The sequence below is a fragment of the Chelon labrosus genome (assembly GCF_963514085.1).
Source record: "Chelon labrosus genome assembly, chromosome: 1".
Lineage (NCBI taxonomy): Eukaryota > Metazoa > Chordata > Actinopteri > Mugiliformes > Mugilidae > Chelon > Chelon labrosus.
The window spans coordinates 15216861-15730702 of record NC_140337.1 but is presented as its reverse complement, the minus strand read 5'-3'; the positions used below and the strand labels follow the sequence as shown (position 1 = coordinate 15730702).

The 513842-nt window shown below is 42.4% G+C and overlaps 18 protein-coding genes across 19 annotated transcripts; 13 read left to right on the top strand and 5 right to left on the bottom strand.

Annotated features, from left to right (window-relative positions):
• Positions 1-4396: 4396 nt before the first annotated feature.
• On the bottom strand, positions 4397-12982 carry zdhhc21 (zDHHC palmitoyltransferase 21). The gene is made up of 8 exons (XM_084552219.1): positions 12916-12982; positions 11884-12086; positions 11656-11754; positions 11363-11474; positions 9995-10133; positions 9653-9769; positions 8930-8973; positions 4397-7313 (listed from the first exon to the last, which is right to left on the bottom strand). The coding sequence occupies exons 2-8, from the start codon at positions 12035-12037 to the stop codon at positions 7181-7183; spliced, it is 798 nt and encodes a 265-aa protein (XP_084408345.1). The 5' UTR covers positions 12038-12086; positions 12916-12982; the 3' UTR covers positions 4397-7180.
• Positions 12983-14898: 1916 nt separating this feature from the next.
• Positions 14899-22838, top strand: plaa (phospholipase A2-activating protein). Its single transcript, XM_084546830.1, has 14 exons — positions 14899-15674; positions 16119-16312; positions 16442-16542; positions 17983-18103; positions 18324-18491; positions 18643-18778; positions 19146-19315; positions 19419-19570; positions 19648-19867; positions 19962-20027; positions 20103-20174; positions 21174-21281; positions 21369-21539; positions 21679-22838. Exons 1-14 carry the CDS (start codon positions 15526-15528, stop codon positions 22245-22247), a joined length of 2397 nt encoding a protein of 798 aa, XP_084402956.1. The 5' UTR covers positions 14899-15525; the 3' UTR covers positions 22248-22838.
• Positions 22839-24046: 1208 nt separating this feature from the next.
• haus6 (HAUS augmin-like complex, subunit 6) lies at positions 24047-30533 on the top strand. Its single transcript, XM_084552387.1, has 16 exons — positions 24047-24507; positions 24639-24734; positions 24828-24906; positions 25144-25276; positions 25392-25536; positions 26310-26372; positions 26461-26518; positions 26651-26824; positions 26942-27138; positions 27228-27357; positions 27494-27596; positions 27688-27751; positions 28366-28501; positions 28626-28724; positions 28862-28997; positions 29339-30533. Exons 1-16 carry the CDS (start codon positions 24365-24367, stop codon positions 30061-30063), a joined length of 2481 nt encoding a protein of 826 aa, XP_084408513.1. The 5' UTR covers positions 24047-24364; the 3' UTR covers positions 30064-30533.
• Positions 30534-31734: 1201 nt separating this feature from the next.
• dennd4c (DENN/MADD domain containing 4C) lies at positions 31735-66312 on the top strand. 2 transcript variants are annotated; one of them, XM_084543646.1, is made up of 34 exons: positions 31735-32202; positions 45210-45520; positions 49958-50210; positions 50299-50368; positions 51569-51738; positions 51831-52072; positions 52160-52226; positions 53906-53964; positions 54594-54738; positions 56259-56434; positions 56562-56662; positions 57157-57381; positions 57855-58000; positions 58194-58232; positions 58557-58687; positions 58778-58910; positions 59023-59229; positions 59320-59448; positions 59539-59686; positions 59779-59922; positions 60040-60159; positions 60259-60390; positions 60506-61596; positions 61700-61892; positions 61980-62077; positions 62164-62339; positions 62473-62631; positions 62729-62921; positions 63018-63128; positions 63228-63365; positions 63498-63615; positions 63969-64125; positions 64287-64351; positions 64541-66312. In XM_084543646.1, exons 2-34 carry the CDS (start codon positions 45222-45224, stop codon positions 64675-64677), a joined length of 5772 nt encoding a protein of 1923 aa, XP_084399772.1. In that variant the 5' UTR covers positions 31735-32202; positions 45210-45221; the 3' UTR covers positions 64678-66312. The 2 variants fall into 2 exon arrangements, with proteins under 2 accessions (XP_084399772.1, XP_084399771.1); XM_084543645.1 differs by having other exon boundaries at positions 62729-62927.
• Positions 66313-68072: 1760 nt separating this feature from the next.
• plin2 (perilipin 2) lies at positions 68073-71853 on the bottom strand. The gene is made up of 8 exons (XM_084552458.1): positions 71775-71853; positions 71494-71540; positions 71177-71372; positions 70880-70962; positions 70473-70758; positions 69802-69980; positions 69567-69683; positions 68073-69470 (listed from the first exon to the last, which is right to left on the bottom strand). The coding sequence occupies exons 2-8, from the start codon at positions 71521-71523 to the stop codon at positions 69057-69059; spliced, it is 1305 nt and encodes a 434-aa protein (XP_084408584.1). The 5' UTR covers positions 71524-71540; positions 71775-71853; the 3' UTR covers positions 68073-69056.
• Positions 71854-85987: 14134 nt separating this feature from the next.
• On the top strand, positions 85988-179554 carry LOC311493352 (ADAMTS-like protein 1). The gene is made up of 26 exons (XM_084551973.1): positions 85988-86252; positions 121269-121385; positions 151070-151197; positions 157195-157240; positions 157464-157700; positions 158499-158625; positions 159569-159643; positions 160706-160863; positions 162076-162187; positions 162259-162397; positions 162491-162541; positions 162632-162836; positions 163821-163968; positions 164647-164731; positions 168449-168789; positions 170107-170236; positions 172456-172666; positions 172753-172932; positions 173024-173177; positions 173322-174318; positions 174402-174529; positions 175633-175753; positions 175906-176110; positions 176245-176354; positions 176466-176686; positions 177756-179554. Exons 1-26 carry the CDS (start codon positions 86196-86198, stop codon positions 177863-177865), a joined length of 4593 nt encoding a protein of 1530 aa, XP_084408099.1. The 5' UTR covers positions 85988-86195; the 3' UTR covers positions 177866-179554.
• Positions 179555-179635: 81 nt separating this feature from the next.
• On the top strand, positions 179636-184842 carry LOC311493362 (NACHT, LRR and PYD domains-containing protein 3-like). Its single transcript, XM_084551983.1, has 6 exons — positions 179636-180210; positions 180381-182103; positions 183759-183842; positions 183921-184004; positions 184230-184307; positions 184398-184842. The coding sequence occupies exons 1-6, from the start codon at positions 179913-179915 to the stop codon at positions 184714-184716; spliced, it is 2586 nt and encodes an 861-aa protein (XP_084408109.1). The 5' UTR covers positions 179636-179912; the 3' UTR covers positions 184717-184842.
• Positions 184843-185626: 784 nt separating this feature from the next.
• Positions 185627-192781, top strand: larp7 (La ribonucleoprotein 7, transcriptional regulator). Its single transcript, XM_084542850.1, has 13 exons — positions 185627-185740; positions 186223-186445; positions 186548-186648; positions 186778-186861; positions 187127-187291; positions 187429-187531; positions 188040-188351; positions 188473-188626; positions 188731-188873; positions 190393-190505; positions 190646-190805; positions 191053-191144; positions 192418-192781. The coding sequence occupies exons 2-13, from the start codon at positions 186244-186246 to the stop codon at positions 192493-192495; spliced, it is 1707 nt and encodes a 568-aa protein (XP_084398976.1). The 5' UTR covers positions 185627-185740; positions 186223-186243; the 3' UTR covers positions 192496-192781.
• A 172-nt stretch (positions 192782-192953) lies between these two features.
• LOC311486844 (uncharacterized protein) lies at positions 192954-194554 on the bottom strand. The gene is made up of 3 exons (XM_084542866.1): positions 194504-194554; positions 193961-194130; positions 192954-193865 (listed from the first exon to the last, which is right to left on the bottom strand). Exons 1-3 carry the CDS (start codon positions 194551-194553, stop codon positions 193216-193218), a joined length of 870 nt encoding a protein of 289 aa, XP_084398992.1. The 5' UTR covers position 194554; the 3' UTR covers positions 192954-193215.
• A 2357-nt stretch (positions 194555-196911) lies between these two features.
• On the top strand, positions 196912-347210 carry col25a1 (collagen type XXV alpha 1 chain). The gene is made up of 38 exons (XM_084553750.1): positions 196912-198424; positions 198589-198658; positions 279812-279856; positions 284593-284600; positions 297523-297549; positions 299791-299817; positions 305382-305441; positions 306394-306465; positions 307076-307192; positions 308293-308328; positions 313805-313831; positions 315260-315304; positions 317592-317618; positions 320028-320072; positions 325925-325957; positions 327054-327089; positions 329007-329051; positions 330533-330595; positions 331922-331990; positions 333156-333200; positions 333579-333623; positions 334719-334796; positions 335347-335370; positions 337294-337338; positions 337445-337489; positions 337631-337711; positions 337828-337890; positions 337994-338044; positions 338467-338493; positions 339315-339395; positions 339729-339764; positions 340247-340300; positions 340408-340461; positions 341300-341326; positions 341943-341996; positions 343569-343655; positions 346535-346573; positions 346870-347210. The coding sequence occupies exons 1-38, from the start codon at positions 198125-198127 to the stop codon at positions 346870-346872; spliced, it is 2091 nt and encodes a 696-aa protein (XP_084409876.1). The 5' UTR covers positions 196912-198124; the 3' UTR covers positions 346873-347210.
• A 4689-nt stretch (positions 347211-351899) lies between these two features.
• Positions 351900-360343, top strand: etnppl (ethanolamine-phosphate phospho-lyase). The gene is made up of 12 exons (XM_084546842.1): positions 351900-352785; positions 353217-353376; positions 354303-354377; positions 354553-354646; positions 355904-356020; positions 356728-356810; positions 356887-357112; positions 357589-357743; positions 358076-358165; positions 358956-359086; positions 359226-359296; positions 359425-360343. Exons 1-12 carry the CDS (start codon positions 352731-352733, stop codon positions 359530-359532), a joined length of 1365 nt encoding a protein of 454 aa, XP_084402968.1. The 5' UTR covers positions 351900-352730; the 3' UTR covers positions 359533-360343.
• Positions 360344-361801: 1458 nt separating this feature from the next.
• Positions 361802-363591, bottom strand: ostc (oligosaccharyltransferase complex subunit). Its single transcript, XM_084575031.1, has 4 exons — positions 363357-363591; positions 362744-362837; positions 362454-362651; positions 361802-362325 (listed from the first exon to the last, which is right to left on the bottom strand). Exons 1-4 carry the CDS (start codon positions 363493-363495, stop codon positions 362307-362309), a joined length of 450 nt encoding a protein of 149 aa, XP_084431157.1. The 5' UTR covers positions 363496-363591; the 3' UTR covers positions 361802-362306.
• An 800-nt stretch (positions 363592-364391) lies between these two features.
• rpl34 (ribosomal protein L34) lies at positions 364392-367151 on the bottom strand. The gene is made up of 5 exons (XM_084552492.1): positions 367121-367151; positions 366633-366701; positions 366416-366515; positions 364653-364756; positions 364392-364518 (listed from the first exon to the last, which is right to left on the bottom strand). Exons 2-5 carry the CDS (start codon positions 366692-366694, stop codon positions 364434-364436), a joined length of 351 nt encoding a protein of 116 aa, XP_084408618.1. The 5' UTR covers positions 366695-366701; positions 367121-367151; the 3' UTR covers positions 364392-364433.
• A 13778-nt stretch (positions 367152-380929) lies between these two features.
• Positions 380930-418195, top strand: LOC311490901 (solute carrier family 24 member 2; the record flags this gene model as incomplete). Its single annotated transcript, XM_084548659.1, has 11 exons — positions 380930-381832; positions 396349-396396; positions 397244-397352; positions 400212-400226; positions 404702-404752; positions 408775-408873; positions 411089-411171; positions 415308-415442; positions 415545-415634; positions 415986-416152; positions 417946-418195. The coding sequence occupies 11 exons, from the start codon at positions 380930-380932 to the stop codon at positions 418193-418195; spliced, it is 1950 nt and encodes a 649-aa protein (XP_084404785.1).
• A 15965-nt stretch (positions 418196-434160) lies between these two features.
• Positions 434161-446823, top strand: sepsecs (Sep (O-phosphoserine) tRNA:Sec (selenocysteine) tRNA synthase). Its single transcript, XM_084574910.1, has 12 exons — positions 434161-434265; positions 435875-435990; positions 436068-436222; positions 437263-437381; positions 438507-438665; positions 438913-439066; positions 439188-439290; positions 439389-439518; positions 440705-440796; positions 442841-442934; positions 443065-443155; positions 445609-446823. Exons 2-12 carry the CDS (start codon positions 435877-435879, stop codon positions 445853-445855), a joined length of 1458 nt encoding a protein of 485 aa, XP_084431036.1. The 5' UTR covers positions 434161-434265; positions 435875-435876; the 3' UTR covers positions 445856-446823.
• A 2723-nt stretch (positions 446824-449546) lies between these two features.
• Positions 449547-453536, top strand: lgi2a (leucine-rich repeat LGI family, member 2a). Its single transcript, XM_084553292.1, is given in 9 exon segments — positions 449547-449756; positions 449758-449970; positions 450183-450254; positions 450874-450945; positions 451763-451834; positions 451963-452034; positions 452140-452309; positions 452466-452630; positions 452710-453536. Coding segments are annotated over 9 exon segments (1713 nt in total). The 5' UTR covers positions 449547-449697; the 3' UTR covers positions 453528-453536.
• Positions 453537-468920: 15384 nt separating this feature from the next.
• LOC311491382 (uncharacterized protein) lies at positions 468921-474089 on the top strand (the record flags this gene model as incomplete). Its single annotated transcript, XM_084549285.1, has 7 exons — positions 468921-469710; positions 470080-470862; positions 470967-471130; positions 471211-471434; positions 473018-473147; positions 473267-473367; positions 473770-474089. 7 exons carry the CDS (start codon positions 468921-468923, stop codon positions 474068-474070), a joined length of 2493 nt encoding a protein of 830 aa, XP_084405411.1. The 3' UTR covers positions 474071-474089.
• Positions 474090-500500: 26411 nt separating this feature from the next.
• LOC311491371 (serine/threonine-protein kinase/endoribonuclease IRE1-like) lies at positions 500501-501841 on the top strand (the record flags this gene model as incomplete). Its single annotated transcript, XM_084549275.1, has 3 exons — positions 500501-501257; positions 501361-501524; positions 501604-501841. 3 exons carry the CDS (start codon positions 500501-500503, stop codon positions 501829-501831), a joined length of 1149 nt encoding a protein of 382 aa, XP_084405401.1. The 3' UTR covers positions 501832-501841.
• Positions 501842-513842: the final 12001 nt, after the last annotated feature.

Sequence of the window (513842 nt, the reverse complement as noted above, 5' to 3'; positions counted from 1 at the left end):
AGGTCAAAATCGATACATTTCATCGTCTTGATTGGATTAACGGTTTGGAGTTCAACTTTTAATTGGATTTCTACTTTCTACAGCGACAGCTTATTTGAAAATCAATACGCCAATCAATACCTCCATCTCCGCAAAAATTTCAGCCGCGGAGCTGAAGGACGGAGGAACGTGGCAGACACCTGCTGCACATGACTCACTGAGGGCTAAGAAATCTAATTATGCCTTTGTTATTAGTAAGAATTCACTTAATTAATAGTTTTTTTATTTTTTTTTTATTTTTTTTGAACATGTCAATCACTTTTATTTTAAAGATTCAAAAAGATCTCTCATAGATTTAGAAAACCGGAACTTTTATGCTATAGAAGCACATGGAGACGTAAAAGGCAAGACATGTCTGACGCTGGATGAGATCCTAATCATTACATTATAGGACATACAGCCCATATGGATAGAAATCCAAAAAATGATCACGCGACCCACAATTAATGATCCATTAATAAATTCGGTGCTCCATAGACTTAATCCATGTCTGGGCTTGGCAAAATAGCAGCGGAACACGCCAAGCCACTAACTCCAATCCTAGACAGGTACACAGCCATGTATGTGAGAGATAACTGCTCCCAGCGCAGTTTATGTTTATCAAGCATGCGGCTAATTATTTCTTTTGTTCAGCCAGATGTCACTACCAAAAAAATAGCAGGTGGTCACTTATTTAATTAGTCCAGTTGACCAACCATTACCAGAGATTAAGAGCACACTTCACCCAGGCAGCTTTGATCAAGGCTGGACTCTTCAAAATGTTATCATCCCAAAACCCAAATTAAATTTCATGCTTGTTAAAAACTAAAAACTACGAGGATAATATAATAAATACAATAGGACAGTAAATCTATTGAATAATTAAAATATTGTGTCCTCTTCTAGGTAGTAAAGACACCAACTGCAGCCTTTAGAGTAATATAAGTTAATTCAAAATAGAAAACTACTCTGTTCTCAAGAACTTATATTCTTAAGCACATTAAACTTTAATATATTAATAAATGTATATATAATATAAGGATATATTGATTTTGAAGCCGAAGATTTTTCTCTTTTAAAATAGACAAAATAAATATGTGCAATTGTGATTTAATTTTACTACAGAAGTTTAACAAAAGCATTTCTTGTCCGTGACATTAAAACAATGAAGATGCCTGATGTGGATTTAGCAATAACAACAAATCAATACACGTTATGAATGATTCATTTCATAAAACCCAAATGTTATCATGAATAATAAAGTTAACCATCTAATCATCATCTAATTTCATCTTCTGAATCAAGTCTGTGGTGATCTTATGATGACCTGTGGACAACTCAAGATTTTGGCCATGCTACTTGGGATTGTTGAGAGCAATACACCGTGTTCATGGATCGTGCATGCATTACACACGCCTCACTGACTCTTAAGAACTATTCAGGCCAATATCAATTTGCTTGGACGCAACTGCTCTTACAGTAATTATACTGTCTTTGTGTTAGAAGTCCATTCAAGACTCCATTCAAATGCGAATACTCTAAACAGCTAACAGACTTCATGACAACCAACATTTTTGACGGAAAAAGCAAGCTGAAGTTGTGTTCTGATGGCTCAGTTGCATCAAACAAGCTGTGCCAGAGAGCCTGCGTACACAAGTTCACTATAGATCTATAAGGAATGCAGTCGTTCTCAGTTACACCTGCGCTCTTCCTGCTGGGACATGCGAAATGTCTGCTGTGAAGGAGGTCAATTGTGTATTTCCTGAAGAGTTGAAGAATTTACAAGGATCAGGTTTGTCTCGTTTGACTGTGAGGCTGCATGTCATCACATGCAAATTTGAACTTTTACGGGATAAGTGTAACAGATAAATGCAAACAAGTCTCGGATAGGCGCCATCTGCTTATATTTACATGCAGCGGACAGTAATAATGTAAGTTTATTTGTGTACATCGGCCTAGGTGCCGACATTGATTTGCATTAGCTAAAATTCAGATTCACGTTTTTCATTAAAACATAAAAGCCAATACAGTACAATTTACTGCTATATAATACACTTTTATAGAAAATATTTAGATGGGGATCCCTGTCCTGTTTTAATTGTTAAGACCTACCATTTTAACTACCACTACTATTTTTAGTTCAATAAACTGAATGAAACCTTAACAAATGAAATACTTAACTTAAAAAGAAAAATGTCTTTCCCACTAATCATCACCCCAATGATAAATACTGACATCCAGCCTAAAGGCCAGAAACTTTCGGACATATGACTAACAGTGTTGGTGTTAGCTCTATCGCTAAAAGACTAAGGTCACGTCCACACGTACGAAAACGATCTTTTCCCTCTTTGTTTTCCCTGGCATCGTTTCAAGAATATCTGCGTCCACACGGATCCGTTTGAAAACGCTACTTCATATTCCAGGCTTATAGGTGGCGCTGTTTCAGTTTCAAAAATTCACCAAAAACGGAGAGGAAGAGGCGGAGCATGCGCACAAAGCTTGAGCGCTGTTTACAAATCGGCTTTAGAAGAAACCAAACTCAAGGAGAAATGATATGTTGCCCTGGTAACCCTAACAGGCTCAATATCTTCTCCAGCAGGAACACGAGCATGTAGTCCGCCATTGTTGTTGATGTTGTTATGAGACGTCTCGCGGGATATAAGAGGTGGAAGGCTGCTCGAGGGGTGTGGCGATCACATCATCGAAACGCTCTTCTCCGTTTTCGCTGTCCACACGAAAACGCAAGAGGTGCGTTTGCGAATTTTTCCACCCTGGGACCCGGTTTCAGAAAAGTGCGTTTTAGGGCAATGCGTTTACAGGATTCGTGTGGACGATCGGCCAAAACAATGCAAAACATCTGCGTTTAGACCAAAACGCGTGTCCGTGTGGACGGCCCCTAAATGCACAAGAGTTAAAGCTAGACATTACCTGCACTTACTGTGTTGCATACAGGTATACATCAATCAGTTTGTTGAGCGTCTACTGTTAGCTTTCTGCACAGAGAAAAGTATATTACTTATTGTTGGTGTTTAAACTTTGGGAGACTTCAATTTCGATCACTGTCAGCAACTTCAGAAACAAAACAAATATTATCTTATCACAGTCGGCCATCACGGTTTGTTGTTTATGTTCAACTTCATTCTCCTGGAAGGCTTTGAGATCACATCTAGTACACTCCAAGTGGGATAAGTCCGACATCCCAGCTTTCTGGAATGCAGCATTACCGCATAGTGGTGAAAGTCGAGTCGACGTCGACTAGTCGATGACGTCACACATAAAAACACAGTAGAAAGTAATGCTTTAAGTTCTTTACCTGAATACACATTTTAGCGTTACGAATTATTTTCTGCAAGGTAATTGAAGCTTGAGGACAAACTACTGTCGGCTGTAGAAAACGTCAACGCCACAAACACTGTCTGTTTGGTAAAATGCAACTCTGCTCGGCAAAACAAAAAAAAATAAAAACACGCTCTCAACAATGTCAACTAATATAACAACAGAACTCAACAGAGTAGCTTATCAATACTGTGCGAAGCAGAGCCTTCGTGTATAGCAGCCAAAAGTCTAATAAATTTAGACAGTGAAACTGACCATCAAATTCTTGATTTGCAGCCTCTCTTTACCGAAGGATGTTCGGCGAAGTTAATTGACTGTCGTCGAGAGGATTTCGACCGTTCCTCTGCTAGCGTCAGCGGATGTGAGTTGTGTAGTAGAACAATTATTGTATTTCTGGACTGACTTACATATTCTGCATGTCTCTGTAGAAAGGGCTTCCTCTTTAGTGAAGTATTTCCACACACACTTGATGAACCGTTGCAATGACCCCCCTGGGCTCCTCACCTGTCTTCTCTGAGGCGTCCATGTTGTTGTTGTCACGTGATCGGCGACTAGTCGACTTCCTGCTTACAGCTTCATGGCACAGCAGTAAAGTCGACTAGTCGGTACAAAACCTAGTTAGAAGCTGAATAAATGTGCAACTGGAAATACTTAAGTGGCTTTGACAAAGGCCAGATTGTGATTGCTAGGCGACCAAGCCTCAACATCCCCAAAACTCCTATTCTTGAGGGGTGTTCCCGGTCTGGAGTGGTCAGTAGGCTACTTATCAAAAGATATATAGTGAAGGAAAAGCTGTGATCTTGTGACAGGGTCATGGGCGGTGTTGTCAACATGTTGAAAACATGACAAGCTGATGCTCTATGTGGAGATGGCAAGTGTAATCATTTTGGTCAGTGTTCTGCTAGGAGACCTTGGAGAATGCTATTGCTGAAAAATAGCATTGGTCATGTGCTACGCTCTACAGAAATTCAAAAAAGGACAAAAATATCAGCTCAAACATATTCAGAATCTAATTTATTTGATTATGAATACCTCTATATTTTCTATAATCACAATTAACAATCTTGTAACATAACAAACTGTCACAGACGTTCCGGACATAAAGAAACTGATAACGTATTTAAGTGTTTTAATTTAATTCACACACACACAGAAGAACACACCAGTGTTGTTGGTCAGATTTAACCAAAATAAATCCTGAAAACACATTCCTAAAGAACTGAAAACGCACAGATCCTCACTGAGAGCCCTGGGGGATGCCAGGTAACGGCTGCGAGTAGGCGCAAGATAGCACAGCCTCGGAAAAGTTCACACATCAAGTTTCCTGCAGTTTTCAATCCGGATCAAAGTAATTCAAGCGGTTCTGTTATTAACGACTTGAGGTGTAGAGACATGTTGTTAATTGAAGATATGGCGTACGTCTACAAACAGCAGCTTCAGTAGCGTTAAACTTGGCAGAGGTTACTGAAGTGCTGAAAAGTGAAACTTGTCCACCACTTTATACAACAAATATCAGATTCTCACTTGTAACTATTTGGATGGCTTTACTGACATGCAATGCTTATTGCTTTCAAAAATTAGAAGACAAAAGATATTGTAAATGTTTTTTTTTAGTGGCAATCACGCGCATTAGTCCCCACACAAAAAAAATAAATAAAAATCAAACTTCCAAGAACCTGAATATGAGATATAAAAAACCATTGAACAAATTTATCACCAGTACACACTCATGCAAATGCAAACAACCAAATATACAAACTGTAACCACATAAAAAACAGCTTTAAATGACTCATCCTTTCAAAATGCAACAGAACAAACTGTGTTCTAATGTGAAATTCAGTGCATAATATTGAACTGCTACTTTCAGAAACGTTGGTGAAACATGCACTTACTGAATACTTGATGACTATTGCAACATTTTCCCCAGGTCTTTGGCTTGTGTGGAGATCATACGATGAACATGATGACGGTAAAAATAAGACCTAGACAGGCACTTAAAACTACTTGGATAATATTTCCCACACAAGATAAGCTTTGTTTACATACAGGTTTAGCTAAGAGATTGCCAATATTATAGACAATGACAACCACACAATGCTAGTATTATTATTATTATTATTATCGTCACCTTAAATATCCCGTTAAAGAATTCAGTAAAATCCCTAAACATTTCTGTAGAGTTACCGCCATAAATACAATTTCTGTGTCAAGCGATTACTAGCTTTATCTCTTCATGAGTAGGCTAACTGGCTAGTTTTTTGTATAACTGATAAAGATATGCATTTATAAAGTCACTTGTTCAGGTTCAGACATATAAAGACCTCTTACAGCAATAAAATGATCATTATAAATCATAAATGATGAGCATAAAATTACATATATTCAAGTTACTTGTTGCAATACACTGTACGATAAGTGCTAATGTTGCAAATTTTTGCTAAACGGACGGTAATAAAGGAACAGATAAGAAATAAATCCACTTTCATTTCTTTGTTGGAATAAAATGAGAAATTTAAGACCATTCCTAAGTCTGTTGTAAAGTCAATGTGAAGCTACAGTGCAAAGCTGATTAGCTTAGCTTAGCATACTGACTATGAAACAAGCTAACTTGGCTCTAATCTAATCCATAGAAACTTTTTTTTTCCAAAAACACAAGCTGTGGTTTTACTACTTGTTTAGGTGTACTAGGTTTCTGTCTTTATGCTAACCTAAAATAAACTAAGCTAAGTTAAGCTAGCTAGTCGCTGTTGGCTGTAGCTTCATATTTAGCATAGCCTACAGACATAAATTGGTATTGACATTCTCACTTAACTCTGTTAGCTTACTTTCCAAAACACACAACATTGATTTTAAATTTTTTTAAATTTAAAAAATCAGTATGTGACACTCAAATCCCTTCAGTAAGAATTTAACATTAAATCACGACCAGGCCACGACATTAACTAACTGTGGAATGTTATACTCTGAGATAAACTTAGACTTAACCAGGAAATACACAGCATACCTATGATTGTATAAGCGTATTGGTATTAGTTAACAAGTGTTAACTAAGCTAGCTTAACTACCTAGCTAACTAGCTTCTATCACAGATCTTCATACCCGGCTAGCCATGTGTCACAAAAGTATCACATAACAGTATTCAACTTTGTTCTGTGGCTTCATAAAACCCCTAATACATAAAATGTTCACAGAACAATGCAAGAAAACATTCAGGAATCATCAAGTAAACCAAACAAATGAGGGAGTTGATGGCAGATCCCTTTACATGAAATTTCCAAATTAACCAGAACATGTAAAACAAACAAACCGCTCAACTGTGACAAATAAAAAAGGACATAGTTAAAAGAAACAAGGCACATAACTTTATACAAACAAATGCCTTTCTAATAGACATACTGAAGGTACCCTAGGTCTGTCTGAAGTTGATTAAAGGTCAGTAGTAAAGGTTCTTTATTAAAGTAACCTGAGAGGGGTCCCTTTCTCCAGCTGCTTTCAGGTGAAGACTTCCATCCTTCTAATGCAATAAGCCGTTAAAAGTGGTTTCCAAATGCTGAAAGTAGCAGTCACAGTGAGTAAAAAAGCAACATTCTCCCATCACTCCTAAAGGTGTTTCTTGAACCAGTTCAATGCCAGTGTGGGCTGTGTAGAGAAAGATGGGAAAAAATAAAAGAAAAGGTCTGTGTATCCGCTGACTGAGTATCCAGCTCTCATAGCACAAAATAGGACTGTGAAGGCGAGCAGATGGATTCTTAAGAGTGTATACAGTGTTTCATGATGGCTGCTCCTACCATCCGTGCAGGTAGCGGATACCGTAGTGCTCGCGGCCTACACGTGGGTGCGGAAGCGATGGCTGGCTTGGAGAGGCTGTCTGCTTCGCAGTGGGTTTAACCACAAGAGTTTCCAGCGAGTGCCGCAAACTTCAGCTAGTGCCCACTGCCAAGACCTCTTTGCTCCATATCTGATAAGAAAACATAGTCAATCATTTACGTCAGAACATGCACTTTACAAGACGTTTTACAGTGTTCGGGACACATATGTTATGATAGTCTTATCTATTTCTTTATATGATTATCAGCCAGAAAGCATATTAGAAAGTGAATAAGCATATTTTCAATAAGGTCAAACATTCCTTCAGTGCAGGGATCCCCAACCACTGAGATCAGGCCACGTAGTATTTGCTATGACACTACTTTACTACTAATTGCACTACCGCCACTGTTGTACATAGGTTGATTTTGTATATTTTATTTAATTTTTGTAGAGTATTTAATTTACATATTGCTTATTTTAAGGTGAGAAACATTTTTTTCAATTCTTCTGTTTATCCGGAAAACAATAAATAAATAAAATAACCCTGAATTAACTCTGTTCTTCACCTATATCACCACAAGGGGGAGATGACGGGCCATGCTTTCAAGCAGCTGCAGAGACCACTCGGAGACATAAGGAATAATGAATGGCAAAAACTTTTCTTCCACTGCCTCATTGTCTTCAGATTGGTAGATAAAATGTTTGCATTCCAACCCAAACTAAAACTGTCTCTACATTAGCTGAGATATTGGGAGCACGATTGAATCGGGACTGTCCGGTGAAGTTACCTGGCTTTGACCCAACAAAGGGAGGATTACAATTACAATTTTATGAACGTCCTGGTGAATCGCTTATCTGTATAGCTAATTTCCTAACTCATGACAATTGTATGGGAGTGAATTCTGATCAGCTCGCCCCCTTTAAATTATATTAATGCTCAAAGTTAAGCACAACTAAAGACCTGACTGCTTTGAGTGACAAATAGGTGCCCTCACATGTTGCTAGTTCGACTAACACTCTACTCATTTGACCGTTTTTGAATTAACAAGGAGTTGCCACACAGAGTTTCAAAACCACTCTTAAGAAATCCTCTGGGAGAGTACATGGAGGGTTGGTCCATCTTTAAGAATGTACACCAGTCAGGCATAACATTATGACCACCTTCCTCATATTGTGTAGGTCTCCCTTGTTGCCTCCAAAACAGTTGTGACTCATCAGAGAATGGACATGGTCCTTTTGAGGGTGTCTTGTGGTGTCTGGTAACACTATGTTGTTAATTGGGGGGGGGGGGGGGGCTTTGGGTCCTATGGGTTGAGGGGAGGGGCCTGTGTGGATCATCCCACAGATACTTGATCAGTTTGAGATCTAGTGAATTTGGAAGCCAGGTCAACACCTTGTGCTGTTCTTTATGTTTTTTTTAGTTGTTCCTAAACTGTTTTGTGTGTGTGTGTGTGTGTGTGTGTGTGTGTGTGTGTCAGGCTGCATCCTGCTGGGGATGGCTGCTGCCATCAAGGAGTGTCATTGCTATGGGGTGGGTGTGCCTGGTCTGCTCCAGATGGGTGGTACATGTCTAAGTAACATCCAATATTGTCAATGTTATTCACTTCTCCTGTCAGTGGTTTTAATGTTGTGGCTGATTGGTGTAAATATCAATATTAAACTGGTCCTCAGAGCAAAAAGGTTGGGGAACCCTTTGTAAGTGTAACTATTACTGCTCTTATGAAAAAAAAAAAAAAAAAAAAGCAGTTAGTCAAGCCGACTCACATTTCATTTGGGAACTGAGACATTTTCTCAATGGTGGTGGTATCCTGTGAGGTGAGAAAGAGGAAAGAAACAATGTGAAATAAAGTGGATCACTTTGCAAAAAGCAGCTCCGTCAAGATGATTCAGAACCTTGAATAAAGTGTAACATGACCGGCCAAAAGCAGCAGTAAAAGCTCCTCATCGTGGAGGCAAGTGTGGACATTTCAGACACTACAGCTCTGCCAAAACTCTTGATGAAGGCTTGTAATGATAGATTTTTTTACAAAGATAATACAGATGAATATTTTGCAAGCAACTGCTGTCATCTACAGGAGTATAAACACTCTTCCATTCCCACACACACACACATGCCTGACCTTAGATTTTCCTCTCTTGTTTCTTGTCTATTGATCGCTGCATTACTGGTATTGATTGTTTTATTTCCGTATACTGTGTCATGTTGTTCTCTCTGAAACTGCTGCCCGCTTTTGCCTCGTCGGTCTTGAAAAGCGCTTTCAACGGGACTCACGGGCCAAGGGTTGTTACTAAACAGTCCCGCCGAGCTGTCATGCTTATTTTTACAGATCCTGTTGCGGGGTAATATTAACTTGGAAATATTTGCCGTATCCAAGAAGACGGAGACGGACATCAATCACATCAACATAACGACAGCGGTGAATGGAGGATGAGCTTGACTTGAAAAGGCATTGGAAACAAGACAATAAGTCATTATTGAGCACTCACAGAGAAGATGCCTGTCAGCTGAGTGTAGAACAAGCTGGACATGCCACCAAACATGACCACGCCCATGAGCGCTGAGATTCGCAGCAGAGCCAGTTCGTGACGTGTCGTAAACCTCTCCTGGCAGAGTGAAAACAGCAGAGCAGTGCTTTAATGTTAGTCGCTCTTATCTGATAACCTCAAAGTTCAGCTTTTTCATATTAACTTTTATGTCTCTGACTCTTACTGGGTGTGACAGACTCTTTAGCACAGCTAGATAAAATAAAATAAATAAAAACTATGCACGTGTAGTAGTGTAGTAGTTCAAACTGCTAAAGTGTTCGGACATTTAGATTTTTTATGTACCTGATCTAGTCCCGTGAGCGGCTGGAAGTAGTAGTACTGGCAGAAGTCCAGCACCAGAGTGAATAAACTGAGGACCTGAGTGTAGAAGCACAGCTGCAGGAAGAGCCAGTGGTTGTCTTCTCCCACACAGTTATTAATCCTGCACAGAGACAAACTGGAGTTAACACAATAACTTCTGCTTCTATCAGTCGGAGACATAAACAAGTCAGCCACATCATTAAAACCACTAACAGCGGAAGTAAATAACACTGATGATCTCATTACGGCGTAATGCTCTTCTGGGAAACTTGGCATTTATGTGGATACGTATAATTCAAAAGAAAATGTGATCAATCAGACCAGGAAACCTTCTTTTGATTTTTCCGTGGCCCAGTTGTGACGCACTGTGCGTTTTCAGCAGAACTAGCATTCACTTTTTTTATTTTTTTTTAGCAATCTGAGCTACAGTAGCTCATCTGCTGGATCAAACCACACGAGGAAGACACGTGCATGGATAACTTTTTATATTTACTGACTACTCTAGGCCAGAAACATCCCACAAGAACTGTCAGGACATCACAACGTGGCCCTTGACAAAGTTGCTTAAATCCTTCTATTTGCTAATTTTTCCAGCTTCTAAAAGCTCTTTTATAGTACACGCCGTAACTTACACACATAGCAAACGCCAGTGCGAGCCATTTATACTTGTGCGCTCATCTTGACTAAAACCTTTGCAGAAATTTCGCCGAAGACGAGTCATACAAATGTTTGTATATCTGAACCTCTCTCAGTTAACCTTTCCTCGATGTGTTCCATCTTTACTGATCCAAAACAATCAATTGTGGAGATGGAGAAGCAGACGGAAACACTAAAACGGAAACAACGTACATCTACGTAAGGTCTGCGCTGTCGCCGTAGCTTTGATGCAGAAGTCTAAGTGAGTTATTAACTTGACCAGTCGGTAATAATATTATATCTGATCTGTGTATGTCGCTTGTACAGAATAATACAGTAAAGTAAAAATTATTGGTTATAAAGCATGAGTTTAGGACCCAAATATGAATGAAGGTCAGTGTTGGTGGCTTTGTGTCATGTCAGAGAACATCTCTTGACTTTGTGGCTGTACCGCTGCTACTGAATACACGCATGTAATCAGCTACGTAAACAACTGGGCGGTTTACGTATAAAGATTATGGCCTCGCGTGTTCCTCATTAAAACATTGTAACTGTCTGCTGCTATAAAGCACGGGCATGGTGGTGGCGAAAGCATTAAAAGTCATTCATAATATCAAAGCACATCAGAATTAAGCGGAGCCATTTATCGAAATTTGGAGTCTGTTTGTGCTGTTTTCAATTTAAGCTCTTAAATCGAAGTGTGTGTATGCTTACCAAGGACAGTGGTGGTCCATCCTGCGCACACAGTGGCCACAACGGCTGCAGTGGTGCGACCTTTTCGGTCTCATTAAGTTGCACTTATTGCACAACTCCCAGTGTTCTCTCTCTGTGACACAGAGACGATAATTAGTAGTTTATTAGCATCAGAACCGGAGACGCAACAGTGACATCTTTAAACCCATCTATTTTGACCATGTTCCGTTTAGTGTCACAGACAAATACTGAAGACATCTGTATATCGATAACGAATGATAAACATTAAGCGTAAATTAGGTGGCAAAAGTTACCAGAGTGAGGTATGTGGGGGTCCACAGGAAGACGGCCGGGATCTGCTGTGGAAGCTCTGAACAGGGCCGCGATGCAGAGCGCTGACGCTATGTAATAACCTAAAGAAACACACAACGTTTAGGCGCGAACCAAACACTGGGTCAGTTATTTTTCTCCTCCAAACAGATGATATATATTTATATATATTTTTTGTGCATTGGTCCCACACCGGATACAAAGTCACTCACAAACAACAATGGCCCATGGGATGTGACCTTCATTGTAGTGCGGAAGTAGGACCAGCTTGGGAATAAAGAACGTGTTGTAGAGCCAGATCCCAAATACCACGCTGATGCACAGCCAGCCCATAGGGTCCACCACGAAGTGCAGTCGAAGCTTCATGGCTGCTGGGACTCCGAGGTGGTGGTGGTGGTGGTGGTGGTGGGGAAACCTGCAGAGCAGCAACACACACATGAATGCAAATCCCACTGAAAGATTTGCTTAGATGAATGTAGACACAACAGACTGCAAAACAGATGCTAATTGAACAGCCTGTTTGTTTACCCTGCAGTAAGAAATCTTAGCAGTAAAGCCGGCATTCTTTGGACTCACTGTCAGTCTTTCCTGTTTTTCCAAACTACCTTCTCAATTAGTTTCGATGGCTCAGTGACTGCCTCCCTGAGCTCTTCGTGTATCTGTGTTATGGATGCTTAATTCTGGTGTGCTTTGATTTAATGACTGACTTCTACTTTAAAAAAAAAAACTGCGCCAGGACGAAAGACCAGTCTCTTGTGATTCTCTTAACAGACTTTTAATGCTTTCTCCACCACCATGCCAGAGCTTTATAACAGCAGACAATTATAATGTTTTAAAGAGGAGCACATGAGGCCATAATCTTTATTGGTCATGATAGAAAACCTCATGACAGGCCTGTAAATACTGTTATAAGGATATGTCTGTAAAAGCCTTGCCTGCCTATCAACACCTTGCACTTATTTCAAACCTTAGCATTATTTGCTAACCTAACACAGTCTGACCCAGCATGCCCAGCCTTCAGATCCCTGCTACTACTCATGTAAAGGCTTGTTATTGTGAAGCCTCGCCTGCTCCATCATTTATGCTGCTGGTAACACTGATAGACGCCATGGGCTTGGCTCTCCAGCCTCAGCTATGGCTAACATCTGCGACCCGGAGCCATTTCACTCGTTTGCGTTCATATACGGATCACCCAGCGTGTTCAGCCGTGATTTTTATAACATAAAATGAAAAGATATACTCACTTTAAGGAGCTGTCCTATTCAGCGCACGTATCCAGTGTGGATACTTCCTTATCCAAGCCTCTGTGGGCTGGACGGACAGGACCAGCGTGTTGCGCAACCTCCACTAAAAATGACATATTTCCGGTTGATTTCTATTTTAAAATAAAGTAAAACACCCTTTGATAGCGAACGTTCAACAGATTATTGTTATTATTTTCTGCATTAGAAACGGTCGTTTGAATATTGCTTTGTTATTTACCCATAATAAATAATTACCAAATGTAAAAATAGACACTTTTTAAGGTAGTTAACAGGCATTTGCTCAAGATATCTTAATTCTTCTGAAAATAAATGTTATGATTAGGGATTGTGATGCAAATCTGGATTCTTCTCATTAATCATATTTAGGCTTTTATTTTAAAGTCGACAGTCCCAGCTTCCTGTTGAATCCACGTCGCTTACGTGGATTTGATGCACACAGGGACAGGTGTATGACGGGTGGATTGTACCACAGATTGTACCTACTAAGGGAGGTGTCGTGTGAGATTTACGTGCTAAAAGTGCAACTTAACTCTCCACGTCGTGGAGAAGTACGTCGCCATTACCACAGCGTTATGTCCGCGTGGTTTTGTAGAAATAGGGTGAGTTATTTTCACTTGCGAGTTTATTAGGTACATTTTCACCATTTTGATTTATGTTAATGTAATAAAAGTAGGATACTTGATTATGTCAATGAATCTACGTAAATGAATCATCTAACAGTTGTAAAATAAAAGTAATATATGTACATTTTGGTTCCTGTATAGTCTTTTTTTTTCATTAATAAATTAGAGAAAACAATTTCTACTGCACATTTACCATGTTTGAACCCCAAGCAATTCATAAAAATGAACTATCTCACTTATCCTTCTTGTTTCTTTTTTACTACTGTATGTACCGGGTACTCCAGCTTCCTCCCACCAGGTTAATTGGTGATTCTAAACTGGCCGTAGCTGTGCATTGTTGGAGAAGACCGTTTACAATCCCTTTTTGACCTCGTTCCTCTTCTCCGCGTGTTCGTTTAATGGAATGGACGACACTGCACGCTTCTACTTCTCAGTTTGAGTAATTTATTAAAAGCAACACAAAGAAATAAGCTTACAGAGCTCTGGGCCAAATCTTCCTGTCCCTGACAAACAACAAAGTCGTGTCAGTTCATGAAGTCTGACTCCCTATCTTTCCCTGACCCAGTTCTAATATACTACTACAGAAAGTTGTGTAGGATGCAGGCGAACTTGAGTGTGTCGTCTTCTGGTTGGCTCGTAATCTGACTCCGTCTCTCCTCTTCACCTGCCACTCACGCCCATAACATCTGACTCCATCCTCGCTCCATCTCCTCGAGTGAGTGCCTGCACACAACAACCTTAACAAAGAACACATTCTCTTCCCTGATATGGACGTGCGGTTAATCTAGCATTGGGTCATCTCGACCTGCTGCATCCCCTTCTTTTATCTGTTACTGACATCTGTTCTTCTGTTCCTGCACGGCCTGGAATATTCTGTGGTTAGTAAGATACATTAAGCAGAACACACTCTTAACTACTACTCATTTTGTAACAGTAATTATCACACCATTTTATTAAACTATGATTAACTCCTCAGATATTTTCATCAATTATATCTACAGTTAGCTCTGCGATAGACTGGCGACCCGTCCAGGGTGTACCCCGCCTCTTGCCCGATGACAGCTGGGATAGGCTCCAGCCCCCCACGACCCTTCACAGGACAAGTGGTTACAGAAGATGAATGAATGAATGAAGTATTACAGTGAGTTTACATGTTACACCTAGATAATTTTTGAAATATAGTCCACTAGATAATCCCAGATTGTTCTCAAATGTATTTAAAGGGCAACTTTAAATGGGACTTTCAAATGGTTAACTCGTATTTTTTTCAGTTGTATTTTCAGAATATTGGTTTCACTGTTTCTGTGTTTTATCAGCGCTGCAAAAACAATGACAATAAAATGCCTTATGTCTTCTAAATATTGTTTTTCAGTCTGACAATCATTGCATGGCCTTATATCAAGTGACCATATATGTTTGTCTGAATTGTCCATTTCATGCTATTGAATGGGTAAATAAGAGGTAAAGCTTAACATTATATGCAGGCTAGTCGCACAATGAATAGTTATACGAGTAGGCTATGAATATTAGCATTACTTCAAATAGTGACGTGCAAGCACCAAGAGAAGACTGCGCCTTCTCCTTCTTCCAGTAATCTTTGCTGTGGCACAATCCACCCTCCATACAGGTGATAAAAGTTCAGTGCATCACCGTCAACAAGAACAACAGCCTGCTGCCGCCCTCTGGTCATGTGAGGTTACTACACATCGAGGCAGCCAGTATTCACAAATACATTTTTAAAATTTATTTGCGCACACATCACCTTAATAATAGCGTTTTACCCTACAACCATTGCCATTTAAACAATTAAACAAAATAATAAAACTAATTTAAAAAGTGAGGTTTGCCTGCGCGCAAAGATGACGTAATTCAACTTCCGCTAGCGTTAGCGGCTGGCGTGTTGTTGACAGCAACGCCGCGTAGCTTACACACTGCTGTAATAGTTTCATCTCGCTGTCGGAGTAAAATGGCATCACCTAGCTCATACAAACTCAGGTGCTCCATCCCGGGCCATGAAATGGACGTCAGGGGGCTCGCTGCTGCCGTTTTCCCAGAGGGAGCTTTCGTGTCTGTGTCCAGAGACCGAACCGGAAGAGTCTGGGTCCCAAACTCAAGGTAGCTAGCATTAGCATGTTGCTGACTAACTGTTCCGGTTGGCAGTTAATTATTTCAGTTTATATGTGTATATGTATGTTGCCAGGAAATATGTGTCAAGAAAATCTGTAAACCGATCAACCCCTGGTCTGGAGTCATTTACAAGTTATTGTTTTATAAATAAAAGATAAATGTTGGAAGTTAGCTTGTAAGCTGATTGCTAACGGTCGCTCAAATTAGCTTTGTCATTCATTTCACTGAAAGTCTGTGTACACCGGATGTTCGAGTACTTGCTAAATTACACCACATTTAGGAGGGTTTTATGTATTTATTTATTTTTATTTTTATGTTTGTTATTTCACTCTTCCTTCTCATTATTACAAGTAACACATTTAAAAGCCCTTTTCCCACATAAATGACTGTTCAAGTAACGTTTCTTTGCTCTCTTCCTCCTCCTTTTAACAGCCCAGACAGAGGCTTCACAGAGATGCACTGCATGTCAGGCCATTCAAATTTTGTATCCTGTGTATGCGCCATTGCACCCAGTGACACTTATCCCCGGGGACTCATTGCCACAGGGGGGAACGATAATAACATTTGCGTTTTCACACTGGACCAACCACAGCCACTGTTCACTCTCAAAGGCCACAAAAATACAGGTGAGAGGTGCTCTACTGTGCCTTGTTTTTTTTTTTGATTTTATTTTTAATTAATAAGCATTGGCCTGATCTGCTGTTGTCTTTTGTCAGAGTATCCGGTTCTAACTTTGTAACGTTTGTTCTCCGCAGTTTGCACTCTGTCATCTGGGAAGTTTGGAACGCTTTTGAGCGGCTCGTGGGACACCACAGCCAAAGTCTGGCTCAATGAGAAATGCATGATGACCTTGCAGGTATGATGAAGGCATTATTTATTAATTATTCACTTTATAGTGGCCAAAAAACTTTCAGATGCATGTCCTAAGGCGGATGAGCAGTGTGTCTGACGCGCAGACACAAAAAAATCCAGTCAGCCGTGATGTTCTCCGATAAAAAGAAATTTATTATGAAAACAGGAAAAACAAAGAAATAAAGCAAAACATGATGCTGCGGTCAATGACAGTATCGCCGCCATCCAGGAACCCGCGTCTCCGTTCCAACTCTAAAGTTAAAGGTTAAGCCCCGCCCTCGCCACCTGAGGAGGGAGGAGAGCGCACCTTACTGCCACAAACGATAAAATTCATTGCTTTTAATCAATATGTCATCCCAAATAATCAGTATATCCTGTAAACAGAAATAAATTAAATAACCCTAAATGCGGCTCCTACACACTTGTTTATTAGTACAGAAGAATATTGACAGTCTTTAAAATACATGTTACTATTCATAATCAGTGCCGTGTATATAAAATCAAATCAGCAGCAGCAGCAGTCTGTGACGTACAATTTAAAACGTACCTAGCGTGAGCTCATATAAGCGAGTAATGACTAGCTTTTAACCAGGACATAACTGTTGTAAAGTAACGTTATAATCCAGAATCTGCTTTGAATTTCCGAAGTTACGTCTTTAACTAAAAATGCAGTTTGTGGAAGGCTTATCTCACAACGTGTCAGTTTACTGGCCACTTTATTAGGCACTCCTGTTCATCGGCTTGTTTATGCAAATATTTAATCAATCACATGGTCAAGACGACGTGGTGAAGTTCAAACAGACTTTGAACAGCTGGACTGGTTCTGGCTGCTAGACAGGCAACATTGGCTCAGATAGCCACAGGTTTATTAAAGTATTAAAGTAAGCAGAAAGAGCATCTATGAATGCATCTATACGTCTAACCGTGAAGAAGATGGGCTGCAGCAGCAGAAGACAACACGAAGTCTGTTGGTTAAGAACAGAAAACTGAGGCTGCAGCTCTCATAGGCTCACCAAAAGATTGGAAAAAAACTTACCTGGCTTGTTGACTCTTGACGCCTGTTGCAACAGTTGAATGATAGGCTCAGAGTTTGGCTTAACCAGCACAAAAGCATGGATCAATCCCGTCCTGTATCAGTGGTTCAAGCTGCTAGTGGTGAAGGGGATATTTTCTTGGTACACTTTGCTACCCGTAATACGAACTGAGTGAAATGCCACAGCTACCTGAGTATTGTTGCTGTTCATGTCCGTTACTTGATGACCACAGTGTACCCATCTTCTGATGGCTACCTCCAGCAGGGTTATGCACAAAGACAATGTGACAATGAGTTCACTGTACAACCATGATCCAACTCTCTAAGGAATATTAAGGTGGCCAGTGAGTGTACTTTGGGTGTTAATTGTTGTATGGTATGAGTTAATTATCCTTGTTCATCTCGCTACAGGGCCACACTGCAGCAGTGTGGGCAGTAATCATCTTACCTGAACAAGGCCTTATGCTCTCTGGATCAGCAGATAAGACCATAAAGCTTTGGAAGGCTGGCCGATGTGAGAAGACATTTACAGGTGACCATTTTCAATTTGTTAACATATTTCTTCTTTAGTCTTTGGCTTTCAATTCACCCTACGTGTATAAAATGTGACTCGCTCTTAATATGTATTACTCATAAAAGCCGTTCAGACAAACTTTTTAGTTCTTTTTCAAAAACACTTGATGAATTGTCCAGTAGCTATATGTTTACAAGCGAAAGATCCAATGAAGTCTTTTTTTCCCCTTTCGTTGTAGGTCATGAGGACTGTGTTAGGGGACTAGCAGTTATCAGCAACACTGAGTTCTTCTCCTGCAGCAATGACACGAGTATCAGAAGGTGGCTTGTGACGGGAGAATGTGTACAAGTCTATCACAGTCACACTAACTACATCTACAGCTTAGCTGTCTTCCCCAATTGCCAAGGTTTGTTCATTAGAAATTTTATTTAAAAGCACACGAAACAAGATTAATTTGAGTCTCATGTCAATTGTTAATTTATTTACCCTGCATCTACTTTTTCATGCCGTAAGATCGTAGCTTGCTTACCCTGACTGACTCATGTGCTCCTACTTAGACTTCATAAGCACGGGAGAGGACAGGACTGTGAGGATATGGAAGAACGGAGAGTGCTCTCAGACCATCCGCCTGCCTGCCCAGTCTGTCTGGTGCTGCTGTATTCTGCCTAATGGGGATATAGCTATCGGAGCCAGGTAACAGACCTACGTTTGGTTACGTGCTAATATGCTGCCAAACCAAAATGAAACTCATCACGTCACTTAATGTTTACGTCATGTGCGGCTAACGTGCACAAAATTAATGTATGACTTGATTCAGAGAGAAAAAATTAGCTTTTTTATTTGGGTTAAGACTGGATTATCAAATGTTTACATCACCCCTCTTTACCCAATTAAAATTCTTTCTGAGGTCACTTGAGGTATTTTTGGTCCGATTGGGATTTTATCCAGATCATTATCAGAATACTAGTGTCCATGTAAATGTAGCCAACGATCATGTCACACCATGAATGAACAGTAAGTAGTTCTGTGGCTAACTCAGATACCGCTCCTGTCCCCACAGTGATGGCATTATTCGCGTGTTTACTGAAGTTGAGGACCGCATGGCGAGCGCAGAGGACCTGCAGGCCTTTGAGGACGAGCTCTCCAAGACCACCATCGACCCCAAGACGGGTGACCTGGGAGACATCAAAATTGAGGACCTTCCTGGAGTGGAACACCTTAATGAGCCTGGTAAGAAGAAAAGAAACATAAAACAGACTGACATTTACTGTGTCATATAAAATCAGCGCGTCTGTTCCACGTGTCAAACATTTGTTTGCATCATTTCCTTCAGGAAATCGCGATGGACAGACACGACTGATTAAAGACGGCCAGAAGGTGGAAGCATATCAGTGGAGTGTCAGCGATGGCCGCTGGATGAAAATCGGAGATGTGGTCGGAGGCTCAAACCAACAGACTTCCAAGAGCGTGATGTATGAAGGAAAGGTAAGGCAACGAGATTAGAGGAGATGAACAGAGCAGAACATGAGCGCAGTCACTAATGAGTCCTGATCTGCCCTCAGGAATATGACTACGTCTTCACCATTGACGTGAATGAGGGAGGGCCATCCATGAAGCTGCCTTACAACGTGTCGGAGGACCCCTGGCTGACGGCGCACAACTTTTTGCAGAAGAATGACCTCAGCCCCATGTTCCTCGACCAGGTTGCCAATTTTATCATTGAGAACACCAAAGGACATGTGGTGGGACCAGCTCAGCCCGCTGGTGGCGACCCGTTCACTGGTGAGACCAAAAGATAAAAAAGTACCATGTGTGCTCACACTGTACATCTTTACAGCATTGGATGGACTAAAAGTTTTGGCTCTTCATTTGACAGGAGGAGCTCGGTACGTCCCTGGTTCCCATGATGATAGGCCAGGCTTTGGAGCTGATCCCTTCACAGGTACACTGAAAAGGCTTTTCACACTCACAGACTCGCATGTGAAAGCAGCTTGACAGCAGATTTTTCTCCTCACAGGCTCTGGACGTTATATCCCAGGGTCAGGCCCAGACCCAAGTGCTCCTGTAGGGGTGGCAGATCCCTTCACAGGTGAGATACTGAATGAAGAAACTAAACCAAACTGAACATGAAATAGTAGTGGTTGTTTCTCAACGATGACTAGAGATTCATTTGTGACAGTTGAGGGCTATTCAATGATTGACTCTTTTCTCCTAGAAGATGGCAGATATCCGCAGTGCTGGCTATGAAAACTCGATTTTCTTATTCAAATCAATCCTGATTTGAAAGCTCAGACATCAAGTCATGCACGCCATTTCCTGCATCCTCTCGTTAGAAATCTCACTGTGGCCTTGTGAGACCGCAAAACAAGATTAGTCAAAATGTGAGGGCGATCCAAAACATGACAGAAGCTGCAACCCTTCAGCACCATCGGGCCTGAAAGCAGATAAAGTACGACAACAGAGAGAAACTGCACAAAAGCAAAGCCATATGCACGATGAGCCAACTAGAATAGTGATATATATATATATATATATAGATAAAGTAAAGTAGAGGCAAAATATTGTGGAAATATCACCAATTATAACATTAGTTTTAGTTCAAAGTAAAATTGTTTGGTAACTGAAATATTTCTAAATTAATGGATATCGGGCGGCACAGAGGGGAGGTGGTTAGCACTGATGCCTCACAGCAAGAAGGTTCCGGGTTCGAATCCATGGGCCGACTGGGCCTTTCTGTGTGGAGTTTGCATGTTCTCCCTGTGTCTGCGTGGGTTCTTTCCGGGTACTCCGGCTTCCTCCCACCCTCCAAAGACGGTTAACTGGTGATTCTAAATTGGCCGTAGGTGTGAGTGTGTTAGCCCTGCGATAGACTGGCGACCTGTCCAGGGTGTACCCCGGTGACAGCTGGGAGAGGCTCCAGCCCCCCCGTGACCCTTCACAGGAACAAGCGGTTACAGAAGATGAATGAATGAATGAATGGATATCGGATCATGAATTCGTGTCGATGCCCAGCCATAAAAATGAGGCTGTAGTGTTGTTCAGTCTTGAGCTTTCCATTCGCTGGCTCATACTCTCGCTTACTCTACAGGAGGAGGTGCCTACTCCTCAGCAGCCCTGAGACAGACGGCAACCAATATTTACTTCCCCAAGACAGATGGTGTGACCTTTGAGCAAGCCAACACTTCACAGATCATCGGTAAGCACTCGGGGAATGGCTTCCAGTGATGTGTTGTACCAAAATTATTTTTGTGCTGCGGTCAATGATTTGTTCTTTCCGCACCAGGCAAGCTGAAAGAGCTAAATGGAAGTGCCCCTCAGGAGCAAAAGCTCTCAGAAGAAATTCTGGAAAGCCTTGAGAGTCTACTGATGTCTGTTTGTGGGCCCAACTCTTCTGAGCCTCCTCCCTCCCTGCAACAGATCAACTTGCTGTGGAAAGCCTCTCACTGGCCTGAAGGTACGTCGGTGGCGTGCCGTTCCATTTTATGGCATGCTTTATCGTTTTCATTTTGTGAATACATTTTATGTGTATCACTATTTAATGTTCTGTTGCTGTTCACTAATGAAACTCCATAATCCTTCCCGATGGCTTCTAGACATCGTGTTTCCAGTCCTGGACATTATGAGGCTGGCGGTGCGCCATCCGCAGGTTAATGAGAGCCTCTGTGGAGAGGCAGAGGGAGTCCAGCTGTGCAACCACCTGCTGAGCCTAATGAGGCCTGAGGGGCGTCCTGCCAACCAGATGCTGGCTCTGCGGACTCTGTGTAACTGCTTTAGTGGCAGGCATGGCAGAGCCCTCCTCATGGCCCAGCGTGAAACGGTGCTATCACGTGCTGCCGACCTGGCCACCGTCTGCAATAAGAACATCCACATTGCCCTGGCCACCCTGGTGCTTAACTACGCCGGCTGCCTGCACAGCCAGCCCGACCTCGAAGCCAAGGCCCAGTGCCTTTCTGTGGCGAGTCGAGCCCTGGAGACGGTACAAGACAAGGAGGCTGTGTTTCGGCTGCTGGTGGCCTTGGGAACCACTGTGGCCTCAGATCAGACAGCCCAGGACCTGGCTCGCTCCTTGGGGGTCAACTCTCAGATATCGAAGTACTCATCTATGTCTGATCCACCAAAGCTTGGCGAGTGTTGCCAGCTGGTTTTAAAAGAACTGCAATGATGTGATTGATTAGAAAAAAATGAGCACTTCTTTATTACACTATTCTGATTAATCGATTGTGATGACTGACTTAAATAATTGTATCTTCAAAAATAAAAAGGACAAAAGAAAACCCTCCCTTTGCCTCGTCTCTGTTTTTAATACTGCAGCATATTTTGGAGCCCTTGGACTAACTTGTAGGCGTAATTGTACCTGTGTGAATTAGAGTATAATTACAGGCTAAACGAAATGCAGGTTTTAGGAGAATGGCTCATTTGATTTGTTTATGTAATGCGTATTTTTTTCCCCAATGTTGGCAGCATTCCAGCGGTGTATAAGCCTGTCACGTTCTCTAAGCCTTTGGATTCTAGTGGTTGTCCAACATCAAACGCAACCTCCTTTGTATTTGCACTTGGCTCGCTCTCACCAGGTGCTCCTATAAAGCTAGACTCATCAAATGTTTTTTTGGCAGAACTACTAAGGCATCAAAGAAACCAAAATGACTGCATTCTGGGATAGTTGGTGCTGGACTGGATCAGCTGGCAGGATGTTCTACTCCGCTGTGATTGTCTGTTTATGGTTAGAGTTGGGGTTTATGGTTAACAGAGCGGTAATTAGGCACAACACTGACTCTGGTTAATAGACGGGTGCATAAAGCGGTTCCATCTAAAATATTTTCATTTAGGGATTTTAAATTGCCTGCTTGAGGGCAAAGGCTGCTGATGCTTGTTATAGACATAAATTCTTTGCAAATTGACAGAAAAAAATATTTAGTTTTGGAATTTGCAGCGCATAACAACATAACAACCAACGATAGCGTATCGTTCTGTTACTGATTCAATTTAACCTGAAAGCAAGGTTAACATTTTTTCCCCCCTCTTAAGTTTTATCAAGAATTTTAAGATACAAATCAAACAAGCAGTTAGCTTTCTTAACATGTTTACATATCATTATGTATTAAGACCGAGCAGAGTATACTAAGTATAAGGCACTGTGATGGGAAATAAGCAAGCACCCAGAACAAAGTGCACAACCAATGTGAAACTGGAACACAATAAAAGCAATATAGTGTGTTTTTTTAATCGTTGTTTAATCTTTTGTAAAGCACTTTGGTTCACATGTAAGTCGTTGTAAGGTGCTATATAAATAAAGTACATTTACATTTAGATTTAAGAGAGAAAAAAGTAAGTAAAGTACCAAAATTAAAGGGGAGACGATCTATTCCGTACTTCTGTCTTAGGTCGGATTCACAGAGAGACATGAAAGGAAGAAGAATGACATTCTTGGATACAGTTAACTTTAATAAAATAAAAATAAAAATAGATCATCTAAAACAATAAGTGAAATGTGGTATAGTTTTGGGGAATTTACATTTGTGTGAAAAGTGTTTGACAGATATTGAGTTGAGCATTAAAATAAATAAATATATATATCATTTTCTGTCCTCTATCATAAATTTTAATTATATACTGTTAAAAGTCAAGTCTTTTACAAAACAGGACCAGGCAAGTTACAGGAAAAGAAAAGATGCTCCGTTGTTTCTCTTTCCTGATTTATATATTGTGCAATCATTAGAGTCAGTATTAAACTTCAAACGCAAAAACACGAATAAATAACCTTTATGGTTTAAATGTGCACTTGTTCAGCTTTAAATGGAGCAGGGAATTTAACATATTTTCATCTAATTTTATTCCGTTACATATCCCTTTTTTTTTTTTTAATGGAGAAACAAGATTAACTTCTGTAACCGGAAGTAAACGTTAACAACATCCGGGTCATCTTTGGAAAAATTGGCGGTTCACGTCTTGGTTGTTGTGGTGTTTACTGGTTACCGACTGTAACACTAGTAAACTTAACTTTAACAAATGTGAACCTGGACGTAGCTACAACTCGGCTCGGTCTTATAACCCTTAACGTCTGTACTTATTTGCATTTCTTGTTATTTAGTTTTACGTTTCGTTAAATGTGTATTGGCAAACTAAAAACAAGTTAGAGAGCTAGCTAGCGGTTGGTTAGCTAGCAGTAAACTGTAGCTAGCAGGGAGGCTAGTCTGCTAGCTGTTTTTCTGTTGGCCAGGCTGGCGTTTTGAGAAGTCACCACCGGACGGGATTTATTTTTTTTCCCCCCACTTGGGAGTAATGGCAAACCCGACATCATTGCAGAAGGAAAATGGACGATATCTGTGGTTTGCGCTTCTCGGGCTGGGATTTCAACCGGACATCCCCACGTCGGCAGTCGCCGGCAAAACCAACCTTAATGTCAAACACATCAACTTGGGAGCGTGAGTTTGATTAACTAACTAAGGATTTGTTTACCCTTTTTGTTACTATTATTTCTCGGCGTAATCTACTTTCACTATATGTTACATTAACGCTGCAATTTTCTAATTAATGTTTATTTCACACCTAACAGGAATATGTTTGACAAGCCAAACAAAGATGCCTTCCTCATAGTAATCCACTTCCTGTTGGAGAAACTCAACCCGACCCGATTTCATGAAGCATACAGGTAAAGTTTGTTTACTATTTCGCCATAAACCTTGTTCTTTGTGTTTAAATGTAATTGTGGCACGTTAATCTCGCCGTGTTTTATTTCCATCAGACACTGCTGGCCCGTCCTGAACCACAAAGCAGATGCAGAGTTCCGCAAAATTACCTGCACTTGGCTGCGAGAGATTATGGTGAGATTATTTAGTGGGGCTGTCGATGTTGATCCTCTTTGCCAACAATAGTTAACAGATTATGTTGTTATGTGTAGATGCTAGTCATCCCCACCTCCACACACATTTCCTGTCTGTCTCGTAGTTCGCTGTCCATGGCTAAAACTGCAAGACTAAAATTAAAATGCCGTAGACGTGAACACAGATTTTGTTTTAATATACTGTGTAATTGCTCACGGTTGTCTGTATTAAACTCAGGATGAAACTGCAAACTCTGGATCCAAAGTAGTGGCATCATTGTTTCTCTCGCCGGGAGGTCCCAAGTTCACCAGCTTAATGCTTAATTTGGCCCTTCACGTCATGCATCAGGAAATGAAGACGTTCACCACAGGTAATTACTTTTTCTAGTATGAGTCGCCCACATTCAGACATGTAGAGGTGGCGCGTAGTTTCCTTGGAGAAGACAAAAATCCGTCACATAATCTTGAGCGTTTCTGCGTTCTCAGATGGCAGCTGGGCTCCTGAGGCCGCGGCGATTCCCGCCTCCACCTCGGACATGGCGGTCAAGAGGCTCGGTCTGATCCATAAGAGGTTTTTGAAAGCTGCCCAGGATCAGGATCGTTTCCTCCAGGAGTACCAGAGAAGAGCCAAGTAAGTCACTGGATCATCTGCCTTGCCGGGTGGACAGCGTTGAAAGTGTCAAAATGTTTCGTTTGCCCTTCACAACAGTAGCAGGGAATTAACGGTTACAGCTAAATGTAATTGGCATTTGTCATTATAATAGTTTGCTCACAATGAAACGTAGGAGCTCCAGTAGATAGCATTTAGGTCAGTTTGTAAAATGGACCAAATGACCATAACCCCTAACATGAGAGGACAGAGCCGGTGTTTGGTTTGATCACTCTGGACACTGTAGGATCTATGGAGTAGGACCTACTCCCTATGTCAATATGAAGGACTCATTCTAAGCCATACATATTTATTATTTAAATTTCCTAACATGTCAGTCACACCTTGCTACTCTTGGTATGTGCTCATGGTGATATTCCTACTATTTATATTCTTTTTTTTATGTGTATTTCACTTTTAGTTCTTTGTCCTTGGTGTTGCATGTTTTCATTCATGAGAACCCGTTGCTTAACGAGGCTAGTCAGCAGGTGCAATCAGCCCGCCTCTCACAGCAGACACTTTGATTGTCTTATCAGGAAAAGCACAGGTGAAACCGATTATCTTAGCGATAGCTCGCGCTCATCAAGTGTTGTAGAAAGTCATTAATGTGAGCCAGCAGCACGCACAGCACCAGGACTCTCTAAGTAGTTCACCAGCAGGTAGTGCAATCCTGTTTTGTTTGAGTTTGCTTTATGTTTTTATTTTTACCTGGATGTTGGTTGGTTACCGCTTTGAATCTCTTTTCTTTTGTGAAGGCTTCTGGTGAAGTCTATGAGAGACATCAATGCAGATGGTGCCAAGTATGATGACCTGCTTGCGTATGTATAACTTTATTTTTTAACGCTTCTTAATATTTCAAACTTAAGTTCTTAGACGCACTCAGTAAACGGATCTGTCTCCTCTCAGGCATCATGACATTGGTTCTGCAGAGGATGACGCTGCGACGGCTGAGAAGGCCAGAAAGGTGCAAAACATAAAGAATGATTTGTACCATTTTAGTATTGAGAGAGAGAGAGAGAGAGAGAGAAAAAACAGTTTACACTTTTTACGGTTAGCAAAGTAACGGGTCTGTCTTTACATACTTTGTTGCTCTCAGGTGCGGTCCTTATGGTCAGCCATTAATGACATGCTGTCGACTATCAAAGAGGGACGTTGTTCAGTGGAAAGTGTTTTGAAAGGGGACGTTGATCAGTACGTCCTGGATGGGACGGATCGAGTGCTGAAAATTCCACGTTGTCTCCTGGAAAGAATCGAACAGCTCCCACATCAGGTGAGGGTGAAGATGAGTCTGTTCATTCTGCTACTGTGAGGCTTGTTAATAGTTATTGCACGTTGAATTCAGTTATTTTGACAAGTCTCACAGGTCTATGTATTTATTTTTTTTCAGCTAAGCTCAGGGAAAGTGTATGAAGGCGGCCAGCTGAACATCCTCAGTGTGATGGAGCTAATGAACCACTCGTTACAACTCCTGAGGGAGGAGCGTTCTCGGGTCTCTCCTGACCCCAGCCCTCAGCCCAGTTCGCGGCACCTGCAGGAGAAATGCCACCAGATGGCCTGTGCGCTGCAGAACCTCAATCTCCTCAGGTAAAACACTCGGCTGCATCGCTAATTTTAATGGGATGCATTTTTTGATCTGTATATCTAAAACTACTAGCCGTTTGTGGTCTCATCAGGGAGAAGGTGTCTAAGGAAGAAGTTCCTGAAGTCAGGAGTGCCATTAGAAAGTTGGAGGCAGAGTGGGACAAGAAGTGGATGGATACTCTGAAAGAGACGCCCCTAGTCTCTTTTCTGAATGAAGATCCGGTGGGTTTTCTGTTCCATTTGTTCTTCTGATATCGCTTCGACTTATTTTAAATGAAAGCAAATGTGTATTAGTTGTAGGATGATGTAGAATACATTTTGCTTGAGCTTGATCTTTTCAATTTCTTCTCAATTTCAGGCTCTTGGCTTCCTCTCACCAATGGCTCCGTTGTCATTTGAACCAGCAGCCGACACTTGTCACAAAAACAGCATCTTTTCGAAGTACCCCGCTAAACTACTTGGTGAGTAGAATCTGATTACATTGCAGCCCATATATGATATTGGAAAGTTACTTTTTTTTTTGGTCTAACTGAAGTTTGTACTCGTTTCCAGAGGAGAAACCTGCAGAGAGGACATCACAAGAAGATGTCCACCTCACTTATTCTAACCTCAAAAAGTAATCCCACTTTTAACTTTTATGAAAACATTTTTCCAGTTTTTGTGTGTGTGTGTGGTGGACATGTTGGCTTCTGATGGGAGGCAGATACCTGGACAGTCCTGAGCAGTGCTCTGTCCGTCACTAGTCCTCCCTATAGCATCCCTGCTCTCTGATGACCGTGGCGAATTGAGAGAAATCGCCACGGACAGATACGGAGCAGACACGCATTGTTTCTGAATAGCTGTAATTATTCATAGTTATATAGAAGAAATGGGGGAATGTGATGTACTAACCTTTCCCACAAAGTGAACATTTATATCTCAAAAGAAGGATGCACCTTTTTAGAGAGCTATAAAGTGGAGAATTTTGTATTTTTTTTTAAAAGTTATAAGCCACAGAACAACTGACTTTGAAGTTACCTTGCTTGAACTCATCCAGTCACTCCAATTGAAGACAGGTGCAGGGCAGTGTGCCATCTTGCCTTGGGGATTAGCACTGAGCCAAGGCCACATAGCAGGCTGTTAATAGCTACATTAAAGTGGCTTTTACTATACCTGAGCTGGATGGCATTGGCAGAAAAATAATGACTGGGAAATGCACTTTGCAAATTGTGTTTTGTCTTTTTAAAACAGGTCCTGTCCCGCAACGGCTGAGAGAGCTGAGAGTCCTGTTGTCAGCGAAGCATCACGAGCAAATACCTCTCTTGACTGGCTTCTAGACACGCCTCCATCCCCTCCTCTAAAGCCTTCACCTGCACCAGCACTTGAGGCAAGTATTGTATTTGACCTAACCTCTGTGGAACTCGTACTTATAATAATTTCACTCCACCTTTTAGCTTCTGTACACCAGCTCCTCTAACAGGCTGTATTAAACAAATCTGTGCTTATTTTAGGCCAGTGTGAGGAAGACGACCCATGTTCATCGGAAGGTTGCTGCCGTGAGGACCAAGACTCAGATACTGGACATGGAATACGAGAACCTCGCTGAACAGGTATGATTTTTACACTTGTGCAAATGTCAAAGCTTTTAAGCCTTGGACTTACAAATGCTGTATAATTTAAGAACCTAAAATTGATACACTGCATGACAGACCACTTTAAAACTGACTGACCAGTGTTTGTGTGTTAGTTCGCAGAGGCTATAACGACAACCAGTCCTTCAGAGGGCAGAGGGAAAGGTCTGGATTTGGAGGGTCTTCTCGGCACTCTCCAAAGAGACCCCTTCTCTGCTAGGAAACAGCTGCCACGTACACCTGAGAGCTTGAGTAAGTCCCCCATCTTAGACATGGACTGTATTTCTTCAACCTGATTGAAAGCATTATCGTATTCCAACTAAACTATTTACATGAACGCTGCATAAAATGATCTTATCAGAAGTGCTTACATGCCCCAAAACATTAATCGCATTTTTGACATGCACAGTTGTTCTACTTGCTGAGGATACTTAACTTTTAATGATTATATTCAATAAAAGGAAGAAAATGACCCAGACGAATGTGTTGTTTTCATTGTTTCACTATGTTGGACAACTTGTTTTGTTGCCGTCATGTGTCTGTCTCTCCTGGAATATCGTCACCAAACGTCTCCCTTTTCCTGTTTTCTCCAGTTAAGGACGTGAAGAGCTCCTGGAGAAAGGCAGTTGAGGAAGACGAAGCTGAAAAGCATCATCAGCCTGCAGAGTTTAACAGCAGCGTAACAAGACGACTCAGCCCCCTCAACGAATCCGACAATGTGTTGCCGAGCCCAGACGCTCCCTCCCAGACGGTCTCCTGTAGCATCACTCCCTCAGTCACGAGCCACACCAGTCCCCCTGCTTGCCAGCAAGGAGCCTCACTCAAGTCAACTCTTTTGTGGGACACATTCAATACAGAGGCTCTCGATAACTCGAGCGGCACAGGCAGCAGTGCAGTCCAGTTTAGCCTCGACCATGAAACTCTTCCCGAAATGTCAAGTTGCGATAGCCTGCTGAGCCTCGACGACGAAGCTGTGGACGTGAAGAGTGAGGACGAGGAGCTGCTCATCCCTTCGTTGAAGACTGAAGCGAGCCGGACACCGCTGTCCACGCGCCATCATCTGGGTCAGATCCAACAAATGTTCAACGATGGCTCCTACATGGAAGGCGTAAGGACACCTGAGTGCCTTCTGTCAGATTTCTCGGTTTCTGGTTTGGACATGGACTCCCTAAGGGAAACTGCAACACCAATGGAAACCTCAGACAAGGTCTTCTCACTGGATCTAGATGCGTTGGAGACACAGTTCCCCCAAAAGAAACAGGAGTACAGCCTCCCTCAACTGATTTCATTCTCCCCAATCGACGACATGAAGTGTTAGCTACATCGAGAGGACCCAGTCTTCAACTTTTCGTTTTGTTTGTCTTACGTTTTGATTTAAATTAATATTGAAACATGAACTCCTTAACAAATATTAATAAAAATCTATTTTTTTTTCACTTTTGTGTTGAAGAACTTGAGTTTAGAAGTAAACTGACATGTTATGACTGCAGAAAACCAACACTTCCATGTCAAGAACTTGAAGTATTTAGTTTTCCTGATGCTATGAAAATGCTTGTGTGCTTTTTTGCAGTAATATTTTCATTGCACTATAAAGTTTCCGGACACGATTTTGTATCAAGATGTTGAATTTCCTTTGTCATAATTTAACAAAGAAAGTAGAATTGAATGTTGGGAACAAAATCTTGCTGCGTTATGTCTCGAGAGTTTCAGGTGGAGCTGAATGGTGTGATGTCCAATCAGTTTAAATGCTTTGTGGTCTTTTTTTTTTATTAAATGGATTGTGTTGAATATTAGAGAAAAGCTCATTTGCAAGTACATCTTACCTTTTTATGCACTGATTGGATTTAATGCGCTGTTTTCATTGAGAGTGCAGCACGTCAAGGTTTTCCGACGGCACCTTTTTCCTTTTTAACTGATGTTACTTCTGTTTTCAGAAGGGGGCGTCAGAAGCTGGGCATAAACATTTTAAAACGACCGAGTCAAGGCAGCAGTTAAAACTCAGAAAGCAGGAAGTCAAAACATTTCTCCTTCATATTAAACCTCAAAATGTGCCTTTTTGGGTCTGTGTTCACGTGAGGCTCTGAATTAAGTTTGCAACTCTCATTTTCTATTTAGTTGTAGTTTTTGCATGTGCCATAATCTTCCCAAGTGAATTAGGAGAAACCACTAAAGGAAAAATAAAGGACTTGCACCTTACACACCATTCCACGTCATTGCATTGGTTGTGTTGTCCTTGGATTAGTGAGACACATGCATTAGTCTATTTGTTTATAGTGAAAATAAGCATTAACATTGTAATTCAGCTGGAATGAACTCTAACAGAATTGTAGCTGATTTTAATATGTAGTAAAATTGAATGTATATATTTTGTTTGTACAAATAAAAACAATTTGATGGAAAATAAATGAGAAGCAGCTTTGTTATATGTAAGATTCAGATTCAGAAAACTATTTGAGGCACAACTGAGCAGCATGACGTGCAAGTACAAGACGTCTGTGAAGGTTCTCAGTCATCCAGGTCATGGTACATCCAAAAAAGGTTCAAAAAAAGGCAACTGGACTTGTAGAGTTTTTTTCAGAAGACGTTTCACCACTCATCATCCGAGTAGCTTCTTCAGTTCTGGGGGACTGGTGGGAAGTCTGAGGTTTAAATAGGAACTCCTCCTGAAAAAAAACTTGCTTGTTATGCTAATAACCAGAAACTGGTGCAGCTAATTTCCCTTAACGACTGGGTACTTACCTGTAGTTGAGGGGGGGACTGTTTTTGTCCCTGTCCTCTTCCCTATGAATGGTGCTCTAACGACTCTTGTCCGTCGGGGGCTCCAGTACAAGACATTTTTAAGGAACAAAAAAGCAAAAACAAAGGACAATATAAAGCTTGCCATAAATAAAATACATTATATGATGACATTATGCACTCGATTTAATCCTAAAGTAGTAATTTACCGTCCTACACAATTAAATACTTTTATTCTGAAAACTGCAACACATTCGTCCACCATGCTGGAGTTTTACTTTGAAACGACGCACCGGAAGCTGCGGGGCTGAACGCGGGCTAGCTTGCTAGCTTGCTAACGCTGTCAGTTGCAGCGGGGGCCACCGTTGTTATTAGCCTCTCCTCTTCTCTGGGCGGATCCAGGCTGAAAGAGACGTTTAGGAAGAAAGCTCACCAACAAAACTATCAGCGCAGACACAAACATGGCGCCTACCTCCGCCGACAACTTCAGATGAAAGTGTCTGCGAAGAAGAAGAAGAAGAAGAAGAAGAAGAAGTAGCCAGCAAAGTTACGACGGAGTATTTCGAAGTGGCTTTTTTTTTTGTTTTAATATATGCGCGCCGTCCCGGTTTATCTCGCTTTGCATATATATATATATATAAAAAACACGGAATACATTAAGCGGTAAAACAGCAAGTTGCCTTCATGTCAACATTGTCTCTCGCTGCAGTGTAAACAGCTGGTAAGTGCTCCTGTTTTCTCATGTGTGTGTGTGTGTTGGGGGTTAATATTGTCTGAGCGGAGTTTGTTGTGAGAAGTAGAAAGGGCGGTTTAAGTGTTTTGAGGTGACTTTAGTTGCGTGGAAGTAAGGTGACCCCCGCTGAAAACACATTTTCCTGGTGCTGCGCTGCTGCTTGTGCACTTTCCACCCCGTGTGTGTGTGTGTGTGTGTGTGTGTGTTATTCAACCACAGACACGGGGGCAACAGCCACGTATCACCGCTGCGGCTCACCGGGGGAGGGAGGAGGAGGACATTTCTTTTGTTATATCCGCGGCGATGTGTATTTCCTGCATCAAAGTTGACCTAGTTATTGTTTGGATGCAACAGTTGGGGAATATAACACCCCCTCTCTCCACATCCACCACCTCCTCCTGCTTCTCCTCTCCTCCCCGGGGCCCTCCTTGACGCCAGATTAATCAGACTCAGCTCTCCTGGAGCCCGTCTAACCTTGCAGGTGTCTGCTCTCCCTCCCACAACCTGAACTTCCTGCTTGCAATCAAACATACACTTGAATAAAACTGCCATGTTGCCAGCGCAGTTTATTAAGAGTCAAAACTGCACTCATGATAAGGAACTGTGAACCTGACTTCCTGTTGAACATGCGGCTTTTTCTTTCAGATTATATAGTTGTGCAAGATGCCTCTGCTCCTTTTGTGGATGTGTGTGTGCGCGCGTGTGTGCAGCGTGCACAAGTGCCATTCAGTGCCAAGGTGCTCACATATCTATGCCTCAGCACTTGACTGTTTTCCAGCCAGCAGTAGACCAACCCCTAAGGGCAATGGAGTGTACTCTCTGCTCCACAGTCCCGTCACAGTTTTCAGTGATTCACGGCTTTCATATGATGTTCCTGTTGCGGCAGCCGTGGCACAAGTCCCAGCATAACAGAGCGCGGTGCTTCCTCTTGCATTGTCCTGAAAGCATTCATATTTTCAATTACGTGCTTTATCACCTGACGTGGAGGCGGTAAATGCGGAATAATAGCCGGGTAATCGAGGCTTGTGGAGTGTCAAAAAAATGCAGAAATGGCTTCACAGCCCGGGATTCACACAGAGGCGTTGCCACGTGGAAACACAGAGGAAAATCTCTTTCTTGACCTTGGCTTGGCCCTGACAGGCGCTGGAAAAGGGGAGTGGAGTAAACGTTTCCTCCTACTAACCGCTTCAAGCTGCAGGTAGAAAGTGGGTCATGGCTGCGCTGTGGCTTTGTGTACATTGAACTTGCACTTTGTCACCGCCGCTGGTCGCCCAAAGGCTCTGTCAGGTGACCGAGGAAAGGGAGGACATTGGCCAAGGGAGGGACAACAGGCGGTGGAAGGACTTGGCAGTTGCCTAGGCAAAAGTCAAATAGGATTGTGATGGAAGGGAAAAATATACTCATTACGTGGGAGAGTGAGACATGTGTTTCTCACAGTGTGATATATTTTTCAGTTTCTGAAATGACTGGTATACTCTTGTACACATCATTTCAGCTCTTTTCAGTGTTTGAGCATCTACTGACAACTAACACCTCCTTCACATAGCCTCCAGACAACAGAAAACCCCACTTTAATGTGCATCTTCACTCTCACTTTATCATGTTTATTAGTTTTTATATCGCACGTGACACTTAATTCAGGTCATAGATTTCCATCAGTTCAGGTCTGAGGACGCCACCTTTGCACAACAAAATAAATCTGCCACTATAAACACATTTTACTCCAACTGCTCACACTTGAGCCAAGACTTTTAATTCGCATCATGTTTTGGTTTATGCGCTCTGACGTTAATAGTTCTTCAGGACTTCCACAGTCACTGTCTCTTCTGGTCAATATGTCTGAGGGTATTTTCAAGAAAAAGTCATTTTAATTTTCAAGTTAAATGTTGTCACCTGTGTGAAATGACTGATTTTGGCAGCATTTTGTTCTTTTAAATCCAAATAATTGGTTCCTTTTGTAATAAATGTGTTTCATTTTTATATTCTACACTATTTGAAACCTTTAAGTTTTTGAATAAGTTTCTTGTCAATCGCAAATAAGCAGTTGCTGGATCTATGAATTGCAAAACAAAACACTTTAGCCAAATTACAGTGTAAATAAAGTATAAATTAGACTGCATACCACTGTTGTTTAGGCCAGGTTCCTGATGTCTTCATATTGTTTGGTAGCTATGGTTAGCTGCTGAGCGGGCCATACAAGCCAGCAGCGTTAGGTTAGCTTATGTTTCATAATGATTGAATTATCCTCTGCTGCTCTGTGGGCCTACAAGCCAGCAGCATTTACTTAGTTTACTTAGATTGTAGGTTAAGCTAGCCAGTAGCATTTTGGTTAGCTTATATTTCACAAGGTTTGAGTTAGCGTCAGCTGCTGAGCGGGCCATACAAGCCAGCAGCATTTACTTAGTTTATTTAGACTGTAGGTTAAGCGTCATATTATATGACTGTAGGTGTGTTAGGGTTTCTCACCTGGACAGGGCCTCTAAATGTGTTTTGCCTGGTATTTTGGCACAAGGGATTGTTACATCTAATCCTGTGTATTAATGAATAAATTAGACAAAAAGTACTGGATCAGCCCGGTTTAGAGAAATTGGTCTAGCGGGCTAAAGCCTTCAGGTTTTCTTGCCATAAATAAACATTTGCCCAGTTCGTTGGGAGTATTGCGGGCTAACTGTTCTCACAGGCTTGAATATTTCTTCCGAGGCTATAGCATACATGCGAGGATTTGAGGTGTTCTTGTAACTTTCTTGTAGTTAATAGAGCAGACAGATTTGTTCTTATTAACTGATTCACTTAAATTATTGAACTGGGAAAATATAAAAATATTCACTAACAGGAAGTCCGATTTTTCGGTATTTGTATTTCAACCTTCACTTAAACTACAAACCTATCTGCCCGGCCTTATTTAAAAGTTTTTAAAAGTGAATATTTACACCTTCTATTTAAAATATAAATTTTATAAATTCTGTTTCTGTACCTCCTTTGAACAAATTTTTCCTTGATCGTAAGGGTAGGAGGTCAGAGTCGGCAACAAATCTGACTCAAGGACGCTTCAGTAGGACTGATCTTTTTTTCTTGCTATTTTTTCTGCTTTTAAACATTTTATACCAGTGTCTCTACTTAATTAGCCAGGAGACAGTAAAAAGTTGTGCTTGTGAAGGCAACATGCACCTGAAACGGTTAAGTACATTTTGTTATGCTGCCTGTTTACATGTTTTAGGACATATTAACTCCAGATAGTCCCTTGTAGCCAGAGAGCAAAAACAAGGATCTTGTAAACCAGCCAAAACTCCTCCCAGGTAAACCATTTCACTCCTCTGACCCTTGTACTCCACTGTGATGTGCCAGCGTTTCGTCCTTTTCCTTTCAGCAGGTCTGGGTCTGAGTTGGTTAGGCCCCGCTAGTTAGTAAGGCCAGTGAGTTTGCCCTCTCTCTCCCTTCTCCTTAGAGTGGAAAGAATGCTTTCTGTCCGCCGGGCTGTCACGCTCCAGGAGGGAGGCAGTCTTGTGACGTTTTTTTCGCTGAGCCTAGTCTCACTGCTTTGTGCTGCCTAACCTACCCAACTTGTTTTTAACCGTAAAAAGTCCTACTTTACAGAAACATTATTTAAAATCCTTGACACCGTCTTTGCATGAGCTTCTCTTGCTGCGGGGAAGCGCGGCGTCCCGGGCTGCTGAGTGGGCGACAGTTGCTTTTGACAGAGTTCAGCAAACACTTGAACTGTGTCACATGAAAGAACACCTACCTCTAAAGTCTTGTGCTCAGGCCTCTGCAAAGTGTAACTACAGAACATAGACTGTATATAAATATGGACAATGTGTCGCCACTTCCTTGCATTGGCCAAAATGACGCTATCTTGCGAATTTGGAACCAGAGTCTGCACAGTACGGTCCGAGAGTGGCGCTACGACATCGATACCCCTCCCACATTTCGTCCAGACTCAGTCGTGTTTTCGTTTAATAAATACTGAGCTCTGCTCTACCTCCACCAGTTACAAGGAAATATTGGATTATACACTGTATTTATTTTTAAATCTTTTTTACAACTCTCACAGTCCCCCCGGGGCCGCTTTACAGAGTGGTTGGCATGGCAACTGGTGGTCTGCCTGTTTCTGTCCTTGAAAAAAGTTTTATTTGATGTTTATTTTAGTGTTTTAGTGTTTTAGTTTGGCCCAAGTCCCATCCACTAACATGGAGGAGGTGGAGCTGATGACCTATCCTGCAGCCTGTCCACAGGGGGAGCTCTACTTGCTTTGGCTTCACTTTTGAGGAGCTGTCATGGCGTCCATCTTTATATACAGTCTATACTACAGACCCACAGCAATCGCAGAAGAAAAACTGGAAAAGTTTCTTCTATTAGAGGTTTTGCCACGTCTCCCCGCTGTGTGCATTTAGCTTTGATAAAATCTTGACATTTGTTGGACTGACGTTTCACTTTTTCACGCTTCTGAAATGTCAAATGTTAAAGATGCCACCTTGCAAACATATTGACAGGATTTTAGTTTATCCTTAGAGGCCATCTGATTCAAACAATCCAACCAATGGCCTGTAGCAAAATAAATAACAAACATCATCTGTTCTCTCTGCTATCAGTTTGATTTGGCAATCAGATGCCTATTCTGAGAAGCTTGTTGACAGCTTCTGAATGAAATTGGATTTTATGTATCTATGTTACGTGTTCGTGCGCGAGGGTTTAAACAAACATGACTGAGAAACAGAGTTCACTGCGGGACTTTTGCTTTGTTCTCCCTCCTGCAGAGCAAGGGACATGTTGTTAGCATATGGATATGATAGTCCCAGGCTATCGCACGTGCTTATCTGGAGCTAAAAAGCAGAAAGACTTGTGAATTATCCACCTCTCACACGCTCTGAATAGCAAATATTTAACAGTTAAATAGGTTTCCTGCTTTTATAAATTTCTCGGAATAAATGCAGAAGTCTTTTCTTATTTTCTGCGGGTTTATTTGCCTCACTCAACCAAGCTGGGCTGGTAGACTCATCACAACACACTGTTAAGATTAATTAGCGGGGTGAGGTATTTACAGACCACACTTTTAACAGCCGGCCATGTGCATGCATACTCTAGCTCGCGCTATATGAAGTCAATGGAACGCCAGCTCATCTGGCTTTCGTTCAAACCGCTCAAACCAACGTGTTTTTTTTTTTTGTTTTTTTCCCCCTGTGGTCCCCACCTAGTAAAATGAGGCTTGCATCACCTCATTGGCACCTTGTACTCAGTCTGGCCTCAACCGCCGACAGTACGCTGTGATGACAGGTGGCAGGGAGGCCCACTTTGTTCTTCAGATGCTCCAGAGCGCAGAGCTACAGAGTGCCACTTGAAGCAGGCACTGCTGCTGCAGAGGCTGACACAGGATGGCTCAGCAGTAGCCGCTGGATCTGAAAGGGTAGTAGTGTGTCTGAGGCTATTACAGCTCAAATAAGATTATCTTTCCCTTTATCCTTTTTTTTTTTTTAATTTCGCTGTGAGTCATTTGGCATTTCTGATCTTTCAGGAAGTGCACTGTAGCGACCCTATTCCATGAATAAGAATAAACAGCGCTCGTACAGAAGTTCAGTACATGTGCACTCGTCACAATACAGGGGTTGATGTCAACTATTTCAGCTATTTAAAACCAAAGGTCAGTCTGTTCTCTTGTGAAATTACAACGACTGCGCACACTTGGGATGTCGCTCTTCAGTTTCACTTGCAGTGTTTGACGTGCGGCGCATGGCCGCCGTCGCATTGCGTGTGTCATCCTCGGCAGCTGTTTGTGAGTGGCTGTGCATGGGTCGGCTCCTGCTGACACGACTAAGACAGACACAGCGCTATCTGTTGTCCTGCGTTATACACAAAAACACGCAGACTTGTACATGCGCACACACACGCAGGCAGGCTCTTTCACCCCTGGGGAACGAGCCTCCAGGCTCTTTTGTGTGAAGGGATGAGATCATTGTGGGGCAGACTGTGGGGGGATGGAGTAAGGGGTTCCACTCTGTGCACTTAAATAGAAAGATCTCTGTTTCTGTTTCTTGTCTTTCTCTTAATTTCTCAGAGCTCTCTGAATTCACTCTGAACGTCTGGGACAAAGGAGCGAGGCAGGTGCCTTTAACATCATCTTTAGTAATGTGAGGAGAAGGCCCTCCCCAGTTTTATTTATGGCAACTCGAGAGTTTTCCTCTGCCCTCCGGGGTTGTTGGGCTGCATAGCCAACATTTGGCACATTTGCAAGCATGTTAAGACCAGTGCCACCGCCAAGGAATGAAACCGTCCAGTCCAAGAAAACCTGATGCTCCGAGGCACGGACCAGTCAGGATGTTAGGACAATAATCTATTTTAGATTTCATTTAGATTATCTGTTGCATAACATTTCTATTAGAATAAACACAAGACAACTTACATGGCAGAGATCTAGGTTTTAATGAACTGCCCTGAAATGTTGATGTGTTCGCCTGTACAGCTAGTTACTGATTTCTAAAAGAGTGGTTTATTGTAGCAGAGGCAGTGATTCATTTTATTTTGTTGTTTTCCACTACATCTTATCCTGCCCAGTCTTTATATATATATATATATATATGGATAGGAGTTCCTCCCTTGTGTGCTTCTGTAAATGATCACAGCGTTACTTCTCATTATACATTATAACAGACATGCTGACTGAGCTGAAACTGCCTACTGAGGGATGACTTTGCAAATTACAAATCTACTTAGCCCCCAAAAATGAAGATTTATGAAGCTGCGTCTTATTTGGTTTGGGTGGAAATATCCAGTAATCACTGGATGAGTTTAAATGGACTTCAGTGTACCGGTTAACCTCCCCCCCCTTTTTCTGTGTTTTCACATGTAAACATCATGTTTATTGGCAAATTGGAAACTGCTGCAGGTACAGTATACAGCTTATCTCTGCCTGTTATGTGTAAGTAGTACGCAGGCGCTTCTGCAGGCAAGCAGTCTAACAGAAACGCAAACAGTGTCTGCAGTGAATAGCATCTCGCTTCCAGAGAATGAGTTTTGTCTTTCGGTTATGAAAGAATAAAAAATACACTTGGCAGTTTAGATGATGGGGTAAAGCATCTTATTGGTGACCTATTCATGTTTGTTAGTAATCAGGTTTCGGGATGCCGGTGCACGTCCAGTGGAGCATGACCAGTCACAATGGAAAATGCTAAAGATGTGGCTATATGTGCAAACTAAACAAGTGGCTTTGTTCATCGTGCAGTAATCTAGGTACTACTGGTATTAATCATGAATACAGGGTTATGAATAACCAGATTTCAGTCTTCAATGTAAACAACATCTTCAGTGTGATCTGGTGCACATGTCAAGACAAGCAGGTGTTGGTTTAGCTTTGTGGGGTGATGGATCTTCGAGGAGAACGTGCAAATGTTTGAGGGAAATCACACCTGTCACGTTCAAGTGGGCACATTTGAAAATGTGGAATCATCAAATGTTGTGTTAATGAATTAATCGGCTAATCTAAAAGCATGTCTTGTTGTTTTGGAGTAACTCGTCAGTCAGAGTATGTGAGAGCCAGAGGGAGCTTTTGTGACCTGGTTAGTAGTGACCCAACTACCTGAATGCAACCCAGACAAAGAGCATGACACCTGATCATCCGGACACAAGAGTAACAGAGGAACAGGTTTGCAAATGCGAAGGGAGGGGCAGAGCACAACCTTTTGTGGCAGGCTCGCGTTACAACACTTTAATATAGTGGAAATGCAATGGCCTACTTTCTCTACCATTACACCCAGGAAGCTTCAAAGTGTTCCTCCTCGGGTTTACAGGTTTTCGTGTGCAGAATAAAGAGGACAGAAAATCCTCAATGTGATGTTTACAATAGTTTTAAAGCTTTTAAAGTGTATTCCCCTGTGAACGCCACCGTTTATGGCCACTACCATGTTTTATTCGCTCGCCAGACATAAAAGTGGCCAATAAAGCAATCCTGCTCTGCCATTTTATTTGCTGTACGTTTAAACCTGAGACCGGGCCGCGGCTCTCTGAGCGTGACGGCCGACTGCCGAGAACATGCCAGCTACGCCGAATGCACCCTTGAAAGGCTCGCAGATCAATTTCCTCAGAGGGAGTAACACTAGTCGGAGCTCAGGGTCGCGCAGGCTGGCATTGTTGGGGCTCGGTTGCTATGGCGGCGTCGATGTTTGTCTATCGTGGGCTGTCACGCAGCGAGATATTTGTATGGTTGTGGGGCGTGCGTGGTGGGGAGGCGCTGGAGGGGACTGGTTCTAGCCTCAGGAGTGGGGTTTGTGGTCGTGAGCGCACCAAACGTTTGTACTCGCAGGGAAGCAGCACAATATGCCAGATACCAGCAATAATAGATCAGCCTACTTTGTATGACTGCCTTTGCTTCACTAACCTCCGTATTGGACATATCAAAGATTAATCCAACCTGCCCACAACTAATATTGCCGTGCTCCTACTGGAACAATTATTAAACAGGAAATAATAGGACGGCATTCTTTGTGGAGATAAATATCGCTGTATCATATTACTAGGAAAGCATTTCAATCATCCTGCAACCAGAAATACACTAGTATTAATACAGTACAAAGGTACGTTCAGTGTTATTCGCCTATATTTGGTTGAGAAACTAAATGGCTTTCTCATTAAGTCGCATAAAAGGCGCATTTATGCATAAATATGGATGTTCATGCGTGGAAGATAACAGCACTTACAATACAGCATATGTGGCATTAAGTGGTAAATATGTCGTCAGGTTTCTGGTGCTGACGGCTCAAAAACAAATAAAGAAAATGCACTAATCACGAGTAATACCAGTGAAACGCAAGCCTTGATCTCAGATTTCACGAGAAAGGTGGTGGAGTGTTTACTGTTCTCTATAAAGTACATGTTGTTTCATTGGCTCGGGTAGCGTTTATAGGGCACCATTCAAATCCCACTCGCACAGATCTGCTGGCTGGCCGGGACAGTGTTTGTTTTTTTCATTTATTTATTTATTTTTCAGTTAACGTTGCTTTGTTCCCCGCTGTGACACTTTGCGGTGATCTGTGCCCATGCTGTCAGGAAGCGGTGTGACTCAGCCTTGATGTTTTTCATACCGTTTCAGGGATGAAATGTAGCAGTTAATGCTTGTGACAGAGGTGAAAATGTGCACGTTCTTCAGCGGAGGAGATTCTTTTGAAGCGTTTGTTGAATAAAAAAAAAAATAAAAATAAAAAAATGTCAAAAAAGGTTTCGCTTTCTTTAGGATGTGTAGGTGGTTCGCCCACATGAAGTCAAATCCTTTACTGTTGACCTTTGACCTGCAACTACAAGATGATCAGCCTTTATGATGAATAAATGAGTTTCACATTAACCAAGACATGATCATACAACAATCAGGCATAACATTATAACCACTTTCCTAATATTGTGTAGGTCTCCCTTGTGCCTCCAAAACAGTTGTGACTCATCGGAGAATGGACATGGGTCTTCTGAGGGTGTCCTGTGGTGTCTGGCAACAGGATGTTGTTAGTGGGAGGCCTTTGGGTCCTACGGGTTGAGGGGAGGGGCCTCTGTGGATCATCCTACAGATACATGATCAGTTTGGGATCTAGTGAATTTGAAGGCCAGGTCAACACCTTGTGTGTCAGGCTGTATCCTGCTGGGGATGGCTGCTGCCATCAAGGAGTGTCATTGCTATGGGGTGGGGGTGTCTGGTCTGGTCTAGATGGGTGCTACATGTCTAAGTAACATCCACATGAATGAATGCCAGGTCCAAAAGTTTCCCAGCAGAACATTGTATTGTCACAAGGTGTGACTTCACCTGTCCGTGGTCATAATGTTGTACCTGATTGCTGTATGTCGTGGCTTGTGTCTTCACTCAGCTGCAGTTCTAGACTAACAGTGCGATCAAAGAGATCACATGACTGTTTATAATATGAGGGGTGCAGTTCACTTCAGGACTACATAGCTTCATAGAGTGAACTGCATACAGGTTGTGGTCAAGTACTGAGCTGTATACTCACTGGGGTTATGCACAGCAGCTATATTTACACACTGCAAAATGCAAAACTGCTTTATGTAGTAAAATGTGGACCATTAACACTGCCAGATAACTGGATTAAATAAGTGAGTGTTATATTTGTTGGACAAACATTGCATATAGCTTGTGGTTTTGGAACTTGACTATTTTAGTCCCGTTTCATCACCGGTCCAGTTGGGCAGCAGTGGACAGCTGTATTTCTTTAAAAACCCACTCTATGCCACCTGCAGAGCAGCAAACTGTACCATTGTGAGCAACTTTACATAATAGACACCACGTTGTCGCTGAAGAACCAAGTTGTTCCTGTCGAGAACAGAAATGGAGCTGAAACAAGCATGAGTACTGGTTCAAGCAGGCAGCAACTTGACTCCAGTAATGCTAACACGCAACATACCTGCATCAGGAAAAAATATTAGTGTAGAGACAGGCGACACAAACGTGTGTAATGTGCTGTTTCAGGTGTGATGCACTGGCCGACCCTTTCCTGTGGTGTGTGTGCTTTTAGCTGTGAAGACTAAACACAGGAAGACCAATCAGTCACTGCTCAAACCACCAGAATACATTTATGGGCCAACCCTCGGTGAAAACTCTTTTAACAGAGCGGTTTGTCAAGGAGCAAACGCTGTCTGAAAACAGCCGTTTGCTGCTGAATAGCGCTTTGACCAGTGAGACGTAACCATGGAGACGCTGCAGTAAATCTCTTCAGCGCAATAATTCTTAGCTTTATGTCTTTTGATTGCTGTTGTGCATCATCATAAAAGAAGAGCTGGATCCAGTTGAAACTAGCATAATTTTTTTCTTTAATGGAGTGGGAGAGAGAGACGGGATTTAATTTTTAATTTTTTTTGTTGGGCTGTGAAGAAGCACATCTGGAATCGTTTGAGTTTGCATGAATTTTATTTACAAGAACAAATACGGATGAGTTTCCGAGACTTTCTCTGGCGCGATTAAATATCTTATAAATAAACGGGTGGCTGCCTCATAAAAGCGGCAGACAGATCCTTGAAACTTTGTCAGAGTGACCGGCTAATCCATCCTACATTCACTGGTGCAATTTTTTTTTATTGCTGTTCCTGCTAGTGGAAAGTTGAAGTCATTTAGCCTCAGCTTGGATGTGACATAAAACTACGTGGCTTGATGAGTCCGATTCTCTTTTACTGGCGTGTTTTCCCAGCATTATAATGAAAAACGGGGGGGGGGGGGGTGGGGGGGGGGGGCACATCCTGGGCAAATGTCCAACTGCAATCCTTGAAAGGTACCTCAACTTTAAAAGCTGGCAGTATACTAGAAACAAATCAATTCTGGCAACTTTTCACAGCCAAAGTGCCAGTTAACCTCGAAAAAGCCCCGCTGCTTGTGTATTGTTGAATTAGGTAATCAATCGCATCCTGGTTAGAACGAATGAAACATTAAATATTTAGTCACACGCATAAAACCATTGCTGACCCAGAGCGTATGCTGTCAACGAACAAAAGGCTCAAAACCTGGATTTATTTCCTTTTTTTTTTTTGTGCAAAGAGTGTTGGCTGTTCTCTATTTTGCTGTGGCTGAATAGTTTTCCTCCCAGGCAGGTCGGTCTACCTCCTGCCGCTTCAGCAGCGCGAGCCAACAGATATCCTGCATCGCGCTGCAGCCAGCAGACACTGTTGTGCCCACACAAATCCCTGTGACACAACCAGAAACAACTCCTCTTAGGGTTTCTCTATGTTCGGCTCTGCTATCGTTCAAATCTGCCTGTACAGTGGCTTCACGCTGTGGCATAGTTTTTGCAAAATTTCACATCCTATGAAACTGATGAGATAAGATGCGTGGCACACACAAAAAGCTGACTCTGGCAACCTGTGTCACGATGTCCAGGGCTGACTGTGCCGGCCGTGGCTGTGCAAACCAGCTTCTTTTTTCGTCCTCCTGCCACAGCTGACTCACTGCTGGAAAAATTGAACTTCCTGTTGTCGGCCCTAACAGCTCTTTGAAGAGTAGGTGGACGTGCTTGCTTCGAGTTACGCTGCTTCTCTTGGTCTTCAATGCTGCTTTCTGATCATGTTTGATTAGTCAAAGAGTACAAAAGCAGTTTTTAGATGTACGGTGTTTACTGACAAAGCGCCCTTTACGTTTGCGTGACTGGTTACTGGAAAATGGGCGCTCGTAGTGATAAATAAGATAAGTGCTGCATCATCTGCAAACAGTTTAATGATGGCATATCTAAATGACCCGAAGCATCCTTTTCAGCTTTTGTTTTCTGTTTAAAAAAACCCCAAAGTGGTTATATCGGCACATATTTGAGAATGTGTACACAGATGCTGATATATTTGATAAGGTATCAGTCTAGCTTAATTTCAGGGTCTAAACTTAGTGTCATGACTCATGTTTATAAGACGACTTATCAAACAATCAGTTCATAATAGCTAAGGGCATTAAACAACATACTGTGGCAGCTCCAGGCTTGTGTTTCTTTTTATATTTTCCATTGTTCTAGCTAAAGTTGAGTCCATTTTTCAAGTGTTTTATGGACTTTGGTGTCCGGCTGGTTTACACTCTCAACGGCATTTCTGAGCATTCCTCCGGGCTCTCCCTTGGCTCTCTGCCGCCACCGCAGCTTTAACGCTCTTAACATGTTTGAAGCGGTGCAGTGATATACAATGACAAGAGTGTTTGTGTATGTCGGCGAACCCGGCCCCTTCATTACCCCTTGTGTTTCCCCGGGTTTGTTTGCTTCGTTGTGGGCGCACCATCCTTAAAGGATCCCTTTATCGCCTTGGCACCAGTATTATTTAGCATTCTGCGTATGCTTGCATGTGAAGTCCATCCCACTGCCCAAAAGTGAGCTTTACTTTGAGTATTCAGTGAGCTTCTTGGTTTTAGCAGTGTCTGTAGCAGGTGTTAAAGTGAAGGTCTCTGACGTTAAACCACAATACAGCAATTGTATAGTGAATTAATTTACTCTATGCCTCGTAAATGTAAATCCAAATTAACGACGTAAATTTATTTTCTTACCTCTCAGGTGCACCCAGCCATGATCGAGGATAAGGGTCACCGCGTGACCGACTACTTTGTGGTGGCCGGGCTGACAGACAAGTCCACGCCTCTCGAGCAGGACCTGTCGGAGACCAAGTCCAGCGGGCCCAAAGCTCCCATCACCGACTTGGCCGTCATCAACAAGTCGGCGGGAGAAACCGTTCCTGAGGGCTTCACTTGCATCGACAGCACCTACAGCGGCCAGCCGGCAAACCTTAATCATGGCAGTCTTAAGAGCCCCGAGCTCTTCCTGTGCTACAAGAGGAGCCGGGGGAAGTCTCCACTCATTGACATCGGGTGAGTCAACGATTTATTTTTGTTACTATGCGCTGCTGCTAATCTGGCGTGTTCGTATGTCTGCAGCAGCAAGGGACGAGTGTACGTGGTTTTACTTGTCTGTTGCTGAAACTGGGCCCAGGTTAAATGACAACATAAGAACATCGAGTATTTCCACCATGTACTTGGTCGATTCACCCCACTATTATATATTAAAGATTGCCAAAGCATGTTTATACCCTTTGCACATATCTATATCCAGCACACATTTACATTAATTGAATTGTACTTATTCATACTTAGCTGTGCTTCTATTTCCTGGTGTAATCCGGATAAACAGAGCTGCGTTGAGAGCGCACCAACTACAAGATGTTATCAACCCCAACAGATTGATGGTTGTGCTATTAATCGGACAAGATTGTTAGTCCTGAACTGGAGCTTGTGCAAAGTAACACACTTGTGCACAATTTGACTCCCAATTCGTACAACTGCATCACCAACTACGGCAATGAATAATGTGTTTAAAAGTCCCCCAAGTGTCCTGCTGCAGAGCGGATCGCTAACTGACATTTCGACACAAGTCCACATCCAGTAGAGCACCAGGATGAAGGTCAGATGACCCAAAACACACTTAAAATAGATTTATTTTCCCCCTAGATGGTGAAAAATATTTCAATAACAAGCATTGCTATCGTGATGCGATTGTGACAACCAGTAAACTGGATTGCGTTATTTACAGTTCAGAAAATGACAAATGGGGCCTTGTGAGGTTTGTCCCCAGTACAGAAGTTCAATTTGTATCTTCAATTTAACTTTGGCAGGCACGACAAAACATTTTTCTCAGAGATGGAAGGAAGTGGGCGTGATAAATACTTGATTTTCTCGCCCTTATTTCGTCATGGATCGCTCTCTCAGCTGCCACACCTCTTGGCTCCTGTCGGTTTTGTAGAATTTTTCCTGCTTCCTTCTATTATCTTTCAAAAGGGGACCTCTTATAATTTACTCCGCGCAGCCAACAAAGTCTGAGACAGATATAATCTGCATCTAACATCAGTGCTTAACTTGTCTGTCCTGACTGATCTGGGTAAAATCCTAGTATGATTCTAGGTTTTGCTTCACTGAGTACAACAATGTGACACCCTAAGGCATTTAAGTCCTCCAGACACACAAGTCTTTGTCTAAAGCCTGTTTGTGTTTACAAACTGGAGTTTCCAGTTGCAAGAAACAACACTCGGCCTACTGACTGTGCAAATTCAAATTTCTTCTTTGATTTCCTTCACTTCTTCCTGTGATGAATATACTTTATTTCACGTGTTTTTAACGAGGCTCCGCTCTGCTAAATGCACTTTTATGCTGTAGAGAGACGCTTCATGAAACGCTTGCAGCTGCTGGTGCGCTGGACATGAACAGAAGATTGAATGTCAAGTCATGTTTCCTTTCAAGAGATTGTGAAATCCTTCTTTAGCATGCAAATAGACATATAGGGCAGAAAGGTTAGAAGCAAACGTACGCACAGTAGCTGCTTTATGGTTTGTTTTCATCGGTTGAGGCTCCAGATCAGTGGTGCAGCTAATGAGGCTGGATAACAAATTTCATCATCATCATCTGAATTGCTTCAGAGATAATATTAAAAGACCCCTAATGGAAAATTTATGAGCGTGTGGTCTGTTATTAAAAGGCAATATGAGTGTTCTTTAACTCACTTCCTGATGGTTAGCTCACTTGGTTGAAGTACGATAGAAATTCAGGAAGCATATTTTCAGCTGACAGCTTACGTGACCGCACGTAAACCTAGCAAACTGTAAATCATTTATTCCTCCTTCTGGCACCTCTGCTGTCAGCGAAGCATTTCCAGCCCGGGGCTCTGGAGCGTCGCGACTTTCTGTGCCCATTAGGACCCTGTTTTTGCTGCCTAAATGAGAATTCGCTGGCAACTGTTGTCCTGGCCTCTTTAGGTTTTTCTTGCTCTCCTTTCAGAATAAATGGAGTGTTTCGGGACTATTGTATCTGCAACGGCTGCCTGAAGCCTGCCCAAGATGAAAAAAAAATGTGTTTTAGTGTTAGCTTAAAGAGGGCAGCAGTCAAAGCTTATTTTGGCCTCCCACACGGCATTGTCCAGATGGAAAGGGAGGACCTGGAGCATGCTGCCATACAAGCCCTGCAGGCACGCAAAAAGATCCAACACGGGAGTGGGGCACTGATTGCTTTTAGCTGTGCAATTTTCCACAGAAGAAATCATAAACAGTCAGAGCTAGGTAAATCATAACTACAATATATCATTATCTTCAAAGTGTTTATTGTGTCCAAGGCTGGATCTTTTTACAGTCTAGGTTTTGAATGAGTCAGCGAGCAAATAAGTCTGAATCACCACCTCCACTGAAGACCGACTAGTCACCAAGGCCTCAAGGGGGAAACCAGAGCTTTAGGAAGAAAGTCGGTGGCGCTGACCGCAGACTGATCTTCTCCGTATAACAGGAGAACCAGATTATTCTGGTCACAGAGAAATGTTGCGTTTTAACCCAAGTCATTGCAGAGATGCTGTTCTGCTTAATCACCACCATCATCATCATCATAAAGGCCGATATCAAATGACTCTTTGTCGTCTGAAAAGGCTGGAGTTCTTTGTGTTGAACCCACAAAGATTTATTACCCATGTCTGAATTTCCCCTAAACTCTGACGAGCCACTTTAGCACCTTTCTCGTCATCTTTTAGGGGTTTACTCTACTGGTACTGGTACAGAAACTCCACTGTACCTGTACTGCAACATAATCCAGACATTGTTAAACACCATGGGGTATTTTTAATTGTACGTTTCCACTTTATATAATCCTCAAACACGTATCAGTTCCTATAATAGGGTAATATATTGTATTCTCTGTATTCAGAAAACATAACTTAGCATAAAGAGGAATAAGACAGCCATGAATTCATCCCGTTAGTCGTTTTTCATTGGTGGATTTTCTGGAAACCGGCACTTCAGGCTGTTCAGCTAATTTCTCAGGAACTTGTGGAAAGCACCTTTTTATTTCCTTTTTTTTTTTGTTCACCACAATGAAACTCCAGCTAGTTTCCTTTTAGCAGCGCTCTTTCTTCTGTCAGATTCCTAATTTGTTGTTAGCATTCAAGCTCAAGTCTCCTCATGTATTTGCTCTGGGGACTGTTGCATCATTAGAATGCAAGTTATTTCTCTTTGGCAGTGAGGCCTTTTTGGAAAATGAAAGCCACGTCCGACAAACAGATTCCAGGACGGTACCTTGGCTCTGGATTTAAGTCTGAAGACAGCTATTAAAAGACACATTCTTGGGTCACCTCTGTAGTTTTTCCTCTTTTTCCTCCTGTTGTACAAAATATATGAAAACTCTGATCAGGCATAACATTATGACCACTGACAGGGGAAATTAATAACATTAACCATCTTGTGATAAGTCAATGTTCTGCTGGGAAACTTTTGGACCTGGCATTCATGTGGATGTTACTTAGACATGTACCACCCACCTAGACCAGACCAGGACCCCCCACCCCATAGCAATGACACTCCTTGATGGCAGCAGCCATCCCCAGTAGGATGCAGCCTGACACAGACACACACACACAAACGGTTTTGGAACAACTCAAAAAACATGAAGAACAAAACAGCGCAAGGTGTTGACCTGGCCTCCAAATTCACTAGATCCCAAACTGATCAAGTATCTCTTGGATGGTTGAATGATCCACAGAGGTCCCTCCCCTCAACCCATAAGACCCAAAGGCCCCCACTAATAACAATCTGTTGCCAGACACCACAGGACATGCTCAGAAGGGCTATCTTTGATGAGTCACAACTGTCTTAGGAGTATTAGGAAGGTAGTCATAATGTTAAGCCTGATCGGTGCATAATATATAGCCTGGCTCCGCCTGCCTACGTACTTCCGCTCATTTGCATTCCCTACAGTACTCCGTCTGGAATAGCTTGATCTGCTAACGTTTACTCCGGCCAACTGGTTGGCGGACCAATCAGCGAACAGAGGGCGGGTCTGAGAGCGATTACGTTTCAGTTGCGCGCCGAGTTTGAAATGTTTACACGAACGGAGACGGATATACTCGAAGCCATTCGCTCCGTTGTGGATATGCTTCCTGGCATTACAGTACTTTTATTCCAATTTCGCGTCCTTAATTGCAATGGGGGATGGTAGAGTAGCGATTTGTTTACTTGTTGCGTTCTTGAAAGCGGAAGTACGAGGCAGCAGAGCCTGAAGGCTCCGGCGCATAACATACGTCATTACCAAACGTTAGTGATTGGTTAAAGGAACTCCGATGATTTTAAACCTCAAACTGTGCCCTCCCACCAGGAAATAAACGTTTGCCAATGGATCTAGGCCAGACTCTCTGCGAAGTCAGAGAGTCTGGTATCCAGGCTACATAATATATCGCATCATGTGCCAAACTGTCATATTCATTTCTGTTTGTGTGTCTCTCAGGGTGCTGTATGAAGGTAAGGAGCGCCTGATCCAGGGCTGCGAGGTCATCCAAGCAACACCTTACGGCCGCTGCGCCAACGTCAACAACAGCTCGGCCACCTCGCAGCGCATCTTCATCACCTTACGCCGAGCGCCACCTGTCCAGCCTCAGAACTCCCTGGCGGTCACGGACATTTGCGTCATTGTCACCAGCAAGGGCGAGACGCCACCGCACACGTTCTGTAAAGTGGACAAGAACCTCAACTGTGGCATGGTAGATCTTGAACGTTGTTTCTCGACTCTCGCACGCGCTCACAGATGCGGATTATGTCAGTGTAACCCTGTGATTGATTTTTTTTCAGTGGGGCTCCAATGTGTTCCTCTGCTACAAGAAATCAGTGTCTGCGTCAAATTCCATCAGTTACAAAGCCGGTGAGTAACAGCTGGTTGTGTTATATGATAATGTTACCACATCTACACCTGTCATCTATTCCCCGTGCGTGCTCTTTGTGTCACTTTTATCATTTTTATCAGCTTGCACTCTTGCCAGCTTTGTGTTGGATCTCTTCCTTCGCAATTACCACGTCTGCTGCCAGAGTGTTATTGCAGTAGGAATTGCATTAGTGAACATATCTTTGTCTCAAAGCGGCTGAAATAAAACACGCCTTTAAAATCTTCCAGGAGCAACAAGAGGAGAGGTTAATGTTGAGTCACTACCATGTGCATGAGTCAGTGTTTGTGTCCTTCTCCTGCAACTCCAGATCTAAAAAGATATTTTATAATGAATTTTAATGCGCATTATAACTCTTCTTATTTGACCCTTGTTCAAAAAGGGTGGCTGTACACAAAAGGATGCAGTCAGTAGTTAAAAGTAGAAACATAATGGTTGTTTTTGGAATAAATGGCCGCGTATGCGTGATAATAATTGTTGTTAAAAGGGTTTATTGTTATTTTAATGTGTCTTTTCTCAGCGAGCAGCCCCGCTAAATGACATGTTAACAAAAAAATGCTGTGAAGTGAGAAATGGTGCCGCATTGTGTGTCGTCACAATCGGCCCCGCTTGTGTTTTTGTCCCGGGTTCTGAAGCGAGCGGCGCCTTCGGTTCGTATCTGCGATCTTGCAGTAGATGTTAATTGCTTTTTACAGCTGGTATTTCTGAGCTGTTGTGTGACATTTTCACTGACTGAACGCTTCCCTAACAGCTTGGCCTTTGGTACGCTGCGCAGGCATATAATCAGTGTTCACATGAGCGTGTGTGCACATACACACACCCGTACAGGCACACATGCTGGCTTTATCTCTTGGGCAGCCTTTTTCCTGTGAGGCGGCTGTTTATTCATCTCGGACAACTGCGCTTCCTGCCACGCCCATAATTTGTGCGTCTTCAGGCTTGGTTATGCATGCACGAGCTGATATAAAAATGTGTCACCAAACATGAAGTGGAACTGAGCATTTTTCTTTCTCAAAATAAAAGTATAGAGTCTCTTGTAGAGAATTGTATCTTTAGAAGTTTGGTGAACTGTCAGGTTTCAGAAGTAGCGAATAAACACCCCAACTGTATGTTGTATTTAGTTTTATGCTGCATCGTGAGATTACATGATGTATCATTCACAGTTTTCTTCCGTTCTCCAGGTCTGATCTTTCGTTACCCGGAAGAAGACTACGATTCTTTCCCTCTGTCAGAGTCTGTGCCTCTGTTCTGTTTGCCCATGGGTGCCAATATCGAGTGTTGGGCACCGAACACTCGTGACCCTCTGCCTGTCTTCTCCACATTTGTCTTAACTGTCTCTTCAGGTGAAAAGGTGAGATGCAGTAACCAAGATGTCATTGATTTTAAAAAAAAATGTAGGCCTCAGCTAAAATGAAATGAATTGTTCCATCTCTGGTGCCCCAGGTGTATGGATCGGCTATCCAGTTCTACGAGCCATATTCAGTGGATCTGTTGAGCGAGAAGCAGAAGATCCATCTGGGCCTGCTCACCACGGTGGAGAAGAAGATGATCCCCAACCGGCCTGTGAACACCAATAAATGCATCTGCCTGCTGTCCCGCTGGCCCTTCTTTGAGTCCTTCCGCAAGTTCCTGATGTTCCTCTACAAGCTCTCCGTCTCAGGCCCCCACCCACTGCCTATTGAAAAGTAGGAATCTACTAGGAACCGTTCATATCATTTGTTAGGCACGTTAATGCAATGAAATTAACTTTAAATAACTGTTTTTATCAACAGGCACATCTCACACTTCATGCACAGTGTGTCATTTCCTTCCCCTCAAAGACCCAGAATCTTGGTCCAGGTGAGAATTTTTCCTCATTCTGTTTATAATGACATTTATTATCACAAATAAGTGAACTTTGAAGCCTAATTATTCTCCTACGTTGGCTCCAAGGTACAGTACATGCCTTATAGGTTGGTCAACCATTATAGAGAGTTTTCTTTTAGAGAAGTTGCCGTTAATTAGGCCCCGTCCAAAGCAATTTGCTTGTCACCCGACACTTTGTAGCAGGGGGTTGGTCTGCTAGTGGACACGCCATGCTCTGGTTGCCTAAGTAACCCTCGTACATGTTTCCTCACAGGGAGTTCAGATGATTTCAGAGAAGTCAAGGCATTGCTTTTTGGATTGTTGCCATTGTACGAGTGCAACTGTACAGTTTAGATGTGTTCAAGGATTTGGCAATAATGAGCTGCATTTCTATTTTGATTCTATTTCTATTTTGTCATCACATGTCATCATCATCTTTGTCACCTAGGTTCCATTGCGTTGCCTCAAAGTTGAGATCAGTTCAACTTGGGCGCTCAACCTTAGCATCATTGCCACAATTCACTTTTGCCTCATCATCGCCTCACTCAGTTTCATAAACGTCCATGGTTTCTTGTCTCTACATCGCTGCCGGTCTCTTCCTGTGTGTACGCAACTTGAAGCTGTTGCTTTTCTTCTTACTCTTCAAATAAATGAGGGCAGGGCTGTAGCAAATCACCTTGTTCTTGTCTCTGAAGATAGTTCTTCATTACCCTGGCTGTATATGTTGAGACTTTGTCTCTTCTTGCGGTACAGTATCTGATCAACCCCACATTCATCCCACGGCATAAGCATCCGCCTGTACTAAGACCACTTGGAAGTCCCAGCCCCATTTGCAGAAATGCAGCCAAAATCCTGCAATGAATCTCCGCCATTCTTCACTGTTTCCTGCAGACGCACATCCTCGAAACACTCTCCAGCTCTCTGGAAAATTAACTGCCTTCTGTTTCAAATATGGGCTCATCTGTCAAAATAAAAGCAGCACCTGCTGCCATTTTTTTTGCACACCATTTGTTTTGTTTTTATACCGATATTAGCCGCTTGGCTTTCTTTACACACCAAAGGAAATTAGTTTTTCTTGTTTTTTCAAGCCTTTCATAAAGTCCAGACTTCTCTGGACTATAGATGGGTGTACCAGGGGTCCCACTAAAAGGGTTCTGTTCATTTTGCTTCTGGAAGTCAGTTGTGGAACATCAACTTGATGCGTCTTTCATCTGCTGCGCGCGGTTTTCCTGGCTAACTATTGCATTTCCCATCCTCAACCTTGCCCAATGCTTTTTTCCCAAAGAGGTTGAACATGACTCTTAAAAACACCTGTCTATTGCATAATTTCTGTCTGCGAGAGACCTTGCTGAGGCAGAATAATTCTTGCCAACTCATCCAGTGGTTGAAGGTTTTTCCATCGACCAGTTTTATTCCACGTGCAGAGCTGTGTCTAGTTTCGTTAATGTTGGTTCAGCTATATTATGTTGCTGATCCTTAACACTGGTTTTATAGCAATGCACTGGGCTTTTAAATCTGTAAAATGGTCTGAAGCTTGAGTTTCTTTAACTTTTCACTGTTTACTGTTGACACACCCAGATAAATCCACCACCAAAGACTTACCCAATGCCACTACACTGTGCTGCACATAATTATGTTTCTAGATTGTCTTATTGTTGACATTTCTTCTGCAGCTCTCAGCACATGACACTTTGATCCTCTCCCAGCCTGTCTGTACTCCCTTACCCCTCAGGTACGTTGGCCTTTACAATAAATGTGCTTAACAAAATCAATTTCTCAGAATCAGTTTGGTCAGTCAGTGACTGGCTGCCCTGTTTTTACATCTGAATGCTGTATTATCTAACCCTGAAAGCTCAAAACATTAGTGACTGACAGGCTTTTGTTGTAGCTTACACAGTCTGCTTGTTGCTGCCTTTGTAGCCCTCCTTACTAGGATTTGACAGAAACACTGTATGAAAGGGGAAATTATTTGAGACTCGTAATTATGAAGTCCTTCTCAATAGACGTATTAGATTATATCAAAACACATAAAGATGCATTTGCAAGTTGGAACAGTGGATCAAGTAGACGCTTATTGTTTAAACAACCTTAGAAATTGAATCCTTGTCAAACACAGTTTCAGCAGAGATTTTTCTTCACTGAGCATTACTTCGAGGGTTGTTAGATTGCATTTTATTATTTGTTCTTCCCATGTTTCTGTCTTCTATAACTCACATCTAGTTACAAGCCACCTTTTAGTCCAGACCAGTTCTTTTCCCTCCCTGTCTTCATGTCCCCCCCTTGATTTCTCTCGTGTTTTCCGTTCCCTGTCTGAACTCATCAGTTCATTCCTGTCCTCTGTTCTCTTCCCTCCCCTGTCAGCGGGGCAGACTATGGCACTCTGCTGATGAATCTGGGCTCGGAGAACTGCGCCACACTGCTGCACTTTGTCCTGCTGGAGAGCAAGATCCTGCTGCACTCGCTCCGGCCCGCTGTGCTCACTGGAGTGGCCGAGGCCGTGGTGGCTGTGAGTTGTCTCGTACAGTTGTGCTCAAATAAACTCGGGAGTTTAAACGCAAGCTTTGATTTTTTGCAAACCTGCAGCTGTTCGGTCGGCTTAGATTAAATCCCAAAAATAATACAAATTAACTTCTGCATGACACAGATCTCTGAAGAAGTAGTTCCTGGCTAGCATTCACAATAACATCCTCAAGGCACTGATGCATATTACATATTTTCTTTACAGCTACCAGTAATATATGGAGCTTGCAAAAATCCGTTAACATCTAGACCTTCACTTTAGTGTCCACATTAGAAATTTATGGACATGTACTGTATGTTTCCGTGATACTTAAATTAGCAACACTGTCCATTTACAGTTTATCTCTGTTGTGCATTATGTCCTCTAAGACATAGAGGCCACTTAGCTTTAAGAGCAGCTTCAGCAGCAGTCAATAAATTCCCTTTACGAACGATACTTACATTAGTTTATCAGTTTATCAGCACTGTAGAGAAGAAAAACATCAGGATGCATTAATAAGTACATAAATCCTGTGCTATGGATGCGTAGATTGGGAATTAGTCATTAAGGAGATGGTTTAGTGTTTGAAGCGGAAGTGGGGGAGGTACATGCCTTATTTTTTATGTGGTTTTCTTAGTCTGGAGACTAAGCTGCAGGAATTTCAAATTACCACCCAGGAGCCCTTTGTGAATTCAACACATTTATCAGTAACACTGAACAATTACAGCCATGCCACTCACCCTATCAGTTCTGCATTAAGGGGATTTGTGATTATTATTATTATTACTTTGACATTTTCTGTCAGCCCTCACTGTGCAGTCAAGAGAATATTTATTTCTAGCGTGGATATCTAACTTAACTCAGAATAGGACTTGTCTTGCTTTAACCCACAACACAAAGGCCTCTCTCTCAGCGGTGTGTAGTGTTTTCCAGGCAAGTTTAATATTAGACACTTTATATTCACTTCCCTCAATAAGATTCCTTTTTCCCTTCTATGTTGTAATTGTTTCTATTTTTGCGAAACAAAGGATTACTGTAGTGCAAACTAAATATCTGTGTTGACATCTTCTATATCGTATCTGTCAAAATTAGGAGTGAATAATGCACCTTTGTGGCGTTTTATTAGTTAATATTGTTATTATATCAGTCTCTCAGCCGTTATATCTGAACCCATGGTTTTGACCTATTTGTTTTTCTGAGATAAGGTGTTTATTCTCCAACTTCATAAGCAAAATTTAGCCACGTCCCTTTGAATATACGGGATGTCACAATCCTCAAAAATCCCTCGTTGCGTCGGAACAAAATAAATCAAACAAGAGCATCGCGTTTTGCAAGTGTGACCCCTGATATCTGGCTCAGCTACAACGATTTAAATCTGGCGTCTGATCTAGATATATTCTCAAGAGGTAAACCATTAAAAAAATAAAACTTTTATAGAGTCGTACTTAAACTCTTTTCAGCTCCTGTCCTCCTCATTTTGCCTTGTGTGGTCGTAATCCCCATTTTCTGCTCTTGCATCTCTTCAGATGATTTTCCCGTTCCAGTGGCAGTGTCCCTACATCCCCCTGTGCCCACTCTCTCTAGCAGGCGTTCTCAACGCCCCGTGTCCGTTCATAGTGGGTGTGGACTCCCGCTACTTTGACCTTTATGACCCGCCGCCAGATGTTGTCTGTGTGGACCTGGACACCAACACTATCTACCTGTATGCTGTTCTTTTGAATGTTCTGTATATTTTCAACCAGCACATTTGTTAAACGGTGACCCCCGTTGTGTTTTTTTCTGCCCTGTTACTTCCAGCTAACTAACTTTGAGGTATTGTGTGAATGCAGGTCTGACGAGAAGAGACACAGCAACTGGAAGAACCTCCCAAAGAAGCCCTGCAAGAGTCTCATTAACTCACTAAGCAACTTGCACCACCAGCTGGCCACTGGTACAAACTGCATCCTACTGCTCCTTACACCAAAGCCTCAGCCAGTCACCTGCTGGTCTAAAGATGAAAATGGATTGACAGGAAGTGGACACAATAGACACAGAACTAAATCATCATCAGAACATTACAGGACTCATGTTATTTGTCCGCCATTGTAAAACATGGAGGCCCATCACTGTAAAAATTGAGTCACAGACTAGTTAGTTAAAAAGAAAAAAGCAGTGAGGGAGGATGGTGTCTAACTAGTTCAACTGAAAACACTGCAAGCTAAACAAACTTAATACCAGGCTTTAGTTAGTGCACATTATTCATAGACTGCACTTTATACCGCTATATGTCTGTATCAGCTCTGAAATATCTTAGCTAGCAAACTGCCGCTAACAAAGCTAACATCATAACTTCTCCTCGAGGTGTGTGTGTGTGTAAAATGAAAACGTTCAAACTTAAAATCACCCATTTTTGTGTGTGTGTGTGTGTGTGTGTGTGTGTTTTAGTGTCAGTACGCCAAATGGCACAGGAAGGCTCGGCGGTGGACATGACCCCCATCGAGGCGGACTTCACCTGGCACAAGAAAAAGACGGCCCTGGAGATGGAAATCCAAGAGGCCTTCCTCCGTTTCATGGCCTCCATCCTGAAGGGCTACCGCTCCTACCTCAAACCCATCACCCAGGCGCCCTCTGAGAAGGCCACGGCGGCAGACTCCCTCTACGACCTGCAAGGTAAACGCGGAGTTTGTTTATGCGCGGCCCGATGATATGGATTTGTTGATAACCTCAAGGCTTTGTAACCTGTGCATAATTTACACCTCATATTGGAGATGCTACACGCGACACATTCTTTTATGGTCACGTCTATTTCAAGGAGCATCTCAGCTATCGCTTTATGAAGGTGTTTTTAGATATCTGTCACTTTTCTCGTCATCTGTGATAGAAATATACTAATGCTTGTTGCTGGGAAACTGGTTCCATTTAGCTTCACTCTTGCAGATCAATTTTAGATCAGTGAAGGACGCTCAACTGTGCCTATTTTAACGCCTTTTAACACATCCGAATAGCGACACACGTTTGATTTAATCGTACTCACAGTAAGGACAAAAGTTCAAGGTTTGTTTTGTGTGTTTCTTATTTTAAGTTAATATAATTAACTTATAATAATAAATAGATTATTATAATCTCTCCTTTCCTTCCTGTAGGGTTTCTCAAAAGCAGGGACCGGGCCCACCAGAAGTTCTACTCCCAGCTCACCAAGACTCAGATATTCATCCGCTTCATCGAGGAGTGCACCTTTGTCAGTGACAAGGACACTGGCCTAGCCTTTTTTGATGACTGCGTCGAGAAGGTGATTACCGACCCAGCGTCAGCAGGCTTTTGGTGTTTTTGTTTCTCTCTTCCACCGGTGGTTTCCTTCAGGAACATGCCTTTGTTTAACATTGGTTTATTGGCAAAATAGCATTCATTCGCTGGGAGACTAAGGAAGCCTAAATTTCCTCTGGTTCATTCTGTTCCCTCTGCTTTCTTTCCTCTTCTCGCAGCTTTTTCCCTCTGATAAAATCACCGACAAGGGCACCAAGGTAATTGCTTACACTGTAATCACGTTTCCTCACACCGCTTTTTTCCCCCACCATGTTTGATGTTTGTGACTAACAGTAAAAGATAAATAAGTTTTAGTTTTCTCCGTTATGTATTCTGCAAGGGGCATGGACGTTTCCTGCTTTTCTTCTACCCCTAAAATCTTAACCACAATCATATAAACATGTTTTACTGCCTGACTAGAGAAGCATTGCAGATTGGAACATGCCTGTAGTTGTTTACTTCCTGCCATCAGACAGGAAATTACATAATTACATGCTGAGTGTTTTTTTTTTTTAAGAATTTGGATTTGATTCTTGCTGCAGGTTGAAGGAGAGTCATCTGAGGATACAAGATTGCTGGAGTTGGATGAGTCTCAAAAGAGCGAGCACACGGTCTTCGTCATGCCCCCTGAACCTCCGGTTTGTGATGGAACTGAACCCGCTCCTCGATACACGTAAGGTTTTTTTTTTTTTTTTTAGGTGAGAAGAGCAAAACATCTGAGCACTCGTGTGACTTTACACTGATCTTATTTTGCATTCTGCAGGTATAAAGGTTTCCCTAAGCTGCAGGTGGATCTGTTTGACCGTCCTAAAGAGTTGCGTCCAGCGATTAGTACCAGAGCAGCAGGGGCCAGTCTGTCCAGCAGCCCTGCACTACTCGCAAAGAGGACAAAGCAGGTGTGTACATGCTACTTTTGGGCAAGCTGTTTTAGCGTCTCTAGTAAGTAAATGTGCGCATCAACTCATTTGTGGTGTTAATAAATCTTTAAATGTCTGACTAATCCAACAGGAAATCAAGCTAGCCTACAAGATGGCAAAACGTTTTTACCCCAACCCACCGCTATGGGCCCGCTGTCTGTTCAGTCACTGCTACAGCCTGTGGTTCATCTGCCTGCCAGCAGCTGTGCGGCTGGCTAAGTCTAAAACCAGGGCCATGCATCAGGGCTACAACGTCCTACTGAAGATGAGGACCACTGAGGTGGAGGTGCTGGATGAGGTACGGCCACAGTGTGTATGAATACATTTTAGAGTTTTTTTTTGTGTTTGGATTTTTCTAAACAATATCAAATACATGTCTGTCTTTCAGGTGTGCTACAGAGTGGTGATGCAGCTCTGTGGTGTGTGGGGTCTTCCTGTTATGGCTGTGAGAGTCCTGGTTGAGATGAAGAAAGCTGGCGTACATCCCAATGCCATCACATATGGATACTACAATAAGGTTACACATGTTGCTGATCATTTAGTTCTGATTTAAAGACAGCATTTCTTAAACATTTACACCAAAAAACATGTCTCTGCTCCGTGGCAGGCTGTGTTAGAGAGTCCGTGGCCAAGCCGGAACCGTAGCGGCCTCTTCATGTGGACCAAGTTGCGTAACGTGCTCCGTGGTGTGACCCAGTTCAAACATGCTCCAAAACGCGCATCTTCCAAGAAGGGATCCGCCCTAGCGACCACAGGTGTGAAAGGAAAAGCACGGTGGCCGCACACTGAGTTCTCTCCTCACTTTGCTTCCTGTGTTTCTCACTCTTCCCTCTGTGTCCCTCTCCAGCTGCATCAGTAGGTGGGTCAGCAGTCACTGACGCCGACCGCTTGAGTCACGGAAGTGCTGACAGCTCGAGCGAGGTCAACGGAGTGGAACATAATCTGTTCGCCCCCAGCCACGACACAGGAGACGGAACGGACAGCCACGCAGGTACTGACTCCCCAAAGCTGCAGGTCTCAAGCCCTTAAAGTTAAAGCAAAACAATCCTCTTTTAAACTGAATATATCTGGGATTACATTCTGGTCTGTGTGATTTTGTGATTCACAGGAAGGCAGTCTGATCAAGGCTACGGCTCCAAGGATGAGTTGCATCAGGAACTGGCCGATCCTTCACATACAGCTGTACCTTCAGCTGACGAGAGGAGCAATGCCAAAGCACAGCATAATGGTAAGAAAATCCAAAACATCACATGCTACCAAAGATTACATTCTTCTGGTTCTGCATTGTGTCTGAGCTCCATGTACTGTTTGCATTCTTTGTAAACAGGAGGTGACATTGCTAGCTCGGTGGACAGTGCGGTGGCCGTGGCAGAGCCCCCCAGTCCTGTCAATGCACTTCCGTCTGTACCCAGTATTGTTAAACTGTCCACAGGGAGCTTCGATGGCAGCAGGGAAACCGGTGAGAACAACACAAAACACAAGTTGACCACTTTAAACTCTGCAACCACAAGTTTAACGTTTGCCATGCTGAATTCAAGAGAAAAACCTCTGTATTATCTGGATGCATTCTGCAGGTACAGGGAAGCTGTTCAGGAGACACAGTCAGAACGAGAGCGTGTCACTGTGCGATGAGGATGCCTCTCTGCCGTCCGTTGATGTAGCGAACCAGCCTCAAGCGCAGCGGCAGAAGTCCTTTTCTGAACGCAGCTGCAGCTTCAGCGCTGAGACCCGTGCAGGAATGCTCTTGGAGAAAGGCGTCGACCACATGGCCAGCAAAATGGGCGCCGACGCTCGTATTCTAGCGGCAGCTCTCTCTGCGGGTCAAAGTCCACCCCCTAACAGTGCGTCCAAAACTCTTTTTAAAGACTTGGAGGAAGAGCCTGAAGATGATCAGGGCTTGACGCTTAGGACGCTGCCGGAGGAAGAGGACCCTAGAGCGCCGGAAGAAAGGAAGGGAGATGATAAAGAGGTGAAAGGGACTGAGGTAAATATGGAGAAGCGAGAGAGGAAGCACACGGAGACACAAGAGGATGAGTTGGGAGCGCGCGGAGCGATCCTGGAGAGGGCAGACGTGGAGGTCGGCGCTGACCCACTTTCCCGCCTGGTGTCGGAGACAGACGAGTCGGCCTCCGTTACGAGCCAGGAGCCGCCACATGCCGTGCCTGCCGTGGTGTCCCGTAACCTGGCCGAGGAGATCGAAATGTACATGAGCCTGAGAAGCCCAATGGGGCCTAAATCCTCCAGCATGGAGCTCCAGCAGTCCCAGGGAGACTCCACTGACGCCCCTCAGCCCAAACAGCCTCTAGAGCGGAGATCCAGCCTCCCAGTCCCCCCTGTCAAAACTCCGACTAGCTCGCCGGGCGACACGCCCAAACGCAGCCCCCACACTGTTACTCGTTCCAAGACTTTTGCAGTAAAGTCTAAGACATCTGCAAGCACTACAGCCAGCCCGGCAGCGAGGTCGTCCTCACTGACGGCGCTGGTCAAGTCCTCTCAAGGAGGATCACTAGGCTCCGTCATTAACACAATTTCCGGCATCAAAATGGACACGCTCTTGTCGGGACCTAAAATCGACGTGCTTAAGTCGAGCATGAAGCAGGCGGCGAATGTGGCCAGCAAAGTCTGGGGGGCAGTAGCGTCAGCTTACTCTTACTCAGATGATGAGGTGAGTGTCGATAAGGATCAGTCCGAACATATATATATATATTTACCCCACGGCTCATCTGCTGCTTTGTTTTGACGCATCCAAAATTAACTTTACTCTGCAGGATGAACAAGCTCAGGGTGGTGGTGGCTTCCCAGCCCGTCTGGATGAAAACCTGCTGTCTTCACATGACTTGGATGACAGTCCTGAGAGAAGGACCATCCCTGGTCTGGTGGCTAATGGTCTAAACCAAAGCTGCACCAGCTTGGGGAGCAGCAGTGGCAGCAGCGACACAGGCAGAGGGACCCACCAGACACGTAAGTGCTCACTTGCTAGTTTTCTCATGCGGGATCAGCAGGCCTGTTGGTATAAACTGTCAGGATTGTTATTGTCTCTGCGTGCAGACCCAACTCCAGGGCGAGCCGGCAGGGGTCTCGACTCTGAGCAAAGCTCCTCGCATCACGCCTCCTCCTCGAGCATCTACCAGAACTGCGCACTGGAGGTCAGACATACTGTAGATTCTCAAATAACCCTTGCCTGCACACAGGTACATCGGATTAACTCCTGACTGGTTTTCCCTGCGAGCAGGTGCTGATGTCCAGTTGCTCCCAGTGCCGCTCCTGTGAAGCTCTGGTGTACGACGAGGAGATCATGGCGGGTTGGACGGCTGATGACTCCAACCTCAATACCAACTGTCCTTTCTGCCGCACGGCCTTTCTTCCCTTGTTGCACATCGAGTTTCATGACTTACGCACAGTGACCGGGTAGGAATCTGCTGTCTTGGTATTAAGTGCTTGAGCTACTGCACATTTCTCGTGTCCTTGTTTAACAGTGATTCATAAATCTTAGAGTAATGCAGTTTCCTTGAGCTTATTCTGTGCTTTTTTTCCTTTTCAGGTTTTACATGAATCCCAGTGCCTCGGGAGATAGCATCCACAGCACTAGTACTCAGCCCACACCTAGCAGCTCAGTTGACATTAAAACACCAGACCTTATCACTTTCCCAGAGGAGGAATCTAGTGAGACTCAGGATAATCATCCTGGAGCACAGAAGAGGTACGACCTCACATTAATCACCTTTAACCCTAAAGAGATGAATTCATTTATCCATCCGGACCTCTTCCTGACTGCTCTTTGCTCGTTGTGTTGCCAGTCTGGTTCCAGAGCCGGTACAGTCGGACCCCCTGGGTCTCCTGGAGCACAAGGCAGCAGGGAATCAGCAGAGATGCAGTGGGACTTCACTTACACGCAGCAACAGTGTTGGAGGACCCCTGCAGAGCCTGGACTACTCCCAGAGACCTGGACATGGCATCTCCACCACCAGCCTGCCCTGTAGCCTGCAAGAGGTGTCGGTCAGTCTCCTTTACTCTCTCAAAGCTGTCGCTGAGGATTTCACCAGGAAACCAGTGGAGTTAATGTTGAATATTCTGTGTGTTTTTCAGGATGGCATGGGAACAAAACGTCCAAATCCCAAGCCTGTGTCTGTGCCCTATCTCAGCCCCTTGGTCCTGCGCAAGGAGCTGGAGACCCTTTTGGAGAATGAGGGAGATCAGGTACTCACATCCGATTAATTCTAAGTCTGCTTGTATGGCCAACATCTGCTAGAGACACAGTATCCTGTACGGTCCAACCTCTGACCTTTATCTATCCAGGTGATCTACACTCACAAGTTCCTTAGCCAGCATCCAATCATTTTCTGGAACCTGGTGTGGTATTTCCGCCGCCTGGACCTGCACACTCACCTGCCTGGTCTCATCCTTACCTCCGAACACTGCAACAATGGAGTACAGGTTAGATGCCCACATGCTGTCTGTCTGTAGGATGGTTTTTCAACCTTTTGTCTTCTCAGTCTTTAAGTATTCCTCATGTTGACGCACTTGAGATTGTACCGCATTGGCAATAACACGTCGTCTTTGTTGCAGCTGCCCCTGACATCACTGACTCAGGACAGTAAGCAGGTATATGTACAGCTGCTGTGGGACAACATCAACCTGCACCAGGAACCCGGAGAGCCACTTTATCTGCTCTGGAGGTCTTTGTGTGAGTATGCACACAGACACACGTCAAGCCGACAAAAATCCTCAAAAATATGCACATTTAGTCTGGGTCTTTTGTTTTGTAGAAAACTACACCGACCACTAGAGGGCACCAAAGTCAACCGTTGTCAAATCCTACGCATACTGACTTTGGTCCACTTTTGTAACTTGCTTTAAAAGACAAAATTATATAAATTAATTTATCCCAACAATAATTTAAAATTTCCTGAGGGCTTGTTAAATTTGGATAAATTTGTTGCGGTATCATTGCTGACCAACGGGCGTCAGAGCTCATTGTTAAAAGAAAAGCATAAAGACGTTCCAACGTTGGTGCTTATGTGCGTTGTTTCTTCCCAGGGGAAAAGAAGGGGACCTTGGCTCCAACAGACCACCAGGATATTCGAACCCTCCTTAACACGATCGTTCGCAACATCCAGACCAACGACGTGTACGGGCCGATCAACCTGCTGCTCAGAGAGATTAAACGGCGTCCAGAGGGGGTCAAACGACAGAGGTTAGCCCCGTCCCGGCTCCTTTCTCGATATTCCCAATGCAGCCTTCAATGTTCCCACTCTTTCATTTTCTCTATTATCTGAATATTTAGCTGCGGTTAATTTTCACATTTCAACATGAACGTGCCTTACGTTTCATTTGCGTGTTCTGAATTTCTCTCAGGAGCATCTATAGAGAAATTCTGTTTCTGTCTTTGGTGGCCTTGGGACGGGAGAACATCGACGTAGGTGAGTGTTTGTTAGAAAGGAAAAGGGTGGGATGTTCCTAAGTTGCACCACTGCATTTTAATGCCTTTTAAAGCATTTTCACTTGTTCATTCCCTAAAAGCTACTAATAGAACATAAAACCTGAGATACCTTGACTCCTGCTGTCTTCTCTGACTGAGCGTCCCCCCCTCCCTCTCTCCTCATCTGCAGAGGCCTTCGACCGGGAGTACCGCCAGGCTTACGACGAACTGAGTGCCGAGCAGCTCAAGTCTTTGCACCGCATCGATCGCCCGCCCAGCCCCAACGTCCAGTGGTGCCTTAAATGTTTCGGAGCCCCCTTCATCTGAACACGGCTGCCTCACGGCGGAGAAAGAAACTGCTCGTGTGCGTCAGCAGGGTGGGGAGACAAGTGAACTTTTAATCGCCCCTAAACATGGTACTTCTTCCTGTTCTTCTTCTTCTTCTTCTTTTTCTTCTCCACCCTCGTCTCGGAAGACGCCCATTTCCTGCTTTTTTTCTTTCTTTCTTTCTTTTTTTTTTACAACCTTAACTTGGGTTTCCAAGCAGCCGCCTCCAGGTGGGACTGCTTTTGTAAAAAAGCTTGGAAAGCTGCAGCCTAGTTGAGCTGTCCTTACAGATGGTGTATAGAATGAATAATCACTGTACAGAATGTACTGACTGCCCCTGTGGTGTAGACATATCTCTTGTGTATGCGTGTGTGCTTAGTGCTTGGTGTGAGTTCTTTGTGACAGTGTACAGACCCCGACTGTTGCTTTGTGCACTTTTCTTTCAACAACAAAAAATATCTATAACTCAACTCCATCTGTTTTTGTATATATTTCTCTCTCGGTGAGAAAATCTGAAGCCAGGGTTGCCTATATATATTATTATTATTATTTTGTTTTGTTTTTTAAGGCGACACGTCTCGATGACGGTGTGATCAGAGTCTTAATGAATGTTCAGGTTGTTTAAGTGTCTCACGTTGGGGTTCTCTGTCTGTGTAGATATGTGTCGGGAGTATACATTGGGGAGGCCATGGACAATCACTAATGATCAGTCACTAAAAAAAAAAAAATGATTTACGACATTCCAGATGCCCTGCAGTCAGAGCAAGTCTTACAGAGGTATCGATCTCTGCAGCAACCACATGCGTAACCACGTATTCGGAGGCAGAGATCATTAAAAAAAAAAAAAAAAAAGCATCGATCTGAAATTAAAAGGTGCCACACTACTGATTCCCACACTTTAATCAGGACACATGTTCTCATGCAGAGAAAGACAAGCCTCCTCGATGCAGTCGTGTTTTTAATATTCTAATTTTTAACAGTAACTTACTGTACTTGTTCAGCTAACGTAGCTAGTTCTTATCATGACTATAACTCTCACGTGTGTTCAGGCTGCCCCCTCCTCTAGCATAGTTTCAAAGTGGATATATTACTTGCAGACTGTGCAGACAGGATGATTTCTATGGTTTTTACACAGTAGCAACGTTGAATATTGGCGCTTAGCACTGCTGATACACGACATTCCACTAAATGCTGACAGAGCGGGCGTGCAGATACAGATGGAACTGTTTGCCGATTTGGGAGCTGACCTGTACAGATTAGATAATGTTGAGATGCTCCGTTTGCACTGCATAGATCTGACCCGAAACCACGGTGAGGGTGAGCTTAATCAGGATATTAGCAGCAGACTACGGTTCCTCCTCCAAAACAAAAAGAAATTCTCAATTATTTATTTTTGTATTACTGGACAGTGTGCTAACTTAGACTTTTTATGACTAACCACCCCTCCTTTCCCTTTTTAATCTGTCTTAAGGGATTCCACCTTCTACTGACTTTGTAAATTTGATCCCCTTGCGGCAGAGGATGTAAAGACTTTTTTTTTTTTTTTTAAATATAGATTAAATGATCTCTTACCGTCCTGTGGAAAGGAAATGAATGTCTACACTTAAGTGTGCTGCAATAAATGAGTTTAACTGATCGAAAAGAAATGAGTCGGTTTAATTTGTTGTCAAATCTCTTGCTCTGAGTTCTTATTCTGTTTCTTCTGGTCAACTTCAAATTCTCCTTTGTTCTCGTCACATTGTCTGTATTGTCCTCCATTTTCTTCATCCCAGCTCTCTCCTGCTCTTCATGCAACATTTTGCTGAAAGTCCCTGAGTTTTATTCTCATATTTCCTCTTTCATGTGCTTGTCTTGTTTCTCCATGAACTAAAAAGAGGTGCTTTTGTGCATCCCAATGGAAGCCCTGCCACAAAAAGGGCAAGGCCTGGGCTTTGCACGTCTGCCTGATACAATTTGTTTTCCACATTTCGCTGGAACAAGTTGTCGCCACGCTACAATTTGTTGCTTCTTTTCGTCTGTCGAGAGCACTGTCAAGGTTGTTCTGAATAAATATGAAAGACAAAAGTACACCCCGACAGTGTAGATACCCAAAATACAGACTTCATCCAAGAAGATGGATACTATTTATGACCTACTTGTGGATATTTAGCCTTAATAAATATAGCATGGTTTGGTACCATGGTACCAATCCTGCATTTAAAATAAAGTTTCTTCATTTACAGTAATCTTGAAAGAAGCACTTTGTTTGGAAACTAGAAGACATGACATCTTTAACAATCATCCCCATGACTGCATCATTTGACCTGCTCTGTGCCCAAGAAAGTAACCCACGCAGTATGTTTTACGAGTTTTACCAAGTATCTAGTTTTATAGTTTTATACTTGGCAACCGCTTTAACTGCGTGACCGAAATGTTTTTATTTTTTTTCTCTTTCAAAATGACTTGATTTCACCGATGGTGAACATTTTGTCCTTTATCCACCTGCTATATTTCAGCAGCACCAACACAACCCTTAAAATTAAGTTTTGCTTTTACCCAAAAGGTATAGCAACATATAACTGAAAGACTGTTGCTTCCTCAAAGTGGTTTGCGTAGTTTACATTTCTATGGGCACGCTTTTAAATTTTCAGACCAACGAAGAACTTTAACTTGATTTTCACTGGTCGAGGAGGGAGTCTCATCCTGAAGGTGAGTGGAGTTTGCTGGATGTCTTTTGCGAGTCCAATGAGCCCAGAAACACAGTAAAACCAAGACGCTGTAGAAGGCACATTAGAAAGTTTAGCACAAAATGTTAATTTTAACACTCCTCATTTGTGCTTTTATCTTTGAGGTACCTTCAAATAATTGTATACCAGTCCAAAGGTTCTCGTCCAGTATCTTAGAGGTAGGTACATTTTTTTTCTGGTGCAAATATAATCTTGACCTGTCCAGGGTGTACCCCCCCCTCTCACCTAATGACAGCTGGGATAGGCTCCAGCCCCCTGTGACCCTCCAGGGGACAAGCAGTTACAGAAAATGAATGAATGAAAAAATAATCTTGCAAATTTGATCAAATATTTCCACCTGCTCATTAGAACTTTTAGGTAGGAAAAGGAACACAAAAGACTATGTTCACATTTAGCAACTTATCCTTTTATATAAGATTAGAGTTTAGAGTGAAATTGTGAGTTTAGCGTGTTGATCTTTATACAGGCCTTGATAGACACTTGTCTCACTCTGGTCTACAAAACAAACCTTGAGATATTGTATAGAGTCGTCCTCTTTTGAATGCATTTTATTGCAATGCTTCACCCCGTCAGAACCTGATAACTGCAAATGTTATTGTCAGCTGTAACTTAAGTGCACTAATATGCAAGTCTTGTTGATCTGGGTCAGTCCTATCTGCTGGAGATACGCGCTGTTCAATGCTGCAGCACACGTCACCATAACTACAGCACAAGGACGTGTACTTTGTGTTATTGTTATCATCATGCAGCTCTAAAGGAAGCCAGACTGATTTCATTTTCGGAGCCGGAGAAGTTTGACCATGAATCCGGTCTGTTCGTTGATATGAGTCTGCCTTATAAATAATAGCTAAGCGTTGGATCCCTGCATGACCTGAGCTTGATAGAAAAGCCTGACTGAGAGGTTTTCTGTAGAGTACAAGGATGCAATTAAGGAGGCAGAATTAGACACGTACTGCAATAGAAAGCTCATCTCAACTTTTATTGTGGGTTAGTTTGTTTCATTATCAGAACAAAGAACATGTGTAAAGATGCCTGAACATCCACTGTGGCAATGATGCTGCTCCAGCTCGGTTTCATACACACTTCATAACCTTTTTATATATCACAAAAATACAGCCACGGCTGGATTTGTGTTACTACATATCACACGTGATAGTCGATGCAGTGTTGCTTATACCTTCTTAATTTTGTGACCATTTATAAAGGGAATTCTTGACATTTATAACAGCATATCTGCTAACTAGCATAACATTTTAGTGATGAGAGATGTGTAGATGGAGTACAGCATATGCGAGGTGAAATCAAACATGTCATGTGAATGTGTGACAAAGATCTTAACTACATCCTGCTCAAAATGGTCCCCAAGTTTAAAGTGGATATCGCTTTAAAATGAGTAGTTTTTCTGCATGTAAATAAAATTAAATACATATGAAGCTCTTGTTGTAAATAAAGACAAGTTTACGCTTTGCCAAGCTGATAAAAAAATGACAAATCTCACATTATTCTGGGGGAATGTGATTCAAACTAGAATAAAAAGTATAAAATCTGTTTGACTTAAAACTACATACTCTGAGTATTCAACATTATGTTTTTAAAAAGCCGTCTTGCCGCAAAATATACGACTTAAAACACCGAACGTAAAACTGGGATGGATCAGTGCTGCTGCTGAGAATGCAGTGACTCCATCTCCACTTCCATCGGCTCCTCCCTGTGTGACTGCGAGGGCGGGGAGCTGTGAGCGGGCTCGGGAGCCATCCGCGGGTAGAAGGGTCCCACCAGCCAGTTGAGCGGCGTGTTGTTGACCAGGTAATCCATGACGTTGTCCAGAGAATCCTTCATTCTGCCCAGCGTGGCCTTGCTGGTGGACAGCGCGTTGTCCGGCAGGTCTCCTAATACTTTAGCCTTGCTGAAACTGTTGTACATCTGCGCGGCGGAGTGGCTGAGGGAGAGCGCTTCCTGCTGGATGTGGTTTGGGAGGCCCTGCAGGCTGGAGACGAGGACCAGGCAGGTGGTCTGGAGCTGCTGGGTGAGGGAACGTGCCAGGACCAAGGTGCGAGACTCGATAGCCTGAAAGAAGATGATAATGAACAGATTTTAAAAACATCCTGAACAGACGTGTGTACATTGTGCTTGGCGTGTCATCTCATTCTGTATTGGTTTTACCTCTGCTTCGTGACCGTTCTCTTGGGTTGAACTGTTGGACTTCCATGCCACCAAGGAGCTCATCTTGTTATTCACCATCTTGTTCGCACCTTCAATATTCTTTCTGCCATATTCAATCTAGGAAAATAAACATTTATTTTCAGTCGAAGCATTAAAACAAACAATATGCTTTAAACAAACCTATTTACTTAATATTCTTATTGTAAAATGTACTATTAGTGTAAAGGGGACCCACCAGGTCGACAGTGGAGTTGAGCTCAGAAATGAATTCCATGCTGCGCTGCTTGCCATCTTGTATTCTGGCCATGGCCTTGGTGTAAGCTCTCTTTCGGAGCTTGGTGGAGAGGGAACCCAGGCGGACGTAGTAGCTTGGCTCGTTTCTGTCGAAGCCTTTCACAGCTTTTGCCTCCAGCTCTGTAACAAGGCAGAGAAACATACAACATCTTATTAAAAATGAGGGCAAACTACGCGAGGCCGCTACGAGTGCCGTTCTTCTTCATCGTCGGACATAGTGTGCAAAATCTGCTAAAAGGGCTGCAGTGTTTCGCATGTGAAAGTAGCTGAGGGCTTGAAGTGGGCCTGGATAATGTAGTCATTCACTGGTCTTTCTCTGAAAACAGATCCGTTTACAATAACATAATGATAAGGACTGTTTATTATGAGCTGCTGCACACCACGGTTCAGCTTTAACAACAACTCCTTTAATTGTGGGGAAGAAACAGGCCATTAACGCAGAATTACATTCTCTGAAATACATAATCCGATAAGTCCTGTTTTCCTGGAAACTGGACCGTGCCCTTAACAACGAACTCCAGCTGCCTGTTAATAATGCCCTTGATACAAGTTGTTACAGAAAACAAACTTAAGCTTTAGAAAATCTTTTTTTTTTTTTTTAATATTACTCACCCAGTTCATCCTCCGTCAGAGGCAAATACTGCTCCACCAGACTCTCAGACGTGCTCAGAGCCGTGTCCACCCCGCTGCTGACCAGACGTGCCACTCTGCTCTCCATCACCGTGCTCACGCTGCCGCTGACGGCGGCCTTGGTCTTCTCCATCCCGTCCTGCACCGCGCCCCGAGTCCTCTCCACGACGCTGGTCAGGGTGTCTGAGACCGTACCCTTGGCGCCGGACACGGTGCCTGTCACCACATCCTTAGCGGTGGTTACCACATCCTTGGCGCTGGAAACAATCTGTCAAGAGGCGAGTGCATTTTTGAAATGTTTTGAAAGACGGGACATAGGTCACGGCTGACAGCTCAGGAGATTACGCCACATCCGCACTGAGCAACTTGGACGTGAAAGTGGAACGTACCTGCTCAGAGGGCTGGTGAAGGATTGGCAAGGTTTTCTCAATCTTGTCCAAACCTTTGCAAGCCAGGTCATTGGCAATGGCAACTGTAGGCAAAAGGGAAAAAGGAAGTAAATTAGTAAGATAAATGTCAATAAATAAACACAAATCTAAGCTGCTATTATAACTGGGTGAAAGATCAGGATGAGTAAGAGTCAGCACCCTGACCTGAACTTCCTGTTTCAAGGTCTGTGTCATGCTGGTGATTACGTAATGATCCTTACAGTTTTATAAGACATTAAGTTTAAGGCTTCTTCTTACTCTGAGGCTCCAGCTTGTCGATGATGGGTGAAGCGGTGGTGAGGGCCACAGAGGTGATGGTGCGGACCCCTTGCTCCGCAGCCTCGCACACGGTCCTGATGTAAGGGTGGTTGTCCTTGGTGTTGGAGTACACGCTGGACACCAGGGTGTAGGTGGAACTGACCAGAGGGAGGTTGGTCACCCGCTCCACCACGCTCTGCAGGACAGGATCACAATTTAACTTTTTAGTTTTGATCTGATCATATTAAATTACTATTTTCCCCATTTGTGTTTATAGGTTATTACTAAACAGTAACAAGTCTTTCCACTTGACTCACCTGATTTGACATGACTTCAACTGCTGCCATTTCTCCTTAAAAACAACCTGTAAAGAGAAAAAAAAACATTGTTTCTGTTCAAGGAAACAACAAAAATATCTTGTTTTTTAAAAGAAACACACAAACTAAAGTCTACGAAGAGAAGCTTTCACTTCCGTAATACAGTACTCCGACTTTTTACCGACACAATAAAACAAAATATCCTTATTATGTCCAAATTATGTTGCAGAAACATCCGTTACCCTATTTAGAATAAGAAACTTTAAATAAATATAACTTACCGAGTGTACTACGAGTGTTTTCCAAAGTCTCGAAGTGAGTTGACTGATGCTGGGTGACGAGACAGCAGCTGTATTTATAGTCTGGACATATCGCGAGATCTGGCGCCGCGGCTTGACGTCAGCGGCAATAAGGTTTCTGGGACAAAGGTGAAAGAGGTAAAAGTTGAAGCCGGGGGAATTCCTATAAACTCACACGGAGACGCAGTGACACGTTTAATTGGTCTGATTTCAGATGGTTTCACAAGACAGTGACATGTTTTTTTTGGTCAAAATAAAATAGATCATCTTTTATATTGGTTTTCTATATTAAAATACAGTGTTAGCCTATAGTGATAGTACAGGGGCTATATGAGAGCTTCTTGTTATGTGCAATAATGTCCAAAACATAATGCCTTCTTACTTATATTTTGTCCAGATGTCGTATATCAGTAGTGTCAGTACATTTATTCAAAACTTTCCTCAAGTATTTTCAACCTGTGCTACTTTTTCTCCATTACATGTATTTTCCAGCTGCGTTTACTTTTGACTTGAAGATATTACACGACAGATAAAACACGCTGTTTAACACTCACCCGACATTTTTTTGTCGTTGTCTCACGTCTGTTTGTAGGGGTCATCTCCACCCAAAAGAGATTTTCCATCTTCTCACATGCTTTTATGCAAATTATGTTCAGATGATCTAATATCTCACCACAAAATCTAAGATCAGAGAAAACTTCCAAGAACTCAGAACAGATTTGTGTATCACTACTATCCTTTCTCTCCCAATAGTCATTTGACTATCCTCTTCTGTTCCTAGAAAGTATATAAATTTCAGATATATTCTTCTCACCCACTGATGCTTGATGTCATATATTATAATATATCAGAGTGGGTCAAACTTTATCTTAAATGATTTAACTAAAGCTAGCTGCAAATACTTATGTACTTTTATTTAAATAGGGTACTTTATGCAGGACTCTTAATTGTAAGAGTGTGCTTATGAAGGCAATCCAACCTTATTTTGTTTTAGGTCTAGCTTTAAGACAATCGCACATCCTCAAAAACCTAACCAACAAGACACATGGTGCAGTTTTTGTCTATCTGAGCCAATACTTCAGTCTGCAGCAGCTTCAGACTTCAGCAGGCCCATTGTTTGGAAGCCACGTGAGCCAGCTTGGTTAGTCTCAAACCCGCACAATGTGCACGGAATATTACATTTAGTCAATTTGATAAAATTATAGATAATGATGGATTGTGAAGAACCACATCAGGATGATGAGACACTCAGAGCTGACCATAACGTGCCACATTTGTGGTAATAATCAAGGCCTCAAAATCAGTCCACGTGCTGGCCTTGAATGTTGATGCATGCAAAACATTTGGGGCTGTGTCTGGAAGCACTGAGATAACTGGAAATAATATACAAGTCACTATATTAAGACACAGTACACACACACACTTCTGGGAATGACTTTTTAACAACCGCAGAACATTTTATTGGCACCAAAAGAACAGGTGTTAGTGAAGTTACTAATGGCAGCATGTTGTGACGGTAGTACCTGGGTGTTTGGGTGGGGCAATACTACATCATAGCACAAAACATTTTAATATAATATATATGTTATAGTTGTGTGGTTTATCCTACCCTATGGAAATTGAGATGAGAACAATGTTGAACAGGAGAAGTCTGCAGTTCATTGTAATTGTATAATTGTTCCCATGCAATTTACGAGAAGCGTTAGGCGATTTCTTAAAATGAATGGAAGACATTTGACCCGGTTAACACCTCCCTTAATTCATTTCTGATTAAATTAATGGCTTGAATAGCACCATACATCAATGGTTCACCAGCTGACAAACAGATCCGTGTTTGCCAGTAGCTCATCGGAGCCAGATGTGAGGCTCTGATTCTAATTTGAGGCCTTTTTCCTTCTCGTCAGGGCTTTTTCTATGTCTTCATGTGTTATTAAAAATGTGAATTAAGTGTTAATGCGGTTTCTTTGGACGCCACGCACTTGGAGCCCAGATGAGGAAGCCAGGGCTTAGTTCAGATTCTCCAGTTGGCTAACACACCGGGGCGCTGGATTATGTGGATGAACCCGCTGGGGCCCATTTATCAGCCTTATTGTAACTCAAATCAACACCACATGAAAACGTTGGCGGCAGTAAATCACAGACACTAACATCCAGGAGGAAAAGTTTTTAACTCAATGTGGTGGACAATCTGCTGAATACATACATAACGGCAGCCTACTTCCACATCCTGTACACTCCATATACCACGTTGTACTGGACATTGCTCGGATCGCATTTTATTGTACACGTTGCATTCCGTTTATTGCCCTGTTCAGCATTCACATCATTTTACGGCAATCAAAGTCAACTATTTGATCAGGACTCGTGACTCACCAGGATCACATGATGCAATCTATCACATTCGTAGTTGGGTTCAGACGTGTAATGCTTGGCTCAGTATCTTTCTGTGTAATCAGATCATCTGAAACATGTTATGGGCTTAAAGGAATTAAGGTGCTTTGTGTTTTTAGGTTCAGCTGAATGCATCATGAATGTTTTGAAATCCCCAGTTTCAGCGAAGGCTTTAGTTAAAGTCTTCAAATTGTACCCCTTTTTAACAAGTTAACGTAAATAACACTCGTCCCCAGAATGTGTATTTCGGGTTTCAGCTCAAAATATTGCACATATCGTTCAATCTGCCCTGCCTGTGTAACCTTGCGTTCTGCCCTTTTCCAGATGAGTGGTTATGGTGTCTGTAGCTATAAATGCAAATGAGCTACGCCCTCTTTCCATACAAGGCCATGGTCTTGTAGTAAGTGACTGGACAAAAAAAAAACAAAAAAAAACTGCACACGCTATAAAGACTACACACCTGCGTGAAAGGAGATAGTGTTTCATACCAGCAGGTGGGAGAAGTTTGTATTTGTCATTCTAAAGGGAAGAGCTACGATTAACTAGGAGACTAGGAAGAGTTATTATTAGCTAGTGAGCTAGAAAGAGCTACTATTAGCTAGGATGCTAGGAAGAGCTACTATTAGCTAGGAGGCTAGGAAGAGTTACTATTAGCTAGTGAGCTAGAAAGAGCTACTATTAGCTAGGAGGCTAGGAAGAGCTACTATTAGCTAGTGAGCTAGAAAGAGCTACTATTAGCTAGGAGGCCAGGAAGAGCTACAATTTATGAGTTTCCACATTTTGTTTTATTTTATTTTATTTGTTTATGCATAATGGGTGCAACAACACCAAAACTAATTCCTTCTATCTACAAATATGCTTGGCAATAAAGTATTTTCTGATTCTGATTCTGAATTAGCTAGGATGCTAGGAAGAGCTACTATTAGCTAGGAGGCTGGGAAGAGCTACTATTAGCTAGAAGACTAGGAAGAGCTACAAACTGTGGAAGAGAGCTGGCCTGTCCTTAATCTTACTAATCAGTTTGTCTACAGTGTTGTTATACTTGTCATTAAAATATTATTTTGGGCCCTGCGATAGACTGGTGACCTGTCCAGGGTGTACCCCGCCTCTCGCCCGATGACAGCTGGGATAGGCTCCAGGCCCCCCGCCACCCTTCACAGGAGAAGTGGTTACAGAACATGAATGAATATTATTTTGTACTGGAAGGTTCAGATGAGAAGAAGATGGAATACGAGACATGAATCCTTTGTGTACCCTCTTGACCTTGACCTGTTTGCTTACCCTTGTGTCATCCGTTTTTCTTCTCCTGCACTAGGTTGCTAAACTGCCAACAAAGGACCAGCTAGAACCAGTGCAGGACACGCTGCCAAAACTAGGACCACAGATGTCCTGACACAGTAAAACGGCTGACTGTCTGCTTGGTGTGTCACAGCCCTTACATGTCTGAACCAGAATCCTGCAGAAGTTGCATCACCAGGATGCAACAACACGATTTGGTGTAAGTTTTTTTTTCACGATTACTTGATGACTGTTGCTATGGCAGGTGGCTAACATTAACTTTAGCTTTCTCTGCGTTCCATTACTGGGAGCAGCTGGAGGCGAGCGCTTATTCCCCTGTGCGTCGTAAAGGGCCTACAAACCTGGAGGGTTGTTCAGAGAGACCAATGGAGAAGGGAAAGAAGCAAGGAGATGTTCTTTCCTCACATTTTATGGGTCTCTAGATGCACTTGGAACATGTGTGTCAAATCAGTTAAAATGTGGATTTCGCCTAATGTGCACCCTTTAAATGTGTTACAGTTGGACTTGCTTCAGAACACAGTTTGAGATCATTTTGTGTAACCATTAAAAAAACAAAAAACAAAAAAAAAACTCAACCAAGCTCATTCAAAAACAGGTGGGTTATGGTTCACAGATCAAGAAACGTATTTATTTCCAGTTCCAGACAGACGAATTTGATAGCTGCTAATGAAGCTACTAATAACCTGTACCATATAAAAACAAAAGCTCTAATAGAAGACATGATGTACTAAATTCCTTCCACGTAAGATGTGTTTTGGTCACAGCTTAGTGGAGTCATGCTCATGCAACGCTCTGATCTCCCACCTTGTGTAAATACCATTCAAAATGACATGATCGTCTCGGTCATTTTGGGTCACTGTCCTGACTTGACCTGTTTCAGATCACCCGATGATCTTGCTATCTACCAGATGAAGGGAAAGGTCCAAAGACTTCTTAACAACTCGGGAAAGATTATTTCACAATAGGAGTGAAACATGTGGGAAATAATTTATCACACATGCCCGTCGCATGTGTTTTTACTTGGTGAATGTCACTGTCCAGGCAAGATGCAAAATGACTGTGAATGAAGTGAGGCTGAAAATGGAAAAAAAAGGACACTATTTCCTCTGAAAAATACCAGAGACTGAATATTGTGACTGTGTTTTATGGCTGGAATCGAGTCCTCCACAGATAAGAAGATAATGATCAGTGGGAAATGCAACTGAGTGTAAAATAATTCAATAACTGGTTTAATTTAACACAGAACAACAAAATACATGCCTTAACTGATAATTTATTCATGAGGATCGCTATAGTTCATGAGTTCTAGATTTAATCCACTAGATGGCGCCAATGTAGATAAAGTTCATACTCATCCAAAGAGGTGACCTTTGGGTCCTGTGGGTTGAGGGGAGGGGCCTCTGTGGAACATCCCACAGATACTTGATCAGTTTGGGAACTAGTGATTTTGGAGGCCGGGTCAACACCTTGTGCTGTTCTTCATGTTTTTTCTGAGTTGTCCCTAAACCGTTTGTGTGTGTGTCTGTGTCAGGCTGCATCCTGCTGGGGATGGCTGCTGCCATCAAGGAGTTTCATTGCTATGGGGTGGGGGTGGCTGGTCTGGTCTAGGTGGGTGCTACATGTCTGAGTAACATCCACATGAATGCGAGGTCCAAAAGTTTCCCAGCAGAACACTGAATTGTCACAAGATGGTTGATGTTACTTCTCCTTCTCCTACTGATTGATGTGTTACTGGTGCGGTACATGACTGCAGTACATGACTCCAGTATGATTAGTCTTCATTTTAAAAAACACACAACCTAATTCACCTGCTATGAACGTACCGGACAATGTACCAATAAAGATATCAGCATATAAAAAAATGACTCCTGTACTTTGCTGCCATGACAAAAAACACAATTTGAACAGAGTTAACCATTTGAAAGAACGTATATTCTACAGACGTGACCACAGCTCCAGAGAACTAATGATCTGATCCAAGGCTTCTGCTTCTCTCATTCTGCAGACATCCGAGATTAAAAGAAAGATCCCTCATGGAAGCTGTGTCCACCTGTTTCCCAATGGGGGGTCTGCTGGTTTGCAGCTGGCAGTGACGGGACTAGTGATCTTTCTATTGTGCCCTCTGCGACAGGTAGAGACGTGGGCCGGGCGCCAAGAGCTCCCGGCTGGGTAACGGATACCTGTGGGCCACTGGGAAAGCGTTACACCTCCGGATCACACACTGTCAGAGGAAGAGAGAAGGACAGCGGGTGAGTGGCCGTCCTTTCATGCTCTTCAGATCTCCAGGAAAAGGGGCAGAGATGCGGCTTTAAAGCAGAGGAGAAAGAAAGTGACAAGCCTTTGGTGCTGTGGTATGCTTTGGTGAACTCTATACTCAAACGGTGCTGAAAATGTGAATACATCTGCCGCCTGCGTGCCAGTAGGTGGGTGAAGCTGTCCATCAGACTATTAACAGGGGACTGTGGATTCAGTTAATACACTGGATGAGACTTTTCAGTAGATAGATAGATACATACTTTATTGCTCCCGAGGGAAATTCAAGCATCCAGTAGCAGTAACATACTAAAGATCAGTTGTTTAAAGGCATGGATGGGACTTGAACCCATGATCTTTGGTTTACAAGACCAACGCCTTACCACTTGGCCACCACGCCTTGTAAATGTATAATTTCATAAATGATAAAAGAGTTATAGAGATGTTAATGTGTTTTTCGACCCGGGTTTTGCTCATGCTGCAGTGGGTCTGTGGTCCTTCTGACTATGGGAACCCTGTCCAAGTTCAACTGAACACAAGAACAAACCATGAGTGAACTGTAAAGGGTCTAAATTGCTCTTTATTTCACACACATATTACTATTAAAACTATTAAAAAAAGAAAAACATATTTCAAATGAGGGCAGGACTCAGGTGAACACTGCTAAAAGCATCAAAGCAAATTTTAAAAATCCAGATTTATCGCTTTTAAGCAGCTTGCCAACATATCAAGTTGCACTGACTCATATGGCCATTAGGTGGCAGCAGAAACAACCTGTAATCACATCATGGACATATCAAACTTTTAAGCAGATTACAGCAGCTGTACAGCAAACCGTTCACATATCCAGACATCTAATATCATTAACAATAATCAGGAGTATGTTTCTGGCCAATTACTAATGAATGTTGCAACTTCATAACATTCAGTTTATTCAATTTTCATTATTTACACCCTTATTTTTGATCATTCATTTGATTTATATTGTTTATGAGCTGCAGCTCTGTTACTCTGTTTATAATCACAGTCTTCTGTTACAATTGCACAATGTCAGCATAATTCTACAATAACACACACACACACACTCAAAAAAACAAAAAAAACAAAACAAAACAAAACAGAATTGCTGTCGTCAAGAGAGGCCTGGCTGTCATTTTGATCAAGGAGGGGTGGATATTGGCTGTCGGAGTAAATTCACGCTGGAATTTCAACATCTGGGACCAAAAATAGCTAAAAAGAGCTTTTGTAGACCCCGCTGCTAAATTTAACTTTATTATTCTTCCCGACGTCGACCCAGTCCATGGAGGAGGGACAGGGTCGTGCATACAGAAATGAATTACACCTCAACAAGGTGACGCCTGGCCTCTTGAAATAACCATTACTCAAGCTTTTAATAAACATCGGATCTGCGCGGACAATATGTGTTCAGACTTACAGCAACAATACGGACAAGAGTCTTATTAAGCAGGGCTCTGTGCACCTGTCACATGTAATCCTCAAATAATGACTGCGGCTCATTAGTTAAGACATCCGAGTTAACCCTCTCTGTTTCCCACTGTGAGGATCAAGTCAAATAACGAGTCGACACTGTACATGGTTAAAAGTGTGAGAAAAGGTCGGTATTTGTCCGCTCTCGCTTTGAAAATGAGATCCTCCGCATTCCTGCGGCGCCACACCCCGACCCCGCTTCCACCTTAATGATTATTTTCGGTAATGATTTTCTCAGAAAGGAAGGATGAAGGCTCACGTTGCTTAGTCGGAGGGACAACGCGCTGGTCGCTGGCCTGTGAGGGACAGATATAATTGCGGAGTCGGTCAATGAGCACATACCTTTGAGTGTGTCAGATGGCAGGTCAGACAATGACCACAGCAAGGCCTCCGACACCGTCCCACATGACCCCGCCATGTTTCAACGGCATCCCATCACAGAGCATTTTCGCAGAGCCGTGCCGGGATTAGCAGGCCGGCTGTTTGTGCTGGCAAACGGGCAGCGATTCACAGCTATATTTTCTCCCGGTGCTGTTGCTGACAACCACAGCGAGACCTAGTAATTATAATATAATTGAGAATGATCTAAAACCAAATGTCCGAGCTCCGCTGTCCGGGCCAGTGTTTACAGAAAACAGCTGCTTAAAGAGGCACTTAGAAGGAATTAGAATAACATTTTTTATGTCCCAGCATGTGAGTGTGTCTCTGTCTGTGTGCAAGTGTGCATACATGCGTGGGTTGACCATTTGGGCACCTACACAGACAATCTCTTTGTTTTGGAAGTGTTCGCTTAAGTCTTCGGGGGCAGACAGGAGCCAAGAACAACGTGGGAAATAGGCCCTTACTTCATTTCTGCTTTCTCTCTGGGCTTTTCCTCTGCAGTCTCTCTGTCAGACGGACAGTCAGCTGGCGTCCAAAACAGTACCTGAGGCGTGCAGGAGTTTGAAGAAACCCGGGGAACGAGGCTCAGACAGGTCGTAATGGGAACCGAGTGGCAGCTGACAAGCCGGGCCAAGCTGTCTGTCATTCCCCTCTTTTTCCTCCGTCTTTCTTCTTTCTTTCACAGCCAGTCAATAGAAGACATGCACCCAATCCTGCCTCTGCGCAGGTGGTCTAAATGAGCAGCCAGGGGTCTGCAGCACGGTGCACGATGCTTAAATTTGTAGCAACCACACTGGCAGTTAGCAGCATTCACTGTGAGGTCTGGGCCTGCGGTGCTCAAGTGTTGTATGACCCTCAGTATTTTCCATCTACGTTTAAGGTTTTTTCAATGTTCCAGGAAATAAAATAAATGAGTCATGGGAATTGCGATGTTCTGACACAATATCAAGCACACATGTTTACCGGCGTACCCTGAAAGCCCATTTGGAGCACCTGCCTAATTATATTTCAACTATTGTCCCGCTAATGTGATTTGTACATTACAAGGCCAAAGGAAGTAATCAGAAAGGAAACAAACACTGAAGGCAGCTGCTACACATTTGATTAAAGTATTGTTACGATAAACTGTACAAAAAAAATATTGTTACATCTTTTTATTGGCACCAGCGACCATTAGCTTAGCGGATCTCACGTGCTTCCTTTTAAGTGTTTGACTGCAGTCAAGTGATGTGGTGCAGCTTCCCCAAAATCAAATATTTTATTAAATAACTATACACGCTCGGAATATTATACAGATTATACATGCTATATACTATATGGAGAGTGTTTGCATTTCGTGGGGTTTTTGGGTTGTGTCTGGGGGTTGTACGTGCAGATGATGGTCAGAGGTCAGAGTCACGGCGACACCGCAAACATCTCTCTGGCTCTGACTCAAAAACCTCCTTTTCCTGACTGTACATGAAGATGGACCGACACTCGTTCTGGCAGTGCCTGACTCCCCCTCGCTCCTGGCTAATTCAGACATGGAGGAATGTGAGTACGGATGACACCTAAGCGCACGACTACAACCAATAAGAAGAACCCACCTGTCACTCAAATAGGCCACGCCCTTAATTACGCACAACTTTAACCCTAGATATAATTTAAACAGGTGAGTTGTATAAACATTCACTCTGTGGAGTTGTTATGAATGATGAATAATTCTAGTTTAAATACACCGATCAGCCACAATATTATGACCACCGACAGGAGAAGTAAATAACATCGACCATCTTGCGACAATTCAGTGTTCTGCTGGGAAACTTTTGGACCTGGCATTCATGTGGATGTTACTTAGACATGTAGCACCCACCTAGACCAGACCAGACACCCCCACCCCATAACAATGACACTCCTTGATGGCAGCAGCCATCCCCAGCAGGATGCAGCCTGACACAGACACAAAAACACTTTAGGAACAACAACAACTCAAAAGAAACATGAAGAACAGCACAAGGTCACCCTCAGAAGACCCATGTCCATTCTCTGATGAGTCACAACTGTTTTGGAGGCACAAAGGAGACCTACACAATATGAGGAAGGTGGTCATAATGTTATGCCTGATCGGTGCATTATGTAGGTTATATAAAAAAATTATTTAAAACCGTAGCTTTCCTATACGTAAAAGGCAAAGCTTTAAATGCTAAAACCTTGTTCTCTAACTGACCGTATAGTCTGTTTTTCTGGTACAGTATCAGTTCTAGGCTTTAAAATGAAACAAGCTAAGACATTAGGTGAAGGAAAAGGTCAAAAAGTCCATCTCTTTTTAATTCCCTATATGACACAATTCAGTTCCTCTGCCAGCAACCAGCCTGTGGTAGATTTACTGAAACAATAGACACTCATCTGCAACAGAAGAGTGTATTTTTCCGCTGCTCTCTCTCGCTCTCCTTCTGCCCTTCTCTCTCTCTTTAAATAGCTACTTGATTATTGTTGATGCTCTACAATATCTGTGGAAAATCTGAGGCATCAGATACTGTATCACAGGTTAATGTTGTCACAAGACGACTGGGTGTGCTGGATTTGTATATCATGGCGCCTCAGTTTTGTTGAATTTGATCCAAAGTTATTTAAGAACATTTATGAATATTCATCCAGCTGCGTGTCTGGTTTAAGCCAGGGTTTCTGTGTAATTAGACGCTTCCCAAAAGAGAGAGAGGGAAAAAAAACACCCCATGCCCTCAGGTTCTCAGACAAGCTGACTGATCATTGGCAGTGGGGTGAAGATTGTTGTGCTCAGTGTCTGCATTTCTTGCCGGCGGTTCGTGGCAGGATGCCCTCAGACGGCGCGCAGTTGATACGACATGCCCGATGGAAGGCGATGCCTGCAGCCGAAACTGATCTGCGCTGACAGACAGTGACAGACAGGTCACTGTACCCTTAGCAAGCCTGGCATTCCCGGGACACTGAGGCCCAGCAGTGGCAGGAACTTTGGTTTCCTCTGGAGTCTCAAGCATGAGCAGACACACGTACAAACACACACATACAGATGGCGTGCCAAATTCCGCAGAGCCGTAAAGGCAATCAGGACAGATGAGAAACCGAGTGGCGTTAAACTGCTTGCAGAGGGATTGGAAGCTACCACAAGGTGCAGCGACGCAGGAGTGTGTGTGCTCTGTGTTGCAGTGCGAGATTTTAGGGGAACACCCTCGTTTGCGTTCTTTAGAGTCAGCTGAGAAGCTAAGCTACATTCGGGTTAGCTTAGCACAAAGATGGCAAACAGCACCTCTAGACCTCGCAATGCACGTGCTGCTTTACAAAGTGGGCTACATTTCTTAATGTGACTTAATGTGTTAGTTAAAGTTGTTTACAGGTTTCTTAGAGCTATTTCTTCTTTAAAATGAAGGGATATTTGTTTTTTTTTGTGGGAAAAAACAGCTAATTCAGAAATCTGTTAGCTGCCTCTTTAATGCAAAAACAAGCAACATCTTGTGTCCCGTGAAGGGCATTTTCTCTCCCTCGTATCTGGCAAATTCCTGCCCTCTCTTTGAACACATGTGACAAGCAGCTCTTTGACTCTCAGGCCAAATATCACTGATCAAACAGCTATGTTTGGTGTCAGCTAAAGGGGGACAACTAGGTTACTCATATGGGGGGCGCTGGCCTGCTCCGAGTATGTTTAGCTAGGAAACCAACACATGTACTGTACATACCATGGCCCTATTTTGCACTTGTAAACTCATGCTTGTGCTCCCGTGTGTTCTGCAGAGTCTCCGAAAAAGGGGCCTGAAAGGAGCGTTGCTGAGCATCCAAGCCCCGTCATTGCATTCAAACAAAAGATCTCCTCTAAAAGACTGTCATTAGCCGCTGCCCCGGCCTCTTATTTGTCTTCCCACACAGAAAAATCTGTTGAGCAAACAACTGACAGATGCTATTTAAGCTCGCGGAGTCCCTAAAAATACATTTGAGCCCCGGGGCGGTGATTTTGCAACAGCGCTGATGGGAGCTGCGAGCGAGTGATCCCGCTGAACGCGTCAATCAATAAGAGCAACAGCATTTGTAACACGAGGACCCGGCTTAGCCGTGCACCGCCAGCCCGAGTGAATGTAAACTATTCACGTCTCGGAGCATTATCTGCTGCTTGCTCGGGCTTTGTGGGGTGTCTGCGCCGCTCTCAGGGTGCCGGAGCTGGGCAAAGTTCAACCAGAGGCTCGCAGAGCGTTTCCGCTTTCAAAGACACTGGACTTTTCACGATGAGGGCACGTATAGGCTCAAGGAGCTACTGAGGGTGTTAAGTTAACCCTGAAGTGGAAAAAGAAATCACTTCCACCCCCACCTCAGTCTCCAGGTAAAGATCCCTCCTCTCTCCCTCTCTCTCTCCCTCCTGTGGAAATAAACATTTACATTCTTGCGCTCTGTGTGTTAATAGAGATTAAGCTGAATTCAAGCCTTCGTGTCAAGCAGCAATTCAGGTAGCTCATACCATACATACCTGTACTATTTTTTGCCTCTCAAAGGGCATCCCTCCCATGCCTTTGAGCTTGGCTCAGGACGGATGACATTTTCTAGGAACATTGTTATTGCGGTGACCCTGCACAGCCTCAAAAACGACAAGCAACACTTAATGCCCTACCACTGTGTTCCAGGCTTCAAAGAACCTAATGTCTCTTGGTTTAACGAAGGCATGTGATCAAACGGAAGAGGAGTTGCCGGCCTCAGCCATCAATTGCAAGACTAAATTCCTTCCTCGCTGAAGTGGAACGCATTGTGGCCCCCTTTGAGTTATGATGTTGTCAAATAATCACATTAACACCCAGGAGAAAGTTAAGTTACTGTGCTCGATGTGAATTATAGGGCCACTATCTGACCCTAATTTGGACAAACATTTTTGGAGTTCAAGTGCATAAGAGGCCCCTCGCCAACCAAGAGGGAACCGCTGTTATTATCGGAGCTGGGAAGGAATGGCATGGGTCTCATCAAGGTAAATCAGAAACAACAGCGGATTTCAGTCATATGCCAGCGAAGGCCAAGAGTATGAATTCCATCCAGTTGATCTCAGTTCATAAGCAGTCAGAGCCGGATTCAGATAAAACTCCTCTTGACCTTAAATGGCACATGGTTGGCAGCGCTGGGCGTCTAACTTGAAAGCCTAATGCATTTCATACTTGTGACTAAATCTAAAGCTGCGAAAAGTAGGCACAATCCTCAGCAACCGGTGCGCAGCCGACAGCACATGGCCCGCGTTCCAGCCGAAGCCCTTGAACCTGTCGTCCACATGATGTCGGGAGAGAAATCGACCTTTCCTTCTGCTGTTTTACTTTCAGGATTAGTTTGTTAAATAACTGCAGCAAAGGGAGCCACGGGAGCTCTATCGCAATGAACTGAGCCCGAGTCTAAATTCCTCTTCTTTTCTTGTCTTTTCTTTATGGGTTCTTTTAAGAGACAAACCAAATGAAACCAAAATCAGGTGTAGGAGCAACTGGATCTGAAATTAGACTTGAATTTTGAGCATATGGAGCTAAGGATTGCTGTTTTTTTTCACTGTATGTATGTTATGTATGTTCAAACCCAAGTAGAAAACCTTTGTCATAATCTTTGGTACAAAAGTACAACATTACTAAGAGAAAATTAAAGGAAGTACAGGTCACATGTCAATAATTAGACAGCATTCGTCTCATTGGCTAAAAAAACACCACATTTCTTCTACCATTTTTCTCCGATTTCTTTTAGTGATCGAATAAAGCAGGCAGCGGTGATCCTGGGTTCTGGGTGGGCACCAGGCGAAGAAGTGCATGAGCTATCCCCCAGAGGTGTCGCTTTGTTGGGCTACCTACCACACACTGCAGGATCTGGGGGGGGGCCCCTTTCTCATTTTCTTTTCAAACAAATACTTGATTTGCCTGTCCCGACGATCTCTAGGAGATAGGTATCCTCTTTACTCACCCCTTCAGATAACTGCCGAACATAGACAAATGCTAGAGATCAAGATTTCTGAGATTATTTTGTACATGTTTTCCCAAAAAGTCTGAGTAAAGGCACAAGAGTCCACTATCAGAAATCATTTCCAGTTCCACAGGACATGCAGTTTCATGTCCTGTGTGCTTTGACACTTGATCAGAAATCTCTTTGGTTTGTGAGCTCTATTAAAAACATCAATTTCGGAGCACAGGTAAAGAGGTAAAAGTGACCCCCCCACGCCCCCTCCGTTGAGAATGAAAGTCAACGCATCACTTCGACTCTTGCGCTGCGCAGCACATCAGCGCGCAACGATCCGGGGAGCGTGTTTCTTTAAGAATGCAAGGTGGGTGAGACCCTTTTCCTGACGCACGCCTGGTATGCAAACATAAATTTAGCAGCAACGTGTTTGCCGGGGGAACAAAATATCTGGAAGCCACGGAGGAGTGTCATGTCGTCTGCGTCCTGCCTTGGCTGACTTTTAGCTTTCCCTCTCTCTGGAAACTGGAGCCGAAGCGCAGCGCGGAGAGGAGAGCTGAGCGGAGCGGAGCGGACCTCTCTCGCCCTGAGTGACCGGACAGGCTGGGACAGAGAGCGGGGGCGATCACAGTGGTCTCTCAGCAGCTTGAAATTACATTGCATGCGTCTGGGTCCGAGATGACTGGGAGCTGTTTGCTGGCGGCCGGGCTGCTGCTCGTCGCGGTCTGTGCGGAGGTAAGTGGCTGCGGTTTCTTTTTGGTCCTGTCATTTTTACGCACGAGAAGCAGGCGCGACACTCCAGTGTAGCGCGCTTGTTCAGTGTGTTTATTTATTTTTTTATTTATCAAACTAAATAAACACCTGTTGCCTTTAGCTTCAGCTGCAACATGTTTCTAAAGGAAAATTCAACTCAACATGTAATTTGTTTTATTTTACATTTTTATTTAGTTTATTTCTAATTTATCAGATTAATTACTCACATTGAGCCAGTGATGTTTTTCTCCTAAGTCAGGTGCCTATTCGTTGTCCCCCTATTAAAATAAAGATTCCTGACAGATTTATTCTCTTATTTTTATTACACATTTGTTTTCCTTTGTATTTTAAGTAGTTTCCATCATCCTCTGTTGATGCTGAACGCTGCTCTGGATGAAACATAATATTTCCCCACACTCTTGTCTTCAGGTGATAAAAAAAAAATGCAGGGATTATTGGTTACAGAATAAAGTAAATGATAAAAGATCAAGAAAATGTGACTTTATTCATATGTATCAAGAAACTGGCTGTGAATTTAAATCCTGTCTTAAAAGTTAAGTGAATCACACAAGAAGCTTGAACTCACAGGCCTCGAAATTAATAGAGAGACAGAGAGAGAGAGTGTGTCATCCTGATCTGAAAGGTCACAGTTTATCAGGCCTGCATTGAACAAACTTCTTAAATCACCGCACTCAGCTTGACGTCCCTGAAATACGCTCACACGTTATCTCCTGAAGACACCTCATCAATCCTGCGAGCCCAGTTGTGTAAAAGCTGATTCATGCTGCATGACGACACGGGCAGCAGGAGCTGAGCAAGAGTTTCAAGTGGGACACAAAGCAGTTGTCTGGTACGCAGACAGATTTTTTTTTTTTTTTAGGGCTCGAACACAGGGGCGGACTGCTTCTGTCAGCGTGTGTAAATGACCACGACAGGTGCTAATAGCACTTCAAGGTGATTGGGGCTTCAGTCGCCCTGGCTGCTACATTGAGCACGTCCACACTGTAATCAGGCAATGGCGGTGACAGAGAAACGCTGGAGGCTTCGCAACTCTTTCCAGGCCACTGTCCAGTGCTCGCTTGATGATGTTACGGTTTAAATATTAGACTAAAACAAGTAAAATTTGCTTTGTATGGGTATAAACATCAGTGTGGGGCTGCAGAGCTGAAATTGATCTTGAAATCTGGACAAATGAAATGATCCCTGCTAAATAATAACAGTTTAAACGATCCACATCATCATGCCTTACGTGTTTAGAAGATTGTGTGAGTAGGGGTATGTGTTTAAACTCTTTAAATAAACAGTAATTTGGCTGAAGTGATGGAACTCTACTTGATGAGCTGTTCATTTTAGCGTCCAAAAGGTCTGATGTGACACATCCTCAAACTGACTTCTGTGTTACAACAACTGTTGTGTGATTTGATTACTCTGTGTCTCTGTTTAATAGGACGGCTGAAAAATGGCCGTAGGTTTTTTTTTTTTTTTTGCTCAAGTGTTCAGCAGATGACAGACTTCCCCATCTGTGCAAGGTGTGAGCGTGCAGTATGAGTCAGCACTGGACATTTATCTGTTCACACGCACCGCAGCGACCCAGCGCTTCCCTGCCGGGGGCCAGGGATCAACAAGTGCTGCCTGTAAGGGACTCCGCTGTGCTGTGGCCTTTTTCTTTTCATCCGTGCTCTCGGGTCAAAGCCTCTGTGTTACTGTTTGGGCAAAAGAATGAGACTCTATATTTGTGTGTACGGCTGCTGGAGGTTGAGCCGGTGTGATTTGTGTGCGTGGGGGCCAAATGGCCTGTGGCTCCAACCCTAAATGGAATAGACCTTCCTTTGTGGGTGACATAATGACATACCTCAAGTGTTTCTTGGAGGGGCTTGTTGATCTCGCTTTATCCCCCTGGTTTGTGCAGAAAAGTGGAACCTTCCAGACACACTTTTTTTTTTTTTCTCACCCAGGCATTTCTCTAAGTTAGTGCCCTTTAAATAGTGATTTGGAATTTGCCAGGGTTATGGAGCAAAGCAAATCCGTCGTGTACGGTAAGTTCTGTTCTTTTTGATACTAGTCTCCAACTGTGTTTCTGAAAAGGTGACAACATTTGAGGATGTAGTTTAGGTCTGAACGGCCCATCACCCTAGTATGATATTGGACTTTTTTGATAAAAAATAATAACATACGCCCTGACACACCAAACTAACATCAAAGAACTACTGGCAATGAAGTCAGACTGTGACTTTGCCTCATGCCGCTTGTGTCTAGACCAAAAAGTTGCAACTGAACACACTGCAAAGCCCACAGCCCGCTGCCAGCTGGCGCATACCTTGTGTGCCAGAGTGAGAGGAAAATACTGTCAATACTACTATGGTGGCAGTAGTCTGTATTTGTCATTTAAAAGGGGGAAACCAGAAGAGCTGCTATTAGCTGTGAAGCCAGGAAGAGCTGAAAAGCCACAAAGAGGCGTCCATTTAGAGCCAACGGCGCAGGACACATCGCCAAAGGTCCACAGACACTCGCTGACGGCCCAACGCTGGCCACCGGCCGACCTTTGGCTTGGTGCGTCTTGGGCTATAAAGACACCTAATATGTAATGCATTAAATTGCAGATTCACAAAGATTTAGAACTATTTGATCACATAGTTGTTGTTGGTTAATGTAAACTGGCATCACATTAATTTGCCCTTTTTACAATCATTTACACAGACAGGAAGAAGAGACGTATTGGCAGCTGATTTCAAACATTCAACAGTGCAGGAAGCTGTATTTAATGTAAACCATTTGAAAACATTTGCTCGCTTAGCCAATGTTGGTGGTTTGATCCCCTGTGCCTCTAAATGCTGAAGTGTCCTGCTCCCAACATGCAGGCCAGCGCCACCGCAGTTCGTGTGTGCAAGACATTTCTCAAAAGCAGATCATTTGTCATTTTATTCCTAATTACAAGCAACAGAGACGCAACTTAAAAGCTCAGCAGAATTTTATTTTCGGCAGCGATCTACGTCTACGTGTTGGACTGAATATAGTGCAACGCTGGTGAATACATGAGATTATTGGAAATAAATAAAAGACAGACATGGGGATATCTCTATTGAAGTGGATAACACTACTTTCCCTTTGGAAGTTGCTGGTGAATAATGTGGTATGTGGCTTTCATCATTTGATGGATATAAATCAGACTTTGTCACAGTGTCGGGCTGCCGCGCTCACTTCTCCGCATGCCTTTCCTCTAATTACTCAGCTGGAATTCAAAAGGAAATTAGCCACAAAGGCAACAGATTTGGATGTTTATTCAAGGAAATGGTCCCTCTCAGAGTCTTAATGCAGCGAGCAGAGAGTATTGAAGTCCTCAGGATTGGGAGGCTTTGGGGTCTAATGGCAGGATTAAGTGGGGTCACAGCGAGCAAACGGTCCCCAGTGGGCGCTCGTCAACAACAACATCTCTTGTCCTCCGAGACGCGCTCCTCGGCTCGATCGCTTGATCATACGGACCACAAACTACCCAATTAGCTTTCATGAGTGCCTTTGTTGTGGACGCGAGTGGAATGGGAAGTGAATTAATTTTGCGAGGGATTGGTCCCTCTTGAGGAGTAAAGGAAAGGGCTTCAGAGAACATCTGGCCAGTGATGGATGGATGGAGCAAGTTTTTGGAGTGCGTTAACAAGACCGAGTGTTTTCAGTTACACTGCAAAGGGCTTTATACTCATCTCATTGTTCCCATCTGTGCTTAATCTGCGGAGTGAGACTGAGGGTTGTTTAGCGTGGAAGCGGTGTATGAGTGTGCGCTTTTAGGCCAAGGACAAAATTCACCGGTACTTCACTGCTTGCATGAAATGCCAAGGTACCAACTTTTCATGCAGCGCTCTAGTGCTGCTGGCACAGTAGCTGTGTTTCCCCAAGTGTCCAACTCAGGTGTGCCAGCGTGCTGCTCTTCCAGCCCTGGAAATCCAGAGAGCGTGCACGAATCTATAAAGTCAGGCCAAAAGGAAGTAGCTTCACAGTGTTCTCCGCGGGCCAATGAAGGAAAAGTCCTGCAGAACAGAACAAGGGATGGCAGCTTGTATTGGAAGTTGAATCCCAAAGAAAATCTGATTTCAAGAGTATTTGCAATAAACCAGCAGCTGGCTCTGGTGAAGCACTCATCTCCAATTTGTATTCTTTTTTTTCCCCCGCAAGCTAATCCTGACACTCCCTGTTTCTTTTGTTTCAAGGAGCCCCTTTGGAAACACTAATCATTAATTTCCACAAATTTTACACGACCCAGGAGAAAAATCAAAAATTTGAGCAACAGTTCTTTGAGTTGTGAGCTGGTGCCAGCTAATCAGTAAAACACAGTTTCTTTTTATTTGTAGTAATCTCGATGATGACTGAAAGTTGTTCTGTTTGCAGAGACATAAAACCTGATAGGGCGCTTTTTCTCAGAACCACATTTTTGGGAATAGTTTGCCATTTTTGGGAAAAACTTTTGCTCGCCAATGTCTTTGCACGAAGGCCAGTGGGCGGTTAGCCTAGCTTAGCAATAAGACTGGAAGTAAGGAAACTCCTGGTCTTGTTCTTGCTAATGATAAAAACGGTTTACCTGCCATAACTTCTAATGCTCTTTCAAGACTAAGGCTAACTTTTTTTTTTTTTTTAAAGGTATAATGTGTGCTAAGCTGCGCTAACTGTCCCATGCCCTTTGCTTGATATTTAGCATACAGAAATGAGATTGACATCAAGCTTTTCCTCTAACTCAAATGCTAACAACATCTGCCAGAACCTCTGAAGTTAGTAACAAGCCATATCATATTTTAAGGTAAACAAAAATAAAAGTGCGAAAGATGTGTGCTAAGATAAGCTAAGCGAAAAGCTAAGCTAAGCTATCCATCTCATGCCCCTTGCGCACAGAAATGAGAGCGGTATCAGCCTTCTCCTCTAACTCAAATGGCAACAACATCTGCCCACCAGAATTTCTAAAGCTCAACCACTAACAATATAATATCATATTTTTTGAGACAAACAGAAATACAAAGTTGTGGTGCGCACTAGGCTTAGCTAATTGTCCCTTGAGATTGGCATCAATCTTTCCGTCTAACTCTGGGCAAAAATTCCCCAAATGTCAAACTATTTCTTCAGGAGCTCAGGGGCTGATGAACAAATCAGGCTTTGTGAAAATTGAAAAGTTGTGTATCGGAGAATATGGCATGTGTTGTTTTCACTCCAAACGCTTCTGCAACTCGATCGTGTTGTTTCTTTTTCGATCACTTGATGCCGAGTTCAAATAACACGCTGTGACTGAGTGCCCCGAGCCGCCTGTGCCAGTAAATGGCATAACTCAGTGGAATCATGTTGCAGTGCTGTGCCAGCGTGTATACAAGAGGACATGTTGTTCAGACTGCAATATTAAAAAAAAAAAAGAATAATGAGTTTTTGTGGTTTCATGTGGTTCTAAGAAAACGTCATATTTTGCCACACACACTGCAAAACTCAGATTTCTTTTTAGTCACGCATTGATAGAAAGCTGCCAGCAGATGGCAACATTACAGCAGAGGGACCTTTAGTGTCCAGTTCAGCAGTGATGGCCTCTGTAGCTCCCACGCCCATCAAGGACAGTCAGCTCTATTGTGATTTCGCAGGTGGCTGCTCTGTGTCCCTGCTCGGTTTCCTCTGGAGCCTCTCTCGAATGTATTTGTTCCTTCATCATAAGGTTTATTTGGCAACCGCGAGCTTGAAAGCCGAGCCTCTGGCCTTCTGTTGCTCTGATGAAACATCTTGGGCTCCATCTGCAGCGGGCCCACGTCCCCTCCATCAGCTTGATTGAGCGTTGTTTTTTTATCCTGTTGTGTGTTCCAGCTTCGTTTGCGGCAGCCGGGGCCATCAGTGCATCATCTGGCCCGCACATTTTTTCACGCGCAGCTGATCTCAGAAGCTGCAGAACCTTGCAGCGGTGCAGCTCTTGCCTCGGCTTCAGCATGTGCATGTGGTTCAGTCTCTTCGGCTGTGCCCCGGCCTTGACCTCAGACCGGTCCCGGGGTGGGATTGCAACAGGAGCGCCGGGGAGTGTTGCTAACGAGAGGGGAGAAACGGCACTTGGGCCCCTCTAGTGATGCCTAATTAGAGGGGAGGTGCAGGTAGGAGGTGTGAGTGTTTGTCTGTCTGTTGAAACAGTACTGTGGAAGAGTGTCAGGAGACAAATAGAAGCCAGATTGGACTTTGGCAAATGGAAGGATAAAAGAAATGAAGAGAGGAGAAGCAAAAAGGTCAACAATGGTACAATACTGAAGAGAAAAATAAATGCTTATAGGAAAAAATAGGCACACTAAAGGCAGATGTAGCAAATTAAAAGAAATAAAGATGAGTAACGTCTATAAAATAAAATGCAAAAAAAAAAAGACAAAATTGTCACAGACTTGGAGATTTAAAGGTGGAAGCAGGCTGCCATGTTATAAGATACAAAGGAGTGGAATATTAATGGAGTGATACTGATGTGGACTCATGCGATTGCAAGAGGAGAGAGGGACACACACAGACATACAGATGTCTGAAGAAGCGGAAAAAAATAGCAATATTGATGGAGTGAGTGGGAACGAGTTCCATGAAGAACGCACCGAGAGCAAAGCAGGAGTTGCGCAGAACAAAGCCCCCAGCATAAATATTCAAGTGTCGAACTAAATGGAGATGCAGTGATTCCTGACCGGTTGACGTGAAAAACGGATAGTTAACTTGCTCGCTGACCTCACTCCTTCGCTCAGGACGCTGCAGATGAGTGTGAGAAGAGTCAGGAACGAGAGTAAAAGGAGCGATGGACGTCTAAATCCCGTGGAAACATAACTGACTGAGGGTCTGCTGCGCGGCTGTCTGACAGGGTCTCCACGGCTGGCTGAGGCGAATGTTTGCGAGGCTAATGATGCTTCCTGGGGTTCTCACATCTGTTTCCCCCCGTGGCCACATGTGCTTTGAGTAAACGCTGGGCGGCCACGGCTAAACACTGGCGACCCCGATACAAATGATGTGGTATTAGGATTACTAGGCCACAGAAGCAGATTGATGAGCATGTAATCATGCAAAGTAGGTGTGGGCCTTTTGCGTAAATGTGCAGGCATTTTTGTTGCATTGGAATCATTTCCATACCCCTATACTGTGGTACGAATACATAATTATTTACTTGCCTGCATTGTGTTTCTTACATATATGGCTGGCATGCATCCAGTAGTAGCCAATGCATGTGTTTGCATTCTGTATCGCTGCTGCTGGAGTCTCTCTTTTCCATATGGAATCTGACTGAGTAAATACACGCAAGGAATTTGCTGGAAGCAATGCATGGACATACAGTTCATGCATGTGGAAGGCAAAAGCCATTACTGTGTTGGAAGAAACCGCAAGTGATCCACATGAAAGCATTTCTTTTCTTCTCTACATCTCTGTTAATGCAGTTATTGGCTTTTGTTGCCACGGGTAGCGTGCTAAATATGAAGCGACAAAGTTTTAGCTTAGCTTTAAACTCATCATCATTGCTTTTTTGTTTTATTTCTGGTTGTAGGGTTTAAAGAAACACAATATAACTCAGCTTTAAAGTTGGTCAGGCTATCCGTTTCTTCCTGATTCCACTGTTTATGCTAAGCTAAGTGCAGCGTCTGCTTCATATTCCAATGTGGTTTTACTTAAAACGCAAAACTATTCCTTTAAACACCAAACGTGCACATGACAAATGGCCACATATTTTATTAATCTAGTATTGGATCATAATTTATATGATTTGCATGTCCACAAATTAATTGATAACTGTAGTAGTAATGTAGTGGACTGGTACAGTATTTACCCTGAAATGTTATGAAGTATAAAAAGGAAATACTCACTTTCACTTCTGTACAGATTAAGTGATTACACACTTTACACCAAACCTATGCGTGTATGTGTGTGTAGTCTTGTGACTTCTGTGTGTGTGTGTGTGGTGTGACCATAAGAGCCAAAGGTCTCTCTAAGATCCTCATTCCCAGGCTGTTTCGGGGATTACCTCTTTGAAATCCACCTATACACACATAATAATAATAATAATCCACACATACACACAGTATTGGGTGAGCAGTGATGCAGTGCAGATGTAAGTGCCGAAGCAAAGCCTTACTGGCACTTAAAAAAGTGGCCCGGGCTCTCCCCTTTGAGGAAACTCCCCCTGTCTGGGGAAACCTGTGTGGTCTCGGATCATGTGTGCATCTGAAGTGTGTTTACGTGTTATTTTGTCAGAGCGTGAAAGGTTAAAAGGGCAAGACTCGGGAGATCTAAACGGCTGCACACGCAGGAAGCGACTGGCGGCAAAGTGGCGATTAGAAAACCATGAGATGATAATTAAACTCGGTTTAGTTGAAGCGGTGATGGGAGAAGAGTGGAACTAATCTCACAATTGAGGCGACGACCGGTGGGAGTGGCTGACACAGTTGACTGACCTGTGACACAAGCAGAGCGTTCCCCAAACGTTTATCGGAAGGAAGCAAGTTATTTTGTGCCTTTCACACGCAGAAACATTTGGGTTGGATATATACCAAAGGGTTACCTAGGCAACCAGAGCCTTGAAACATCCAATAGTGATGTGCGACGAGCGAATTGCCTCATATGTGGACGGGACCTGTAGATTAGGTGCAAGCATGCGTTGCAGCATTGTGTTACTGGTAGTATCTTGTCTCTAGAAGCAGGTGGGAACCAGGAGTGAACTTGACCTTAAACTTTAACTGACCTTTATCTGTCTCAGTTGGTGTGTTTTCAGTAAACCTGTACGGTCTTGTTGTTTGTATGTTTTGCAGTGACTGATGTCTGACCTTAAAGTAATTACGCCTATGACAAAAATGCACCCACAGGTTTTCAGTCATCAGCCTCTGACTCACCTCCGTATTGCATTTACGAGCGCCACTGGGGGTAATTCTGTCCCGGCGTACCTCTGTGCGGGGACATCACCCACAGCGGGGTCTCTGTCGTCCTCTGGTCGGGATCCTCTCAGCACCCCTCCCTCCTTCCCCTCCCGCCTCGCTGATGACAGGTATGCAGCTTGAAAAGTATTTGGCAACTGGAAAAGTGCACATTTGACATTGAGCGTGTCACTCAGCCTTCATTCTCCTCCACCTCCCTGAGCCGTAACGCTCTCTTAAAATGAAGTCTCTTGTGTTATCAGCGCAGTTTCTCCTCTCATCTCGACATGATTTGCTTCATAGCTGAAATAGTTCGGATTGTGGTGACCAGGTGGCCTGTGAAGCCACCTAGATGACATGACAGATACGGGAGTGAGCTCAGTATGAAAGAATCCGACTTCAGATCGTTGCAGCTGAAAGCGGGAAGAAGACAGATGGACTGACAGACTAACATAGAGACAGACAGTAGTGAGGTATGGGAGAGCAAGTCTTTCTTCGTGTTCGATGTTCCCTAACCGTTATCAACAAGATCTCTCAACGCGCTCTGCATCTGTACATCTGGGAGTAGCCTCATAAATGACATCTTTCAGTGGTGAAATATATTGTTGCTCAAAACTAAAAAATAAACATAAACTGTAGCTGTAGCGTTAAAAATGGACGCATTTAATCGCAGTCCAAACAACACGGAACTTATGTCAGTGCAAGATTTCCTGGTACACCGATTACACTGATGCACACGTCAGAGCTCAGCTAACGGCTACCAAAATGGAAGAATCGGATGAAGACACGTTGCTCGGACTGATGGAAGGCAAATTTTATTTAAAAAAAAAAAAAAAACCTGATGGAAGCCTTGATAAAAGTTTTGTGCAAATTGTGCAAAAAAAAAAAAAAAAGTCTGCATACCACCGAAGCACTTCAACCATACGGTGCCATCTAAATGCAAAGCATGTTGCAGTGAGCACTGAAACCGCCGGAGCTGTTAGCGCTAGCAGTCCCCACGGACAAGACGTGTCGGCAGCCCAAACTTTTTTTTTTTTATCCATTCAAAGTCAATACTATTCTGAAAAAGTACCTAAAATACTTAAAATTACACTTTAAGTGTAGGTCTGTTCAGCTTTAGCCAGGGATATTTTCCTTCTTTTTCTTCTGTTTTGAATTGAAATGCAATTAAATGCATTTTTCCAGACATTAAAAGAGCTTGAGTTTACAATATTCATGTTTGTGTCAATTAATTGATGTAGTCGTCCACTAAAATCCATTTAAATTAAAAGATTTTGCTTTTTTGGGGTAAATATTGTAATGCGATTAAAATATGTGATTAATTAATCTCGATTAATCGATAAAATTAATTAATCTCGATTAATCGAAAGTCGAGATTAATTAATCACAAAACCTCTAATTTCTTTAATCGAGTCCCACCCCTAATATAAACGAATAATTAAATAATAATAATAATAATATATTTTTTCTTACTCTATAAGTGAATTCGACTCAATTATCGAGGATTGATTTTGCTGCCAAGTTGATTGATGGCTCATCAATCAGCTCATTTCGGACTCAAATTTATCGTATAGCGTCAAGTTTATACGGATCAAGTATTTTGATTTTAGTACGACTTTCTACTACAACACCACTTCAAATATTGTACTTCTACCGCATTATTATATTTGACAGCTGTAGTTATTAGTTGCTTTACAGTTACGGTAGCTGCCTTTCGACTGTAGGGTTTGAATCACTACACTAATGGGGAGAATCAAATCGCTTGAGACGCTTTCGGTACGGTGACGGACAGAAGAGTAACGGTGGTGTAGTCTGTGAGGTTGTTTACAACAAAATGACTCCGGTTGGTTGTAGGACTATCCGATTGCATGTAGAGGTATTTCCTTCTGTGTATCTGTTGAAACTCACCCCATGCTGAAATCCTATCGGTGTGTTACCAGACTCACATTCTGATAAGAGAGTCTCACTACTGCAGGGTGCCTGCGACCAAGCATGTCTATATATTTTAGCACTGCTACTTTCATTTAACTAACATTTATGAGTACTTCTTCCACCACTGTTCGCTACTAGCAGGGGTCCTGAGTCACACCTCGGCGAAGTCATTTCCTTCTTAATGTTTGTCTTTTCACCTGATCTATAATTCACTCACTTCTGTGCACGTTCTCGATTCCTAACTCGACTTGGTTTCTAAGTAAGACTGATTCTAGCTGCTGACATTTAATATCACTGCAGGGAAACGTTTGTCCGTTCATGTGTCACACTCTATGTTTCATACTGAATTTGATCCAGGTGCACGCTGCATCGGCTTAACATCACACTTTAGAGTGGATTTAGATAAAGCTTGAAAGTAAATCGTGTAGTTAAAATGCCGACCAATGTGGCATCACGCCTGAGGTGTGACTTTGTTTGTTAACGCTGTGGGAAGCTGGAATGAGGGAGAGGTACACGGAGAAATCAAAGATGTTTTCAAGGCTTTTCTGTGTATAAGCGCAAAGAGCCAGGCGAGCTCCACTCTTGTGTTTTGTCTTCGTGCAGCAGCAACAGACCGAGCTGGTGAAAGATGAGTGTGTCAGTGCGAGACAAGCTGATGCTGATTGGCAGGCGGAGCGCAGCAGGAATGTGGCTGGCTGCCGCTCTCTGCAGGAAAGACAGGTACAAACTGCTCTATCATCGCACGAGAAAGTAATCATTACGGGCAAATCATTACATGATCAGAGGGAAACGGAGCCCGTGCCAAATATGCATCTCCCCTAAAGAAGTCATTGTGAGAAAATGATGGAGAGAATGACGGATCATAAACAGAGAGGGTGAACGTACAATAAACACTGGATGACGATTTTTAGCTTGACTGATGAGAGGCGTGGGAGGCTAGCGCTGGCAAACACGCCACATACGCGGATCGGCTTCATGGCGCAATCAGTCGGGTTTTAGATGAACTTTTATAGTCAACCTTCAAACGACTCAAACTGTGCCACATTTTTGTTGTTATTCTGTCACTAGTGTTAATTAAGGACAGCCTTTTCATCACGCCGTAGATGACTCAAACCCCTTCGCTTAATTAAACCATAAATAGTTCCTCTCCGGTTATGCAACGACAGCTGGTCCTCTTCAGATGGCAGATGACAGCTCTGATTACAGACACAGATTTTTTTTAAATAATGTTTTTTATAACTGAAAAAGAAAGTCTCACTGATCTCTGTCCCCTGGTAATTTTCACTACAAGAGACTGGTTTACATGTGTTGACAAAGTCTTCAAGTCTTCAAACCATAGATGAGTCTTCTCTCTTTTTTTTGAGAGAGAACTAACAAAACAGAAATATTACATTTGTGTATTTATTTATTCAAGAAAAAGTCGTCATTTGCACGCATCTGTGAGCTGCAAAGGTGTGTGAACCCTAGTTGTCAGAATCTGGTGCGACTCTCCTTGCGCAGCATTAACGGCAACAAAATGTTTCCGGTAACTGCTGATCCGTCGTCTACGGCGGCTTGGATTACAGGGCTCATTAAAGAACCGCTTCGGTTCCTAGATGTTAGTGAGTTTCCCAAAATGAACTGCTTGCTTCAGCCCCTTCCACAACATTTCTGTTGGATTAAGATCAGGATTTTGACATGGCCTTTCAAAAACGTTAACAACTTGTGCGCCTGGGGTCGTTGTTTTGCTTCATGACCCAGATTCTCTTTTTTTAGAATTCGCCGGTATAATTCAGCATTCATTGGTCCACCAATGATAGCAAGCCGGCCTGGCCCAGATGCAGCAAAACGGGCCCAAACATGGACACCCCCATGTTTCACAGATGGGATGAGGTCACAATTTAATGAATGTTTCTACTGTATATAGTCTCTTTACTTCTGTATTGTGAATGGCTTGCATATGAGGTTTGCATGTGTCTGCATGTTTTAGTCTTTAAGCGTTAGCTGCCACAAAGGCTCAACACTCTTAACAAATAGTCCTTGCCTTGAAATTCTCCTAATAAAAACTGGATAATGTAAATGTAATAAGCTTTTACCGTTTTCCCATAGCACACAACACGTTAATCAGGAGCCAACTGCACGACTGTTGGACGATCAGTGGGCTCAGCGTTTTGTCCGAGCACATTGTAGTTACACCTAAATGTGGCTGGCCTTGAGCCTTTTTGGCTTCACAGGTTTGGAATTTATTGCATTTGCCCGAAGCTAACAAAAATGCCACTCATATTCAGCGCTGCTCGCTCCCTCGCCCAGTCTTAATACTACAGTACGCGGCGGTAATTGCGGCGGCTTAATCTACGCTGACAACAAATATTTTTGCAGAAGAATATTTTCCTTAAGACCAGACTCGGCTTGCCGACCGCTAATTTATACAGCAGATGTGGAATTGGGTAATGCTAACAAAACATTTACAGAGCACTTTGATAGCAAACGACAGCTGCTCAAGTGTTGCAATGCACTTCAGTGGAGCCGTTCTACCTTATTTAAAATGTAAAGGTTTAACACAGCGTGCATTGCATAGGTTTGAAGTTATTGTTTGCGTGTCTCCCCAGCTCTTGGGTAACCGGAGCTGCTGTTGCGTGCAGGTGCGTTAGGCAAGAAACGCTGCCTTGAGCTGCAGCCGAGGATGTAGGTTCATGTTTAACAATGTGTGCCAAAACTGTCTCGCTTGTCGCTTTTAACTTTTATCTGCGCAGCCATGTGTGTCTGCAACGCAACCTCAGGTGATTCTTGCTCCAACATGCCGCTATCTTGCGGGCTGGTTTGAAAGTGAATATGCAAGTGTGAGCTTAGATGTCAGTCATTTTTTTATCATACCACAGTTAGGTCCGCTTTTTGTGTAGAAAGCCGAGCAAACACTATAAAGCTATCTGTATTTTCGCCGTATATCCTGATTTCGTCAGTTTCTGTTACACTTAAGGCCTTTTTCCACAATGATGGACATCTCGGTTTGGCCTTCTAAGCCTGCTGGCTGACTCGCTTAGCTCCTGCTGAGCTGTGATCCCTGGTCTGGGGGTTCATCCACAGCCTCTCCCTTTTCCTGGCTCTGACCTGCTTCAGCTCCCAGGCTTCCTGCTCCTCACAGGTCAAACTGTTGTTAGTGTGTGAAAGGGAAAAGATGGAGACTGGATGACCCAGCATTCACAGGCACAAGGTGAAGGTGTGTGTGTGAATACCCTGGAGGGTCCCCACCCTGTTCCTTTGCTTTGCTTTGCAGAGTAAAGGTGTGAATGATGGCGGGATGATTTCCTGCACCACAGAGGGCGTTTTAGTCAAATGTGCGTTTTTTTTCTTCTTCTTTATAACAAATGGGGTAAAAGACGCTGATGCCAATAACATTTGTGCATTCCAATAAACTTGACAGCCTAATTTCAAAGTGGCATCAGATTGGATTTGCAACCCCCATGTGCACTTAGTTAGTCACTGACATTTCCAGCAATACTTTGGAAGGGCATGTCCCTGCTTCCATGTGACGATCCAGGGCAAAGGATGGATTGTTTTTCTTTCCGCTGCACTAATCCAGGTTGCTGCAGAGGCTTAGCCAGTTACTGCCCACATTCAGCAAACCAAATGAACCCAACAATCGAATGCACACTTGCACGGGGCAACAACATTCCCCCGTCGGCAGGACATTGTGTCTGATTTGTTAAAGGCTATATCGGTCAGAGTTTTGGATCCAGCTGTGCATGTCGAGGGCTTTAACTGTACGCAAGAAGCCAGCTTGGCTCATGGACCCTCTGTGAACTTGCATGCCCCAGTTATCTGGATGACGCAAGTGAATCAGGGCAGATCCACCACTTGTGTCTCATTAATATCAGGCACACCCAGCTGTTGTCATAATGCTGCTGTGTAGATGGCCCCTTAATGCTTCCATTTTCAACTACTTCATCGGTAACAGTTACTCAGTTGCTCTGTGGTAATATATTAGAGTCAAGATGGTTTATGCTCATTCTTAAGTACACTTTTAAAGAGGAAGTAAAATGATCTGGAAAAAAAGAAAACTGTTATAAGGCTTACACATGAGACACTTTATTAAAATGTGTATAATGCGTTGCTCAAATAACGACAGGTTTCCAAGAGTAGTAACAGTTTAAATAGTCAGAAACCAGGACCAGAAAATATCACAGCCAGTGGTGCCAAACTCCCTCCACGGTTTATCCAATTTTTTTTTCCTCCTCACATGGAAAACATTTTATTACTCTTAAATTTAATGAGCTCCTGATCCAAGAAAATGTGACCACTGAATATGAGCTTTTTCTCACTTGTGGCGCGTGGAGAATGTTAAAGTCTTAAAGACAAAATGTCTTCCAAAGTCGTTGTTAAATTATTATTATTTATTTATTTTTTGCTTTTTCATTAATGCGTCTCCTAATAAAGTTGTGGTTGTTTCAAGAGCTGAACCGTTTAGTGCAAGTGATCGATAAAGACCAATCTTGTCCTGTTGTCTATATTTTTTTTAATTGTGCTATTAAATGGGGCAATATACACCATCTGTGCCTCGCGCCTGACAACCAGTTCACCTTCAAACACAATCTGTTAAGACCTCAGCTAAGTTGGAACACTTTAAATTGAGCAAGGAAAACACAAAGGCAATGTCCCAAGCATGTGATTTGAAAATTGCCTACCGTGATGACACAACAAGGACAAAAAGTCCCCTGAAGTCCCCTACAAGACTAGTCAACAAGTTTGATAATGTCTGTTGTCTAGCCGCTGTGTTGAAACAGCACGCCCGTCATTTTAACGGTAATGAAAGACACGTGTTGCAGCGCTATATTTCATTTGGCCCCTAACAAAGGCACTTGTTCAACCGAATACGAACAACAGCTTTGATCACGACTGAACTTCTGTAACCCAAAAAAAATAATAATAAATGCTATTGGGGGCATCCCTAGCTGTTCCTACAAAGGCAAAATAAATCTAGTCTTGAGGTTAGTCTTTAATTTAGGCTTCAACAGTCTAAATATATGGTTCGTCTGTGAATAATGTAAGCTTAAAGGGAAACTACCGTTTTTTACGACCTGGACCTTATTTCTGGCATATAATACAATCGTTTACTCACCCATATAACTTTGGTGTAATTTTTAGTCCTTCGGAAGATATTTAGCTCCAGTGGAGCGCCGTGTATATCCATATAGTGGGAGTGATTGGGGCACCGAAACGCAGCCTCTAAATAACGCATTATCTGCCGCGAAACTCGTTCATTTCACCAATACTTTGTTATGATACGCTAGTGCTATTCCGAGTCCAGAGTTACCTGTTAATATTTTTCCGATTCTGGGGTTGTGAACGATGACTTTGTTTATGATGGACGTCCTTACGGTTTTGAGGTTTTGAGTATATGGATGAAGAGCTTGTCGAAAGGAGGATGCGGCGGCAGAGAGAGGAACAGCTAGATAGATAACAGGTAACTCCGGACTCAACGGGGCATTGCACTAGCGTATCATAACAAAATATTGGTGAAATGAACGAGTTTCGCGGCAGATAATGCGTTATTTAGAGGCTGCCTTTCGGTGCCCCAGTCACTCCCACTATATGGATATACGCGGCACTCCGCTGGAGCTAAATATCTTCCGAAGGACTAAAAATTACACCAAAGTTATATGGGTGAGTAAACGATCGTATTACATGCCAGAAATAAGGTCCAGGTTGTAAAAAACAGTAGTTCCCCTTAAACTTTGTATAAATGTAGGCATAGTGGCCTTTCATGGTTTGTCAGTTTGTAAGGCTTCGTCTTTCATTTACAGTTGGAATCTGAACTGGGAACATCCACTAATGTATACTAAAGGCTGACTTGGTACATGTTGCTTATTGTGTGTCAGGAAAAAGCACCTACAAAAATCAACTTCTGAAGAAGAAATGAGTGGGGATGTTGTTTTACCAACGAGGGGAGTATGATTCCTCGCGTGCCTGCCGGTCATTCTATAAACATTTGTTATGACAAGACGTTTATCAGTAAATATTTCAAGGCTTTTATCACGGACAAAATTAACATAGTATGTAGTTGTCGTAAGAAAAACTATTATTGTGCAAAAGTTGAAATAGAAAAGGCGATGAAACGTATTTCTCTTTTTATCGCAGCTCTAGGCGACGACGTTGCCTAGGCTGCACCAGGCCAACACATGTCTTTACTTCTCTGTCCTTTCCGTGACCCATAATTCCCTTCTTCCTGCCCACCTAACTCTTAAAGATTAACAGAGTACTCACTACCTGTCCACCTGCTAGAGGCATCACGTTTACGGGCACCGGGGTAATCTCAAGGGTCCAGTTGGTTTTCTAATCCTTGGAAACAGAAATGGAGAACCCGGCCAAGGTCAGGCTGTTCAATTTCCAAGGGGATCTGTTATTGGAACTACCATTGTTCGGCCTGGGAGGCCACCTGTATCAATAACGGAATTTAACGTGCCTTATTTGGGTATCGTGTTTTCTTGGCATCACAACACGATTGTGCCATGATTATGACTTTTATTCCGAGTGAAAAGATGAAAAAACTGCTGGCTTGTGCACTGATTTGTGGCAGTGAAAATTGTTGCAGAGGTCGTGCCCTTGCTCCAAAGCGCACATTGGGGGGGTTTGGTAGCGGCACAAGGTTACCAAAAAGCTGCGCCCGAAGCCCTTGTTGATTTCATGTCCCTCTCTTGACTTGAGATATACCCTCAGGATCTCCATGTCACCTGGATATCTGTGGCCAACGTGAGACCCGCAAAGAATCCGAAACCATCTCTGTTACACACACCGACAACAATGGAAGGGCTGCTTGGACGGCATTTTTGAAGGTTTTGGTTGCAGAGGCAATTTTGGAGCTATCAGATTGAAACTCAAGAGGCCAGAGCAAGTCAATTCTGTCAGGAATTTCTAAGAGGGGTGTACGTCTTTTGAAAGCTACTTTCTAAATGTAAGAGAGAAAAAAAAAAAAAGATACCCTTTCATGGCCAGACAATTGTTATCGCAGTGGAAGATGCCACTATGAGGTTGTAGAATCTCAAATGTCTCCAGTATTTAAAGAACTTTGTCTTTAACTTTGGGTTTTTCTGTAACGAAGCCACTTGGGTATTTAGGTAGCCTGAATGTCCATGATAAGGATAATCGTATTATATATCCATAAGTAGATGAGTTGTTAGGTTGCAATGTAATACTATTCCATTCATTTTAGGGGCACTCTTATCTGTTCTGTCACCATGCATGGTCCAAAACTAAATGGACCCTCTGATTTCCAGTTTGTAGGGAGGGTCTGGTAGCTGCAACCCCCAGATACACATTCATACTGCACTTTATTAGCTTGGGATTTTCCACTTATGACTGCATGTAGGTAATACGGGGAAAAAACTGAATGATTTATTAGCTATCGTCCTGTCGATGTGTGTGTTAGTGGTGTAAGTCGAGCATGATATATCTCTCAGAAACTATATTCAGTGTACGGAAACATCGCACACGCATGTCATACCTGCTCCTTCTGACAATAAACCTTGATTCAGTGCCTCGGCTTGTGTAGATTTCAGTGCTGCCGAGAAACGGCTTCCAACCACTTGGCGGCTCTTGGGTTTCATGCCACCGGGGGTTTGCTCTTCACTCTGAAAGAATAACATTTCTTACACAAACTGAAGCCCCAGCCAGCGAGTTTTAAGAGACAGATCTCTTAGGGTGAAACGTACCTGCCTCCTTCAGCTAACCTGTCAAGTTTGTCATATTTAGACTGGAACTGTAGTCCCTCTTTGGGAAAGGCATCACTTCTATAATATCATCGGTGCAGCTTGAGTCTGCAGTAATGGTTTAAAAGAAAGGCATTAGTAATGCTTTTCTTAGTGTGATTTCACAAGAGCAGTAAATGAAATCCAGTCTTCACTTTTGTCAGCTCCTTGCTCATGCTGTCTCCCATCAAACATACTTAATTGGTACCCAGAGGATGAGGCCCACACAGCTTTTGTTTAATACGATAAAGACCAAAAATTCTTTTTATGTATCTCTGTGATACCAAAACGGGATGAGAGCCAGGTCATTTCGACCCAGAGTTGGGGTGGGAGAAAAATAAAAATGTTGTCCGTATCTGAAATGCTGTTTCACAGTCGGCTGAAAAAGAGAGGCATGCAGTGTTCTTCATCTACAGCTTGTACTGTAGCGGTGCCCGGCAGTGCCAAACCCTGCTCCCTGCTGAGATGACCCTGGGCACACGCTCCAGCTGTGCAAACAAAGCCACATTGCTGAGCACACACTCACGTTCAGGCTGAGCCAAATCCAATTATTTGCCTTGCCTTGAACCTCTTTTTTTTTTTTTTTTTTTCTTGTTTCATTTCAGTAGCGGCCTTCTGTAGCGCACACGCGCTGAACCGCCAGGCCCAACAAGGCTGACAAATGCACTACTGTGGCTTCTTTCTCCTCTATATTTCTCTCATGTGAACATTCCCCTGCTTGTCAGATTAATTTCTCCGCCTTTTACTCATTTTTCTCCGCAAAATTCTGGCGTGACAGTGAGTATCCATTTTATTTGAAGGGGAACCACCAAAGTCAACAGGGAGGGGATGCGAGCCGCTCACTCGTCAAATGTTTTTGTCAGGACGGCTCAGAGTTATTTTACCTTCGCTAACCTTCGCCCACTCGTCGAGTTTTATTTTCACAGTTTTAGCCTTCTCTTTATCATTATTATTTCTGCTGATAATGACAGAACTACACTCGGTACATTTATTGACTTTTCCCCAACAACAATTGTCCAATCATGGCATCGCGACTGGAAGTTTGTATATCTTTATGTCATCTCCGTGTTTTCAAGAACCTTTATTTGAGACTAAATAGATTTTACTGGATTCTGGGCAGCTTACACTACACCAACCTGGCTACACCCTTTATCTGTAGGGTTACATTGGTTATAGCTCATCCTAAAACCCTTTTGTGTCAGAGGCAAAACACTGCACGGGAGCGGCATGAGAATTTATGTACACAAACTGCTTGGCATTCGAGTGGTAACACCAGCAATTAGTTGTGGTGGTGCAAATATTTTTGGATGCTGGCTCCGAGAAGCCACCAAGGCTGCAGGCTAACGTCAGGGTAACTTCATGTAGAGGATGAGGCAGCTGTTAGGAATATCGGCGCTTTCCAAAGACAAATTAGGAAGACTCCAGACAAGTAAGTATGAGTTGCATTATAATATTAACTTACTGTCCAACTCTGCCTTTTCTGAAAATGTCAGCAAACACGTCAATGCCTGTGAACTCCGACGCTACCAAGAGTTCATAAATGCCACAATCAAAACACATTTGAAGGCAGCATGAACTCAAGAACTCATTGTTTAAAGAAAAAAAATGAAAAAAAAAGACAAAGAGAGATATAACAAAACCAAAATTTTCCTTCATGTCTCCACTTTGTAACGTTAACCGTCAAACTTGAAAGTGCTGCCAAGTGATACAGTCTACAGACAAAAGGCTCCCTGCCTCTGTCTAGGGAAACAAAAGCAGTGCGAAGAGTAAGAAAAGTGTGGACTATCATGTTGCCGTCAGCCTGACGAGCAGACTTCACGCCGCAGACACAAGCTGCTGATCTTTATGTTTGTAACCTTGATTCTCGGCCAAATTGTGAACACGGAACATTGACGGGAGTCGAATACAAAAACACTGCTGAAGGCAACGCATTTTGCCCGTCATAATTATCCACACATAAAAGTCACACCGCACTTACTCCACGTTCAAGTTGTGTACACACAGGAACGGGACTTCCTTCAAGAATGCTGAGTAATTCTCTCCACATATTTAGAGACTGTCCCTTCAAGTGCTCCTTTTGTTGGAACAAGTTAAGTGTTAACTGACAGTAGTTTGTTTTTGAAAGAATCTCCTCAGTGCTTTGGGGTGAGATCAGTGCAGTAACACCCTGACGACTGAATCTTTCCATTTCCGATGAACCAGCATGGCCTTGCTTTTTATATAAACTGACCGTAGTAGACAGCGGGTGAAGATACTTCTGGCTCTGGTTTGGAGCTAAATGATTTTGCTGAGATAATGGCGCAGTTGTCGACAGGCCCGCTGAGAGCCTTAATGCATAAACAAACATGTGGTATGCTGTCTCTCACAGTTGCTGCGTCTGTATAGGAGTGACCTGTCATGCATCAAATGCAATGAATAAGTTCCTGGAATTTGCACAGATGAAAAACTGAGGAAAACCCAACACAGTTAAAAGAATGCAGCACAAATATCACTGCAGACCTGAAAAATACTATAAATCAGGACGGTAGACACTGCATAAGTAACATGCACATACATAACGTTAGACAAACAGGGGCTCATACAGTGGACTCACACGCACAAAGTCAGATAACTCTCCAGTGGTGTGTTTTAAGAGTTCAAATGGCGCCTCTGATCTGTCTCTTTAACACAAAGGGAATGTGAAGGACAAAATGTGCCAGCTCGCCCCCTCACCCGCCCGTTCACCCGCCCTGCACTCCGCCGCTTTCAAACGCCACTTTGGCTGTGTCCCAGATGTCAGGGACGTCATTCATCAAACCGCTCCCTCTCATCGGCAATTACGCAAGAATGACAGGGATGTTTGAATAATTTCTGTTGACGTGCCGTCACTGTCGCAAGTCACTGCAATCATCCTTCATTATTTGCATCAACTGCAGAGCCGTAACACACTCACGCTCTTCTATCTATTTTTCTGAAGTGCCTTCTATCTGTGGTATCTCTGATGACATATCGACCTTTCCTGAGATCTTTTTTCTGTTCTTTTATTTCATAGAGCACCTTTCAGTGAGTGTCAGTCTTCTGGGATAATTGCACCTTCAGGAATCTCTGCATATTGACAAGACAATGGGTGGACAACATTAAGCTGTCGCATCAAGTTGACTGCATCGCTATGGACTGGAGGGGCATACATTGTTGTCTCTGATCTTGTCTGTGTCTCACATACGGTCCCCTGGGGAGATTGTCATCTTTAGAGGACCCTAGACAAATCACTGGGTTTTCCCCAGCTCGTCTGTCAGCGCAGTCGCGAAATTGTGGTTTGTTTGGCCGCAGAAGAATGTTGAGTCAAGTGGGGATGTCTGGGGGAGTCTGTAAGGCAGAAAGGTCTGCCTTTCCTCCTTATGACCTAAAATCACTCATTTATAAAGAGAACTTGCGCTATGGCACTCCAAACTGGCATGAGAGGCAACCTGTTTGCTTTAGTAATCCTTGACATGTGATTAGAACCTGAGTGGAGTAGACCTGCGGCAAACTGAAGGGACACACCTATGTATATAAGAGACCACAATTCACTGCATACCAGGACAAATACCAAACCATGAAGTATTCCATGATAAAACTGTGGCGAGGTCTGGATCAAGGCAAAAGTATAAAACCATTTTTCTAAAGCTTTGATTGTTCCCATGGTTGTCCTCTGCAGTGGTGGAAAAACCTGGCGAAAGGACAACCGTCTTAGCAGCACTAAGGACATCAATCCGGCCTCTGTGTTAGAGCAACTAGACACAAGCTAGCTACGCCCAATAAATAGAGCATCAAGTGCTGCTCATCATGTGGCTAATAACATCCATGTGATGAAGCACGGTGGTGGTAACATCATGATATAGTAAGGTTCAGATTCAGAAAACTTTATTTGTCCCCGGGGGGCAGCTTAAGTGAGCAGCATGACGTGCAAGAACAAGACACTTTTAAGGAACAAAAAACTAAAAATAGAACAATACAAAGTATATACAAAAAAGAAAAAAAAAATGCCATTAACTATCTAAACCGTCCATGGAGGATTTAAACATGACTATAAAGTGAATAAAGTGCAAATGTAAACAGGAATTATATATTTACATGTTGTTGCAGAGGTAGTATGGGTAATAAATATAATAAAAAATAAATAAAATAGCTAAAAATAAATATAAAAATAAGAACAAGAATAAGAATGGGAATAAATAAAAATAAAAAAGAAGGTGCTTGGTTTGAAAAATTGGAAAAAAACAAAAAACGTTGCGGTAGTGGAGGACATTGGTCGGAACAAATGCTGCCAAATATAGAGAGCTCATTGAATAAAACCTGCTCCAGAGAGCACGATTCTGTAAAGCTTTATACTAAATTTGTTTGTTTGTGAGCCTGAATGCTGAAGTAATCCATCCTTCTGAGACCACAGAGCATGAAGGGTTTTAAAAATCTGATCGCCAGACCAAGAAAATCCCTCAAGTCTCATATGACTTGGGATCAATAATCTGTAAATGTATTTCGAAATATCTAACATTCCCTTTTTTAACAGTTAACCATTCCCACAACTCTCAAGAGCTGAATAATGCGGCTACCCTGTAAAGAAAAAGCAATTGAAAATAAGTTTAGTTCTGTGTAACTGGCAGAAAGCTCAGCTTACTGGTAAACATCCAAAATTCCTTCCACTTTGTGCCCAGAGTGCAGCTGGCTTCTAATAATGCCGAACACAACTGAAGAATGGAGTGTGGATTATGGAGCCGAGTGCTGGATACTTAAAGATGCCATGCTACAGGCAGGGCAGCATTTCACTGTTTGCGTCGCTGCCAGCCGGATGAGATCAGGGCTCGAGAATGCCACACAAAATGGAAATTAAGATTGTTGGATGGTCAGGCAACTCCGCAAATGAGGGGCTTAATTTGGGAGCAGGAATGCAGCAGCAACTCGGCATCGACCGCAGACGGCGCTCTGGAGAGGACCAGGGCTTTGGTAGCGCATGTTGATGTTGGTGAAAACCAGTTTGGGAAACACTGCGGAAGAAATCTGTTGGCCTTTGCAGATTGATTCACTAGTAAAGAAGTCCTTTTGCAGTACCTTGCGGAACACCCTCAAAGTTTAATCTGTTTGGCCTTCAGCTATTTGTGGTCGCAGTTCGGGCTAACATCTTGCCAGGCTGGTTCTTTGTCCATTTCAAAGAAAACAAGCAATTACTGGATTGGTCTTCTGGGAGGTCTGGCTTTAAAGTGCTTGCATGTATTTCATGGAGGGATCCATGTTTGGGACATTTCCACTGACAATTCTGCAGAAGCTTGTAATGGCACATTTATATTGAATAACAGATAGAACAGGAAACATTTCTGGATCATCACCAATGCCACTACTTTTTTTGGCCCTTGAAAACAACAAAATACAGACTGTATTATGCAGCATGTCATTTTATTTTAATTCATTATGTTTTCTCATGTTTTAGACTTAAAAGGGTGAATGGGGCAATCCAGGCATAAGACAGGAAGTTTTAACATCTTTGTCAGTATAAACTTTTGCATGTCTAGATCAGCTTTGAATTAAATAATAATTGGTGTAAATAGTTCAGATTCAGCTCTCAAATGTTTTTTTTTTCGTGAGCAGCTGAAGACTTGAACCTGAATGGAAAGTTAAGAGCGTTTCTGGGGCTCCACTACAAAAACCCTTATAAACCGTTATCATCAATCATCCGGTGACAGTCACCTTCATGTGTGAAATTACCCTGGTGTTTCGAGTCAGTCGTTGCGGCAACACACACGTACTAGGCCGTGAACCCGTTGGCCCGCTCCGAGTGGAACACTGTGCTGCTGTAATTGTGCCACCCAGCTGTCTATTATAATCCTTCTATGAGCTGATATGACGAAGCAGGACAGATGTTTGTGAGTGTGTGGGTGTGTGTGCCTGTGCGGCACACTGTTTTGAATGAAATCCACTGCTGCAGCATCCATCTCTGTTGCTGCTTTGGTCGTGGCGGGCGGTCTTGTGTTCACACACTCGCCATCGCACACACACAGCTTCATTACTGATAGAAGGCAATGTCCCAGTTACTTAACACCACTGGATAGAGCTGCAGACGAGCCAGTGAATCAATGAGGCCAATTAAAAGCTGTGAGGGAGAGCAGTCACACAGCTGCTGCAGATTCGCCTCTGTCCATGTCTGATGGTTGGATAGCTTCCAGGGTTGTGTTGATATGATGGTATACAGCGTTCACTCTTTAGACCTAAAGATGCATTGCATTAACTGCAGCAAATAGGCCACAGAAAGTCTTTATCTAATACTATCCCGAGACATTTATTTTGCTTTTTGCACAGATAAGGATATGCTTGTATGGCTGTCCACATGGTTTCTTAAGACCACTCATCCCTGACCCCCTCCTGCTGTAATTTATAACATTTAAATGCTCCTCTTAGTGTGAAGCTGCATGATGGATTTGGACAATCTGTTTTGAGCCTAAGGCCGGGAAGACAGACAGAGGAGCGGGAGATGGATGATTCTGGTAAACTATCTCCTCCTGTGAAAATGTGAGTCGGTCATGATTTGTCCACCCATGCCTGCTTGAGTTTCACACACTTGCATAATCTTCCCGCCTATGCTACCCAGCGGACTCGGCTATAACAAAGAGCCAAGGCCATCCATCATGGGCAGAGGCAGCGGCTTTTCTGTCTTTAAGTGGGTGTGATGGAAGATGCGAAACTGGGCGGATGTCTTAAAGCAGGGGTATTGCGTCAAAGAAAGTCCAGCTGAGGCCTCTTTTTTTCTTCCCCTCGTTTGATGGAGAGCTTGGCCCTGCAGAGTTAGACCACAGCAGAATATATATTACATTTAATTTAATGAGTCAGGGCCAACTTCCAGAATAGTGCTTTTAAATTATTAGATTTTGATCAACTACTGAGTTCAGTGTGTTGGTTTAAGACATGTTTTCAATTTTAGAGCAATGAACATCAGAAAGTTTTATCTCTTGTCTCTTGGCCTGCACTTCTCTAAAATCTTCAACTTTTAAGTCAGTGATGATCCTTCTGTGCGTGTCACAGAACATCGTTTGCTGCAGGAAACTTAGATGTTTCAGGAAATGACATGTGGTGTGTCAGGATCTGGTCTTGCCCTTCGCTGCCTTTTCTCTCTGACCTAACTGGCATCTTTGTGGGAACCCTGTCACCGTTTCCTGCAGCTGGTAGGGTCCTGAGTGCAAGTCACTCTTCAGTGTCTTATCATTGTGGTTTCCGGTTTCTTTCAACGAGCATGCTACAGCAGCTGTAGTCTTAATTTGAAGATGCACATTTTAGTTTTGGACCCAAGAGGCTGACTGGTCACATACACATTCTGATACTGACATGTCAATAAACAGTTGCTTATTAGACTTTCTTAAAATCTCATCTAAAAAGTCTGAACCAAAACAATGACCTGAATGGCACTAAACTGGTCTTTAAAGTTCTGGGAGACTGTAGCTACCTGTGTACTTTTCACTATGAGGGCCACCTTTCACATAATCTGTAATAATCAGATTAATTATTCATGCAAAAATCAGTTTATTGAAGGTTCCGGGTTTGAATCCATGGGCCAACTGGGCCTTTCTGTGTGGAGTTTGCATGTTCTCCCTGTGTCTGCGTGGGTTCTCTCCGGGTACTCCGGCTTCTTCCCACAGTCCAAAGACATTCTCGTTAGGTTAACTGGTGATTCTAAATTGGCCGTAGGTGTGAGTGTGAGTCCTGCGATAGACTGGCGACCTGTCCAGGGTGTACCAGGCCTCTTGCCAGATGAAAGCTGGAATAGGTTCCTGGGATAGTATTTTATTTCTTTAACCCTTTTTACTTCTTGTATTTCTCTTATATTTTCCCTTCTGTCTCATTTGCATATCTGTCAGTTTGCTCATGTTGTAGACTGAGTCTTTTACGTGGACAGAAATGCTGGTAACCCAGCTCTTCGTTTAACTCTGTAAACATTAAATCAAAAAGACATGTTATGCACAGCTGTTAAATGCATCTTTGCAACATCAGCTAAGGTGTTGATTTGACACAGCAAAGCTGGAGAATACAAAGCTGTTCCTTTGACTTTGTATTCAACCACCACTGAGGGAGACTCATGCAGAATCATCAGCACAGTGGCGGCAGTATACAGTATACTGTATAAAAAATGGTTATGGTTCTGCGGTCTTCAAGTATGTTCTGGTACTGGACTCCATGCTGTTCTTTGAGCTGTCAGACTTCTTTTGAGGGCTTTATTAAAAACCTCCACATTAAACATAAGAGCGGTCGTTACCTAAGCATGAAAACCACACCAGGTCTGGTGCAGAGATTAATCTTAGCAGTAAAGCTATTTTTGCTCATATGTCTCTCCGCTGGCTAACGGGATGCAGAGGATCTCATAGCTCCATCTGTAGTGCAGGCCAGGGGTTGTCGGCAGTGTGTTGTCGCGCCACATAATGAGCTCCTCGCTAAAGTAGGAACTCCACGGTGAACCCTCATGACCTCACACATGGCCAGCAGGTGGACTAACCTGTCTGCTTAGCAGGAAATATGCTACTTGCTAATGTTGCACACTTGGACGGGTCAAGCGCTCAGGTTGCAGTCAGCATGTGGTCAGCTCAGGAGTGACGAGTTGTGATTTATTGTAAAGGCACAGCCGGTGTGAGCATTACAGTATTTTGTCTCTGTTTGTACTGCAGGCTGATATTTTGCGGTTGAGAAGGAATTCTTGTAAAAGCCAGAGGATAGTTGAAGAAAAATGGCTGGTGACAACTGTTGAATAAAATGATCGATGATGACCTCTTCAGATGCGTTATCCTGTTGCCTTACACAGAGGAACCATTGGACACAGTCAGTGGGCTGCAGCCATAAAGAAAAATCACTCCCATGTAAGAAATGAAGGGCTGTTCTGTGATCATCTATTTAGTCCCCAAACAGTTTAGTTGGTCATCTAATTCAGGATGAAATAAAATAATATATGAGATGATTTAAGGAACAGTTCAGTTGTGAAATACACTCTTTTGTTTTCTGGCTGAGAGTTCAATGAAGAGATTTATACCACTGCGCATTAAGAAGGAGCTGCAAACTGGGAGGTCCTTAGCTTAGCATCGACTTAAAACCCTTAATTGCCATTTTCTACATTTGTGTACAGATTAAGCAAATGTTCTGGCCCGGCATAGCCGGAATTAACTCGTAGCAGAATATGGGTAATTGGATAGCCCTACAACCACTAAGAGCAATTTAGTTTCAGCTCCACGGTACTCAGATGACGTGGATGACCATGTTGCCTGGCAGATCTTTGCCAGAGCGTAATGAGTTCCCAACGGAGCGACTCCAGACCAACACAAACATTTTGTGTGCGAGGGAGGTTTCGGGCCGGCTTCCAGACTACAAATGTTCACAGCAAGGTTGAGAAGTGACTTTTAGAGAGAACAATGTCAGCATCTTCTCTTAGTTTTCTGTTTTTATGCTAACTTTAGCTTGGCTAACAACCCTCTAGCTACATACAGGTTCCTCATTTTTTTGTTTGAGATATCTGTAAAACATCAGTACTCAACCCTTTTACAAATACATAAAAAGGTATTTATTAAATATTGTAGCAAAAATAAGCCATACATTCATTCATTCATACAAGTTTCATACTGTACACGTCATAAACCCAGCACACTGCCGGTATCAGTAATAGACAATGTCTGTTAGGTGTGGATGTCTTGCGGACTGCTCCTCGTCAGATGAAGAACCAAACACCTAAAGGAAGTTGAGAGGAGAAGATAAGCATTTACAACTCATACAACCACGTTCAGTTACAGTATATTGTCCAGCTGTGAGTCATTCGTTGCAGACGTCAATAAACTAGAAGGTTTACAATGTGCGTCACTGAAACACCCTTGCTTACGTATGAAGCACGACTTGTTTGCGTCTGCATTGATAAAGGTGGCCATGAAATTGTTTTTGCTCTGATTTGCCGGAACTGTATTGGACCCTTTCATCACACATGGCATCATCACCACCTTTGCTTTTCAAGTTTTCAAGAGTGTACAAGATTGCTTTTTGTAGTACTTTAGAAAAAATATTAACTGGCACATGCAATACATTGTACAACTCTGTTACACATTTAAAATGCAATATTTGTATGTGTTTAAAATATATGTATATATATATATATATATATATATATATATATATATATATATATATGTTATTTGAAGAAGCAATGTGACCATAGCTCTCACCTCTATATTTTCATTTGCTGCCTTGAAGACCACCAAGGCAAACACACGCTCCAGTTCCTGGCAGGTGTCAATAATATCTCCATGACCGGTCCGTTGATTTTTTTTGTCCATTATCACCCTCCTGATGTGCAGCCTGCTCCTCACCAAGGCCATCTCTGGAGGGAACCAGTCTTTGGAGCTCCTCTTCCTCACATTTTCGTTCTTTTGGCCTTCTTCCCTGTGTCTGCGCCTGGACTGGGCTGATGGGAGGCCGTGAGGTTCAGGTGAAATGGTCGATTCCACTGCCATGGCTTTTAACGAACAGAAGTAAAGCCTTCACACGTGAGAGTGGTCTTCCTTTGTATCCGTCTATTTGAAAAGGACTGCTCAGCTTGTCGTAGAGCGACTTAAGTAATGTGTTCCTGCAAGCGAGGTGCTCAGCGATCAAAGTCTTTAGTTTATTGAGGATATTGACGCCGCCAACACTCTGTCTCAAGTTTATAAGACCTCTGTAAGGCCCAGGACCCAATAGAATTCTTAGCGTTATCTTTCCTTCTTCTGTATGGTGCGCTTCTTTTTTCACTGATAGCTATATATGGACATGGTGCACTGAATCATGGTCCTGCAACAGTATGCTTTAACTGTATTACTGACAAAAGCTTGGTCTTACAAAAATGTCAATGTGCTGTTTTAAGTTCAAAGGGATAAGGCATCACTATCATTACAGTACAAGAACCTGAGCTTAACAAAGGCACATTGATGCATAGATGCGACCCAAGTATGCAAAGTATATGCTTCGAGCTGCTGTAACTAGTGCGTCGTGTCTGAACTGTACCGCCCGTATCCTACCTAAATAAACATAAAAGTTGGTCCATAATCCTACAAAAGGCTTTCTGTTTCATTTGAGTTACACTTTCAACTGATCTGCTCACGCGTTATGCTCCGCGCCAGTATCCCGTTTCACCAGAAAACGTGTCAAACTATAAGCAAAGCTTCATGAGCACACTGAAACGCTGTGTCAGAGAGCTCATGCATCATTAGGTAGGTGCCACGCATCATTATGAGACATTAAAACACGAGTTAAACAGAGCGTGAATCCAAAGGGATGTGATGACGGTGCCAGGAAAGATTTTCATCTATCACAGGTAGATTTTTTTTTTCTCTCTCACTTCCTTGAGGCTTTTTCATTTCTTGTGCTGTTCACAAGAAATGGAGGTGAAAACTGCAGCACTGGCGACGAGCTGAGCTCCCTGACGCTCTTCTCCGCACATTTGCCGGACAGCCTGCACTTGGGAGACGGACTCTAGTAAATCAAGTTGAGGGAAATCTGGCAGGGAAATTAAGGAGATGGTACATCTTCAAAGGCCGCCTGAGGAAGAACATTAGATAACGAAATAATCCATCAGAAATCAGAGAATGTGATGAAAGAGGTTTCCAGCTTTATTTAGTTTTCTCAGAGAGCTTAGCCAGGAGCTGCTACGTTGCAGGTATCCTGTGTGAATGTCTGAAGTGAAAATTGTAAACAGGAGTTTTTTTTTTTCTCCACTTTTCTGCTGGAGGGTGTTTTGTTTTGCAGAGGCATGCCAAGACTCTATCGCAACCTTTATGACTCTTACCTTTATCAGTCATTAAGTCCTGACGCAGACATGGGCTTTAATGAGTAAATATTCAACTAAGTGTTCATAATGTTATGGTTCTTTCATGGTGAGCTGCAAAATCCTCCAGCGGATCGATGTGTGAGGGCCGGGGATGGATATGGTCAAAGTTCTCGGATGAAAAAAAACAAAAAGGCACCCTTTTTCCTTGCTTATGAAAGAGGAGCAGAGAAGGAGAGGAAATGGAGGCCACAATGTTTCCTCCTTCGAAATGTGCTAAGTGAAAGCTCACATGGATCCCACTCAAAGTGGATTAGCAAAAATATCTTTAGCTCTTAGGTTTCATTCAGACAGGAGCCGGTCTAGAGAAAAAAAGGTGTCCTTATCTAAACACAGGATGGAATCTTATTAATCAAAGGCAGCAGTGCGAAACATAAGTCTCGGTTTTGGACTAGCGTAGCATGGCAAAAGTCGCTCATTTTTCACAGTTTCCACCCAAACACTCGAAGCTGGCACCACGTTATAGGAAAGCTCAATTATAATATCAGGTTGGATGTTATTACTGTTGATTATGTGCTTTTGAAGACCCGGCTTGCCCCAGAGTTCACTTCCTCTTCTCTTCCCTGGTTGAGAAGAGCTCTTTGAAATCGAACTCGTCTTGGAGGTTAATGAATCACCGGCCTGGTTGCCTGTTTTACTTTCACCCTTGCTCTATGTGACTTACACACACACACACACACACACACACACACTCACGCGCTGCTTTTGAGCCTAACGTTTAGTTCTGGATGCCACTTTGAGTTGGTTTCTTCACAAAGGCCTGTGACCCTATAAACCAGGAGTGTGTGTTTTCTTAACCCCTGTCATGTTCGTTTGAAATGAACTCAAACATTAGTGCATGCATGTAAAAGATCTTACGCTCTCGTTAGGTCCCGTAGAGGATATAGGCTCTATGTAGTTGTGTTTAAAGAGGCTCCCGCAAGACACCCGTGGGTCACAGGTCTAATACAATGCAAGTGCATGGATGAATGTGTCAGGACGGCCGAGCGGTCTAAGGTGCTGCGTTCAGGTGTCCTCTGGATGTGTGGGTTTGAATCCCACTGAGTAGTGGTTAGAGGACCAGTTTTCGGGGCCAAAGTTTGCATCTCCCCTACGTCTATGGCTGATATGACTTGAGCAAGTGCCTAAACCCCAAATCCTGCACGCCGTCCAGGTGGAAACCCACTTCTCTCCTGGGTGTGAACAAATGAATGGGTTAAAAGAGAAAGAATTACCCCAAAATGATCAATAAAGTAAGTTAAAAAACAAAACGAAATATATGAAATTGTTCTCCTTTGTTTCTGTATTTGGCCTCTACCACCTTCCAAGGGAAATCTAGTCTGGAGCTCTCCACCGTGAACTGTGTATAAAGATGGTTGAGCTTTCCACGAGGTCACTCGTAGGATAGGAGGTGTTGAAGCTCAAAGGTTCGCACCGGGCGTCGCCGACTTGCCCATGCACGACTCCGCCTAACTCCCGGCTCATTCAAAAGCTCAGTGTGTGGGTGTAGCCTAAGCAGGAGGCTATCAACCTGTCACTCAAAGCAGCTACGCGTTTAATCATGCGTAAACAGGTGAGCTATATAAAATGCGCACTCGTACAGTTGACGTGAATGGGGTCACGAGCCGCAGAGAGCAAAATAGTTTTGTGTACCATGCTGCAAACATGTTTATTTCCGCTGTAAACTGTGGTATTTTAACAGAGAGGTCTGAGAAGACTGACCCACCGACCCAAGTGCCGTTAACTTACTTGATTGTTTTGTGCAGTTAGCATACAAGCAAGTTTTATAGTATATAAATGTTTTTTTTTGCTGAGGATTCTGTTTGCAAATCAAGGATGGCGCTCAACCTCCTTTTCCTCGGATGTTAGCACAAGTCTGAACTCTGGCTCTCTTGGAAATATCAAGTCCTCTTTCAGTTCCTAATTTTTCTGTCCAGTGGGGGTGTTCAGGATGCTTGACATTGGCACTGAGCAGCCAGCTTGTTTTCTTAGGGAAACGAGTTGATAGATCCCCCTTTCAAGACTCCAGCGAGGGAGAGTGTAGCTGCCATGCACCATTAGCGTGTAGCTCTCTCTCGTTCCAGCGTATCCCACTTCTTTAAGGAGGAGGATGGATGCCGGCTTCGGAATGACAAGGAAACGGCTGTCAGATTTGTCTGGTGTTAAGACACTATAAGTGTGGGAGAAAATAATTTCATGTGAACGGGGGAGGGGGAAAATCTCTTGAGAAAGACACAATCGGAGTGTTCATCTCAGCCGGGGCCTCCATTTAGCCTTGAGCAAGGACATCTGGTCACTCAAGAGTTTTTTTTTTTTAGTACATCTTAGCTGACACACACACACACATCGACAAAATCTTTCTTAAAGTTCGCACGCTTGGCTTATGTTTGCTTTACCCCTGGCTTGTGGTCGTTCAGCATTTTAATTTTCATCGTCGGAGGCGGAGAGGACATGCTTCGCTGCAGCATAGCGGAGATCTTATGTTGTTTTCAGACGTGCAGTGGTAGGCCGTGTTTTGATAAAGGTTTCTCATCAGTTATTTGGTTTCCCATATTAAATGTGCTAAATTCATAATGTGTGTATATAGCTCTGAGAATGTGCTGAGAAACGTGCTAGATTAGATTTCGAGACGCATATTTTATGGCTTTCTCACAAGTATAGGATGAGTCGTCACACTCATTCATCTCATTCCTGATTTGCACTTTGCATGTGGCAATTTGCTCAGAGCCCAGTCTGAAATATATAAATTTATTCACATTCAAAATTTTCCAAATCCTCACATTTGTAACCGACAAAAATGATTATGGTCTTTGTCATCCAAGGAGGCTTTTGTCCACATTGCACCGCCGTGACTTATGCGTTACAGAAGCCACAACAGTCTAAGTGACGGCAACTAAGCAGTGCTGAGTGTAGGGCTTTAGACCAGATTTGATTTGTCTTATTTAAGAGTCATTCTGTGGCTGTTTCCCACAGAAACTAGTTTTGTTGCAGTTGCTTAGCAGCAAAAAAAATCTGCAACCCCTACAATGTGAAGAACCTCAAGAACCCCAAACCCACATTCCCTGCTCTGGTTTGCACTGCCATAGCACATGCCTGGGAGGCAGGCAATTGACCCGGGTCATTACAGGGTGTTTATGACCCACAGAGAGCAGCTGAGGGCCCCCGCTCTGTGAATGTGTGCATCCTGCAGAATGCGGGCCCTGCCGTGCTGCTAATGGGCCCTATCCGAGATGCCCCTCGTGCCCCCCTACCAATCTCCAATGAAGACGTGGGCCACCGCGTCTTGTGATATCAGATCTCATGTGCTGTGAATTTCTCCGGAGCCTGTAACGATAATCGAGGGAGATGTGCGGTCGAGAGAACAAACCTTAAGGAAAAACACACAATGCTCAGTTTTACTTCTTTAAATCCCTCACTGTTGCTCCAGAGTCAGGTGATGAAATTAGGTGGAAACTGTTTGACATGACCAAGAAAAAGCTTGTTGCATACTTCAACAATGAACCAAACCCCTGCTGCAGTTCATTCATTCAGCGGCAGTCCTTGAGCTTTCTGTGACCTGTTTGTGGCACATTTTTTACAACTTTGTGTGTTTTTTAAAAAAGGTTCGGGAATTGTCAGTTACAAATGGTTGGAATTGTTCACATTTTTGCTGCTCACATTCCCACGTTGGGAACGTTGAGAGGTGGCATGTTTCACACTGTGTTAGATCTGGCAAGCATTCCCTTCTAAGCACACTGAGGCCCTTCAATATAGAAATGTTAAAATATTAAATTGCAAACAGGTTGTTTATGAAAAATCTGACTCAAGTAAAAATGTAGTTGAAGTATTGGAAGCAAACTGTATTAAAATAAAAGTACTGCTCTGATCCCTCTGATGGATATACTGATCAGGCATAACATTATGACCACCTTCCTAATATTGTGTAGGTCTCCCTTGTGCCTCCAAAACAGTTGTGTCTCATCAGAGAATGGACATGAGCCTTCTGAGGGTGTCCTGTGGTGTCTGGGAACAGAGTGTTGTTAGTGGGGGGCCTTTGGGTCCTATGTGTTGAGGGGAGGGGCCTCTGTGGATCATCCCACAGATACTTGATCAGTTTGGGATCTAGTGAATTTGGAGGCCAGGTCAACACCTTGTTCTGCTCTTCATGTTTTTTTTTAGTTGTTCCTAAACCGTTTTTTGTGTGTCTGTGTCAGGCTGCATCCTGCTGGGGATGGCTGCTGCCATCAAGGAGTGTCATTGCTATGGGGTGGGGGTGCCTGGTCTGGTCTAGGTGGGTGGTACATGTCTAAATAACATCCACATGAATGAATGTCAGGTCCAAAAGTTTCCCAGCAGAACACTGTACTGTCACAAGATGGTTGATGTTATTTCTCCTGTCAGTGGTTTTAATGTTGTGGCTGATCGGTGTGTATTGTTATACATGACCTCATGAGATTCTTCATTTTGCTAGTTTAAACTACTTTGCACACAGTTTTAGATACAGATAAATGTGAGGAGTAATGGCATGATTAACAGGAGAGGAAAGAACAAATAATGAACAAATTCAGTGATGGAGCTTTTTCCCTAAGAAAGAAAAACAAGTAGAGATTGGAAACCTTCACCTTTTTATATTATCCATTTGGCAAAATCTTTATTATTAAAACTTAAAACCAACTGTGTCTTTGTTGTTCAGGTTGCCGTGGGGTCCAACGACGGAGAAGCTGTGTTCATCAGGGAGTTCACTCTGATTCGTCGAGACCACCTTCCCGAAGAGCCCCTCCACGACGGCAGCCCGAAACCAGACGACTCGGTAAGTTCTCGATCCCGAAAAAAACACTCTCCACTTACTGTATTAGCTTAATTCTACCCGACTGCTCCTTAAACATGAACTCCAAATCTCACATTTTCCTTCCTTTATAACTCGAACAAAGAAATAAACGGAGATGTCAGATGAAACTAAATCAACTAATAAATCTATCAGAGCGTGTTTAGATAACACGCCGCACCATAGGAGTGAAAAATCCTCCATATTACACCTCAGTAATGAGCGCGAGTGAATGATGATTGTGGGACGTCGGGGAGGGAGGGAGGGAGGGAGGAGGGGGAGGTGTAATCTGACTGCGGGCTGACCCAGCTTGATGTGAAACAGGGCAGCACATGCAAACACACACACTTGACACCCGTTGCATGTGCGAGGGTGGGGTGCCTTTCTTGCATCACATTACTCCCACTCTGTCATCACCTTTGATGAGACATGAGTCCTGCCCGTAGCGCTTCTCTGGAGCCAGCCTCTCACCCAGATGTTTTATCTAACTGGAGGAGGAAGGAGGGAGGGTTTGAGCTGCTGCTGTCCCACACAGCGACATGGAGCTCTTCTATCTCATCATTCCTTTGTGACGGGGCACGAGCACAATTTTAGAGGAATCTGTTAAAACTGATCAAAGGTATTTGAACAGTGTTACGCTATCACAAGCAGTAACTCTATCTTGAGGTGAATTCTAGTGTTGCACTTTTCTATCCGCAGTGAGGATATTATGTAACTGACCTGACTTTACTCACATTCTTCTGCTTTATGTGCATTTACCCGCACATACGACCTGTTCAGAAAGGTGAAAGTCCTTCTAAACACGTCTTGCCCAAGCTTCCACGCTCCAGCAAATGACTTTTTGACCTCGGCTTATTGAATATTCAGAAAGCTTTCAGCGCGTGTTGAACACTAATCAAACGCAGCGGTGTTTTCTTTTGAAACAAAAAATCTGCTTGAACCCGACGCTGCACTTTGAAGCAGGATCGCGGGGGCTTATGTGACAACTCGCATGCGCCGGATAGACTTACGGATCGGAGCCGGGCAGAGCGAGCGTCTGCAGTATCCGCGCTAACGTCGCCCTGCCCCGGTGTCTTTAAATCATTTCTATTTCCTCAGTATTTCTGGTCCGTCTTTTGCTTTTTACGTGCGCGTCCGTGTCCCAAAGCCAGCCTTAATGGAAAAACCATTTCAAAACTCTATTAAGAGTCAAGAATTTAAATGCTGTGGTTCATGCGCGCCGCACTGTAGTTAGAAACCACAAACAAATCTTTACAGCTGTTGGATTTCAAATTGTAACCAAGCTGCAGCGTGATTTATGATGCACCGACCTCAAGTGAATTTTTGAATTTGCATTAGCTAGTTTTTGAGCGATTGTCAAACCCAACATCATGCGAAGGGTATTTATATATCCACTCCGACATACTGTATTCAAGCCATCCAAGCCTCAGTTACTCTTCATGGGATTTGTTAAAATGACTTTGGTTGCATTTTATTTGCCGTCATCAGACAGGTGCTTTTTTTGATATAAAACTCTAGATTTGCCTTTCCTGTGAATTAAAAGGATGAGTCAACTATCTCTTGCTGGGATAAGCATCAGAGAAAGTTACAGTATGACAAAACAGGTAAGACGAAGATGTCATTTTACGGGATATTCAGGCTCCAGTGTATAATTCCACACTGACTTCTTCTTAATCTGAATGGTGTTACTGATGCTAACATGTCTTAAGATGACGAGCGCACAGACACCCAGGAGCCGCACTTGTGATTCCTTTCAGCACTCGCCTGGTTTCAGTCTCACTGTGCCTGTGGCGCTGTTCAACGTTGGATCTAGGTTCAATATTAAGCTTGATTCAAAGCCAAGATAAACGCAGCTTAATTAGCGAGCAAACCCAGGAGGCGGATCTCCGAATCCAGAGTGTATTCGCTTTCTCTTGTTTCATGACTATATGCCAGGGTCGGTTGGTGGGCAGTAAGACTGACCTCCCCAGCACCCTTTATCCTATCCCCCAAGAGGGCCACAGATGAATTGTTCTCTCCGATGGAAAGTGTTTTTCCTGGCAGCCTCGACGCAAGTCGCTTCGAAGGAATAGAGCTGTCTTACACAACTAAGCTCTAACATACCTTTGTAAATTAACCCATATTCATTATGTGATGGCATGCATGCGCTGTAAAGCTTCAGTAATGTCAGCGTTCATAAACACATATTAAGTAAGTGTACCGGGTTGAGAGGTCCCTGATTCAAAGTGTGTGGGGGGTCTGATAGCTGAAATGCTGGCTGCTAAGTCTGAGAAAGTTTCTTTTTCTGTGTTACAAGACTGAATGAGACAGGCTGTGAGGATAAACACAAAAGCTGCTCATAAATCTCGCTCCCACTCATTGTTTGACCATGAATTATTTTTTTTTTCCCCCCTAGGATGTTAGTTTGATCTGCCGCACTTTTGAGAACTGTATTTTACTGAAATACTGTCAAGATATGTTTTAAAATGATGGCTTTTGATTTTATTGACTTGTGTGTTTTATTGACAAATCGGTTTATTTGCAGTGAGGGATCGAATCTAGATCTTTGAAAATTCCTGTTCAAAAGCCGATACACGTGACAGCTGCTCCTCAGCCTTGATGACTGACGGTGAATGAAAGACAAAGAAGGACAGAGAACAAGTGTTGTTAATGCTGTGAGAGTTGGGCTAGAACAGAAAGAAATAGCCTCTGGGAAAAAAAAAAAAAAAAAAGATGACAAAGGAGGTGGAATGAGGGACACAACACGCGGCGACAAGTGTTTAGACGGCTAATATGATCCTCCTGTCAACAGGCAGCTTTGAAGTGGGTTACTGATGGCTGATGACAATACAATGTTCTGCTGGGAAACGTTTGGACCTGGCGTTCATGTGGATGTTACTTAGACATGTACCACCCACCTAGACCAGACCAGACACCCCTACAAAATAGCAATGACACTCCCATCCCCAGCAGGATGCAGACTGACATAGACACACACACAAACGGCCTGGTATCCAAATTCACTAGATATCAAACTGATCAAGTATCTGCGGGATGATCCCCTCAACCCATAGGACCCAAAGACCCCCACTAACAGTGTTGTGTTGCCAGACACCACAGGACACCCTCAGAAGGCCCATGTCCATTCTCTGATGAGTCACAACTGTTTTGGAGGCACAAGGGAGACCTACACAATATTAGGAAGGTGGTCATAATGTTATGGCTGATCGGTGTAAATCAGTTTTAAAAGCTTTACTCGAGTACTTGGGTTAGATCTCATGACTAGATTTTCTAAAAAGATTTAAGATCTGAAAGTATGCCGTATCGGTTTTAACACTTGAATCACCTGTACCTTTGTTCTGTAACTGTATGTTGTTTCACCTGTACTTTGACAGACCTGAAAAGGGTCTTTTAGTTCATTTGTCCTGTTTTTAATCTGGGGCTGGATGTACTGATTGCTGCTCTGGGTCACATTTTGTTTTAAACACACCAAGAACGACCAGGATATTACGGGTTGTGACAGTTAAGTGGTTGGAAATGACAGTCATTAGAGCCCCACTTTGTAGATTTGACTCCGGGCCTGGCGCGAGCGAGGACACTTCCGCTTCGCCTGTCTTCACATGTTTCATGGTGTGGTGTTTCAGTTCTCCTGCTAAGTTGTTGTTATATTTTCACACCTTTCCTCTCCCTCATCTTTCTGTTATACGTTGGATGTTTTGTTAGATGTTCCCTCCTCTCTGCCCTCTCTTCATCCCATGCCAAGCAGTTCAGGCTTTAATGTCTTTATATGCTCAATTGCACCTTGAGCAGCAACCGTCAGTGCTATGTTTTTTTTTTTTTTATTGAGAAGCATCAGGGTGAACAAGAACTGAGGCGGTTACGCCTTTTGGCTGGTTGTCATGGTAGTAGGGCCAAGGGGCCCGGTTTGAGTGGCAAGCAAAGAGGGGCGCACTCGGTGGCCATGGCAGCAGTAACTCACGAAGACCGAAGCCCGTTGCTGAGCTGCGTGCTGGCTTGGCAGCTGTGTTTTGCATGTTGAGCCAGGTGGAAAGGGCGACAGTCTTGCGCAATTAAACACTTCATTTGTCTTCATTAAAAGGATGGACATGTTGGTTTTGGCAGACAGAGAGGATGTTTAGACTCAAACCTTTTTTTTCCACTATATGCTATTCGCCTGCTTCTATATGTATGCACGCCATGTTCAAAGGTATTTCTTCTTAGATTTAGCCAATACTTTTTAATACCACTTGCATACTGTAAGGATGCACATAGACAGTCATGTGCACGGTGCATGGACTGTTGACAAGCGAAGAATGATTATGATTATTAGGAATAGTTTTTGCTAATGAAAATGTACTCAACACATTTATTAGGCGTCAAGAATAAACACAAAATATGCTGGTGAGAAACAATGAACATATTGCTGTTTGTTTTTGGGGCATACTTTTAAAGTTTGACTTTTTTGGAAGCACACTTATTTGCTATCTTTCTGAGAGCTGGATAAGAAGAGCTTATGGTTCACTTAGCTCAACATAAAGACTGGAAACCAGAGAAAGTACCTAACTTCAAAAATACAGCTGAATAAGTGTATTAAGTGATTTAAGAGTGGTTATGGGTCAGACTCCAGTAACCTCCTGGAGTCTCTCTTGTGGCAATGGGCCCAGGCTTCTTTGTTTTCTGTCTCTGCGCTAAGCTAAGCTAAGCTAACCTAACCTAAGCTAACATGCCTGCATTTTTTTGTTCAAAAGCAAATTCCATCAACTTTCCCTTCACCTTTGGTGAACTGGTTGTTTACACTGAAACAAAATGTATAGATATTCTTAGAGTTTTCCTTTATTATTGATTTTATTCCAATCAATAAAAGATGCAGGGCCACTAGATACGTGTATGTAAAGATATGAAACACCGTGTCCCATCACTGCGTTGTGAAATCATATTTTCCGAGTATTTATTCATTATTAGACTTGTTTTCTTTAGAGAGATCAGCCTCCCTGGATCAGTCCGTGTTGCATGCGATTGACTGAGCTGTTTATTAGAAACACTGCCTCTTTGTATCCATGCTGGAGCTGGATTGGAAAACCTTGAGTAAACGGTGAGTTATAGCTACGTTTGTGACTCCAGTTAGCCATAAATGCAAATGTTTGTTTTTGCAGAGCCAGCTGTATGGGAGATCAACTGACTTTGTTGAACAGACGAAACCCTCTCTTTGCAGTGGAGATTTTGTCCAGCTTTTTTTTTTTTTTTTTTTTACAACAAGAGAAAGAAAGTACTGAAAAGGAAAGCAGCGAACGAGGAGACATTAGCCTTCCTGGGTTGTACGCTTTGGCTAGCTGACTGGTGTTTGGCACATCTGTGTGCTGTTTGGAGGTTCGGTCCCAGCGCTCTTGAAGAAAGTGCTGAGCGCTGGTGAATGTGGTGTAAAGCCACGTGGCTTTGGACTGGGGATCATTCTCTCACCCCTGTGTTTGTTCCATCAGCATATGTGTTCAGTAAATCCTTGGCCCGCACCGTGCCGCAGCGAATATCTCAACCTGCTTGATGTGGTCCCACATCAGTGCGCTGTGGGTACTGGAGTGGTGCTGCTGAGGTAATACCACCAGGGACAAGACCTCACCACAACACCCACATAGCAAATGTGGCTGTGTGTAAATGCATTCAACCAGCAGTGTGTCTATTGCTGGCTACTGCTCCATGCACACTCCCATTCGTAGAGGCTCTTGCTCAGCGTACCCTCATGTAATCCCATAGCTGTTTGTGTTTGCACGCTGACATGTGCACATGCTGCACTGTTACACAGGAATCCACGTGTTTGTGATTCATGTGCCTTTAGCATTCAACACTATCACATGCCACCTCGCGCAGAACTGTCTTTGATTAATGGGAAAATACTCCCCCATCACCCCCGCAGTCTTCTCTCCTCACCCCTCTGCAGTGTCTGCTCCTCCATGACGTGTGAAGGCACGCACACATTTTCTGGTGCAAGTGATTGATTTCTAATTGTTTACATTTCAGGTTGCCCTCCTCGTTGCAGATGTTCGTGTTCGTCTTCGGGTTTGGCATGCATTTACACAGGCATGCACAGACACAAACAGACACACAGGGTCGTGTTGATGCCAGGAAGTTTCATCCAGGAATGTTTTGGATGTCTCAGCTCTCGGTTTTGGCGCAGAGCACGCTAATTGCCTCCAAGTGGCAGTGATTGTTACAATTAGGCCTTTATTTTCTGGTGCTCGATGGGTGTTTTGGCACGTAGACGGGAATTGAATAACAGCAAAATTAGCCACAGTTTTCAAAACACTGATATCACAGCCAAATAAGAACACCTCAGTCTAACAAGTTCTTCTTACTCTTTGGCTTTAGTGCCATTTAAAAAAAAAAAAAATAAAGTTTACTTTAAAACAAAACAGTCTCTTGGACAAGTTGTTTTTCACCTTGTGGTACTTGACTTGAAATAAACCAACTGCGGGGAGGTAGTAACAACTTTAATAACTTAAGTGGAAGTCCAACGTAAGCTTCTGTAGGAGCTCTTCATAGTGCTCACTTGGCTCAGGCAGCCACAGTATGTAGCCAGCCTCCAGTGTAAGCAACAGCGTTAACCTGAGTTACAGCAGTAATTACCTGCCGCTGAATGATCCCTGCCGCACATGCGGAGCAGAGTTTAGGTTAAGAAGTGAACGCGCTGCAGAACCAAAGCATGTCCCTTCTTTCTTAAACGCGGGCTCGTATTTCTCTGTACGGTGGTGGGCGGACATGTACACTACAGTAGCAGAACAAACACATCTTCCACTTTTTCTATCTGGAAAGCCATGTCCAGTTTTGGTCCTGGAAGGATTCGGTTGTTGGATCCAGTGCAGATGGGTGATTTATTGGGAAAGAGCCGCTGCGATTTAAACTACTTTGATTGTGTTGTATTATGTAACACAGTGTTAAAAGAAGAGTGTACTGAATAGGTTTGGATTGTGCAGAGTAACTCTTGGATGAGAACCGCCAGCTGCGATGTTGTGAATGTTCAAATAAATCCCCCATTCAGTGTGTTTCCTAGTTCAATTTACGAGAAAGTATGAGTAAAATGAGACAAGCCAAACCTAAGATAACAACATTAGACAACGTAGCAACTCACTTCCTGGCGTATTACTCTGTTGCCCAAACTCTTGCTCTATAACATTGCATGCAGCACTGTTGGACGTCAGATTTAGATAATAATACATTTATTGCAGTTCACCAGGAAATAATACTTTGTGTCTTGCTGCTTTTTTCATCATGTCTTCACATTGGAGGCATCCCTGGTCAGACACAATATATTTTCAGATCATTCGTATGTACAGCCATGATGAAATGTCTTCAGGTTTGGCACAAATATTCACTTGGACTGGACAAATTTCATCTTTTTAGTCTTAATACATTAACTTAACACATTATATGCATTACAGCCCATATTGCAACACCTCAACCTCCATTATTAGTCGTTTCATAAAAAATTTGTTTGCATTTCAACATCCATCTGTGTAGGCTTTTGTATCCACTGCATCCTTCAGCTCATGAATAAGTTGCTTTGAATAACAGCAAAGCGCAAGTTTCCAAAATGTAATTTATTTTCTGCAGTGCATAAAGCGTGCATCAGCATCAGTGTCAAGTTTAGGTTTCTCGTTGGCTGATTCTCCACTCAGCGTCTCTGGTTGCACGGGGCTTAGAGTAAATTGAAAGAAGGTTTTGGCCTAAACATGGTGGTCTCCCTCTGGTGCATGATGTGAACTAATCTCCGCAAACTTCTGTAAGTACTCTGAGCAAAATCAGGACCTCGGAGTGCGTGTGTGGAGACCTATGGCTGGCGCGTCCGCAGAGCTCGCACTCTCCTGCACACGCTCACAGAGAGTTTTCACTCTCAAGGAGCCCAGGGAGAGAATGTAATCTGTTCACAAACCACAAAATTGAAAAATGACCCTGACGCTCTTCCAAGTTGAAAAGTGAACAATGCTTGCAACACAAGACGGGCACACTTAGATTAGATCTTTATACAACACAGAGGTAAGCCTTTCACTTCAGATAGGCATAATTTAAGGAACTCTTTAGGTTGTGTTCATTTGAGTCCCCCAAACACTCTTTCTGTAGGACATAAAGCAGTGGAAACTGCCGTTGTGTATTGTTGGAGAATTTTAGTTCCATATAAAGTAGTGCTTAAAGGGGAACTACCGTTTTTCACAACCTGGACCTTATTTCTGGCATAAAATACGATCGTTTTACACATCCATATAACTTTGGTGTCATTTAGTGTCACAACAGGTAAGTCCGGACTCAACAGGGAATAGCACTAGCGTATCATAACAAAATATTAGTGAAATGAACGAGTTTCGTGGCAGATAATGCGTTATTTAGAGGCTGCGTTTCGGTGCCCCAGTCACTCCCACTATATGGATTGTAAAAAAACGGTAGTTCCCCTTTAAATAAGTTTGTGTAATGTTTTAATATATAAGACCTCACTGAAGTAGATTTTTGAAGTTAATACTATTTGGGTCATTTTATGCTTTTATTAGATAGCAGAAGAAATGATGTAGATGTAGTAGACAAACATGCAACAAAGGTCTCCTTACTAAAACATTAGTCTATTATATGCATGGCCAATAGAGCAACATTAAACTGAAGAAAGAAGAGTACAGCCTTAAGGCAGAAGAAGATGAGTTGCAGATCTCGTATAACATTTTTCTGGGATTGTGTCGAAATTGCAGAAATGATCATTTGCCATTTCTGTTTTGGGGAGAAGAGAAAATGGACAACATCAGCCTTTGTGCGGTCACCCACCACCTCAGTCTGGAGGGCTCACCACCCAAAGGGTTCAGTGAGGACATGGTGGTAATACTTGGTGTGGATGGTGAAAGAGTGGGCCACCGAACTCAAACGTGGCAGAGAAATCAAAGAAGATAACCACCATCTTGGAAGGCCAGTCACCATCGCCACACAGGAAACTGCTGACGAGATCCATGACATGATCTTGACAGACTGTAGAACAACTCCTTCAAAAAAGCGAGCCGTATGCTCGACGTATGGTCAATGTCAAATGTGTAAATGTAGAGGGGGGGCGATGTTAGAAAAATAAATGTGATTTAGGAGATTTAGGAGATTCTTCTATGTTAGTTGGCCACAAGCTTGTCAGTCAGTCATAAAAAACCTTCTCTTATGTCACTGTTGTAGTGAACGACTCTGATACGACTAGATAGGTTTTCATGTATACCTTCATTGTGTAGTTTATTGTATTCTTTCTCATTCATTTCTGGGATCAGAGCTAAAGAAATGATGGAAACCTTGCCGAAGTGGTCAATGTATTTTTCTTGTATACGATTACTCCCTTTTTAACTCGTGTTTGTGTACTTTTCTAGCTGCGGTTTTGCGGACAAAGACCTCCGCCAAACCAATTAAAAGTTTCCAAAGAGAGCTGGTTTTAAGACAAACGGCACGATGACGCGTAGCCCAAATTATATCCTGCGGCATGCAATGCCCGTGACGTATTTGAAGGATATTCAGTGTCTCCTAATCAGTGTTTATTATAAATATTTCCTTCCTCGGAAATCAGATTCAGCATGCAAGACGTCTCACAGGCTTGTCGAGCTCATGGTTTGAGAAAACACGGGCTTGTAGTTTTTCTCCTGATCTTGCATGTTGTCCTTTTAAGTTCAATGTGCCTTAGTTGGTCTTGCTTCTGAGTTACGATGAGAATCGGATTTCTATTCACCCAGCAGCATCGTTAATTAATTACAGCAACGCTTCCCAGAACATAGCCACTGAATTAGGGAGATTTTAATATGCGTACCACAACAAAAGTACTCAAAGCCCATCTGCTGTGCCAAGTTCAGTATTTTGCTGTTGTTTTCTTCTCCTGTCTGGTAAAACTCGAGGTATAGGCTTAAACAACAGAGTGAATTGGAGATTTGTTCAAAAGTTGAAAGGGATACAGTTGTTGTACAAAAACTATTCATATATCTGGTGCTGAAGGCGACGTGCATCCTCCCACAACAGGCGTACAGACTTCCTGGATTCCTTATCCCCAAGGTTCTTTATCTGAAGCCCAAACTAAATCACAATGAAAGATGACCCCGCAAAGTATTGAAGCCTCCAGATTTATGAGCCCCATAGTGAGCGATGAAGGTCCCATGCTGAAAGCATTGTCCGGGGGCCTCGGGCTGGGAGCCAGGGTGTTAGTGGACTAAAGACAAACTTTTGGTTACTTTGTCCCCTGACGAAAGGTCTACGTTGTCTTGTTCTGTCTGTGATTTATAATATTAATCTTCACTTCATCACTTTGGAGCCAAATGTGAATATCTGGAGTAACAATATAAAGCCATCAATCATTTGATGAAATCATTAATACTCTACAGAAAGCTAAACAACAGCTCATCTCCACTCAGCAACACGTGAAAATATGTTGGAACTAAATTCTCCAACAACTGGAGAAGCATCTTTTTTTCAGCTCATTCCCGTTGACCTCCACATCATTCAGTTTTAGTTCCTTGAAGTTAAGCATGTGCTTCGTGCTGTTAGATATGTGGCGCCTTGGTTTTACAGGTTGAACCGCACGCAAATGAGCGGCATTTCTCTCAATCAGCTTCCCTGAATGACCTCACTGAGATAATGATAGGGGATGAAGCACAGTCGGTGAGCTTCTCTTCCACTCCATCTCTCACTGCGAAGCCCCGGTTGATGGAGTGACGGGAAGCTGAGGTGGAGGGGGTAACAGGGATGAGGGTTTTTAAGGCCTGGCGCTGCTTTTAACCCTCAATTGCATGGCGGCACGCGGCAAAAGACACCAATTAGAGGGAGGCGCGGAGTGAAGCCCGGCTAGATGAGCTCAGCCTGTGGCTCCTGTCTGACACAAACACAGCACAGCACTCGAAACACTCGTTCCCTCCCTCCCCCCTCGGATTGTGTATTTTGTGCGTGTCCCTACTGTACAAGAATTCGATGACGATAGCGAAGGGAGGGAAAAGTGTTTGTGTTTATAGTGGCTGCTAATGATTTAGAGTGTGTACATACGCGTGTGATGTAGGGGCTTGTTTGCTCTGTCTGGTGGCGAGGGTGAAGATTTATTTTAGCACCCTCTCATTTTGCGTCTGATGCCAGAAGCTAAGGGTTTATGTAAACCTCTGCCACAGTCGAGCGGGCTTGGACCACCCCAAACCCGCAGACATGTCTCGTCAGCGTGTGTCATGCATCAACCGTGGACTTTTTATGTGTTGTGTGTCCGCAGAGAATTGTTGTAGAAACCCCAAATCCTATTCTGTTTTCATTTGACTTTCCCCTTCTTTCCTCTGACTTCTCTACGGCCAGAGTCAAAACGCCCAACTGAATAAACGCAGTTATGAGAAAGTGAAAGGACACTCCACAAGCTTTAGTTGAGGTTTAGCGACAAGCTTGAAAGGGACTTGTAGTTTAGTCTCTCAGACACAAGATGCTGCTCTTGAGCCACGAAGGCCGCAACAGAAACTGGCTCAGGTGTTGATAAGTCAGTGAAGAATTTTGTGGCACAAAACCAATATTGAAGCAAGAAGAAATAACTCAATATCATTTCTTGTTTGTCTATGACTGACTGCAATGCAAAAGGATCTGTGGAAACAGTGTCATTAGAATTTGTACACAGATTTTAACCACAATGTGCAGCGCTGAACTTGAATAAAATTTAATTTTAATAAATAAATTGTTGCAAGGTCACCAATCCTACATGATATCAATTAGGTGTAATATATTTTCATCATTTATTTATTTATTTTTTGCACTTGGTAACCAACAGAATGATTCCACTTGTTAAAACATTACATGATGCCACAACCTTAAGTGTTTAAAATTTAGGCGGGAATATGAGCTCTAATTAGGGAACATAAGATTTTAAACTCGAGTGATGTGTTCATATGCTAATTTTGTTTATTGTTTGCTTATACTATTTTATTTTACTAGATTTTTACTTATATTTTATTTTATTTTATCTTTCTTTTTACTTGTGGTTCTCGAGAGTGTTTTTTTATGTTCAACTAAGCTACTGTGACCAAACAATTTCCCCCGTGGATGAATAAAGTTTGTCTAAGTCGAAGTCTGGTAAGGTTTGACAGACAAAGTAAAAAAAAAGGCACATATTGTTCATTCATTCATCCATTCATCTTCTGTAACCACTTGTTCCTGTTGAGGGTCGCAGGGTCTGCTGGAGCCTATCCCAGCTGTCATCGGGCTAGAGGCTGGGGTACACCCTGGACAGGTCGCCAGTCTATCGCAGGGCTAACCCAACCATTCACACTCACATTCACACCTACGGCCAATTTCACCAATCAACCTAACGAGCATGTCTTTGGACGGTAGGAGGAAGCCGGAGTACCCGGAGAGAACCCACGCAGACACAGGGAGAACATGCAAACTCCACACAGAAATGCCCAGTCGGCCCAGGGGTTCGAACCCGGGACTTTCTCGCTGTGAGGCATCAGTGCTAACCACCTCACCCTCCTTGGGGATGCAAACGAGAAATGTAATTTACCCCATGGCCTCCTCCCAGTTAACCATGCCTAGTAAAGGGAGGCACCAAGGCCCTCATCAGACGCCCAAAACGCTTCAACTGCTCCATTTTGATGTGAAGGAGCAAAGTCTCATTGTCATATTTCTAAGTCTGAGCCCAGCCACCCAGCAGAGAGAACTCATTTTGGCTGCTTGTATCTTCAATCCCCTTCTTTAGGCCACTAGTTAAAGTTCATGATGATTGCTGTAATCTGAAACCTAAGCCGACTGGTGAATAGAAAGCTTTGCCTTATGTCTCAACTTCCCCTTCACCACAATGGTGAATAATTTCTGCTGATGCCGCACCAGTCTACTCCATTTCCCTAATGAACTAACAATCCAGATTCCTAAATTCCTTTACTTGGGTCACATCCCTTTATATAATGTCTATTAATTCCATCTGTATAAGAGAGATAATTTAACCCTTGGAAAATAGTTTGCAGTTTTCACCAACATGGTCGACCTCTCCTCTCCTGCTATTCACATTTAGCGCTTGAGCTGCTGCCGATACAACGGTGCAAACACTTCTCTGGTTGGAAGTTCACTACAGTAGCGTATTTGGACAGCTGTGAGCCCAAAAGCTCTTGGGAAAACAGGGTAAAGGGGTTTTTATGTGGGAGCGGGATGGAACGGGGGTGAACTGATCAGACTGCAGCTCCTTTCCTGTGCGGTTTACTCTTGAGTCATGCGTCCAAATGTTCCCTCTCCCTCTCCGTCACCTGGCCAAGCTTTTGACTTGACACCAGCTTAAAGGTGGACACATGAGGTTTCGTTTCACGGAGCGTGCACTTGGTGATTTTTGTTGTGTAAACTGTGAAAGAGAAATTTGGTGTAATTTCCCAGTTCAACAGCAGTATAAAGGAACATAGCCCTAGGTGTGAGTTTTGAAACAGAAACTGGCTTTGGTACAGTGTGTTTAAGGGAATGATGTATTACTTGACACGTAAATGTGCACAGTTCACAGTAACATACAGACACAGACAGTTCCTCATGTCTTTCTCTTTGCATTTCTGCCTGAATCTCCAGTAAACACATTACCCACAACAGACGCAAAGACACAGGCCTCCGAGGCTAGCAGCAACCTATCATTATAGCACAAATCATGTAACTCCATATAAGAGCTAATTTGACATTTCCTTGTGCAGCCACTACCCACCGTCCTCCAGATATTGGATACATTGTTTGTTTGTCATGTACTGTGGGTTTGCTGCATTGAAGTTTTAGCCTAAGTTACTGATTTAACAGATTTAAAGTGGAAAGCTTAAAGTGTTTCATGAAAATAAATGCCGGTTAAGTCACTGTAGCCAAATGAGGTAAAAAAAAAAATAATAATAATGGTGATTGAGCCTCTGACACTTTGGCGAAAGTACATGAAAGTACTGTCGTTTACTAGCTGGAGAGCCAGCCTTAACTTTCCCTGCCCCCCATATTCCATTTATATCTTTTTATGGGGGAAAGTTGGTCTCGGGATCTGATGATTTTTCTCTGTATTGCTTGAAACACGCTCCAATTAAGTCTACACCTGTCCACAAATGTTCCATCTGCCAAGACAATATATAAGGCAAAATCTTGGGCTGTACACTGAATGACTTTCAAGTTTTAAGTATTTGGAATGATTTTGCAGAATATCTCTTTGAAACCTCTCTACCTCACGAAACGCAACGTTTTCACTTGCTTATTAATCATAGAGAGTGTTGAGTCATATATCTAGTATCACTCATGCTTCCTAAAGGCAGCGTGATCGAGGAGGTTCCTGTCTTCGTCACGCTGTCACTCGTGATTCCATGCCCTTCACTGTTGATGCCAGAAAATCAAGGCCAACAGGGTGCAACTGAAAAATACCATATGGAAGTGAAAAATAATCTGATCATGAAAGAAAAATAGATGTGAATCTGATAACACAGAACCAAATAATAAATTTAATTCTGCCTGTTGGCTCTATAGACTGTGTTCGGATCTCAGAAGTGAGGATCAAAAACACACCTGCAATTACCACTTCTGACCAAAGGTGTCGCCAAAGAGAACAAAACATTTTTGATTGACACTTTAAATTTTCTGATATCAAGAGGACCTGTCCAGGGTGTACCCCTGCCTCTCGCCCAATGACAGGTGGGATAGGCTCCAGCAGACCCCCGCGACCCTTAACAGGACTAAGCGGGTATAGAAGATGAATGAATGAATGATATTAAGAGCAGCGGGAAACCAGCTGTGAACACAGCAATGACACATGTTCTACAATATTTCATGATGAAATATATGTTTCCTTAGCGGCTAAGTGCTAAGTTTATCTGTCTACCATTAAATGCATTGAGCTACAGTCTGACTGTGAACCAAAAAAGTAAAGTCAAGGGCTGGTAAATCCCTTGGAAAACCTGGAAATCAACCAACATGTCATTGAGGATGTCCTCTGCAGCGATGTACTGTTTTCTAATGTGACTTACCTATCACAAGATCAATATCATTTGTAAGAGTTAGAATTAGTATTCAGCTAGAATGTCAATTATAATAAAAACCATGTGGTTATACCATAAAACAACAGCTTTAACTTTTGGTTTGGAGTGTTGAGTCCATTGTTTTGTTGACCTATCAATCCACCCTGACCTCCTCCCTATGTGGACCTTGTTTATCTGTACTAATGTAACCTGCCATCTTAATTTATTCTGTCTATACAGTACTTGCTCTGCTATGCTTTAAACATTAATGGCACGTACGATAAGTATGTAAATAACATGGAAATAATCAACCTTGCACAGCTCAGGCCAGGACAGCATTCGGTTGGCCTTACTCCTCTGTAGTAGCTCTACTGTTTCGCTACTGGTTACATCAAGAGTAGTGATGTCAGCTATTTTCTCTTGCCATTATCTTGTGGTCACACTTATTCGGTTCCGATTTTCCCAAACTTGGCGTTGCTACAACAGCATCCTGTCATGTTTTTTTTTTTTTTTTTCCCACCTCAAAGAACAGCCTTAAAGCTCGTCTTCACTGTCAGGCAGGGGTCTGAGGGGAACTTTGGAGACGAGGATGAACGTTTTTTAAGTCATGTTTATCTTGAGGCTTTGGTGGAAAAGCCATAATATGCGTCCTACGGGCCATATTTACTTGTTGACCTACTGGTGAGCACTCTGTATTTGATATGCCAGTGGTTTTGGCAAAGAAAGGCCGGTCGGCGTGCTTGTGAGTGCATTTTCCATATAGATCTGTGATCTGCTCAGCGGGTTTTGACAGACAGAGCTGAAACGCTATCCAGTGATTTTTGGAAAGAGAAAAGAGGAGGACTGGATGGAGTGACAGATTGAAAAGGAGCGAGAAAATGCAAATAAAATGGAACTGTGCACGGGTGAGTTGAGTCACAGTGTGCCTTTTTCCACTCTGTTTTCACTGCTCTCGCTCAGGGTCTCCTCCAGCATCCTCCTTCCCGTCCACACTGAGTGAATAGAGAGCGATAAAGTTAGCCTAATTCAATGAGAATCAGTTCACGATAGCCTCACACTTCACACAATCTAGCGGATAAATGTCCTCCTTGGACCTTTTTTCTTTTGCAGCACGGTTACATCATCTGTGTGTTTCTTGGTCGATTACAGAAGCATATGGGTGAGGAATGTTTGATCGCAGAGCAGAGCTGTGGCAGGCTGATGGATAGTTTCCCCTCTCTGAATGTGGGTGCTACAGGACAAAGCCCAGTTTATGTGTTGAAGTGTGACTGCTTGAAAGAGCTGTCAGCACTCCCGGCACCATGGCAAGCTATGGACGCAGAGGTACAATACAAGCTTATCGCTTATATGGACAAAAAGATTTAGAGCTTGTGAACGTAGGTTCAGAAGTATTCTTTTAATCAGGTTGTTTTTTATTAACCATTAAAATGTCCACAGACGTCACATTATGTTCAATCACAGTTTGACATGATACCAAATTCATAGTTGAATCACTGACTGAGAGCTGTCCAGTCCCTGAGACAGGGAAGCAACGCCAAACCGTGACACTTCTGCCAACACACTTCACAGTCAGTGAGTGTGAGGCTCCTCTTCTGAAAAGCACCAAACAGGTCTGCTGTCACTCTACCTCTGACCTGTCTTTGCCTATTAGCAAACTGTGATTTTGCTCTAATGTTCCCTTTGAGCAGCAAAGTTTTTGTTTTTTTTCCTGACATGCCTCCCATGCAGGTCAACTTTATACAATCACTTCCGTACTTTGACACAAACAATTACCTGAAAGTCCTGTAATGGCATTTTGAGGGTTCTTGGAAATGTAATAATAATTTCTACTGCACGATACGGCTTGACTCAAATTGACGCGCAACAATTTTTGTGGCGATTCTCTCCAATCACTGGTTTGCAGTGTTTTCATGCAACCTTTCTGTACTGACACAGCTCACTTGGAACACCAGTTACTATCCACAGATGAAAACCTAAAACAAAAAGCAAGTCGAGTGAGATTGAGTCTACACCGATCAGGCATAGCATTATCACCAACTTGCTAATATTGTGTAGGTCTCCAGAACAGTTGTAACTCATCAGAGAATGGACATGGGTCTTCTGAGGGTGTCCTGTGGTGTCTGGCAACAGGAGGTTATTAGTGGGGCCTTTGTGTCCTATGGGTTGAGGGGAGGGGCCTCTGTGGATCATCCCACAGATACTTGATCAGTTTGGGATCTAGTGAATTTGGAGGCCAGGTCAACACCTTGTGCTGTTCTTCATGTTTTTTGACTTGTTCCTGAACAGTTTTTGTGTCTGTGTCAGGCTGCATCTCGCTGGGGATGGCTGCTGTCATCAAGGAGTGTCATTGCTATGGGGTGGGGGTGTCTGGTCTGGTCTAGGTGGATGCTACATGTCTAAGTAACATCCACATGAATTACTGTCAGGTCCAAAAGTTTCCCAGCAGAACATTGTATTGTCACAGCATGATCAATGTTATTTACTTCTCATGTCAGTGGTTTTAATGTTGCGGCTGATCTGTGTATTTCCATCTAACATTCTACTCTTGGGATGAATTTACTTGAGCGACCGGTCCTGGACCCAGTGGCGATAGTTTGAAACAAAATCTTTGAGTGTAAAGATTTAGTTAATTTAATTTTGAGGTGTTTTTAAAAAATCCCTCCGTCACCTTTTATTTCTGAAGGCCACGGGGTGCTGTTTAAACTTCAATAGCAAAGAAATGTCCTTTCTTTATGCTGTTTTTTCTTCTCTGTTTGGTGGATATTGTCATTTGAACCTTCTAGCACGCAGGCAGAGATTAAAAAAACCTGCTCCGTTTAAGAGTCAAAAAGATTTAAGGTCCAAAAAAGCTTTCTCAGACTTTTTAAACGGGTAGTACTTATTCGAAAAACAATAAAGGCCAACATGTTTGAGCCAGAGACAAAGCCTTCATCAGAGAATGAGTAATGTCTTGAGAGGTGTACTGCTGAAAGCCTGCTTGTGTGCATGCAGATTCAGTGAATTTTTGCGTTTCACTAAGGGAATTGGAACAATGTGTTTGAGGTGTCATCCATTTTTCCTTTAATCGTTTCCATATTTGTAGGTCGCGCACAGGTCATAACAAGGAACTGAAGTACACACGCCCCTGTTGCTCTCCATGTAATTGCATCATTATTTAACACGGTGGAAAATGTCAGATTTCAGAGGACGCTCCAAGGGTTAAAGCCTCCTTTGACCACCTTTATCATATTACTATCACTTTCTCTGATCGTCCCAGAGCCAAAGACAACACACAATACATTTTGGAGAATGAAAAACACATGTTACTGATGTGACTTAATTTTAGGGTTAAAAGCTGAAACCTTAGCTGTGCGGAGCATGTACGGGAGATCAGACACGTCTTTTGCGGCTAGGAAAGATTCGGCTAGCCCCGCGTGTAAAAGCTCCGCACTCGCACACCATGAATAATAAGCTGCTGAGACAAACCAGGTGCCTTTTTATTTGGAGTCGCTCCTTGGTGTCTGGGCTCGAAAAATAGCCGGTGGAACCGTTGTGTCTTGTTTTGCAATTACGGAAGAGGTTAACAAGAGGGTCTGTTTCATGTCTGCAGTTCAAGAAGACCTGCTTTGGGGCTCTGAGCATCGCCTCTGTGGAGTCTCACATCATCGATAATTAGTCCTAATATTGTTTCTGTGCCTCATGCCGTTGTTGTTTTCTTGTTTTGGAGCATTTATGTAACTTTTGCCTTTTTCATGTTTACTGCATTTTTCACACTCTCTCATTTCTTGTAATAGCCGGTCTTTTAAAAGCTCCCGCGAACCCTGACATGATCGTGCTTGTCATATTTACAGTTCTGCAATACTGATGGAGGCTGTTGCAGCCAAAAAGCTTGGGTTTCACACAGTTGATTAGCGCAAATGGCTGCAATATTTTTCCATAAGAACAAAAGGTTTCCCAGGAAGCTTCTTGAACGCCCCGTCCAAGGTTTCTTGGACGTGAATAAAATAAAGTGTGAATAAAAATTTCTCCTAGGTTAAGCTATTAAACTTCTTACCAAATATATATTTTTAAAACCTTTTAAGAGAGGAAGGATCGATTTCCAAACTCTGATTTTATTCTACAGCATACATGTGACTTAAGTGTAATTTATTGTGAAACGCACAAGGAAACCAAAACAAATTAGTCACTCAGACAGGACGGTCTTAGGAGAGAAAAGAGATGACAAAGGCAGGATGCGTGTCAAATGTGGACAGCCCCAGATGGGGCGGTTATGTCTTCTGTTCAGTTTCACGGGACCTGGAGGGAGAGGATATGCAATCACTGTTGCCGTACAGAAACTGTTGCTCACCATACAGCAGTGTCAGCTGTGGAATGAACTTTCTTTTTTTTTCTGAATAGTTTTTATTGCAGATATTGTTATTATGATGGGTAATTTTAGATTGTTCTAATTAAACTATATAAAAATACGATTGTTGCTGAGAGGCAAGTAGCATACAGAGGAAGTTTAGGCTTGTACTGCGATAAAACAGCTGCTGTCCAATGCCAAAAACTAAATTGTGGAAAAAAAGAGTAAAGCAGCAGGAGGTTAAACCAAAATAATGAGCCGAAAGACCTTGAAGTTGAATCAAACTGATAATTCTGAAGTGGGTTCATCATTACAGGTGGCCCAGTTCATATACAAGTCAGTTACGCACTCTGTTGTTGGGTGTAAGAATGTTAAACCAGCTTTAATAGTTTTATTGATTTCCAAAAAAGGATTACAGTTTCAGAGAACATGTGTTAATTGTTTTAGAAGCCTATAATATCCAGATGATATGGCAATATGGTCTCCATTTTGAAGCACAGGGGATCAACTTGATGGTGGCTAGTCCATAAATAAGCTGTGGTGCTTAGCGTCTGCCCAGATCTGGATCCTGGTCCCACGCTCCCCGTTTCCTTCTGGCCCACCTTGGCGGGCCAGTTTAGCCGACTCTAGCGGCTTTACACGGCTAATTTATGCCCGTTCCGTCCTTTCATAACCTCTTTAAAACGCCACAGTGGCCGTGGCTGGGTGAAAGAGGGATGTGAAGTGGGTGTTGGGGTGGGGGTCTCTGATGGAGTTAGCCTTTGCATTCACGAGAAAGCTGCTAAAACATATGAGCTCCGTTCGATGTGCTAATGGGAAAAGCTTGGTGCTGAGAACACATGAACGCAGTTTCAGGAAGCAGTAAATGTCACTGCTGATTTTTAATTACGTGGCCTATTCCTCCTCTCCGCTGTGGGCTGCATGTGAAGTTTTAGAGGTTAGCCCAGGTTGGATCAGACTGTGGTTGCTGGCTCATTCAATATGTCGCCATAAAGAGCAGATGAAATTATTATATCACATTGTGCAATGGCTGCAGCTGTGGTTGCCTTTTAAAGACAAATGTTTTGCCTTCTTTGCCTATGTTGACCTTCCTCCGTCAAAAAATACCCACATGGCTCTGTGGAGGGTTGGTTGTGTCCAGCGGAAACATCTTGTGGATTGCCACAGAACTCGTGGTCCCCAGAGGATGAAGACTTCTCCTTCTTTTCAATAAGAATTTGCAGTGACATGAGACATGTGTTTATTTCCACATTAAAGTGGTTTGCAGAAACTTCGGTGACCTGGCTTTTCGTCTAGCGTTGACGAATGTCAGGGCCCGAATTTCATTTAGTCAAATGTTTTTGTTCATGCCGTTCAAAACTAGGGCATCACAATGGTGTGGTGGTTAGCAATGACGCCTCACAGCAAGAAGGTTCTGGGTTCACATCCACTGGCCGACTGGGGCCTTTCTCTGTGTATTTTGCATGTTCTTCCTGTGTCCTCATGGGTTCTCTCCGGGTACTCCAGCTTCCTCCCACTGTCCAAAGACATGCTGATTAGTTTAATTGATGATTCTAAATAGGTGTGAAAGTGAATGGTTGTCTGTCTCTCTGTGTTAGTCCTGCGATAGACTGGAGACCTGCCCAGGGTGTACCCTGCTTCTTCCCCAGTGACAGCTGAGATAGGCTCCAGCCCCGCCGCGACCCTTCAGAGGACAAGCAGATGCAGAAAATAAATGAATGAATGACTTCTCATCATCCTCGGCTCTGGTTTGTGTTTTGCATCTGTTGCTGTTTTTACAAGGGGTGAATGGTAAGTTTGTGGCCTTAGGTAGGAGTCACTTTTGGAAAACCTAACTCATAACCACTTAATTGATGCCGTCATCTCTGCCAAAAATGCTGGCCATTTAGCTCCTTCTGTAATTCTGCAGCATACTTCTTAACAATGTGGTAAAGCGCCTGAAGGCGATTTGCTTGGTGCTCATTGCTTTGTGGCTCACCAGTTGGTCAACCAAGTTCTGGTTGCCTGGGTAACCCTCTTGCATAACTTCCACCCCAGATGTTTCTGGGTGAATTCACCAGATGCTCCAAGCCCACTATCGGGAAGGTAGGAACCAAAGTTGTCGACAGTGTTGCCTCGTGGTAAATGTTTGGGGAACTCATTATCTATATCAATCACTCCAAATGGTCGTCATCTTCATGTTGTTGCCTTAAGGTTTATATTATTACTACTTGATACCTGCCTAAGGTTTTTTTCACCTGTCATAGGTTGACTTCATGAAGGTCGATGTCCATTGTCTCACATTGTGCTGACATGCAAATGTCTAATACCAGTAACAGGAAAACCAAAATAATGAATAACCTCAGACATTCTGCTTACTCACTTAAAGAGCTGAACTTTATATGCACTTTACTGTGCATATGCAGTATACTATATATTTCATTTTAGCCCACAGATTTATCAATCGATAATTCGGGCTACTCCTCTGGTCTGGATTAATAGCCGAAATAAAATAAAGTCACCATTTTAAGTGCTGAAACCGTTGTAAACTATGCAGCATAACCCCACCAAATGTTCCGTGGAAATGCAAGCTGAAAAGAACTGACTATACGCCTGCTCTTCTCAGAAACAAATCATTGTTGTTTTCATTCATGATGTAAAAAGCTCTGGGGCCAATATCCAGGCAGAACAAATGTCTTCCTCTGCATAGCTACAGGGAGTTCACTCAGAAGACCTGCAGGACTCTATGCCAGCAGAGATGGGTCCGTTAAACTCGGAGCTGGCGTTTGTCTTTCCCTTGAGCGCATTATTTATGCCACGGACTTGCACGAAGCGCAGCTCTTCCTCCCACCTAAACCATAATACAGTGTCCTCAGAAGGTGTGTTTATGGCTCTGTAAATCTGTCATCTTCATATTACAACCAACTACCAAACCAAATATTGCCATTACTTTCAAAACAATCCAACTGACCCCCCCCCCCATATCGAGTATACGGTATAACAGTAAATAATCATGAATAATAAAAGGAAATGTTGGACTCATGGGGATGTGGAAGAAATAAAAGCTAAACTGAAGAAAAATGTTCAGTCCTTATCATCAAAGACAATAAAGAATAAAGAAAATATTTAGGGAGTATTTTAAGCCACATGTAATACTGCTTACTTTGGGCTGCCATTTTTAACTTCACCTCCCATCTGGCTTATATTGGATTTAGCTGATTGTCAAAGAATTACATCTTTATTTTAATCCTCCGGTTTCGGTGGGATGGGGAAGTGCGGTTGATTTTCAGCTGCAAGTCGTAAAATCCCTGTCCTGGTAAAACATTTTATACAGTTAGCCCAGAAAGCTTTTTAAACAATAGCTTTGGTGTATAACATGACTGGAGCACATGCACCTTCTGGGGGGGTGGTGGGAGGCTACCATTTATCCCGCCTGAACCGTTTAAGTCTCCTCGTGGGAGCCGAGGGCTTCGGGCTCTTGAGTGGAACATAATGTCAGTCGTCGGGAACTCTAGCTTCATTTGTCTCTCCCTCTGAGATCCCTGGGATTGTTAACTCGGGTCGCCGCCTCATAATATCTTTTAATTTGACCCTTTATTTAGAGGAGTGGAGGAAAGAATCAGTCAAATATCTGCTGCTTGGAAAGTCTGCTTGGTGACCCCCTAAAACATTTAGCATGAGAGAGCTGTACTCGAGTCATTTTACCATATGAAGAGTGATGATAGAAGCAATGTTGGTATGCTATTTAAAACCTGCATGAATATTGATTGGATAGTTTCACATCTTTATGTCAAACAGTAACATTTTGTTCTGTCTGAATAAGGATCAACAACTCCTTTTGCAGCAGTTACATGCATACATATTACATATTATGCAGACGATGACATATTATTCGCTAGAACATAGCAGCAGTTAGAGCTGTGCAGCCGCTTCTTACAGCACACCCTGCAGTTCAAGTTTATTATCATATTGTGGCACTGGACTGCAAAGATAATGTATGTGAGGGATAACACGTGATCAAGGCTATTTACGGCATGTTCAGTCTACATTTTTAACCGCAACCTCACCTCAAAAGGGACCATGTGAGGTTAGGGTTAGGGGTTAGGGTCAGGGTTATGTACAAATGATTGATTTTTTTTCTGGAATAAGTAAATGCACAAATATAATATTTAATTGTTTAATTGAGTTCTCTTTGTCTACTTTCAGGACTCTCAGGAGATTTGTTGATGTTTTGAGTCATTGTTATGCAGAAATGTAGAAAATTTTGACTGGTGCAATTACTTTATGGAAGAATAATGCTGAGTGTATATTATTATAGTATATACATTGTTCTGATTTTGACCTTTATTCATGTTATTATTGCAGCTTTATTGACCAAATGAACCCACTTCCTCACAGCTAAATCCATAAGGGATTATTAACAACAACTAGATGTACTCTTGAGTCTTGCTGGCAACAACCTCTTGGGCTAATAAATAAATGGGGAAGTAACAGAAATTGCAGTTCCTCAAATGGCAACTTGAGCCTGGCTCCAAAAGCGAGTCAATCTCAATAGACCCCATTGAAAAATGTCCAACTTCACAGCAGGAATAGATATGTTTACCGCCTGCTGCACAAATGATTTTATAAATAATTTCCCGTTTTTATATATGCTGATCAGGCATAACATTATGACCACTGACGGGAGAAGTCAATACCATTGACCATCTTGTGATAATTCGATGTTCTGCTGGGAATCTTTTGACACTTCCACGCCATAGCAATGACACTCCTTGAAGGCAGCAGCCGTACCCAGCAGGATGCAGCCTGACACAGACACACACACATAAACGCTTTAGGAACAACTAAAAAAACATGAAAAACAGCACAAGGTATCGATCTGGCCTCCAAATTCACGAGATCCCAAACTGATCAAGTATCTGTGGGATGATCCACAGGGGCCCCTCCCCTCAACTCATAGGACCCAAAGGCCCCCACTAACAATATTGTGTTTCCAGACACCACAGGACACCCTCAGAAGGCCCATGTCCATTCTCTGATGAGTCTCAACTGTTTTAGAGGCACAAGGGAGACCTACACAATATTAGGAAGGTGGTCATAATGTTATACCTCATTGGTTCAGCTCACCTTTTTTACACTATTGTAACACTGAGATCTCAAACCTCTTCAGGGAACCCAACGGGGATGTCATGGAGAGTTCATCCATCTTCATAAACAGTCAGTCTTTACATCTTTTTGTTCCTGGATCAGTCATAATTCTACCTTGTTCCCAGTGATCACTTTGCGGCAGGCAATGTTATTATAGCCCATAGGAAAGATGGCCAAAACTACAATAGTAGACCCTGAGCTGTAATAAAGCACAATTTTATCCTTTAAAACCCTTGTCCCTTTGTCTATGGTCAATTCGTTCACCCAATCCTGCATGCTTCCCTCATGCAACCTAATATCTGAGCTTGCCTTGTGTTAAATAAACAATGCACCATATCATTTTTTCTCACCTCATCATCATGGATTATTGTTAAAACTGTCAGGAGACACCTCCAACAATGTTGTGGTAGAGAACCGGCTCCAAGCTAATGTCAATCAAATACATTAATTTCCTCCTCGGGTGTTTAGTTTTAAACTTCGGGCACATCACTGATGCCACAGTTTATTTTCTGTAGTCACACATTTGCAAATATGAGAAGGATTTCTTCTGAAAGCAAATATCAGAAGGTTATGGATTATGGCTGCATGGGGATATAACCCCTGTGTCAGCCTGTGAAAGTGTGCACGTCCACGTCGCTCCCCGCTGTCACTGCAGAATACACTGGTGTTAAGTGGATAGTCGGGTTAGTGTGCACGCGTGTCCTTTAGATAACTCCCCAGTTCGCAGAACGTGCAGACACCCCCCTCTACCAAATCAAACAGTCCTTTACTGTCAGCAGTGAGTTAGGCCTCCAAGGTTCGCCGTGTTGCACTGAAATATAAAAAGAGTGTGTACTGGTTAAGTGTCGAGACATCCGCTCCGATGTTGTGATTAGAGTTCCTGGCTGTTTGCTCTGGAGTGCTGCGCATTCCTCGCAGCCTTAATTGATAGCAATTATGTGGTTTTTGATTCTGTGTTTGATTGGGAGGCAGATTTGAAGTCTTGATTTGAAGGGCACAGAGTTTTTATTGTCTTTGGAACGTCAGGGTTGAATGCCTGAGTGATGGCCTGCTACCTCGTAAGTCACATCAAGGAGCAATGGTGGGTTGGCACTAATTCTGACGGCTCTGTTTTCAATATTTCAGATTTTTGTTTTTGTTTTCCGCCGCTGCTAAAAGAAACTGGAAGGCCACTCAGTGTATGGTATATTCCCTCTGTGCCAAGAGCTGTCCATCTAATGGGGTGTTTTTTTCTTTCTATAACCAGAGGATTTGTCCCTCCAGGGGACACCTGGCTTGTTCCCCACCTCCACCGTGTAAATGTTCACCGGCTTAAACTGCCAGATGTTATGAAAGGCTCTATTGAAGTAGACCTTTAGCTCATAAAGCGATAAAAAAAAAAAAAAGGCACCATGGCAGAGAAGTCTGTCCTGATAGCTTCAGTGTCCAGACTATGTCATCTGATTTACATGGGGCTCTCACATGTAACTCCTCGTAAAGAAACAAAACACAGTCTGGAGCTGGACGTGAAATCATGTGACGCCAAATATGTCTCTGAGATGTGTGTTTGAAGTCACCAGTTCTGCACGGAAATATAAAGCTATTTCTGATGATACCCCTTTCCAAAACAGAGCAGAGTGCTGGAAAAAGACGAAGCAAAACTTGAAAGGAACGAGAAACTGTGGCATGGGCGAGAATGGTGGAGGAATGAAATGAGAGGAAGGCAAGCGAGCGGGCATTTGAGATATTAAGAGGAGAGATGGAAAGAGGAAAAACTGGTTAACAGTTGTCTGCCGTTATTCCTACTCTCACTCGGTGACACACACGCTTCACAAATGTGTGAAGTTGTGAAGCTGCAGCTGGCCCAGCTCCATGTTTGTACTAGCACGCTTAAATGAGGCCCATTTATTGATTGGCTAGTGTGCCAGACCTGACTCGTGGGGCTCGGATCTCACCCCCCTCATCCCCGATTACTTCCCTCAACCTTCACCCAACGCACGCACTGAAACACACACACACACACACACACACACACACCCACACCCACACACACACACACACACACAGAGTCCTATTCCCCCTCAATCCCTCCCTCCCTCCTTCTTTCCCTCCCTTCCTCCCACCACCTTCTCCAAGTTACTCTCGAGGAAGGACGGGAGCAAGTCAGTGAGGAGACGGCAGCCGCACAGGACACACAGAGTGACCCAGAGAGGAGGCCGTCACACGCCGGACTCTCTCTCAAACACACACACAAATTAGCAGAACTGGAGTGATCCTGTCGCACACATTGAAAAGACATGGAGAAAGATTTTTCATCCTGCAAGCTACTGGTGACAGCTCTTCTCATCCTGGTACTGTAATGTGATATTTTTGTATTTTATCTTTAGTTGTCAGTCTCCCTTAAGCTACTTTAAAGTAGAAGGTCTACCGTAATACACTCCTTTGCTGTTTGTGCATGCATATTTTATGATTAGAGGACTGGCAATGCACTCTCCAGAGTCTGTAGAGTGAATTGTCTCATTTACTTCTGCTAAAAAGAGACATGTCATGCATGTGCAGATCAGCAAACTTTTGAAGCTGAGTTTAGGGCTGCCCGTAAGACTACTGTGACTGGCTTGCAGCGTGACAGTGGGTATAGTGGCGTGCAGTGTGGAGCACATGACAAGGGATTCAGCAGATGTGCAAATATCGTATGTCGCGGCGACTGAAAAGGCCATCGTATGTATATTGACACAGCCTGCAAAAGAAGGCACCGGGCTCGGGTTTCTTTTTCCCTGTCGAGGAGTTTTCCATCTTCAAGGAAAATCTACTTAGTCTCAGCTGCTGACAGGTGACTCAAATAGAATCTGTCCATCGGAATAACATGGAGATAAGTGATCCTCTATCATATGCTTATTTCCTCTTTTCCACCCAGCGTGAACATATAGGACCACAAAGATCTCGCGGCTTTGTGTGTTCGCTCTGTTTTTCTCACAGTGAAGGAGCCAAAAAAACAAATATGTTTAAATATTCATGCTTTGTTGGGTTTGAGCTTGCATTGTGAGTCGGTTTACGGGGTGTATCCTGACACCACACGGTGCATGCTCCCTCAGCGAAGCAGGCCAGTGCAAATAAAAACCTGGAGGGATCAGAGGAGGAGAGGTGGGTCATGTGGTGATGCAGGTTTAGGAAGACTCCAAGTTGATATCTGAGACTTTTGATTATTGGATCCAAATCCCAGCAGGACAGCCGTCCAACGAGCGGAGCCTTGTCTTCCTCCGCCTTCATTGAGAACAATAGCAGTGCAGCCAGCCAAACAACCTCTTCATCTCCATCCCTCCATCCTTCATCTACTTCCCCTCCTCTTTCCTCACCAACCTCGTTAGCCTCCGGTTCTCTTGGCTTTGCTACCCACGGCTCTCGGACGTAATTGAGTGCAAAATCCACTGATTGCTTTTCAAAGGCCAGTGAAGGTGGTGTGCTAACCGGCTGCCCGGAGCACAGCTTGTGTTTATTTACCGCGATCCAAACATTGAAATAGTTGGCCCGTGCGGAAAGTAGCACCGTTGCGATATGTTTGGCCCCACGCTCCGCTGGCTGTATGTTTAGGTCTTGCAGTTCCCCTCTGCTGTTCCTCAGGCGTCATCGGCACTGACAGCCATTTATATCAGTCCCCACTTTTAATACTGTGAACCCAGCGCCCCTCCCCGCTCCATACGGCATGGGTGTTTTTGCTACCATGACCCAAAGAAAATAATCAGAGCGCTATTATTACCTTCTATCTGCTTCCCTCTGCAGGATCCATTCATCTTTGTAGACTAAGCACAATGCCATGCTGTTCAGAAAAGGGGGCTAAAGAGGTCAAACTAACTTGGCATTCGCTGAGATTTTACTTCTAAACTCTCAAGGTGCAGCAAATGCACTGGACCTTCACTGTAAACTATTTGTCAGCTCTGTGGGTTAAATACGTACGTCTTTAGAGCAGGTGTTAAACACAAAGTGTGCTTGTTGTGCCTCGCATTTCATGCCTAATCTGCAGGATTTTGAGTTTTTAAAAAACTCTGTTGGATATACAAGCAATCGGGCTGCCTCATGGCATAAAGATCCCACAGTGGGCAGCTGTCTAAAGCGCACAATAGCCGCATTTTTAAATATTCTTTCATGGCTCACCAACTCTATAAAGAAGTGCTCACATTGTGGGAAATGATAATTTTCTCTTATATGCATCTGGTCCTTTTGAGGGCCGCAAACCTCAGCTGAATGGCAGATTATTTTATTGAATGTGTGTTTGCACCTCCACTCCACTGAGCCACATTCCTGCTGCCACAGAAGGTGGATGATTTGTCCCAGTGTTAATTCCAAGTTCCAAATTTATATATATAGATTATTTTCCAAGTTTTCATGCATTCAGCAGGTAAAGAAGCAGTTTTTCCTTTGCCTCAGTCTTGCTGGCAGCTTTTGAGTCTTTCGTGCTAAGCCGTCCTTGTTCTAGATAGCAAAAGCAAGCTGTTTTCCTTTTCACTTAATCTGTGCCTGGTATTCAGAAAATGCAGCTCTCTAACTTCATTCAGCCAGCTCTGGAAAGGGCATTGAGAAGAGCTAGGCTGACTGAAGCCAAGAGAAAGAGCTACAAGTCATATGCACCCATACGTGATCCAAATTACCCGGCAGTGCCAGACTTGCAAATAAACATTCACCCAAGTCAGTCCAGTCAGAGCTGCTCTGAAAATCAAAAAGACATCGCAAGGCAAACGGGAGCTGAAACGGAGTGAGATAGAGGGGAAGGGAAGCTCTTCATTTCTTGGCCTATTGTACATTTGAGACGCACATTGTCCTTGCAGGCCCAAAATTAATCTTCTCATAATATTGATTTTGGGCACTGCTGTAATATTCCTACCGCCACTGCCAAATACATCCCAATGCAATTAACAGAGGAGAGCCCCGAACTTTAAGAGAGGACTATGATTTCATAATCCCAAGGATGACTCAGACATTTGAAATATACAAAAGGGCCAGAAGTCAAGAGCTCCTGATTACTTCCTCTTAATGCCTCTCTCATCCTGTCACATGCACTCCTATTTTCAGCAGCTAGTAGGCTTCAGTTGTGAATTCTTATTGAACTGTTTAAAGATTCATATGAGGAGGCCACAAAAACAAGTCTAAAAGGTCTTTAGATCTGAATCCAGCATAAAGAAGGAACAAATTTTGTAATTTCTTTTGTATGTGTTTGTGTTGTTAATGGCTGATGGGAACAGGTAACAACTCAATGATCTCTAACAGACGGACAGATCACTCACGTGCATTAACTTCTCTCTGGTGCATAGAGCTCACGGACGGCCCGATCAGAGGAGGACAGGGACACGCTGTGGGACGCCTGGGGCTCGTGGAGCGAGTGCTCTCGTACCTGTGGAGGAGGCGCATCGTACTCCCTCAGACGATGCCTCAGTTCCAAGTAAGCTCACCTCTCTGCTGCTTCTCAAACTACATCCTGATGCTACATACTCAAACATTTGCTGAATAGAAATAAAATCTAATAAAGAAACAAAAATGACTATTGATTTATTTCTGTTCCATATACACTATATAGACATGTACCATTAGCATTATTGTGACAGCACTGTACCACTGTGAGCATGTTAGCGTACCGACATTAGCATTTAGCTCAAAGCTCTGCTGTGCCCATTTGTTAGCATGCTCGTTTTCCTGCTCTTTAACTCCATTTATCCCTTTTCCTCATCTATTTCGGTCGTCCGCATCGGCAAAGCCAGAGACATAAAATAACGGTCACGTTTTTAAAATATGGGGCTGTGAGTCTGCTTCGCTGTAATACGTCTCACTCATTAAAAAAGCTGGTTACATCACAGGAGGAGAGGATTTACGGTTAAGTTGACGTTAGAAGCTCATTGATCTTCAGATAAATGGAAACATCCCATGGGCAATTTGTAAGCGTGTACTCAAGCGCTATCCGAGGTAATCTCTTCTTTTAAAGAGGAAAGTCCTGACTGAGGTTGGAACTGATTTTGATTAAAATGTAATATCACAGCTTTAAGATTCAGGCAGCTTTCCTGATAGTGTGAGTAAATCCCTCCAATCAAACCCCTCCGTTCCCTTGAGGCCGTAATGTGAGTGCTCAAAATGCATATGACTGTTATGTGACTCACTAAATATCCCTGAGGGGTCAACTGAGGAACTGTCTAGACAGCCGTACAAGGCTAAACCTTGAATTCATCAGCGACAATTAGGATCTGGTTTTCGGTAATGGTGCCGACACGTTTCTTCACAAATCAGAGCAAAACAATCAATGCCCCTGACCAAAGTACATGGCGCTTTTACAATTTAAATCAATAACCCTTGAGTGTGATTAACTCCAGGCTCTGCAAACAGTTGGATGTACTCCCGCTGCTCATCATCTCGGCTTATGTCTCTGGAAGAACGGGAACTTGCGGCGTGGACCTGTTGGTCCTTTAATCTAGGCTTCAAGCTAACCGAGTGGTCTTCAAGATTAAAGCTGCTGGGTAAAGTGGCCAATTACATATGGATTTGAGGAACAAGAGAGAAAAAAAAAAGATATAGAAGAAGTGAGAGGGTATGTTTTCCATAGAAATGTTGTCACATTTATAGGCTGGGAAATAGCTGCAGGGTGACTTCACCACATTCCTCCATTTTACAGTTCCCAGAATGTATTGCTCACTCTCTAAAGGTAGCCAGTGAGCTTTGCTTCTAAAGTCACCTCTGGTTCACTGCTGGGGGCTCCAGAGTGCAGGACAGGAGCAGCCAGCGAGCTCATAAAACAATGGGCCTGACAGGAGGGGTCACAACTGGGACGTACCACAAGGTGGTTCATAACCATGACTCCATCTGTACTGGCACTGGAGAACAATTCTGAGATGCATGAAACTGTCAAAACCTCAAACTCAGCGTGCCAGGCCCCCTCTGCACGGCACTGTAAACACTGAGGTCAATGGCGTTTTCATTTCATGATATCACCACCAACCACTTCTCTTTGCCTGCCTGGAATTTATCGGTCAGGGAAACCTCAAAATGCTACTGGCTGTAAAAGCAATAGACGTGTTAAGAGGTGTTTGGGGTTTCGTCTCGGCGTGGGACGTAGGCAGCGTGTGTAGATGTGCATGTTCGTCTCGGCTCAGACGGGTATGTTTACAAACTCATGCGTCCTTTGGCAGTAACAGTAGTGTATGGGGCTCTTAGGCAAATGGTAGGACCCTCCATCGCACCTCGTCCCGCCTCAGCCCGCTGTTGCGTGGGAATGAGGGAGCAGTAGCCTGGTCCCGGGTGGCAGATCAAACAGTGTCATTAAAAAGCACAGCACAAGACCCCTTATGTGTGTGTGTGTGTGTGTGTGTGTGTGTGTGTGTGTGTGACTCTTTGGAAAAAGGGACTGGAAAGGAGCCTGCAACACCCTCCAAACCAAAACCACTCCAAGTCTTTTTTTTTTTATGCGCACACGCACATAGAATGACTTACTGCTGCTTCAGAAACACACGCGATTCAGTTAACATCCCAGAAAAGGCACATGCGAAGCACAGACTAAACACAGATCGCCTGGCCTTCATTAGTCGCATCCGCACAACACGCTTCACTTGATCACAAACTCCATTATTAACAACAGCATGGCCGGTCTGGAGCAAGTGTGGACATATGGATTGGGTGTCGTGGCAAGAGAAAGCACTACTTATGAGGCTAGTAGTTGGCAGACACTTTATTATTCTTTATTTTAATTTTTTTTGCATTTATTTTATACAAAAGTGGCCCGTTTTAACTTACATTCGACTCCGTATAAGAAAGTCATAGGAGAGCAATAAACTTAACTCAGGAAATAAAGATGAGCCGTAATGGGCAGGGAGAAAGTTAAGTACCTATAAGTTGCAAAAGAAGGATGTTTTCCTCACTCTTTGGGTCACTTATATGCAGAAATTACAAGCAGTGACATTAAATGACTGTGGCAGTTTGGAAGGAATGCCGCAGATGCTTTAAAGTCTTTTTTTAAAGGCTAAGGAAGTTAAAAGGGAAATTTCTCCAAGGCAATGAATTGTCTAATTACAGTAACTTGGGCCGGGGACCAAGATTTGATCTCCTACTTTACCGTACGTGGGTCCATTCTCTGTGTGTTTTACTGTATAACTGATCGCATATCATATCAGGATCAACAACAATACAAACTAAATCTAAAAAGAGTTCAAAAAGGCAGCTGTCAGAATTTTAAAAGGAAGAAAACCTTCAAATAAGGAAGTGAGCCTTTTTGAGCAGCAATATGTCGACATTAAATCACACCATATGAAAGTCTAAAATATACAGAAGTTGTTCATTTTGAACCAGTAGCAGACGAAAGAGATTAGAGCACCCAATGATTTCTATTTAGGAGAACATAAACACGAGAAGTAGGGGATTATTGTGTTTTTACAGCCTCGTGTTGTGATGTTCTACACTGACGCCAAGCATCGATCAGCGCTAGAATATTAAAATCAGTTGCTTTTTGGTGTAATGGATGCTTTTTGCTGTTGATGGTAATGATCAACATGTGCAATGGTGGTAAAACAAAAGATAAAAGCAAGGAGAAAGAAATCAGATGAGCAACCACCTGCACTTAAATCTAACGTATCGACTTGTTTTTGATTCTTTAGATAAGGGAGTGATGAAGGACATGGGTGCGGCGGATAGGATTCGAGTCAAAACGAAACCCTCCGAGGGTGTTGTGAACGTGACATACATTCCCAAGCCGCTGGAACCCACCTAGGTGACTTCACTGTAAAGGTTTTTCACAGTCGTAGCCGTCACAAGGCTCGACAGAAAAGCAGCTTAAAGTTGAGAAAGTGTGAGCAAGTGTTGCAATACCTTGCAAAGGGTGAACATCCCAGCAGCAGATTCATGTGTGACCACAGTAGCTAGTGATCTCACAGAGGTCTGACGAACATTGCACAACTCCTGCAATATATTGAGACACGCTTTGAGCATGCAGTTGCAAGATCTATTATCGTAATGCTCTCAAAATGTGCAAAATTGCAATAATATTGTACATTTGCTTAAGTGTTATTATATAGCAGGGCTTAAGGTTTGTCTTTATTTAAAAAAAAAATACAATATTTCATGGAATAAAGTGGCACACTTTAAAAGGACATAGTATTACCCAAATTATTATGAATTATCCCCGTGGAACAATGAACATTTATACCAAATGCCACAATACTCTAAGCCACAGACCTCTGGCTGTGCACCAAAGTGCTGGACTGACCGAAGCTTGTACACAAAAGGAAAGATGCAGTGCATTCTTTTGTTCTTGCTGCATCTCTCTCAACCACACATTAGTCTTGTGAGGAGGCCTGACTGCTCTGTTTTCCCAAACTGATCAATAGCAGAGCTCGCCGCGAGAGCATATTTTAGGCATTACAAAATCAGCCGCATTCTCCTCATGTGCCCACATGCCTAAAGTGTATCAATATTATGGCAAAGGTTACTGAGCCCTGCTTGTTATTACTTTCAATCTAGCGAGAAGAGTCGATGACACATATATGGATATTTTCGTCCTGACAAATTTTACTGCATAGCCGGTATTATAAGCAGTTACTACTCAGGATCTTTCATGGTTGAAATTGGTTTTTATTTTTTTCGCCTGAGAAGGAGCTCGGAACGCCATTCTAGATGGTAGATCTACTCTTTGTGCAGTCTTGATGAGCACATTATGTGTAGCTGTGTCCTCTTGTGTGTATTTGGCAGAAAAGAGCAGCGTCACAGACTATGAGTTATGTCTTATATGCTGCAGGAGTCCTGACATTTTAACCAAGTTGTTTTTCCCCTAACTTATGATGACGCCATGGTGGATCTCGAGTCCGGGCCTTCTGCTTAGCCTCCACTTTGGAGCTTGCAAAATGAAGAGGAAATGAAAAGGGAAATTCATTTTATTCCCGTTGCCTCTTTTTAATGTCCAGTTCATATATTGCTTGTCCCAGTATGAGTTTCCACGCTGATCCCGATCTTTGCTACCTGTCTCTCAACTCTTGCTCTTTGAAAGTCTCTTGTTTGGGTTCAAGCTCCATAACCTACTGTTTGGCTTGGCAGTGGGGACTGTCTGGATTCATCACAGGCTCTAATGTTCTTGCCATGCCACACGCTCCACATCCACTCCCTTCACTCTCTGGAATAATACTGTAAAAATCCTTAAGCCCCCCGTTCACCAGCGAGTCCAAACTCTGCGACGTTGCCTCCAATCACGGGTCCAAGATTAGCTGAGCGCAGATGACACTGGAATTCCTCTCAAGTTCCCGAACTCAAAAGAATATCTTTTGATTAGTTTCCACCGAGGTCTCGGATAATTGGCCTATCATAGTCACATCAATGTTTTATCATCACTCGGCATCAAAGCACAAAGGAATCCTCATTTTCAGTAAGTGGTTCGCTCCATAATTTGGGCAGAAACGCTGCAGACTGTCATGGAGGGAGTCGTGATCCAAACTGCTCCAATCTGTTCAGCAGACCCAGGCTGGAGGGCTTTAGTCTGTCTGCTTTACCACTGTGTGCACAGTAGTGTTGGTTTATAGAGCAAAGATGTTTTTAGAGACTTCTACACCAAGACAAAATGCATTTAGAGTATTTCCAGTAGCTAGTTAATCCTCTCTACTTTAAGTTCTTGAGCTGCTTTTACAAGTAGGCTATGTTGGTTTGAAATTAAGGAACATACAATCCACACAATTTTCTGCATGCAGTGATTCCAGTAAAACGAACTGTTGTCCTATATTTATTACTCATGTTGGAGTTGAAGTTACTCCGCTCAACTCCGCTTACTTCCAATCGCCACTGTTTGAAGCGCTCAGAGTAACTCAACACAGCTGGCTAGCGGTTTAGCGGCATTAGCACAGAACAATGACACACCAAGTATAAATGGTTGCATAGTCCAAGGGCTATGCCGTTGATCCGTTACAAGAGTATAAATCAATCTTAAGAGGGCAGCTGTGGTCCCATCCTGCCCGATAAACAACATTGTGTTAGCATTGTTACAGTAGGCAACTTAGCCTTTTGTTCAAAGCACTGTTGACCCCAAATACGCCCTCACAGAAGTGGTGTCACGGCTTTAAACTCTGTTGCTAACACAAATTTACATAAAGCATTGTTTTTGTATTACTTTTAAAGATGATATTTAGGAGTTTATTCAGATTTGTTTGTATCTATGTCCTGCTCTCGGTTTGTGTTTTTACCACAGACGTCACCCCTCATATTTCGCCTAGTCACGTTGTGTGAATTAGACAGTTCAAGCTTTGCAAACACACCACACACTCATGTTTTCATCCAAGTAGATTTCTTCTCAGCGGTTCAAACGAAGAGACAGTGGATACACTACCAGCTGCTTTGGGCACTGAAGATGATTGGTGTTCATTGTGGTTTGTTTTATCAATCATTCCCAAAGCCCACATATTCTTTTTTTCTTCTTCTTCTGCAGGACTTGCGAAGGGCAGAATATCAAATATCGCACATGCAGTAATGTGGTAAGTTAGCAGACTCATCTTTATGTAATGGATGTTAACAGAGCTTTAAAGTTGCGCAATGTAGTGATCTAGGATACTGTTGTTTGGAGGAAAGTGAGCAGTTCCTGTAGTGAGAGGCAGTCTCATAGTCAGACCGCCAAGATATGTTGCGCTAACAATCCTCTTCCCACATACAGATCAGTTGTGGGACGTGTTTTCATCTTCTTTCTTGCGCTACTCTCAGGACTGCCCTCCAGAAGCTGGTGACTTCCGTGCCCAGCAGTGTTCAGCTCATGCAGACGTGCGATACCAGGGTCAGTACCACGAGTGGCTGCCCATGTACAACGACCCGGACAACCCGTGCGCTCTGAAATGCAAAGCCAAGGGCCCGGGCCTTGTGGTGGAGTTGGCGCCCAAGGTGCTGGATGGCACACGCTGTTACACCGAGTCTCTGGACATGTGCATCAGTGGAGTCTGCCAGGTGGGAAAAAGGATCTCGAATCAACAAGAATATTCATTTCTTTTCATTTACCTTTTGTTGATAACCAGCATTAACATATTGTGGGAATGTCTTGTTTTGGTATTTTTGACATTCAATAGTTTTGAGAATAATGGACATGGATTGTGAATACTTGAAAGGCTTGATGGGGTACTGCTTTGGAGTAATCAGACAAAAAAGCATCCACCAAAGTTGCTGTCCGTTTCAGAATAAGAAATATCTTCCTTTAGATAATTGTTTAGATGGTTGTTGCATTCCCATGCATTTGAATGCAAGAGGTACAAAGCAAGTAAATCCAAGAAGACTAATACACTGTAGGATGATTTATGCTAGCAACATGCCATCTGCTTTGCAAATGAATACTCAATGAGAGTACTGTTTGAGATCTGGCCTTTGACTGACAGGCCAGGAAATAGTTTACAATGCATTTTTCCTCGGTTGAATGGAATTACGTCCCAAGGTGTTGTGTGTGTGCAGAGACACGCAGGGATCTCCTCTTACCAGCAGGAATTGCGAAAAACTTCATCAATCAAATGTGGACACTTGCAGATAATGTTTTATAAAAAAAACAAAGGAGGAATGTATTTTGGAAACATAATCATCTCTAAAGAGATAATTCATGCTATTTTAGAAATACAACCAATTGATATGAATACTGTAGAAACCAGAGGGTTTGTTTGTGTGTACATTACATTACATGGTGTGAAGAAAAGGGTTTTCTCAAATTTTGATGGTTTCATGTCTGTGGTGGTGTTAATTTGTTTTCCCTTTGTGTTACAGATTGTTGGTTGTGATCATGAGCTGGGAAGCACAGTGAAGGAGGACAACTGCGGTGTCTGCAACGGCGACGGCTTATCCTGCAGACTTATGCGAGGGCAATACAAGTCCCAGCATGCTTTAGGAAAAAGTACAGAATCTTTTCTTAGACAGTCTTTATTTTTTTTCTTTCATAACAAAAAAACAAAAAAATAATCAAACTATTGCTAGAACTTTTGCAACAAAAATGATCACAAATAATGTCTTCAACCATTGAGACTTAAAGGGGAACTACTGTTTTTTACAACCTGGACCTTATTTCTGGCATAAAATACGATTGTTTACTCACCCATATGACTTTTGTGTAATTTGTAATCCATATAGTGGGAGTGACTGGGGCACCGAAACGCAGCCTCTAAATAACGCAAACTCGTTAATTTCACCAATATTTTGTTATGATATGCACCGCGACGTTTTCTACTGCTATGGTTCGTCCACAACCTCAGAATCGGAAAAATATTCAGCCATGTTGCAAAAAACTAGCAGTAGCAAATTACAGGTAAACAAGCCGACCGTCGCAAGTGCGCGCGGTGCTCAGAGATGACATCGTCCAGGTCAGAAGACATCATCCAAGGTCTGTAGGTCAATCTACAGACCCCGGATCATGATAACAGGTGACTCCGGACTCAACGGGGAATAGCACTAGCGTACAATAACAAAATATTTATGAAATGAACGAGTTTCGCAGCAGATAATGCGTTATTTAGAGGCTGCGTTCCGGTGCCCCAGTCACTCCCACTATATGGATATACGTGGATCTAAATATCTCCCGATGGACTACAAATTACACATACGTTATATAGGTGAGTAAACGATCGTATTTTATGCTAGAAATAAGGTCCAGGTCGTAAAAAACAGTTGTTCCCCTTTAAACATTTAAAGTTGGGATACATCATGGGTATTATAGGATTGAGTCATTTTGCAGTTTATACTATATCATGTTACTAAAACTTCAAGATATTCCCACTTCTGTGTATATCTCTGAGTACTGGTTTGCTACATCCTCATTGTTTTTTCTGTTTGTTTTGTTGAAGCTGAGGACACAGTGGTCATCATCCCCTACAAGAGTCGCCACGCTCGTCTCGTCCTGAAAGGCCCGGATCACTTGTGTAAGTCCTGGTAGGTCCAGGGTGCCCTTCCATTCAGTTGAACATTATATTTGGCAGTGTAATTTTTTTTTAGTGCTGCACAAATGCTGCACACTGAACACGGGGTACTCTGTATTACTCTGAAGCTTTAGCTATGTTTTAATTACTTCTGATGCATAAAGAGTGTTGATTTTTGTTTTATATATGTTCAAAAAAAAAAAAGACTTCGTGACGTTTTCTTTTTCCAGAAAACATGTTGTTGTACTTGGCAGACCTTTTGTAATTGCTCACACTAATACCAATATAATTAACCTCATTAAATTTTGGCCTCTCCCGTAAAGACTGCTCTTAAAAGTAGCCCAGGGCACACTAACCAGAAGAGGTATATATTTCTTCCCTTTACTCTGGCTCTGGGAGGACGTAAGGCTTCCAGCAAATATCGCTGATGTCAAAGTGCTGGCAACAAACTCCCCAGTGCATCAAATCGATAACAAATGTTTCATCTCCGTAGTACCTATCCTTTACGCCACAGTTAGTTTAAAGGCCGTTTCCTGAATAGACGTATTTTTCATTAAATATTTCCCCCCATTTTTTTTTTTTTTTTTACCCTGAAGGCACTTAAATTGTAACCATCTGGTGGCCTATGATGACTGCGGCTGGTTGCTGCTTTTTCCTGTGTTTCTCTGTTGTTTTTGCTCAAATGTCCTCGCTGGAATCACACGAGGCCTTGTTAAACCAGTGGTGAAGTGAGGTCAAACCGAGGAAAGGCTCACTGTAATCCTGGCCTGCTTACTGACCTGAAAAACCCCCCTGGCAATGCCAGAGCGAGAGTATTCGCCTCCAATCACAACAGCCCGACTGCACTCTTTATGTGTTACTGGATCGAATGAAGGTCTGGGTCAAACGGCCTGTGGTTAATGAAAGTCTTCCTCTGAGTTTCTAAACATTTTAACCTTAAAAGCCTCATTTTATTTCTGATTAAAAAACAAGGCACAGGGAATAACGACACTCTGAGGATGCGATGACAGATGATGATAGTCAAACTTGTGCTCTGGTTATCTGCTTTTGTTTCTTGTTCATCAGATGTGGAGAGTAAAACTCTAGAGGGGCTAAAAGGTGAAGTAATCCTGGATAAATCTGGGCAGTACCACCTGGAGAACACCACCTTGGACTACCAGAAACTCCCAGATAAAGAGATCCTGAGAATAACTGGCCCTCTCGGAGCCGACTTCACTGTCAAAGTAAGAATCTTTTTGCTGGTGGACATATAGGTGGATTTAGCGGACAAAGAGACACAGGTATATCTCAAGAGGGAGTGGAGACCAAAGCTGAACTAAAAAAAAAAAACTTAATTATTAGGCTCCCATTTATTAGCAGCTGATTGCTGAGACTCAAATTAATTGTTTTTAAGACAAATTAGTTTACTCGTCTTTACCTTTCTTATCAGGTAGCTAAAAGCAGCAGCCCACAAATCTGCTTGCTTCCAAACGATCCCAATCAGCTTCGCTCTTCTGACCGGCCCACATTACTGACTGGGACCTCTGAAAATAGTGCAGCCAAGCCAAACTGGGCTCAGATAAGATTTTTATTCATGAACTCTTGGTGAACCAAGAGTGTTAAACTGAGTTCAAAGCAGATCTGATTTCATTTATTTAGATTGGAATGGGTTTGAGCCGCTTAAATATGAAATCGAAGAAATGAGTTCGTTTACTCTCTTAAAGGGACAGGATATTTTTGAAAGAGTGTGCCATGCACTTATGGTGGTTGCACATGGTCTTATATCTTTGGCTGCCACAAGTAACATTACTCTACGTCGAAAATGCCACTTAATGATGCTTTTTACTTGTGTGTTAAAACATGACACCACTGGGTTCGTAAATACAGCAGACTTACAGCGCCGTGGCACAAATGCTACAACATGCACACACGACCTCTCTGTTGAGGGCAGGTGAGTGGACGTTAAAAATGAGGTCACAGGCCACAGACAAGGAAATGACTGTGAAAACTTCCGCCCTCATAAACACTATTCAGGATCAGATAATAAATAGGAACCGAAATCTGAGAAGCTATAAAAGCCATAACTTTCTCATCTGTTCTGAACAAAACCAAAGCCAGTTCATTTCACAATGATGGAAAAAGTTTGGACAAAGACAGAAAATCGTGTTAAAAAAGCTGCCAGACAGTCTTTCCACATTAAACAGTCATTTTTTTTAAAGTCATTTGTTGACATTGCCTCTGAATTAAATCTTTTCCCCTTAAATCTCACACTTTAATTTTAACCATACCGGCGGTGTTAGTTGAGTAAGTGAGGAATATCCCGTGGTCATTCTTTGTCCAAAGAGGACACTGAACTGTACAGAAGGTTGACCGAAACAATGAGCTGAAAATGTTTAATGACGGTGTAAACTCTCAGGATATAATTAAACGGTGACACTTGAACGTTGTCTCCGTAGGTGCAGTTTGTCAGCGGAGCAGACAGCGTGATCCAGTACATCTACTACCAGCCCATCATCCACCGCTGGAGAGAGACCGACTTCTTCCCTTGCTCCGTCACGTGTGGTGGAGGTAAGCAGCAGCCGCTCTGCTGGTGTTTTAGATAAATTACGGTGTAAATTATGGTATTTCTTTCTCTGTAGGTTACCAGCTAACCTCAGCGGAGTGCTTTGATCTACGAAGTGGCAGGGTGGTTGTTGACCAGTATTGCCATTATTACCCAGAGAATGTCAAACCAAAGCCCAAACTGCAGGAGTGTAACATGGAGCCCTGCCTGGACAGGTGGGATACCACATCTCTAAGGGGATTTACCTGGACTAAACACTTAATTTCCACTGTTTGCATTCTAAGCCCTAATTTTCTTTTTCCTTTTAGTGATGGCTACAAGCAAATTATGCCATACGACCTCTACCACCCCCTGCCTCGGTGTGTATTCAACTACCGCCAGATAAAATAGTGACACGTACAAAAAAGTTCACAGCGCAAATCCTAACACCTTTGTCTTTATGAGGTCAGATGGGAGAGCAGTCCCTGGACGGCGTGCTCCACCTCCTGCGGTGGCGGCATCCAGAGTCGCTTGGTGTCGTGTGTGGAGGAAGACATGCAGGGGACCATCACTCCCACAGAGGAGTGGAAGTGTCTGTACTCGCCCAAGACGGCCATACTGCAGCCTTGCAACACCTTCGACTGCCCCACCTGGCTGGCACAGGAGTGGTCGCCGGTAGGTGCCCTTCGTTAGTTTGTTTTCGAACGTTTCAAAAAGGCCACGTTGAGCTTTCCATGATTAAAGTAGTCCCCTTGTGAGAATACGAAATGAAAAACGCTTAGAGAGTCCAGCTAAAACACCAAGGAGCCAAATGTACACATGTAAATGTTTCCTTGTGTTCTGTAGCTGTTACTACCTGTGAAGTCAAATATTAGCAAACATCTCATTTGTCACCATAGGGAGTCTTATTTAACCAATGAGAAAAAAAAAAGATTAATTATTTCAGCGAGAAGCAAAAAATGTACTCAACAAATTGTCCAACTTGAAATTTTGTTGGCTCCACAAACAAAAAAACATCATCCAGACCGGGACACGAACGCTTGCAGCAGCTTAAGCTAAAACACAGCCTTACTTTGTGATAAAGAGTAACACTGCTAACCCCAATTTGTGTGTCCCTTGCTACCCCTCGCCCTTCAACTCACCATCCAAAACACACAGAGCGTTTTTAAACCGCCAGTCAACAGCACACTGAGTTATTTTACGCTCTGAGCCGTGACACATACCCTGGCGGTGGCTCTAGATCAGTGTTCTGGACATCTTACATGTTTAGCTTTAATTCTTAAATCTGCGGCTACATGAACTAATCCTGTTATAAATGTCCGATATAAATTCCTCGTGGGAATTTTTTCTACCTCACCTGTTGAAGAGGCACATGCAGAAGCCTGGTGAACCACATTCGTGGCCCCCTAAAATGCTGGGGATGCTGTTTATCTAGCACATTCCTCCTCTGCCTTTAAAAGGCTTGCTTTGGCAGAATATGCACAAAGTTCACTCCTGAGCAGAGAGCTGCCGCGATTTTAAAGGATTTCTTACTTAACTTTCCCTTGAGTCGAACACTGAGACTATCTATCAAACCACGGGAATTAACCTAAGTAAAGGTAGACCAATAGACTCACCATCATTCAGTTGGTAACAAGCTTTATAACCTGTGACCATCAGTGTACGGTCACCTGTGGTCAAGGCCTGCGCTACAGGGTGGTGCTATGCATCGATCACAGAGGACTCCACGCTGGAGGCTGTAACCCCACCACCAAACCCCATATCAAGGAGGAGTGCCTGGTGACTGTGCCCTGCTACAAGTCCATAGGTGAGTGAATTTGAGTGTTTTGTCATGTTTTAAAGCGATAGTTTGGTTTCTCTGAAGTAGGATTGTATGAGGTTCTTCTCAGCCATAGTCAGATACAATATTAGATACAGTAGATGGTGGATGGTATGTGGCCACGCTTGGAGAAGGAGATAGGAGTGTTGGTACAGAGCTGCTGTGGATGGGGTCAGCAACAACACCTACACCAAACAGCCACAACATTAAAACCACTGACAAGAGAAGTAAATGACATTGACCTTCTTGTGACAATACAATGTTCTGCTGGGAAACTTTTGGACCCCCCAGTTAGACCAGACCAAGCACCCCCATCCCATAGCAATGACACAGCATTAGATTAGCAACTCTGTGTTCTGCATGTGTGGTGCGGTTGCTATAACTGCACAGTTCCCCATTAGTGAAGGCTGTTCAACAAGGGGGTGACGCAGTTTTTAGCTTACACTTAAACTGACAGGGAATTGTAGAAGGTGGTTAAAATTCGGTTTGGTCCTGACCTCAGCTACAACAGTTCATTGTTCGGCTTTGGCCCGCTTCTCCAAAGCGGTGGCATGCCGATGACCATCTAGTGTAGGTAAAACACCCACATGAAACCCCACGGCAAATAAACAGAACTGTCCGCTTAACCGCAGAGCTCGCACTCGTCTTTTCTGCCCTTTGCTCCAGATACGCTGCCTGTCGAGGCGAAGCCCGTGTGGCATAAGCAGGCCATAGAGCTGGAGGAGGAAGTGACTGTGACTGAGGAACCAACGTGAGTAGCAACCGTGCATCGCCAAAAACACTGATCGCTTCTCAGCATCTTTGTTTGCTGCTTCCTTTTATGAAAAGCAGAAGGAATTGTAATTCAAGCTATAAAAATCTACTTTCATATATGATTTTTTTTTTTTTATTAAACCTAATACAGCTGTGCAGACTATCACAGGGGTTCGGGCCAAGCTGTAAATTACCATTATGGGAAGATGCAACTGCTAAAGCTATACAAGGTTTTGAAAGTTCATAACCCGGAAAATGAAGTGGGAATTTAATGCTGTAAATTTCCCCTTTATAGAATTACTGTTGCTCCTCAGGGGTAAAAAAAAAAAAAAGCAGAAGTCAGATCCCAGATAGTTTCAACAACTGTTTTCACAACCTGACTTACCTGCAGGTGAAATTGAAACAGACAGGGCCCAGTGGCTGCCACAAAACCGCCACAGTATCACGGGTGTGTTCCTGTCAGAAGCAATTTTCCTCAACTCTGAGCCATAATGTACAGCTGTGGCTCCTTTTTTTTTTTTTTAGACACTTGTCAAAATATGCCTCAATTTAAGTGTCGGAACGCACCTTCTGGATGCCAAGTGTTTGTCAACTGTTTTGGACGGGACAAGTAAAACTGACTCATTTTCGACTTCAGTGGAAGTCAGTATTGTCAGGCGTACGAAATGAAAATGTTCCATAAGGTCATTTAAGGCGAAAAGGGGTAAACTGAAGGTGAAAGAGAGAAAAAAAGAATCTGTTTGGAAACCTTCGGTCACTGGCTACCAGCATTACCTCAGCAAGCCCTCAGAAGTTCCAGATGTTCTTGTCCCACATATCAACTGACTAATAATGGCTGTCCCCTGAAGATGGACAATATCTGGACTCTACCCAGCGTCTTGCATGACTTGTATTAGCAACCATGTTAGCCAGTTGAAAACATCTGTTTCTTTGACTTATCTTTGGAGAGGGAGAGAGGAGGCAAGAGAGAAAGAGACGCCAAAGCATGTGATTTTGCTCTACTGCAAAAAAGAAAAAAAAGAAAAAAGCATGTCTTTCCTCAAAAAGCACATAAATATCTGTGTATAATATGCCATCATTCACAAGCCAACAACAATATCTGCCTACCATATGGGGCCAGGTTACGGATGTGAGGGGAAGGAGAAGGAAATTCCTGTGCTAGACTTATTGCACCTTCATTGCCAGGCCTTATGCCTGAACCGAACCACCGCTGTGCAACTGCTTGAAAAATTAAACCCGCGCAGGTCCCTCAATCCGGCCAAAGGATTTTTTCACCATGAGTAAACAGTAATTGATGGAAACTAAATTGATATGATTAACATTGGGCCGCGGCGGATATTACACAAATCTGTTGTTTCCTTCCGCGGGTGAAATGGAGATTGTTTTTTTGAACTGACAGATGTATTATAACTACGCATGAAGACAAACATTTCTGCCTGTTGACTCTGTTGTTGCCGTTCCAAGGCCTAACTGCCGGTGATTCATTAGTTTGTCCAAAACACGACGAGTCCTCGAGCTCTCATAAAGAGCCAACTCCGCTGCGATTATGAGCTCTTTATTGAGGCATCTTATAAAACAGCACGGTGCTCTTGTGTTGTGGTCAGGCTGTTCAAATAAGGAAGAATGCTGCACACTGGTGAAGGCTGCCTTGTTCCTTTTCTTTTTTTTTTTTTGTTTATATATTTACAGTGAAAACACACTTTGGTGCTTTCTGTGGCCGCAGTCACACATGAGTAGAAAACAAGGTTGAAGACACTGCGACATTTGACCCAGTTTTGGTTTCGCATTGCAGTTATGCACATGCACATCATCACTTCAATGTATTAATTTCATACGCTACTACCATAATAACCTATTATCGCAACCAGCAAACGTCACCAAACTTCAATTACTCGAAAGTGTTAACGTTTTTATGACTTTTTATGAGGTCGTTGAGCCATATAACAATTAAAAACTTCGTCTCTTCCTCTCCCCGTGTGCTACCGTCATTTTCCAGTCCCGATAATAATCTGCCAAAAGTCCAAACAATCCTAAAAGAAAATGTTCTGACAAACTCTGAACCTCTGTCAGTTGGAAAAAGTTCTTGCTGGTCTGAACCTTGTCCTAGGGGAGGATTCACATTTTGGGGTTAGGGGTAACAGTAGGGGTAAAAGGGCCTGACAAACAAATGAACAAAAATCCAGATACTTAATCATAATAATGAAGTGAGATACAGAGCCAAACGATTATAAGATGCAGAGGTGGACGTCACTTTGCTGATTAAAATCAAATCATTCACTTTTCATTATCATCTGCATTCAAACATGCATCCACAAGACACTGTGTGACCTTTCATAACACTATAATCTTCGAGTGCTTCATCTGATGGTCTTCAGTTCAGGAGTAAATGCAGTCTGCTGCAAACTAGACCTATCAACCATTTGACTAGATTAATAGCTCATATGGCATTTGTTTGTTCGTTATGATCGTTCCCATGGAGATTAGAAGCTCCAACTTCCATTCAGTAACTACAGAGTTAGTTACAACTGTGACTCAGCTTAGTCAGTTCCACCCAAGGGATTTTCTTTCCCTGCCACCATTGCCTTTGTGCTCGCTCTGGGTATTTCAGACTCAAAGTTCTGTAAAATCCAGTTAAATGAAATTGAATTTGGTGGCAGGGTGGTTGGCACAGGTTCTAGTTTCTAGTGCCAACTCGGATAGACTCCAGTCCCCCTCGGCCCTTTAGAGGATAAGCAGTAATAGATCGTGGATGGATCCTCTGGGGTCTTGAAAAATTGTATTTGTACTGAACACTACTAATATGACATTTTAAACTATGTCGCTCAAAAAGTCACAAGAAGTTGTGAGTGCAGTCCTAAAAAAAAAAGAATGGAGGACGTATACATCTCTCTGTTGTTCAACACCAACTACAATTGGACACATTCTTTCTTCAAGGTTTGTGCTTCGTTTAATTTAATTTCAAGTAGACTAAAAGGTAGGACTTAATGGTTTCTATAAGAAATAAGAAGTTATCATTAGGGGATCACAGCTAGACGTGTGGTACAAGTTTTATACTTCCATATTTCAATAAGTAAATCATTTCATAAGCACTTAATGAACACAAGCACAGCATGAAACAGCTTTTATGATCTCCTCCATCACCTGATGTGAACCTGAATCTTTGCAAATCTTGTGGTGTGAAGTAGGTCTTGCGTCCTTGATCCTTCCAAAGGCGATGGTTTTCATTTTAGGAAACATTTTTCTGTGCATTAAATTCTTGTCAGTGAAATTTGAAGATCTAAAAGCTTTCTGTTTCATTATTCCATGTCTACTAAAGCTGCTGAAGGGGTGAAAGCTCAGTCTCTGTGCCTTTCATATTTCCTCCTCTGATCCATTCCTTAGGATGAGGAAGGATGCAAATGAATGCCATTTATCCTAGAGTTGCTAAAAGTAATGCTTCACAGCTGTTCAGTTAATCACAGCAGGACTGTAAATACTTAATGAGTTTATGAGACCTGGAAGCAAATGGATTAAATCTGTTTACGGGCTCGGCTAAAAACCTGTGAACCACCATTACACAACTCTTATGTGAGCAGTTCTGGATTGGAAACAACCCTTTTCAGATTGAAAGTGAACTTCTTTCCAAACTAGTTTGGCGTAAATATGCAAGTATTTTTCCAAAAAGAGATGATATTTGTTGTATTTGTGACCGTGCTCTCTGTCTTTTCCTGTTCAGCTTCGTCCCTGGTCCCTGGCAGCCCTGCAGCAGGACGTGTGGCGCCGGGACTCAGCGACGGACGGTCAAGTGCCAGGTGCTGCTTTCCTTCTCCCAGACTATTGCTGACTTGCCCAATGATGAATGTGAGGGGGATATGCCTGCCACAAGCCAGCCTTGCTATCGCACTCCCTGCTCTGGAGTGTTGGGCCAACGAGGAGAAGACAAAGAGCACGAGGAGGAGGAGGAGGAGGAGGAGGAGGAGGAGGAGGATGAGGAGAAGGGCAAGACACTGCAAAAAGAAGAACTGCACGACTGGGAGTATGAGGGGTTTACAGAGTGCTCGGAGAGTTGTGGGGGAGGTATGAATCTTCAATGAACTCTCTAAAATAGGATAGTAAAGAAAGTAGAGAGAACAGGAAAGAGAAGTTTAAATGGCAGTGTCTCGTTGAGGTTGTATAAATCATTGCTTTAAGCTAAAATCTAAAATCTGATGATGATAACATTCACTTTCAATAATATTCAAAGCCTTAGTTTAGCATGTTAGCATGCTATGGTACTAAATAGAAGGTTAATGGGACTTCCATTGGTTGTGCATGTATCTGGCCATAACCCAAAGAAGTGGGCACATTACAACTTTTAAATGGTTTTCTAAACAAATCTGGATTTTCAAAGGCAGTAGGGTAAATGCTGTGGGGACCATGAATATCCCTATAAATTTCATGACAATCCATGTAACATTTAAGAAAGCAAAAGTGGCCGAAAGAAGAAAGCTGAGGAAAAAACCTGATGCAACCATAGGCGTTGTTAGCAAACAGTCAGGAGAGTCCTACATTAATCACTGGATCACAAGTTTTTATTGTGTAAGTGAAGAAAACGGATTATATCTCTGAATTTGTCCTGGCTGCTACATGAAAAGGAATGAAATGCTCTTGCCAGTAACCAGTGACCTTATGTCAACAGATGACTGAAGCCATTTCAGTGCAGGCTTTGAAAAGAAGAAGTTATGTGATATGAGATGATAATGGATGGAATACCAAGCTTAACCCTAAAGGCCATACATCACTAACGCTCACAGCAGCAGTGAAAGCTGGGCCAGACAGAGACAGCTTTCCTAAACATCCTGCCAACATGCGTTGAGTCCCACTTTAATCTCCCCACCTCTGCATCCGAGCCTGTGCGCCTGCACGGTGTGTCTTTGTGTTCGCGTCTGCACGGGTGTGCGTTTGTGACTTGACTTCTGCACATGGGCGTAGGCTGTCGTCAATGTCCTGTGTGTATGTGAGCTCCCCCAAACTCAACAAACTCCCATTCGGGGATGATTACAGACTGGTATCAGATGTCACATACACACCCTCAGGGCTGCACTCCTGTGGACCATCACACCACTGTGGCGTTTGAAGTGCCGGCTTCACTGTTATTGTCCCCAGCATTAGAAGCAGACTCAGAGATTTATGTTACTTTCATTGTGACCTTACGTTAGCACAGACCTTTAGAAGACGGCTGTATGTTTTAGTGTTAATTGTGTTGATATTGAGGAGCGTAATGTCTGGGTTCTATGCTGCTCCATATATCTGAGGTACTTAGTAAGAAAGAGTCGCTCAAAAGTTTTGAATTTGTACATTAACACTTTGGTTTTTGGTTATTTTATGTGGCTGCTCTGTGCTGTCTAACCCCAGGTGTGCAAGAGGCTGTGGTCATCTGCCTGAACAAGCAGACCAGGGAGGCAGCAGACCAGAGCCTGTGTGTGAGCTCCCGTCGTCCCCCACAACTCCTCCAGGACTGCAAAACCCAACCCTGCCCACCCAGGTACAATCAAACCCTCAAATCAAATCTCATCGTCATCATCATTATCGTTTAAACGTAGTTTAAAATGGTTTGTGCATGGACATTAAAATGCACTTGAATGATGGATGCTGTAAAAATGGGGAGGAAATGAGTTCTTTGGAAAGAATGGGTTTGGCTGCGTTTAAGACAAAAATATTAATTAAAAACAAGACTGAAATCTGGCTGTGCGCTATATCGGACTGCCAAAAATATTCGCCATATGAAGCTGGGGCATTCATGTAGAGCCTTGAAGCATTCTTGGGTTATACACATGCAATTACTTAACTATGAAAAACACACATCCCACTAGCTGAATCAATTACTCTGTACTTATCTCGGGTTATGCGCAAAAGACGTTCAAATGATTCTAATGCACTAGATTATACCTCTCAGATCAAATCACTTGGGCCAATTAAATCACAATTTGTGCCGCTTGAGTCCAAGTGATACTGAAGTAGAGTGACAGAGATGGATGGATGTATCACTGAGAGCGGGAACTTGGGCCTTATGCAGATGTCAGTGGTTAGCTATACCTATAAGGCTGAGATGTAAAACTGTTTGTGGAAAAATGTTCAGAATCATTTTAAATGGTTGTGTTAATGTGGAAACTTGTAGAATTGTTAAGAAAAGATCATAAAGAACAACAAGGGGAATATACAGCGATGAGCCACAACATTAAAACCACTGGCAGGAGAAATTAATAACACTGACCATCTTGTGACAATGCAATGTTCTCCACCCCAATGACACTCCTTGATGGCCATCAAGGACAAACAAAACGGTTTAGGAACAACTCAAAAAACATGGAAAACAGCACAAGGTGTTGACCTGGCCTCCAAATTCACTAGATCCCAAACTCATCAATCTGTGGGATGCACTGGAACAAGCCAGATCCACAGAGGCCCCTCCCCTCAACCCATAGGACCCAAAGGCCCCCACTAACACCATTCTGTTGCGAAACACCACAGGACACCCTCAGAAGGCCCATGTCCATTCTCTAACGAGTCACAAATGTTTTGGAGGCATAAGGGAGACCTATACATTATTAGGAAGGTGGTCATAATGTTATGCCTGATCAGTATATACATAGAAATGCCATGCCATGGTCAACAGTACAGTCAGTTTGAACTGGTCAAAAGGTCAAGAGATCACATTTTCTAGGGGAACCATGAATATTATTCCATTTTGACTTGACAGCTGTAGCCGAAACTATTTAGGGTTATTCAAAGGATCATTGTTGGAATTTCAAATTTGTTGTAATTGGTAATAGAGATCTATTTGTTTGTGAATCAAACAAACTAAATTATTCAAAATGAAATACCTAAAATATTAAACCGCGAAATGGCATGTGGATTAACATAAGTGAGTCGTGGATAAACGGCAAGTGGATTTTGCGGTAGGCCACACGTTTCAAGTTAACACCGCGTGCATTGTCAGTGTTCCACCACTCACACTCCTGTCAGAAAACCCAGAGGCTTGCAGCCTGCCCTTGCCTGTTTTTCCAGGCCTTGAGTCTTGTTTTTAGGCACAACAAACGCTGTATTGGACTTGTTTCCTTTGGCCCTTTACTCCCTCCCTTAGGCCTCCTCACCCTCCCATATTAAGCTACACTCTTTGGATAGCATTCCCTCAGAAGGGAAACAGCCATAAGACTTTGCTTTGAGCATAGCACCGGTCCATGAACAAGCTTCATTCCCAATTCTCCTCAGTCCCGGGTCCCTTGAGTAAATGAATAGTTTTGAAATATCACCTAATCTGTCAAGCCAAAAGTAAAGTCGCTGCCATTTTGGTCAAAGCAAATGCTTTAAAGGCATAGCAAATATTTATACACAGGCCTCAGGTTGGAATAGAAATGTCAAAGTATGTTTGATGCTAGATGGACGACCAGTTTAAAATCGTGTTGGACATCAAGTGAAAGAGTAATGCTGTGGGCATTTCTCAAATTTAATTAAATTCAGCATGATTAGGGATTTTATGTACCTTTTCATTCGCATTCACTTTCATGAACTTCACTTTCATGAATTCATATATTCACAAGACTGCAGTGGTGTCCCATTGGATCAGGAAAAGAACATGAAGCACTCTGACTGATTTGATAATTGCTTACATTCAGTATATACGTACATAAATACTGTAACTGCCACAGAGGATTTTGGAATATGGTTAAATGAGCAGTCTGATGATGAACGTTGTTTTCACAGGTGGGAAACAGGGGAGTGGAGTTCATGCTCTGCTACTTGTGGGGTGGGTTTGATGACACGCACTGTGGCTTGCACTCACCGGCCCTCTCGGGACAGCAACAACACTGCAGTTTTGAGAGATGAAGACTGTCAGAACCCCAAGCCCAGTCCTGTCCAAGCCTGCAACCGCTTTGACTGCCCTCCTATGTGGGCAACACGTGACTGGGGACAGGTAAAGGATCTCACTTAGGAAGTCCATCACTATAAATATCAGACCCCAGGAACTAAGCAAGTATCTCTGTGCATTTGTTGCTGTAGTGCTCCCAAAGCTGTGGTGGTGGAGTTCAGAGGAGGCAGGTACTATGCAAACAGCGGTTGGCAGATGGCAGCATCCTGGAGCTGCCTGACACCTTTTGCCCTTCGAAAAGCCCTTCAAACCAGCAACTTTGCGGCATGCAGGAATGCCCACCTCAATGGCTCACAACTGAATGGTCCCAGGTAGCCTACTTTTTATTTTTGCACGTTTCTGTCACTCAAGTGATCTAAAAATATTACTGTTTTCATGTCGTGTATTCCTTCATTTGTCCAGTGTTCGGTGACCTGTGGAAATGGCGTTCAGGCCCTGCAGGCCATATGCAGGAAACAAGGGGAGAACGGACAATACTGGACAATAGATCCTAAGAACTGTTCTCTGCTGGCACGGCCCATCAGAATCCGGCCATGCTCCCTCAACCACTGTGAAAGTAAAAACTCTACTCTATCATTTACATTGTTAAGACATCAGATCATGAATGAAAGATTTAAAGTGGCGTAATGTGAAGTTACAAATGTAGAGAATAGCAGAAGCAATAAGTAAGCAATTCCTCTGTCCTCTATTTTAATTATAGACTCTGTCAAGCCCGATCCCACCATTCTGGCCCAGAGGAAGGTTTACATCCAGTGGAGGAAGGCCAAAAAGGTGCAGTTGGTTGTTGGAGGTTATGCCTACCTCCTACCCTGGACAACTGTGGTCCTTCGCTGCCCAACGCGCCACTTCCGCAAGGGCTACATCCGATGGCTAAAGGAAGGGAAGCCCCTGATCAGCCTCCCACACCTCTCCATAACATCACTGGGATATGTGAAGATTCACCAGGTCCGTGCGTCTGACGCAGGAATATACACATGCATCGCAGGCCAGGCACAAGAACATTTTTTGTTGCAGATCATCGGCAGCAAGCAAAAACTCTCTCTTCCAGAGTCATGGCTCCTTGAGAGTAGACAACAAAAGGTTGGGCGATCAGGTGTGACCTCAACCAGAGAAAGAATTCAAGAGCTCCCCACCTCCTTAAACCAGTATGACAACATTGTTGAGCATTTGCTTGAGCTCAAAGGCTCTGTCCAAGATGAAAAATACCTTGCAGACAAACCGCACTCGAGTGAAAAGAACAGATCAACACCGGAGGATGAGAGGGCAAGCTCAGAACTGTCCATCCCGGTTGTAATAATTGCTGACCCCCAGCAACTAGATGAGATCACACACAACCTTGGAGGTCCACAAGGGGAACAGCTCATTGCTCAGTTACTCAGCGAGCTCACTATGACACAAAGTGAAACCAACGAGTCTACTCTTCACCCTACGGAAAGTGCAGAATCTTCCACACAAGGACCGTTCATTTATAGACCACACATCAAAACCCATTCATCAAGAGCTAGAAACCCAGTGATAATCCAGCGGACCAAGACGGTTGGCGTGGCTCCGCAATCTGAAATGATAGTTCATGTGGGAGTGCCAGTCTTGCTGCAGAAGCAAGTGTCTACTTTGGAGCTCAGGTGCGAGGCAGTGGGGACCCCTGAACCTTCCATAGTGTGGACGAAGAATGGAAAACGGCTGCACTACAATAGCAGGTAGGCTTAAAAACCACCCTTCAATAAGCTCCTTTGTGCAAAAGCTCTAGCTGACTGTGGCTATTCTGTCTTTGTGCTGGCAGAGTAGGCCTATTGCCCACGGGGTCACTGAAGATCCAGTCTCCAGGCAAAGGAGACGAAGGCTTGTACACCTGCACTGCCAGGAACCGTCTTGGAAGTACGTCTCTTTCATCTCGGCTGCAGATTACAGGTAAAGTCCATCAGTCTGGAACTTTCCAGGTTTAAAAATTAAAAAAGCAGTGGCTGTCTTGCCAAGACATAAAGATAGATACCACTCTAACACCTGGGTGTAGCGTAGATGGCAACAGAAGATTATTAGCTTAGCAGAAAGCAGCTAACCTGGTTCTGTCCATGGGTAAAATACGTCTTACCAATGCCTTTTAAGGTTACTTCAAGTGTAAAGAAGTTTCAGAGACAGTTTGTTGGTTAAAATATCACAGTGACTTTAGTGGTTTTGTCTTAATGCCAGGTTAAATTAGTTCCGTTTACAGAAAATTGTGTTTTCACTTTGTGTTTTCTACTGTGGACACATGAGTAACTACAGACACAGTTATCCCATAAGCTTTTATGTACCCCAGTGGCTCATCTGGATGATTCAGTGATGCAGAATATCCGGAGCATTTCACAACTCGGGTCATCTCTGAGCTGTGCTGTCCTTCGTCTCCTTGAAGCATGATCTGTCTCAAAATTGCTGCATTCACATCAAAGCACCTCGACTGCGGGTTTCCTGATTCTACAGCACTTTTCCTCTCCCATACGGCAACAATTAGAGGTTCCAGGCAATGTTTCAAAGGAGATTAACTCGATGTAGCCCATTCAGCTAATCTAAATGGAAAGGATGAAGAGACTTTAAAGTGCAGAAAATGTCCCAACCGTATTTTCTTAAATTCAGTTAAAGAAACAGTAATAGGTGTAGTCTGAGGCGGAGGAGTTTTAGGAGGAGAAAAAGAAGACAATCCCAAGTACGTTGTTTTTCTAGGTTGTTGAAAAGTGCAGTCTGAACAACATCAACCTTTCCGTAGTTATATACAGAGAAAAACAACCATCTTAATGAGATCAAAGAAGAAGAATGAAGCAGCTGACAATAACAGGAAACTCATTTAAAAGACATACAGAGATGTAAATATTAGTTAGTTAGGCATTGCAACATCTTATTCGTCCAGCAACATTTTTTTCAAAATACTGCAATTGTGTGATGGTGGTTTTCTTTTAAATATGTCAACAGAAAATTAAATCTTGTCCTCTTTTGATTTCTGCCAGTATCTATACCCATTTGGTCTCTTGTATTTCCAGGTGGCAAAGGAAGAAGCTGTGTCCAGAGTAACAGTATGGAAACAAATGGCCCTGCTTGTTCTGAAAGGAGTAACATCAGCCTGTCAGCTGAGCTGTGCCAAGGACAAGCCTGCCCCCTCAGGTGGATTGCTATCACTACATGTTTGCACGATTAGATATGTTAAATACTGTGGCTGGATAACTACAGTGGTTGCATCTCACTCAGACGTCTTCTGTTCGGACATGTGATCCTAACTCCTAAATACTAACTGATATTTCCTGTGGTTGGATTAGGTGGCAAGCTGATTCATGGTCACCATGCTCGGCCACTTGTGGCGGTGGATCCCAGACCAGGAGTGTACGCTGCATTAAGGGTCCTGAGGGCAGGTCAAGAGAGGTGGAGAGCGAGCAATGCATTGGAACAGGGAGGAGACCCTCAGATACTAGACTATGCAACCTTCTCCCCTGTGCCAGATGGGCCACTACCTCCTGGGGGCTGGTGAGTCCATTTGTTACTGAGCAGAAACACACATGTTATGAGGCACTGCAAGAAGGCTTAAGAATGCCAACATAACAAAAATATACGTTCATACTAAAAGCTGAAGCTTATTTGTAATTTTGATTCTCCTTCAGTGTCATGGCCAGTGTGTTGGTCCCAGTTTGGCCACGCAGCACCGCCACGTTTACTGCCAAGACACTAATGGTACCAAAGTCCCCCACAGGATGTGCAGTGGACTCCAGAGGTAAGCATGACCATCAAATCTTAGATATTCAAGCGGTGATGATTTATGTTTAAAATGCTTTATGTTTTAATAAAGCAAAATTTTGTGCCTCATATGTGTTTGTTTTTTCAGGCCAAGCTCGCTGAAGAATTGCTCCACGGGGGCGTGTGCCCTTCACTGGCGTGTGGGCCCATGGACACAGTGCACCGCCACCTGCGGTCGGCATGGCTTCCAGTCACGGCAGGTGACCTGCATGCACCACCGGACCGGGAAGGCCACGCGGGAACATCACTGCATGTGGAGGCCTCGTCCTCCCAGCTGGCAGCGATGCAATATACTGTCCTGCGGGAGAGGTAAGAAAATGTTGTGACAGCTGTTTTGTCAATTTTGAATCAGAAAAAAACAGACATGCTAAGTTTAGAATGATCTCGAGTTTATTACTGTATACTATAAGGACTTGTGCGTGTTTTTTTTATTGTCATTATCTACTTACACTCATTACATCTTACTTGACAAATTATATTTTCTGCTCACAAAACATATGAAGACTTTCCAAAATGGTATGTCTTTTTATCAATTAAACAGCTGAAACTTTATTAGTCAGCTTAATCAACTAGAAAAGTGGCCTTATACAGCATGAACATATAATCATTTAGAACAAAATGGATCAAGAATCATGAGATTTAGCAATCGTATACTAAAAAAATAGTATAAGATAAAATAAGATAAGAGATGTACTTTTTAAAACGTGATTAACATTTTAGTGAAGTAACATTTTTATCACAAGTATTTTTTCTACTTCTGACAGTGTGCTTCTCTCGTGTGGCTAGTTATATTTACTTATGTAAAAGGATGTGAATACTTCCTCCACCGCTGAGCACAAGCTGGTTGCTGTCACTGTTACATTAAAGGACTGTTTGTGAGGTCTGGCCTGAAATAAAGTAGTAAAATAACAACAACTTTGATTGGAACTGAAAAGAAATAAAATCGGAAAACCAACTCGCACTTGGGCTTATCCCACAATACCCACGGTTTTAGTTTCATGTGCTGTTTCATGAAGTTTAGGAGTATCAGTCTCTTACACATCTGCTGGCAACCCCGCGTTAATACTTATTCAGGGAAATTCACTTGTGCCGCTAAAAGCCATAAATGTTTACTTTTGAAAAATCTCTGTGCCAGCAGGTATTTCCAGAAACATTGTGCCAGTTAATTAGCTGAATCAGTGCCTGTGACAAATGCAGTGTTATTTCTGGGGAGACTTGACGATGTCTTGTTTTTTGAGTGTTGCTCATAAAAGCTGGGTTGCAGAAGTTGGTATTTTTAACATAAGTGAAAGTGTCCAAACACTATAACAACACAATCTTGCTGGTTTATCTTGGGAGAGGTGATTGTGTGGTAAACTTTATCCCCTGTGCATCCCAGACGGAGAGTGCCGAGACAGTACGAGGTACTGTGAGAAGGTTCGACAGCTGGAGCTCTGCCCGCTGCCGCAGTTTAAGAGCCGCTGCTGTTTCTCCTGCCGAAACACCTGAGACGAGGCGTGAGACGAGGGGCCGTGGAAAAACCTGGATCAGGGGTGGAAGGAAGGTGTCAGCGGAGACCTCCCTAACAGCCATCACTGTCTTCAACGATCAGCTTAGGACGGGGACACCTGAGTGGGGAGGAATGTTTGGTTTGCCAGTGGTTGTGATCTACTCAAAGATGCCAGTTTGAATTTGGAAGTATCATCGGAGGAAAGGCCCGTCTGCAAATGAAGGCTTCAGTTTTACTTCCCTTTTCTAAAAAAAAATCTGAAGTTCGTGTCAACTCCTTTCATTTCTAAATTAGACAAACCTAATATATATTTCCTATGATACATTGCCACTGTGAGTAGTAGAAACTTGCAGTGACCATGCGGTTTTGTAAAGGAGAACTGGAGGATTGACTATCAAGCAGTTGACATTCATTTAATCTGGTGTATTTTCAGGGTTTTCCTAAAATAAAACAGAACAACGAATGGCGCAATTTTGGCACCATCAATTCATGTGCAAAATAGGATGCATACGATCAAGAAATTCCACACACATGTTTTTTTTTTACTCCTGAATGTGCTTAGAAAATTAGACATATCTAAAAACTAATACCCAGGAATTGTGGGTAACCCCCTGAGCATGTGATAACCACTGGAAAGTTGCGTGTTTGTCTTTTTTGCAATGGTCTCCAAAACAGTGATGTTAAGTAGCTTTAATGCCTAAAGAGCATTTATTAACACAGTGTGGGTGAAACCAGTATAATGTTAGTCATAAATGGAAAAATAGCTTACATGACTGAGCTTAGTATTGAATAAATGGTATGCAGTTGGTATCAGCCTCCTCCCGGTCTGCACTACTACCATCTTGGGTCATTTAGCAGCTGTTGAATGCGATGATTGGTGAAGTCGTTTGAACCAGAAAGGAATAAAGATGTGCAGGTGTTTTAAGCACGACAGTGTAAAGACTTCTCTTGCATGGATTGCACTATAGGAGGCATATGACTGAAGCAAAGAAATGCTTGGGTGGGAAAAAAAAGACACTTGTTTTGCACTCAGAACTCATCCAAGTCTTTGTTAAGAACATGGCTTGCAGAGTTTCTTTTCTTTCTTTTTGTTCTTTTTTTAAATCTAGTTTGTATATGATATTTCTTGAAATGATTTTTTGTTGAAATGTCCCTTTAACCACTCTGCGACGTGAAAGCACATTTGAGGTGAGCACAATGGTTCCCCGCTGGTGTGACTGAGCCCGGTTCGTAATGTCCAACAAATTATGTTTTTTCATTCATTCTTGGACAGATTTGAATACTGGCCTGAATTTAAACGTTAGATTCACGTGTTGGGTCATTTGCAAGGATCATTATCAGCGCTTGCACATTACGTCCTGGGTTCCACAATGATTCATCGTTGAGTGCAGCACACAGCCTAGCAGGAGATTACTTGGCCTTTCATTGCAATGTGGTTACGTGGGAGGAAAAATGTCAAATGTGCTATAAGTTTTGTAGATATTTGTTTTGTCGTTGTAACTATTTATTTCCATGTGTGTTCTTGTGCATAGTTTTGTAAATAATTACAGGAGTAGGTTTTAAGTATTCATTTCTCTGCAGCTGATGGTATTTGACTTGCATGCAATGGGGACCCTCTGCTGGTGACTTGATGTCTTGTTCTTTGCTCATGCCTGGTTTATCATTAAATAAAACATTCCTTTTTATTACACGGTGTTGTGACTCTCTCTCTGAAAATAAGAAAGAATCGGACTGCAAGTGAAACTCAAAGTACTACGCTGTAGAAGTGGGAGGTTGCACCGTAAACCAGAGGAGCGAGACTTACGACATCATGATGACAGCTGTCTGTACACGTGCTTTCAAAAGCACTTCCCCTTTCTGTGACATATATATAGTTCACACACTATTTCTCATTTCTGGAGGAGAGACATGCATTCACAAGATCCTTCCAGGCTTTGTGAAATTGCTTTACAGCATGAATCTGGATGCTGCAATTCCAACTGGCACCATCAGCTGACAATGACGTGCCTCTTCTGACTTGTTCCTGAGGATCATTTGGGATTAGTAATGGTGGAAAAGGATCTTTGTAATTCGTGTTTGACAGCAGTGAGGGTGCTGCGGGTCTCCCTCCTGGATGAGCTAGAGGGACAGATCGAATCCCTTGTGGAAGTTTTAGTAAGGCAGGAAGTGTTCACTCGAGATGATCGTGAGGAAGTGCTGTGTCAGCTGGGACCGAGGGCAAGAGTGAGAAAGGTGTTGGATATTGTAGAGTGCAAAGGTGAGGAAGCGGCCAGGATTTTTTTCTCCGTTAGAAATCATCACCAGGCCTCCCAAGAATGGAACAAAGACCGGCCTCAGTCCACAGGTATGTAATTCAAACCATAGTGATGCCAGTTGTTTACAACTATCCAAATATGTTTACATTGTTCTTATTTGTTCTTAAACAGAGCGTAGTTTTTCATGTAGAACTTTCAAGCGACACGTTCTTACATGGAAAAGAAGACGGTGTAACCGAGACATTCTTTTCTTCTACAGAGTACAACAAAGTCAAACAAAAACACAAAGACGTCCTCAGACGCAGGAGCGAGAGCATGCTTTTCTACAACACTCGACACGGAGAGAAAATCCTTTTTTCTGAACATTACGTCAACCTCCTGTTAGTAGACGGACACCAGGGCTTAGAGCATAAAAGACACGAGGTGTTGACCTTCGGACAAAAGCGACTATGTTTGCAGCAGAAGTCAGCAACGCACAGGAAGATCTCACCGAAGGAATTGTTTGCCAGTGCAAATGGAAACCGTCCTGTCAAGAAAGTTCTGGTGACAGGGGTAGCTGGTATCGGAAAAACCATCCTGGTGCAGAAGATGCTGTTCGACTTTGGCGGAAACAAGGACTACTTTGCATTTGACTTTGTCATCCACATGACTTTCAGAGACTTAAATCTGATTGACAAGCCTACCAACTTTCGGGAGTTGATCTTGCGTAAAAACAGACACCTTGCTAAAGAACTAGACAACATCTTGGATAATGACAACAAACTGCTCATAATCCTGGACGGGTTTGATGAATTCAGACACTACAGAAGCTGTGACGTGGACGTATTTGTGACCGAGCCAGATGAAGATGCTGAGGTGAAGGAGATTTTTGGGAGCTTAATGCAGGGTGAACTGCTGCCCAACGCTTTTGTCATGGTCACAAGCCGGCCTGCGGCTATCAGCCACATCCCTGTGGGCTGCATCGACCGCTTCGTGCTCATTGCTGGCTTCTCCTTGGCTGAAGTTCGAGACTTCTTCTTTCGTTATTTCCAAGACAGAGCACTTGCCGACCGCATGTTCATGTTGGTATCAGAAAACGAACTGATGCTCACGCTCTGCTACATACCTGCCTTTTGCTACATCGTGTGCTGTATCCTCAAAGAAAACAAAGATCTCTGTGGAGAAAGCCCCAAGACCATGACGGATATTTACGTGCAGTATCTGGTGGCCTTGCTTCGTTCTCACACCCAAGGCAGAGCTGAAACCTTTCTTCAGGGCCAAGGATCAAAAACTGCCCAACAGCTGTCTGATACTGTGCTGAAGCTGGGTCGACTTGCCTTCCAAAAGCTAATGGAGCATCAAACACTATTCTATAGCAGTGACCAAGATGTTGCAGCGTTAGAGGGATGCAGCCTCGTTAGTACCTTCCTTGACAAGACAGTTGCACAAGAGCCTGGCTGCACCGAAGAGGTTTTCTCCTTCGCTCATCTTACTGTTCAAGAGTTCTTTGCCGCAATGTACTGCGCAGTGACAGATCACCCTATACCTGATGGACTTGAAGACACGGCAAGTCTTGGACAGGGCACAAACGATGGACACTTGGATCTTTTCAACCGCTTCCTGTCTGGAATCCTCTCCGAGCGCAATGCTAGCTTTCTGTCAAGGCAGGTGGGGCTGTGTTGCCTAAAAGAAAAAGTGGACACCTATCGTCGCAAAATCATGACGGAACTTACAATGCTCTGTGAAAATGGAGCCCATATGCTGAACTATTTACACTGTCTGTTTGAACAACAGGACCCCTCCTTAGCACTTGATGTGCAACCAAAGACACTACGAGTTAATGTCAGCGATGAAACACTCTCTCAAACGGACTACAATGCTATCAAGTACTTCCTAAACCTCACAAAAGGCAACATAAAGGAGCTGGATCTCACAGGGACTGGAGTTACCTATGAGGCACTAAGAGATATTCAGCCACTGCTGCTCAGATGTGAGAGTCTTTGGTGAGTTCTGTGTAAAATATAGTTCTCTACAGCCATCGATCGTCTATTGAAGTCAATTTGTCCTAAGGTTATAATAGGAAAGGCTCAGGAAGCCTTTGAAATAAGTTGCACTCAAAATAAGATGTTAGCAGGGTTGGGTCAGATTACTTTGAAATGTAATCCATTACTGACTACAAATTACATGGCAATTTTTGTAATCAGTAACGTAATCAGTTGGATTACCAAAAACATGTAACGTAATCTGATTACTTTTAGATTACTTCAATAAATATGCACCTTAAGTAGAAGACACCGTCACAGAATTGATCAATGAATTCTCTTTTTATTTTTCTCTTTATTATTTCATTACATCTAAGAAAACTTTTTGCTCTCAGTAAAGCATTCCTTTGTGAATGAACTAAAAACTGTATTAACTAAAAACTTTAGATTTATTACTAAGTACTTTCTTTACTCTGAACATATCCGTTTTTCAGACCATATCCTCATATCAACCTGTTTAACTCTTTTCTCACATCATATTGAATGTTTACAACTAAAAACATTCCTAAAACATTTTTCTATATTTTCTCATATTTCTCTTTCTGAACATTTCTCATAACATATCCACAACATGTCTTTCAAAATCTCAAAATAAGTCTGTAAATAAGTCTGTAAACATATCATAGAACAAAAGTGAACATGTTCTTTTTAAAATGTAATCAGGTAATCCCCAACAATGTAACTGTAATCTGATTACACAATTTTTGTATTGTAATCTGGGCTGATTATAGTTACTTGATTTTTGTAATCTGATTACGTAATCTAGATTACATGTAATCCATTACTACCCAACCCTGGATGTTAGTCTCTCAAAGTTGTGATTTAGTGCTTCAGTATGTTAAAATAATGAGATGGCGTCTCAACACTATGGGAGGTTTTCTCAAAGAATGACTTAACATCTGACTCACTGACTCAGCACCTTAATGTAATGAGAAACGATCTCAAATTAATGAATAAATATCTCAGAATTGTCATGATAATAGTGATAATGTGAAATGAATAGTATTTAAAATTAATCGGAACATCAGAATAATCAGAAACCTTCTCAAATCAAGCGAGCATCTCAAATGAATGACATAGTATCTTAGATTAATTCAGTAGAATCTCAAAATAATGAGGGCGGCACAGTGGCGAGGTGGTTAGCACTGATGCCTCACAGCGAGGTTCCCGGGTTCGAATCCAGTTTGCATGTTCTCCCTGTGTCTGCGTGGGTTCTCTCCGGGTACTCCGGCTTCCTCCCACCATCCAAAGACATGCTGGTTAGGTTCATTGGTGATTCTGAATTGGCCGTAGGTGTGCGGTGTGCGTGTGAGTGTGAATGGTTCTCTGTCTCTCTATGTTGGCCCTGCGATAGTCGCTTATTCCCGTTAGGGGTCGCGGGGTCATCGGGCGAGAGGTGTACCCCACCTCTCGCCCGATGACAGCTGGGATAGGCTCCAGCAGACCCCCGCGACCCTTAACGGGAATAAGCGGGTACAGCAGATGAATGAATGAATGAATGAATCAAAATAATGACTTAGTATCTCAAAATAGTGATGTAGCATATCAAAATAATGAGGAACTGTGTCATCACACAATATGTGATTCATGCTCTATTTCTACATATATTTTTTAAGGCTTGGCGAAAACAACCTTGATATGGAAACAGTCCGGGTCCTTTCCGATGTTCTGCAAGCATCAGAAAGTATCACTCATCTAGGGTAAGACTGTTTTTGCAGGCGTTGTTAGTGAGTGTCATTTGTCTTCATGATGAGTCACATTCTCTGTTCCCCATGTAGAATCGGGTGGTCAAACATTGGCGATGATGAGCTGGTGGCTCTTAGTAGCGCCATACGGGTGAAAAAAAAGCTTAAAGAATTGTGGTAAGATTTGTCTGTGTGGTTTTGAGAGCATGTGCCGTAACATATTAGGAAATTAAAGTATTCCCACATTGAAGATGATTGCCTGATTTTTTTTTTTAAAGTAGGTTATGATAAAATGCCAAACCAGTACAATTACTTCATAGAGCCCAAATGCATGATAAGTTAGGGACAGAGATGACAGAACATTTGAAACCCTTTTCTACTGTTGCCCGTCTGCTCTCACAGGATGGAAGGGAATCGAGTTAGCTACAGAGGCCTTCTCTCCCTCAGTGACTTGACCCCAGTCCCTCTCGAAAAAGTTGTGTGAGTGAATGGCTTTTTCAAACAAATAATAAATTATAATTCAACGATGCATGTTATCCTGAAGCTTGTGTCCATTCCCTCTCCGCACAGGGCCGTATGGAACGACTTAACTGATGTAGAGCCAGAGTCTGTGCGCACCCAAGACAGCATTACCGTGAATTTCACAGACGACAGTATGTGGGAAGCGTGGGTGCAGTGGGTGTTTAAGAGGTGCGAGCTCTGCAGCAATGAGAAGTTACTGACGGTGCTCCACAAAGTGTGCAACATATCAGCCCACTGCTTGGAAGCCAAGTGGGTGATGACCTTCTACAGTCAACTAGCACACCTCATCAAGAGCAGGATTGAGTGCTGCACCGAGGACGACATGTGCAAGAAGCTCAGAAAGTTTGAGAGCACTTTGAAACTATGATGAAGCCTACACCAGCCTTGAGAAATAAGCTGTAGATGTCAATTTTGATGCTGATGATGCAACTAGAGCTTGATTAAATTATTAACGCACAAATACAATATATTGGTCAGATTCACTCACGTACATTTGTCTGGATGCATTTTTGGAATGAATGTATATCTTATGAAACTTAAATGGTATTCTCCATTTTGAACGTAATGCAATGTAAAAGTCGTTTGGTAGTGTTTGTAGTGTAATCAGCATCTTTATTCGTTGGATTAAGAGCGAAAAGATGATGGCCCGTACGGGGATCGAACCCGCGACCTTGGCGTTATTAGCACCACGCTCTAACCAACTGAGCTAACCGGCCATGTTGCACCGCTGAAAAATCTTGCTTTATGAAGTCGACGATAGCATGTTGGTAACGTTATAGTTACCGACGGAGAACTGAAAGATATTTTCTGTTTAATTTCCACTCACCAATGATGGCAAAAAAGCAAAGCTTTAGATGTGTTTCCACCCTTCCAAATAAAAGGTCAAACCGTGTCATAAGCTGAACTCATGCTGAAACTTTTTTTAAGCTCTGGTCTACAACTAACAATATTGTTCTCTTTCAGATTGTCTATTTAAAACGGTTATTTATGCAAGTGTGTCTTCTACTGATGTGTTTTCTACTTTACTTTTGATCGTATGTCCATGCACTATCGTGAAGGGCGTTGTATTCCGTTGTGTTTTTTTTTTTATTTTTTTATTTTTTTACATTTTTTAAATGACGTGATTGTATTTGTTACAACTACCGCACAAATGTCAATAAAATGTGGAAACCATGTGCGTACTGGCATAGACTTTTATCAGGCTTTTATTTTTTGTTTTTGTTTTGGTAAAACCGTACCGGAAGTTGAGTAAACGGCTCGCTTTTATGACGAAGTCACTCTGCGACGTCAGGAAGCGAAGCCGTTTTTATGAAGATAGCCAGCTAGCTGCTGTTTAATGTGCTTTTTGTTAATGCGGTGTCATTTTGGACTGTTCTCTCATCTTAAATAGGGTGAGTCTTGTTAGTCGTGTTTGATAGGGACTCTTGAATGTAAAGGGAAGGTTTGGGGGATTTCAAAACGTATGTACGACTGCAGGATTTTTAAAATGCGACTACCCGCGAATTACCAATTACTGCGAAAACTGCGAAGTTAGTGATAGCTAGCAAACAGTTAGCTATCCAGCTAAGCATTCACATAACATAGTGAAGAAATTTTAAGCTAGTGGTGAATTTATCTACTAATATTGGACTACTAGGATTTGCCATTATTGATAATTGCTATTAAAGGGGTGTGTGCAGCATGAGTGTTGTTTCCTAGTGCACACAGCACTCATGGATATACCATTGCCTGTTAGGGTTGTAAGTTATCTACTCCACATTGAAAGACTAGCCAGGAATTCGTGTGATTACACCTAAAGATTAAATACTTAAATACAACACTGGAGTTTTTTTTTTATCTCATTGTAATATTGTGTTATTGATGTGTGTTGCAGTCCTGCAGTCCATCCCCCAGGATGATAAACACAGAGAGGGGAGCTGGTGATGCCCATACTGCAGAACCCAGCAGTAAGAACAAGGACATAGAAAAAAAGAAGAGGTCCCGTGTCAAACATCTGCTGGCTGATGTGAAGAAGCAAGTGGAATTCTGGTTCGGAGATGTCAACCTTCACAAGGATCGCTTTCTGAAAAAGCTCATTGAGGACTCAGAAGATGGCTGTAAGGGCCAACCTGTACACGAAAAATACGCCACTATATATATATATATAGATGTGTGTGTGTGTGTTTGCCTTTTTAACTCTTGAACTATATTTGTTGTAGATGTTGATATATCTGTGTTGGCAAACTTCAATCGAATGAAGGAGCTCACAACTGACACAAAGCTGATTGCCAGAGCGTTGAAAAATTCATCCGTTGTTGAGGTACAGTGAATCATTATGTTTTATATTTTTTGCAATTATCACTGTGTTTGCATAATTTGAGAGTCAATGATGGTCCAGATCTCAGCTCAAGTGAATATACATGCAAACAAATGCTTTTCTGCGTTTCAGACTAACCTTGAGGGAACTAAAGTGAGACGTCAACTCCCAATTGGAGACAAACCAAGTGATGAAGACAGCCGCACAGTCTATGTGGTAAAAATATTTTCTGTTGGTGTTTTATTTGTTAAGGTTGTTTTTCACATGAATATATTGACTGGGAGTGACCTCTGTAGGTCTAATTTGCATCTATACAGAACAAAGATTTTATTATTATTATTACTATATATTCACACCTGATGTTGAGTCTTTTACTGTGTGTAGACTCTAAATTTGTTGGTGAGTTTGTTCCATGTTATGTGCCTTCCAGAAAATATTGTAACATCCCAAAATAATGCTGTTCTTTTTCTTTTGTTATCAGGAACTTTTGCCCAAGGATGTGACACACAGCTGGATAGAAAGAGTGTTTACGAAATGCGGGAATGTGGTTTATATTAGCATCCCCAGATACAGGTCCACCGGTGACCCCAAGGGCTTTGCATTTGTCGAGTTTGAGAGAGAGGAAGAAGCGCGGAAAGCCATAGAGGTGAACACTTAACATTTTGTTACGTCAACATTTCTTCATGTTAATGTCTGAAATAAGTTGGGAGTTATGTGAGTTTGGAAGTTGTTATTTCGTTGAAGGGAACCTAATGGGAAATTCTGATTGTTTTTTTAAAACAGATGCTGAACAATCCTCCAGAAGATGCACCTAGGAAACCAGGGATTTTTCCCAAGACAAGAAGTGGGAAGACTATTCCGCTGCCTGCTGACAGTGCACCATCAGGTAAAGTTCACAGGGTCTCAAACTTGTTTTAACTACAGAATCTAAAGCGGTTAATGCAGACCTAATGTGTAGTAGGGGCTGACCTCTGTGACTCAGTGTATTATCTCGTGTGTATTATTATAATACACTGAGTCTGAACATGCCAAGATTTTGACTAACTGGGTTTGTCAAATTCTACCAGTGCCGTGCAGTCAGGTTCGTGGCTGGTAAGGCACAGATTTACAGTTATGAACCCAATGGAATAGCTGAAATTCACCATTTAATTGGCTGCTTCCACACTAACTAATGGTAATGCTAGCAAGACAAATACTGTCATAACCATAATGCTATTATAAAGGCTGCTATTTTTGGGACAATTAGCTCTGAAGTAGTTAAACTAAAGTTCATGAAAATCATAGGATGCCATATGTGACTAATGAGATATTTGATGTTGGTACAATATCAAGTAAATGGCTGCGGGTGCTATGCGCTTTATATACCCCCACTTCTTGACATTCGTGTACTGCAGGTGAAGAAGAAGAGAAGAAAAAGAAGAAGAAGAAGAAAAAGAAAGAAGGCGCAACGGTACAGACGTCTGCACAAGAAGTCAAAGAGCAAGCGATGGAAGCGGAGCCGTCCGAGCAAAAGCGGAAGCACCCGGCAGCAGTGGCAGATTCTGAACCAGAGGTCGCCGACACTCCGAAAACATCAGGCAAACTGTCAGAGAAAAAAAGACGACGGTCACAGACAACAGAGGGATCGGAAAGTGATGTACCATCGAAGATGAGAAAAACCAGCGAGAGTGAATCTAGAGGGAAGGGGAAAGATGCAACAACGAGTGGTAAGTGATCCCAGTCTATGAACAGTTCAAAATGTCAAGAGGAACTAACAGTTTCACAATCAAGGCCTACTTGAGGAATCACTTGCAATATATTGTGTTAACTCTGTTATTCCCCTCGTAGATTCACCCACTAAGAGTGACACACAGAGCGGTGTTGAGAAGGGGAAAGAAAACAGAGATGATGCAAATGTCAAAGCAAAGAGGAAGAGAAAAAAGATGCACAAAGAGAAATTGAAAATCGGGGAAGAAGTCATCCCACTCCGGGTTCTATCAAAGTAAGAGCTTCTTCGTGTGTCAGTTGGGAAATGATCGGTGAAAATCCCCTTTTTAGAGTAAAATAACCGTAACACTCGTGATTCCTTGATTTGTCTTCATTAAGGAAAGAGTGGCTTCAACTGAAGGATGAGTACCTGACCTTGCAGAAGCGCAGCATGACGTCCCTGAAGAAGTGCATTAGCAAGTTGGATCAGAAGGAGCACAAGAGTCGAATGGAGACGGACAGTGGTCCTCAAGATGCAGATGGTGAGTTTCACTGCAGATGTGGAAAATAAATAAACCCAAGTGGTGGCCAGACGTGAATCAGAAACGCACAACTGATGAACCCCATAAAATTCCCGTATCTGTTTGGTTAACACAGTCACAAGTCAGCACTTTTACCGACTGTCATTTGTCAGTGAACCCAGGAAAAGGAAAAGGAAAATGAAAATGACTGAAGGTTTCATGTGAACTGAAAGTGCTCAATGAGATGAAATGTTCAAACACACCACATGCATTCAAAGACTGTTTTTTTTGGGAAATATTTAAAAAGTTTTTACACAGCTGGTCCTTTCCATGTTGGAAATTTACATATCATATGTAGTGACATCACTGAAGATGACACTGAGAGAGTTAAAGCTGCAGATCACATGACATTAGTCACAGTGACGTGACACACCAAGCTTACCAGTGTCGGTCTGGTGGTGAGTTTCTGTGAGTGTCTGTGACCCTAGTTCTGACAGTGTGTCTCATACCATTACCACTAATCAGATCTCTGCCACCTTTTCACTCAGTTCAGTATTTTGTATTTGTATTTCTTTCTGTGTCTATTGCCCTAAACAAAGAAAATGGCAACGTTTACAGCTGTATCTCAGTTAAACTTTAAGATTCAGAAATATTTTCACAACAACATGATCATCTAGAATGAATGAACTGTAGAAGAGTCGGTCAACATGGTTCAGGAGAGGCCAGCCCAGTGCCATGGTTTGTGGCTCTTCCCAGCTAAGAGTAGCTCTTCCCTTTTCTGTTTCTGAATGATCAACACCGACTACTGCCACCTGCTGGTATGAAGAGTTATTGTCTTTTACGCAGGTGCAGAATATACGGCGAACATTAAAACCACTGACAGGAGAAGTAATAACATTGACCATCTTGTGACAACAGGGTTAGGGTTAGGGTTTCCTGCTGGAAAACTATGGACTTGGCATTCATGTGGATGTTACTTAGACATGTAGCACCCACCTAGACCAGACCAGACACCCCCACCCCATAGCAATGACACTCCTTGATGGCAGCAGCCATCCCCAGCAGGATGCAGCCAGACACAGACACAAAGATGGTTTAGGAACAACTAAAAAAACATGAAAAACAGCACAAGGTATCGATCTGGCCTCCAAATTCACTAGATCCCAAACTCATCAAGTATCTGTGGGATGATCCACAGAGGCCCCTCCCCTCAACCCATAGGACCCAAAGGTCAGACACCACAGGACACCCTCAGAAGGCCCATGTCCATTCTCACAAATGTTTTGGAGACGCAAGGGAGACCTACACAATATTAGGAATAATAATAATGTTATGGCGGATCGGTATTTGTACTATATGAATGTTCGCTGTTGTGAAATAGACAGTTGTGAAATGGACAGAAAATGCACTTTAAACTCGTCTTGTGGTGATATTCATCTTTTAAAAGGTGTGAGTGCTCGCAGAGTGCGTTAGAATAGGATTTGCAAGATTGATACTGTTTGTTCACAGCTGTGATGTTGTCCCTTGTTCTTTTGTGTAGTTAAGAAGAGCAGCGACGGCGAAAAAGCACCTAAGCAGGGTCCTCAGTTTACCAGCGGCGTCATCGTGAAGATTACAGACAGCAAGCCGCTGCCAGCGAGGAAGATCATCAAAGTACAGAACACCCTTCTCATCAGCTTTTAATGACACTCACCATTACCATCTGCAGTTGGTTATGAAAATTCACTCACTGGATTTGAATTACGCTTCAAGAAATATTATATAACGTGCCGTTTCTTTGTCTTTGTGTGCAGGATGCCTTGAGCAAGGTATCTCCAGTGGCCTACATTGACATCTTGGAAGGAGATGCTGAAGGACACATCCGTTTTCACACCCCAGAGGAAGCTAAAGCTGTCAGTGAGCGTAGAGCTGAACTGCAGAAAAAGCACAGCTGGAAGCTTGAGATTCTTTCAGGTATGAGTTCTAAACTTCTTCATATTATTTTGTGTGTAGCAGCCTGCATACGTCTAGTCTAACGTAAGTGGAGGATGCAGATGACTGAGCCAGCCCTTTGGTTTTCATAATTGATGATGGTGCGAAAATAATTTATTGGGGTACCAGGCATCAGCTTGTCTCAAGTTCTGCGTATTTAGAAAGGCTTCGTAATGATTCACAGACTCACTTTCAATTGTTCGTGCGATCGGTTTAATTCCTTTTAAAGGTGACCACGAGCAGAGATACTGGCAGAAGATCCTGGTGGACCGACAGGTCAAGCTGAATCGGCCGAGAGAAAAGAAGCGAGGTACAGAGAAGGTGAGATCAGCAAACACGTGTTAACAGTGTGCAACAATATATATACACTCACTGGCCAATTTATTAGGTACACTAATAGAAAAGGAATGCACCAAATCTTAGCTTTATGAAGATCATGATATTAAGCTTTTGTTTAAAATAACTGAGAGCTGTTGATTCATTTTGGAGGCTGTTTGTAGCTCTATTATACAGGTTTCTATTGTATTCAGTGGGCTAGGCTTAATATCAGAAACACTCTTTAGCGTTTAATGCAATCCAGTTTAACAAAACCACAAATTACGTCCTCCAAAATTATCATTCAGTTAAATTACCACCGCTCTGACGATGTTTCAACATAACCTGAACATTATAACAGTCACGAAGGGGGATTTGGTGCAGTTATATTAGAATGCATTAGTTTTCAGTTGTGTACCTAATGAAGTGGCAAGTGAGAGTTATTTATTCCAAGTAAAAATAGCAAATCGATTTGAAATATACTGCATAATCTGTGATACTGTCATTGCAGTCAGTGCAATAAAGATGTGTGTATACAGTTTTGGACTTTTGTAATTTAGGAATGTGTATTAGGGCTTTGACTTTTGCCCAAAAATCATATTCGAAGTTTGTTTGTTTATTAATATTAAAATTCGAATATATTCGAATATTTATTAATTATATTTTGACCATTAAATGTCTTCAGTAAGACTGATATTGGTATCAAACTTAAGTTCTATGTGTTCTGTCCACCAGAGGGCAGTGTATCAGTCAATGTTAATAGACTACGTGCACGAAAGGCTGAGTATTTATGCGTGTTAAAATTTTTATTATTAAGCAAACAAGATATGCCGTGTCGGAATGAAGATGTAACAAGCAGGATATAACAGAAGATGCTGTTACGACACAGTTAACGCTCCATCGGAAATACACAAGCTTACAGGAACCTTTCGTAAGTCAATGATGATTTCGAAAGAAAAACACTGTCACACCAGGCGTGAAAAAAAAAACTCGGAATCTGAATTGAAAGTAATTCCCATACAGGTTCGAATATTAAGAGATCCCTAAAATTCGTTTGAATATCTTCAATTCTTAAAATAATCGAATTATATTCGAATAACGAAGTTCGGAGTCAAAGCCCTAATGTGTATTTTCTCAGCAGCCTATTCTTGGTACTCATTAGTAGTTTAAAATAACAATAACAGTTTAACACACCCACTCGCATACCATGCACTTGAGCTAATCCAGCTGTTGTTTATCTGCTGTCACATCTTATTTCTATTTTCTTGTCGCACCTCAGCTCATATCCAAAGCCGAAAAAATCATCATGGCCCGGGCCAAGGAGGCTAACAAGCACATCCGTTTCCAAGAAGACTGAAAATATTTTTTTTTGCCAAGCGCCACAGGTTTAACGCTGTGGACTTGATTTTGGGGGACAGGGAGTGGGGGGCAGTTGGTGTTAATATGTGTCCTTAGCTGGAAGAGAACATAATGGAAACTTGAACAAGAATAAGTTAGTTCAGACGTTCCCTTTTTTTTCTTGTTTGCACTGGATCCCCCAAGATAACAAGAATTGCTGCTATGCATAGACATATTTTGGTGTATTTTTTTTAATTAAAAGCCCTTTTTTTTTTTTTTTTTAAAGAAAAAAGAAGTATAGATGTAAATATAATTGATTTAAAAGTTTTCCCAGTGAAGAAGTGGACACATCACCACCTTTTTTTTTTTTTTTTTAAATAAATGTCCTGATTTCATCATTAACATCATATGTTGTCGTATATTTAAAAACATATTTGTGCTTGTGGAATTATAGAAAACACTTCAGGTAAGACGTTTGAACTTGCATATTAATTATTGTTCACATTGTTAGCACTTTAAACAGGCTCGGCACACAGCAGTCAATATTAGGTGTGTTGAGGAGTGTCCATGAGACGCTGGCTGGTTTAAAAATAGCTGCCGTTACACAATCTCATTACCATTTATGCTTTTATTGCTGGCAGAGTTAGAAGCTACGTGAGATCGTGTGTGGCACCGTCACACCCCTGTGAGCGGCCTTGGTCTCGAGGAAGCCTTAGCTTCTCTTAGAAACCGTGTCGCTTCAGGCTATTTGTTGGGCCTGGGATGGCTCCACACAGCCGCCCCCTTCAGTCACACCTCTGTCCATGCAGCTGGACCAGCACATCCTGGCTTCTTCGTTTCCAACGGAGCACTCGCAGCTAGTAAACACCGTATTCTCTGCAGGAAACTGAGGAGCCTCTGTGGTTTTGGTCATTTTAGATTGTGGGCTGGTAGCTTTCAGGGTCACTCCCTGCAAGGTTTTCTTACTTTTGTCCCTGGTTTGCAGTGGTGGTGAGGTTGGCTTGGCGTCCTGGATCATGCGTGCCGTGGATTGGATTTTGTGATCTGCTGATGGACCCCTGACTTGGCCTTGGAACTTAGTTTCAAGAGTCCAGTTATTGAACTGATTCAAGAATTCACTGGCTCCATTAAGAAGTTCTCTGCTTATGTCGCAAGCCGCCTTCTCTCCGAAGACACAAGCTCTAACGGCAGGACGACTTTGTTGGTTTGCAAAGCAGCCTTCACCTTGCGGGGTCTTGGCTGTGTAGTCCGCTCTGTAGCTGGTGATGCTTTCAAAGGGTGCTGCCGTGGATTGTTTTCTGTCTTGGGAGCCAAATCCTTCGCTGGCTTTCAAGCAGTCTTCCAACTTAAACGGCTGGCGCTTTTCCACTTTCCAAGGTTTGAAGCAATCTAGAAAAAGAGACGGTGGATTTCATTTGGGATTCGGAAATGTGCTTTGTAACGTCCCTTGACTGTTTCCCAGTGGTGATCTTGCAGTTGCTTACTATTGTACACCGTTGCGAAGTCCATCTCAGGTAGCGTCTGGATCCCGTGCTCAGAAGCGGTCAGGTTGCTTCTGCGTCTCCTGAAGTCTTTGGCTGGCGGACGAGGGGCCGCTGGTGGGCCATTGGCCGCTGGGGGATGTTTCGTCCATTTTTGTTTGACGTAGAAGGATCTGAAACACACACTTGTTATGTGAAATCGGTAATATTTGGTCGTGGAGGCCTGTTTCTGGGGCTGCCCCCTGGACACCAAGGCAAGGTTTTATTTATTTTATTTTTAACCATAATAAGGTGATGATTTAAAACAAACAAAAAAAAAACCCTCATGCAAAGGATTTAAAACGAGTAAAGGATCCAATTTGTCAATTCAAATGACAATATCCTAAAGGAGCTTTTGGTTTTTGGTGCCTGGGTTAGGGCTTCCTGCCTTTCCACACAGACAGTTTTTGAAAATACACAAGCTGTAGGAGGTATTTTGCACTTCACACCCAATCAAATTGTGTTTCTACAAATAAAAACTTAACAGACAAGGCTAGATGGGCTCACCTGACAGTGGCTTTTTGTTGGTCCCGGTTAGGCTGAGCCGTCTGCTGCATCTTGGGGCGCGTCGCTGCACCCCGGGGGTTTGGCATCCTGCGGCCGTAGCAGTCGGCTCTCTCTGACTCTTGCGCCGTGCACAGGCCTGCTACATATGAATTATTGACCGCAGCAACATGGGATGTGCGTCGAAGGAGAGTCGCTTCTAAAAATAAACACCAACGCGAGGCTGGTTGTCAAGGTGACGCTGCTCGTGGAGATGCGCTTTTTCTTTTTCTTTTTTAGCGCGTAATGAGGATTTCATAAATAAATAAATAAATAAATAAAACTACGATTTTAAAAGTCAACATTAACATTTTAATCATGCTTTATGCGGATCGTGCACTCTGCAACGTGACTTGGTGGCCAGCCAGACTCCATCTGTCACAGAGGCAGAGACGGGATTTAGGCCTGCACACTTACCGGGGAACAGCCTTAAAAAAGATGCTGACCCGGTGATCCTGTGACCTCCCGAACGGTTTTTCAAACAGATGCTGAAGTCAGGAACACATTTACACGTTTACAAGATGGATGTTATGCTTCGTTAGTCCACTAGATGGCGACAGTGTCTAAGATTAGATTAAAATAAGATAAGATAAGATAAACCTTTATTCGTCCCACAATGGGGAAATTGCAGTTTGCAACAGCATGCAGAAATGACAGAGATATAATAAATAATAGATATATTGCACATATTAGGAGTGCTGTTGTGGAGCCTTACAGCTGCAGGAAGGAAAGACCTTCTGTATCTTTCCTTCACACATCGAGGGTGAAGCAGTCTGTCACTGAAGCTGCTCCTCAGTCCTGTCAGGATAGCATAAATACATGTTAAAAAAAAAAAAAAAAGTAAAATACTAGAATGTGAGATAATCATTTAGCTTTATAAATCAGTGACTTTAGATGGTAAACCCGTCAAGTCGCTGGGGAAATGGTGCCAATAGTGCCAATTTTTAATGAGACTGTGCCAGACTAGTATGCTGGCTAATCTAATGAATGCATGAGTAATCACCTGGAAATAAGCACGGATTAATGGACAATAATAATAATAATAATAATACATTTTATTTAGAAAAGCGCCTTTCAAGGTACCCAAGGACACTGTACAAATTAGGTATAGGCAAGGAAGGACATAACATAAGGTGGACATGGATACAAGGATACACGGTAGAATGACAAGACGCAGAGGAACATAAAACATAAAACACCCTCAGAGACACACAATAGTACACTGAGCACAAAGTGAAGACCAATTGTAGAGAAAAAAAGACAGATAAAAACAGGGAAAATAAAATAAAATAAAAGAGGCAGTGCAATAGACACTTTTCTGCAGCGGCCATGTTGACATGTTAAAGCAGAGGAAACAGGTGCCATTAATAGCTTAAATGAGGGCTCTGTGGCAAGGAGCAGGTGTTGCTCGATGCTATTTCAGTGGAATGGTTGTGGCACTAGACACAACAGCACCACAATTAGACTGATCAATTACACCTGATCTGACAGGCTAAATGGCTGCTGATATACAAGGGTGGAAGTGGCTTCATTTTAGCTGATTAGACATTTATTCCGAATGAAATTACTCGGGAACTAATCTACCAGTAAGAATTCCGAGGGAGATTTAATTTGTCCTGCCCCAACAGGTACAACAGTGCAGTCCTTACCTGGAGAATCTTAATCAGGTGAGGGCAAAATGAGAATGGTGTGCACATTTACACTGGGTTTTCCTTTACGGTTTCTTAGCATTGCTGACAGACAATGCCAAGCAATGCCAAAACGCTCTTGAAAGGAAATGTTTTCCATTTGGACATGTTCTTTGACTTGATAAAGGTTTTGGCAGCCCCTCTTTACACAGAAAAACACATTCCATGAGTTGTGGGAAGTAAGAACACAAACGGTGAGTCAACTCCACACTGATAACTATTCGGCTGTGCCCGCACTCCGCTCCGCTCCACTCACATCCCTCATCTTGAGTTATTCGATGCGAAGTTGTATTAAAATGTAAAAAGAACCTCAGAATTAGGAGTCGGGTCAGACGAGGATTTATGGATATTTGAAGTCCTCACGCATTTAGAATTTCTGACCGCATCTGAAAAAACACTTCACCATTCAGCATCACTCGGAAAACTTTTTGACATCTGAAAACAAGTGAACCGTGCAGAGTGCACTTCTCCTTCGATGAAATTCGACTATGTTTTGCACAACAAAAGAAAACGAAATGAAATGTAATTTCATTTAAAAAAAAATAGGCGATTCTTTGGTTTGCATTTCTGGCAGATGGCTGAGGATTTGTCAGCCCCTGCCGTTCGTGAAACACTAGATTCAAACCAACGCAAATGAAAAGCAACAACGCGCACGTCACTGTAATATTATAACCTTCACCTTTGACGCGCATTAGAGGGCTCCAGTTGTGCTGATGTGTTTACGTGAGCCGGAGGGTGGTGCCAAAGCCCAGTAAATGCAAATACATTCCTGTTGTTTCTGTCAAAATAAACTGTTCCGAAAGAATGTGGGTTAGAGAAGATGCAAAGTGCAAGATCCTTATTAGACTGTGGCAGAAATTAGAAGCGTTTTCATGTACATTACCACACCCACCATGGTTTATTCCCCAATAGCATGAAAAGTTGAGTACCATGCCTTGCATGCTTTGTTTGTAATTGTGCTCATCGAGTAACAACTGGACAGGTATGCCTCCATGCTGATTAACATCATATCAGAATCCATCAGCAAAGAAGTGAAACGGACAGTGGATTTTAAGGCACATAGACAGGCGCCTGTCTTCCAGTCTTTAAGATTTGTGGCTTTTTATTTTCTAAAAGTGAGAACCATTAATCACTGTCACTCGATAAGATGTTGCATTTTCCCCTGCAGCTCCGTCCAGGTAAGCCTTAAAAACCGAGAATTTAGGATTTTTGTGCGTTTTTACGCAGCGCCAAAACCACGTTTCAACGTTGCCACGCGCTGGTTCAGAGTACGCAGTTCTACACAACACGTTGATGGTGCCACATAAATGTTTTACTGTTTCTTAAACGTGTTTCCGATCTTTCAGTGTCCTCGCAACGAACCATATTAAAATGGAGTTTCTAATCCCGTATAAGCCTCTTTACGCAGCATTCCTTTGCCCCATAACTGCACCTCGTATCAACTGATGGCAACTGCGCTAAGGGCACAAAAGGAGCGTGGCAATAAATTATGTTAATCAGTCAGGACAGATTGGAGGCGTGTTGCTGCCTTAATGAGGGGGAGCATGCCTGCGCCATGGAAAAGCGCCGAGTGGTAATGCCGACTCCACTACGTGCGCACTGCCGTCTGTTCCCCCAGCCAGCCTTTGTACTTTACTGTGCACAATAGAAGCCTCCTCTGCACCAGACTTCTGTGCAAATCTGCGCGCAACAAGTTTGCAAGAGCCCCGTCAGGCAGGTTGACTCGCTTCGGCTGGAGCGGAGTGGCGCTCCACGCATCTAACTGTCGCTGTCACCGCGAAGGCACTGTACGTGAACGCAGCGTCGCGGGCGCACACTCTCGGAGCCGTGTGCCATACATTTCGTGACTCCGCGCCAGATGCGGCTTGCTCCCAGCAGCGCGTGTAGTTGTAGTTAAATGGAGATCGCGGAGGCAAGAGGAGCATCTAAGTGCGTGGGGAAAATGGAGAAAGAAGTGGCGCACCAGAAGCGACAGCACTGCCGCACGGCAGCGCTGAACATTATCACGTCTTTATGCTCAGTGGCGTCCATCGCTTTTTGCATTCTTCTGAGCATTAACGCGGCTGATATCAAGAACCGAGTTGTGGATTTGGAGAGTGGGAAAGGCGAGCACACCTTTATCCATGCCGCCGGCTACTCCACCATGGATGACTTCAATTCACTGATTCAACAAAGAGTGGATGAGCTGCTCTCTCAGGTAACATTGGCTTTTGCACTTGCTTCCCGTGAGTTAATTGTTTTGGGCGCGTTACTGCGCGTCACTCTACCTGGTAAACAAATCCACGCAGATGCTTTTTTTTTAAAAATTATTTATTTGCACACATATGAATGAAAAATGCATTGTTTTTTTTAATATTTCAGCGCTCCTATGAAAATTTTGTCAAGATTCGAACCGCCAGACAAACATCACCTGAATGCAACTGCCCTCCAGGTAAAGGAAACTACTTTTCCAGTGTGTTCTGGGCGTGTGGTTGCATGGATGAGTGTGAGCTGCTGTCTGTTTGACTGGAGCTGATGCAAAGAGAGAGAAAAAAAAAATGAATGGGAGATTTCTTGTTGGCTGATTTCATTGACACACGTATGACAGTTTGCCTGGAAAGTGTTGATAGCGCGTGGTGGCTCTGCTGTGAAGGATGCAAGCAGCTGACCGGTCATTACACTTAACAGAAAGAAAGGCATTTAACGGCAGTCTATACATAGAGGCGCTGAAAGATTCTTTGACTTGTTATGTTGCATGCTTAGAGGGGGCAAAACCTGAAATTCGCATTTCTCACCAGTAGATGGAAACATTTATTCCTTCTGTGTGGGTCAGCATTCTGATCATTTTAGGTCAGCCAGTACAGCAGTGTGGGATATTTTACTCCAGGATGTCACAGGGAATGCTCTGGATTTGAAATGCGAGAGCCCGTTTGCATTTCAAATGTCCCAGCCATTACCGAGCATCATTGTGGGTTATCGTTCAGAGAAGACACTCGGCGCTGATACTCCATATGTGACAGTGAAAAGATGGAATTTTTTACCTAGTAAGAGGTCTGTAGGTGTTTTCTGATGGTATGGAGATGAAACTGTGAGCACATGAGCCAATATCCACTCCTAAAGTAAGATTCAGTTAATGTGAGACCTAGTTGTTCACTATATAAGCTAAGAATATAGAACCTAATGAAATAAAAGAATATTTTGACCTTTTAGAGACTTTTATCATTGTGTAGAGCAGACAAATAACTGTACAATTGTTGCAGGAAAAAAATCATATCTGCTATTTTTTAAATACCACAGCGGAGTTTTTTTTCTTAATGAGTCCAGAGAATTTGCTTTTTCAGCCAAATGAACCAATAAAACCACCAGATCATCTTAAAAATGCGTCTTTACGAAGACGAAAGCAGGGCTGGTTTTCTCAGCTCGTAAAAATGTCAGCGTTTTGGGAGATATATGCTTTTGAAAGAGCAGCGAGCACACGGGAATATATTTAGGACTCTGTCACACGCGCATATTTGGATGTTTACTTGTAGCCGTACATTCTTTTTTTTTTTTTTCATTACTTACTCCTCAGATAACTTCTTTCCAAGGTCACCAGCAATCATCCAGAAGTGTTAATGATTGTGAAACGGGCTCCTCGCTTCTTTTAAATGTGAATAGCACGGACCTGTGTACTGTAAATATGTCACTATTCAGCACCGTAGTGACATTTCTCTTAATGAACCGCATGTGAACCTGTTCTTTCTGTCTGTGAAACTACACAGCTGAACCACTAGGAACACTACATGCTGCAGGAAGCTGACACGGTTTCACAACTTTTTATCGTTTGATGAAGAGGGGTCAGTGTGCTTCATACGACTCCAGCTGGGAATGTTGCACAGTTAAGTGTGAACATACAGTAGATGACCTTTGCGGAAGAGCCACAGTTCAGAGTGCAGCCTGGATTATTTAATGGAAAACCCAGGTGTCTGCAAGCATCTGCGCCGCAGAAGAGATGCCGAGCCCCGTCCAAAGCTGCCGCTCCGTTGCGACCTCTGACCCCGCGTTCGGGGAGAAGATTCACCAGATATAAATAGCAGCACAATAAAATTCGGATTACATCTGCCATAATCAGACGCGAGTAAAAGAGGGGAGTGATAATCCTGAATGAATTAGCCGAACTCTTTCGTTTTCACAAGCGGTTTATCGACTGCTAATGACTCATCTGCTGAGTGGGCATGCCTGAATTAATGAGCCAGAAGTACTGGAAGTATTAACCATAATGAGACTCTCCCAATCACGCTGCTCTCTGTTCTCAATCCCTATCATATGTCTGCTATTTATTTTCTCCCACCGCATTTCTGTAAAGGGCAGAAATAAAACAATGAAAACATTTCACATGAAATGAAGCGCGGCGATGCTAAGGCCGAGGCGGCACCGAGCTTGATCCTGGAAGCTGGCAACGAGTCAGGCCGCCTGAACTATGACTTCATGCGCCGTATATCGTCGGTGCGCTTTGAAGAGTCTGCTGCGCGTTTTAATGTTGCGATGTTCATTCAGTGAAAGTGCCTTACACATGCAACTTGCAGCGTACGCCGCTCTGCTCTAGCGTGAGCTTATCCCAGCCAAATAACTTTATGCACTATGAATGGGTTCACTCTATCCTCTCTTCTGTCTAGGAGACAGCCTGTGGCTCAGATGTGTTTTTTTTTTTCTCTGAGAGGAGTACTGTAATGTGCTTTTCACAGTCTTCACTTTATTGCTGTCAGAGAAGATGGAGTGGTTACATAGACAGTGCAGTGGTCCGTAGCTTGGGGATATTTTATAGGTTGCTCCTGAATCGGAGAAAGTTTTTGGCCGTTTCACTAGAGAATGCGTACTGCGAACTCCTTCACGTCAATGCGATTCTTGGTTAAAAGGTGGGCGCTGGTGCTGTTCATCATTTTAACAGTGTGTGGCGTCGCTGTCATTTAGCACTCGTTTATTAGCTTCTGAGTGACTTAAAGCATTTCGACACTCGGGCTGATAACATTGCTCTCGTCCTGAGATTTGGAGCCTTGCGGGCAATGGCGCTCTAGGGATGGCAGCGCAGTCATCCGGTCTAGTACTTGAACGCTACTCTTTCTCTAGCACCACCACCATCGTGCCATTATGTTAGATTTGCAGTGAAATGTTTCAAAAACTACTGAATGGTTTGGAGCAAAGTTTGGGACGCACGTTCATGGTTCTTGGATGATCAATCATGAGTGTGCCGGTTCCCTTGTGCAATTTATGAGGTTGAGTTTTGCGATTAGTAATGAAATCTCTCCATCATTCTTGGATTAATCATCATGAATTCCCATGGGGACGTAACTCTGTAAGCAGGCTGAATTGCATGAGGAAATAACAATGACAACATTGTTAGTCCAGCGAGTCCAGCAATGCAAAATTATTAGGGCGCTCCATGCCAGAGTTTTGTCTGGATTGCACAGTATGGGAATTTTTTTATTCTCGGTGGCCTTGGTGTAATTAGCCTTTGGGATTAGGGAGAAAAGCAAACTCGTCAAACCAACATGGTGTGAAAATGTCTGAAGTCACACCCACTTTATTCTGCACCGTGGAGCGAGGCTCCTTCTAATAATTCAGCATTGGTGGGCTGTTTTTTTTTTGTTTTTTTTCTTTTTCTTTTTGTGTTTGTGTGCGTGTTTGTACCTTCTCCTCCCTTGGGATCTGCATTCCAAGCAGGGGCTGTTGTTTAATGGGACCACAATAAAATGTGCAGTCAGCAAGCACCGCTGCTTTGCTCTTTCCATGTTTACTCACCCATATGCCTACCTAGCCACCCCCCCCTCCCCTCATGCATCCCATTTTCCCACTCTGCAGCGTTTCTTGAAGTTAACGTTTCAAAAGGCTTGGCAGCTAGACGCTGCCCAAAGTGCTCTTGGGAAAACGGTAACCTGTAATGTGGGCGACTTTGTTTTTCCCCAATAAACACCCAGTGCCAGTTGTCAAGTGCAAAGATGCAGCAGGGGGTCAAGACAGCGGGATGTTTTGTCTTCAGATTTCAAACTTAAATCACAAGCAGATGTATTTTTTTTTTATTTTTTATTTTTTTTTTGTTGCTCGGTTGACAACTTGATCACCAGAAGCGAAACTTCACACACTAATAAGTCATAACTTTCTGGCTGGGTTACACTCCCTTTTCCACCTCTCAAAGTGTGCAGTCCCAGTGCCCTGATACAGTTACAGTTGTGCCAATCCCATCAGATATCCTCACCTTAGTAGGCAACAGGTAATTAATCACTGACAGATTTTGAATTAAGCCCTCTGTGTGGTTTGATGCTGGGAGGCGCCCTAATAGCCATGTAATTACTGAGTGCTAGGTAAAGCTAAGCAGACGTCCAGGTAGCCACCCGCGGCCAGCTGCTCCTGGTTAAGCGAGTCAGGTCCGGCTGTCTTTGCGACCAAGCCGAGGCCGGAGATGACGGTGGTGCCTGTGAAGCTTCGCCTGGAGGCCCTGGCGAACGGGCAATTAGGATTTTGATTGCGGCTCAATTGCTTATAAGTGTATCTACATATAAATCATGAGCGCAACGCACTCCACGTTGTAAATAACCTCTTGAAGGGGGTCATTTTATGCATGAAAAGCCTGACTCACTCAGCTCACATTTTACATCAGTCCCAATAAATCAACATGGCATGATTTGCCCTGATGAATCATCAGAAGTTGTACGTTTGCTCTAATTTTCAATTCTCACACAAGGTTGATTTTTAAAGGGCAGAGTGCTGGAAATAGCACAGATGGTCTCTTTATACCTTTGACATGGCAGTTTTTATGGGAGATGGTGAGGCATGCCAGCTGAAAGCACCGCAAACGACTGCAGGCCCAGAAAGGATGGCACACTTTTCCCTTTTCACTATACATTAACCCAAGGGGACACTCTGAATGGAGAGCAGACGACATGATTTTTATATGAGCGATGTCACAACAGCACTCTGCTGGAGATTGAAGCACCTCAGGCCGGGAGCGCGGCGGGGCCGAAGGAATGGCGGAGAATCAAAATGCTCGTGCCTAATGGTTCGTCTCATGTGTCCTTGAACATTTCCTGGCGGTGATCCTCAGTCGTCATTTTGAGCAGAATAAAGCAGGAAGCTCGGAGATCCTGTCTTGGCCGCATGTGCACTTACTACTTGGAGTTAAATGAAGGGGTTTCCATCACCGCAATGTAACGGCACACCCCGCCATTGAATGAAAGAATAGTGTCCAGTTTTTTTTTTTTATTATTTGCAGTGCGTTTGCTCCAAAAGTAGTCCTTTCGTAAGAAAAAGTAGGGTTTCCTGCACCATTAAAGCATAAAGTTGGACAATGAGATTGAGCCTGTTAAAGGTGGATCAAATTTATTCCAGTGCGGTTTTGATTTGAGTTTCAGTAAGGTCTCTGTGAATGCACGTCAAGCAAAGTCGTTGGATTACAGTTCTATGGTTTTCTTTGCACAGTACGAGGCAAGATGTTTGAACAAAGGTCCGAGTTTGTATTTTTACGGCGTTGTTTGCCTTCTTTCATCCCGCACAAAAGCAGTTTCTACCGTCGTATAACCATTCCTGGTGGGTGGCTGGGTGTCTGTATGTTCATGGGACATCCCGGCGCATGTGATGCAACATAACCCCGTCACCTCCAGCGGGAAATCACCGCCGTTGGTCCCCCTTGATGCTCCTTCTCCCCGGATCCGGAAGGCCTCTTTCAGAGCAGGGTGGCAAATCGTCCACACAAAAGATGACTCACAAACGGCCGACAGTGGACTCAAAGGTCCAGTGTGTGTCGGGAGGCTACTGAAGCCCCCTTTGTGATGGCTTAACTTCACCTTCCGTCATTCCTCACCCACAAGTATTCAAAAAGATTGAAATGGAAAAGAGGGACTTTTTCTTGTAGGAACAGCTCATCTGCTGTTGAACATGGACATTTTTCTGTGCTGTTGCAGCGGTTTTACCAGTCTGTCATTTAGGGCCTCTTGGGAGACATTTGATATAATCAGTATTTCCAATTTGTGAAGCATTATTGGCATGATACCCTCATATGCCAAATGCAAAATACAGCATGCATGCTCTCTGATTTATAATGCAATTTAGCCTCCACTGTCTCCACGAAACAATTCCTCTTTCATTCGTTTTCAATGTAAGAATGACTTTCCAGTGTCTGTCAACAATTGCAAATCAGCAATGCACGACGATGCCAGCGCTCACCCCGTGTCATGGAAATTCTGGCCTCCAGACAAGCAAAGAAGACTAGGAACCCCTGAGGCGCTCCCCACATGCTATCCCTCCACCGCCGCCTGTGGCTTTGTGCCCCAGGCCTCTCCACCCTAGCAGGCAGGGAGGATGGAGGGTGAGGGGCACAGATGCTGCTGCTCTGTATTCCATCAGCCTAATAAGAAGAGGCACTACAAATAAAACGGGCTGGTGTGCAAAAAAAGCACTGGGACATGCCACGGCAGGAAGCTATAATTTTGCCAACGTTTTGTCTGACACGCAAACCATTGTTAATGTTAGTCTTACCACTATCTGCGGGCATCTCTGTGAGCAATGGCATTCGCTGATTCTGTTTATTTTGTTTGTGTACATGCATCATTTAGTTAAGTCCACAGACGAGGGGCAGCGTTAGTTTTGAGCTCTTCCTTATTCCGTTCTTAAGCCAAAAAACGGCTTACCTTGATGCCAAGTGATTTTTCATTTTAGTTCCAAAACTTTAAGGGACTGTATGAATGTAAAATCATATTTGGACTCTCCCTTACTGCTGGCCCAAGTATCTGTATCTCAAAATCACACAGCTACACTACTGAATTATGTCCCTTAACTATTAACAAAAAAAAGGGAGAAAAAATATCTTCACAATTGGTGGAACCCAATTTTTTGCAATGTACTCCATCAATACCTCCAGGGATAGAATCAAATTTGGCAAATATCCAAGCCCCATATGGAGTTTTCAGCTACTTCACGGTACAGCAACTGCACCGTGTGAGGCCCAGGTATCAGTTCTGGCTTGTGTCAGTTTCGTAGGCTAGTGAGAAAACGACACTCTCTTCAGCGGAGTCGGCATTCGGTCACGAACAGCTCAAACATCCGCACGTTTTTGTGCAAAATGTGCACGTTTGCATCGGAGCTCTTAGGCGGTCGATGCTTATTTCAGAACACAAATGCCTCTTGATTAATAAATCTTAGAAGCGGGAGGGAGGGTTGAAATATGGGGTAAGAATAAAATGGAGACCCCTCCTTTTCTCTCCCAAAGAAGTCAGACTGCCCTAACTTCAACAAATCATTTCTGTACAGTCCCTAACCACAAATCCTTCTTCTTCATAAATATCCTTGAAATAACATTAAATAGTGATTCTTAGACCGCCTTCTTCAAAAGGCTGTGCAGACATGTTAAAGATATATGAAAAATACTCTTTGAATAATTCATGTGCTATAAGGTTTTTCCATATCAAAACAGTATAATTTGCTAAATTACGTCTTGACTTTCTCCCCAATTGAAAAATCCTACCATCAATAAATCAATCATCTAAGAATTTGTCAAAAATGACCTTTTTTTCTGGGTATAAGACGTCTACTACATGATGCGAAGACAAATTTTATTGTATGTACAATGTAGGCTTCAAGTTTTCACATCACATTTATTATTTATTGGACTATTCGCTTCCACCTAATCGGGGCATCATAAATTCCACTTGCAGGTTCACGCCTCAAACTCATATTTTAGGTAAGTACAGAGTGGAATTAGAAAACAGCCTTCTAGTGTCACACCCTGAACATAAATTATCCTTGAAAATAAAACTCAAGTAACACTGAACAAAACACGTTTTTGATCGTAAGTGGACTTTAATTCCCAGGGTTTAAAGCAATATTCAGTATATACACTGCCTGGACAAAAAAAGTCACCACCTGGATTTAACTAAGCAAACAGGTACGAGCCTCCTGTTGGATAATTAGTGCATGGGGGATTATCTTTCAGCTGGCAACAAGTTATTTAACCCCAACTGGTGCAATGAGTAGCTTCTCATTTCTTAAACAACCATGTTGAAAGACACATCCCGTGGTTTGAGAAGGGTCAAATCATTGACATGCATCAAGCAGAGAAAACATCTAAGGAGATTGAAGAAACTACTAAAGTTGGGTTAAGAACTGTCGAACGCATTATTAAAAACTGGAAGGATAGTGGGGAACTGTCGTCTTCAAGGAAGAAATGTGGTCGGAAAAAAAATCCTGATTGATCGTGATCGGTAATCACTTAAATGGTGAAATCAAATCGAAGAAAAACAACAGTAGAACTCAGGGCTATGTTTAATAGTGAAAATGAGAGCATTTCCACACGTACAATGTGAAGGGAACTCAAGGGATTGGGACTGAACAGCTGTGTAGACTTATGAAAACCACTAATCAGTGAGGATAACTGGGGAAAAAAGGCTTTGCTAGGGAGCATAAAGATTGGACTCTGGAGCAATGGAAGAAGGTCATGTGGTCTGATGAGTCCAGATTTACCCTGTTCCAGAGTGATGGGGGCATCAGGGTAAGAAGAGAGGCAGATGAAGTGATGCACCCTTCATGCCTGGTGTCTACTGTACAAGCCTGTGGGGGCAGTGCTATGATCTGGGGTTGCTGCAGTTGCTCAGGTCTTGGTTCAGCAACATTATGTGTCCAAAGAATGAGGTCAGCTGACTACCTGAATATACTGAATGACCAGGTTATTCCATCAATGGTTGTTTTCTTCCCTGATGTTCACGGGCATATTCCAAGATGACAATGCCAGGATTCATCTGGCTCAAGGGAGCATGAGACATCATTTTCACTCATGGATTGGCCACTGCAGAGTCCAGACCTTAACCTCATTGAGAATCTTTGGGATGTGCTGGAGAAGGCTTTGTGCAGTGGTCAGACTCTCCCATTATCAATACAAGATCCAACGAAATATTACTGTGACTTTTGTTTTTGGCAAGGCAGTGTATATTGGTATCTCTGTGATCTTCTCAGAACATTTACAGTAGTTTGCCAACAGTCACAAGAGCGAACATTTTGGAATACCCTCTGTTCAATTTTTAAACATTTGGTTTCAGCAAAAAAAAAAAAAAACAGCAAGCAGTCCCTCAAGCCATCCAAAGATAGCAGGGATTCAGACGATTTTTCAAAGTGGAAAAAGTGATGGAGGCGAGCAGGGTTTGCCTTGCCCAGATGATGTATGCTCCCAGACTCCCTCGGGGCGCCACCAAGAGGTCGGACTCAGAGAAAGCCAAGCAGTCCAAATGGCTGGATCGGGCTTTTCTGTCGGCCGGGGCCGTACGCTACTACATTTGCAAGGGAAGTTTCTCCTCCTTTACATGGATTCCTTCCCTGTTTGCTTTAAGATACAAGAATGTCCTCGAGTTCTTGTTGGCATGGTTGATTGCCCTCCCCCCACCCACCCGTCACCACTCGACAGGGGACTTGCACTTTGCCAGCCAGCTCTTCCTTCTCAAAGCTGTGCTAAATGTGACATGAAATATGAGTCGAGCTGTAGATCTAAGAGGGCAATAAACACACAGAGCAAACATTTGAGCCCATGTACGCTCACAAACGCGCTCCCCACACACCCTGCGTCATGATCTCGGTCACAAGCGTGTAGAGACGGCAGAACCGCAGAAATATGCAGCCCTTCGTGACACCATGTAGTCCCTCACTGCAGACTTTGTAACTTGATCTATTACCAGTGGCAAACTTTTTTTTTTTTTTTTTTTTTTTTTTTTTTAATTACGGTGGTTTGGTTAATTTTACTTTTTGAATTGAGAGAGAGGGAGAGAACACATGAAATAAACAGACTGGTGGTTCCTTCATTCCCAATTTTCCCGACCAGTTGTGATGTTAAAAACGCCGTGGAATGCGGTTTACTCATTAAGGCTTATGTAATATTGTTTCCCCTCAATATTTATGAATACTCTCTCCCCTTTAGCGTGCAATTAATCTGGAACGTGCCGTGAAATAATTTGGCTCACAATGCCCTAGGTGGCAATTTACCAAACATAACATACCTGGGAGTACGTGCATCTACTGCATCATTGTCAGCAAAGATGAATTGATATGCAGTGGGCTGCCTCATGGTCTGGTCATAGCTCAGACAATTCTTTCTTTGAGGGACCCCTCCCCTTGTATCTGATGAAGAAGAGGGTAGAAACAGCTGTGTAAGCCACAGTTAAGGCCTGGAAAACCCAGCAGTGAGACAGTCAACCTTATGCACTTTAATTTAATTGGCCGGTCATATGATACGGTCCAAGCAGGCTAGACGGATGGTTAAACTGTAATTTCTGACAGCTTGATACACGGCACTGATGAGGTGTGCGGTGGCCTGAAAATAGATTTGTCTGATTTCTCGTCTTAGATGGAGCTACTAGTTTGGGACACAGAGGCATAAATACTGTATAAGAGCTATGGTCGTCTGCATAGTTCATTGCTGATTTTATAAATGTCCCTGCTTTGAAAAGACGTTGTTGGCTTATGGTTATTAGATATTAGGAATGCAGCAGAAAGGTGAAACTGCAAGTAAGAGATATAAATCCACTGTAAAGTGCCTTGCAAAACTATGCAAGACTATTTTAACTTTTCCAAAGGCAAAAGGAAAATTTGTCCCTAAAATAGCAAGAACAACAACTTACACATAGACTTTATAAGTCTAGACTTCATAATAAGAAGTGGACATAGCCACAGTGATGTCAGCCATTAGTTTGTTGACTACCCTTTTGAAGTTCAGAATTTTATCCGTCGCCATCTTGGATTTTGAAGTCAGTGTTTGGATGAGAAAATTGAGCTAGGGTGGAATGAGGGATGGATGTTGCTGAAAACGCTCTGCAGGCATGTCCTCAAGGACAGGTCCTCAACACAGGACCGCCAGCTTGTTAGCAAACGATTAAGCAGTCCACCTACACCTGAAGGACAAAGGACACTCCTTTGAACACAACGATGTCCATATTTTAGCTGGAGAAGACGGATTGTCTGAAAGAGGTGTAAAGGAATCCTTCTCTGAACAGGGGAGGTGGACGGAGATATGATCTACCATTCGTTCAGTCTTAACATCTGTCCCCAAGAAGTCCCATCCTCATTTCACACCTTGAGACTGGAGCCTCTGGCTGATAATGGGTCATTAGAGCACCATTACTTTGACAAAGAAGACACTTTCCTCCCACTACAGGTAAGTATCTGGTCATTAACAGACATTAGTCATATGAGTTTCTGATGGATGACGCACACAGATGTTCCCTTTTAACCGCCCCCCCCACCCCCCAACTCCCCAACTCCCCACCAGTCTCTTAGTACTTGGATGAGTGGTGAAACATCTTCAAGAAACTCTACAAGTCCAGTTACCCATGTGCCACCTTTTGTTTGGACACATGAAAAAAAGCCCGTTCTCTTGTTTATTTTACTCTTAGTTGAGACCATACGCCCATTACAAAAATGTTTACTGAGGTAATAAATAAAGTGAGAAACAGGATACAATTGCACTTCTCTGTTGCAACCGTATGAGTTTCCACGTTCTGGATATCAGAAAACAAAAATGAAATTTAAAGGCAATGCCGCATTTGCTTCACTTTAAATCCCCCGAAGCTACCTCCCCATCATTCATACTATGGAAATCGGTTGTTAGCCCACATTATTTCTTTCTCCTAGTACTCAACAAGTTGTGAGGAGTTGAACAGAAAGGTCAATCTCCTATATTACAATTTAAGCCTAGTTGAGACCCAGACGTGAGGTACACGGCTAAAATGTGCGTTAAACAAATAGTTTTCCCAGCAGGTTGATTTTTATATGAAGAATTTGATTGGATAATGTTTAATATGTAATGATATTATTAAAACTTAGGCCAGATGTTCCAGTTTCTGCATTTCTTTTCTTGTTGGCTACTGTAGTTGGCAAATCCGCTCTGAGTGTTTGTTTACGTAAGTAGCGTATGCAGCTGCAACTTGGCATTGGACTTATAAGATATCATTAACAAGTATAAGTTATATATAATACAATAGTAACCAAGGTAGGTCAGGCATAGTGAAAGGTCAGCTGAACCAGTGCGGTCATAATGTATAATCGTGCAGGTATAAAAATTTAAACACTTTCTCCAAATGAAAAGCTAAGGGTGGTATTTTCTCTATTCCAGCAGAAGATTATCTGCAGTGTGCCCTGCTGAAAATGCCATTCATCTGGATTCATGCTGTTCACTCCCAGGCTGATGCGTCGTTCGAGTGCGCTCGAGCAGCAGTGTTTGTTAGGTTTTAATGAATCGGCCCTACTGAGTGGAAATGTTACGAGATTGTAAATCAGAATACCTCATGCATATTTTATACATTTTCCTTGTAAACATAAAAGCATAATACTCATTTGTGCCGAATGTACTCACATCTACACAGACGCAAACAGTCAGCCGAGTTGCCTTTTAAGTGCTCTGCATTCTGGAGATGAATGCATTTATTTGAATTAATCTATTTTTTTTTTTAAGAAATGGCCCGAATTCCCTGCCGTGGTAGTGATCGCTGGTTTCCTCTGGGATTCATTTGGGAGCTTTTCTGTCCCCAAATACACTTTGATAAAGTTCAGAGCTTGGTTTGAGAAGTTTGAAGAAGCCCTTATAAAAAAAAAATAAAAATTAGGTAGATAGAGTGATGGCTTCAGGTATAATGCTCTGAAACACCGGTGTTGTAGTCACTTGCCCTACATCTAGTAACCTTTTTGTTTCTGCTAATCAACATGACATCCTGCAAGGCTTTGTTGGGATCCAGGTTAATGAGCCACTTCCCTTGGGCCCTGCTGCTATCTCAAGCAGTTGAACGTCTCATGAGATTCTTGTTCTTTTGCTGCTACAGCAATCCAAACTTAACTTCTCAACAAGAGTGACTGTCTGGAGGCTGGCTTCGACTTATTTTACATGGTACATATGCCACAAATTCTACAAATACACACTATGTCAGCCTAGAAGTGTTGAAATGGACAATGTGAACATTTCCATCTATCATATTCGGTCGGTTTGTTGTTTGTCAACTTGGATTTGAAATATCCAACCATATGGTTTGGTTTGCGGCTTAATCTAATGTTGATGAATTGGTGTGGTGTCAGTTGAGGATGTGCATATAGACAGACCATAGTGCCCCCTGATATGAAAGCTGAGAGCCAAAGACTGAGTTAATCATTTGCTTAATTGGTGCCATTTCTGCTCCCTTACTTTTTAGTGCACTGTAAATATTTATTGTCTCCTAAGTGCGCCTCTGAGTGTTTTCACTGCTTTCACACGTGTACAGTTTTATGAATGTCAAGTCAGTCTGAAGCTGGAGCAGAACAAGATGATCAAGGAAACTGTAACCTCTGTTGTCAGTGAAATTGTCAAACTAGGGCTTTTTAATACAAAATCCCCAGCGCAGTTAGTTGCTTAAAGGGGAACTACTGTTTTTTACAAACTGTACCTTATTTCTAACATAAAATACAATTGTTTACTCACCCATATAACTTTGGTATAATTTTTTGTCATTCGGGCGATATATTTACATCCATGTATATCCATATAGTAGGAGTGACTGGGGCACCGAAAGGCAGCCTCTAAATAACGCATTATCTGCCTCGAAACTCGTTCATTTCACCAATATTTTGTTATGATACGCTAGTGCTATTCCCCTTTGAGTCCTGAGTTACCTGTTATCATCATCTGGGGTCTGTAGATTGACCTGCTACCCTCTGACCTGGATGATGTCATCTCTGAACTTTTATCTGTAATTTACTGCTGCTAGTTTTTTGCAACATGGCTGAATATTTTTCAGATTCTGACTTTGTTTATGATGGACATCCTTACTGTTTTGAACCAGAGTATACGGATGAGGAGCTTGTTGAAAGGAGGATGTGGATAATGCGTTATTTAGAGGCTGCGTTTCGGTGCCCCAGTCTCTCCCACTATATGGATATACGCGGATCTAAATATCGTCCAAATGACAAAAAAATGACACCAAAGTTATATGGGTGAATAAACGATTGTATTTTTATGCCAGAAATAAGGTCCAGGTTGTAAAAAACAATAGTTCCCCTTTAACTGAGTCTAGAGGAGTGTATAGTCAATGTTATCACTTTTGTGAGCCTGGGAAAAAGAAAAGTATATTTTTCTTCTTAGCAAATGCTCTAGGTGTCCGCTTGACTGATTTGAGGTGCTTCAGGTAGAGATAATTTCTTTGTCGGTGCAAAACGGTAAAAGATTAGTTGGGGCGTTGGCGTACCCTTGACCTTCAAAACAAATTACCGTACCAACATTCCCGCCACTTGCGCTACCACGGTTGAACCTTAGCTTTTTAATAGCCACTGGAAAAACCTGTGTAGAAGAAACATGACTTAATACATGTCAGCTGATTAAATGTGACATGACATGCCAGTAGTTTGAACTGGCTTCGGTATATTTGGCGACCAGATGAGTTCATCTTTCCCTTATAGCCAAATGCGTGTGTAATATCAATTTAAGAAAAACAGAGAATTTCATAAACACACTGTCGCCCAAATTGACTATTGGATTTCAGCTCCCGGCGTACGTTTGCTGTCAGCTCAAACAGGATTTTTCCTTTCATGTAACATAATAAATGAGAGGGAAAGCCTTGTACACGTGTGGGTTTGCAGTCAGAGCCCCAGTGGAGCACGGACTTGACCGTGTACTTGTTATTCTTAAAGCAGTCATTCCTGCACTATTGGCTATCCCACCTATCAACTCGAAGTCCCTTTTTGAGGTAGAGGTCAGTTGGCTGGAGCTGGCAGAGTATCTGCATTACTGCAAATGTCATGGCCCAGTAATATGAGGGTGTAGGTTTCGTCTGAGTGAGAACAGGGAATAACACGACATAACTCAGTGGAACTCAAGATTTAAACCAAAGAAATGCAGAGTCCCCCAGGAGTTGAGGCGCTCTTGCTTGTGAATGTCATACCCATAAATCTATGTTTTGCCAGTCCTAGATCTAGTTGCAGTCTGAGACGGTGCTGCTGAGTTGAATGAAATTAATGAGATTTTATAGTTAATATAGCAAGCCTTTGCTGATGTGGATATTAAACGTAAAAAAATAAATAAAAAAGTGCTGCAGCATCTATTCAGCAATATCCCCTTGGCTTTTCAGAGAGTGTACACCTAGCTGCCTGAAACTCATCACCATCCTTAATGCTCCCCATTACCATGAAGTGCTGGGCTCACTGATGTATGTGATTGTGGCCTCTTGGTTGTTTGCACTGGCGGTGGCAAAGTAAGACAAAATCTATGTGCTGAGCCGGATATGAAGCTACCTCTGAGAGGTGTCGCCTCGGGCCGGCGCGCAGTGCTGACAAAGGTCAGGACGGCAAAGTTTTAGGTTGCAGAATTGCCCTGCTGCAACGGCACAATGTTATGGTAGCAGCCTTTGTTGATTAAATACATTTCAGCTGTTCTATATGTGTAGTGAGTTATGTTCTTACTTGTGGTTATATGCTGGCTTGTAAGAATAGCACACTGAAAGAGGTGCACAAGGTGAGAGGCTAAGATGTTTTCCAAGTGCAAAGGACAAAGAAGAAGAAAAATTTAACTCGTATTCTATATTCATCTTAATAGTTTTCTGACACTCCAGGTAGACTGCTCCCCTCTGGCCTGTTCTCAAATTAACATGAGCTGAGCCAAAGTCAACAAGAGAGGGAGCGCAGAAACAACTTCCCCCGTTCTCACCCAGGCTACTAATGCCTTGCCAGAGATCATTTTGAGATGGATACTTCGTGTTCGGGCTAATTTTAACACCCATATTTCGGTGCCTTTGAGAATATTTATGAGGTTTTTTAAAGTCTTTCTGAAGTTGCTATGAACGGCATCACAGAGAAAGAGGTGCAAGCAAACCTCAAGGACAGATGGAGTGTGGCAGTTTGGGAAATATGCTTGTCGGATCACAAAATATTCTACAACATTAACACTTCATAAAGTGACAATGTTGTCTTGGCACTTTGGTTTTTGTACAGATTAAATAAGGTGATTAGCATGTGAATTAGTGTAAATAAAGTTTCAAGCTTGAACTTCTCTCACCCAAAAACTTTTTGTAGTCTGGAGTCACTCTGTTGGGAACTGATTATGCCTTGGCAAAGATCTGTCCGCCTAATTAAATAGTTTGGACTGGCTTTATGCAGTGAATTAAAGCATTTACAGGACTATCTAATTGCATGTAGAGTTTTTTTTTCTAATCTGTATTGGTTGACTCACGCCCCATAACGAAATCCAAATTACGTGTTTCAAAAAGGCCTGAGTATGACGCCAGACTACTTTAGAGCTGCTAATAGTGACATTTTGTTTCTTTTTTGCCCCTACATTCAATCTTTGTGCGACACCGAGTTGGCAGCTACTGAAAAAAGTGTTCTAATCCGTTTGGGAAAACTTGTTCTAGCATTAAGAGTTTTATATTAACATGACAGAAGTCAAAATGGGAGAGTAATAATTCAGAAAATGAGGCAAATAGCCTGTAAAGCATGTTACGCAAAAGTCACCAGAACATCAAGGCCCCGCTTGCCACCTCTTGATGTCAAAATTGGGTCATGTTGAAGGCCCTTCCCTACCCACCCGTGTTTAATTGCCATGTGCTAAAGAATTTCCCATGTGCACACAAACCAGTCAAGTCTGGTGCGGCCTAATAATCGTTCACTCAAATCGCCTCTTTGTGCTGCTGTCTGCAGCCAAGCTGCCAGGATTTTTTCCCCCTTTCTGCACTCGTCAAATGAGGTCTCCCCCGCGCTTGCGATGGCAGCAAAGAACTTGACAGGGGTTATCAACTTAAAAATCCCTTTTGCTACCCTTTGCTACCGTCAACCATTACTTAAAAGGCACGTTTAGCTGGCTGATTCAAACCAGGAGCAAAGCTGTGTGTTTTAGAAGCAATCTTTGACCCACAAGAGACATTAATCATTTCCTCTACTAGAGTGCGACTTCATTTGTTTTGTCCGATCGTCTCTTTCTTCTTCTCAAAGGCTATCTCCCGTTTCAATGAGAGGCGCACGGCGAAGCAAACTGTTTTGGGTTGTTGGCTTTTGACGGGATTTATCGACTGGGCAACACAAAAAAGTGACCAAAATAAGCAGCAATGACAAACACAGAAACGGCAGAGTGGTGGGCGAAAAAAACTCACTTTGTTTTAAGCTGGGCAGCCTGTGTGCGCGCTGCAGATAGGGATCCCCCATGAGAAGGCGCAGGTCACTGAATCCCTCCTCAAACAGGAAAAAAAAATAAAGATTTATTTGGTTTTTGCCTCAAAGTTAGAGGGGGAGAAACAAACAGGGTTTTCTGTGACGCTTCAGAATGATAAATTGTACAAATGTCTTTGGAGGCCACATTAAATGGTTCATGAAAATAGCAGGCCCTCTGAGAGTGGACTGTGCCTTCTCTGTATAGCTCGCTTTGATGATGGTAAACACTGCACTGTTCTATCTGCTGTGACAAAGCGTCAAAGTCCTGAAAAGGTTTCTCCCCGAGTAATTTTCCTGTTGGTGTACAGCAGTGCACCAGTGTGACTGGTGTCGACTCTCTGATGACACGGTATTGTCATGGATAGCTGGGAGTCTACCTGCACTCGCCACATTCATTAGAGGCCGCTGAAACTCTAAACGCACCGCAGAGACGAAGCAGGTCAGGTTTGGCCCATTATTGATGTCTGCAAACATCAAATATGTCAGTTAGGTCTTGTAGCTTGTTTGGTTGTTGTGTGTGCCCGTAGAAATTCAAGCTCATGTTAGACAGACCTTTGGCATGGCTCCTGGTTCTCACCAAGAAAGCAAACCCTGTCGGACTACCAAAAAAAATCCTAGGCTGGAGATGAAACGGAAGAGTGCGTGCATATGTGTGCACTATTTACTGTATGTGTACGTCCATGAGCCTTGTGCACCGCTGACTTTCCTCAACCTCGTACTGACATTTCCAACTTGTGCTGGTGTAAATAAGGTCGTCAACCACAGCAGGTGTGGGGAGCAGTCCTGGGAGCAGGGGAGGTCTGAGCTCCTTCAACCCCAAGCGGCAGTGAAACTGTCCTGGAGAAGTCAATATTTGCGTTTGGCTTCAAAGCTGGTCCTGTTTTGGTATCACACGCCAGTCTGCACAGAAGCAAGCTTGTCCATGAGTCTAGCAGGAGCTGAACTGGTGTTAAACGCTTGTCATTGTTTGTAGCCATGGATTCTCTCAAGCTACTCTCAATTCTATGTGTTTAGGACACGCAGAGGCAGTTGCATGAATTAAATTGCAGGGTTTCACTGCATTTAAAGCTGAAGCTAAGTATTTTGGAGTATATATTGAGTATAGTGTAATGTGAAAGGTGTTTCTTGTAGAGATAAATGCATGCATATATGCATATTTCATTCTTCAGTCAGCTTTAATGGGATTTTGCACACATTCAAAGTCATTATTTATGTTTTATGAGCAGCAACTTTACATTTAATGGTCAGTTTCTAGCCACATCAACAAAAAAGATTAACCACTTCCTTCCCAGTACCATAAGACAAAATGAGTGACTAGCTAATTAACAGCCTACATAGCTGCTTGCTAAATATTTCCTCCAGGACTTGGTTTGGACCAACAACAAAGGTAACTTGTTAGCTGCAATGGTAAGACCCACCTTGGGCACATCTCTTGTGAAATGGAACCATTTCAGAATCACTGATTGCGTTCATCTACGAAGGGAGGACACATTTGAGCCATTAAATCTACACTGATGCATTTAATTGTTTAACCGTGCCAATTACGGCACATTATATAATGTACATTGAGAAGAACTTGGGCATTGAGAAGAAATATTTTCTGGTGGTGCAATGGTGAATGTCTACCATCACAGATTACAGACCTTCATCCTTGGACGTATTGTAATAGCCGTAGCTGTGTGTGTGTGTGTACACACTCTCTCTGTGTAATGACCTAGTAATATGGACACATAAAGTTATTTCTGTAATCTGTCTAACTATTCAAAATCTAAATGAGCCTTTTAGTCTAGTTTAGTCTGCGCCTCTTTGGCATGAATTCCATCTGGTTTGTGTATTCAAAGGGTACTATAGGCACATCCACCACTCCATCTTATGAAGCTTCTATTTTAGCCCTCCCGAAGTTTATCTTTAATAATATGGGATACCTTTTTTCAGCTGAGGGTGCACAGAGCCCACATTTAATCTTAAGGCATTCATCGGAGACCAGACACCGCACTGGTGTCTAGGTCCATCCCTCCATGTCTCTTGAAAGTGTGTGGAAAAACACTTAAATGGCTCTGCTTTGATTTGCAGTGTGTACAGAGGGGTTTCAATCACCGCCTCTCTCATGTGGTCCGCTGCCCCGGCTCCTGTCTGCTCATTGAAACCTCCATCCTCTCACGGGGCTTCGAGACAAGACAGTGCCTTGACTTTATCACAGAGCATCCCAGGGAATTACGTCAAGGCTGCGCACACTCAGCGAGGGAGAGTCTGTGAATGTACTAATGGAGGAGCAGGTCGGTTTGTAATGCGCTTAAGATTGAACACATCAGACGCAAAGACAACCTGTTGTGAAGTGTGGCAGAACAGATTCTTAAAGTAAACGGGCTCTAAAAAACCATTATGCCATTATGAATAAGACCACATGAGTCACAAACCATCAAGCCGCGGTTAACCGTTGCGAGACACTATTAAGTCCACTTTAAGATTTGGACGGCGTACCACATCGGTTCTCACACACCTTCTTGCATGAAAGGCAAACCAGCCGCACTTGAGCTTTAAGGCTGCGCATTAGCAAGAGCTTATGGTAAACAAGCCAAGCAGGGCACCGCGTTGCAGTCCTTTTTTTTAGTGTCCTTTTATAGCCTCCTTCCTTCCTCCTCACACTCCGCAGTCTGCCGAGAGGCCGCGCAGGCACGCTGGGGAGTAAGGAAGTCGGCATGCTTCATTAAGTGAATATGGCACACCACGCATGTCACTGAAAACAACAGAGGCTCTGTTCGGTAAAGAAATGACACTTAGAAGTAATAGTCAAGTCAGAAGCTGCTTTTAAGCGGTGGCCCGCGGTTACGAGGCCTCCAGCTGCAGGTCGCGGATTTTTATTTTATATTAGCAAGCTGGGGGACTCCTTCCTCAGCAGCTTAAACATGAAAAACCTGAAATACTTAACTGCACTTGTTGTTGTCTTGTAATTTAATTTACATGGCCTTCATTTAACCTGCACTATATTTTAATCGCTGTTCAGCATACAGCTTCCTGATCTAGATATACATGGTTTGTCAGAAACTTAAATTTTTATAATTTCATCCCATTTAGGTCTTTTAGGTTAAGTATAATATTTGAACAAGAATTCAAGAACCCTCTGAGGAGGGAAAAAAAAACTATTACATGTCCAGAATGGCTGCCAAGATGGAGGATTAACACCTTTCCCTTAAATTATTTGCTGGTAGGGATCAATGTCCACTGAGCTGACATAATCTTAAGTGCTGATGAGTGGGATGATGTGGATCCATCTGTAGTAAGATGAGCCCAAGGTTGAATGCATTAAAATTCTCATATGTGCGCAGTACAAACAAAATGTATTTGAACATTACTCTCATTCCACCTTAAATATAAGTGGGTTCTGCTTTTTCTTATATGCTTTATAACTGAATCTTTTGTTTGAACTGTTGCTTGGACAAAACATTTTAATGATCTCAGCTGGGAACTCTCAGCCAACTCATACGCCTCGTGAGGAAGAGCGGACCGGACGGCATCTGCTCAACGCTCTCTGTGAACGGCTTTAAATCTCGGAGATGGGGATCTGGTAAAATATATGGATGAGACGAGATGAATCCCCACAGACAGGTGCACGTCTGCTGCACCTCCGGGGGTGGCTCTGCTGGGGGGGGGGGATTAGAGAAGGTGAGAGTGTTGGAGCGGTGCCGCGGGGCCTGTCCCGGCTGCTGCTGTTTAGCCAAGGCAGCGCCAGCGAAACAGAAAACAGATGACAGAAAGAGGGGTGGTGGTCGGGGGGCTGAAAGGCTGGCTTGTGCGCTCCTTCTGTTCTGTGTCTGTGTTTACCCTCGAGGGGTGTCAATAGGGTACAGCTACCATATTGTGCATGATGTTCCCCATGTTGCAGCATGGTGTGGTTCCTACATTTGTCCTGCTTTGCTGGTTATTGTAACATCAGTTTTACATTCTGAAAAATGTCTCTCCACCTATTCGTGTCAAAGCACGCCTCTCCCCGTGCAGCTGAAACTCCTCTCTGCTCGAGTGCAATTAAACCCGGCCGCCCCAGGCTTCTGTAGCACTTTTTATTTGTGTCTGACTGTGCCGATTGAAGTACATAAAACACCTTGAAGAATTTAATCTTCGACCTGTCCTGTTAAATATTTTAGCCCATCCTCTACTTAAACAATCACTCCTGCTCTCACTCAAGAAATCTTGACAGTCCTCTCACCTCGCATCTGTGCAGTGATCCACATCAAAGTGGCTCTGGCCAAGGCTGACAGTGTCAATTAGGACTTCTGTGCCACCTCAACTTTTGCAACACGGTCCCTGCACTAATCTTGCTGGATCGAGTTCTATTTTCTCTGAGGGTTTTTTTTTTTTTCTCCAAATGATTTTATTTAATGGTAATTTTTTTTTCTTCTGCCCCCAAAGCCAATACCCTAAGCTCCATATCCTTTAACGTTCTACTCCAGCTCTGACAAGAATCCTGTAGGGGTGTTTTTCTTTCACCAACCTGAAACGACACGGAGCGATTAATTTCCAGGTTCGTGCAACTGACTTGTGAGTTTTGGCAGCTATTGGGGATTTGGACACAAGGGAGAGTACTGCTCCGTGATCCGTTTAATGCAGAAATGTAGGGTTTCCTTGGATACCTCTGCGTTCTTAACCAAGACTGACAAATGAAGTCAAATAGATAATGAGGGGTCAAAGGTGTGATCTGAGTCCTGTGAATAATCTTTTTATATCCAAAAATGTATCCTAAAATCCCTTGCATTACAACACAGTGATTACAGCGCTGTCCTTTCATCAAAATTCATGTAAAGGGTTAGGGTCAAGTGCATTTTAATCAAAGTTTTTTTTCCCTATTGCTACTTCTGTTTAGAAATTCATCGGACAACAGTTTATGCGGTCTGATGGCTTAGCTCCAGGTGGTACTGACCTTGGGTCGTCACGCACTTGTGTACAACACCATGCCATCAGTCAGCCACTCACTGCTGACAAGCTCTGCCAAACGCCTGGACATGCAGGCGAGCGGGTGGGTGGGCAGACAGTCAGACTCTACTGTCTGGCACAGAAGAGGCTCAAAGACAGACGGCCGAGCCACGTTTGATGACTCCCCGAGCTCATCTATCAATCGGCACCTTTCCAAACCCTCAAGGCTCTTCGGAGATGCCACGGATACCACACTCTGACGTCAGCTGTGACAAACAGGAGGGGAAGATGAGGAAACGGCTACCCGCTTGTTTATGGTCCGGTGCCTTCGGAGTGGACAAGGCCTCTGACCTGAGAGAGCTCTCATCAGAACAACACTTGAGACTAAAATAGTAACAAGGGTGGGGGAATATGAGATTTCTGGCCATCTGTTGTGACGCTTAAATCCCAAAGAGATGGTGCTGACAGAAATCTTAACAATACTATTAGCGGTATCTGCACTGTAATACACACTGAAGAAGTTGTTTGTATTGTAATTTGTCAGTCCATAGAGTTTGGATCTTTTTGCCACTAATGGAGAATTATGATTAAACAAAGACCGTTTGGTAAAAGTTACTGGAAGAAGCTGACCCACCGTAGTCACTGCTCTAAGAAGCTTCAGGGAAATAAATGAATGCCCTTCAGTGTAGCCTTTACATTCGGTGAGGTGGCAGCGTTGGTGAGATTGTTCTCCGGCTGGCTTTAAATCCCAAAAACAACCCCGGTCGACTCTGCGCACCAGGTAATTTCAATAAACACCAATGTCTAAATTGTACCTTTACAAATGCATGGAATAAACTGGACGTACTCCTTTGGAATTGTTCTTACTGGTGCACACAATATGTAATTTCTCTTAAATACTTAAATAAGCAAACTGGTATGGAATGTCTCTGTCAAGAAATGCCAAGAGACATAAGTGCCATTGGTAACATAGAAGATGAAGTGTTATTTAGTTTTTTTTCGTCCAAAACCAAAATAAAACGTTTGCCTTTTTCTTTTTTTGAGCATATTTTTCTTTTGTGTATGCGGTACAAACCTTGGCCTGCAACACACTTTGTAAATCTTGTGGAACCAGTTCATGCGCTGTGCACTGTAGCTGCAGGGGCACAGGATCTCTTCCTTCTCAGCAGTCCATCATTTCCCCCTCAATCCCTTTTCTCGCTTGGTCTTAGGTTACCAGCATCACCGGGGCCAAGGCGCACTCTTGTACCGTAGGATTGATGGGTGCCAGTGGCTAGCCCTTCTTCTGGGAAACATTTCCTTGAATGAAGGCTTGTGGTGAAATGTTTACAGTGTGGGAACTATTAGCAACCTTCAGGGTGAAACGGCCTAGCGTGGTGTAATCAATACTTCTTTTGTTTTCTGAACCCACACACTCATGCTCCAGACTCTTCAGCTCCCTGGTGATATGGCCGATGCTACATTTTTCAGCGAGGCAGCAGCTTTGTGTATCTGATGTAGTGAAATGTAATTCTAGAGTTTTAAGGACATGCAAACGGGCTAACTGATGGCATCTAGCTTAGCACCAAGAGCATGACTATATGGGAATGCGCTTTTCGGGTTCTTGTTACTAGCACCAAGCTAACTTGATAGACTGACCGGAAAGACGGTACGTATTGAAGGTCTACAACTGCTAGCTCGATTGAAAGCGAGAACCCCTGCGGCTGACTTTGTGCAAATCCATCTCCTGCAATAGATGCCGGCAAGGAATATGAGCGATAATGGGAGAGATCAATGAAAAACCCGTTGTGCAGAATGTGTCTGGATTGGTATCCTAAATTGAGCATTGGTATTTCTGCTGCAACAGGTGTAGATGTGTACGACATGCTCATTTCCGTGTGGCGACATATGCACGCAAGTCATGTGGTGAAGACCCCACAAAAGCCCGGATACAATCAAGTGAACAGGGTCATTGAGCAACACCTGCTATTGGAATCTGAGGATCAACACTCCCCCACCCTAGCAGCTGATTCCTCTTTTTCTCTCAAATCCCTAAAGCATTGGGATGATTGATGAGCTGAACACATGCAGAGTAACTGTTTATCTCAGGCATCATCTCACACCTCCTAGAAATTGGTCTCCCATGTACCTTTGCTGTGTTTTTGCTTTGCGCTTGCCCTCAACTGCCCACACTCCACCAGGCATTCACAGTAAAAATTGCCATGCACCTGTTCCCACTTTGGTCCACTCCAAAGTCCACAACGCTTGGGCTTAATGCCGAAATCGGTAGAGCTGAACTGAGATCAGTTGGCCAGTAGATCCCTTGTAGTTTTTTTTGTTTTGCCTGTGAAATATCCCTCAGCAATCTGGGTATTTTTATATTCTTCCGGGACGTGAGCATGCTACTTAATGTGGGAGTGCTCACATTTGATTTCACACATTTAATTGAAACGTAATCTTTCATGAGAGAGAAGTGCCAAAGGTGCTAAAGAAGCAATTCATGGAAAGGCACTGAGAGTACACACCTGCTGTCAGTTATTCAAAGCAGGCAGATGGGTTATATTTGATGAGGCAGTCATTGATTCATTCTTGGCAGGAAGTTTAGCCGCCTAGTTAGAGTGATACGGTTACCCAGAACATGAATTTACTCATTCATTCACTTTCAAGTCATTGCGACAAGGTCCAAAGGCACCTGCGTATAAAAGGACCTGGTAGTTGTTCCACACTAGTTCCAATTTACACAAACACACGGTACTTTCTTCTCATAGGCCACCTATTATTCCAATCAATAAAGTGCACACTAATGTTATTGTATAACATTTGTTAATTGAGCATTAAACCGCCGAAGGTAGTTTGGGGGGAGCTCTTATTAAGTTTTCAGCGGGGTGAAGTCAACTAGGCCAACTAGGCGTGGACAGCTGCGAACATGAGAGCCATAACAGTAGCTGTGAACTTTTTCCTTTTTTTAGCAAACCTGCTTTTTGATTCTACAGTTGTCTGTTGATGAACGGCAGCCAACGTTAATTACATTTCACATGCTCATTGGGCCACCCAAGTTAAGCTGTGATATGATTATACTGGCTGTGAACTTGCCAAAAATGTCCAAGTAATGCCGCGCAAAACACATTTATATAAAAAGCAATAAAGATGCAGTAATATTATATAGAAGTTAGTCATACTACTGTGGAAAGAGACCTTATTTTATTGTTTCGAATTTCTCAGTGTCAAGTATTTTCGCGCTTGAGCTACTGAGTAGTCATAATATTAAAGATGGCACCAAGAAAAGTCAGTATAGAGACGGATTCAGATTTATCTTGGAGTTGAAACTTTGCTTTGACATTGCACCCATTCCTCTATTAATCCTCACTGGACAATGGTACCCTTCCCTCATTATGGTTGCCTGACAGTGTAATTTTCCTGCGGGTGCTTATAGTTACAAATCAACATTGCAGACATTGTTTGATGTCAGCTGCACTCCCCACAGCAGCAGTAATAGATTCTGTTATTTACTTAACACGGTGCACTATTAATTAAAAACCTATTCTGCGTCTGAACTCTGCACTGCTGCCAAATCAATCTAAAAGCAGTTTACAACAGCAGTGCAGCTGTTGACAGCTGGTTGGCAGCTATATGGCCTGTGATTTAAAATGACAAAGCGCACGTGATTAATCTTCCAAAAACAAAAAGATGTGTCTGTATACCAGATTTCTCCAGACACATGGAACATACAGTTCTCTTTATCTCTGAGCGATATTTTACAAGAGAATTCTGTCAGCTGAACACTGTTTATTCTGGTTCAATCTGCAACTCCTTTAGCTGAAATCCACACTTTACTGTGTGATGCAAATATGGAAATTTCAGGGGAAGGGTTTTAATGTATTTTTTTTTTTCTAAGGGAGCTCTAGGAACTTGTAAACAAGGTCAGATTAATCTAGTCAGTTTAGCCTCAGCCTTTCGTCATCATGACATACGATCGACGCTGATGGCATTAGTCAGTGCTGTCTGTAAACACTGGCTCTCCGAGGCCAGACAAAGCTACGCTTAGACTCTTGAACAGGCTCGGTGTTGTGCTTGGATATGAAGTTGTATACCAAAGTGAACCGGGGAGAGAAAGTGTCTGCTGTCTGCGACTGCAGTGCACCGATGGATACCTCCACCCTCTCTCAGAACACTACCTCATAGTGTGCAGTTTTTGCCAGCCTGTGCTAAGCTTATGCAGTGTATACTTTATCTGGCTAGAATGCAACAGCTGACACACAAACTATTTTTTTTTTAAATTTATTTGTCCAAGATATATGAGGATACAGCCTGGAAATCCCAAGCAAATCTTTGTCATGTCTACTTATGTAACTCAACCTCTGTATATTGGATAAATAAAGCTACTATGCTACAAGTTCTTTTTACTTGAGCATGATGAAAATATTTGCATCCACCAACCCGACCAGTGTCAAAAGACAGTTCTATTTTCTGCACCTGGAAGAGAACCTGAGTGTAGGTGAGAGTCTGGTAATGACTAAACCGTTGGGGGCGGGATGAGAAATACCTGGCAGCTCACCGCCCCACTTCTCTTTCAAGCCAAGAAAGAAAATCCGACGTAAGTCGACAGTGTTTCATCATTCACGATCGATGGAGTAGCCCGTCCATCTTAATGAAATGTCTCAGGGCTTTCCAAGCTAATTAAAGAGAGACGGAGTAATTGCTGTTGAATTGATGTGCAGGTCACTCTTGACGATTATCTGGTTTGGCAGCACAATAGGTTTAATTTCTTTAAGCATAAAGATTTTGGTATTTTTCCCCGACAAATTTGACTAAAATCAGCTCGTGGGTTCTGTGTGTCATTTTAAAGCAGAGAGACAGTCGTGGTAGGGTCGGGCACCAGGCTGTAAGGTTAGAAATAGTACCCCAGGGACAGCACCGAGTTAGAACTTGGCGATGATCAGATGGAGCTCAGGTTACTACCAGCTGCCCACCCAGATTTGCTGGCAGGTTAGAGTGTCCAAAGCCAAATCCCTGCCAACAGTGAGCTCAAGCCCAAGCCCTGAGGAGAGTATTGTGTCTCTGGCACAACCCTGTGTTCTGCTGCAGCAAAATCCTTGACAGTGGAGAGCTAAGCATTGATACTGTGCCTAGGTTAGGAAAGCCACAAATCAAAGGTACTCCACCCATGGAAAGAGATGCCCCATAAAATGCTGGAAAATATGTGTATGCAAAATCAAATATAAACCATGATGTAGTGTGTTTTGAATAGAACACATCTTTAAAGATACAGAGGATTTTAGAACGTAGGTCATTTCTTTCTGTGGCACACTGCATAATACAGTTTGTACACTATGTGCTGTCTTGTCACGTACAGGTTCTTCACACAGTAAGTACAGTAGCTGCTGCTGTATGTGTACGTTGCCATGCAAACACAGTCGGCCTGCACCCTGATGTATTGACCTAGTGTACGTGAAAACTAATAACTTCTGTGGGAAATAGGCTTGATGGACCAAGCGGCGAACCTTTTATTTTTGAATTCCTGGCTGAGTCTTCCATTAGCTCGTAGTTAATAGAGCTTGAAATTAAACATCAGAACCGCAAGTGAACTGTTTCGTGATCTTTTGCCTCCCTTTCTCTGCCTCCCCGTCCTCATGCAGCGTTTCGTCCATAACCACTTGCACCGGCTCTTGTTCATCATACTAATTTAATCAGAGGTAATCAAGCACATTTTTGCTTGATTTTGATTCTGGTCAATGGCCTTATGATGGCCCCCTTCATTTGTGTTGTTTCGTTTTATTTTCAGAGTCAAGGCAACAAGTGAGGGTGGGAGGGGGGTGGACTTTTTAAGCACCCATGCCCGTTCCATGAAAGCCAACATTGTCAGCATCCCAGAGATCCCCTTTGTGTGTGGATGTGTTTGATGGGGGCCTTGTCATCTTCATGAGACAGCATGTTTATTGACTCACGACGGGAGGCCTTTGTAAGGGCCTTTCACTGTAAGCGGCTGCTTGCTGGTGCCAGCTCTTCTGCCTCTTATGGTATCTCAATGCAATCAACTCCAATCATGAGCCATAGCAGTAGTATGGTAAACAGCTATGCTAGTGGCATGGTAGCAATTTCTGTCTGTCAGCTAGCTACTATTAAAATACTGAATGGATCAGCATTAAATTTTGTTCATGTGTGGTCTATAGAGAAAAGAATCCAGTTTGCTTTGGAGATCCTCTGAAGCTTCTGAAACCAGCATAAGATTTCTGGACAACTCTTTGAGAACATACATAAAGGATTATCTTATGTACTAGTTCTACAGTTGTGATTGAAGCATGAATCTTCATGATGTGTACATTTTAGTTGGAATCGTAGTTGGAACCTTTTAGTCTCGCAAATACTCCGTCGTGGTACCGTGCAGAGGTCTGCAGATGCACACCTACCCATTGCAGTTGTATGCAGTGTCCAATATATGCTGAACAACCAGAAATGTAGTGTAGACTACTCAGGGTTTGTGCCATTGTTGGTTCTTTAGCTTTGGCCTTCTGTGGAAAAGACTGCACAAGAGACTTTGTTTTTATAGAGTGAAAACTAGTTTTAATATTGCATGGAAGCGCGTTTATCGCCTGCACAGTGAACCATAAATTGGCCTTTAGACTGTACAGCTGTCATAAATGTTGCTGTTCTTTTTGAAACACCCCTTTTCATAACCGCCAACAAGGAGATGTCGGTGCGAATTTTGTCTGTAACTTCACTTTCTGCTGGTTTTCTATAGTCAAACAAAATGTGGTCGTAGTACAGCTTTGTACAGGCTAGATATTTATATACTCTTGAGACATATTGTCAGACGGAAAGAGGACCCAACCCTAAGAGAGGTGTCAACCGTTATGAGACAGTCTGTCTCAAATCCTGTCATCTGGAGATGCTGAGAGCAAACAAGTGGCCACTGTGGAATTAAAGCTCTGCTGGAATCACTTGAAACTTTGGTGGAGTTATTTGTGTCCGTCCTGATCCCTTGTATTTGCAACTTGGAGTATCAAGTGTTGCTGGAGCGTGTGTGTGTGTGTGTGTTCGTGTGTGTGTAAGGGATGGATTTGATAGGGAAGTTGAGATTTGGTGTATGTCTGTGCAGAGGGAGTTGGTCACTCTTGAGAGCAGCTGGTAACTCCACACTCTGTTTGAAATGTCTGGCGCTGAATCTAGAGTCGGGAGTCCAGCCATTCATTTCCAGCTAGAGGAAACACAGCCAGGTCAGTGTCTGCCATCACGGACACTCTCTTTTGGCCCGCAGCTCTAAGAAGAAGGAGTTTTGGATTTGTCTAGTTTGGCAGTACAGTATTTTATGTTGAGACTAAGACTGCCCAAAGAGGGGCTTGCGGGCCAAATTTGTCTCTCCAGAAGTTTTTGTTGGCATGCAAACAATTAAAAAAAATTATATAGTTTTCTTTATTTGGTCTAGTTAAATGTAATTTAGCAATATTTGAGGTGTGTTTTGATTTCCTCGGGCATATTAACAAGTGTTTTGGAGACCAAGGAAAATATTCTTACTTTTGCAAGATTATCAGTGACCAGAGCAGTCCTACGCTCATAGTCCATATAAAATGTTGATGTCTAGCCTGGACATATGATATAATCTGCCACAATATTGTCTTTTAAGTATTGTCTTACTGGACAAATGGACATAGATTCTTGTTGGCATTGGTGGTAGGTGGACTTAACATTGAGTGTAGAGCTGTTTAACCCATGGTGTACCGTGCAGCAGGCTACAGACAGCTGTCAGTGGAGACATTAGTTTGAGTTTGCTGCATTCACTGGATGTAAGATGCTCAACCAGTCACATTCATCTCCGTGATCTGTAAAGAGTCTTCCCATCTGTCAGTGCAAGGGCTCCTGTGATTAATGATGAGGAAATTAGCCCCTGTTTGACTGAGTACAGTGAAATTACCTGATTGACTCAGGGCAGTGCAGAAGGCCTTTAACTAGTTTGTCTTGTGTCACACAGTAAATGAGGCAATTAATGGAAGAGCCCCGTTACTTGTCCAGTGGAAATTTACCCAAATGAAACGGTTCGCTCTTTGCAGAACATTTCTCAAGACGGTGACTCAGACTGTTCGGATCATACGGGTAAAGCCAAATGGTTTCATACATCATGTTTCATTTGGGCTTATGCGAGTGCTCCCATGTATGTGTGAGGTCCAAGATTTTATACGACTTTGCAAGAAGTGCCTCATACAATCACAGAAACCCCTCCATCCTTTTGTTCACTGAAAACAGTCAGGAAAAGGGGACATTTTGAAAGGAAAATACAGCAACAAGCCTTCAACCACTTCCCGTCATCGCCCCTCAGGCTAAGCGTGGGATTGACTGACAAGGTTTTCAGTTTCAGACTCCTCAAAGCTGTCAGCATCAGACCTCAACTGCCAGTTGCTTGCCACATGCCCCGATCATAAGCGTAGCCACATTTCTTTTTCTGACCACAAACATTACCTTTGTGTTCTGACCTCCTTTTGTTGCCCAAACCACTGCTCGTATGGGGCTCAAGGGGCTCATCCCAGAATGTTTTAAATCTGATACAGGAGCAGTTGTTTCAGAGGATCCTTTCTCTGCAAAAAAAAAAAACCCAAAAAAACCTCTGTCACCGCACAAGAAATGGCAGACATAAAATATTCCCACTGCCTGATCTTGCACTAAGCACCTTACTCCAGATTCATGGCAGTTACCCAAACTCACAGGACAAGGCTATTACTCACAAGTGTCACAACCTAGCCCAGGTCACAAACATGTGTCAATTGAGCATGACACTCTGCCTGGTATCGGGATACCAGGGCTCCTGATCTTTTTCATCACTGCCACTGCTGACACTAACGACCAGGAGTCCTCAAGAGAACTGCGAGGTTTGATTTATGACGAAGTGATTCTGTTACACAGACTATGTTTGCAGCATGTATTTACTCTTCAAGTGCTGTTGCTGGATCTACATCAGAGGGTATAGTATTGGAATAGATCAGGGAGAATGCTTCAGAGGCTGAGTCAGCCAGTATTTACACCTGTTATTGAGTGCCATATTAAATTCTTAATCCTCTGTACCTTCATTATACAACATACCAAAATAAATCTGTAGATAGTTTGTTGATCCTATTGCCCAAAGGACAAATACCAATACTGATAGAAAGATGCATATAGATACAAATTAGGTCACCGAAAATATCATCTTAAATTTTGTCAAGACGATTTTAAATTTAATTAGTAGTATGTTTTCTCTCTTACACAACAGTGCCTTTGTAGCCATGGGCAGTGCCTTTCACTCGTGACATGTAGTGGGCAGATGGTGAGAGTGAGTGCAGATGGCAGCCAAGGTTCCCATGTGCCAGGCCTTACGCTGTAATGCTAGCGACAGACAAGGGGATGTACTATATTTTATGGTTTAGGTGCCACGTCTGAACAGACAGCTGACCCGGGCCCTCCTGCTGTAGTGTGTGTTGTGAACACACGTCTGGAGCACAGACAGATTCAACCGTATATCTGTACTTGACAGGAGTTATCATTAAAACAAAGATAGTCCTTTACTAGTTTCACCTGTGGTGGGTTGTGTGCGTCTAGAAGGTTTCTCTTTAGCTAGCCTTAGCTCTTACTTTGAGCAATTCTGTCTGCAACCTGCATACGAATGAATCTGTGCAATAGGTAGGCATAGGCAAGCCTTTGGTTGGATTCAGGTAAACGGTCCATGTGACGCCCTATTAGCAATCAAGCTAACATGTAGCGGTTGTCAATAAAACACCTTAAACAAAGCCGTTTGAACTGTTAATTGAGTGTAAACTGTCAGGTTGTAGACTTCGTCTCTTGATTCCAACTCCATTCTTGCGTCTAAGGTTGCTAGTCGGACTGTGAACAATGGCCGGCTGGCGGAACAGGAATTCTTGCCCTGGATATCTCAATATCTGGCGTAGCTGATGGACGTCCCGATAAGATAACCAGGGTTGGGTAGTAATGGATTACATGTAATCTGGATTACGTAATCAGATTACAAAAATCAAGTAACTATAATCAGCCCAGATTACAATACAAAAATTGTGTAATCAGATTACACTTACATTGTTGGGGATTACCTGATTACATTTTATCATGCAAACAATGCAACTTGTTTATGACAGCCTGGGCATGAAAAAATCCTAATATGTTGTAAAAAGAACATGTTCACTTTTGTTCTATGATATGTTTACAGACTTATTTACAGACTTATTTTGAGATTTTGAAAGACATGTTGTGGATATGTTATGAGAAATGTTCAGAAAGAGAAATATGAGAAAAGATAGAAAAATGTTTTAGGAATGTTTTTAGTTGTAAACATTCAGTATGATGTGAGAAAAGAGTTAAACAGGTTGATATGAGGATATGGTCTGAAAAACGGATATGTTCAGAGTAAAGAAAGTACTTAGTAATAAATCTAAAGTTTTTAGTTAATACAGTTTTTAGTTCTTTCACAAAGGAGTGCTTTCTCAGCTTTACTGAGAGCAAAACGTTTTCTTAGATGTAATGAAATAAAGAGAAAAATAAAAAGAGAATTCATTGATCAATTCTGTGACGGTGTCTTTTACTTAAGGTGCATATTTATTGAAGTAATCTAAAAGTAATCAGATTACGTTACATGTTTTTGGTAATCCAACTGATTACGTTACTGATTACAAAAATTGCCATGTAATTTGTAGTCAGTAATGGATTACATTTCAAAGTAATCTGACCCAACCCTGAAGATAACGCAACCTGTTGCCTTTCATAGTTGATTTTCTAATAGTTGCTTGTCAGTAAAATTAATAGCAATATTTATTTTTATTCATTTATGGTTATCTATATCACTATACATTTGATATCTTTGAAATCACTGAAAGTGACTGGAATCATCATAGACATTTTTTAACATTTTCTACTAGTTTGACTCAGATTTGAGATGACAACAAGATGATTAATGAAAATTGAAACTAGTCAAGTTGACAATGCCTCAAAGTAATCTATGTTAACCATAAGTAATAAACTCATGCAAGTATACTATTCAGCTTCAGATTCAGAAAACTTTATTTGTCCCCCCAAGTACAATGACTCAGAAACCATGATTTAAACATAACTTACGCCATCAATCCTCCATCAACTTTTGGCTGATGGACTTGTAGTGTGCAGGGAGAGGAAACCAAACCAAATTGCTCTGTAGATGGCTTATTTCAAGTAGAACATGAAGTAAGCCATCTGCAGCAATTCAGAAAACACTGGCGAGAACTCCAGACCTTATCAAACTGCAAATCGTTATGAGTAATACTTGCAAATTAAGCTGAAAGTCACTGAAGAGTTTCTTTAAATTTCCAGATTGTCCCTGTTCTGCATATCTTTAAAGTTAAGTGACTTTTTTAGGTCAACCTGCACGCTCGACTTATAAATACTGTCTTGTGCGCCCTAAAAACTGGTAAATCAAAAAGGGGAAATCGCTTCCAATCCTTCCACAAACAGACATGCACACAATTCAATACCCTCAGCTGGTGTACCTGCCGAGAGCACAGTATTTCCTCTCTATTTTCTCAATATTTACTGAAAGGCACAGCTTGACTCCATTTCGTTTTTTAGAAACTGAAATGTTTGCCGCTGAAAGACTTTTTGGCTACTTTTCAGAAATAACTGAATAACTCTGGGTGACAATACCACAGGTTTCATCGCATCTTTGAGGTGGAAATAACTTGTCAAGACTGTTAAATGTTTTGCTTTTGAATTTAAGTTATTTAGAGCTGCTATCATTTATGCTTTGTCTACATTGACGGACACTGTATGCTGCATAATGTAGCTGGATGTATTTCATGGCTTGAGGAAGTTTCAGTCTCCTTCCAGCACCTTGGCAAGACCATTAGAGTATATGTCTCTTTTCCTTCCTTTTTCTCTGCCAGATTTCTTACTGTGATGCTCTTAAGCCTGAGACAGGAGACAGGAGTCAGTATCAGCCAAGTGTGTCCTTGAATGCCCTGTGCTCATATAACAGTTTTCCACAGGACTAGGTTGCAGTGTGTCTCCTATGATTAATTGTGATGATTATGACATTACCGAATAAAAACCAATACCTGCCACCCAAGTGAAATATCACGGAAAGGGAAATTTATGCAGAGTGTACTTTCAGCAGCGTAAAGGGCAAATTAATTTAAATTACTGAGCTGGTTTAATTTACAGTGTCTACATGTAAGTATTTTGAAAGTATTGTCCTATTCTGGGAGTGAGTATGGGTGAGAACATGAATTTTAACAGTATGCTTAGCGTAGCACAAAAACTGGGAGCAGTAGGGTCAGCTAGCGTAGCTCAATTTCACCGGTGCCGTCCAGTTGTTCCAGTGAAGCCTCATGCTGCAATCACGCTGGCGGTGGTGGAGCAATGAGACACAATTCATTTTCAATTGTCCAGTTAGCTTTTTAAATGGATCATGTCACAAACCATTTCATTGAGCTCATGAGCAACACTTCGATGGCACCTTGAAGACTGTAACTGACTACACCTGGCTACTTTAAAACTTTTGTCGCTCATAGATTGAACGCTGCTCTATTTAACTACTAAACAATGCACACTGCGTTTTTAATGTGTAGAAACCTAAAAGGACACGCTGTGGTTCAACGATTTAATCGCAGACACCCGTGCTAAGAAGCTTCACATAAACTTGGTGACGTTAAGACATTACACAAAACAAAGGCTACTCAGATGTACCGGTCCCGGGTCGGGAAGCGGGCCAGGAAAATCACCACAGACCCCTCACACCCTGGTCACAACCTGTTTAGACTTCTCCCCTCAGGCCGGCGTTATAGAGCACTGTACGCCAAAACCACCCGTCACAAGGACAGTTTCTTCCCCCGGGCTGTCGCTCTGTTGAACTCTGAGCAGTCACAGAGTGTGAGTCCATCCACATGAACAATAATCAATAACTCTGCACTGTTGTATGTACTCACTGTACAATAACCCTGGTTTGGTGTATATATTATCCTATATTTTATGTGTACAGATTCAGATTTATTTTATTTTTATCTTATTTTATTTTATATTATTTCACTTATTTAAGCTGCTTCTGTACTAGAGAGAAAAGTTGCCGGAGTCAAATTCCTTGTATGTGTACATACTTGGCCATTAAAGCTGATTCTGATTCTGATGTGTTGGTGGCTAGCTTGTTAGATTAGATAGTATTTGCTTGTTTATTTCAGCTTTTTGTGCTAAAGTAGGCTATACACAAACTGGACCCTTCTACTGACAAAAGGAGATCAAACTGAAGCTAGCCCTCCTCAGCTAACTCCTGGTAAGACACAAGTCACATTTGATTGCAGCACAACCAGTTGTAATTGTTGCTGCCTTCAAATGGGTTTGTGTTTACTGCGTTCATGAGAAGAGTCTGTATGAACGGACGCTTCTTGTGGTATTGACATTGTAAGAGGGAGTTATCGGAGTTAGCACATGTTTGCTGACATTTTCAGAAATAGTGGAGGTGGATGGTTGGTTAATATATTTTAATTTACTTCTTCCACAAGCTTACGAGCCCACAAGATCCATTTGAAGGCAGCATGTGAACATGTTAAGCCCATGACTTATCAAGCTAACGGTCGGCCACTGGCCAGTGTCGGGGAAGTTGATTAGTTTCTGTTTTGGAGAGTGCCCCATTTCGTTGGCCGTAGCTGGACCCTTGTTGGTGGCTCCCAGCTAGTTCAGCATGTGTTCACTATGACTGGCTCTTTAGCTTAGCGAACCACATTAGCATACACTTCTGTTTTTTTGTCCTTCAGTTACCAGTGCTTCACTGTAATAATGAGCTAGTTGCTAACTTCGCTTCGCTGTTATTTCAAAAGGGCAAGTCCACAATAAGCTTATCGTTGCTGAACATAGCAGCTGCAGCTGGAGATAAGGGTTTTTATTTTGCTGGAAACCCAAGACATTCAGCTGAAATGAGCTAACAAGCCCTAGTCAATACAGAGAACTGACTGTGTTCTCAGTCTGCACAAGCTTTAAGCAGCTCCTTTCTTATAACACCTGATGTGTTCTACTTCTGTGATTAGTGAAGACGGCTGAATGCTAAATTTTATGTTGCCTTCTTCACTAGAAACCAATTTGCAAAGAGAACGAGACAGACTTTGAATGCTCGCCATAAACTTTTTGGTAAAACGAAAAGTGCTTGCTTTATTTAGAAGATGAACAAAGCCGCTTGCCAAGGTTTTCTTTTAGTGATTTGTTTATTTTGAGAAAACCAGAAGGCGCTAAGGGCCACACAAGTGGATGCTTGACAAGTGCAGTAAAAAGATAATAAACTGCGCTATTTTTTCCTTTCAGAAGTATTCCGAAGTGTAATCTCTTTGTAAATGTTTCTCGAAACCTTTTTAGGGGATTATTTTGTCTGGTAGTGGGGGAATTATTTGCATTAGAAACAAAACATAATCTACAAAAAACTTACCCCAAAAGATAAGAAGGCCTCTTTTAAAACGGCTTGCATACGTAAAATATGACGTATTTGGAAAGCAGCTACATTGTGTAATTGTTTTAAGCAGGAATTCTGTCTCCAATCCTCACATTTGGTTTTCCTTTAAAGTACAATCTGGTTGGAAATATCTGCTCCGTTGTGCCTCAGTTCAGACACAAGGCACAAGGACGGTCTGTATTTAAGACTCATCCTCAGCAACCACGACAGCAGCCAACATCTGGTGGCCCCTCTCCCCCTCCACTGATGACTAAAGGACTTTTAACCATGTGTTGTGGGAAACTAGAATCTTGCAGCATCCTAATACGACAAAACAAAATGGATAAAAACAGCCGGATGAAAGAGAGGCTTGAAATTGTGATTATGTAAAATAGTATTGTGGCAAAAGCGCACCACATGAAAAAGATCTTTTATTAGACAAAATGGAATAATGGAAAACGGATCACCTTATGGAAAATGGTAACGAGAGAACGAAGAACATGTTACGTGCATGTGTTTGCCACCCTGACAACCGTGCTTTGTGGTTAAGTAAGAAACAATTACAAAAGGTCAGAAACATGTCACTTACTTTCACACAGTTCGTGGATGATGCAGAGTTATTTATTTATTTATTTTTTTAAACAAATCTCGGTTCATAGTAGTATCATAGAAGTATTTGGCGTTTGCGGTCAAGAGAGACAATGCATGGTATCGACCAGAACAATGACGATGATGATGATGTGGGTAACTCTATCTGCAACACTGAGGCTCTTCTGTAAAGCAATAAAAAGATGGTTAGAATAAAAATTCCAAAATGTAATTCAATATTTTTAGCGGTTAAGTTTCCCAAAAAACCTGTTCTGGACTAAAAAGGGATGTAATTTGGTGAACATGACGGAGTTTAAATGAAGGAGATGACAAACAAAGCTGTCAATCTTGAGTGCTGATGTCAGACTTCTTAGTGTGAAATATATATATTAAAAAATGTGCTAATCCAACATGAATTCATTTAGTAACTGCTCATAGTCCGGCTATTACTCTCTCTTAGATTGATTAGCTATCTACAGTCTTTCAGGAGACCCCTATCCAGCATTGGTGCTGGTTAAACCGCTTCTCTCCCCTCATACATGCAGTTTCACTTCCTGGAACATGTTTCTGCTTTCTTCCTCCCTTCTCATTACTCCTCCTGCGCGCGCTTCCTGAGGTTTCTGCCTCATCCGAGATGCATGGGGCCTTTGTATGCACCGTGCAGATGAAAGGTCCGCGGTGAGGCGGCAAACCGCGTGGAAACAAAAGGATTCTTTCTCTTGCGCTCACACATTGGAGCAATCTCGCAGACAGCTGTTCCCCTCCCGGGTGTCCCGATCTTGCTTCTATCCCATCCACTGTGCTCGGGACTGATTTATGAAAATCTGAAAAGGGAAATGTAAAGGCCCACCAAAGTGGTACAGAGAAGAGGACACGCGTTTAATCAAGCCCCTCCTCCTGTTTACTCAGATAACTGGGATTCTGGAGCGGCAGCGTCATCCAACCACCACAGAGGATGCTCTCCTGTCACTAGGTCCCCGACTGATCAGGGCAAATGACTTTTCAGCGACCGCACATTTAACCCACGGTGGGCGGGTCTGTGGGTAATGAAGGGATGTAGATCAAAGTAGTGCACTGTGGGTTTGTTCTTAAAGGCAGAGGGCACTCTGTGCACCAAAGCATGATGAAAGTCCTCATAGTGTGGACCTCCGCTTGCTTATAGAGACTCATAGGGCTGTTTAAACCTTGTGTTGTAGCTTGGCCCACGAAAGGATTGTATATATTCAACAGAGAGAGAATGATTTTTCATTCATCAGTTTTTATTGTCTGTTATCACTGTTTTAGTGCCTTCAGATGGAAGGGAGGCTGTGAGCCGCCATGATCAAATCCAATCTGCTTGGTAGTCATCCGCTGAGAAGTGTCATAATTGACTCCAGAGAGAGCAGTGAGTCTGTGGTAAATTTCGAGACTAAACTGAATTGCAATGAAGTGCACCGAACTGAGTTTTCATCTTTAAAACATTTCGGTGTCTTCTGGGATGTCCGCACTTTGAGAAATTCCCTCTGTCTTCTATTAAACTGAAGGACAAATTCAAGCGTCTTGTAAGTTATTGCATGAATCTGCATACATCTGTTTTCGAACTCTCTTAGAAGACATTGTGCAACGAAAAAAATCCAACGACAGAATCTAAATTATTACCACTGTATTATAATGGCAAGCTCAAGATAACACAGGCAAGCTTACATGGTATACTAATGGGGCTTTTAAAATTCAACCGTGCAACATTTTTGCATTCAATCAGTAAGACAAATAACTGTGAGAAGTCGGGCTTCGACCTGGCAGTTCACCACAAATCAGCTCCAAACTAAATGGAGATGGAGTGCAGCGCCACTTGCACCCTGGAGCTTGGAAAAGTGCAGCCTCCGTGTAGAGCACAGGCAGGTTTGCTAGTCATAAACACATGAGAAAATATTAGTAATCCAAACACTGGATTTATGGTACTTTTTAGAGGCATCTGGCACGGCTGAACTTTATGTGAAATGTGTAAACACTTATGTAAAGCATAAGTACCTCTGCAGTGAATTGGTGTGTGTAAATTGAAAAGTGCGTGGTTTTCTTTCTTAATGTGTCTCCTCACCAGCGGCATAACTCATCCGATCTCAAACCATGGATCCAAATACGGTCCAGGAAAGACCAGACATTTGATCTCTTTTCTTTAAAAGTTAGATTAAATACCTGTATTTCTTTCCCTACACTTTGAAACCTCCAGCGTCATGAATGAGTACTCCAGTCCTGTGCAAACCTCTGTTTAATGCTAAATACGGTTCACTGAAATTTACCATAAATACTGGCTGCGATTTACTGTAGCAGAGGGATGAAAGTTCAGGGAAGCTCAAGTGGAAAAGCTTTGAAAGAAAAGAACAGCTTTGACTAAGGACAGAACTCCCAAGCTGCTCATTTTTAACATACACTAAATATTCTTAGATATGTACAGATCAGTGGTAGATATGTACAAATATTGACTTTTTATTAGAAATGCTCAAATCAGCTTTATTTCAATGGATACTTACAATAATAAATGTCACCCAACATAAGGGAAAAGCATATTTTCAGAGCTGAGACATAAACACAGTGTTGCTTTGCATGGAAAGGGACTAATTAAGGTGGTTGGGGCACTGGGTGAGGATATGTCCTGGATGCATCCCCTTGGAGGTTTTTTATTGGAGGCGGAAACTGCGCGACAGACCGAGAATTGGCTGTGGGGATTTAATTTTGCTAGAAGGCGTTGCAAGAGAAGGGGGCATCCGGAATACCTGCTTCGCGTGTTGCTGCTGAAACCTGAAACCAAAACCCTACTTGGGATAAGCGACGAAAATGGATGGATAGTTGAATCTATAAAGAATATAGACGGCTGGGGCCTTTCAGGTTCAATCCAACTGATGAAGCGTGAGCAAAGCCCCAGTGTTATTTGAAGATGTTGACTTGCTGGTGAACTGTTTGAGTCCCCATTATTACAATTAAAAGGTATTATTGTTTTTTCTGATACACTGGCACGTCAAACTGACTTACCGGCAGTAGCGGACCATGAGAAAACTTTAATGACTTGCAGAGGGCTCTGGAAAGTCTCTTGCTTATTAAAGGTGTCCCAAAGTTATGAGTGAGATACCCCTTATGTTTCTTTTATGACTACCTGGGGACTGCAGAACCAGTAAACATATTTCACTTGTAGTGGTTAGTTAGTACTGTTGCAAGTCCTGACATATGCATTGAAAAGCATTCAATCTAGAATATATATTGTATATAACGCTGTATTTAAGTAAGTGTGAAAACTATGGCTCCATAAAAGCACAGCAGTATTAGGATCGATCGGCCTGCTCGCCCAAGCGACAACTGCATGGATCTGAGGAAATGCTGTGGCTTTTTTATTTGCTGCAAGCATTCTTTGCCTCGTAAGAACAAACAATCAGGAAGGAATAAATACGCAAAGAGCGTAAAAACAGCAAATATGCTTCTACGCTGAAGGCTTGCCTGAGCTGAGTGAGCGCGCACACCTCTCGCATTCAGGTCGTGTCAAAAAGCAGAAATGTACAGTCCAGCTGATCCCTCCGGTACAGTATGTACCCGCAGCTGAGAGAAAACAGCTTCCCTGAGCCGAACAGAGAGATTTTTTTTTTTAATCTGGAAGACCCTGCCTGTGTCCGTCCAGCATGCATGTCTGGCACTCCTCAGATGGGATTGTGGGATTGTTTGTGTTTAGTCAATATCCCTCGTATTTATGCACGCTGTCAACAGCATGGCTACAAGGCCCTGCCAGCAAGTTAAAAAAAAGTGTCAACAAATCCATCTGGATAGTTTTCCCAGTCAGGTAATATACCTCGAATCTGACACCCCGTTTCTTGCCCCTGCCCACCCCCCACACTGTTATGCATATGCACGCTGTAGCAACGAGTGAACCAGATATTTAACTTGGAAGACACGCCGTGCTTATCTGTTATGACAGCATTCAGAAAATGTCAAAACGTGATAAATTGAAGGAAAGGGAAGGAAAAAAAAATTACTATGAACAATGGTCAAAGATGAATTCATGTTTTTCCCATTAGCTCCAGTGAATCCTCTCTTCCTCCATTTGGAAATGGATCTGAGAAGATATAGTTTTGACTCAGGGCGTTTTTAGACCGGTCGCTTCAAATATCACGCAGTTTGAAGGCCAGCGCGTTCCTACACTCGCTCGAGCTGTGTTGACAGCTAAAGAATATTCTGTGTATGTTAAAATGACAGTTTCCTGCACGCTCGCTGGTCTGAATTCAAGGAGTCGGCTTTTGAATGATGTCTAAGTTGCTTTACCATGAAATGAAAATGTACTTGTGAGAATACTAACTCTTCTTCTGTTTCTCTCTCTCTCTCTCTCTCTCTCTTCCTGCTGGACAAACCACTGTTGGCCTGACTGATTCCAGGTATGTCAAATCACTTTAAGTTTTCTCTTTATGATTCATGTAAAACAATGCTTGTATGAGGAATCAACTAATTATACGTGGCATAATGCAGAATTTAATGTTCGGTTTTGGAAACATTTGAAAACTCCACAGAAAGCTGAGCTAGCATGTTCCGACATGTAACTATTACTGTTAAATTGATATGTAATGATAATGAACGGCCACAAAACATGGAGAGGTCAGAATATCACACAATATTCTTCCTATGTTACCGTTAACTACCCCACACTCTCCCAGTGCTTACTTTACAGTGCAGAGATGAGGACCCCCTCCCTTCAGCTCTCGTATCACTGTATTGTGTAACGGCCAATTTGCACTCCGCTTTTCAACCTGAGCGCTAACTAGGCGAAGTACAGTGTGCAACCAAACTCTTTTTTATTTTTTTGCATCCCCCCACAGTGCAGGAATGTTTTCTTAAATAAAAGACTTGATTTATGAATAACACAGAGTGATGGCAAGCAGAGACGGCCTCAGTTATATTGCATTCCTCTCAAACTTTGCATGTAATTCCTTTGCAGCGTTTCACTTTGCAGTGTAATGAGGACCTGCATTTCTAATTTAGCAAAACAGAACACGGCAAGGCGGGGCGGGAGGTCGCGGCTGCAAAAGGCAAGCTGAGAAATACAAAAATGGATAATGACAATATTCGTGAGGAGGGGTTAGCTTTGATGCTGACGAGAGAAGGATCAATTCAAAAGGCTTCTAATCCTGGAGGCTTAATTGCTGGATTCTGGCAGCTGTCTGAGGCAGCAAACCGCTTCAACTAGGGCAATCAGAATATAATCTCATAAATCTGCTTGATATGGTCATTACATTGCAGATTATAGTAATGCGCATGATCCCTTTTTTATTTTTTTTTTATTGCAATATTCCCCGATTTAGTTTAAAATGTCTACGATGCTGCAGGGAACGGGTGCTTGGAGGAAAAAAGCTGGTCACCGGTTCTTATAAAATAAACAAAATAGAAGTGAGTTTATGTGGCGAACATGTCAAAGCAGTGAGTAATTTGTGTTTGGTTAGAGTAATTAGCCGACAGAGCTACAGGCAGAGCCAAATCTGTGCACGGAGCAGCTCGTGGCAGGCCAGGCTATTGCTAAACTTCTGTCTCCATTATTTCTCCCTCCTCCTTCCCGTCTTACTTATGTTCTTTCCTGACTTGCCTCATTTTACTTCTCAAACTCTTTCTACCTACACTGCATCACTATTTTCCTTCAAGGTCCTCTTTTCTCTTTATGTTTCTAAACCCAGCTTTAATGTCAGTTTTTATGTTGTCGTACGTGTTACCTCTCCCAGGTTCTATCAAGACCTCTCCCTGCTTAATTTTCTGGGTTACTCAACTAGCTCACTATAAATAATGCCACCTGTTGGGCTCTGGCCTTCATTACATTCAAGCAACCGTAAATAAGCTAGCAGGGCCAATGAGGGTGCTCTGTGCTGGCTCGGCCAGTCATACCACTGGCCAGAAAGCTATGCCTGGCACTCACTGACTAATGCATTCGCTAGTGAGGCTGGAGGGAGAAAATCTGGAGCAATGAGGCCAAGGTTAAAACAACCTCTGATTCTCTGCTGAGAAGGGATTTAAGATGTTTGTATTTTGGACAAGAGGAGCTCAGTGTTTATACAGTGCAGATATGCACTGTGTGTTGTAAATATTATAAAGCCGTAATCCAGGATTTCTTAGTCCAAAGTGGCGGCGATGCCCAGCCGAGGAATTGGGTAATCGATACGTGTTCCGCGCTAGAGCCAAAGCCCTGGCGCGAGGGTCAGGGGGTCAAGCACTTGAAAGCACGCACAGTGGGACGTGATCAGGGAGCGGGTGATGGGGGTCAGAGATCAACTCTCTCAAATAGCCTCGGTGAGTACAACGCGCCATCGGCTCCTCTGCCTTTGAAATGGGAGGCGGCACTAGCTTCTCTCGCATGCTGGTCCATCTTTCAGCATGCCACGGCCTGCCATCAGACACAGTTGTCGTGTCAGGTGTCTTCCTGGGAGGGGTTATTTTTAAGACGACGAAGGAGAGATTTGCGCGTGTATTTGACGATCACATGCTGTTCTCACTGTACATTCGTCAAATTAACAGCACGGTAAAGGGCATGAAAAATGATTTGAGCTTTGTTAGGGAATTCTTTGATTCGTGCAGCGTGCGACACAAATTGCACACTTTCTATTGATAATTTCCGCAAATTAGCAGGCGAGTTACTTTGTTGGCTGGCAAGTCGTTAAGAGTTGCTTGCCAGGAGGAAAATACGTGGCTGGTTAATTAGCTCCTGCTACCCAACCAAAAAGAACAAATGCCATCAAGCTCCAAAGGACACAAAATCACAGTTTTCTCATGACATTTATCTTGAGGGAACTTGTGTTCATCTGCTAATTACTGTCTGATACAGCTGCAAGGAACAAAACTGCTTCCCTTTCTCCTTCAAAGGGACACACCATGTCAGCCTGTTCTGTATGCCAAATCAATTAGTCATCAAAAGTCCCTCGGAGAAGAACAGTTAACCTTTATCTCCATCAATGTTTCATTAGTTTTACCCCCTTGCCAGCATCGCAAAGTGTCCCTCGCTGAAATAAAAGCTGAGCCCCGTGGTGATTGATGTAAATAAAAACGTAAATGCGATCATTAGTATTCACTCTGTCCTCTCACAGACACGTATCAGAGGCTGTTCAGAAGGAGAAAAAATGTTTTAATGAATGTCTCGGAGCTGGATTCAGAGGAAAAAAACAGGATGCTGAATGTGTACGTATTTGCCAGAGGAGTGTGTAAAGTACCGTCCCACCAGAAATGCTTTTTGTCTCATGCAATCTCAGGTATCTGCAATAATGAACTTGCCACCCTATGCATGGAAAAAGCAAGGCATAGTCCCCAAGAGGACGTGAATGCAGATACAGGATTGTAAGAGTGGTTGGAGTAGCAAAATAAAAGCAGCGCACAATATATACAGATTAACCCGAGGAGTGCAGGGCAGCGTCATTTCAGCATAAACATATTTCTTTAGCTTTTTCAGATGCTTGCTAGTGGGATTTGCATTACTTTTGTCACATGCCTTGTGTCATAATTAGCTTTTTGGCTCCATCTCTTGACAGCGACCATTCTTTTGGGCCCTTGTTTGCTTTCTTGTGAAGACTGGTTTGTTTTCATATCTGTGGCGCTGTACTCGTAGCTTTGTTTGGCATAAGGAGCGTACGCAGGGATTAAATTGAGACTCTTTCATAAACACTGAAAAACAGTGACTCACATTTATGCTAAGCTAACAGTGTTCTGGTCTTTGAGTCGTTTCACATTTAAAAGACGGATTTAAAAAAGTTAACAAATGCCTTTTAAAGACTATACCGTTTACTTCCATTAAATTCAGCTGCATGTACTTCCATTAAAGGGGAACTACTGTTTTTTACAACCTGGACCTTATTTCTGGCATAAAATACAATCGTTTACTCACCCATATAACTTTGGTATAAATTGTAGTCGTTCAGGAGATATTTAGATCAGCGTATATCCATGTAGTGGGAGTGACTGGGGCACCGAAACGCAGCCTCTAAATAACGCAATGTGCCGCGAAACTCATTCATTTCACTAATATTTTGTTATCGTACGCTAGTGCTATTCCCTGTTGAGTCCGGAGTTACCTATAGACCTACAGTTGACCTATAGACCTGTCTTCTGACCTGGTTGATGTCATCTCTGAGGGCCGCGCGCATCCGCAACGGTCAGCTTGTTTACCTGTAATTCTGTAGGTCTGTAGGTCAATCTACAGACCCCGGATGATGATAACAGGTAACTCTGGACTCAATGGGGAACAGCACTAGCGTATCATAACAAATATTGGTGAAATGAACGAGTTTCGCGGCAGATAATGCGTTATTTAGACGCTGCATTTCGGTGCCCCAGTCACTTCCATTATATAGATCTACGCGGATCTCGATATTTCCCGAAGGACTGCAAATTACACAAAAGTCATATGGATGAGTAAACGGTCCAGGTTGTAAAAAAACAGTAGTTCCCCTTTGATACTAGAATGCAAGTTTTTAATTTTTTGATTTCCATAGATTTAGTTTTTAGTGATGCAGCTTGTAATTATTTTGTAGAACCATTTGTTAAAGGGTCCCTTCTTTAGTCCAACCAATGGTCAAATTCCCATTGATATAGTTATCAAAGTTATCAAAGGTTTTTATGATGTTTTTTAGCTCAATAAATTGCATAATTATTTATCGCTGTCAGTTAAACCAACCACTTAATACAAATATCCATTCTGTCTCCAGAACAAGAAATACCATCATGGAAAATTTAAAGTGTATGTACGATTCCTAGGTAATGATATACTGTACATACTGTACATCTGCTAATAAGATAAGACATAGAGATGAGATTGAGTATACAGCTTGTCTAAAACCAATATGCCTTTATTTCCCTGCTGATCTCTTAATTGGATCCTGAGACGGGTGAAGGCTAGTTGGAATCTTCCGCTGGTCAGATTTCTCTCCGCTCACGTAGCCCAATCTGCGAGGTCTCGCTGGCTGCTACGTCTCTGTCCCACTCCATTAGCAAAGCACTGACAACCCACACAAGCGACAGCTCCAAAGAGGAGGAATAGGAGGCCTGCTTTCTTCCTCTCTCTCTCTCTCTCTCTCTCTCTCTCTCTCTAGCACAGGCCCTGTTGGGATGGGTGGCAGCCAGACAGACTGCAGCTGGCTGTGCCTCAGTTCATCTAATCACAACCCTGCTCTCCCAGCATTAGCGCAGGCACGTCCTTATTTCTTGTAGGGGTTTTCTCCATGCCTGAAACTACTTATAGTTGACATATGACAGGGTAGTATGGGGGAAGCTGGAGTCATTAATTCTGGCATTGTCAGCACCCACATAACAAGCTAAACTATTGAAAGCTGTGGAATAACAGTGCCAACCAGGTCTGAAACTGTGGCAGCACTCCTTATAGACGCTTTTAAAATGTCCCTGCAATGAGAGACTATTGAGAGATAATTTCTGCATCTTTTTGTGTCTATAATTTTACGAACTCCTTGGCCGTTCAGAGCCCCTTAGATAGAGAAAGTGACGGATTTCTGTAGAACATATTACTGGTTCAAATCCAACACACGTTGTACTGATTGGGCAGGAGGCAAAATGTGACTTGGTTGTAATAAATGTGGAGTAGCTCCTGAACTTTGTTTGCTAGAGCACAGATGGACATTTTCATTGTTATCATATTGGCTAATTGGATTCATGTGTGGCAGTGAATTCACTTGCTTTTAATGCAAGATGTTTTGCCATCTCGCCATTATCTCAATGACAAATTATGCCACAAAAACATAGCGCCGCTGAGGATACGAGCTGTTTCCTGAAGAAAAATGTTTCAAAAGAATAACTTTCAAGCCCAAGCCTTTGAGATACCGGATCTCCTGTTGAAATGTTCTAAAGATAATGCTGCGGTAGTCGAAAAGGGAAAAAAAAAAAATATTAGAAACAAATGACTGTTCTCAGTGTGGGTTTTTCTCTTCCTTTTTCTCTTGGTTTTGGTCCTTCAGTTCTCTGACTCATTAGCAGCAACACAATTTGCCAGACAAGAGGCAGTCATGCAGATGGGCAAAGGTTCAAAATGATGGGCCTTGTCAACACGCATCAGTCCTGCTGAGCATGATTAGAGGTCCCAAATTCCTAATGGCTGGAATGCCGATCGTGATGAGAAAAGACGCTGTCCGTCGTCTTGCTTGCTTTTTGTCTCTTTTTGTCGCTGTTGAATCGCCTTCAAAGGAAAACTGCGTGGCATTAATGACACACAACTGTAGCCTCACACTTGACAAGATTAATGAAGTTGACCTCACAGTGAATCGCCTGTGTCACAAAACAATGATGGCACTTTTGATGGTGCGGTCGCTGCCAACAGCCCAGAGATACTGTATATTCTTACTGTTATGCAAGTCCTAAGTAGTGCAAACCATATAATTTATCATTTGTAAATTGTTTTTTTTGAGACAGATGTACCCATCTATTTGACACTCATGTTCAATGGTGCAGTTTTATCCCTGTCACCAACAGAACACAGCGTTCCCATCTGCCCCCCTCCCCACATTCTACTCAAAAACTGGGCTTTCCAACACTTTGGAAAACACCTCCGTCAGCAAACCGGCCACTTCCAAAACAAAGCCCATCAATTTTTTAAAGTTGTTTTCTTGTGGCACGCTTGCAAAAACGAGGCTTCATAGAAGGGTAATTGTTTGCTTGCAGCACAGGCCTGTCAGCAGGACGCCGTCCAGAGATGTCGGGGGGAATGATGTACCTTAAGATTATTTGAATAAACACTATGACTTTTGTTTTTTTAAAGCGGATCCGTATTCACCTCCTGTCGTCAATGAATACGCTTCAAATAAACCGCTCATTAGGAGGCGGTGAGACATTTGTTGTCCGTGGAACATCTCATTCTTTTTGACTCGTAATTCACCCCCACATTAAAAAAGAGGCACAGCATATTTTCAACTTGTTAAGATGCTTTGCAGAATCTTTCAGAGGAAATGCCATTGTAGGACTTCACTGACAAAAAATATGACATATTTCTTTGTTTAGCCGAGCAAAAAAAATAAAGACATACTAATAGGAATCACTGCAGTCCTCATGCTGATAACAGAGAGCCACAGAGAAGATAACAGGACAAATATAGGGTGTAAAATGCAGGAATTACCAAACATTGACAGCCTGTCATTTGGGGTTCATGAACGCGGTGTGGTGTATGATCAGCGGTGGGGAGCCGGTTCAGTGGGGTGCCATCAAGGACCCGTCTGCTCTTATTTGAAGCCACCCCAAGTGATCCATTAAATGATACTGGTGACCCAAGGAGGTTTTGGAAAGGAAACCGAAACCGCAGGCATTCCCACCACCCGTTCCCACCATCCGTTCCTGCTCAGAAAATGAGAAAGTTCTCTTGCCGGAGAAATGCTTCAGTGGCTTTCCCAACTTCATTTTCTCCCTATGTGCTAAAATCACGCTATAATCCATTGTGAACAGTTACAGCTTCCCACAGACATATATCCAAAGAAATCAAAAGCCAGAGAGCTGTCTAATAATTCTAATGAGACAGTAAAAATTACGCAAACATGTTACCATATTTGTCTCTTATCCAGGGATCGCTTTATACTTTCAGTGTAACTTTAGAAGTAAATGCTGCGTCAGATCATAAAAACCCCACCAGCAAAGTAGCAAAGCTGCTACCAGTCCCAGACTCTAATCTAGTCGTAACCCTATCCCTGCACAGGGCCATTGTGTACAAACGAGCCCTCTCAGTCACTTCAGCCCTGCAGCTTGCGGTCTGCATTCCGCCTGTCGTAGACACAAGCTGTCTAAATAAATGCTCGCCTTTGCCTCTTTATTCTGGTGGCAGCCTGTGTTCGGGGGGCCTCTAGTGCATTTATGCCAACATCCATGCTGCACACATGCTCGCGAACATCCGCAGACCAAAACAGTGGCGTGCTACCAGGCTAACACGTACAGCACACAGCAGACACCAGCTGGGGACCTGTTAACAGCCAAATAACATTGGTCTGTCAGTGAACAGCTTGACGCTGGTGCTGCCTGTTCATTCCTGCGCCGAGCTGCAGCGCCTGCAGCAGTCGGCCGCGGGCTTTCAGTTGGCACTCGAGGCTGGTATCACATGTGTTAAGTGTCAGTGCCAGACACTATAGCCTTGTGCACTCTGCTTAGGCTACACAATTATCCTGGAGGCCCAGTCCTCAAAATCTGCAGACAGCATCTGCTGGGCTCCACGGGGGCTAAAGTGGTGCCTCAGTCTGTTAATGAAGAATTCCATTTTCATGTATTGAACAGTATTCTAAGGAGCTAGTCAGTAAACCTGTTCATTTAAACAGTGGTTGGATGCTGCTGGGCCACACAGTATGGCTCCATTTACTCCACATGTTTATATTTTGCATCTATTTCTGATTAATCTTATAAGTCGTCCCAAAATCAGTCCGCTTGTCTCTGCCTAATAACCTCATTCCTCACACATTCCTGTGTGGTCTGTGTTTGTAACATCCCAGAGACTCCACCCCCGGTCCAAATGCCAAAACATGTCAAACATGTAAAAGGATTGTGACAGGAAAGCATTTCATTTCATCAGGAATAATTGCACTGTAGTCAAGAAGAGAAGAGACCTTCATCCCTTTTCATAATGAAATAATGACGGAGGGAAAGAACGAGCAAACCGAGCCATCCAACAGACACTGGATATGATTTTCTGCAGATGTTCAGGTTTAAAAGAAGAGTTGAAGATCCTTTTTTTCATGTACCACAGAGGCTCCAGGAAACTGATTTCCAATTATTGCTCGGTGAAGCCACTTGCTGCATTATGCAAACAATATTTTGATACGGTCATGGTCAAAGAAATGAAAGATGACAAAAGCATGCGTGGCTTATGGACAGGTTATTTCAGCTTAAGAGGCATATGCATGAAATGTATGGATTGGTTTGTTAAATAGATTTAGTTTTCAGTGACTGCGAGAGTGACAACATCATTTAACATTCTCTACATGAGGGATATTAAGGTCACAGCTTTTATTCAACACAAAAATATCAGTATCTGCGGTGCTCTAATAATGTGGACGTATCTGCGACCGTTCTGGCTTATGCTGCTTTAATTGTCAGCGCAAATTTAATGCCTTTTGACATTCTTGGTCAGCACAGATACAGGATGTGGAGGAAAATACTTTCTACGGAATTTCTATGGAGTGTGTAAAGGCTGCAAAAAGAGCTGCGGAAAGTTTGTTAACTTGGACTCATCCCCGTCCCCCCTCCTCCCCACGCCCCCTCCTGCGTCGAGCCACAGAAGGAGCCAAAACTTTGGTGAATCAAAAGCTCAAATTGACCCCGTTCCATCTCTTGTCATCGAGTCTCATTAAAGGCTTGGTTTCTGAGGCCACAAGCATCTGGATTTAAAAATAGGATCCCAAATTGCCTTATTGTATCCCCATTCGGTTTGTTTATTTATTTCATGTAAGCCGTGCATCATGCAAAGCACTTTCTTGGGGCGCCTTTTGTTTATTGTACTTGTTTGCACGTTGTTGCACTTCGATGCAAATACCTTGATGAATCATCCCAGATGTCGACACACTGGAATGCCAGAGGTAGGCCTTGGCAAATGGTGCTTTGGCCACCCCTTCGCTCGGATAAATACAGTCAGCGTTGAGCATGTCAATTATTTCTACCCCTGTAGCCAGAGTCAACAGCCATGCCGTGCACCATCCAGCAATTACAAATCTCAGAATTAATTTTATTGTAAATCTCTACAGGGAAAATAAAATGCTAAGGGTGCTGAGTTTTAAAAGTGGTTTCTAATGACTTTCACTAGCGGCCCCTTCAAAAAACTGTCCCACCCCCAACCAGCGAGCTGCTTCAGGAGGCGCCAATTAAAATTCGGCAAATATTTTTTATGACGATCATTACTGCAAAGTCACCACATGGTCCAGTGATAATGTCACGTGGGAAATGGAAAGTTGGATTGGTTCGTCTGTTTTTCTCTCTCTCCATAACACACTTAAATGTCTGATATGTTTGGATATGCAATGCAGAACTCAACGGGTGACAATCTGGGAGCGTTGGCTAACCAGAAATCCTAATTTAATTGATGAGTCATGACTTGTTCCATGTAAAAATCCCGGTTAGGATGATTTGTTACAGCCAGTGTTGTGCTGCGTGGGTGTTACAAACGTAGAAGTATTACAGAAGGAACTCGAACAATAGATTTTGAGTAAGTCCATGCATTGACTTCCTCAGCTTCTTTTGTTGTGAATCAAGGCACTGACGGTACGTTCTTTAGAGGACATTAACAAAAGCCACACACTGTGCCCATTCATTTTCCAACCATCTTTGATAAGTTCATTTTTTTTTCATCCAGTGCATACTGGTCAGCTTTTTCTATCTCTGACATTCTGAAGGATTTCTTTCTTCGCTTACATTTTTCTAAAAGCTGTTTCCATGTGTACCACTGACTTTGTATATGCTGCATTTTTTATTTTTTTTTAATCTTTACATTTGTGAGTTAAACGCCGTCTCCACAAACAAGAATCTGCTTTGCAAACCATATTGGATGAGTCCAGCGTGGGATATTTCAGGTGCCTGCTGCCACCTTTCACTGCATATCTTTTTTATGCATCAGCAGTCTGATTTAAAAAGGGTCAAAGCTTGCTTGCCTCCTGTGTCAAACACATTTCCCACAATCCTGCTTGCCTGTCTGGTATCTGCTGCATTTCATTCAGCTCAGCATTTCTTTTTTGGGAGAACTTTATGAAAATGTTCTGACTGTTTCCATGGGTGTTCGGCTACAGACTCCTACATAATATGAATGTAGAGCGGATGTTACATATAACTGAATACCTAGCTCATAAAAACATGGACGGTGTATTTATTGTGGGTTGACGCATCAGTACATCAGCACAACTGTCTTTTTAGATTTTTTGCACTTGGATTGCATATGAATGGCCAAACGTTAGAATAACTGCTGCAGCCTGTCCACAGGTCACAAGGGTCGCCAAAGAGTTATTTGAGGGTTACGTACCCAACCTGGTTCCCTGCTGCTAATGTCAATCAGGTTAACAATAGCCCACTTATTGAGCAATTGTAGAAAGCGTTACTCGCTGACACCTTAAGGTCAAGCTCAGCTGTGTAGGAATGTACCTATGGCTGCTTGGTGCAGAAAGCTATTACCAGGTTCATGAAGTTAAGATGTGAAAAAGTATGTGGATGAAAAAGTGTTCTGTTATATTGACTTGGACGAAGATTTGAAGGACAGTATTATAAGCCTTTGATTACTTATGGCTTTGGATATTCCTTTAAAGGGGAACTACCGTTTTTTTACAACCTGGACCTTATTTCTGGCATAAAATACCATCGTTTACTCACCCATATAACACTGGTGTCATTTGAAGTCGTTCGGACGATATTTAGATCCAGTGGAGCGCCGCGTATATCCATATAGTGGGAGTGATTGGGGCACCGAAACGCAGCCTCTAAATAACGCATTATCTGCCATGAAACTTGTTCGTTTCACCAATATTTTGTCATGATACCCTAGTGCTATTCCCCGTTGAGTCCGGAGTTACCTGTTATCTACTCACGGACATGCAGCGGTTTTTTGTTCTTTGGCCAGCTGTTCCTCTCTCTGCCTCCGCATCCTCCTGTCAACGAGCTCTTCATCCGTGTACTCTGGCTCAAAATGGTAAGGACGTCCATCATAAACAAAGTCGTCGTCCACAACCTCAGAATTGGAAAAATATTCAGCCATGTTGCAAAAAACTAGCAGTAGCAAATTACAAGTAAACAAGCTGCGTGGGGTGTGCGCGGCGCTCAGAGATGACATCATCCAGGTCAGAGGTTAGTAGGTCAGTCTACAGACCCCGGATGATGATAACAAGTAACTCCGGACTCAATGGGGAATAGCACTAGCGTATCATAACAAAATATTGGTGAAATGAACAAGTTTCATGGCAGATAATGAGTTATTAAGAGGCTGCATATCGGTGCCCCAGTCACTCCCACTATATGGAAATACACGGATCTAAATATCGTCCGAATGACAAAAAAATTAGACCAAAGTTATATGGGTGAGTAAATGATCGTATTTTATGCCAGAAATAAGGTCCAGGTTCTAAAAAAAAAAACAGTTATTCCCCTTTAAAACACAGGTATCAGATCAAGTTGTTATCTGGGCTACCTAAAATAGCTCAATACTTGCAACGTTTACATGGACATAATCAGAATAACAGACCTATCAGAACAGACTGGGCCAGCTGAAAGGACTTTTCAGTCAGATTGACCGGTTGATAATTAGTTTCATAGGAAAACATTAGCGCCTAATAACCGTGTAAATGCTTGATCCAATCATTTCACTCTAGGGGGATTAGATGCATTCATTTTGTGCATGTTTGCCCCACGTTTCAGGGCGGCACGGAGACATGGAAGTAGTAAAGAAAGCAACAAGTTGTTCAGACAAGTAATTGAAAAGGGAAATGAAGGTGGAAATGATGTGGGCAGCGCTGCTTGGGAACTACAGTCCGTTTATTGAATGTAAAGAACCACTATCCGCATTTTAAAATAGCTATTTCCTGATTGACAGTAAATTCGAACATGAATTTTAAAAAATAAATAAATAAAAAGATTTCAGTTGGGTTGAAAAAATGCAAACATTACATTCAGTCTTTGTAGTGCTGATGAGGACACAGTTGACTACAAAAATCCACAGAATATAGCTTTTTCCACGAGAACTCATGTGGTCCTACTTATATTTCGGACAGTCAGATTATATTCTATGTTTCCTCCGGCCTCCATCCATATGATGCGGGGTTACTCGAGACTATTACCTTAATGATCTGCAAACCACCCTGAATTTAAAGTAGACACTCTGGGCCAGCGACTGAGCGCTCAAGGGCAATCTGCACTCGAGCAGACCTGCCTGTCGATAATTTCCCAATCCCCTTCTCACTTTGCAAAGTAAACACACGTCTGCTCACCAATTAACTACTACAGTTCCCCGAGTGTTATTGGTGTGCTGGTGAGCAGGAGGGGGGTGGTTGGGGGGGGTGACAGTTATTCAGTGCACTTCAGTGTCCGCTCACAGCCTCGCGGTACGAAAACATTTTTCTTTGCTGTAATTAGCACCTTGGAACAGCGAGCAAATTAGGGCCTTTTTCATTGTAGGGCTGTTAACCTTTCTGGGGTTGACCTGTCAGCTTCCAAATGTGTTTGCAGAACATTTAATAAACTTTTTGACGCAATGAGTAAGGTCTCGCCTTCAGAAACGACGTTGCCCAGTGCGAACACATTTAAAGGCAATAAACTGCATCAAAATGAGATGATTTTGTTGAACTGGCAGACGAGATGCAGTAAAAAAATCTGCTCTTTTATACTGATTCAAAGCATTGTAGGGCTTTTTGTTAGATTGTAAAAAAGTGCTAACACATTCAGCGCGATGTGGTAACTGGCATTTGGCTGTTTTGTTTTTGTTTTTGGCCGTCCTCTCTGGGGCAAGGAAAGTGGATGGTGCAGATTTAGGGGGGGAGGTAGAGGGAAATCACTGAAATAGCTGTTCAGGAAAGGAAAAGGAAAAGTAAGAGGCAGCAGGAGGTTGTAATTAGCAAATTAGTTTGCGTTTCGTAGGGAAATGGTTATTAATGTGTCTCTTTATCAGGCCCGTTTCCCCTGCCTGCTGTCTCTGTAGTGCTCTGTCCAGATTTATAGCCCCACTGCTTGTTTTTCCTCTGCCTCCCTCCGTCTACCCCCTTTAACATGGATACAGACACACAAAGTCAGCAACATTAGTGTGTTGCTTGCAACATCACCATGGTGCACTTCGGTAAATCATCTAGTCGGGTCGTTTAGGATCAAATGTGCTCAAATTAAATTCACCCCTCCCGAGAATTGGTAAAGAAATCCAGTCCAGACCTAGCACACTCACGAGGTTGTTTTTTTTTTTTTTTTTTTTTTTTTACAGATCTGCTCTTAAACCTCCTCAACAATCACTGCCAAAACAAATCCTTTTGTAAATCAGTTGATCTACAGGAAGTTGTCCTCCACCTCAGTCTCTATTTGGTTGCATTTCCCTGTGAAATCACGTGCCGTGGTGCATTCAGTGCTCCCTCATTTGGCGCTTTAATTTGGGTCATACCCTGTAGTGTGTGCGTGTTATTATTTTCAAATAGCAGGCAAACCAAGCAATTGTTCGGGGTGGTGCAAGAGGTTTAAGATCAGATCTGTAAAAAATTACCATTATGAAATAATTGGGTCAGAACCTGGTGACTGTGTCTGGCCTGGTCTGGATTTCTCCACACATTCTCACCGTTTGACAACCATAAACACACGTATGTCTTCACCTGTGGGCCTCCAGCACCTAGGGTCGCAGCAGAGTGTGTGCAAATTTGAAATTAGAGGGAAGAGTATCTGGTTTCTCCTTAAGAGCCTGAGCCCAGCTTAAGTCGCACCGAACTAAACGCTTCCGTGCAACGTCCTTTTCTTCCCTTCCTCTCTCCCATCCCTCACGTCGTCACCAGTGTCTTCTTTGCAGCAGACGGCCCTAGTTATTCTCTCGCCAATCAGCAACCTCTCTCTGACACTCTTGTTTATGCATTCCTCTTTTTTGCAGAGGCTGACATGGGTTGGTAATGATTTTTCCCATCCTGAGCTTTTCTTCTCAAATCCCCCATGTCCTGTTTGTTGTGGGTGGCAGGCTGACGGGGGAGCAATTCAGCTTTTCTATCACGTATGGTAAACAAACAAGCAATTACTGCAGTGACCATTTACGTAAAGGTTTTTGGGATCACAGCATTTTTTATATTTTTTATTCTGAAGTGTTTGGTTTATGAAATGAAACTTACGCCTGCAAACACCAAGTTAGGTTTTTAGTTGTAATTCAAAGCAAATGCCACGGCTCTTAACAAAGACAACTGTGTTCTCTTCCACTGCCGACGTCCTAGCCGTCACTTGTAAAGACGTTGCCTCATTTCCTTTTATTTTCCTGTATTAGTAATTTTGATGAAAGGCAGAGGTTGCTACTCCAAATGTGAGAAAACGTCTTTGGTGGTTTTCCCTCGCTGTAATCGATACATGTGCCTGGATTTAATCAAGCCTGCAACGTCAGTGTTAACACAGTAACACTAATTGGCTTCCTGTATAGGACGGCACGGTCTTAATCTTCGCTGGCAATCAAAATTTGCCAGACATTATTTAAGTGCTGTCTAATATTCGGTTAGTATTTGATTTTTAATCTGTTGGATGGACTCACTGGACTACTGTTCTTGTTCATATGGCCAAACGTCCAAATTATCCCCAGACAGCTATCATGTATGTGTTCTTATTATTTGAAGTTAATAAGTATGGATTTGTTTATTTTACTGAGAAAATTGTAGGGTTTCCTTGCTGTGACTGGTTAAATGGTCAGGCTACAAAACGGCTCCGACTTTTTCGGGAACGACTCGAGAGAATTTCTTCAAATTTGTTACAGAGGGATGACCTGTTTTGAATTTGGTGGTCAAAGGTTGCAGTGACCTTTGGCCACGTACATATCCAACGGGGTAGGTGATGATGTTTTATATCTGAATGGCTGAAGGTCAAATGTACTGTTAATCACTGTTCACGTATAAAACAATCCATCGCTTCATAGCTGGCAATTGGTTGCTTCCGGGCTCTGGTTGCCTCGGTAACCCTTTTGGATATTTCCCAACCACTCCAAATGTTTCCAAGTGAAACAAGTTGAACATAGAAATATTGCTCGGGCATGAACTAGACTTGAAAAGAGACTTCTGACGGCGCTGCCCCATCTGGGTTTACCCAATGCTCCTTGCCGGCTATTGGCATGGTCAGTTTGATCATAAGAACCAAAGTTATGGATCTTTGTTTTTGTGTTTGTTGTAGACAGTTGAGGTGCCACTCCACATCAAGATAAGTCTGCTCTTCTCTGACTTGTACCTTTTGCAACCCTGCTGACGCACATGGTTCCCCCACCAACGCTGTCTTGAGGACAGCACTGGTGGTGTTTGTGCAAAGCAGCCTGCTGCACAGAACCACAAATCTCTAGCTTAACTGCAAACCTTTCAGAATTTTTGTCTTGGCTAAATTTGATTCCTTTTTTTTACATTTCATCTGACAAATAGCAGCACCAATTGGCCTCAGTTACAGTATATGCTTACTGCAGGAAGCCACCTACTGTTATTGCTGCCTCCTGTAAGTTGGGACAGGAAAATAACATCTTTGTTTGTCCTAAGCCTTAAGCGGTTTTTGCTTGTTTTACTGTTGTGGTAGTGTTGCAGCTGTTTTGTAGGCGACATCTTTCAGGGTGAGCAGGGATCTCGATCGCGGTAATGTATGCAGGCTTTATAGATGTAAACATAACTGCGGTCTTGTGCATCATCGTCATTTTATTCGGCTTCCAGGGAGAACTGCTTGTTATGCAAAAGCAGTGTTTTTTTCCCACGCACTCCCCACAACAATAACTTGTAAAATTAAAGTTTTCTTTACTGTCCTTTATGCCACAGTTATTTCCAAAATGCTGAGCTCTCGTGGATTACTCTGCTGCCCATGAAGCTTTGCGCCTTCTGTTTATCACTAATGTTTCATGCAAAGCTTATCTGAGCTGCAAAATAACTTATTAGGAAGCGATGTGATTTTAGTACGCAAATAATTATCTCCCACAATGCACACATATTTTAGCCGGTTTCTGCATTTCAGGCAAATTTCTGTACAGAATATTACCTCCAGCATATGGATACTGGATAATGGCTAATTTGTTGCCTATACTCGTACTATATCTCAAACTGTTTGCTGAGACTTTAATTGTCTTTGCCTTCCACACACCTCTGTGCTGAACAGAGCTAACAAGAAGTGGCAAGGTCAGATCGTTGTGTTTACTCCATCTGAAATGTTCATATCAAAAATATCCACTGAACAGCAAGTTTTTCATGTTAATATGCAATTGCTCCAGTCAGACAGATGAAAAATGCATTTTAGTCCTCGTACTGGGAAATGGCAGAGGAAAATACCTAATCTTTATGGTGCTCCAGAGAGGACATTTAGAGCTGCTTCATCTTCGGATTCATTGCTGTCTGAGGTATAGTGTATAATGTGATCTTATGTTTTGGTCCCTTTTTGTTGCACTGGAAGGGATGGATGATTTGGCATATCATTACCTCGGGCCAGGAAAGACCATGCCTTATCTCTGCAAAAGACAAAACGCAGCAATTATCCCTGAGAATTGAAATGTCAAGGCATTTCCAGCAACAGAAATTGGATTTCAGACGCACTTCCAAACTTCGATAAAGTAAGACATTGAAGTCTTTATTCTCCAGTAAAGGTGCAGCGTGTAACTGTCGGGGCAAGTTAAAAAAACTGCTCGTCCAAGAGGAATTAAGTTTCTAACTGTCCGCTGTTGGTACAAAACTAACACTGTGCCTTTTGTTTGGTAATGTTATATAATAACCTGGCGTTTATTCACTGTGCTTCAGAATAACCCGATGAAATTTTAATGATCTAAGCTGTTAGTAAAATGTTCTTTTTAATTGGTAATCAAACCTCTGGTTATGGTTGGTGAATAGGGCCAAGGGTATATGGATTAATTAATTTCTAAGGGCTCTGGTTTTAGTTGAACACTTTTTTTTTGGCGCTTTTTTTATTAGTACAACTATAATTACTTTCGTAACCTCAGCAAGCAATTCCATTAAATTTTGCCATGGTTCAGGGACTCTGTGTTTTAGAATAAAGGTACTATTAAAACTCACAAGAGTAGACTTATCATTTTAATATGGATAGTTGGAAGGAATGAGATATAAAACACACCAGAGACACCATCAAATAAAAAGACAGTGTCAGACATAAGAGTAATTTCAAGTTGTGTAACGAAGTACATAGACAAGGGTAAAGATTACCATCACCATTCCTCTCCTACTGAAGCCAAGTAGAAACCGTCTTTGCTTACATGCAGCTGTCACCACCTGCCAAAGAATTCAGAAAAGCAGAGTGGTGAAGTCAAAACAGCTCTTGACCTTGTCTGAGGCATCTAACCCCTCACAGGTCTCTGGTGTGCTGCATTTTGCACCATGGGAAGCACCTGTCTCTCCTGCTTCCTCTAAATACACTCAGCATATCAGCAATCGCTGTTTAACTACCCCTAAAGGAGTCTTTGAAAGTAGTCCAGAGGCAGAGAGCTTGGAGAGGTTTCTGTCTGCCTATTTGACATATGCTGGAGCGTTACTCGACAAAACTGGAACAAAGCATTTTCAGAAAGGCGAAAAGGAAACGTCTCTCGCATGGGAAATGTCAGCTGTCTGACATCTGCTTTTATGAATGTATCATGTGCTTGATGACTGAAAGAGAATATCAGCCACAAATATGATGAGACAAATTAAAGCATTCCTCGATTTAGAGTTACATTTGAATGTCAGTGACAACTCAGTCAGTGGAATCATTCTCTAAGACGTTTGTACTCTCTCTGATAACGTGCCCTTCAAAGAAAAAGAAGAGTTTTCCCAAAGCGTTGCCAGTCTTCAGTGATAAAAGACAGATCCGTTGACATCCCCTTCCGTCTCTCCACACCGACTCCACAACTCCCCTCTATGTCGCCGGGGTGAACTTTGAGTAAAGACAGGTTGCTGAGGTTTGAGACTCGTGTAGAGCTCCTCTGAATTCCCACACCCTTCTGCCCGCGCTTCTTTTTCCTTTGCATCATATGCCTGGCAGCAGCACAACCATGCAGAGCCCATGATGTAACTCCAGCTACCCACTCCACAAATCACACACAATGGGCGCAGGGGCTTTTCATGCCCAGGGTGTACTCTTACCCTTTGTGGTAAAGTTTTACATGCGTAATGTCTTTTGGCAACGTCACGGTCATGTCCTACATCTTGTTGTGTGACAGGATAACAACTTGAGCTGTTTACTCATTGTACAACAACTGAACAGTTGCGCTATTGTCTGCGCTTCGACACAGCTTTTACAGTTCGAGGGAGCAACAGACAAACGTTGGGGAGTTTTGGGTGAATTTATCCCTACATAGGAGAGACCTGACTGCCTGTGTCGTCTGTATTATCCATCAGACTCGTTGGAAAAGAGCCAGTGATTCAAAGGAAGGAAACATTCCAAAGGAGAGGTTCAACATTTTGGAAACATAAACTACTACTACTTGTACTACTACTACTTTCTTACTGACAGTTAGATAAGATTATCTACAGTGCTCCATTTTCTGGCAAGCAAGTATTAAATCTACACCCAGCAACTGGTTAGCTTAGCTTAGCTTAGCTTAACGTAAAAAGTGGAAACAGAGAAAAGCAGCTATCCAGCCTATAAAACTAAATCTGACCCATTACAGCAATGACCCCTGGAACCCCTTGGCCGTGCATTTTATTCTCATTTGTTTCTTTATGCATTAAACAAACCAGACACACTGAGGCAATTCTCGGAAGAAGCTAACGGTTCTAGCTAGCAGTTGCATCTGTTTTCTATCTCTGCTGTATGCTAAGCTAAGTCAGAGGTGAGCATAGTATCTTTGCATCTTACTTGCTTTCTTTCTGACAGTTAGATGGGAAGATTGATGCCACTCATGTTTATAGTTTAAATACACAGCAACAAGGGAAACAGTCAGTCGGCTTCGGTCCAAGGTTAACAACATCTAGCAATTAATGTGTCAGATATTGTTTATATAATATTATATTTCTGACTATATGCTAGCCTGGAGCATTAACTTCACAAATTCTCAGTTGACTGGCTTGCAATTTCATGATGAGGCAGTTTTTGTTGCCTTTGGACAGAGCTGGGCAACCACTTCCCTGTTCCCTGTCCCTCTGCTAAGCTAAGTTAAGCCAAGCAGCTTCTGTTGCTAGCATTATGTTTGCCAGAAGATCAATCTTCATGTTACTCTCATCTGATGCAGACATCTACTATATATATGTATATAAGTTTACAATCAACTACAGTAAATCTAACTCAGTAGGAGACTACTTGTGTTGAATTTCATGATATTTGCATTTTATCACTTTGAAAATCTTATAAATGTGCATTCACAGAACAATGAGGTCAGTTTTGGCAAAGGCCAACAGGAGCCACTTATTAGCCTGGTCCAAACCCAGTCCTGCCCATAAAGGCCCATTCAATCAAAAGTTATATGGAAACCATTGTTGCAGGATTATTGTAGTGTGGCTGTAAATAGTGTGTAAGGCTCATTATCAAAGGGGCCTCCCTGGCCGAGGTTTGGCACAGGGGAGCCCGACAAGCAGGGGTCTCACCATCTGTAACTGCAGTACAAGAGGAAAAAAAAAACTTGTGCTTCCACTGTGTTCATGCAGTAGAGAACTTTTCTCTTGGGCTAAGGCCAAAGCTAAACAAAGTTTCCCAAGCTTTATTGGAAATGGTAAAACCATTGAATATGGTGGATCAAGCTGCAGGAAGAAGTGAGCAGAACAAGGCATGCGGTGGCTCGGCAGTAGTGAGAACTCAAGATTTGTTTCTTCACACGGTCTGTAAAGTGTGATACGCCATGTATATCTGATCCACTACATATATATTTTAGCAATATCATGTGCTAATATGGTATGTTTATCAGTGTTGGGTAGAAGGAGCTTTATGTTGATGATGTGCTTTCTGAACAAGACAGCCATTATGGCATCTTGTTTGTTCTCAGTAACAGAACAAATGAGAATTTATCCAAACTGATTCCTTAGAACAGGATGTTTTTATTCACTGTGGCTTCAGTAATAAATTCTGGTCACAGCTGCAACGTGGAAGAACATGTAGATGCCTCTCATGTTTGCTAATGATGACTGCAGGTGTATAAGGGAACTCTGAAACTCTCAAGCGCTGCTCCCCGGATATTCTGCTAAAGGTTTTCTAACTCAATTTGAGGATTGAGTCTCCTGGCCTGTTGTGTTAATTAGTTGATCAGAACATTGTGCTTATTAGTTGAATCAAAGCAAAGTGTGTTTGTTGAGATAAGGGCCAGGAAACTTGGCAAAAGCATCCACAAGCCTGACACCACGCACCGGCAGAAACAAGTTTATCGACTTGACAGGAGTCCCTTGACAACCTGTGGTAAATGGTGTAATTAGGCGCTAAGATAAAAACAAGGAATGGCTGATGTCCACATCCGTTTGTCTGTGATTTTTGTCGCAATTCAGGCTGTCTGATTCGATACAAGTTCATTTTAGGCTTCAAAACAAGCCACATCAGTTTGGTTTGTTAAATGGAGGCAATCATGTTCACGTTATTAAGGTCTCTTATTGTGTTTGGCTCTGTCCAGCACATCTGAGGTCCACTGTCACTTAAAAATGTTATTTTATATTGTTTGTACTTACTTTCAGGTGCAGTTTGAATCCATCACAGGAACATCAGACTATTAATACAACAATGCAGAATTAATATCCACTGTATCACCAAATGGACATGTCATGAATTAGGGGATCAGGGTAGACGCTTTTGTAAACCATTTGGACGTGTAACAGATTAGAGGAGCTCTCTTTAACAATTGTGGATCAGCCACAAATACATAGCCTGGACCCTTGCAAGGTGGATTGTCATGTGATCACACGATCTTACAGATTTCAAGAGCATCCATCTGTCTCATAAGGTATACTGTACGGTAAATGGCCCAATCATAAAACATTAAAAAAGAAAATAATGCAAAAAGATATAAAAACACATTTTATTTATTGCTTTGCAAATGACGGAAGCACCGGAGAATGACGAGGAGCCCTAGTTGAACTAGATTAAAATCTCCCATCACCTGTTTTCAATAATGCCCATCTGTAAATGTTCAGTGTTTACGTAAAGCACAAACCGCCCCAGCGTGCGCAGAATGATGCACCAAAATTACCGCGGAGGGCCTCTGTTCGGGCACTTTCCCAGTAATGATTGATAGAGTGGAGCTTGTGGAAAAAGCAGGCTGCCAGAGTAGGTGTTACATGTACGACATCACAGATAGTTAACCAAGCGGTACATGACAAAACTGCTCGTGCACAAGGATTTGCTGTGCACGATGAGCGCTGTGAGAACTGGGCACGTTGGAAGCCAGATATGAGCAGCATCGCATGGTTTCCGAGGTTGATAGATTTCAGAAAGAATTGTCAGGGATGAATTTGGACCAGAACATCTTCACGCGGGGGCTTGAAATAATTGAACTTCTCTTTAGGAGTACTGTAATGCCCTGCCCTTCCTTTCATCTGCTTCCCAAAAGTACAAGTTCTCATGGAACATCAGCCGCAATAAACGGTGTAACATGGCAATTGTAATGTGAACAGCATGCTGCCTCTCAAACGAGTAATTGACTTCAGCAGCCCCACAATCAGTGCCCTATAAGCAGAAAGAGAGCCAACTCAATTCCCATAACAATGTCCAATATTAGGATGAAGTCTGGCTCCTCTTTCTTCATAAAACCTTGTTAAAGGTAATACAGTTTGACCTCAGTCAAACAATACTAATCTCGTCTGCACTTTCAAAATGGACATTCTTTAAGTTAGCATTTAACATAAACCTTAGTCAAAGTGTATTTCCTCTGCTTGAAAGCGTAGCGCTCGAAACGCACCATCTTTTATCATAGCATCTCTGACAGTGTCCTTTTTAAAAAGCACAAAGCTAATGGCCTTTTGCTTTCTGTGAATGGAAAGTGTGCGTGTCGCCTGAGTGGCCTAGATGACGTCCCACTGGTCCCTTACTGTAAATAAAGAAAGCTGCATATTCTACAAACTGTCTAATCCCATTTTCGTTGTGGGAAATTGGAACAACCAAGACTCAAAGAGATGCCAGTTGCAGTGCTTGTCACTTTATTTGGTCAGAAGACCAAATCTGATCTCCACCCAAAAAGTTTCCTCGGTGTCATTAACTCCGGCCTAGTTCTGTTTTAATGAAGCAACCAAAAGCTTTGGAGTTTGATTAAACAGCCAGTTTGTGAAAGGCGACAGCAACGTAGAGTCAATGCTTTGTAGACACGAGGGACGTATTTAGATGAAAAATAATGAACCAGAGCACTAAAAATGCAGCATTTCTTTAGATTAAGTTTGTGCGGCGGCTCGTTTCGTCATGAAGGTAATCCACAACAGAATCTTGGCTCCTTGTGGACACATGAGCTCTAAATAAAAATAGATTTTATCACTGTATCAACATCCAGGAAGTCTGAAGTCACATTGTTTGCTGAAGGATTTTAACTTCAGCCTGGAACAACTGGGTGGCAGGAAGGTAGCAAGCAATTTAACTATAAGATCCCCCTGTGGACTGCAGCTTTCAGTGTTTATCTAATAACAATCTTGATTCTGTTCTTGTCGGCCATGGTTATGAGTTCGCTTGCCATTTAGTGGGACGGCCTGCCTCCTCAAATCTCCCTTGTAAATATGTCTCGTATTGTGCTCAGGGTATCCGCTTTGGGGTGCAATTTCCGTGCTGCCAAGGTTAAGCAAGCAGGACTAATTGAATCGTCTGTGTCTTCTTATGATTTATGGGAGAACTGAATAGATTTAGAGGCCTGGTCTCCTATAATCTCTCTCATTACGGGAGATGTTAGAGGAGATGATTGTCCAGCTTAATTTAAACGTCAAATTTCTCATAACCTCTTTGAATCTGCCCTGGCTCTCGTTTGTGAACACTTCCAGCTGGACTCTTAAGATACCAAACAAGATGCTCACTACACTAAACTTAAAATAAATTCACAAGGTTACTAAAGCGATGCAGTTTAGCAGAGATTCAAGAGATAGGTTGAATATACTGTGAAACGTCCATGCAACACCTAGTTTATAACACAATATAACTCTTGTTCATTATGCTTTATATGGTTTCATCCATTTCCATTTTCCAGGACTTCTGAGTCACTTTCCATGTTTACCACGGTTCACCTTGCCCTCCGTGCTAATGCTAATGTTTTGTTTAAACATCGCGTATTCCTGGAAATGTATGGGAGTCCAACATTTGGAAACGCCATTCTGTTATACTGAACCGTTTTTTCTTTTCTGCATTAAGCAGTCAAACAGTGACAGTCAGTAGGATGTTCATAACTCCTGCAATTATTTCCTAATAGTTTGGCGTGTTTGGAAATGTACAGTAAATTCACTTTCTTGGCAGGAGTTCGATGTCGAGATTGACGACACTCTCACATCTGTCCTTTAAAAGTATCCCCACGGCCAACAGTTTATTACAAATGCACATATCCCAGAGGTTTGCACGTGGCATTTTACGCTCCATTTTATAAATTAATAGGAATTTTAAAAGTTTTGTAGTAGGTTTGACTTAAGTTTGACCTTTTGAGGATTTGCCGAGAATTAGATGAGCCGCATATGAATCTACGGCCTTCTGGCTTTGCTAAACACAAAGGCAATACTTTGATAACTTTGACACAAAAGAGTCAGTCGTATGGATACGTATCATCCGGGGAGAAATTGGCTGAGCTGGCTCTCTCTCTTTCTCTCTCTCTCTCTGTCAGCTGCAGATGCTTTGTAGTCTCACCTGCTAGCTTCCCCAGTAAAACCCCAGTCCTTTATCGGGCTGCTGAGAAGCTTCACCGGAGCAGTTGGAGGTTAAGTTCTTCGCTCAAGGGAACTTTGAAATTAGAAGGAGGAGAGAGTGTTGCACATTTAGTTTCACTGCACATTCACAGTATTTTTACTGACAGTCATGGGATTTAAACTGACAGCCTTCTGGTCACAAATCTGCACTTTATCACTTTTCCCCAAAACTCCTTTAAAATCCCAGGAAAACCCACTTAGATGTTTATGAAAACTGCTTATATGATATTAGTTTAGACTAATGTATAAAAAGGGGCATAATGTTTATTTCGAGGCATCCAATGCCATGAGAGCTGAGGAGTTATTAGCATGGAGGTATTTGGGGTTTCTTGCTAAAACCCTTCAGGATCAAACCCATAATAGGAACAATGTGTTCTGATGAAGGGCCCCCTCTAACAGCTTTACTGTGGCCCTCCAACCACCTGAAACTACAGGTCAGGATTACAAATCATCCCAAGAGGATGAACTCCCCTCCGCCTCCTCCTGTAACCTTTGACTTGGTCAGTTTGACTGACACACAGGGGGGAAACATGATGCAGACGGACTTTGCCTTGGTGCTTTCATAACACACTTTGTTGACTTTTCTGTAGAACTTCAAGGGATCATGAAAAATCTCCTCCAGTTATTTCTCATGTGGCATTGTGTTACGGTGTGTTTGCATGTCTTTGTTAACCGCAGAGCAAACATCAACCAGGCCGCGGGCATCACATATGATTCGCATTTTTTATTTTTTTTTCCACCGGCATGATGAGCTAGTCGCCGTGGCATGTAACAGTCTTATTTAATATCAAATATTTTGGTTAATACAATTACACTAATGCATTTCCTCATATTACGTTAAGCTTTCCAAATGGTTTTATTATATTTGCATGGTGGCGTGTGCCCCGCGTCTGATGTTTCTCAGAGCATGAAAGCGATGGACGCCATGGTTCACGGTCTATGCCATCGGTTTTGCTTACAGCAGGGCTCTGGTGACGACAGTGTCCTTCGATGCCATATTTTCCTGAAAGCTCTTCATTGTGTCTGCCTCAGAGCAAAAAAAATGGTGACCTGATTTGATCTCTTTTTGTTAGTCAAGAAATATACTCCTAGATACTTTGCGTCTGAATCAAGGACTTTGTCTGTTCTAGGAGTCTGACAAGTTTATGTTCTTTTTTTATTACTTTAGCTTGACTTTGTACTTTAAAAGGGAAAAATAGATAAATTGGAATAGTGATACTATTCTGACATCTCTTGAAGTCACGCATTTAAGACTTATTTACCTTCTGTAATGTGATATATTTATGAATTTATGAATGGTTTGCTGTGTTAGCTATCAGGTAGCCAGACTCTCTTCAGAATATGAATCTGGTAATACAGCATTGGGGAAAAAATACCCCTGGACAGAATTTAATAGTCCCACAACCAATTCAGAGCGCTCGAAGAATGTGTATGACCTCGCAGCTGTTACTCTATTATCCATCAACACATAAAGCACACCCAATCAATTTGATTAGCCCGGCAGATCTTTCCTGGGGCATAATCAGCTCCCACTAGAGTGACCTCAGACCAACTCTCGGCCGCAAAAATTTTGTGGGTGAGGGAAGTCGGGCTGGCTTCCCAGTTATTTTTACTCACTTTTCCAAAGTTGCAGTGGCAACAGGCTGGGTATTCCAGACATCGTAGACTGTAGCAGTGTTTTCCAGCTCTTAATGAAGGATCCCCAGGTATTCCCAGAGGCCCTCCGGGAGGCATCCTCTCCAGATGCCCAAACCCATTCAGCTGGTCTCTTTTGACGCAAAGGAGCAACGGCTCTACTATGAGCTCCCTCCAGATGTCCAAGCTCCTCACATTATAAGAAATTAGAAAACTAATTTCAGCTGCTAGAAAAGCAACCTGTGTAAAAGTCTTCACATTTTAAGCTTTTCATGTGCCATTTTACAGCATTAAATTATGCACTAGAAGGTTGGAGTTAGCGCTAATGTCAATGGTAGCTTGACATTAGCTACCTCAAGATTGCACAAGGCAAAATTTGCCATGCTACTTACACACCACCTAAATGCGATAGATCTGGAGGGTGAGGATGCGCTAAAAAACAGTAAGCTCTCAGCTGTGCTTTGCATTTGCTGACTTAAATGAAGAAAGATCAATAGAAAGCGCATTATGTTCGATGCTAACAGAAGGATTTTGGCGATTAGATCCTGCTGATGTAAGCATTTTCGGGTAGGCCCGAGAAGAAACGAGATAGGTGGAATCCCCTTGGGTCTAGATGCTAATGGTGATGGGAATTGCCAGGACATGGACGATTTATCAGTTTCTTGTGTCATCATGCAGATTTAAACAATCTAGGAACCAAACCAAGTCGCACAACATGACTTACCTTGTTGCATACACAATTGCTTTGTGAAATGGAAGCAGAAGGTTTAGTGATGATTATTATTAGGTTATGTGGTGAAGTAGGACCCAAACGCAGAATGGAAAGGGAGGCAGGAGCAGGAAACAAAAGAACTTGGCTGAAAATGTACAAAATCAGGAACAAAGTGGGAAAAATCCAAAACACAGAAGTGGGTGAAACGCAATCAAAAAAGTAAGCAAACACAAAGGTACAAATAACTCAGGAAAACGGGCTGGAACACTGGGAAACAAACGGGTTGCTAAACAGGCAACTTGACGTGGGTTTGTTTTGCATTTTAACTGAGAAAGCTTAATTATGTATTTATCATTGTTTGCTGAAATATTTCTTTGCCAGGTGCAATGACTTGATTTTGGTTCTGCCAGGCAACCAGCAGAGACTCCAGCTATTAAGCTTTAAATGTGTCAGTAGGTTAGCTGTTTACTGTTATTTACAGTCTTTATGCTAAGCTCAACTAATTGGCTCCAGCAGGTTCATATTCAGAGAAAGGTTAACATCCAAGTTTCAGCAGGAAAAATGGAATGTCAAGCAATTTCTTTAACGGCAGCGAAGATGAAAAACAAGGAAATAAATGCAACTGGTGGTCTGAGACTGAGATGATTCTCAGGAGAAAGTGGTAATATATGTAGGTTTTGTTTAACTTTACCTCATTTGAATCAAGGTAAGTAGAAGTCATTTACGTTTATGCCTGTTTATAAGAGTCCCATGACTGATTGCAGCAAAATTGCTTCTGCTGCAGTGAAAACAGGGGAGGTGTATATAAAGCTTTTCGTCGGCTATGACTCAGCTCCGGAGGAAGCTCCTGTTAGGAACTGTGAGTGCTTTGTGAAAAAATTGCCCTCATTAAGGGGAGCTAATGGCTCACAAAAGTAACTGATGGTGCAGTAGTTTGTGTGTGTCTGACAGAGGTTAGAAAAACGTGAGCTTTGTCAATTGCGTGGAATTTTTGGCTCTCCTACCAGTTCGTTTCTACTTCAGCTGCATGTTTCTTGTTCTAGATGTGTCTACTTTTACTTACAAGCCAACATTACAAGACCATAATGGAAAGATTACTATGATTTGTGGTCTGAAATAATTGCTAATAGGAGTGTTTCGTTCTGATTTAGTTGTTTTGAGGTTGTCTTTTGAGAGGAATGTTGCTCATCCCTGAGCATCTAGAGGGTTTTCCTGGGTTTTGGGAAAATAAACTCTTGGCTGGCTGACTCTCAGTGAGTCTAGGGCTGACAGCCCAATGATGACACTTTATTTTTGTTTCCACTCAGGACTCTTTGAGGGCTTGGAGACACTTACAGCTTTCAGCATTCTCCCAGAGCTCATCTGTTCTATTCCTTGTTTATTTAGGGCGGTTAGGAAAGCAATGAAATGTGTAGTCAGGTTGTTCTCACCAGTTTTCTTAAGGGATTTGGGAAATGATGGCACACATAATATCTAATGTGTTGTAGATATGTGCATGCAGACAGGACTATCACATATATCCTGCCGGTACTTATAGTTTTGTGAGTAACTGCAGCTACCTTTCCGTCTCAGTCTGTCAGCACCCTCAGGTCTGGAGAGATGAGGTCTCTCTGAAAGCCGGACTTTACTTACCAATAATACCACAGCTTATTTGACATAGTGTGCCGTTATTTTATGAATCAGTGGAGTGCTGAATGGAAAAATTGGATTGTATTTTTTGCAGCCTGTGCCCAACAGAGGGCTAAATTGGCACTTTAGTGAGGGCAGTTTATGGTGGCGTATTTTTATTTGGATGAAACTCTAGGGTCAGACTTTAATTCCATCCATCTTACTCATTCTTTCATGTCAAATGATAAAAACATCCCTTAGCTGCGATATAATGTCCAGTGTACATAGCTGGAATGTAACAACCATAGCATCTGAGGAGTTTTATATGAACAATGAATTCAACAACTTCACGCAACAAGCTCAGAAAAACTTTCTCTAGACTTTCCATTTCGCCCGTAAATCTTTCATCCCTTCGTTCTACTAAGTGATCTCGTTCCTAGCCCATCCCTCTCACAGGCTGTCTATCATAGGTTTTCCTTTGCTGTTGACAAGCTCGAGTATCTCCAACATAAGAGTCTGTACCCGTCACGCTTGCGTGCTCAGACTGTTGCAGGAATAATCCAGCGAGGGTCAGTCAACGCTGAAGTGAACACCAGATTCAGACCACCAAGGTCGGCTGATAAGTTGAAACGCAGTGAAAGTGAATCCCCTGAGAGCTGCAGGGATGAAATACAGTAGAGTGGAGGAAAAAACAATATTGCACAACCAGAGGACAGATCAAAGGGGATAGGAACCTCCCGCTTCCTAGTGAAATTGCAGGTTTGCTGACCAGAAAAAGATAATGGCACTATCCTTGCTTAGATCAAAGGGCCAGTTTACTCAAAGTGAAAGAGAACAAAAGAAAAATGAAACATAAAATATATATTTAATAGACATATTTGAATTTGGAACCAATATATGCTGAAAAGGACTTATAAAGACAGTGGCTGTGTTTATATGGCACTAGCATTCTGATGATAATCAGAATAGTTGCCCACTTGGAACAAAAATGCTTCGTGGAACCACCTCAATCAGAACGGGCCGTTTTGATTGGAAGGAATTTGCGGCAGAGATCACTGTGTGCATGCCAAAAATGTTATATTCTGATGAATGTTTCCCAATCAGAATTATTTCAGCTGGGTTGACAAAATATCGTCAGTGTAAATGCAGCCAGTGATTAGCAATAGAGCTGTCAAATGTTGTTGAGAAAATAAATGAGAAAATATGAGTGGTATTCACCTTTTTATAACTTCTCAAGGATAGTTTTTAGTAAGTAAAATGTCAGGGTTTACCATAAGGAGAAAGGGCCATTGCAGCACAAGTAATACGCTGCAACAGAAATCCAGGCAATATGCTTTATAATAACCTCCATTAAAGGGGAACTACTGTTTTTTACAACCTGGACCTTATTTCTAGCATAAAATACGGTCGTTTACTCACCCATATAACTTTTGTGTCATTTGCACTCATTTAGGAAATAATGATGGTTCGTCCACAACCTCAGAATCAGAAAAATATTCAGCCATGTTGCAAAAAACTAGCAGTAGCAAATTACAGGTAAACAAGCCGACTGTTGCGGGTGCGCGCGCCACTCAGAGATGACATCGTCCAGGTCAGAAGACATCATCCGGGGTCTGTAGGTCAATCTACAGACCCCGGATGATGATAACAGGTAACTCTGGACTCAACGGGGAATAGCACTAGTGTATCATAACAAAATATTTTGCGAAATGAACGAGTTTCGCGGCAGATAATGTGTTATTTAGAGACTGCGTTTCGGTGCCCCAGTCACTCCCACTATATGGATATACACTGATCTGATTATTTCCTAAATGAGTGCAAATGACACAAAAGTTATTTCAGTGAGTAAACGACCGTATTTTATGCTTTGTAAAAAACAGTAGTTCCCCTTTAAGTGAAATGTATTTCTACAGAAGTGACAAATTACAGTATGTAACAGCAGTAATATAGTTTAAAAAGAGACATGTAGTGTACATGTTCTATATAAATCTACATGTAATTATATAGTATTTGATTACAAAAGAAAAAACATCTTGAAGAGCTTTTGTATAATTTTGTTGGCACTGGATAGCTGTTCGGAGGGGATACTGTATGCCAGTCTATCAAAATAGCTAAGGATTGCAATAACATTTCTGACTTGAGTTCGGTTGGCTTTTCTCCAGTGACTTCATCTTGGTTGAAGAAGTGTCCTTGAGCAGTCTGGGGCCCTGTGGTCCACACTACATAGCTCTGCATCTCTAAATCCATCCACACACCCCTGCCACGCACACATCCACATATTGTGCGTATTGGCTCACACACATCCCTGGTGTTGATGAGGTCAGCCAGCAGTCATGAAACCCGTTAGCAGCAGGTATGGGGTTACGCATGATTTCAATGTGACATCCAATCGCCGCAGGAGTCTTAAACACAGATAAAGTATTTCATTTGAACTTGAACAAGAGGGGGGATCATTTGATGCTAATCGTGCACTTTACGTCCCATTTGGCGCAACGTACTAGCAGCCAAAGGCGTGGACGCTCACGCAGGTCTGTCTGTGTGATAGTGTGCATGCCGTCATGGGTATGCCTGGCGCAATATTCACCAAACACACCCATGGTAAGCTTCAAAAGCATCTTCTGGCTGATCCCCAGGAAAGAGTCATTTTGCCACGTGTCAGTGTGTCCTCACTTTCTTTGGTGATCATGCGGATGCCACAGAGTTACGTTTCCAAAGGTTAAATAAAGACACTACCAGCGTGAGTGGTCCAATCAGTTGATCTTGTAGTGGCTAATAAATGTAACACACTGTAGACTTATATTTGCAGCTATCTGTGCCTCAGCTTCATAGTCTAATTAGGAATATTGATTGACTACCATCGTAATCAGGTCAGATGTTTAAATCAGTCACTGACTGTGCCGCTAATCAATGCTTGAGAGGTTGGGCTGCGGTTGCCTTTCCTTCTGAATGCATATTCTGAGTCAATTAATTAACTCTTGGTCAGTGGTTCTTATTTGGTAGTACTGCTGCTTGCACATATTCCACCGACATTGAGACCTTCAGTACTTTGCTTAATGGTCAGCCATGTTTTTGTTCCAGCCTCTGCTAACCACACTTCCACCAGTGCCCAGACCTCTTGCGGAGTACAGGTGGAAGGCGATATGGTTCGATGAAAGTTGACCAGACTGTTGGCTGTACTCGACCACTTCGTCATGACAATTAAATTAGGTTCTATTTATCTTGCGGATTCCTGAGCCGCTGTGCAAATGTCTAACTTGGTTTAACACTTGAACTAAACCATTAATTTCCACTGAGGAATACGCTTCAGGTTGGCCAAGCCATGCTGGGCTCATCCTAGCGTTTCCCTATTTCATTTTAAAGACATGAGATTGTGAAATTCTTTAAAGATTATGATGTTTCCCAAAAGTAGCAGTCCCTCACTGGAAAGCGTAGCTTATATTACAAGGAATGTCTTTGTCCATGAGACAGTGAAGCTTTCTGATAGAGCCGTCAGGATGGCCGCCTGTAGCAATTTAGCTCGTAGCATGAAGTGATGGGACTTGGCCGATCGATTGGCTTATTACCGACCTTCCCTCATCAGGGAGTGTGTTCTGCTTCCATCACGACCGCAGTCAGTACTGCGGGGAGGATAATTGCAGTGTGCAGCTAACAGGGTGGGTCTCAAGTATCCCAGCACTCCGAATGTTGCCAGAGGAAAACACATTGATCTCTGAAGGTGATGAAAAGGCTCTCTCAAAGGCCCCGGTTCCTCCTCAGGAGCGTTCCAGCCTTGACACTGAACCGGAGCAAAAGCGTAGATGATCCATGCATGCCTGCCAGCCACAGCCGTATTCATGTCATTTGTCTTGTCTTGAGTGTGTGTGTGTTTGACCATAAACAAGAAAAGAGCTGCTTGTCCTGTAATGATTTTCAGTCCCTCAAACTGCGTGTTAAGCATGTATGAGTGAGTGTGCGTTTTCGTTAAGAGGATGTAGAAGTGTTAAAAAAAAAAAAATACATTAGAACTGCGTTTACTGAAGAAAAAGTGTCTACAATTACATGAAAACTGCGAGTCTGTTTAATTCCCGCGGTGCAGGGAGAGACAGATTCATTTTGAACACTGGTTTCAATCTACCTGACGCAGTGCTAATGGAGCCTGTAGAGACAGACAATTCCTCACATCCTAATGGATTGACTCGCAGTTTAATGAACTGATAAGTGGCATCTGGACATACACAGTGCAAAACTCAACACACACACTAACAAACAAACACAGGCTCGAGATTGCCGTATTCATCATATTCAATAACAACATGCTCTGACCACTACTGAGTGTGTTTTTTTTTTTTTTTCTGTGAAAAATAATTTCTGCACTCAGCATCTTAATGAATGCACTTTTTGTGTAATTAGTTTCCGATTCCTGGAAGATGATGTCTTGGGACTTTCTGACATTAACAAGTGGCCTCGACTGTGAATTAGTTTTAACTTTAACATAATGATAACAGCCCTGGTGAGGACGCCGTGTTTTCATGATGTCTCGCAAATGAAAATGAGTTTTGCAAAGCCAGCGACTGTGTTCATTACTCCTCATGACTGTTCATTAGATTTAATTTAGGGCCTAATCAGTGAGATGTCTTGCTTTACTGTAAATTTCCAGCTAACTAATCACACAGCCTTGAGTAGCAATGTAAACACATGCCCGTCCGCTTACAACAACACATTTATTACAGAGAAACACAAAGATGTTCTTTGTAAGAGTTGATTAAAAGCGAAATAGATTTTGTCAGCACTCCGAAGCGTTCGCAAAACAGAAAATAAACATTTAAACCGCGTACACAGCACAGGGAGTGCGCGTCTGTGCGCACTCTCGAAGATTTTATGTGGTGACAAAAATGAGTGGACCCCCCAAAAAAGAGGACAATGAGTAAATGTAAAAATCAGACACAATGGTCTCTTTTCTGGGCAACAAATTAAATATAATTGCAAATAAGTATTTAGGAAATGGCTGTAATCATCATATTTATTCAGGAAATTGTTGCATTGGAGTTAAGTACAGTTGGAAATAAGGATAATGAAGATATATGCCACAGAATCAGGAAATAATGCGGAGTATCCATTCGAACAGTGTTTTCCTAGGTCGGGGTAGGATTCAAATGTGGGTCTTGGGGAAAATTAAAATCGGCCCCGAGATTCTTATGCAGAATATGGTGTTTATATCACATTGCCAAAATCGCTCTAGAGTCAGTTAAGAGAAATAAGTCAGGATTTAGCACTGAGAGCTAGCAGCTTAGCACACCTTAAACAGGTTAACTCTTATACCTGCCTGTATCACCGTCCACAGCTTATTTTTGTCTCGCAGGAAAAATAATCCCAGCAGCATGGCTCTTATTTAAAGGCAGTTAAAAGAACCACCGCCATTAAACAAGGCTGATAATAGGGTTGCGCTTTGAAAAGGCATAACATTACATGCTAACCGTGCTGTAGTCTGCTCCTTGTATCAGATTGCAGGAATTTGGAAACTTACCTCCAATTTCCAGGAGCTGAACTTCCAGTGACACAAGTGAAGCCCGTTGTAAGTGGATCACAAACATACCCATACGTTATTTTTCCGAATGCAAACATAGCTGCGTTCGGAAAAAGGATCCCGTCCATGGGTACTGTTGGGTTTTTTTTGTGTGCCGGTGCGGTTTTTGAGTTGCATTTGGGGAACCTTTAGCTGACCTCTTTTAAAGCCATTAAATACATGGCATGCTTTTCTTATAGGAAGTAAGCACATACAGTTAAATAGGGTCAGGTGCAATTAACTTCAGAGCAAAGCAGTCCACTGGTCATGCTACAAACATTTAGAGAACAATCTGCTAAGCTAAGTACCAGCATTTAAGGGCTCTTTACGAGAGGAAACTCTTTGTTCTTCCTGCTTTCTCTTCATCTATCTTCAACTGAAAGCATTTCAGGAAGTTACGGGATTAGGAAGAGTAGTTGGGGTCAGGAGTCCAAGGGCTTCTCTTCAGGGGTTTGGTGGGTCACAAGTTCGAGGGGACTTTCTGTTTCACTCAACAATACCCATGACTAATGATCTCGAGAGGGTTGGAACTGGCGAAGACACGGTCCAGATCTTCATCAATCTTGATGTACTGTTATCTGTTTGATTTCCTGAGGGTGTTCGTGCTAGGGAAACACACATCAGCTTAAATGTTAAACTGTTTAACTCCAAAAACCTTATTGCAGTAGTTCGATAAACTATTAAATAAAGCAAGTGCCTCGTGGAAGACGCGTTATTAAGATTTAAATCTAGACTTTCTTGCCTGTCAGTTTCTTGAGGGCAGCGAAATTGTTAATAGTCTTCTACTGAAATGTGCACACATTACATAATTCTTCGACAAGCGAGGCTTTCATATTTCTGACTACAATGCGCATCCACCCGAGGATGAAGAAAAGAGTGACATTCATAGATGGTGCTGATTGTAATACTGTGGTTAAATTTCCATTTTTTCCCTTTAGACAGTGGGCACAGTGTTCCATGAATTAACATTTCATATATTGATTTATTCATTGTCATGCAGAGTAATAAGGCTTCTGGATCGGATTCATGTTCCCCTTCGCCAGACGGTTCCACAAAAATGTACTTGTAAAGTAACAAATGATTGTACAGTAGAAAGCCAGCTTTTGTGCAGCCTTAGTTCCGCTGACCTGAGTAGCCAAGTGTTGCCAGGTTTAATAAACTCATCCATCCATGTTGTGGGATTAAATGGACTATAATAAAGTCTGTTTTGACTAAATCCTCCGAAATCCTTGGAATGCTTGTAAAGACATTGATCATCAGTGATTTTTTCTAGAAATATTTTGAACATTTCAGCTAAACTGAGAAACCTTGTTCTAAGATCTGAAGCTAGTGGTTCAGTGTATCGTATCAGCTGATGGTGTTTTAATGCAGAAATCTTTAGAATGACGTTATAATAAAACCATTATCAGTCACCCTTAGTAGCTGGGAAACTGGAAGCAAAATCTATTTGTGTCATATCGCACAAAACAAAATTGCTCGGTTGATCCTTTTCCTGAAGCCAGGCTGAATACCATTTATTTCTGTGTCTTTCTCTGTTGTTGTCAAATTCACCATAACTGTACCAAACGCCAGAAAAACAATTTCATGTCAGCTTCTGAAAGCCTTGCCACTGGAAGTATCGTAGGACTGTGACATTTCTGCCAAACATTCATGCTGGACATCGCATTTAAGTGACTCGTATATAAACAGTAGGGTCGGTGAGTGTGGTGGTCCTGGTGTGCGTGAAATTAGCAGTTTATTTAAAGTACAAAGGAGAAATTGCCTCAAAATGAACCACGGAAAACATGTAGGTGAATGAATTAAACATAAAAATCCTTTTATCTCAAGCAGATGTTTGTTGCATCGATAGAAAGCGAAGCATCTTACGTTCAAAATGTGTGTTTTTTAGGTTTTGTTTCTGCTCGAACGGCAACAACCGAGATATTTGAACTATAACGCAAAAGTGCATTTTGCTTTCCTCATTTGCATTGAGAGCGACCACAGCAAGTGGCACGGAGAGTGTCTAGGATCAAAAGTTTTAAGCTTCACTCGTGGTGACATTTCAACATGCTGAAATAAAAACAAACTCTGCATGATTATTGATTGCAGTTTCAGAATTCATTCATTTTACCCAGGAAGGTGCAATTGGGCTTAACTGAGAAATCTAAAGCCAATTCTCTTCAAACCTGATTTGCTTTGGAGGTTGCTGCTGGTACTTGGTTTGCTATTTTTGGCATAAGTTTTGACTTTTATTCTAGGGAATAGCTGTATTATTTTATGAGAGGAGCTTTGAGTGGTCTGATTATGTATATCAAGCTCTGAAACAATGCTAGTATTGTAAATGAGTCCGGCAGGGCCTGCTTCACTTAAAACTGATTGATTTGGAGGAAAAAGACAAATGGAGGCCCGGCGCTTAGCTGCTGTGGGCCAATGAATATTTTATGCATGATGGGTAATGCTACATGTAAAAGGCAACTTTGTCTCAGTTGCATAAAGTACAAATAAGATATTTGTTATGTCAAGCAACGCGCAACGGTGAAACAATATTGGAATTAACAGCACCTGCTGAATAGATTCACGGCTTAAAACAGCATGTACTGCAATGTTTCCAGTTACATGGGATTTCCTCGTGCTAAATAGCATTCAGATGACTTCTGCTATCAGAACCAAAAACACTGCATGGTATGTAAAAATCCAATGTTGTGTGACAATTCCCGCAAAAGCAGAAAGTGAATACATTTTCAGACAAGAAAGGATTGTGCTGTATGGTTTCATGCTGCTTTTACAGCTAGCCTGGTTCCGTTCAAGTCACAATCTATAAACAGCAGATTAACAGGTACAGTGATTACTTTGGAGACGTTAAATGGCTCATTACATAAGAATCAGCTATGCCAGCAAATATGGAGAAGTAGGGGTGACCACAGTTCCATGCTAGTGCTGCTTTCAAATGAAACTTATGATTATGATTTGAAAAGTTATGTGCACAAAATGTTTGGCGTTAAAAGTCAGTCAAGTCATGCAGCTGCTGGGCAACTGTTGACATCTAAAAGCCACAGAGGCTAATAGCTTAGCAAGCTAACAACCGGCTAACTTAATGTAGGAAATGCTAGGGTGAAATGAGAGGGTGAGGCTGTTGTGAGTATCAGTTTTTTCTGAGGACGTACAAAATTACAAGGAAAATTCCACAAAATTTTGGTTAATTAAGTTACCTCCACCTCCACCTTTCTGAAAACGTCCGCAAACGCTTCAACTTGTCACTTACGAGGTTGAGAATACCACAAAAGGTTGCTGCGCATATGGACTTTTCTGATCAATGCAGTAAACATGACCTCATATAAAGTAAGCATAACATCCCAAAAAAATAAAAAAAAATCACAAAAGTGGTGATGTTCATCAGGTTTCATTTTTATTGTGTCCTCTGTTGTTTAGCTTGTAAGCCACGAACAGTTACGAAATCACCAAATTTAGATTTTACTGCGAGGGCTGACTAAAACACTGCCTTATAAAGTGTCTTTCTGCTGCTTACTATCAAAAGAATAACACGATGTAAGACAACACCACGGGATCCAATTTGTTGTGTCTGACCACATATTTGAACATTTGGACGTACGGTTCGCTTTGATTTATTTCACTTTCAGATGCAAACGCTGCTGGAAAGGTTTCAACAGATCGTTCATAGTAACTGACCCTTATCGTGTTTGTATTTTTTTTTCTGAAACCGTTCTTCTGTGACCGTGCTTGGGATACTGTGAGGAAAATGCAGGCCATTACACTACAGGCCAGTCGTTTTTGAGTAACAGTGATGTTTTGCCTTAATGTCTTTCATCGCTGTAGGATCCAGTTTAAATCCTATTCAGTATCATTTATAACCAGAAGTCTTGGTCACGTTTTTCTCTATAGGAAATTTAAGTACATCTGAAAATCTGTTTTGACTGGTGCTTATAGACATTGTCAGTTATTCTTTCATTTGTATTTTATAAACGGATATATTATTGTTGGCATGCCGTACTTTCTACCAAGTCTTTCCATGGTGCTGGTATAGTCTGGGTTGTTTGGCAGTCTCCCCTTACAGTCTATAATCAGAATGAAAAATATTGTGATGAATATTGTGAATCATGATGATATCTGAAAATATTGCAGGGTATTTAGTTTGGACGTAAAGCTCCCATGTGGGGAAGGTTGTCTTAGCAGCTGTCAAAAATATACCACCGAAATCAGGAGGATGTCGTATCGTCATGCTGAATGTTCCTCTCAGAGGTGTCGAATGTCATTTCAAAGTGAGCAGTAATGAAGTTTCTGCCAAGTGCAGTAAACCTCCTTCTGTTTCTTTTAAAGCCTCAAAAACCTATGGCGAAACCAGGGTTGATGTGAACCATAGTAAAGAGGGAGTCAAACTCCACCTGTGGTTACATACTTTAAACTGTGCCTGGACCCTTCACTGGCAGCGCCTGACATTATCCTGGAAGCTGTTCAAAAGGAGTCGAGTTGGAAGCTGAAGCCGAGCCAAACGGTGGGATCAAATTGAGGACTAAGCATCGTACAAAGAGTTGTGCAACATAATCCTGTGCAACATTTTGCACCCCAATAACACATCTGGAATGTCATAAATCAGTCAAGCCTGATGTAAAGGGGATTATTCTTTCTTTCTTTTTTTTAGCTCCTTACTTCGTTTCTTTTATTCTCTTCTCTTGCAGAGGGCTTGTGCATGGTGCAAAAACGCTGGCAAATAGAGAAAGGAAGGTTGATTAGATGGCATTCTCAAAAGGGATAGTGGGCTAGGTCGGGTTAGGTTATCTAGATCAGTAATTAGTGTGATTATTTTGTATTTGTACCTTTTGTTTTGTAGATGCGGACAAAAGCTCATCCCTCGGAGCCACTATTGACATCCATGCAATTAATGCCGAACTCTGCAGTCTGTTCAGAAAGTTTCACCGCGGCCATTACATGACCGTAATTATCTTGAACACGGAACATGACTAAAATGCTATTCTTTGACTGAACGGAGGTCAAAAGAAGGTTGAAAATGATTTGCATAATAATGTTCACGGCATTACCGCTCCCTGAAATTGGATCGGTTGATTTCCTGTGATGCGGAACCAGGCAGTTTGTCTTACTTGGGCCAATTCTGATCCTGACAGTTCCTCTAAAGGGGGACTTCACCTACTTTCAACAAGGCCTCTGTCATTGAAAAAAAAAATGGGAGATGTAGTATTATGATGAAGTATATGTGTAGTTAACTGTGGAGTTATCCCTGTCTATTTGCCTGCAAAATGTCAACACATGACCTTTGCAGAATCCTTACTTAGAAGCCTGGTGTAATGGGTTGTTTTGTGGTGTCATGATTTAATTGGAAGTACCTTCACTTACCAACAGGAAGTGGATCTGTGGAACAAATGCTTAGCAGAATCAAGATTGGACTGTGAAAAGACAAACTGAGAAGTATTCTGGTTGTTGTAGGACTCCTCAGAGGTAAAGACTACATAGGGACTACTTTATGACACTGATCAGGCATAACATTATGACCACCTTCCTAATATTGTGTAGGTCTCCCTTGTGCCTCCACTCCAAAACAGTTGTGGCTCATGAGAGAATGGACATGGACCTTCTGAGGGTGTCCTGTGGTGTCTGATAACAGGATGCTGTCAGTGGGGGGCCTTTGGGTCCTATGGGTTGAGGGGAGGGGCCTCTGTGGATCATCCCACAGATGCTTGATCAGTTTGGGTCAAGTTGTTCCTAAAGCGTTTTTGTGTGTGTGTCTGTGTCAGGCTGCATCCTGCTAGGGATGACTGCTGCCATCAAGGAGTGTCATTGCTATGGGGTGGAGGTTCCTGCTCTGGTCTAAGTGGGTGCTACATGTCTAAGTAACATCCGCATGAATGCCAGGTCCAAAAGTTTCCCAGCAGAACATTGACTTGTCACAAGATGGCCAACATTATTCACTGTCTTTTGATTTTGAGGCTACCCTTCACAGAAGCATGCAGTCCACCTTTAATATTGAGTGGAAGGTAGAATTTTACTTTCTACCTGTTATCCAAGCAATGCATAAGACTACATTGGTTCTACTTTATAAAATAGCTCCACTCTTCCTCAAGTGTCACAGTCAGAGCGTGACCATTTTCATATGTGAACAAAAACAGATAGCCAGTTAACAAAACATCTTCATTTCTCATGCGGAGTACCCGCAAACAACATGACCCAGTCAAGCCTTTAACTTGTAAAACGTGGCAAAGCGTGTAATTGTTTTACTCCTCCAGCTGAGATTCAGCAGCATGATGGTTTTGACAGGAAAATAGCTAACAGGAAAAATACCATCCACGTAAACAAATTAAAAACCAAAGCATCCACGCCGGAATAAAACCTGGAAAAGAAGAAGAGAAAGGAATTGAGATGACAACTTGTAGGGCGGCTATGTCGATCTCGCTTCCTTCTTTCTCGGCTCACGCCTAAATAATACTCTAAATATTTAATAAACATTCAGATTAAGGAGCATTTATTGTCCAAATACAACAGTTTTCTTCCTCTTGCTGGTGTCGGTCAGTTTGACTGTGAGAATGTTTGAAGGATGTGAAACTTACACAAACAAAGAGACAATTAAATTACTGACCAAACTGTATTATATTCTTCTTATTTTTTTTTTTTCTTCGCAGGACCTCCAGGAAAGCGAGGAAGAAGAGGCCGCAATGGAGAACCTGGTATGCGCATTTGTGTCTATTTGGATCAGAGATCACACCAGTCTCAACCCAGAAATGTTTAAGGGATAATTCAGGAGGACATCAGCAAATCATACTGCACTTGCAATCATGTAAAAGTACACTGTATATATCTTTGGAGGCCAAAATAGGTTATAGAGGTGTAATTTGTGGCCTGGTGGTTTCAACGTTCACTTGGACTGTTTGGGCTTTAGTCACTATAGAAACACTAGATTTTCGCAGCAAAACTGAGAGACAGTGCAGCGCGACAGTGGAAGCAGAAGTGATGCCCAAACTGGCTGAAGATGATGACACCTAAAGTTTGAGACACTCCAGTCCTCCAGACATTGATTTACATATGCTCAGCCTCAGTATATGTTTTAACCCAAAGCTTACTGGCCTCCACAAACTCAGCAACAAGTTGTCGTATTCTGTTGGGGATCTCCAGTCTCCCACACACCCTCCCCTTGAGCTGACTCAAGAAACTTGGCGCGGCCCGTGGCCCCGAGCGTCTAGGAAAAAGGACATGTTGTGCAGTGACACTCCCGCAGACGGAAAGTGTCGCCACAAATTGAATTCGCAGCGAGAGCATGTACTTGGCAGGGGAGCCGCATCCACGCTCCGCTCACCTGATAGCGAAAGCGATAATGGGCTCTGGAGTGTGTCAGTGTTCTGCAGCGAGAGTGCAGCGCGGCAGAGCACAGCGAATGCTTTGGAACAAAACTATTGGCCTTGTAAAAAGAAACCGGAGTCCTGGGTTTGAGTGAGGAAGAGTAATAAGGGAGCGGTTTGGTTTCACGGCCTGAGAAACAAACAGTGCGTCTGTGAGGGGGGGAAGCTGGTTTCACCTCCAAATTCATGCACTGCTTTTTAAAGTCATGGGAATTAAACCTAATCAGTTGAAGTCTGCTATTTGAGTATCATATATTTTATTACTTCCTTCATTTTTGAGTTTGCCAAATTAATGTAGGATTTCGAGATGTGGATCACTGTGGCGTGGCGCTCATCCTTTCTTATTTTTTCTGGGTTATATAATAGGAAAGTGATCCAGTGTGCAGCTTAAAAGCTAGGGAAGATGAATAAAATGGGAACTCAAATGACAGTTAGACAACAGTTCAATGTTCTGGTTGGCTGCAGATCTGAAGTACCCACCCGGCTTTGTTTATGCACTGCTTAACTTTCCAATAAACATCCACCGTGCCAGCAATTTTCAAACGGCACCATTGTGCACGGACGTTTTGTTTTATTTTTATTTTTTATCCGCTGTTCATCCATTGCAAATGTGGAGAATATGAATAGCTTCCTCTTGACAAACCAATTGGAAACAACAAATAGTCATACTCACTCATGATGTCGGCAGCTGGAGAGGTTCAGTGGTCTGGTCTGCTAAGGACAGACAGCAGGGAGCAGTTGGAAAGAGAGGCCTTAACACTCTGAATAAAAGGTCTCATTACCGCACTCAGTGGGATGACGTACGTTGTCAGAAGACAGATATGTGCAGCGCACGCACCGGGTTTTTATCTCCATGCTCACTGATGCAGCTTTTCCAAAAGCGCCTCGCGATGAGAGCAAACCTTTTGAAGTTTTCGTACAGAAAATGTCATTTTCACATTGGCACTTTCAACACTCTCAGTGTGATTCTGCATATTAGCATGCAATCATAGCTCAGTAATTTCTGCTAAACTCACAGCTGAGATGCGTTAGCGAGCTTAGAAAGTGGAAAAGGTTCAGCCGGAAAACCCACAGAAACACTCAAAACAGCAACTTATGACTGCACCATGCAGCATTATTGGAACCCAGTGTCAAAATCTGTACCGTATCACTGGAGAAAAGCTGAAAAGATATATTTAGGAGACATTATTTATACGGCTGAAAAATACAGCCCTTGATAGGCACAGACATCCTGAATTCTGCACTGTAAGCCTTCTGCAAATCCAATTTCCCTCTTTTAACTTCCTAACACTGGTGGATGTTGAAGGGAAGCATATTTAATTCATGATTCACTTTAACCAAAAGTAACTGCTGAGAGTTTCCCACAAATTTATGGTGAGGTGTTTTGCAGTTTACCCATCTACAAAGGCCCGGGGGGGAAGCTTTCACCCAGACTTGGCTGCAGCTGACAGTAAGAACAAATAGGAAAAAGACATGGTGATATTTACCTATGCATTATAAAATGAATGGGATACTTCATTAGGATGGCTTGTTTGTTTACCGGTTAACATATGGAAAGGAAAAGTGTGGCTTGACAGTTTAGGATGAAAAAGGTTTTGTAGCAGTGAAAGGCACAGTCTGGAACTGTTCTAGCAGGTGGTCAATGCTGGAAAGTGTTAGAAGTTTCCTCACATATTTTCCCTACGTGAATAATCAGGACTTGTGTCTCAGATACCTGCGCTCACAAAAGGAGGAATTGATGCTCAACTAGAGCAGGTTGAACAAGTTGAGCCTGCAGCAGTATTTACTGTACATGGAAAGTATTAGTTTAAGCCGAGTGAAATCGTCTGATCAAAGATTCTGACTTAAGTGTTTACATGAACGCTAAATAAAATGATCCAACAAGATAAATGTGTTTGAAATGCCCCACTGCATCAGTCAGAATATGACTTTTTTTTGGCTTGCGCAAAGTGTTTTTTGCCGGCAGTGGAGCGTCTAATGTGCTGGGAGTTTTTCCCCGCTGAACTTTATTGACAACAATGAATTCATTGAATAGAAGAAGATGACCGAGACTGACCCTCGCTTGCCCATCGCCATTCCGCCCACGTCCATTTATTCAGACTCTATTTTTGCTTCAATAAAACCAAGGGAATTTCCCAGGGAACGGATTTCGAACAGGTTACACTACACCTTTATATATGTGTGGAATTATCGTGTACATGTAGACCATAGACAGTATAATGATGGATTGTGGAACAGCTCCTCAAAAGTGAAGCCAAAGCAAGTAGAGCTCCCCCTGGTGGCTGGCTGCAGTATAGGTCATAAGCTCCGCCTCCTCCTTGTTAGTGGATGGGACTAAATCACTAAAATACTAAAATACACATCAAATTATTATTAAACCAAAGACGGTTTCTGTCGTTTTAGGTAGTTAATATAATGTTGATGCATGTTCAAGTGTCAGTTTTTTGGACAAGTTTCGTTTAAGTTAGTTACTTGAAGCTATAGAAACAGGATGTGACATAATGGCGGCTACTAGTTGCCATGCCAACCGCTCCGTAAAACATCCCGTTGGACCGTGAGAGTTGTAATAAATAAATAAATGAAAAAACAAGTACTATGTATAATCCAACATTTCCTTGTAACTGGTGGCGTTAGAACAGAGCGCAGTATTAATTAAACTAAAACGCGAGTGAGTCCGGAGGAAGTGTGGTTGTGTTCATCGATATCACAGCTCCGCCTGGCTCCACTCTCAGACCATACTGCTCAGACTCTGGCTCCAAAGTCGCAGGATGACGCCGCCTGTATCCCCTAGAAAATGGCGTCAGTTTGGCTAAGGCAATGAAGTGGCGACACATTGTCCATATTTATATACAGTCTATGCTGCAGACTGATTCTTTGGAAAAACTGACCGTGGAAGCCCAGTTGTAGCTGCCTTGTGAGCTTTGTGTCAGCTCAGAGCACGACAATAGCTTTCCCCGCAATGCGAACAATCAAATGACCCTTAAACAACCTGTCCCGATGAGTTGAGCTACCAAGCAGAAGCAGGGGGTGGACCAGTTTTTGAGGAAATGACCTGAAGTGCCAGTCTGAGAAAGGGAAGTGAAGCCTAGCCGTGGTGACTGAGTGAAAATGGAGCTCTGAGGATGCATTATTTAACATGATGTCACATGCTGCAATATTTAATTTTACATGCATCATATAATACTGTTTTTTGGTTTAACTTAGGCCATCAATAATTTGTAATGGCTATAACCCCTAAAACATATGAGGTGCCCGTTGTGTGCCTTGCAGGAAATTGTTCATTTTTATCACATTATTTCTTTGATTCTCCATAATTGCTAACTGAAACCCTTGTTCTGAGTTATTCGACACAGTTGGACATGTCAAACAAAAAAAAAAAAACAACACAAAAAAATAAAACAGTGGAGCGGGTTTATTAAAACCTAAGTGGTCTACTGTAACTCAACCATCCATAAAAACAACGCTACAGAAGTGCAGCCCAGTGAGCCTCAAACACACACAGCCCCTCTAAGTGGCCCAGCTGCAGGAGCGATTTGCACTGGTCGTGAAGAAGAACAGTTCAAGGACATTAGGACTTGGAAAGGTTGCGTCGAAGCAGCTGGGTACCTTTTTAATAAGAATTCAAAGCCTTAAAATGATTTGCAGGGTTCTGGGGAGCCCTGAAGTGCACCAGCATACAGTCCTTTGAGCAGCAGTAATTGGGGGGGGAAAAAAGAGGAGTGTCACCTCACAAAAACGTGTGGTGGGCCGAGGGGGTTTAACAAGCAAGCGAAACCCTTGTTGTAGTGAAATCAGAACCACTTACTAATGTAAAATGTGATCGCCAGGCCTGGTGGCCCAACAGCATGGAAAATAGATAGGAATCTTTTGCCATGATGCTATTGTTCTATAATATACGTAGCTCTACTTTTGGAGTTCTGCTGAAAGAGAGAACGTCATGCATCCAAAGACATAATCTTCTTCTCGCGGCTTTCCTTCTGACGTTTCAGTGTAATATTGATGATCAGTCTGTGTTTGATTGCTGTATGAAAACACACTAACCGTGTATTTTTTCCTCTCTCTTTCAGGACCACCTGTAAGTACACCTGCTTCACGTCTTCTTTTGTGGTAGCCATGTGAAGGTAAAACCCAACAAAAGTGACAGCATAACGACAAGATGCAGCAGTATGGGGTGTAAGAGGAGATGAGTTGGTCCAGTTAATTTATATGTGCACTCGGAACCAGGCTCACTATATATGAAGCAGTCTTTTGACATTTTCGGAAATAAACTCATCCATTTCCTTGTTTAAAGCATGATTTACCTCGAATCTTGCTCTCAGTGTGAAGTTCACAGGGAGTCAAGAAATACTTTGGTACATAATTGTCCTAAAAGCCATAATTTTCGGTTTTAACAATCAAGTTTTTGCGCAAATTAAACAAACGAGAAATTACATTTTAATTAGTGAGGTAGGTGTTTAGCCGTTCCACTCCAGCCTTTACACTGATCTGAGCTAATCAGCGGCAGGGTTCAAATTTATGGGCTGTTTAAACATTGGTGGTTTCTCCACTGGGGTGATGTTGCGGCGGCCTGCCAAAGGGAGAAAGAGAGGGATTTTTTTCTTCTTCCACCACATTCAACCATAATGTTCGGCTAGCTTTCGCTGACTTTAACTGCTGTAGACGACCCACGTGCGTGTGAATATAGTTCAGTCAAGCACAAAGCGGCGATCCACGGAGTACAGTGCAGGCCTCCTGGAGATTTCAGTATGTCTGCAAATCACATCAATCATTCTCATAGACGGTCATGTTAAACTGGAGATGCTGCAATGCGACCTGAATCTGGTAGGCTTGCGTTAGCAGGATTTTTTATTTATTTATTTTTTTTACAGTTAGCTAGCAATCAAGAAATTCCTGGGAAACGCAACATGTCAGGAATGTGCCACTGGCCAAGCTTTCCCTGGAAAGGGAACTAGTCAGGAAAGGTCAGGAACATGCCACAATTTAATGAGAGGGTAACTTATCTTAAAATGGGAAATGTAATTTAAATATTTGGTGTAGTGGCAGCCATCTAGTGGCTACTGGTGGTATTGCAACCCGAGGCGAACGGCAAACCAACTGTTCAATACAGTGCGGCTAAGGCTAGTTAGCCTGCTGTTAATTTACCCATTTAACGCGTGGCCTTAGCCATCATAGCAACATTGTCTGACTTTGCCGCCATCTACCTGAATAAAAAATTCGGAAGGAGCTGCCACTAGCTATAAATGTTATAATACAACTGTTGTGCATATACCAAAATGTTCAAGTACGATGTTTAAGTATAAAATTATGTTTTTGTTGTTTTTTTTACAATTGAAAGGCTCATTATGACTACTATATTAGCAGAATTCTCAGCTGCAACAAATAGTCTGACTGTATTATTGAAATAATCTCTCCATCACTGCCCTTCCCTAATAGGGACCCTTGTCCCAGTGCGCCTGTGAAGCCCGGTTTATAAAAATCCTTGCTACCAGCATCCATCCCCGCCAGCTCTCTGAATCCGAAGAGATTATCTCACCTCATTACACTGCCGGGTGATCACAGATTCACTCCTCCTTACAGATGGAAAACTTCAGAGGTTCCCCAAAGATGAAGAGAAACACATACATACATAAGCACCAGGGCTTGTGACAGTTTGCTTTATAACTGGGTCAAGCGGGGCACCGTGTGTGTGTGTGTGTGTGTGTGTGTGTGTGTGTATGTGTGTGTGTGTGTGTACATGTGCGTGCTCTCTGTTCAAATTTTTTTTTTTTATAGTCCAGAGGCAAGTGTGATTGAATAGGTATAATAGCGTGTGCCGACTGAGCTGTAAAAGTCGTAAGTTAATCCTCCGAGCCTTCTCAGACCCTCGCTCCTGGAGTTCTGGGACATAAGTGAGTGCAGGTGGTCTTGCTTCTCAGAATCTCTCACCAGGCCTTGCATCTGACAAATAAAATCCTACAGTGAGATGTCTCAAGAGAGGAGTCCAAGAAGTGTTTCTGATATGTTTGTATGCTAGGAGAAGTTGGATTTGCAGGTAAATATATGGAATACCTGTCTTTGGGTATTTGTGGTATTGATCCTTTGATTGAAGACTAATTTTATACCATAAACCTTACCCTGAATCTGACAATGTGCAAATTGTGGCCAGCAGATCGCTCACTGATGGAGGTATTATACATCATAGAAGATGCTGTACACGTCTTTGTAAAGCATTAAATAAAAATTAAGACTACAGACCAAACAAACTATCTTTAAGTAAGTCCTTAAAAAATATAATGAGCTGACAATGACTCACCTAATGCTTAACAGATCTGTTTCTGAAAAAACTCTAATACCAGTTTCTTAAAAAAGAGACAGTAAGTGATGTCATGCGGTTTTTCATTTGCCGTACCCACCCAGGGGATGGCAGGGGACACATCGCCATGAATATTCAACAGCTCCCCGCTATAACTCCGTGAACACTGCGTAAATTGTACACAGTCTTCTGAAGCCAACCGCTGCAGAAGTCATTGCAGACCTCTGTGACTTAATGGTTACTCAGCCGCTGATGAATGGACAGGGACCTGCGGTTGCAGAGACAGAAAGAGAACAGCTCTCCTCAATCAAAGCCCATCAGGAACGGTCCTCATTGGCGGCCTGTGATTGCCGTTTAGACATGGAAAAGTGATTCGCTTTTGTTTTGATTTCCCTTCTGCTTGAGTTTTTTTTTTGTGTCAGTTTAGCATCACAGAGTCAGTTGTCGAGTGATGTTTTGTCAGATATCTCCTCTCTCGCTCCAGAGAGATTGGGAAAATATTAATGGATGCATGTTATTGGCTCACACGAGCGCCCACAAGAAGAGGACTCTTTTTCAGCGGTTTGTAAAATCTGCGAAACGATAGTCGAGGCAAAATTATCATGTCCTTGCCTCTCATTTTTATCTCCTTTCTCATGTTTCTCTAACTCTGTAAGGGCGCTTCATGTCAAAACATCCACCCCAAGCACCCACCACTGCGTGTGCACACCATTTAGCACCGATCAAGCATAAAACACCATCCCTGAGGCTGCACTCGAGCACCCACTAACGCCACAGTATTTTATTTTTATTTTTTTTTTAGCATAGACTGAATGCCATACCAAATTAAAATTATACAGACAGAGAGGGAAAGGAGCATGCTTTGAAATCTGGTCAGAAGGAAAGGGGAAATATTTGAAAATGATACAATGCTGGAAATATCAAACCCACAAAGCATGTCTCTGTACCACACTGGAGCCTCAGGCCAAGCCAGTTACATTACTGCACACGAGCCCTTGGACGAGTTCAGTTATCTTAGCAGTGAGGTAAATAAAGCTGGCTGTGCCTGTGTTTGACAAGTAGCTTCCACCTCCTTGCTTCATCAGCTGAGTTTCCAGCGATGCGGGTCGAGGATGATCTGTCACAGCGTATGAATTATGCAGCGGAGGTGCGGGGATTAGAGGCAATGTGGGGGTAAAGCGGAGGAGCCCGGGCCCCCTCAACCCTTCATCCTTCATCTGATATGCACCGCAGCTCCACACCTGTTAATAAAACATATTCGGGCTGGACTTTGATCACTTTTGCCTTTCAGAGTGGGAGAAAGTACTGGTTTATCTAAAGGGAACCTTTAGCTAGAGTTGAAGGAGGCTCTGCATACTCAGAAGTTGTTCATTAGCACTTTTTCCGTGTTGCGGACTTTAGAGCTGAGCGTTAGAAACAGAATACGCCTGTTTACAGACATGACATCAGACGAGATGACACGAACACAGACACTCAGAGGCTTTGATACTGAAGAGGCCCTGCCGAGAGCTGAAAGTGGATCTATGTGACATGACAGCGTTTATTTGGACTCATAAGGCCAGCGGTGCCTGAAGAAGCCCGCTGGCACTGGATGTGACAACATTAAGAGTTTGACCTTTTCGATGTCAGTCCTCTGCTCACGCTGCGCACATCAGTGGCGCTTGTTTGTCGGCAAATGACAATCGACAGCTCTCGGGCCAACCCTGAGGTTTACTCACCGGGATCTAACGCAGTCAGTGGTGCACCTTGGCCGGCCGAGCTGGCTGAATACTCACTGGGGAAAACTGACTGTCACTACCTTAGTGGTGCAGGAGAATGAACGCAGTATGAATGCAACGGTCACAGTTTAAAAAAGCTGGACAGCTTTGTGATTGAGAGGAATTTTCCTCCAGCTCACAACATCAAATAATGAGAACGCAGCCAGTATGTGGTTCTAATCGAATCAACAGAAGAAGTGAAAGAAATACTTTTCCAACGGGAACATTGTCCTTTATTCAACTTTTCATATCCACAACAAGAATTTTGTGGCTCCGAAATTTGCTTACGTATTGCACAGGGACAAATTTGGCTCCAGTGTTTGGCATTTTATGCCTGCAATTTGCGTTAAAGCCTTGTAAACGTCTCCTTCCTCAGGAACGTCGGGACCCTCCCCGGCTGAGAATCCCCTGCATGTTTGACTTGCATCTCGAACACTGCGCTGACTAATCGCACCGCATACAGCCAGTCGCGCTATCAGCTCCCTCAGTTCACAGAGTCCCCACTCCCACAAGAACATCCAACACATAACAACAAGCAGACACACGCTCACAAACACATACACGCACATTAAAGTCATTTTATGCCGGCTAATTGTGATACACTGTGGATATGGGAACCAGATGCCATTCCCAAGTCAGTTTTCCAGTGTGGTTTTCCTATCCCTGCCTAACCTCTGCGTCCAGATTCCACCGACGAGCACCAGCCACTTGTGGTCGTCCGTTTCTGCCCATTCTGCTCTGATTACTCACATCCCTGTCCTCCATTAGTTTCCCGCCTTGAAGAAAAGTCCCCTTGGGGCTTACGGTAATATGATGGAGGATTCCCATGCAAAACTAACAGATGGAGGTGAACATACGTTTTGTTTTTACTGGAAATTTATGCACATCTGAAACTGCGTGAGTGTTTCAGTATCAGAGGTGCACTGAGGCAAATGGCTAAATGTGCCTTTTGGAGTTTACTTAACACTATTTCCACTCTAACACTTTAATGTAAGAGTGGAATCCAATGCTGGAAGCACTTGAATAGCATTCCACAGTGCAATCACCATTAAAACACTTCATTGTTCATAGTTTGAAGTTTGCAAAGGCACAATTCAGCACTGGGGCTAATGCTTTTTTTTTTTTTTCTTTCTTCCTTGCTGACCCTAAAGCGAGAAGATAGACACCACCGACCATGGATTCACAGTAAATGTGAATCTGGAGTGTGATAACGCAGCATTCCCATGGTAACGTGATGAAATCTTCCATCGGTTTTTGTATGCATCGAAGGTAACAAGATGTAACGTGTTCATTAGAGAGCGTTAGATGGCACATTTGGCTGTGGCGGAAGCAGGCCAGCTGTTTATTGGCTGCTAGATGTAGTTATTGATGTCCAATCTCCCAAAATGTTGAGTTTTAGTGTATGCCAAATATGATGTATCACTTTCTTCTGAGCCAGTCGGGTTTTAGTCCTTGCTAACCCTTTACTTTGGCCTTCGTCCTACTTAGTGGTAAGCAGCCTTCCTCACCTGCCCCCCTCTTCACTTACTCATTCCCTGTCAACACTTGGAGCCTGGAGGATTGCTTTGCCTAACTTCCTGTGTACACACATGTTTATTAATATTGTGTAGCTGTGAGAGAGAACCGTGCGCCTGTAAAGAAGAGGTTGTAAAAGCGGTAGTTGTTGGCCTGCGCTCTCAGAGATGCCAGTGCCTCGGGGTGAGATGATTGGATCCATGTGGCCGTCAGCTCGGTGCTGCGGCAGCCGCTGCCAGCGCAGTTGGCGCAGCCTCTACAAAGAGGATATGAGCTCCGTTTGATGGATTGATTTCCTGGACCTCGATAAGTTTAACAGGTCACCGTGATGAAAGCTAATACATCTGAGTCCAGACAGAGGTTGCATACAGAGCCCCCTTTCCTGACTTTTTTTTTTTTTTTTTTTTTGCATCTTGTTGGATTATGTGGATTGCTTCACAAGATTGTACTGGCAGCTCGCAGCCAAACCCACCAGAATGATTTCGCTCATGTCAACAACAGCTAAAGCCGTGGTCGTGAGCCAGCCCCTCGCGTTGGGTTGCACAGTCAGGCGAGCGCTGTCAAGTTTTCATCCATCATGTTTTGACTAAATTATAGGAGAAGAGGAATGCGAGGAATTGATGTTCAGAGTCTTGACTTCTACATGAGACAGTTTGAATTAGGCTAATAGGAGCTGGGTACTCGGCTTGCAAGTTGGCGTGTGTGATGCCTGGATATTCATAGTGACAGGTAAAACTATTTATGTTTGTTGGCTTAACATTGTATGAACAACAGCTTTTTAAACTGGATTTCGGAAAGTTCGAAACCATACACGCTTTACAATACAGGTTGGTTCAATCAAGAGCAGATGAATACAGAACATTAAAAAATAAATAAAATTTAGAGGTGCAGTTTATTCACCTCTGAACATATGAACTATACTTCAGTGCCAGGATCATTTTATTGAACATCATTTACTCATTCCTCGTAATATGAAGTGAAATAAGTGACACAGTCAGATTTGACTGACATTGTTCTCTGTGTTGCTTGTGGCTTTGGCCCCGTTTCATTTTGCCTCTTTATATTACCCTGCAAACCTTTCCACATTTCTCCCCCTGCTCTGTTTTAAAGGTGACAGGGTGACGTTTTTTTTTTTCTCTCTCTCTTTTTTTATTTTCAAACCAAGAGCTCGTTCAGATCTTTGCAGGAGACGGTGGTCACGGTTTGGCTTAGAATAAGAAGCCAGCCATGTGTCTGGGTAGAAGAAGAAGAAGAAGAAGAAGAAGGAAAAAAAAAAAAAAGAAGCTTAATCCAGATCCAGTGGTCCACCATAAACTCGACAACATCATGCGCACAGGATGTTCTGTTACAAATCATCTCAGGATGGAAGTTTGACATAAGTTTGCCCAAAGTTAAGCAGCAGAAGATGTGAGGCTTACCATCAATGTGATACACTATATTACCAAAAGTATTCGCTCACCCATTCAAATGATCAGAATCAGGTGTTCTAATCACTTGGCCTGGCCCCAGGTGTATAAATTCAAGCACTCAGGCATGCAGACTGTGAAACAAGACATTTGTGAAAGAATGGGCCGCTCTCAGGAGCTCAGTGAATTCCAGCGTGGAACTGTCATAGGATGCCACTTGTGCAACAAATCCAGTCGTGAAATTTCCTCGCTCCTAAATATTCCACAGTCAACTGTCAGCTCTATTATAACAAAATGGAAGCGTTTGGGAAAAACAGCAACTCAGCCACGAAGTGGTAGGCCACGTAAAGTGACGGAGAGGGGTCAGCGGATGCTGAAGCGCATAGTGCAAAGAGGTCGCCGACTTTCTGCACAGTCAATTGCTACAGAGCTACAAACTTCATGTGACCTTCAGATTAGCCCAAGTACAGTACGCAGAGAGCTTCATGGAATGGGTTTCCATGGCCGAGCAGCTGCAGCCAAGCCACACATCACCAAGTGCAATGCAAGGCGTCGGATGCAATGGTGTAAAGCACGCCGCCACTGGCCTCTAGAGCAGTGGAGACGCATTCTCTGGAGTGATGAATCACGCTTTTCCATCTGGCAATCTGATGGACGAGTCTGGGTTTGGAGGTTGCCAGGAGAACGGTACATTTCAGATTGCATTGTGCCAACTGTGAAATTTGGTGGAGGAGGAATTATGGTATGGGGTTGTTTTTCAGGAGCTGGGCTTGGCCCCTTAGTTCCAGTGAAAGGAACATTGAATGCTTCAGGATACCAAAACATTTTGGACAATTCCATGCTCCCAACCTTGTGGGAACAGTTTGGAGCGGGCCCCTTCCTCTTCCAACATGACTGTGCACCAGTGCACAAAGCAAGGTCCATAAAGACGTGGATGACAGAGTCTGGTGTGGATGAACTTGACTGGCCTGCACAGAGTCCTGACCTGAACCCGATAGAACACCTTTGGGATGAATTAGAGCGGAGACTGAGAGCCAGGCCTTCTCGACCAACATCAGTGTGTGACCTCACCAATGCGCTTTTGGAAGAATGGTCAAAAATTCCTATAAACACTCTCCTCAACCTTGTGGACAGTCTTCCCAGAAGAGTTGAAGCTGTAATAGCTGCAAAAGGTGGACCGACATCATATTGAATTCTATGAGTTAGGAATGGGATGGCACTTCAGTTCATAGAATGAGTAAAGGCAGGTGAGCGAATACTTTTGGTAATATAGTGTATGTGTCATTTTCAATAAGCGGAGATAGTGCTCTTGCTTTGGGGCAACTGCATTCGGTTCATCAGCGCAGATAAGGACGTGTGTGGTATTTCTGAAGTCACTTACAGGGATTGATCTGTTAAGAGGTTGTCTGGAAAATAATTCTTCCATCTAAAATACACTAAATTGACATACAAAAAAGCAAGCGTTTTAAGAGTGACATTATTCTTAGTTAATGTAGAAATCTGGTAAACATTTTATGAATCAGGCTGATTGTTAAGGATTAGATGAAAAGATTGAATACTCTTAGAGAATAGGAAGGGTTTGCTCTGCTTAGCATTAAAACAGAAAACAGGCCTTGGCAGCATCCAGAGACAACAAACTCTTTCAACATAGACCTCGCCAGTCAACAAGCTGTATCTTATTTCTTTAATCTGTACAAAATCAAAGCGAAGAAGAAGAAGCAGAGAACTCTAAATTATTCCTTTGCAAAACCTTCCTTTGCTGTCTTTGGCTGTTTTATTTTTTTGGTTATTCTTGCGGCTATTCAAGAACCCAATGCAATCTGAAAGGTGTTGAAGGCACGATGGAAGGTTAATCATTTTCAACAAAGTAATGTGCTGATGCACGGTGAGCAAGTTTGAATCCAGATGAGGCATGGAGCACCTGCTGGAGGGCCGCGTATGAAATGGAGCCAGAGCAGAAGCAGTAAAAATAAGATGTGAAAAGCACGCACAGGTGCTGATTAGAGTGCTTCCTTGGGGCAGAGTGAAACCACAAAGCTGCAGAGATGGTTTGACACATAAGACACCCGCTGCTGTTCCACTGTACTACAGTCCCATTGCTTTCAAATAGTCTTTGCAGGAGACCTGGTTAATAGTTTCTATTAAAAACAAAACCCTCGCTGCACACTTTTAAACATTTTGGAAACGCTCCAGTGGGTGCTGTCTCTCCAAGTGATGTGCAAATTATGGGCCGTATAATGAGCAGGTGCGTACTGCGCAGTGAAATCATTTCCACATGCTTTATGACCAGATGCAAGAGTAAATTAAGTGTTTGAATAAGAAACAGTTCCACGTAACGTTAAAATCTACCAGTAAATGCCGTAGCGACTAAGGCTACCATTTAAAGGTATAGAAAGTAAGAAGCATTTGTCAGGTGTTGTTTGCAAACACAAACTTCAAACTTGGCTCTGGCTCAAAGAGTGAGGGACAGAAGCGCGGGTAAGCGGGCTAGAGAGTGCATGAAAAGAGGGAGCGGCGTTAAAGTTGTTTATTGATTCCTTCATTGATGCCCTGTCCTAAAGCACAAATAAGCAACCGCCGGGGGAAGTTGCCCAGCGGAACAATTTTTGTGTGAACGGTTGCCGAAGGGTTTTCTTCATCTGTAGCCTCTGTGCTTGGAGCTCATCCCCACGCTTCATTAAACAGACACACGGGCCTGCGGGTCTTTATAAATCCACACAGACAGAGAGCAGAACGGAGGCGGTGATGGAGCCTGGCCACTTTGTTAGCCCCGCCTTTACAACCTGCTCACTGTTATTGGCTGTAGATAGACTGTAGCCCGTGAAATACATAGAAAAGAAGAAAATACAAGCTGAAGGCAGTCTTTCTAGAGACAAATGAGAGGCATTACCTTAGTTTTTGATAACTAATTGACAAGTATGCATGCAGAAGTTTAAACAGTTAGCAAAGTAATGGAGAAACAATGAAATACTTAGCTACAAGTAACTGATGAGTGCAAGAATTTGCGCAAATGACTCTGATCATATTAAATATCGAACATGAATAAGACCAAAACCTTTTAACATTTTCTACATTTGTTCCCTCTCAAGTAAACACAGACCTGATGAAGTTTCATTACTATATATTGCTGCTGCTGCAGTGGATTTATTGTAGCGCTACATCGTACACTACAGAGCAGTGGCAGGCCGTGCATTTTCCACCTAGGCCTTCAATGCAATGCAACTTTATTCAAAACACCTCTTAATACGATCGTTATGATGCCCCTGCTATGGAAACCATCGTACGGATGCGCAATAAAACAGGACGTTGCATCGTAGACGGGTATCTTATATAGCGAGATGAATGCCATTAGCAAGAAACTCACTTAGAACAATTCAGAATGTCTCCTCTCACTCACTGCGGTGAGTCAAATCCAGCAGAAGCATCAATGTCGACCCAATAAAATGACACAAATATACATAAAAGATGTAAACATAATTCATTTTACACACCGGAACTTAAGAAACAATTTCTCCTTGGAGGCTGTCGGCCAAGGGTAGCGCTCATAGTTGCTGCCCTGAAAGTGGCGGATGCACCCTTTGCTCGGCTGGATTATGCTGGCTAGCTCTGGAATAAGCTAGCTAGCCTAACCCTTCCTCACAACATCCAGCTTTTCCTTCATGACGTCCGCAGAGAAAATGTCTTTCTAGGAATAACGGCAACCAAGTCGCTAGCCTCTCCTCCTTCCGCCATCATGGGTTCAGCAAATAGCTATCAAACAATAACAAAAACGATTTGCTTGTGCAGCTCACGACAGATGAACATGAACTGCTAGCTTGGCTTAAACAGAGCGGCTCTCAAACCCTCCAATCAGAGAACATGAAAATGCTGACACTATACCTTAGGCCACAGAGAAGGCCTAAGAATACCAACCTGAAATGTGATTGGATTTCTTTGACAGATTTCTTTGACTCCGGCAACGCATAATGGCTGAAATATGATTGGATAAAAGCTCTAATGCTAAGTTACACTGCCAGAAGCACCGGAGCTGAGAGACAGAGCCATAAAATGAAAAGAATAGGCTATTGGGAATGATTTAATATGAGTAATGGGAAAATATTAAAATGTAAGTCAGTGATTTTGATAAAGTTTAAGCCAACAGAGAAGGCTTTGCTGGCCCACCACTGCTACAGAATAATTAAATTTAGCCTTGTTGTTTTGCTACAGCTCCATATTTCAGAGCCAAACGTATCACTTGAAACAGGCCTGCGTGAAAACTAAAAGTCGGCGTATTCATGCATTTCTTTGTTCCAGCCATTTACATGCGTACTGTATGTTTGCAGTAATAGCCTGTCAATAGTCCGCTGTCGTCCAAGGGCGATTTCCCCTCACAACAAAAAAAAAAAGCACTGATTTCCTTTAGCTGCCTCCCATTTCGAGAAACACGCTGGAAACTTATTTAGCCCCAGTGGAATGTTTCTCCATCATTATAAATGTAAAAGTCACATTTGATTCCAATACGCTGCCTCCGTTATTCCTCCCCGGGGAAATGCAATCGGAAACATCGCTTTCGTAATAGCGCATTTTGTGTTTACAAGCGTGCCGTGTGGCTGGTCAAATAAGCAGCGGGACCACCTCCTTAGATGTGTGTGCGTGTGTGCGTGTGTGTGTGTGCGCGCGTTAAAGCTGCGTTTCCCAGCAGATTGTGTCTGGGCTTGCTGAAGCGAACACAGATGCCTTATATTTGAATAACCGGGGGGACGATGCGCTGCACATGCTTGCTGTGCAGGTTCACAAGCTCACAACACTGAAGTTGAGAACACATGCACTGAAATACATAAACAAAAAGCTACAGATAGTTAAGTAAGCATCAAAAATAATATCCAAAGGCACTGAGGAGGCAGAAAACTGGCTGTAACCCGCTTTCCTCTGAGCAGTGTGATAGAAATTGGCAGAGGAAAACCGTTGAATGACCTCTGGAGCATTTTAGTTTCAGATTATACTATTGTGTGCCAGTGCAATGGAAGCCTGTCCGTATCTACAAGCTGGTTATTCTGGGTCACCGGTCTATAGACTCGAAGGAAAAACATCTAGACTAGACTAATGTCATTCTGTGGATTAGTGTGATGTCTTTGAGAACAAGCCATACATGTGTTATCCTCGCAGTGTTACGTATTGGTGGCGACAGAACAACTTTTTCTGTTCACAGGGACATTTTCAGATTTATTCTCACTTTATCCTTGAGCAGAGAGTAGCAGGTAATTTTGAGCGTGAAATACAGATGAGTCTTGGCGCAGCCGTCTTCCACAGCTTCTCCAGGGCCTCTGGAACTTTTTTTTTGCGAAGCGGGTGGCCACATCACCGACACTGATCTAATACTGATTTTTCAAAAAGCTAGCTCTCATTAGGCTCCAGAGTACAGATGCACACCTCATCGTCAAATCCTCTACTTCACCCGTGATCTTTTACGGAGCCCACCCAGGAGCCACCGCCTGCCGACTGACAGACGTTGGACGCAGAGCTCTCTCGCAAAAAACTGCTGCGTAAAAAGGAAAGAGAAAAGTGTTCCTCTTGTTCAGGGCACATTTGTACAACGTGCTTGCCAACACTTGGTTAGAGATTGCTGGAATTGATCCTCTAAGTAAACATGGACTTGATTTGGGCCTGTTTTATGTTTTAATTGTATGTTTGTGTAAGCCCTGCTGTCTACAGCACACAAGGTACTGCTTCCCAGTCTGTGACAGGGGATTTTAATCAAATACCGAGAGAGATGTCAAAAAGTACACAAAGTTAGTCTCATCAAATCTCAGTTTGTTAATCATTCGATTGTGTCATCTCTCTCTCTTTCAGCTCAAGCCTTGTTTAGCAGCTCTGTTTGTTTTTTGGTTAATATGATTTGTCGCTCTGGTTTTTTCACAGTTTGTTACGTTTCCAAAAAACTCATGGCTGCCTCCAGAATGATTACACACTAAGCATAGTTTGTCAAATTTTTTTTTCCTATTTATGTTGTAATAGTTTGAACAATTCTTTTTTTCTCTGTTTTTATAGGGTCCTCCAGGTCCAAAGGGTGAAAAGGTGAGCATTTTTATATTCCAGTATTTATATTCATACGCACTTGGTTAAAAGATTAATACCCTGTGTCTGTGTATCCAGCGGAGGGTTAGCTTAGCTTAACACAAAGACGTAGGGACGTAGAGAAAAGCAGTTAAGGAGTTTTTCCATCGAGTCCATGTTCATGGTGTAAAATCAGTGCACGTTTAAAAATGAATACAACATAGATGCATGTTCACACACCAACTTTGGAGCTTTTGTTTGTCCTAAAAGCAACTGACATTGTGAAATAGACCTGGAATCAATCTGGATAGATCACAGCTCCTTTATCAGCAAATAAAAAGTCTCTTGACGAATTCTCGGGACTGGACGGACCTGAAATTTTCCATTTATACTTTCAATAAATGAGAGGATAGCTTAAATCCTCCTTCCCGCTTGGTGACTTTTGTCTCATACTGCATACGGTTGCCCGTTTGTTGCAACAAACTCGGTGGGTTCGGTGCGTGACATTTATTTTATTGGACGATGGAAAAACAAACAAAAAAATGCAGAAATGCTTTTAAAATGATTCTGTCCTAAGGTAATACAACTTACCAAGCTAGGCTAGCTGTTTCCACCAGTCTCACTGCTAAGCTAATTGGCGTTAGTTAGCTAACAGTCTCAGCTAACTTCATCTAGCTATCATAAAATGGCAAATTTTTTCTTTAGCAAACGTTACTTTTTAGTCCATTAATATTCAGCTGATTTATAAAAGCAGTTTGTTCTTAGTTATGCTTACAGTTAATTAGTCCAATGACTTTAACAACGAGCATGAAAATAAATGCTATATTCTTCAATCCTCCACACTGGTCCTTTAATAAACATTCAGATCTTCAGGACTTTAAGTCTTGGAGTCTGAATATTTAAATTCTTCTGCCATCCATCCACAAATCCACAGCACCAAACATGAAAGACCAAAAAGCCAAAGCCCTGAGGTGAAACCCTTAAATGCCTCACTGAGCATTCCTCCATAAAAGAGCAGCGGAGCATGCAAAATAACCACAGTGTCTCTTTAAAAGTCTGCAGAATTTGGGGACAAAATGCCTGTGGAATTATGCCAAAGTTGATAGAGTCCCTGACTTCACTTATTATTGAAACAGGTTTCCTTTAGGACTAAAATGCCAACTTCCTAAATGCTACTGAGGGAGAATTTACAACAATCTATGAATAAATTAAGCATTTATTCATGTTTTTTATGTAACGAGCAACAACTTGGGTAATAATTCAATATTTAATTGATTATTGTTTTATTTTCTTCCATGGTGCCCCTGAACGGGGCTCAATAGCACCGCCCAGATTTATTTGATTGTCGAACATCCGTAATAACCGAGTCCTGCTGATTAAATGCATGTTCATGCCTCTCATGTGAACCACTTCATCTGCAGTTTAATGAAATGAAAAACAACTGTGCGGATTCTTCCCACCCAAGATGAATAAAGCGTGCATCAGTGTGGCCATTCACAACAGTTTTCCCATTAAACCCGGTTCTGGAACAACAGCCCAATGAGAAATTACAAAAATTCCAAGAGCTGTTTTATTTGAAATTGCTCAGGCGTTACATTAAAGTTTGTTTGAGCAGAATTCCCATCCATGTGCGATGGGCTGTTCGGCTCGTTTTACTGCTGCGGCTCAACTGTAACTCGGCCAACAGGAGAGAGAACCGCATCAACTGAGACCGCTTAAGGATGTTCACTTATCCGATTGTAGACAGATTAAGGTAATAGCTCAATGTCTAACGTTTGGTCTTTCTTCACCTATTTCAAACAAAAGCGTACTTTTGTTTCTGGTTAATGTGATAAACCCACAGTCGTCACCATTCAGGTTGATTTGAAACCAAATGTTTCCCCCTTCAGGATTTAGTTCTGTCCACAGACAGCCTCCCCAAAGAAGGCAGACAGCCAAAGATCTCTGGGGCATAAAATGTAGCCTGGCAATGCAGTGTGCCCACACTCAACCCCCGCCTCACCAAACCCACCAAACCTCACACCACTGCTCTCTTTCTCTCTCTCGTACCCAATTCATGTCAGTCCATGTTATCCTAAGTGATTTTACTTTTAACCACAATGAATAGTTGAGGGATCTTGTATTATTTTCCTTTATCAATGTGCTCCTGATTATGCCGCTGTGATTTTAGTGTGAGTCTTTGCTCATCATTAGCACTGGACCTGAGTCTTCAAATGTGTGTTGACCCTTATATCTGAATGCTTTCTTTCTTGCCTTCTGCAGGGGGATCAAGGCGACCAGGGACCACGGGTATGCGGTTTACTTCTTGTGATTAGCAGATGAGTTTGACTGTGTGTGTCTCCCCCAGCAGAATTGTGGGCAAAAAGGTTTGAGATGCATGAAATTCCGCGGATAGTGTTCTTCCAATCCGGCCAAACACAACAAACATTTCGGCACTGCTTATTTCTGCACCGAGAACAGGCAGACAAATGTGCAAGATACTTTGGAATGCATGGTGTGGTATACATTTCAAGATGCAAAAAAGCCATTTTTCAGCTCTTGTCTGAATACATGCTTTTGCACACCACCAGAAAAGCTCTGCTCAGTCTCAGTAATAATCAAAAGCCAACTAGCTCTGTATAATTACTCATGATTCACTTCAGTTCTCAACATGACATGGCGTATTCAGTGCTTTAATCATTTCCAGCTCTGTAGTTTGACATTTCTATAAAAGTGCAGCTTCTAAGTGATGATAATGTGAGTGCCTTTCCATGCTTGACAGACTCCAAAATGAATTAGTCTATCTACGCTAGCAGTTAGCGTAGCTCTCATTTTTCTAAAATAATGACTAAAAAATGAGCCCTCTTTCAAAAACAGACTGCACAGGTTTGTTTAAAGTAGACTGCATTAACGGGGGGGGTCACGTGTGCGCACGCATACGCACACTTTCACTTCCTCTGTATCTGCCGTTGTTGATCAGGGAAAGATTGTACGGAGTCAAAGGCACTTTGAATTGATTTCCAGAGATTGGCACTCATGAACAAAGCAGCTCAACAACACAGTTTGTCTTGTCACTAGAAAAGCAGCCATCTCCCAAGTGGATCTGATCCCAATTCCGCGCTGGCGCCCACCCAGACGTAGTTTGCCGATTAGGTCTGTCAGCTCTCCTCCGGGCTTGTTGTGCAAGTCAAAATACGGGGTTCCTTTTGATTTAAAAGTCAATACAAATGACCTTTTCTGTGAAATTCGATTAGTGGTCTCAGAGTCTAATCTTAGCCGCTCTCAACTTACGGCCAAGTTCTCAGCGGTTTCCCATTTTCACAAGATCTACAAACACATTTCCGACTCTGATATCTTAACTCTGATAGCCTTAGTTAAATTTTAATGATTTAAAACGTATTGTATAATCATTAAAGTTGCAAGAACTGCACTGCTGAAACAGACAGAGGGAGAGCATGTTTGCTGGGATACACCCGCTTAGTCTGGATAGAGTTTCTTGGTTTTGCCCATAATTTGTACCCTTTTAACCTAGGAAATGGAGTCATCTGTCTCTATCACTTAAATGATTTATACTCTGGAAACGGCAGTATGGCTGACGGAGCTTTAGCAGCGACTGGCCAGGTCCTATTTGTCTTACAGAGTAAATAAACAAAGTGTCCACTTCAAGATAGCGTTTCATTAAGTCCCAATTACTGCAAAATTGTCCCCTAACAGGTACAAATTAACACAGAGTCACAGTCACGTATGAGGAACCACAGGGGCATGGAAGCACTCTGGGTCACCGTTAAATTGTATTAGCTTACCAGAGCAGCGTATTGACTTTGCACATTAGATTAGTAGGTAAATGTAGTGGAACAGTACTGGGAAGATTGGCTTAATAAATGAAGGCGTAACAAGACAAGTGCTGCCTGACCTTGACTTTACTATCTGTCTGGCTGAGATGAAGCTCATTTCATGGCCGGTATTGACTGTGAGCAGGGAATTGATTAAACCCACATGGATGAGCATGTAAACAGCAAAGTATGTCAAGAGAATGTCAGAGCATGCAGCGCGCTCAGATTACGTCAAATCTAAACAGATTTAGATTGAGAACAATATAAAAGACAACCTTCTCGTGTTTGCATGCATGTGTATACTCACTCGCCAGTTTATTAGGTACCCTGGTGAAAACTAATACATTCTAATGAAACAGTCCTGCACTAAACGCCTGTTCGTGAGCTTCAGGATGGTGGTAATTCAACTGTAGGGTCAATTTTGGAGGGTGTAGTTTGTGGTGCTTTTTAAAACTGGATTGAACTGAACACTAAAGTCTTTCTGTTGACTAAAATTAAGTTGTCAGAGTAATAGAAACATGTGTCTGCACAACACAATCCAATTCAATAGTACTACTAACCGCAGCCTCCAAAATGAAAACACAGTTGAATAAACAGCTTTCTCGGTTATTTTAAACAAATGCTGAATACCAGAACATTCGGGAGGCTAAAATTTAGTGCAGGAGTCTTATATTAGATTGCATTTGTTTGCAAGGGAGTGTATATGCGTACATAGAGATATTTCAAAGGGGTCAAGGTAGATCCTCTGTCTTTGTGGCTAAAGACAACGTGAGAAATGCCACATAGCCGGCAGAATTTCCATGCAGACGCCCACTTCCTCTGCCTGTTCTCCACATGTCAGGGTCAGCCATTTGTCTGGCCTGCAGGTCAAAGGCCACGTCCAAACACCAAAGGTTAACCAAGCAACAAATAATAAATTGGCCAGTTTTGTGCGGCCACCACTGGAGATGCACTTGTGGGATAAAATTAACAGGAGCCGCTGGCTTTTGTGTATCACCCAGACAAGGTGTGTGTGTGGTCCTCCTGAGGGATGGCACCGGCCACAGCTGTCGAGCAAAGGTTGGAGAATTCCTGGGTCAGTTGGAGGAAAAATTCCTGAGATTTCCCAAAAGATCTGCCCTTGTTTGTGCAGTACTTCACTTTTCACAACTTTGCAGTGTGCTTCCAAAATAAAGAGGCTTATGTAATTTCCCGGATTTTACTTCTTTAAAAAAAAAAAAAAAAAAACATGAACAAATAATTATTTTGCAGTCAGCTATGTGCAAATCAAGAGCCGTAAAATGAATTTCATTTCAGATACATTCGATTTATCATAATGAGGCTTCAAATAAATGTATTATTCCACACTTAAATGTATTAAAGCCATCTGTGTGCAGAGCTGGTAATCCACTCCACATATAGATATTCAGAAAACGCCACACCCTGTAGTTTCTTGAGATGCCTTGTGTGTTTGGTGCGGTCGAGGAGATGCTGGATCTGGCCAGTGTCCTGTAACGGCTGATGCTGATTGTCCTCATATCTGGCATTTTGTTTACTACAGACGCACTCGTCTCGCTGCAGGCGAATACATAGCATTAGGCCTCCTCACCAAATAGCCAACATCCGTTTTTGGAGGAGAAAAGCAAAACAAAGCAATCTGTAAATGGTTAGGATTCTCCGTCAACCGCCATGTCATCGTTATTCTCACACATCAGCGGGGAGGCAATGCAGAAGGAGCGTTAACCCACACCATGTCAGGCTACTTCGCCTCATCATCTCCTACAGACAGATCGACATACTGGTCTGATATAATCGTTAGTTTTTTCCACACATAATCATTAGTTTTTTCCCCATTTCAAGCACACATTGGTCAGTGAGGTTGTCACAGCCGCTCCCCAGTGTCTCTGCTTGGATAGGCCTCAAACCCAGAAATCAGTCACTGCACTGCATTTAATGCCTGGATTCTTTCTATTGTCCGTTCCTCCGCAATCATTATCCCGTGCTTTGTTTTCCTTCTTTGTCCTCAACATGTTTGAGGTTGTAAATAACTTGAGAAATACTTGCACGGTTGCGCACAGCTCGGCTATTGTCTGCACTGTAAGAGTATCCCTTACTCCGTTCTGCTGCAGGCTTGCATCAAACCAGCCTGCCTTAAAAGCCGTACACAGTACTAAATGAGCCATGCTTTTTGAATTATCTTTGGGGAAACCAAAGGGATGGCACCAAAGCAATGTTTGGATAAGCAAGATTTTATCTTGAGCTTGAATATTGATGAAGATCTCTCTCTTACAGGACATGTTTATGCTAGGGTGCCAGGCTTGGAAAAATACTTTCATCAGTTGGTTATTTGCGGTGGAGCAATCATTGTACAAACAGAATGTTGCAATGTTTGCATATTTGTCTTTACACTATTAAAGCTAAAACACTTACCTTTAGTTCCACTCATAGACACAGTTAAATGTAGTTTACAGAGATACCGCCTAAAGATTTTAAGTGTATATTTTAAGCTATAGGCTTGGATTTGAAAAAATGTTAGACACAGGAACGCCTTCAGTTGATTTTGCCATCTGAACTGAGAAATTTCCATGATATATGTGATATATGTCATCATGAATTGGTTAAAATACTGAGTAATACTGAACATAATACCATAGCGAGCATGCTCAGCTGATTGACGTGGAAGACGTGTAAACACAGTAACTCATTGCTCGGTTTAGTCCTATTTCGAAGTATTACAAGCTCAATAAATACAGATATGGTATTTTCAAATGCATGTTTCCAGTTTGAATGTTAAAAGAGCGAGAGCTTTTGGACTGATGAGGAACCGATGTGTTTGGCAAACACTATTTGGTGTAGCGCTGGCTGTGCTTGCTTTACTTCCATAAATCCAATAAAGGGGCAAGACAGCGCAGCTTACATTATCCTAATCTTTGACAGCATCCAGGATCAGCTTTCAAACAGTGGGGAAACAGTACACCGTGAGTGTGTTAGTCAGCAGCTTTTTTTAAACCTCACGAGCTAATGTAGTTAGCGAATTACATGCTTTAGAAAAAAACCTGTTTAAAACAGGAGAGAAGGCCAGTTAGCTCACATGCTAACGGTTCGGGTAGTGCCCGAAGAACACCCTGTTATCCATCCCGCAGTAAACCCCATGAACGTGGCCTCAGCTTGTTGAAAATAAAAACAAAGTTTGAGAGCTTTGTTAGCTTTGCTACGATTGTTCAAGGAGGGCTTTAGGAAGCAGTCAGTCAATAGTTCAGTGGACAGTTTTACGACATCATTTGACTGTAAAAGACTTGTCGTGATCAAAGACCTCGTTTGACAGGCACGCAACAATGTGCAGTGAAAAAGAAATATACTGTCCAACTGCGAACCCTAACCGTCCAGAATGAAACGCAAGGGGTGTATTTATGTGACTATAGCGTCGGAAAATCATGTTTAGCTGACAACATGTCACTGTTTCTGGATTGGGATCAAAGTTACTATGCAGCTGTAAACCATTGTTTCCTTTTAACAAGGAGAAGGCCTGGTGCTTTCTTCTTTTATTCAGTTTTCATGTTTGGATCACATCTGTCATGAAGTCTGTTGACAAGGGAATTGGACACCCTTTGATTGAATATCCAGCAAACATCTCAATCTCTGAATCTGAGTGCGGCATGTTACAACTCAGTAGTGTGTTGTGCGATAATCATCTCAACAACTGTTCTGTCTGTATAATTGGAAGACAACAAGGTCAAGTGGTTACTTAGCTACACACAGCTTGGTTCAATAACATTCAGTCTACACAGTCTGTAAGTAACTAACAAAACTTAAATGTATAAAATGAAATGATTGTTGTTTGGGTCTGAATTAAAATATCTGGCCCTTTGGCGGCTATGTTTGATGTCAATTTCTAGAAAAAAAAACTCCCGCACACGTCACTGTGTTCCACATATTTTACAGCTTATCTCAAACATTTGTAAGTTAGGATGCTTATCTTCTTCCTCCTTTAACTGTTTTTGTTCACCCAGTGTTTGAATGTCATGCGTGTGTTGTGCCATGTTCTGCTGTTTGTTCCTTTAGGGATTGCCTGGTCTCCCTACGCTGGCTGCTTTGCACAGCAATCAGATCCTGACTGTCAAGGTTTGTCGGTGGTGGTGCTGCCTAGCTGCTCAGTCCGACCCCGCTGCGGCACACACTGGAAGTAAATGAATCACTGTCGGCTGCTTTTCTCAAAGCCCGATGATAGAGTATGCCCAGGAAACCCCCTCACCCCCCCATCTAATTAATCACACGCAGTCAATCGTTGTCCTCTTCTCGCCACTGCCACTACCAGTATTTCACTCCAGTGCCAGATCTCCTGCTGAAAGCAAGGGCGGACTTTTTCCACCTAGCAATGACTGGATTGAGAAACCAAGACATGGTCTGGCTTGTGTCCATTGATGCTAAAATTAATGTGAGGAACTCAAAGAGGACTACCCTTATGGATGGTAGTGATGGACACAAGTGGCAAAATGTTTTTTTTAAAGCCCTTCCCCATGGTTCACCACAAATCCTTCAATCCCCCAATTTGTCCTTCGGGATCGTTTCAACGATGGATGAAGTCACTTAATACCAATGGACACTGGTAGAATAATACATGTAATGAAAGAAAGAAGGTTAAAAGATGAAACCTCATCTTAGAAGGTCGATCATGGTGGTTTCAGTGTGTGCAGCTCTCAGGGTTTGACTTAGCAGCAGGCATGATGATGATGACAGTGCTTTCACAGACATGGAGCAGTTCCCTTTTTTTTCCCGAGCACTGTGAGCCCACTGTGGCGCAGTCGCACCCCAGAGGTGGTAATTATGAGCCCCAGCTCCAAAAAAACCAAGCCCAGACTTCCAAATCAAACGGTGCTGGGAAAAGTGTGGATTTCTCCCCCTCGTCTGTGAAAGTGCTGGACCGGGGTTCATGAACATAGGCCTTTCTAACAAAATCTTTTTGCATTTGCCTTCCTCTTCCTCTTTTTTTTTCCTTTTCTTCTGGGACCTCATCCTTCCTCAACTCTTCTCTCACCTCTGACCTACGACCTCTTGACCTCACACACCTGCTCAGATGGTCTTCCCTAAGATCAATCATGGCTTTCTTTCCGCTGACCAGCAGCTCATAAAGCGACGGCTCATTAAGGTAGTGGGTGTGTCTTCACTTGTCTCTCTGTCCACCGTGCCAAGTCTCACCGACTCTCTTCTCTCTGGCCAGTTTGCATGCAAGCCTTCACACAGACCTGTCATAAGCACTTGTACATTACTTCTGTTATTGTTGAAGGGTCTTTAAAGTAAAAACAATGTGTTATTAAGGTAAAGAATTATTGTTCTGGCCCGACTCACAGGATTTTCTCTGCAAGTTAGATTGCTGAATATTTTCTTAGGAATTCTTATGTTGCAACATCATAATGGACCACACATTTTCAGTACATTTTCCTCATTATTGTAGACAGAAAAATGTGACCTTTTCAGTCAGTACCTAATGCACAGACTCATTACATCCATTTAGGATTGCATGCATTTTAAGGGATTACTATTTCAGCTACAAATCATTATAATTCTCCATATTTGTGTATCCTAGCCTCACAATGCAAACTCTCCTCCATGTTATGAATGGAGGCAGCCCATAGCCACCCGCAAGATCATTCCACCACTCTCTCTTCATTATCATTTTAACTGTAGTGGCTCCAGTCTCAGCGGGTCCAACAATATCACACCATAATGACGCTGGGATGTGTTATTCTGCCACACAGGGAGATCAAGGGCAAGCAGGACCACCTGGGCCGCCGGGGCCACCGGGCCCTCCTGGACCGAGGGGGCCTCCGGGGGACACTGGCAAGGATGGACCCCGAGGTGTTCCAGGTCTACCCGTGAGTGTTGCTAACCCTTTTGTTCATTTGTTTTGCAAAATTCTCTGGATGTGTGGTTGAAGAAATACAGCATTGTTTAAACCAAGCTGAGCTCTGCTTGTGCTCATATTCGGTTTGATTTTGACTTGTTGCTGCGAGGGTTTACTGCAATGAAAACCTCTAATGAGGACAAAAGAAGATTAGTGTCTAAACATGAATACGCTCCCAAGAGTACATTTTACTGTATAGCCTTACGTTTGCATGGCTGTCTCTTTTCATTTTTTTAAACATAACGTAACATTTTCCATATCTCTTAAAGCCTGTCACTGGCATCACACTAATTCATGTGAACTCTGCCTGCGACAGAAAGAAGAAACAGAAAAGGCCTGTCAGTTATGTTGGTTGAGCTGTAAAACCTTCTGAGGGCTCCAGCTGATCTTTATTGTCTTGGCATCGATCGCAGTGGGAGTGCAAAGATATTAAGTGTTGTTTATGTGGTCCCTTCCAAGTTTTTGATGATTGCCGTTTTCAGTTCTTCCAGTTGCAGTTGCGACAGTTGTTGTTTTTCCAAGAAATTAGACTTCTCTTGCTGTGTCGCTTCATGCTTTATTTCCCTTATGATTTATTCCTCCTGTCTTGAACCGCCCGAGGACAACGGTGACACAAATTGCCCTGTAAATATCACAAAGAGGTAAAAACTGAGTAATGTTTCAAGCATTGCTTTGGCGTGGGTATCTGGGCGCAGCATATGTTTCACTGCCACAACGAGAGCTGAAGCAACGTCCGAGACCCGGGCCTGAACCAAAAGACTAGAACAATTGTTGTTGGGCAGAGACAGTGGAGGGTACAGGTGGCCCAGCTTGATAAATGCCTCTCAGCCAACTTGGTATGTGAGCGTAACAATCCTGAGCTCCTCTTGGCAACCGGGCTGCCATGCACCATGTAATGGCTATTGAACGCAAAAATAGGGGAAATCAAAAGTAATGTGAAAGCCATTGCATTTTTAATCAGAAATATTCTAAATATTCATTTGTATGTAATATTACAACTCCTTAAATATTCTCAGCCTTTCAAAGAGCCCCATGCTCCTCTATTAACGGACTGTTTTGTATTTCTTTTAGGGTGATCCAGGAGAGCCTGGAGAAACAGGACCTATGGTGAGCACATTTTCATTATGGCCTCTTTTTCCCTTTTGGACGCTAATTAGCAATGTAGCTTCAGTGGCTATAGAGTGGCTATCTTTTAATATTCTGATAGTATAAACAGTTTGGGAGATGTACTTAACTTCTTTCTTGTCAAGACTTGGACTTGGGAGGAATTAGTACTTTCATGTTTGTTTATAAACTGCCAGCAGCGGTTAGCTTAGCACAAACCTGGAAGTGGCGCTAGCCTGGTATTCTCCAAACCTAAGAGGCACATTATACATTGCAAATGTACATGGGGAGTTATGTGCAGGCCTAATTTTCCAGGAATTACCAGAATGGAGGCATTCCAACCCTAACCCTAACCCTAACCCTAGCCCTAAACCCTAGCCCCTCAAGGGCTTCTGGACAGATACAGTTGCCTTGCAGCGGTGTTCTCACAACTTACGGTTAATATAACAACTTGAACACTGAGCATTTTGCGGACACGACTTCCGATATCATAATCGCAAGCTCACAAGTTCAGTTTGAAGGTAGCATGAGTTTTAATATACCAAAGCTTTCCAAGACGATATGTAACTTTTGAGACGTTCATAAAACGGTTTATGGATATTACAGCGAATATTAACAACACATTGTATCGTAACCTGCAACAATGTTTTCTCTCACCAACGCTTTACACGGCCCGGGCCAAGCCTTTTTCCAGTTAGCAGCAACTGGACACTGCTTGCGGTGTTAAGCAAATAAAGCATTTGATTAAAGTTTCCTCGTAAAAGTTATATCGAACGGGTCGAACCAGATTCCAGAGTCGGAAAACGTGACACAAAAACACTTCTCAGTGAGGTCAGATTTTACAAGTGCAAGGGAGTGAAGTTAAGGTGACAGAAGTGGTATTATCAAGCTTTTCTTCTTGGATTTAATCTCCTCTGTTTTTCCATTGTGTGGAAACATTTGTTGGATTAGGAAAAAATGGTTTAAAGATAAAATTGTTCCTAATCTTCTGATCACGACAAGCTACCATCTGTAAAGCTCACTCCCTCTTTTGTGGCTTCCAAAGACTTTGTTCTCTTTATCCCGCTTATTTATCTAAGCAGCAATTTGTTTAAAAATGTATTTTGTCATGAATGTGAAATTTGCAATGAAGGGTTCCAGGTGTGCTCCAGTAGGTCTCCATTTCTCACTCCGCCGCTCCTGATGGCAGCTGGAGTATTTCTATAAAAAGACGAATGGTGAATCCCATTCAGAGTGAGCTCATGCAGGGCTTTGAATAAAAAAAAATAAGCTCTGCTCACTGTAATTCCTGAAATAAAGCATACTATTTCTCAAGTGTATACGCAGCATGACATTAATGTACTTTTAACAGGGAATAATGCCTTCATCTGGAAATTGAACCCCCTGTAAAGAAGCTTGAGATGAGCACGTCCCTGGTTGTAAAAAGATGCGACATGGCCGCTCACTCGCTCGAAATACAGTTCCATAGCTTCTGATCTCAGCCAGCAGCTGATTGTTTGCTACTCCTTGGAGAAAACCAATCAAAGATAAGATAATGGATAAGAATGAACTGTTTCTGTAGTTGATCATTTGGGCTGTTAAACCACTGTAAAGGGAATAAAGAGAAACTCTCCATCCAGAAAACACACCCTCAAATGGCCTTTGAAAATCAATATGAATTAAATCAGCATAAGCAACTAGACCAATACTCTTCAGTATATGCACCGAACTGGAAGGAGAATCTGTGACTGGCACTTTTATCTGAACAAGTGAGCTCGAAGTAGGGATCCTGAGGTCACTGCTTAACCAACTCTTGCTCCTTTTTACAGTGCTCGAGGAGCTAGCGCCCACTTGACACAGCTCAGCGTTTTTGATGTAGATGCTATTGTTAAAGAGGCAAAAGTAGATTCCAGAGTTTTCCAGCAGCCTTCCAGGACATATGGTGCTGGTTAGAAGGATTAAGCTCTTGTGGAGCAACAAGGAGGAGGGGGGACGGTGAAAGGGAGAAGAAGAAGAAGAAGAAGAGGAAATATTTTCAGGACTCGGTTCAAAATCATCAGTGCCATAAGGTCGCTCTGTGGTAAATTAAGGGGGTCTTCAGCTTTCTAAAGGTGGCTTGCAGCCTTACACACAGTTTTCATTTGGAACGTGATTTCACTCCAAAAGAGACAAAATATGTTCCATGCAGAACTGAAAAAAAAAACATCCCATCTGCTTTTTGGTGTTATTTTCAATTACGCTGCAGACGTTCACTGATCTCCCTCTACGTCCTCCAAAGCTACCCGCAATGCACTGGTGACTCACCTAGGACATTTAAAATGAACCGCAGGCCTATGTGTAGGGATATACTTTTCTTAATATGCCCGTCTAATGAAGACATACTTACACTATTTTGTCCTTGACTAAGTTTTCCTTTATTGCGAAGCCAAACTCAAGGCACAAACACGTGAGCGCATGGTTTAGGACGTAGACATGGAACCAAACAATGTTGCGGCGACCGTAGAGAAAATCATTTTTTGTGGCGAAAATCTGTTTGTTCTCAAAGGAAAAGTCCCTTTTTTCTTTGTGCCAATGTACCTACAAACAGGTCTATAGCTGGGATTTTAGAAATGCTGAGGCCGTTAAGTCACGTTTACCAGGGACTTCAGACAGAATGTAACTAGTAAGAATGATATGCAAAGCCTTTTTTTATGCACTTAAATGTGAATAAAATGGAAATTTTTAATGTAAAAGTAGGTCCAGATTTTGTGCAAAGAGCAGAATAACCCAAGTTAGTGCAAATAATTCTGTAAAATGTCTTTGAAAATTTGCTCTTCCTATATATTGGAACATAATTATGGTGGAAAACACCCTTGCCTAATAATTTAATATTTCTTTTTAATATTATAAAGTATGTGCTCTAAATATCTCTATTCAGAACCAGTTAAAATACAACATATTTGTGTAAATTAACACTGTATCCTCCTCTGAATGGCGTTTAGTACTCTAGATCCCTTAGAAACATACAGAGCACTGGCCTTTGAGTCCCCTGTGGTAGTTAAGGCCATGTCTGTATAGTGGGTTAGCATAATATTGTACTCACTGCTGTCATCATAGATGAAATGGACACAAGTGCTCCTCTGGAAGGGTTATGACCCAAAGCAATACTCCCTTTAAACAGCTTTAACCCAACCCATCACAGCTAGATTTGAAGGTGAAGACTTCTCTCTATCTCTGCTTTTGATTTCCAAACTTCCGTCAGACGTTTAACTAGCTGTTTGTAGTTGTAAAGTGGCATGAAACAAGTGTGATTGGAAGGTCTTTAAATTTAAAGTCATGTTTGAATAAAGCGCACATGTCCACAGCCTCAACAGTGCTGGTCGTTAGCACAATGTTATGCTAACCTGTAGCTACGTTGTCAAAACTTAAGGCGATAAGACCCAAGCTGTGAAAATAAGACATGTCCTTCATAGGTTGAAAGTACCGTAATTTAATGTCAATAGTATAAAGTTGCAAAATGTACCTTCTAAAAGAAACAAAAGCTTTGAACAGAAGCTCCTAAGCTGCACCCCAAAGCTCGGACATGAGGGCTTTTTTTTGTGCCTTGATCAGCGCAAATATTTGTCCTGTAAATGCTCAGACGGAGAACTGCACGCTCTGGAAGTCCTTCAAGTGAGGAGGGTTCGAGTGCCACAGGCTGAGTGTGGGAAATGACCTGGCAACTGCCTCGTTGTTTGTCATTTCCAAGTCATGAATGAAAGTACCAAACATTCAGCGCTTTGTATTTGTGCTCGGATGCTCGACATCAATGGGCGTCCTGTTGATACTGCACATTTGTGGATTCTTTCCCTTCGTGAATGTTATGAATGTCTCTTTATGAATGCTTTTGGATGAAATAATCAACCCTTTTAATAACGATCTTAGGATTTCTCTCATTTTCTAGTAATGTCAATGCCCAAAGTTGAGAATAATAGAGCCAGGACTTCCTCAATGCCTCTTGACTTTCTGAAATATTTCCTTTTCAGCCGGTAGCTCCAGAGTGCTCTCAGATGTAGCCAAGCTAATTAGTGCTCAGGCGAGTGGCACATGCTCTCACATACCTTGTGGGTCATAAAGATGTTTACCAAACCCTACTGAGGATAGCTAACAAAGGCTTTTAAAGGCAAGCAGGAGGAAAACCTTTTTCTTGGTTGGCTGGGGCAATGAAAGCTGTTCATTGAGGTTTTTGTTATAAGTGCAGATGGAATGCATTATAAATGAGCTGTAACAGTGTGTGCCATTTTTGTAAATGTGAGAAGGGTTTTTAACAGGCTAATTTCGGAAAAATGGAAATTGAGAACGGGAAAGTTTGAAGCTTGGGTTACTTGGTGATCGCCTTGTTTCGTCAACAAAAGTTAAACAAGATACGGAATGATCCAACAAACAGCTTATTCCCAGAAAGTCCATCATCATTTAGTCATGAGTTGGCCACCGCCAAACTTTGCTTCCTCTCCGCCGAAATTTGCACTGACAGTCAAACTTTTCAACCTGAACATGTCTTCATTGGCTACTTCTTTAATACACAAAACTTTTACGCTCATCAGGGGATCGTATCTTTAGTTTTGCCAGTAACAGAGCTTCAAAATGAATAAAGCTAGGGATTTTGCCGCTGTAGAGGCCTTGAGGGGCACAAGGTCTGCCTGGCCTTGACCCAGCTGCAAGTGAGGAGCCAAATGGCACCACTTATTATAAATGCTGAGCTGAAAGTGCGAAAAAAGCTGGCCAACGCGAGGCGTCATAACAGCCAAGTGCGAAGGTGTTGATGAACTGCCGAGACACTGCAGTAGTTCAGAGTTTTAGCGACATGGAAAGGACCATCTTTCAGTCTGGTTTTAGTCACCGAGCAGTTCTGCTGTTTTAAGCTAATAATAATGCAGGACTTTTAGGATCCAGCGCGGCCTCCGGTTTTACTGCGGCAAACATCAGGTTGAAAATAGAAACTGTCCTCCCAGACGCTGATTTAGATCTCAGTTAGAGATGTGGCGCCTTTTTTTTTTTTCTTTTTTGCCCTGGCAAACTTATTAGCTTTGCACCACTTTCCAGATATCGGCCCATTTAGGTAATGAACCTCTCTATGTGTTGGACGGTAAGGCCTCGAACGCAAGCGCGGCCAAACAAGACAAGTTTTCGCAGTCGTTAAAACGAATAAAGACAGAGATCAACATAAAAGATAAAGCCATAAAAGTTTTTAGTTATTCACGGTCTCATTAGAGACTCATGTTTATGGTGCAGTTCAAAGGAAGGAAGGCACAGAGCGAGCGGATTTTCATTCTTTGCCGGAGAATAAAACAAGGGATTGATTGTGATTCGGGTCTGCCTGAAGGGTGTGTGCTCGCTGCATGAAATCCTACCGCAAGCTCTGCCAGCACTCTCTGCTATGACCATGTTGCCTGTGGAAATTATATTATTTCATCTGACATGGGCTCTCTTTGTTCTGTTCCTCTTCCATTCGATATCTCTCTGCCTCTCTTCTCATTAATAGGGACCTGAGGGGCCACAAGGGCAGAAGGTAAGTGTTTCAAATGATATGTCTTACTCTGAAATTAGTTATCTACTGACTAACATAAAGATATATTTTACATTTTATATATATATATATGTCTCACCCCTCACTTCCTTTTTTAGATATTACTCCAAAAGTGCTGTGTTTAGCAATAAAATAATGTTTTGGGATCTGATAGTGACTTTCCTGAAGCTGCACAAATCACTGCAGACATGTGTTAAATATGTTTACATGGGGATGAGAGCTAGAAAGCCACAGTTAGTGCAAGTAAACACGAGGAGGGGAAAGAGTGACGGAGAAGGAGAGCGAGACGGAGAACAGAGAACCTGGAGCTAAGTGCTGCGATAGAGGCTGCGGGTCCCTGGTGGCGCTGATGTGGGGAACAGATGTAAGCCATATCCAGCCATCAGGTAGCTGCCAGTGTTTGTTCAGTGTAACCCAATCAGACACTTCCTGTCTGCGCTGTCATCTGTCGGCAAGGCCTCCCGTCGGCGTGGGAGGAGGTGTGTGTGTGCGTGGGTGGAGGGGTCAACGATGACACGCCGCCGTGTTAATGACTCATAAGCCAGGGCCCCGAGGCTACTCAATTAGATCGGCTGCGGATGATGTGCTTTGTTTAGCGGAGGAGTCGCGTCAAGAGTTATTCGGCTTCCATCAACTTGGTGGGAATAATTTTCAGCCGGTGTCAGGCATTTTCCACAGAAAGAAAAAAAAAAAAAAGATAAATAAAGCAACAAACAAGCTCTCCAAGTTCAGCCTTTTACCACTACCTCAAATACATCTCTAATACTGCTATAAACATGACCATGGTAACAGTAAGTCACTTTTATTGTGAGGTAGTACAAATAGCCAACACAAGCAAACCACTAAGAAGAGGGGGGGAATTGCAGTACATTTAAACATAAGAGTATATATACATAAAGCAAGAGCAGCAGAATATTTCTCAACTATCTGTCTTAGCTTGTCTGTATTGTCCATAGCGTGGCACAAACTAAAATTATATATATATGCAGTATATACACCGATCAGGCATAACATTATGACCACCTTCCTAATATTGTGTAGGTCTCCGTTGTGCCTCCAGATCAGTTCATCAGAGAATGGACATGGGCCTTCTGAGGGCGTCCTGTGGTGTCTGGCAACACCACAGATACTTGATCAGTTTGGGATCTAGTGAATTTGGAGGCCAGGTCAACACATTGTGCTGTGGGGTTTTCACTATGGGGTGGGGGTGCCTGGTCTGCTCTGGTCTGGTCCACATGAATGCCAGGTCCAAAAGTTTCCCAGTAGAACATTGTACTGTTACGAGATGGTCAGTGTTATTTACGTCTCCTGTCAGTGGTCATAATGTTGTGCCTGATCGGTGTATATTCTGGTCTGATCTTGCAGCATGATTGCTGAATGTAATGATGTAATAACGCCTTCATTTCCCAGGGTTCACTCGGGCCTCCTGGTATCTCAGGTGTTGATGGGCTGAAGGTGAGCTTACTTATATACCTACTTATACTTATACACATATACTTTTTTTTTGACGTAATTGTCTTTATTAACAAGAGCAAGAAGATCTGAACTCCCCTTAATGCCATAAAATGCTAAACATGTCACCTCTGTGCTCCCTCCTATGTCAATTCCGCCCGAACACCTTATATCCTTCCCTCCAAAATGCTCGTGAACTTCAGAGAGCTAATTTCCATCCACACCTGATAGCATTTTATCTTGAAAAGTGCCGCTTGAGCATAATGCAGGCTTTCATTAATCCTTCTGGCCGTGTGTTGCACTTTTCATATTACAAAAGTTCTGACAATTTCAAACCGCTATTCCATTTAGGAGAATACCCCTGGGCTGCATCTGCAAGTCTTAACCACAAAGTACCGTTCTGGCTGCCCCCGTGAATCTGTTCACACACTCGTTCTCATTTGCGCATTTCATTCTCAAACCGAATAAAGAAGACACAATGCAGGTGTTTCACGGCGAGGAAAAATGGGATAAGGGTATTTATTCTCAAACAAATGATAAAATAAGTTACCAGAATGAACGGGGAGATTATTTGGCGGGGGCGCCGCCTTTCTAATCTCAACCACGCATTCATGGAGATATGAGAAAAAAGGCACGCACGGCTGTAATAAGAACCAGAGTGAAGAAGTTTCTTTTCTTTTTTTTTTTTTTTGAGCGAAAGCCTTTCTAACTCTGGATGCAGTGAAAGCTAAAGGCTTAATTCCATACTTGTGAAGGGACCGGGGTTTGCCAGCACCCATGAAATAGAACTCCTACGCTGTGCAGTGCACTTATAAAACCGAATCTGTTATGGTATGTAAGCCTCACTCATGCAGAAAGTTGAACTCCAGCAGAGGCAGGTTGACTGGCAGACATCATATTGATCTGATATCCACCAGAAGGGGAGTGGGAGAGGGGGCTGTGATCACTAATGCAAACCTTATCAGCCCAAGTTTAGGTGGCTTTAATCAGACCCCGTCATCACTGTGGCAATAGAGCATCATCATTACGTCAATGGCTCCCATATGTGGACTGATAAGTGATACAAGCTTCAGTCTTTATGAAGAGTTTCACCACTAGCTGGGTGGATACTCCTCACATAGATCGTACAGGCTGGTCTCAAAGAAAAAAAAAGCTGAAACAGTATTTTAAAATGACATAAAAGTGTGCACTACAATCCAGTTTTCTCGCAGCATGGCCGGTGCTCAGCATCCGTTATAATCAAAATAATGAATTGCTTTATTTTCCATCCTGGCTACATTAATCAGCTTCATCTGGTTATAGTCGCCCGTCCAGGCTGAGGAATAGCTCCTACCATTCTAAAAGGCTAATGATGTGGTAGGTTTGCAAAGGTCGCGGGGTTAATTGTTTCTGGCAACGCACTGACTGAGGTTGGTTTCTCGGTCAGAGCTGCAGAGAGCAGGCGATTCGGGCTCTTAACGGCACGCTGGCATCCATCAGACGGACTTGGCTTTCTTACTTTCGCTCAAGTGCAGAACCAAACCAGAGATAATTAAGCTTTTTATCAGCTCATTTATCCTCTCCACTCTCAGATTTAGTTTACGGGTTTAATAATTGAATACTCCCTTTTTCGAATTTCATGGTATTTATTCACTCGTAAGTCCTGCGTTACCACACCACACTGACGGTCCTGCAGCGTTATCACCTATCCTGCAAATGCCTAACACCTGTGCGCCGTCCCGACAAAACGTAATCTCTGATAGGGTTAAAGGTTATCTTTATGCTGGGGAGAAAAACAGCACGCTGAATGAAGGCCCTGTGTGTATGTTGTGCTGTCCATAGGGGGATGTTGGCATCCCAGGATTGGACGGTGTCCCGGGAGCTAAGGTCTGGTGCACACGTTGTCTGTGTGCTCTTATTTTTGTAAATCCATTTCACTTTTATTTTAAATTTGTATTATTTTTTTTTCTTTTCCTGTTCAAGAAACTTCATTTTTCTTTTTGACCTTCAACTTTTTCCATTGTGCTTTTCGTTTTGTTGAACGCACATGCACATTTTTCACAGTGGTCCGTACATACAAGCTTAATTTACTTGCATAGAAGTTCACACTGAAACTTTGATTGTTTGTTGTAATGATACTTAAGGGTCTGGCTAGGTAAAAAGTAGCCATAACACCAGAGAATTTCTCTAATCTAACATGAATTTAACCCCAGATACAATCTGACCCTAAGTGGCTGCGATAATTCCCCAACCCAGCCCAACACCCCTCGAGCTCCTCTGTGTTTTAACACTCTGCTTTCTTTCCCAACAGGGTGAAATGGGAGAACGAGGTGAAAAGGTAAAGAGCTAATTCCGATCTCCTTATCGCTAGCATCAGTATGATGTTCCTCCGTGCGTTAGAGCAGCCGTCACGATGAAAAGACGGCAGCTCCGCCATCTTGTTTTTTCAGAGGTGACTCCCATCTGAGATTTGGCCATACGTGCCATACGAGTCAGTGATCCGGTGAGTCACGAAACTGCAGGCCCTGTAGGAGACCAAACAAATAAAATAGCCTCACAGAGGAGTAGCTGCTCTATTCTCTCCATTCCCTAATTCTAACGGTGCCCTCATACAGTGTGAGACGTGTGAGCGCCGACCGGGGAGGGAGGCGATGACTCAGCGGTCATCAAAACCTGGCTCTCGGGCAGTCGTTTCGCAGCTGTTTAAACCAGATACTTCTTCTCTATTCCTAACACACCTGGTCCGCTGCGCCAGCGAGGACGTGCGGAGACAATCTCCTAGCAACCGCCTCTGACAGCACCCGGATGCAAACAACAGCTCGACGTGCAGTTTCAGAAACGGCGGCCAGGAGATCGCCATGACGCAAGATCGTGTCATTGCAATGCAAACGGCAATCATAAATCAGTTGGCTGTAAGGACGGAAAATGGTTTCCAGCGTTTCAGTTTGTGTTAGCATGAAATTGGTCTTGTGTCCAGTCCCCTCCCACACTGTTTTTGTCGTTTTCACTTAGTCAGAGGTTGCCAACTGTGTAAACCTATAAGAAAACTCTTTATCTGATTGTGACACCTTAGTTTTTAGACGTATAAAGAGGGATTTATAACAAAGAACAAAGATTTGACAGTCCTGTTGATCGTCTTGAGACCTGTCAAACCCCATCCAGTGTCCAGAAGTTGGGAACTGCTGCTCTGAAATACTATGAGAATTTATTCTGTGGCAGGCCACTTATTTTAATACAAGCTGCTGTCTTTTTGGCTGCGTTCACTAAATCCAGAGCCAACAAGCAAATCTACCAAAGCAAACTCTTTTAATCCTGATGCTAGTAGTCATTCTAACTTCTAACAGATAGGCAGTGTCAAGCATAGAGACTGTTACAGTAATCTGATTTTCTTGGAGTCCCTTTTAATACTCCCTCCGCAAGGACACAACCTTTAATTCAACATCCCTGGAACTGCTAGTCGTTGTGTGATTCGCAGTTTAATAGCGGCATAAAAATCTTGTGGATTTATTAAAAGTGAAATGATCTGTTCCCTGCCAGACGGCGCTAAAAGTTGGCCCAAAACGCTTTGTGCTTTTATTCTGAGAGGAGCCAGACGTGTTAACATAAACCGTAGTTTTTTGACTTTGGTTGCGTTGGCCTGTAGGCGGATTCAAGAAAACAATGTTAGCCTGAAGCGTGAAGCCTTTTACATTAGGTTTATTTTAATGAGGGGTCAGCGTTACAAGGACGAGATCTTCCACAACGACAAAATCCACCGTTTTAAGTAATTAAATTTTGAATCTGTCTTCATCTGTCTTCAAAATAGTTACCTATTTTACCATACTGATAAAAATTAGCAGCAGTGTAATCATACTGAATCTATCACTAAGACGCCAGAGAGACTCAGTGATGTAATTGCTAACCAGCATGTTAAAATGCAGACATTAAGCAGGTGTAATGCCTGTTTTGCTCATTTTAATTTAGGTTGTCAGCATGCAAACAGTTGCTATTTGCAGCTAAGGTTGATGCCACGTGTTTAGGACCTTCACAATTACATCACCTGACCATGAGCCGCATAGTGACCCAATGACCCAATGACCAAAGTGACGATGAATGAACATCGGAGGTTCTGGAGACGTCTAGAACGTCCCGTTGAGACCGAACCTCATGGTGGCTCTGGAGAAGATGTCAGGGCATCATTTCAGTCATTAAGATGAATGTAAATCAACCGAGAATCAGAAATGTTTATCACATCAAACACATCAAATGTAAATGAAATAAAATGGAGAAAAAGCATAGCGTCACGGCAGGAGAACATCTCAGACCATACAGTTAAAAAGTAATAACGGAAGTGTAATGGAAGTATGTATGTGCTGCAGGAGTTCATTTACTACCTCCGCTGCACCCCACATAGTGAACTGCATTACCTGAACTCAGTCACGTTTCAACCACATAATGACTCGGTGACCACAGTGAAGCTGAAGTAACACTACCTGTACATGTGTATGTTAATAATCCTTCATTTTTGCTGAAATGTTCTTGCCTTTTTCTACAGCACCCTTTGACTTTACATGGCAGTCAATCAGAGACAGAGAAAAGTGTGTCCTACTGTGTGCTATATCTGTTAAAGCAATCAGGCGAGCTTGTTTAAACTCGCACATTTTTATTTTTTTAGATTTTAGATTCTCACATAGCTCGTTTTTGTTTTTTCAGCATTGTCTCATCCCTACATCCAAGAGACTGAATGGCATGTGATTTGTGATTACAGGGTGATATGGGCGAAGACGGACCGAAAGGTGAATTGGGAGAGAAGGTATGTGAATTTACTTTTTGAACTCTTTGTTTCTGTCTTGGAACGCGCGGGTAGAAACAGCAGAGAGTCTGGCCGCTAATGTTAGCCATCTGAGAGCAGAGCCGAGAAGACGAAGCAGGCGAGGCTGCAGAGGTCAAGGGCCATCTGTACTGCAGTCAAGGCCGCACAACACCAATCGTCCTGGCACTTGATGCGTCCATTGTATTTAATGTGGACTTAATTGCCATGCTACGCTGGCGCTCCATTTTCTGGTCGGGTGGCTCCTGCATTAATTTGGGACCATTTATCATGGAGACGGCTTGTCAAGTCGAGATACATTTCCAGCAAAAGGCAGAGTGGAGATCTGCTGGACAGATTGTTCAGAGCTAAACTAATAGATTCATGTTACTCTCCAAGTTTTTTTTTTGTTTTGTGTTAGTACAATGACATCATATCCAGAGGCAGATTATGCTTCCTATCCAAATCTTTCCACGCTGCCTTTGCTGTTATATTTTGTTAAAGCGGAGTTTATGAAAACAGGTCACAGTTGTATTTGTGTTGGGTGACCTCATGGCCAAATTTAGCCCTCTTTACCCTTTGAATGTGTGCCAAAGCATTTCAATAACAATACTGAATACGAATAAACGATTTTCTGAGAACGTTGATTCGGCTTCTCGCACTTCTGGGAAAAGATCAATCTTCCCAACGTTGCTGAGAACACACAGCCGACAAAAAAATAAAAAATACTGCTTTGATGTATTGTACACCAGAGGAGCTACCGCTTACTAGAAATACTGAGTTAGGTATAAAACCAAAAATATAACTGATAGACCAGCAGCGGCGTGGAAGCAGCGCACTCAAAGTGTCACTGCCAATTTATTGGTGTTCAGCGGAGAACAACTTTGATAACTTCTCACTTTATGGGTGCTGTGGTTTTTAAAAGACTGCAGAACTCAGCAGCCAAGATAGACACCGTTGGAGGGAAACAGATGCAGGATATCGTCTGTGGAAAATGAGTGAACAAAAAGGGAAGAGGAGGGCGATAAAACTTTGCAGCGCGAGCACGGCTTTGATCTAGTCTGCCCCGCGCAATAAAAAAAAGAGAAAAAGTGATGGATTTTTGCTGCGGGAGTGAAAAGAGAAAATTGAAATTGAACACCATGGGAATTCAGACTTCTGTAGCCAGTCACCTGCCATTCCTTTTTCAAGTGAATCCTCATGTACTTTGAGACAGACGGTGGTGTAAAGAGAAAGATTTAGTCATTAGTATGGATGTGATTACCTCATCTCAGATTGTCAGGACAGAAGAAGGTGTTTTGTTTAATATAGTGCGCAACATATGGCAGGAGTAATTCAGTCAAGATACATCCAGATGAGTTTAACATACGGTGTGTGTCATATATATACACACACACACACACACACACACACGGGGTTGATTGATTTTCAACGCAAGTGGAGAAAATGTCCGCTCGAGCCGAGCCCCCTGTCATCAGAGTTTTGCGTCTGATCAACTGCTCTTCCATGATATTATTGTTGTTGTTTCACTGGTGAAAGAGGAAACCAGAGAATAGCGGGACTTAGGAGGGGAGGAGGAGGAGGAGGAGGGCATCCTCGGTCCTCCGCGCCGAAGACGCCAAAGTTAACAATACACAGCACGCACTGCGGGGAAAATGCGGTTACACGAGGTTAGAGGTGAGGAAGGGAAAGCTTTGGTATGGTGAAGGGGAGAGATCTCAGGGAGTGAAGAGAGGGGTGGGGGGAGAGAAATGAGCGAGGAGTCGGGCTGTGCTTGATACGACGGGGGATTGTTTTGACGATGGGGGATGTGGAGTGTGAAAGAGACTCTACACGGTGTGTTACTTGAATGCTAACTCTCAGACATGTTTAGATTCTATCACTCTTTAAAAAACGAATCATATCCTAAATACTGTTGGTCATAAATAAATAAAAAATAAAGAATAGATGATATTGTACAAAGTACACAATCTTCTTCTTAGTATTCTTATTTCATTCTTCTTAATGTTTTCTTTATTCTGCTTTTAATCTTAAGGCTCGTTTAGAGTACTGTGGGACATAGACGCCGTAACCTACGCACGTAGCCCACGGGGGTGTGAGCCATTGTAACAATGCAGCCCAAACGCTAGCCGGCGCTGTGTATTTTTTGCCAGTCGGGTTCATTTTTCTTTCCACTTCCTGCTTCCACTTTCAACACTGGCGACTGAAACTTTCGCCGAAATTTCAACGAGTTGTGCAAATGCTTGCACCTCTGAACCTCCTCAGTTAACCTTTCCTCGATGTGTTCCATCTTTACTGATCCAAAACAATCAATTTGAAAATTGCGGAGATGTGTCGCCGCGGCGCGTAGTTACATTTCTGGGGCGGTGCACGTCAGCTAGGCGGTTCAGACCTCTGCGTTAAGTTGACGCAGAAGCTACGGCCAGAGCGCAGAGCATATGCAGACCCTAGCACCTTAACTGACGTGCACCTCCCCAAAATCGGTGACACATACCACAAGAGCTGTGATTGGTCCATTTGTTGGTAGCATGTTTCTGCTTTAATATTTCCAGCTGCTTCGCCATCTCCGCAATTTTCGAATTGATTATTTTTTGGTTCAATAAAGATGGAACACATCGAGGAGAGGTTAGAGGTTCGGAGATACAAACAAAGCACATGTTCGGTGAAACTTCCAGTCGCCATTGTTGAAAGTAAAGGAGGGAGTGGAAAGTGAAGCAGGAAGTAGAAACACAAATTAACCCAACAGGCTAAAAATACACAGCGTTTGAGTGGCGTTTTTACAGAGCAAGGCAGACTGACAAGCGCATAAGTATAAATGGCTCACACCGGTGTTGGCTACACGCGTAAGTTAGGTCCCACAGTACTCTGAAAGAGCCTTTAGGGTCTGCGTATGCTCTGCGCTGTTGGCGTAGCTACAGCGTCAAATTGGCGCCTATTACGCTACATTTTCTGCCTCCAGTAGCTAATAGCTCCAAGTTTTCTGTTTTGCATCGGCTGTATTTAGTTTACTGATTATATATGATTAGTTATTTGGCAAATTGTTGAAATAGTTTGACCGGCACCAGGTTAGGTAAGAGTAATTGGTACACAACACAAGTGGTAACCATTAACTTAAATGTGTCTTTTTATGTAGGGATTTGTGCCCATAAAGCGTAAAGTCATATTAGTTACAGCTAACAGTTTTGTTAGTTATACTTAAAAACTTTTTTTTTGAGTAATTGCACTCGCTTGCTTCCCACCGTTGTTTCTACTATGCATTAATGTAATACATTACCTGCTGTGTTGCTTTCCTAAGCCGTCATCAGCTGGGAAGTAAAATGTTTCCAACAGCCTCTGCATGTCCATCTCTGGCCTCATTTAAAGCAAATCATTACCGCAGTTAAAAGCTTTAGTTCTAAACCATTTACTCCTGGTGCATTCTGCCTAAGTATTTAACTAGGTGTGAAATTAACTGTGACTCCTCCTGTTGCAAAAGTTGAACATTGCAGACAGAAAAATAAAATAAAAAATATTTTAAAGGTTAATTGTAAAAAGAAGAACCCTAAGTAAACTCTTGATTTGTTTTTGGGAAGTTCCAGGCTATGAGTACTTGGCTCTGGCCAGCGTGGCACAGTGGTTGGTATAATTTCTGAATCCTAAGATCCGGTGCAAGCTCTTGTGAACTGGCCTCGTTTCAACCGTTGGCAGAGCCTTCCTGTCCTGGGAGCCAGTCATAATTTGTATTGCCTCACATACATTCTCACTCGGTGACTCGAGGGTTGATATTCAGCTGAATTTGGCCATCTCTGCTAATGGCCGTAATGCGGAGGAGTCGTCATGTTTTGAAGGCTGGAGTGGTTTTAAATGGCGACATTTGTCACAATGGCTTCATTGCTCGCCAGTTTCTCTCCATCTCGTTTAATTCTCCGAGCACGCGGCTGGAAAATAGCCCAATTTACCAAGCATACATTAAGAAACCATCGTGTTATTATCTTTAAATGCCAATATGCAGCGACAGGTCTGGGTGCCTGTAATGAAGTGGCGTTGTGGAGACAGCTCTCCGTCTCACTCAGCTCTGTGGTTAAATCACAGGCTGTAGAGTCACCATGGTAATTGGCCCAATTGGGACATTTCAGCACTCTGTGCCACACCTCAGCTCACCTCCCAACTCCACCACTTTTTCCATCTCACATTGCTACATTTGGAAGAGATTAAACTATGGTCAAAGCTCTCACTCGGTTCTCGGGCTCGGTGTCACTTGTGTGAGATTTGTCACGACAGAACCCGTCAGCGGGTCTTTCACTTCAGCAGCAGGGGATTGGAGCGTGTTGATTGCTTATGTAGCATCCTCTCGTAAGCGTTTTCACATGAGCGTCCTGATTAAAAGTGTCGAAACTACACTGCGTTGTGAATTTCAATTTTTCACAACATTAGCGCGTTGCGGCCCCGCTGTGATTAATTATGGGAAAACCATTAATTACGCTTGCATATACTCCGTGGCTTGATTACGAGCTTAACAAGGTGTAGCTACTTTGGCATAAGATTAAGTGCAGATGTGAGAAATTCAATCCAACCCTGCCAAAAAGCAACAGGTGTAAACCAGCACTGACTTTGATGTTTGTTTTGTATTCAGTGAAGACACCAGAAGTCACGAAAATGAGCCCCTGTAAAGTTTCCTTTTTTTTTTATTATAATTTGTAGGCTAACCACAACATGACATCCATGTTGTTTCTGAAGTATTTGGCCAGAAACATTGTGTAAAACCATGTGAAAGCCTTTCTTTTGTCTTTCAAGAACTGTAATACGAGTAGCCTTCTTTTTTTTTTGTTTTTTTTGCAGCTCACTGTAAAAGTTCATCCGCTTAGATCTCGCACCGTCTATAAAATATGAAAGAACTTGTGAAAATACTCGTATAAAAACGGAATGATAAGTTTTAAGGTATGAAATGAGGCACCCTTGAGTATGCAACAAAGCCCAGCTGTAAACAGTAACGCAGTTTATTGTCTGCAAAAAAAATAAATAAAAAAATGCCGCAATTAAACATTGCCTTGTGTGCTATGCATCATAATGACTCCCATAAAAAGCTGAGGGCGAGAGGCATTCCTTCAGCAACTTCTGAGCACGAGGCGTATGTGTAGTGAAACCACAGAGTCCACACCAGAGCTAAAGACCCGGTCTCATTCTCCCTGCTGCGTTTTCCCACCAACCGCCTATAATTACACTTATTGGCCCCTTGTTTTATGTCTGTTTTTACTGTACACTGCAGTAGTAATGCATAGGAAAGGGCCTGGGCTCTGGGTGTCTGGACCACTTTGCTGGAAAAATGTGATATAAGTAGCCCTGTCTCCTTCTAGTTCAATTCTTTACCTGAAGAGATCAAATAAAAAAAACTTTGCAGTCAGCACAGTATATATATATATATATATAAGTCCTCTTATACTGTTGTGGATTGCCTCTTATATAGTGTTAGATTTCATCCCTTGTGTCATCACCGCAACACAGCTGCAGTCTGACAGTGTAAAAACAATGAAATGATTCCCAGCTCTGCAGTTATAAAACTGCTGTCTCCAGCTCGTGTGAGAAGCCACATTCGATGTGAACGCTGCTCTGAATAGCAGACAATCCTCTTTTTTATTTATTTTTTTAATTGGATTTCCACACAGTTTTATTCAGATAAACGCCGCAGTTGTCAAATTATGTTCGGCATTGTTCGGGAAATTGTCTCCTTTCATAAATCTTTGCTTTTTGGAATTGCGCGGCAGCGTTCGTTCCTGTTGTGACCTCAAAGCCATCAGGTCTTGTAAAGAACTCTGTCATTTGAGGCTTTTCATGTTGTACCTTTCTAATTTTTGCTTCTTCTTTTTTTTAATCCTCAGGGAGATGCAGGTTCCTCTGCAGCTGGCATCAAGGTGAGAGCTGAGCTTATGTCAAACGATTTCATCCACTTTTTTAACCCCTCATTAGAAGTTGGTTGCACCATCTGTTTGTGAATTCATAATTACATGTGGCGATTAACGTGCTGATTATTTAGTAAGATTTGTGTTACACAAATGAACTAAGTTCAGTTTTGTTTAACCTTACCAACTGAGCCAGCTCCTAGATTGACCCATATAGATAACACATCTGGTGAGAAATACGTCTGACAGCCCAAATGATGTCATGCTAAGGCTATAACGGAAAAAAACTAGACCATCTATGTAGTGGAAAGAAGCTTTTTTATAGGGGTCAATAACTAGAAAAAGCTAGAATATTCCCCAGGCTGCTCCTATTGGATATGCATGAACGTGTGAAGCAGGTCTTAGTCTGGAGGCCGACCCAGCTTCCCGCTCCTGCCATAGTTTTGTGGTGGAAAGTTGGTCTGGATTCTCTTTGTTGAGAACTAATTATGCTCCAGGAAAGATCTGCTGGGCCAATCACGTCGTTCGTACTGGCTTTATGCAGTGATGGAGAGAAACACAACAGCAACTTAGTCCTGCACGTCATCTGAGAGCTGTGGAGTTGAATTTATGTACAACAAAGTGGCTCTGATTGGTTGTAGGACTATCCAATTGCGTGTAAAGATATTCGTTTCTGTATCGGTTAAAACGCCCCACAATGAACATTAGGACAGATCAGGACTCACGTTATTTATTCCACATACGTTATCTTGTTTAAAAGGAGACATTATAGGCTAGTGTTAAAGCCAAATTAAGCTAGCATCGATTAACGCTATAGTGAATCCATGTTTGTGATGCTAAATATGGCTGTTAGCTAAATCCTCCATTTGTTCACACAATGCTTCCAACAGCTTGATCCTGCAAAACTAATCAAGATCAGATCTAGAAGAGTTTTGCAGGTGAATGAACTGGTAGAGCTCAGTACAGGCAACAGGAAGTAAGAAACTAGTAGCTCTAACAACTTAGAGACGGTTTAATGCACAAACCCGGTCGTAGATTTCCAAATAGCTGGTGCAACCCAATCCAGAAATACGGCAGCTGACAAGAGAACTCTTTGCATGCATTGCAGGGCGAACCTGGAGAGCCTGGACGAAGTGGACAAAAGGTAACAACTGCAATATGATACACAACAGAGAGGCAGCAGCGCATAAACACATGTAGCCGTCACAGTAGTATGGTTTCAATCACACGGAGTAACCGCAGCTATGTTCTTACTGTTGATAATGGCTTGGTATTAATAAGCGACTATGGGAATAGATTTTTGACCAAGCAGAAACAGAAAACACTTAACAGGCCGGGGCTCTCTGAACATATTTATTTCTACATCTGGTGAAGCTCTGGTGTTTGCGCAAGATATAGCGGCTGAAGTGGAACCACGTTTAAAGTGCTTTATAGACGGCTGCACATGGGGGGTCTCGCTGAGGAGAAACTGCATCACAATGCGTCAACTCGTTTTACATTTACTTTGGCTTGATACGGGTTTCAAGCCAGGTCTCGGGTATCATTTTTAAAACCTCTGGATGCATTAAATCTTACGGATATTTTCTTACTCCCCATTACTGTGACCTGTATTCGCTTGCATTCGCCTGATCGAAGGCCACCAGATCACGCAGTCACGTTGCTCTGCCAACACGTGCAAAATGTTTTTTGTTGTTTAAGCAATCTTTTTTTGTCTAGTATGACCATCTCTCTCTCCCAACTGCTGTTTATTTTAGCGTTTAACACACTTTTTCAAGGTTAGTGTTGCTGAAAGCAGCTGCTAATGAGAAACTAATAAGCGGCTACTAATAAGCAGCAGCAGCAGCAGCAGCAGATGAGGAGCTATTTCCCTCAAAAATAAAAGCCATTACTTGTCCTCTGACCAGACTGCTGCCGAGATTGCACCATTGCCTCGTCTAATTACACTTTTTAATCCCACGTGTTGCACCCCATTAATTTCCCTTCTCTGTTTGGACGAACTGGCTCCAAACAGACAGACAGACAGACAGACAGGCTTTAAGCAAGCACCCGCTGCAAAGAAAACTTGTGGCCACGCTAATGTTTGACTGCTTTATCTTATCCTTCGTTTGACATCCGCTCGGCTTGAGCTGACACACTTGCATACAAACGGTGTTTCTCTTCGCAGCGGCAATCATAAGGCCGACATGTTGTTCCTCGTTAAATATTACCATTGGACGGTGTTCAGTAAGTGCTGGTGAAATCATGGTCCACAAGAAAGACTTTAAGTCCTTAATTTAATAGTCATTTCATTAGCCGCAATGGAAATTTACAGCCTCCTCTCTGATCCCCACAGTGCCATTACTGTTGATCATTCTCGTGCGGCGCTAATCTTTTCATACGCCCATAAATACAATCGTTTTAATTGAGCGTTAAATTATCCCAAGTTGGATTTTTTTTTTTTTTTTATTATTTATTGTTATTTTGAAAGTCTCACAGAGGGCTCACAGGGGACTTGACCTCTGGTTTTTCTCAGCTGAATCGATTGACTGTGTGTTACTCAAACTTGCTGGTAACATGAGGCGTGGGGTTCTCAACTTGACAGTGACCCGACCTTGGTAACGGAGAAACATGCCAACAACTCTCGACTTCTCACTCCTCCAAATGCTAATGACCTTGAAGCCCTCTCAAAACGTATTTTTGCTGCTTTAACCCACAGTATCTGACAGTTTTTCCCTCCAGAAACCAGAACTTTTCACACCTGCCCAAACCAATAAAATCATAAAAAATATAAAAAAACTCCACTGCACTTTGTGAAGGGTTGAGTGTAATAACCAGCACTAATCACGCTGTCAAAGCCACGGCTGCATGAGTTGATATGAAATTGCATGTGCGGTACCTTCTGCTAATGACAGTCAACATACACTCCTGGATGGCTGGCCACTTATCAGAATTAGCTTGATAGCCAGAGAAAACACAAACAGAGAGCAAACCGCAGAGCTAATAGAACCCAAAGTGGCGACAAATGAGGCTTGACTCAGCTTAGCTTGGCTTGGCTGTAACGTGTCACACTCTTCCTGTGTAGGGAGAGCCAGGACTTCCAGGGCTGCCTGGACTCCCAGGGATAAAGGTAAATGCTTCGCTGTTTTTATCCCCGGTCATCCCTCCCCACCCCACCCGGTGTTGTCCCTGTCCGTCCACCTCAGCCCGTCTTTAGCCGAGTTCAGAGCAGAAACTGAACTATCATCATGCCTCATGTATGTATGACACATAGACGTCTCCTAATCCTGCCTTTTCCTGCTGCTTTGTGGGATTTGCAGCGAGACTTGAATGTTCCACGTGCAGCAGCAGTGGCACAGCATTATATATATATATATATATATATATATATATAAAATTCCTCGCAGTTAAAAGTGAAGCGCTAAATAAAGCCAGACGTCTTGAGCCGAACATGCCAGAAATTAAGATTTCCGAATGGCATCTAGGAATGATCGGAACACTGCATCCCTGGCAAACACTTCTCTACTTGTTCCTGGAAGTGGTAATCAAGAGACTCGATCCAAAGCGTGTCAAAACTACTGCTTGTTAAAAAAAGGAAGCTGTATTTTTGTTTTTTTTTATTTGATTATTTAGGGCCTTTTATTGTTTCAGTGACGGATCTTTTTTTTTTTTTTTAACTGTATCAACAACAGATGGACAAACCAAATACACAAATGGCTCACAATAAATCACTGCCACAGACAAAAAAAAAAAAAGAACTAAAGAATACTAAGCACCCAAATGTATTTGAGGATCATTAGCTCAAAATATTACACATGAATGCAAGGAATGCTCACACAGGCATGATGATGATGATGATGCTTTTGTTTTTTTTCCTTTTTCTCTCCGTACGCTTGTAATGTGCTGGCCTTGTAAAAGAAACCGAAAAAAACCCTTTCATTTTACATTTTATACACTCCTGTTTTTACTTAAGAGGCCTGTATGCTTGATGGATTCTAACAATATTTTGCTAACGTAGCACTCGCGGGTTCTAAGCTCGGCTTGCACTTTTGTTCTGCTCCGCATTCTTCGCTGTTCATCCAATTACGGTTTCAAAGTTCGAGAAGCAAACGTCCATTAGCCCTCCGAGGGCTTCCAGAGTGCTGTAGGTGGGAACGCTGGTCGCACGTGGTGTAATAATGTATTCCATGCAAGTGTGTTATGCAGCGTAAATCGAATCCAGCGTCACACCTCGCACTGGAGGGTCGCTCCCCATGAGCGAAAGTGCAAAAATGTTCGTCTGTTTTTTTTTTTTTTTTTGCACACTTAATCAGAACCCTTATGTGTTGCCCTGATGAGTTTCTAACAAGGTCGGTCCTATCGTCTCTTAATATATGTGAAACCAGGGGATAAACTAGCAAAGAGCTGATAATGTGTGTGATTTATGCATGCCTCCCTGAGTGTGTGTCTGTGTCTGTGTGCGCGCATGAGCGGTCAGTGCATGCCTGTCGTGATGAATGGCTATGCATCTTGTGTATGTGTTTAGCGTTCATTGGCAGCGCTACACCAAAAAATCCCTGCGTGGAACAAAAAGAAAGAGTAACAGTTGCTGATTTATCTTACTTTTTGCAGGGTGAGCCTGGATTCCTCGGTCCTCAGGGAGAACCAGGGCTTCCAGGACTCCCAGGAACTAAGGTGGGTTCACCTTGTCCTTTTTTTTTTTTTCTCCACAATGCAATACGTGACACACGGCGGCATATTTCAAATCTGTAATAATGAGATGCGACCACTTTGACAGAGTTTCATCCCATCCCATCGGTCTTATGACTAATTCCTCCCGAGTTTCTCCTCTCGTTATCCATTATTAACACTTTGGGCAGGTAATCAAACCTCTGTTGCCTCAAAATGTCACTTGGAAGTGGTCAGGACGAGCTAATCCTTCCCTGCTACCTTTGAGCCGTGACATTATCACACTGTGGAGCCAGCAGTGATAATCCAGACACACAAGAATTAATGCTCACATTGTCCTTTTGCATCAGGCTGATTGCGGTGCGTTGATCATCCACACTGACTGTTGCTTAATGAAATGTCTGGGTGAAGCTCAACTGGAAAAGCATTTGTTATTTGCACGTAGTTATTTGAAGACAAACCCAAAGCCTAAGTGTTGTGCTCCTCTTTCTTTTAAAGGGACAGTTTGGTTTCTTTGAAGTGACGTTGTCTGAGGCACTTAATCATATTTAGGAGAGACAAATGAGACAATCAGGTGCGGTACACCAGCTTGTCCCACGTGCTGTGAAGTAAAATGACTGTTTTTGTCAATGGGACATGGTGGCTTTGAAGAAGCCTGTCTGACCGGAAACCACAGTGGTCATAATATTGTATTGTAGTGTAGTGGTGTTGAATGTTTTAGGTGGGTACATACATTTTACTTTTGACTCCGTCCACGTCAGTTAAGTTCTTGGCTTTTTTGCAAGTATTCCTCTCAGCTTCTCCAAACTGGCTGCGTGTAGACCACCATCTACTATAGGTAATACACCGACTATGGATAAGAACTTCATCTCTTTAAGTATGAGCAATCGGTAATAGATAGTACGTGCTCGGAGCTGTACCACATCCCCCTCTATTGGGTGTTTTATGTCACTTCACAATAAGAGGAAATAAATAGAACAGAAGAAGCAACATGCTTTTGTTGTCAAATATTCAACTTGAAGGACAAAGGGCTCACTTCTACAAGAAAGCATTTCTGCCGATTCTGCATAAATATCTACGAATGACCGTGTAAATCTGTTGACTGAGCAAATTCATAAGAAATGCGAGGAGTTCCTGCAGGAGCTCGCTCAGATGTGTCAGTGCTGCATGAAATTAAGGAAACTGAAGGCCACGCTTGATGTTCACAAGATGCGCCGCAGCTCTTCTGCTGACAAGAAGAAGAAGCTGAGCCTTGATCTTCAGTTCTTTATGACAGGAGGAGTTTGGTAACGCACCTTCGTCAGTGAGCAATTTGTTCTTTTGTCTGTCCAGGGCGAGAGAGGAGAGCACGGGCCCCCAGGAAAGGGTGAACGAGGAGACATCGGACCCGTTGGATCGAAGGTCAGTAACTGAAGTGCACATGTGAATTCATGCCCATGAGTTAAATACACGGATCCACCACAACATTAAAACCAGTGACAGGAGAATTAAATAAAGTTGCCCATCTTGTGACAATAGGATGTTCTGCTGGGAAACTTTTGGACCTGGCATTCATGTGGACATTACTGATTACTGACCAGGCCCCCCCACCCCATAGCAATGACACTCCTTGATGGTAGCAGCCATCCCCAGCAGGATGCAGCCTGACACAGGCACACACACAAAAATGGTTTAGGAACAACTCAAAAAAAAAACAAAAAAACATGAAATTCACTAGATCCCAAACTGATCAAGTATATGTGGGATGATCCACAGAGGCCCCTCCTCTCAACCCATAGGACCCAAAGTCCATTCTCTAATGAGCCACAACTGTTTTGTAGGCACAAGGGAGACCAACACAATATTAGGAAGGTGGTTATAATGTTATGCCTGATCTATGTGAAAACTTGATCCTTTAGCGAAGTCTCTTTGGATTTTTCTACTTGCTGCCTTGCTGCCACCTAGAGACTAACTAACGACAGCACATCCAGTGAAGTTCCCAGCCTTTTGTTTGTTATGTTCCCAGGGTTAGCGAAAAAGTAAAACCCTAATCAAGGGTTGACGCAGTTCATCAAAAATGCACTTTCGAAAAAGCTGGCTAAACTATTATAGTGTGTAATAAGTTCATGGCTTTCCCTGGGGTCCGTGTAAAGTAAACCAAATATAAATGAGTTTACCATTGTTTATGTCTGGCATTGTCCCAGCAGGTAGCTTAAGCTCCAGTCTAAACTTGGACAAAGCAGAGATCTGGTTCATATCCTATTAGAAGCCCCAGAGGTGAAACCCCCTTTTTTGTCAGTGACAGAGTTCAAATAAACACTTTCTACATTGCTTGGCAGTTACGCCATATTAAAGGCTGGTTATTTTAGTGAAGCCGACCACGTTGCTCTCTTGGGGGGGTAGAAAGAGAGGCAAAAGACATTTTGCATTAGGGATACATTTAATTTTTTTATGTTGTATTTGGACCAAACCCATAAAGAGAGTTTGTTTTATATTTATCAGTTTTATGTTTATGTACCAAGTACATTTATAGGGCGCCTCAGCCTGGGAATCCCCTCATCATCTGTGTTTTTCTTGCTCGTAACAGGGTTCACAAGGAGAGGCTGGTACACCTGGTCCTAAAGGGTCAAAGGTGAGCATGGCGGATATGTTTTCTTTAATTTAGTGAGTAATGTCATCGTAATGAGCTGATATTTTGATCCTCCGCTGCGAAATGATAAATGCTGCTTGTAATAGCTTGAACTTGTGCTCTTGGAGAAATGTCAACATTTATATCTTCAAGTAATATTCAGTGCCCGTGGAGTCTTTGAGTCATAGCTGACGTAGTATTATCAGCAATACCAAATGACAGAATCTGTATTTGCAGAGGGATATGACAATTTTATTCAAACATACTTAGATTGCATCACAGATTTTTACCAGTGTCCATGTAGCTGAAACGGAAATTGTATCAACAGCAGCCAAGGTGGCTTTTTAAGCTTTGAATTTTGTGTTTGTCTTCTAACTTTAGGGGGAGACTGGAGATAAAGGAGACTTGGGAAATGTTGGCCCAAGGGTAAGCAAGTACTTCCTTTTCTTTTGAGCTCTCATGTCATTTCTTCCTGTTTAATACTCAGTTTCTGATAACATCCCACAGCTCTGGTGGTTGTTATTATGAGTGTAATAAGACTGTTTTTGCCACCAGGGGGCAGCAAATAAGCCTTAGCGCAGGGGTGTCAAACTCATTTTAGTTCAGGGGCCACATACAGCCCAATTTGATCTCAAGCGGGCCGGACCAGTAACATAATAGTACAATAACCTATAAATAAGGACAACTTGGAGCCCATTTGAATCCAGTTCACAGCGTCTTAACAGTACTCACAGTTCCTGGGATGCAGAGTGCTGTTAGATATAGTTTGGCAAACCCCTCTCTCAGCAGCGTCCCGCCACTGTGGTGAAGAAACGCGTCCTCAGGCTCCATCCACATTCATAAGCATCCAGTAGGTTCTCAGCAGCTTGGTGCAACAAGTGTTTCCCAAGAACAAGTCTCTCATGCTGTTAGCACAAGGAGCTAGCTATCAACAGTCCACAGTGTGGTCACAGTTTAGCATCAGTTAAGTAGAATTCCCGACGGAAAAGGCTCCCACTGAGCGTCCAGTGTCTCCAGCAAACAAATACACTAAGTCATGCAGGCAGACGTGTAACTAAATCACACTAACTTAAATAAATATAAGTTATTGAACTAAGTTTTAGCGGTGACTGTCTTTCTCGCTCCGTCTCTTTCCTCTCTGTCCCATCCACCTGGTTACCTGGTAGGTTAACTTGAACATCACTAATTGGCTTATCAAACAGACACCACATGGACACCGGTCCATACCATTAACGCCACAAGGAAATGGTGCGTTTGGGAACCATGTTGAACATAGGACATTCCATATACTTAATGAACCGTCCCAAATACCAGTAATCTTCGATGTAATTTCTGCATTTGCCCTTTTTTTGCACGAGATTAGATCCTCCGGTGGGCCGGTTTTGGCCCGCGGGCCGTATGTTTGACACCCCTGCCTTAGCGGTTTAGTCCTTCTATTTTTTTTTTTTCACTGCTACTTTGTATAAATCAGGTCTATATGACATGTTTAAATTTGTGTCTTTCGATGTTGACCATGTGCAGGGCCCTCCTGGGCAGAAAGGAGACCAAGGAGCTACTGAAATCATCGACTACAATGGAAACATTCAGGAGGCTTTACAGGTCCGTCAAGCACAGCTCCTTTCACTCACTTTAAATGCTTCTGTACCTATAAGAGTAGCAGACACGGTGAAATTTGACAGTTCTGTTTGATTTGGCTACTTGCTTGTGTCTTTTACAGCATATTTTCTCAGTTACAATTCAAGTTACGTCCATATTTACAATGCAAAAGGGGCTCTTTTATTCATTTTACATGTAAAATTAGGACTGAGTGATGATTTAAGCTTTTGCCCTTCAGCATAGGAGTACCTCTTGTTGACTGAAAGCCAGATATATGCGTATAAAATTGTGCACATTGGCATTGTGATTTTGTTTCAGCTCTAAATGAATCAGTCCAGTATAATACGTCATATTTTTCCCCTTTTCTGACGCTTGTAAGAAAGCCAACTTCAGTTTATGTCCCCTACGGATAAATAAAGAAAACGTTTGTCCTTTAATTACGAATCTGTTCTGAGGGTGAGAAATGTGCTGACACTAAGGTTTCTTTCCTATGTGATGCCGCAACCTTATGTCTCACCTCCTCCCTCATTTCCACTCCTTTGGCCTACCGCAGAAGATTACCACTATAACAGTTACGGTAATTAGGCTCTGTGTATTCTGTGTATTGTGTCATCTCCACAAGTGACTCATCTTCTTTTTTTTTTTTTTTGCACTGCCCTGTCGCATCTGTGCTTCCTCACCCGGCAACGTGTTTGCTTGACAATGAATGGAAGAGTTTTCTATGTGATCGAGCTTACTGCCCAATTGAGCTGGTTGTCTCCTTTAATCTCTATGAAAAATCCTTTAAGATAATCACATGAGATTTACTTGATTTTCCAAAACTCTCTTAGTCCACTTTGGGCAATGGTTTGTGTTTAATATGTTGGGAAACACAACACTTTTGATTGATACGTTAAGCTCTTAGGGTGGATCGTGCTCTGTCAGACTTGGGCATGTTGCATTATTGGCAGTGTCAATTATCTTCTTGTCATGAGCCAGGGATTCACTCAAATAAAATAATACACTTTCGGTGCAAAAACAAATTAAAAATACAACAAAATGCATGAATCAATTTTTATTTATTCTCTACTCATGGATTGTTAAATCCAGAGCTTTAAAGGGGAACTACTGTTTTTTACAACCTGGACCTTATTTCTGGCATAAAATACGGTCGTTTACTCACCCATATAACTTTGGTGTCATTTGGAGTCGTATGGGAGATATTTAGATCCGCGTATATCCATATAGTGGGAGTGATTGGGGCACTGAAAAGCACCCTCTAAATAACAAATTATCTGCCGTGAAACTCGTTCATTTCACCAATACTTTATCGTACGCGAGTGCTATTCCCTGTTGAGTCCGGAGTTACCTGTTATATTATGTCTTCTGACCTGGATGATGTCATCTCTGAGCGCCGCACGCACCTGCGGCGGTCTGTAATTTGCTACTGCTAGTTTTTTGCAACATGGCTGAATATTTTTCCAATTCTGAGGTTGTGGACGAACCATAGCAGTAGCAAATTACAGGTAAACAAGCCGACCGTCGCGGGTGTGTGCGGTGCTCAGAGACGACATCATCCAGGTCAGAAGACATCATCTGAGGTCTGTCGGTCAAGGTTTAGAGGCTGCGTTTCGGTGCCCCAGTCACTCCCACTACATGGATATACGCTGATCTAATTATCTCCCGAACCAATACAAATTACACAAAAGTTATATGGGTGAGTAAACGATCGTATTTTATGCCAGAAATAAGGTCTAGGTTGTAAAAAACAGTAGTTAACCTTTAAGGGCAACCTTGCATGTTACGTCGGTTAGCGGGGCAGCAGGTTTGCTTGCTTAAATTCACACACAATTCAAATTTCCTGGGAACATCATTCCCATTTACCTTAACTCTACAAAAGGATGGTTAGGCTGTGCAAGTTAAGTATTAAATTCATTCTACATGGTAAAATAAATACATTATATATATATATATATATATATAAGTGGGCTGAGTTCGGAAAACCATTCTTCATGCGCACCTGACACACAATTGATTATGTGTTGTATCGGTTAGCATGGTAGATCATTGGCATGTTTAGCTTTCTTTGAGAAACATCTGTTTACCAGAACTTACAAAAACAGTAAAATCTTTCTGAAGCCACCAACCCCAGACCAGCATTCAGAAATTAACTTCTGTGTATTAATGTCTTCCATTGCCTTCTAAATTCTTGCTTTATACGGCATGGAGTTTATGGTTTAATTGCTACATGATCATGAAACCCTCCCATACTCCTAACATTATGCAATCCAACCACTGGTAATAATAATGTATGTGCTCTCACTGTTATGACCTCTGCATGTGTCTTTTAATTGAGCATCTTGTTCATATTGTTTATTACGTTTATTGTGTTTTCCGATCATTTTACAGTGATGGTAATACGAACACAGCTGTAAAGTACTCGAACTATATAGAGTAGATGCTAAGATGCAGATATATTTGATATGTTGATATATTTCTTGTGTTCGCTCTTTCTGTCCAGGGTCCTCCTGGTCCTCCTGGGCCAATGGGGCCACAGGGCATAAAGGTAAGAATAAAAATAAAAATAAAAATGTTGAGTGGCACCTGTTTTAAGTCACAACATGTAATAGCCTTTTGTAAAAAAATAAAAATGACTGTTTCTGTCATTAAAGGGGGATCGTGGTATGCCTGGTCTGCCTGGACTTGATGGAGAAAGAGTGAGTAAAACTTATTCACTGACATTTAAGCTCCTTTAAGTCATGTCACCAAAGTCTGGCTCGCTGTGCAATATCTTTCAAAGAGAGAATAGTTCAAACATTTCATTTTAATATTCTGTATGTACCTCTGCCCTCGTTCAGGGCTACAAAGGATCCAAAGGAGATATGGGAATGCCTGGAGCTTCAGGGGAAAAAGGAACAACCGGTTTACCTGGCTTACCTGTGAGAATCATACTCACTCACATACATTCAGCAGCCTCTGAAAGGTCTTTAATCTTCAGCCATGTCAGCGGGTAAAAACAACCTCATGAAACTTTTTTTTGTTTTGTTTTTCTCAGGGTGTCAACGGGATGAAAGGTGATAAAGGAGATTCAGGACTAGCCGGTCCTCAAGGTCCTTCCGTAAGTAGCATTTCGAATAAAAAGCCACAGATACACTAGTGTCACATTGTACGATAAATGTGAAATGAACTGATAATATAATTTCTGTGTCTAATATTTTTAGATTACCGGCCCCCCAGGGCCACTGGGGCCCCATGGACCCCCAGGCCCTATGGTGAGTCTCTCTGATATTAACCTGAAAAAGATCCTTGTGTCATCAGAGGAGACATCCTCCAGTATACCTGTTCTTCCCCAGCACTGTTTCCTTGCATGAGGTCACCTAGGAACGAAATAAAAATAAAACACAAGGAGGGGAACTTGGCAGATTTCGCCTGAGGGAAATCTCACAGCGCTAGACTTGTTCTGCTCGTTTCTTCTCACCATCACAGCTGACACAGTGGTATTTATATCATGCAAGGTGAAAACAGAAAGTGAGGTGAAAAAGGCACCGTTTTAGAATCAGTTGGCTTTTTTCGCACACACACACACGGTAGGGATTTAACTGAGGTATAGATGTTATGGTTAAGAAAAAGACAAAGACTGAACTGATTATAGTTCAGCAAATTAACATATTGCCTCCTTTTCAATGTTTTTTAGGGACCCCATGGCTTCCCTGGACCAAAGGTAAACCTCTGCAATACACATAAACATTACGAATTACCTTCTGGTTGTTCTTGTGTTTTATTATATAATCCTCAGACCCTTTTTTTTATTCTGTGAAATTTTTATTTCAGAATTTCGCATTTGTCGTTGTTTGACAGGGTAGAAAATGAGCATGTTTTTAGGCTTGTGTCACATATTGTGGCGCCATTATCAATCTTTAAGGTAGCCTGGCAGTACAATTGTTAGTAAGGTGACATCAGCTTACTAGATGTTTCTGAAGCTTTTTACCACATCTCACGGTCTTCCTTGGAGATTTATTGGTCAATGGTCTGCACCCATGTAGCACTTTTTCCACATTCACACACTCACATACCAATAGTAGAAGCTGCCATGTATGATCCTCGCCCGCTATCGCGAGCAAAGTTGGGTTCAGTGTTTTAACCAAGGACATATCTGCACAGGCAGCGGCTGAGGATCAGAGTTAGCGTTTTCCGTTTTTGTGTGATCGCTGATTTCTCTGCAATGATGCATATTGTTAGCTCAGAATCGATGAGTGATGAGGACCCACGTGCATTTTTGCTTTTACTTTTGGCACAGCAAGTAACAACTGCAAAGCTACAGTAAACTGTGTGTAAAGAAGGTGGGATCTATTCAGGAAGTAATTGCAATTCAGTAGACAGAGGGTGACAGGTTTATGGAAGGGAAATAAAATATTATTACACTATTACAACAACTGTAAAGCAGGATCTCGGCATAAGCTAGCCAAACAAACACAACAGGCACACGTGCATTTACAGGTGCACTGACTGCGTTGTCTTCTCCCGCCACCTGCGTTTTCCTAGGGTGAACCTGGTTTGCATGGCATGAAGGGCATGAGAGGAGAACCGGGACACAAAGGCGACCGTGGACCACTGGGTCTCCCTGTAAGTAAATCCATGCACCACAGGATAGCTCCAGCCAAATGCTTCATTTCTACTTTCAGCCCTGTCTGATGTAGTTTTTGTGCATTAGTGCGCACATTTGAGCGCGTGTTTGTGTGTGTATACGTGTGTGTGTGTGTGTATGTACGTGCGCGTGTCTCTTCATTTTCTGTGCTCATTTTTCATTTGCCTGGACTGACTACTTTGCCAAGCTCCCTGTAACACACAGTGTAATTTAGTTGTTGTAAACCCTGCCATCAACCTGTCCTAATAACAGTGTTCATCTGGTACTAATCCCGCCTTGTTCATGTCACTCATACCTCCATAACCACACAGGGAGCCTCCGGCTTGGACGGCAAGCCCGGAATTAGGGTGAGTGTCATGTGACCAAGAGGCTTCACCACCCACCTTCTGTCTACTTCTCTACCCCTACATGAAATCCCCTTTTATTTACTCATGTCACCTTCATTCTTTGTACGCCATTGTGACCACAAAGAAAGTTATGTAAGCTTTTCTTGACATGTATTTTATTTGGCTTAGGTCTTATGAGTTGAATTAAACTGTGTTCAGTTCACGGGGCAGTGACCACACACGACGCAGGCATTTCAAGGCTCTTGTTTTGTCCCTCGTTGCATTAACTGAGCATTAACAAACACTCATACATTAACTGTGTCTGCAGTGTTGTAAATGTCCTGCACGCCTACAAGGTCTGTGTGTCGGTTCTAGGTCGGCCCAAGTGGGAATATTGTACATTAAGTGGAGACTAATCATGATTTCTTTGCTTTCCATTTGATATTTGTTTGAAAAATGTAAGTTGTTCCCCAAACTCACCATGACAACGCTACTCTCTGCAGGGCATGGATGGGCCTTCTGGTCCAGCTGGTCCTGCTGGCCCGAAGGGCGATATAGTAAGATCGACATTTAATTTTGACATCATATCTGACTGATGATGCAGTACATTTTAATGTCTCATTTTAAAACGCCTATAAATGCAACACTGAGTTATTTGTACTAGGGTGAGAGAGGAGCACCAGGCGAGCCAGGACCAAGAGGACCTTATGGACTACCTGTAAGTTTGAAAGTTAGACTGCAAACTGGTTTATAACAAAATTGTGTGTATACATCAATCAGGCATAACATTAAGACCACTTTCAGGAGAAGTAAATAACATTGGCCATCTTGTGACAATTCAGTTCTGCTGGGAAACGTTTGGACCTGGCATTCATGTGGATGTTACTTAGACATGTACCACCCACCTACACCAGACCAGGCAACCCCACCCCATAGCAATGACACTCCTTGATGGCAGCAGCCATCCCCAGCAGGATGCAGCCTGACACAGACACACACACACACACACAAAAACGGCTTTGGAACAATTAAAAAAACATGAAAAACAGCACAAGGTGTTGACCTGGCCTCCAAATTCACTAGATCCCAAACTGATCAAGTATCTGTGGGATGATCCACAGAGGCCCCGCCCTTCAACCCACAGGACCCAAAGGCCCCCACTAATAACAGTCTGTTACCAGACACAACAGGACTCCCTCAGAAGGCCCATGTCCATTCTCTGAGGAGTCACAACTGTTTTGGAGGCACAAGGGAGACCTACACAATATTAGGAAGGTGGTCATAATGTTACGCCTGTTTGGCGCACACTGTAAATACGGATTGGGTAAAAGAATTTCCATCAATACATGTACTAGAATAATACATTTGATCGTACACTATCCAGATAAACTTGTTCAGAGCCATTGGCTATTAATGTTTTTAAATATTACAAGAAATTAAATATCTGAATGTGTGACCAGCAACCACATTTACTTTGCTTGGAGATGCTGTCAGTGTTTTCCTTTTTGGGAAACCACTCACCAATTATATTTGTGGTTTTTTTTTCCTCTCTACAGGGAGCTGCTGGAACACCAGGCTTGGATGTAAGTCTGTTTTACTTTGACAGCAGAGAGGGAGACACTAGAATTGGGAATGCAACAGAGAAGTGGCTTCCTCGACTATAGGATGCTTAGCGTAAACACAAAAACAATGAAAAATTGTATCAAATGCATACTCAGACTTCCCAATGGTTAAAGGTAGCACTATGTAAGGAAAGCCTTGTTGGTATAGTACCAAAGTACTTGTTGGTATATGACGACATTGGCATGATTCCACATTTCATCCGATTTAGTCACCCTTTAGTTCTTTAAATGTGCACATCATACATTTAAACATGAACACATAAGTCATCTCAGGCCTGCTCTTTGTAATGCAGTTATAGATGAGGCACCGATTGAGGAGATTCCTTTGTGGATATTAAATGTTGCTCCACGATAACTAGCCAGTTAGCGATGGATGGGAATGCAGCTGTTTGTTCCTGCTCAAGGTTAACCCACTGCAGGGTCAATGCTGAAGAAAAAGTACATTTGTGCATACGCCGTTGTAGCTGATTTCTTTTTCTGTTTAAAAGCCAGCTACAGGTTATCTTTTCGTTTAGTCCCTCCATTTTTTCTTTGCTCAGTAAAGCCATAGTAATCAAGCGGAGTTGTACTTTTGCAGGGGTTGCCAGGCTTAAGGGGAGAGAAAGGCGACGTTGGGGAAAGAGGAGAAAAGGTAGACGTAGATATACGCTGTAATGACTTGTTAATAACCCCCTTAAAATTACAGAGGACTGATGTCAATGGACAGTGACAGGATTTGTAGAGGTATTTGATATTTAGGTTGCCACCCTCCAGTGTGATTTCTTACTACAGCACAGTGTAGCTGAAAAATGAAGCCGTCGTCCTAATGGTTTTCTTCACTTTTCCAGATACTGTGAACATATTCCGATAAGGATTCAGTCTGTTTTATGGCAGTGGTGCCTTCTTGATAGATGGACTCATGAACCAATTGGACAATAGCTCTATTTGAAAACCCGCATTTGCTTAAAATGTCATCCCCGGTCCTCTCAAACCAACTTTTGTTCTCCACTTTTGAATGATTTACCATCATCTTCATTTTTTCCAAAATCACAACTCCAATCTCATTCTGAGGCATCTAGGAGTGATTCCAGCATATATTAGCTCAAATACGTCCATTGACAACAGGCTCTTAAGATTCATATTTGTTTTATTTTTTTGTTGTTGTTTTCATGCATGGACATTAACTTGACACATTTCACTTCCTTGACTTCCTGAGCCTGTTGGTTAACACTTCCCTTGCTTGCGTTTACAGTAGTCTATATCTTTCAGTGTTTACCGTGTATGTCCACTAACAGGTATAAAGTGTTACATAGGTATTTGATGTCTTTAAGACCCTGTTCACACCTGGAGTGGCACACCTGTTATTAACATGCGTCCTGAGTGATCCACCCACAAGTGTGAACGCAAATGTAGTGTATTTATTTGCAAACAGAATATGGAACAAGAATTAAATCAGATGCAGTCTAATGCCAGGTGTGAACACACGCACTTGGTGATGATCGTGTGAGATGCCAGGTGTGAACAGGGCCTAAAAAAACTGTATCCTGTGTCTTGACAAATAATGCTTCTTTAAATTCAGTATCCACTTTGAGTTTGTGTGTTTACCGACTGTTTTCCAACACTGATGAGATGTTAGCGCTGCTTCTCTTTCAGGCATTGAGCAACAAGTATTAGCAGTGAATTTGGCAAATGATGAAGAAAAAAAATTCTTTGGAACAGTTACCAGGTTATGTAATAGCACTTTGCAGCTATGAGTGCTTGAAACATTTGCATCAACCCAATCTAATATAGTTACGTAGAGTTAATTATGTGTGTTGTTCTATGTATTTCCCATATTTTAATTCCAGCTTTCATTCATATCAAGATGTTTTATATGCAGATAATGACCTGAAAACATTTTATTCTGAAGGGATACAGTTTCAGTCGATTCTAGTCTGTCTCTCTGGAGGTCCTTCCCTGCTATTCTTTCTCATCCTTTGTGCCCTTGACACGCCTTTGGCGATGAACTCCCACCTTTTCCTACTATACTATTCCCCCTTAATGTCCTCTCCCTGTCCTATGGAATGTTCTTAGAATACCCAGTATTGTCTGGTGTCCCTTCCTATCTAACACCATGTTTGTTTCCCTTTTGTGGGCCATAGCCTCCCATCTTTAATCCCTCCTAATAGCAGTCCTGATTGTTGAAAAAAATGATTTTAACGTGACCAACCCGTTGTATCCACAGGGGGAGAAGGGAAAGAAGGGCAAAAAGGGGCCTAAGGGCGAGAAAGGAGAACAGGGTGCCCCAGGATTAGATGCACCCTGCCCATTGGTATGTCCAAACTGTGAGCTGGGAATTGGCTCAGCCGTGTAGAGCAGTTCCCCGAATAAGGATGAGCTCCCTGTGGGTACACTGACACCCAGCTTCCTGCCCTCAAAGGAAGAAAATAACCCGACGACTATTACTTTCCCGTAACTCTACAATTCAGACACAAAAACGTGCCATTAAATGCTGAAAGCATATCATTGGGCTGGATCGTGGCATCAGCCAGCTCACAGGGCAGCTCCTCCTTCACCTTCCCCTTGTGTCCGTTATAGTGGACGGACGGAGGGGTTAAGGGCCGTCCACCTCTCTCCCAGTAACACTCCTAGGTCTTTGCAAACAGGGTTTCCGGGGATTTAAGGGTGAAAAGGGGGAACCAGGGCAGCCAGGTCTGGACGGGCTGGATGCCCCATGCCAATTGGTACAGTATTTCTCTTTTTCCTAAACCTCATACCCATGCATGCTGCTCACCTTCAGTCATTACTGAAACATGCATGACGTGAGAGCTTGACAAGCATGAGCACACCTTATTTCCATTTTCCACTTATGAACTGCAAAAAAACAACATGCAAAAACAAACATACACCTCACTAACACCCTGACCGCAAGCAGCCTCTTTTAGATAATACACACAGTTAAAGGTAAAATGTACAAAATAAATTTACTTTATTCTATCCCTCTAACTAAATCCTGTCATTCCCTAGATTAAAACTGGAGAAAAAAGTTTTCCTTATATCCTTTTAGCTGATTCCTTGTTAGACCAATTACCTTTTAACCTGACTCTAACACAGACTCCTTTACTGATGCGTTACCCATGCTACAGGTGCATGGACCCCTCCTTTACTCTGTTAACTCTCCTGTCCCTTCCTGTCTTTGTACCAATTGGGCCAGACCGTGACAAGAAGTGAAAGTAAATCATTCAGTCAGATGCTTCAAAATGAGAAAACGTTTAATGCATGGTCGTCCTTACAGTATGGGTGGACATTTGGGAGTTATAAGTACACAGGGAATTGAAGATGCCTTAGAATCACATGTGTGTAGACACCATAAGGAATGGGCCGCAGTAGGTAAGAAAACGTGCAAATGTCACAAACATAAATTTGTTTCATTACATCTGCATTCATTTACATAAACAGCTGCATTAACTTTATTTGTAGAGACACTCTGTGGTTTTGTCATAGCGTCCCCAAGGTTCATAATTCTGTATCAGCCTCTTGCTGTTTTTAAACTCTAATGAGGGACACCTATGATAAAATCAGAGAGTGCAATCATCAGCATATTGATGTGCATGAGCTATACTTTCTATGTATTACACGCATGAATGAGATTACACCTTTGCCATTGTCATGACATTGAATGATGCATAATTTTAGCATAATACTCACAAGTTTAGTCATTGTTATGCTGAGTTATAGTTAAGTTTAATCAAAATGTCAAAACTCAGTATTATAGATACATCAGACAATCAAGCACAAACCTGTCTATGTATTTTTGATTGAGTAAAAACTGATACCGCACAGTATCATGATAATATGAATAGTATCAATGAACGGACATCAAGTTTCAATCTTTAATTGTTAAATTGCAAATAGGAATTTGACTTTTTGGTTCAAGAATAATAAAATGAATACGGTTAGAGTCTGCTGGATAGAGGCTTGTGTTGATGCTGCCTTCAAATGGGGTCCGTGTTTACCTTGTTCACATGAACAGTCCTTATGAACACAATCATGTAAGTGGAAATTGTGGGGAAGGTCAGAGTTGTGACGCATTTGCTGACATTTTCAGTCATAGAGGAGGTAGATAGGAGGTTAATCTATTGTAAATCAGTCGTAAAAAGTTTCTTGTAATTGTTGTAGAGGAAAATATTGCTATTAGTTTCATTGTGCATTTACGTTTCCTAGATTATGTTTGCCAGAGTTTAGCTAATCTAATCTGCCTCAGTGGCTCCTCGATACCAACAGTTGCATGGCAACATTGTTCTCGACAGATGTTGTTACGACAGATGTCACCACTTGCACACCAAGCATTGTGTGTACGTGACTCCTGTTGGGACTTCTGTTTATTCCAAAGTTTGCTGTAGTGGGGTTGTAGCTTATTGGTATGCCGGTATACGGTGAGCTTACAGACACAGAGTGTGGGTCTGGGAAGGTAAGACGACCCAGAACATTGGCAATGTCGGAGAATGGTGAGCCTAAATTGGTATCTTTCAGCTATTCCCATGCCAAAACCTGTTTGAAGGCAGCATACATCAAACCTACAGATTTTTTTTAACAAAGAAGGAATGAAATATGATAGATATGACAGATGGATTTGCAAAGAGTATCAAGAAAGTAAAATACTCACCTCACAGATGTTGCGACGAATGTTTCCCTTTGGGGACAGAATTTGCAGTTGAGAGAAGGTGATAAATTGCAGTGCTCAAAGTATTGCAATACCTAGTTACTTAAATATGTTAAATATGTCTTGATATGTTATAGCACCATATCAAGATTTCCACCCCTAACTTTCATGGCAGATCTTATTTTTGCTTGTCACTTACTGTAGAATCAAATACAATATTTTTACGTAGACTAAGTGACAGTTTAGCTAACGCACATTCAGATTATGCAGACACTAATACTGAGACACACGATATGATGTTTCTATGAAAACATATACTAATTTTCTGGTGTTCTACTGTTGTACACACACTTTTCCTGCCAGAATTCCCTATCGATTTTGATGTGTGACAGTGAGATTTGTTCCGCTTTTGGATTAGTACCATTCAGAGTATGCACTTGTTGGAGAATATCTAAAAATCCGACATTTCTTTCCTGTACTTGTGGCATAAAAGTCATTTATTTATCCCACTTTTAATCAGTTTGTTTCTGCTACTCTTCTCTAAACAGGGCCCAGATGGATTACCAATGCCTGGGTGCTGGCAGAAGGTAAGATGAGTGCACAGTTGAGCAACAAATATGTCAACTTTAAGTAAACTTATTTAGTTTTTAATCCTAAGATTTTGTTCACTCGCAGTCAGTTTATTGTTTTTTTTCTTGTGGGTTCCCGTTCCTATGTGTTTGCATGGGTTTTGTGTCCGATTAGGTGTAACAGTGTATGACTGCTGTGTGAAAAAACAAAACCAAAAAAACAACAACTGTCAAACCACAATGTACAACTCATGAAACCATGCAAAAACATCTCCATCTCCATGTCATTCTCTCTCCTGTGTTTTTTCTTGCAGTGATCACTCTAACCTGAAACGCATGGAGTTTGTAAATAATGCTTCTTTTATGGTATTTATAGTTTTTTAATGGAAAAACGAGTCTAAAAGAAAAGAAGTCTATGTGTACAACGCTACGAAAAGAGATAACCGTCCCAAGTTTCATGCCCTAAGCCGCTTATACTCACATCGCTGTGTGGAAACAACAACAACAAGAAAAACAAAAAAAACAACAAATGTGTGTGTGTGTCCGCGCTCTCACATCCACATTGTGGTGGAGTTCAGATCCTCGGCTGGCGGCAGAACTTGTCTTTAGTCTTTGCATGGCTCAGACTGGAGCGTCGTAGCCTGGCCAGATTCAAAGGGAGTGAAAGGAGGAGGAGGAGGAGGAGGAGGAGGAGGAGGAGGAAGAAGTGGAGGATCTGGACTGGCTCCCTAACACCAAACGCTGGGTGTTTTGTGTTGTTCTCGTCTCAACAAGCTCACCACCGTCACCACGCAGCAACATTTTGTCAAAAAGAGACTGTGCCAAACAGAACATTGCACCCCTGACCCCTGAAAAAAAAAAAAAAGCATGAGTAGTGTACTGAAACTATATGTATTGTACATACATGTCACTGTTTTGTGGTTGGCTTCTGCAGAAAAACAAGACTAACAAAGAAAAAAAAACAACCCCAGAGCTCTGAATTAGTAATTTCTGCTTTCCTTTAATCTTCCCAAGGGAGTCACGCCGTGGCTGGTAGCCTGAATATCCCCAGAAACGTAAAGCTGTTGGTTGTTGTTGCTTTATTGTGGTGGTGCCTGCAGAGCGTACGATTTCAGCAGGTTTTCACCGTTGCACTCATGAGGCTCGGCGCGGTCAGCGTGGTGCCTCCAACAGCCACACATCTCAAGAGGGGGAGAGCTCGGCAGGCTCAACTGCACTGACGGGGAAACGAATCACGACTCGCAAAGATTTTGGACAGGCGTGCACTCGGGGGGGGAAACCCATCCGAGCACGCAGGGAATGGGAATGGATTCTGCAGGAGAGCCGCCAAGAGTCCTGTCGGTCTCCATGGAGATCCGCTGGAGCATCCGCCTCTCCTGACAGGCAACGCTTCAAGGTCTACTGAGAGCGTTGACAGAATGCAATCATTTCTTTTTCTTTATTATTTTTTTATTTTGCTCTCATTCTTACACATTGTTTGTATTTTTTTGTATAATAGCCTTTGGTGCCTCGAGCTTTTATTCATTCCTTTATCAGAAATGTACAACTTTATATCATCTTTTTAATCATTAGAATGGTGTTTATTTCAGAATGGGAAGCTTTGTTTGGTTAAAAAAAAAAAAAAAAAGGTTTAAGAGGATTGAAAGGACACATTGCGCACTGTTTTTCATAAAAATGTTTTGAAAGGATGTTAAAGTATAGCATGTAGCTCATGAGCATACAGTAAGACTGCACCCATCTGGACTGTACAGTCGCTGATTTTACTTGTGGTTTTGAAAAAGCTTGTTTGTTCAAAAAACATCCAGCGTTGATGCAGATATGCTACTTTTCCATTTTGGACTTCTGGTTCTATGGGATATTATTTGTACAGTGTTGTCAGGTCGCTGCATGCACACCTATGGGTTTCTTAAACATGGAGAATAGTTGTTTGTTTCCGGTTTTCTTTTACATCCGACGAGGCAAAAGTCAGATTCAGCTGAGCGTGCAGCAGCTTTCTGTTTCAGATGTGCAAACGCAACAATTTTATCACACTGCTCACTCTCTTAAACCTCGTATATTGTCTTAAATATACAGAAACCGGATTTACAGTGCAAGAAAGCTAAAAATCGACACATACCTTAAAATGATCAGCCTCTGAATTGATTCACCACAAGCTAACTGGTGGCCAGTTATGTCACATTCCTAATCCAAAATAAATTGCGGTTTATTTTTCACCATAGTTCATTCATCTTTTTTTTTTTTTCCTGTATTCAACATGCCTTTTGTCATAGTAGGCGCTGTGAAAGGTCATGGCGTAGTTTTCTTCCATGTTAGAAACGTGCATGAGTGATTTACTGTAAGAGCAGATGTGAAACGCCAACAATTTTGTTGTGATCTGGCAGCAACCACGGGTGGATCCGAGAAGATTTACATCCACATGTACGGCTCATCTCATGATTATAACGAATGGATGCACATCTGTATGGACTATAATGGTGCTAACTGATAGTAGGTCAACACCAGTTGATGTGCTCTACCGGTGGCAAGAACTACACAACAGGTTTCTTTATTGTCGTTGGGGTTTTATGTATGTACCGATTATTTTTGTGCATATATTTGTGTATTTGTCTCAGTATTTTAAGGTGGTACATTATTTATTTTTCTATGATTTCTTAAATGAAGGCATTTTCTTTTTTGGTTCTGAACAGCATTCCTTTCAGTTTTGGAGTCTCTGCTGATGCGATGGATTTTGGTTCGTGCTAAGGCGTCGTGTAATGTTATGCAAGGAAGTTGGTAATTCACACATTACAGACCAGTGTGTATTCACTGTGCATTTACGTATAGGCCTTACCATAACACAAACACACTTCTGCTTTTATTTCATTTCTCGTGCGTCAGAAAGCTAACTATGACAACAGATGACCTGAATGTCGACAGGGCCAGCCAATGCAACCGCGTGCAGTTCTATACGACAGCCTTTCTTCTTCTTTTTTTCACGCTTTCTCTCTTCTCGCTCTCTTTGCATTGAATGTAGTTTGATATCTGTATAGTGGATTATTAATGTACTGTTGACATGTGTGCTCATTTGACATAAAGTGCAATTTATACTTTGGTTAATGCGTGTAGCATCAGATGCGGCTTAAGAAGTATCACATGACAGTGATTTCCACAGCTCCATTTGTTCAGTCATGCTACCCTGTATACCACTATGGAAGAAAATGTTTATCTACCAGGAGACAAAGAAACATATGAAAAACATGGACCTCCTAATTCAATCTCAATTTACACATTTTTTAGCCTCAAACCGTCCCTTATATTTTAAAGTGTTATTTCCAATACTTAATATTTACTAAGTTTTTTTGCAATGTGTTTTTTTTTTCATGTTTGATTTCCAGCCTTTGTTACAGTATTCGTTCTCACAAGGTGCTGTATCGTTAGCATGTGCAGCTAATTTTGTAATAGATTTTTTTTTAATTGACTGACATGTTTGTTTGTTTGATTGTTGGGTTCTTGTTTCGATTTATTATTATCTGACATTTGCAGAGGTGCCAAAATATTGCAGACATTTATTTCCTTATCAGTATTAACAGATGGTGAGGAGATGATCAGTCACATCTGTGTATTTGTCATTGTTGCAGAAATGCCGTGAGTCAAGTTTTTCCTCTGAAGTAGTGCAGCAGTGTACGCCCATCAGCCCCAAAGTGCTGACATAGTACTATGACTATATTATACTGTACGGTGTTCTTCTGCGTTAATTTGCGAGACACTGGTTTCTAATCAGAGCTTTGAAAATCTTCCACTGTTTTACCCTCCGATGCACTTAATGCAGCCTTACTGAAATAAGTATTTCCACATAATCTCAAATAAAATGCAGACTGTAGCGAAAATGTAAAAGCAAAATCCATTTTGTGGCTTAGTTATGATTGCATTTGGCTGTGGTAAATGTTTCGGTTTCTGTTCTGCATAACATATGTTTTTACCCACTTGATTGACATTTCTTTGAAGACCCTTGTGTTCACACACTATATTTCAAGTTGACATTTCATATGACTGTACTGTTGGAGCCAAATAAACACAGTCTTTCAAATACATCAAACAACAGGCTTGGCTTCATTGGTGGTTCATGCGAACGCTCATTCGTCTCCTGAAATGACCAAGTGTGCCCGGCTTACATACAGTACTTATGTACACTAAAATAGTACACTATGATTTACATTTTGTGTATAGGTAGAGTCATTGGCGCGTATACAGTATTTGGGAGTAGCGAAATATATGTAACATGCAGTATTTACTATGTAAGAATATAAAATATGAGTCACTTTATTTAGTTGCAGCTTTTCAGTTACAGTCTTAAAGGGGTTACCTTTCTCAAGTCTGCATGGAGCTCTAAAATTTGCATTTCCTAACCCCTGAAAAAAAGCAGTATTGGATGTCTAAAGACTATTTCTAGCTTGAAGAAACACCTTGCAGTAAGTTTGATTTATATCAGTCTCATTTTCAACACTTGCTGATCAAACTGCTTACATTACCTAGCAAGGTTCCCTCAGTGACTTGCTAGCCTACCTCAAATCAACTGTTAGCATTGGCAGCATAGCAGCTATCTTGCTAATCAGGTCATGCTAACGAACTAGGGTTTGGCTTGGAATGTGTGTTTCCATTTGTTCCATACAATCCTCTCTAGTTGTTTGAATTCTGTATGCATTCACTCTCACTGTTATATGCAAAAGCATCCTGAAGTAACACAAGGTATTTAAAGTTTGTCACTCATTTGAATAGAATATGTACTATTACTAATATGTTATATAAGTACACTTCCCTCATGCAGTGTAATAAACGTTAAAGGTAACCCTCACAATACTGCCACTACATTTAATGGTGTTTGAAATATACAGAATGAAGAGCTGGAAGAAACAAAAGAAAAAGACCATGCAATCAATGTGCTCCTTTAATGTTTAAAATACACATTTGTAATACAGAATTAGTCTTACATAACACACGTGCTCTTCATCTTAGCAGGTTTTGTAAATGGTAAAGAGTTGGCCCACGCAAAAAGCATACATCACTTGGACATAGTTCATAATTAACCTCTTTAGTTTGAATTACGACTGTGGTCCTTCAGTAAGTTTATACATGCTTAGAGATTTTAACAGACTGGTTTATCTTAAAATTAAAAACACTTTCAAATTACCTGAGCTACTTTTTTTTATAATTTTATTTTATTTTAAAAAAAATTTTTATTTCAGACTTTCGTGTATATATCTTTCTTCTTCTTTTTATGTTTTACTGTTTTCTTCATTTTTTATTTTTTTTTTCACCGTTTATTTATTTGGTCATTCAGTCATTAATTTTCTGAGGTTAACCTCAGTGTCTAGCTAATTTCGTGTTTCCAAAACGATAGTGACCAACAAGTTGTTTGCGGGTAGTTTACGTTTTATAAAATAATAATAATAATAATAATTTTTAAAAAGCGCGTTGTAAACAAGTGCACATGCATGTGTCCATTGGGGCGCAATTTTGGCCGCTTTGGTTTTCCATACAGAGTGACAGCGCGAGGGACAGCCAGCTGCGCGAGCTACTGTACTGTTGCACCGGCGCGTGCGTATAAAGCCGGGTTATTTCGGCTCGAGCAGATGTGTGAAGTGCGTCGGGCGTCTCCCAGCTGAACAACATCAAGATGTCTGCTGAGAGATTTGAGAAGCAGAAGACGCTGGACTTGAGGAAGAAGCACATTGGGTAAGATGTCTGTCTTTGTGCTCTCGTGCTGCTCTTCAAGGTTTCCAATTAACAGTAAGAGCCAGAATGTCTGCCAAGTAAACTTTGATAAAGTCAGTTATCTACCGGCGCACTCTGGAGATATGAGATTATTAAACCATTGTTCATAGCCAAAATTTAAGATCATTTGTGATAGTTTTGCAAAAAAGAAAGAAAGAAAAAAAAAATTGTATAACCAACACAAAATACATTACCTGCCATTTGTGTGTAATATCACAATGCTCCACATCTCATTGTTACTTTAAAATGTTACTGTTTTTTTTACCCATGACTCATGACAATATTTTTATTCCACCTATAAAAGTATTAAAGAGTCAGGCTAGGCTTTGCACACAAGCTTCATTTTTTGCTCCACTGCAGGCCATCTTGCAAGATTTTCTTCAGCCATGACCCTATCAAGATTGTGCGAGCCAAAGGCCAGTACATGTACGATGAGACGGGACAGCGCTACTTGGACTGCATCAACAACGTGGCCCATGGTAAGCACAAGCGCAGTGCCAAGTGCAGTACACTCAAAGACACGTCTGAGCGGAGAAATACCAAGATCTCTTGTCGATGTCATCATCTCCACCAAATCCTCAAAGCAAGAACATAAGAGACTTGTTCTCTCTTACGAGCCGGCAGTGCTGGCATCGGGCTACATGCTTCAGAGGATTGGTTTTCACCAGAAAGCGTGACTAGAATTACTTGACAGAATGGATCTGTATCTGTTGCCGTGTAATCACTGAAGTTGCACTGCATAGCCACAGAACTTAAACTGAGTGTCCCTCTGACCCACCCACATTCGGTACACCCAGCCTCCATTGTGCATCTTAATATCAGTTTCCTCTGACCGCCGTCACATTTAAGGGCTCAAGAAAATGTCTAATAATTGTCTAACCCTGTGTGCATCCTTTCGTCTGTTTCTCAGTGGGCCACTGCCACCCGGATGTGGTGAAGGCAGGAGCTCAGCAGATGGAACTCCTCAACACCAACTCGCGTTTCTTGCACGACAACCTCGTGCTGTACGCCCAGAAGCTGCAGTCCACTCTGCCTGACAAGCTGTCCGTGTGCTACTTTGTCAACTCTGGGTACATGCTCCACACTTGTTTTCACACTTGTCAAGCAGTAAAAGTGACTGAAGGCTAGCCAGACCTGTTTTTTTTTTTTGCAAGGCGCGCATCAGCGAAAACACAATGCAGATGATGAAACAGTTCTGAATGGAGGATGCTGTTAACTGCAGCATGACAGCACAGCATGACATTATAAGATACATATTCAGCATCTTAATACCACTGTTAATCAAACTGCACCAGTCTGATATGGTTACTTATTTACATCACTTGTTGCAGTTGTAGCAGCTTACACAGGGATTATCTGGTCCAGGGCAATAATGTGGCAGATAATGATCCATATGTACTAAGTGCCAGACAGATTATTTATCAGTTATGCGGAAATAGTTATCTATAGAGAAGTTATAAATCAGACTAGACACAGACTTTATCAAGGTACGTACAAGAGTACAAAAGTGCACTAAAGCATCTGGACACTGTCCTCAGGACTTTTTTTTTGTTGATTGTTAAGTCCGGGAATGCCACAGCAAACCAAGAAAGCGCATAGGTGTGTAATTTGTTAATGTGCCAGGGGCATTATATTCTCAGGAAACAACAAGTTGTAAAACACTAACAAGTTGGCAGGGCAAAGGCAGAAGAACAGGATCATTCTGGTTACCTAAGAGTCCCGTCGTGGAAATACGTCACTTGGAAATATTCCACAGATGGTGCAAAAATGTATTTGAGGTTCTGAAAAGAGCTGCTCTAGTGTTTCATTTGCATGTACATGCATGTCTAAGCTTTAACTCTTTAACCTGCACAAATAGGTGTTAACCTCATATGCCTTCATAGTGGGAACTGTAACAGCAGACAATATCGGACATGCAAGTGTTATCCATGGCTTCACCTGTGTGTTTTGTGGTGACTGAGTAACTCAAAGCAACCCTTGCCCCTCTGAACTTCAGCTCTGAAGCCAATGACCTGGCCCTTCGTCTAGCGTGGCAGTACACTGGCCACAAAGATATCATCACCCTGGACAAGTGAGTGCTGCTTCCCAGTCACTGTATGAAAACATCTGGCTCTTCCAAATGAGCAACATGAAATCATACCAGGGTTGTTATGCATTATTATTCATTTGTGTGTTGACATGATATTATATTCTAAAGGAGAGAACTGACAGATTTGGTCCATGTCCTGTGTTTTCTTTGTGTTCAGTGCATACCATGGCCACGTCTCGTCGCTCATTGACATCAGTCCATATAAGTTCCACCAGCTGTCCGACGCTGAGCAGAATCCATTTGTCCATGTGGTGAGTGTATTTTTGCTCCACGTATGCCTGCCTGCACACTATTAAAACGCCATGACTCAAGTTGATCTGCTGGCTTCTGGCAGGCCTCTGAGTGGTCAGCATACGTGTGTGTGGATAGAGAGAAAACAGCAAGAGGCACAAGAATGAAACACAACGACCTTTCACAACCAATTCAGCAGGGCAAGATCAAAGTGCTTTCGAACGGAAGTGTTTAATTATTGCTGTCGGGGCCAAAAGATATAGCTTTATCTGAACACGCTCTCGTAATGACAGTCAGTCAAGAAAAACAAGACGCTGGATAAGCAGGTTATAGTTACCCGCATAGTACAGTCTGGTATGTAGAGGAGTGTCTTAAAAAAGCACAGCACAGCTCGTTCTCCGGCATTGTCACAACTTTCTAGAGCCTGAGACATCATGAGATGCAGTGATTCCCACATACAAACCTGTCCAAGAGCAGTAAAGCGACATCTGTGCCTGCACTCAGTTAAAACAAACTAAAACAAATACTAATGGATGTTTGTCCTTGACACTGATGATTGTCTTAAGCATCACATACTTGTCTTGGACACTTCCTAGGTCCTGTTTCTTTCTTGCTGACCACCAGACACGGTGAATTCATAGAACCCAAGTTACATTAGTAACTGTTGTTGTTCTCCAATAGACTTCAGCAATAGAGAATGAGAAGACTACAACAACTACAAATGAGCTGCAGTCTATTGGAGAAAAACAACAGTTACTAATGTAACTTGGGTTCTATGATTTCACTGTCTCTGGTGGTCAGGAAGAAAGAAGCAGGACCTAAGAAGTTGCTCCCCTGTTCAGGTCTATACTTATAATATATATACTTATATATACTTATAATCCATTGCTACCTTTGCATCAGCATGGAAATATCATTACAGAATATAAAACTCTGGCATACTGTGAAATATAGAAAGATTTAACTGGCACTGATACTCAATCATCACTGTGGACACATTTGCCAAGGGCTGAATATAAAGGGCGTTAAATTATATGTAAAACCTATCCCACACTTCATATATATTGTCTGTTAAGATGCTAAGATGCCACTGCATTGTGGGACTGCATGTTTTGACTCATATTTAAGCTACAAAACGGGATATCTGCCTCCGCTTTGCACAGTATGTCACTCACAAGTCCTCTAACTTCAAGAGCAGAATTACTGAACAGTACGGTATGGATATGTGACGCTGCTAATCTGCTTTAGTAATCATCATAACTTTGTATTCCCCACAGGCTCCCAGTCCAGATGTGTACAGAGGCAAGTACACAGCGGACCACCCGGATCCTGCCACGGCATACGCAGATGAAGTCAAAGACATAATAGACAAAGCCCACAGCCGTGGAGGAAAGGTATATTGTTGTGTTAAAAGATGTTAATCACGGCAAAATAGTCCTGCAAAAATAACCTCAATAATCCTTTTGATGTTGTTATACAGTTATACAGTTGGCATGCTGCTGTGAAATAGTGTGATCACAAGTCTCCAACTATATGCACCACCAACTTCACAGTTTTAACAATCAGTGCTCATTAGATTTCTCCCCTTTCTCCCCTCCTAATTCTCAGGTTCAGTCCAGGGACTGAAGGGTCAAATCCCAGATCCCTCCTTGAGTATGGGCTCTTAGTGTCCGAGCTTGTTGGCCCTTATTGTCCATATCTGAGGGTATGTCCTTGTCTCCAGTGGCAACAGGGATGGCATTTCAGACCAGAGATCATACAGAAAGCATTTGGAAGTTTCTAAACTGGAAGTGGAAGTGGAAAAAGGTGGAAACATTGGAAAAAGGTGGAAACATCTGTTTCTAAAGGTGGTTGTATGTCATATAATGTATTCTGCAGAGCGTATAAAACACACAGCCTTTGTCGATACCATGTCAATAAATGTTTTTTCTCCCCACTGACCAACAGTGACATTCATGTCTGCTTCGCTCTTGTTTTTCACTGTCAGCATTTATGACAGGGAGGGAGATACGCAGGCCGGAGATGCCAGGACAACATGTCTTTTGCACTTTATCAGTCTGGGTTTACGTAAATAGACCCGGTATGTTTTTCTCTTGTGCAGATTGCTGCATTTATTGCTGAGTCACTGCAGAGTTGTGGCGGACAGGTCATTCCCCCCGCGGGTTACTTCCAGAAAGTGGCAGAGTATGTATACAAGAGGTTGTATTCGTTTATACTCAAGTATTTGTGAATTTATGTGGCTTTTTCTTCTGCTCTACAGACACGTCCGTAAGGCAGGGGGTGTTTTCATTGCTGATGAAGTCCAAGTGGGCTTCGGCCGTGTTGGCACCCACTTCTGGGCCTTTCAGCTTCAGGGTGATGATTTTGTGCCTGATATCGTCACAATGGGGAAGCCCATTGGCAACGGCCACCCCATGTCATGTGTAGTCACGACCAAAGAGGTGGCAGAGGCCTTCATGTCGTCTGGAATGGAGTACTTTAATACAGTAAGAATGCATGAGATTATAATCATAAAGAGTATGTTTTTATTTGAGCCACCATTCTGCAGAATGTTAAATATGGGGTTGATGAACGTGTTCAGTTTTTAAATGATTACTTCCTTCCCAAGTTGACCAAAAACGGCACTGAGCTGACCTAATCCTCGACATGACGTCCTTGTCCATACTTACCAAGCGCATCCACACATCTGTTTTCCACATTATGTGGAATAATGCGCTCCATTCAAGGCACCCTTTTTTTCATTGGCTGTCTCAGATTGCAGTTATTTCCTGTGAAAGAAAAAAAGTTCTGTCTTGTCGTGTTGAATGCTTATTCATTTAGTTCACTGCAGTCACATTCTAAAAATACGTAGCTGTATGTGTGTTTTGGATGAATTATTTGTCTTTCGGTCTGAAAAAAAAAATCACTGTGCTGTTTTGTGAGTCTTTATAAGTCTGTTATGTGTCGCTTATGAATTTCTCAGTTTGGTGGTAACCCAGTGTCATGTGCCATTGGTATGGCCGTCCTAGATGTGATCGCGAAGGAGGATCTGCAGGGCAATGCTCTGCGTGTGGGGCAGTACCTGACCAATCTGCTGGAAAAGCAGAGAGAGAAGCACGTCCTGATCGGAGACATCCGGTGAGGAGACGCAGACACTGTGCAACAGTTGGTGACTTCTGTGTACGTCCTGTAAACCAACATGCGATGCAGTGACTTCACAGAGAAAAGTTTTTTAAAGCTGTTTACACTGTGCTTCCTTCCTGATTGCCAACTAAGTATTGTGGATGAATATGGGACACATTGAATTCTACTATTGAAAACTTGAAATATAAAATTTTATGGAGGCAATGTTGTGGGAATAATACAATAATACACATGTCAAAGGATTGTCTTACTTACTGTATAACATGTCTTGTGGGAATCTTGCGTGTGTCAGAGATGACTTAACTAACTGGTGTCACATCCTGCAGGGGTTGCGGCCTCTTTGTCGGGGTGGAGCTTGTCAGGGACCGGTTGAAGCTCACTCCTGCCACAGCAGAAGCCCAAGAAGTCATATATAAGTAAGTTTATGTTTGACCACTTCAGATTACAGATTGACGTCGTATTAACTGACCAAAACCAGACCTCTGAGGGTGTGCTGCGGTATCTGGCACCAAGACGTTATCGGCAGATCCTTTAAGTCCTGCATATCCACAGATCGGACTTGTTTGTCCACCACATTGCTCTATAAGAAGTCACTGCCATCATGGATACCGTTTCCATGAAATACATAGTACATGGTACATAGTACAAAGTCGCGTAAATGGCAGGACTCAAGGTCTCCCAGCAGAACACTGCCCTAAAGCGTTACATGGCATCCACCGGCTTGTCTCCTTACCGTAGTTCATTCACCTCAGACTTATCATCCATTTCTGAAAACGTCAGCAGGGACATGGTAAACACGACACCGTATGAAGCCATAACAGGCTGTACTTATTCTCATGGAACAATCTGAGTAACATTTATTGTTAAACACTAATTAACATAATTTTGTTACTGGAACTCATATTGTGATACCGCTTATTTACAAATATCAGACATTTGATTAAGGTTTAATATGAACTGAAAGATACTGACATTGAGTTTTATCCACAAGACATTTTGACTGACATCAGGAAGAGCACAGGTGTGATTAATGACTAATTAAGGCTGCATCCATTCAGGTGTGTGTGCTGTTGTGCCGGCTGCAGCAGCAGAGCCGTTGTTAATGTCACCACTTTTACGTTGTGCTTTTACCGACGACGACAAATCTAAACGTCTGCTGTGAAAAGCTCAACTTCCTTATTTTAAGAAACTGATGCTCTGCCTCAGGCTAAAGGAAGAGCACATCCTTCTCAGTGCCGACGGACCTCATCGCAATGTGCTGAAGTTCAAGCCTCCGTTGTGCTTCACCACGGAGGACGCTGACCTGGTGGTGGAGAAAATTGACCTCATTCTCACAGGTACTTTTTTTTTTTTTCCTCCCGTGCCGTAACGGGACATCGTCTTTCTGGCTCGTGCATTATTCAAACGGATCAAGGCGTGTAACACTAGATGAGTTCCAGTGGCCTCTCAGTCATATGCGTTTCTTTTTTTTTCCAGAACTGGAGGAAGCTTTAGGCTTAAAGCTGCACAGCACTCTGAAAGTAGAGAATGAAAACGGTAAAAGGAGGGTAAGTGTGACTTTGCTGGACATCAAGTCTGACCACATTTTATTTATTTATTTTTTATAAAAAAGGATTTGCCTAAATCTTCATGATTTTTTACGCCTTGTTGGTTCTCATTTCAATTTAATCTCAAGCTGGCGACTGATGAAAATGGACACGAGTATCACAGTGGTTTAGCACACAGCAGAGGAAGCAGTCAAGGAGCTCCTCAACAAACCAGACAAAAACGCCTCAAGACTTAAAGCTGCCTGTGAGCAAATGCTTGAACTTAACAAAGAGTGCCTTAGCATCTAATGAAAAGTGTTTTTACATTAATCATGTGAGATTGCAGAGTATCTTCTCAGGTATTAATTATTTTAAATGACGTTTTTTGAGCATAATAATACTTAGTGCAAAACATTCACTTCACTGTGCAAGTTAACATGCTATAATTTCTCACTTGATTTTCATTAAATCACAGTTTTAATTAATCAAAATATGTGGTGATATCTGAATGTGTATTTAGCATTAAATACAGACTTTTCTCATTGTAAAACATGGAGTATCTGTAGACTATTACCTGTTTATAGTGCATTCAACAGAATAATGTGTAACACCTGGCTGATATTTAAATAGGAATTTAATACCCTGACCTTTGTCTCTCAGGAAACATGAAAGTAAAACCGAGCGCACACAATTGCAGCGTCTTTATTTCATCTGCCTCCATTTACCAGTGTTCCCATGTTCCTTATTAACAGAGACTGAACGTGGCACCCCGAAGCTATTGTTGCCTGCAGACCATGGCATTCATAAAAGACAAAAGATCAGTCTCAGGGCGCGCAGAGTTGGCAAAACTCTCAGGAATTTTTATGTCGTGTTTGAAGGCCAGCTGTGTCAGTAGGCAGCTCAGAATTAATGGAAAATGAGACGGGGCAGTATTGGTGAGAGGAAGTCAAAGTGGAATTTCTTGAGAGGAAAGACCGAGTGCAACCTTAGGGTAAGGTGTTTGAGAGGAGCAGGTCTTTTCATGTCTTCCTTAATACTGTAGTTCATATAGCGTTCCCCTCCTCTATTTCAGTCGGGAGAGACTTCCTTCCAAGTGAGAAGTTCAGATTTAAATGAACAATGTGTACAAAGAAGAGAAATGTGACTCTTTGGTGATGTGGGTGGACTGAAGTGTGGACTCTGATGAGAGCGACCTGGTCCCTGGATGTGAAGGTAACTCAGAGTGGACGAGCGTTGCAGTTTTGAACCGAGATGACCACTTACAGCAGCTGAGGAGAACATATTTAAAGTTTGACAGAAATGACATGACCAATGGCTAATTGAGATTTAGTCTTAAAGGTTAAGATGAAACAGAGGGAGAGTTGTGAGTGGTTTAACTTAAAGTTCCTTTATAAATGTGTGTTGTTTGTCCATTGCCATAGACGCATAGTATTTGGACCAAAACAGGTATAGCTGTGACCTGCATTGTTACGTGCGTTTCTGGTAGGATAATAAGAGATTAGATTCCCATTGAGGAGTTTGCATGTTCTCCTGTGCCTGTGTTTATTTTTCCTGGGTGCCCCTTCCTCCTCCCACAGTCCAAAGACATGCTCCTTAGGTTAATTGGCCTGAATTGGTGTGAATGTGAATGGTTGTCTGTCTCTCTGTGTCAGCCCTGTGATAGACTGGCAACCTGTCCAGGGTGTACCCCGCCTCTCGCCCAAAGACAGCTGGGATAGGTTGGCTCCAGACACGTTTGTTAGGCTAAGCTGAACTACAGACTGGACTTTGAGTTGCACTTGGATGAGTTTTGCCACTCATTCAAGTGGCTTCTTCAGTTCTAAATGACCAAGTCTGGAGTTTCTGGACATAAATGGGTTGTCTGGTCACCACTAATTGTTGAAAAACAGGACACCACCCAGGCTAATCTGAAATTAGAGGTCATTACAGACCCTAGCCCATTTAAGTTTCATGTAGGCACCACTCATGATGTTCCTAATAAAAACCCTAACTTCCCACCAGTCAGTCAGGACTGAAGAGGCTGAGAACGTTCATGGACATACTTCTTGAGAAGAAACTTATCACCACTAAACAAAAGAACACGGGGCAGCCAAAACCCATTAAGTGGTATCAACAGTTACAACTATTCAGTAGGTCTGATGCCTAAATTGTAGCCCAGAAAAAAAATCCTGTAATGTGTGTTAAATATGTGTTCTATGAAAATACTTTAATCTCTGCCATCCACTAAAGAAGCAAACACAGCTCGGATTCTGAAGCTACAATTAACGTGACAATGACCAGGCAACAGTACTCCTAGACCAATGACGCCACCTTCTGGAGCTAAAGGGACAATGATTTACATCTGCTAAACACGATGCAGACAGGACCCAATGTATTCATTAGTAGCATGTAGTCATAATTCAGCTCTTTGTGCAAACTAGCAAGTTGATAAATGCTATTTTGTCAGACGTAAGGCGCTTTCAAACTATATATAACTGCCTACTGATATCTGAGTAGTTGCTCATACTGATGATATAATGACGACTGCACTGTGAAAAGGAAGATTTATTTTCACTACCATGTACAAAAATGCAACTGTGACAGGTTCAAGGCTTTTTCAGTGACGTCCGTACAAAAAACACCCATCTAAATGATTCACACAGTGCTAAAACTGATTCCAAATCAGTGGCTACATCCTGTCAGCGTTCAGTAATTTCCTTTCCTTGTCTTCTCCACTGTCCGAGATACATTTCACACGCTACGGAGTGCTGGTTTTATCAAGGAAACGTGACCGGATTGGCATGTAGAGGGCGTGCATTAATGTTGAATCCAACTTTTGAGAAAAGAAGGGGAAAGGAAGTCACGAAACACTGAAGAGATGTAGCCAATGTGACTGCAAGTGCAGTCTGATTTAATTTCTAGAGAAAAGGTCAGTGCTTTGGGTCCTTATCAGTTGTCGAGTATATGAAGAGTTGATTTTATCAATGATTTTAATTGAACTGCATGTAGGTTGCCCTCCATCCAAACCACTTTGTTGAGTACCGTTGCGTCTTCAGCCCATGAGGTATCCACTGAAAAGAAAACAGAACAAACATCTTAAAGTTTTTCTCTTTAGTAAGACGCAGTTGAAGACACATCTGAAAATGCTTTCCACATGGATCCTAGTTAATTTAGCGAGAAACGATAAGCTCAGACTTACGGCAGCTTCATGCGCATGAACACTCTGGCCATGAAGAAGCTGAGGAGAACACTGACGAACCCGATGAAAAGCAGCAGGAAGCGGTTGAGTTTGGGAATGTTTGGCGCGTTGGAGCGATCCAGGATTATAAAGCCGAGGCCTCCCATGGTGAAAAGGAAACTGGAGGCCAGTCCTTCCATGATATACTGGCCGTTTACTCTGGAAAACAAACATCTCTGCGTTAGCCACGAGAATCTTTTGATTTGGTTTTATTTTTTGCAGAGACGCTAACAATATCATGACTCTCATACCTGTATGCCAAAAAGGCTACTGGCCGCTGGTGTCCATGCTCATCAGTCATTGAGCCCACACTTGGTGGTTCAACAATAACATCATAGATGATACCTGGAGAGGAGGTGAACAGATTAAGTCAAGTAGCAATCAATCAGAGCACAGTTTTAGTTGTCAAACCCAAAAAAGAAGAAGAAAAAAAAAAGCTTTAGGCCTGAAAAACATTTTACTATATACTTTTGACAAGAGATTTAACAGATGATACTGTTTCTGCAAGTCCTGTCGAGCTTATTGCACAGACAGCTATTGTTGAGATATAATAAAGGTGCCTGTATAATGTGATGTTCCCTACCTAACTACTTCCGTTTAATAGTCCAGTTTTAATTAGACCAGGACACAATCAGTTCCTTCATTTAGTTTCTGGAGCTAGCTTAGCGTGAAATTAGCCTCCCCTCTTCTATGTTGTTATCACCGCAACTGCTAGTGGCCGGACTCATTTACAAATGCAACAAAATAATGTAATATCCACTATTATAAGAACATAACTGTGCACTGATATTAAATGGTTAGCATTCCTTTAGCACTAACTGGCTAGCCGTGTAGCTTTGACGTTAGCCTAGCTGCTCCACTTACCTCCTGTGATGAGAAAGTAGGACACAATAACGACTGCATACACAGTCATGGCCGACGGCATGTGCAGCCACGACGGCTTCTTCAGTTTTATATTCGGGCATTCCAGCACTGTAAACGGTATGCTGTATAAAGTCTCCATGGTGCGTAGAAACGTTTCCTATCACTACACTACAGATGCTGCTGCCGCTGTATGTGAATCCGTCTGCGCAGACTTTGTTGACGTGTCCCGGAAGTAGATGTTTTTTTTTTTTTTAACAGCGTATCCATTGGAAACAGTTTTATATCACATCCAGTGATTGTACCGTAAAGTACTTATTTTAATAATTATTATTTTACTTAATTTTAAATTTAATTTTATATGCCCAGCAAGTACACAAATCATCACCGTCATCGGTTATGCGTGACGTAGAATTAAAGCGACAGAACTTCCCTGCTTTGGAAATGTTGAGCGTTCAGAATTGATCAAAACAATATTTCCAAAAAGTGTTTTAAAAAAAAGGCAAGTGGACTTGAGTTTTCTCAAACAAACAAACAAAACTCTACAAGTCCAGTTGCCTTTTTAAACCTTTTTTGGACATACAATGACCTTAATGACTGAGAACCTTCACAGACATGATCAAAACAGGTTTAATTCCATCTGCTTCACCATGACAGCGACATAGGATAGATTAGATGATCACACTTAAGGACACCATCACACGCTTCAGGACTTGTAAACACCAACATGCATGGGATACATCCATGCATATGCATAAAATGTAATGTTAAGAGACCCAATAGTAATTTGTTAATTCTGTAAAAGTCGCGACTTAAGTGAAAATACCCCTCAAAACTGTAGTGACTCAACAGCTTTATTTCGACACCCATTTTAAAGCTATTAAGTATAATCTAAAACTGTGTTTTATTCTAATCCCACCATGGATCAGCAAATTATAACTCATCAGACATAAGGCCTCCGATAACAATTCACAACTGATGTCTACCCTTTTTAATTAAATGCACTAAGACACTGAAAAGATCACAATAGGAAGTAGATTTGTTTGTCATTTTTTTATTGTGGCAATACAAATACACATTTTATTTAGTTTTCTGGCTCTGTGCCTGGGCCTTGAGCACCTTGACGACGATCTTCTGCTCCTCAATGAGGAAAGCACGCTTGATCCTGAGAAACAAAAGCAAGAGAGACAAAATTAGATTTAAAGTATCCCATATTCAAAACTTCCCTCCGTTTGTAATGTAAGCTTTGGACAGAATCAAAAACGAGCATCAGGAAACAAAGTGAATGGCTCTTCTCACCTGTCGCGCACGCACTTGGCGCACATGGAACCTCCGTAGGCCCTGCTCACGTGCTTCTTGGTCTTGGAGAGCCTCATCAGAACCTGAGGTCTAACGGCGCGGATCTGTTAAGACAACACATACACACAAATAATTAGAGCAGGGCAGACGTCAAGTACTGGCTTGGAAATTGACAACCGCATTAGCAGAATGCTAAACAACAAATACCTAGTCTAACTTCTCGTGTTTCATGACATAACAGTAGGATGCTGTAGGGGCAAGACACAAGCAACTTTCTTGGTAATGGAGATAAAAGACTTCAGCACCACAGAGGAAACAGGAATGAAGTTTTTTTTTTATACTATATTTGATCATTTCTTAGTCATTTGTTAAAACAACTGTACCTCACTTTTTACAGGACTAATACTGCCTTGTGTGCTCGCAGTTACAACATGTGACTGTTCATATAAACACTATTTGAAGGCAGCATCAAATTTCTCAGTTTGCATCCCATTCTGATCTCTTTGCTGCCTTCCTTCAAATGGGTCGTGCTTACTCTTATAACAAGAGTGAACATAAACACCGTCTCTAATGATATTCACAACCTAAATATTTTAGACAAGGTCCAAGTTCATGTTGTGAAATGTTGACAGACCTTTTCAGAAATGACAAAAAATGAATATTAAGTTAATAAAGTTCAATTTAGTTGCATGCCTCCTCAGTTTGGGATTAATTAAGTATCCATTATAGAGGTTTCTGCTGTACTTTTTAATGTGTATGAATACAATACTGCCTTTAAGCCTCTGCATTCCCTACATTAAGATACCCAGCCGTCAGCTTGCCAACTGTTGCCCAAAGTAGCATCCAGATCCAATAATTGACTAGCAGAGGTCTTCTCACAGCTTGAATGTCATGCATTTTGTGTAAAGGACTTGCCATGTCATTACAGGTTCAATTTGAGTGCAACATAAGGTGTGCACATTTACCTTTGGACTACTTGGCAATTTAGGGAAGGGACCTAAATTTCTCCCCACAGCTAAGTCTATCAGATATAGGAGGCAATCCATATACAAGAAAAGTTAACCCACTCACAATCAGGCTAACGACCACACATTCTGGCTCATTAATGACACCTGTACTGACAGCCTGCTAGTCAAGGCCCTAAAATACATTAAGCTGAGTTTATAATAGCAGAATTAATGGTTATAAGTATTGATTTCACTTATACTGGCAATCAAAAGGTCCAGTTGGGTATAAGTCCAGCTACTTAGGCCTTCGAGTGAAAACCAGGTATGTTGGATGTTTCTCACAAGACCAAGTACAAAGTGTGAAGTAGCAACACCATGACCATAAAGTTAGTGGTGATGAGAAGCGACAAGAACACTAGCACCACAACGAACACAAGTTAGAAAAATGGGTATAGTTCTAACTGGCAACTTTAGGAATAAAGACACACGCAACATCTGGTAAATGCTTCTGCACATGAAACTAAAGTTTAGCAAGTTGCTGCAGCGACTGAAGCAATGCGTGGCTAGTGCAGGATCATCCACTCAGTGCCTGACCTGATCTTTTACAGTCAGAAAAACAAAGGTGATCTCCATCATTAATTCAACATTTAACTTTATAGTCATCGTTCACCCCTAACCCTGTAACCACACATCAATCCTACAGACTCCAGTATTTAAGGAGACCAGTGGCATGGCTGCTCTACTGACAGCTATTCACATCTCATCACATGCAACTGACCAGAGCACCTCCACCCAAGTTGCAATGGATGTACTTACTCCACGCAGTCTTCCTGGGCAGATGCCGCATGCTGACTTGGGGGCTTTGCCGACCTTCTTGGTGTACAGGTACACAATGCGGTTACCAGGAGTGCGGGACCTGCAGGAGGGAACCAACATGAATAGCATGCATGAGTTTATAGCAGGTCGTGGTGTATGAAATGAAGGGATGCGTCTAGCTTAAAAAACAAGTATAGATATTGTAGAGGTCACTCACAGTCTGGTTTTGTTGGAGGCGGTGTTGTAGGACAACCTACGGCGGTAAGTCAGGCGCTGCATCTTGAAGCTGAAAACACAACGGGTCGGTTAAACCTCAATGATGCTAACGTGCTAACTCTGCTAGCACAACAGCCTGAGACATTTATGAACTCCACAACTAAAACATGAGTCAAATATTCGCCAACGTGGTCCTATTTAGAGCTAAACTCCACATTAAAACACCGATTTGAACGTTTCTATGAACGACCACGAGTCCACCATGTTCAGTCCGGTGTTTAGATAGCGGCCTTTTCATGACACAGGAGACACATTTTAAAAAATTGCAACGTATAAGTCACCGAATAACAAAATTGTCACACGAGTAAACACAAACAGCTATTGTGAGTAACATCTATAATTAAAAATGACATTATTCGGGTCTAAAACGTAGGATTACAGTCGATTTTAAAATGATAATGTTTCAGAGGATAGCAGGGGCCGCCATACCCGCTGTCGCCGTAACCGGAAGAGGAAGGAGCTAGGCGGATGTAGAAGGTTAAACAGCCTCCATATACCGGCTGTTCCGAGACTGCGGCTCGCCTTCGTCCTCCCCCTGCTGGCATTTCATCTTTACTACACGATTTCTAAAGGTAACTACAGATTCAAACATTTTATTATAGATTTAAATTGTATTTAATTTAATTTTATTAAGAGTTTATTGTCATGTGCACAGTGTAGAAACATGTTGCCCTGTACAATGAAATTCTCCCCTTTGCCGTCCACCCAAATGCCTGACAAATATAAAATATTAGAAGAAGCAATATAAAAACATACATATAATATAACATAACTAGTGCAAATATCTATGTGCAAACGAGAGTGTATTGTTAACAGAAACTGGAAAAGTGAACAGTGCAGTGTATGACATGAAGTTTATTTGTTTATTTAAAAAGGATCCCCATTAGCTGACGCCAAGGCGACAGCTAGTCTTCCTGGGGTCCAGTCAGTAATATTTAATAGAGCACAACAGGCATTACAATCTCAAGTAATTATAAAATATATATAAAAATGAAAAAACAAATCAACACAAAACAATATACAGTCATGTATCACATAACCCAACCACACGCAAGTAGGATGATGATGATATAATTAAGGTATTGATATCAAATACATTCTTAAATTCCTTTTAAAACCAGCCTTTCCCTTAATTTCACGAACCTCACCTGGAAGACTATTCCAAAACGCAATTGACCTATAAAATACTGACAACTTCATAGAGTCAGACTTAGGTAGTGGTAGAGCAATCAGTCCACTATTCGCCCCTCGAGTGTTATAAGAATGAGTATTTGAGCAGTAAATTATATTATTATAAAAAAATTTAGGAGTCTGGGTATTAATTATTCTATGCAAGTACATTAGTACATTAGCAGATAGTCTATCCTTGACTCTCAACCAGTTGAGGCGTTCATGCATTTCTGCAACACTAGTTCTTGGAGAACAACCGAGAACTAGTCTTGCAGCCTCGTTATGAGCCACTTGTAATTTGTTTAAAAGACTGTTAGATGCAGCAGACCATACAACTGAACAGTAATCAAGATGACATAAAACCAATGAACAAACTACTTGATGAAACAACTGTGAGTTGAGAAACGGAGCACATTTACGCGTTATGGCAACAGCACTGCCCATTTTGGCAACGAAAGTAGTCCATGATTTCAAATTGTTTGGCCATGGTAGCTTACCACAAGTAAATAGATAGATGAAATGAAATCTAGTAAAATAAAATGGTATAAGCAGTACATGCAATAGGAGGGCATAGGAATGAGTAATAAGGTGCCATAATGTGCATTAACATGAACAACATGGAGTTATCTGTTGCAGAAAGGTGACTTGTTGTACAGCTAGAGTAGGCCGGCTATGAAAGAAGTCCTGTAAAGTAAAGTAAAGTTACATCATACAAAAAAATTGCATGGTCAGATGGAAGGTTAGTTCTAAGCATCCTGAGTCGCTGCAACGGAGTGCGCCACCACTGTGGGCCAACCTGACCCGCAGCCTACCACCCAAGTTTTGATGTGAGGAAACTGGAGTGCCCGGAGAAAACACGCGAACTCCACACAGAAAGGCCCTGAGAATCGAACCCTCTCCGTCCCAGGGATTCAAACAGAGGACCTTCTTGCTGTGAGGCTACCCACTTGTACACCGTGCAGACCTGTACTGTTCCCTGTGGAAGCAGAGGTAGACCCGTCTGTTGGAGAATGAGCTCAGCTGTCCCTCTGTAGTCTGGTCTGGTGGATGAGACGGCTTGTCCATGATGGAGAGCAGTCAGTCCAGTGTCCTCCTCTCCCTCACTAAGAAAAAATGTCTCCAACTCTCTGCCGATTACATACCCAGCCTTTCAGGTCAATTTGTCGATCCCACTGAAGTCCTTTTTTCTGGTGCTGCTCCCCCAACAAACAAGCAAAGTACAAGGCACTCGCAACAAGAGACTGTTAGAAAGTCTCCAGCGACTTGCTGCAGATATTGAAAGACCTGAGCTTCCTCAGGAAGCAGAGTCTACTCGGGCCCTTCTTGTACACAGCATCACTGTTGTCCCTCCAGTGAACACTGCTGTTCACGTGGATTATAGTCCATGATGATGGATACTGTACGATATAATGATGTGCTTGGTAATTGAAACAAAATTCAGAATGAGTTCACTTGCACCATTATACAATTTAAATAAATAATATGGCGTATGAGTTGTAAAAATATTAAAGCTACAATCTAAATAATGTATGTTTAAAATACTTCAAGTATAGTTTCACTTGAATTAAAATGCTACACGATATTTAACAAAGTAAATGTAAGATGTTTCTGAACAATTTGATTTTCTGTGGAATGTGTTAAGGCCTTTCTTCAAACATTTCAACACAAAAGGCCAGACTGAGCTTGCAAACTGTTTACTCTTTTACCACTCCTCATACCGTTTCTTTTTTATAGAACAGTTTCTTCGGTATCTTGTGCTAACAGAGAAATGTCGTGAGAAGCAGGTTGGGAGGAATGCTTGATGTCCTCTTTCTTTAAAACAAATAACATAGATTATTTAGAAGTAATGATATGTTTCGTTCCCTCACCTCGTTCTTTTCAACGGAGGATTAGACATTTAAACGGAAAGCTGTTATGTTTACACTGTTAAGACTGTGAACATGTGCCAAATAAAGCTCTCCTTACCTGAGTTCCGAAGTTGAATATGACAGACTGACAGCCCTCATATTTCTTTGAGCTTGTGCCAGCAATAATATAACTACCTCAAATACTGGGGAAAACAGACAAATAAGTGTATTTGTTACTGATCTTATTTCATGAGAACTCCTTAAAGAGCCATCCATGTCTACAATAAGACCTTAATTTAGATGAGATAGTTTGTCTTGTCAAGTCTAGAAAGTTCAGTTGGAATTATTGATGGTGTTCCAGTAGTAACACATGCATGCATCAAGGCTCAAACAATTGTATCCTGCCGGCAAAATAATGTCTGGCCAAAAAAAAAAAAAAAAAAAAGCTCACACACTCGCCTTTAGCTTTGATTATAGCACACATTCGCATTGTTTCGATAAGCTTCTGCAGTGTCAAAAGATTTATTTCCATCCAGTGTTGCATTTTTCACCAAGATCTTTTATTGATGATGGGAGACTCTGACCACTGCGCAAAGCCTTCTCCAGGGGGTTAAGGCCTGGACTCTGTGTTGGCCAATCCATGTGTGAAAATGATGTCTCATGCTTCCTGACTCTGAACCGTTCATTCATTCATTCATCTTCTGTGCCCACTTATTCCTGTTAAGGGTCGCGGGGGTCTGCTGGAGCCTATCCCAGCTGTCATCGGGCGAGAGGCGGGGGTACACCCCTGGACAGGTTGCCAGTCTATCGCAGGGCTGACCCTGAACCACTCTTTCACAATTTGAGCCCCATGAATCCTGGCATTGTCATCTTGGAATATGCCCGTGAACATCAGTGAAGAAAAAATCCATTGATGGAATAACCTGGTCATTCAGTATATTCAGGTAGTCAGCTGACCTCATTCTTTGGACACATAATGTTGCTGAACCTAGACCTGAGCAACTGCAGCAACCCCAGATCATAGCACTGCCCCCACAGGCTTGTACAGTAGACACTAGGCAGGATGGGTGCATCACTTCATCTGTCTCTCTTCTTTTCTTACCCTGATGCCCCCATCTCTCTGGAGCAGGGTAAATGAAGCCTAACAGAGCCTGTGCTTTCTCCACTGTAACAAACGAGTTCACTTTTATTTGCAATGTAGAGACAGTACACTGGTTGTCCTGTAGGTGGCAGCAGATAGCAGAGCAGTTGTGTAGCGGCACCATGGCTTTAAAGTTTGTTATTTACTTCTGAGACAAAGGTGCAAGTGTCAAATTACATCGCACAAGTACACGTAAACATACTTCTAAAAAAAAAATCAGGTTTCTTTTTATTATCTAACTTCTGAGGAATCTTGCACCTGTGTGTAGACACACATGCACACAAAAAGCATAAGGGAGTCTGTCTGTCTGTCTAAGGGAGGCTTTTTATGTATTGACTGTGTAACTGTAAATCTATGCAAAACCACCTGCAGGCAGTTAGCATAGATAAGCATTATACTGTATAAAGGACCAATACACAAGGTTATTATTAAAAATCAGAGAATAATTTATCTTCTCCACTGGCTCCCAGTTCCACAGCGTATTCAGTTCAAAATCCTCCTCCTCACACACAAAGCCCTCCATAACCAGGCCCCTTCCTATCTCACTGACCTGCTCCATCGTCACAATCCATCCCGCAGCCTCCGTTCATGTGACGCAAACCTCCTTACTCCACCACTCAAGACCAAGCATCGAACCTGGGGCGTCAGAGCCTTCTCTGCAGCTGCCCCCTCCCTCTGGAACTCTCTCCCCAAACACATCCGCGACTGTACCGACCTTCCTACCTTCAAATCTCTGACAAAAACACACCTTTTTAAAATTGCTTTTAATGTTTAGCTCAGTTTATTGTGTTTTTGATGTTATATTTCACATTGTTTTGCTAATTTGATGTCCTTTTTATGTAAAGTGTCTTTGAGTATCTTGAAAAGCGCTTTTAAATAAAATGTATTATTATTATTATCTTAAAGTGTCTCCACAGGATGCACAGAAAACATCATTATTTTTTTAACAAGTTCACTCTGTTTAACTATCTTAGCAAATTAACCTTCTTTGACCGTCCAAGTGTTCACAACTTGCAAATCCATAATGAGTTCAACATTGCGTTTAAGCCGAATTTCGCTGCAGCTTAAAATGTCATTAATTCTGGCAAACAATGTCCCTGTAGTAGAAAATAAATCCAAATAAAGAGGCTCAAAATGGCTCCCCATCCAAGGGGGTCTGTGTCACAAACAGACATTTGCCAGGCTCGGCCAACAGATGGCAAGCTTGGCGTTCTTTTACATGAAGAATTTGGCAAGTAGGTAAAGTTCAGTGGCAACACAAGGCTCTGAACAATGTTGGCGTATTATAGCACTATATACATCCTTTTAAGAGCAGCTGTCTAGTTTAATGCTCAACCATTACTGAGAGACAAGTTCAATTTGGCACTCTCTTTGGTGACGGATCAGAACAGCTGGAATGTGTTTTTTTTACAATCAAGCAAATAGGTTTTACAGCTTAATAATTCAAAATGTATGCATTAACTTGTTTTGTGGGATTATTTACTTGTCTTTTATACTGAGTTGCACATATAAGCAGCAAAATTTGGTCATTTTTTTTCCAGGATATTTTGTGTGCCCCCCTTGACAAACACGAATACCCTGCGCCGTCACTGCGTATGCACTCTACTGCTGTTTTTATGACTGAGAATGTTTTACTGTGGCTGACTGCTGAAGGTTGAAGCATGTTCATGATCTGTTACGGACTGATTAGATCAAGTCCAGATGCGATGTGACCTGGGATTAACTCATTCTTCTCGAGAATCAAGGTCTTCTCAAAAAAAAAAAAAAAAAAGGGTGCCAAGACGATTTGTACTGGCTCCAAGGGACACTTAGTAACATCTGCAGGCAGGCCGTCTTGATTTTAATCATTAAAGGCCAGGATCTCCGTGTACATTTAAGATGATAATCCAACTAAATATCAATAAATACACGCTGAACTGAAAGGACTTTATATTTTGACTCCTATGCCGCCTCTTTCTCAATCAGCCCTGACTAACATGAACCACATCACCTTAAGTGCACTTGATTACGCAAGCCTCTCCGAACCCCCCCACCCCTCTCACCCCCCACCCCTCCACATCTCCTTGGGCCTTCTGTGTAATCTGCTGAGATTTAAACCTGCTGCTCCTGTTTAATAAATCCACTGCGATTAAAATAGGATTACAGCTCTGCTTTCGCCTTCCTAATGACATCATAGCATGAAACATTTTTTTGACTTTTTTATTTATTTATTTATTTTTCAGTTGTCTGGTTTTACGCCTGAGCTCCCTCGTTCCTCCCTCTTACTTGTCGTAACCAGACGGGCAGCCATGACTTTCAACCCCCTCCTCCTCCCCACTCCCCATGAAAACTCATCCTTGCAGCCCAGCAGGTCAGCCCATCTGTGGGGATGTTGACATAAGGATTAACCTTATAATGCAGCACACATCCGGTGTCAATGCCCCTTCAAATCAGACGTCTCAATGACGGATAATAAACAAAGAAAATATGCTGCAGCGTCAGACTGTTTGCTTGAAACCTTAGTGCAACATCCCCCATACTGCTCTGTGGCAATGATCAAATGTTAAGATGTAAAGCCATCAAATATTAAAAGCTACATTCAACTATCAAAGGTTATACGGACAACTCTGCGGATGCGTTCTTTCTGCTTTTAGTGGAATGATTGACGGAGAGCGCGAATCAATGTGACTTTTTTGTCCTGTTTGTCCTTCCCCAGCATCGCCCTGAGACGGTTAAACACTGGAAGGTCACAAAAGGCAAAGATTGATTGGATCATTGCTTCGGCTAACCTCACGACCTCACCCTGCGCAGAAATCTATTCAAGATAATGTGTTCTGCTTTAATACACATTGAAGCTTAACCGTCATAAAATGTAAAATGTTGATGCGAGGTGTCCTGTTCTATCTATGGTAATGATATCGAAGATATAAGGTAAAAGGCACATGGAGGAATGTGTTGACGTGAGGTCACTTACAGCTGATGGACAAATATAGCTTCTGCTTTTTAAATGCTTTTATGCAGTTCCAAAAGTCAGAGAATAGGTTTGCGACATATAAAATATTGTAATGTCTAATCACTACACTCGGGGCTGTAGCTATTATTAAAAACACATATAGCATGCCATGTTCAGAATTAAAGGTTTCAACAAGGCAGGGTGTGGACAAGTCCCCAGCCGTGATTCAAACCGAAACAATTGGATGCATTGAACATGTTCCATACTGTCAGCCAGATCGGGTGATGCTTCTGGTTTTCACTGAAATGTCTTGACAAAGGTTGTCATAATATTTGAGTGTCATTTAGGTTCCTCGGGATCTTATAGCCTGTACCTGGCAAGACCTTGGATTACTGTAAATTCTTGCGAGACTTGTGCCAAGATACACTCGTGCTTCCGTGTCAAATCGATGTACGTCGTAGGTGTCACATAAACACACGTTAGCCTACCCTATGGTGGTTGCTTGACATGCACATCCCCAGAGATGTAATTATAGGTTGCAGACCACAACAGTTATGCTAGGTTCAAAGTGCATTTCCTCTGCCAGGTTTCTCAGTAGCACAGGAAATTCGTTCCGCCTCCTACACAACATCTATGCTCTCATGTATTCTCTCTTGTCTACGTTGCACTGATTTCAGCAAGAAAAATGGCCGACAAGCCATGACAAATGGTTTAGCGGCACATGTACAGAAAGATGCCAACACGCTAGCGCACAAATACACAGTAGATGCTTACACTGGCGTTCACACAGGCTCCAGGTAGGCTCTGTGTAAACCCGACACTGAAGCATAAATCTAACACACCAGCTGTAGCGATGCTAACATACTCAGCGTTTTAGCTTATCACCTTCTGTTAGCATGCCTGTGTTAGCGTTTAGCTTAAAACCCCCACTGTGTCAATGTTCTTGTACAGTACAGCCACACAGGTATACACAAATATGCAAAATGCAAAAATCCATAGTAAAATGTATCTTATCCGTTTCTGGGAGAGTAGAGAAAATTATTTTAAGCTAAAATCATTGTGTTGCTGCGATATACGTTATTGAAAAAACTAAAACAAAATAGCATCGTTCAACTATTTAAATAGCCTTTGGAAACAGTTAATAAATCTTTATCATAGTTTGGAGGGGGCTTAAGACGTATTTCAAAGTCCTGGCTGCACTATAACTTAACTATGTTAAGCTAATATGCCAGTGGAAGCAAGGGTCTTACTTTCCCAATATATGCTTGTATCTAATCAGCCGCAGCACTTAGTGATCAGACCTGCCTGTGGATTATCAATTGCTTAATCTCTTTAGCACTACTACTGCTGCTAAAATGAATATTCCAGTCCATTCCTCATTTTCAGCTAAAGTGGTCTCCCCCCACTTCATCTTTGAGCAGTCTTGCTTTTGTGTAATAATGCAGAGGCTGGCCATTTGTCTTTTGGAATACATTTACTCAGGCATTCTGGGAGTCTCATTGATTCGCTGTTTACTGTCTGTGCATCACATTGATGCCTCTGCCCATTTTGTTTAGCTGACCACATTTTCTGAAGGGGCAGGTGGTCCATCCAAGCCTCTTTATACAGACTTGCGGTGGGGTTGTTAATATGAGGCTTTCACGTTGTAATCCGGAGCAAGTCCCTTATCTCGGGATCCTCCAATTTCACTGATTTCACCAAAAAGCTTTGAGTGTGAGTTTTTAATGAACAATGGCTCGGTTGATTGGCTGATTTAATGCCTTTTTTCAGTCAATTGTACTTCCCCCTTTACCGGAAAAACTTGCTTGGTTATCATCACCCTCTCTAGCCCCCCCACCGCCCCTACCCCATTGCTGACAAATCCATACAACTATGTGGGACACAAAGGCTTGGATTTAGCTGCCGGGCCAAAGTGAGGGTGAGCCGGGCGGGGGGCAGGGCCAGCATGGAAATTTCTGTTGTGTTTGTCACAGCACAGATTTCGGACAAATCAAAACAACTGCCAACATCGCCCGTCCAAAAAACCCTTCCTCCCCGCCACAACCCACGAGACCGTGACCAGTCATCACTTTTACGCTGGAAGTGCAGCCAGCTCAGGAGCGGCAGTCGCTGCCGTGGTGTAGAGGAGAGGCTTGCGTGTGCAATGTGGAGCCTTTGTTTGAAAAAGAGCTGACAGCTTGGATGTTATCTAATTTGATAGGCAAAAATATTGACAAATCTAATTTGAAGATCACGCGCTCAGAGCGGGGCTTTATGATGACGTTTACTGATCAGATGTGTGCGCTCGCACAGCGAAATGTACAACTCCAAATATTGGTTGACTCTTGCCATCGTATTAAACCGGACACCAGGTCAATTGCACATAAAAGCTATAAATAAAAGGCATAGGCCTGTTTTTTGCTGACTGGTCATATTCAGTGCTCCATGTCTATATGTCATCTGCTCAAACCGTCAAATTCATTTGAGTCCAAAGGGGGTATTTTGTATGATTAGGCAGGTATGTCTGTCGGTGTTTGCATGCGGCCTCGAGCCTTGTGTTCCACATTGTTGACTCTGGTTACATTTCAACCTGTGAAGTATATTAAATTGCTGTTGGAACATGTCGGTAAGAAATGTCTGTTTAGTTTAGAAAACCAATGCCTGAGAAAAAAAAAATAGAAGTGATTAAAGTACACAAACAAGGAACAGAAGGAGGCACCCTTCTCATTTTTCATCAATGTCTCGTCTCAACAGTACAATATGTGACAACTGTCACAAAAACATTTAGAATTAAGAAACTAAAGACCACAGATGTCTGTTCTTGTATATCTGCAGGCCTAGCTCATCTGGTTTCCAGACGAGAAATACAGACTAGTGCCACTTGCTGGTATGGAGATTTATTTCCACTCACGCAGAGTGCGTACGTCTTAAATAGCCGCGGTTCAAGTGTTTGCAGTATGTTCAAGTGCTACCTTTAGGCCATAAGCGACATGAGGTAACGCCACAATCAGCCTTTGTCACTGCTAGTTATATCTGTCTGATTTGTCTTTAGCCATCCCCTCCTTAGGCCCTCCTCGCTTCCTAAACAATCACCCTCTCAAACCTCTCTTCAAAATATCACGTCTCAACTAGATCTGCACGTTGCGACATTATCAAATATTTGGATACAGAGTCTATTCTAATAAAAAATGTTTCCACAGGCTGACGTCTGATAAGCAGTACGTAATTTATGAGCAAATAAACTAAGCTTTGTTTCTACAATCAGTGGAAATCTCACTTTAATTCCCAAATTGACAGATGGTCCAGTGACAAAAAAAAGAAAAAAAAACCCTGCCCTGCAGTCCAGTCTTATTATCCCCAGCCATCTGATCGATGATGTAGCTTGGTTACGTGTTCATTCACGAATCAACATTTTAATCCGCATGACAGAGCAGGCAGCCGCTTGTTCTTGTGGGAAACCGTGAGCCTGACTGGTGAGTAAGATAAATGGCTCCAGTATGAAAACCAGTGCTTTGTGCATGTGGCGAAGCAAATCCAATCACGAAGCATGTGAGGGATTTTTGTTTCTGGGGATGTGGCAAAACTTCACCTGCATATCGTATAGTTTTAGGGGACGGGTTTGACACCCTTCCATCTTTGGGCAATGTGCTTTCTCACTGAAAGGCAGAGGGAAAGAATAAGTCTCGTACATAATCTTAGAGATCTGACAAAAGAGAAGAGACAGTAAGAGAAGATAAGCTAATTTAACAATAAACCTTGTAGTAATAGATCCCAGAATGGATAGTCGCCACCAACCATCAGATTATTGATAATGTGACGCAACTCAAGTGAATGCTTTTGGCCTCTGTGTTTCCTGTTAGGTAACAAGAAGCAGCTACAGTGTAGAGGAGAGGAGAGGAGAGAGGCCAATCAATGAGGTCAGTGAATCATGATTTATTATACAGCACAAGGCCATTAGTGTCACACATACTTTGTCACAGTGTGTAAAGATCCCACGTCTGTGTCTGTCCGACAGGGCTTGGCCTGTTGGCTAATGCTAAGTGGTTGGGGGCGAGGGGGTGATGGTTATGTCAGATGAAGGCTTGGGTTTACATATTGAAAGTGAAGCAAACTGGCACATAAGGCACGTGTGACCTTTAACGTTTGTTCTCCCATTTGTACAGTAAACAAATAGGTCATTTTTTTTTAAAGGATTTCAAGTTTGCGGCCTTAGATAGAGGGAACTGTTTTATAAAAGCTAACACACCATTCTCCTCCAACATTTACTCACTTAATCCAGTGGTCCTGTAGGGCACGTATCCCTTTGTTGCAGGAGTCAGCAGCTTCTTCGTCATTCTCCACCAGTGCTGTCACCACGTGCTGCACAGAGAGGCCAGTGTTCTCAATTTTCTCAGACTATGCTGACTTGCACTTTTAAATTACCCAAAGCAGAAATGACACAAAAGTTATTAACTTGAGACCTTCTGAATGATCACTCCAAGAGATGAAGTAATGAGAGTTCATCTCCTTCCAGCTTTTGGCCACAAACTTATCAATCGGCCCTTGTCATTTCACATTTTGGAAAAGGCGCTTACTTGCTGTCTTGCAGAGAGTTGGACGGACAAGGAGACTGATACCATCAAGTCTGTGAAGTAAATATGAAGCAACAGACTGCCTCAGGTTAGTTGAGTGTTTTGATTGCAAGCTTGGCCCTGTCCAATTATAACATACAGTAAGTTCCACCTCGGGGACCAGGGCCGTAATTAGTCCCTCAGGGATTGATACGCTCAAAAGTTCAGGAACTTTGCGCAGTTGGGGTGAGGATTGCAGCGAGGAACATCTGCGACTGGTCAAGTATTCACTGCATCATTGCAATAGCTTGTAAGGTAAACTTTATGCTGACTTACATGCAGCCTTACATCTGTCTCTCTCCTCCAGTATTTGCAGTTTTGACGAGCAACAAGGGCACGTGTTGCTACGACCCCTGTCAGTCACGCACAAAAACTAAATTTGCAGAATTCACAGTAAGGATTCAACCAACAGTCTGAAGTAACCTTCCTGGGACTAAAAGTTATGGATACTTTGGGTAGAAACGTCTCTCAATGAGCACCTTTAAAATGCACCAATTACCACACCATATATTGTTCAGGTGCAGTGAAAGTCACTGCACTTGAACAAGAACCCATCCCACACAGAACCCATGGGTCTACATATCAATTGGAACTTTGTAAACTGAGCTGATTGCTACAGTAGGTGGATTGTGGTACCTTCAGACAGAGCTCTATCCCCTCACTGAGCTAAGTCGCTGACTAAAAGTGTTTGGGTGAGAAACTCAATTTGCACATCTCCCTAAATGTTCAAAGGTTGTCTGTAATCGAATACGCTAAGTATGAAAATGCACTTGTGATGCTGCACCCCTGTCTGCACATCACGGGCTGTTATTCTTGAAGAAACTGATCCTCCACTTGCACGTAACCTTGAAATGACCCAAGGCGTGCCCATAAATCATCCACTGTGCTGAAGCATATCCACCTGTTCCGCCATCAGCAGAATTGGAAGGGGGTGGGGGGGTAAAAAAAATAAATAAATAAATAAAAAAAATCTGTGGAAACACTGCCTTTGCTGTGTAACCACGGCAACTCCTCCCTCAAAATGAAACATCACCAAAGCCCCCACCGCGGGAACCGAGAAGGGAGGGATGCGCTGTCTGCCGCTTACCTGGCTTTATTAATAAACCACCCGGTTCACGTGGTCAGCCCAGCCCCGCACAATATTCCGCTACATTAGAGAGGCATTTTTGACTGGGAGGAGGGGAGCGGGGGGGATTTTCTTTTTCTTTTTCTCCCCCCTCTTTCATGCGAGACGGGAGGGATGCTGCTGCTGGTGCTGCTGCTGCTGCTGCTGCCGTGAGGGAGAGAGGTGAGCGCGTTTGGAAGAGCATTTTTACCCCCTCCTCTCCAAAGCTCCTCCTCTGCCGTCGGAGAGCGGAGACCGGTCACATTTTTTTTTGGTGTGTGTGTGCTCAATGAGAGCAAGAGGGCACCGGAGAGGATTTCCTAATTTCAACCTGCTGCCGTGCCGTGCGGCTGTCTCCTCGCCTCTGTCAAAGGTAAGGCATGACACGGTCTGCATCCTCTCTCTCCTCCACGCGTCATGCGCCTCGCCAGGGGGGAAACTAATGTTGGGGTTGTTTTGTTCGGAGGAGGGGGCGATGGTGGTTAGCTGTTTGTTGTGTGGCGATTACAGCTGAAAGGGCGAATGCATTATTGAAGGGCAGACGGGGGAACAGAGTTGTCAGAGGGGCTGGCATCTCGGGCTCCAAAGGCAGCATCACTGAGGAGTCAAACAGGACGTGTGTTTTTCCGTGCTTGTACCTGAGCAGCAGCGTCATGCCGTTTTTTATTTATTTTTTCCCCCCCTCACTGACTACATCCAAGTGATGTCCGTAAACCGTGGGCCTTCCCATTACGCGATATTTGCCCAGGTAAAGAAGAAACGGCAGATTATTTCTAAATTGAAATGGTGAAAGCGTTGTCGGTGAGGATGGTCTGCCTGCGTGACAAGTTTTTTCTGTCTGTTCGCGTCTGCTGTGCTTTGAATTGATTTACTTAGAAATGTGGATTACTGTTTATTTAGAAATACACTTAATTGCAGTCGTGATAATCTGTTTAAGGCACAAAATGACCACAAAGGGACTATGCAAATGTTCAAACTTAACATAAACTCTTGATTTATTTTCCAGAATTCATTGGCATGTATTTCAGTGTGGCGTGAGAGAACAACAGACAGACCACGGGATTGTTTGAGAACATTACTTACAATTATCAATTGCATTTTAGGATGAATAATCTGGATGTGCATGAGAGTTCCTGCATTGGACTATATAGGCTATATCAGGATCTTATTTTGCACATGTCTGATTTTACTTTCCACTGTCATTACGCTCTCTAACCAAACCAAAATGAGCACCATACCTGAACAAAATTCTCCTTTTCTTTCCATGATTGTCCAGCAGAGGCTAATATGAAGACATCAGTTGGCAAACCAGACCCTGGAAAGCACCTACAATCTATTAAACTCATTTGAAACTGAAAAACAACACCATGCGTAGTCTCCGATAAGATCTGCTCCCCACTCTCCCCTCTTCCTACCTACCTACTGTGAGTGAGGACGCCAAGCGCTGCGCAGACATGGGTTCAGATCAACCCTGCATGGATTCTCTAGAACGAAGACCCACATTGGGTCCTGGCTGTAAGCAGATGCGCCATCGGTGTCTGCGGAAAAAGCTGAGGCCTGTGCGGATCTTAGGGTTTGTCGTCAGCCTGGTGGCCTTAAGTGCTGTCTCCTTCAGTGCCTTGACCTGGAGCTCAAGGGGTCTCAGTGAGCCAGTGCTCCCCCCGGAGAGCCTCCACCAGACGGCCCCCCACAGGACCCTACTTTTCACCCAGCTCCAGAAGGACCCCAATGTATCGGCTGACATGCCAATAGCCATGAAATCTACAGCAGATGGCAACGAGAGCAAGGGGGAATACCCGCCAGACATTTTTAGCCTTGGCCAAAGGCGCCAAGGAGCAGTGGTCCTCCACATGTTTGGAATGATCTACATGTTCATTGCCTTAGCCATCGTGTGTGACGAGTTCTTCGTCCCAGCACTAACAGTCATCACAGAGAAGCTGGTCATTTCGGATGACGTGGCGGGCGCCACCTTCATGGCGGCGGGTGGCTCAGCCCCAGAGCTCTTCACCTCCATCATCGGCGTCTTCATCTCGCACAGCAACGTGGGCATCGGGACTATCGTGGGCTCGGCCGTCTTCAACATCCTCTTCGTCATCGGGATGTGCGCCATCTTCTCCAAGGAGATCCTCAACTTGACGTGGTGGCCGCTCTTCCGTGACGTGTCCTTCTATATCCTGGATCTGATCCTGCTAATCGTCTTCTTCCTGGATAACATCATCTCCATGTGGGAAAGTATCTCGCTGCTCTCCTGCTACGCCGCCTACGTCATCTTCATGAAGTTCAACAGCCAAGTGGAGGGCTTCGTCAAAAGTTGCATGAACAAGAACCAAGTGGTAGAAGTAGAGGTACAGCCCAAGGTGAGTTGAAAATATAGTTTGAATTATATGAAATGTTACAATAGGTGCGCAGTCGTGAGTTTTAGTATTGCAACTGAAATTACCTTTAAATGTCTCCTCTGGTTTGGGCACACACTCATTCCTTTCAGTCATTCCATGCAGCTGGTTTGTTTTCTAACGAAGCCCAACTTGCTTTGACACTCATTTAAGTTAAAGCCAAGGTGAAACCAGCTAGTTGGTGGAGACATGCTTCTAATTACATGCATCTATTTTTGTTCTCGCTTAAAAGCCTAAAAAGTATTTTCAAATAATAATCTGTATTCTTAGGTCACTCAGTACGTAACAGCTGATGCCAAGCATATGCCACCCTGGCTTATGTGCATGCGCATGCTTCAGCATAACAGAAACTCAGTGGGCGTTACGTACGGACAACTTGCAACTGGACTGACCATTGCACATTAACATGATTCACCCGTTGCTGCTGTGTTGGCATACAGTATTCCACTGTGGGATTAATAAAACAGAGCCTAATGTGTAATTCTGGGTTAAGCTCTACAAATTGTGTCCCGGTTTGACAAATAAATCCCTTGGAAAATCTGAGGAGTTATTTTATTTTTTTTCCCAGTTTACCCAAGATTTCCCGCTGTATTTAAATGATTGCATAAACCACACACAGTAAATGGCCTCAGGACTGATGCGTCAGTCTTTCTCCATATTTTGCTCTAAGTGTAAGTTCTTCGTGCGCCGCCATTCAGCGCAGTGTTCCTCTGCTTTCTCCACAGCGCAAATGCTCTGCAGAAATCATTACTTCACCTAACATTCACCCCCTCAATGACACTTGAGGGCAAAAGACACCGCAGTGCAATTTGATACTGGTGTAGAGATTATCCGGACGGATTTAGATTTCTTTGTGACATGAGATGGAAATGAATTTTCGAGAAAGTTGTATTGTGAAGCTTTCATTAAATTGGGATTTATTCAGAGTACGTAAAGGGTATTTTTTTAAAACGGTCGGTCACAGAACGTTGGAGGAAAAATGAAGCCACGAGCACCATTTGCTGCCCACAGGCCAAAAATGCTAAAACAACCTCCTCGTCCTCGTTTAAGAAGCAAACACGCAAACGGTTCTTTCTGCTTTGTTGCATTGATTCACGTGCAAGAAAAGAGCGAGAACAGAGCGGTGCACGGGCTGAGTGCCAGAGAACACTCAGGTGACCTTGAACTGCAATGGATTCTGGGTACTTTGGCCAAGAGAAGCATGCATGTGCACGTCGGCTGAAAAACAACTTTTGACGGAGGAGGGGGGAAAGAAAATGGAGCAAGACAGATGAGTCGATTAAACCCTGCCATCATGTCTCATCTCCCGGTCGCTCGCAGCAGATTTAGCTTCCCCTCTCGTTTGCATTGTGTGTAACAACATCACGACGGCGCTTCTTAACATCCTCCCTTCAACAGTTACACAATACATGAATTAAACATGCACCAAATGAAGGTATAAAGGTATCACTTCACTCAATGGAGGTTGTCAGCCTCCTTTAGTTTGTGACGTGGGTCTGCCGGGTTAATAGAGCTACAAAGGCACAAATATTATTAGAATATAATTATCTAAACATGCGTTTTTAATCAAGCTTTGACACTTTGGGGACGCGTGTATTTCGAGACACAAGTGTTATTTTGAGATTTAATTGATATCAGCAGACACGTGTGCGTGTGTGCGAGTTCATGCGCGAGCGATGGAAACTAAAACAGGAGAGTGGGTGAGATGGCTTATAAAAGTGTGCGACAAAATATGGCCGGATGTCAGATTTGAATATTTCTCAGTATTTTTTCTTGTAGTGAATAATTTTCTTCGCACAAATGTGTTCTTAATCCTCCACTCCAAACAGTGGAGCCCAGGTGTGAAGTCTTGCATTGCAAGGACAGTAGGGTGGGGTTTTACGCTATGCCCTTGAACTAAACACCGGTTTCGCCGAGATTAATTTGTGCATCATAATATTGGGACGTTGCGTGCTACGCCGCGGTTCTGCGCCTCTAGGTTGCTTGGCTGGTAATTGGCAGTTGGCCATTCACAATGCCGTAAATAACAGGAAAAATTAGATTCTGACGTACGCAGCAGTGTGATGTTCTGCATTTAGAAGTCATCAGTCAGTTTTGCGCTATCTGTCACTGCCACCTTTCATCTCTTTACATAACTGTTTGTACTGCTCCCTCTTCTTTTTCTATGCGAAAAGTTTTCCTTTGTGTGACGTGTTTGGTCTGCTCCTGGTTACACAGAAATAGATGTCCCTGTTCCTCTTATTTTCTGGAAAATAACACCTTAGCTCCCAGGCAGAGAGTTAAATGGCGAGAGCGGGGCTGGCTTTTCGATCACTGGACAGATCAGAGGTGTCAGAGGATTTTTTTTTTGTGTGTGTGTTTTATACCTCAGGTGTCTGTGAAACCTATTCAAGACGATTCATCCAAAGTAATCTGCTGTAGTTTTTCAATCCAGTCAGCGTAAACGCTTTAAATTGATATGTACTTACACGGAATTGCGCCAGACAATAAAAAGGATGGCAGAAGCTTTTGTTTTTAGCAAGTTCAAGACATTGCATAGATTGGGGAAGTGACAGCATATGGATCGTTTCGCGCTCTCTCCATTAGGCTAATCTTGCTTGCAGAAATGCACTTGCAGCCTAGTGCTATTTTAGTTCACCGCTAGTCGATGATTAAATCAGTCGAAGCAGCAAAATAAACTCATCAGACTTTGCTGAGAAAATTAAAAGTAATATTTTCAGGTTAACGTGACTGACCGTGTGTTATGCTCTGACCTTCTATAAATCAGTTCTCGGGAGAGACTGGCACAGCGGACGCTTTAAGCTTTAAAGACAACCTGACGTATCGCTGTGTAAGTTTATTATCTAAATGTACGTACATCTCTGAAGCAGCTAAACGCACCACCGTGTTGCAAATCTGTTGGAAAAGACCCTCCGTTACGTCAGAGAACAATCGAGGCCATCAGGGCTCTGTATTTAGCATCTTTTAGGTAGCACCTACCTCTGAGTAGGTAAGTCTACAATGGTTGGTTGAGCACATAAGTGCACTGGCACCCACCATTTAAAATAACAATTGAACAGCTGGATTAAACCATTAGCCTTAAGAACAGCTATTATCGTTAGCCTTACAAAAAATGTAACAAAACACTGACACATTGACTGACACTTTAGTCCAAGCTTTAGTCCATCAACTGATGATGGGCTATTATGCCATTTACGGTTCCTATCGGTGGCGCGAAGGCTCGTATCAATGCAGTCCTTGGCGTAGGTCCCCGGTGGGAAAGATTCTGGTATTGTTTGCTCTGAAATCTCCTTGTGATTCTAGTTTTTTAATTTGTGCATCCGTTGTTTGGTGCTGGACAGATTGTGGAGCCGTAAAAATGAAACTAAAACAGCACAGATGAAGCATGATAAAACCAAAACAGTATGCTGAAAGACCAGAAAACAGCCTGAAGAGCTAGATGAATCTTTGAGGTGCTATCGCTTCGTCAGAGGCGACTAGATGCATTATTCATTTAAAAATATATTAATATGTCACGTTACTAAAAACAGTGTTATCTTGAATTCATTTAAATGTAATCATGCTTTAGCGTTGTTCGTCTCTGACCCAAGCAGATGTTGTCAGGACGTATTTACCTATTTATTCTGGAGTGATTGGTGCCTAATTCCTTCGTTTATCTAATGAATGCTTAGCCACTGGTTAATCTCTCTAAACAAGGGCACTCGCCCAGAGAAGTCAGGTTGCCACCGCTGCCACCCTTACTCCCGGGACGGGGCCCTGCAGACCGGCCGTCGTCGACTTTTTATGCAAATCTCTTGAATCTGTTTCAAATCAGGCGATGTCTTCGCCGAATGACAGGTTCCTTTATTATTTTAAAGCAATTATTTATTTAAAAAAAACAGTTTTGGAACCAGAGATGACACTAAGCACTGCGTTTAGAGGAATTAACATTTTAAAATGTTGATTTCATTCCGCTATAATGTAATCCGCTGCGTGTTTGCTGCTACCTTTGTGAAGCTGTAAAATATGAGAATTTCTGAGGCTACAGTTGTTGTGCGTGCTTGCATTAGCTGTTAGTGTTAGAGGTTCAGTAGTCAATGATATTGTATCACTGCTCTTAATTGTTCTGTCACAGTTAAGCTCCTTAGTGTGCTGCTGTGGTCTTAAAGAGCCACTTTCAACCCGCGCCCGTTTGACGAAGGTCTGTATGCAGTACACTGGTTCCTTCTGTACATGCAGCGGGGCCAAAGAGGTCACCCAATGCGCTTCCGCCCCATCTGAAGGCATCTCACACCCAAACGTTCAGTCAAAGCATAATGTACAGACTGTAGACGCACAGTTCAAGGTAACAATAGAAATAGAAGGCTTCTTTTTTTTTTTTTTTTTGAGCCTCGCAGGCTTGGGCGATCACGGCAGCGTGAGATGGAGGAGTGCTTTTCTCTGCTTCGGCCATTTTTTCCACCGGGGAAAGCAACAGATGCGTGCACTCGAGTTGGCTTTGCACGATGGCGGTATCCCGGTGAAGCGATCGTTCGTCCCAGCCCTTTTCCTTTTTTGTTCTGCGTGCTGGAAAAAAAGTCCAGTAGCCAAATCAACGCCGTCATCTTAACTACACTCCACAGTGAAGAACCAAAAGAACCAACTGCAGTAGGGTTTACCAGACAAAGGGGTCAGTTGGGGTCTTATGTGGTTTAACGTCAGCTTTATTAGCGACAGCAGTGCAGGCGTGCTCCGGCTGTACTCGGTCGGCATTAGAAGGGTCTTTCATCATCAGCAGAAGCCCGCCTCCCCCACCCCCCCCCCTCCCCAGGACCACCTCACCAGGCTAGCCCGGGCTTATCTTGTTATCTTGTGGCCTCCCTCATTGTGTGGCTGATGGACTGACTGGCTGCTTTTGAAAATACTGGCTCAGGCAGATCAGATTAGCCAGCACTTTGTGCACGATGGTTTTATGAAAGACAGCAGAGTGACAAGCCCCCTCCCCCCCCCCCCACCCCCCCCCCCCCCACTTGTTATGATTCAGAGTGACGCAACAAAAGTCTGACAGTGACAATAATGAAGGCTTCTTAAAGAAACATCTGAACACACGACAGCAGCTGGGAGCTGAACGGGTGGACGTCGTCACGCCATGAAGTAGAATTTACAGCATCAGAACGAGAAAATGAAATGAGACGTTAAAAAGTGAATCAGAGAGTCTGAGATTCGTATTTTAACGATTAGACCCCGCGCCCGACCGCACTGCAATCGCCAACGTCAGATAAGCCGGCGTGTATCGAGGCAGATGTTGGTTCTGCTGAGATGGAAGGTGCGACCTCTGATGCATTACCAAGCTATAAATAGCGTCACGGAGGCGAGATCTTCCATCAGGATGTGCTTCAAAAGATCAGTTACAAAGCGGTTTCTGTGCAGAGAGCAGAGACTGTTTGTGTGTCCTCCCTGCGGATTTGGACACTCGGGCACCAGCTCTGTACACGCTGACGACGGCGTGCATCTTCATCTTCACACATCTAAAAAAAAAAAAAAAAAAGGTTCTTGAGTACTCTTTGTCGTGCCATTTTTCCCTTTTCATTCAGTCCAACTTAAATCCCACCTCATATGCCGTAATACCACGCTGCACTGCATGAACTCCGTCACTGCTTCGCCCGCGCGTGACGCGTCCGCGGGATTATCCTCCATTACGACCGATGACGGGCTAATTTCCCAGATGGCCACCGCAGAACTCGTACCAAATTCTAAACTACATCTGTTTTCGTATCGCTACTTTGGGCTCGAATGGATAATAAAAGCAGTTGTCAAGCTAATTTCTAGGAAAATCCTTTTGGAAATACCCGTTTTTAATTACAGTGAAAGTAGATTTTGCACAGAGACTTTAACCTCAGTTTTTAAAACGCAAACATGCACAGCTTCTGGACACTCTGATTGAGCTTTTTTTGCGGTATAATCTTTGTGCTGCACGCCCTTGTCCTTCATCTGCACAATGTCCTCCTAAGAAAGCAGTTAGAGTATTTCTGTATGCTTTAAAAGGGAAGTTGTAGAAGTGACCTTGGTTTGTACTAAATGGAAAATAGGTAGAAGGGAATAATATTTCAGTGTTTTTTGTGTAGTTACAGAAGGTTTATGCTGCAGCAACAAAACAGAAGCATAGTGTAACATGTCTGTGAGTTGTTTTGGTGATCATTTGATGCCAAAGACTTTTAACGTTTGCATTCAAAGCAGCTGAGTTGATCTGTCTTCCTTTGCACAGCCATTCGTGTTGTTACGGTCTCATGCAAGCTCATACAGTATATATTATTTAGAGACAGAGAGAGAGATACAGAGAGGGAGTTGTTTTTGTGTTCAGTCGATGACAACAGAGCCAGAGTCCAACGATTTAAAAATAGAAAGCCTGCGACTTTGATCTCACCATGACGATGAGGAGTCCAAGTTTTATCATCCGTTCCAGCTGTGGCTTCTTGTCTGAGGAGGGTGGGGAGCTGCGAGCGCCAGTAATTAGTTTTCCTGTTTTAGGAGGTTTTACCTTGTTGCCGGGCCCGTTAGATGAGTCAATGGAAGGGGGAGGGGGGTGTCGTTGGCAATAAAAATAATGGGACGATCAAAACATTCAAGTTTAAAAAAAAATAAAAAATAGAAACTAGACCGAGGGCTTTTGAGTTCCTCCTTTCACCGTTTTTTTCCCTCTTCCATTGTCTACTTTTATTCCACCGGCTTTCTTTGCAGTTCTTCCTGCTTTTGTCCAAATTCAATTTAACCGCATTCATTGATGATAATTGTGCAAGCCGAAGTTCTCATTAGCAACGCAGGTGCAGACGGCTGCTTTTTTTTTTTCTTCTATTCTTTTCTATCATTATTTATTTTTTTTATTATTATTTTTTAAGTCGTCCTGAATTGGTAATTGTAGTCCGCGACGTCCCCCCCTCTCCGTCCTTATCGGGGCGCACAGCGGCTCTCCACCGCCTCCTCGGTGTCGTTAATGGTGTGAAGGTCACGGTGTCGCTTATTGCCGTGTCTGTGCAATTATCAAATCTACTGTGCTTTAAATAAAGAGCAAAAACACAGACGCTTGCTATTTTTAGATGTCATTATTCATGCAAAGTAGGGGCGTTCTGAATTGGCCCACTTCTAAGATGTTTACACAGCAAAATAAAATGTGCCCCCTCTATACAAAAGGCATGCAAGTTAATTTGTGCAAAGAAACTTCCCTCAGGTCTACTTCATGATGTGTGCTGTGCATCGGCTCTGCTTTTGCCTAAAGAAACCGCAGCTTCTCTCTCTTTCTGTTCCCATATAGCACATATAATTAGTCAATTAAACTGTTAGCTGACTGACAGTAATGAGTTTGACCGGGGTGTTTAAATTCCCCATGAACTGGTTCGCGTTAGCAGCCAAGGCCGCATTTTCCAGGGCCAGTTGCAGCTGCAGGTGATCCTTCGGTGTCTTCGTTCATCTCATTAACTTCACTTCGTGTGTATTAAAGCACAAGCTTACTCCTTAGATCATGTGATCACAAAAAAGCTAAACTAACGGCAGGTCATCGTGTGTGTGTTTGTTTCCAGTTCAGTTTCCTGTTGGTGCAGCACCATGGACAGCGCCGTGGTGCTAAGTATTACAGGCTGCTCACCCTCAGTCCTTCTGTAATCTCGTTAGTGGCGCCATTTATTCATTTTATGTTGTGAATCAAGAAAAATAGAGACTTGGCAGCGCCACTCTTCACTAGTTTGTAGTTTGCTCTTTTTTGATGCATGTTGTGTAGTGCTACGTCCACAAAAACCATTAACCGCATTAAAAACAAACTCGGCGTAACTGGAGTGACAAAACACAGCTGAAGACGGCTCAGCTCCGATATGTCACACGTCTGGTCGGCTTGTCGCCAAAAATGTACTGCAGTTTATTTCTCTATCACCGCTCAAAGTGATCCGGTGATTCCCTGATCTGTCTGATGGACTTCCCAGACTGCCCTGCCCCGACAGATTGTTCAAATCCGCCTTAATTCATAGCCCAGAGTGTGTCTGGATAGACCCGGTTCATGAAGCCGTTTGTCTTTAACGCTTAATGAGTTTGTATTCTGATGCGACTTACAGACAGACTGAATATCTCTGGCTCCAGCTGTAACCGCTGTCTTCACCGGAGGCCACTTCTATTTGATTTGTGCGTAGTTTGGGCCTTGGGGGTAACATTAGCTCCCGAGGCTCGCAGGTATTCAGTTCATCACAGTCGTGATGTGAGCTGATTTTGGTTGTAGCTATGAATTTAAGCCCTACGCCAAGTCAAGGTCATAAAGGTTAAGGCTCTATGCAGACTAAGGCCTTCGGATGCAGGTAGAGCAGTTTCTGAAAATGTGAAATGAGAGAGTGCTTCTTCTTTTTCTTTTTTTTCTGAGGGAGAGCCTGAAGGTGAAACGGCGAGGCTTGCAAGAAACTGAAAGCCTTATTGATCAAGGGCTATTTTTAAAAGCGAGGTCAAATTAGATAATGTAACTGCACTGTAAAAGCATCATGTGAAGGGCACCAAGATCCCTATCTCAGGGGCGTATGAAATGACACGCACAGCCCATATCGAGATGGTGCATATGGTCGGAGGTGGCCCGAGCCCTGGCTCGGCCGTACATACTTAACTCTTTCCTCTGGGGGATTTTTGACCCTCAACATCGGCCCCCGCTAAGCCGAGGCAGCTGAACATTACATCAGCTCAGAGAGAGAGAGAGAAAGAGAGTCGCGGCTCATGTAATACCCGTAATTTGTGAAATCCAGGGCGATAACGTCTGCACGGTGCAAAGTGCCTCGTGTGCGGATCTCGCAGCTGCAGACGGACCTGGGATCGACGCGGATAACCGCCGAGAATTTGAAATTTAAGAGAGTAAACCCTTAAAATGGAAGTGATTGCAATCAGTCTCTAATGAGCTAATTAGACAATGCTCGGGGGCTCGGTGAATCTGCTGAAAGCCTCTCCTTAGCTGGTTACATCTGAGGGGGTTGACACTTGTTATGTCCATCGCTGGAAGGTAAATGATGCACAAGGCCGCCCCTCAAGCGAAGCCCGTCCCCTCTTGAGCCCACCAAGGTGACCTGCAAGGGCATATTACGCTGCCGGTACTAAATGTCATCTGGCCTACTGAACTGACCGGGCAGGAAGCTTCCTTCCTGCATGCACGCCTCAGTTGACCATGTGCTACCAGTGCAACAAAAGCAGTTCAGTGGTCAGGGTTGTGTGCATCGGGTGCAGGAAGTTAATAGTTGCTGACTTGATGGGGAAACCATACTGCAAACCGCAAATGGCAGTGAAAATTAAAAGAAGGATTCTGGTGATGTTCTTCATTTCTAAATGTGCTATGACAGGAGGTGTTGGTGTTGCCTGAACCGCGTACATCCCATAGAGTTTCATCCACAGAAGTTTATTTTAAGGCGAGCACCGTCCCTTTTTTTTAAAAAATGTCGCGATTATAGCACCGAATTTGTGTGCTGTTAAATATTCATCTGAAGCTAAACATAGTCCCCAACAAATCTGCTCTTTTACTCCCGTTTGAATAATATGCAGCACAGTTGTTTTAGAAAACTCGACAGCCTTAAACAAATATATTTGAAGGTCGAGCTGCGCAGGTATTGTTGGCTTTTTTTGCTCTCATATCATATAAGCCAGTTTTTTGAGACTCAACACCGTCGCAAAGTTTCCGTTTATCACTTTAATTAAATACCATTTGCAAAAAAGCATGCTGTTCATACATGCTGTCCCACGTCACCCTTGTACTCAGGATGCTTTGCAGTTTAAGATTGGGAACTCTGCAAAGTAGTCCAGACACAGAACTCATGAAACAGCCGGCGGAGTCCTAATAATTTCTTCATATTTCGCGGTTTTCTGTATAAAAAGAGTTCGGGAGCCTGTCCCCTTCCCAAAAAGCCGTGTCGCACTGTTCAGCTCCGAGACAAGGCAGCGCTTCTTCTTCTTCTCGTGCAGCGAACAGGAGGGACATAAAAAATGAAGAAACGGTTTCATTGGATGCAAAATTAATATACGCCTCCTGGTGCAGGATGAGCCATTAGCAAGATTTTAAAACTTCTTCTTCTTCCAGGAAATGACAAAATACCATTAAGAATTCTGACACAGCCACTTTTCTTGTCAGCGCCGGGCCAGACCCAGACGGTCCTATAGGTGACGCAAGGTGTTTCATATTAAAACATCAAATTGATTTCATAGGAACTTTAATGGAGAGCTCGCTAAAAGCATTGACGGTGATCTCAGGATGAAGCAGCGTAGTACGGTTTTCTCGGTATCAGTTTACCCCGGACTACTGGAGCAGACATAATGATGGACTCCTCTACGTATCGGTTTCTTGGGATTCTGTCTATTTAGGTTCTGCCAGCAGCATCCGTGACGACGTCTGTGCATATCCAGTGGCTGGAGAATGATTCATATACGCTGAAGTTGTGATAGAAAAAAAAGAAAAAGAAAAAAGATTATTGCTATAGCTCTGATTTGATTGGAACTACAAACTTCCAGGCGCTTGTGTTACGTTAAAATATTACGCCGCGCACTCGAGGTCAGAGTTTAATCTGAGCGTCATTATTCCCGTTCTGTAACGCAAGAAAACTGACTTTACAATGCCTTTTAATCTCACGGAATACTGTTAGGAAGATGACAAGAAGCACTTGTGCCTGATCAAACCCAGCTTTGGGTGATTACGTTCACTTGCAACAAAAAAAAAAAAATGACACAGCAGTTTTGTTCCCCTATTCGTCTCCCAGAAGCCTGAGTCTGATTGGTTCCTGGGAGGGGGGAGTGAGAGGAAGCAATTTTGGCTTAGTCCTGGTGAGCATTGCCTTGTGGGAAATCAGTGTCGTGGCAGCTCCTGTAATTAGTTCTGCTTGTTAGAAAAATGAAGGGGTTACTAATTAGCAAGTGGATGGCTTCTTGACTTGTTGTGCATCTTTTCTCTTCTTTCCTTGAAGATCATCATTATCGTCTCCAGGCAAAACGACGGCCAGAGAGAGAGGGAGAGAGAGAGGGAGAAAAAGCTTCTCATCAGTTTAGCTCTAACACGATGAATCTAGATGGACAAATCTCGTAGGGTATCCTGTCATGCTCTGACAGACAGGCTGCCTGCTGTAAGCACGTGCAAGGCAAACGCCCGGAGCTGTGCAAGATTTCATTTTCAAGTTTGCTCGGCAAGCAAGCCGGGCCCCAGATCCTTACGTACACAGACTCTTACCCCGCTTTATTTATCGTAAATCCGCATTTGCCGGGGTGTGATCCGTGTCGTGACATGTAGATTGAGCGTGCAGAAATGTGAGGTTTACCGCGATGGCACTGCCGGCTTGTGACACCCGCCGAGGTGAAGTGTCGAGGACGCGTTTGGGCACGTATTCCCATTAGCAGTTGGAGGAAATGTTATTTCAGTGGTTGTTTTTTTCACGCGACTGATATCATTCTCACTCCAACTCAGCTGTTTACATGGATGCCAAAAAAAAATTAGTTGGGTACGTGTGTTTGCATGCCCCAAAACATCAATCAGGGTATAATTACCGGTTCTTCCCACTCTCCACTCTCTTATTTCATCATTTTTAGTGAGAGTATGAGTACAGCAAAAAAAAGCATGCGAGTCTTTCATCTGATGAGACTGAAATTTAGCTTAGAGCCTCTGTTGTATTGAGAGTTTAAACACATAGTAGGTTAGGAGATTGTACGCACTGTTTGTGAGATGATTCATAGCGTGAGTACAGCCCTCGTGGGAACATCTATGCAGTGCCAGTGGAGTTTGGAAGGCCTAATTTAATTCTGCACGACTACGAGAACAGCACCCATAGTTGGACACGGTTGGAGCGGTGTCCCAGCTAGCGATTCGGTCCCAATTTTGGAATTTGATTCCATCCAAATTCTCGGAAAACCAAACAACAAAAGAAATTACATAAAAAGTGGATTATAGGAGTTATAACGTGTAATACTGGTTGGTGTTATTGTACTCTGTAATATATCGAGAGTATAATGAAGAGTATATTTAAGGATTTAAAGGATCAACTAGAGCTGGGATGGATTTAATCAAACCCATCACTGCCAGACAAGAAACTGTGTTTAAAAAAAAAAAGCCATTATTCTGCTGTGTAATTTAGCTTAGATGTCAAAGCATAAAGGAAATGCAAATCAAAGTCCTCCAGAAATAGACCGGTTTTGTGCTCTCAGATTGCATATGAGAGGACTCATAATCCGCCGGCTGGTGTTCGAAAGTCAGGACTTCCAGCTCCGCTTTCGGCGCTCTCACCCCGCGCGCTCGGATTCCTGCGAAAGTGTAAGCTGTGGGCAATTTGAGCGGTGAAAGCGGAAGTATTCATTTTTATTTTTTTTTGTTGCATGATGTCACACTCTTTATCGATAATTCTCCGTAACAACCGCGCATGTTACGCGCTCGCGCGGCTGCAGAGGGACGTTTATCTCCCCTTGGCTGATCCGCTTCCAAGAACGATCCTGATGTGACATTACGTAAGAGCTGGAAGGCAGAGCTGCTGGTATTAGGGAACACACACACACACAAAAAAAAAACTCCAGAGAACATACTAATCTCCCTGTGTGATTATTAGTCATAATATTTAACGCTGGCTTAATGAGCGGCCCATGGCATAATCTCTATCTGGCACATTTACCTGCTCTCTCCAAACCCTCACGACTTGCCTTTGAGTAGGGTGCTATGGAGTGAAATAGAATAATTATACTCGAGTGTGCAGGGAATTACCCTGAAGATATGAAATGGAGGGGAAAAGGAGGTTACTGCTCAATAGCTCTGTGGTAAACCTCAGGATTAGCTCAACTTCTGCCTATTATTTTTGGAGAATGTTTCATTTCAGCTCACTCATTTCTGTAATTATTCCGCAGCTATCCAGAGGAAAAGCTAATATATGGAAAATTATGAGCTGCTGGGACACAGCGAGCGCTGACATTCACAGTGGAGATGTTTCTCAAACTCGAACCAGTTTGCAAGTGAAATTCCTTCAAGGTGAAGTTGTTGCAAACAAAAGACGCCAATGAACGATTACCGTTTCCTTTTTTTTCCTACTCCACAACATCTGCTGGGACAAATGCCGACATCCCACACAGCTCTCAACTCGTGAACCCGGGGGTTGACAGCAGCACGTTGCAATGCGAAGCGCCGTCGTTGTAGCGCGCAGATGAATCACCGTGTTGAATACGCATCCGGTTTGATCCCGTGACTGCATTTTTTAAACAGTCACAAGATCAAACCGGATCAGTTTCTGAATATTATTCGGCGCTATCGACGGACGCCAGTGCCTCCGCATTCTAGGCGTTGCTGTTTGAAACCGCGTAGGCGGCCAAAACAAAGCCTCCGATGTCTTAAGATCTGAACAAAAAACGCTTTGTGTTTGTTCCCTTGCAGTCAGAAACAGAGGCCATGAGCAACTGTTGTATCGCACACGTCTTTTTTGGAGGGGGGGGGGGCGATGAAGGGAGCGCACTTCAGTCAGGCAGTTGGTGAGAGGCCTTTGTTTCAAAAATAAACTCTTACAGTAGCGCACATGCCAAAAAAGCCCTGCTGAGAAAGTCTTCTCTTCTTTTTGCCGTCATCTGGCACTTCTCTCAGGCAAAGTTATCGCATTAAAACTTGAAAAGTTCATTTGGTTTCTTGCTGAGAGTTTCAGAAGAAGAACAATGTTGCTCCCGTGACTGCAGATAAAAAAAATAAAAAAATAAAAAAATGCCCGCAGCTGGTTAGCTTAAGTTGCCAAGTTTGATTGTCGCGCAGATTAAACAAAAAAAAAGATTAGATTACAAAACGGAAAAGCAGACTTTATCTCAAAAAGCCTGAACCCAGTCATCAGAAGGGTGGGAAATCTATAAACAAAGATCAAATAAAATATACTGCCACGGCAGCGCAGCCGCTATGCACGAGCATGTCAACATCAACCGTCTTTCCAACCTCAAAACCTGACAGCAGCTTTATTTCTAGTGAGTTAAGGCAGATATTCTTGGTTGGCGTCTCTATTGCTTCCTTATCTTTTTAATTTGCAGTCTTCATTTCTATATATAACCCGCTTCCAGATGTATACCTTCACAAGGTGAAGTCACAGCGGTCCAGTCATCGCATTCTCACCTCACTTGAAGAGAATAAATGCATTTCACGAAAGTATTAAATATTTCACAGCTCCAGTGAGAGTTGGGTTGTTTTTTAGCCTCTTATGCGACTCCTTGATTTAAATGACAGCGATTGAAATGACACGTCTGAACGAATTTCAAGGAAATTCAAGTAGACACAGTGTAATCCTGCTCAGCTTTCCACTGACACGGTGGGCAGGCGCCGCAGCGGGGACGAACCCGTCCCTCAAGTCTCGTCCACTTACATCACAGTCAGCTCGCCGCCATCACTGTTACCGTGCCGTGACGTCCTTCTCTGTCGCCGCTTCATCCTGTCTCTGTGCTTGTGTGCGGCATGCTTCACATCTATGTCCTCTTTTCTTCTCTTTCTCCCCCTCCCCCTTTCTTTATTTCTTCTTCTCTTTGTGTTGGATGAGAAGGCAAGTCCTGGGGCGCCGGAGGATGACGGCAAGTTGTCGGTAGGTCCTGTCTGATTGACACTTCCCCGTCTGCTTCTGTGTTCGTCCCCGTTTCTATGTAGACGTGCTAGCGCAACTTGTGTTTCCCCCGCCATACTGTGAACCAGACATGTACGCTGTTATCTCTAACCCTCAGCCTCCCTTCGTGCAGAGAGTAGTCTGTTTTCTAGAGCCCTCTAGAGCATGCAAAAGTCAGTCGAGGAAGGAGCATGTGTTTTTTTTTAAAGCTTGTATAGCTCCAAAAAGAGTGTCTAGCCTTCATCCAGACTGTAAAGGAAGTGGATAAATCAGAGCGACAGAAGGAGGTCCTCCCAAAGACATACCGAGAAGCTACAACCCCTGCCGGCCTACGTGTCTAACCTTGCCTTCCGCTCACACCCATGTGGGCCCGCGACTTAGCACCTGACACCTCCTGTTCCTACGCGTCACCTGTGAGCAGCCAAAGGCGGACACGCTCCCAACCGCTGCCTCCTGAAGCGGCGCCTCATTTCCCACAGTTCTCAAGTTCAGCTTCGACTGACGGGGTGACCTTGGCGTGGACTGTTTTGGGAGAAGGAGCTCAAGCGCTGCCTCAAGTGTGAACGAGGCTCACATTTTTAATAAGCTGTTCTGTTTAATCATTTTCACTGGGTTGCAGGTTCCACTTAGGATATTGCGTATATATATATGTTAAATAAACATATAACAACATGGTTTCTTGCATTTAGTTTCTTTGATTCAGAATAGCTTTAGAGGAGCTCTTACGTTAGATACAGTGATCCATAGCAGCATATACTGAGCATGTCATTCTTAAAGAGTCTCGTCCCTGGCAGGATATTTGACTGACAGCTTAACTCTCCTCCCACAGGCCAGGCCACGCCTACAAAGGGGAGGTAGCTCCGCCTCCCTGCACAACAGCTTGATGAGGAACAGCATTTTCCAGCTGATGATTCACACGTTGGACCCTTTAAGTGAAGGTGAGACTGTCCGACACGTTGCACATGGACTGAACAGGATATATAACTGTATATATATATTTATACATATTTTTTTTTTTAGGTAAAGCAGGCCGGAACTTGTCGTCACTCTTTTCTTTTCTTTATTTTCATGAAATGACCTAAATTCTCTTTTCAGATGTGTCAGAAATGGACCTAACCAAGCATGTACTGCAAGAAAACTGTTGAGCTGACTTGCTCGGCAGCAAAGAGCAGCATCCAGCTCCCTTATGCTTTTTAATACAGTTCACTCTCCAAATGAAAATATTGGCTTACATCTATTGGCAAGCGCCTCGTGTACCAATCCAGGAGCTGCTGCACAATTAACATTTAGAAATGCTTGTGTAGTCTCTATATTCTGTGCAGAGACTGAACTGATCCCTTCTTGTTGTTTTTTTTTTTTTAACTTCTAATAGTCTGTACTAGAAAAAGCGAGCTCAGTGCCGTGTCAGAGCACAGCCGAGGTGGAAGATCATTCCCCTTTAATCCAAGATGAAGGCCTATTAGTTTAGCTAAAGGAAATGTAAAACGGCAGTGTCAGTGCTCGGCGCAGGGGATGAATATGTTAAAATGCGGAGGGGAAGTGGAGTGTCATCACATTCTCCAAAGAGAAAAAAAAAAAAAGATGAAGAAGGGAAAATCAGAAAACAGAAAGTTTACGGAGAGGTTTGAAGAATGTCTCATCAGCGTGTTTTTATTTAGCTTTTGATGTCTGAATCGGAAGGGGTATCTCATAACATGACAAACCCTAATCCTTAAAAATGAATATTAATGTTGGACGCTGAAGCCAGCTTACGAGACAATGTGAGTTTTTAGAGAAAATGAAAAAAAAAAAAGAAAAATACTGCATAAGATGGTCAGCAGCGGTCAGATATTATAAATATTTCCCTTCTGGATGGATGTGATCGCATTAACGGTATGTCTGCGCAGAGGTGCTTTTTTTTTTTTTTTTTTTCGGAAATGACTTTCCTTGAAAAGCCAAACCTAGAATGAGTCAGCTCAGGAAAGATTAATAAGCTGTGCCAAGACGGGCCTTAAAGTGCCCATTAACATGCATCAAATCGCTGCTGTACACTGAATCCAAGGCGGTCCCGTCTCTGAGCGTATTCATCTTGCCATCTCAGTGCTTAAAATGTAAATCATGACCTGCTGGTGGAGCGCGAGTCAGCATGGCCGCTTGTATATATGCTGTACCTATGACAGAGGGTTATACATACTCCACCCTGCCGCTCTGTGCAGGATTTCTTATGTTTGGTGGTTCGGTCTTAATCTCTATTAAAGAATCCAAGTTTCTGTGTGTTAATAAAAACTCCTTAAATGTCTAACAGTAAAATTCGGCTTCAGCGAGAGTGCAGCAGCAACGCCAGGACAGTTGTCGCCAGATCTGACTGATGGGTCTTTTGGCAAATTAATGACTGGAAATGAATGCACTGAATCAACAACTACAGTGTGACATGACATGAGGATTGAATTAATTACTGGAGGGAACAAAAGCAACACTTTGGGCTTCAGCCGATTTGAATATATTATTTTGGACTTTCCACGCAGCGCGCTGGAAAGTTCTCTCCCGCACCAATGATCATTTAACGACCGTATTAGTCTTGAGCCCTTTTTAAAAGGCACTCATCTGATGCCTCATTTGTCTGGAGTGCTAAATAATTTCATTTGCCGCTTTACTGTAAGGCCTCAATAAAGGTCGGCCCCCAATTCGGAGATGAGCGTCGGCGAGCGTTTACCGACATCATTAATGCAAAGGAGCATTTTGTTGGTGAGCTCGCGGCTCGGAGAGACGCAAACAGGTGCATCCATCAAAGAGGGAGGCCCTGCTGCTTGTCCTTGTGCGCTCTTAGCCTTTAAGTGTAGCTCAGCAAGGCCTTTAGGGAGCTGGCAGGACTCCTTCAATACATTTTTCATAGGCGTTTCTCAAAATAAGTTGGCTGAGGGGCGGACTGCGGTTGTTTTGTCAGTGCTGGGAACTGGTTAGCTTTTAGAGCGGGGGGCCGTTAGCAGTACGGCGCGCGAGTGTTTTTGTGTCTATAGGGGTTTTTCCTGGCTTAAACGCCCGTTAACTGTTCACCCTTGATTGCTCCTTTCCTCCTGCACCATTTGAGCTGCACTGTGGCCGACCGCACGAACCCAAACTGGCTTTTAATGGCCACTGGCAATTAGAGGCGTGTTATTCCTCCGTGTTGTTTCTACACCTTGCGCCGCCAATTCTACATGCATGCAGCTTTTGCGGACGTGGCCAGATTCGACTTTCAGGAAAAAACCTTGTTCATGGATGGCTCTAGTGTGTGTGTGTTTGTGTGTGTTTGTGTGTCTGTCATTTTGGGAAATGTGATTATTTGCTTTCTTCCCTAGAGTTAGATAAGAAGATTGACGCCATTCTCGTGTTTATCTGCTAAATATGAAGTCATAACAAGGACAGAGCTGACTGCTACGTGCCCCCACGTAATATATAACGTGTTAGGTGCTGCAATGCATCATTTCTAAAGTCCACAAAGCCAGAAGTTTAGTTTTACTTTCAGTTTTCTTTTTGCTAAGCTAAGCTCAAGCCTTCTATTTCATGCTTGGCTGACGGACAGAAGAGCGGTACCAATCTTCTTGTGCAACTTTCTTCAAGAAAGCATGTTTCCCAAAATATCGAATCCTTTAAAGTGAAAATCAACATAAATAACTGGGTCATTCATTCTTTTGGTTTCACCTTTTTCACCTCCATATTCTCGTCTTGGATTAATACCTATCAATGCTTAAATGTCCGCTATCAAACTAAATATCACTTGGATTTATCTTGTCTCACTTTCTCTCTTCTTATTTCTCTTTCTTCTACTGTCCCCTCAGAATTTGCTGACTCTGGTGAGTTATTCCTCTAATTTCTGTATCCCTCCCCCTTTCCCCCATACCTACTCCAAAAAAAAAAAAAAAAAAAAAAACCTGTTTGTTCTCATTCCAACAGCCTGGAGGCAACTCTCTTGCCCAGTGTTTCCCCTATGTATACATCTCCTCAGCGCCGCTGTGCTGTATGTCAACTGTGTACTGTCCATCCCTGCAGACTTCAGAATATCTCATTCTCTTCTTCTGTGGATGCATTCTCCCTGGAAACCCTCTGTGACCATTTCTGCATTGTTTTCCCCCCATTGTTCCTAATCCTCTCTCTCCTCTTGTGAACTCCTTTTTAGATTTAGCTTTGTAGCGCTGCGAGACCGGTTGAGGCCCAAAATGAGTGGCCTTCCGTCTCCAGGCTTGTGAGCGGATATGATTTAGCTAAACCTGTTGCTGGAAGGAGGTGGAATATGGCGTCCTAATTCTCCCCGCTTGTCAGCTTTGTGCTTAGCTCCCACTGCAAAGACGTAGACCATTTGTCAGCTGTTTTGCCGGCCCTCTTGACATCCCCTTCGTCAGAAATCCGAGTCAATACAAGCTTGACAGAGCAATTAATGGTAATAGACTGAAATTTGTTTCCCTTTACAGCTTTTCACAATTAGCCGTCACCACCAAACTATTATCGATTTAAGTATTCACATGCTCCTTTTATTTCACATGTTTATCAAGTGTCTCAAGTTTGCTTTCTCGATCTTGAATGTTCTTCAGTTTCGTAATGGTCCCTGCTTGCTTTTCATTGGCGCCAACGTCGCAGTCGATTGGTACAGTTAGTTCCAGGCACAAGTGCCCGCATCCCTTTTTCCATCAGCTACGAACAATATCACTTAGGGGGTGGCATCAAATATTGAACTACACAGAGAGGCTGGGAGGGAGACGGGCAGAGTGTCTCTCACTCTGCCGTCCGAGCCCTCGGCGGGTGGCTGAAGCGAGCCGTCCCAAAAACAGCACTCAGGATGCAGGCTGCGTGCGCTCCTTCGGCTCGAGCCCTTCGATAAGATTTATCAGCCCGAGATCTGAACTCTGGCGGGCGAGTCTGCGCATATCCAGAGCTAAAGTACGGATTAAGTGTGTCAGCACAGAATGTATAGTAGCGCATTTTTTAGCAGTTCAGTCAGTCCGTGCTTCAAATATCTGGCAGCCACGTAACTGCATTGCTGCGTGAGTGGCCACAATCTACGTTCATTTTCAGTGTGAGGAGTAAATCTATTTGCAGTTTGTCCGGCACACGCAGCCCGCCCCTCCCCTCCCTCACCAGCAATACTGTCTGTGTGGTGACCCGGGGACCCATTGATCACCCGGTTCAATAATGCACCCACTGTCGCTGACCTACCACCCCTCAGGCTTTGGAAATATGTTTTCCATGTATGCAGATATAATTTATTGATATCTTACTTTTAAATTAGCACTGTTTTATAGCAATAGATTAGATGTAACACCACTCCACAATGAAAAGCATGAAAGATGTCACCGCCGTTGTGCTGTGTCTTTAATGTAAGAAGATGCTTAACTTAACTATTATGTATGTTAATTTATGATTTTCTTTTTTTAATGGAATGATTCAAAACTTTAAATTTTAAATATGCTCATTTGGTTTCTTGCTGAGGGTCAGATGAGAAGATCAGAACGCTTTTAATTACTCATGTTAGTGGATTAAAGCTATAACCAGCACCTAGCTGGCTTAGCTTAGCAGGAAAGCTAGCAGCAAGGGGAAAACTTTAACCTTCAGACACAGTGAGGGCAGCCGTTTCCTCCTTCATCTAACTCTCGACGTGTACATTTTCTCCATCGTGCAGACTCCTTCTTGTTAAGCAAATACAGCCTCACCGCTTGCCCCCTTTAATTTTATTATGATAGATAATCACACCTCCAGTATGTTATGTAACTGTGACCAGCCAACCAGCGCCTGTCAGCCCATCATCCCTCCAACACGATCGCACACTCGTACGCTCACACACACACACGTCAGAGCCCCCTCCTCCCTCGCCCTCCGAGCCACCCCGCGCCGGCTGGGTGAAAGAATCAATGTTAAAAGCCTTTTTTGCTTTTGCACAGACTGTGAATTTCCCTGACACGCCAACCCCCAGCAGACAGGACGGACACGCACGCACACACACACACTCTCTCTCACACATGGCTCACCAGAGGTTTAGAGGTCACACCACAAGGACGAGAGGTCCCTCAGTAAACAACAACAAGCCTCGCTCACTCTCTCTCTCTCTCTGTCTGTCTCCAGTTGCAGAGGGCAAACAATAGACAGCCGCGCAGGCAGTGATTGTGTCTTGGAATAATTGCCCTCGGAGCAGCCTCAGTTAGAGGCTGGCCTTGCAGTGGCGGCGCACTTCAAACCAAAATCATCTAATCATACGGGATTGAGGCACTTGTCTGGGAGTGTTGCAGATGAGCAAGACGTTCTGCAAATGAGATGTGTTTTCATCTCATTAGATGGAGTTTTCAGGGCTGCCAAGTCCCACATTTGGCATGAGATTTGCACCATAATCCTTTCACATGTGAACAGAGTGGGCGCCCACTGTTGAGTATTAGTGTGAGGGACGTGGGCTTGAGGGTGTGGACATGCATAGTGCTTATTGTATTGTCCACCTACTACCTGTGCAAAACTAAAGATGGACTTGTGTATAAAGTTAATGGGTCGGTTTACTGAAATACGGGGAAAAAATTTACATTTTTTTGATTATCTTTTATTTAATCAGCTGTGAACTGTTTCAGGATAAATAAATGGACATAAGAAAGGTATAAAGTGACTGAGTTTGACTTTAGAAACGTGTTTAATTCATTATTAAAATGTTCTGAATGTGATATTTGGTAGTTTTTAATTCTTAAGTCGTATTATGCAAAGCCTAGGGTGTATTCTGCACTCACACAACAGTCCTGCACTAAATCTTAGCTTCGTGAATGTTGTGGAATTCAACATTTGTTTAAAATAACCGAGAGAGCTGCTGATTCAACCGTGTTGTCACTGGCTCGTACCGGCACGTTTCTATTATTTTGGCAACCCCATTTTATCCAGTTTAACAGCCACCAAAAAACGATCATCCAGTTGAACTGCAGTTTCAGCATAACCTGAGATTCAGTGCAGGGCTGTCTCATTAGAACGCATTTGTCCTCGTCAGTGTACCCAATGAACCGGCCGGTGAGCACGTGCAAAAAGAAGAAGTGGTACTCCGGCGACACCACCTTGAGGATTTGGTGTAACGTTTATCTGAGACGGGAGAGTTCATGTTACAGCAGCAGACGGGAAGATGTCTAAGAGTCGCTTTGACGATAAGACACGCGTTTCTCAACATCCAAGTTGTTACAATATGAGCCATTGTATGTCCACCCACCTGCAATGGCTCATAGCTGTTGCAATGAGTGTATGGTTTTGCTTGCCCATCCTTTTCCGTTGGGAATAGTTCTTTGTCAGAAAGTATCCGCTCACACTTGCTCATTGTGTTTCACAAGTTCTTGCAAGCGTCTTGGAGAACGTGCTCAAGTTCTTCTGTGGTAGTCTCTTGATGTTATCCCAGACTCTGTGGGCTCCACAAAGATGTTCTTATTGTTGGTGAACATATAACACGAGCATATAATTCTGTCTAAGGTGTTAGGGGTCGTTGTCGGTCTTATTTTTAAGCCGATCACATGTTGTATGGATAAAAACTGACGGAAAGCTCCGAACAGAGCAATGATAAAAACTCAACGCTCTCCCCATTAGTTATTTATTGCCGGAACAAGCAGAACAGCTCCAAGCTGTGAGCTACTTTTCCAAGACAAAGTGCAGCGTGGGAGGCACAAGTCTGTGGTCTGTTCTGCTGCTCCCCGTTCAGCTGTTGCTGCAGGTTTGAGTTCCCGGCTAATTCATCATGCAGATGTGCTGAGTTTCTATTTGCTGTAGGAGAACTGCTACAGTAAGGGAATCAAATTAATTGTTCGGGTTTCATTGTGGAAATAAAACGCTGAATCGTCCTGCCTTTGGACAGGGCTTACGTGTAGAGGAGAGGAGGACTCATCTTTTTTGTTGCATGTTGACCCAGTATATTCTCTTCTGACTTTCCTGTTCTGTTTGTTTTCAGTGAATCTTTTTATCAACCCCTTTATTGTTTTTTAATGGTAGCCTATTGATCGCCTCTCCCCCCTCCCTTTTGCAAATCTTCTCTAATCGCCATCCAACCTGTACCACTGGCAGGCTCTTTATCAGGCTGAGTTACTCTAAGACTATAATGTATTTTATTTGCAATTCAATCCTTGCTTTGTTTTGCACTTATGCAGTGAAGACTCGGAGAGACTCTGTCTTTCTGTATGTCACCTCTTGTGCCTCTGTGAGTGTTCTTCTACAGTTATGTGATGTAAAGTGCGTAGAAACCAGCGGACCTGTCTTGTTCTGTCATGTTCACTCTTTTCCTTTTCTCTGTGTGTTCGTTGCCTTACCCTTGTCTTTTGCTGTGATGTTGTAGAGCTTGGGACTTATGGGAAACTAAAATATTATCACTCAATGACTGAGGAAGGTAAGCCCGAAAGTTTTCACTACTTGATTCTTTGCGTCAGCTTCCGTCATCCCTCTTGGTTTTCTTTTTTCTTTCTCCATCTCCGTCATGAGACAGCACCTCCAGCCCCATCTTTTCTTTTTTTCTTTTAGTTTGCTTGTGACACACGGTTTGCACATCGTTCCTTTTAAGTTTGACAACCTCTCTGAGATTTCACTGACATAAGTGCAAATCATGGTAACCATGTCATTTTTAAAAATTTACTTTAAGTTCTCATTTGTAGTTTCTTTTCTTTTTTGTTTCCGCCTAGAAATTATGTACATACATATTGTGTTTTTACTGTGTATATGGATTTTAAAGAAGTCTTGCAGTCATGTGTTGCTCTTGTTTGATCCTGTGAGAACTGTAAGACCTGCTGTGTGTTATCTTGGTCGGTAAAATCCCCAAACACACACGCACGTACAGCACATCGTTGCCTGTCCTACATTCGGGAAAACACAAGACACGGGGTTTTCTTTTACTTTCTTTTTTTATCCCTTTTTCTTCTGTATTTATTACCCATCTACGTTGCTGAGAATACATCATCCATGCCTCAGCACTCACTTGGACGTTCCACTTGCACCAGCAGCGGGTGCACACACCTAAGACGTACGTTGCTGAATTTGGCAAACTGGAGTGACTCATCCACCCAGTGGTTGCGTAACAGGCAGAGCTGACAGGGGAAAATGTGTGGCTGGGTGAAGCGGCAGAGGAGGGGCCGGACTTACTTATTCTTAAAGACTCTGCAAGTGCTTCATTATTACGCAAATGGAGGGGATTTGGTCGTGTGTGCGCCTTTAATGGAGCTCGCAGGAAATATGTTTTCTCACACTGCACACAGCTATAGGCCAAGCTGGCCGTTTAATCAAGACCGTTAAAGGTTTTTAATGTTAAGGCATTTTTACAATGGGCTTGTTTTATATTTGTTCTCACTTTCACTCACCCTGAAGGGACTGTAAGGTTGTCATGAGATTATCTTTTATTGTTTGCTTTGAAAGCCAAGGCCTCCCAGAGGCAAACTGCAGTAGCTACTACATATTAATGGAGCCATCATGTGACCTTTTGACATTTGTTTAAAGTAGTAGTATGATATTAAAAATAGATCATGTCTGTACAAACGGCTTTTTAAATTTCAGTCGACACTCAATGCTTATCAGAAGAGGAGTCTGGCAACACACCATTTGGATTTCATTATGGGGCATGTTTCAACCAATACAGAGAAAAATACTTATGCAAGAAAATGAATGGCACAACCAGTCATACCACCAATCAGAGCCATTTCATTGCAAACTAAATCAACTCCGCGGCATTCAGATGACATGTACAACCATGCCGCTGTTGCCAATCTGTCCATCACTGCATAAAGCCCACCCAAACTATTTGATTGGCCATCCAGATCTATTTCCCAGGGCATAATCAGTTTCAGCCGCAAACATTTTGTGGGCGGTGGACGTTTGGGCTGGCTTTATGGCTGGGCTTTCAGGTTTCAGGTAACCATTATAGATGATATTCAAAGTTGGTAGTTGAGCTGTGAAGTGCTAAGACACACCAATCTGACGTCAAAGACCTACTGGCAATGAAGGTTGACCAAAACAGCCACCAACCAACTAGCACCAGCTAGCCTGAGTTAAATGAAATTGCTGTTTACACCAGCAGGTGGCAGTAGTCTGTCATTCAGCGTGCTGAATTGACTAAAAAGCTGGCAACAAGGGTCTGAAGAGAAAAACGTAAGCCCAAAGATGCAGCACACTTTGAGAAAGTAACCCTGTTGATTGTTTGACGGTTGAGAATTTGGCTGGTCATGTGCATACGGACCAACAAATCGACCAGTCTATGGGGACTATTAGCTAAACTGCTACTAAAGCTAACTAACATAGCCAGTCTCCTTTATGGGTGATGTTTCAACCAATATAGAAAAAATTCCTGTGCATGCAAATGAATGGTACAACCAATCAGAGCCATTTCATTGTAAATTAAATCAACTCTGTGGCGCTCAGATGACATCTACAACTATGTCACTGTTTCCAATCTGTCCATCACTGTATAAAGCCCACCCAAACTATTCGATTGGCCATTCTGGTCTCTTTCTCGAGGCATAATAACCACCAGTTGGTAGTTGAGCTGTGAAGTGCTAAGACACACCAATCTGACATCAAAGACCTACCGGCAATGAAGGTTGACCAAAAAGTTGCACTTGAATACACATCAAAGACTACAGCCACCAACCAGCTAGCACCAGCTAGCCTGCGTGAAAGGAAATTGCTCTTTCCACCAGCAGGTGGCAGTAGTCTATTATTCAGCATGCTGAGTTGACTAAAAAAGCTGCTGACAAGGGTCTGACTAGGAAACCTAGAAAAATCTCCTCTTTTAATTGTAGCGGAATCCATGTCATTTGGTGCGTACGTACAGTTAGTACTGAAACCCTATGCCAGACAGCTGTAAAGAATTTCCTTTGCAGCAGAAAGCACTACTCTGCTGCTTATATATTAAACCAGACCTGATAGCCGCGCCCACATTTGATTTGCATAAAGGACCACACGCAGTCTCACACTCGCTAACATACACCACCAACTCGCAATGACCACCCAAGGTGAGTGATGTCAAGGCAGTGGAATGTGTGATGCTTTCCTGTGAAAATGTGCAGTGTACTGTATGTGTGCGTCTTTGTGTGCATGTCTATTTGTGTACGAAGAGAGAGCGAGGGAGATAGAAGCAAGGGAGGGGCCGCGCGTTGCCAAACAACGAAAAAGACAAAGTGAGAGAAAGACGGTGTTTGGCAAAGACGGACGAGCGAGAAGAACAGAAGTGATGGAGAGATGTAGAGTGAGATGGAGGAGAGGGGAGGAGAGGGAGGCCGCAAGTGACTTGGGGGGGTGGTTAATGATTTTGCCAGAAGGTCACAGACAGTGTTGACATGGCCGGGTGGAGTACGTATTGACGCGTCACTGCGTCAAGCGCTGACAAGTCAGCCATGCCCTCGTAAAAATGAAAAAAAAAAAGAAAAATCTTTCGAATTGATCACGGTTGGGTTGATTGGAACGGGGCAGCGCAGGCATGCAAAGGCTGACACGCACAGGAAAGCAGTGTAATTAAATATGGATACATGATAGCACCAAAACTAATGATGCATAGTAGTGTCTACACCAACAGAACATTCTAGATGAGACAGAATTGATTATATTACTGTTTGGTTTCAAAGGGAAATACTGACCGCGGCTAGGTTATGGCTGGCCGGCGGAGGCCATCAAACATTAAAATCTAAATGTACAAGCATGAAACATGGTCCTGCTGCGTCTGGAAGCCTGTTTCGTCTTGTCTCAGTGCTATGTTTTTCTTCCTGTGTGCACTGTTGAGGGATTTCAAGCCTTGGGGGGGGGTTTCATGGAAAGTCATTGTTCCAGCAGCCAGCAGCCAGTCATTGCTAGTCATTACAGCATGGGCAGAACTGCCTTTGCATTATCAAGTAGGTATGCTGGTTATGTAAGCCACAAGGTCATGGTTTCAGTACAGTCTACTGTGTCATTGTCTTGGATGGGTTTATAGAATCAATAAATGTTATGCTTATAATAATGAGGTGCCTTTAACCTAAATGTGTTTCTTTTAAATTTGCTGTCCCCAGCTAAACCCCTTGTTTGCTTCCGGCTCCCTGCTAGCCCTTGACATCTCTTGTGAGTTTTTGGTCTGAAATGAGAAACTGAACAAGACCAGGAATGTATCTGACCTCCAGAAGGCAGATCTTTTCACAAGCGATTCTCTCCCTTGGCTTTGCCTCCGCCAAGGACCCGGGACATTGCAGGATCATCAGTATATGATATGCTATGTCATATTGACTCGGTGTTTGAACGGCTCATTGTGTTTGTACTGTGCATTTGAAATGTGACCCGTCTGGGGTCAAAGGTGACAGCAAAGGAGCTCTGACTGGGAGGAGGCCGAGAGGCTTTGAAGATGCAGTGGTGGGCAGCACTTTGATCCATGTTTAACTACTGCGGTGGTCTATTTTGCAGGTAAATTCCGAGAGAAGGCCTCCATCCTTCACAAGATTGCTAAAAAGAAATGCCAAGTGGAAGACAGTGAGAAGGCCAATGGAGTTGCAAGCCGCTCTGGTAAAATGCTGTTTAATGTTCTTTAGATGTTAACACAAAAGTCGGTCATTATGGGGGAATACTTGGTTTGTTACTGTCTTGTTAAAAATCAGATGCTTCATACATTTCTTGTGTCTGCAATGATGTTTGTTTTGACATTGTTTTTACTGTCTTCATGCTAAGCTTAGCAAACCAACTTTCAGCTCTTTAAATTTACCGTGCAAACAATGACAAATAACCATTTCCATTAGAGCACAACTCTTTTTGGCCCCCTCTTTGGGCTGGGATCAGCTCCAGATAAACGATAACCGTCATAGTGAAACTAGGTATTCCCAGGTATTTCGCAATTTAGTATAACTTTCATTTTTGTATTTGAATTTCACACTGAATGATTAACAAGCATCACATCCGATGTTAAACAAGCCCCGTAAGCGTTGTGTTCGATCAGTATTTAAATCACAGTGACTGCCAAGTGTAATTCATGTGTTTCTCACTTCAAAAAGGGCTGGACGGAAGAGCAAACAGGAGGCGCTTTCATGGTCACAGCGTAGCAGCAGAATCAAAGCGAGACTTGATGTTGATTCACGAGGCGAAATTATGCTAACAGTGCCGCATTAACATATTACCCTCTTAATCAAAATGCATGACTGGTATTCATCTGGGCATACTTTACTTTTCAGGCCTCACATATCTTAAGTTTGGTCTATAATTTCTTCAGTAAAAGAAGATTTAGTGTCTTTATAGATTAGTCTATGACGCATGTGATTACATTCGTGTCCCACTTTGATCTGTAATATCGGAAACATCCAAGCGAGGGAGCGAGGTCATGTGCTGGACCATAGTGGTATCAAGTCACATTATCCGTCTGAGAATCTTTCTAATTGTGTCACAACCACAGTTGGATTAAAGCAATTTCCACAGCAATTATAGTTTTATCATCTGATTACATGGCTTTCGGCTCTTTGTATTTTAATAAGGGTTGTTAAGTAAGTCTGGCCTCAAAATGAGATGGAGTCATATCAGCCGTCAGGAAATGATGAAGGGAAGATGGCATCGGGCTCACACACACATGTTCACAGACGGAACTGAACCGTTTGGTCACTATATTCAGTATTATAACAATTCTCCACACATGCACGGTAGTAAGTTTATTTGGATTCCTTGCATATGCACCCTTGTATACTGGAGTTCTCATGTTGCTGTTCTGGTTATACTGAGATGGGACTTTATTTCGGAAAATAAATCAAAAAGGTAGCCACTCTCTTTTTTAAATGTGCCATGAATTACATGTTTATAGGATTATGTTGCAGTTTGTGACTAGACTCTAACTTTCACTTTCCACAAGCTATTACCCAGGAGAGATGCCAAGACCAAAAGGTGGTTTATTGCATGCTGTGACATGTACTGATGGCATACCATGGCATATGCTGATGGCATGCCCTGGCATATGCTGACAGCATACCGTGGCAAATACTGACAGCATACCGTGGCATATACTGATGGCATACCGTGGCATATACTGATGGCATACCGTGGCATATACTGATGGTATGCCACTTCAGCGTGGTGTATTGGGGGCAGGGTCATGGAAGAAGGGCAGAATGCCCATGAGCGATTGGCGATGTGCCACTGGAGCAGCCATGCTGAAGTGGCATGTCATCAGTATATGACGCGGCATTGCAATAAGCCACTTTTTGATCTTGGCTAGATAGATGTATAGACAGATACCTTGTGGAGGAGGGGGGTAATTACATAGTTCACAGTCTTTAATGTAAATTAACAACATAATATATGTAATTTATGGCACAAATTAAACAGGATCATTTCTTTCCATACATATTTTTTTTAAGGTGCCACAATATCCACCAGAAGGGATGGGACTTAACCTCCCTAAATACACCGATTCCTGCATTTTAAAAACTGTTATTATTTCTGTTTTAACTAAAGCTAGCAAAACTTTCAGTGTAAATATGTGGAATATAATGTGGTTGCATGTACTTTATATTTTTACTGTTTCTCATGGAAGACTTTAACAGGCACGCTGTATGAATGGCACTTTAATGTTGTGGCTTGTGGAGATTATATATTGTAGTCAATGAGTAAAAACAATAAATCATAAAAGTATGAGATAGAACTTATTTTGATATAGTTTGTGTCCTGAGGCTTTATATGTTTATTTCTTTTTCCGATTCCTATAAATGCTTCTCACTTTAATTATTCTTTAAACTCCCCACAGATAAAAACCTTCCAAACAGCTCCAGCGTTGAAGTGGAGGTGACCCCACCCATGAATGGCACGGCAGGTCAAGTGGGTGAGACGGTAAGAGATCACTCGTGCCAGCTCGTCCCCCGTCTTTCTAACCGTGACTGTGGAAAGGAAAGGCAACAAAAGAGTGGGACGGATATCAAAGTTAGAGAGGCATTTATGAATATTTTATGCCTCTCATCTGGGTCTGTGTTCCACCTTGAGTGTGATTGATGCAAAGGTTGCGCCGACTATGGCACCGGTCACTGCTGCTGATAATTTCCCAGCGTGCACTCAGGCGAGTTCCTCCATCTTCAGCCGGGCCTGCCAAAGACCCACCTACTCCCACTGAGTTCTGTAATCACACTCCTCACTCACCTGCTGCTCCCCACCGCTGGGCGCTCGAAACGAACACTCTCGCGCGCCTACGCCAACGCAAACACCCACAACCGCGCTGTCTCTGACGTATGCTTGGAGAGCCTCAGAATGGCACCTGCGGCAGTTGCGCTGGCATGAAAGATGATGGTGGGACGCGGCAACCCGCCAGGTCAGCAGACGGTCCTGGGGCAAACGGGCAGAAAGTCAAAGTCATACACTGAGAGGAGATCAGATAGAGGAGACAGCCGGATTTATTGCCTTTATGCTTGGCATGTTCAAAAGTAACCCCAAACTGAACCATTCTAGTAGTCTACTATACAAATTGTGTTTCCATTTTTTACCCAGACCACCTAACAAATCGTTTGTGCCAAATTCAAGAATCTAAAGCACATGCAAGCGTTGTTTCTTTTGTCCCCAATGGACACATTTTGAATCCGTCCAGCAATGACAGATGCCACTACTACGCAAACAAACCACCGTGTGCAGAGAAACAAAAAACACTTAATACTCACTGAAAGTGTTTACATTCTGCTAGATCAATTGTCCTGGAAATTATTTCTCTCTTTTTTTAAATCTGTTCCCAACATTTTTTTGTTTGAAGCCTAAATTTAATTTAATCTGCTGTTTTCTGGGTTAATCTGATGAAGTTTATATCGATACAAGCTACAGCGCCAAACCACCGTATTATTACTCTTTTTATTAGTTTTCAAATGACCTTGTATTGCAGGGATTTATGCTGTAATATAACCTGCAGCTTTGCGTACAGCGCCCTCCGCAATACTATAAGGACAGGTTTTAATCTCTCACAATCCTCCTTTGAATATAAGAACAGTCTTATGAATAATACCTTTCTGCCGTACCGTATTATTGGAACTTTAAACAAAAAAAAAAAGACAGATACCGTGGAGCTTCAACGTGCATCATTCTTCACAGAAGACTATAAATACAAACTGGAGTGCTAGCGAACAGGAACATCTCAGAATAGACGGCACAAGAAACTGCTGAAGACGAGCTCCTATTTGCAACATGACCGCGTATTGATCGACCCCGCTGCAAGTTGTTTTCAGACTGATCTCCCACTCTTTGGTTTAATAATAGTCTTCACTGATAAAACATCGCTGAGGCTGAAAACATTTGCTCCTGTAAAAACAAAGGCAACGCGGCCTCCTTCGGTCCATTTTTTGGACTCGCGTCAAAACCTTTCGTCCCAGGTCTAAAAATGAGCCGGGACTGATGTCATGTGAACCCTGGAAGATGGAATATATAAACACATATTTTCAGGTGGTGATTTGCTAAATTTGAAAGGACTGGAGGCTCATTGGCAGGCCTGATTCCAACACGCCGCTATTTTTAGACGTCTGTCCCACAGTGCACCTGTCTTTGTCAGCCAGGAAGTAGCTGGAAACAGCTCACACCTTCATGTGCCGCCAGAGGCCCCCTCAGACTAATTGTACAATTCCTCCTGGATGCCTTGGCAACCACGACTGAGGAATAAGGGGATAGTTAAGGTCAAATTAAAATCCGCTGCAAACTCTTGCACAATTTCCTGATAAAACCCTTGAGAGCCGCGCTGACAAAAATTACCATACGCTGTCGTATTTCCCCAAACAGCAGAAACGAAAGGGTTTATTTTTAACAAGAGCAATATCGTGCAGCCTGTATGCGTACATTTATCAGCTTCTAATTTTATGATGAGTTTTTTTTCTTCATAATGAATGGTGAATCCATCCTGGTTATGAGTCACAGCAAATTGTCTTTCTGTAAAATCATATGCAGGATGTTCTGCTTTCAGCAGCACACATTCTGAATATTTATGAGCGCGTAAACCTCCTGTAATCACTTCCTAAAATAACATACTGGAAAACTAAAGATAATCATAACTGAGGGAACGTGTGACTCATCCCACCTATTTGATCACAACTGAAGCCATTTTGAAAAAAAGAAAAATAAATAAATAAAAAAAGCTGTGCCATGTGTTTGTCAGTTTCAGGATAGAAATAACATCTGAGATGAAGATCTGTGTGCTCTTCCTTTAGCTAGACAGTAAGAGAAGTGCATATCCAGATGGGGAAATATATTCATAGCAGATGTTACAGTTGTGAATCACAAGCAAATCGCTCAAATAATCAAATAGTTAAAATGGGTTAAGGCTAATAAATGTGGGTTCTGGAGACGGCAACAAAAATACATCATCTTTTCTGGAGCTCATGTGACCATTTCAACTGTTGTAGCTTTGTAGCTTCACACTGGGTACCAGAGCAAATACTTCCCTCCAGGAAGAAAAAAATAAATAAAAATTAGCAAAATGTCACACCTTCCCTCCCAGCTCTGTGGTGTCTGATAAAAGTCAGTGCCTTTAAGCACAGAGTTGGCAGTGTTGCCAACTGAGGCGCCACAGGGCAGGAAAGGCCCCCAAGGGGCTGGCATTTGGGAACCAAGTTAGAGCAGGGAGCACGGCTCTATGGGGTACTTTAGCACAGAAGCAAGTAAAGCAAATCATAAATAGACAAATGACAGATACATGGTGAGTAGTGTCAGCCATACACAGATAACTTGCTGTCAACATGTCCATGAAAGAGCTGCGGGGCAAACTGCAATATTGTCTGGAGTGTCCGTATTGTGCTGGAAACAAACAGTGCAGACACGAGTCAATAAAGCTAAAAAGAAAGAAAAATCTGTGGATTTGCTCCAGAAGTGATCTTCACAAAGCCTCAGGTTTTTGGTTTTAGGCCCTTTAACAGACAACAATGCAGCCATCTGGATGTGGAGAGGAGGAGACATCAGAATGCGGAGCATAAGTGATGCACGCGCTGCCTTTTGTTTGGCAGCTCTGATTACCAAGGTTACCAGGCAATACTCAACAGCAGTAGCTGTCACAGCACGCTAAGCTCCATATGATTCATGATCGGTGCACTATCCATCTTTAAAGATTTCTGATTCACTATCTGGACATGCTTAACTGATCAGATTCAATCTGTTTAGGCTTGAAGAATATCATTATTTTCTGCCCAACATCTGTTTTTAGCATCTGTTTACTGTGTGGTTATCTTCCCATTGCATTTCTTTATTGCTAACGTCATTCTCACAAGGGCAAGAGACAACTTCTACGTCGTCCATGTGTTCTAGTCACGTCTGCGTGTGCGGACCTGTTCTCCGCCGGTCCCTATGGCTCCTTGCCATCGTGTATAATTGGATACAAAGGGACCAAGACGTCGTTCTGCTCTCAGAAGGCTTTGTTGTTGCACTATTATACTTCACAAGTACCAAAACGTTAAACTGGGAGTTTGGGAGGTAAACGGAAAAACAATTAAGTCGTCCTTCTTGCCGGCGTATTTGATGCTAATGGCAGGGACGACACAGTCTTTGGCTCGCTTGGCATTCCGGTGGCAGGTCCAATCAGACCCCAGGGGTCGGCCTGTGCAGCCAGCATCAGCAGTCAGCGGTGATGAGCCCCTGATGACTGGTGGGACTGAGCCCTTCAAGCTTTGAAGGTGCAATCTCCCAAATCACAGCCTTCACGCTCCTCTGTCTTAAGGTCGCCAGAGAGCACATGCACATACAGGTTGTGCCATCAACTCCTGCAGACGGATGCAATGCCCTTTTCCTTCTTGAAGTGGTCGGGTTGCAAGAGAGCTGCCTGCATAACTTTATAGTTGCTATGGAGAGGTTCATCTCATGGTTGTCTATATTACCTATGTATGTACCATGTATTTTATGGAGCAAACCTGAACATGTCAGCCAAGTTTTAAATGCCATAATGGTGAATGTTTTTATAACCTTTCCCTATTATATATATATATATATATATATATATCTTTGGCGTCTGCTTTCAGGCTGAGGACGAGGAGGAAGACGACCAGCCTCTGAGCCTTTCCTGGCCCGAATCCAACCGCAAGCGCTTCACCTACCTCCTCATCATGCCTATAGTCCTCCCGCTATGGCTCACGCTGCCTGATGTCAGGAAAACGGTGTGTGAGGCCCAGCTCTCCTTGTGGAGTCCTTATCTGTGTGTTTGTTGCTGATTTTTGTTTTTGATTGCTTTTTTTACTCTGTTCTTCTTTATCTTTCAGTCATCGAAGAAGTTCTTTCCCATGACGTTCCTGGGTGCCATCTGCTGGATTGCAGGGTTCTCCTACCTGATGGTGTGGTGGGCTCACCAGGTACGCAGAACTCGAACGCTTGCTTGCTTCGTGGGACGTGACATTTTATAAAGAGCTGGGTGTGCTGTTCGTGACAGCAGCCCAGCAAACACATTAATATACAAGCAGAAAACAAGACGCAGTCATCTTTTATCTCCGTTTCTCTCCTTTGACATTCATAATGAAACTTGTCTTCCATAATCCACCCACTCATAAATGATTACAGGCGTCTTATTCAAAGCAAAGAGGTAGTCAGAGTTTTGTCACCTCCATCGTCTCTTAAGCATCATGAGGATTTAAAAATAGCTGTAACAAAAAGATTATATACCCCAAAGCTTAGTTTCCTTCCTTCTTTTTTTTTTCTTTTTGCAGGTTGGAGAGACCATTGGGATTACAGAGGAGATTATGGGCCTGACTATATTAGCAGCTGGAACCTCCATCCCTGACCTCATCACCAGTGTTATCGTGGCACGCAAGGGGCTGGGTGATATGGCTGTATCCAGCTCTGTGGGCTCCAACATCTTTGACATCACTGTTGGGTACGGCAATCTGGGGCAACCTTTGGGTTTAAAGTTCTTCATTGCAATTTGGAGGTGACGCGTTAAGTAAACACTGAGACAGAGCAACACTTCAGTCAGGATTAACTGGTCTAGGTTCCTTACTAAACCCAGAGGTAAATATGTTGTTGGTGACATTGTTCGTCTTCACATGTGGTAACATGACTGCGCTGATGCTGAGGACTCCAGGGGAACTTTGAATAAAACAAGTCAAATCAGGCTACATATGGAGCATGGGCACTATTATTGGGAGAGGAGAAAAGCTACAAAAGCTACTTAATTAGGCCCCATTCACACCCAGCATTAAGCATCTGCCGTGATCCAGTAACAAGTCAGGTCACTATCACAAAGTGAATCCCCCACCGTCACAGTCTCTGCACATTACCGAAGATGTAAGGCACACTGAGGTCTTAAATATGTTTGTTTTAAGATGCCTATAATTAATTATATACCAGGTAATAACTTTTGAAACATTATTAATTTTCTAAAGTCTTAATGGGTTTTTACTGATATAAATAAAGCTTAGCAATAAACTAATTTACCTTGCTAATAAAACCTGATTCCAATTAGGCCTCATTTCATTTTATTTTGTAATACAGTCATTCTTTCTGAGTGTAGTGGCCAGACTCCAGTTGGAGCCTTTCCACCATATCCTTCGGCTGAATGCTTGCCAAAGACTAAAAAAACTGTCGGAAGTAAGATTAATGGCAGAAATGCTAAACTTTGGAATGATAACTTAACGGTCATAATTATGGTATGCTGAGAAAATAAGCAGCAGCGGTGCTTAAATAAGCACAGACTTCAGGTTGTTTAGATATCTTAAATGTGTTTGAATTGCTTCATAACTGTAAATAACACGTGCTAACCGTAGCAGCTGCAGACTGATGGGCTTGTAATTATTGGTTTAGTTAGTCACACACACATGACAATGAATGGAAGCTCAGTGAAGCTGTACAAATGCCTGTTTTCATGCCACTCACTCCTGTTTATAGCCGCACCTTTAACCACACCCGGTAATAATGTCGTAATAAGTTTTAACACTGCTGCAAGTAGACTTCTACTAGTCTGGGCTCAGTTTAATCAGAAAAAAAAAAGTCTAGTTGCTGTTGCATTGACATAAACCAGACATAGATAGGAGTCCTTTAAAGGGCCAGTCTGTCCAAACCATAGACTGTATATAAATATGGACTATGTGTCGCCACTTCCTTGTATTGGCCAAACTGACGCTATTTTGTGCTCTGTTCTACCTCCACCAGTTACAAGGAAAATTATACACTGTACTTATTTGTTTATTTATTTATTACAACTCTCACAGTCCATCGGGACGTTTTACAGAGCGGAGCGGTTGGCGTGGCAACTAGTAGTCACCAATATGTCACATCCTGTTGCTACAGCATGAAATAACTAACTAAAATGACATTTATCCAAAAAATTTACACATGCATCAACATTATATTAGCTACTTTTAATGACAGAAACCATCCTTGAAAAAAATTTACTTGATGTGTGTTTTAGTGTTTTAGTTTGGCCCTAGTGTCATCCGCTAACATGGATGAGGCGGAGCTTATGACCTATACTGCATCCAGTCACCAGGGGGAGCTCTACTTGCTTTGGCTTCACTTTTGAGTTGCAGTTCCGCCATCCACCTTTATACAGTCTATGGTCCAAACTACAGAAATGTTTTCCTGCTCTACCTAACAATTACATTGACGTTTGGTAGATAATGTGGTTACTAAATATATAATAGCATGTAATATGTGTTTGTGTATTTTCAGACTGCCGTTCCCCTGGCTCATGTGGTCCTTTCTGAACGAGCTGAAACCAGTGCAAGTCAGCTCCAACGGCCTGTTCTGCGCCATCGTGCTCCTCTTCCTCATGCTAATCTTCGTCATCATCTCCATCGCCGCGTGCAAGTGGCGCATGAGCAAGCTGCTCGGCTTCATCATGTTCATGCTGTACTTGGTCTTCCTGGTGGTCAGCGTCATGCTAGAGGACAGGATCATTTCCTGCCCCGTGACCATCTGAGGAACTTGTCAAGGACGCACCTCCTCTCCGTCGTCACCACTACCACAACCATGATTCCTGTCTGCTGTCACTCTCACCTGACCCTCGTGATCCTTTACACCAGGAATTAAAAGAGGAATAGGCAGAACCGTGCAAGAGAAAAATATGGAGAAAAAATAAATAAATCAGTAAGCAGGGAGTGGTGGGGAGGGGTTAACCCAACAAGGGCACAGGACTTTGGCTTGGCTGGTATATCATAGGCCTAACCTGAGTGGATTTTTATTTACTGTTATTTCACTGGCAGGTGAAGAGGGGTAGGGGTGGGGGGTTTATGGGTGTATGCCAAATATAGAAGTATTATGCATGCCATTAGTTTCACTAGATGACCTGAGATCAAGACTACATGTGAGAGGTTGAGGAGGATGTCCTCTTGAGAACTTTGGGGAAGACAACAACTGAGAGACGCACCGTATAAAACTCTTGATGAGAAACGCAGGAACTGACCTGCAATTGGAAACTATTTCATGCTGTTTTAAGAGACTAAGATGTCATCGTTGAGAGTGAATAGTGGATGAATTTATGAATGAGGAAATGACTGTGCGGATGAATATTCTGTACCGAACGTGTTTCCTGTCTGATGGTGTTGAGTGAAAAAACAAAAAAGACTCTCCTGTGGGCTTTGCACCTGAGAATCAAGGAACGCAAGGAAGAGCAGACGAACTTCTATTATTTAATTTTACGCATATTTGTCTGCCTGCACCATGACTTTAAGCTTCCCCTCTTCCCTGCCAGATGTCATTTTCCACCACTGAATGGTTCTTCAGAGGATTCTTCTTCTTTTTTTTTTTTTTTTTTGGATTAATTTTCATGAAATATTAGCGGTAGCATTAGATATACTGTAGCAGTATTAGTTCATGTTGACTCATCTCGACGATCTGCTCCTTTCTGCCACTGGACACACGTTCTGATTGTACAGAACTCTCCATGCTTCACACGCACCGACTGACAAAGACGTGAGAAAAAAAGAAAAGAAAAAAAGCCTAACTGAATATTCGCCTCTTAAAAATATATGCTAGCCTTCACTATCTCGTACCGAATGGAGAGAAAAAAATAAGTACTTAGGCTCATTAAAGCTCCATAACAAAGTCGATGTCAAAATAACACACTTGAAAAGAACTTTGCAGTGTTTAAGCGTCATGGTTGATTTAGATTAGTCAATGTGTAGTGCTTTGTTCACAGTAGAACTGGGCTCAAATCACCGGCTAGTCAAGCTCCTGGGATACAAGTATCAAGGAGTCAACTGCATGTAAAAAAACAAAAAAGAAACAACAAAAAAAAAAAAAAAAACACTTGGAAATAAGTAATACCAATCAACATTAAAGAAGTTGTATACCAAAATGTATACTTTTTCAAACATGTTTCATAACTTCTTGATGCAAACCAGTGCTCAGTCTCTATGTAGAAAACGTCAACATGTATGGTCAATGATATCTATCGAACTTGTGCAATTTCTTTTTCTAATCAAAGGTGCTTTTGTGTGCATGTGTGCAATCTGCATTTGGAGTCATCACACAATGACCATTCCTTACATTTAACTAGAATTAGAGGTAATACTTACCAGTATTTTGCAACTAACTGCAAAAAAAAAGAATATATATGTATATATATCTATATATATATAGATATATATACACTGATCTGTGTTTTATACCTGAAAAAGAAATCATAATCACAATCTCTCCTTAAACTACATAGAATGTGGAAATCACAGACTTAACAGCAATATACCGTGTGTCGTCGTTGAGAATCGCATACCCCCCCATGCGTCTGTCCCCCCACCCCACCCCGCTGTCCTCTCTGTCTGACGTGGTCCCGGACTCCCACCGTATAAAGTGGGGAGACCGTTTCTCCTAAAATATTAGAGCTGGCCAGAAACACCTGCTTTACCTCAACACAGCCTCTGTACAGCAGCTTAGTAGGAGTTAACTGTAAAATAATAGTAAATAGATTCTAAGAATGTGTGAGGAACAATGCATGCGAGGAATCTGGGCTGGTTACCCACCGACTGTACAGCGGAGCTTAGACCAACTATATATGTTCTCTTTTATGCATCCATTCAGAGAAACACCAAGAACTCATTTGGTTTCTTTTGTAAATATAAACTCCTGTTTTTTTTGTTTTTTTTTTTGCAAGAACCAATCGGTCCGCACATGTACTTTATTCACTTGTATTAATTTGACTTTATTTTTTGTAAAAGTGGATGGAAAAGGATATCGTTATTGTATGCTGGTGGCCCTTTAGTATCGTAGTTTTAATGAGCTATAACGACACGAGCGATAAAATTAGGGCTTCATGCGCCGCATTGCCTCCACTAATTCTAACATTTGACGAAAAAACAAAACTAAAATGCCTGCATACACTATCATATGTTTCGTGTACTAAGTCTGTACACGAGTCTGTTGTGAAATCCTCCTGCGCACATTTGCCATCAAGCTCTTGCCTCAGAGCGCCCACACACTCTCATTATTGTGATCACACCTCGCCTCTAGTTTCTTAACACCCCTTTTTTGTACGAATGGTTTGACATTTTGGGAAATGAAGTTTTTTTACTTTCTTGCTGGGAGTTGGAGATGGATGCCATTCTCATGCCCGAGGCACAAACCTGAAGCTAATAGCAGAGGATTAGCTTAGCACGGATACTTGCTAACATGGGCATGTATGAAATGTTCAGTCCGGTACTTGACTTAAAATGTTAAAGGCCTGTCTTATTTATTTAATTAAAGCAAAATACATGGATTACATAGGGTTACGTGTAAACAGAGAATGCTACGCTAGCTGTTTGTGCTAATTTAAGCTAACTATTCTGTAGTCGCAGCTTCTGCACAGACATGAGTTTGGTATCAATCTTCTCGTCTTTCTATCAGCAATAATGCTAATAAGCTAATTTCCCAGAATGCTTAACTATAGCTTTAACATGTTAAGAGATTATTTGCTTGTGTTTTGTTGACCTTGCACCTGTTTGCTTGCATTCCCATCGACCTAAATTTCCAAAGTACACGTTAGTTATTTTTTCGAGTGAAAGAATGAATGGTGAGAGAAAAATACAAAACAAAGCAAAATATACATACAAAAACCAGTTTTAGCACACGAGCTTGACGGTGATTGTGGTTTACTAGGGTAAGCGACACTGAAAGTTGACCACTGATGAACATTCTTGCACTGTAAATGTTTTATTTTCTTGGTGTTAATGTAAGATTTATTTAAGGTGTACATATATACAGATACAAATTAACCATATAATCTATATGTGTACAAGAAATACGTCTCTTTATGTAAAAACACAAAGTATATAATAAAAACAAATAAAGATGCTAATTCAAATATGCAACTGCGTTTGGTTACCGTGCATTTGTTCAGTCGCTTCATTGTGTCACAGTCATGCTGAGCATTGACAATACAGGAAACTTATCATTAAATATAAAGACAACCATTGTATGTATACATGTATCAGTCAAGTATCTCATCATTTGTTGCTGCTCCTAGCTTGTTCAACCATTAAAAAAACGTAGCTTGGCATCAAAAACTAGTATTGCCCACTTTAACATTAATAACTTTTTGAAGGTGGCCATTCTTCCGTGGAACATGTCCTTCAATTTAGAGGTATTTGAGAGTTTGTCTGTTTCAAATCCCCCAAAAACATTTAAACGGGATTCAAATCTGGCCTTTGACAAGGTCAATCCATAACCTTCCATTCCTTCTATCGAGCTAGTCTTCGGGGGATTTGCTAGTGTCTCTAAGACCAATATCCTGTTGAAAGGTCCTCTCAGACAGAAAGTCTTGTGTTATTTTCAGTAATTATATATGAATCTATGGCTGCAAGATGCCCAGTCCAGGAAGCAGTTAACTGAAACCATGCTTCACGGCTAGCATGACGTTCTTCTTCATTGATATCATTGGTTTAGTTTTTATTCCAGACAGCAAAGGCTTGTTCCTGGTGTGCCTTCCATGCAGGTCATCTCTTTCTGATTGTAATCAAACTTTGGACCCAGCAGTTGCAAGAATTACCTGCAGATTCTGTGATTAAATTTAGGGGGACTTCTTTTCTTAAGAGTCTGCTCTGGCGCAGAATGTTCTAGCTGGACAGCCCCGGACAAGCTGTCGTTTGTCATCTCCGCCACTAGATATCTGTTTGTTTTAAAATAATTCTTTTGGCCTTCTTATTGTGTAGATGTCAGTAGTGAGTGACAGGAATTAATGGGCGTGAGAGAAGGTGCAAGACGTGGAGCCTATAGCCTCAGTCAACGAGGTGCCTTGTTGAAGATGAGGAAAGATAAGTCTGGCAAGAGATGTAAAGGATCTCGGAGCAGAGCACCCATATAGCTTACTTAGCCGAGCCAGCACCTGTTCCAGGATCCTTTGAATCCCCTGCCAGACTTAAACGCATCCATAAACTTTTTTCCTGAAGTTCTTAAAGGGCTCTTTAGATTTTGGCTCGACAACACAATACTTCAGTAAGACAGGTTTCACTCATCAGTCCCTAAGGATGCTCTAATCATCTAATCACGTGGTCTGGAACCAGTGATCTGTTTTGTAATTTACTTCAAAAAAAAAAAGAAAAAAAAAAGAAAACTCACCCAGTTTACCAGAGCTCATCACCTTCATTGACTGTGCAGATTGTTCAGATACGTGGGATGTGCTTCTTGTTTTTTCAACGCAGCTGTAGGCACATGTGCAAAATTGCCGCCAGTCCTAAATCGTGTTTAAATGTGTCTTGGGCTGCACACCTGGCCAACACACCTGGCCTACACAGTTCATACGAAAGCTTTTGCCCCCTCTGAATCTTACATAAGACTCTTAGCTCTTCTTGCGGCTGGTAATAAAGTCTACATGGCACCTTATGGACACCTTTTTAGAGCAGAGGTGTCTACAATAATGATCTCGAATAGCAACTGAGAAAACAACCTCCACAGTTTATTTACGGTCAGTGATTGCTTCTCTGTGGATCCTTGCTCTGTGTGTGTGTGTTAAGATAAGCTGTGGAATATGGCGCCCTCTTGTGTTCAAACCCTGACCCTTCAGTGTTACTAAGAGGAGAAATTATGCAATCACACCTCTGATGCAGCCCTGATAGTCCACCCACCTGAATCTGTCCTCCAGCTATTTAGAGGGATTCTCCTGAATGGAATTGTTCTTGTTTGGTTCTGTAGAAGTGTGCCTCATAGTTTCCCGAGTATTAATTTTCTATAAATACCCCCCAGTTCAACCTAACCGGTGACACATTAGAAAACATAAACTTACCTTTATGACTACCATGCTCATAGACTTACACGGAATTCCAAAACGATCGTAAGGTGTGATGGTTAGTGTGTGGGTGCCTTCGTATGTGGATCACAAATCACTTTTCTTGGGTTCAACGTCCTCATCACTGACTTACCAGTGGCACCTGAGGCTAAATATGAAGGGGGTTGTGCAAACATGGAGTCCCTACGTACCAATGATTCCAACCCCTAAGGCCACCCAGTGGCACCCAGTTTTGCAAAGACCAGAGCATCCCATCAGGGCGGAGAGATATACTGGTGAGATACAGGGTTCAGAAAAGAGGGGCAATGATGTGGGCGAGATGTGAGAATGCATGAGGTTTGGGTTTCTAAAACTTGATAAGACATGCATGAGATTCCACAAGGTAACTTTGCTCCAAGGTGCTGTCTAAGTGCAGTTTGTGGCGTTGGTGGTAATAATTCTTAAGGAGACCTAAAAGGTAATTCCCTGGTGTTTCCCAATAAGCGACAAGTGGCTCTGCATAGGAAGGCACATTCCGTAGAAATCAATTAGACGGGCAAAACAAACGCCAAAGCATGCCGATTCACTCAACTCTAAAACAACCAGACTTTGCACGCTCTTACAACGACCCCTAACAGCATCTCTGATCTTTCCTCAGAAGAGTGTTTCATTGTGCCCCGGTGTTCCCAGAAGTTTCCAGATAATCGCTATGACTGCTCACTGCACCCTTCCCTGGAAGCTGATCCTACATGTCTCCATCCATTGCAGTGGATGCAGTGAGTCAAGCATAATCATCACTGACAGCCTGCATCTAAGTCTGCTCCAGTTTGAGTGCAGATACAAAAAATCATCCCGGCATTCCCCCATGGACAGGAGTTGTTTCAGTAGTTGGAGCTGGTAGCAGACTTAGGACATTTAAAACTCTGGGATAGTTTTCTCTGGAAATTTGGTTTGGAATACATGATATCATGGTAAGTTTGAGTAAATAAGTTTGTTTTTTTGGTTTCGTTGGAAGTCAGGGATTGATTGATTGATGCATCTGATTAGTGGTGAATGTGTTCATATATAGACCGAGACAACAGATTGAGAAAAGTAGTAGTATATTCACAGTGCCGCTTACATTTCTGCAGGCAACTGTGTATACAAAAGTCCTGAAAGCAGACAAAGAGAACCCAGTGAAACAAATGAAACAGAAATATTATAGTGCATTTATTTATTTAGGAAAATGAGCCAATACTACATTCCTGTGACATGCAAAAAATAATTGCCCCTCTAGGATCAAAAGTTAATTTCAATGCATAATTAGAGTCCGTCTGTTCAGAAGTGTTTCCAATCACGTTTATGCGACTTGGGTGTTGTTCAGTGCCCTGTTTGTCACCGTCAGATCTTCAAAACACATATTTCTGGAAATGTATGATGGTACAGACAAAGGAGCTTTCTGAGGAGCTCAGAAAAAGAGTTGTTGGAGCTCATCAGGCTGGAAAAGGTTACAAAACCGTCTGAAAAGATTTTAGAAATGCACAAATGCACAGTCAGACAGATCGTGAACAAACGGAGGAGATTTAAGGCGACTGTTAACCTCCACAGGAGTGGTCAGTCAACAAAGATCACTACAAAAGCACGCTGAACAACCATGATGTGGCAAGGATGAAGCCTCTGCTCTGCCGTTTGCTAAACATCATGTAGACAAGCCAGAAGACTATTGGGAACATGTTTTGTGGGCTGACGAGACCAGAGTAGAATTATTTGGTTTAAGCGAGACGCACATGTTTGGAAAAGAAACAACACTGCATTCCAACATCAGAACCTCATCCTGTCCATGAAACCTGGGGGTGGTAATGTCTTTGTTTGGGCCTGTTTTGCTGCATCTGGGCCAGGACGTCTTGTCGTCATCATTGACTGGTCGATTAATTCTTAATTCAATCAGTGAATTCCAAAAGAAAATGCCAGGGCATCTGTCTGTGAGCTGAACCTTAAGAGAAACTGGGCCATTCAGCGAGAGGACGACCCCAGGCACACAAGTCAATGAGGGTGGTTAAAGCAAAGCTAATGTTTTTTGAAAGGCCAAGTCAAAATCCTGACCTTAATCCAATAGAAATGCTGTGGAAGGACACGGAACACGCAGTTTATGTGAGGAAACCCACAATCGTGTAGGAACTGAAGCCGCTGTAGACGACTGATCAGCAGTTACCGAAAACATTTGATTGCTGTTATGGTTGCACAACGTGGTCAAACCATAAAATGAAAACAAAGGTTTGTACCAATGACTTATTTTCTTGAATGAATAAACACAAAAGCATAATATCTGTTTCATTTGTTTGATTTGGGTCCTCTGTGTCTGCTTTCAGGACTGATATTTTGAGTCATTTTTAAGCAGAAATTTGGGAAATTCTGAGGAGCACAAATAGTTTTACTTTATATATATGGTAGTGTACTATGAAACAGCCTATTGTGGGATTAAATATGGATTTACACTTCAAAGATTGCACAAAAAAGCAGTCAATATGAAATGAATGACCCCCATGAAGGATTTTTATGTTAAATTGATGGAAAATATTAAAAGTTACGCTGAAAAACTGAAATTAATTTAATTTGGAAGCAAACACTTGGTCTGGATTCTCTCTGCAAAGATTTCCCCAAACTATACCAAATATCAAAAGGTTGATTGAAATAATCCACTTGCTATTCCAATCAGTGGATCTTTTACTTTTGAAACTCGACGTTAGTTCAAAGTGTGAAACTACGCAACTACATCGTGGAGGTTTACGTCAGATCCTACGAGGCCTTGTCCGTAAGGCAGCACGTTCCATACAGGGAGCGTCTTTTTTCGCCTGCTCTTTTTCTGTTGTGACATGTTACATTTGGGAGTCTAACCGGGTTTGAGGAGTTTTTTTTTTTATGTGCCTACACGTTCTACGGAATCTCAGTTACTGTTCCAGTTTAGTCTTCAGCGTGACTTCACTAGTACTGCTACTTCCGGGTTTCAGTCCTTGAGCTGTAGTGCACATTTTCAGCAACGGCATGAGTGCTTCAAGTTCAAGTACTAATCTATTTACACAATAACCATGTGGCAGTGTGATGTGTCATTTAGATGCATGGTGGTGTTATATCTAAATACTGCATTACACACTGAAAGGTCACAAAAAGTCAATAACCCAGTAGAGACAATATAGACCATAATATCATAAAAACATAATGAATATTTCTGGTATTATGAGTACACGAGTAGTACATGAGTGCACAGATACTTTTGATACTATTAGTACATATAAACTGGGTTCTGCTCATGGTTTATTTTGTTAAAAGGAATTTATTTTCTTTCCTTGCCGTCGTCACCTCAGTGCTCGATTTGGGGAGAGACAATTTAGATTTTTATTGTGGCTATATAAATAAAACACAATTAAAAAAGCTGATAATAATTAGTTTTTTAATTGGATGCAGGACTTTTATTTGCAGTTGAGTAAGTTTAGAAAACTTAAAGTGTCCAAATAGGTCTTGCAGCACTCATTATATAACTTGACCTTTGGTAATATTTGAATTCTAACAGTAAGGATTTCTGTGTCATATGAACCTATATGAGTTTACTGATATTTAAACAATGTCATACAATAGAACATTATTTTACTGATTCTAGTTCTACATTTCTATCAGTTCTGGTAGAATTAGTCACGAATAAAATATGACTTCCTTCCAAATATTGAAAAAATATATGACACATTGCTGCTTATCACTTTGTGTTGACTAATCCTTGACAAAAAATAGCCACATTTTTATCTGACAAAATAAAACCCTCAAATGGGACATGTCACAGGCATCACCTATTAAAAACGCAGTATTTATTCATCCCCTAGGCATAATTGAAACTTTGCTGCTTCAGTCTCAGGGAAACTCTGGGTTTAGTTTGGCTGGATCACACAAGCAAAAGATGTTTCCAGCTTCAGGATTTACTTTCTTATATAACATCTGAAAAATGAAATGCGCTACTTCTAACCGCTGAACTATTTCAGACCTTGATTGCAGCTGCGTTGTAGACTAAACTGTAAGTGTAATTGTGGCAAAGGTATGCAGAACATACACTTATTTTTAAACATTTGAAAAAGAAAACTGTGTGACGGATCGTGAGAACTTCACACCATCTACTTATCTGCTCCCAATTAGTCTGTAGACTAAGACTGCATTTCAACAGAGTCTGGTCTGGGGCTTTGTCATTTGAATGTTTACACACATTAAACATGACTTCGTCCCGACTGCTGGTAAATCTGTAAGCCGATCGGTAGTTGATTAAAAATGGTGAGCAACAGAAGCAAATCATGATTCTTTCTAAAAATGTGAGTCAGTGGCAGTGTGAGTCTGAGGGGATTTTCCCTGTTCCAGCTCCACGGCAGACCAGCTCACATTCTGGCAAACTCGCTAGCAGTTAATAAACTCCACATGGCTCTGAGGGCAAGGTTAGTAGCACCGAGGGCGGCTTGTTCAGCAAGTCAGCTCACTATCCGGCCAGACTTTGCTCGATGACTTCAACTGCTCGCTGTTGCAGGGCGTGCTTGCGTTTGACTCAGCAGAACGCGTCTCAAAGGAAGCTGCAGGCCAAAATCCTGCACACTCACTTGATCCTGTTACTAGTGTGGCAGCAGAGAAGCTCGGTCTGAGGCAGACTTTGGCAGCAGAGCCGGGGGATAGTTCCAAAATACCTTCGAGTCGCAGGCGAGTCATCGCCAAAACTGCCCTGTTTAGCTGTTTTGGTGGATTCGTGTGGGAAGTTTATTATCATGGAAGGGGGGCCTCAGTAGACCTAAGACCGTGTGATGACTCACAGCATGTGAGCAGCATTTGTCTGAACTGTAGCTGCTACACATGTGGCTGAGTGATTCAGCTTGAGAAGGTCTCAAATAAGGTTCTGGTCAGCGACACAGGGAAAATGATGCATTGATATGTCATTGCATGTATTTTTGAGTCAGAAATCATGGAAAAAACACCAAATAAGGAGAAAGTAGCAGCTCTTTTTCTGAACTGATATATTTAAGAAAAATAATGCTTTCAAAAAACTGGCACTGAAGGAACCTTATTTCAGTGTTTTTTTTGTTCCTTTACTTTATTATTCACTAGGATGAGCTTTGCAGGAATCCTAGCTTGTGAGAGGGTGAAACACTCCCTTGCTTCATACAGATCAGATCACCCTCTGTTCATTCCACTAGCACATTAAAGTTCATCATCATTATGTACGTTTGGCTGCAGGGCACAAAATGTTAAAATAATATATCTGATTGGCATTTTCTCATTTTGTAAAAGGTCATAGACGTAAAGAAAAAACAACAACACTCTTTGCGTGGGAGGGTAACTTTTAATTAATAATATGCAATTAAAACAAATAGCTTTGAAAATGATTTAAACAAATCATTTAATCCAGATGTTTTTTTTTTTTTTGTTTTAAAGCTAAAGCAGCTTCTAATGAGGGACCAGACATTTTACCCATTTTAGTGACTGTTTTATTACAGTTTTCTTGTTCAGTTGCGTGTTTCGGCTCCTGTTGCCATTTACCTAAAAATAATCCACGATGAAGCAACTCACGGGGGCACAGTATGTGTGTAGCATTTAATCCAATAATTTTAAAGGAAATTCAGTAGCTCACGTTACGTTGCCCCTGCACACGTTCACACTCGTGTCGTGAGCGTGCTTATGCAGCATACATCTTATGTGTTACCTGGCTGGAGTCCAGCACTTTATCACCCACCCGTCTGTGATCTTCTCGGCTTCTTGTGCTTCTGGTTTTGGCAATAACTGTACATTCAGTATTTAAGATACGTGGTGACACGCTCCAAGTATTTCCGTTACTATCCATGTATTCCTGTTCTTCCTGCACTGGCAGTATATAAATGAATGGGCCGTTTCCATGTTACTGCTTTCTTGCTTGGCCTGGCTTCATACTAATGGGATAATTAAATGAAACCTACAATTAGCCTTCTATTTACCATGCTGTTGCCATGATAAACAAATGCATACCGTGGGTATTGGAAGTTTTAACCCTGTAACTGTCTTTCTACCGGCTATTTGCTCTGAGGGAGTTGGCAGGTGTGGCACATTTAAGAAGTGAGTCACCAAGTCATAATGTAATGACAACTTAAGAATTGTCCTAGTTAAAAAAAAGAAACATTATTATTATTATTATTATGCACTGCTCAACGATTGAGAGTGGATTATTGTTTCCCAAAAACTGTGACCGTGAGCAACAGAACTGGCATCAAGGACGTATGATTTGAAGAACAGACCATGTTGTGTTTTTGAAACTGAAGGGAAAAAAAAAAAAAAAAGAACTCGGAGGGTGCAGGGATTTACTACTGTTGCTCATCGGTGGGGGGCAGTTTCGAAAAGGTCCTGCATTCAAAATCATAAGCAGCAACACGCGCTTAAAATATCCAAAGCGAAAGTTCATCTCCATCTGCAGAAAGTACAGCAGCAGCAATTCACTGCTGCACCGCTCCCGTTGTGTTCCCAGCACAAAAAAAACGTGTCAAATGTCTTTTTAGCAGTCAGGCGATAGATCTGAAGGTTTGTGAGATGATTGATGAGGGGGAAAAGAGGAAGGAAAATACAGTTCTGAGCCAGTGGCAATCCTAAATACTAGGGGGGCCCCAGGCGAGGTTGGAAGTGAGCTTTCCCTCCAGTCCAATTTGTCAAACGGTGGATTGGGGAGCGTTGCGGGGTGATGCTGACGCACTGTAGAGCCTTCATAGTTTTAAGGTGTTTTACGGTTGCCATTGCAAAATATGCCAAACACACGGGCCCCAAACAATTGCTGACAATGCAACTCGATGCTGAGCCACATATGTATGAATATTTGTGTCAGTCAGCCTATTAACGTTAACAACAGTTTAGAGGTGCTAACAACTCACAGACATCTGAAATGTAACTAGGGATCCCAGCTGGATTAATACTTTAAATACATAAGTTTTTCTATTAGCAGTCACCCATGTATCCTACATAACTGCAAACAAGTACTCTTGTTTTATGTTTTTATCCTGCATATATATGCTTTATCCAAATGAAGTGATGTCCTTCATTTTGATGCCCTCTTTTCCTCTCTCCACATCGCTTCTCCTTCTTTTTTCTGTCTCTTTACCTCTAGCAGACGGATCCCTCCTGACAAGAACCGGGTCCTGGTTTCGTCCCATTAAGAGGGCTCGGTGCATTCTCTTTGGGTATTGTGAAGCGCCTTGAGAAATTCTGGCAAAATGTGGGAAAATCCAAGCTGTAACCATACACTGCACTGTTGTACATAGAATTTTCTATTTATTCACTATATATATATATAAAGAATATTTACTTTGTAACTGTTCACTGCCAAATTCCTTCACATTTCGTCTATTTAGGTTTTCTCTTTTTTTATTAGGTGTGAGAGAGACAGAAACGTTTTTGGGGTTTTTGGGGGGATTTTTCTGTATGTTGTGAACTTATTGAGAAATTGACAATAAGGAAATCTTGAATCTTGACACCATGCTTGAGACAATTTGAATTGAATTAAGGGAAGATAAAGAGAAAAAGGGGCAGATGTTTGATATTAAACTCATGAAATGTTCTTTTAAAACCTGCCACAGACAGAGATGAAGTGGTGTTAAAAAAAAAAAAAAAAGTCTCAGTGGATGTGATGAGGTAAATGTGTGATGTGAAGGAACATGGAAAGAATAAGAAAGAACGAGAGTGCTGAGCAGTGAGTGGTGCTCATAACACCAACATCCCCACTGAGTTTTTCTTTCTTTTTTACGCAGTGGTGGTGTTTCCTGTCCACTCTCTGGTCTAGACAGCCTTTGAATCATTCTGTGATTCACCCATTATTGTGTGTCGATCAGCAAGTTAAACATGGGACTTTCTTTCTTTCTCTTGTCTTTTGTGGATGCGTTCCATGCCATTGTTTTACGCTTTCCACTACATAATTTTACCGAGGAACTCCTTGGGGATTTTTTTTTGGGACTTCACTGTTGACAGGTTTGGGCGTATTTCTCCACAGATCGGTCTTACTCCTCGGAAGAATGTCCGCCTTCTTAATTAGGCCAATGGGATTCTCCGTCGGCGCCCAAAGGTGCCGGAAGCCGCGCCACGGCCGCCCGACCAACCCTCAAAAACACACCTACTGAGCTGCAAAGTGCGACAGTCCTCCACTGACACTGCCTTCTGCTGAGGTGGGCGGCGGAAGGCAGACTTATCTCTTCCACCCTCAGCCTACTTTTTTACTCTGCTGATGCCTGGACACGTGGATCCGTGACAACGAGCGCGGAGAGAGCTGGACTTGGGAAATTCCTTTTTACAGCAACAGGTAGATGCAACGAGAACCCTTTGGAAACACATGGAGGAAATGGGTTCACACTTACATTATGTCACCTACTAAATGGCATTCGGTACTTTTTTTTGCGTCCTTGTCGTCCTTTTGTTCTCCTTTTTGTCTTTATTTGAAGTTTTTTCCTTATTATATTGTTTTAGGATCATAACTTAATATCATATTTCGAAATACAAGCTTTTGGGTTTATTTCAAGGTGGAGTAACCTCGAGTCAAACCTGTTAGATCGGCGTGGATCTTGTTGTTTTAGCAGATCCCGCGCACACATCATGCTTCACCCCTGGATGGAGATGAGGGTGGACGTAAAGTGGAAACCAACCTGCAGCCTGAACATGGGCCCAGGAAAGAAGGCAAGATGTTGGCATAGCTGTTGTGTTGAAATCCCTGCTATGCCATCAAATTGCCATCTTTCTCTCCCATTTGCAGCCAAAGGACCCCCCCTTCCCCTCCCCTCCCCTCCCTCCACCACCACCATCCAGGCCACCCCACGTCGTACAGCCTGGCATAGATTGTCTTGTGTTTTGGTTTCGTTTGCTCACTTTCTATTTGGAACATTTCGTGTGTTAAAAGGAGTGATTTTAATATTGTCTGTACATGATGCTGGGATACTGGCACTGGATTGCACTGCATTTAGGTAAATTAAGTACTCAGATGATATATGAAAAAGAACAAGAAAGGAGACCAAACAAAGCAGTGGGTGAGTGTATGTGAGTTTGGCAGTAGCTCCTTGTATTCTACTCAATTTGTCTAATTGAAACTGAATCTCTAACAAAATGAGTAACTTACAAAACAGTTAAAATTTTTACATTGCATTTGTGACACACAGTGATATGACGTTTTAATTGATAGATTTCAGTAGTTTTATTTTTTTTTATGCTCAAAACGTCCTGTGTTCAGAAGTGGAAAGTAAATTGGCTTTATTGCACAGTAAGGACAGTAAGATATAAATGTAGCTTCATTTCACTACACTAGACTGAATCATAGACTGTATAGACATAATAAATATATATTATCTAAATAGGGAATATTTATAGATCGTTTTAATAAAACAATACATATACTGTGTGTGTGTGTGTGTGTGTGTGTGTGTGTGTATGTAGACATCGTCTGTCAATGTGTCCATGTCTATACATCTTCCAACTTGTTTTTTTTGTAAAAACATTTAGAAAACAAGATTCAACAGTCGTGACTTAATTTCAGTTTTTAGATGTTGCCCACGCATAAATGTATTGACAATATTAAAACCATGTAATATATTAACTGTGAGAAAGGGGTAATGCAAAAAATGCAACATGTTGACTTTTAATTTGCATTGGCCTGCACTTACTTTTGCGTTGTCAAACTGTGATATTCACAGGGTGCATTAGTTCATTAATTAATTGATTAATTTATTTATTTATTTATATGATTGTCTTTGCCACCTTTGCCTAATGTTGCTAAGCTAATACATTTTATTAGAGTGCTGAAAGTAAAGGTTTGTCTTGTCCAGCTATTTCCTTCTTTTTTTCTGTCTCTTTACCTCTAGCAGACGGGTCCCTCTTGACGAGAACTGGGTCCTGGTTTCGTCCCATTAAGAGGGTCCGGTGCATTCTCTTTGGGTATTGTGAAGTGCCTTGAGAAAATCTGGCAAAATCCGGCAAAATCTGGGAAAATCCAAGCTGTAACCATACATTGCACTGTTGTACATAGAAATTTCTATTTATTCACTATATATATATATATACAGAATGTTTACTTTGTAACAGTTCACTGCCAAATTCCTTCACATTTCGTCTATGTAGGTTTTCTCTTTTTTTATTATTAAGTGAGAGAGAGAGAGAGAAATGTTTTTTTTTTTAAGTAATTAATTAATTAATTAATTTATTTATGTGATTGTCTTTGCCACCTTTGCCTAATGTTGCTAAGCTAATACATTTTATTAGAGTGCCGTAAGTAAAGGTTTGTCTTGTCCAGCTATTTCCAAAAGCACCAGGTCCAATTATGAGTGGTTGTCCAAATAAACGAGACTGCATATTAAAATCAGCTCACTAATATATTGCTGTTTTCTTTAGCTCCTCTAACAAAACCGCAGCAGACTCTTTATAACATTTTTTTGTTTTTTTTCTGTTTCTGGTAAAAAAAAAATAAAAATAAAACAAAACAAAAAAAACATATTAGTAATTTAACGTGAATTTTTTTTAATTTAATTTTTATTTAATTTTATTTGTGTTGCAACCAATGGCACTAATAAACATTTACGCAGAAATAAAGATATTTAATTAGAGAAAGAAACGTTTTCACCGGCTCACGCTTCAGAGCGACAGAATGACGGCAGACGTCGGTCACGTGATCAGCGCCCCGCGGTCATGTGACCACGTGACGTAGTGCCCTCGGTCCCTCTGAACCTGTTTCCATGCTGCCTCATCTGTCCTCATGTCTGCTGTTAGCTGAAGACGCGTTGACAGTGTAAAACAGTTTGAAAGTCTTTCAGGACAGCCGCGAGGTAAGGCGAGACACTGTCACCTGAAGAGGCCGCCACGTTGAAGCTGTACGTCCTCGTTGTTCCTCTCGCGAAAGAGTTAGCCTAGCTTAGCCAAACTGTAGCAACCACGCTGCTAAGGTAAACACAACAGCTAAACACTCTGTAACCCGACTCCCTAGTGTGTGATTTATGGCTTGCGCGATTAGGTAGCTCTTAAATAACACCAGCATAACATTTATTTTATAGTTAAGACCTTGCTGTCATGTTTAAACAAATCAAAGCTAACTTGGTGGAAGAAATAGACTTGGCAAATAAGCAGCTGTAAAAGTAAGCGTGCATTTATTATTTCTTCCCACTTCTCCTCTCTAGTATGCAATAGGGCTAATATCCTATTACTTTGACTTAGAACATACATATCAGATATGCTGATATGTTAAGTCTCATATAATGTGGATCAGGCTCCCAGCACTGGGTCCTACAGTACCCATAATGCAACACAGAGCATTACTGGGCACTATCTTGCCCACAAAGTTTTATAGGTTAAGTTAAACTCTTCATTACCAGTGAACTGATTCACTGCTCTTTAAATAATAGTAATCTAATAAATTGTAATTGCTGACACTGTTTCATAAAATTAAAAGTGATAAAACAAAGCTATGAATGTTTGTGCAAAAGTATGTTCACCGTCCTCCCTCCAGACTTCAGGACAGTAACTCTCATTTGGAATAATACATTGTCAGAGCTTGATTAAGTTTTTTTTTACTTTTTTGATGACAAAAGCAAAGAACTGGGGATCTCAAAGTGAAGCCAACTCGTGCCTATAAAGCGGGAGAATCCGATACGTATCTGTCAAAGTGTGCCAAACATAATTAAGAAATGATCATAAAGGAGAACCATGAAAGTTGTGAAAAGAATTTGAGGAGAAGGGAAACTTTAAGATAAACGCTGCATGTATAGAAAGCAGATCTCCTGCGTGGCTGTAAACGAGCTGCAGGGAGGTTTAGCTGACACAGGAGTCGTGTGTTCTTCAGTGGTGATGCACAAACGGAAGAGTCATCAGAGGGAAACTGACCTGCCACATCATCAGCAAAGTCAGCGTTTAAAATATGCAAAACAACATCTGGATAAGAGTCATTATGGGAGTAGAAGTAGTGTGGACAGACAATCAGCAGATGTATGTTTGGAATAAAAAAGTCAGCAGCGTTTCTCACACGGGGTGGATGATTAACTCTTTTGGAGATGTTTGACTCCTCCGTCTACAACAGAACAAAAATCCTCAAGAAGTGCAAGCTGAAGCTTTGAAGTGGCCCTCACAGTCCACTGAATGTCCTCATGAGGATCTACAGGGAGAAACGTGTGTGTGTGTGTGTGTGCAAGAAGCCTAAAATACCCCAAGACTTGAAGTGATCTGTAAGAAAGAGCAGCACATAAAAGCCTTCAAAAGCTTTGATATCTGTCGGTGGGTTAGGTTGGCCAAACGTTTGCACATGTCTTTTTTTTGTTTCTTTGCATTCGAGCCTGATCAGTACTGGAATTGAAGGCCTGTTATTGATAGGTTGTAGGTTGTTCCAAGCACCTTTGATTTAAGCCATTTCACTCTTGCTGTGCTGTTTGTTTCTTGTTTTTACAGCGATGAACAGTGAAAACTTCTCCCTAAGCGAGGCGATAGTGTCGCCTTCCTACGTTCGACAAGGGTCTCAGGCGCGTCGTGGCCACGAGCAGCTCATCAGACAGTTGCTGGAGCAGGTAGGCTCAACGCTTGCTTTCGTGCGTCCTCGCGGCGACTGCCGGCACGTCCCGTTTTCACCTTGCTTGTGTTGCAGGGAAAATGTCCGGAGGAAGGGTGGAGCGAGAGCACCGTCGAGCTCTTCCTGAACGAGCTGGCCGTCATGGACAGCAATAACTTCCTCGGGAACTGTGGGGTAGGAGAGAGGGAAGGCCGGGTGGCGTCCAGCCTCGTGGCAAGACGACACTACAGGTTCATTTCAAGTTTTTTTTGCTTTGTCAGTCAGCATTAGAGCCTGATCAGTAGTGGGACTGAGGGCCAGACATTGATCTGTTTTAAAAGATAAATGTATTAAGTAGTATTTCAAGGCCTCTGCCAGGTAGATTGTTCCAAGCATCTTGGATTTAAGCTGTTTCAGTCTTGCTGTACTGTAAGTTTGCTGTCATCATGCCAAAGACTGAATTTGGTATTGACGCCTCCCTAATCGTGCTGCATGATGAATATGATCTCAATCTTGTTTTTAGCAAATGCATAACCAAAGTAAACATTCAGAAGGATCATTTTTATTTGGTTCTTAATAAATAATGTAGCCAGACTCAGTTCTTATCAGAATATATGTGTGGTAACATGAAAAAAAAATACCTCGGCACACAAATGGATAACCCTACAACCCATCAGTGCTATTTTGTTGTAAACTAATTCACCTCAATGGTGCTCAGATGACGTATATGTCTACGTGGCTGTTACCTGGAACATAATCAGTTCCCAACAGAGTGACCCCAGACAAATATTTTCCATTTGGAGAAGTTAGGTCGGCTTCCAGGCTATTAAATGTCGTCTTTATAAGCATAATTAGCACATTAGAACTCAAGGTCCATTTACAAGCTTTTGTTGGAACTTTTAACTGCATCTGATTGGTTTCCTTCAGCAAAAGGGGAACGCTGGAGAATTGCTGAGTCATCGGGTCAGACCAGAGCTATCTCTGTGGCATCTGAGCAAAGTCCAGCCCACTGGAAGCTCCATAAAAAGTCGTTATGTGCATTTTACAGCGTTAAACAATTTGTGGCTGAACAATAAGCATTGTCAAAGCACTCCAACTCAGTACAGTATTAGAAAAGGTGTTCAAGTAACTCATTCTTTATTGACGGCCCCGATCCTGATGTATTGATCAGGCTCTTCGCATGATCTGGATGCAACTTTCACAGTGCATTTGTTCTAATAACTAGCAAATACCATATTTGCACTCTTTCCAAAGTTGTTTAATTGTTTTGACGTTCAGCTGTTTTGTGTAGGTTGATCCATGGCATCGGTCGCTCAGGGGACATCGCTGCTATTCAGCCTAAAGCGGCAGGATCCAGTCTGCTGAACAAGCTGACCAACTCGGTAGTGCTGGACATCTTAAAGCTCGCAGGTGTGTGCAGTTCGCCTCAAACGATCAGTATTTGCACTGAATTATTTTTGAGTTTTTCATAAAAATCATGAATCTTGATAGGCTGCTCCTGTGCAGAAAGAACAGGTCACAAACGGGACTTATTCCACCAAAACATTAGTTGGCAGTGTGATTACCTGCTTCTTTGTTTATGTCAGATGATTACAACTACAACTGAGCAATCACATAGGAGTTGGAGATAATAAAGACTTAACAAACACTACCTTTTTCTGAAATCACTGCAACACGGAAAAGAAATAAGACACAGGAGTTGATGATGTGAAGGAAGGAGGTTGGGTGCTTTTGTAACTGTCCAGACACTGAGAGACATGGACGAGGGAGTTAATTTCAAGCGGCACAGTTGTTGCGGTCGGCATCGCTGCAGTGTGTAGTTTAATTTCCTGAGAGGTGCACTTCAGTCAACTGAATGTACCTATGGCGTAGATTTGAGGGAAGAATTATGAGCCAAGCCTAAATGTTTGCGTCTTTTGAAGGTCCATCTAAGTGCGTAAGAAAGCGTAAAATATAAAAAGGCCTCCTTCTTATACAGCCACAGCTTGGTTTGTTGTTTCTGGGCTTCTGGAGAAACACACTCCAAAGTAGGGAGGTCAGTAGACAGCGCAGACCCTAGTTCCATAATTGACATCCACCTCCCCAGAAATGTAACTATGCGACGCAGACCACAAGACCTGTGATAGGTCTAGTTGGTAGTAGCGTATTTCCGCTTTAGTATGTCCTTCTGGTTCTCCATCTCCGCAATTTTCAAATTGATTGCTTTGGAGCAATAAGGATGGAACACATTGAGGAAAGATTACCTGAGGAGGTATGGAGATACATTTGTATATGTAAGTAAATATGAGGGTCTCATTCTAAGATAACACAAACACAGCGATTTGTAGTTGATATGGAATATACACGGATGCAAACATGATTATGAATACTCTACACACTGGCCCTTTAATCGCCACACATCGTGTTTGATATGTCTTCTTAGCATTAAAAGATCTTTTCTTATTTTAGAACCGTTTCAACCCACTGTATAAAAAATATATATATATATATATATATATATATATATATATGCGCTCTGTGTCCTCTGGATTGCAGGTGTGCGGAGTGTGGCGAGCTGCTTTGTGGTTCCCATGGCAACAGGAATGAGCCTGACTCTGTGCTTCCTGACCCTCCGCCATAGGAGACCGAAGGCTCGCTACATCATTTGGCCTCGCATCGACCAGAAATCCTGTTTCAAATCCATGATCACAGCAGGTAATGACATGACAACAATATTCAGCGTCCTGCCGGCCTCACATCCTGTTCACCGACTCGCCCGGGGTTTCAGATATGGCAGACTGACGTGGGGATGTGTCAGCTGGAAATTGTTTCTGGCTCGCTGTTTCCTTATTGAAAAGAATACGTTACAAAATGACAGAGTGAATCTTGTCGCTTTCTATTGTCCTTTTCAAATGACTCCGACATCACCTGCACTCACAGAAATGACTCATTGTTGTGTCAGGATTTGAACCTGTCGTCGTGGAGAACCTCATCGAGGGGGACGAGTTGCGGACGGACTTGGAAGCAGTTGAAAGCAAGATCGAAGAGCTGGGAGCTGAGAACGTCGTGTGTGTTCATTCCACAACATCCTGCTTTGCCCCGCGGGTCCCTGACAGGTAATCATCCTTTGTATCAGTTAATGTGTCATTACTTTCAAATGAAGGCTGAAGCAAGTTGTTTACTTTGGCCCACTTCGGTGTGGGAATTTTAAAATGTGTTTTTAATTCTGTGTCACAGGCTTGAGGAGCTGGCTGCCATGTGTGCCAAATACAACATTCCCCACGTTGTAAACAATGCATACGGAGTACAGTCCTCCAAATGCATGCACCTTATCCAGCAGGTATCAACTCGTAGCAGTTTCAGCCTAGACCTACAGTATATAAGCACCCTTTCCCCCCGACCGCTGCTCATGTCTTCTCTTGATCTGTCTTGTATCAGGGGGCTCGTGTGGGAAGAATCGATGCCTTTGTACAGAGCTTGGACAAGAACTTCATGGTTCCAGTAGGTGGCGCCATAATTGCAGGTTTTGATGAGTCCTTCATACAAGAGATTAGCAAGATGTACCCAGGTGAGTGTTTACAATGTTAATGTTAAAAGTGTGATTTGAAGGATGAGACTTTCAGTTTTTTTTTCGACATCAGAACCAACACTATCCAGTACTTTCTTACTTTTCTACCTTGTTTGTTGCTCTCAGCTGAAAGACTCCTAGTCTCAGTGGGACAGATGGGAAGAGTGCAATTGAGACTTTTAACATTAAACATTAAAACCACTGACAGGAGAAGTAAATAACATTGACCATCTTTTGACAATGCAATGTTCTGCTGGGAAACTTTTGGACCTGGCATTTGTGTGGATTTTACTTAGACATGTACCACCCACCTAGACCAGACCAGACACCCTCATCCCAAAGGAATGACACTCCTTGATGGCAGCAGACACAGGCACACACACAAAAACGGTTTAGGAACAACTCAAAAGAACATGGAAAATAGCTCAAGGTGTTGACCTGGCCTCCAAATTCACTAGATCCCAGACTGATCAAGTGTGAGTGGGATGATCCACAGAGGCCCCTCCTCTCAACCCAAAGGACCCCACTAACAACATATTGTTGACATGAATGCGGAACTTAGCTGCAGAGACCAAAGCTGTTTTTCTACCAGGTTGTAAACATCTTGCATATTTTAACATTTTGTCCCGTCAGCTTCACTTCTTAGCTTCTGAGATTGCTACACTGAGACGTCATATGTGGGATTTCCCCCAAAACAACCAAGGCCTTGTTCGTCCCAATGAATAAAAGAAAATTATGTCTTTTTATAACAGTGGTGCTCAATAAAACAGATAGCAGAATACATTTTTGTAGCGTTATTTTTACTCAAATGCTGTATAAAATATCATCAAACTGATCCTTTAAATAAAGCAAAAAACTCGAAATGAACACGTAAACAAAACTGAGAATCTGATAAAGCATGCTCGCAGACACATTTTTGTCACATTTGATACCTACCTCCAGCTCTCTTCTATGGCTATACGGTTTCAAAATTTCTCTTTTGTCAGGCCACCTCCGAACCGGAGTCACACACACTCAGAGAAAACTGATACCAGGTCCGCTATAGACGTACACAAAAGGCTTCACCTTTACAAAGTTAATGTGAGGAGCAATTCAGTTTGCACGTGGCAGATTTGTTTTTTATCCATTTATTTATTTATTTATTTATTTTGCCTAACAAGGTCACTTCTCAACCTTCTGTGTTCAGGTCGGGCATCGGCTTCACCTTCCCTTGACGTCCTCATTACCCTTCTCACTCTGGGAGCCAGAGGCTATAAGAAATACCTGTCAGAAAGAAAGGTGAGATTGTATTGTGTGAACCATATAGACTGTATAAAGATGGACATGGAGCTGCTCCTCAAAAGTGAAGCCAAAGCTAGTAGAGCTCCCCCTGGTGACTGGCTGCAGTATAGGTCATAATCTCCGCCCCCTCCATGTTAGTGGACTTGGGCCACACTAAAGTACAAGTCATATGCATTCTTTTCAGAGATGGTAATGCTGATGCATATTCAAGTGTCCATTTTTCTGATAAGTTTTGTTTTAGTTAGTTATTTGACGCTATAGAAACAGGATGTGACACCATAAGTACTGTATATAATCCAACATTTGCTTGTAACTCATGGAGATAGAGCAGAGTGCAATATTAATTAAACAACAACAACAACAACAACAACAGTGTTTGCGGGTCATCGATAAGGAGGCGCCACGTGACTCCACTCTTAGATCGTACTGTGCAGACTCTGTCTCCAAACTCGCAAGCCGTGCCTCCCGTACCCCAGGGAAAATAACGTCAGTTTGGCCAATGCAAGGAAGTAGGCACGCGTTGTCCATATTTATATACAGTCTATGGTGTGCACGGCCCTTTGTTTCACCTGCATTCAGACTGAGCGTGGGGACATGCGAGGATTGAGCTTTGTGAAGGGAGGAGTGTGCTACGGCAAGATAAAATGAATCCAGAAGTTTCAGAAAACCTCCCCCGGTGGCTCGCTGCTTTGAAGCAGAGTTGCTCACAATGCAGCATCCCCCTCACTGCAGCATTCTCACACCTCCTAACTGCTGTACCATAAATGCACTGTAACTGGATTAAGTCTGTTTTGCCTTGATGCTAAAACCGCAGACATAAGTGATACTTGTTTAATATTCAAAATGCAAAGCTGGGAGTTTGACATATTGCTTTCTGACCGTCTGTATTGGCACTGTGATCACAAATTACTCATCCTAAAAACGCCATTAATGTAAAGCCCACTCAGTAGCTGAAATGTACATCTGGGAATTTCCTCTGGCTTCTCACATGACCCGCGGCCGCCATCAAGGATTATTGATTTCTCGGTCCGCCGTATGCATAATTAATGCACACGACCGGTTTTTCCATAGTGTCTGCAGAACTGAGTGAGTTCCTCGCATCCCTCCAGGGGTCACAAGTTTTAAATAATTCAGACGTTTCGTTTGTTGACACGCAGCCTGGCGTAGCATCAGTTGAGAAAATGCCCGTATGTCGAGAAGAACCAATCGCACACACAAACTTATTGTCTGCAGAGTCGTAACCGTGCACCGTCTCCACCGACCGCACCCCCCTCCTCCTTTTCTGGGACAATAAAGTTGGCCTTTGTTTTTAGAGAACAAGGGACACTTAGAGACACTTGACATCACTGGAGTGCTGTTTGACTCTTGGAGGAAAATATTTTCCTTCTTAGAGCTTTCAAACTTGGAAAGAATGAGTCAGCAGAGTATGCCGACACACACACACACCCCACACACACACACACCCACTGTTGCAGAGAGCAGATACACTAATGTGCGGTGCCTCACCGGAAAATCCAGTAGGGCTAGTAGCCAGCAACTAAAAAACCCTGCGATATGTGGCGCAGCTCCCCCCCCCGCCGCCAGCTTGAGCTCATAACATCCTGAACCCCTCTGCCCTTATCTTATCAGTCTTCCCCTTGTGCTTTGAGACTCTCGGTTTAACACAGTGTCAGCAAATTTTAAAAGTGTGTTAAAATTGCCATTTAAAAGCACGTATTGTTCGTCTCCTGCCTCTCTAATTGATCCCAGAGGTGGACGCTAATCGAGATCCTGGCCATAGAGGGTCAGGGAGGAAACAGATAGCGTGTACTAAAGCTAAGAGGGAAGCAGTCAGGCAGATAAAGAGGAGAGGGAAGGGTTTGGACATGGACCGACCTGCTTGCGGGTAGATTTGCTTAATTTGCAATAAAACCAGAGGCTGTCGCTGTTAAAATAAAGACCGCGTGTGCAAAAGGAGCCGCGCGCTGCTATTTATAGTGCTTTCGTATGGCCCCTGCCCCCTCTTGTTCTGTCTCTTCATGCCTCTTATCTGTGTCTGCAGGAGATTTATTCGTTCCTGGCTCAGGAGCTGAAGAGTCTGGCTTCTGCACACGGGGAGAGATTGCTTCACACCCCACATAACCCCATTTCACTGGGTAAGCTCCAAGAGCTGATTACAGACCAGCACACATCATATATCTTGATAAAAGTTACTTTTCCGACTTGTTTGTGCTCTTTTGTGAAATCCCTAATGTGTATTGGGTGTGGCCACCCCTTCCCCTCCAGCCATGTCTCTTGACGGTCTCCAGGCCAAGAGCAACAAGGCGGTGACTCAGCTCGGCTCCATGCTGTTCACCCGACAAGTGTCCGGAGCCAGGTACGAACATTTCAGAATAGATCCGGGAAGGGGAAAATTGCAGGGTGTGTTCAGAAAGACGGGGGTGAGTACAGTTCGCGCAAAAGACAAAAAACGGGTGCGCCTCTCGTCGTCACAAATGAAGGGATGTGCCGCGTTTTGACGAACTAAATGGCCAGTGGAAATCAGCAATCAGGTTGATGGAACTGCTGAATATGTTTGGAGCGGAAACTACTTTAGATTAGACAGCCCATCCTGTCCTCCTAATTTCTTCCATTAGATGTTGAGAGAAGAGCCTCCATAAACTTGGATAGCCATGTTTTTTTGTTTGTTTTTTTCTGAGCAACGGGATTTGGGATTTGTCTGTTTTTAACCATTCTACATCAGATTTTCGTGTATATTTTTGTGGAAGGGGGGGCTTTTTACCACTTGTTTTCCTATTTTCCCCCCTCTAAAAGTTTCCTTTCCGAGCATGCAATCTAAATATTTTAAATATCCAGAATAAATGATTTATTTGGGTCATTCTGTCAACATAGTTTAGTGTTGTCCTGATTTTTTATGCACTCACGGCTCAGTTGCATTAAAAAGCACCAAAGACAAAGCCCCGACTCTTCTTCCCTTTCTTCTCTTTCTTCCCGAGCGTGGAGCTCACTCTAATCACTTACCCTTGTGTATCCGCAGCACGCTTGATGAGAAGGCTTTACGCTTCGGCGACACTAATCAGAATAAATGTTTGCAGAACATGCATATAGCACTTTTATCATTCTAAGTACTTTTAAATGTTAAGCGTGGATACTTTTCACATCAACAATGAGCTGTTGTCTCATCCGGCGCAACAGATTAATTGATGTCTGCCTCTCACTACGACGTCTTCCTCGGCCGTAATGCTCTCTCCGTGTCTCTATCGCATCGTCCCAGTGGCCGGCCAGTAATTGATTTCACATTAAAGTGAGTTTAAACCGTGCTGACAAGGGAGAAAGCCTACCAGATTTGGGCTTGAGTATTGTCGAGTCTTTAAAAGCAGCTGCAGTTCAAAAGTGGGCAAGTTTGTCTCCTTCAGATCCACCTCTGAAACGCTGCTCGATGCAGAATATCTACAACATATAGGAGGTTATGCATGGTGTGTCTGAGGGTGTGCTGGGTTGTGTGGGTGTATATTGAGTCTGGAGGAAAGTATATTTATGTAACGGTGGAAAAGAGACATTAAGACTATAATAATAGTGATGGATATGGTGGTAATAATACAGTAATGTATCATGTAATTTAATATGTAAGTGGTCAACTATATGGTATCAGTGGGACAGACAGAACATCGCTGAAGGTGGATGTTTTTAAGTTTTTGGCTGACCTGTCACGGCTACTTTCCAGACCAATCCAAATCAAGAGAAATGGACTGATCCATTAAAGAAGCTTGATCTTTCAAGCTGCTATAATCAAATTAACAAATCCATTAAAGAAGTTTGATCTTTGTAGCTGCTATTATCATATTAACAAAGATTTTTACACGACTACTGGTATGTATTACAAAAACAAGTTACTCAAAATGATAAACCATTAGAGACACTTTTTAGAGCCTTACAGCTCATTGTTTTGATTTTCCAAACCACAGTTTTCCCCTTTTGGTTCACTGATCAATCTGAAAATGTCACTTTCAGATGATGCAGGCAATTGTTGTTGTTTTTTTTAATTATTATTTACCAGCTCACCACAGAAAGTCTATGTTAGCACCTAACTGAAGAGTCAAATAGTTGGTGGAGACCAAAACAGAGCTAAAAGAAACTGAGCTCTATCAGGACTTGAAATGAATGTGCCTGGTTGTTGTGTAAATAAATTATTATTCAACCGGCAGAGTTGTGGTTCCTGGGAGTTTTGACCAATAATAGGTTGGTTCGTAACCTAAATTATTGGTTCCCAGCGAGAACCAGATGCCAGGTATGGGCATGTCATAATGACATTGGTTTGATGTGCGGGCCTTTTAATAAACCTGTGCGAACAAACGTGCGAAATGCGGAAGAAGAACGTTACCTGGCTGTCCGAAATAAATTCAACTTTTAATATCCGTATGGAGCTGATGCTGCAGTCGAAATGCTTAAGTTCACTGCATTGCGGTTGTTTTTTTGGTGCTCAAATCGAACCAGTTGGTCAAAAAGGACAAAATACACTGCAGCAAGACATTTATCATTACAGTTTTGTATATGAGAGAAAAGATCATCTATGAAAAATTCCTGTAAGTACCACTTTTAAGAGGGACTTTGTTAAGGGACTTCTTCTATTGGAATAAACTGAATTTTAATTGAAATTTGTTTACTAATGCTACACTGAGCAAATAAGACAAATGGTAAATATGTTAATTTAATGAGCAGCGTACTTTTTTAAATAGTAGTGCTTGTTTTTCAGGTTAATTGTCTCACAAATAATTCCAGTTTCTCTGGATGTGATGATTTCACTGCATTACTCTGACCTGTGTTTTCCAGGGTCATACCACTGGGCAAGGAGCAGACCGTAGGCGGACACACATTTCGTGGGTTCATGTCACACTCCGAGTCGTACCCGTGTCCTTACCTCAACGCTGCCTCGGCCGTGGGGATCACCCGGGAAGACGTGGCGCTGTGCATGAAAAGACTCGACAAATGCCTGAAGGCTCTGAAGAAAGAGGGGAACGCGGCGAGAACTGGTTCCCCGGTGCCTCCGTCGAGCCCGGAGGTCGCGGTCGGGGAGTGACGGAGCTGAAATGTGAAACTTTAAACAAGCGTACAACCCGCGCAACTGATTTTGAGGAAGCGTACTAATTTAATGTGAGACCAAAGTGTCTCCAAAGACTGTTGTTGATTGCGTGGATTGAAAAAGTTTATTGTGGATTATGGATGCATAGTTTTCTTAATTAAAACCATCTAAAACCTTCCTGGTGCAGTCACTGAATCAGCTGTTCACTTCTGCCGGTGCTTTTAGAAGACACTAGGCTTTTCCACTCATTGATATATGAAACAATATACTTTTATAATGTCGTATGTTGTGCCAGGTCTCCTGCAGTATGTCGTAATCTGATACAAAAGCCGTTAGCTCCATGTGAACCCTGTCTGTTTTATTGGCTCATTTATTTTCAGGCTGTGTAACGGATCATGGGCAACGGTTAATCAATAGGAGACCAAACATAGATCTGTCCTGTGTTTATAGTAAAGGGGAAATGTCCACTGTTAGTCTCAGTAAGAACTGGTGCCGCATGCAGCAGTACCAGTTTAATAGGTCTGTAGTTAACTGTTCTGTTTTTTTTGGAAGGAATTTGAATAAGTTCACCAAGGAATTGATCTTTTAATCACACCGTGATGTTTTTTCTTTCTGCAGTTTTCTTAAGTCTTCTGTTTTATTCCCTCTGCGCTCTGGTTTCACTCATTAAGAAGCAGAGCTGGTAGTACCCTAAGGCTCAAAATAGACTCCGACTAAGGCCTCTCTGACTGATGACTAATCTATACTGCGATACTGCACTGTCCAAGTTCGCCCCGTGCCTTCCCCTTCATCTTCTTCACATTATCAGCTGCTCTGAAAAGTGCGGGGGCGCGCTCTGAAGCTCAGACATCCAAAGCGTGCATCAGAGCTGGCGAGCGCCGAGCCCTCCTAGCCCACAGTGGAGCCGATCCACCCGGCGGCCTCTCAAAGAGGGCTGGACTCGTACAGATAAAGGGGTGCTGTATCAGCACACTCTCACTGTTCCCGGGCTGTACCGAAACATTAACAGAACATAGTGGAAAAACACAGCTTGCCGTGACAGCGCCGGTACAGTGCAGCACTCGGAGATGCAGAAGTGGTTTTCACAAAAGAGCTTTTTTTTTTTTTTTTTTTTTTCCTCCCCAAAAGCAGGTTTCATTCGAGGCAGTAAATGCTGCACCAAATCAGCTCCTGCGCATATTAAATCCTCGACTGTAAATGGCTTCAGTGGCTGCTTCTGAACGTCATACAGTGAGATTAGCACATGAACAGAGGAGGCTGCCTTTTATTATGCAGAACCAGTTTTCTGTCTTTTTATTCCATGTCACCAGTTTGCTGTGTTTCCCTTTTTTTTTTTGCTGATGTTGCAGAGATGTTGTAGGGATCAAGGGAGTCTGGCTGTCTCTGGCCTGTTTTAAAGGATCCCCTTCTATTGATCAAATCTGCTGCAGGGTATAAATCAGAAAAATAGGCTTCAAATGGAAGAACCTTGCGTTATGCATTGACCTTTTTATGCAACTAACCAAGCAATCAGTGTGTTTGTTTATTGTTAACATTCATCCCTCCTTGCTCAAAATGGTCTTTGAAAGTACTCCACCTGAATCCTGCGCTCCGTACGCTCGGCCGTAACTCTGAGTGCCCCGGGGATGTTTCTGCATGACAAATAGCCCTTCGCTGTTGACTCTCGGCAACTGCCAAGCACAGTGGAGTGGTGATGGAGTGCCAGAGTGGAACAGAAAGGGACGCAGATTTCCAGACGGGTACCGAAAGAGACGCAGTGATTTATATTCAAGCAAAATATGAATAGACGGAGTATCCTTTTGTTGGAAAAGTAGGTGCACCTTTGGCATTAGAAGCTAGCGTTGCTTGCTTTAGCAGAACTAACTTCATGCGCATATCAATTTGATATTTTTCATCATACGTCCTTTACTTGTAAGATGTTTGAGAGAGAGTTTTCTCACATGTACTGTCTGTTTCAAATCCCTCCACCAACCTTTTAATGGGGTTCAAATCCGACAGGGCTACTCCATAACACTCGATTTCTTCTTTTTCAGCCATTTCCATTGGATTTAGTGTGCTTATGATCAGGATCATGCTGAAAAGTCCACTTCTCAACTTCAGCTTTCTTTGATATGATGCAGCTGCTCCAAACATGATACTTCCACCACCGTGCTTCACAGCTGATATAGAGTCCGTCTCCTGAAAACCACCAAAAACCTTCACCTGCACTGAAACAACTCCATGTTTGATTGGTCTGTCAAGAGCACATTATCCCAGAACACCTGATGTTTGCCTGTACACCGGCATAACAGGCATAACATTATGACCACAGAGAGAAGTAGTGAATAACATTAACCATCTTGTGACAATTCAATGTTCTGCAGGGAAACGTTTGGACCTGGCATTCATGTGGATGTTACTTAGACATGTACCACCCACCTAGACCAGACCAGGCACCCCCACCCCATAGCAATGACACTCCTTGATGGCAGCAGCCATCCCCAGCAGGATGCAGTCTGACACAGGCACACACACAAAAACGCTTTAAGAACAACTCAAACATGAAGATCCCAAACTGATCAAGTATCTGTGGGATGATCCACAGAGGCCCCTCCCCTCAACCCATAGGACCCAAAGCCCCCCACTAACAACATCTGTTGCCATACACCACAGGACACCCTCAGAAGGCCCATGTCCATTCTCTGATGAGTCACAACAGTTTTGGAGGCACAAGGGAGACCTACACAATATTAGGAAGGTGGTCATAATGTTATGCCTGATCAGTGTATGTTCATTCTTAAACAGAAGTTTTGCTCTAATGGACCTTTTGGGTGGTCTTTTTCTTGTATGTTGCAGGTCAACTTTGTGCCGTGGATTTCTGATTTTAGATGGTTGACACAAACTTTTTTTAAGATTTACCTGATGATCCTGTCATGAAGATCTGATGATCTTGGAGGATTCTTGTTGAATCAAACTGCATCCTCTTGGATTGATTGGGTCATTTCAACTGGATTTGCAGCGGCACGCCACCAAGCCAGAGACATAGGCACCCAGCACCTTTATTTATGTTTTCCCTGAGGTCCTTAGAGAGTTCTTAAGATCATGACATGGGGACAACAAATTGATTCTAGATGTCAGTGGTTTAAATTAAGTCCTTAATAATGCTTATAGCATGGCTCTGGTTCAATTAGGATCAAATGTTTTCTTGTCCACATGACTGACTGTCTTCTGCGTGGCTTGTTTCTGTCTACCATCTGAGCAGCGTGCGTCGCTACAGAGGCGCTGTCCATGGTGCTGCAGTTATGCGCCTCTGAGCTTCTTCGTATATGAAGAAGAGGCAATCTATACCTTATACTCTTTTTCCTGACATTAGGTAATGGCGCACGTAGCAGCCAAAATGATTTGACTTGATAAAGAGACCTTTAGATGATGTGTCGTTTGAACAAGCCTGTATTATATCAGAGAAATAAACAACTTATTGTCATAATTTGCAAATGCACACGCGTGCTCAACTTAAAATCGAAATGTAGTTTTTTTAAATCAGTGCATGGGTGAAAACGCGCCCTTCAGATAGTAGATTTCAATAAAGGTAAGAATTTATGCATGGCTTCTTTTTTTAAAGGAAGCCTAAATGAAACGTGCAGGTTATTAAGTCGGATGTGGCAACGACTCGCTGCGTAATAATGCGTTAATTTTTCATACACATATATATATTTATTTATTATTATTTTTTCGATGACTGGTGCATGGTTGTTTAACCAACAGTTTCCCGACTGGAGCCTTGACTTAATAAATAATGAAAGTGGACGGAGCGGAGCTGCAGCTGATTTGCTGATGTCAGGGAGCCAGTGCAGCATTTCATGGTGCAGGGTGTAAACGCGCGGTGCCATCTGCCTCGATCGGTGCTCTCGGCAAAAAAAAAAAAACCTCACACATGCGAGCCCGGCAAGAAAGATGCTGCCAACTCTCAAGATCTGGGCATTGTTTTCCGTGTCGCTGTGCTACCTGTCTCAGCCGGGTCATCTGAAAAGGGTTTTCCGATGTCCTTCAACATGCAGCTGCTCCAAGGAGTCTATCATTTGCGTCGGGTCCTCCTATATCCCGAGGATTACCCCCAACGAGATCAGCTCTTTGTGAGTAGCTATGTTTTTTAATAAAAATATATGTTCCATACAACATGCACGGCTGAATTGCAAGATTAGAATTTATTTCTAATTGCCCCTAGCTCTATTTTTGCATCCACAACCTGATACTGAGAGACAGTGCAGACCGTCCATTCCTGGACTTGCTGCACTTTTCAGCATTTTCTTGCTTTATGTTCTTATGTTCTGCTTCTATCTTTCAGGAGCATCGTCAATGGGACTTTCACAGAGGTCAAAGAGGCGATGTTTTCTCACATGCCGTCTCTCCAGCTATTGTAAGAGCACTTAAACTGCCTCTGTGTACCTTAATTAATGGACTGACCTTGTAGTTAAGGCTCTTATTAGGACTGTTACAAACTTATTTTAAATGTTTAAAAATGTGTTTTTAACATTCATGCCTCAAACTGCAGCTTAATAGTGGCGTGACAGGCGCACACCACTTATTATACATAAATAATAAGAGGCTTTCATGTCACTGAAGCATATCCAGTAACTAACTTTCAGTTGCAGTATGTCCGTTGGTGCACCTTAAAGCTATTTAGCGGGGAAGGCTTTTAAAGAGGGCTGGACACCTGGAAATAAATAATGGAAGTCCTGTGTTGAGCTTTCAGCGCTGCCTCGTACCATACTGTACTTACCGGGGGCCATCAATCTACTTTGTTACTCCACCAGTGACAGCTGTAATGTCAGCATCAACAAAGGCGTGGCAGATGCAGAGCATTTGAGCAAAATCGTAACAGGGCTGAGGGCATTTGGCTGTGTTGTGGTTGCTTAATTGATTGTGCTGTTGCTAAGCAAGCTACGGCTGAAAGATTTCTTCTATTTTTTTTCATAAAGCAGTGCATTGTCCTGGCTGTTAACAGTGTTAATATCTGCTTTATTTTCCCGTTCCAGGCTTCTGAACTCCAATTCTCTAACGACTATAAGGGATGATGCATTCTCAGGCCTTCCACATCTGGAGTACCTGTAAGTTCTTGTGTTTTTATTGAGCATAGGCACGAAGACGAGGACAGTGAGTGGCTGCACAGCCTTTGCTGTACCTGGATAAAACTGCACACTTTAACAAATAGACTTAGGAGTGAGGTAATATGGTTTGATGCTGACACTTTCAGAAACTAATAATAGCAGACGAGTGCATTTGCATTTCTTCACTTGCAGTATCCGTACAGTAGAGGCACATAGTTCAACCAGAACTGTGTAAATAACAAAATAAACCAAACATTTCACCCCAACTAAACCACAAATAAATCATGGTTGATGAGCCGTGTCGTAACCACAAGCTCCATAATTCCATTTCAATGCAGGTGATATGATCATCTTCCTTCCACAATTGCCTTAGGGTAGAAGTTACGAAAGTGTTATTATTATTATTACACCAGAAGCTGTGCACACACAGAATGCTTGGCATTTAAGTACCAACATCTTCCTATCACTGCTGAGAAAGCTAATGGCCAGGTAACTTATTGTCGGAAACGGGAACCTGAGCGCATTTGAAGGCAGCATGAAACAGGTGCTGGACTTTGTTCATATTGCTGCGGTCAAATGGGATTTCGTTTATTTTGTTCACAAGAAGAGCCCTTATGATCCCCCCCGTATTCATGATTTCACAACTGGAAATTTTGTTACCACTTGACCACCAAGCATTTTCTTGTACTCAACTTCCCATGTCGTAACCACAAGCTCACGGGTTCCTTTAGAGGTTGCTAATTTTTGATGTTTGATGGTGAAGTGATGCACTAAACTGATCATAAACTGTATTGTGTTTTTTTATTTTTCTTCACAGGTTCATTGAGAGTAATAAGATAGAGACTGCGTCTAAATACGCCTTCAGAGGACTCAGGGACTTGTCTCACTTGTATGTTCCAGTGACGGAAATATATGACACTTACTTCCGCACAATATACTGAATATACACTTGCAATAGAAGTATGATCGTCTCATGAAGTCAAATGTCTTGCGTTTATTCATTGCGGCTGTTTCTAGGTCTTTGGCAAACAACAAAATCAAAGCCTTGCCCCGGGACCTCTTCATTGACCTGGAGTCGCTGATAGAGCTGTACGTTTGTCACTATGTGGTTGGGAACATCCTCTGTTTTTCCTGTTCATCCAGTGTGCTATAGTTTGTTCCTCAGCAATAACATGCAGGCCTCCTTCTGCTCAGGGATTTGAGAGGCAATGCCTTTGAGTGTGACTGCAGAGCCAAGTGGCTCATGATGTGGTTGAAGAGCACTAACGCCACAGTGTCGGATGTCGTGTGTGCTGGACCGGAGGACATGAAGGACAAGCGCCTCAATGATATGAACAGTCTGCACAATGAGTGCACCTCGACGGGTGAGAAACACCTGAGCCAGCTGGCCTTACCTCAACTCTAACTGCCATCAATATATCAGCCGACCCAGCTGACTCACTCTAAGAGGTGTAAAGGTTACTTTTCTGGTGTGGCTCTGCTTGTATTATTCAATCAGCACATGATGTACCTTTCCACAGATTTCGTCCTCCATCAGTCCGTGGCATCCGAGTCTTTATCCATCGACACATTCAGCTATAAGGATGACGTCTACGTGACTATTGCTGCTCCCAGCACAGAGAGCTGTATGGTGTTCCAGTGGGACCACATAGAAATGAACTTCAGGACTTACGATAATATCACAGGTAAGACGACGCCTCAAGCCTCAGAATGTCTTAGTTGGGTTTCACTTTCATGTCACTGTTCTGTGTCCCTGCCCTTCAGGTCAGTCCATTGTGGGTTGCAAGTCAGTTGTCATCCTGGATGAGGTGTTTATCATTGTCGCTCAGCTCTTTGGCGGTTCCCACATCTACAAGTTTGATGATGACCAAAGCCGGTTCAATAAGTTCCAGGACATTGAGGTGTCCAAGATCTCCAAACCCAACGACATCGAGGTGTTCCAGATCGGCTCTGACTGGTTCTTTGTGATTGCGGACAGCTCGAAAGCGGGCCTGTCCACCCTCTACAAGTGGAACGATAATGGCTTTTATTCGTACCAGCCGCTGCATGAGTGGTACCGCGACACGGATGCGGAGTTCTTGAACCTGGACGGGAAGGCTCACCTTATTCTGGCAAGCCGCTCTCAGGTTCCTGTGATTTACCAGTGGAGCCGGAACAGCCAGAAGTTTGTCCTGCAGGGCGAGATCCCCAACATGGAGGATGTAGTCGCTGTGAAACACTTCCGGATCAAGGAGGAACTCTACCTGGCCCTGACGCGCTACATTGGCGACTCCAAAATTCTGCGCTGGGGCGCCAAGCTGTTTGCAGAGATCCAGGCCTTGCCCTCACGAGGCTCCATGATTCTCCAGCCCTTCTCTTTCAAGGAGCGCTACTATCTGGCTCTGGGGAGTGACTACACCTTCTCACAGATCTACCTGTGGGACGATGAAAAGAAACTCTTCGACCGCTTCAAGGAGGTGTACATCCAAGCGCCGCGCTCCTTCACCGTGGTTTCCACCGACCGCAGGGACTTCATTTTTTCCTCTAGCTTCAAGGGAAACACACAGATCTTTGAGCACATCATCATTGACCTGAGCTTGTGAGGGGCTGTGCCTTATTGTCCCTCCTGCAATCAAATGTCTTCCACTAGAACGATGCATTTGTGAAGGGAAAAGAAAGGACTAGAGTTTGTGAACTGTAAAAATATCAATTCCGACATTATTTTCTTTTTTTCCTTTCTCACAAATTAGAGCTGGGTTATGTAGTGTCTTGACTATTTCTCAATGGCCTTGTCCTATTACCTGTTCTCAGACTTTCAGAGGCTCTACCCAGTGCTAGTATTCTTTTAGAAATTCAGCCGACATCTGCGTAGAAGAACAAGGAATTTAATTTGATCTATTTGGATGTACAGCTTTTCTGTTTAATATCCCTATACTAATAGTTTTATAACCCCAAATTGATAGCCCGAGTTTGTTTTACTCTGAAAAGGGGCAACTGAGGATGTAACAGGCATGTCTGCCGCTTACCTCATGTCCTCATACCTTGTGGTAATGTACAGTATGATGCCTTATCAGCGCTGGGGTTTTGTGCTCTGATGGGCCCACAGTGCCTCCCTCTGGCCGTGATAAAGTATCACACCCCTCTGCTTTTTCTATACAGGGACTGTCTTGAAAGCACAAACCTTTAATTTATCTTTTCTGAGAAATTAGAGCGTAGTTGTTTAGTGGAAATGTTAACGTAGGTGCTATAGATCATTCTGCGTACAGGAAAAAGAAACAAACAGGTGAAATATTCAGGACTGAATATGCCACCTTAAACACAAACACGTGAATGGAGAATTCCCGTTTAGATACAACTTTTAGATCGGAGGTACCATGAGTGGAAAAGTAGGTAGAAGCTCTTTTTATTGATGTAACGCAAAGGAAATGTGCTGAGGCGATGTCAGGGAACTAAAAATTCTTAAATTAAAGTTGTTGGGCTCGCAACATGATTTAACTTTTTACTAAAAAAAGGCTCCTCGCAGCTGAAGTCAGTGGCCTCATGAACAAATCTGATAAAAGGACATGGTGTTTTTTCTTTTTAGTCGAGAAGCAAAGGAAATTAAATGTAAATATGTCCACTCGAGTCGAGAGGCGTTTTCTTTTCGTTTTTGGTTCATTCTGTTCTGTGAAAATACTGAATGTTGACTAGCTACAAAATATGTACATAAACAGAGGACTGCAGATCCACTACCTGTTCTGAACTGATCTTTGCACTTACTTAGAAAAATCAACTTTACTGCAGCTTGCAAGAGCATGACATTAAAAGAAAAAAAAGGTGTTTGCCAAATTCTTTTTAGAGAAACTCAACAGTCTAAAAGTGCTTCTATTCATTGAGTGAATGGCATTGCAAAAAAATAAAAAATAAAATAAAAGTAAAAATACTGGAATATGCAAGCTTTACAATTCTTTTTTTATGATTTTGTTTTAAGCATACTGAATGTTATTCTTAAAATATACTGTAAAGTTGAGTATTCAAATAAATGTCTAGAAATATGATTGTAAGACGTGTTTTATCATCCATTGGTCATTAGGATGATTGTAGCTGATTTTCTTTACCTTGCCAAAAGCTGAGGACACACTACAGGATTTGTTTTTTTTACCAGATTTTACCCACAATTCCCAGTTGGGCAAAGTCTGCACCAGTCTGCAGTCTGGGGACAGTCAGCATGTGCAGGTGGTACAAAAATCTGTTAGTGTGTGAGAGGCACAGACCTGACACGATCTCAGTCGCAGTCAGTCAAACACATGGGACATAGGACAGGAAGTAGCAGCAACAAAAGCGAACAGCGAGAGCGGGAGAGTGGCGACAAAGCGAGCCAGGACCATAGAAATGGATGAGAGGTCAATCAAGTCGTGGCAGGAACACAAGTGCCTATATAATGTAAGTTGCTGTGCAGACCACATGTGTGATCCCCAGGCTTTTGGTCGTCATGCAAAATCTGCTGAAGCCAGTCTCTAAGTGTGTACTCCTAGTCTTTTCAAAATCTGTAAAGACTGTGAAAGTTGTGCAGTGTCAGCTTTACACAGGACTTACTGGTGTGCACAGTAACACAGAAACACAGACAAGCAAACTTCTTCTGCTTCTCTACTTGTAACACATGTCTGCACGTGTCTCCAGGGTCTTGTCTCCGTCCTTGTCTTTTAACTCGAAGTAATTTACTTCCTCGTGTTTCCTCAGTAAATGCTCATTCTGCATTCCCACTTGATCTCTGCTGATTAGAGTTTAAGGGGCTATACTACTCTAAATATAGTATACAAATAAAACTGATACTACTTTTTATTATCATTACTGTTGTGATAATTGAAACACTGAGTGTGCCAAACTCCATCTGCTGCAGGTAATGACCCCCTTCAAAGAAACCAAACTATCCCTTTAAATTAACTCCGTTATGATGAAGCGAACTGGGATCTCATTGCTGCACAAATTCGTATTCTTATGTTTAAAATAATAACTAAATTAAAAAGTATCTTCACTGTCAGATTGAAGTTAAAACAGGAAATAGCAGATTAGATTGAACAGGACAGGGCAAACAAAGCAAACAATAATCCTCTGCCAAACCTTATTTTTAGTGAAGTCCAATAACAGTACAGAAAGTGCAGGAAGTACTGTAATGTTGGGAGGAGCAGAGAGAGACAGAAACAGAGACAGATGAAGAATAACGGAAAGAAAATACAAGAACATGCTGAAGAAAATGTTAAATTATTTGTAGTCCCGCAACTTGTTCTCTTGAGTATTTGTGTCTAAATCAAGTTCTCAGTCGGCTTTTCTCAACAAACGGCATGTTGTAATTTTATTTATTTATTTATTTATTTTACATACACAGCTTGTTTGGTTGAAGGAGTTTCTGCTGTGTTTGTGCTTCTCCTTAACGTTCCGCGTTCACGCTTCGTTTATTGATTAGCTTTATGAATTCCAGCCAGAATAAACGAAATGTCCCTCATGGAGTTGTAGTCTTTAGGACAAACTACAAACTGAAAGGTAACGTCAGGAGCACAGTTATGAAATGTAGAAAACAAAACGAAATGAAAAACTAATTGACAAAATGATAAATACGTATTACTAAAGCCAATTAAGCCCACTCTGTAACACCAGTTCATGATTTATTGTTGAACTAAAAGGTTAGTAAAGTACAAAAACGCACGGTTTATGGTTTATGTGAAGTTACTGTGTATGTATATACTCCAAACAGCCATAACATTATGACCTGGTCATCTTAGATTTAAAGATGGCAAATAAATCCATCATGATCACAATTATAATAACAATTATAATAACAGGACTTTGTTTCTTCTCAGGTAATCTGAAGCAGAGAAATGAATATCATCACACAGACAGCGACAGTGACAGAATTCCCCCCAAGTGACAGAAACACATCCAGTAATACATTGTGTAATTAATGACAACCTTGAGACGCTCAATGTTAATGAACTTTACTCCTGCAAAGAGTGGGGGGATTGTTTCACTCCACTGACTGCTGCAGTTGCAAGTCACAACTATGACATTTTTACATACCTTTTGCATCAGGGTGCAGACCCATAGAATTCCAGCCATTTTCCATGGAAGTAATCACCACACCACTGCAAACTGCTGCCCACCATGACAGGGAAATGTCATAAAAATGCTTCTCTCTGCTGGTGCATTGGTAACACTGCTACCTATAAGTCACCCTGATCATCTGATTTACAACAGCAAAATAGCTGAGATGATTCATAACTTGGCATCCAAAGGAAATGAATTATGCTCCAAATGCAAATATTTTGTCGATATGGAAATCGCTGTGCAAAAGGAAAATTTAACAGTGACATGCTATGAAAGCATCCTCAATTCCATTTGACCATGACTGAAAGGCCCTTCACTGTTATTGGCCTGGCTAAAGAAAAATACAATCAGGGAAGTATTAAATGGTTAAAGAAGACAAAGAATGTGAATACCTACATTGCAGGTGCAGTCAGTAGATTCCCAAAGATCCCTAAGACATAATTAATGAATGCACTTGATAGTTTATATGCAGTTTTCTGCACTATGGAAGACATACCAAATAAGCAAGCACAAGATATTATTCCCCATCTCGTGGAAGAACTTTGACTGCCGGCGCAGCCAGAGTTCGCAACTCATTCGTTAGCTGTTCTACAAACATTGTACGCAGAGGCGTCACTAGGTTTTGAGGACGGGGGGGCTTAGCCCCAAGAAGATGCACACGATGTGAGCAAACAAGCGCGCAAGCACAAAACAGCAAAGACTGAGAAATGATTTATTAGTTATTAGGAGTTATTTATTATCAGTCTGTTTTTTTTTTTTTTAATACAGTACAACAATAAACAAAGGTTTGCACAGTAGCAGAATGTTTACAGCATTAACAAGAAAAAAATGGGTACAATTGCAAGTTGTCCACCCACCAAGCATCAAAGAATGCCGTCTGTTTTTAAGGTCACGCTGTTGTGACTCAGTCACCCCAAATATATGGTAAAGAGAGTGCACACTGAACTCTATAAATAACCAGGACCTTCACAGTGCATTTCAGACCAACTAGCTAGCTAAGTAGCATCGTTCTTTTACAGCTGGAATGTAACTTTTGACCCAAAACAAGGTAAGACAGGTAAGACAGGTAAGACGTGCGCAGAGATTGTCTGTAGTGTGTAAGCCAGGTTTTTATTTGTCAAACATGGAGCATTTCATTAATTACATGGGACTTTCTGCTGTTAGCTGGGCGCTGGAGCTAACTAATTGTCACTACCAGCAGTGATGAATACCTACTATACTGAAAAACTCTATTATATCCATTTGCGCATCCATCCATCCATCCATTCATGTTCTTCTCCTAATGGTGTTCTGTTCGGTTCTGTGTGGCTGCGGGTACCGAGCCGCAAGCAAGGTCGCAGGGAAAACGTGGACTGGAATTTCAGCAATGTGGGCGTTCTGAACAAGTGGAATGGATTGATAACAAGGTACCAAAGGGGCTCTCTCTACCGTACACTACGAAGTGAAGGGAAACTGACAAATATATCATCACATTTAAGTCCTAAATGACAGGTTATACGATTATTTATTTAAACTTATATGCTGGCCGCTTTATATTGAATTTGTCGGCATTTTTTTGTTAAAAAAATAAAAATAAATTTAATAAAACAACACCAAAGTATTTAGGGGGGCTTAAGAATATTTTAGGGGGGGATTCAGCCTACAGCCAACAGGCCTAACGACGCCACTGATTCAGGAGACGGGTTCCCCCTCTTTTGCAAAAGAACTGCAGATGGAACCGAAGGCTGTCCTACGGGATGGCCAGTCACCCAGTCCTATCGTCCATGTTCACTCGTGGGATCCTGCCGACAACGGCAAATTGTTGTGGGAAAAAACTGGTCATACACGAGAGATGTTTCCTTGTCTAAATGTTTTTTACAGATTGCAATCTGGAGAGACACTTCCAACAGGTTCAAGGATTGATGTCTGTATCACTGCCTTCTTCCTGCATGCACACAACCTATAAACGTCTCCCCCTCAGACTGCGGAAGTGTGCGCCTGTGTGGGTGAAGAGTAACGGAAAGAAAAGACAAGAAGAGCAAGTTGCCTTTTGACGACTTTCAATCATGCCATTCTGCAAGTCATTATTTTCATGCTTTTATAGCAGCCGAGCTTCAACACAGTAAGTTACGTTTTACTATTTTAATATGGTACATCAAATGTATTGCGACACATTTAGTTTTTTCATTTTTAGCGAGTGTTGCCGTTAAGTTTATACATTAGGTTTGTTTCCCGTTTTGAATGAGGAAGTGCAAATTCTAAATGACGAGGGCGAGATGTGGAAGTAACGTTAGTTTCTTCTGTACAGAGTGAAATTAGTCTCAAAACGGTCACAAATGCGTATTCCGTGATCCACACGTGAAACATGACATTCACAAATGCATAGAAGGATTTTTATGTTGGGCTTGTATGATTGTATTACAGATTCACAAATCTGATCGTTCAACTTCACAAAGCTCATCCTTTTCGTTTTCAAAAGACTTCCCGTGCTAACAAGTGTCTAACCGTGTCTAGGCTGCGCACTACCCTTGCAACGGGAGTTGCAAAAACCCTATTGTTTTTGTACTTTCCGTGTCTTTCCTCTCATGAAATCATGCCTAAACATGCACGAAAAGTCCTGAAAATTTGCAGATGCCTTAGTTCGCCCGAAAATTTTAATGTATAAGGGCCTTGAGCACAGGCGTGGCAAAATGGCTCTGTAGCACCATCTTCGGACCATCTCCTGAAGCCCATTGCATCTAAAAATCTGGAAATATGTCACATATATGTAACATCCCAGGACGCACAAAAAAGTCAGTTGGAGCCATATTCTAAACCCAACAGGAAGTCTGTTATTTTGATAAAACAGTGAAAGTTGGACAAACCTTTGGATGTCTTGGTTGCCCTCAGGCTTGATGCCTTATCAGATTGACTTCAAAATTTGGAAATAGGTTGTCGAAAGATAGACAAAGGAACCTGACATAAGTTTTTGACTTTGCGTCGAAGTGGCGTGGGTGTTCTGGCCCCTCAAAGTTTCATGACGTGCCATGAAATATGAAGTTGCATTAAACGTGCTGTAATTCAGTCAAAAACTGCATCAAACTTTACAGTATTGTTAATGGTCCCTAACTGCACACATCCATATGTCAATATTCATACAATTATTGTAGCGCCAGCTATTATGAACAGGAAATGTCTGATTTTATATTGTGTTTGTAGTGTGACCTGCTGTTAATGTCAGGGTGATTGGATTCTCTTCAAATTTTATCAGGACAGACTAATGGCCATCATGATGACTTACTGCGAAACTTGTGAGTTTTCGTTAACATTTGTGCCTGTTCTGGTTGTGAAAGTGAAATGATTCACTGTCTTACTAATTCCATCATTATTTCAAGTAGTGTGCTACTTTGTCCAGCAGATGGAGTCATTCTCTCTGTTGGCTGTCTGTCAGTGTGTGTTGGTTAACCTGTAATAGTTGATGAAGCTATTTTAACGTACTTTGATGAGAATAATTATACAATTATTGTAGTGCCACCTATTGTCTTATTTTGTAGTGTGACCTGATGTTGCTGTCAGGGTGATTGGATTCACTTCAAATATTGACAGTCCAGCAGATAGAGCCAGGGCCAGAGAGGGACTCATTTTCATCCCTGGAGTTTCATGCCTCAGACCGGCCCACTTTAGATCATGACCTATTATATTAAAATAATGTAATTATAACTTTACATGTTAAGCCTACAATAGCGCACTGTTCTCTAAAGCCTTGTAATTCTGTGTATGTTTTCTAAAATAATTCCAATTCAGTGGAAGTAATGGTTGCTTCACAATGTGGATTTATTCTAAATAATTCTAAATCTCCCCTTTTTCAAGTCAAAAATTCAAGTCAGTTTCATTATTGTAGTGCTGAATCATCTATCATCATCAATTATCTCAGGGCATTTATCATATAGAGCAGGGCTACACCATACTCTTCATTATATTAATTCTAATAATATTCACTTAATAAGCAATCCTACCTGCACACTCTGGACCTGTGGGCTCATGGCTGGTGCTTGGTGATGCATCATGCATCTGAGGGGCTACAAGACCAGTTATGTACTATTATTTAAATTATGTAATGCTAGGTTAGACAGGCTATATGTTACAACGTCACGCAATTCATTGACTTGATAGGCTAATTAATTAACTTGAACAGTGCAGGTAAAGTTGCATTTTGTTCAACATCTTGTCTTACCCGTTTCATCGTCTTCATTGGTTGTTTCAGACAGCGAGCATGTTTTATTGAAAAAGCTGCCGATTTTTGCACATTTGGCTGCATCTGTCTCCAGTGCTTTTCTCTTTTTAATTCTCGCTTTTTCTGCGCCACCCTTGCTCTTTTTATTTTCCATTTTGCAAACACCTTTGCACTTCTGGGGCTGGAGCCAGGCTCCAAACACCACTGACAGTGTGCGGTGTGCACGGACGTGTTACGTCAGGCTGCATCTGCAAAAAAAAAGAAAAAGAAAAGAGCTGCAAGTGGAGACGGCCAGCGACAGCGGTAACAGCATACACGTGATACCCACTCAGTGCCATGACTGAACACCGGCCCAAAATAAATAAATGGATAAAAATAATAATTGAACACCGCCCCTCGCAGCCCGAAAGTCAGACCGGACCACCGGGAATTGTCCCAGTCCTCCCGATTAGCCACTCCGGGCCTGGTTGGCATACAAAGACAATTTCTGTCAAGAGTCTAGTCTGAATGTTAACAAGGGGCACTAACGGTCATCGTTAGCTAACGATTAGCGCTAGCCTAAAATGCGGCTCAGGAAAGGATGGACTGCACTGTTTTGCTGTTAAACTTGCTTATTCATTTTGACTAAATGATATAGACAAACCTAAGAAGTAGATGTATCGGAAACACTTGAGATCTGACACCAGAATATTGTCATCAGGATCAATAGAATTACAGTAGCCATATTACCTAATGACACAAAAATGTTAATTTCCAATCATTTGTGCTTTGTGCGTGTATGTTTCAGCTGCTGTTAGGTGTAACCGCCAAACATCTGGGGCCACAGACCAGGAAACTAGTTTGGTTCTACTAGGGGTGGGCGGTACACCGGTGTCAAAGTCATCACCGGTGTGACATTGCGCCACGACATGGATTTTGCAATACCGTCAATACCGTAATAAATCAGTTGTGCGCCTTGAACGGCTGCATTTACATAGCCCAATTCTAAACAAGGCATTAAATTTTCTTCAAACGTTCAGTTATGGTCTGAATACCTGTCCTTATATATCTTGTTACAAATAAAAAAGTAAAACATATTCGTATCAGCTTTGCAGGTGGTAAAAAGGGAGTGGCCATTAAATTAGCGTAACGAGCACTTAACCTGGGTAATCAATAAAGAAACGACTGGTGAAACATCGCGAAGAAAGGTCGGGCCTGTAGCCTATATTATCTGAAAAGAGATGAGTGGAGTGTCGGAACCAGACGGAAAGACCGAGGCCGCTGGAGAGGAAACTCTCGTTCCAAAAAGAGGAGGCACCTCCGTTATTTGGAACTGGTTCGGTTTTAAATCATCCGACACGGAGCAAACTAAAGTAATATGCAAGGTTTGCCGCCATGTTGTGACAGCAAGAGGTGGAAACACAAGCAACCTGTTTCATCATTTAAAAAACACGCACGCCCGTGAATATGAAGAGGCAACCCGGGCCAAAATGAGCGCAAGTGGGACCAGCAGCACCAGCGGAGCACGTCCCAAGACTACACAGCTTTCACTGCAGGCATCGTTTACTGCTGCTACACCTTACGACAAGAGTAGTAAGGAAAGATATTACCAGGGCAATTGCGCTATATATCGCAAAGGACATGGTGCCCATTCAAACCATAGAGAGAGATGGCTTCAGACATGTGGTTCACACTCTGGACTCAAGATACGAGCTGCCTGGTCGGAAATGTTTTACCCAGAAGTGTCTGCCAGAGCTGTACACGGAGGTACGGGACAGAGTCATGAACGAAATTCGCCACCTTGAAGCCTACTCGGCCACTACTGATTTATGGTCCAGCCGGACTACTGAGCCATACATTAGCCTCACCATCCACTTCATTGACGATGACTGGAAGTTGCGCAGCAGATGCCTACAGACCGCCTTCTTCCCCGAAGATCACACCGGAGCAATAATTGCGTTAGGACTGCAGGATGCACTTTCTGCCTGGGGCTTGGATGAAGCGCGTCTGGTGTGCATGACAACTGACAGCGGTGCAAACATGGTGCACGCTCTGGAAATCAATAAATGGACGAGACTCGCATGTTTTGGACACAGACTGCACAACGCTATTGGTAAGTTAGACTATCTAAACCAACATTTCATATTCAGTCCTTTTCTGTTTGTATTAAAAAAAGGAAACAAAAACAAATTAAAGGCCACCACATTAGTATTGTATTGTTTAGCCGTGATTCATCTGGGGACCGAATCAGAAAGTAAAAAAACAAAACAAAAAAAAACATAATTATAAAATACAAATATCATAAAAATATTATGAAATATTATATAACATGAAAAATATTATTAAAAATATGTACAATATATATGTGTTTAAAATGAAAAAGCTGTACTATTTGTGCAGGAATGTGCAAAATAGTGACCAACATACATACAATATGTAGGCCTATTAGATTTGTAAGCCTAATGTTCAGTGTGTCCATACAGTAAATACTTATGCTGCTCTACAGTTAATGGTTTATTAAGTTTGATAACCTACTTTTCCACTTATGCTAATATCCTTATTCGTTCTTTTTACTTCCCAGAGAGGAGTGTCCAACATGATGCTCGAGTTGCACGGGCCACGGGTATGTGCAAAAAAGTGGTCAGCACATTCTCCTACAGCTGGAAAAAGAAGAAGGCCCTGACCAGTGCACAGAGAGAGCTGAACCTGCCAACCCACAAGCTGGTCACAGAATCCCCAACAAGGTGGGGGTCCCATGTCAAAATGATGGAAAGGGTGTTGGAGCAGGAGAAGGCCATCACTCAAGTCCTGGCAGCAGACCAAAAGTCACGTCATCTTCTACCCACCTGGCAAGACATTGAGGTGTTGGAGGCCATAACCAAAGCACTGAAGCCTCTGCAAGATTTTACAGATGCCTTGTCAGGAGAGGAGTATGTTAGTGTCTCCTATGTTAAGCCAGTTCTCCATCTACTCAATTCAAACATTTTGAAGCCAGAAGAAGACAAAGCAGGACTGTGCGAGGACATCAAGAAGAGGGTCCTGGATTATTTGAATGAAAAATACAAAGATCCTGCCACTGACGAGCTGCTCACCATGGCAACATTCCTGGACCCACGGTTCAAGACCACCTACATGTCACCTGAAAAGTTGGAGGAAGTGAGGAGCAGAGTAGCTACAGAAACCAAAGCACTGGAGGAGAAGACAGCCACAGATGCCTCTTCCACAGAGGACCAAAGCGAGAAGGAAACTAGCACTGCTCCTGCACAACTGAAAAAGCCCAAGAACACCCTGGGCAGTTTCTTCAAAAAGTGTAGCAGTGCACCACCAAAGCTGCAGGGCATTGACATGGAGCTAGATTCTCTGTCTTGTTGATTGTGGAATTTCTCGCCGAATCCTGTTGACTGTGCCGAGGATGGTGGTTTTCCGGCTAAGCAGTCGTTGTGCAAGTGACAGCGATGTAAAGAAATTGTCCGTGGTAACATTTCTGCCCTTGTCCAGGAATGGTTCCATCAGCCTCATAACTACATTCTCGGACAGTCTCTCCCCACTGGGACGACTGGGGTCCTTGCCAAGATATGGGAGGACATTGCAGATGTATTTGGATTTCAAGTCACAAGCCACCCAAAACTTGATCCCAAACTTGTCAGGTTTCGTTGCAATGTATTGCAGGAAACAGCAGCGAGTCCCCAGTTTTACTGTTTATTTTTCCCTACTAGAGTTTTACTACAGCTTATTTTAATCCCACTCAAAGGAAGTTCACCGTTCATTATTTAATGTTCACCATTTTATTATTCAATCACTTTTTCTATAACTATTTGCAAACCACTGCTGTTGTTTGTCTGCAAACTGCTCTGCGTGCTTGCTGCTGCGGAAAACTCAAATTTCCCTGAGGGAGTCACCCCGAAGGGATCAATAAAGTTTTAAGTCTAAGTTCTAAGTCTAAGTCTCACTCACTTCCACTCTCTAACACTGTATCCTGATAATGTATTTTTTTTATTATTATTTGTAAATATGTGTAAATATCATGAAGGCCCAGTTGGGATAACCACAGATTTTGAGTGCTTTTTTGATGTGGTTCTGTTCTTTTACTTTTCCTATGTGTCTGGTGGGGATGTTGGAAGCCCAGTGTTGTAAGGTCCTGATAACTTCTACATCCTTCTACATATATTACATTTTGATTCAGCTCATTTGTTCTGCCCGGGCTGCCACCTGGTGAAACTGGTGAAAGACAGACAGTCAGTTAGCAGCCTGGACAGAGCAAATGAGTTCACAGCCCTCAGGTGTGCCTCCCTCCCCCACACACTCATGCCTCCAAACCCCCAGCAATCCTGCTCCTCTCTGATTCTCCCCCTCCCCCATTTTATGTCAAGGTGTTTTGTCTTTGGGATGAACCAGTTTCTGTCTCAAGGTGTTGCCAGGTTAGAAGTGAACAGCCACCCTCTCCCCCATAAGCTCTCTGGGCCCACTCCCCCTCCCCTCCCCACAGGTTTCCTTGAAGTGGCTCAGCATGTCCCCTCCTGTGGTGCCCCAGTGATTGCCTCGTTTACATAGCAAAAGGAGGGTTCACAGGTGATTAGGATATTAGCTAAAAGCCTTCCAGCCGATCGGCTGCCCTCTGGGTTTTATAGGTAGAGCAAAAAATGCTGGGACTTCTAGTGTTAAAAAGTATTTTAAAATGTCAATGATGTCATACACATCGTACGACCAGATACTGCTTTACGGCAATCCTTCAGTCACTGCTTTGGTGCTTTCGCGCTCTGCACTTTCTTTTCTCTCGAGGCATGGACAACACAGCTGACACAGGTAAATACACGTGCTAGAAGAGTTTTTGTTTTGTTGTTTTAAAAGACCGGGCCGAAAAAAAAAAAATTTGGGCGAAAAAGTCCGCCTTAACATTCTGGTCCCACTTCGGATGCCACGATGCCGTCAAGCGGTATCTCTGGTCGTAATCAGTCCTTCACTGACCAATCAGCGTTCATTAGCACAATGCTAGCGTGTTATGGGCAACAACAACTCAACCTGTAAGAAAACGAAAGGACATAAGTTCTCGTTCATTCAACTTTTGACCTATAACCCATGTTGAACTTGCAAAATCTACAATCAAATCTGAGATTTCTCTACGACAACCGGGTGAAAGAGACACATTTAGCCGTTTAGCTCCATAGAGTCCCATTCATGTTGCACTCATGGCGATCACCCCCAGTGGAAATCTGGTGGAACTGCAACCAAAATTCGTTACAATGGGACTTAATAGAGAGTGGCAAGGTTCTCCGTAGACGGGCTCTGATGAAGTCGAACACGCATACAAACCCATCGTGACGTCATCCATTGGTTTCTGAATAGAGAGCCAAAGTCCCGCCCCTCTACTTCCGGGTCATGGGACCTATCTTTCGAAAAAATATGAACGGCAGTCTATGGAGAGATCATAATTATTTTTTGGTCCCGTTCGAATTGTGGCATGAATTTCACATATGATGTGTGTGAATTTAAAAGATAATTTTTCACGTCAAGAGATAAATTATTTGACGTAAATAAGCTGAACAACATTAGGTTTTGTATGAGATCGCTTAGTGAACTACATCTCTCGTCTCGAACGATGTACATAACTAGAGAACTATGGCTGTCTCCTTGTTGAGAGCTTTACCGTCTTCTTCCAGGACGAAGGCAGAAGCATCAAACGAGGTGAAAATCATTATGAATCGGGTCATGTCGAGAGCTGTAGTTACACGAATGGAGTTTTGGTCGGTTCTGTACGCGCCAGCATGCAGGACTTGTAGTTCGTTTAATTACGTATTTTCCATAGCGTTTACTTAACTATCTTGCGACAAACTGTGACATTCTTGACATGTAAAATCATTTTTTATTCTGAAAAACAAGATATATATAATCCAAGGCACAAGTCGATCGGGACCAGAAAATAATTTATCTTTCGCCATAGACGTTCATATTTTTTCGAAAGATAGGTCCCATAACCCGGAAGTAGAGGGGGCGGGCTCTCTATAGAGAGCCGAAGTGTGTCAAGAAGAATGTAAACGTACGTAAGAGGACTCATACGTTCACAAGAGGCAGGGGTACACCCTGGACAGGTCGCCAGTCCATCGCAGGGCTAACACAGAGACAGACAACCATTCACACGCACACCTACGGCCAATTTAGAATCACCAATTAACGTAACGAGCATGTCTTTGGATGGTGGGAGGAAGGCGGAGTACCCAGAGAGAACCCACACAGACACAGGGAGAACATGCAAACTCCACACAGAAAGGCCAGCCGGCCCATGGATTCGAACCGGTGAGCTTCTTGCTGTGAGGCATCAGTGCTAACCACCTCGCCACTGTGCCGCCCATTTGTACAAATTGGTATGATTTAATCCAAACATTTGAATAAATCATTACACCTTTGTGCAAATACCAATTTACAACTTTGCGGTTGCAAATTCTATCATACGCATGGATTGCGGTGTTTGCATATACAAATAATATTGACAAATCTCGCTCCATAGTATGGGCTCACCCAGATAGCCTCAAGTCCCCGTCACCCACAGGGCAATGGAGCCACTGAGAGAGCCGTCCAAAAAAAAACATCCGCCTAGCCCTGATGTGTTATCGCCCTGCACCAATCGCAGCGACTGGAGTGAGCCACGCTTCTTACAAAAGGGGGAGATGTTGTGAGATTAATGTTCATATTAGGCTTCTGTAGCCAGCTGGAGGATGTGCGTGGTGACATGACCGGGGCTGGGAAATGTTGGGAAGTTAATGTGACCGTTAGCTTTGTGGTATGTGCTAGTAAATAAACGGAGTCACAAGAAACCCGAACTGTCCCTCATTTTCATGACAGACCTAGATCATTAGGGTCATCAGTCACATTTTATAGAAGGTATATACCTTTATTTTGGGGGTGAAGTATATTAATCTAATGAAGGACAAATTCCTCAACTGAGCTGGTTCAGTAGACGTCTAGATTCATGATTCTTGAGTCTTCTATGGTGGTCGGTTCAATGAGCGGGATCCCGAATCTTTTTTCCATCGCTACCCACCACTGGTGCTGTTCAGATTGCTCGGTACGCATTTATGACCCCCCAAATTCACACACAAATCGTTGTATGCATTTGTGAATCTCATGTTTCACATGTGGATCATGGAACACGCATTTGTGGCCATTCTGAGACTAATTTAACTCCATACAGAAGAAACTAACATTACTTCCTGACAATGTCCTTAACGGAATTGTAGCCTTTTGTAAGCCGACAAACTACAAACGAAAAGGTAACGTCAGGAACACCATTAACAAGTTAATGAAACGCAGAAAATGTAACACAACGAAAAAAATAATTGATAAAATAGTAAATATTTATTACTAAAGCCAATTAGGCCCACTGTGTAACACTAGTTCATGATTTATTGTTGAAGTAAAAGGTTATTAAATTACAAAAACACATTTCTCTCTTCTTACTGTGTATGTATATACTTCTGGCAACTGCTTGGGGCTTTCTGATAACAGTGCCTTCAATTTGAATCAAACATAAGCTGGCAGCAAATAGAATTTAATAAGGTCTTCTGAAATTAGATATTCAGAATCAGAATACTTTATTAATCCTTCAAGGAAATTGTTTTGTGGTTGAAAATTAAACAGAATGTACTTTTAAGCTTTGATTCTTAGATTTAAAGATAATAATAAAATTGAATAATAAATCCATCATGATAATAATTGTAATAACTTGACTTTGTTTCTTCTCAGCAGAGAAATGAATATCATCACACAGACAGCGACACTGACAGCAGTGCCCCAAGTGACAGAAACACATCCAGTTATACAGTGTGTAATTGACAACAACCTCGAGAAGCTCAAGAAATTACTGAAGAACAACAATGTTAATGAACGTTACCCCTGCAAAGAGTGGGGGGATTATTTCACTCCACTGACTGCTGCAGTTGTGAGTCACAAGGAAGACATTTTTATGGAACTTTTGCGTCAGGGTGCAGACCCAGACATTCAGTCCCAAGGAGGCCTTAAACCTTTGAATTATGTCTCACTGTCTAATTCACCACTTGTCTTTGTGGAAAAGCTTCTTGAAGCTAAAGCTAATGTAAATGGATGGAATCCCATAGAATTCCATGCACTTCCCATGGAAGTAGTCGTCACACCACTGCAAACTGCTGCCCTCAACGACAGGGAAGATGTCATGAAAGTGCTTCTCTCTGCTGGTGCATTGGTAACACTGCTACCTATAAATTACCCTGAACATTTTATTCACAACAAAAAAATAGCTGAGATGATTCATAACTTGGCATCCAAAGGAGATAAATTATGCTCCAAAAGCAAATATTTTGTTGATTTGGAAATCGCTGTGCAATCAGAACCACCTGAAGAAGTGTTCAGAACATTTAACGGTGACATGCTACGAGAGCATCCTCAGCACCATCTGACCATGATTGAATTGCTCTTCACTGTTACTGGGCGGGGTAAAGAAAAATACAGCCAGGGAAGTATTAAATGGTTAAAGGAGACAGAGAATGTGAATACCTACATTGCAGGTACAGTTAATAGATTCCCAAAGATCCCCAAGACACATGTGAAGAATGCAGTTAATAGTTTACATGCAGTTTTCTGCACAATGGAAGACATACCAAATGAGCAAGCACAAGCTATTATTCCCCATCTCCTGGCAGACCTTTGCCTGACAGCGAACACTGATTTTTTGTTAGCAGTTCTTCAAACATTGTATGTCATAACACAGAAAACAAAAGGCAGAACTGGCTGGGATTCCAACTTTACAAAGAACTTGTGCAAATCAGTTGCTCCTTTTGTAAAAGACCCACATCCACCTGACATCAAAGTCTACACATATGGCATTTTTGCCAACTTGCTCTCAGTTGAGCATGTGGCTAACATTTTTACATCAGTGGGAATCACTTCAGTGCCCGAGGACATACTAACATCGGCTGACATGAAAATGAATGACAAGCTGAAAGAAGAGGTCCGACTTCTGAAAAATTACTTCAGCAGTCCCAACTCAGAAAATGATGGCAATCCAGCCTTACCTGAATCCAGTAAAAACAAGGAAAAGTCAGACAAGCAAGAAGACCCATGTTATGACGTTTCCAGTTCAACTGATCCAACAACAACAGTTCCTGTTGTGGTATCAGCTTCAAATGTAAAGCCATTCCACGTCACCACCACTGAATCATCAGGAAAGCGACGATGGGTACAAGTTAGCAAGAGGTGGAAGGAAAAATTAGAGAAGCTTGCAGCCACAGATGAAAGTAAAGTAACCAGAATTAGGAGTCTTATTTATGTGAAAGATGCAGAATTCCGCATCGCAAAGGGAAGTGATGGTACTGAAGTCTTCTTGGGACTGAGAGACGATGGAACAGAAGTTGCAATTAAGAAAATGTATAAAAGCAACTACAAGGTCCTGAAGAACGAGGAAGGAATTCTACGACTTCCAGAACTTGACCATCCATCTATTGTACGATACGTTGATGCTGCAGAGGATGAGAACTTTGGATATCTTGGTCTTCAACTCTGTGAATACACCTTGGAAGAATATATCAAAAATAATAATGTGGATCATGTGCTGATGATAAAGACACTTATCCACCAGGTTCTTGAAAGTTTGAGAGTGCTTCACTATCAAAATCCTCAAATTCTCCACAGAGATCTGAAGCCGCAGAATGTTTTGATTGGTAAGAATTTAAAACTTAAATTCTCCAAAAGCTTCAGGATTTTATTCTGTAATGACCATAACCATTATTTTTTCATGTATTTTTTCTACATAATTGTCTTGCAGATGTTAACGGGAGGGCAAGATTAGCTGATTTTGGCATAAGCAGACGGTTACCCAAAGACCAAACTACTTTGCATACCGCCAGTGCAGGAACAAAATGCTGGATGGCCAGTGAGACTTTACAATATGAAGCCAACATACCATACAAGTCAAGCACTGATGTACAGGTTTGTTTTCTGCATCCCCAACAATAATTGATTTGGTGACAAAATACCTATACTGATAGAATGATGTGTTTATTTTTAAGGTGGCAGGAATGCTGATTTATTATATCCTCTCTGGAGGACACCATCCATTCGGTGACAGATCCTGTGAATGTGAGTACAACATTGATAAGGGGAAGTACTCTCTGGATCATGTTAAAGATGTGGTGGCAAAGGACCTCATCGAGGATATGATAAATGAAATTCCAAAGATGAGACCAAAGGTGGAAGAATGCCTGAATCATCCTTTCTTCTGGAGTGATGACAAGTAAGTAAGAAACGTTGACTGACTTATAGATTGGTTTTTATACTGCTGGAATACAATCTGAAGTTCTGGTTTGACTTTGACTCTAGACAGAGCTTCTAACTCTTACCTAACCTCTGATATAATGTCATCCAGGACCGACCAGGCACACTATTATTCCCTGCTTTGGTTACACTCTTGTTCTTGAGTTTCTCTCATGTATAATTCATTGGTATTTGGAAAAATAGTCAATCAGTATCATCCAGTGCCTGTTCAACACATGCTGGAATGAGTCAATTGAAGCTTTCTTAAGAACTACTCATTCCAACCTGTCCTGACATACAGTAGTTTCCAAGACCATCCATGACACAATAACACAACAAAATTTATAAGGCCATGGTTTTGCACTCAGCAAAATATACTGTGGCATGTTGCTGCTGTATCCTGAGGAACCTAGACAGCTACTGCTAAGTAAAGTCAAACAGAAAGTCAGCTTTTAATTTTCACTTGAAAGGTTTGAAAGCTATCATGCTGTCTGTGTTGACCAACTTCTATAGTGTTGTTACGGTCTCTAAGGCTCAACAGACACATAACATATTAAGGGATGCCAGACAACAATCGGAGGGTGTACAAAAATGTGTGTTTTATTTAAATTCAAAACCAAGAGCAGGGGATAAACAAACTCAAAGAACCAAAAAGGACTGTAGGTGCCGGCCAAAAGGAACAAAAGAGAGATTCGGACCCGAGGCCAGCCCACATAGGGCCGTAGGACCCCGACCTCATCCCAACTAACTTAAAGTGCTTAAAGTAAACCTAACAACATGAACAAAAACCGAAAACAGGACTACCGGTCACCTACAATCCAAACTAAAATAATAAAGAAATAAACCCCCTGCTAAAGGGACAAAGAAACATGAATACTACCAGCACCCGGCGCTGTCGCGACGTGCGCTAGCGATGGTGAGTGGTGCCAGAATGAGTGAGTGCGAGCGAGCGACGAGAGAGAGACCTAGAGCCACCTCCCTCGCCTCCTTAAATAGTCTCCTCCCCTACCTGGGCACAAATAATATTCAAGTGCTCAACAGGCCAGGGGAGGAGTCACCAGGAGGAGACGGGAGAGCAGCCGCACGTAACAAGTGTGAAGGTCGGTAGAGGATTTGTTTCCCATAGTAACTGTCTTCACATGTAAAACACGCCCATAGCTGCCAGTAGTTCCTCATAGGGTGCTAATTGGTCAGTAACTTGAAATCTGTTGATCACTTCCGCCGAGATGTCATCAATAATGTCTACCTCTCATGGCCTGTCTGACTTGTGATGTGTGAAGTAGATCAGATGAATGGTTGGCGGGACACACAGAATGAACAATGATTCCTTGCTCCTATAGAGAAATAACATGCAATTATTTTTCTATTTTACATTTCATGAAGCATAATTCAAACATTTTTTCCAGGCGAGTTGAATACTTGAAAAAGATTATGCTGCTGGTTGGTTTGACTTTGACTCTGGACAGAGCTTCTAACTCTTACCTAACCTCTGATATAATGTCATCCAGGACCAACCAGACACACTATTATTCACAGCTTTGGTTACACTCTTGTCCTTTTCAGGAGAGTTGAATACTTGAAAAAGATTGGTAACAGGGATGAGGTGGCAAACTGCCGAAAGGCTGATCAGGAACTCATTACCTCTCTAGAAAAATGTGCTGGGGATGGATCCTTCACGCAGTGGAAAGAAAAGGTGACATTGCATTATAACAGCTTTAACTTCGATGTTTCCAAATTGAATTTCAGTTGTTTTCTTGTAAACTGTGTTTTATAGGGGTTTTTTTTTATGTTTTTTTTTTTTTTTTTTTCCAGTTTCCTCAAGAGCTGGTTCAGAAGATGGATGGCAAAAAAAAACCTTACTCTGAAAACACATTGGGGTTACTGCGCTTCATACGCAACCTCCACGAGCACTAGTAAGTTAAATTATACATAATCAAAATTATGCCATTTCTTTTTTTAAAGAGTCACGATGGCGTATTACATAGTACAGAAAAAAAAACAGACAAAATTTTAAGTCCTAAAAGCCAGGTCAGTTCTGGAAAAGCCTTCTTTGGAATATCCCCTAGGCATGATGCATAGGTATAAGTAGTGGTGGGCCTTGCATTTTCCACTTAGGCCTTCAATGCCCTACAACCTTATTCACCTTATACACCTCTTAATAGTAACTCATATACCGAGATGAATGCCATTACTAAGAGTACCAAGGGTCGCGCTCATAGTTACTGACCTGAAAGTGGCAGACACTTTTTTTACTTGATCAATTCAAAACTAAGTGAGCAGCTGCAGTAAAGACTACGCAAAACATCACAAAGGAGTAAACCCATTCTAAGTTGCTGTGCAAAGCAGAGATGTGTGAGCTTACTACTCTGTAATAACATTTCCCTTCTTGTTCACAGTGCTGAGGATGCTGACCAAGTTGATGTAACGGCTTTATTTCCCGATCTCTTTGGATGTATTTACAAGTTCGCCAAGACTCGAAACTGGAATTCAGAGGTGCCCTTGAAGGGGATGTTTCGAAGAGAAGACATCAGCACCATGTTTATGAGACTGTCCACAAACACTGAGGAGCAACTGGATGTCCCAGTCCAAGAGTCTCAACCCAGTGACTTTAAGTGAAGCTGATTCTATAGTTGCTTATAAGCAATCAGAGGGGAAACCACACACACACACATGCAATCATTTCTGATGTAAAAAGTAGTAGCACAGATGTTTTTACACTGGAAAGAGGACTTAGCTCATTTTAAACATGTTTAATACCAAAGTAAAGAGTCCAGCCATTATTTATTGTTCATACTTGTTCTTTTTCCCTTCTGTCATTTGCATGTTTTTTTTTTGATAACTATTTTCTTATCGCTGATATCTGTCAGATTTAATACTTTTCAGAATTTTTAAAAAATGTTTTTTTTTTTTATTTTACTACATTTATCTGATGTATTGTATTTGCTTGTTTTTGCTTGAATTATTCATTACAAGGTGTTAGGGATGTAACGATTACCGGTATGACGATAAACCGCGGTAAAATTCCCGACGGTTAGTACCACCGTTTCAAATTTTAATTATCGTGAAAACCGTGATTGATTACCGTAACTGATTACCGAAAAACTCAGTGATACTGCTCATTTCCTGAAGCAGCGGCACCTGAACGGCACTCACAGAAGCGGGCGTGCATGCGCAGTTTGCACTGTCTGCAGCGTTGCCAACAGCGACTTTCAAATCCTCTTGGCGAAATGTTCTTTTTTTTTTCTTTTTTCAAAAGCGACTAGCGACAAATCTGGAGACTTCTGGTTCTTGGAGACTCTGATGTGAAAGCACATATCGGTTCAGTTACTGTCCTCAACAAGCAGCGGGTGCTGCCGTGAGCCCCTCCCCCGTGCCAAAGCACTCACAGGCGGTCAGTCTCACAGTAGCCCCGCCCCCGCGCAGCAGCGGTCAGAGCAGAGAGGAGACGCACGGCACTGCAAACGAATGGCGCATGCGCAAAGCTGCCGCTGATCGCGCCCTCGTTTACAGAGCGGGATGTAAATGTTTCTTCACTGTCACACTAAAATAAATAATAAAATAATAATACATTTAGATTGTTAATTTTCTCAAGTTAAAACCGTTTATACAAAAAATGTTAAAAATTTCTCCCCCGGAGTATAGATCTAGTCTTGAGCAGTGAATGTAAAGAAAAGTATTCTTTTTTTAAATAAAACTTAGTTAAAAGATTTCAGTGTGTGTTCAGTATTTTTTGAACACATCTAACAATACCGTGATAATATTGATAACCGTGATAATTTTGGTCACAATAATCGTGATACCAAATTTTCATATCGTTACATCTCTACAAGGTGTAATAACAAACACCATACTGCACTCTCATTCCTCTACCATGGGTTACCATGTAAAATGTAAAATTATAATCCTGTTCACAGAGTGACGCATCAATTTTACCAAAAACCTTTGACTGTGTGTTTAGTTCTTACTGCTGAAATCATTTAACGGATACAGTTTATGGCAGTAGGATTTGTTTTGTTTTATTTTTTCAGTAATATAAGAGGAACAATATTATGGTAAAGTATAATAAAGTTCTATGTTGAGTTAACTCACAAATAATGCTGGGACATGCCTTTTATCAGTATTGTTATTTTAGTTTCTTGAGTTGTTCTCGACTATGTCTTTGGACTTGATCCATTAACTGCCATAGCGTGTTGTAAAATTGTGAATGAAATTAGTTTGTTTTTGTTAAAATGCTATTCATTTCTCATCAGACCAAAGAATCTTATTTCTCATAGTCTGGGAGTCCTTCATGTGTTTTTTGGCAAACTCTATGCTGAGGAGAAGCTTCCGTCGGCCACTCTGCCATAAAGCCCCGACTGGTGGAGGGTTGCAGTGAAAGTTGACTTTGTGGAACTTTCTCCCATCTCCCTACTGCATCCCTGGAGCTCAGCCACAGTGATCTTTGGGTTCCTCTTTACCTCTCTCACCAAGGCTTTTCTCCAACGATTGCTCAGTTTGGCTGGACGGCCAGGTCTAGGAAGAGTTCTGGTCGTCCCAAACTTCTTCCATTTAAGGATTATGGAGGCCACTGTGCTCTTAGGAACCTTGAGTGCTGCAGAAATTCTTTTGTAACCTTGGCCAGACCTGTGCCTTGCCACAATTCTGTCTCTGAGCTCCTTGGGCAGTTCCTTCGACCTCATGATTCTCATTTGCTCTGACATGCACTGTGACAGGTGTGCGCCTTTCCTAATCAAGTCCAATGACCTAATTAAACACAGTTGGACTCCAATGAAGGAGCAGAACCATCTTAAGGAGAATCAGAAGAAATGGACAGCATGTGAGTTAAATATGAGTGTCACAGCAAAGGGTCTGAATACTTAGGACCATGTGATATTTCAGTTTTTCTTTTTTAATAAATTTGCAAAAAATTCTACATTTCTGTTTTTTTCTGTCAAGATGGGGTGCTGAGTGTAGATTAATGAGAAATAAAATGAACTTTTTTGATTTTAGCAAATGGCTGCAATGAAACAAAGAGTGAAAAATTTAAAGGGGTCTGAATACTTTCCGTACCCACTGTATATACATTTGATTATATAACTTTAACCCTCCTGTTATGTTACGGGTCAAATTGACCCGTTTTAAAGTTTGAAGACCTAGGAAAAATAGTTAAAAGTATTTTTTCAGTATGAAACTTCTTCTGCTTGCCTTAATTAGTGTAATCAACATATAATATGAAAATGGTTCATCTCACATATTTGCAACCACCCCCTGCATGTTTATATCACATAGATACTGTTCGGGTCAATTTGACCCAGCAGTCAAACTGGAGGTAAAAGGGTGTCAGAAATGTCAGAGTATTTCTTTCTTTGCAACTGTGAGACATATTTCACCCCAATCACACACACACACACACCCACACACACACACACACGCACACACACGCACACACACACACACAGGTGCACAGGTGCACAGGTGCAGATGACTTTTGACGGGAACCATTTATGTTCTCGCGGGAAAACTCCACCCACATTCAGTGGACACTCAACAGGGGAGGGGCAAAACGTATAAAAGATTCTCTGCATGGGAGTCCTACCAACATTACACTCTGTCAGGCAGACCTTTACAAAATGAGCAGCCAAAGCAAAAGGATGACAGCCCAGGAGGCGCTGAAAGTCATCATTGACCATGACAGCGAAATAGAAGAGGATGTGTCTGAAGAAGAAGACTATCTTGAGCTAAATTCTGATTCTAATGATTCTGATTTTGAACCAGACAAGGGAATTACTATTCCAATTCCTCCAAACAAGACATTCATGTCAAAAAATGGTGAAATACAGTGGTCTTCATCCCCAAATATGCGTCAGGCAAAACTGTCTGCAGAAAACATAATAAAGACAGTGCCAGGGCCCACTAGGATGGCAGTGAGTCATGTGACTGACATCAAGTCAGCTTTTGAGCTGGTCATGCCAGATTCAATACAGAAAATCATTCTGGAAATGACTAATCTAGAAGGGAGGCGTGTTTTTGGGGAGAAGTGGAAGGAGCTGAACAAACCACATTTAGATGCGTATTTGGGGCTCCTCATCCTGGCTGGGGTCTATAGGTCGAAGGATGAGTCGACAGCCAGTCTGTGGGATGCAGAGACAGGCAGGGCTATATTTCGAGCCACAATGTCTCTGGAGACTTTTCACATTTTCTCCAGAGTAATCCGATTTGATAATCGAGACACAAGGGCTGGTAGACGGGACAGAGACAAGCTGGCAACTATTAGGACAGTGTGGGACAAGTGGGTAGAGCAACTTCCACTATTCTATAACCCAGGCCCTAATATCACAGTGGATGAAAGGCTGGTGGCATTCAGAGGTCGCTGCCCATTTAGGCAATACATGCCTTCCAAACCAGCTAAATATAGAATAAAAAATCTGGGCAGTATGTGATGCAAACACCAGCTATGCATTGAACATGCAGGTTTTATATGTTGGTCTTTCAAAAGTAATTAAGTAGTGAAACATTAAAAAAAAGTTTGAAAATATATTTTTTTTTATGAAAAACGAGTGAATTATCCTAATTGAACCATTACCTGTTAGAGGTAAGGAACACCATTGCACTAAATATTGATAGAATAATTAGTAGTGGAGTTAATAGTGAAATATTCACACTGCTTGTTAGGATTTTTTTGGTTTCAGGCATCTTTTGGATGATTAAACATGCACCGGGTCAAATTGACCCGGGAACACCATTGCTGTTCCTGACAAATGAACATAACAGGAGGGTTAATATCTTGGTAAGTAAAGTATCTACCTATCGTTTCACTGTATGATCGCCTCCTCATACTTGGTGACTTCAATATCCACGTCTGCTGTCCAGACAAACCTATGGTTAGCGAATTCTGTGGTGTAATAGATGCCTTTGGCCTTACGCAACATATAAACAAAGCTACTCATAAACTGGGACATACACTTGATCTAATTTTATCTTACGGTTTTACTGTTGATAATATTATGATTGAGGATGCCACTTTCTCTGATCATAAGCCTATTATATTTGACATCACCCTCTCCAGTCCCCTGCGAGCTGCCAGAACCCAAGGCCGTTACTCTCGCCATATTCACTCTCTTACTGCAGCTCAGTTTTCGGATAAATTTCTGAGTAAAACTGTTGCATCTACCATTGCAACAGCGGAATCATCCTCCTCTAGCCCAGATGAATTAGTTACCCTTTTCCACTCATCTTGCTCCTCCATTCTTGACTCTGTAGCTCCTCTCACTTACACCCGTCCCAAATTAAAATCTCATTATTGGCTAGATGAGGCCACACGCTCTCTCAGGCAGGCCTGTCGTAAAGCTGAAAGGAGATGGAAAAAGGATCACCTCACTGTCTCCTTAGAAATGTTTAAATCTGCATTAGCTTCTTTCCAGGCAGCAGCAAAAAAAGCCAGAGCAAAGCATCTCTCTAGTCTGATCAGTAAACACTCAAATAGACCTAAAATTTTATTCAGCACTATAAACTCTGTTATCAACCCCCCAAATTCCCCAGTCTCTGATGTATCCACTGACACCTGTGAGAAATTCCTCAAGTTTTTTACCACCAAAATTGAGAACATTAGATCACTGTTTACCCCCACCTCATCTTTTGCTCCGCCTGATTGCCCAGGTGTATCAGCTATTTTTAACAAATTTCAGCCTATTTCTTTCACTGAATTGAGGGATTTGGTATTGCACATGAATCCTACTACATCACCCCATGATGCCATTCCCTCCTCTATTATAAAGGATGTTTTTGATGCAGTTGGCCCCTCCATTCAGATCATTTTAAATTCATGCCTTGCAACTGGCATTGTCCCGACATGTTTCAAGCATGCGGTTGTCCAACCCTTGCTTAAAAAACACAACCTTGACGCCAATTGCCCCAAAAACTACCGCCCCATCTCCAAGCTTCCTTTTATTTCTAAGGTCCTGGAAAAAGCTGTTCTGTCACAGCTGACTCCCTTTCTGACCACCCACAATATATTAGAACCTTTTCAGTCAGGTTTCAGATCCCTTCATAGCACTGAAACAGCCCTGCTTAAAGTAACTAATGATCTGCTTCTCACACTAGATTCAGGTGATAATGCCATCCTCATACTACTGGATCTTAGTGCCGCTTTCGACACCGTTGATCACAACATCCTCCTCACTCGCCTTGATCAGCAGGTGGGCATTAGAGAGACTGCACTACTCTGGTTCCGTTCCTATCTTAATGACAGGACTTTTTCCGTGTCTATTGGCCAGTTCTCTTCATCATCTGCTCCTGTTTCATATGGGGTCCCTCAGGGGTCCATCTTGGGTCCTATCCTCTTCAGCCTGTATATGCTCCCATTGGGTGACATTATAAGAAAGCATAACATCTCTTTTCACCTCTATGCAGACGACTCACAGCTGTACCTCCCCCTGAAATCCAGGGACTCCATACAATCTCTCCTGGTCTGTCTGGAAGATGTCAAAATTTGGATGGCTAACAACTTCCTCCAGCTAAATAGTGACAAGACGGAAGTTATCATTTTTGGCCCCCCCAAAGCAAGATGCACTGTAGTGCAAAACTTAGATCACCTCATCCCATCTGTTAAACCCTATGCCAGAAACCTGGGTGTCATCCTCGACTCCGACCTCTGCTTTGACAAACAGATTAGTTCTGTTGTCAAAAATAGTTTTTATCAGCTCAGAATAATCTCCCGCCTCAAATCTTTCCTATCTCACAATGACCTTGAGAAAGTGATCCATGCCTTTATTACATCACGGCTGGATTATTGCAACTCCCTCTACCTTGGTCTCCCCCAATCCTCAATTAGACGTTTACAGCTGGTCCAAAATGCAGCTGCGCGTCTTCTAACTGGCACTAGGAGGTATGAACACATCACCCCCATTTTGGCCTCCTTGCACTGGCTCCCGGTTGTTTTTAGGATTGAGTTTAAAGTTTTATTATTTGTTTTTAAGGCACTAAATGGGCAGGCCCCAACCTACATCACCGACCTTGTACAGCCCTACTCAGTGCAAAGGTCCCTGAGATCCTCAGGTAAAGGGCTTCTCCATGCGCCGCGTTCTCGGCTCAAACAAAGGGGTGATAGGGCTTTTGAAGTTGCTGCTCCACGTTTGTGGAACCAGCTCCCCCTGGATATTAGATCTGCCCCCTCCATTTCTGCCTTCAAATCCAGGCTAAAAACTCACTTCTACTCCCTGGCCTTCCTTGTTCCCTAATCCTGTACTCCTGCTTATTTTATGTGGTTCCTTTTAATTATGTTTTTATGACTAATGGTCTAATGTGTTTTCTGTATTATTTGTTTTAATCCTTGTTATGCCCTGTACAGCACTTTGGTCAGTCTATGCTGTGTTTAAATGTGCTTTATAAATTAAATTTACTTACTTACCCAAACGTTAGCCACATTGCTAAACGTTAGCGCCCCTTCTTAACATTCAGGCTAGACTCTAGACAGAAATTGTCTTTATATGCCAACTGCTAACGCACTGTCTCAAAAACAAACGTTATCGTAAACATAAAACTGCATTTCACTCACTACGTCTTTGTTGTCTGTCTCACTGGAGTGCATGGGCAGCCATCAGCACTTCTCCACTCTCCAGGATGCAGATATGCAAATTGGGCCTATATGCAAACCACGCTCTACTTGCCCGTCCCCTCGGACCCCTCCCTGTCGACGCCAAAACAGTGACAGAAAGTTGAAACTGAAAATCAGTGACACTGAAAAAAAAGTGATATGAAGAAAAAATCTGAAGATTGTCATTGAAAAATACAATAAAATCCCAAGAAAATAAAATAATAAGATTTTTAGATTTTAATTATTTTAATTAGTTTCTATTTTTCAGTGCCAATACTTGTTTCAATGCCAATACAACTGTTTTCAGTACAAATGTTTCAATGCCAATGTTTCCTTTTTCAAAACTTATCTTTTTAATGTCATTTTTTTGTTTTTTTTTTATTTGTTTTTTTGGATGCCAAATATTAAAGTCACCACTCTGATCCTGTAATCCAAAAAACTGCGACGTCTCTGCTTTCCCAACTCTCGTCGTTCTCCTCCTCAGCACAGTCATCGGAAACGTGATTGGTGGGGAGCACCGTATCACGTGAGCACTACATGCACAGCAATGCTAAGTAACAGTGTATTATTGAATTGACTGTAGATTTTAAAACAAACGCAATTTAGAAACATTTGCCACAAGAAAAGCCTTCAACATTTTATGGCTTCGGACGGGATTTGAACTCGCGCCACGTGTGTCCTCCCTTCCCCTCCTTCCCTCCTTCCCGCCCTTCTTCCCCCCTCTTCTCTCTTCTTCCCCATCTTATACAGACTATTGTTCCCCAGCCTTCGCGGAAAGAACCGGTTGATCTTCTGTACAGAGAGACGAAGAGTCACAGAAAGAAAAGACAAAACAGAATTGAGTTTCGACGACTTTCATCATTATGTCATTATTTTCATGGTGGTAGCCGCCCAATACGGTAAGTAAATTCATTTCAATCCTCAAATATGTAACCCAACATAATTTTCTGTTTTAATATGGTATATCAAAAATTATCTAATGCGATTACGACACATTTCGTTTTTCGAAATTTGCATACCTTTAGCGACCCTGCAAACATTTCGACGTCTAATAAACGTTGAAACGACGTCTAAACGTACACGTCGCCAGGAGGTCTAAAAGTAATGCTGAAATGCAAATTGAAACGACGTCGCGTTGCAACCTCGACGTCTTTTTAACGGTCATAAACAACGTCTCCACAGCGTCACGTTGTAACACAGATGTCTTCTAAACGCGCATTATTCACCTTCTAAAAATGATCCAGTGTAAATATGCTGATATATATTTTACAGCTGTATGTGTCGAGTTTTAGATGTTGTTTCTGCAGTGAAGTGGAGTTAAAAAGAGGTTGACAAATGCAGGTAGAGAAGATGTTGACGTTGCGATCTGACGTCTTTTCAACCTTCATTTCAGCATTACTTTTAAAGCCCCTGGCTGCGTCTAGGTCTCGACGTCGTTTTAACGTTTGTTCAACGTCGAAATGTTATCTGTTCAAATTGACTGACTACCTGTAAAAACAATTAGTGTTTACATATAGATAATACATTTAATGAATAATAAATGATATTATAAATATTTTTTGCTATAAATTAACACATTTATATAAATACAATGTATTAACAGAACCTACCTTTGGGGGGAAATTATAAGTTTGACAACACAAAAGTGCAATTTCTTTAAAGTTTTATTACACAAACAATCAGAACACTTTTGAAAAACTAAAAAAAAATAATAAAATAATGAGACCAACATGATTCTTACACATACAGCTCTGGAAAAAGTTAAGAGACCACTTCAAAATGATCAGTTCCTCTGGTTTTACTATTCATAGCTATGTGTTTGAGTAGAATGAACACATTTGTTTCATTCTATAACATACTGACAAAATTTCTCCCAAATTGGAAATAAAAATATTGTCATTTAGAACATGTATTTGTAGAAAATGGCAACAGGTCAAAATGACAAAACAATTCTGGTGTTTTCAGATGTAAACACCTTGTAAACACAGTTGAAAAACACTTTGTAGGCGATCACAATCTCCTCTGGCCCCCTCTCCCTCCTATCAATGGCTCCTTCACCTGGAGTGGAGATCCTCACTCTGTCATGTGAAGCTGGAAAAACATTTGAAGTATATTACTTAACAATTCTTAAACACATCTTGGGAAATTGTACACCGTTTTACCATCTAATTCACCTACGTACATACTACATACATCACATGAATGTTAAGTCATGAAACAGACATAAATTGCTTTTTGGTTATATTTACATAGGCCAAAAAGTCCCAGATAATGATAAAATAAAAACATTACATGATTTTAAATAGAAGAAGCATTGTTGATTAACAAAGCAGACAATTGGGCATTGCATTGGGAGTCAAATTTTTATATTCACAAAAATTCCATCAGTGGGGAAAGTCTTGGCCTCAGCCAGTAAATTCTTGGAGTTCCCATCTGTGACTTGGCGTCCCGACAGAATCCACTGAATATTAACATTTTAACAGCTAATCAATAGATTAGGCTACCATTGTTTTTTTATGAAGATAAATTAACATTTTCAAATTATCTTGGGGGAAAAAATGCATTTTCTGGACACCTCCATGTCAGCTCGTCTGTATAAGTGCTTCACTGATTTATGTCTGGACTTCTAAACTCCAATAGTCCAAAAATATCAGAATATTAGACAGAAAGCACACTGAAGAGGCCTGTTTCATGTTAGCCGAGTGAGCAGCTAGCTTGAAATCCACTCAACAGTTAACACATAACGCACGGTCGGTCAATGCCACTTTTTAAAACACAGAAAGCTGCATATGAACCTACAGTCTATGATAACCGTCTCTAATGTTTTATGTCAACGAACTTACCGAAAAAACTGTTCGGTACGTGCCGTGCTTCTCTGCAGTCGTGTTCCGCTGCCAGGTTTGAAATAGAAGGTCCCGCCCTTTTCGACTCTGATTGGCTAGAAGGGCTCTCACCCGATTGGTTGTATAATTTAATGTTTTCTTCTAGTTGGTTTGTGGTCGAGGTGCAACCTAGACCTACAGTAGGCGCGTTCGACTTGTCTGCGCCTGTCTGAGTCTGACTTGCTTACGTCAGCGTGATCTTACGCCGACTGTAGGGGTGGAGCATAAAACGGCTGCAGACAAGTCGGACACGGTCAACTTCGTGTAAACAATGGCGGATCTCGCGGTGTTTGCATTCGTTGTTGCCGACGAAATAGAAGCTTTGGAGTTACCGGAATTTATACCCGTGTTACAACAAGCATGCTGCATGCAAAGGATTGTGAATAGCAGCAAATCTACTGAATAAGGATTAAGTAGCATAGTGCTTTGGTCTCCAATCTTGGCCAAAATGAACTGCTGATTAGGCTACTTATTTGAATATTTACTTTTACACCCAAAGTCGTTTAGCACCTGTAACTCAACCATGAAACGAATTCACAGAAAGATATTGAGATAGAGATTAAATGCCATTTGTTTTCATTTCTGGACAGACAGGTGTGAAGAAGAACCCCAAAAACCTACTAACCGTTAACAAGATTTGAACTACGGACGGCCGATCGCCAGACTGACGTGTTACCCACTAAACCAATTTAGGATGATACTGAAGAAGCAGTACTACGATATAAGTAAAGGATAATGGACGACACTTCTACAAATTGAATGCACGCGTTCTAGATGGTAAAACGGCCTAACGCAAAGCCTTAGAATGTAACCTGCGTGATTCAGCTCTGCACACGCCCGGACTCGAACCAGCAGCACCTCGGATCGGGAGGCGAGCGTGCTGACAGTTGAGCCAATAGCCCAGGCTATTTTTATTTTTTATTTTATAGTCTAATGCAGTGAAGTCCATTATCTCTCTTATTCTACTGTTACCAACATGTTAAAAATGCCTTTTTACTGTTTAATGGAAGAAATGAACTCTGCATTGAACTGCAGTCAGATGTACAACGTTTTCAGTAGGCCAGCCTACCATTGTTGCAGAAATCACATATAAGAAGGTATCCCTTCCATTTCTGTTCATTTTCGCATATTCCAACATAACGAAGCGAGAAACGTCAAAATCGTCATGAGGAGATTCCTCCCAAACTGCCCAATCACGTCTTTGAACTGACGTCATGAGGGCGGGTTTCCGGTCGTGCAGTTCGTGGAGAGCAACTGCAAGATCTGTCTGCAGGCGAAGACTCCCGCGATATTTTAAGGTCATGTGACATGGTGACGTAGTGGTAAGTCCCTCCCCGTCTGACTCAAGTCGGACAGAATTTCTAACCAGCATGCATTGCGTCCATCCCAGCATGCATTGCGTCCATCCCAGGATGCATCACGTCAAGTCAGACTCAGACAGATCTGCATCAAGTCGAACGCGCCTATTTATTTTTTTCATCAAGTTGGTTTGTGGTCGAAGCGCGACCTAGACCTATTTTAAACTCGTTTCACGCTAGAGGTCGCCCCTTAGACCTACCGTCGACCCCCAGGTTGATGAAATGTTTGCAGGGAAGCCTCACCTGTTAAGTCTCAACTTGTGCACGCCCACAGGGAAAATAAAAAGCCCATTATAGTCGAGTGCCGAACACTGTCAAAAATGCCGAAAAGCAAGGGAAAGCGTGGAGAAATGTTCTCTGCAGCGGAGAAAACCCTCCTCATTGAGGTATATGAGGATTACAGCCACGTAATCCGAAAGAAGGGCAATACCGCGGCAACAATAAAGCGAGGGATGTGGCGTGGCAGAATATTGCCGACAGGCTGAATGCGTAAGTGACAAAGAAAATTAAGTATTTCAGCATCATCATGTTATATAAATCCCTCATCAAAGGGACAAAATATATGTAGACAATAATCTACCAATTGATTTCTTGATGGTTTATGTTTTAAACTTGTAAAGGCAATCGAACCTCCAAAAAACTTGCCAGTGAAGGATGTGGCAGTGAAGCTCTTTCCATACGCGTGGTGTAGTAGAGTTAAAAGCAAACAGGTCCTTGAGTACGTTTTAAAATGTTTATTTTACTTTGCAGGGTGCCTAACAAAGGCCAGGTAATTAGCTGTTACTCAAAATACTAAAGTGGCTGAAAATAAACAATAAATAACGCAAATAACTGTGCTCAAACAAAAACCACCTCACGGTTGAAAAACTGTGTGGCTTCCCTGGTGATTGCCAACACTCGACCCCTGTGCCCCCAGTCACCCTGAAGTAACCTGTGATTTCCTGACTGAACCCCGCCTACACCTTGGTAGTCATAGCAACCTCACAAAAAACATTCAAATTGGCTACAACACTCCGGCCCCTAATTGTTACTGTATAAAAACATAACAATTCAAACAACATTCAATACTGTAGCCAAATAAGTGCATTGTCCATAGCAGTTTCTCATACCGCAATGTTCATAGGTCATGTAGGTATCCAATAGGGTTGGGTAACCCCAATAATAGAAGTTGGGTTCAGTCTTTAGTCAGCTTCCAATAGAAGACAAATCTTGGTGATAGGTCGCTCCAGGACGTTGTACTTGGTCCGGACTTTAACAGAGCGCACAAGGCCCTGCCTGTCAGGAAAGGTCTGCAGTACCCTGCCCAACAGCCACGATCCTCGAGGGGCATTAAAGTCCGCTACAATGACGACGTCTCCTGCGACAAAGTTCCTCTTGTCCTGTGGCCACCGCTGTCTTTCCTGCAGCAGTGGTACGTACTCCCTCAGCCATCTATGCCAGAAGAGATTGGCGAGGAATTGAACTTGTTTCCATCGTCGTTTGGAATAAGAGTCAGTTTTGTTGAAAAGGCCAGGTGGTAGTGAAGGTTTGCTTTTCAACAGGAGAATGTGATTTGGAGTCAGTGGTTCGAGATCATTTGGATCCTCTGAAGCTTTTGTAATGGGTCGGTCATTCAATATGGCCTCCACTTCGCACAGGAGTGTTTGTAACCCTTCATCATCCAGATGTTGCTGATGAAGAACAGAAGTCAATACTTTCCTGATCATGCGAATGACTCTCTCCCATACTCCTCCGTGATGTGATGCGGCTGGAGTGTTAAAGGTCCATGTCACTCCAGAATGAAGTAGAGCATTTTGGATTTTCTCATGGTTCAGTTCAGAGAGAGCTTCTCTTAGCTCACGTTCTGCTCCAATAAAGTTCGTTCCATTGTCAGATTTGATGTGGGATACTTGGCCTCGTCTTGAAATAAACCTCCGTATTGCATTTATGCATGAACTGGTGTCCAATGAATAGGCCATTTCCAGGTGAACTGCTCGACTGGCCATGCAGGTGAAAATAACTCCATAGCGTTTAATGAGGCTGCGGCCTCTTTTCACCTCGAATGGTCCAAAATAGTCAATGCCCACATTTGTGAATGGTGGGAGATCTGCTTGCAGTCTTTCTTTAGGCAAATCTGCCATTTTTTGTTCACCCAGCTTTCCTCTGTATCGTCGGCAGGCAACACAGGATGACAGGATGTTTCTGGCAGCAGCATTTGCTTTGGTGATCCAATATTGTCGACGAAGTATGGAAAGTAGGTGATTTCTTCCACAGTGTCCGTTCTGTCCGTGTATGTGGCGTAAGATGAGAGTGGAGATATGTTGGTCCTTTGCAAGAATGACAGGGTGTTTTGTGTCATCAGGCATCGCTCCTTTGCTGAGCCTACCACCCACTCTCAAGAGTCCTTCCTTCAGCACTGGATCAAGCTTGTAAATGTGACTGCTTTTCGTCACTCCAGCTGTTCCTTTTTTCAAAGCAGCAATTTCATCACTGAACTTGTCCATTTGACTGTACTGAATGATGACTCTTTCAGCCATGTTGAGATCTTCAGGACATAGTATGTGACCACTCAACGTGGCTCTGAATCTATTCATGTCCTCTTCCACCTTTTTCTTTTGTTGAGTTGGGTCTAGGCCGCTGCTGGGCAGAGAAGCTTGAATTTCTTTTCTCTTTAGACTCAGCAACTTCAACATCTTTCTTAGCTGAAGAAACCATGCCACAGAGGTCTTCAGCCTTTTCCAGGAGGAGAAGTAGGTTATCAGTTTGTTTACTGCATTTGGTTGGTCTGTGATGATGACAGCATTCACTGACACCTCTCCTTTGACCTCTGGGTCATCACTGCTGATGGAGGTTGAATCCAGCATATTAGGAGGCCACTCCTCTTCACTCTTGGACAGAAAGTCTGGGCCATGGATCCATCTGCTGCTAGTGAGAAGGTAGTCAACTTTCACCCCACGAGAGGCCTCGTCAGCTGGGTTCCGTTTTGTGTCAACATACCTCCACTGTGAGACACTTGTGGCTTCTCTTATAGCAGAGACCCTGTTGGCAACAAAGGTGTGGAAACGCTTTGTTTCGTTCTTGATGTACCTTAACACTGTTGTGCTGTCTGTCCAGAAGAGTGAGTTTTCCAGCTCTAGTTTTAACTCTGCTTTCAGGAGTCTGTCAACTCTCACCGCCAGCACAGCAGCTGTTAGTTCCATTCTTGGGATTGTGACATTCTTTAAAGGAGCAACTCGTGCTTTTCCTAGCACAAAAGCTAGATGGATTTTCTCATCCTCACTCTGCAGCCTCAAATAAGAAACTGTGCCATAGCCGTTCTCGCTGGCATCAGAGAAGTGGTGGAGTTGTGCACTTACGAGCTGTCCAAAGCCTTTGGGTTTAAAGCATCTTGGCACACTGAAAGTGCAGAGTCTTTTTAAGTCTTCTAGCCACCCCACCCACTGCAGCTGGTAGTTTGGGGGAATGTCCTCATCCCAACTGTAGCTCATCTTGCAAAGGTTTTGCAGCAGTGTTTTAACAGGTAAGGTAAAGGGTGCTAAAAATCCAATCGGGTCATAGACCGAGCTCACTACAGACAAAATGCCTCGTCTTGTGAATGGTCTTTCTTGGACTGACATCCTGAACCTGAAAGTGTCAGTTTCTGCACACCACTGCAGGCCCAGGGTTCTTTCGACAGGAAGGCTGTCTCTTTCGAAGTCCAGCTCTTTCACTTCTTTGGCTCTTTTCTCCACATCAATGGCTTCCAACACCGACCTGCTGTTGCTCATCCATTTAAGCAACTGGAATTCTCCTAATTGACACAGAGCAGTCAGGTCTGTTACCAAAGACATGGCTTCCTCCTCTGAAGACACAGACTTCAAGCAGTCATCCACATAAAAGTTGTGCATGATGGTATCAGTGACATGGACTGGGAAGTCTGCTCTGTGGTCTTCAGCTGTCTTCCTAAGGGCAAAACTGGCACAGCTGGGCGATGATATTGCACCAAACAGATGAACAGTCATCCTGTACTCAGTGAGTGGCTGTGTCAGGTCTCCTCCTGGCCACCATAAGAAGCGCAGAAAGTCCACATCCTGCTTTGCCACTCTGACCTGATGGTACATAGTTTTTATGTCAGCCGAAACTGCAACAGAATTCATACGAAACCTTATGAGAACTCCGAGCAAGGAATTTGTCAAGTCAGGTCCCTGGAGTAACTTGGTGTTGAGTGACACGCCTTTGTAGCTTGCTGCACAGTCAAAAACGACTCTCAGGGTTCTCTTTTTAGGATGGTGCACCCCATGATGTGGGATGTACCACCTTTTTCCTTCTTTTCCTTCCAATTGATGCTTTGGCACACACTCTGCATAGCCATTGTTTATGACATCACTGAGGAAGTTTGAATATTCCTCCTTGAACGTAGGATTTCTCTCCAATTTCCTTTTCAGGCAGAGGACCCTTTGCTCAGCAAGATGTCGGTTATTGGGCATGACAACATTGTCCTCTCTGAAAGGTAACTTCAAGCAGTAGTGTCCATCTTGTATTTCAGCTGATGTGTTGACAATGTTCATGAATTTCAGATCCTCTATAGACATCTCTGGCTTGTCCTCTGTTGATTTCTCAGTGAAGTCATGGTTGTACTGCTTCACCAGCAGTTCCTCTATGTGAGCAATGGAGATGCGGTTGGCTGTCATTGTGGGGCAGCTGCCCCCACTGTCATTGCCTCCTCTCAATGGTCCATTGACAACCCAGCCCAATAGTGTTTTAACAGCATAAGGTCCTTTTCCTCTGCTGTGTATCACTTCCCATGGCTCCATTACTTCTGGGGCGTTAGTTCCTATTAACAGCTCCACGTCTGCATCAATAACAGGGATTTCAACAGAGTTTAAGTATGGCCAAGCATGCAGGTCTTCCTGTCGTGGGATGTTATCACGTGTCACAGGCATCTTGAATTGGGTGTACACATCAGGCAGCTCAACATAGTTGTTGTCATTGAATGCGGCTACCTCAAGTCCTGAGATGACGTGACTGTTTACAAAGCTTTCTTTATTCATTGTTTTCATTAGGAATTTAGTGTTCCTTCCTGTCACTTTCAGCTTCCTCATTAGTTGCTCAGAGCAGAAAGTGGATGAGCTGCCGGGGTCTAGAAAAGCATAGGTTGTCAGAATAGTGCTGCCTTTCTTTGCTTTGACCTTTACAGGCACAATTGACAAAACGCAGTCCTGCGCTCCGGCCCCTATATGGCCACAAGTCTTGGAAGTGGTGGCTTCACTCACCCCTGTTGTTTCTTGCTGTGAGCCTTTTGATTTAATTTCTTTCCATTCTTTGTCATTAATGTGGAGGATACTAGGATGTTTCAGGTTACACACCTTGCAGGACAGCCGACTGTGACACTCTTTACTCATATGTCCTACAGATAAACATCCAAAACAAGCACCTTTCTTTTTTAGAAAGTCAATTTTGTCTCTGTGGTGCTTCTTCTCCATCTTAGGGCACACTTCCAGTTTGTGGCCCTCTTCACACAGCAGACAAGATGCCCTGGTAAGTTTGCCAGGTGAGTATTTATCTTTTTCATTTTCAGAATTAACAGGTGCAACAGATGTAGCGAAGCTGCTTCCCTTTTCCTTTGTGCGTCCCTGTGACAGTTTATTTCCAACCTTTAACTTGGAAAATGAGACAGCTGTATCTTGAATGTCTCCATACAGTGGATCAGAGGCAATAGACACTTGTCTCTCAATGAAATTGACCACATCACCGAAAACTGGTTGATGATGACGTCTCTCCTGATGCTCAAAAGCAACATTTCTCCATTTCTCCCTCAGTTTGTATGGCAACTTCATGATTATTGCACGGATATTTGAGGGCATATTCATCTCTGACATGTAACTTATATTCTCCATAGCATTACAGCATATGCGCAGGAATAATGAGAATGCTTGTAAAGCTTTGATATCCTCAGATTTCAGTGTTGCCCATCCAAGGGCTTTCTCCATGTACGCAGTGGCCATTTTTTGCTCATTGCCAAAGCGTTCCTGCAAAAGCATCCTTGCTCTTTGGTACCCCCTGTCAGGTGGCATGTGTTGACAGCTCTTGACCAGTTCTTGAGGTTGCCCTTTGGTGTACTGCTCCAGGTAGTATAAGCAATCAACAGCACTGTCAACCTTAGCTTCAACTCCGTGTTCAAAAGCTCTGATAAAGGTGACATATTCGAGAGGGTTTCCATCAAAAGTTGGTATGTTTCTTGGGGGTAGTGAAAGTGACGACTGCTGTTGCACCAATAATGCTGTGATGTCGTTTTGCTTTTGCATGATGGTGAAAATATTACCTGGGCCATATTGATTGAATTGTTGTGCTGGTTGTGCAGTGGGGTATGAGTGATGAGACTGTTGTGACATGCTGCCTTGGCCCTCCTCATTCACTTGCTGCCATTGCTGTGGCCTATATGCAATGGGATATGACTGCACAGTTCTTTGGGGCATGCTTGGGTTAGGATTTGAAGCACAAAGTTTTGGTCTGGTTCCTTGTGAATTGATTTCCTTAGCCCTTGTTCCCGTTCTGTCCGACATAGTTGCTGTAAGTCTGAATTGGTTGTCTTGTTCCTTTAACTGCTGAGGCTGTGATGGCATTGCAAATCTGACAGGTCCTGTTGGTGGGTTGATGCCTCCTGCTGGTGGATGAGTGACATGACAACTTGATGTTTGTGGAACAAATGGCACAGCAGAGGGTTTGAGAGCAGACCTTTGTCTTGACACATATGAGTTCATTGCATTTGAGACTGTGCTTCCTATGTCAGACCCTCTGTTTCTGAGCACTGAAACCTTAGCTGTCTGAGCAGCAATCCGACTCTGTAGTTCAAGCAGTTCCTTTCTTTTCCTTATTCGTTCTTGTTGAGCCTTTGCTTGTTCCTCTTCAGCCTCTAGCTCATGTTTTTCCTTGAGAGCAGCCTCCATGGCTAGAAGTGCAGCTCTTTCGGCCTCAGCCTGAATCCGGGCAGAAGCTGTAGTGGACCTTGAAGCCCTTGAGCTCCCACGTGACACATTTGTTCTGCCACCAGTATTAGAAACACTGTCATTTGGGCCAATGTTATCCACATCCTCATTTCCATTTGTCATGTCATTTGAACCATTATTTTTCAGAACCTCATTTGCATCATTTGAAACATCAACACCGGTTTCATCATCATGCTCCTTTGTTTTGTCTTGCTCCTTGCTTGCAAGCATCCATTTTTCCATTTTGCTTATCACTCCATTCACTTTGTACATTTGATTTTTAAACCATTCATTTTGATTTAACATTTCATCCTCAGGCACCAATAATTTTATTGACTCTTGCAACTTTACAGTTTCCCCATACATTTTCCACATCACTTCATGTTTGATTTGCACATCAGAAACACTTTCATTTGAAATCATCATTTGTTCAATTTCCTTTGCCATTTTCAGTAGTTGCCTTACTCCAGAATTCCTCTCCTTTTGCATTAACAGTATTTTGGCTTCCATTGCTTTAAACGTGAGTTTAGACGGCCGTTTACCAGGCTCATTGTCCATTTCATTGTCCGTGACAGCATCATTCATTTTTTCATCCATTTCCTAATTTTCCTCTTCACTCATGTCCATTCATTTAGCGTTTCAAGGAGGCTATATTGATGTGTGGGATTTCCCTGTATCCCGTTGCGTGAAGGCTACTCTCTTCTGCAACTTTCATTCGTTCACAATATAGTCCTACCGTGACCGTGACTTTGATGTTGCTTGGTCTGCGTCCCACTGCGGGCTGGGCCGTGACGTGACGAGGCAGTCAGGAGTCCAGGACCAGGTCTTGAACGATGCGTTGTCCTGTGTCCACATCGATCCTTGGAAGCGTAGTTTTTCAACTTGGTGTAAAGGCAATCGAACCTCCAAAAAACTTGCCAGTGAAGGATGTGGCAGTGAAGCTCTTTCCATACGCGTGGTGTAGTAGAGTTAAAAGCAAACAGGTCCTTGAGTACGTTTTAAAATGTTTATTTTACTTTGCAGGGTGCCTAACAAAGGCCAGGTAATTAGCTGTTACTCAAAATACTAAAGTGGCTGAAAATAAACAATAAATAACGCAAATAACTGTGCTCAAACAAAAACCACCTCACGGTTGAAAAACTGTGTGGCTTCCCTGGTGATTGCCAACACTCGACCCCTGTGCCCCCAGTCACCCTGAAGTAACCTGTGATTTCCTGACTGAACCCCGCCTACACCTTGGTAGTCATAGCAACCTCACAAAAAACATTCAAATTGGCTACAACAAAACTAATCAATTATGTGGACCTATTAATGCAACCAAATCCCTAAAATTAAAAGGAAAATCCCCAAAGAACAAATAAGTAACATTTATATGAACATAATTAAAATAGCATTATTGTTTCACTGCAATTTATGTGAAATTCTCCTTATTTTATCATTTGGCAGCCCTAGTAGTAATGTTAGAAAGTGATATTCATCACATTTATCAACTGATTGTTATGCAAATCGATGGGATAGCTTTCATTTATTTCCTGCATGGCCAATTGCTCTGTTTAATTGTATAGAATTTATATCGTTTTCATTTAAGGCTGTCATTTTTACATGCTGTATTTGTGCTACTTCTGTATTTTGTCTCAGATGCTATATGTTGAATTGTTGTATTTTCATTTTATTTTATGTAAAGCACTTTGAATCACCTTGTGCTAAAATGTGCTATATAAAGTTGCCTTGCCTACATTTTTGATAATGATGGGCTACATTTAATCAAAGTATTTTACATGACTGTCACAAACCTGCAATTGCATAGAATGTCTCCTTGATCCGCTGTGGGTCATGATGGCCAGGGAAGGTGATGTAGATATTAAGGAACTGCTTCAGGGCTAGGTAGACTGCTCTTACCTGTAATGTGTTTGCTCTGTGTCATGTTTAATGTATAAATATGAAAGATAACTATGGAAATTACTTTATTCAAATAAATATATTACTTCATTGCCATCTGTCTCTGTTTCCAATTAGTCATGACCTATGACAATATGACATCATGGACACCCCCATGTGATCATCTCAAATCCTTTGCATAATATGTGGCGATGCTGGAAATAATCACAAATGAATAGAGGACATATAATTGTTACCTCTCTGCAAACAGTTGCCTTGCTTAACTTCTCAGCATCACCAACACTGTAGAGAAATGTACCGCTGGCAAAGAACCGCAGTGCAATACAGACTGACTGCACAGTGGTCAGAGACTGGCTGCGGCGAGTGACCCTCATAATGTGTGGTTCAAGCAAACTGCATAAATACACAATGCTTTGCCTGCTGAACCGGTACCTCTCCCACAGGTACGCATCTGTGTGGGTCAACGGGTTGGTCCTGTCCTGGCAGACCCTTGGTGCTGGTGGTGGTTTTACACATTTACATCTAACTGTGGTTTGGTGTACATATTCAATCTTTTATTTTCAGTGCCTCAATTTCCTTTTAATATATTTTTTGGCTAATTAGTTTAATTTTATGAATGAATTTATTTGTGTCTTATTTTTTATTATATTTTATTTTCATGATAATGTTCTTTAATGTACTTATAGATAATATATATATAATTATTAGTATAAATAATTTCTTTAATACATTTTATTATATATTTTATGTTTTACATATTATTTTATCATTCCATGACAGTTGTGTGTCTCTGTTTCTGTCTATTGGACATTCTTTGATCATAGATGGTGCTAAGCTTCACTTTTAGCCTGCTACAGACCAGGTTTGCCTGGCAGGCTAAGTTACCATGATTACTTGGCTGGCATTCACATTAGCCACCTTGGTGGAACAGGGTTGAGGCTCAGATTGATGGAACGGAAACCTGAGCCACAGTTCTGGCTTAGCCATGGTTGAGGCTTAGCCGGAGTCATAGTTTCCATGGTTACTGAGTTGGGGCTAATCTCAGCCTCTTTGATGGAACCGAACTCTCACTCATATTAGCCAGACTTGGCCATTTAAGCTTGACTTTGCCTTTAGCCTGCTTGATGGAATACCCCCCAGAACACCTTATAAAATTCAATCGATAACCCGTCAATACCGGGAGCTTTGCCGTTCTGCATGCTCATGAGAGCCTGATCAAGTTCATCAAGCGTTAACACTTCGTCTGTCACCTCGTGACACTCGTCAGGCACTCTGGGCAGGCCATCAAAAAAAACAGTGGGTGAGAAACTAACAGATCCCAATTCGCGTTCATACAGCTTGGAGTAAAAAGATCTTGCATGATTGCGTATCCGAGCAGGTTCAGACAGCTCCTGACCCGTGTCAGACTTTAAGGTGTACATTATCCTGCTCTGACCATTTTTTCTCTCCATATTGAAAAAAAACTTGGTTGGAGCATCCAGCAGGGCAACACTCTGAAAACGGGAGCGGACTAACGCCCCTTGTGCCCTGACACCAAGTAGTTCAGTTAACCTGCCCTTTTTCTCATCTAGGAGTTTCAAAAAGTCATCAGTCCTTGTGTGTGTTACTAACCCTTGTAACCCTAAGATGTCATTTTCCAACACTCTTAAAGAGGAGACGATTGCCTTTGCTTCCTAAAAGTCTCCCAAAAGAAAATAAAGGTCTCTTTGAAGTGCTGATCCTCAAGTAGTGAGGCGTTAAAACACCAGTACGCACTCCTAGGCCTAAAAGCCTTCACACACACACAACAAAAAACAGCACAGTGATCAGAAAAACCAGTTGGCAGAATATAACATGCCTTTACAGTGTTGAGATGATGCTTCAGAGTGTAAATCCTATCCAACCTTGCAAATGAAATATAATTTTCCCTGCTGTGAGACCAAGTGTACTGCCTGACCCCTTGATGCATGGTTCTCCATGCGTCACATAGATCATGGGAATTGATAAGTTGGATCACTGCAGTCTGGGAGGGAACATGAGGCTCTGGGTGATTCCTATCCACCTTGTCATTCACCGTGCAGTTAAAATCACCCCCCACAAAAAGACGACACTCTGAATCCAGACCATGTAACACCTCATTTAGTCTATTAAAAAAAATAAGTCTTTCAGCCCCATTTGTAGGAGCATAAACATTTAAAAAATACAAGGCGTAGCCTTCAAAGACTGCTTTGACCATCAGAAGTCTCCCATCTACTAAATCTTGTAGCCTACATGACAGGAGAGAGAGAGAGAAAATCCCTAGAAAACAAAATTGCCACACCGCCACTAATGGAGGACCTGTGGCTAAAGAAAATCTGATCATTCCAATCCTTCCTCCAGTCAACTTCATTAATTTTCTCACTATGCGTTTCCTGGACCATCATGACATTTACCTGTTTCAAATTAATAAAATCTATTAAAGTCAATCTTTTCATTTTGTCTCTGGCACCATTTAAATTGAGAGTGCCAATGGTTAGTGTATTAACAGTCATTAAAATGCCATTGGTGACGATGACTGCTGGGCCCTAATTTTTTTCCTGAGTTTAGTCAGAAATTTTCGGAGACGTGCAGCCTCCTTCCGAGTAAAAGCATGCTCTCTAAGCAAATACAAAACATCATTAATGAATTGAGAACGGTCAGGAAAGTAATGCTCAACTTCAACATTACGCTGCCCTTTTGTATCAGTTAAAAAGCGGCTTATATCCTCTGCTTTGTATTGCACCGACATTTCAGGAGAAATAAAGTCTCCCTGCGAAGAATCAGACACATCGGAACAGACAGATTCGTCATCGCTATCAGTGTCTGCAACTGTATCACCTCTCTTAGTCTTAGACACTGTGCCACTTACATTTTCATCTACTTTCCTTTTGAAAGGGATCTTAAAATCTCCACTCATCGCAATGTCTTGAACAGGATCTGAGGAACGTGCGCCCGTAACTTCGGCACCTGTGTTCTCTGTGCATCCGTCCAGCGCTGTCCTATCGGCAGTTTTTGACCCGCTCAAAGCAGCCAACTCTTTCGTGATCAATTCACTTACTGTAACAGTCACCACCTCCGGCTCAACTCTAGAGGAACCACCAACTACGACTTCACTGTCATCTCCAATCAGATTTATCAGCTCTACCTCCGAACTGCCAGTATCATTATCGGCTTCTCCTCCCGCTGCGTCAGGCACAGGTGCGCTGGCCTCGGCGGAAGCGGACGCGGTCACAGGACAGTCCACACTCGGGTCAGCCGCGTTGTTACTTTTTTGAGGGCAGTTGCGAACAACATGGCCCATCAGACCACAGTTAAAGCACTTTAACACACAATCGGACGTAGCAAACACAGTATAATCAAAACCCCCAATACGGAGTTTCATTGTCACGCTGAGCTCTTCATCAGGATTATGCAGCACCATATACACCTGCCTCCTAAAGGAAACAACATGTTTCAGCAGCGGTGATTTACACCCCAGAGGAATCATCTTTATGGATGAGACCAGCCGACCATACACCCCTAACATCCCTTCAAGCACACTATCTTTAATAAATGGTGGAACATTAGAGATGATAATTTTCTTTGAGGGAGAACTAAGCGGGAGCACAACTATGTTCGTTGTGAAGAGTAATACCAGTTGCAATTACCTCCCTAGCTTTCTCAACCGTACCAATAAAAGCCACAACCGCGCCATTCATGCGCGAGGCTGATTTAACATTCTCATGACCCACCACATCACCAATCGCAAGACTACAATCCTCTACACTTGCGGAACACTGAATTTTCACACCATGCTGTCTTGTCAGGGTTTCAAACTCCATTCTTCCCGCAGAAGCCACGCTGCCAGCCGGAGCCGGTGGTTGACTCCACTAAGAGAAAAAACGCAACGACAACAGTGTCTGTAGAGTAACCAAAAGCAAAAAAAACAATCTACCAACAACACGGATAAACAACATACAAAAGATAGAAAGTTTGAAAACAGGCCAAAGAGGCCGCTTCACTCACACTCACAGGTCACTCCAGCACTCACTCCGCACATGCGCAAACGAGAGAGAGAGAGAGAGAGAGAGAGAGAGAGAGAGAGAGAGAGAGCGCTGAAGAGTAACGTAGAAAAGACAAGAAGAACATATTGACTTTTGACGACTTTCATCCTTGTTTTTAAGTCATTATTTTCATGCTTTCATAGCCGCCCAGCTTCAATATGGTGAGTTAAGTTCCTTGCAATCCTCAAACACGTAACCCAACATATATTAACTATTTTAATATGCTACATCAAATGTTATTTCATCATATTCCTACTACACATTTCATTTTTCGAAATGTGCATAACTTCATAGCTTTTTAATCTAGTGTTGCCTTGAAGTTTGTACCTTAGAGCTGTTTACCTGTTTGAATGAGGAAGTGCAAATAAAAGGTGTAAAAGGTGAGGGCGAGGTGTGGTACTCTTTGTGTGGCAAGTTATATCTAAAATGTTAAATTATTTGTAGTCCCGCTACTTGTTCTCTCGACTTTAAGTTCTCAGTCGGCTTTTCTCAACAAACAGCAATGCCGTTAAATAGAATAGCTTTTTTTTTATTAATATTTTTTTTGTTTTTTTACACGACTTGTTTAGCTGAATGAATTTCCGCTGTGTTTGTGCTCCTCCTTATCGGTCCGCGTTCAGGCAATATGATTGGATTTACGTCAGAATAAACGTTACTTCCTGAAAATGTCCTTAATGTAATTGTAGTCTTTTGGACGGCGACAAACTACAAACTGAAAGGTAACGTCAGGAACACAGTTATGTAGAAAACCAAACGAAACGAAAATCTAATTGATAAAATGATAAATATGTATTATTAAAGGCAATTAAGCCCACTCTGTAACACTAGTTCATGATTTATTGTTGAAAACGCATGGTTTAATGTAAAGTTACTGCACTCCGAACAGCCATAATATTATGACCACTTGCGGCCATCATCAGTAGCAGAGGCAAAGCAGATGATATCGATGCCTTCAATTTGAATCTAACATAAGCTGGCAGCAAATAGAATTTAATAAGGGCCTCAGAAATTATTTAGATATTGTTATTGAAAATTAAACAGAATGTACCTTCAAGGTTCAATTCTTAGATTTAAAGATGACAAATAAATCCATCATCACAATTATAATAACAGGACTTTGTTTCTTCTCAGGTAATCTGAAACAGAGAAATGAATATCATCACACAGTTCCAACTGACAGTGCCCCAAGTGACAGAAACACATCCAGTAATACAGTGTGTAATTAAAGACAACCTCAAGAAGCTCAAGAAATTACTGAAGAACAACAATGTTAATGATCTTTACCCCTGCAAAGAGTGGGATGATTGTTTCACTCCACTGACTGCTGCAGTTGTAAGTCACAACTATGACATTTTTATGTACCTTCTGCGTCAGGGTGCAGACCCAGATAGTCATTCTCAGAAAGGCTTTAAACCTTTGCATTATGTCTCACTGTCCAATTCACCACTTGTCTTTGTGGAGAAACTGCTTGAAGCTAAAGCTAATGTAAATGGATGGAATGCCATAGAATCCCATCCACTTCCCATGGAAGTATTCGTCACACCACTGCAAACTGCTGCCCTCAACGACAGGGAAGATGTCATGAAAGTGCTTCTCTCTGCTGGTGCCTTGGTAACACTGGTACCTATAAGTCACCCTGATCATTTGATCCACAGCAGGAAAATAGCTCAGATGATTCATAACTTGGCATCCAAAGGAGATAAATTATGCTCCAAATGCAAATATTTTGTCAATTTGGAAATCGATGTGCGATCAGAACCACCTGAAGAAGTGTTAAGAAAATTTAACAGTGACATGCTACGAGAGGATCCTCAGAACCATCTGACCATGATTGAAATGCTCTTCACTGTTACTGGGCGGGTTAAAGAAAAATACAGCCAGGGAAGTATTAAATGGTTAAAGGACACAAAGAATGTGAATACCTACATTGCAGGTACAGTCAGTAGATTCCCAAAGATCCCTAAGACACATGTGAAAAGGGTAATTGACAGTTTACATGCAGTTTTCTGCACAATGGAAGACATACCAAATGAGCAAGCACAAGCTATTATTCCCCATCTCCTAGCAGACCTTTCCCAGCCAACGACCACAGATTTTTTGTTAGCTGTTTTACAAACATTGTACGTCATAACACAGAAAACAAAAGACAGAACTGGCTGGGATTCCAACTTTACGAAGAACTTGTGCAAATCAGTTGCTCCTTTTGTAAAAGACCCACATCCATCTGACATTAAAGTCTACACATATGGCATTTTTGCCAACTTGCTCTCAGTTGAGCATGTGGCTAACATTTTTTCATCAGTGGGAATCACTTCAGTGCCCGAGGACATACTGACATCGGCTGACATGAAAATGAATGACAAACTGAAAGAAGTGCTCAGACTTCTGAAAAATTACTTCAGCAATCCCAACTCAGAAAGTGATGGCATTCCAGCCTTACCCGAATCCAGTAAAAAGAAGAAAAGGAAGAAGAAGAAGAAAAACAAGGAAAAGTCAGACCAGCAAGAAGACCCATGTAATGATGTTTCCAGTTCAACTGATCCAACAACAACCGTTCCTGTTGTGGAATCGGCTTCAAATGTAAAGCCATTCCACATCAACACCACTGAATCATCAGGAAAGCGACGATGGGTACAAGTTAGCAAGAGGTGGAAGGAAAAACTAGAGAAGCTTGTTGCCACAGATGAAAGTAAAGTAACCAGAATTAGGAGTCTCATTTATGTGAAAGATGCAGAATTCCGCATCGCAAAGGGAAGCGATGGTACTGAAGTCTTCTTGGGACTGAGAGACGATGGAACAGAAGTTGCAATTAAGAGAATGTATAAAAGCAACTACGAGGTCCTGAAGAACGAGGAAGGAATTCTACGACTTCCAGAACTTGACGATCCATCTATTGTACGATACGTTGATGCTGCAGAGGATGAGAACTTTGGATATCTTGGTCTTAAACTCTGTGAATACACCTTGGAAGAATATATCAAAATGAATAATGTGAATCATGTGCTGATGATAAAGGAACTTATCAAACAAGTTCTTGACAGTTTGAGAGTGCTTCATCAAACTCCTCAAATTCTCCACAGAGATCTGAAGCCGCAGAATGTTTTGATTGGTAAGTATTTAAAACTTAAATTCCCCAAAAGCATCAGGATTTTATTCTGTAATGACCATAACCATCATTGTTTCATGTTTTTTTCTACATAATTGTCTTGCAGATGTTAACGGGAAGGCAAGATTAGCTGATTTTGGCATAAGCAGACGGTTACCTAAAGGCCAAACTACTTTGCGTACCGCCAGTGCAGGAACAAAATGCTGGATGGCCAGTGAGACTTTACAAGATGAAGCCAACATACCATACAAGTCAAACACTGATGTACAGGTTTGTTTTCTGCATCACAAAAACAACTGATTTGGTGACAAAATACCTATACTAATAGAATGATGTGTTAATTTTTAAGGTGGCAGGAATGTTGATTTATTACATCCTCTCTGGAGGACACCATCCATTCGGTGACAGATCCTGTGAGTGTGAGTACAATATTTATACTGGGAAGTACTCTCTGGATCATGTTCAAGATGTGGTGGCAAAGGACCTCATCGAGTTGATGATCAATATAAATCCAAAGATGAGACCAAAGGTGGAAGAATGCCTGAGCCATCCTTTCTTCTGGAGTGATGACAAGTAAGTAAGAAACGTTGACTGACTTACAGATTGTTTTTTATACTGTTGGAATACAATCTGATGTTCTGGTTTCACTTTGACTCTGGACAGAGCTTCTGATATAATGTCATCCAGGACCAACCGGGCACACTATTTTTCACAACTTTCGTTACACTCTTGTTCTTTTAAGGCGAGTTGAATACTTGAAAAAGATTGGTAACAGGAAGGAGGCGGCAACCTGCCGAAAGGCTGATCAGGAACTCATTACCTCTCTAGAAAACTGTGCTGGGAAAGGATCCTACACACAGTGGAAAGAAAAGGTAACGTTGCGTTATAACAGCTTTAAAGTTAAATTTTTCCAAATTGAATTTCAGTTGGGGGTTTTTTGCCAACAGTGTTTTATCCCTTTTTTTATGTTTTTTTTTTTTTTTCAGTTTCCTCAAGAGCTCATTCAGAAGATGGATGGCAAAAACAAAGTTTACCCTGAAAACACATTGGGGTTACTGCGCTTCATACGCAACCTCCATGAGCACTAGTAAGTTAAATTATACATAACCAAAATTATGCTTTATCTAAAGAGTCATGCTGACTTATTACATAGTACTGAAAAAAACAGACAAAATTATAAGTCCTAAAAGCAGGTTGGTTCTGGAAAAGTCTTCTTTGCAATATCCCCTAGGCATGATGCATAGGTATAAGCAGTGGCGGGCCTTAGATTTTCCACCGGGGCCTTCAAAGCCCTCCAACCTTATTCAAAACACCTCTTAATAGTATCTCATATACTGATACAAGAGTACCAAGAGTAGCGCTCATAGTTGCTGAACTGAAAATGGCGGGCACACCTACTTTTCCAAGCTGGGTCAGGCTAGCTAGTTTCAATTTTGGGCGGCCTTTCCTCACAATATCCAGCTTTTCTTCCAAAGTCTGCTGAGAAAATGTCTTTCTAAGAAGATCTGCAACCAAGTCAATAGCACCTTTTCCTTCCGCCATCGTGGGCTTAACCCTCGTGCTACCTTTGGGGTCTCTGGGACCCCAAGCGAATGGACAGACGGATAGAGATCATGCAAGAGGGTAGCACGAGGTTTATGAAATAGCTATCAAAACATTAACGGAGATGATTTAGTTGTGGGGGCATGATGCATAGGTAAAAGCAGTGGCGGGCCTTGCATTTTCCCCCGAGGCTTTCAATGCCCTCTGACCTTCAATGCCCTCTTAATAGTAACTCATATATCGAGTTGAATGCCATTACTAGTTGCTGACCTGAAAATGGCGGACACTATTTTTTACTCAAGGCAAAACCAAGCGAGCAGCTGCAGTAAAGACCAAGCAAAATGTCACAAAGGAGTAAATCCATTCTAAGTTGCTGTGCAAAGCAGAGGTGTGACAGAGACTCTGTAATAACATTTTCCTTCTTGTTCACAGTGCTGAGGATGCTGCCCAAGTTAATGTAGTGGCTTTATTTCCCGATCTCTTTGGATGTATTTACAAGTTTGCTAAGACCCGAAACTGGAATTCAGAGGTGCCGCTGAAGGGGATGTTTCGAAGAGAAGACGTCAACACAATGTCTGTGAGACTGTCCACAAACACTGAGGAGCAAGTGGGTGTCCCAGTCCAAGAGTCTCAACCTAGTGACTTTAAGTGAAACTGATTCTATAGTTGCTTATAAGCAATCAGAGGGGAAACCACACACACATGCAATCATTTCTGATGTAAAAAGTAGTAGCACAGATGTTTTTACATACTTGTTCTTTTTCCCTTCTGTCAATTGTTTGCATATGTTGTTTTTTGATAACTATTTTCTTATCGCTGATATCTGTCAGATTTAATACTTTTGAACATTGTTTAAAATGATTTTTTTTGCTACATTTATCTGATGTATTGTATTTGCTTGTTTATTCTTAAATTATTCATTACAAGGTGTAATAACAAACACCATACTGCACTCTCACTCCTCTACCGTGGGTTACCATGTACTGCAGTTTAAATTATAATCCTGTTCACAGAGTGACGCATCAATTTTACCAAAAAAATATTCTGAAACTGGCAATACCTCTTTATGCTTTGACTGTGTGTTTAGTTCTTACTGCTGAAATCATTTAACAGCTACAGTTTATGGCAGTAGGATTTGTTTTATTTTTTCAGTAATATAAGAGGAACAAAATTATGGTTAAGGTAAAATAAAATCCTACGTTGAGTTAACTCACAAATAATGCTGGGACATGCCTTTTATCAGTATTGTTATTTTAGTTTCTTGAGTTGTTCTTGACTATGTCTTTGGACTTGATCCATTAACTGCCATAGCGTGTCGTAAAATTGTGAATGAAATTTTTTTGTTTTTGTTAAAATGCTATTCATATGCTAATCTTCAGTCACTTTTTTTTCTCTGTTCAGTGAATCGTATTGCAACTATCTAAATAAATCTATAATTGATTGAAAAGTGTGTTTCTTCTTCTTCTTTTTGGAGATTTTAACCGTCACATATACACCGATCAGTCGAGAGGCTTTTTTTAAACATTTTTTGGTACAGTCCTTCATTCTGTTCTTTGAAAATACTGAATGTTGACTACAAAAGATGTACAAAAGCAAAAGACTGCAAATCCACTACCTGTTCTGAACTGATCTTTGCACTTAGAAAAATCAACCGTTACTGCAGCTTGCAAGAGCATGACATTAAAGGAAAACTACCATTTTTTTACAACCTGGACCTTATTTCTGGCATAACATACAATCGTTTACTCACCCATATAACTTTTGTGTAATTTGTATTCCTTCGGGAGATAATTAGATCAGCGTATATCCATATAGTGGGAGTGACTGGGGCACCGAAACGCAGCCTCTAAATAATGCATTATCTGCCAAGAAACTTGTTCATTTGACCAATATTTTATTATCATACGCTAGTTCTATTCCCCGTTGAGTTCGGAGTTACCTGTTATCATCATCCAGGGTCTGTAGATTGACCTACAGACCCTGGATGATGTCTTCTGACCTGGATGTTGTCATCTCTGAGCGCCGCGCGCACCCACAACGGTCGGCTTGTTTACAAGTAATTTGCGACTGCTTGTTTTTTACAGCATGGCTGAATATTTTTCTGAGTCTGAGGTTGTGAACGAACCCTAGTCACTCCCACTACATGGATATACGATGATCTAATTATCTCCCGAAGGAGTACAAATTACACAAAAGTTATATGGGTGAGTAAACGATCGTATTTCATGCCAGAAATAAGGTCCAGGTTGTAAAAAACAGTAGTTACCCTTTACAGGGGCTATAATACTCTAAATGTAGCATACAATTAAAATTGATACTACTTTTTATTATTATTATTATTATTACTGTTGTAATAATTGTAACACTGTGAGTGTGCCGAACTGCTGCAGGTAATGACCCCCTTCAAAGAAACCACATTATCCCTTTAAATTAACTTCGTTATGATGTTGGGAACTGGGATCTCATTGCTGCACAAATTCGCATTTTTATGTTAAAAGTAACTGAATTAAAAAGTATCTTCATTGTCAGACTGAAGTTAAAACAGGAAATCCTGATTCGATTGACTATTGTGGACAGGCCAAACAAACATCCTCTGACAAACCTTTTCTTTTTTTTTTTTTTTTTAGTGCAGAACAATAACAGTGACATAACTTGGAATTTTAGGAAATGTGATGGGAGGAGCAGAAAGAGAGAAAGACGAAATGTAACGGAAAGAAAAGACAAGAGAGCATGTTGACTTTTGTTGACTTTCATCCTTGTGTTTAAGTCATTATTTTCATGCTTTCATAGTCGCCCAGCTTCAATACGGTAAGTTAAGTTCCTATGAGCCGGGTTTTGCGAGTCACTTGACCCAAAATGGCCCGATTGCGAAAGAAAGTGTTTCCAGTACATTCACTCGAGACTTAATGAAGGATAATTACAGTTACGTGTTATTGCCATTTATCAGTTGTGATACATAGCCACTGAAAATCATAGCTCAAAATTAAGCTGTGCAAAAAAATAAGGAGGACAGGGTCATATGAAAGAATATTTTATTTTCTTATGGTCTAAAATGTATGTGGAGTGAATGCAGAGGCTATTAATTCACTCACAACGTTAAGTTTCGTTTCTCTGCCGACCGAGTGAATGGCCGTTGACTCCCTGCTCTTGGTTAAGCTGAGACTCATGAGTGGCGGATCGGACTCATGAGTGGCAAATCCTCTACAGATTCACTACTCATGAATCCCTGCTGGCTGAGTGCAGGTGCTTGCTAGTGGTCAAGTCGGGAAGTACATTTTGTGATCTCACTTGACAGAGAAGCAAAATGTACGTATGTAAGATGTTTGAATGGTGCCGTTTATTGATTATATACCAATCAAATGTGGTAGGACTCAACTGAGCCGGTTCAATAGACATCTAGATTCATGATTCTTGAGTCTTCTTTGGTGGCCGGTTCAATGAGCCGGATCCCGAATCTTTTTTCCACCACTACCGAAGAGGAAACATGGCGCCAAAAATTGGCACGCTAGCAGCGTTTGATCCCAAGAATCAGATGTGGCATGAGTATGGGATTTTGCAGCCAATGAAATTGACAACACAGACAGGCAAAAAGCTACTAAGCTAAAAGCTACAAAAAGCTACAAAAAACTAATAAGTGTCATCGGAGCATCGACCTGATGCGCAACCTTCTCAGCCCGGACAAGCCGAAAGACAAATCCTTCCAAGAGCTTGTACTTCTGATGAAAAACCACTTTGATCCCAAGCCCAGTGAAATTGTGCAAAGATACAAATTTGATTCTCGCAACCGCGAGCCCAGTGAAACAGTCATGGAATATGTGGTCAAGCTGCGTCGTTTAGCGCAGGATTGTAACAATGGCAACAGGATCGTCTGCAGAATTAATTATGACAGAATCCAGAGGCGCCTCCCGTCAGAAACAGACCTTACTTTTGACAAGGCCCTGTCACTCTCCGTATCACTGGAGACTGCAAATAAAAATGCCCAGGATCTACAGACTGCGGGGGCTACAGCAAAATGTTTCACCATAACCACAGGACAGCAGAAGGCTCGTACCTTTAAACGAGAAAGCAGAGAGTGTTACCGGTGCAAGGGGACCAAGCACACTGAGGCAGACTGTAAGTACAAACAAGAAAAATGTCATGCCTGTGGTAAAGTGGGACACATAGCAAGAGCTTGTAGGACCAAAGCTAAACTGAACCAGAAGAAGGGATTTGCATATGAAAGCAGAGATATAGAGTATTACACTAAGTAGTACACTATTGTTCTTACAAAGTACATGAATCAGAGAATGAAAGTAAAAGTGATAGTTCAGAAAAGGATTCCTTCACCTTGAACTGCATCAAGTGTAGACAAGTGCATCAGAGCAAACTGTACAAATTAGGGCGGTGCAGTGCACCTGAGAAAAATAGACCCCTACACTGTGAACATGAAACTCAATGAGAAAGATGTGAACAGTCATGAATGAAGAGACTTTTAAAGAGACGTGGAAACACACTAACCTCCCTACTCTGAGGCCCATCAAAATAAAGCTGGAAACGTATACAGGGGATCCTGTTAAAGTGATTGGTGCCACGTTTGTCAGCGTCAGATACAAGCAGCAGAGAACGAAGCTGCCCCTCGTGGTGGTTGAAGGGGATGGCACCAGGTTGGTAGGATGAGGCTGGCTCGAAGACATATTGCTAGACTGGAGAGAAATTAAAAACAGACACAAAGCTAGACGAATGCACCAGGTCAAGACCACAGAAACCACGTTACAGCAAGTGTTGCCGTATTGTCACACAGGGTGGATGACGGCAGTGAAAGGCTCCTAGGTTTCATGTCGCGCACACTCTGAAAAGAGGTACTCTCAGCTTGACAAAGAAGGCTTAGCGATAATGTTCGGCATCAATTCCACAAATACTTGTATGGCCGAGTTTTCACTATTCACACAGACCGTAAGCCACTGGTCTCTCTTCAATGTGAAGAAGTCTATACCTCAGATGGACTCACCAAGAGTGCAAAGATGGGCTGTCACCTATGAGTACAACATCGTGTACAAGCCAGGCAAACACCATGCAAATGCTGATGTGCTCAGCAGATTGCCTCTGCCAGACTCAGCACCTGAAAAAGAGATGACTGAACAAGTGTTGGTGATGGATGAACTGGACGACACGTTAGTTGACACCACACAAATTAAACGTTGGACAGCTAAAGATGTCATCTTGTCCCAAGTCCATGGGTACGTCTTAAAGGGCCGGCCTGCATGGACGGATGCTCGCTTCAAGCCATATCAACAAAGGAAAATGGAATTGAGTGTGAGGGGTGGATGTGTGCTTGAGGGAGCCAGAGTGATTATCCCGACCAAAGGAAGAGACAAGATACTGAAGCTTCTGCACCAGACTCACATGGGCATGTCAAAGATGAAAGGCCTGGCGAGGTCGTATGTATGGTGGCCAAGTATGAATGATAACATTGATAGTGAAGTGCAGTCGTGTGAGGAGTGTCAAAAACACCACAAGTTACCACCCACCGCCCCATTACACCCCTGAGAATGGCCAGAGTCGCTGTGGTCAAGGATCCATGTGGACTATGCAGGACCTTTCCTTGGTGAGATTTTTCTGCTCATTGTGGATGCTCATTCCAAGTGGATGGACATTTACCCTGTGGAATCGCCTACATCACAGGCTACTATTGAGAAACTTCGACAGAGTTTCAGTGTGTTTGGTCTGCCGAAAATGCTGGTGTCGGACAATAGGAGATGTTTCACCAGTGCCGAATTTGAGACTTTCATGAAGCAAAATGGCATTGATCATGTGAGGTCGGCAACTTTTCACCCTTCTTCCAACGGTCTGGCTGAGAGGGCAGTTCAGACCTTCAAGGGGGGGATGAAGAAAGTAAAAGGTGACAAACTGCAAACCAGACTTTCAAGATTTCTGTTCAGTTATTGCATAATGCCGCATGCAACAGCAGGCTTGTCACCTGCAGAGTTGATGATGTCACGGAGACTCAGATCAGCTTTTGACCTGCTCATGTCTGATGTGAAAACAAAAGTGCAGCAAAAACAACTGAAACAGAAAGCCGCTGCCTGGCATGGACGCAGGCGCCAAGGGCTGCATGCCTTCAGTGATGGATACCACACCACAACCTCAGTCATGTGAGCCACCGGAGCTGCAGCCTGCTCCAGGCGCTCGGGCTCAACTTGGCTCACCAGTTACAGTTGCGACGTTCCCAGAGAGAGAGACGCTCACCTGTGCATCTCAAGGACTTTGTCAGATGGGGCGAGACCTTTCTTGGAATCGAACAACAAGGTGCTATGATCTCAGTAAAAAAAAAAACAAAAAAAAAAAACGTTTGGTTAAATAAAAGTGTTTTATTGTTCTATGTTGATGCTTGTGTATTATTTGTGTATACTTTAGACAAGTCCAAGTTGTTAATTTAAGGGGGGAGGAGATGTGGTATCGCAGCTAATCATTCAATATGATTTACATATTTATGTTTGTACCGTTGTTACTAATTGCTGCAAGTATACACATTATTTCTAGTTTGTTTACGTTGAGTAATCAACAGTAATAAGATGTTGCAGTACCTAAGAGTCCAGCAGAGGGCGTACTAAGACTTTTATAGAGGTCAAGTTCCTTGTTAAGCAGGTAGAAGAAGTTCTTCATTCCTGAAGATCTGAAGATGCTACAGTCCTTGTCTCTCCAAAGTAATTTTCTTCCTTGTGTTTCCTCAGTAAATGCTCATTCTGCATCCCCACTTGATCTCTGCTAATTAGACAGTTAAAGGGGCTATAATACTCTAAATATAGCATACAATTAAAACTGATACTACTTTTTATTATTATTACTGTTGTAATAATTGTAACATTGTGAGCATGCCAAACTCCATCTGCTGCAGATAATGACCACCTTCAAAGAAACCAAACTATCCCTTTAAATTAACTTTGTTATGATGAAGGACCTCAATGATCTCATTGCTGCACAAATTTGTATTTTTATGTTAAAAATAACTATATTAAAAATTATCTTCACTGTCAGATTGAAGTTATACCAGGAAATAGTTGATTAGATTGGCTATTGTGGACAGGCCAAACAAACAAAGCAAACAATAACCCTCTGCCAAACCTTTTTTAGTGCAGTGCAATAACAGTAATATAATGATGGGAGGAGCACAGAGAGAAAGACAGAGAAAGACGGAGAGAGACAGAGAGACAAAGAGTAACGGAAAGAAAAGACAAGAAGAACATGCTGACTTGACGACTTTCATCTTTGTGTTTAAGTCATTATTTTCTTGCTTTCATAGCCGCCCAGCTTCAATACGGTAAGTTAAGTTCCTTGCAATCCTCAAACATGTAGCCAAACATAATTTACTATTTTAATATGGTACATCAAATGTTATTTCATCCTATTCCTACCACACATTTCTTTTTTGGAAATTTGCATAACTTCCTAACTTTTTAATCTAGTGAGTGTTGCTGTGAAGTTTGTACCTTAGAGCTGTGCAAATAAAAGGTGTAAAAGGTGAGGGCAAGGTGTGGTACTCTCTGTGTGGCAAGTTATATCTAAAATTTTTCTTTTAGCCTAAAAAAAATTATTTTTTAAATCTCCAACTTGTTTGGCTGAAAGAGTTTCCACTGTGGTTGTGCTTCTCCTTATCGTTCCGCGTTCAGGCTTTATTTATTGATTGGCTTTATGAATTCCCACCAGAATGAACAAACGTTGCTTCCTGAAAATGTCCTTAATGTGATTGTAGTCTTTCGGACAGCGACAAACTACAGACTGAAAGGTGACATCAGGAACACAGTTATGAAATGTAGAAAACGAAACGTATTGATAAAATGATAAACATGTATTACTAAAGCCAATTAAGCCCACTCTGTGACACTAGTTCATGATTTATTATTGAACTAACAGGTTAGTAGAATTAACACTCTTCTCTTTACGGTTTATGTAAACATACTGTGTATGTATACTCCGAACAGCCATACCATTATGACCACCTCTGGTCATCATCACTAGCAGAGGCAAAGCAGGCAACTGCTTGGGGCTTCCTGATATTGGTGGCTTTAGTTTGAATCTAACACTTATTGGACAGACAACCACACACACTCACACCTACGGCCAATATAGAATCACCAATTAACCTAAGGAACATGTCTTTGGATGGTGGGAGGAAGCTGGAGTACCTGGAGAGAACCCAAGCAGACACAGGGAGAACATGCAAACTGAACACAGAAAGGCCCAGTCGGCCCATGGATTCGAACCTGGAACCGTTCTTGCTGTGAGGCATCAGTGATCACAATTATAATAACAGGACTTTGTTTCTTCTCAGGTAATCTGAAGCAGAGAAATGAATATCATCACGCAGTTGCAACTGACAGTGCCCCAAGTGACAGAAACACATCCGGTAATACAGTGTGCAATTAACGACAACCTCAAGAAACTCAAGAAATTACTGAAGGAAAACAATGTTAATGATCTTTACCACTGCAAAGAGTGGGGGGATTGTTTCACTCCACTGACTGCTGCAGTTGTAAGTCACAACTATGACATTTTTATGTACCTACTGCGTCAGGGTGCAGACCCAGATATTCGATCCCAAGGAGGCCTTAAACCTTTGCATTATGTCTCGCTGTCCAAAGCACCAGTTGTCTTTGCGGAGATACTGCTTGAAGCTAAAGCTAATGTAAATGGATGGAATACCATGGAATTCCATCCACTTCCCATGAAAGTATTCGCCACACCACTGCAAACTGCTGCCCTCAACGACAGGGAAGATGTCATGAAAGTGCTTCTCTCTGCTGGTGCATTGGTAACACTACTACCAATAACTTTCCCTGATCATTTGATCCACAGCAGGAAAATAGCTCAGATGATTCATAACTTGGCATCCAAAGGAGATGTTTAACAGTGACATGCTACGAGAGGATCCTCAGAACCATATGACCATGATTGAATTGCTCTTCACTGTTACTGGGCGGGTTGAAGAAAAATACAGTCAGGGAAGTATTAAATGGTTAAAGGACACAGAGAATGTGAATACCTACATTGCAGGTGCAGTAGGTAGATTCCCAAAGATCCCTAAGACACATGTGAAAAGGGTAATTGACAGTTTACATGCAGTTTTCTGCACAATGGAAGACATACCAAATGAGCAAGCACAAGCTATTATTCCCCATCTCCTAGCAGACCTTTCCCAGCCAACGACCACTGATTTTTTGGTAGCTGTTTTACAAACATTGTACGTCATAACACAGAAAACAAAAGGCAGAATTGACTGGGATTCCAATTTTACAAAGAACTTGTGCAAATCAGTTGCTCCTTTTGTAAAAGACCTGCATCCATCTGACATTAAAGTCTACACATATGGCATTTTTGCCAACTTGCTCTCAGTTGAGCATGTGGCTAACATTTTTACGTCAGTGGGAATCACTTCAGTGCCCGAGGACATACTGACATCGGCTGACATGAAAATGAATGACAAGCTGAAAGAAGTGCTCAGACGTTTGAAAAATTACTTCAGCAATCCCAACTCAGAAAATGAGGGCATTCCAGCCTTACCCGAATCCAGTAAAAAGAAGAAAAGGAAGAAGAAGAAGAAGAAAAACAAGGAAAAGTCAGACAGGCAAGAAGACCCATGTAATGATGTTTCCAATTTAACTGATCCAACAACAACCGTTCCTGTTGTGGTGTCAGCTTCAAATGTAAAGCCATTCCATGTCAACACCACCGAATCATCAGGAAAGCGACAATGGGTACCAGTTAGCAAGAGGTGGAAGGGAAAACTAGAGAAGCTTGTTGCCACAGATGAAAGCAAAGTAACCAGAATTAGGAGTCTTATTTATGTGAATGATGCAGAATTCCGCATCGCAAAGGGAAGCGATGGTACTGAAGTCTTCTTGGGACTGAGAGACGATGGAACAGAAGTTGCAATTAAGAGAATGTCTAAAAGCAACTACGAGATCCTGAAGAACGAGGAAGGAATTCTACGACTTCCAGAACTTGACCATCCATCTATTGTACGATACGTCGATGCTGCAGAGGATGAGAACTTTGGATATCTTGGTCTTCAACTCTGTGAATACACCTTGGAAGAATATATCAAAAATAATAATGTAGATCATGTGCCGATGATAAAGAAACTTATCCACCAGGTTCTTGACAGTTTGAGAGTGCTTCACTCTCAGAATCCTCAAATTCTCCATAGAGATCTGAAGCCGCAGAATGTTTTGATTGGTAAGAATTTAAAACTTCAATTCTCCAAAAGCATCAGGATTTTATTCTGTAATGACCATAACCATTATTGTTTCATGTTTTTTTTTTCTATATAATTTGTCTTGCAGATGTTAACGGGAGGGCAAGATTAGCTGATTTTGGCATAAGCAGACGGTTACCCAAAGGCCAAACTACTTTGCGTACCGCCAGTGCAGGAACAAAATGCTGGATGGCCAGCGAGACTTTACAAGATGAAGCCAACATACCATACAAGTCAAACACTGATGTACAGGTTTGTTTTCTGCCTCACAAAAACAACAGATTTGGTGACAAAATACTGATACTGATAGAATGATGTGTTTTTTAAGGTGGCAGGAATGCTGATTTATTACATCCTCTCTGGAGGACACCATCCATTCGGTGACAGATCCTGTGAGTGTGAGAACAACATTTATACTGGGACGAACTCTCTGGATCATGTGCAAGATGTGGTGGCAAAGGACCTCATCGAGGGTATGATAAGTGAAAATCCACAGATGAGACCAAAGGTGGACGAACGCCTGAGTCATCCTTTCTTCTGGAGTGATGACAAGTAAGTAAGAAACGTTGACTGACTTACAGATTGGTTTTTATACTGTTGGAATACAATCTGATGTTCTGGTTTCACTTTGACTCTGGACAGAGCTTCTGATATAATGTCATCCAGGACCAACCAGGAAACACTCTTATTCACAGCTTTCGTTACACTCTTGTTCTTTTCAGGCGAGTTGAATACTTGAAGAAGATAGGTAACAGGGATGAGGTGGCAAACTGCAGAAAGGCTGATCAGGAACTCATTACCTCTCTAGAAAAATG

Bases quoted from the DNA above. Each gene is read 5' to 3' on its own strand.
- rpl34 (XM_084552492.1), bottom strand. From the start codon at position 366,694: ATGCAGCGCCTGACTTACCGCCGTAGGTTGTCCTACAACACCGCCTCC. The intron at 366,516-366,632 runs GTGAGTGACCTC...TCCCTCCTGCAG, and splicing joins GCCTCCAACAAAACCAGACT to GTCCCGCACTCCTGGTAACC. The intron at 364,519-364,652 runs GTGAGAAGAGCC...TTTGTTTCTCAG, and splicing joins GCCAAGTGCGTGCGCGACAG to GATCAAGCGTGCTTTCCTCA.
- sepsecs (XM_084574910.1), top strand. From the start codon at position 435,877: ATGAACAGTGAAAACTTCTCCCTAAGCGAGGCGATAGTGTCGCCTTCC. The intron at 437,382-438,506 runs GTGTGTGCAGTT...TCTGGATTGCAG, and splicing joins GGACATCTTAAAGCTCGCAG to GTGTGCGGAGTGTGGCGAGC. The intron at 440,797-442,840 runs GTGAGATTGTAT...CTGTGTCTGCAG, and splicing joins AATACCTGTCAGAAAGAAAG to GAGATTTATTCGTTCCTGGC.
- dennd4c (XM_084543645.1), top strand. From the start codon at position 45,222: ATGATCGAGGATAAGGGTCACCGCGTGACCGACTACTTTGTGGTGGCC. The intron at 51,739-51,830 runs GTGAGATGCAGT...CTGGTGCCCCAG, and splicing joins CTGTCTCTTCAGGTGAAAAG to GTGTATGGATCGGCTATCCA. The intron at 62,340-62,472 runs GTAGGAATCTGC...TTTCCTTTTCAG, and splicing joins GACTTACGCACAGTGACCGG to GTTTTACATGAATCCCAGTG.
- ostc (XM_084575031.1), bottom strand. From the start codon at position 363,495: ATGGAGACTTTATACAGCATACCGTTTACAGTGCTGGAATGCCCGAAT. The intron at 362,838-363,356 runs GTAAGTGGAGCA...CCTCCTCTCCAG, and splicing joins CTACTTTCTCATCACAGGAG to GTATCATCTATGATGTTATT. The intron at 362,652-362,743 runs GTATGAGAGTCA...TTTGTTTTCCAG, and splicing joins GTAGCCTTTTTGGCATACAG to AGTAAACGGCCAGTATATCA.
- plin2 (XM_084552458.1), bottom strand. From the start codon at position 71,523: ATGGCAGCAGTTGAAGTCATGTCAAATCAG. The intron at 71,373-71,493 runs GTGAGTCAAGTG...CCTGTCCTGCAG, and splicing joins TTGAAGTCATGTCAAATCAG to AGCGTGGTGGAGCGGGTGAC. The intron at 70,759-70,879 runs GTACGTTCCACT...GCCTCTTGACAG, and splicing joins TTCACCAGCCCTCTGAGCAG to ATTGTTTCCAGCGCCAAGGA.
- LOC311493352 (XM_084551973.1), top strand. From the start codon at position 86,196: ATGACTGGGAGCTGTTTGCTGGCGGCCGGGCTGCTGCTCGTCGCGGTC. The intron at 86,253-121,268 runs GTAAGTGGCTGC...TTTGTTGTTCAG, and splicing joins TCGTCGCGGTCTGTGCGGAG to GTTGCCGTGGGGTCCAACGA. The intron at 160,864-162,075 runs GTAAGAATCTTT...TTGTCTCCGTAG, and splicing joins GAGCCGACTTCACTGTCAAA to GTGCAGTTTGTCAGCGGAGC.
- LOC311486844 (XM_084542866.1), bottom strand. From the start codon at position 194,553: ATGCAGCAGACGGCTCAGCCTAACCGGGACCAACAAAAAGCCACTGTC. The intron at 194,131-194,503 runs GTGAGCCCATCT...TGTGTGTTTCAG, and splicing joins CAACAAAAAGCCACTGTCAG to ATCCTTCTACGTCAAACAAA. The intron at 193,866-193,960 runs GTAAGCAACTGC...CTCTTTTTCTAG, and splicing joins CTTCGCAACGGTGTACAATA to ATTGCTTCAAACCTTGGAAA.
- larp7 (XM_084542850.1), top strand. From the start codon at position 186,244: ATGATAAACACAGAGAGGGGAGCTGGTGATGCCCATACTGCAGAACCC. The intron at 186,446-186,547 runs GTAAGGGCCAAC...TATTTGTTGTAG, and splicing joins TGAGGACTCAGAAGATGGCT to ATGTTGATATATCTGTGTTG. The intron at 186,649-186,777 runs GTACAGTGAATC...TCTGCGTTTCAG, and splicing joins AAAATTCATCCGTTGTTGAG to ACTAACCTTGAGGGAACTAA.
- col25a1 (XM_084553750.1), top strand. From the start codon at position 198,125: ATGGAGATCGCGGAGGCAAGAGGAGCATCTAAGTGCGTGGGGAAAATG. The intron at 333,624-334,718 runs GTAAGCAAGTAC...GACCATGTGCAG, and splicing joins TGGGAAATGTTGGCCCAAGG to GGCCCTCCTGGGCAGAAAGG. The intron at 337,490-337,630 runs GTGAGTAAAACT...GCCCTCGTTCAG, and splicing joins CTGGACTTGATGGAGAAAGA to GGCTACAAAGGATCCAAAGG.
- LOC311493362 (XM_084551983.1), top strand. From the start codon at position 179,913: ATGGTGGAAAAGGATCTTTGTAATTCGTGTTTGACAGCAGTGAGGGTG. The intron at 183,843-183,920 runs GTAAGACTGTTT...TTCCCCATGTAG, and splicing joins GAAAGTATCACTCATCTAGG to AATCGGGTGGTCAAACATTG. The intron at 184,005-184,229 runs GTAAGATTTGTC...CTGCTCTCACAG, and splicing joins AAAAAGCTTAAAGAATTGTG to GATGGAAGGGAATCGAGTTA.
- plaa (XM_084546830.1), top strand. From the start codon at position 15,526: ATGGCATCACCTAGCTCATACAAACTCAGGTGCTCCATCCCGGGCCAT. The intron at 16,543-17,982 runs GTATGATGAAGG...ATCTCGCTACAG, and splicing joins AATGCATGATGACCTTGCAG to GGCCACACTGCAGCAGTGTG. The intron at 19,571-19,647 runs GTAAGGCAACGA...ATCTGCCCTCAG, and splicing joins GCGTGATGTATGAAGGAAAG to GAATATGACTACGTCTTCAC.
- zdhhc21 (XM_084552219.1), bottom strand. From the start codon at position 12,037: ATGAAGCTTCGACTGCACTTCGTGGTGGACCCTATGGGCTGGCTGTGC. The intron at 11,755-11,883 runs GTGAGTGACTTT...GTGTTTCTTTAG, and splicing joins CCCATGGGCCATTGTTGTTT to GTTATTACATAGCGTCAGCG. The intron at 8,974-9,652 runs GTGAGTGCTCAA...CTCACCTCACAG, and splicing joins AGCTGACAGGCATCTTCTCT to GATACCACCACCATTGAGAA.
- haus6 (XM_084552387.1), top strand. From the start codon at position 24,365: ATGGCAAACCCGACATCATTGCAGAAGGAAAATGGACGATATCTGTGG. The intron at 25,277-25,391 runs GTAATTACTTTT...CTGCGTTCTCAG, and splicing joins AATGAAGACGTTCACCACAG to ATGGCAGCTGGGCTCCTGAG. The intron at 28,725-28,861 runs GTATGATTTTTA...TTTGTGTGTTAG, and splicing joins ACGAGAACCTCGCTGAACAG to TTCGCAGAGGCTATAACGAC.
- etnppl (XM_084546842.1), top strand. From the start codon at position 352,731: ATGTACGATGAGACGGGACAGCGCTACTTGGACTGCATCAACAACGTG. The intron at 356,811-356,886 runs GTATGTATACAA...TCTGCTCTACAG, and splicing joins TACTTCCAGAAAGTGGCAGA to ACACGTCCGTAAGGCAGGGG. The intron at 359,087-359,225 runs GTACTTTTTTTT...TTTTTTTTCCAG, and splicing joins AATTGACCTCATTCTCACAG to AACTGGAGGAAGCTTTAGGC.